The sequence below is a fragment of the Phaethon aethereus genome (assembly GCF_964289735.1).
Source record: "Phaethon aethereus genome assembly, chromosome: 14".
NCBI classification, from domain to species: Eukaryota; Metazoa; Chordata; class Aves; order Phaethontiformes; family Phaethontidae; genus Phaethon; species Phaethon aethereus.
The window spans coordinates 3283706-3860421 of record NC_138590.1 but is presented as its reverse complement, the minus strand read 5'-3'; the positions used below and the strand labels follow the sequence as shown (position 1 = coordinate 3860421).

Genomic DNA, 576716 nt, shown 5'->3' with positions numbered 1-576716 from the left:
ATCATGGTAACCTAGTAGTTTTACAGTTGCAACTCATAAGTCACATTCTCACATCTTTACTGATCCAGGTACCCTGTGTTTTGACTACAAGTGAATTCCACCAAGGATGGAGTTTCCCAGCTGTATCTGTCTGCATCGAAGCAAAAGCTAAAAAAGAAAGGAAAAAAAATAAACAGATCTACCATAAAAAGATCAGGCAATTCAGTTAGGAAGTAATTTTTAAGTCTACATCGCAATAATTAAAGATGCGATGCTTAAAGACATAATACAGAAGAGCTTAAAAACAATTATCTTTGCCTTATTTCCTGGAAGAGAAAGCTAATACTCTAAGCTGATCTGGTGGACCTATGAATATCCTAATTTCACTCTTTCTCTTCCCTGACCTTTCTTCCTTCTTCCCCTTCTCCAAACATGTTAGAGGATTTAAGTTGTTTCCAAGGACTCCAGTCTACTGTAAAGCAATAGAGTTGTTTTTTGGCTTGTAATTTTGTTATCAGTATATTTTATAAACAAATAAGTATAGTTACATTGGGTTTGCTGGAGAAACCAAGCTTAAATTATCTTCCAATATGTTATGAAGTAATTACATCCTCTTTGCATAAAAAGTATTTTTCTGTTATGATAGACTGGAAAGTTTCTGAAGAGCATCATGTCACCTTCTACAGTCACGAGTACATGAATATGTGCTTTTCCAGTTAGGGATGTACCCAGAAAATGTTGATGGAAACCCAGAAGTTAATGCGTAGCTTTCACTAGAAAAAGTAGCTGTAAAAAGCAGTACCTCCTTATTTGATAGTTCTGTTTCTTCTCTGTCAACAGTTCATATCTATTTAGGTGAGAAAAACAAGTTATTACTTCCAAAAATGTTATTCAAAGGAACAGTGTGTGGAGGTGAGCCAGGCTTAGTGTATTCATCACATAGTTTTCAGCTCCAGTCTGAATTTCATAATCTTTGCAGATACCTGTAAGACAGAAAAAAATCAAATCTCCCAAGAAGCTGTAGCAGTAGTAGAGCTAACATTGTGAGGAACAGCAAAGTACTGAAGCCAGGACTTTGAATATTGAAAAATTTCTTACTTAAGACACTTAGATGGTGATTGATTTTTCCAGTGATGAGACTCCTATAAAACACATTAAATTGTGCATCCAAACTCTTTAAACATGCAGAATAATCAAATATTTTTTAAGTTTTACTACTGGAGGTACACTAATATTAGCTAGTGTCAGCAACGATAGATTTACCTGCTTTAGACAAGCAAAGAGAAGCTACAGCAGGCATAGTGACATAATTAAGGTCTCTGAATTTTTTTTGTTAGTCTAAAATCTAATTCACTGACCCTTTTCCACAAGTGTGTTTAAGCTTTTTAAGTAACAATTCAGGCAAATAACAACAGAATTTTTGTGATCTGATATGATGGAATTTCTTTATCACTGACATCAGTAAACCAGGAAGTTTGGTTTCAGTGGGAAGTGTGGCAAAATTAGTTTAAAAATTGTTAAGGAATTGCTTTCTAATCACTCCTGGTTTCCTCTGCTAGAGATCATAGGAACTAGAAGGAGAGAGAATTGGTATTCTAGCATTTGTATTCATCTGGGATATTTTGTTTGCAGTCAAACAGATCTGAAAACATTCATGTAGAAAGAAATAACAATACCAAATACTATTTATTATTCTAGGAGCTGCAGCTGCCACCATCTTTCATTTAATAAATGCTGTTCACAATAAACTTACACCTTTAGGGTGAACCTACAGGACAGGGGAAAACTAAAAGATAACTTGAAGAATAATGAACTTGGAGATTGCATACAAATTCATGTAAACACCAAACTTGGCTAGTCTAGTTCTCACTAGAAAACACCTGTTTCAGGCTGGAGAATGCAGTATCTACTGGAGATATGAACTTAACTACCAAGCAAGCACAATTAACAAGTCCTGCATTTTCCATCTATCAGGAAATCTGTTGCCAAGGTGTCTAAAAGAAGAAACTGAAATTTGTGCCATGAGAACTGAAGAGTACCTGCTAGCATTGTTCTGGTTCTGTGACATCCCATTGTTGTTTTTTCAGCCCATGCTATTTCTGCTACTGTACTCATGTGGGCAAAGAGGGAAGAAGTGTGAATAAAACTGGATATGGCTGAGAGACCTGCTCTCAAGTAGACCAGAGTAAAACTAATTTACCTGGTATATTTATAATTTGCACAGAATTCACTACAGAGACCAATGAAGACATGTGCATTCAAATTATTTCTCCTAGGGCTGATTTAAGAAAGCCATTTGGAAGCTAAGATTAGAGGAGGGAAAAAAAAAAGTAATGCCTAATTCAGTACAGTAAAGTATTCTGTATTATAGAGATTTCTGTGGTAATTTGTTCTTTGTAGACTAGTAGGTGCAGACCTCCCCCAAGGACTGCTTGACATCTCCTTTGTTATACTCAACTCTTAATAATTTTCCATAATTCTGCAGCACAAATGATTTGGTCATTAGGCAGGTACATCCTTCTGTGTAACCTGGAGTATACAGTAGTAGATACACAAGGAGGACTACATTTATCATTGGCGTCTCCACTGAATTTAGTAGATCGATCTCAGGGACTTTTTCAATTGCAGGAGATAAAGAAACTATATATGAATAACAGTTTATTTGATGAGTAAAATGTTTTTAAAGTAGCCTGTACTTGATGACTCCGTCGGTCTTGGATTGGTACTTCCACAGCTGCATGAACTGTATTTCTCTCATTTACTCGTCCTCAGAAGTATGGTCAAAGCTTTAAATGTGGGGATATGAGAATATAAAGGTTATGGTTATCATCTGCAGTAGTGCAGCTTTGCTGAATAGAGTATGTCATATTTGTTAACACTATTTTAAGACCCATTACCCCACCTAATGAGTGCCATCCTACCTTCTGGAGAGGTCCCTGCAGGTAGTGTGCTGTAATTCTGCTGCATGGCACAAATTAGCAGAAGTGCAATGAATGTAAATGTTTGAAGCTCTTAGGTAATTGAGCTGTAAGCAGTTTCTGTCAGAACAGTGTGTGCAGGGTAGCTTGTTCTCAAGAGAGAAGGTTGTCTGAAGAAAGCCATTCATAACATAACCTGTAAACTAGGAGTGGGGAGAAGAAAAGGCCTGCTTAAGGGCTAATTAGGTCTCTGGTAGGTTGCGCACTCACACACCCCTCATGTTACCCTATAACCAGATGAGCAAGTGAATGTGCTAGTGGCTATACATTTATGAAGGGTGTATATGGCACATGCACAAGGAGTTCCCTAATGCCTTACAGGCGTTCAGCACGTAACTTCTGAGTGCTGTAATATAGCTATGAATGACAGGAATCAGCAGTGTTAAGCTGTTGTTGTTCTTACTACTATTCTGTGAAAACTAGCAACTGGATCAAGATTGCGTTATTTCTGAAAACCATCCAAGCACTTGTCACACGTCATTTGTACTTACTGCCACAAGTTGAATTTTGAATCAGAAGCCAGGTGGATGGTTTCAGATCTTACTTGAATCCACACTAGGCATCCAGTCTTACATCAGAAATATACTATTGCAAAGAAACACAGCGCTTTAGGGGATTCTACATTATGTACAGGGTTAACAGGAAAGCAGCAGGCCTTATTTATGTGTAGTACAGGAGTTGCCAGAGCAGCAGAAATATTGTTTTCTTTCAATGATTAATGTGCTCAATAAAAGTGTAGCATCTGCTGCCAGCTTTCATTAACAAATAAATGAAAAACAAACCCACGTGGTAGGCAGTATGTCTGGGGACAGCTTAAACAGGACTGAGCTGCTTTAGATTTCAGCTATTTTCTTTAGCACAACAGTGTGGAGCACTTTCTTGTTTATAGGATAAACACATGGGATTGAAGTGATCTGTGTAGCACACAGGAGCGGTTGCCAACCCATAACATTCTGCAGAATGCAAAAATTCCATAGCTGCTCCCTTGGGAGTCATAGGCTACAATCTTCGTGCATGTTGGTTTCGGTGTAAATAACAGTTAAATTGTCAGAACAGACAAGCTGCCAGTGAAACTTTGAATGAAGTATTAGTTCATTTTCCTTTCTTCATAATACAGGTTCAACAGACTTGTCACTGGTCCTTGTATCAGTTCAGGAGACGTGGTATTTCATACCACATTAAGACAAGTAATGCATAAATGTAAAGCTGTAAATGTGTACTTTTTTAATTTCCTCGCAACAAAGTAGACTCTCTGAAATACAATAGATAACTTTTTTTTTTAGCCTTATTTTCTGTGGAAACAGGGTGTATTTGGTCATGGTGTCTTTCTCTTCCACCAGTTGTCCTTATAACTTCTGAACTGTAGCAGCCAGTTCCACCATTTTTGGCAAGGAGAAAAAGGGAAGGAGGGTTTACACACAACAGTGTCTCAACACAGGGGAAGGTCGCAGTGCCTACTTAGAGACATCGCAGAATCCACACAGCAGAGAACTCTTGTGAGCATGCCATCCTCATGGAAGTTTTGAGCAACAGTTGCTGACTGAAGTGAGTCCATGAAATTGTAAGAAGCCAATCTTCCTCAGCTCTGGTACTACTAAAACTGCTTTCCTTCATGGAAGTTTGAGAGTGATCACCCAAGGAGATCTCAGACTGGACGTGACTTTGCATCTGTGGCAAGAATTTCACTTAATCAGTCTCAGGATGTGTAACAATTAGAGTATTGCTTTCAACATTTCCAGTTGTTTCAGGCTTTTTTGTATAGAAATTAAATTCTTTTAAACAAATCAGCAGAGACTATTTCCAGCAATAATGTGGCTGTCCTTCGGACACATGGAAGCCTAGCAGTCTTCAGAGCCATCTATTTGCATATTTGCAAAATACAACTGGCTAATTCATAGTGGAAATACATCCCAGAATTGCAAAAACATTTCAGTACTAAAAACAAAAGATACAAAACTGTCATGACCTTAAGGGACATAATGGAGCAATCTCTGCAGGTTATACGATGAGGGACAAGGATGGCTTTGGGAATTTAAGGTATTTGTTCTAAAACCCAATGAGTACTCTAAGCTTAATGGCAGTACAGAGAAACTAGCTGTACCTTCAACTGTACCTGTGAGCTATGCTGAAACTAAAGAAACCTTGCCTGTAAATGTTAGATAGGAGACCAATTCATCCACACTGCTGTTCCCATAAAATCAGTCTCTCCCAATTGTCTTCTTTGCAAAGAGCAAAATATCTCCAGATAGAAGAGAATAAGGTAGATTTCAGCAATCACAAAGGCTAAGCTACCATGCATCAAAAAATGTGTACATACCAAATAGATGGGATTAGATTGACAGTTTTCCTGTACATGACTTTGATGCTTAGTACAAACTTGGTACCCATTTAGCTTGTACAGTCACACACTGCAGAGAATTCCATATTACTGAGAACAGAACCTAGTGCAAATGTGATTATTTGCTAATGAACAGACATCCCTCTATATTTAATTGCATCACACTTTTCAATCCTATATTCTTTCTATGGCGATTATGTTCCCTGTCCAGCATGAGTCATCGGACTCTTGGTATGTACAGTGTGTGCTATGCAGAATGATGCATTGAGCAGGTGTGGCAAAGGACAGGGCAGTTCAATTAAAAGGAAATTGAAGTGCATTTTCAAAGAGAATGTACAAATACCTTAGTGTTTGATTTCCAGGGTGGTGATTAATTGCAAACTGTAAGATAAGAACATACAGGACAAATATGAGCAATAGCCATTTGTTATATCATGTAGCAGATTCACCTCTGGTTTAAGCTGGCTTTTGGTGGTATGAACAAGAAATCAGGGACTCTGGCAGTGTAAAGAGAAGCGAAAGCTTGAATTCCCTTTCTCTGGTGAATTCTGGGGGCTGACAAGCTGTATGTGGAGAACACTGATCTCAGCAGTCTGTGCAGGCTGAGGTTTTCTGGCACTCTCTAATTAAAAACGTTACCCCTATCAGATACGATGGTAAAAATTAAAATATGGCTTGCACAAATGAACACGCAGATCATACCCATGCTAAAGTTGATCCTACACATTTACTTGTACTTGCTTGTGCTAGAGAACAAATCTTGGCGTGCATGTGCATTCTGAGTTCAGAGAATACAGAGTGACTGTATTTAAAACCTGAACTCAAATGCCAGCAGTGTTATCTGCAGGCTCAGGAGGTGCAGTTTGTCATCAGACTTTGTCCAGCTTATACTTGAGCTAGGCTAAAGAGCAAAAGAAATTTGGAGCTTTTACCTCTTTCCCTTGTATTTATAAAATCATTGTATGCTTTGATACAACTTGCAGTTCCAGCTAAAAGCTGTAAAAGTTGCTGTGTTCCAGGTCATAAATTGGGGTGAGATGGCAGTTCTGTGTGATGAGGCTTGCACAATACCCACACAGCTTATATCTGACTTGAGGCTTTGCTATTAGTTCCTCACTTTCATGAACACAAATTTCACATCCTGCTCTTTTTCCACTCTCTGAAGAACACCTCCTATTACATGCCACAAGCAGAAATCTCTTTCTAGACAGTATAAAATTCCTCGAGATGTAATGCAGTGAAGCAAGATCATCTCTGAAATTAGGTTATGCATTTCCCCATTACCCAGTGCCTCACACCACTGGAAAAATGAAATGAGTTCCTGGCCTGAACGTTCCTGCTGTTATCTAACTCTCACTGTACTTCATGTCAATTATTAACATCAGCAATGATAGAAATCTTAACACATGTTAAGAAGCAGGACTCCTACATATTTTTTGTTAATCTCTATTATTTTGCCCTATGATCTTTGTTTTGGAGCCTACTTTTCCAATGTGCTCTCACAATTGGAGTGTTTTGGGCTGATACTGCTTTCAGTCTTTGGAGGACACGGTATAAGAGCTGTTTACTATCTCTTTCACCCTCCAGCCAAATATCTTGTTCATCATATATAAGTCTTCTTTTATCAGTTAATTTTACCCAATAATACCACAGAGACTTTTAACAGAAGACAGTAGACACCACTAAATGACTTAGCTGCACTCTCAGATTAGAACATATTTATATATATTGAGGTTACTGAATATCTGCCTGAAGTGTGAAAAGTGTGGGGTTTTGTTGTCTCACTTACTTAATGTTTTTTTCAGTGAATTTCAGACCCAGTGATGCTCCTTTGATTTTTCTCAAGGTAATAAATAATGCAGTTTAAAACCTGCTAACTGCTAACAAAGTGAACACTCCAGTTATGTAAAACTTGGGGTTGGGGGTGCATGGATGGATGTGCAGTCCAGGCACTTGGGTTGAAGCATGAATACAGGGCTTTGATTTGGCTTTGCTTTGCTTCCAGTGCAGGCTTGAAACAGTACATACTGACCAGAAACTACATAGGATTTTCAGCTGGGAAGGCTGAATGTGTATCCAGTCCCCAGGAAACATTAATCTTGGTACAGCATGTGTGTGCTGGCGATGGAGGAACACGTGACTAGAGACGTGTCTTTCTGCTGTTTCTTTTCAGAGGATACAATTTTAAACTTTGCTATTTGGCAAGTGTCAAAGCAGATTTCCATCTCTTTTAACCTTCTCCAGGTTTGGGTCTTGGGGAGGAGATTCAGAGAGCCATAGCTTGCCTCTTGACAGCCTTGCTATGCCTGCCTTTGTCCAACAGAAAATGGTTACACCCTGAATCTGACTCAGGAGGAGTTTGCGAAGTGAAAGAAGTGCAGGACTAAGCTTGTGCTATGCAGGCTTCTCAACAAGATAAATGGTGATAGTATCCAGTACTGGGTAATCCCACCCACATGTTTTTTCACTACCGTAATGTAATCGTATGTGTACAAATGGCATCATATGTGTCTCCTTTGTGCAACTGAATATTGCTAAGTACCTGGGACAATGAAATACAGAGATCAGCTAGGAAAAAGGTACCAGAAACTTTTACAGCTCAAGTTTCCCCAGCTTCATGGAGCTGTATCAGAAGAGCTGTTCTAGCATTGCAGGTTTGAGCTAGTGTTTTATTCTGAAGAGTCACAACCTGTTACTCTTTCTCTTTTCCTTTCTCAATTAGAAAAAAGCTGCCAGGACTAATCCATAGATGTGAGTGTACTCATCCTTCTCTGCAAGAAAACTGGTCTCTGAATCAGAATTCTGAGAGAAGTCAGCTAAATGTCAACAAGGCTGTAGGTTGCGCCTGTACAGGCCATACATTACAAGAAGCAGTAGCGTTAAACAGTACTAGAATGAGTCAGTGATCCAGACATGTGCAAGTGCTACTTTTAAATTCCTAGGAATTATGTAATTGCAGAGCCCACTTGGATTAAAGAGCGGTACAGGTCAGTCAAGAAAATACTGCTTCTTTCTTCAGTCATTGGTATGTTTTATCTTTTCAGCTGAGAGGTGATTTAGTCTGGAAACTTTTTTGTGTTTGCTTTATTTCACATCAAATCACTTATTAAATGTGTGAGAACCTTGTAAAATCAAGAGCATCTAAATTGGATTGTTATTTTAAATGCAGAACTCGTAGAACAAATTCCCCCAATAAACTTTAGGAGAGCAGGACAAATTCTTACTTAGAAAGAGAAGAGGCAGTGCTGGGTTCTGATGGACAAAATGAGCTTGCAAAGAATCTGTAGAACAAAGAACGTCAGAGGAGTAACTTACTATTGCATTTTCTTTCGTGTTAACTGTGGCTAGCTGAACTACATAGCATGCGGGGGATAAAATGTCTGCCACCACTTCCTTGAACCTTTTCAGATTCTGTGGTTTGTGGAGTGCTCTGTGCTTCTGTGTGGCTGGAATTAGTATCTAGCTTCACTGAGCTCCTAGGCCAAGGACTGAATGAAACTTACCCTGTTTAGGATGCTGTGTAATGACAGATACGCTGGACATTGTGTTATTTCATGTTCGCAGGCAGAGAAAACTGATTGCTAGATATGAGCATAAGGCCAATGAGCGTGCTAGCTCTTCTTCCCCTGTAGCACTGCTTATCTCCACCCAAGTCACAAACACAAAGTTGTCTTTAAAAGGATTCTGGCTGATAGGGCACTAAGTACCTCTCACCCGGAGATGAACATATCACCAATGCCCTGGCCTTTAGGAGGGCTTTAGCACTCACCCAAGTCCTGCCAACACAAGTACTGCAGTGTTTTGATGCTATCTGAATGTCCCCCATTAGGATTGGCTTAGCCCAGCCGTAGATAATTTGCTGCAGGACCAAAATACACAGTGCTAAGCCCAAATAATTTTGGAAGAATCAATACATTTGGGATGGGTATCGTGTATGCGATCCTGATTATATGAGAAATGTAGTTGCTTATTACGTTGTGCAATCACTGGGCACTTTTCTGATGCCAGGAGCAGTCCTTTGTGTTTCAGGTCAAATGCTTCCGCAGAAACAAACCCAAAACTAGCAAAAAAATAGAACCTGCAAAGAAATTGGGAAGAAACTAGTTTTTATTTTACAACGTGCTACAATTGGGAGAGAGAAAGATGTTGAGAAGCAGTGGTCATAAAAGTGCTGTTAGAAATTTCCTCCTCAGAACATATGATTTAAGATTAAACTGGTCATACCGATTGCAAGAACAAATCCAGAAGGCATTCTCCTGGAATGAGAGAGGTTTTATTTTAGAAAATTCAATCGAAAAAAAGAAATTATCATAATATGTGAACTACTATGAGTCAGGTAGTGATATACCAGTATCAAAGCTCTTACCTGACCTTGGACAGATCGCTGTGAGAATTACAGCAGATATACTACTTTAGTGAGCTGAAAAGTATGCTATTAAGACATATGGTATGTATTAGATTTCTATATAATTTTGTAGTTGTGGTATCAGTTATATAGTAACATAGATGGATATTATCACTATTCTGAAATGAGGTACCTGAGGTGCAGTCTTGTCTGTCTGGAACTATTACACAGTGATGGCAGAACTGGAGGTTGTACCTGCAGCTAACTCTCAAGTTTGTTCATCCTCCAAGTCTTCAGAATACATGTTAGCGTTGCCATCCCTAATTCGTCAGTGCTATGAAATGCACATGTGGTGAAACACTGAAGAAGAATCAAAGACATTCTGAAATATTATCCCAAGAGTAGTGAGAGGAAAAATAATCCAATTTTAAGATGGAACATAATACTTTTCTGAAAGGATGGAAATTATTTGGTGGCATAAAAGGCAACTGTACTCAGTTACTCATGAGATCACCTTGCAGTCAGTGTTCCTATAATCCTAAATTTCTATGTACCTTTTGAAAGCATGAACAGAATTATTACCATTCTCAGGCAAGAATTTCATTACCACAGAACTGGGCTGTTCCTTGCCCTAGACACACTGCTATCACAATTTTGAACAGATTGCTCATAGTAGGCATTGGTTAAGCAAGAACTGGCATGGAGGGCTATGCTAGTATAGCTGCTACAGCATATGGGACATGTTTCTGGAAACTGCAATCCTGCATCATCTGCTACTGTGAGTCATGTGTCGCCACATGGACAGCAGCAAAACAGGTGAGCTAACGCTAGTGCCATGGACTTCCCTTATTTTTTCCCTTTTTATTATAATTAATGTTTACAACCACCTGACTTCTGTGCTATCATTAGAGCCGGCTGTTATGCTAAGGCATTATTCTTTTTGTAAGGTGACTCTTGAAATACCATGCTGCCCTCTTGAGGTTACTTAATATTTATTTTGGATTTAGGGGTTTTTTAACCTGTTACTGGAAAGAAAAAGACATTTTAATGAAAATTTGTTTCTTATGCAAATAAGCAGATTAGACCTGAGAATTTCAAAGCTATCTCCGTGTTTTGGTGTTCCAAAAGGAACTGGGCATGCAAGTCCTTGCAAATGTCTGTCTTAATTTCTCCACTTTAACTCCTCAAAAGATCTAGAGGATCATGCATAGAATGCCGATGGCTGGGAGTAGAAATAGGGTTGCTTGGTTACAAACATTGTTCTATTTAGATTTGAACACTATATAGAATATATATAAGAATAATATAAGAATATTATAAGAATAAATATAGTGTTCAGAAATAATTTGTGGCAATGGGCAGAATCACATTTCCAGTACTCTGGCATTGGCCAACAGTCTTGCATGAGTTTGGTCGTGCTACTGTCAACAGTGGTAAGGCATACAGTGACTGATAACATCCTCTGCTGCAGAGATCTGGCTGCCTGATCGTTTCTTCCAACTGCGGTGTCTCATTTGAAATGATTCCTTAGAAGAACTAAATGTGTTTATGTTGGCAAAATGAGGAATGCAAGTGGTTAGAACAAGTGCTGTAAAGCACGTGCAAAGTATAAGCATAGAGAAGGAAGACAGTGTGACAGAAATTGCCTCTGATAGTTTGAGGTTTTTTAACATTAAAAAAAAGGAAAGCTACTGGAGTGACTCTGTATTAGTCTCTCTTAAATGAATTGTTTACCATGAGACCAGATGGACAATGGTGGGAATACAGTTAGGTGAAGTGGGTTGCCTGATTGTTCATTTTTTATTCATTGCTCTGGGAATCAAATTATAGTACAGTGTGTTCATCAGGGACAAACAGACTGGAACAAAAGAGGAAGGAGCTGGTTAGGTCCCATGTGTTTTTGTGCCACTGTAAAACTTGGATTTGACAGTATATGAGAAGAGATTTTAGCCATCTGTCTTTTCTCCTTCTGCTCCACAGTGCTTGTGCCATTCCAGGAGGTTGCTAGAGAAGTTCAGTGATAGCAGGTAGAAGCAGAGGTATATTGGGAGTGATTTCTAGTGGCAGAAAGTTTGGCAGAGCTTCTAACTGCCTTGACTAGAGGCAAAGGTTTCCATTTGTCCATCTAGTTTCAGAATATTTGCTGCCTGTCCCTAAGGGTTCCTTCCAAGCCTCAGCTGTGTGAACATGAGTGCAACTTAGAGCCAATGCAATGTTTGGTGAAGCTTTTTTCAGACCGGCTGCCGTGCTTGGCAGACAACACTTTGTTGGCAATGAGGGTGGGAATGACTGGCAGTTGTAATAGCAATGCCAAAACGAATGTTGGCCTTTGCACTATAAATTTCCATTGCAGCTGCTCAAACAGGAATCGTGCATCCCTGTAGTGCATCTCTAGTCTGCCTGCCTTGAGTAGAAACTAGTTATTGTACTTCACTGAGCAAATATCCATAGAATAACTAATGCCAATGAACATCAAAACCATCCCCATTACAGGAATTAATGTTACTAAATATAGGCAAAGTATGTATTCTTAATATCATACAGAAGGAAAGCCAATGCCCTTTTCTGGTATCTTCTAAAATTCCTGAAAAATAAGCAACGATCCATGTATTTATTTTTTCACAAGTAGATATAAATGCTCCTTAGCCAGTCTTTTTGTATGCAAGTACCTCCAGTACTGTACTTCTTCCTACATATTTTCTTGTAATCTCTCTCTAATGATTGGCACATATAATGAGTAAACACCACTACAAATAAGAAAAAAGCCAAGGAAAAAATGAACTAGAAGTGTTTATGCTGACTATGAAAAAGAACTTCCTTTTTCACAGCTTGCCTGGTTGAAAGCCAAATGTTTACATTCACTTCTAAATTATCATATGCTTATTTCCAGGTCAGGGTATACCTCATAAGGCCAGCAACTGTGCAAAAAAACCAACAAAACGACCAAACCCAAAAGACCCCAAGAGCTTGACAGAGTTTTATTTCAAATATGGAATAAAGTATTTAGAAATAATTTGAAAAGCAGGACTGCTGACACAAAACCCATAAGTTTCTTCTTGAAAATTAATCCTGTTTAGTGATACTGTTACTTTTCCCATAAGAAACTTTTTATGTGGAGGGAGCTTAACTGAGTACAGTCTCTTTCCTTTCCATAATGCAGAATAGGTACACCTTGTTCACCAAGGTAGTGTGACTCTTCAGCAGCTTTCCTGCATGTCTTTTCAATTGTGGTGTTCATAACTTTCTTAGAGACCTGCAGATTGAAAATACTGACATATGTCCTCATGCCCTAGGATACTGGCGCATAATTATAGCAAAGGAAATACTATATAGAGAAAAGACTTATGTTCAGCTGCCTCCCATCTCTCTTGTGATGTTGCTCTCATGTTCCCTTTTTAAAGGTCTGTTTAGTGGAGAGGGGAATAATAGATAAAAGGAATCGTAGAATCACAGAATTGTTTATGTTGGAAAAGACCTTTAAGATCATTGAGTCCAACCGTTAACCTAGCACTGCCAAGTCCACCACTAAACCATGTCCCTAAGTGCCACATCTACATGTTTTTTAAATGCGTCTAGGGACAGCGACTCAATCAGTTCCCTGGGCAGCCTATTCGAATGCTTGACAGCCCTTTCGGTGAAGAGAATTGTCCTAATACCGAACCTAAACCTCCCCTGGTGTAACTGGAGGCCATTTCTTCTTGTCCTATCGCTTGTTACCAACAGCCACCTCACTACAGCTTCCTTTCAGGTAGATGTAGAGAGCAATAAGGTTTCTCCTCAGCCTCCTTTTCTCCAGGCTAAACAGCCCCAGTTCCCTCAGCCACTCCTCATAAGACTTGTGCTTCAGACCCCTCACCAGCTTCGTTTCTCTTCTCTGGACACACTCCAGCAACTCAATGTCTTTCTTGTAGTGAGGGGCCCAAAACTGAACACAGTGATCAAGGTGGGGCCTCACCAGTGCCGAGTACAGGGGAGGATGATCACTGCCCTAGTCCTACTGGCCACACTATTGCTGATACAAGAGGACAGGAAGTTAAGGGGGCATTAGAGCTGTTAGTCCTGTTTTCTTGATACCACTGACATCACTGTGGCAGAGGAGAAGGTGGAACACATAATGGGCATAAAAAGGCACTCTGAACCTGTTGCTAGCCCCACTCCTACTGCTTAATTTCTAACAGGACAGTCTACCCTCCTCAATTACATCTAGGCTACATCTTCACCATTGTAGAATGCAGAATTTTTAGGGTAGGATTTGACTTTGACAAAGGGGGGCTTCAGTACCAAAAAAGAAGTACCAAAGTGTTAAATGGGTGCAGAGGAGGTGTCCCAGGCACTAAAATGTCTCCCTGTAGTCCTGAAGTTCCAGGTGCACAGCTTGTGTACCTCTAAGATTCAAGTAGGAACAGATTACTGTGATAGAGCCTGTCTAGTCCCACTCTACTGCAGCCAGCCATGTTATGCTCAAGGTCCACCATAAAGCTAGCAAGGTTTTCACCCCTGCTATGTCTACTAGAATGCTCAGCCCCTCATTTGAATTTTACATACTTTCTTCCAATTTCCAGCCTTATTTTGCCTAATAATTTTTAAGCCAATGTTCTCCTTGGCTTTATGTGTCTTTTCTTCCTGCCTGCTGTTATCTATAGATGTGCTTCTGTTTCTTTCAACTTTTGCTTGCCAGGTTAAACAAGGAAGGATCTTTCAGGTCATCAGACAGTTTTCCCTAGTGGTCCTTCTCTGTTCATTGTCCCCACTGTAACCATGGATGTCTGGAACCATCCACAGCTATGTAGTTTCCTATTTCATGAAACTAAAATTGTTGAGTGTTACATACCATCACACAAATTAGACTCCTTGGCACACTATTAGAGACTTTTTCAATGTCTGTCAAATGAGAAAAAGCTGAAAAGGGACTATGTACTACTGCAGTTTATCCAAACACAGTCACCATTAGGGCTGCTGAATTGTCAAAAAAGATTCGTGAATTCTGTAATTCAAGAACCTATAATCTGAAACCAGTTCTGTAGAAACTGCCAATTCTGACCAAAAAGGGCAGCTCCAGGCTGCTGGAAAGCACTGTAGGTGTTTGGTGGCCTTGTTCTGCCCATTCAGGACTCAGCCATGCCCAAGACGTCTCCAGAGTGAGCAGCATCACTCCTCTTAGGCAAACACGGTATCTACAAGAATATAGCCATGGCAACCCAGACTGCACAAGCATACCTAACATCTGGGTAAGTATTCAGGAGCAGGAGACCTTGCCAGATACAATATTCTGCTCTTTGTAGTACAGATATGAAAGTTATTTTCAAAACAATAAATTGAGACGCATTCACATTTCTGGGATAAATTTTAAGGATACTGTGCAAACATGGCCAGAACGCAGAGCTTCTTTATAAGCAAAATTTCTGGAAGAACAGTCAGAAATAAAACTAGGGACATGATGAGGACTGGTAACAAATAGGTGTTTTTAAAAATACCTATCCTATATTTTATGTTTCAATGGCAGCTCAGTTCTTCAGAAATTTCTTTGAGACAATGTACATGCAGACAGATCAATGTGTAACTTCATAAGCCAATGACGTCCTTGATGACGTTTTGCCTATAACCTCTAGAGCAGTGCTTTTCAGATTTTCCGTGCACCCCAAGATACTCCAAGTGAAAACTTGTTTAGACATCTCATATGCAAAAGCTGTTGTAGAGATTCGTGCACTTTTTGACCTTTCTTTATTGGTTTCCAGAGGTTCATGGAAAGTCCTGTTGTAAAGTCCCTAGTTTTCCTTTCATCATTGTCAAATTAACATTAAATAGGGACATTGCTTATGCATACTTAGTTTTAATATGTGCTGTTTTAATATGTGCTGTTATCCTGGTGAAACATGTCTGACATGAAACCTAAGCACATTCGTAGTAGGAGCTATAAAGTATCTGTATATTTGTGTGCTACTTTTCATCTATTTTATTCTGCTAACCTCCATCTGTGTCTTATTTCCCTGAACTAGTGTGTTACAGCCTTAACACAGGAAAGCTCAAGCTTTTGTATGCAGTAGAAATATGCATCAGTAAACAAAAGCAGCAGCTGTGAACTCAGCATCCAGAAACTGTGCTGTTTTATATATTACTCTTCTTTTTAAACTGAAATTATGCATAACATTCAGCTTAATAACTAGGCCCAATTCATTTTGCCTGAAGCCATATGACCCTGAACTCCAACACTGTCTGATTTCAGGCTAAACAAGGTTGGTCTGGATCAGTACTAGACTGTGAAGAAACAGGAAACGACCTTCAGTAAAAACACTTGCTGCTGGTTCAGAGAGGACATACGATCACTCACTAAGGACACACTTTTTCCTGAGTCGGTACTGAACAAGGTGGGAGCAAAGTGTTGTTATTAAAAATGCTGGCCAAAGTACAATTTCATCAAAAATTTACATATTCACTCTTGTTCTAAATTATAAATACGATCTCTCTTTCTGTCCTCGCATTTTTATATCCAGACTAGAGAAATGTATCAGAATATGAAACAAATTATATGTGAAGTATTATTGTATTATTAACTAGTAACAAGTTGTTTCTGTCTCAGAATTTGAGGAGTGTAAGCAAAAAGAAATTTGATCTTGACAGAGCGAAATACATATTTTGGTGAAAAAATCTTACATAAAGATCCTATGAAAGCAAAATTCTAATTTTCAGCACAAGTTCCTGTAAAAGCACACATCTGCAAAGATGTATGCAGCTGAAAAGAAAAGGTAATGTGACTTCAGCAGATTATCTGGGGTTTTCACATGTTTTGGAGGTCTTACTGATAGAAGAAGTGTCCGCAGACATTGTAGGATTGAAAGCAGCCAGTATTACATTACTAGAATTTCTTATGCAACTTGTTTTTGCGGATTTCTTTAAGATAAATATTTTACACTGCTATAGTAATCCTTAGATATGTGTAGTTAATAATAGTGAGTTATACAATTTGTCATCTCAGATTCTGTTTCTTGGCAACGGAGCATTTTGTTTTACTTGGTTTCATTCTGCTACTGTATGCTTGTTGCTTCTGAAGTGCCACAACTCTAACCCTTTCAGATATCCAGACACAGAGTTGTTTTATACGTAGACCTGGAAACCCTACTTTTCAGACAGCTGAGACATAAATGATAAAAGATGATGTACATAGCAAATAAAAAGTATTGTATGTTCTCCATTAAGAAGATCATGGGCATCTTGCTAACGAAGAAATGAAGGAAGTTCCTGAGGACCTTAACCAAAAACAAAAGGCATGAAGAACCAAAAGACATTTGCACAATCCAAAAAAGTCTGTCTTGGAAAGAAGTTTCTGTCTATGGAGGTAACTAGAGAAATTGCTGAGAGGATCTTGAATAGAGAACTTGCCCTATGGCTTCTTGCTCATTGCTGCTGCACTGAGGCATGAGGGCAGTAGCTGTGAATTTCTATGTAATAAATATTCTGTACCTATATAATACTGAGAAATCTGAAGCATTGCTTTACGCTGAAAATGACTACAGATCATACTTCCTTATCAAGCAGATCTTCATGATGTGCATATTCAGTTGTAACTTCTTACTTTAGGTGAAGAAAAAGGATTAAAGAAACATTGCTTCAAATAATAGTCCAACTGGCCCAACTCAGTGAAGAATTAGGGAGCTGGATTAATTTTCCATTCCATCAGCAGCATTTCTTATGAGGTTCTAGATGGTGACACATAAGCAGAGCCCTCTTGTCAACACAGAGGTGATGGAAGCACTGCAGCCTGCAAATTGGTAGCGTCAGGATTAGAAAGAACTCAGTTGAACTGACAGACTGGAAATTAAAGGGAAAAAAGTGTGTGTGACATGATGATAGTAACAATGTAAGTGCTTTAAAAACACTGTTTGAAACCGAAAATGTCTTGAGTGTTAAAAGGGTACTAACAAACCTGATGCCTTTTCAGAATCTTGAAGAAATAACATTATACAGACTGCATGTTTTTTCTCTTTCCTTCTAATTGACTCTCCGAACAATTTTCCCTCTATGATTATGAATCAACCTTGGATCAAGTGTCCGGGAAGACATGTAGTGGTCCTTAACTAAACAAATACAGATGGCCATCTAACCGTAATTTGAAGTAAGCGTTTGCAGTCACATAGGTAATCCATAGGTACAACTTGGCATATTGGTTATTTGGACAAAATAGAATCTATTTACATTAAGATCAGATAATCAGTTAAAAGCTTTCTGCAGTATAAATTTGTTTAAGCTTCATTATAAGTAAGATTCAAAGTTTTAAATTCAGGAAAATAGTTTGACAGCATGAGGGATTTCTCTTTAAACATATTTTCAAATATTAGATCATGATGAAACATCATCTGTATGTGACCTTCTGAAGGTCATGATGAAGAAAAGACTTTTAGATTGTTTTGGTAACAAGAGTATCACCAACAATGGCAAAACAGGACAGACTGAACTTATAAACATTACATCAGACCTGTTGCTAGAGATAACATGTTTGCTAAACTTCTCAAAATGAGCTGATAACACAAGTCATCTCGTTGTGATCAGTACTAGGACTATTTCCTGCTAAGACTGGCTAGCAGACTGGTGTATTATTGCTTGCCCAAAATATTGAACTTACGAAGTGAAGCTATCTTTATTTTGTGTAAATAGCACAAATGTTCTCCCCTGGAAGGACAAAAAGGTTGCTAGCAAATGCAAATAATGGAAAATACCAGTATGCTAATGATAAAGACATTTCAAGTTAATCTATTTTTAAAGAAATCTTATTACATTGACAAGTGCAAAATGTATACCTTTCAGTCTTCTCAAACAATATAATGTTTATATTTTGAATTCAGCAAAATCAAGCTTTGATATTTAAATAGGTTCTCTTATCATGCTACAGGATGTATCTTAAATTTTGGAAGTTCAAAATGCACTGGACTTAGCACTCCATGAAATAGGATAGGAATTTGTTCAGGTGTTGCTGTGTGCTGTTGATTGTCTTCTCAGAGATCGCTTCATGTTTTGCAAATTTCCAAAAGCTAGGGAGAACAGTGTAGAGGCCACTTAATTAGGAGGACAGGGATAAAAGGAAAGTGGAGAAATATATACATAAAAGTAGGTCAGAACACTTGCCCGCATGTCCAGAAGGATGTGCCTTGAATTGGTTAATGGTATTTTTGTAAGAATTTTTAAGTACTAAAAATATTCTGTAGATATTCAGGCTAATTTTCAGTGGACTGTTAAGCCAGATTGTACTGTTACGACCCCGTATAGATAAATGATGAGTCTGTGGGAACTAACAACTTCGCAAATAAACCAGCAATCATGTTGCAAAAGTTGTTCCAGTTGCTGAAAAGGATGAGTGTTTTGTATGAAGGAAAGTGTCCCTATTCCTTGCTTTTGACAAAGATAGTAGCACACAGCTTAAATGTTCTTGTTTGCATTATCTTGGTTTTAGTAGACTTGCACGGCAGCCTTCTACACAAGAGCAATGGAGCTTCTCAAGCATAGATTCACTGAGGGGCTCCCAGGTGACAGGTTGTACTGCTGCCAAGCCCCAGTTTGACAATGGCTCTATTACCAGAGAGAAACTCACCGAAAAACAGCACCAGCTTGTGGATAATTATTAGAGGGCAACTAATGCAAGTCAAATTGGACAGATCTTTCCATTTTTTATTTATGCTATATGCTGCAGGCTGTTAGGATCCTGAGCCATCTTTGGATCAACTGATCTGACACCGAAAACCTATTGGGGAAGTAAAGACTAATTTATTTTGCTGAGAAGCAAGACAAAATTAACTTTATTCTTTGTGTTCTGTGACTGGATTCCATCCACTACCTCAGACGCCTCTATATTAACGCAAGTGACAGTTTCAATGCGTCTTTCGCTTGGTTTTGTTTCGTAACTTCGAAGCTTTCTTAGCAAAACAAAATGTCATTTGTTGTCTAACAAGCAAAAAACATATTTCACATATTTCAGATGTACGAAGGTGATGCAGAACAAAATTACAAGCTAGACATTAAATTTAGCACTGCTTCTGCTGAATTTTGTCATATCTCTTTCTAATGCAATGCACAGCAGCTCTCTGCAGTGATAGCAGAACTGGTTCTTTTATGCAGCAAAGCAAATTAATACTTTGCATGAAGGCTCAGGTTGAAGTAGTTGATGGCTTGTTGTGTGCAGAAGCTATTCTGTTATGTGATTAGGCAATACTGTAGTGTATAAGTGGAAACCTGAACACATATTTATTTTCATATTTCAATTGGGACACTTCTGAAACCATTTGGTTTTAGGATCAGCATTATTAACATTTCTTATGTTACTAGAGAACCCCATCTACACAGAGAGCAGATGACCTTTTCTAGTAGCATATGATGCATATGTTAAATATATTAATTAATTTCAAAACAAAGAAATGGATCATATTATTTATCTGCAACGTAAAAATTCTAATGACCTTGAAAGAAAAGTAAGATTTTGGATTACTTAATCTTTGCTATTTAGCAGTATTTTGTTTGTTTGTCTTAGGGGCTGCAACTTTAGCCAAATTTTAAGAAATATCTTTGAAAGAGAGTTGAGCTAAAACCAAGATAACTTTTTTTTTATATCACAGAGCAGAATTCCTGAGTACTCTTGGAAATGTCAGTGATAATCAGGGAATTTTCAAATGAACAGTAACGGTTGTAAGCAAAATCTTGCCTTCCCTAGGAGTTAATGAATCAGTTTTTATTTCTTTATCTATTTCTGCTTGTGAAGAATTATTAAAGAAAATAGATTTGCCAAAATTACTTATAAGAAACATGGGCTAAATTCAGACGGTTGAATTTGCACTTAAATCCAAATATGTGGTTCTCTTTGACTTTAAATTGAAGGAGAGCAGAATTTAGTCATGACCTGTTGTTACGTATTCTGAATATGTTGAGCAATTATATTTTTGTATCCAATTGTCATGAGACTATGACAAATAGAAGTATGTGCTGTATGTGTGCAAGAACAGACAACTAGAGGCTGTCTGCAGTTCCTTCTCTTCGCCTTCAATGAAACAAATGGATTAGTACAGAAGAAACATTTTGCCCTATGTTCTCTTACTTCCTAGTTGCTAGAAATGGTTTATTTAAGAAAGTAACTCGTTTGAATTTTGTGGCCTTATAATTATTATCTGCAGCATTACGTTGCCAAAGTCTTGTTTAGCAAAAGGTGTCAAGTTGTCAGGAAAGTTGTGTGGCATAATGGAAATAGGACACTTTTTTCCCTCAGGGGTACATCTTCCATATTTATGGGATTTACATACGTGCAATGACGTGACACCACAATGGTTTTCCATGGTTCTAAACATCAAGTAATGATTTGAATTCCCCTGTCTATGTACAAAACAGTATTTTCCCAAAAAAAGTCCTTTCCCTATTAAAAGAATAGGAAAATAGCACCATAATTTTTTAACTGCAACTAAGAATAATTACTGAGCAGAAATCTAGGCATATTTTCCTGGGTTTATAGCCAAACTCCTTTGTGTATTACTCTGAGCCACATGTTAGCACAAAGGACTATACAACCATAAATCTTTAAAGTTGCCCCATATTGATATCGCATATATGTGACAATTAAGATCGCACTTATCTGGCTGCTGCTATGATTTGAAATCTTTTCTTCCATTTCAGAATTCAAAGAAATAATGCAATAGTCATGCAGTAAATCCACTGGGTAGAAAGGCTTCACTATTTCAGTCACAAACAAATTAAATACTTGTGCATTGTCATATTAAAAAAAAAAGTTGATGGCAAAAAAGACATTCTTCTTCTCCTAAGGTTCTTCCAGTTGATGATTTATCCAAAAATGTGTAAAAATATTTAGAGAGGCAGTTGTAGGTTAATTCCAAAGGCACCAGTGTTCAATCTCCACATTGTTCCCATGGTGCACAGATTTTATTAGTTGCTTACTTACAGATAAAATGCTGGCTTGAATTGTCAGTCCTTACAAGTATCCATTTCCTTTATTTAATTAAAACTTTATGTTCAGAAAAGACACAGTATTTACATTTCAAATCCTATCATACTATTTAATCCATTTTACTGGTGATTTGAATTATGCTCAACCTCATTGTTCCAAGTAATGGAGTTTATTAGGATGGATATACACAATACTGCACATAATGAAAAAGTCAGATGCAGAAAGCCAAATTTCAAAGCCAACAGTGGAGGGCAAAAAAGAGTAGCAATTTTGAGTGGCTCCATTTTGGAAGGCTAATGTGTTTCCAAGGCCTGGTTTTCAAAAAGCGTCACTGAAGTTTCCCACAGTGCCAAGAAGATCTGACATAATTTCTTACTAAGCAGACTAAGTCTGAAAAACACACCCTGTACATTTACAGAACTGGTGTCAAACTCCTTGGCTAATTGAAAAGAAAATTAAACTCTTCCATTCTCAGGAATGTTGTGGCTTTCTTTTCATATTTCCCACACTAAGATAAGACAAACTGTCCTAGGACTTATGTTCAGTACCTTCATAAAACACCTCTCACATTAATACAACTCTAATAAACCTTATGAGATTGCCTTCTGAGATGCTTATATGTATAAGACATTTTTGCCAGTTGGTGTTAAAAATAGGCTTCATAAAGTAGGAGGAGGAAGAAAAAGATCTTTAAAAATTATCTAGAAATTGATTCTTTCATTTAGTGAAATATGTGACTAAAAATGAAATGAATGAGCTTTTAAGGTATTCTTAAACAAGAGGATGTTTATACATATATATATAAATATTGTGTATATATATATAAAAGCAAATATATTTTAAAATATACTATTAGCATTGTCAACATGAAAGACTTTATTTACTGCCCGGAAAAGAAAATTTTAAGAACAAATTAAATAGCCAGCAGATGTGGATCAGTATTTCTGTAAATAAAAATTAACTTCTTATTTCTAGGTACAAGGCTTAAGATTGAAGAGAATTTCCTGCTGTCTTATGCATCACTAAAATGTAAAAGGAAGTAAAAACAACTTAATTACACACATATCTTCATGCATTAGTAAACATTTATTAGCTAGGGCACAAAATGTGCATAACCCTTCCTTGAAAATAAATGTTCACTAGTTCTTGTTTCATATTCTGTCCCCTCAGTGCCACAGTGGCTTTGCTAAATCCCAGAATTACAAGTCGTAATAACATTATTTTCTTGCCCCCCCCATGATTATGTAGTAGATTTAAAGCACTAATTAGACTGAAATATCTTAAGATTACTTTGCAGTAGGAATATTCACCCTTGTAAATATTTCGTATGAAATCACTCAACTAAAAAAAATCACTTAAAAATAGCCTTCCTGACTTGTACTCCAAACTCATATCCACAATTCTTGTTGAAATAACTTTCCCATAGATTCAGCCAGTAAACCATATTGAAATGCCATATGATCACCTGTGTCACTGCATGATGCTATCCCAAGAAACGGGGCTTTCTCAAAGTGAGCTTAGTGGATCTCTGCTCTGGGATTTATACAATGCAATAAAAAATGACAAAAAACACAAATGCAAATATATTTTAAAATATAATATTAGCATTGTCAACATGAAAGACTTTATTTACTGCACAGAAAAGAAAATATTCAGAATAGTGTAATTTGTTTCGGGGAATGCACAAAAAAGTTTCAACAACTAACACACAGTGTTTCTTTGCAAAATAGCCTTTTGCATGATGCTGAAGCTGAAATGGTTTTTGCCCACTGGTATCTACATTCTTGTAAAAGAAGGTCATTAGCCTCTATTGTGACTGCTATTATTGGATTACCTGTCTTTGTCTTTACACAAGTCAAACAATAAATAAAGGTAGTCTGTTAATATAGATTAGAGGTTAAACTGTTATTTATTGTCACATTTTATGGAGAGATTCTGTAGAGACTGTTTTTGACCTTCTCTGCCTACAAAGTAAGTTATGTGTTTATCCCAGGCAATCCATTTGCAATGAAAAAGAAATTATAGTCTTCCTGAAGAGGTACAGGCATGCATGCAGAAACTGAGGACCAATGATAGATCCTGATGAGGAACAGTTTCTAAGTTGAAGTGCATCACAAATTCAGATCATGTTATGTCTCTGAGCATATTAGATGAAGAAATGGTTGAGGAACAACAGGTTTCCTCCTGCAATTTTTGACATTTTCTTTTAAACACTGTCTGGGATTTGGATAGAGTTGAGCATGAGAAAAGTATATAGCACATTTTCATGTCCTTTGAGTTTACGTAGTAAAGAGAGCGATAAAAGTGAACAAAAAAATTAACATGCTCTTTTATGTGTCCCTTTAAGTAGAAATAGCTGAAGAAAAATCAACATAACAGCTACCTACTTACTGTGCCTTAATCACATTAACAACATGCCCTTACATAGGTTTGTGACAGTACTTCTGCAACATATCCTAAATCAGAACACACCTCAGAAACAGGTCTGCAAGGGTTGCTCTAACCTTGAAACCATGAAAGTACTTCCTGACTGCCTATAGTATGGAAGCTTCTTGTTAGAATGAAAAGAAACTCCTTACCTGAACATCCTAACTTGTGAGGATGTCAGAAATTCAGACTAAGCCTCCCATAATGCTAAAAATGGAGAGGAGAGAAAGAAAGAGAAGACCTTATAAAAATGTAATTTTCTCTTGTATAAAGCAGTGAGAGTCTTCTGCTTCCTCACCCAATCTGTCTTGCAGGCCCAGACCTGAACAAATTCTGACCATTTAAAAAGCTTTAAAAGCCACTTCCTTCTTTAGCCCTTCCAGACTGCCTAGTTGTCACTTCACCTGTGACCACACCACACTATTACAGAAGTAAATGAGCCATAATGCCTCTTTGAGGAAGAAATTATCTCCATCCAAGACGTGGCCTTCTTTCCTAGCCTGGCTCATCACAGTGTGTGAAAAAATGCCCAGAGGAGGCAGCAAAAAAGTCTTACAGGCAGCTGGATAACTACTAGTAGTATAACTCTACATCATAGCAAAAGCAGAGTAGGGAAAGAAGCACTCTACAGCTAAGTATTGACATAGGTTAGAAGTGGTAGCAGAGAAACTGTCTAACATCGCTTCTGCATTATGTCTTTGCAAAGGATTACACAACTGCATCGTTCCCTTGTTGTCCAGAACTAAACAATCTGCAGGACACTGGTTGGCTGCTCAGACTAACAGAGGTAAGAGGACAGTAATTTTACTTATTGCATCTTCCTTGTTTCAAAAGTAAAACTCTTAGAAAGACTGAAATGTTACAAATGCTTGAAGAAGTAAGGTCATGGTTCATTTCTCAACTGATGTCTGGGCAAGTACCTCTGAAGTCCGCTGTGTTTAACTAGTGGAGAAGCGCTTTGATTAGTTTAACATACTCACTTATTCTTCAGAGTAAACCCCAAATTCTCAGACTCATTAATAAGACACATAGAGAAGTAAGTCCTTATCCAATGCTTTCTTACAAATATCTTTGTAAAAAGTACATGAAAAAAAACCAGGAAACGTCATAAGGAAAGACAGACATTGTAGCATAAAAATAAGGCAACCACATTTTCCAGAAACTTCTGAAGTTCTCAGGAGGATGTTTATCTGTAAAAAAATGTTGCTGTAAAGGAGAGTAAGCTAGATCTGACTGTACTAGCCACAACCCTGGTGATAATATAAGGTAAGAAAAAAGTGAGATAAGACTTCAGCTCCTCAACAGCATTTTGATCCTCATCCTGAACAGTATGCTCCTACTAACAACCTTGTTCTGCCTAAAAGTTTGTTGAGTTCTATTGAATTGCCTTCCTTGCAGCATGTACTCAAATTTGGAAAGAATGTCTACATATTGGCAAGGTTTCAGTTGTCACATATTTTTGAGACAAAACATACCAAATCTTGTACTGATATTTTGTTTGTGAATGGATTGTTACGAAATATACCTTGCTTTTCATTTTTGTAACTGCCTTTTTGGAAAATCTGTCATTTTAACAACTGAAGTTTTTCCCCTCTTAGTCTTGGAAAAGACCAAACTCTCCAAAGGAATTCTTTTCATGACAGCACACAGTTCAGATTTGTGCTTACTCACAAAGTAAAGGAGTAAAGGCAGGATCTGCTGCTAATTTGGGGGTTTTTTAACATACAAAGGATTTGTTACTTCCGTCATATCACACTTAGAACTTTAAATTGAATCCTTTCTCCAAACACCTTCCAATGTCCCCCACAAATTTCTTGACATATAGTTCATCCTTTATATATACACCTCTATTTCTCTCTGAAGTATCCAAGCATTTGTAAGTAAATTCCATCTCATTTTTCAAAAGTATATGTTAATTTAATCAAACTGCAAGTCTTGTACCTGACAAGATGTTGACTGAAGAGTAAAATAAGCAGAAAGGCTTTAATGAAAGTGATTACCTTCATCTAAAAGTGACAAAAGGCTCAACATTTTTGAGCTGGATGTGGTTCTACATTTCATCTTAAATGGACCAGTTGTGCAATAACATTTTTCTGTGTGTGTAAAATAGGTGGTGAGGGACGTTTAGTGAAACAGTGCCGCTTGCTGGGAATTTTGTGTTATTGTTCCTGATTATATTGGTTTTGAAAGATCATGTGGAGATCATTTTCTCATTTCAATGAGGTCATTCCTGGAGGGAATATTAAACACATTCTTGCTAACCATAAGCACCACCTTGCTTATGTCACTGAGTTATTTTAGTACTGGTGATAGAAAGAGGTGGATAAGATTGGGAATGAAAGGAAATAATGTTTTCAGTGACATTTTGATATCCCCCATTCACAAGCATACGTGTTAGACCTGTCAAAGTGTACATCTGTAAAACTGAGTCTCAGATGGCATTATGGGCTTCTGCCCTGACTGTGCCACAGGATTCCAGACTGTTTGTCTCACCAGCTCCCAAACAAGACCATTTTATGCTTGCCGACTTGAGATTCAAGAGCTACAGTGAGTTCTCAGCTTGCAAATCATGAACAATAAAGACACTACAGTACAAATGTTTTCTTTAAATGATTTATCCTATCGGTGATGCGCAAGCTGGCACAGAATCCAGTTTACATGCTGGTTTTGCAGGGAACAAAAAACAGGAAAAATCTGTGTTAATGAGCAAAGAGCTGACACGGTTCTAACTTTAAGCAAGGAGCAATTTGCTGGGTGAGGGAGTATGCTCCTTATATAGTTCATTTCAGATGGTAGCCTTGCTTTAAAGGAGGTTTCATTTTGTCTTAGGTAGCTTGGATGCATTGATGTAAAGAGGTTTGAAAAGTATAATTAATAACTTCTCCTCCTGTCACAAAAGACAATACCTACCTCTCATTCTTTCTTAACTTTCTGTACTGAGGACACGGAAGGAATAATCACTATTGTGAGCATGCTTTGAAAAATGAAGAATACTGAAATAAATGGATGGTCTTTCTTACATAGGAACATAATCCCTGGAATTTTTTTTTTCCCCTGAAATCCCTGAAAAATCCATAAATAAAATTAACCCCTTTTCTTTCCTGTGTAAGAGTCACAGTGAGCCAGGCTGCCATACTTACTGTTTCTGGCCCAAAATCTCATTGCTTGCATAGCTATCCACATTGTAGTATTAGAGTGAATAGTTTCAGATGCAGTCAAATTAACATCTAAACAATTCAGTCCAAAGTGCTTCTATTTACTGGTCACACCATTAAGGCTTAGACAAATGAATATGAACAATAGAATTGCTAATTGTTAATCCATCATATGTCCTGGCTCATGTATTGCTGAGTAATGTGCATCATATTTTATGTACAGCCACACACACAATGAAAACTCTGTATTTTTCAAACCCAGCAAGATCATTTGAAATACAACCTTAAGATGCACTTATTCTGCCATATTATATCCATATCATAGTTAAATATGGATTTTTTCCCTCAAGTACATTTTATTATTCAGTTATTTCTAATATAACTCAGCCTTTCTTTGACCTCAGAGCCGCATTTTACTGGCAGGTTACTGCTACTACTGCAGTTATTCAGATTGATTCCTTCTGAAAATAATTAAATGGGTTGGTACTAGGCATATTAACCAGTTTACAGTTCACATCATGAACTGTTTGCACTGTCCAAAATTTTTAGCCACTGACAGGTGTACAGACCTTTATTTAAAGTGACTGTATGTCACTTGTCTAGCTATCGTACCCTGTAGTCACTATGTTACTAGTGGCAGACCTGCTAGGCTCGCAAGCTCTACAGGGAGACAGGGTGTGAAGGCATCAGGGACTTATGCTCTTACTCATGATCAAGCTTCACCTTAGACTGAAGTACATTGGTAGGTGGAAATTTGAATTTCTTCTGCATCAGCTGTAATATTTTATTTGCTTATTTTCAGGTTGCCTATTTGCAGCCAAGTAAAATCAAACTTAGGGAGCTTTTTAAACCAAGATTTGAACTTATGTATTCCAAGAGCTCTAGAGCTGCACTACACAGAATATTAAAGATGCTTCATTGCTGCGAATTCTGCGTCACAGCAGCAAGGAAAGAGGGATTTAATCAGGTGAGAGTGCCTGGGCAGAGTGGTAAATCATGCAACACTTTCCAGCAGTGGGCAATGCCAGTCTGATTAGGCACAGTAGACTCTACATCCAAAGCATTTGAAAAGACCTAACAGACATGTACTTTATTGCATCAGCAGTTGCTAACAAATCCTTGCTAATGTGCTCAAAGTGTTAATGAATAGTGGCATGAAAGCTGCTTCTTGCAGCTTTTTCAAAAAGTGACCAAGGCCATGCTACCATGCTACTTATGCAGTAATGTTCACCTGCTGATAGACCTTGTGTCAGAGAAACTTTTAAGAAGGAAGCAATAAAACAACCTTACACAAATCATCTTTGTGAAGCAAATTGACCTCCTTATTTTAGAATGACTACGTACTTGTATTTGTGAATTTTTTTTGGAACTTCTAGTCTTTTTTTCCACTGGTACACTTATCAAAAAACAAATGTATAACTGTTAGAAGACAGACTTCTTGAGAGTAAAACCAACAAGTAGGTAATAAAACATTGAGTATCAGAGAACTGATGAATTTTTGCTTCTCCAAAGGTTGATTTGTAAGAAGGGCTAGGATTTGCTATATGTACACAATGCGCATTGCTCTGATGATTTATGATGATTTAAATAAGTCACTGTGGGATTTTACGCTTCTAAACCACTCTCTTTACTGTTTTTTTATACTGTTCTTAAACATTTACATTGAAATTTCTTGTTAGAGGGAAAAGCTATAAAAAGCAGACACTGAGGCAATATAACCTAGGTGTTTAAAAAATCTTGGGCAGTAAAATGTCATCATTTTTCTCCAGAAAAGAAATGCTCTCATGTCTTTCAGGGGAGGCCCATTGCTTCCTTTAAGTAATAAGATGGAGCCAGGAGAGCATATGGCTAGTGAGAGGAGATAAATTGATGAGCACAGAGCAGTGCCACTGAAATGATCCTAAAGTTTAGGGATCAGTTGATGGTATCGGCCATGCCAAGGTAGCTAAAGACCACAACTTATGATCACATGTAAATTACTGAGAGTTATACCAGAATAATATAATTATCTAAGCAGAGCCCTTTTATGCCGTGATACTTATTCTTCCTACTTTCTTTTTTGATTTGAGAGACACACACTGATTTTAACTGTTCAGTTGCTGAAATGACACAGTACGTTAGCCCTTAAAGGCCAAGCTCTTTGTTGTATTCCAATCTTCACTAACACAAAGCTAAAAACAAAAATCTTGTGCTTCTGTTTGAATACCATTTTTGTGCTCTCACGGAATTAGTTTCAGTTCTTCCATTCTTTAGCAGAGCCTGGATTCTGAGACAGCTCCTTAGGGTCCCTCTAGGTCTCTCTCTTTGTAGGCCAAGCCCAGGCTGGAGGCTGGGTCCTGCTCTGGGTCCAGGCCTCCACTTTGAGACAGCAACTAGTTTCTATAACTTTTCAAGTCAAGTGGTTTTCTTGGACCATTTCCTAATTCAGCCACTTTTTTGGACCTCTCTCACATGTGTGCAAGAACAAGACAGTTGTGTTAAAAGTACAGCTGGGCTTGGGTCATTCTTAAAGGTTATTCTTAAAGTTATCCTGCGGCAAAAGCTGATGTTAATTACCTCACTGTGTGATGTTTGCTTGGCTGTTATGTCGCTTACTCCTCATGAAAAGGATGCTTGTGGGAATCTGCTCTGTGCTCGCTCTCTTCTCCCTGAGACGCAGAAATGGACAAAAGTTCGCAGAGCAAGATCTCTGTTAAGTCATATTCAGTCACTATCTGTAGTCTTCGCATGATTCCATTTAGAAAATAAAAATACAGACATGATGGAGAAGAATCGGACTTCAGGAACTCTATTAGAGTTAACAGTTGAAGACCTTTATTGCTACAAGCGTCCGCTTTTTATGCAGTTACAGCTCTTTCACGCGCCACAAAATACGTCCTGGTTGGTTACCACACACAGTCTACGCGCTTCTCACACAGTCAGGATTCGCTGCCTGCAGATGTCCACGCGCTCCTTTGCTTCCTCTTAGTTGTTTACCACAACTCCTTCTCCTCAAGGCCGAGCCCTGCAGTCGTCCAGCTGTTTACCAGCTTCTCAATGCCACAGCTCCTTCTCCTTAAGGTCGAGCCCTTGCAGGGTGATCCCAACACAGACACACACCCTGGAATCTGTAGTCTTGCTTTCTGAAGAGAGGAAAGTTGCTGGGCAGGAAATGAATGTCGCAATGTCACAATGAAGGACTGTCACAACGAATGAAGGAAATGAATGCCACAATCTTGATTTCTCAAGTTTGGGTGGGGGGGAATCTGGTCTAATTGGGACAAAATTCAAAACCTCAACCAAAAAAATAACGACTTGGTAAATCATGATAAGTAGAAAAGTGAAAAAGTGTTTAGGTCAGAATAATGAAAACATGTACTTCTGATACTTTAAAGACAGCAAGTTGAGACTGGCTTTTGAAATTCAAATTCACAGGTGTTGATTCAGTTTTATGAACAGTTTATATTTGAGTCTGCGATTTTTAACAGAATAAATAGGAGGAAAGTTTGTAAAAAATGTCTTGATCAGCTGTCCTGATTACCTGAAAAGAGAGGTGGCTGATTCCTTTACAGCATTTGTAACTTTCTAGAATTATTTTCAATCTACTGTGATGTTTTAAAAACAAACCTGCAATCAGTAAATGTAATTTTGTTTTATGTACTAGTACATATATGTCCCATTATACATAGCCTGCCTACCAGGAACTGGTTATGGGGAAAGGTAGCACAGAGTTCCTCAGAAGTATATTTCAGAAAAGCTTTGCAGATGCAGGATGTAGAGCATGCAGAATGGAGTACACTGTAGAATACACTCATGAAAGAATTGCTTGGGAAACCTAAAATGAGAGTAGATGCAAAATTGGTAAAACGTGTAAAAAGGCCTGATGGCACTGTCAAGGAACTAGGAAATCTAATCTGAGGCACAGTAACCTCTGCAGCTCTTTAACAAAACCCTGCAGACTCATTACAGCCATGAACAAGGAGCCTGACCAGCAGTGAACAATTTATTTGTGGCTGCTCATTTTTTCATGATCCATTCCAAGAGCATAAATTCACAAGAAAATATCTTTGTATGATACGAATTCAATTTAATATTACATGAGGGATTTTGCAAATAAAATATTGAGATGTTTGCTGAGAAAAAGTAAATACTTAAACAGGTAAAGAAGTTTTCAATTTCACAGTTTACTTATTGATTTGTAGTTAGGTCATATAATTGTCAGCAACAAAACCCTGATATATTATGCATAAATCAGCAATTAATGTCAGAATATTCCTACCATTTCTGTTTCACTTAGTTTCAGTATATCTCATTTAACTTTAGAAGGAAATCGATAGTGATTTACATGTCCCGGAGGTGCCAAAAGAGATATTAAGCAATATTAAGCATAAAGAAATAATCCTGCTTTATTTTAATTCCTTCTGTGAACTGTGCAGAGGAATAATGTGAATGGATTAGGAAATTGGTGTACTACCTATCAAGTAATGTTATGTGTGAATGTCTATGAACTCTCAAAAGTTAAACTATTTTATATTAAGGAAGAAAGGAACGAAAATAACTTGCTGTCAAAGTGGCTTGTAAAGCTCCACTTTCAGTTAGCCATTGTGATTTTCTTGGTGCATACAGATCCTAATCCAGTGCTTTGTAAACACGCTGTTCCTGGCTGAACCCACAATTTTTTGCCGCAAGGATCTTTCTGCATCTTTAGGGAGAGCCAAGCAGAAAAGAGTGTACGGATCTGCAAATGTTTGGGGGTACCCAACTCTAGTGGCACACCCACTATTTTGCGATATTCTCTCTGCGAGGCTGAATGACTAACCCTATCCAAGCACGTAGTTGGGAGACATTGCTGCTACTGCTGAAGGCTGTAATTGCATAAGCTAATTTTGGGAAGTAAGTCTTGTATGGATGTAATACACATATAGCAAACAGAGCACCCTTTTATTCAAATATTGTATCACGCTTTCAGAAGGTGTATCTGTGATGTCAAGGGAGAAAGCCCCACAATGTAACTTTATGAAGGTTCAGGTAATGGACTTGTCTCCTGCTGAAAGGTAACTAAAGCATCTGCCTGGTCTGGAATAGGATATTTTGATTGCAAACGATCAGATAATATGCAAGTCTGTAGAGGATCTAAACGTTCTGGATTTTAAAGTGTCTGTGATGAGGGTTGAAGGTACACTGTGTAGGTATTAATTAGTTCTGGGTTTGTTGAAACCCAAGAAGAAGCTTTTGTTGATCCTTTTATTGATGTCAGATGTGTGGTGCCTCCAGTAGACTCCAGCAGAAAATACTTTTTTTCTTTTTTTTTCTTTTTTTTTTTTTTCCTTTTTCTTTTTTCCTATTTTTACAGGAGAAACTATCAACTCTCAGTCTGGATCCTGGAACAGTCTTCCAAATTCTCATTTTTGTCTTTTTGAGAGGTTTTGGGTTCTTTTTTCTTATACAGTTTGATGGTACATTTTAAATTACATTTATTAGAGAAAAAAGGAAAACTATTGTATTTATGTAAAATTAGTCTGAATAGGACAGACCTGGAAAAGAAGCATAATTGTAGCATTAATTTTTATTGGCTTTCTTAGCTCTAAAGCAATTGTTCTGAAGCAGTGGGGAGAATGACCTCACTTCCCATTTTTGGAAACATGATCAATAATATTATAAAGAGATACGTAATTGTTCACTTTACATTTTAGTTTGTGTAGGAACCTCAAGAGAAACCTTAACTTTGACATATAGAAGCATTTGTTAAACACTATCTGCCTATTAATGCTCATTAGTGGAGTCTGAAATAGTGGGAGGATGATATTATCATAAGCTAATTCGCCTGTGAGCCAGACAGACTTCTGAGATGTTAATGAGTCCATTTATCAGAGCGATGAAGCTTGATTAGACTTTTAAAGATCTCTTTTGTGTCTTATTTCAACTGTTGTTCATGTTGACATCCTTGTAAAACTAAACAGTAATATGGCATACTTCATTGCTCATGATATATCCAGCAGACAAAACCAAGTTTTTCATCTTTGATCCCATCTAGACCCGCCAGGCCTTGTACATTTTGTGTGAAGTTCATTCAGTTGGCACCTGTGGCTCAGTAACATTAATCATGCAGCAGCACAGTCTCTCTTTTGCTCAATGATCCCAGGTGCCAAATGCAAGAGAGACACAGAGGCCATTGTTGTTATTTCTTTTCCACACTCCCTCCTCTGCTAAGTGATGTACATGCAAGTACAACCCCCATAGCATGTGATTCAGCTTACAGAGTTTCAGGTATTGGGTCAGAAAAATGTTGAGAGTTGTATCTGCTGCATTTGTACAGGTATGTTACGTTTCCTTCTCCACTTGTCACGTACTCAGTTCACGTCTCTCTCACTGAAAGTATTTTTAACATAAATATTGACGTTATTTCTGTTTATTTCTGTTAATAAGTTCTATTTTTACGCTCTGTTTTGTATATTTGTTTTCAAGCTAACATTCACATTCGTACCTATCCTAACTATTTTAACACAATGAGGACTTTGTCATACTGCTAGAAATCTGAGGCAGGACATGCAAATGTGGGGAGATGAGGTCTCAGTCTTTGATGCTAAGTAGTTGCCACAAAACGATCACAGCAAATAACTTGTTAACATATGTCATAGTTATTTCAGAGCAGTCTTGTTCATATCTGAAAGACTGTTAAAAGCCAGTTGAAATAACTGATTTCACACATTATCTCTTCTGATAAAAGAATCTGAATAAAATGCTAGTATTTCATATATATGCAACTTCATCCATGTACAATATGGAAGCTTGTCTGGGTAGACACATGATGTTTTTTGTGCAGACACAGACACCGCCAGGATATGTAAATATCAGATTTTCCAAGAGATAAAGGCAAAAGCTGGCGTCAAAGACTAGAAACTTAGAGTTTGTTAGGGTCCTCAGTCCTCTAAACTTGATGCTGTTTCCTGAGTTCAGTAAAGAAAACAGCCTGGATGACTGTGGTGGGTCAACCCTGGCTGGACACCGGGTGCCCACCGAAGCCGCTCTGTCCCTCCCCTCCTCAGCTGAACAGGGGAGAGAAAATAACATCAAAAGGCTCGTGGGTCGAGATAAGGACAGGGAGATCACTCGGCAATTACTGTCATGGGCAAAACAGAATCGACTTGGGGAAAATTAATTTATTCCCAATCAAATCAGAGTAGGGTAATGAGAAATAAAAAACAAATCTTCAAACACCTTCCCCCCACCCCTCCCTTCTTCCCAGACTCAACTTCACTCCCGATTTCTCTCCCTCCTCCCCCCAAGTGGCGCAGGGGGACGGGGAACGGCAGCTGTGGTCAGTTCATCACACCTTGTCTCTGCCGCTCCTTCCTCCTCAGGGGAGGACTCCTCACCCTCTGCCTGGGGTCCCTCCCACAGGAGACAGTCCTCCACCAACTTCTCCAGCGTGAGTCCTTCCCATGGGCTGCAGTTCTTCACGAGCTGCTCCAGCCTGGGTCCCCCCACGGGTGCCGTCCTTCAGGAACAGGCTGCTCCAGCCTGGGTCCCCCACGGGTGCCGTCCTTCAGGAACGGGCTGCTCCAGCCTGGGTCCCCCCAACGGGTGCCGTCCTTCAGGAACGGGCTGCTCCAGCCTGGGTCCCCCCACGGGTGCCATCCTTCAGGAACAGGCTGCTCCAGCCTGGCCCCCGCGGGGTCCCAGGTCCTGCCAGCAAACCTGCTCCAGCCGGGGCTCCTCTCTCTCCCCACGGGGCCACAGGCCCTGCCAGGAGCCGGCCCCAGCGCGGGCTGCCCACGCGGTCACGGCCTCCTTCGGGCATCCCCCTGCTCCGGCGTGGGGCCCTCCCCGGGTGCGGGTGCAGATCTGCTCCCCCGTGGAGCTCCATGGCCGCAGGGGCACAGCCGGCCTCCCCGGGGGCTTCCCCGGGGGCTGCCGGGGACCCTCTGCTCTGGTGCCTGGAGCCCTCCTGCCCCTCCTGCTCTGGGCTGGGGGCTGCGGGGCTGCTCCTCTCGCACATTCTCACTCCTCTCTCCGGCTGCAGTTGTGCAGGTTTTTTCCCCTTCTTAGCCATGTTCCCCAGCGGCGCTGCCACCGTCGCTGACGGGCTCGGCCTTGGCCAGCGGCGGGTCCGTCCTGGAGCCGGCTGGCGTTGGCTCTGTCGGGCACAGGGGAAGCTTCTGGCAGCTTCTCACAGCAGCCACCCCTGTAGCACCCCGGCTGCCTGAACCTGGCCACGCAAACCCAGTGCAATGACAGATTTTATTTTTTTTTTACACTGCAAACACAGATAAAACACAGCAAAGCATGTCTGTGTGTGACATGAGATGTGGAAGAGTTATTCATCAAAAGCTAACTTCAGTAAGAGGAGGTCCAGTTCTCTCAACTGACACTGTAGTCAGCAGAAAGGAAAAGGCTTCCTTTTGGGTTATTTGAATAACCTGAATTACCTACTGTGGATGGCATTGTGAGGGATAATCACTCTGACCGTATAGAGAGAGCCTAGTGTGAGTAGCTTTTGTGAGTGTCTTCCTCCCTTTTGCCACATCCCTTCCCTCTAGGATTATGGTATCACTGAGTGGGAAGCTAATACAATATGCTATTAAGGCAGTGGCATTAATTATCTGACAGCTATTACATACTTGTCATTTTCACATTTGGACTAAATCAACCTTTGCAGCCAAGCATATTGCTGCTTGCAATTTACTTTACCTAATGCATTTTAATTGTGGCAAGGAGGGCCTCTCGTGGCTTCTCTTTTGTTGCTCTGTAGTTCTACCATTCCAGTTTTCAGAGTTTGTAATACTGTGAGTGCATTATGTGGAATTTGTGACACAGTTGTATTCATACTGCACGAACATCATTGCAAAAATTACTTCTTTTGTGGTTTTTTATTCCAGACAGCCAATTTATGAAAAGCCTTAGTTACAGAAAAATGCCCCAGTCGAACAGCTTAGACAGGAATTGTTTCAGGATCTTTTGTTGTGCATCCTATTGGCCATTTCATGAGTTAATAAAAAAGTAGTCTTCTGGTAAAGCAACAAAAGTAATCAAGACTGTAATTTCAAAATAGTAATAGAATCTCCCTGAGCAGGTTGTTATTCTTTTGTTCTTTTAAATTCTCATTTCTATACCTCTAATGCTTATAGGGTACTTCATGTAGTAATGTATGCAAGTTGACAAATGAAAAATAACGTAGATAATTACCATAGGAATGGCTAATAGAAACTGTAATATCCACATTGTCTCTCTAACCATTACAGTTCATGGTATTAAATGAATTTAAGTGAAAAAGGGATAATTTGCAGTGTAGCAAATTATAAACCTGACTTATTGATATTAGCATACTCCCTTATTTCTCTCTGCAGTTTTTCAGGCAGTATGCTGTTATTGCTATGAAAATTTGGGAAGATAAAACAGCGGTATGGTAAGATATCTGTGAAAACTGAGCTACTAAGCAACGCCATCTCAATCAAAAGGGCTCAGCATTTTCCAAAAGGCAATCTAGAATCAATGGTTTCTTAAGATCTGGAGACTATTTCACAATTCCTTGCTTTATAAACTTACTGTCCCCATGCAGATGAGAAAAATCTTACTGAATGGCATTTGCTATATGAACATATGTAAAGAAGTATATGTGAGTGTATATAAGAACTGGAAGCAGATATGGTTCTGTAGCTCTAGGTAGCTGCCTGCTAATAAGTAAAGGTTTACTGTTGCCATGAAGTACTGCGTTATTTCAATGGTTTTATTATGAATAGTAAAAATATATGATAGCATCAGAAATAACTTTTATTGTGAAATCCAAAAAGCAAGAGGAATTCCTGAATGCTTCTTGAAAATCTTCCACCCAACTCCTGGCTGTATCTGAAATTCACTTTTATAAGCCCTGCAAGACTAGCTGTGATTCCAAATGCCATTGGCTCAGACTTTGCATGCCAAGCAGGACTTCTGCTTTCATGAGTAGTTCTCCCTTTCCATGATACATGGACGATGAAGAAGCAAATATATTTGTGAATCTTCTAAAGTACCATTAAGCATAACATTTATGATTAATTGCCCAAACTATCCCACAAGAACCTAATTGATATTTAGTTTATGTCTTCAAAAATTCACCACCTAATCACCTGACTTCACTAAAAAACTGAACAGCACAAATGTTATATATGAAAAAGCTGCAGGAAATACGCCTTTATGTTTACATAAAAGTTATTCAGATCAACTAAGCAGTTTCCACAGACAATTCCATCTGTATTAGCATTATACATGCACTTGTCTTCAATCATGGAATATTCACATCATTAGCATTCCATATAATTAACTTAAATACTGCATTTACGAACTACTTAAAAGCTATGGTTTAAAACCACATAAAAGAACTTTCCAGGTGACCAAGTGGAGACCTTCCAGAGTATCCACAAAGCATAAGCTTATGCTGTTTATTGTTTAAAAATGTTTTTCAGAGAAGTATTCCAGAGCAACAGGAAACACCTTGTAGATGTTAGAATTTAAACTGTCCATGCAAACAGAGGACAAGAACATCTGAGATGTTAAAACCTGATGTTCTGTGAGCTTGAAAAACATAACTGACTGGAAAAATATTTACTAGTCAAGCAAGAGAAGGAAACAGGGCTCTGTATAGTGGTATCCATCTTCCACTCAGAAGTCACTGTGTGTTTTCTTAGTTCTTTGCCCACTGTAGGGAAAGTGTTAAAGTAGATGCTTTGGTAGGCATCCTCATGTATTGCCTTCTATAATCGTTGCTGTTCAGGGTCTCCTTAAATGAAAACTAGTATCTAAAATCTAAGGCAGTGGTATGCGCCTCTAAGTCTAATAATCATATGCACGAAAATCGGCAAACTTAGGTATGCAGACAAGCACTTACTAAATTAAGTGCAGGATTTTATGTGGTCTGAACAGTTGTTTGGTTTTCTTAAATGTATGCATTTAATATAATCAGTTTCTTAGAGCAACACAGACTTAATTACATTGCTGCTGTGAAATGCTGAAATGGTTTTCATTCTGTAGGTGGAACACTAGTGTTTTTAATGTTTCCTTAATCAAGTGTTATTAACACAAACAGAAAAGTGTATTATGTGTTATATAATTTCTTGAAGTTTTCTGGCTGAAAACTCCTCAAAAAAAGGAGTTTCACAACCCAATATATTATATCACATACATATATTTTAACTCACAGTTTACGTCTCCTGGTTCATGAGCATGTATTAAGGTGAGTTGGGTCACTTAGCAATCTTTTCTGCCTGTCTCTGTTTGCCTCAACTAATTGGCTTGTAAGCTTTTCAAGACAAAGTCTGGCTCTTGGTTTACATTTTATACCATGATCTGGTCAGGATTTTTTTGGCCTTCAGCATTTACCAGTTTTCATTGGTGAAAATCCTACATGTCCTCTAAAGCTTATGACTTACATTATTTCATCGGAAACAACTGCATTATGTCGCAGTTGGATGATTTTTTGTGTGTGTTGGTTTGGTTTCTATTTGACTTTCCTTGCAATCTGGATTAACATTTTTTATACTCAGACAATGGTAAAAAAGCAGTTCCTCTTTTGTTAGAGCTTTTCATGTGGAGGTTTAATAACGTGCACTGAAACTTCAAACTCTCCTGTTGGATCCACTAGGAAATTTTTATGAAAGCTAAAGCTAATGGTTATATTATTGATAACAGTTTATTTCTATGTATCTCATCTCATATGTATTGCTGTGTTACTTTCCTTAAAAGACAGACTCTATTAACGTTTATTAAGCCACTCACTAAAATATTGTCTTTGAAGTGAATAGATTTTTTTCTGCTTCCCATTAGAACAATTTCTTTAAAATATTTTTGTAAAAATGGTATACAACATGAGATCATGGTCTCTCTCTTTTTACTTCATCTCTGATTATATAGGAAAATGAATTTGGATATAGTTTATTTTGAAATCCTTCTGTTCAGTGATTGTGTATTTAATTGGGGTTTTTTTTCCTGAAATTATACTCAAGGTAATTTTACTACAGAGGTGAGGAAGGCAGCTCTGTAAAGTGATCTGCACTGTTTTAGTTGCCTGCAGTGCTTGCCGATTCACATCATAATCCTAAATTCATGACCTGAAATGTATTTCTAGTCTACCTGATCTTTTTTCCTCAGAGAGCTGGTTTGGTAGTAATTCTGTCTTTATATGAGATTCATAAAGAACGGCTTCACCTTCCATAACCGAATGTGTTTCAGAAAGTCTCCAGGGGGACAGCTGTTTCATGTGTTAAAGTAGCATACACAGCCAGATCAGCCCATGATTAAACAGAGTTACAATCAACTTCAACTGCATGTATCTTTGCACATAAACCTGTAGGTTTATTGCAGGCAAAGCTGAAACCGCAGCTCATAAACTGACATGCTGATATGAAATTGTTAGCAACGCTTATGAGAACGCTCCTCACACAGAGGTGTAACTTAATAATTTAAATTATTAATTTCAATTTTTCATTTTGGAATATCACCTTATAAAGAAATATAGAAAGTATTTCAGTTCCAACTAAATTTGATTGTAGAAATTAAATATCTCTTACTCTCCTTTTTTTTTCTTAAAAGAAAATGCCTTGTACAATCAACCTCATACAGTGTTGGTCATCTTGCTTGTTAATATCTCGAATTATCAAATATTATTTTCAGAAAGGCCTTGCCTTAAAGAAGCACTCCACTTGATTCGTTCAATTAGTTCTGGCAACTCAGTTTATTGTACATATTTTGAATCTTTATTTTTCTAGTGGTTACAATATTCTATTTTCCCTTCTATAGTTAGTTCACAGAAGAATTTAAGTACGATGTGAGAGATTGTTTATAGGATGTGGGGAAAAAAACCCCAAATGTAGAAAGTGGACTTACTTACATCAAATACTTGAAGAGAGGTCAGTGTGAAACTGCCTCCCACGTCTCAAAAAACTCCCCATTACGTGATAATTCACTTCTCTTGAGGTCAGCTATATCTTTTGCCATCCCTGGTACCATACTGGATACTACACCTGTTTTTCCTAGCACTCTCTACAGGAAGGCAGGTGCCTCTTTATTTTCATTATAGCTTCCTCTGCTAACCCCATTCCTGGCAGCCATTTAAGCATTCTCCTTTACAGATTATTGAAGGAAATAACTTCTGCTTATACTAACACAAATGTTTTCAGGAACTTGATAGGCTACTGTTTTACTTTTTTGTACATATATTTTATATAAAATTTTATATATTCTTTTATATATGAGTGTCCTGGTTTCAGCTAGACTAGCACTAATTTTCTTTATAGAATCTAGTGTGACACTATATAAAACCATTTTGCTGTATATTTTCTTTGTACACACCTATACTCTGGTATTCTGCCAGCAAAATCACCAGCTTCTGCAAACCACGGAGGACTTTTTCTTTAGAGGCCTACAGAAAGGGCACAACTAACTTGTTTGCACTTACAAGCTGAAAGGTTATAGTACAGGAATTAGTGCACGTGTAAAGTGTTTCCTGCTCTGCATTTCTCATCTTGAGAAAGCCCCACAATCTAAGCAGCATATTATGTTTTCTCTTTGAATCATATATTAATTGTGCCTTAACAGCAAATGCTATTCTGAATTGCAATTGAGCTGCACCCACAGTCACAAAACAAGACATTTAGAACACTTTATTTTAAAGAACACGTTGTGTGAAAGCGCACCCCTGAAAAAGATGGCGAATGCAAGAGTAAGTAAATGGCAGGCAGCTGACTTCTCTGTCTATCTGTCCTCTCTGCACATCCAAGTAATTCCACTCTCCTCTGAGGTGCTGGTAACCCTCCTCCACTGGTGACAAACAGCAAGTTCAAAATGCAGATGAATGCTGAGCAGCAGGAAAAGTGGTTGCAGTAAATTAAACAGAAGTGCTGACAGCAATTCCCTTGTTTGGTGTCCCTGGCTTCAAGTAGTACAGGGCACACACTGGGCAAGAAACAAACAGTTCTGAACTCCAGGTCATTATTGAGCAGTTTTTGGTGATCTCAACTCAAGTCACATATGTGCATCTGAGGGCAGTGCTCATTGTTGTAGTCTAAACTGATAAATCTGTATGCAAAGTGCCTTTCTGGTCTTCCTTGAATTTAGATTCATCATTTGTTCGTTACTCATCATAAATTGCTCTTACTCCATGTGAATTTAAATTGATGACAAAAAGGAACCGACTGCTCATAAATTAGTTGCTGCTATATGCAATAAGCTCTCCACAGGCAGGGCCTCAAAGAGTGAGAGGAAATCGCCGTTCACCACTCCCCCGTGGACACCGCAGTCCTCTCTCCATTTCTTCTTCAGCTCTTGCAACAATTGTGGTTACTTTTTACCTCCCACTCCTAAAATCGTAACTCCTACAGGGCTCTTGCAACCTACCGGTCTTTCATGTGCTGGAAGAGGGACACATCAACGGGGCTTTCCTTGCGGAGCAAAGCCGAAGGCAGGGAAGCACCAGGGCTGCCCGTGCACTGCTGCCAACCGGAGCGACCAGCTGGTCCTGCTGCACCGGGGAGGCCTGGCTGCACTACCACCCCGGCCCTCGAGAGAAGATGGGCCGCCCCTGCAGGCTGCGCCCGGAAGCGGGGCCTCGGGCACCAGCGCCCTGGGAGACGTGAGGCTTTACAGGCCTGCGTGCCGTGGCGGGGCTGGTGCCCATGGTGCTGACTCGCAGCAAGCGTACCTGCCCACGAAGCACCTCCAAGCGCAGGAGAGCGCTGTCACCATGGCCTGACCAATCTGTGAGGCAGCCGCCAGCGCTCTGTTTCGGCCCATGGGCCTTCCTGTGAGGCACCGCTGCTGCACTGCTGCTTGTTCAGGGAGCCCCTCGGGCCGCGTGGGGCTCGCTCATCGCACGCTGCAGGGTGGCCCGTGCGGACGTCAGATCTGGCGCCCTCCTGGGAGGTGCTTCACCCTGAGCAGAACGCTGATCCCACCGCCAGCCCCACAGAGGGCTTTGCTCGCGCTACGGGCCATTTCGGGGCGGCGAGTAAAAGAGGGGCACGCTCTTTTATCTGCCCTTTTAGCTAAGAGAAGGGTCTTTTTAATTTCATTGCACCCTTTCCGAACACGCACAGTAAATAAATGGGTTTTTTTCCCCTTTTCAGTGTTGAAACAGCTTTCCAGTGATGTCATACGCTTAAGCTTGCCTGAGGGTGTCCTAATGTGTACGGAGAGAAGAGCAGAGAGAATGGGGGAAGAAAGAGCCCAGGGATCTGGTATTTAATCTCAGCTCTGTTACTGACCAGCAGACATTCAACACTTGACTTTGTTTGTGTGTGTGCTTTAGATTCCATAAATTGATGATAGAAACCAATTGCAATACCTTTTTAGACCTTTTATAAACTTTTCAATTAAAATTGGAATTCAATTAGAATTTTGAGGAATTCTTCACCACTGTTATAAATATGCTTATTCACTGTTAGTAATTCCATGTTTAACTCCTAAAAAATTTCTGGAACACTGTCTCTAGAAGAAAGTAAAATAAATAAAATAATCCATTCTTTTATTCTTCCTCAAGAAGAATTAAAACTATACAACCCCTTAGACTCTTCTTTCAAATAACACTAATGAAAACAAGGTCAAGCCATTATATTTATCAATGTTTTTATATATTTGATATGAGATACATACGTGTATATATATTATATCCATTACTTCATAATAATTTGGGGTTTGTCCTTTTAGAATCTTTGGCCCTGGCTGATGACCTCAATGCAAAGCCACTGTCTGAAGGGAAGAGAGACTTGGACAAAGAATCTATGTTAAGTGTATGTTCAGTTTTTTGGTCATATTTCTCAATGTGCTGAAGTGTTCTACATAGTGAGCATTATTTATAAATCACCCAGAGTTTTTCCAGATTTTTAGAATTTCTGAATGATAAATAGAGAGCTTCTAACTAGGCCAGAAAACATGATATGTGCAATTTTCTTTAATATTTTTTGCTAAGGAAAAAAAATCCTAAAAACGAGTGTAGCATAATTTAAAAATTCAAATTATACTTAATTCTAAGTGGTTTCTAATCTTTAATTGTCTCCGGATTATTTTTTTTTCATTAAATTGTAAAGGAAGGGAATATACTCTCCAAAATAAGCAGAAAGATGTTGATTATAAAGTAAGTGTTGCTGGGCAGGTATTAGCAGATGCAGTAACATTCAGTGCCAAGAGTGCTACGCATTAATGTCACAATACGTGTTAATGTCACAATAGCGCCATCGTGTGGTTGACTGAATAGTACTTGACGCTTAATTCTCAGATTCTATAGGATAAGGTCGAAAATCAAAAGGAAATAATGCTGTTGAGTAGAGGAAATTTTAGATTTGATTAATTTCATTGAAGTTGAAAAAAAGGAACAGAAAAGAAAACTAAAGCCTCAGTGTTTAGTAGTTGCCTTCAGTAATTGCAATTTGCCATGTCTAAGTGGACAATTATAAAAGGGGGGAAGTTTTACTTAAAATATTAATTTAGAAAGTAAAAGAAAAAAATTCATAAAGGTTGTTATTAGCTGGATTACTCAGTTTATGAATCGTATGTACACTGCCAGTTACGTTTTGTTTCTATTTCATACAGATGTTTAAAAATGATGCTGCTGATCAGCAGTTTAACCTTGAAGCTGCGATTAAAAATGTTGAGAAAATGACCAATGAGCTGAAGAAACTAAATGGTAATTCTGAGTTCATCATCCAGCTAAACAAGAACCTGTTGGAGGCATTGTTTTTAAAAGTGTGCAGTTGTGAATGGCTCGGTTTTCTATGTCGTACAACTGGTTTTTAATCTAATGAAACAATACAGTCACTCTTTTGTTTTGAAAAACTGAATGAAACTATAGGTACATAGAAATGGAATCATGTTAGCTAACCATGGAAAAAATCTGTTAGGTAGTCATTCATTCCTTTGCAGGAACAATAATAGTCTTGTAATAGAAATATTGCCCGTATGTTAATACCAAACTTTATTTAACTGTCTTGAAGTAAACAAAACAAGGGAACCCTTCAAATTTTTTGAAGAGTTGATAGATGAACATTTCAAAAAGTGTTGTATATAAATTCCCATTCACTTAGCATCTGCCATTCAATAAATACCATGATGATACATTGCCCTTTGTCTTTCAGTGGAAAGCCAGCTACTGCTTTGTGACCTTATTTTGAATTTCAACCATCCTACGAAGGCCAAAGATTTAAGAGAAGCGGAAGAAAAAACTTGAAGTCTGACAGATTAAGTAATAACATCCACTTTCATGCATCGTCTTCTATTAACACTGCTTCAGTTTGAACTGTAAAATGATGGTGTGGTTTCCTGCAGTTAGGCTATTTTTATTTTAAACTGAAAATGTGGAGTAGAAAAATGCTATAAGAAGGTTATTGATTTTGAGAGGGTTTTTTTTACCCCAGATTTCCCAAATTAAGCCCACTAGGGCTGGAAAGACTGATCAAATTGACTAGAAAAGTCAGGAAACTGGGCATGAAGTTTTTCACATGTGGGTGTCTCCTTTTAAACAAAGACATATTAGAACAGTAACATAAGATTTTAAATTACTTAAGGTCAAGTCCTTTCTCTCTTATCTCAGTTGTGCTCCAGAAAGCGGGATAAGAAACAGTCAGTAAAGGAGGAACTGCAACTTGTCATTTGAAGTGGCTTCCTCATTCTAAAAACATTGTTGAGGAAGGGGGCCAAAGAGCAGATTACTTCTGGAAAACCGAAAGTACTTTCATTCTAGTCTCTGTAGTGACTTTCTAATGCACCTAGCTACAAAAGAAAGAAGGAGTTAGTGGTCTAAATACTCTATCCTGAAATCTTCTTGGCCCAAAATTTGAGTAGCCAGTATTTTAGTGTAGTTCATTACAATTAATATTCAATGATACTTTACTTTGGACATGTTTGAATGTTGAGGTGTGTTTTTATTCATATACAAAATATATTTATCTGAATAATCAAATCAAGTTTTACTCTGCTGAAAAAAATACGCAGTGTTATAATTTGTTATGCTGGTTTACATTTTATTTCTCTTTCACTAATGAGATGATTTAAAAACAAATAAAACACATTTCCATAGGAGGTATTTCTGGGTTGTCAGATTTCTGAAAGCAGTGCAATGGAATAGGATTACAACCTCCAGCTCACGGAAGCAGTGGTAATATGAGGGATGTTCTTAATTTTAGCAGGATGTTGTAATTCTAGCATTTTCTGGAAAACATACATTATAACTGACTTTTCGTTCATGAAATTAGTAGTGAGCTTTTAAAAAATATTGGGCTAGAAACATGTTTTGTCAGCTGAAAAATTTTTTAAATTTTCTGTTTCTTTTTTTTTTGAGTAATAGTTGCATGGGAGTGAAATTTGCTGACTTTATCTTCCTTTCTAACATATTTAGCCAGGAGCTGGAATTCCAAGTTTACAAAACATACATATTTAAAGTAAAACTGTTTATGAAATCTGATTATCTTATCTAAGAAGCTATACAGGTTACATGAAAGGTATTTTTCTGCCTTGAATTTTAAGTGTCTCAAGTGATATACACACAAATGACTTTAAGGAGAAAAAGTGTGACAAAATCTAACATAATTATCAAACCAAGGCCTTGTGAGAAAACAAAGGTTACTAGAAAACAGAGGCAAAGAGTTGGATAAATCCCACTTAACAAAGGAGAGGGAAAAACTCTTGATATGCTTCAGAGGTCCTCAGCTGCAACTTATATTTTAGAGCTGAGAATGTTTTTTCTTGAAAAAATACAGTAAAAATAGAGAGCAATTGTATAAAAGGAGCTAAGTTTAGCCTGTGTCTGTCTGCTTTCTGAGTGATTTGGGTGTGTTCTGCCAATTAAGAATCACATGATGATAATCTTGTTGATGTGTCTCCTATAAAAAAAAGTAGTTGCTTAATTGAGAGTCAGAAAGACATGGCTGGAGAGAGGGTTGTGTTAAGGGAGAAAAAGCTTGTTTCTGAGTGAAGTTAGAGGATCCTAGGAGATATGTACTTCCAGTCTGTGGGCTAAGACATGCCATCAGTGAATCATCAGTGGTATGGCAGAGAGAACATGATATCTGTAGATACTTCATTTTTCTAGAAAACCGTGAACAAAGTTTCATGGCTGAATAACACCATCACAGATCGTGACAGGCAACTGCATATCCAGGGTTGGGGGTTTTTTTGCTGTCACTGAAACCTAGGTGTCTTTAGGATCCAGGTCAGAATTCCAGTCTTTTCTTTTCCCATAGATTCATTGGGAAATGGATTGTGGGAAAAACATTGGGCTTTTATTGCCTTTTGTCTATTCCTCAACTGTGACAAGGTTTGGGTCTACTCTGTATCCCTTTAAATAACATAATTGCTGCTGCAGTTCTGGTCTGAAAAATAGCTTTCTTATTTGTTTTCTCATATGAAAGAAGAGACTTGTGTTGGTATTTATTTCTGGGTCCTTTAATTTGGAGTGGAAATCATTTCAAGAAGAAACAGCTATGGCAGACAAAAAATTTTCATGTACTGTATGATCAGTGGACAGTACTAAATACATTGTAGGAAAATCAGATTCATAGAGTACTGCATTTAAGGCATAATTTAAAAATAACATTGTCCTTTTTACTTAAAAGTATTTTTAATGACTTCATGATTTTAGTTTGCTGAAAAAGGAAATATCCTGAAGTTTACAAACTTCAGCAGGCTTTGAAACAAGTGATCTTCATTAAGGTCTCATTTAAATATGTCCTGCAGCGTATTTTAACATGCACTGGTTTCTTGAACCTCTGTCTTTTCCATCAATCAGAAGAAGAGGTGTTCTTTGGAAGTAATCAATGATATCTGCTACAGAAGAAAAATCCTGTTGGATGGAAAAAATGAGAAGGCTATGGCAAAAATTTCAGAATTATTACTAATTAGTAAAATGAAAAGTTTTTTTAAAACTGTAAATATTTAGCAATCTTATAAGATCCAGTAAATGCTATCAGATCAGGTGTTTTCATTCCTGCCAATAATCTGTAGCTCAGTAACTGTTAATCTAGTGTGTGTACAACCTACTGCAATGTTGTATAATTAATTTATGCAGTCTCGGCCAGTTTAATACACGATGTTGTTGTCCTGCTTAACATGATGATCACACTTGGAAGTTAAAAAAGTTGGCTGATAAATTCAGAGAGTTCTGACTCGATCGGAACTGCAGTACGTGTGCTGACCAGTCTTTCTGGTGCCAGTAAATCCAACGCAGTACTGCTGAACGTAAGTAAACCAGCAGTCTGGGAGCAAAGCAGTAAAGATGGGAGATACAGATTTGCCCTCAGCTGTGTATTTCCCTTATCTGGTATCTTAGTGGTAAAGCAACATTCCCTAACCAGGTATATGGTTTTCCAATACCTGTATTATAAGGCTCTCCATTCCCTAGGTGCAAACAGGAGAATCTGATTTTACTTCCATAAATAATGTATTCTATCAGGAATAACTCTGAGACAATAAGCAGAATTCTGCTGGAGTAAAACAGCTGGCAGGTTAAGTAGCCTGACACTTAGGAATGAGACAGGAGATACCTTAAGGTGAAGGGAAGTAGTGTAAAAAAAACATAGTACCTCTTTTCCTTTTAAGCCGGTTCCTAACAAATATATGTTACTTTGCTCCTGGTAACGAATCTGGATGTTGTATACTTTGTCTCTATACAACACCATCAGTACATATGGATGAGTAGCCGTTTTTCTTGAGCTGTCTCTTACCAGGAATGTTCCATCCTGAAAGATGAAAAAAATGAAAGGTGACAAATAAGGATCACTTCTGTGTTTGACCAGCCTAACTACCTTAACTAGAGCATTCATGCTTTTAAGTGTTTTTCTTTCTGAAATATCTTTCCTCCTGGTAAGAGAAACTGCAGTACTAAAGAGTTTAGGTAGTTTCTCAAATATTTTGTCTTTCAATTTGCTACTTAAAACTTCCCTGTCTGATACAACTGCAGATTTTTAGGGAAGGAAGGAAGGAATGGTGTTCTATAAGGGAGAGATTCCATTAAAGGAGGAGGTAAAATATCAAAGACCAAACCTCACATCACTTTAACCAGAAGAAAAGTTCATTTCTGGTAAGTGCCAATCAAGGTTCTTACATGATCTATTTACAGACAGCCTAAAATAATGGTAAGTGTCTGTGAAATTTTGGTAAAGGCAGTGACATTGTCTCGTGCACTCTCTCTGCTTTTCTTCATTTCAGGTCTGTTTTAGCAAGTCTTCCATTGAAACATGCTTTCTTAAAGGCATTGAATGTGATCTCATAAGCTGAATCTTAGTCAAGTCATTGAAATGCTGTACGTGTCATGTTCAGCTCATTGCATGTGCTGTGAAGCATCATAGAGTAAACAGAAAAGGGTGGCATTCATCTCATCTAAGACTTGGAATTTGCAACAAATTCCTCACTGGTGACAGAGAACTATTTCCAGAGAACAAGTCACTCCTAAGAGAGGCGAGGTGAAACCGCTCGTTTAGACTAGAGGTGTACCTTTTATGTGGGTAAAGATACTCAAGGTGAATCCCTCACTCTAAGTATCTATATTGGGCTATAACCTTGGCATGTTATTTACTTTCACTCTTCCCAAATGACTGCAAGGACATCTAGCTATCAGATGGTGAGAATCACCAACGATTTAAAGAGTACCTTGTTTATTTTTCGAAGAGCTGCTTCTGCTTCTGGCCGGCTAACATAAGCAACGTACCATTCATCATTTAGTGAGTCCTATGTTTTTTTGTGAGAGAGCATAGAGGAGAAAGTCAGCTGTCAATGAATTAGCTTGTGATGTTAACAACGTACAAATTAGAGAGAAATTTGGGTGTGAAGGATATTTGGGTTTATGTGCAGAATCTCTGAAGGTATGAGCTTCAGGGATCACCCTAGTATTGTTTATATTACTGTATATCCTATATTACTGTATGGTAAATGGCACTAAATGATCTTAAAATTATTTGCTCACTTTGATAAATTTGAAAATATTACAGACCTATCTGTCATATGTCTGCAAGTAAGCTAGGAAAACAGATACGTCCAAATATTTTAGTAAAAGATAGATTTTTAAGTGACCTTTTCTGATTTTTCTGCCTGGGACTCTAGCATTCTTTGCCTTCATTTCTCTGTTTTTTTTTTTTTTTAATTGTTTTATTTTATTTTTTCTTTTTTTTAACTATCATCTGAGACAATTAATGCAGACTTCCTGTGAGCAAATCATGTATGGTTGCCCAGCAATGTTATCACCAGGAGTGGTTTGCTCTAAACTTGTCATATTTAAAGAAATGTGAAACAAAAATACAGTTAAAGGGTATGAATTCTTCACTCACCAGCGTTTTGTGGAAGGAGAACTGAGTATGTAATGGTAGTTGAAGGTAATTGTGCAAAACAAAGAATACAGCAAACAAGTATTTGTCTTATTTTGTTCTACTGGGGTTTTGCTGTTGTTTTTCTTGGTGAAGACAAAATAAGGCACTAAATTTGACACAGAAAAGGAAACTGAAAGCACTTACTAACATCCTGACAGTGACTACTAACTAGAAAAACAACTTTGAAAAACGTGTTCTCTTGAAATCAGAAAATTTGCGGTGTTTAGCAGTTATGGTTAATACTTGTGATGTTTTGTACCTCATCTTCTTCCATGTTTGTTTGGTGAACAGTCTGTCTGCTAGGAATTGGCAGTGGAGGCCTTATGTCAGCTGTGCCTCTTGAAGGAGATCTGCTGTTGTTGCCTTCAAAGATGTAAAAGTAGAAAAAATGTTAAAAACGGGAAGATTATTTCATCTGTGGAGTGCATACAGGGTATACAATCTTGATTTTATGACGCATGAAGAATTTGTATCACCCTGATACTGAGACATTTTGAATTGCTTTGAAATCAGGTTTAGGCTACTGTATGAGAACCAGGTTCTTTACATAAATTCAGCCTTGGTGCACAGGGACTTTAACTGAACTCTTGCGGTTCAGGTTTCCTTAAAATCAGATGAACTTGAAATAGAGGTTACATCTTTTTAGCTTGTGTACCACAATTACTCAGCTGAGAGCATCTCCTGTTTCTTTAGAGACAGTTAGAAGTAACGTCGTCTCTTTGCATTCCTTGCCTCCTTAGCATGTAGAAACTAAAAAATGTCACTGTAAGACATTGGCAGCTGTTACCATATGCAAACAATTATTTGCAAAGCAATTTATTTCTAAGTTTCCTTTATATTTTACTTGTTGTTACAAGATAAATATGCAGCATATTTCACATGGAAAGTGTTTTCTCCCTTTTTCGAGAGTGTTGGTATACCACAGTGACTTGCAGATAGTGTTGCTCAGCTCTCAGTAGTGTTAGCTCTATTGAAAAAGATGCTTATATGAAGTTTTGACAATGGTTTAATTAGGCAGTAAGACCAAATTTCATGGGGAAAGAAACCATCATAGATTCAGACTAAGTAAGTAAGTTACACAAGATGCCTTTCAGGAACTTGACAGTTTTCTGCTCACAGTCCAACCAGAAACATCCATAGGGAGAAAAGACTGTATTAACTGCACTGAAACCACCTTTCAACCTTCAGTCATTTTTTTTTACAAAAAATGCAGGAATGCAGGATACAAACCTCGATGTAAGCGTGGTGGTAGCGAACCACTTGAAAACAGGTTTCTGGCACTGTTTAAAAAAAAAAAAGTAGTCAGTATAAACAAAACACTGCTATACAACATTTCTGTGCTCTGAAGAACTGGATCTGGACTTTGTGCCTGTTCTACAGGATGTGAGATCCTCTTGAGACTGATGCAGGATGAGAATAGCCTTCTCTTTCTTATTTTTGTTTTTCTTTCCTTCTTTTTATGTAAGTAGATCCACCATTAAGTTTACCTGAAGCTCATTATCTGGGAATAAGGTAGAGGGAATCAGTAATGTGGCACCAAGACTTCTACATCAGGATCAATGCAGAAAACTACTTAGCTTGTTGAGTTTTCCCAGGGAATGACGACTCTATTCCCCTAAATCAGCAAGCACAGACAACAGCTTGCTACATGTTTCTTTCTGTGGGGTTCCACTTATAGAGTATTTTTTCATGTGGCTTCTGGAACATTGTTGATGGAAATGCAGTTTCTCATCATTATTATTGCAGCTATGGATGTGGAGCTACTGGAGGGAGTCCAGTGAAAGGCCACTAACGTGATAAGGGACAGGGGCATGTCACATGTGAGGAAAGGCTGAGGGACCTGGGACTGTTTAGCCTGGAAAAAAGAAGGCTCAGTAGGGATCTTATTAATGCGTATACATACCTGAAGGGACATCCAGGCTTTTTTCAGTGGTGCCCAGGGACAAGACCAGAGGCAGTGGGCACAAACTGAAACATAGGAGGTTCCCTCTGAACATCAGGAAACCCTTTTTTACTGTGAGGGCAACTGAGCACTGGAGCAGGTTGCTAAGAAAGGTTGTGGAGTCTCTGTTCTTGGCGATATTCAAAAGATGTCTGGACATGGTGCTGGGCAGCCTGCTTTAAGGTGACCCTGCTCGAGCAGGGGGGTTGGACCAGCTGATGTCCAGAGGTCCCTGCCAACCTCAACCATTCTGTGATTCCGTGAGCTATGAGCTGACAGTGGCACAGAGCTCATTCCCGCAGCACCTTAACACTTCCATGTGCCTATGCGTTCCCCCCGTGTTCATTTTTATGCTTTTTGTTAGAAAATCTACAATTTCCTTTTATGGCCTGATCCCAGAACCCATATCCAAAACTTCTTAAAATTAAGATTTTAAAAATTTTCAGTTTTTTAAATTTCCTCACCTAATTGGGAACAAACTGCCTGCATGCTTTCCTTTTACAGTTCATATTTCTCTTCTGCTTAAATGAACTGTACAAGAAGCTCTGGGATGAATATGTTAATTATGTTTGCAGAACACAACCACCCTACCATGACTTGTGATTCATGGGAGAGAATCACCCAAATGGGGGCCTCTGCTATAGCAAAATTGGGCAATGCTCTTTGAATATAAGCAGAAGTGTTCATTATAGGGATAGTTTGTATTTGCATATGACTTTGGTATTTCTAGTGCAGTGTCTGTTCTACTGAAGTGTCAGGAGTTCCAGAGGATGATGGTAAATGGGAGGAATTCATCAGAGCGCCATTAAAAATACAGAGACTAGAAAATGTACTTCAGACTTAGACTCAGGGAGCCCACTCTAACTCATCAAAGGCTAAGGCTGTTGCACACTACATCAGAAATCAAAATTTAATTAAGGGCTCTTCCATCTAGCAAATGAACACATAACAATCTAATATTTGGATGTTGAAGATAGAAAAAATCATAGTTGAACTGAGATTCACAATTTTAAATAGGAAGTATTAACCATTGGAGTAAAATTAAGTAAAAGGGTGGTGCAATTCTTTCAGATTCAACTCTAGACAACTCAGATTATGGGGGTTTTTTTAGCTTTGAAGCAATCAGTAGTCACAGCTTTAGCACTTAGGCTGCTGGAGCGTGCAGAATTCTTTTAAAGAAGGACCGCTGACCTACATCCCGTGTAGTTTGGTAGGAGAAGATGATCCCTTCCCAAAAGGGCTTGTCATTCTTATGGACCCTGCAGGCAACATGAGAGGTGTCTCAAGAATGGAAGCATTGTACCATGTAGGCCCTAAAATAGTTCCTTGACATAAAACTGAGAGATTTGCATTTTTTTCCTGGTTGCCTGATGTACACTATCTGCTTCACTGAATAGAGAGCTTCAATTCTATGAAGGATTCTCCTTGATAGTAGGAACAACATAAATTAGCATGTAGTGGAGGCACGGGTATAGCCTGAAAAATAATGGACTCCTTCAGGTTGTTACCTTGTGTTCACCTGAGAACCCTCTAGCCACAGACATACTATTATTTGCTAAATTGCAAGGAGATTGAGATTCAGAAGGAATGACACAATAATGGGTGAAACAAACCTTTCTGTACCGGGCATACTGTTGGATCCTGGCTTAGGTGGAGGCTTGACAGATTTAGATGGGAATGTATGGGAGCTGTATGGGGGCAAAGATAGCTGTGGCACTGGTCCTTGGGATGCAGCTGTGGAGAGGAAGAGAAGGAAACTTAAAAATTACATGAGACATTCTTAAATAAGGTAGAATGAAGAAATGTTGTCACATTACTGCTGTTTAATTAGATAAACATAATGGAGTAAACTGTTCTATAAAAAGTCCTTGATATGTTAGTTACAGATAGTAAAGTTGTAGGGTCAACTGAGAACTTAGAATTAAGTATTAAAAATAAAATGGAACAGGCTTGAGCAACATTTACATTTTCTAACTTCTGTTTTGGATAAGCCACAATTCAGATAGATAGCTTAACTGCAGTAGAGCTGAAGGTGGTACGTAACCATGTGTTCTCTGTTACATTGGTTCTAAATGGTGGATTTGAGGTTACCTTTTTGAACTTCATTCCTTTGTCAGATTTCTCCCATATCATCATAAACAACAGCATTAAAAAAACCCACATTTTCTTTCTGCAGTGTCTTCAGACCTCAACTAGTGGTAAGAGAGGAACAGATTAGGTGTGCTCTGCACAGTTTAGATAGCCCTGGTTCTTTATGGAGTCTTAGAGGTAGTGATAATTTGTAAAGACTTGTTAAGGCCAAATGTGCTACTTCTGATTGTTAGCGTAAATATCATTACACAAAAGACTAGTACCAGCAGGGTTTGACTGAATGTTTTCTTGAAAACTGGGGGGATTCCAGGTTTACATGCCTAGCTGTTTGATGCTGGGTGCAGATCACAAATCTCTAGTGTAATGTGTTTCAAAATAAGAAATCCTGCTGTCTTGTAACTGGCTGACTGAAGGAAGCTATTACCTATTGACTTCCGGTGTTTTGTGGCTTTGATATATAAATCTGCATGAGGTACTTTATAAGCATTTTACAACCTATCAAGATACCACCTGACTTTTTGAAATCTAAAGAAACAACTCTGACATCTTGGTTTTTTTTTTTTTTAGAACTAAGACAAAGAAAGACTTTAAGCTTTAAAAATCACTGTAGAAATACGTACTGTCTTCTTCTTCCTGGGGAGCCAAAAGAAAATAAACATTAGCAACATATCATAGCACAGTTCTTAGGAATAGTTTGCAAAACAAAAACCTGGAAGTTGGTGAGTTTTGAGTATACAAGGACTCTAAAATCTATGCTGTCACTGCCATCTAAAATGCTGGGGTTTCTATTTTCATGCAACACAAAAGACTTTTTAAAGTACTTATGTTAGGATGTATCTATTATTTACAAATAAGCTGTGAGGTTGATGTCCCATAATGGATCTTGACCCAGAGTAGTCAGAAACTCTCAGCAGATGTAAAGTTTCCTCATTCCTTCAGTAAGTGTAGGCTCTCAGAGTTAACTGAAAGTGAAATCCTTAGGTCAGCTTAAGCTGAAAAAAACCCCAAAACCTAGAGTAAGCAAAATCACTTCTCCCATGTCATAAAAAAATTATGGCCTTATTCTTCCTGTCATCTAAGATAAAGTACTCAGGGAATAAACTGAGCTTGACATAGAGGAACTGTTTAAAAAGAAACAATGTCCTGTGAAAGGTCCGTAAGTATTCATTCTAACTGATAAAAGAAACAAGTTGACCTATTCCAGAATCATTAGTTTATACAGGTACTTCATTTTATTGTAGTCTCTATACATTGAAATATCTGCTTTGAGACCATACTTACTTCATTTTTTTTGTGTGGTGGCCAACCCTGCCTGAAATGAAACAGAGAAAACAAAACATGAGTCATAGGTGGAATAGTACTTCTTCACTTTGTGTGCATTAGACCATATTTTTCAAATTAAGATGTGAATTTATAGTAAGTTTTACAGACCCAATGGATGCAGAAACACTTTTTCTGTCATGAAAATAGCTACGATTCTAATTTGCAGCCATAGTCTAAGACATTATGCTAGTCTTTAGCCCATTTTGATTCTACCAACAAGGAAAATGTCTGATGGATTGATTATAAGATTAGGGCTTAAAACAAGTTTTTACAATGATGCAGCAATAGACTGTAAGTCTTGAACTCATTTATAATACTTAGCAACATTGCTGGAGCACTTGATAAACCTCCAGTCTTTGTTTCTCTGATAAATTATCCTGGCTGATTAGCAGATCTCAATTACTTTATTTTGTTTTAAGATTGGTCACACTGTTCAGCCCACGTGTCATCTTGAAAATTCTAGAAAATGACCTAGTTCTGCTAGAGAATGCTGTTTGCTATTAAGGAGGAGTTTTGCAGGCTAGTAAAATCAATGGTAAGAAAGTAAAGCTTTCTTTTTCTAACATCCTAAAAAAAAAGTAATAGAACTCATGAAAGAATGTTCCCTAGAGCAAGAACTTGATCTGGTGGACAAAACATGGTTTCTGTATTTCTTTGTGCAACTTGGAAGTGAGTCGTGCCCTGCGTAACGGCTGTTTCAGATATAACTGCAGAGCGAGCTGCTTCTGCATTTACACTTTTCTGTAGCTTACAGCGCATCCTATGCACGTTCATAAAGCAAAACTTTGATATCTGCAGACACTGCTGTCATGCAGTAGCAGTAAATTATACTATCCTGTGTTGCTTAGCCATATTTTTGTTAAATTTAATTTATCCTTTATTAAATTTCAATTAAATGAACACTTACTTTACAGGGGTTTGCTTCCTTAGAGGAGATGGGTTACCTCTTTCATACCTGTCACTTGGTGGGACAGGAGGTTTTGGCATCATTGCTAGCTGTTCCCCCAGGGATCTAAAGCAGGAGCAAGATGATGAAATAAAGGCAAAAAGCTGATTACTAAGAAATAACTGGGTAATACTGGCATCGAGAGTCTCATTTCCAGAGGCAAAACTCTTACCTTAGCTGTGAAGTCAGAGGCTGTAAAACAACAAGGAATAGTTAAGAGAATGTGTAAATGTAGCAAAATAGGTGGAAAACATCAATAAGCACCAAACAAAAAAACCCTACCTTTTCAGGAAAGCCTGGCTTCCTCCCTGAAAATAGTAAAAGCTTATATTTAGAAAAAATGAAAGTTAAGATAATCAACTAAACTTCCTATGAAACAAACAAGTTTTGAGTATCATTGAAAATGAATTTTACAGATTGAAGCACTCAGCCTCCTGAGATGTAAGCCAAAAAAATATTTTGGCTTTGCAACAGATGGCAAAATTGCAATATCTCTCATTAAAGGAAAATTTAAAAATTTTGAGAGGCATGTTTTACAATCATATTTTCTATGGTTCAACTTTGAATTACTGGACAGTTTTATGCCATTATATAATAGATGAAAGTACTTAGATAATAAATAAAAATCATAGAGTAGTCTCTTTATATTCTTTGTAAAATATGGGTTTCAGGTTTGAAACACATGCCAGTTTTTTTCTATGTTTTTTCAGTTCTCAGCATTTTTTTTAAGTCTGGATGCCAAATTACATATAGTATCTTTAGCTTGGTATGCAAGAGTTATTTCCTCTTTTAACCTACTAAATATTTCCTTGTTCATTCACTTAAGTATTACATCGAACCTTTATTGCACAGGGAGCTCATAATGTCTTTCTGTTCAAGTAGTCCTGAACTAGGGTTGCTACTTTCCAGACACAATTTCTCTCACATTATAAGTACTGCTCACATTATTTATTCATAAACGGATCACTTTGTATGTGATTGGATTACAGTACGTTTGGTTGAGCCTCGTTCTTTTGCAGTAATGATATCCAAACTGATAGTTTTTAATAATGAAAAAAACATAAGCAATAAAATGTTAGCATAAGCAAATACTGACCTGATATTGGGCTTTCTCTTTCAAAGGGTGGAGCAAGGCGATCCAGCGGGGGTTTTGTGCTTCTGTCTATAGAAGGAGCTGGGGCTAAACACAAAAGCTGTGTAAGATAATTTGCTAGTATAGGTCAATATATCTTTGTTTTGCATAGCCATGAACTGGTGTTACTTCTTAGAATAACTAGTGAGGCTTCTGTATAAATAGTAGAAGAGAGTGGCACTGAGGAAATATAGGCAAAAGTGAAGTGCTTTGCAAAGTGGGAAAAGCTTTACAAAGAGAAAACCAGCTGTACTTACGTTTCAAAGGCTTGATATTTCTGTCTCTACTTGAGTCATTGTTGCTTGGTGGAGGAGGAAAAGATGGCAGCTAAAACAAATATTATATATGTGGTTAAAGTGTGTCTTTGCCTTTTTGTTTTAATTTTAGTATATTAACCCCACCACACCACATCTGCCAATCTTTGTCACTGGTATGGTGCAAGGAACAGGTCTCTGCTCAACGCAGGAAGGATAGGAGCCGTATAACACTCCTGAAGAGTGGCCTACATACATGGGGTTTTTGTTAGGTGCAGGGTTGCCTCCATCTGTTTCGTCTCACAAGCAATACTCTAGTGGGATGTTATCTTTGGGGACGGCATGAGTATTGTCAAAGGGAAGAAACAGGAGCTTCAACAATGCTGCTGCATCTTTGTCCCTCCAATGCAGCAGATGTTAGTTTTGAAAACTGGTACTGAAATTAGTGGATGTAAATTTGAAGTTGAGAAATATGTATTAAGTCTGTATTACTGACACTGCTCAGGCAGGGGGAGAAAGGACTCCTCTTTGTTACTGGGAGAGCTGGGGTCAAACAGCATTGTGTTGTCAGCAGCTGCAAAAGGCATTTGCATCTAAACCTAGATTTCTCCAGACAAATGCCTTCCAATGTTTGTTCTTATTCCAAAAAAATAGAGCAGCAATTTAGGACAGCAGTGTTGAGAGCTCATGACACCTGAGAGTCCTGTGTGTTTTATATGTATGAGTTATGACACTGCATCAGACCAGAATTCCCTCTATCACATCCTAAAATTACCTCTACTTGTGTACTCAGGTAGGTCTAATGTACATCTGTTCTGACATACGGTGGACCTATAGTGTCAGTTGTGAACAGCTCAATAGCTTTCAGTTTTGAAGTATTCACAGTAACAAAAAAAAAAATCGGAGTCCCTGGGGTTCTCATTATACAGTCCCTTATACTTTTATGTGGTCTTAATTCAATTGGATGGTTGCTAGAAGTATAGCTTGGAAAGACTTAGCCTTTTTTTCTTTTTACAGATATCACGAAAGAAACAGAGGCATCTACTACAAATCTATAATTTATATGGAAGAGGCATTCACAAGTGGGTACAAATTTCCAGTGTAAGAAATAGCCAAATAATATGAAATAATTGTTCCATGAAAAAATGGCCACACTGTAAAGTTCAAATCTATTCAGATGGATGAAATTCTTCCTCTACATGCATTATCTGAATAAAAATGGCATTACACTTGGACTTCTAAGAAGGTACTGGCAAAGGAAATAGGTGAAATATTAAGAAAGAAACGTACAGAAGCACCTCTTCCCCCAAATGAGGCTGGTACTGGGGATGGGCCAGGTCGCTGGGGTGGTACTGGAGGCTGATGTGATGATCTAGTTGTTGGAGGTCTGTCTGAAGAGAACAAAAATCCCAAACTAAACAACTACACAGTGTTGGGTTACTTTTATTTTCATTAGATCTTTATGAAAAAGAGCCCTTGCAATAACCTGCATACTTAAGTTAATCTATCATATAGACATTGTTTTAGTATATAATGGACAGTTGCTTTACAATCAGTGTTGGGAGTTACAGGCTCATCTGTCCCTTTGGTGGTGAGGTGACTCCATCTGCTGTCTGTTGGCCCACACTACTTATTTTCGTTCACTGCAATGCAGTGTCTGTGTGAAACACCAGCCAGTCTAAATGGCAGTTTTGGACTCCTGTACTTGACTCCACAGCTGCAGGCTGATGAAGAATCAGACACAAAAAAATGACAGGCAGAGAAAGCTGATCTCTCTCTTCTCCCAATTTTCACTAGTTTCTTGCCACTGTTGTGACAACTGGCTCTGTTCAAGGTTGCACTACTAAAGCTAGTTACAGGTATGCACATATGTTAAATTTCATGCAGATTCAAACCAAAGGCCAAATGATACACACATCACATGAAACTAATCTTTCATCCACCAGAGCTTGTCTAAAGTAGAAAATTTAGTTTTAAAAGTCACAAAGCCACCAACATGCTGTAAGTCTGTGTCACTAAATCTTGTTCATGAACTACACTGTTGACTTCCAGGAAAAAACCTTCTATATTCCATTACCACTCACCTAAAATGTGGCTGATAATGTGTGAAAATTTCCTTTCCAAATTTTTAATAACAGTTAATTTTTAGTAATTACCTATATAATCTGTGTTGTTTGCAAGTGACTTAGCGGGAAATATGACATTGTGGTGTGCTTTATCATTATTGGATGGAGGTGGCTCATAGCCATCACTGTCATGTTCTGCTTCCTCAGGTTCTTCTGTTGGTGATTCATAGTCAGCCTCCTCTTCCTTTTCCTGGTCATCATCAGGGCTTTCATAGTCATCGTCTTCATCCTGGCAAATGAACATAAAAGATAGGTGCTGTAACAGCATGCTAAACACTTCAGTGCAATTTCCTTGTGGCCTTTCCCTGAGGTCTTTTTCACTCTGGAGAATATCAAGTTTTTAAAACCAGTTTGAGTGAAAAAGTCTGTGTTGGAATAAAATGGGGCAAGGAAGCAGTATTTTATTAATGCATACAGAACTCATCAGGTGAGTGTCACTTTATAACACTAACTGCAGTGGAAGGTCAAGATAAGGTGATTGATAGCTTACCGAAATGCACAGTGCCTTTGTTTTAGGTAACAGACAAGGCACCAGGAAACAATTCAGGGCTTCCTAGAAACACACTGGAACAGCAGTTGATGCCATTTGGTATTCGTTCTTAATAGCATGTACTCCACAGCCTGCAGCTCAACTATTTAAAAATGCTTCAGAAAAAATAAGGTCTTTGATAGGGGTCTTGGTGCCCTCCACTGACCAGAACAAAACCAGCAGGACCTAGTAAGATCAGCGAAAATATGGTAGCAGTCATTGCACATCTCTTCTGTGCAATCTGCCAAGGCTTACAAGAAAAAGAATATTCAATTTGTCATTGGTATCTTGGCTGAAAGTTCCAGACTAGCTCTGTATTGACATAGAGCCCAGGTGCTCTGTAGGTGGTTATTTTTACCTTTTGTGCTCCTAAAATAGCAGCAAAACTCCTACAAACTTAGTAGCAAGTAATTTTTAAAAATCCCTCTCCATTTTTTGCGAAAAAGCATTGGCACTGGTCAATATAAGAGACCTTCATAAACCTAGACTGTGCATCAGTCAGCTTATTAATTTAGCTAGCTGAGCTGTGTATGCTTCATCTAATGATTACATTTTCTATGCCGAAAGGCAAAAGGAACTTTTGCAGTATAGTTGGCTTCAAAAAATTAGATTCTTCAACAAATCAACTCGAGAGAAGAAAATGGCAAGAATTTGCCATAGAATAACATAGCAACCTTTCCTTTACAGGCTGCCTCTTTCAGGAGCTTGAAGTAGGTATGTGAAATTCAGCTATGGTTCTGTGGAGACCTGCTCATAGGCTGTGAGCTTCTCTTGAGCCAGGGGTGTAGGACTGCCATTCTGAAGCTCTGCCTTGCATTAGCAGGGGCGACCCTTTTCTCCCCTGGTAGAGAAGAAATTTGTATGCAGCTACCCCAATCATTCATGCTCCTGCTTCTCTTTCTCCTCATCCTTAACAGCCCCTGTCATTGCACTCTCCATCCGTGCTGCCCAAAGTAGATAATGAGAGAAATGATAGACCTTAACAGAAGAGGTAATCTATTCAACCAGCAGGTTTTGTTAATCCTGATACTCACAAATGAAGACCAGCCACCGTCGTCTTGACTGTATCCTGTGTAAAGAAGCATAACCACAGGCTTCTTAGGATCTACAGCTTTAAACTATCAAGACGTAACTTGACAAAAAGGACACGACAGATCCCAGATCAGTTCTGAACCCCAGTGCTATGCCACAGGAACAAGGCAGGCCTTCCAAAGGCAGGCAGGCGTTCATGAAAGGTAGTACAAATAACATTCCAATTCAAAACTAGGAGCATAGCTAGCTTGTGTGAGATGATAGATGTGCTGTCACTTCAAGTTTGTCCTACAATTCCAGTTTTAAATATAATTTGAAGTAGAATGCTTTCAGAATGAGGACAGACTTCTTATCTCTTTGTTTAATACTATTTTAGCTTTCGTATCAAAAGTTTTTTTTAATTTCAGTAGGACTGGGGGAACATGGTAGCTTGCAGAAGTTTTAAATGCTGATGGCCTATTAAGAAAATAATCAAAATAAAAATTCAAAATATGGGAGACATCTAGAAGCTTACCTCTCCTATATAGGGTGCTGCTAGCAGTAGGGGCAGGGGGCAGAGGTGTTGGAAAAGACATATATAAGCACTGATACTGTGTGTTGGGTTAAAGAAAGGCAGTTTGGGAATGCCTGTGTAAATGTCTCTGCCCTTGCCTTTCTTCACCATGTTTTCCATTTTAAAAGTATTTTTTCTTACTTGTTCTCCTGTAACTACTCTTTATTCTTTTTGCAACTTCCTTGTGCTCTCATCTTTTTCCATTTGCTGTTTTGGGTCCCTCCACCACCACCACCACCCCCCACCCGCCCTGCAAGGATTAACTTAATATTTTAATGTTTTTAAACACTTTTGTTGTTGGAGACTACCTGCCAGTACACACTTGCCTGGATTTTCAGGACATTTTTGTGTTTGGGCCCTGCAACAAAGATACAAACAAATGAATTCGTTGCATTTGCAATTCTTAAATAGTTTAAGCATACTAAAATCTATTGCAAATAAAGGTAATGGTTAGCTTTAACAGTAGAATGAAGTTTACGTAGGTGAGTTTAACTCTCTCAAAATGTCAAAAACACGCTACTTCATATTTCATATACAGGATCCTAATGTAAGCTAAATTGTCTTGAAAAAACTTCAAGTCAGTGAGGTCGAGTGTTTAGAAACAAGACGGCTCAGTAAATAAGTTTACCGGGGCGCCACTCCTGCAAATAGAAACTTTCTTTGCTAATTCCATTCAAGCTGCTGAAAGCCAAGTTCATAAATATTTGTAGGGTTGATAAATATTTTTATGGTTTTCAGTTCTAGTTGTGAGCTCTAGTTAATGCAAAGGTGTAAAATCCTGTTGCCAGATGATGTAAAACCATTATGTAGACTAGGCTTAGATTTTCATTGTGTATATATATAACAATTGTTCTTTTCTCATGCAGTGTTCTTGTAATTTTTGTTCTTTTTCTATTGCAAGAACATTATATTCAAGGATAAGTCATAAAGTATTAAAAATATAACAACGTATAGGTCTGTGAAATGCATATATGATGGTTTATTAATGCAATAATATGTGCCTGGACTTTATAGCATTCCTAAAGATTAGGATACTCAGATGGAAAACTATATGAAATTTATATGTTACTTGGTTCTGGACATGGCAGAAGTATCTAGGGTGTTCATGGGCTGAGGCTTTGCTATTCTTGATAACATTAACAAAACAGAGTTTTATTTTATATAATTTCCAGGCTGTCCCTCTGACCCAGATATTATTGATCCAATGGAAAACAGTCCAGAAAAGATATATCTGAAAGCTTTGAAAAAGAAAGATTAATTGTTTTACTTACCATTTTGGAAGGAAAGATAGCCTCCCTTCATTTCTGTTTATTTCTTGACTTAATTTACTTACAATTCTATTTAAAAGAAACACAAAAATAGTTTAAAAAAACACCTTGAAAATTGTCAGTCATTTTCTTAGCTGCTTTCCCTCAATGTCTCCTAAATTAAATCTGGTAATTCAAAATTATTATTTACTATGTGGTAAGAATACAGAATTTATCATTTTGCGAAGTTGTGCTATAGCCATATCCACTTGAAAACTAGACTTTTACATAGATAAAAACCCATGTTGTTGGATCAAGTTTAAAAATAAATATTAAACCCAGCAAGCCTTAGAAACTTTGGGTGTGGTAGACATCAATGCACAAGAAATAATGGTGATTGCATTTGTATTATTTTGCATGGAAAACACAGATAATGCTTCAGGAAACAGCTTCTACCAAGCTTATGGTTGCAAAAGCAGGGATTAAATGTACCCTATGTCTACTCTCTATTCTTTTTGTCTCCCTCCCTCTATAACCAAACTATACCTAATTCAGAATCCTTTGGGTAAAGAAGGTGAAAAGGTTGATTTAGTTCCATGTTATAACACATCTGTAGGGCAGGCAGGGCAGAAATATTCATGGAACATATGAAGACCATAGCTGTATGTCTAGAGAGATTTTTCCAAGTTGTGTGTGTCATCACTTACGTGTAGTTTGTATATAGCAGTAGGGTGAGTAACAACCAATGAAATGCAATATTGGGTGAAATTTTGGTCGGGATCATGCATTTATGCTGCTAATATTGCTGGCATCCATAGCCAGCACAGACACGTGGTACAGAGAGTTTTGTTATTTACTGACTCCCTAAGAACAACCCTGAGGCTACAGGACAGTCATTAGTGGGATCAACAGAATTAAGTCCTCTAAAAGCAACAGAATTCTGCTCTGAAGTTTGCCTCTATGACTAGTTTGTTTCAAAGAAGAATTATGATGAGTCATAGATTCTTAATTCTCATTATTTCTTTTTGAGGAAAGTCCCACCGAGAAAGTCCTGTGACAACCAAAGCAAATTGCTTGCATACATCTGGTTAAAAATACCCCATTTTACTTCTAGCTGACATTATTTAGGTCTATCAGAGACAGTAATTGTGGAAATAGAAGTAGTATGAAAAAAATTAGACACTCAACATGTCTGGTTATCTCAGATTCTGAATTCTGTAAAAGCTTATACTTTAATGTTTGTTAGTGCAGAATTCTGTTCCATACATCTTAGATCTGGTCCGTCAAACTTTATATCAGTATTGTAAAATCTTTGTTTATGGCCAGGCAGTGGCCACTCTATTTTGCTTTTCTTCTCTTCCATGTCTTTTTCTGCTACTCAGCAATAATAGTCTCCTAGTTTTTTCCAAATGACCTGATTTGTGCATCTCTCATGTCTAACTGCTTTTCTGGGCTGTAACTTGAGGAAGACAAGCTCTCAACCAATCTAACTTCTAAAAAAAACCAACAAAAATATTTTATTTTATCCTGAACCATGCTAACAGACTTTCTCTTATTTTGAATATCCCTTCTCTTGCCTTTGCGATTTACCTAATACTTATCTTACTGTAATTCAGATTAAAAGACAAATTCAAGGCATAGGGTTGCTCTGTTTTATTATGGAAAATGTTATGGGGACAGATCAGGCTGCCAGCAAGTACTGGAGAACAAGCAATTTCAGATCAGTATGATCTGGATGAAGGATGAAGATGGGTAATTTGAAGTTAAGGATATGTACTCAAGGATCCAAGCATGAAAATAGAAAGGCAGAGGAAGAATATTTTTTGGTTTTTCTTTTTTAAGACAGTACTTAACAATTTTCTGATTTGAAGCAACTATTGTCGTACTTGCCCCTTTTGAAATAAGCACATGCACAAATGTTAATAATTTGAGAACGATTACAGCTGTCTAAAGCTGACATCATTACCCAAGCAAATTGTATAAAGCAAGAAAAATGCCAAGTTACAGGCATAGGACTCCTCTTGCTCTTCTTCTTTCCCATGCAATCAACACTCTTCAGCACAAGAAATTTCCTTCTGCTGCACATGTTAAGGAAGTTGCTGTGTGAATAATAAATTCCATGTGAAACATCAAGAAACGTTCTGGGCTGAACAGGGCATTGCATATACCAGTGCTGTGCGTGAAAAGTGGATTACGGAACCTGTGTGTGGCTTATTCTCTCTTGTAGAAGAGGTAGAGGAAGGATCTTTCATAACATTGTGTTTATTTTCAGCTAAAGAAGTAAAATTAAGATCACTGGTTTTAGAGCTAATGATTCTTTTAGTTCAGACTTACACGGGTATGAATGAGACCTGAGTGTTTGGAAGCTTTCTGGACTAAACCTGGGCTGGCTGCTGTGAGGATTTACACCAACTGGTTTTTGAGGAAAAACTGAAAGGAAAAAGTTGCTCATCTTCTCTTGCTGCCAAAATTTTAATCATTTGCTGCTTAAAATGCAGTGTCTGATCTTTGCTTGAAGTTTATTTGAAATGCTTCAAACCAGTGGCTGAGAGCTTATTAGAAGAAAGTGAAGCTTATATAATGGTAACATTTTACAAGCAACGTTATTACACAAGATCAGTGCGCTGAGCGGCTGAGGCTGTAGCCATGTGAGGAAGGAAGTACCAAAACCACACTGCTATCTGAGCTGTGGGAGTGGATGATAGGAGAGGATAAAGCAACAGCGCTTGCAGCAAATGTTACTCAGACTTCTCTTTCTACCTCCTCCACCAGACATTTAGCTTAAAACTGGCAGGAAGTTAAAAACAAGAAACCTCACACAACCAACCCCCAAAGCAGCCCTCCAAAACTGGCTTTTGTTCACTTAACTGCAGATGCTGTTGTCGTGGGTAGAATCCATTCTACATGGATTGGGATAAAGGACTTAAGATGGGTGAGAGAGATGGAAGGCAAAGTCCTCTAGGGCCAGGAAGTTGCATAGTGCATATGGAACACTGTCAAGAGCGTAGTTGGTGGTGAAGTCTTTGTTTTGGCCTTTGAGAAAAGTCTGTTGGGCAGATGCAATATTATTACACTGGCTTCAAAACTGACAGAGGATCAGTTATGTTCTATATCTTCCAATAACCTTTAGTATCCCATCTGAGAGAGCATGTGTACACACACTCACCTCTACCCAAGGGGTACCTTTTTAGAAGAGAAGGGCATTATAGACTTCTTAATTTTTGGTTTTGCACTTAGACTTTTCTGTAAGTAGAACAAGTTTCAGACTGCGCCATGTTTGTAGGCTCAGAATGTGTCCCGTTCAGAACTCGGCACACTTACCGTGTTTGAACCGGCAGATGCAATTATGTACTTTAGTGCAACGATGCTCTTTTTATTACTGGAAATTTTCACAAGTGGTATGGGATATACAATTAGCTTTCTGACCAAGGTAGAAAATCGCAAATCTCAGGTCTGCTAGCAACCTGACACTGATGGTGGCCAAAGGGATCAACAGCCTGTATTAATACCTTGACTTACTGAAAACTTGGAAATGTTCCACCTCAAGATAGTAAGCCATAAGAGTGGCAAAGACTAACTTCAGTGTTTAGATCATGGTTCAGGTATCAACCAACCACCAACATTATTTTGAGTGAGATCTTTGCTTTTTCTTGTTTAATAATTCTGACCACATTAAGTAAGGCCCATTCTGTTGAATGCGCTTTAAAATATTTTGCAAGACTCACATTTGTCATCCACAAGCATAAACCTTTACGACCTTCTGTGACTGCCGATAGTGATAATGAGCAATAAGAAAACTCCATGTGTCCCTTAAGCTGTATATTGGCCTTTTGTTTCGTTATATTTATTATCAAAATGTTAATTACACCTCCATGGTCAGGTCTGAGTTTCATTTAGTGCTATAGACAGATATTCAGTATCTGCTCTGTGCAAAATATACCATATCCCTTCCCTGTTTCACCAATTTTGTGAAGCCTCAATTGTGTATATATTAACCTTGTGATATTAATATTAACTTAAATGGTTCTTTCATAAGGTAGCAAGTACAAGAGTAATATGATGAGTTCAACAAAAAACATAACACTATGGTTTTTAACAGTTTTTCATACTGTTACAAAAATGCCATGTATTAAGCATAGTGTATGTTTGAAGAACACAGGTTGCAACTGAGCTAAGCTATTAATAACCATGGTTAGGTCAACCATGATGCTATCTCTTACTTAGGATGACAGCTACATTCATGATAACCCAGTATCTAAAGCTGATGGTCATGCCACAATTATTTAATTTAATTTCTCAGTGGGAAGAGGGAGAAAATTTATGTGTCAGGTATTCCTACCAATAGATTACTTGGCCCAAATGTTGCTGCTCCTTAAAGGTCTGTGGCAATGTGATAACTTTGGGATAATGGCTGAATGTCTCCTGGGCCATAGATTTCCACTAAATCTGTGAACAAGTGAAGTAGGGAAAACCCCTTGTGGTCTGGAACCTGGAGACGGAGTTCCACCACGCGTAATCATGCAGTATCAGGTTTTCATATATTGTTCAGCAGTGCCACAGCAGATCTATGTAGGTCACCGGAACAGGTAGGCACGCATTCATAGAATAGCAACTACGCTTAAATTCTTAAGATATGGTTAGTATTCTTAAAAGTAAAGTTTTACCAAGTGATTTAAAGCTGATACTCTCTATCTTCAAATAGAAATGTATATATTCAAGTAGAAATACTATGTAGTGGAATTTTCTGTTTAGCTTGAAGCGCCCCTAGCTTAGACTGTGTCCAAGTCCTGCCTTTTGAACGGGAGCCTCAAACCAGTCTGAGAATCTCTCTTCACTCCCTCTCCTCTGTGTCTACCCAGAGCAGTTCAACTACAACACAGAACCGGCAAAGACCAAGTGGCTTTTTCTACCTCCCTCTTGTCTAACAGAGAGTGGAAGTGAAGCAGTGAGTGGAGCTGTACTCTGGCTTTTGCTTTGGGACCCGTGCCTGAGCTAGGCCATTGATTCTGCTGTGCACCTAAATGGCAATGAAAGAAAGGCTTCCATGTTAAATCAAAATATAGCATTAAGCAAAGTTGATTTTCTAAACTCCTCCCTAAGATTGCTTTAATAGCAACATAAATGCAAGAGGTCTCAGGGTTCCAAAGAGTGACAGCATCATCAATGCAAATATTCTGAATGAGAGTAAAAATTTAGTTGTATTTATCAGAGAAGTCACAAATGGAAGAATAGTTTCAAATCTGCAGGTTTATTTAAAGGCCTAGATACTGCAAGGAAAGGAGGGCATGTTGCCAGTTGTCTAATGCGCTCTGTGGTACAGCTTTACACGTAACTCAAAGATGAGGACAACTTTTGGTTTTGATCCTCTCAAATAGTCTGTGGCAAAGTCGATCTTCATTCAGTCTTCATTTTCCATCCTCCACAAGATATCATGCCCCAGTAAACATGCGGGACGGATTTCTTTAACCATGCCAGTAAAGATGACCTTGTCTACAAGACCTCAATATCTCTGGCACGCATACAGGAAGGTCAGGGGGTGACTGCAAACAAGAATGGGAGCCCCTACTGAGGTAAATGGACTGTGGAGTTTGTTACAAACCCTCAAGAAATCCATGCGTGGCCTTTGTGTATGCAGGTGCAGTGAACCCTGTGCAGACTTGCTGTCCATTATCTCTTTTGCCTGCAAAACACTAGCCAGAATAAAACTTGCAGGACTGTCTGGGTGCGTCAGCCACTGTTATATAGTGCTCTTTTATATCTAAATTTTTAGCAAAATTGTCAGTAAAAAGTTCAGTCCTTTTAATGGAAAGTTTTAAAGATTTTATGAAGTATTTTAATTTTCAAAATAGTGTTTAAATCATTTTCTGGTATTTAAAAGTAAGCCAAAAGAAGATTCATGAAGATGTGCACCTGTAACATGGCTGGTGGAGAGTAACATTCAAAATAATAATTCTGTTAATAATAACAGAAGATTGGGGGGGGATTAGTTTCAGAAAGTGGCCTATAATACTTTGTAATGACAACTGTTACCTACTTAGACACTTGTAAGTCTTGTAAAGATTCTTGTAAAAGTCACAGAATCATTCCCAAGTAATGCCACAGTTATTCAAAACTTGATCAGTAGATGTGCTCAAACGTATATATTTAGTAAATCCACATACCCAGCTCAGAAGGTTGGTAAGGAGGTAGGCTGTGGTTTGCAAATCTTGTGTAGTTGCAAGTGCTGGGTTCTGTTCTCAGTACACGTAGATCAGCATAACCCCACTAAAGTTACTGGAGAACAATCTCTTATACATGTACTTTTTATTCATTTCACTGATCAATGCTGTAAATGTGACACTTGCTATTTATATTAAACATTTTTACAGAATATGCTCAGATTTTAGCACTGTTGCATATCAGGTACTATAACTACAATATACTAATGTGTATTTCAGCTTCTAGAAGAACTCCTCCTGATAGGTGAAGTTTGCAGTATGATGTAAAAGGAATGAATGTGTGCGAGTAGAGGGCAACAGCATGCACTTTCCATTTTGGTAAGAGCATGGAGGTTCTGAATAATGAAATTCTGAGTAATGAAATTAATGTTAAAAAGAATGGCAGGTTCTTCTACCCATTAATTTTCTTCTGTTGTTTGTTTGTTTTGTTTGTTTGTTTTAAATGGCAACCAGTTCTCTTCCCTATCTTCTGTTGTTTGTTTGTTTTGTTTGTTTGTTTTAAATGGCAACCAGTTCTCTTCCCTATTAAAGCTCTAAATTCTTGTTTTAAACAGTGGCATTGGATTAGGAGCCCACATCGCACCAACCTTTTTCCAGGTGTATTCACAATATTCTAGTGAACTGTTTCCCTGATTGTTAGTGTGGAGAAAGCTGAGAACAAGGGCATTAGTTCCAGAATTTTCATTCAGGTTTATAAATTTACTTATTTATTCAGTTCTTCAAGTCGTGCACCAAGCTTCACTCTTCTTTTAAAGCTCTTGATTTCAAGTTCTCTTCTTGTTGAGAAACCCAAAAGAACTGTCTAGAAAAGGCTGTTCACTTTCTGCTAGAGTGTTACAAGGTAAGTGGACTGTGAAAATCGAATTTTCAAAACATTTTTGAGATATCAATAGATTAGACAAGATAGGAGCAACTCCATAGCGTTAGATTTCAATGTAAGTATTCACCTATGACATTAATATGTCTCATATGTGTGTTCAATAGACCTTCCACTGAACACTTCTGACTCACACTTTTGAAAGAAAAGCATGAAAACTTCTCAAAATTAGAAGTTCAAACAAGGAGAACACAAGGCAATTTTGCCAAAGGACTGTTAAGGAAGGACAAATTATCAGAGAATTACAAGCAATGTGTTTTACAATATCGTAAGATGACTTTCGCACAGACAATCTGGTGTACGTCTGGTCCCTCAGTCCCAGTAACCGTAGTTAAATGTTGCTTTTAATTGACAGTAACTTGAAAAATGCTGAGACATCTGGGCATCTTTTTTTTATAGCATCTGGACCCCCTTACTAACACATCATACACCACCAGTCCCTATTATTGGGAAATCTATTGTGTGAAAATACAGCTATGATCTTAAGAAACATGTCATGTCTGAGGCTTTCAAGTTCAAGTCCTTGCATATCTGACCCAAACAGAGGTATCCTCCTGCCCTCGGATCTAGCCACCAGCTTACCCATGATTGCATAAACGTGACAGATCACACAGGTATTTCAAAATTTTTCAGTATTCTTAGCTTCACCAGAACATCTTACGCAAGCTCTGGTGCATCAGAAGCGGCGAAGCAGACTATCTCCCATAGCAAAATCAAGATACGCATAGAGGGAGTGAGTCTGGAACGGGGAAATGAGCAACCAACAGCCATGTTAGAACAACTGGAGTTCCTTTTTTTTCCTCCTTACTTTGTTTAGAAGACCATGAGGAACTTCATGTGTCTCATGGTTAGGAACCTCTAACTTCCAGCTTAAATATGTACCAGACAACTCACAGCAAAATAAAATCCATTGTTTTTCACCATGAAATATTAGAAGAAGCTAATTTCTCTGTAACTCAGTATCGACTTAATAGGAATATTGTTCTTTATTTAGTAACTTCTATGAAATTATGAAAGCTATTCAGATAAATGTGAAACTTTTTCAAGGCCTAATCCACAGGAGCTAAGGAAACATATTTATGGACGAGTTCTTTTTTCCAGACAATTATTTTGTATTGCTTCATTGTGCTTGAGCAGGCATGACAGCAGTCTTTTTATTTTGGAACATTCTTCTTTTTCTCTCAGTACAGTGCAATAAACAGGTCTCTAACTAATCACTCACAAATCATTTGCCCAGTATTTCCTGTGAGTTTTCACTGCAAACCATCTAAGATTATTTTTAATGTTATATCGGTTTGGCTTTACTTACGGCACTCTGAGTTTGGGAAATTTCTGAATATCATTTTCTGACATGTTCTGAAAAGGAAACACATGTTATATATCACAAAATTGTCCATGAAACACCCCGACTTACAAAAGTTTACTTATTTAAAAATGTGGCATGAAGTTTCAACTGATAGGAACGTAAAGTGCATAGAAAAGCAACACAAGGTAACAGCCTGCCCATCCTATGGCTCGTAAGAGAGTTGAACCCCTTTTAATAAAAAATCCTGTCTATATCTTTTTTTTGTTTTGCTGGATGTTAGTTTTTACTTTATGTTGCTGCCAGTTGTATTAAATTATCTAGAAGGCTGATAAACATCGTGTATATTTGTTTACACACAAAGGGCTTCAACAAAATAATCACATCTAACTTCAAAGAGAAGTATTTCTGTAGCGGGAATGTTTTAATGATAGCTTGTTAAAATGATCTCTAAGGAGAAGTAAAATTTTAAACCAGGTCTTACCAGACAAGAGTTGGGTAAATTTGTTTGTTTACCAGCAGATGAGCCATTCTTCCAGTATTAATATCAAATTAATGGGACTCTGTGCAAAGTTGAAGTCATTTGCTTTTCTGATTTGGGTTCTAATCCAGTTCGTTTTGGTGTTATATTGTCACATTGACTTACAGGCAAGGTTAAAATTCATCCCTGCTCCGCTTCTCAAAAGAACTGGAAATAAAACTCTCTTGTGCAACAGCTTCCTCCCTAGAGATTGTCAGAGATACTTAAATAAAGCAGATGAACAGCCAGTAATCCAAAAAATTCCAGAACTATTTTTAAGTCTTTTTTTTTTCTCTCTTTTCTTTCACTTGCTTTCTGGATATTGCTTTTCATTGTACATTGCCATCACCTAGCATACAGGACAACATATCCTTGATGTATTTATTGTTAAAGAAGTCTTGAGATACTATAATTTGTCTCAGGGGGCAGTGCCAAACAATTATTAGAGCGCCACATCCTGATAACAACCTGTGCTACTGATTACAGGTGTGAGCTCAACAGAACAGGCATGGTCTGCTTGAAATCATCATCAGTGGCATTTTTGCTGGCAATTTTGGAATTATGCTTCTCACAGTGAATATAAAAGGACACAATATTTCAAATGTTTTTTTAAACACTTGTAGTTTTAATGTGCAATGAAATGCCCTATGTAAAGAGCTGTTCCTGGTAAGGAAGGCTATAAATTCTGATTTTATGCTATTTTGCTTCACATCTTTTTAGTATAGCAAAAAAATATGGCATTTGAGTGACTTCAGAAGCTAGATATATTGAATTCCTTCATGTCTGCATGCTGAAATCGGGCAAAGTTGTGTATGATTGCAAAGTTTCGGGGTAAGACTGTAAATTTTAAAATAGACCACCATTTGCTGGAGTAGCGGAGAGTTTTGTGCCAAGAACCTTATCTGAAACAACACAGTATATGTAAAATTACATGTTCTGCTGGAGATGTACCTGGAAAACTCCTCAGACTTAAGAGCAGCTTTGGCAGCCTGACAAAAATCTTTCTAGAAACTGGGATGGGGGAGGGAATGTTTCTTCCCCCTTCAACCATAATGTAGTGATGAGATTGCAGATTACTCCTGACCTCAGCTGAAACGTGCTAAGTCTTGAGAGCTTTACTGATGCTCCTGCAGAGAGGGTCGGCCCCTCTCTTCTTCCATCATGTGCAACTCCAAGTTTAGGGCAGATTAGTTCACTATGAAAACTTTTGAGAAGTGTTTTGTGTAGTTAATCACAAGCTTTGCAAACCTTCTTTGGAACATGGATGATAGTCTGGTTCTTTCTTTCTTACTGCCAACAGTAAGAAGTTTCTAATTACACATTGGTTCACAATGCTATCAATGATTTTCAGAAGAGAACAAATCCTCTCTCTGTTTTCCAGCACTATTTTGCCTCTGGGAGTACTCAGAGGAGTAAAACACAGAAAAATGTAGTCCCTTTATGGGAATGTCCTGTAGGATTTACTGAAGAACTGTAATTTTTTCTAAAGACTTTTTAAGCTTCTCTCTGGAATTCTATTCTGGTGATAAACCTGACAAATATTATGGGTTTAAACTCTCATAAAAGGGCCATGTTGCTATTTTAAATGGTAGAGAATTTTATTAGAATAAGTTACGTGGAATCCCTCTGGTTTTATTCTTACTACACCTCAACCTGAATTCCCTTGTGGTAGCCAATAGATACAGAAATGTGACTTTGAAACTAGGATGTTATTCTGATTATTTTTGCAGTCATGTTTACCATGGAGATCTGACAATAGATATAAAACCTGCAAACACTCAGTCTTAACAGTTTCTTCTGTGCAAATTTAATTTGTCAGTTTCCAATAATTTACAAAATGTAGAAAGACATTTCTTAGAATAACTATTCATACAGAGAAGCAATTTTTCTCCAGATTGCATTGTACTCTAGAATATGCCACTGAAAGTCTCCTTTAGTTGTTTAGCAGGTGAAGCTTTTTTGCATTATACATTTGACAAGTAGGTCAAAAGCTTAAAAAAAGTCTGAGCAGACGTGAGCAGCTGCTTGCTTACTTAATGGAGAAACAGCCTTTGAATCTACTAGGATGCTTCTGAAGAAATGCTGCACTCTGAACAGCTTGTATTTACAGAAACACTCTGGAAATAATAAAAAATTCCAAAAATCACTTAGGAATCACACAGTTATTGCTCTGTTATTTGTACTTCACAAACTTCTAGAATTTCATAGTGCTTCCAGAGCCAGAACTCCCACTCCAGCCACAGACTGTTAGTGCTTGAGCTAAGGAGAATCTCTTAGGGGTTAGGAGGATAAATCCAATGACACACATCTGAATAATTCAGACTCCACCCGGTAGGAGGGAGGTGTAATATCCTGTTCCTGCAAAAGGTGTTTGAAAATTTTTACATCACATTTCAATGAAATGTCAAAAAGCTTGATACATGAGGACAAGTAAATAAAAAATAAGAAAGCTTTAGAAGAGGTATGCATAGATTTCCCCAGTATGACTAATTATACAGATGATCAAAATGACTGCTGTCATGGGAAAAATAGAATAGTTTATATTTGGAAATAAAATAGAAGTAAAATGAAGTAATAATAAAAGCCCCTCCACATCTTCATGTATCTGTATTTAAGACTTGAAAACAGCAGCTATGTCAATGGAAGTTGTCAGCTAAAGTTAAGACAAGTTGTTGGTAAAGCCTGGACTGATGTTGATTTAAACTCACTGGGAATTCACTTACTAGTTTTGGTGCTCTTAAAGTTCATTGATTTTGTGTATTGCTGCGGGAGAAATCTTACTTTAACTATAGAGGCATGAAATCATGATTACAATAGTCATTCTGACCAGGTCTGTGTCTTCTTTAGTAGGAGAGGCCAACTAATAAATGTGAGTTTTCTGTAGTTAATATTTGAAAACAAGCACTTTCTATAAAGGAAGAGATTAATTCGAGACAAGGTTGTGGTTTTGTAACTTCCCTGTCGGTTTAAAAAATACTAAAATAGATACATATTAAACAACATGCTTGGGTTCCCAGTATTCCATACTTAAAGCAAGACGTCTGGCTGTTTTGAGCAAAGGTGTTTACTTCTCATATTTGCACCTCAGTAACCATTTGCGAGCGAAGTACTTGGCATCTGCCAATGCAGGAGAAGGAGAAGTCAAAACAATTGCTTGATTGGAATTTTACAGGAAGGAATTTTACAACTCTACTTACCAAAAACCTTTGTCCATTTATGCTGTGCTTTCTCACGACTTTCTCACAGTCCTTGTACTTTAACTGTCAATGAATAGAAGATAATTATTGCACCCTTAATTATGAGAATGGATTAAGACACTTAGACATAGAGCTATCTTTGAGTAGATGCTTCAAGTTACCCTTTTGCATGCTAGAGCCTGTCTAAATGTCTCATTTTGTTCTTTAAACATTGATTTTTAAGACAAAGATTCTTCAGTGGACTTGAGGATTTTCGTCCATTTAGGAAGATGTAATTCCTCATATTTAAAAACCACCTCACAGCTGCCCGGCCCAAAGAAATGTTTGCAAAACAAACGGATAGTTGTGGTACTGACTGGGATGAACAGTTGCAGAAAACAGGAGGTACAGCAAAACTTTAGTGTCTTGGAATACTGAAGCCCTGATCACAGTCGCTGAATTCATTGTGATCAAGAAGCTTCCTCTTCTGGATGGAAATGTTGCGTGTTAATCTTGGAAATTATCCACAATATTTGGAAAGCTTTTGCATGATATTATGTTTTACAGTAGCATCTAAGACAAGGACATGCATTTTGGAAGTTGATCACATACATAACAGAAAGCTCCTGGTCCTACCAGGCAAAAGTTTAACAGTAATTTGTGGGACTTAGGGGAAAAAAACCCAACAAATTAAACCTAGCCACATTTAGCAAGACATGACTCAAATATTTCCAGTGGGTCTCTTCAGTGGTTTGGGGTTTTTTTTTTTTAATTTGAACGCTAATAGCATAATGTGAGAACGGAGCTTACATTTTTGATCTGGCTAGAATGCATTTTTCTCTCTTTCAAGTTGATCGAGTCTGTACCAGAAGGAACCCAAAGAACGGGCAGACAAAGTGACTTTTTGGAGCCTTCAAGACAGAAGAATGGCTCTGGTCCTGCCTGAAACTTTAGCTAGTGAACGTTACGCAGAAAAATGAACCTGTGATGCTGGGATAATTCCACTAAAGTAGAGGCCATCTTATAGGGAGTGTTAATGTCTTTTCTTAGTTCTATCCTATTTATTCATTTTAAGGAGTAATCTTGTAACTTGGTGTTATATGAGAACAGATCCTGAAAACTTCTGAACAGCTGAGAGAATATTTTTAGGAGGCACCTTCAGTTACTCATACGCAGAAACAGACCGAAATCTGCTAAATATTTACAGATTCAGATTAAGACTTTTGTGCAGACTGAGGACTTAAACCTGTAAATAAAGTCTCTTTCTTATAGTGAATGTTACCAGCACAAGTCTGTATGCAGCAGTGTGCGACTGCTATGCTTGGTAGAACATATCAGTGTGACTGAGGCCTAATCTCATTCTTAAAGTACTTGATATAAAAACCTGTTTAGCTGTTAAAGATAACCCTCGGGATATTACAAATAGGAACGTCTTTGCCTTTTCTAAAAAACAGTTAGTCTAGAGAAATTATTTGAAGGTTTGGTTCTCTATTTTGAATGCATGGTTTAAAATAACATAGGCTTCAAGTTAACACACCTAAAATCATAAATTAGATGTTTTTACTGTTAAGTATGAAGAATTGTTATTTGACAGAAACTGAGGACTTTATTCATGCTATTAATACATCATAGTGTTGTTACATAAATTACTGATGTTTATGCTGGCTGAATTTTCCTAATATGAAGGTGTAAGCTAACGATGATGAAAATCTTACCACTGCCCTGTGTCATGACCAATCACTTCAGGTGAGAGGAGATTTGAATGTGATTGTTCTTTGAAAATCATCCCACAATTATCTCAGTTTAGGAGGAAAAAAAAATGCTTATCCCTCTTGGACTTGAATCCTGGACTTTGAACATACGGCTGCAGGCAAAATATATTAGTCAGATGCAAGTAAGGCATTCCTAAGGTATAACATTCGACCCTCTGATGATATGTGTGAGGGAAATCGTATGAATTTATCTCTGCAGAAGATCTGGTCACTTATGGCAGTTTCCCAGAGCTGGCTGACGTAGGCTGACATTACTGTCTTATGCAGATTTCTTAGACGACTTTAAGCAGCTTTTGCCCTGATTCACCTCCCCAAAAGTGGAATTCCAAGATTATCTCTATCCCGGGGGGTATCTGGATCAATAGAGGGGAGGTACTCAAAAATTAATGTAACTGGGCCCATTCAGTAATGATAGAACTTACAGTTGGTTAATCCTTTTATCACTGCTAGCAATATCATTATCAACTCTTCCAGGAAGCCATTTCCATTCTTAGTCTCTTGGAAATGGTGATCCAAACCACCATGCACCAATGTTGTAATGTTTTTCATATTTGGCTGAAGTTGCCTGTTGATAATGATCTCATCTGTTCCATGTCAAATTCTTCGTTTCACTTTCCTGTGCCACTAACCCCTGCATCCTAAAATTAGAGGTTTGCAAGTAGTTGGCAGTTTCACTTCTCTGGAGATTTGGTAGACAGAGACTTTGTGTTTGACCTACTTGTCTTTACTAGCTAGGTTTGTATTCTAGTATGAAACTTGCCTCAACTCCCCAAAGAAAACCCTCATAGCATTATAGAAGCCATTGAAACAATAAATTTCACATTATTTCAAAATGAAGCCCAAACTGTTCGATTTTACAAGTCTAGTCTGACAGCTCACTTGAAAATTAACCAGCTATGCTGGTATTACTTGGAAATCTTCTCAAATCTTCTGATTGATCTGAATGTTAAATTCCAGGCTGACAGTTTTGGACTTTGGGAGAAACTTATTCCGTTGCAAGGGAGATGGAGCAGGCGCTATCCATGAGCAATTTACAGAGAATACACAGAAATGAAATTTCAGTAAAACTGGCTCAGTTACACGTTCCTGGGCAATTACAAAGGTGTCAGCAGTGCTATGCAGGGAATATATATTGGCAGTGAATTCCTTTATTGCCTTTCAAAGTATTTCTTCAGTGCGGAGACCCCTCTGCATTGTAAAATGAGCCATGAGTTTAACCAAAGAAGTTTTAGAATAGGGAAGTCAAACCAAAACATGAAAGGTTTTTCCAACTGAGCCTAAAAAAATTCAGAGTCCATGTATCCACAATTGTTAAGTTCCTGGCTGGGTTCTCATGCATGTGATTAGCAAAGACATTCAGAGGCTCATTTGTGAACACTGAGCAATTTGAAAAAAAAAACCTCGCTTCTGAAAATCATTGAAGACAACCTAGAAAGCTTGTAACCTTCACACATTAATGCCTTGTACAGCTGTTAATATGTTACATCAACAATTGTTGTAGTAAAGTGTATACTTTCTCTGAAAAGCCATCAGTTTCTCTTACACCCAATTTAAAACACACTTTCAAGATTCAGTTACAGATTTCCCTGGCCAGTTTAGCTCAGCTGCTTAATTGCCAGTGGTTTTGCTTTTAGTTTTACAGCAAGCTTTGCCCACAATAAAAATATGTAAATTTAAAACAGTGTTACAGTAGCTTGCTCCTCCATCACACAAGGACGAAACAGAGTTAAACTTACCGTCCTAAAATATTCTGCTAAGTCATCTGGGTTCCACGTAACCACGTCTGAACGGTACGGAATGTTTCGCAAATCCATTGTACGTTTTCTCCTCTAGGCAGTTAGAGAACCTTTCATCGCAGTGCTATCGATGAAACAGCCATTCGTTCCCTGGGTGTGACCACCTCCAGCGTGTCCAATAATTCCTTGCCTAATACCCAGCTGCTTCTATTTAAGACCTGTTTAATTTAGAACTGCGTTGTTAGGACATCCAAGAGAGATACTGCTTCCTCTAATACAAAATGGTCTCTTCTCAGAAAAGTTGTCAGCTAGTCAGCCTTACCACTTCCTTTGTCTGAATATAAATAAGTAAACAAGGAAGCACAGCAAAGTGTTGAAAATGTTCTGCCTGCTACATATAAGTAAGCTCCTATGGACTCTATTTGCTTGCAATTGCGTACGTAAATATTTATGTATTTGCACACACTGTACAGTATAAAAATATTGGCATATTATCTGCATAGGCATTGGTTATTGCTCCTGTGCAAGTCTGCCCCAGGCAAGCCCCCCTCCAAAGAAGAAAACGTTCACTTAAGAGAAGCTTCTTCAACTTACCTCACTACCTGAAGTGTCATGTTGTTTTTCTTTGATTTGTACAACAATAAAATGTTATTGTTGGAGTTGTACAAGGAGGTATGCATGAATTACGGTCAGCATTCCTTCAAATAGGGTTATTCCTCAGTGAAACTAAAAAATGGACAATTTTAAATGAAAAAAGATTACATTGTCATTGTTCCAGTGCTCCATTATTCACTTACCTCTAATGAGGAGTTTGTGGCTGAAAAAGAATCCACAGAACCATAATATTACCACAGGGACATGATAGACTGCATCTGTCACGTGTAGCCAATTCAGGCACCATCCTATCAGTAGGTCCCTTTGGTGAGACTACATTTAGTAACTCCAAATGTGCCTGATAAAAAAAAAAAAAGCCAGTACAGTATGTCCATTCTCCCATTTCTTGATGTGCAGCTTCCTCCTAGGCTTGTGCTGGTGTGAGTGCTTGGGGTTGCTGTTCACATCTGCTCCATTAGACTGCACAAAAGGTGGTGTTTTGTGAGCTTCCTATATTAGTAAGAACAGATGCGTAGTTCTGAAGCGCTGGAAAGGAAAGTTCTCTTCTTTCTAATGAAATGCATCACTCCTGCTATTTCTAGTCATTGAAGATCTTCTAACCTTGGGTCTGTAATTTGCAACTGCATTGCATACGAGTGCATGTATTTGAGATCATATCTACAAGTCTCCATAATATTGTATATGAGAGTTTTCCTTTTGAAATTCACAGTCTGATAAAAAGTAGCTTACTTTTTCTGGAGAAATTTTGGTAAATGATGGCAGCGTGGTATTTAAAACTCTCTAAAACTAAACTGCTGTAACAGCTGTTCCAGTGTGCTGCAGTTGTAGCATTTATCAAATACATGATATAGCTGTGTTTTACGGGTTCTTGCTTGAAGTGACCTGTATGAATCCTCTGAGGCATGTACTGACAGTATCACAGAAGTATCATCACCTCTTCATTGTAAATCTAGGTCTGGGGACAAACAGGACTAAATTAACTTGTGACAAAGAATCCCCAAAGGAGAAGTTGTTCTGATGGTGCATTATCAGCAGTGATAAAAGGGAGATTACATAGCATACATCTGAGACACCCCACCACACACCATGTCTTTCAACAGAGAAACATCTTACAGTACAGGGACAGGAAGAAGCCTGTGCTATAATTTCTAATTGTTGGTTCTGTTACAGTATTTCATTACCTTCTAATCTAACTTCTATCCCAAATCCAGCATAGCAGCTCTAATTTCTATTGTGTTATTCCTTATTTGTACTAATATAAAACTAATTAGTCTGGTCAAATTTTATTCTTATGATGTTTCTAGAAGAATTATAGCATCATTTATTCTGATTCTGAGCTAGGAGAAAAACAGTCACCTTCAAAGTCGATCTCCTAGTCTAGAGAGCAACAGAAATGCTAACACATCTATTATGTAATCATTATGCACTTGAATCTTGTCATTGTCACTGTGAGTGCATTATAGCTACATGCGTATTTCCATGCATTTTGCAAAACCCAGCTGCACACGTACTCAAGCTTTGTCTTGTGTCTAGAACTTCTTTTGTAATGCGACAAACACATAGGATGTCATGGCCAAGTGAGGCTTGCTGAGGAAACATCACTTTGTATTTTCTACATCTGAATTTTCAGATATACTGCTAGGTTAGTGTAACAATTTTAAATTGCCTTTCCAACCTAGGAATGTATTTGAACATATCAATGGAAAATGTTCAACTCACAAATAATCACGCATGAGTCATGGCCCCCAATCCCAACCAGACTACAGAGAGTTGTTTTGAAAGATGCTTTTAAATGTCTGTCTTTGTAGCCTGGAAATGCAACGTGGCAAATCCCGTATTCCACAAAAGGAAAATCTTGATCCTGGAAGAAAGACCTCACATTATTCCCTCACTCATTTAATTGTTCTTCTGTTCACTCTTCCCATATTTTCCCACTTGTTTAGTATTTCTCTCTCTTCAGAGTCACTGTTGTTACCTCCAGAATTAGCACTTTCTCCCCGGTGCTCCTGTTTCTTCCCATGTCCTCTGCTCAGAGAAGCAATTTCAACACTGATGGTCACCAAGAAAGGAAATCGAGAGAGAAAAAGTTGAATGTCCACATTTGTGCAAGCCCCCATGCCAGAATCTGTAGTTAGATTATGGCAGGAGTGTAAGGGAGGATGTCTGGGAAGCGGCAACATCTGATTGTTACCCAGGAAGACAGAATGACTGCAGGGCCAGCACTAGGGTGGTTACATGAGCTGCAGCCAACAGGCAGGGCCACAGAGAGTTCCTGGGGAAGAATGTCAAGTTTGACAGTGTACATGCAGAAATTTGGTTGATAACTAAATACATTCCAGAGGTGGCAGTCCTAACTGTCTGCTGGCAACGATCCCATGCTTTGAATCTTAGTAGTTCAATGTTGTATTGCAAGGAATGAAGACACCAGAAGTAGGCAGCACAAGATACATCCATTCCATAATATTATTTGTTATATACTTCAGTTGGCAGTCTTTCATGAAACGGATCTTAAGCTCTTGAATTTTCAAATGCTGAGAAACACTGACGTTATAGCTATTACCAGGTTCGTACCTTTTCCACTGTGACCTTTTTTTTCCTCTTTTAAAAGAATTAGGTCTTTTATAGTTGATGCCTGCAGTGACACAACTTTCACATAAAAAGTGTGCCTCTTCAAATAACAGCTGCCAATGGTAGAGTTCTTTCAGATGCAGTGATGGTCTGGTGACTTATATTTGAAAATGTGGGAGTCTAACTATTTTAGGCAAAGCAGGAGGGAAATTCACACTGCCCACATTTGGCTGCCTTCAAACGGCATCAATATTTTCCATTTTCTCTCACCTCTTTCTGGTGGTGTTCTGTCCCGCAGCACCCTCTTTTAAGTGGAGTCAAGGGCTTACTTTGAACAGCTTTCAGAATGGCTTCTTTTTCTAGAACACCTCAGTTTACAGATCAATTTTCCTACAGCCAAGCAATAAAAGTTCAAACCTCATATGAATTTAGTCTTCATGTTCATCTCCGTCCCAGAGCAAAGTGGATCTTTATGACACATTTTGCTTTTGTCCATTATTTCCCTAATTCTTGCAGTCAAGTGTTAACCTTGACTTTGCAATGTCTGTGCATTAATACAAGGTCCAAAACTGAGTCCTTGCCAACTTAAAAAAGCTCTTTTGTAGGAAGTAAACTACGAGCCTTTCTCACCACCTGGTGGCTAGGTCAGAGACCGACACCAGACACTAGCTAGTGACTGCTGTGCTCAACAGCAGCAGTGGACAACGAATTGCTGACACTGTCCAAATTTGGCTTGGGTTGTATGTATGGCACTAGACGCTAACCAATCTATCTGCATCTGAAATATATGGTTTGAATAAAACTGTGCCTGAGATACAGGCTTCAAATCCAATTTCCCAAAAAAAAAAAAAAAATTCTGCGTACTCTTTCTGAACTCAGCCCTCAGCAGTGATTTTCCTGAATGGAAAAAAAATGTGCATACTTTGAAGAGGCCTATTTTCTGTTGCTAGTGAATTATGTTACTTCAAGTAGGTGGAAATACGGAGTTTAAGCAATTCCAAAATGCCTGAAATCCTAGAATACAGCCACTAGAGTGCAGCTGAACTCTATTCAGAAAACAGCAAGAATCAAAGAACTTTAAAGGTGCTATAAAAAAAAAGACAAGTCGTTAGAGATATTCTACCAAGAGTACTGTTTTTTCAGGTACATATTTTGTTCCACTCTTGTTAGGGCTGTAAGTGGCATAACATGTCTAGTTTGTCCAGAGATGCTGCAAACAAATGCAGAGGAGAACACTTAGAAAGGATGTTTACTGAGGAAAGACTGAAAAAAATGTTTTGCTTAGTCTGGGACAGGGAAGTTGGAGACAAGTGAAGGAAAAAGGAGACAAACTTAGTGACTCAACAGCTCAATTCACAAACTGCCAAATAATGCCAGCTGTGCGTAACTCAGAAGGAAACTAAGTGGGCCAAAAGGAGAATTGGAAGGGATGTTCAGCGTCGGATAAGATACTCCATTTTGGTATGGTGTCTTCCAGGTACAGAACTCTAACAGCCGACACATGGGTTTTGTAATTGAATATGGAAGTTTGACAGAGACGCTGGAGTTAAGGTGAAGATGAAGAAAGTTAGAAATACACCATTCAGTCTGGGGCAGCTGCTGGGACCCTTTCCACTTGTGCTATCAAAAACACAGGTTTCCTCCCACCAGCTCCAGACAAGACTGCTGCCAAGGGCACGGTTGCCAGGACCTTGGCTCTGCAGGGCTCCGGTTCCCCTCAAGGCTCTCTTCCACCGGTGCAGCTCCCTTTTGCTAGCACAGCTGCTGCTCCAGCTCTCGCCTGATCCCTGGCAGCCCCCTCTCCCCTGCACCACTGCAGAATTGGGCTGTGCCGTGCTGTGCTGTGCTGTGCTGTGGGAACCTGCCAGCTCGACAGCCAGAGCTCACTCAGTGGCAATTGCTTTGAGCACTTTGGGTTTTCTTAAAAAGGAAGATTAAAACAAGGCTAAATGTTGCTGGTATGGTGAGTAAAAGCCTGCTATTTAGGTCTGATTATGAGGAGAGGTGATCGGGCTCAGATTATTTTTATCAATGCTGTAGTCAAAAGAATTGAACGAAAGAGTCCTTGACCGAAGTGATAAAAGCTGGGAATGGGAGAAAGAAGGGCAAGAGTGAATCCAACTCGGGATGTTTCCTTTCTGTGTCTTGGGTCCTGTATGCCCTGCTTTCCCTCTGAAGAGTTGAAACAGGACAGAAGGTGCTGTGACATGATCAGCAGCGTGCAGATGGCAGCACCAAGCTGCGGCCATCAGTGGTGAGGCAAATGAAAAGCGCCCACCTCTGCAGCTCCAGAGAAGGATGGAGAAAAAGGCTCGGTTCAGGACTGGTGCTAAAGGATGATAGCTTTGCCTACTACTGGACTTACCCAGTTACTTTTTTTTGGTGTGCTTTCTCCTTTCCCTGAAAAAATCTGTTGTTTTAAACCCTTTTGAGTCAGTGTTAGTGAGTGGGCTAATACTGAAGGTAGTTGCTGCAGAGTATTTAAGGTTATTTAACTTCTTTACTATGAAACAGCACCTGGTAAGGATTATATAGGGCTCTGTCATTATGCAGTGTATAACTTGCATATGGCTTGTTAACTGGGACCTGAGTGAGCGGTGGCCTCCATTCAGGCTGAACCCTCTCGTGCCGTGAGGAGGTGCAAGCCCAGGACTACCACGCAGGCCCTGGCAACCCACGTCAGTACTCACAATGTCACAGGTAGCGCTTTCGAAGTTAAAAGTGACCTTAAGCTGCAAGGAGGAGAACCTTTCACTGCAGTTGGGTAAAATACATGTAAGACATAGTTGCTTTTGATTTTTTTTTTGGTTGAGAGTATGGCTTTGAAAGGCGCTTCCAGGAGTGCAAATGCAAGAGAAGACACTGTGCAAACCCTGGCAAGGCTTTACCTGCAGTGCTCACCTTTGGGACGGGAAATCCGCACCCGTGGGTGACCTTATCCCTAGACGGCGCTGAAGCCCGAGGTATTGGTATTCCTATGCGGTGCCTTTGGACTAGGCTTTCCATTTGCTTTTTTGAGGGGTTCATGTTTATTTAAAAAAAAAAAAAACAACTACTGTTCAGCAAAGGCAACTGAACAATAAGAAAAAATGTTATTTTTATTTCATCAAAGTTTTTTAAACAACAGTATTTCAATTTTACCCAGCTATTCTGATAGCTAAATAGATGATGATTATTTCAACTCAGCCTGTTTTGTTATTTTTATCAAATGAACTACTGACACCAATAAAGAGCTTATTAGCTCTGACATTCAGAATGTGAGTGACTTCTTTCTATTTAGACAAGCAGTTGTTTTCTTAACCTAAACGAAGTTAACTTTATAGAACTTGCAGAGTTTCCACTGCTTTCAGTGCAGATCAGTATTGGTTAAGAACACGGAGTTTTGGTCATTGTACCCATCACAAGGAAGGCTTGACAACCTGATAAAGAAGAAAACAACTGCTGTTAAATTCAAGGTCAAAACTGGGAGTGTATGTTGTAATTGCAGAGCATCCTGTCCGTACGCAAACTCAGAATTGGATTACAATCCTAGTATATTTCAAATTTTCAAATTCTCTAAATATTTAAACAGCTTACTGAACAATAGGAAACCTACTTGTGATTTTGCAATGCTGAGAAAAAGAAAAAAGCTCCAACAGCTTATATGCTGATATCTGTTCATTTCAGACCTTCATGGGAAATGTTTTTGTCAATCCTGAAATTTTTTGAGAGTGAATTTCGTGCCAGATCAGAAAATACATTATTTGTGAGACCGTTTTGATGAAAATAATGATATTTCAGCTTCTTAGTTACACTTGCAACCCAGTGGTGCTATTTCGTTTATTCCCGCAGTGTTCCTAGCAGACAGAGCAGGAAGCTGGGACTCAGAAGAAATGCTTAGCATTCTCATCTTTGCAGCACACATTTTTGCTTGCAGGCAGAGAAGACACCATCCCATGAATGCCAGAACATTTCCTCCTCTACAGATTTCCTGAGAGCTTCTGAACCAGTAGTTTAGATGCATCTAAACCAGCATGGTCTGGAGGCACAGGTGTCTAGGAGAAAAAAAGAGCTGCTGCTAACTAACATAGTCTTGGGTATAGTTTCGGTTTTAGTGTTAGTTTTGTTTTCAATATTTATATTCCTCTCTCTGACTGGCTCAGAGTTTCCAAGGAGCTGAATTCTTGAACACCCCATGCTTTTCAAACTTCCAGTGTCACCTTATGTTCAAAATAATGTTCATAATAAGAGATTTTTTTTTCTCATAAACAAGCATTTTGCATATATTTTTATCTGTATACATGTACAGTACTATGACTGGACTTAGAAACCATTCTTTTTAATCCTCTGGCTCATTATGAAGGAGGATCAGCACAGATCAAAAGTAATTATCGGGTTGGGGCAGTCCTAATCAGTTAGGTCTCTCATCCAAGATGTAGATTAAAGTAACAGCAGTGTCAGAGTAGGATGTCACCTTGCTGCTTGTTGATAAGTGATACAACATATTCTGCCACTGGGGACAGGGGTGTCCATTGCCCAGAGCAGCGGAGGAATGTGGTTTGGGCTTCCTTCGTTAGCCACAGTGGTGTAAGAGCTCAGAACCTCAGAAGGAAGAGCAGTGACTGCTGAACTTTCACACACACTTAAAGACAGCATTAGCTGGTGCTGCAACTGCAAGACATCCTCTCCCAAGCTCTGGGTTCTGTATTTGTGCTACTCCTGCTTGTGCCCTCATAAGCATTGTCGTGACCACATCAGGAAACAGGATCAGGGATTTGGCCATGTTAGCTAATCTAACGAAAAATAATGATGAAATGGTTAGTTTCAGACTGTAGCTCTTTCCTGATGCGGCTTTGCTGTATGACTGTGCAAGTGGTTATGCCTGCACAGAGTAGGAGGTGTAGCATAGCAAGAAAAAATTTTGGCGCTGGGTCTGCGGGGAAGTCTGGGCTGTTTCTTTTGGCAGCAATGCCAGTTCAGACTGTGTGTTAAATTCTAACATAGGCAAAGTTGATCGTCCAGAAAAAAATGGGAACTGTTTTCATAGTTAATCTCGTTTCACCATCTTGTCTGGTTGATGGGGCATGCACAACTTCTTGTTTAGGATTTAAACTTACAGAATTAGAATCCTATTCCCCGGAGAAAGCTGAGCATTCTTTTATGTACTTCTTACTTCTTGACTGTTATCCTCTGTACAGTTTAATACATTGCAGAATTTAGACATTAGTTTCATGTAGTTTTATTATAAGTGACTTACAAATAACAAACTGTGACACAGAAAGAAAGATGAAGGCAGACACTGAAGTGTCTGAACTGTCTGCTACTTAGTACAGTAAGTGTCAAAAGTTTCCTACAACTATCTATTTTTAACTATTCTGCAAAACTCCCACTTGTTCCTCATTCCATATCACTTTTACTCTTAAGTTATTCAGGTTCAATAAAGAAGATTCTGCATTAAGCTCCTGGGTGTTTGTGTGAACTGAATATATGATACCAAGTCTGTGAAGAAATAGAAATGCTCTTTATTATACTTATTTGTCTCTTACATGCCTAGTGCAGAAGTTAAAGAGAAGGCAAGCAAGCCCCATATTTAAAAAGATGCTTGCAATCTTCCACACAGGGAGCTGCTGATCTCGAACAGTATTTATAAGCTAATAGATTTTTCCAAACGATTATGTCACTCACAAATTAATCCTGCTCATGATATAGCATGCCTGGCTGCAGAAGTAACGAGTGTATATCAGGAGTCTGCAAGCACCTGCTCTGCTAGCAGAAGTCTCTCTTGTATGTCAATATGAAAGGCTTAGCTCTGCTTTCATCCAGTTCTCAGAGAAATTCTGTCCTCGGATCACGTAAGAGTGTTTGTCCATCTCCTGTGTTCCTGTGTATCAGGGTCCTGAGGGCACTAACAGGCCCTAAAGGCCCTGACGAGCTTCACCTGGGGCCTCCACCCACACCTTGCCCATGGTCTGGGGCTGTGTTTAAGCTCAGCTCAGGACTCTACTAAGATACTTGCTAGTGAGCATTTCAGTGGGTAGAGAGAAGTCTCCTCAGATAAGGTAATATTTGCTTTCCAGTAAAACCTTTGCTTGAAAGCAAAGGTTTCTGCTTTTTGTTCTTCATTGCATCAGTCAGAGGCTTGATGTAGTACATAAGTGGGGATGATGGATGTCTGGATTGCTCTAATTATAGCCATGTAAAGACATGGGCTGCTTGGTGCTCTTATTTAGGTTGGCATGTTACTCTAGGATGGTCTGGAAAATGAATGTCTGCCTAATGTTAGTAGTTTCTGGAGGGTGAACTTGAAGATAAGTTCCTTGATATCATTATGAAGCATGTGTGTGACTGTTGGATGCTTTTTCTCATTCCCAGTATTTGCTCTGATTTAATGGTGTTGGAGAGCTGAACTAGTGCTCCTGTAGATAAGAGGGAATGTAAGTAGGGCGTTGTATGAATCTGGTTCCTTGCTGTGTAATATGTACAAATAGCATACAGGAGCAAGATGATAGAGATCAAGCATGCATCCTATGCAGCTGGGTGCACACAAGCTGTATGCTTGTGGTACAACTCCAACTGGGAAGCTATATAGCTATTTTAAGTGACAGTCAAGCATAGGCTCTTAACTCCTCATGGGGAGTGGGACTCCATATCCCCTGTGCCACAACTCTGCAGCTGTAACTGCTTTCTGATTGGAGTTTTCACTCTTCTGGCTGGTGTGGCCATGGGAAGAAGGGCGGTACTTTTCCCCTTCTGTAGGCATGCCTAAGTGCAAGACCACTCTTACTGAATTTCTTATGTATTGTCCAGTCTGATTAATCCAGGCTGCTTGAATGTGTGTGCAAAGTTCTGTTAAAGGTTGGCTACATAAGCTTATACGTATGTACATCAGCTATGGAAAGTTTTTTGCAGACCCTTCATTAAGAGGTGAACTGCATAAGGAACCTTAACTTTTTCATGTTGTTGCTGCTGCTGTTCTTAAGACCAATCCAAGTGAGACTGGATGTGGCCAAGATACCTACTATGACCTGGTAGAACAAGGTACTCTTTTATCTAGACAGATTGTCCTTGCTTACTAGTCTGAGTATTTATCAGTCAGAAGTAAGCTAAATGATTCTTGCAAAATGAAATGCTGATATCTCTAGTGAAAAGGGTAAATTAAAAACCCTTCCTAAAACTTGTGAATAAAACTTCCTAGGTGCAGGCTGAGACACATACCTCCTTTATTCCTCTGCTCGAAAGCAAATGTCCTGTAAGTATAATTTGGGGCAGATCTGGGGCCATTTTTTCCTCTCTATCTAGGCAATATACAGAAACTATCTCTTTTTATCTTTGTGTACTTACTAAGCAGCAGACTTACCTTTGTGCTTTAATGTCTCCTGCGGTATGGATGCAGCCCTCCAGAGGTTATCTGGTGAATTAATGGGTGTTTTTGTCATAATCCAACCAAGACAGAATCATTATTGATCAGCACGAAGTTCTGTAAAGAGATTAATATTGTGGTAAGGCTCCTGGAAATGGATCTGTATAAAAAATCTTGAAGAGGAGCTATCTTCCATGGCACATAGCCCATGTAAACAGCTTGCTAAGCTAAGTGCTTGTGCTGCTCAGTCAAATAAAGAGCTGCTAGCTGCAGGCTGCTTTTGGATAATGTTGAGAACCTAATGGTAGTAGTAGTCCAGAAGGTGCTTTGGCTGTCTGTGTTAGTGGGTTAGCAAGAGAAGCCATTTGTACAAAGGGAGCTCAGGTTCCCATTTGTGCTCAATGCCGATCAGAGCTATGTTAATACAGCATCTGTCTTAATACAGCTGCACGTATCCCCGCATTTCATTTGCAGGAGGGCATGTATTAATTACATATTAATAAAAATCTGTTCTTTCTAGGTGTTCTTGGCTTCAGGCTCCAGTTTCTTAAATCTCAACATTTATTGAGGCAATCTTTGGTAAAGTTCACTTGAAATAAATAGTAGTGTGCTTCTGTGGGTGTGAACCAAATCAAGCTCTGTTATCCTGGGCTGGTTGTCAGAGCTCAGATTAGTGTAACTTAAGTCAATGTGAAGGAGGAGCTGGTGTGTGTGTGGCAGAAACAACGCGGAGGTGTTGGTGGGGAAAACAATTGTGTTTGGGGTCTTGAGGTGATGATGGCAGCAAGGACACCCTGTCTGCTTGCTCAGTGTTTGTAGGGTTACTGAGGAAATAGTTCCCAAGAGGGGTTCTCAAGCCAGGAAGTGAAACTGGATTATGAGGGGTAGAACTGGAGGTGGTAAGCTCAGAGCCAAATCTGCTGATATGGCCAGTGATCTACTGATATTTACTGGTTTTGAAGACAGACTCGGTGATTCTTCTGTGAGAAGAGGCACAAGCCCCAGCCCCTAACTCGTCTTATCTCCCCATAGGTTCTGCTGTGGGATGAAATGTTCCAGCCTGAAGCCACGTGCAAAGCAGAAAGCGGTGTGAGGTTCAGAAAAATGCAATTCATTGGAAATGTGCCTTGACGACATAAGAAATACTTTCTTCAGAAAATGTGAGAAACTTTATACCCCATCTTCTTAGGGATAATATAAAATTATTGAACAGTATACAGTCATTGGTTGCAGATATAGGAAAAGAGAACACTTCAGAGGCAAATGTTTGTGGAATCATGAGCAGTAAGAAAGATGAGAGCATTAGCTACAGTCATTGAGGGTTCAAATCAGCTCAAATCTTCAGCTGGACATGATCTTTTTCAGTTCTCATGAAATACTTCAGCTTTGCTTTAAGTGCTATATGTTGGTCTGAGTCTTTTGCGTATAGGTCACCAAGAGGTCACTGACTTCTTTTCTCACTGAAGGAGTCTAGTGAGAAAGTGTTGGGAGGAGCAGGGTAGAAAAAGCACTGAGGTGGAGACTAGGCATGATCCACTTCATGTGGCTTTGGGTATTTATAGTTTGAAAGGGTTGATGAAAGGAAGACAAATCACCTGAGACTTTTCAAATGGTAAGAATCAGTCCCAGGTGGGGAATATATAAAGAGAAGGCTGGGTGGGAAGGGGAAGAAGGTTGATTATAGAATTAGAGGTAATCATTTTACTGCAGCATTTGCTGGAAGCGGTATAAAGTAATTTTGCTGTATTTCAAATGGGCACAGGCTTTTGGTAACTGCACCGCTTACAATGAGACAATACTTTCTATTTTTCTGCAGAGGAAGCCCAATAGGCATCTGTTAATTCTGTAATGTATCCTATGGGAGCCATTTTACCACAGCTGCAATGTGTTTTAGGTAAATATATTTATTTATTAAAAAGTAGTAAGCAAGCTAAAATGGTGGGTAGGGCTGGGAAAGAATTCAAATCATGTTTTAAGCATAGTGCTTTCTGAGGCAGAGTTGGTTATGTTCATGTCTTGAGCCACAGTATTTCCATTTCCCAGTGTTTATTATACCAGAATTATTCATGAATTTAAATCAGGTCTGAACACTGATCTTTGTCAGACAGGTTCTAGCTTTCCCCTCTCAGCCAGGCATATCACCATCTTCCAAAGCAAACTGTTGGGAATAAGGTATGTATAGTATAACATTTAGGAATTTAATTATTTCTAAAGATTTTTTTTTTTCTGAACAGCAGTAAGCCACATTCCCTGTGTCTTCTAACAGAGAAAACTAATTTGTTGAATAAGCTACTGATCAGAGATCAGGTGATGGGGATTCTTGCATGGGGAATGTAAGTGTCTGCATAACTGATGTTTTTCATTACACTTATTTTCCCCTGCAAGCTCTGCATGTGAAGAGGACACATCTAAAGTGTAGCAGGAAAGAAAATAGTGTCTATTTCCACCTAGACCACAATGATACTTTAAATATCTCCTTGACAGCTTTCTCTTACAGTACTGCTTTGCTGTGACTGAGATATGGGCCTTACTGTAGCAGCTACTTCCTAAAGGTGCAGTTCTCACCTCAGATAACTTACGGAAAGATCCTTCAGGAATTATGGAAACTTCATGGGATCCCAAGATCCACAAAGCCCACTACCTAATATTTAGGTACCTCAACCTGCTTAGACATGTTACATTTTTACTGAAGTATCTTGCATGTATATGAAGCACTGCTGTTCTTGTGCTGGCTGGGGTGTCATAAATTTGCATTCTTCACAGCTGCCTAGTGCTAAGTGTTGTGAGACCAAACACACAATGCTATATCCTTTTATAGACCTTGTAATATGTATGACTAGATAAGCTGAGAAGAGAAAGGAGATTAATTACACTTTACAAACGAGGGATTGAAAACTTCTCCAGAACAATTTAATTTTCTAGGAATGACTGCCTCTTGTCATAGACAACATCTTCCTGTGTGGGTGCAAGATCTGTTCCTTTAACCTTCCCCTTTTGCTAATGCAAATGTGCAGGTATGGATGAGCTGGAAGGTACTTGGATGTTAGAGGGATGAGCATGGCATAAGAACCTGTATAGCACAGTATCACCAAGGTCACACAGAGCATATAGCAGAGCAGCAGCTTTAATCCATGTAGTCTATGTTCCAGTCCAGTGCATTAACGGTCTTCTAGAATTAGTCATCACTTGACATAAATCTGAACTATTTTGCAAATTTGCAATTTTGCAGTACAGAGGTGTTGTTTAGTTATTGAACCAGGTATTTCCTGCACTGTGGTAGCATCCAATGCATATTTAGCCAGGAAGCCATTTTGCTATTACTTATCCTTAGTAAGAAAGGATTTCTTGTGTGGGTGAGGTGTTGCTGTGCATCCATTTACCACTACAGCATCTGGCAAGAGACTTAGGAGAATGCAGGTAACGGCGTGACTGTCTTGACTTGCGTGAAGACACTGGATTGCCCAGAGTAACTAGTAGAGAGGGAGAGTGTAAAGATGACTTAGAGCCAGCTTTGTATAGCTATGGTTGTCTTTGGCATGAGGGAGAGCCATTCTCTTTCCCAATTCAAGTCCTAGTCTTCTGTTTTTAGCCTCTATTATGATCTGTGAATGAGATTTTTTGCTTTGAGTGGACATGAGTTCAATGTCAAGTCAGATGACTTGTAACCAACAGCCTTTGTTAGGCTGAATTCAATAAGACAGGCCCACTTCAGAAGTATTTTGAACCTGTTTATAGGCAGCTTCTGATGAGCTGTTTTTAAAAGGAGTTGCAAGTGACACATAATTAATCGAAGTTTAACTTCACCCTTCACAAAAGAACAATTCTGAAAAGGAAAATATGCTAAGAAATTGAATGAGACTTCCCACTGTTGAAAACCTAGGAACAGGAGGTTAATGCAGTAAGCCTGATGATGAGGGTGGCGTGTGGTGTTAGCGAGGCCTTGACATGAAAGGGAAAAACCAGATGATTCTATGGGACCACGGTGTTGCAAACAAATGATCTGTATTCAAAAGAAAGTATAGAGCAACCATTAAACTTTAATAGAATCATCTCAGGGGGAAGGTTATTTTCATGCAGCTGAACATTTTTCTTATTAGCATAACACATGGTCACTTTTGCAACAGGCATAATTATGTTGTTCGTCATGCACTTGTTCTGTGTAAAGGTTAAGCCTCCTTGGAAGTATAGTCAAATAAACTAGTTTACTATCCACTTCGGAATACAGTTCTCCCTGTGATGAGGGTATAGTAAGTTCTACTTCAATGTCAGTGGAAATGACACTTTTTTTAACATTTGAAAGAAAGGGCAGTGCTAATGCTTTGCATTAGCCACCTTTGGAGATGACACTTCCTTATGAAATGTCTGTATGTACTCATCTTAATGTGTCCCTTGTGAGATAAATGGGGTTCTTAATGTACGTGGAAGGCATGGAAGGTGATTTTGGGGTTTTGGTCCCAAAATTTCAAAGCTGGGATCATGAAGTGAGGCACCTGATATCCTAACAAGGAATTCTTATACTCTGAAGAGATCAGTGGTGGCAGGCACTGGCTTATTAAAGGTGCCTAGAAGTTGAGGCTCTATTTTGAATATTTTTGAGCGCCAGTGACTGCTGAGATTGGACAGCGCTGGCTGGTTATAACTTCAGTAAAGTTGAGGTGCATAGCTCTGTCGATACACCATGAATTGCACTGGGAGTCAGATTGTTGGGAGTTGGTCACTACCTGATTCTGCCATTAGTTCAGAAGGATGAAAACCTTTGGGAGCCTTTTCCCTTTCTGTGCACTTTCAGCTGTGCTGCCCTCATTTGTGAGAAAGAAGAGGAATGGCTTTACAGGCTTACTATGGCCTGCTGAATGGATGGTCTCAAACACAGAATTAAAATACTATTGTTAAGTAGAAAGTTGAATGAATCGGTGAGCACTGAAGCTGCTATACTGGAGGCTGAAAATCACTTAAGATCGATAATACATGGCAGCTGATATCTGGGATCCAGATGAAACTACCCTCAAAGTTAAATATTGATTGCAGTGAAGTTTATTCTAAGGATATTCTTTGCCCACTCTATGATCCAAGTCTATGACCTTCAGCATTTTTAAAGAATTTAATACAGCTAGAGGCATTAAATTGCTGCAATCTGTGCTTTGTACTTGCTCGTCACTTATTCTCACACTCACTGTTTTGAGCAGCACACATACTGCCTTTTTCCTACAGAACTTCTGCCTAGCTCTATTCTTTCCTTACTCCCTCCTGCATAGTAACCGCTACTCTTTGTAACTACTAAAACTAAACCCAGTTCTACACAGATGCATTTATGCACAGCATAAACACAAACTGTATGTGAGTTTTTAAGCTTGTTTTCCTGTCTGCTTTCTTTATGCTAACATTTTAGTTTCTTTAAAAAGCAAGTACTTTAAAGTGATGTTCTCAGGTTTGTGGTGAGAACACTGTACTTTCTTACCTCAGTACATGTCATTCAAGCCTGACATAGGTCTCTTCAGAAAAAGCTGTAGACTTATTACAGCAGGAAGCTGACTAATCTAGTGATAAGAGCAGGACACTAAACATGGATGAAATCAGCGAAGTGTCTTGAGCCTTTGATCTGTGAAATGGTTCTACCAATGTGTCCTCATCATGAGAGGATTGAACTTCCAGGACTGACCCTGCTAGATCTTGAGTTCCCCAGCTCCTGCTGCATTTCCTTACTGAAACAGTCACTCGGCGATGCCTAGGACCTTGGTGGCTCTGGTTGGTAATCAGCAGAAAGGACATGTACAGAACACTCCATTACTACCCATTATTTTGGGAACACTAACATATAAATATGTATCTCTTGCAAATGTAGGCTGTGGCTAATTCATTTATGAATTCCCTGAATTATGGCTGGTCATGTTGTATCAGGAGCTCAATTTTTGCATGTAGAAAAGAACCCACTGTGATTTCAAATATAAATCAGCAGGATTTGTGCTCCTAACTTGGAAGCTTTCATAAATCCTATGCAGGGAGTCTATTTCCCATTCTCCCCTCTTAATACTGTAAATCACGGTTAAACTCTCCGTGGTGAACACTGTGTGGTCAGGTTTTTCGCAATTTTATCATGAACCTTACAATACTAATTTTTCTCCTTTAAAGCTCTAGTGTTTAGATTTTTAAAAATAATTTCTGACACTTGTGGTAGAGATGAGAATTCAAAGACTTCAAATAACAGAACCTGAATGCACATTTAATGTACTTAAATATGTAAAAACTTGTTTATGTGGCTTGCTGTTTGCTGGACTAAAGTCTTATAAGTAACACTGAGTCATTGTATTGTGGACTTCAGACTGAAAATCTGTCTTGGTATGTATGGTCCATATTAAGCATGCAAGTATGGAGCGCTTAGTGTCTGGAACAGGAAAGTTGTTTATTATTCTGTGTTTAAAAAACCAAAACCTGAGGTGGGTTTCTTAAACACTGAAAATGCTAAGTAATGTCACTGCTTAGTGGTTTTGTCCATTATTATGGTAACTCTCTTCTTGGTACGTGCTAACTGAAGCCATTGAAAGGGATTATTGTGGTTTAATGTGACAGGCAGCTAACTATTATGCGCTATTTGCTCACTCTCCCTGTGCAGTGGGGGGGAGAATCAGAAAAAAGGTAAAACTCGTGGGTTGAGATGAAGACAATTTAATAGGATAGAAAAGGAAGGGAAAATAATAATAATAATGATAAAAATACACAAAACAAGCAATGCACAATGCAACTACTCAGCACCTGCTGACCCATGCCCCCCCGCCTCCCCCATCAGCTCTCCCCACCGGCTCCCCCCAGTTTCGTTGGTCAGCATGATGTTGTATGGTAGAGGATATCCCTGTGGTCAGTCGGGGCCAGCTGTCCCAGCTGTGCCCCCTCCCAGCTTCCTCTGCCCCCCAGCCTCGCTGGCAGGGCACTGTGAGAAGCTGAAAAGTCCTTGACTTAGTGTAAGCACTGTTGAACAGCAACTAAAACATCAGTGTTTAGTTATTCTCATCCTAAATCCAAAACACAGCACTATTCCAGCTACTAGGAAAAAAATCAACTCTATCCCAGCTGAAACCAGGACAGCTATGGAACACTTTAACTTAATCATTTTAATGAAGACATTCAGAACAGCAGAAGCCAACTATAAGCAGCTGGTAAAAACTTCTGGAATGTGAACCCTGTAGTTTGTCACTCATGGAGAAGTTATACAAATTTTTACTCACTCCATCTGTAATTACTGATAAATCTACTGTGATGAGCCTAATCTTTTTCCAGGTTAAAATAAGATACCTCTAATAGTAAAGGTTAGACACTATATACTGCTAACACTTAAACTGGATCTAAAACCAAAGATGATTACTAGGCCTTGGTCCCTTGCTCAGTTTACTTATGCTCTGTTAGTCCACTTAAGGACCTGGAATATTGTTTATCATGTCATACAAAACTCAGCTGGATGATGACAGGAGGCACAATTTAAAGTGAGTTTTAAAAGAAGAAAAAAAAAAAAAATCCCTAAAGACTATACTGAGGATGACTAACAGTGCTTAGGTGTTGATTTATAACTGGAGGCAATGCCAAGCTTCACTTGAACTATGAAACAGAGTCCATATTTTGTTATAAATGCCAGCCAGCATAAAAGAAGAATTTAAAACGTTTACCAGCAGTAAGGATGTCATCAAAAATGGCCTAATCTATCAAGTATGTAGTCAAAAAAAGTGAATGTGTCAGCTAGTCTTGACTCCTAAGGTCTATGTTTTTCTGCCAGTTCTTCATGGCTGGAATATTTTCCTGATGGAAACAGTTGAAGCTTTGCAGTTTGTCTTTCTAAATTGAGATGGGCAAAGCATTTATGCAATCCTGCCCTGTTTATTGTGTTCTGAGACTGAGAGGGACTGCATGATTTTACAGGCCTTTTTTCTAGTTTTTTACTTATATGCTGCTCCGCCGGATCACTAATTTGTCTTCTGACAGTAGAAGCAACTAGAGTGTCTGTACTACCCGTGTAGCCTGTGGGAAGCATATAGAGTGGCTCACAGTTTGTTTTCATTTTATATAAACATTGACCTTCTTGTAGCAAGGAAATAACCTGCAGGGTTGTATTGTACTAATGATACTATTGTACTAATATTACAATGTAATGTACTAATTGCACTAGTAGATCAGCTCAAACAAAACTTCAAGGTTGCTGCCTAATTACCTGTTTGATTACTGCAGTTATCTGTAAATAGGTAAATATCCATCTGTGAAGGAGAAGGTGTTTGAAATTAGGTTCCTGGTTCAAGATGCCAGGAAAAGAATCAGCCCTCCATATGGAGGCTTTGCACATTCATACGCGTACTTGGGCACAACAATATGTTGTGATCACTGTAACTTTTTTTTTCAGAAAAACCATAGCTAGCAAAAGTCTCTCATCAGCAAGGGTTATTTATAATGACACTAGACTGAAAGCAGACCTGCAGTAGGGATTCTCCAAGGAGGACTACAATGAGACAATGCTCTTCTACTAATAGCAGCAAAAGGGACGTCTAATTTTTCTGCTTCTAAAAGTCAGAGATTTTTAGAAGACTGGAGAATTCTGTATCTACTTTTAAGTGGTTGATGTAGGAGTAAGCACACAGTGATCTTAACATGTTATGCAGGTATAAGATACTGTGTCTGTTATAACAGCCTGTTGTCACTAAGACAAAGTAATGCACTGGAAATTTGCAAGTGAAATACTGAGATCAAATGAATTTCTGTAAGAGGTAATGAGCCTTTCCTTGTCAAGTTCACTCACTCCTAATTATAATCCCAGCAGGACAGTAACAGGCTAGACTCAGCAGGTATGTTTTAGATAATGGAAGTTACTAGTCTATACTTCCAGGAAAGAAGAGGGAAGAATTCACTTTTGATTCTTTAATGGAAGTAGAAGAATTATAAAGCTAGTAACACTTCAGAGCTGCTTGTCGCTCTCATGGCCCAAAGTTAACTTAGTATAATCCGGTTTTTTTTTTCCCCCATGTTGTGACTGTCTTTGCATCTAACCTAGATTTAAAGCTCTACATTATAACAAGTTGTAACAAGTGTAAATGCATTTTCCTGGATTAGAATACTGAATTCCCTCAAGAGGACACAAGCTGCATATCACCACTGTGGTATCAGGAATCTTACTTGGCCCTTCTATCCTCCCACCAAACAACTTAGGGACACCTCTTGTTATTAGCAGGTTCTGGAAGCTATAAATGGGGGATGATTATCTTGTAATGAATCCAGTAAAAAGGCTGCCGGTATTCTGAATGGAGGTTAAAGCAATCATACAACGTTCATTCTTTCTTTTATTTCCTTACCATTACTGTCTTGCACTAGTTAAATATTCAGTGTATAATGACTCCTATTAGTGACATTTCTAACTTGTTCCAAGCAGTTCTTATCACTATATGTTTAATTCAATTTCAAAATAACTGAAATTAAAAATGCTGATTACAAATCAATTTCTGTCAGCATATGACTTTGGGTACTGGGTAATGCTACCTTTGTCCTGGGTCTTACAAAAATCAATAGAAAGGCCTGAGAACACTTCATTCAGAATTGGACTAGGCCTGTATACATTTCTCCTTTAATAATCTAAATTCTTTCTATTTAAAACAAGGTAAAATTATATAATCCTTTTTCTCATTCAAGTATTACTAACAATTTAGTACATTTTGGCACTTCAAAATGGTGGGTAAGCTTGTTCAAATTGTGCTTTTATTGGAATCGGAAAAGGTACAGAATGACCCATTATTTTTATTTAATAAAAGTATCCATTAAATGTAACAGTTCTTTTCCCAGGAATTATCTAGCATTATCTAAACCTATGCTATCCAGTAAAATATGCCTTTTACTTTGCATAAGACCCCTGTTATCACAGGTGAATATCTTAATTGCTTTTAATTGGAGACATGATCCAGGTTTGAAGTCACATATAAAACTCCAATTAATTTCAAAGAGTTTTCTGAAACAAATATGTTTAAGTCTGCCTACCTGGCTGACTTATGGCTGTCTCTGGCCTGTAATGCCATAGTAACGACAACTGTTATGTACCACTTCAGTAAGTGGTACATAAAATTCCTTTTCCCTTGACGTTATGAATGCAGACCCACAACACTTTGGGTTGCGTAGCGGTAAATGTTTGCCTGCATTCTACAGCAGTATATGGTTTCTCCTTATCTGAGGCACAAGTAAAATGTTCTCAATTTAGGCCTGCTGAATAAAGAAGGAAATGGAAGGAGAGAGAGTAGGCAAATGAACATTCTGGATCACAGTCCAAACCCACTTGTTTTTTAAACAGTTCCTATTGTTATGATTCAGAAAGAATCCCAATATGGAGGGACAGCTGAAAGGAGCAGAGAGAAATAGCAGTGTAATGGAGTAAGTTGGGCACTATTTCAAAGAGCAAGGGGTAAAATTTACAAAGAAAAAGGGAAAGCCAGGGGAATGACTTGCTGAGGAAAAAATGCATGAAAAGATGATGAGATCATCAGAATAAATCTTTCAAAATAGACAGAGTTTAGAAGGGAGCCTGTGGGTTAAGAGTCCAGAGAAAGAAACAAATGGAAAGCAGTCGAAATCTGCACTTATTTCCCGAGTCAGTGAGAGCTCTGCCAAACAGGGATTGCTTTTTTGTAAGATGGCTTGTGAAGAGCATTGTTGTTCAGCTATGCAGGTAGGCATTTGCTTAAAATTAATTTTAAAGAGGAACACATCAATGAATCTTTTGCATTAATATGTTCTACCTGTACTGGCCTGGGCTATGTACATCACAGTAAAGTATAAGGATTCCACTGCGTGAATTAAGGTTGGAATAATCCTATTCAATAATGAATCAAGATGGACTGGCTTTGGCTCGCCTATCTTTAGTGATCCGTTTTACTTAATCTTCACGGTGGCCTCTAGCAAATGGAGAGAGAGTCATCTCTTATTTGTTTGTTTCTTTACTCAATAGTCCGTGTCTAAAATGAATAATCTGAAGACAGCTGGGTTCATTTGCCCTCTGGAAATGTACAGTTCTCTTCAGGGAACTGAAGGGGGGTTGAGGGGATTGAGGTGACCAGCTTAGCCTGGAGGAATAAGGTTAAATGATGCAAATAGGCACTAAGAGATCCTACTGCTCATCTTACTTCATCTAAGAAGAAGCTTTAGTATTTTTAAATTTGTTGTTGTTGTTGTTGTTTTACTGACTTCTGCTTCAAAACTCTCTTGGGAGATGTGGTGTTGTGGTTTTCTTGTTGCCAGTGCTTAAAGCAGTAGTTTGAACTTATTTAAATTCAGTCAACTTGTTTGTTATTGAGTCGATTGTTTTTCCTGCACAAGCTCAGGGGCAGTCATACTAACTTAATTAATCCAGAAAAGAGTGAATGTATTGATCAGTCCAGAATGAGGTGGAAACTTTCTTTGAAATCTGTAAGGTCTATACTTAATTCCACTTAATGTCTTGAAAATTTTCGAGATCAGTAGCATGAATGTATATTATTGTGCTAGATTGGCTCAAAATACATTTTTTCACTCATAAATTTGCTATGTGCTTAAAGATGTGTTAACAATCCTATGATCTAATGAGCAGCTCCCGCCGCAGTGATGTGTCTTAGTAATACGTGTATTACAAATGTGTGTTTCCTCAGGGGTGTTTGTGGGTAGTAGCTTCTTCAGTAGCTTTATATTTCTGACTAATGGATAAATCTAGAGTGGATAAATCAGATAAAACTGTTTTGTTTGAGCTGTGGGGTCAATCCCTGCACCCTGTTCTATTTATGGCACAAATTGTCTAATTAGCACTCAGGAAGACTGTTGTTAGTCTTGCATCCCTACGAAGTTAGGGAGTGAGCTTCCCTGCAGCTTCCAATTACAATGCTGATCCAAGCTATTGGCAAAAACCATTCTCCTAGTTAGGAAGAGGAGCTGGCTGCAGAGCCAGTTTCCTGATGCAGTTTTATTTTTATGGGATGTTTAATTCTCTGTACACTGCAGGTCTCGAACAGCAGCAGATAATGTCCCTGTGCTTGTTCCCCCACTCTATGGCACATTGCTTTGAGAAGTTCCCCTTTCACTCCTGAGGGCGAGTGACACTATGTGCAATATGTTATCTTCTTGAGGCTCTCATGGGACTTCTGAGAAGTTGCACTCAAACTTCCAAACACATCAGGCACCTCGTGAGCCTTTGCCTCAGGTAGGTGTGTGTTCCCACATTTAGGCTTCTTCCTGCTGTTTCTGCTACAGCATTATGTGAAGATGCATAATTCTTTCCCATCGATAACTCTGCCAAGATACAAGACAGCAGTTACATGCCTACTTCCAAGCACCTTCCTTGCTTTTAATCACCCCACCAGAACTGCAAAAAGAGCTTAAATATTAACACCTTGCTACAGTGTGTTTGGGTTTTTTAGACTGCAAAGTCTGTTGTTCCTTTTTGAAAACTAAATCACAGAATCACTAGGTTGGAAAGGACCTTCAAGATCATCAAGCCCAACCATTAATCCAGCACCACCATGTCCCCTAAACCATGTCCTGAAGTGCCACATCCACATGTTTTTTGAACACTTCCAGGGATGGTGACTCCACCACCTCCCTGGGCAGCCTGTTCCAATGCCTGACCACCCTCTCAGTGAAGAAATTTTTCCTAATATCCAATCTAAACCTCCCCTGGCGCAACTTGAGGCCATTTCCTCTTGTCCTATCGCTGGTTGCTTGGGAGAAGAGGCCAACACCCTCGTCGCCACAACCCCCTTTCAGGTAGTTGTAGAGAGCGATAAGGTCTCCTCTCAGCCTCCTCTTCTCCAGACTTAACAACCCCAGTTCCCTCAGCCGCTCCTCATAAGACTTGTGCTCCAGCCCCCTCACCAGCTTTGTTGCCCTTCTCTGGACACGCTCCAGCACCTCAACATCCTTCTTGTAGTGAGGGGCGCAAAACTGAACACAGTATTCAAGCTGCGGCCTCACCAGTGCCGAGTACAGGGGCACGATCACTTCCCTGCTCCTGCTGGCCACACTATTTCTGATACAGGCCAGGATGCTGTTGGCCTTCTTGGCCACCTGGGCACACTGCTGGCTCATGTTCAGCCGGCTGTCAACCAGCACCCCCAGCTCCATTTCCGCCGGGCTGCTTTCCAGCCGCTCCTCCCCAAGCCTGTAACTTTGCATGGGGTTGTTGTGGCCGAAGTGCAGAACCCTGCACTTGGCCTTACTAAACCTCATACAGTTGACCCCAGCCCATCGATCCAGCCTGTCCAGATCCCTCTGCAGAGCCCTCCTACCCTCCAGCAGATCAACACTCCCACCCAACTTGGTGTCATCTGCAAACTTACTGAGGGAGCACTCTATTCCCTCATCTAGATCATCTATAAAGATATTGAACAAGACCGGCCCCAGAACCGAGCCCTGGGGAACACCGCTTGTGACCGGCCACCAGCCAGATTTAACGCCGTTCACCACAACTCTCTGGGCTCGGCCATCCAGCCAGTTCCTCACCCAGCGAAGAGTAAACCTGTCTAAACCACGAGCCACCAGTTTCTCCAGGAGAATGCTGTGGGAGACGCTGTCAAAGGCTTTACTAAAGTCCAGGTAGACAACATCCACAGCCTTTCCTTCATCCACTAGGCGGGTCAACTGGTCATAGAAGGAGATCAGGTTGGTCAAGCAGGACCTGCCTTTCATGAACCCATGCTGGCTGGGCCTGATCCCTTGGTTGTCCTGCAGATGCCCTGTGAGCACTCTCAAGACCAACCGCTCCATAATCTTCCCTGGAACAGAGGTCAGGCTGACAGGCCTGTAGTTCCCAGGATCCTCCTTCCGGCCTTTCTTGTAGACAGGCGTCACATTGGCAAGCCTCCAGTCTTCTGGGACCTCCCCTGTTAACCAGGACTGCTGATAAACAATGGAGAGTGGCTTGGCAAGCTCCTCCGCCAGCTCTCTCAGTACTCTCGGGTGGATCCCATCAGGCCCCATAGATTTGTGGGTGTCCGGGTGGTTTAACATGTCCTTGACTGCTTCCTCCTGGATTATGAGGAGTATATTGTGCTCTCCATCCCCATCTTCCAGCTCAGGGGGCTGAATACCCTGTGGATACCTGGACTGGCTATTAAAGACTGAGGCAAAGAAGGCATTAAGTACCTCAGCCTTGTCCTCGTCCTTCTGGAAAGAAGCAAAACCAATTTTGCCTTTTGTGCTTGCCTATCTAGACTAGATTTTGAAGAAATTGATACAACTTTCAAAAAATCATCAGAAGAACCTACTTATAGGAATGTTCTTAGCATAAAATAGTTTAGGCTCAGTTGTCCTGGCTATGTCTAGTCCTACAGCCTTTGCTTATGCTTCTGAAACCTTCAGAGGATCTTAGGTTTTTCCCTTTTCCAGTAACTACAGTTTTTAATATCTGTTATTTTAACAATCCCACTTTTGATGTCTTTGTTTGATATTACATTCAGTTCTGTGAAAATTTTCTTTAATACATCATGTGTTCCCAACTGAATAAATATTAGAAAATTGGCTAATAGGAAGAGCTAGACGTGGGAATTCCTCAGTACATGTTATCATTAGTGTGATTTGGCAGTAAGCAGCAGAGTATGCAAGGACCAGCTATTATCACAACTGCTAGATTTAACTTTACCTCTTTTTGGTGACAATACAGATCAAGGTGAGACACTTGAAATGAAATGACATAGCATTAAAAAACTGTTTATTTGTCTGCACCTCAAGTCCTTCTAGACAACCTCCTGGGGATTTTTTCATACTAGTTCTTCAGTGTTGACTACAACATCATGGCACCCCCAGAATGAGCAGTAGATTCTTGAAAATTAAGTGCGCTTTGCATCCTGAAACATCCTCCCCCTCAGATGTGTCATATGATTGAGCCCCTCTGTCTAAAAGCCAAGTGGGAAATGGAACAAAGGAAATAATTGTCATTCTATAAAACTTCAGAGAACTACTAAAAAGCCTTTGTAGTTTTTTCTCTCACTCTTTTGTGATGATCTCTTATAATGATAGATTATAAATTCATACATAGGTTAAACAAAACCAGCAGTTTGGACAGACTTGACAAATCATTTCTCCTGCGTAAGCCTATAGAGCTGATAAAGGGAATGATAGCCTGAGGCTTACAATATTCAATATGGATAGTTATATCTTTATGTAGAGAATGGCTTCATGTTTAAACTTGGCTCTGCTTCTGAAAGGGCAGAAAGTTTTTCATCTAAAACACTAGACTGCCACTGAGTTCAAAAGAAGATTGTAGTTATCTCTACTGCTGCATCATCTGAAAACACAACTAATACCTTCAATGTGCTGGTTGAACTCGCTTAACAGGCTTCTTCAGAAAATAGTGTCATGCATTGGAAGTCAGCAGGGAGCAAAAAGGATCACAGCTGTATCTACTTGAATTATTATATAAGATGTTGAAACCCTGGCCTGATGCATAAAAGCACATTTTAAAGGAAATCACTTAGCTACATGATAAATGCAAAGTTTATCCACTCTATTTCTGCAATCTTGTCCCTCTATGTATAAGAGAACGTGCTTTATAACATCCCAAAGAAGGACATCTGTTTTCTGTATTTAAGTTCAGGGCAGTAGGCAGGAAGGATCACATTCACAGGTGAGTGGTTTGCCTACACAGGACATCTATTGGTGGACATCAGAATTAGAGCTCTGCTCTAGATTCTTACAGGAGGGTGACAGGATAATCTGCAAGTGCCGATCAAATTAATATGTAAGTAAACAAAGGATGCTCAGAAGGAAACACTATATTAATTTGGGGTGAAACACTGAATTAATTGACAGATTATGTCCTCTTTACCTACTTCAGCCTAAAATGTGTTTAGATTTGAATCCTTCTGTTCTTCAAAGTGTCTAGAGTGAAAACCAAATCCAGGAACTGCAATAAGTGATGGTGGGGCACAGCTCTGACAAACCAGTTGAAGTATCACCACAAAAGATTTGACCCATTTTAATGAAAGGCTTCAATTTGTAGTAGAATAACCACTCTTAGACAACTAAATGTGTTGTGTATACAACATAAACTGTTAGTTTTTTCTCCCTTAAAATCAGTATTTAGAACATGCAGTATTAGCCACAGTGATATGCACAAGTACACCAAATCCTGTTGACTTAAGCATACAGGAATTCAGTACTTTACGTATCTCTGGTCTATTGATGGGTCTGTAATTAGTGGTGACACTTAATGTATCATGGACTAAATTCTTTCTAAAATCTGCCATCTAGAGTAGGTGCTAAGAACTGCAAATTTTGGTCATAAGCTTTTTGAAAAATGTGTTATTGCTGGGTTTCAAAATAAAAATATTTAGAGAACGTGGTCTAAAAGTAGTTTGTTAACTGGAGCTAAATCTTAATGCCATGAGTGAAAAGTAATCTGGTTCAATGGGTGAAACAATAAACTTAGTATACATATAACAGAGACCTTATCTGAAACTTGATGTGAATAAAAGTTCTAACATCCATTTAACATCTAACATCTGAGTTTTGGCAGCACATGATGAATATAAGTAATCTCATGGTTTACCATTTATTTGTTACTAAACACTTTTTTTGTACTCTGTAGCAACGTAGCATTTGGTTTCCTCTGAAGTTGAGACTACATTGTCTTAGCTCTAGTATAAATAAGAGTTAGTCCTGGATTTAGAGCTTCCACTCTGCATTAATGGCAGAGAGAATTGAAGAAACGTGAAGAGGTTTTTAAGGCAGGAAGTTGAGGCTGCTTTTCTACAATCCTCCCCTATCTTGTTGCAGCCCTGTCTATTTAGACTGGTTGGCTCCCTGCAGCAGTGACTCCTTTATTTTCTGTAGAGAACCTCACGCACAGTTGAGTGCTGTAGTGAAAGACTATAGCAGAGCTTGGAAACGCAGATTTATTGAATGTAGTGACTTAGTCAAAAGAGCAACTTGTTTTTGCACAGTATTGCTTAGGGATGTCTTTGCAATGTACTTTCCAATGGCCTTTTAAAAACGAATGATGCAGTAGACACTGAGGAAATCACTAGTCATGGAGATGTATTCTACAGATGAACATATGAATCAGACCAGCATATTTGAGTGTTCTTACACATTTTAAAGGGCTCAAGATCTGGAGTAGTGACCAAAATATAGGTAGCTCATCCATAGCAGTTTTGTCTGGCAATTTCTCTGCTATTTTCCTTTGTCGGGCCTTTTGATTTGATGCAAGCATCTGACATTGATTATTCCATGTGGAGGACTGGGGCACTGGAACCCCTTGGGCAGCCCTTCGTCACTATATGAAAGCACAGGGAGGTGTGTGAGCTTCATCCAGGTGGGCTTTACAAACCAACCTGATACACAGAAGAGAACTTAGCAAAATTATCACTTTCTACGTAGAAAGGAAAATGTCCTACATAATTAGTACCTGGATAAAGACACCTTTCCTTCTGGAGAGATCTCTGAGACATGTTACAAAACACCTAGAAACTTCACTAATACAGCCAGTTTACTTTGTTAAGCACGAAAGTGATGCTACAGGAATGGGGACGGGGGAATCATCTTGGCCTTACATTGGTAGAAATATTTCTTTTCCAATACTGGGAGCATTATCCTGGGATACAATGTTTTAACGTGGGCAGACCAAGCCACTATAATTGTACTGTAATAACTAAAGTAGCAAAACTGCAATTAAGTACTTAAGCACTTAAAGGTAATTGGAAAATTGCTTTTGATTCCTTTGGAAACTACTTTTTCTCACTTCACCAGCTTTCCAATTGCAAGTCAGGGCAGCTGTAGTCAATTGCAGCCCTTGTGTTGGTACATATGAGGGGCTTCCCACAAGGTTCAGGCTGTAGAGACAGAAACTGAGAATCTCCAGAGGTAAGGATCGCCAGGTTTGTCTTTGTACCTGTACAAAAAAGTGGATGGTGCTTGTAGGTGCTATTGAGGTACAGTTAGTATTTAATTTTGAAATTAAGAATGCATTCCTTGACTTTTAGAGTACTTACCTTTTGCCCCAAATCTAATGTTATATTTGCTATCGAAATAAAAGAAAATATTTAGGAGCAACTTGCTAGAGGCAGGTTCTGTTTGGTGAATATGGTTTGCTTAAAGACAACAAAAGCCACTGGCAAACCAAAACAGCTTGAGGTCAGTATGTTTTACCCTGCACAAACATGTATATAAGCAAAGTAAAATACAGCAGTCTGGGTTTAAACTGCTCTCAAGCGAGACCCATAAAAAATAGGGTAAATGAAGCAGTTAGCGGCTAAATGGGTTAATTAGGCACAGACTTAAGTATATCTGAGTATCTTTCTTTATGAATTTACAGGAGGGGGAACATTCAGCAAGGAAAAGCCTCAAAAGTTTTTCAAGTGCACAGAACAGACTTGTAATCCTTTCTTCCAAATATTTGTACCACATCTTGTATCAAGAATGTATACAAGAGTCATTCCTTTCTGGGAGAGAAATCTTTCATATCATATGTCAGATTAAAATAGCATATCATGATTAGCTCAGTTACCCTAAAGCATGTCAGAATCATGAAAAAGCATGAGTTCCTCTGCTTTTATACTTATCCTTCTCTCTTGTCCTTGCCAGATGATATTTTTATAGCTTGATTTCCACTGAAATTGCTCTTTGAATATACAGCCATCACCTTTTAGACTCAACAGCCGATTAGTTTGCCAGCTATAATCAACACAGTGCTTCCCCACAGCAGTCTCACCTTCTGTTCCTTGGACAGCATGTGCTCTTGTATGATGTCCTGGCAGCTGAACCCCGCTGCAGCCAGCTCCCACATCTGCAAGTGAGGAAAAGGTGTCACTGAAGGGCTGCTGCCACCTGCCTGTGCCACAGTGTTGATAGCCCAATGGCTATTGCTATGGTATGACCCCCAGGGAGAGTGCTGGAATCTGGATTCTACCCCCTCAAATCTGATAACATTGGACGATACAAAAAAAGACTTTTTTTGCTCCGCATAGCTGATGTTTTGTGTACTCAGCTATTAAACCTTCAAAGATTTCAGAGTTCAGGTGTGCACTTGGGACTATACCTACTCCTATGTGCCTTGATATACTGAAGGAGACTAAGCATCAGACACCAAATGCTGCATTGCACTTGAAGAGCAGCATGATTATGAAAAGGTCATAACTGGCAGACATAAGTGATCACGTATTTCTAATGCCTTATGGTGAAAGAGGCCTATCTGTCATAGGTCTTAAGGTCCTACAAAAGCCTACAAGTTCTGATTAAAAATCAATGTTTACCTCAGTGTCTCTTAACACAACTGGATGCTTATGCTTTCAATATGAAAATTAATATCCTGGTGAGTCTAGTTAGCTGTGTGAATGAAGCTGACAAATAATAGTAGGTGTGTGAGCGCAAACTTCTAATTTACTGCCAGATCTGGCAAAACTTCTGCCAGAGACCCACCTCTGGGTCTCTGCCAGGACAGAGACCTAGAGGTGCCATGGGCCCGCCTCTTAGGGACTGGTTAGTCAGTCCTACCTTCCTTTGTTTTAGTAACTTAATAGCAAGTTTCTCAAAACAGTGACAGTTTTCCTTGTCCTCTGTCCCCAGTTCATGCACGAAACTTGGTTCTCTGCTGTTATTGATACTACACTGTTTAAGCTACCACAGACGTGACATTATGACTACCCTGATCTAATCTAGTACTAATTAAGAAACTAATAAAGTACTTTATAATCAGTTAGGGGATAGTCAAACAGTACAGGGCAAGAACTCATGTTTGACATACATTAGTCAAACCCTGTATTAACCTCACTTTTCCATAAAAATCAACCAGGAACTAGACTCTTTTAAATGATCCATTTATTTGCTAGAAGAGAGTACACTTTAGGGGCAACTTAAAAGCCATTAATTCCATTTCAAAAAGCATTTCTGATTTAAAAGTTAATGTTGAACTGTTTTATTTAGATAGTTTGTAATGAAAAGATCAACTTCTCTGTTTTAAAGGCATGTTTAACATCAAAATTAAGTACAGTTAATAAAAACTGTTTAAAAACTAATTCTTCCTTCCTATCTAAAGGAAAAGTCCTGTTAGAGAAATAGATGTAGGGCCAATCTCAGTCAGTGAAGCTCAGCCTTCTTGCAATCAGAAGTCTTCCGGCAATTGGTTTTATTCCAATTGTTTTGTCATTGCAAGTCTATCTTTGCCAGTTAAGTATGTTTGGTGTTTACTCCAGAAGTACCTGCCTCTTCAATATTTTCATGCTTGGTAGCAACTTTCAACCACCTTCCTAGTTCAACTGGCCTGAAAGCTTGGTTATTGAATTAGGAAGACCATGGCCACAAATCCATGTCGATCCAAACTAATTTGGCTTTGTAGTGGGAATACTGACATTTTAATGTAATTCCTACATCGTTTAACAAAAAGATAGCAGATGTCTGCCTGCCTTGATACGGATTAGAGTGAAGTTTCTATCTTCGTTCAATATGAAAATTGACACAGATCAGAGTGAAGTTTCTATCTAACTTATAGTAAACCCATGCATTGTTCAGGTATATTCCTGAAAGTATGATGCCTCAGGCTCAGTATAGGTACTAGGAGTCATTAAGACCAAGGCAAATTCTTTGATATGTCATTGTAAAACAAATCATGTAAATTTTAAGTAAAAATGCTCATTGAAAAAATATATGATGGGGACTTTGGCTAATAAGAAAGAACAAAGCAACTCTTTTGAGTAGTGGGAGGGTTTTTTTAATTTTTCATTTGGCTTTGAATTTTGAAACTCAGTGATTCACAAGCTTTGCCCATTGCTGCTGAATTTTGAGAAGCGCTATTGCTTTTTCTTTGATGGATCTGATGGCTCCATAAACCATCAACCTTTCCTTAATCCTGTAAAGTGTAAGAGCAAGGGGTAATCAAAACCATATTGCCGTTATTTCTACCTCTGGTTGTCTGGGAATGCACCTGTGCTATTCTGTAGCAGTGACAATACCGAAATAGTAGCCTAAAGGCTAGCTGTGTACACAATTTTAGAAGATTTAAGAAGCTGAAAGAGAAAATACACTTAAATGCTCTTTATTGACATTAGAATGCCAAACTGGGAAAACAGATTATTTTGTTTAGCAGCTGTCTGACCAACATCAGGGTTTCAAAGTGACTCATAAAGCACGGAAAGGCACAAAAGGGGATTTGTAAAGGATAAGGAAAATCATGGGAAAACAATTTTTTAAATAATCCATAAAAATAATAAGATAGTAATACAGGTGTCTGAGAATAGTAAAAGAACTAGGCCTACTGAGGCTTGCCCACTCGTTTTAGAACCCAAAATAAAGAAAATTATCCTTCCTCTTTTTAACCAGTCCTTTTTACAGTGTCCAAAACTTCCTGAGCTCTTTTCACATTGCATCAGTAAAGTTTTCCCTAGCTCCTGTCGCTGTTTTTTTAGTCTATCTTCAAGCTGATTGCACAGCTGCAGGAGAGGTAAGTATTCTATCAGTCTTCTCACGCTGCTACACACTCTGTCATTTTATTGCCTTTTTGATGAATCTCAACAGCTTTAATTAATTTTAAAAATAGAAGTGACAAAAATAGGACAAAACCAAAAACATATCACCCATTGCTTTTCCTGTATAGTGTATTATAATTGACTTTCAGAGCAGCCAACAGCAATGCTCATGGAAGCAGTGCACCCAGCAATTTCTGAGTTGGAGCCCACTTTGGCAACATGAACAGTTTACCAAGGGGTAAGAGGGGTTTTCTGTTACTCAACCACAAAGAGCTTGACTCAGCGAAGGAACCAAGTTCTGCAGCCTGTGTTATGCAGACTTTTCATAGTTGGTGAATGTGGCACTCATGTAAGCATGTACAAACAGTAAAGTCTGTAAGAACAATTATCATTTCATCTCCTTTTAACTGCTGAAACTGCTGTAGTTCTTACAAATCCTACATGCATCACTCAGGGTGGTGGGGGAAACCTTTAAATTCTTGGGTTCCATAGCCAGAAGTGATGGAGAATGATGATTGAAATTGGTCAGCCTTTTCCTACTAGCAGCTGCTTCTTTGCCTTGATCTTTGTCTTGTAGATCCAGCATAATTCCCATTACACAGTGGTAAGGTAGGAAGGTTTATAATGAAGAAAAGCCTGTAGTGAATGAAAGAGGAGGGGAAGACGTTTTGAAGTGTCAGTGTCTGAAATTACCAAGATGCGATAACGCTCTGCTTTTGATTTTTTGCGAACAGTAATGTGGTAAATGGAAATTTGACTAGAACTTCCATCTTGAATTGAAAGTATTTCTGATCTTTCAGAACTAGAGTTGCCTCAGAAATGGCTGCCTTTATAGCATTGTTCTAGCATGGACCACCTGGATGGTACATGTACAGTGAGAAGTGGTACTGCAGGGCACTGGAATTGATGGCATAACGCACAGTGGGAACAGCATATCATGCCAGTAAACGTCTTCTGAAAGACTGAGCTTGTCTACATGGGAGAGTAATGCAGAAGAAAACATTGTTTCCCTTTTAATTGTGTAGGTAAGTTGTAGTGCTTATTAATAAAATAGTAAGGCACAAAATGTTGTTTTTTATTGCTCCGGTAATAGCTGCTTTGGGTGTGTTGAGAAGTAGACTTGGACTATCACTTCCTCTTAGCTGATAATTAACTAGGAGGATCATTACAGTTTGGATTAAATTTACCACCCTCAGAAAGCCTTGCAAATAAGATAAATGTGGGTTTGGAAAAGACATTATTGCTCATGAGATGAAGTGGCCTTCTGCAGAGGTTATTGGACTGGGAGCTAAGACCTGACTGCTGAGGCTGCCGCAGGTACAAATTTCTGTTCTTGCTGGGTATGCCACTTTGAGTTTAGCTACCCACTTCCCTTCCAATCATTTTGTTTTAGCTATTTATACCTTGGTCTGGCCCCATAGCAAAAATAATCTAATACAGTCCTGTTTGGGCTGTCAGCAAATAAATACCTCTGTCGTGATCTGTGAAGAATGGACGGTGATCAAAGTGTACCTGTTATAAGCTATTAGATGTAAGTAATCTTCAGGGAAGTTTTGCTTGCTTCCCACTTATACTTCTGGGGTCTGGTAAAGGCCTGGAAGTGTAAAACTGTACAGGAAGTTCTTGTTTCTCAAAATTCTCATAAACTAATACAGAGTTTAAATAAAATCATTAATAAATCTCAGATGCAATGGGAGATGCACATATTTCTGGACCCTACGCAGTCTGGCTAAATTCTCTCTGGCTGGTGTAATTCAGAATAGTGCTGACTTGTGTAATGTGTAGTTTATACTTCATTTCAGATGGATTTCCTTTGATTAGCTTTGAGGCAGAACAAAACAGCAACAAAAATTCCACAAGATGAACAGCAATGTTGAGAACTCTGACAGCTTTTCCCCAGCATGCTGCTTTGATTCATAAGGTTCCTAAGCCAAAAGGCTGTCTTGTTCCGACTCCTGACCCATAGTAATCAACCTAGTTGTCTTTGGACAAGTGTGGAAAGTTCACATTATGCTAAATTCATTCAGGTGATGAGTATGGGCTGATGTACAAAGGAACATTCCCTTAAAGACCATGTTAGGGCCTTGCAAAAGTCCAGTGTGAAGGGTGCTTGGAGGAGTTGATTGCTTTTGCACAGAAGTAATGAGATTTGTCGTACTGATAAGGAGCACGGTGCTTAATTCAGAATACTGTTGCTGAGCATCCTCAGAGGAAGCTAGATAAGCATCAAGCTCCATCCTCTGAGTGTGTTTTAGCTGCAAAAGCTGAAGAACTATTTGGCAGATCATGGAGGAACTCATGGAAGTAAGCAGTTACTTACTTTCAGAATCTCACCAGGCACCCATGTGTGCTAGAGTGCCTGAATAAGTAGTACAAATAATAAGTCGTAGTACAAAATTAATAATAAAATAGTACAAATAATAATATACTTTAATAATAAAGTAGTACAAAAGAAAGGTGGGGGAAAATTATCCTGAGTCCATGATCCAGCTGACATATCACATTGCCGGGCTGTTTGGAATAGGATGCTGATTCTCAGTCACCGGTATCTAGTGACTGACTAGTTATTTTCCTTAAAGTCTATCTAGATCTAGTAGATGGAGTACTGGACTACGATACAGGTTCTGTCACTTGCTGCTGCAAGAAACTGAGTATGTCAGCCTTTTGGCACCAATGCTCTACACTCGGTACCTAGGGGAAATACCATCTTTTTGGCATTTACCTTCTTATTGTTTCCAAAGTATTCTGAGATTTAGTGATCAAAGTTCATTGGATTAAAAAATAAATTAAAAATTTAAAAAGTAAATGAAGTAAAAACAAAAATTAAAAATTTGAGTAACAGGGCTTTACCGTGCGTTGGAATCGGAGAGGAGCAAAGGGCACCTGTTATGTCGGGTTTATGAAGAAAGGCTATTGATGCCTTTTGTACCATGCGTGCAGAAAAATGAGTTGCAATAAGTAGAAAACAGCAGACTCCCTATCTTACTGTTAAATATCAGGAACAAAACCCTACATTTGTTCAAGATAGTAGATAGGTTGTAATTGTTAGCTGAGCCAGGACTTCTTCCCTTGATGTATTTTCCTAAAGCACTGTAGTTGAGAAGAACAGGTACTTCAAAAGGATCATGGGTAAAGCAAGTTTGAATAATATTTATTATGAATCTACCCTTTTAATTAATGATTGACTTTGATTTTTTTAGAATGCATCCGAACTTCCAAATGCTGAGTATTTATAAACTTTTGTGGATTTGCCCAAATGAACAGATTTCACGTGGGGGTAATTTACAGACTTTGTTTTGATTATACTGTAGTCATACACATATGGTTAATCTGCTGGTTCTAGGACATTATGTCTACTCTGTGTTTTGCTGATTGATTCATTTTAAAGAAGATAATAGAACTACCACCTATATTTTTATTAGTGGAACTTTCAAGAGTAGTGGAAATTTAACAAAAAAATTCTTACAGATGTCTATAAATTCATAAATGATATAATCAAATTATTGTAGCCTGTATTGAATTTCATTGCTGTGTATCATAACAGCCTCGGGGCTCTTCTTCACAGGGCAACTATGACACACTTGTTCAAATGGTAGTTGTGTCCAAAAGCCATTTATAGCTTTATTTATTTATTTATTTATTTATACCTCTATTAGAAGTTTTCCATTTAGTCTTTATCAGAATCAAGCTGTTAACAGCCACGTTTGGGTGTGTGCATAAACTTAAATCTGCTAAAAATGTAATAAAAAGGGATATAAACCTATTCACAAAACTAGACAGATATTGATACACATTGCAGTTTTCAAATCAAGAAAATATTTCTAAAAGAGTTCAAGTAAGTTTTTTAACCTAAAAAAAACTTTTCATTTTTTTATTTTGAAGCTATTATTTTATAATCTTGCCAAAATAGTCTGGACATGCTCTCTTAAGAGGAAAACAAAGAAAGTTTAAAAGTTGTGAAAGCTATGTTCGGATCAATTGCTTTGGGTTGCTGAAAACAGTCTTTCTTACTTCATTTTATTTTATTTTTTTTTAGTCAGATGAAATATTAAATTTATATAGCTATTCCCTGCATTTAACTTAAGAATGATAGCTTCAAAATTGTAGGTGAGTTTCATTCACTTTAATTGGGAAAGGACTTAACTGTTTGCTCAAAAGCTTCAGCACTTACTTTGTGCCTTAAGAAAAAAAACCCGCTGAAGGTAAAAGATCAGTCAGGAAGTATGACTTGTGCTTCCCTATCGTGCTTGATTTTATTTATGCAAGTCTTCTTGCTTTCACCAGAATTTATTTCTCTGAACTAGAACAAGTTGTTATAGCTCATTAAAATGTCTAAGTATATAATCTCTCTTGCTGCTTTCTGAGAAGTTCAGTGTCTGCTGCATAAATGAACTCACCTACGCCTCAAGAATGGACAGGATGCAAAAAGTAGCGCAAGATTACAGACTTTAGAAAGAAGACTGGCTGGAGGTACTTTGCTTCATAATGCCTGCACCAAACTAAAGACAGTTTCTCAGGAAGTTATCAGGTGCCAAGTCATTAAACCTTATTTTATTGAGGCAAATAGATTCTTGGGATGCCAAAAATAAATATGAGGCAGGTACACGCTGTTAGAGCAATTTCATAACAAGAGAAGAGAAATGTAAGAGTGTTTTCCACCAATTCTGTCTGAGAGAATTCCTGCAATCTAAAGAAAGAAAATACTTTGCCTATTCAAGGTACATACCAGGTCCAGACCAATGAATGCATCAGTGAATTAACTCAAAGTTGAGTGAAAACTTAGTATGTGAGGAATGGGGGTGAAGGAAATGTATTTCTAATTTTCCCTGAAATTGAAAAGCTGAGGAAATTTTATTTTGGAAACACCACAACATAGTGCCTCTGGAAGGAGCTATGCCCTCCTTACTGCCATAGTTGTTCTTCCCATTGATGTTCTCATCAGTGTTATTTCACTTTTTTCTGACCTGTCCTGCCAAGCCACTGAAGCACAGCTAACATATTAGCCATTGCCTTCTTCACTCAGGGACAGCTCAAGCTCATGCATGCTCTGATATTAATATAAATTAAAAATGAATGTCTGCAGGCTTCCATATCATTGGAGCTGGGAGGCATAAGAGTAGCCATTGATTCTACGTAAACACTCCCAGCTTACAAGTCTGGAGATGCCTTTGACAAATTATTGCCACCAAAGTGAAGGGACGCATGGTTTAATTTTTTTTTCTTCTTACTTTGGTCCTCTGTAATCACCTCTGCCAAGGCTGACTTATCCGCGGAGCTTACACACTCACTTATGAGAAGTAAATCTCTTGCCTTTGGACTAGACCAGTTTTTGTGGATGGCAGATGTGTTTCTGGGGAAGCTGCCTTCACCTGCCACTAACCTACGTGCAAGGGCAAGATCATTACCACCCTTTCCCCGCTTCCAGCTTTGCTAGCAGACTACAGTCACTATGCTTAGTACATGCTGTTTGCTGTCTGAGAAGCTTTACATTTGCCAAGTAGCAACTCTGTCCTTAGTTATGGTTAGGCAAACTGTGATTGAGTTTGAATGACAGAACAAAGGAAGAGTGTGTCTAACCCCTCTCATAGCACAGCTATCCTGAGAATACAGGGCTAAGGTGGAAGTTAAGCAGGACCTCATTAAAATATTGACGTCACCTTGCTGCTGGAAGCATGGCAGCAAGTATGCATTTCATATGTTAAACCATCAAGTTTCTATCTACTGAGCAGAATTCACTTCCCTGTAGAATATTTCTTTAGAGCCTGTGTGTGGCTCTGCTTCTGCTGCTGCTTATAATCTCCTACTGACACACATGTGATAAGGGCAGACATGTCATTAGAGTGTTTCCTGGAGTCTTATAGCCAAGAGCTGTGAAACTGTGCACACTGCTTGACTACATTTGTTGGGTTTTTGACAGAATTTGTGTAATTTTCAGGGATGTTGTGTAGAACCCTTTTGCTTTAGACCTTGCATGTATTCAAATCTATGCAAGAGTCTGAAAAAGTACTCAGTCTCATCCCAGTCTGAACTATGGTGTTACCAGTATGTGTTAGCAAGAACGACAAACTACCTCAAGAGAAGTCCAGGGCTGGAATTTCATGAGTGCTAGAACTTCAGCCAATTTCTCTGGAGGCAGCTTCCATGGCAAGTACTATGTTTGGCTTGGAAAGAAGGATCTAGGCACCGACCTCAGCCTCCTCCGTAGGGAAAAGCTCTGTCTGCACAAAGCTCCAGCAGAGTCAATGTGGTTTTCTACAGGCAGAGATGAACCACCTGCTTGGAGTGACTTCTAAGTCCAAGGTGTCAGGCTGCTTCTGGGAAAAAAAGTTGGAATTGTAACTTCAATTTTGATGTGCACTCTGTATATGTATGCCTGTACTTCAGGCAAAAGGTTCTGCACCCAAACCTTGATTGTCTTAGTTTCTCGCTGCACTTTAAAAAGCCAAAAAAACCAGGTTGCTCAGAGCCCTGTCCAGCCTGACCTTGAATGTTTCCAGGGATGGGGCATCGACCACCTCTCTGGGCAACCTGTGCCAGTGTTTCACCACCCTCATTGTGAAAAATTTTTCCCTTATGTCTAGTCTAAATCTACCAATCTACCCTCTTTTAGTTTAAAACCATTACCCCTTGTCCTATTGGAACATGTCCTGCTAAAAGGTCTGTCTTCATCTTTCTTATAAGCCCCCTTTAAGTACTGGAAGGCTGCAATAAGGTCTCCCCAGAGCCTGCTCTTCTCCAGGCTGAACAAGTGTGTGTGCTTTTTCATAAGCACCCTTTCTTCCCCTAGACTTCTGTATAAATAAACAATTAGTCATGCTTGACAGATGGGATATTAAATAAACAGGTGATCCAATTTGAGTGGACAGTTTGTGGAAAATACTGATGTGTCACTATCTATATACATGCTTCTTTAGTGAGGAATGCTGCCTGGGTCTAGAGATAACTACCATGCCATCAAAAAAAATTCCAAGTTCTGGAATGATGAGGAAATTGCCATGCCATGTTCCTGAGGCTCTGATTGATAGCACTAACTGGAATTGCAGAGTGAATGAAAATGCAGCATTGTCATTGTCTGCCTGGCAGCAATGCCAGAAACCAGTGGAGAAGATAATATCAGGGCTGGGATGCTGCTGCTGAAGTGCTAGGCTGGTACAAAAGATGTTGATTCTAATCGTGCTGCTGCTTTGTTCTTGGTAATCACAGATGAGTGAGTCCATCTGGTTCTGTGTCAGTTTACCACATTTGAAAAACAGATATTGGTACAAGCTTCCTTAGGAGTCCAATGTATTTGATTTCTATACATGGAAAATGCTAAATATTAATGATGATGATATTGCAAATAATAATGGCATGGGATATGGCATGCTGAGAGTTCACCCACACAGGTTGTATGTATTTAAGTAAGGTGTCAATTCTCCATTTTAGGTAGATCAATTTTCAAAGCTATTCCTTGAAGTTGTACTTTTCTTAGGGGCCAATAAAACTACAAATCTTGATGTGTTAGGTTACCTCAAATCTAGACGTAGTTAGGATACAGCTAGTAGGAACAATTGCCTGTACTTGCTAGATTTTTTTCCAAACAGATCATTGAAGTCTCATTTCTCTGGTCTATACTGAAACAGCTATGCCTTTGGGAGTGCAATGAAGATGATATGGTATGTCTGTGATGACACTTCTGGACTTAAGAGAACACCTGACACCTCTCCACTTCCATGTCTGAGGGAGACTCAGTACATATCATCTGTTCCCATAGCTCTCTGCTCTGGGAAGGAGAGCTGGGTGCACAGGCTAGGCAGGAATCTATAGCATGCTGCAGCTGAGTCTCCAGCTTTAACAATCAGGACAACAAGGGGACCACCAGGCTCAAGATGAGTATGTGGAGACTGAAAACAATTTCCTGTGCAGGAGGAAAGATCCTGCTCTTTCTTACTGCATTTACGTAATAGTGCATCATACCAGCATGGAAAAACTTCTGAAGAAAAAAAATTATGGGAAGGAGTTTGAGAGGAGGTAGTTTCTACGATGACATTTTTCCCCAAGCCACAGGGAAAACAAATTACTTGGATTATCCTTCTTAGAGTGAGAACTTTCTGGTTTCTGTGCAAAAGTCTTTCTGCAGCCAGCTACAAGAATGACCAAATACCCAGCTAGCTGATGATTGTCTCCCACAATGCCAAGTAGCAGAAACTTAGGAAAAGAATATAAAAAATACAAATACTGGAGCGTATTCTCTGGTAGTACCCAGGATCTACGATGGATCCCAGCCATCATCTCCTTTGCCTTTTAGTCCTCCAAAGCATGATAACAATGTCTGTGGGATGAACCAGATAACCTGAATGCTATACCCTGACACCTTTGGCAGCAGCTAGTTCTGGAATTGTTCTTTCCAAACCTAATGTGCCCACAGAAAAATGGGGATATTCCCTGTATGCTGGAGAGGGCATCCATGTTTGTAGTCTGTTGTTTATACCTATTCCAGAGATTATTCTTGAGCATTTGCTGTGTGCTTTCAAGTTAAGGGATTAAACTTTCTCCTGATGCAAATAGGTTTAGCTGTCTTTGATGTCAGTGGAAACTGTACTGGCTGACCCCCTGGTTGAACTTAGCTCATATGAGTCTTACATACTCAGAGAATATTTTCACCTCTCACCCACCCACACTGTGATCCTGAATGGCAAATTAGGAAAGAACAATTTCCTACAATGCACGTTTATATCTCTTTGGGATGACAATTAACTTATTATATAGTGTTCCCAGATTTTACATGCAGCAAATTAAACTAAGCATGGGTGTGAGTGAACCAGTTACACTTCTGTATGCTGTGTAACTACTGTAGTTCCTTATTAAGCATGCTGTTTTGTTCCTTTTGACCCATTTTTCCCTATGTGGTATGGGCCAAAAGAGGCAAATGGATATCTGAGAAGAAATCTCATTCTCTGTGTGAAACTGGAGTGCCAGGGAGGCTTAAAGTGCTGAGATACAACACGGTTTCCTTCTCCCACTATGCGAGACCTCTCTGTTTCCAAAACTTCTTTTAATACAGCTCCTAGCACTCATTATGTCCATTGTCCTACATTTTCCCCCTCCCAAATTATATTGTGATGTATATATATAAATGCAATTAAACATGCTGCAAACGTTTGATACAGAGATATACTAATTAACAACCTGCTGACTCCTTGATTTCCCTATTGACATTTTACTGCCTTATTAGAATTTATTTTTTCTTTTGAAGAATCACATTTCCAACTTCGAATTGGATCTCTGGGAATAAAGGACAGCCTTGGAGATGACTTCATGAAGGAGTTACTTAGCACTGTGTTTTCCACAAATCTACCATTAATTTTGTGTAGTCAGCCAAGGTTATCAAGCCAAGAATGGTCCAAAGAAAAGGAGTTTTTGGCCTTTTCAACCCAGGTCTTGCTCCTGCCTTCTTCCCACCCCTCCTTTCCCACCCTCCATCCTCACCTCACGCTGTACTGTTTACCTTACTGGCTGGAAATCTGTGGTGTAGGGAGCAGAAATACTATTTTACACCTGAAACTCATGCACCCCTCTCTATTCAGCCATATCTTCCTAACAACATTCAGGAATGTATTTAACCTCTGCCTCACTTTCCCACCCATAACCTTGGTCTGAGGATCCCCATAAATGTAATAATCTGTGAAACGGGGAAGTCATAAATAATACTCTGGGCTGTGTGGAGGTGACAATGGCAGGAACCACAAGACCTTTAGGTGTTTGCAGAAATCCAGGTGGGGAGGATTTGGAGGCAGCAGGAACCCTGCTCCTCCCCTCTGCCCGCAGTGCCCTGAGGAGGGGTGGCCTCAGGGCTCACCAGCCAGTGCCTTAAAGGGCAGTGTCCCAGCGCTCGGCTGGCTGATGTTGGCCCTGTGGACCATAATAAAGGACAGATCAGACTTTTGAGAAACCTACAGAAAATTTTACCTGAAAGGTGGTGTGGGAGGAAAACCCCAAGGTGGAGGCCACAGCTGCAGGGGACGTCTGTGTGGGGCTGGCAGCAGCCCCGGAGGCCTCCCACCACCTCTGCCGGCCAGGGTTGGCCATCTTCATGAGCTTGCACCTGCCTTCTACAGAACATTTCCTCTGATGGTTTTTGGAAGTTTTCAGTGGGGGACAATTAAATCTGAAGAAAACTGAAACTGTTAGGTGTTTAAGGCGAGAGACAACTCGGTGGAAGTCAGTGGTCAGCAAAACACCTGTCCAGTGCCTTGACGGCTCGCTTAGGCGTGACAGCCCGGGCACAAGCTCCCTGGTGGCCATTACTGAAGTCAGTTTGTCCGTATGTCGCTTTTTACGTGCCAAAGGATCTTTTTCTGAGGTAAAATGAGGTGGTGTGAAGCCTCTCTGGGCCGTGCTCCGCGGCCCCCCGCCTGAGGCGGAGGTGAGCGGCGGCGCGGGAGTGCCGGCGGGAGGGGGGAGGGGGAGGACGAGGGCGGTTCCAGCCGGCAAGGACAGACGTCGGTCGCCTCACGGCAGGGTGAGGCGCTTGGCAAAGCCCTGAATTTTGCCTGAGAGGGCTGTAAAACAGTTGAGTTCCCCCCTAACTGAGGGGGATTGTCGTTGTTCCCTGAAGTGAAAAGCTGTTCGCTGGGCTTGTTCCTCAGCGCAGGCAGAGGACTCGGCTGTTGCTGCTCGGAGGTAATGGCTGGCACCAGGTGGTTTTGTGAGAGACTGGGCTGATCAAGTCATCACGGGTGTGAGCAAAAGCCTGAGGTAATCTGCTTTGTAACCCACCTTGGGACAGGCAAATACTGCGCTTTGGGGTCTGTTTAAAAACATCTGAGAGGACTTCAGCATGAATTAAAGCCTAAAGATGCCTGAATCTACCCGGTGCTCAGGTGGGGTCAGAAGCTCTGAGGCACCTCCGCTTTGCTGCTGGACACACCAAGTCTTCTTACTCAAAGTATTCCAGGCACGCAGAAATAATTGACTGAACTGGAGAAGCCAGAGCTGTGGCTGTTGCTAGGGGATAAACTCACAGTACAGTAAGAGGGAGCCTTGTGGGCATCAGACGAGCACAACCTGAGGTAGCGTACGCAAAGTAGAAGTCTGAAGCAGCGCTGTGCTCTTCAAGAGGTGTGAGCATGAGCCCCGCAGGCTCTTGGAGGCCGGCTGTCACATCCCTGAGTGTGGAGCAAAGAAACAGCTGAGCTGGTAAAATTAAAAGAGACTTTCTTTCCTGGGGGCAGCCTTGCTTTCCTACTTCTAGCAGGTTTTGCGGAGGAATACTCTGCAGCCTTCTACACACAAAGTGCGTGTATAGTGTTGGTAGAATAAAAAAAAAATGTTATTTTCTCGTTCCCTTGGGCCTGAGGAGAGTAAAATTGACAACTTAATTGAAATCAGCTGGAAAAGAGCACCAAGAAAACGGTCTTCAAAGAGCAGCTGCTTTTGTTTGCAGCAGTCACCACCCTGTGACTCCAGCATTAATTGCTGTGTTACCAGTGCAAAGCCCGGTGAAGTGAATCCTCCTCCTCTTCCTCCTCCTTCTCCCCCCTCCCCTGCTTGGCTGAGGTGTGCCTGTGCTTAGCAACTTCCACCGGGGCATCGCGGTATGCATGCAGCCGGGAGGCGGGCGGGGAGAGCTGTGCCTTTAACAGAAAGGGGATGCGAATTTCTCTACTGCAATTTTTCCTAGGAGCTTCAGAGAGGCAAACCTCAGTGCGGAGGCTGGGTGTCGGTGCTTGAGAGCAGAGTTTTGTGCATTGCACAAACTGCCATCTCAACTTTGTAAAGGACTCGGTTTTTTGTTTTGGGTTTGTTTTTTTTTTTTGTTATTCCTGGACTTTGTAAGAGAGAAGAGCCTTTCTACCCGTTTGAACCATGAGTGGCTGTTCAAAGAGGTGCAAGCATGGCATTGTCAAATTTGCTCAGACTATTTTTAAGCTCATCACAGGCACTCTCAGCAAAGGTAAGGGAAATTTTGGTTCATACCGTTCTTCTGTACTGTTAGCTTTGTGGGGGGAGTTTTGTAGCCTTTAAGGAGGCTTATGGTAGAGTTTATTATCGTCTCTTCAGAGGTGTTCTGGTCTAATTCTGGGAATTGGCTACTCTGAAAGAAGTTGCTGTGTGCAGTGAAGATTGGAGCTATGGTGTAAAGAGTTATGTAATTGTTTCTAACTTGTGTAGTTTGTAACCTGTATTTGTCAATCCGCCATAGCTCGCAACTGTAGCGGGCTATTTCAGTGTGTTTCTGAAAGCAACTGATGTGTGGCTTCAAAAATTTGAAGACTTCATAACCGTCAGTAATCGGTATTTCTCGGTGTCGTTTTCTACTTTAGTGTTTCTGCTTGTTTGAAGCATGTGTGTACCTTGGTTCAAAATCTAGGTCGCTGATTATTGCATGTATTTGAGTACCTTTTTGTTTATCTAAGTTTTGCTTGTCACCTACACCCTGTGTGCCTTACCATGTGCAGGTGGAACAGTTCCAAACTTACTTATGCTGTCGTCTTCACTAAAATAAAACAATAATCAAAATAAATCCTCTATTCTTTGTTGTCAGTCTAGTAGTTCCTGCGATGGTGCACTGAGGTAAGTTACGCTATTTTTGTTGGTCATTTCTTTTATAATGATACTTTTCAGCACCACCTATGGCCGCTGATTAAGTGAATATTGGTGGTCTGTTCCAGAACTTCTGACAGCAGTGAACAATGTTATGCTTGACTGCTTTTTGCCTGTTGAAATGTGGACAATGTTTAGGTGAGGGTCAGACTTCTCCAAGTTTGTGTATATGTGTGTTTGTGTTTTTTTTATTTTGTGGAATCGATAATACAGTTCAGACTAAATTATTAGTGGAGAGATTTGTAGAAGGCTGTAGAGTCTCTGTTGTGATTTTTTTTTTTAGAAAATGCAAAGTCTGAAGCTTTTTTTTACTGTGTTTGTAGTCAAGGAGCAAAAAAGAAGCACTTACTTCTCAGGTAAGTTTAGAATCCTGAGAGGTGTGTGGCTGCATTGGCTGTCTGGAGCACATGTGCTCCTGCATGAATGTCTAAGTTGTTTCTTGGGATAAACTGAAGTAGGCTGAAATGACTTTTAAAATAGCAAATGTCAAAGTGTCAAGAACTGTTAAGTGCAGGTTCCTTTTGTAGAAGCTAGGGAGATTTATTCGATCTGTTTCTCTAGAAAAGAAATAGTTCCAAGACAGCTTTCTCATACTAACCTTACTGGCTTTCAAAAGAAATCTGCATGACGAAAATGTCTGTTTTGCATTAAGAATACTGGACAGGTTGGTTGTTTTTAAAATCAAGATTGGTTTAAAATTGCATCCTCTTGTATTTAATTATTCTTCTTCCACTTCCTCCTCCATCATCCATAGGCTGTCAAACACCAGCAGAGGAAAGATTAAAAACTTGTAAAAGTCTGTCACAGTAAAGAGCTGTCAGATGTTGATTATAATTCATGATTAATGCCAAGATGTCTCTTTAATATTAAAAACACAGAAGAAAATATAGCAAAATAAATTACTTATTATGATGGTAGGGAAGAGAAAGTAGTGGTAGGATGCTGTCTGCAAGACCTCATCCTCTACAGCATGTCAGTATGGTTTATTTGATGTACTTGTGATTTTTCAGGAGGTAATGAAACATAGGGTGTGTACTGCTATATTCACAAGTGATGGACAATAAACTTCGTGCTGTTTGCCTGAGCTCCGCTTAAGGCAAGGGGAAACCTGAGTTCTGGTAGTGTTTCCCCATGTGCTTCTCTAGAGCAGTTGATCTAATGGTGAGTTTTCAAGCAGCCCTTGTGCCTCAACTGCTTGCCTTGCTTTGGCAAAGGGGTACATCAACATCTGAGTCTGACAGTAGAATAGCACTATAGGGAGAGCTAGAAATGAGAGTATAAAATGCCCAATATATGCTTCCCTCCTCCTCTTTCTTCGGAAAGATGCCAGCATTGCACTATCATTGTCTTTGCAGCCAATGCAATGGTATCATACAGTTTTACCCACAGCTTTCCTATGGCAATGTTTCATTTCAAGCTGCTTGGATTAGCTGAGAGTGGCTTCCTAGGATTCAAAGAATTTAAAACTCTGATAAACTTTTTTTTTTTCCCCTACTCAGCTGCTTTGTTTTGAACTGGAACAACCAGATTCAGGAAGGAATAAGACACTTGGGAGGATTTGTTGCATAGCTATCAACGAGCTGCTATAATTAAAATAAATGTTTCCATATCATTACCTATGAAACTCATAACTAGAAAGAAACTTGTTAGAAATCATGCTTAGGAGTGTTGAATTTAAAAAAAAAAAATTAGAAGTGTTGGGATAAATGTACAAACTTCAAAGCTTATTGTTTAGTATTTCTTTTAGTAAAACTTCTGCATGTAAAGCCAAGGAATAGAAAATGTTATATATTGCTATTATTATGGATTTTTTTTAACCTGCACCATATACATGCTCTTGAATATTCAAGCAATATCCCCTGTGTTCTTCATCTCACACCTGCCTCATTTCCTTCATACTGTTTAATGTTTGGGGTACTTTTTACAAGGAAAATCTTTTGTGAGGTACAAGATTCATTCTCTTCTCATGCTTCCATCTTTCTGAGGGTTATCATGGTGGGAGATACTCCTCAACTCAATGAGATGTAGTTCTTAGCTGCGCTCTAGGGCTTCTGCTTATCTTAAAAATAGCATTTTTCTTTCCCATTGATTACTTGCAATAATAAAATGAGACTGAGCTGTGGCTATGAAGTCCTTCCTTTTGCAACAAGGTGTGATGAGACAGCAGCCTCTCCCTGCAGGGGGCAGTGAGGGAATAGGCACACCTGATAGCCCTGTGTGGTCACCAGTGCATTTGGTATGTCCTGATTTAAATCTGCAGTTGCAGCAAATCTATGAGGTTGTAAGCCACGAAGTGCATAGCTGGTACCTCTGCAGAGGTGGACTAGCAAATTTTGCCAGCTTCCCTCTTAGTGTGTTCTTCTTTGGCAAACCTTAGCAACAGTGCAGAGGTCTCCGCTGCTGTGTGAAAGAAGGGCTCCTCCACCAAGAGCTCTGTGTAGCGTGATGTACGCATTAAAGAAAACATGGCTGGAGAAGCATGCACCTTCACAGCTGTGGGAACAGAGTAACTGTTAGTCTCCTTGGCTTGGATGGGGGGTACAGCACCTGCAGAGAAGAGTCTGGAAGAGGCTTCTAGAAGTGAGTTACTGTGGTGATGGACAGTGTGTGAGCAGCAGCACCTTTACCGTTGTTGCCTCAAATGAGGGGAGGCAGGTTTTGTGAGGGGTTTGGGTATTCTTTCACACTAGCTCTACTGTGGTATGTGAAATGGTGGTTCATCCTCCATGCCTTGAGAGCAAGTAGGGGTGGTAAGAACAAGTTTTGGGTTTCCTATTGAGCAGAATTGTCAAATGAGCCTCTCCTGTGAGTGTGAAGATATTGCTAATGTCATTGAAAGCCTCGTACAGGAGGGCCTTGCTAAGTGACCAGAAATGAAGCTGGAATGAGACCTCTTGGATTTCCATTAATGTGTTCTAATTATCAATGCAAGAAAAGCAAGATTATTTTAGGGACCAACTGCTTAAAAATGTTCCTTTGCAAAAGCAGATAAGCTTCTGCAAATTAACTACCCTCTCACCTTTGTTCCCGAGCTTCCTCTCTTTTAGTTGTGCTATTAAAATGCTTGCCAAAGGCTCTTATTTCTGTTTTCTTGCTTCTCCCGCTTCTCCCATCTCTGTTCTGCAAAGGAATTAATCTGGAACTGGTAATTTGTCCACTTTTCATAGCTTTAATTGCCTAATTATCTGTTCCACTGAGTGATAAAGTCTTGAAACATCTTGCTCTCCCCCATCTTGAAAGAAAAGTATTCTGAGTGTTTTACAGCATTGTGGTCTGTGTTGCTGCTTCACTGTGAATCCAAATTACAGCTAGTCTTCTGAGGTGTTATGCGAGATGGTAAGGAAAGTGCATGTTCTTTTAGTCATACACAGGCTCTATCCTCTCTCAGTGGAAGTTAATCTTGTTCCTTTGGAGCATACTGGCACTGCATTAGGTCTGTCTTCATGACTCCAGCCTCTGAAAACGCAAGGGCAGGGTAAATGTTGCTAGATGCCCTAAAGATGCAGGAAGGTTCATTCCAGTTGTTCAAGCGATGCCAGGGTTCCTGCACCCGTGTGACATATAAAAAGATACTTTGATTCTCCTGCTGCTGCATAGCCCACCTTCACTCCTTGAATTCTGGCTACTGCCTGCAAATTTAGAGCAGCTCTGATTCAGAGGGCTCTCGTAAAAGCTCTTATGTGTCAGTTGTCTCTTTATAAAAACTTTTCTAAGTGTTTTAAATGCTCTTTTAATAAAGTGGTTACAGAAGCAAGGTGAATAAGGTACTTTTATAGAGCAGGGTTAGAGCTTGTCCATGTTTTTGAAATGGTCCTGAAAAGTAAGTGAGAGTTTCTGTACATAAAATGCTGGTGTAAAGCCCCAGTTAGAGAGGGACTACCACTACGAGGGACAGAATAACGGTCTTCACTGTGCATCTTGGAGAGGAGTCCACAACTCATGAAGCTTCACAGTTCAGTACCTGATCCTAACTCTACCCACTGAAGCTCTCCAATCTCATTGCATGACTGGTAGGAACTCTTGCATGGTGTGTCTGTGGCTTTTGTTTTGCATTTTAAAAACTCAGCATATTTAGTTATATTTTCTCCATACTATGAATCTTTGAGCCAATAAGCAAAATACACCTCTCTTTGGCATGTTACACATGTTGGTATGTCTATGAAAAATGAACTGCAAATCTATCTTTTCTAGAAAGGCTGTATTGCTTAAGCAATTTGAATATAAGTATGTGCATTCCAGCTCTGTCTTTCATCAGGAGCAAGATGTATTTTTAAGAACTGAGAGTAAGAGGAAGTGGTAATACTCTGGTCTTCTTTATAAAATTCTTTATAAATCGTTGCTTCTAGAAACTAGTAACTCTGCAAACATATGGCTGCATGTGTGCTAGAAATTTATGAAGAACTTAATTGTTTGCAATGGTGTAGCCCCAAAAGATAAATACGTAATGCTACTTATTCAGAAAACAAAATACTTTCTTATCGTCTGGGAAACTATTCAGGAAGGTTTTTTTTTAATGGTGTTTTGCAATAAGCACATGTATATGTTGTGTCTGATAGCCAGGAATCTGACACATTGTGGGATCTTCAGTGCAGTTAGATGTGGTATCAGTGGGCAAAGTAGTTTCTCTTCTGATATCCAAACTAATGATATGAGGTATAACAACTGTGATATTTCTATTCTGAATATGCTTGAAAAATACAAGGCATATCAGTTTAACTGTCCAGGCCTGTATTCAGGACTATAGTAATAGACAGTGTCTCTAGAGAAAATGTGTATAGGTTTGTGGGATTTTTTTTTGCTTAACTGATGGATTAATCTGCAGATTCTCTAATAAAAAAATCTATTTTTTAAAGAAGGAATAAAGTAATCATGTCAGATTCTATAGCATTAGAACCACTTATGCAAATTTGGTATCCTGGGGGGGGTTGGTTGGTTTTGGTGGTTTTTCTTTTTTCATTTTTTTCCCTTTTTTCGTTTCAGAACCAGTGGGCTAGACAGGAAATATGCTGCTGGCAAAAGGGCATTTATACCCATGCTGTAGCTATATTGATATGCTAATTGATATGCTAATTTACCACACAGGTTTTGTCACTTTAAATGGTGCAAAATGAACATGCCATGGTATATTTTGACCTAGTGGACCCTATTACTATCCACCTAATGAATAGATTTAAGTGTAAATGGATAACTTTTGAAGATGGCTCAATGTAAGTGGATAGTAGCATGTATTAAAGCATCCTAAAATTTTAGGATGATTTAAAAACTCATTTAAGCTAATTAGCACATGAAGTGTAATTTCAAGATGTAGTTTTCTCTCCAGTAAGTTATCTCCAATAGCACAATACTAAAGGGTGACAATAAGGTAGTACTTGTCTGTCTCTTCTGTGCTCAGAAACTAGTCTTGAGCTGCAAGTCTACGCTGTTTGTTTGGGGCTATATCCTGCAAGGATTTTTATGAATCATTGCAGGTCTGTAGAGTGTTTTCAAATGTTGATCACTTTGCTGCTAGCAGCAAAACACGCAGTGGTGTTTCTGCTCCATGCTGGGTGCCTGGTACAGCTAACTAGTTTCCTGAGCAGGAATCCCACGGTCAGCAATTCAAATTAAATTCTGTCCTGACTTTTCTTTATGATGGTATTTGTGGGATTCCTGTTCTTGGACCTTTGTTTTTGTCGCTTATGAGCTTTACTAATCATTAAAACAATAAAATAGTGGAAAGCAGGCATGGGAAGGTTTTAACTATGGTAGCATTTAAGCTCGTGATGTAATTGTAATGAATATTCGTGGCAGACTTCTTCCACACTTGCACAGCTTTACTAAAAACCAGTAGCATGCATATATAATTTGAATTTCACTTCTCAGCTGACTCTAAGTTCTTATTTCATTCTTTGTAATGACTGTTTCACAACATTTGCCTTGCAGGGAATGTGGGTGGAGTACATTTAATGCCGATAACTACAAGTAAAGTAGTCTGAGGTTTAAAATAAGAGTGATTAATGCTTTCCTTTATAAATGGAAGACCTGGTGCAGTAGCCTTGCATTACAAGAGTGAGAGAGAAATTGCTACTGCAGGCTTGATGAGGTGCTCATCTTGTAAAGCCAAAATAGTTTTGAGAGTGTAAAAATAAAACCTTGTTATATAATTTACATAATTGCTTCTAGCAAAAGTTAATACCGTTTTAATCTATTACAATCTGCAAATTGTCCCTAGCATTTAAAAATCTAGTCAAGAACAAGTGTTTAACTTGCCCGCTTTTGAAATTTTGAGTGACACCTTCAACTTTTAGGTAAATTTGTCTTTCAGATGTGCTATAATGGCATGATGTTTTTCTAATGCTTTCTTTATGTTGTATGATATGATGGTGTTTTCTTTTGCCGCTTGTAAATTCTTGTAGCTAGAAGATCAGGTATTTGTTTCTGTATCATTTCAGCAAGAGTCACGTTTAAACTGGGTAGTGAGAGACATAATGAACAAGTACATCCATTGTGAAGGGAGTACAGTGTGTTTGACTTGGTGGAACAGCAACCATCTTATACTGAAACCGCCTTCCTAACTTGGGCTATGAAGCATGGTAGAAGGCTAAATCTACATAGAAAAGGAGATGATGCAGAGGCTCTCTAACTCTTGCCTGCTTCCTTTATCTTCTAGCTATGAATAGATATGCCAAAGTTGCTGGTAAGTGTGAGGAAAATCATGTGAATGCCAAATGAAGATTCTTGGTGCCCTAGTTCAAATCTGAAACCCAGAAAGTTTTACCCACCTCGACAGCCAAAGTCATCTATGGAATTAGGCCAGGTAGGGGGTCACCATGTTTTAGCGGTGTGAGTGGAGCTGTTCTGTTGAAACTGCTCCAGTTTATAGAGGTGATTGATTATATTGCAGTGGTGCAGATCTGGAACACATGTATGATTGATGCACTGACTATGTGGGACCACTTTGCCTTTCTCAGTCTCTTTTGCAATTTTCCTGCTAATGACTCTAGGCCACTTTCCACTTCTTCATGGGCTTCTGACTATCACATTTTCAAAATATCCACTTAATGATTGGGTGCTGGGTGACTAGCAGGAGTGGACTTCAAGGTAAGGATCAAGAGAAGTGCATTACTTAATTGTCTTTGTGGATCCGGCTTTAGGTGGCATAGAAACTTGCCTGAATGCAATGTAAGTAAGGCAATATTTTGCCTGCCTGAAATTGTTCTATGATGTTTTCAGACCTTGCAATAAAAGTATTGTCTGTACTTCCATATAATCTGCTGTTGAAGATGACGTTCTTTTTTTTTTTTTTGGTCTGCGTGCCATTTATTTTTTTATATATTTTCTTATCTGTGGATTTTATTACCAAAATGTATGCCTCAGGTGAATGTGTTGCATGATGCTTTGTGATTAGGGCAACAACTCACAATAGTATCACGCATGTTATCCAGTCTAAATCAGAAGTGTGTGTTTGGCTACAAATGAAATTAATAATAGGCACCTGGGAAAACCACACTACTGGGAATATCATTCTCTTATAAGTGTTTTTTGTATGTTCAATTGGAAAGACCATAATGGAGGGTGATGCCAGGGGCAGGGGGGTAGGGACATATTCCAGTGGAGTAAGTGCTACTAATATGTGTTTTTCATTCTTCCCACTAGTTCACAAGTAGACAGCAATTTACATGATTTGATTGTGGTGCTAGTGGTGCTTGAAAAGAGGACTGTGAGGGCCCCGTGATCTTGCTTCTGGTATCAACCAGGTGCCCTCTAAGGAAGTGCAGGGGAAGTAAGCATTGTGTTTAGTTAGGCAACAAATTCCCATTCTTTTAATTCCCAATGTTCCCATGTGATATGGGGAACTAGAGGAGGAAATGAGTAGATTAAAATCTTGATCTAATTAGGCTATCTGTGAAATATGCATACTTTTACGTAACTACTCACAAACATGAGTTGCTGTTACTTAGCAGTTTGAGTCTGTTTTAGTAAAATAGAGTAAATGATAATCGCAATAGATCATCTGTCTTTCAAAGAATAGTGAAATCATACATAGCAGTTCTTAGAGAGGAACAGTCTGGTTTTTTGCTGTTTACATTCACAACTCCTCGTGGTTACCCATGAAAAAGCATTATTACTATTGCACAGTAAAGCTAGTGATGATTTTCAGCAGCAGCAGCCTCTGATAGTCCATCAACAGTTGCATGAATAAACTGGGAATAAAAGCGTAAGAGATTTTTATCACTTATGTTTTGGTAGAGATGAACACGTTACTTTGGAGGAATAAGCAGGAGATGTTCTACATCAAAATGCTCAGGCTAATACTATAAAATATAGCTCTTGTCACACCTCCTTGAAGTGGTAAAACTGCAGCTGACTGTTGATAAAAATTGAATAAGGACCATCTGGATTCAGTGTAAGAGGAGGACAACAGAAATGGAAAAACACATTTCTAAACATAAAACCAGGGGGGAGTTAAGTAAGCTCGAAGATGACAAAGGCATAAAAAATGAAATAGACTTCTCAATTTCCTACTTAAAGTCTGTTTGCTGTGATGTTTTGATGTTGGGGGGGGGGGTGTTTTGTTTTTTTTTTTTTTTAAATCCCATACCTGTCACATCCTACGCATATGGGGAGTAACAGTCCTTTAGGTTTTAAGGAAACTCATAAATGTCAGAGTTTTTGACTTGGCTCTGAAAATGTTTGCAAGCTCTCCAATTGTTGAACTGTGTGTTTATGTTGATGCCTTGAAAGGAATTTTATCACTTGTTTCATGAGAAGCAATTTGAGATTCAATGAATAAAAGCATTGTATAAATGTAATCCATACTGCAGATGTGATAACTCGGGATGCTGCAGTGATTGTTATTGGCAGCATGGTGCGCTGTGATAACTAGGGTCCTTTCAGTTTTCAAAACGTCTCACTCATGCAATTGTAGTGATGCTAATCACTCCTTCAGCAACTGAAAGTGCTTTTTGCATCAAGGGCTGGCATTTGAATTTATGGGTTAATACCTCGTGCTGTACCCTGTGTTCATTTTAGAAATCTGCTCATTGTGAGTTTTCTGTCTTCTCATAAATACAGTAAAACAGGAGAAACATTTGCATTACGAATGTTACTTCTGCAAAACCATCATCACAAGCTGAACATACTTGCAGTATTTCATGGAGAGGTAAAACATCAAGGCAACAGACTGTTTTGTGAAGGCAGCTGGGATAAGCTGTGTATTTGTCTTTGTAAGAGGAAGAAATTACAATATTAGACAAACTTATTTGATAATCTATAGTATGAAAATGAACTTTATAAAAGCAAGAAGGAGGGAGCACAGAGCTAAGATGACTTTTAACAATCTCTGGGGTTTTTAGGAGGTTGGAGGGGAGGGGAATTAAGCCTTAAGTGCTTGTGTCAAATTGTCATGCAGCTAATAGCAAGGAAATGTTATTTAAACCAAGAACTGCTTCAGATAGAGACAGCAAATCAGACCATAAGGGGTGATGTGGATGTGATAATGTAGATCTGTAGGAAGTAATTCTGCATAGCAAGGATGGGGTATGGAGAGCTGGAGCCTGCTTGAAGCTTCTGTATATCTGTTTCTTCAGAGACACTCAGTGTGCTGTCAGTCTTGCAAAGCCTAATTTAGCATTTTTAAAATACTTTTGTAGGCGCTCAATTGTTTTACTCCATCTTCAGACCTACCCAGCTTTGCTATGCACTTGGTGTGTGACAAAAGTAGGTGTCTATATTATAGGTATAAAAATTGAGATACAATATGTGCAAGGTGGGGTGGGGAGCAGAATGAACTTGATGTCTTCTGTTATGGTTTGGTTTGGATTTTCCATAGCACATTATCTGCAGCTTGGATAACCTCAGGTAACGGAAGAAACAACCTGTTGTTTTGTGGTAATCTTCACTTGCAAGGACGAGGCTCTGGATCAGCTTCTATAGACCAAAATTTCTTCTTGTGGTTTCTATTTGTTTCTTTATAGTTGATGTACCGAAAGTGCCTTGTCAGGCATAAAACTGAAAATAGTATTTCAGAACATTCTTTTCAGGCTTTGTTTATTTTGACACTTTAACAATCTTTCTAAAGCCAATTGAATTTTGCACATTGGGGGCTAAATCCCTTTACTAGAAATCAGAAACAGAAGAAAGATAATTTTATGAAAGGTCACCTGTTTCCATTATGCAGAAATACTTGCTTTGCACTTTGTGACTCAATGCTAGTGGCAGAAGCATGAACTATGGCAACTACAGTAAGCCACAATACTCATACCACTTGAATTATATCACACTTGCAGGATAAGTTTTTTTGACCAAGTTTTCTTAGAATCTACAGTGAGCTTTTACTGCTGAGGACCTCTCTCTGAGAGTTTTACTTTTTTTTTTTTTTTTAATGGCTGTGACTTATGAAGCTACTTATCCTGTAAGTGAGCTTGTTGCCTTCAGAAGAGTTATCCAACAATCAATTTGACATGCAGTTTCTTTCCTGTGTTTTTTGATGTGCTTTCCAAGAAAAATGCTCTGTATACTTGCAGTGTTTTACATAAATAATAAATAGGTGTGAGACTTTTTTTTTTTTAAAAGACTCCTCAATAGCTGTAGAAACAAACAGGCCTAGTGGCAAAACCTGGTGTTTCTAGCATGCTTACAGTTACCTCTCTAGCTGGGCTGAAGATCAGCCTTTAGCTAGCTGAAGACTATCTATGTTCTTATAAGAATAATTTATTTGAGAACGACCTAATAGTTAATATTTTTCTGTGCTAAGGAGATTGACCTAAATATGGACTAGTCCTTAGAACTTATTTGAGAGCTACAGTAAATGGTCGTTTATTGGTAATCATGAACTTATTCTTGAGCTGTGTGTTTTCTGGTCTTGCCCTTTGTGACTTCTGCACTTCAAGCTGGATGATACTGCATTATAAAGTCTATTCCAGCAATAAACACTTGATATTATGGACCCATAGCCATGTAGGTGCTTACTGGAGGTGCACTTTTCTTCTGTTTGGCAGCAACACGAATATTGGAGCAGGTGAGGGGCTCTAAACTAAAAAACTGTGCTGTGGTACAACTCTGTGCATCATTTCACGCTCTGACCTTATTATTTTGGTACTTGATGTCCTGCTAGAAAAGAAATGCTACCTTGGCAAAATTAGCTTACCATGTCTGGGTGGTGAGGTTGTGTAAAGACTATTGTATAATACTATATAATATGCTTGAAGTGGATGTATTTCCCAAGCACAAGAATCTTGGGTTTACATTTGAAAAGGGTGGTGTAACTTCTTTAAGTGTTCATCCCTTGAAAGTATTTTAATACCCTTAGTCCACTGTTATAGGTCGTAAGGGACAGATGTCAAGCAATGTTTGAAAAACTGGTCTCTCTTCAGGTAAATAGTTTCATGTCTAAGCTGCAGAGTGTTTCTTAAATATCTTATTCCTTCACTTCCTAAGATATTTCAGAGGAACTTCTAGATTATTGTGAATATGCTTTTGGTTCTTTTTTCTAGATTATTGTGAATATGCTTTTGGTTCTTTTGAGCTTCTGTTTGACTGAAATTTCTGACCCTCTCCATGTAGAGGTATATAAAGTATATTTAAAAAATGCACACATACATTTTCATGGTAACATGAAAATAACTTGTGCACTTAATGCCACGTGAAGAATCTGGTGAATCCTATCACTGAAGAAAATAAAATAAAACTTAACACTGTGTTTCAAAAACCTAATATATTCTTTAGAATTGTTCCATGCTGCTGTCTGAAGTACAGTGTTTCCTAAGATGAAATAAACTGGTGAATTGCACTATAAAATTATAAAACTCAAGTGAATTTCTTGTGGTAAATTCATGACCATTTGGATTGGTTTATATGTTCCAAATTAGCTGAAAATAGTCCCAGAAGGCCAGTGAGGAGCTGCAGCAGAAGATGCAATGAGTAGTGTTCACGCTGGGCAAAACATTCTTTAATTTATATGTAGGGATTTTGTTGTTTTGTTTTTATTTCTAATAAAGCCTTTGTTCTCTACTTTGAAAGGAAAAAAAATATTCTGGTACACTTCAAGGAACACTGTAAATATTACAGTGTGGTTACAAGGCCTCTAAGTGCTTACTCTATTGAGGAACAAACTACCATAAACACCCTTTACCTTTTAAGAAATGAGTATGTGATAGTTTGGCATGTGGTTCTCCTAGCGGTAGTATAAAACAAACTTTAGATTTGCAGCCTTTATTGTTGCTTGCTAGATTAGAGCAGGAGGTATCCAGCTCGTGGACATGGAGGAAATCTGCAGAATAGCACACAGAAAATGTGCCTGTTGAGCAAAACATGTTTAGGTATTGGATTCCGTTGTCCTTGCTCATGAACTTGACCAGTGCTACTTTCAAGGGCCGTGTCTGGCAGAGATGAAGAGTTCAGTCAAATCTCTGTTCTTTGCCTGCTAGCCAGAATACATTAAGCTGTGTGAACTGGCCAAAAGTGCCTTTGCCTGCCACTTATCGGCACCTTCTGATGTATGCAGTAAATCCTGATTTCCTGCAAACCTAAATGTTTCCTTCCAGGGTGCCAAAGTACTTAACTGTGCCTTTTCCATCTGTTACCCCCGTTTCACCTGTTTCTCCTCCAGCTGTTGACATAGGATTTAGCCCTGTTCTACCCTTTATCAGTTTAACTTACAAATGAAATGTGAAAATGAGAATAAAACTGAAATGTGAGAAATGGTCCGGGGGGGGGGGGGGGGCAGAACATGTTTCCCTCCTTGCATAATGCAAAAATGGAAACTTCCTCAACTTGTTTGTGTCAAATTGTCCTCTCTGGGCTAAAGCTAAGATGAAACACATTAGTTCTGAAAGCAAATGGAACAAACTTGGCTATAAACGACTAAACTCTGGCTGTTCTTCCAGTTTGAGCACCCTTTTCATCCCAGAGGTTCCCAACATACATTTCAGGTTGCAAGAGTACGGAAAAAAACACTAGAACATCTCTTTCCAAAATGTCATATCCCATCTAAAAGAAATCACTTTCCAAAGGTCCACTTCTGACAGCCTCTTTAAGATAGAACATCCCTTGTTTTCAGACAGCCGAGTTCTTATGTATTTATTGCACTTTGTAAATCTACCACAAGGCATTAGCTACGTACAACTCGAATAAAAAGAGCACCATGTCTGTGTACTGAACTGCTGGAAGGGTCAAGTTATCTTCTTACATCACACCAACAGTTCGCTTCTTAGAGTCTGAGTCAGAAGTCACTTGGTAAGCAGAGAATCAGTAGAAGTGAGTTTCTGAAGAAGGTTGTGTGACATTGTTCTGGTTAAGTCTTCCTACTAATGATTTTATTTCTGTAAGTATTTGTCTTTTTAGCTTAATTCTTAAACTTTTCTTTATCAAATTGGATGGGAATTTAAACATCTGGAGCTTTGAGATATTTTTATTGGTGTTGTGTAAATCAAGTTCTCCATGGGTTTTCTTGCTTTTATCTATATATACTTCTGCAGTCAGTATCTTGTCTATTGCCACTGATACCCCTTTGTAATGCTGCCGTAGTGCTGGTAAGGTAGTCCATGTTTTCATCCCCCATCCTACTTCATAAAAAGATATTTCTAAGCAAACTAAATATGTATTACATAAACATGCTGTTTATGACAAATGTTGATAATAACTTTTTGGCAGTAAATACATGTATATAGTATTAGTGCACATATAAAGCACTGAGTAGGTGGCAGTCGGATAAATTCCAAGTAAACTAAACTACTAGTACTGTATACACAAATAGCACTTGCAAGCTGATTTATTCCTCTTTAGGAATTGAACTTGCTAATGTTGCCATAATGTTGCCTTGTGTTGTGCAAGCCAAGAAGCAAAATCTGAGTTTACTTGCAATAGTTCTTTGTAAGCAGACAAAAGGAAGCACCTGTCCAAGACCTCAGATCCTGGGCCCTGAGTTGTGAACTTGATGCCGTAAGGATAAATAAAAAAAAAGTGGTCTTGTGGCTCAGAAATTGGAAAATTGTATGTGGCTCTCAAACATCTTCTCATAAGCCAGCTTACATTAAAAACCCTTTTATTTCATGGTGTTTGGCATGAATACAGAGCTGTAAATGCAGAGAATTAAGCTAAATTGAATTCCACTACTGTAATAATATAATTGAATCCAGTAAAAAATGCTTCCTCCTTTGCAAATATTGGCTTTTGTAAGCAGCCTTCAACCTCTTCGAAAAATTCCCATTGACTTACGTAAGTAGCTAAACAAGCTTTGAAAAACAAGCTGGTTTTGGAACTGTCGCTTCAACAAAATAGATACCAAAATGTAGCCTTGTCTATGTAATCTGAGCTTCCCGGGCTGAAGCCACTCTGGGGCTGGGAGCCAAGGACAGGGATGTGTTGACAAGGACTCGGTGAAGTAGCATTAGAAGCCACTGTCTTGAGGTATTCCCAGGGGGAACTATAATGAAATAAATACTGATGTGGTAAGAGCTGGTAAGAGTTTGTTTTAAAAGGTGAAGGTGCTGTGCACCTAGGTCTCTCTTTGCCCTCCTGTTCCTAAACCATACAGGATTGCACAGAGGATGTACCTTCTAGAATCAGAGTACTGGAGTAGAGGAAATAAATGCTATGCAGCAGCCGGGAACATTCTTTAGCCTAAGAGGAGCCTGAAAAAACTGATGTCTTGCAGCAGGGATGGGACAGCAGAGCGGGCTGCCAACACAACAGAGGGGTAGAACTGAGATACTAGAGGTTCTGACAGCTCCTGACTGCCTCTCATGATAAGGGACGTTGCCTTTAGTTTAGGACTTATTGAGAATGAGAGATAATGGTATGAGCAGCCTATATCTTTCATGAAAAACTTTTTTTTTTTAACAAGATTATGCACAGGTTGTATTCCCTCCCCCTTCTTTTTTTAATTTATCAGCAAAACAATAACTGGAAATCTTGTGGTTGGCATTTGCTAACCCTTTCTGTCGTCAGGCCCTGCATTGCAAGGGACTCTTCCACTTATCCACAGCAATGTTTCTTAGCTTTATTTATCAGTATTAGAAGCAAAAAGCCATTAGAATGCTATCAACAGGCTACTGAGATACTTCTTGATTTGACCATCTATTTTTGTAACGTAGCACAATTGTAATACTTACTAGCATGCCCAATCCTACTAGATTACCCAAGGCTAGAAACGCACTTGCTGGCAATCTTTCTGGTTTTCACCCTTCTTTCCAATGGAACTGTATGTAAACTGGTGTAACTGCCAGCCAAAGTGGAAGTCACATGGGCTCTACATGATGTGTGCTGTAATGACATTGCAGTGTGAGAAAGTAAAGAATGAAGTTGCATAAGGGACTCAGGAAGAGAAAGGACTGGTAGGCTTAAGAAGGCAAAGAAATAGTCCATGCAAGCAGTTGTTGTGGTGCAGCTTTACTAACATGAATCTCCTCCCTGCTCCACCATTACACTCATTAAACAATGCGTTACAGAGATCAAAGGGCTCCCCTATGTGTTTCTTCAACAACAACAGAATCAACACAAAAAAACCCACTGCAACCTGCCCATGCCAAATAAAATCCTGTGAAGTAGCTTTTAGGTAGGAGTGTTATCCTCTGGAAGCAAGCTTGTTGTTTGTCAAGAGAGGAAATGCAGTTTCTGTAGGCCAACAGAGTTGTTTCCAGATGATTCAGGAGCTCTAGTGAACAATAAAACAATTAAGGCAATCTACCTTTACCCCCCTGCTTCTGAAGTCCTTTGTGTAAAAACGTTTTTTCAGGTCAAATCAACTGGTGTTTGTGCATGGAAGCACAGTAATGCAGACTTCTACGTTCTGTTTTCTATGTAGGAATTAAAGTTGGCGTATTTTTCTGAGAGCAGCGAGAGGATAGGATAGAATCTCAAAAGGAGCTGCTTTTTTTTTTGGTCTTTGTTTCAGGAGAACCATTACAAATGGTTATGCTTTTTCTACCTTGTGTACTGCAGTGTTATATCACACTGAAAATACTGTGTCTCATCCTCAGAGTTCTTCAGCTTGCATAATATTGAAGTTTTTAATTTTCAATATCAATGTTACAATTACCTGAGATGTTCATGCTGTTAGAATATTAAAATGGATATTTTAGTTTCCTAGATGTCGAAGGAGGAGGCTAGGGAAATGAAAAATTTAGGTGCTAGTGTCTGCATTTTAATGGAGAAGACCCTGTCATAGCTAAAGAATGGCTTATATTTATGCAGTTTCAAGTTCTCTATGTACAAAATTGTCTTGGTTGCTATCTTCCAGGTAAAGCATGAGTAAGTTAACACGCTCCTTAATCTCCATCCTTGAGTTTGAAATGGTAAAGCCTTATCTCTTACCTGTAATGTAAACTTCATATCAACCTATGTGTGTGTGTTTCCTGTATAATTTAATTAGTTCATTAATTTTTGCCTTTAATTCTTGTTGGATTTCCAGTAATATAATGTGAGAAAGCCAAGAAAACTGTCTGCTGGAGACATTTCTTTTAATGATTTTGTATTAATACTACTGTGCCCTTGCACAGAATTCATTTGGTAAGAAGGCTTTATAGGAAAACCTATTTCATGCCTTTTGGCAGGGAAGATAAAACATTTAATTGTAATGAGTATTGATGTTTTTAATTTGTTTGCTATACATTAAGAACCAACTTTAACTGATGTAAGAGAAGTGCAAGTTGAGTGACTCCTATTTCCCACCTACCCTAGACTGCTCTCACTGGAGCCAGGCAGGGTACAAGAGTACAGCATGGCTCTTGGGTGAGTGGTTAGGCAGCCAAGAGCTCTATTTGCCCAGGACAGCGAATGGCAGCAACTTACTCCGTTCATTTCATGGGAATCTCTCCCCACAAGCTGTAGTCTGAGAGTTTGATTTGGCGTGACCTGATTCCAGAGTCACAGTCCTCTTACAGCTCTGCTTTCATAGTTAACTACTTCACAGTTTTGTTCTATCTTTTCATGTGTTTCCCATTATTTATGAATAAGCACCATGTTTACATATTACCAACTCCTTTTTTAAAAAAAAAAACTTTTAGTTATGACTACAAGTGATTTGCATGGAAATTCCTGCTTCAGTGCTGTTCTCACCTACTGAATTTTGAATGAGTTAAAACTTCAGCCAATTTCCCTGATGGTTTCTTCCCAGGAAGTGTTTCTTCTTGTCTGAGTTGAGCATAATCTATGTTTGAAGACAAAATTTCATAATGACAGCAACAGAAATAAGGGTGACATTTCTTTTTGGTATCTGTTATAACATACCTGAGAAGGGAAAGAAAGAAGGCTCTCTTCCCGCCCCCCCCCCCCCTTTAAATGTGTGAAATATTGTAATGACTTTATCCATTACAGATGATGATGCTATGTTTGTTTCTGCTGTAATTCAGAAATTTGTTTATGGATTGAAAGTTTTTTTAAGAGAACGTCACAAATACTGCTGATAAGCCTTCCTGCAAGACCTCATATTTAGATTTGTTGTGGTTTAGCCAGCTCAAAAGTGTATTTAAAAAAAGTCTGCAAACTGCCAGGCTATTTAGTATGGGCTGTATACCTGAAGCAGCTAACTGTTGAAGTAATTCCATTACAAGTGCGGAATGAATGATATATGATGAAATTTGTAGCACACTTAGTGGATTCATGTAGTGGTATATAGGTATGTTGGGCTAAAACTTGCTGACTGTGGTGTGGCTGTGATCCTCCGGAGAGATCTGTCATTGCGTGTACATAGGTATTGGCTGCAGCAGTATTCCATTTTGAGGTCAAAGTAACTTTTAGGTTGGTTTGACCAGGTGATAATGCCATTTCAAACTGCTGCACTGGAGGTTCATGCCTGCAGCACTGCCCAGGTCCCCAAAGACTGTGGTAGTGTGCTGGTCTTTGAGACATCTGGCATCCCGTTAGTCACATCCTTGAATAGAGGCGTAATTCTGAGCAGATTGAGGGTTCAAGCAATAAAAGAACATTCAACGTTCAAGGTATGTATGAAAAGTCACTTGCCCAGTGCAGTAATAAGCGAGGGAGGGGGGGGGGGGAGAGCGGGGCAGAACTTGAAGCTTGTGATGCTGATCTTTCCAGTGGGGGACCTCTTGGTCTCTGCAAGCGGTTAGTGGGCTCTGTTGTGACAGGAAGATTTGAACAACTAACAAAATCAAGGAACAGAAAGTTAATGATATTTTATTGAATTCATTAAACTTGGAAATAAACTTTCAGAGTGTACCGTCCTCACTCATCCAAAATGAAATGTCGTAAATGCAAGTCTCTTGTAAACACCCTAGTATCCTCAGTGATTTTAATGAAAACCTGTCTGCTGCTTATGTAGTCATGCTTTCTGGGAGATATTGGGAAGGCAGCGTTACTAGCTAAGTTACTCTCTGCACTGCCTGTTGTTAAAAAGCCCTGCTTTTCTCATGGCCTGGCAGCTGCAGTGCCTGGGAGATGTATTAGTGTGCCTGTTGTCTGGCTTTCCTGTAGCATGATAACAGGAGATGGAAGAGAGGGGAAGTAGACTTCTTCCGCAACATCTCAACCGCTGATCAGGGCTTTTGGCTGCAGCTTAAGGTATTGAGGATCTGCCTTTTCACAGGAAACTTTTTTTTTTTTTAAACCAGTAGCTAATACTTTATACTTTAATACTCTGACTGAATCCCTGAATGCTAAAGGTGTAAGAACTCTTATTCCAGACCTCACTTTTGGGCAGGATGGAGCAGTGCTTGTCGATGGATGCTCATTGCTATTCCTGCACTGTCCAGCAAGCGCCAAAAGGAGGATGTGGCATTCTACATAAAAATGCTGTTGTTTTCCTATTATGCAAATAGCAAACACTGCAAGTTATATAGGCCAAAGAAGTTATTCCAATCCACCTCTAAATGCACTTTGTTCTTTATTTGGTGCTATATGCAATTATTTATATTGATAATAATCTTTAAAAAGCGTTCTTGCCAAATGGTTCTGTTTTTTAAAAAAAGCTTAAAATATTCTGAGAATACATGTCCTATGCTCTAGTTTGCAGCAATTATCTTTCTACCAAAGTTTGTCTTATATCACAATAAGACTATATTGCAATGTACACTTAATATATGTCGTACAGACTTGGAGTTTTTAGAGCTGAAGGACCTTCAAGTTTGCAGTTTGAAAATATTGATGGTGGAAAGTTTGGTGCAGAGGAAGCAATTTAACAGCACTTGTGCTGTGAAGAGCACCCAATAAATATATGTCAGGACGGCTTATTACATGCTGCTTTTCAGAATGAATTAAGTAAATTGTGTGAGATACCAGCCTACAAGAGCTGATTTGAGAAATGAAGGCTAATGGCTGCCGTTTTGTGACGGGGCTTTGTAAAGCATCGTGTGTTTATCTAACAGATAGCTTTCTGCTTGGGTGCAGCCTCTGCTCAAGGGAGCTGACTAATGTCTGAATTAAATCTTTGCTCCAGTCTTGCACAGGACTTGATTGATTGCCTTTTCCTAGTCATCCATTTGATTAATAATAAATAATGTCTTCTGCTAATTTAAACTAATTGAGTTTTTGGCAATATGTGCATATTGGGAAGGAGGGATCAGCAGGTCCTTACTTCCCTAATTAACCTATCTTAGGGTGGGAGGTGAGGTTCTGTGTGAATGCAGAATATTAACCTGCTTTTTAGTGGCAGCAGGTGTTCCAAGTCCATGCCAAAAGCTAACCTTTCACTTGTGTTAAGTCTGAATGCCACGACACCTTGCTATTAAGTTAAGAGCTAGACTGGCCTAAAACTAACCTCATAAGGGCAATGCAGCTTTTCTGTGAGCCAGGTCCCAAGGCCAAGGTGAGAGCCAGTGTCTGGATCAAAGGGAACGTTGTGCGTGTAGGAAATGGGGAGAGATGTGTGTGTTAGATCAAATTAATTGCAACAGGGACTCTGCCATCGGAGTACCCCAGTGATCAGGCTTTTAGGTATTTTGCAACTGATAACTTTCCATCTGTTGACCCACTCAAGCATTTTAAGGACTGTTTCAAAACTGGGGGTGATTCAACAGCGTGCCCTCATTGACTGCTTTCTCAGGATTAGATAGGAATTGACTCTGAGGCCAAGATCTCTTGATTCTCAAGAGCACCATATAATCAAGTGATAGTTGTCTGATGGTGTTTAAAAAATACAGGTTACAGAATGTTAAAGCAGTAGATTGTTCTCAGAGTAGCTTTGATTTCTTGAGCGGAGGACCAGTAGGATGTAGTATAATCTGATTTTTACGGGATGTAAAAATAGAGAATGAAAGCGTTATGGCTTGTATTATGAAGGAAGAGGTTTATCACGACTCTTCCTCCCAGACATAAAGTACATCAACTACTTGCTTAGAAAAGCAACGTTTGGGGTGCTCTTTGGGTTTTTTTTTATGTTGTATTTTGGTTCTTTGCACTAATGGTGTTGCATAGGATTTTCTTTGTTTCAGTGATCTTTTTCTATAAATGTCTATCAGAAGACGTATTACACTAAAAATTTAAAACCACACAGCAATATGTTTCAAATGACCCTACAGCATTAATGCAGAAAGATTAGAAATGGAAGTTGAGATTTAATGTGGAAATAGTCATGATTAATGACAGGCGTCAAGGCTTGCTTTAGTGAAAAGTGCATTTTAATTTGTTGGGTTGCTTAGTCTCATCATACATGGAGCAGGTACAGTAGTTGTTTTTCTCTTTTGGGGGAGAGAGAGTAAGGGAAATGACCTGAGTTACAAAAGAAAAATAATGCTAATCATATGGCAGGAGGCTGCATTCCTTGTGTCAGGCACACGGTTGACTCCTCTTCTTATTGAGTAAGGTGTTAGAGGAGTGTTTCACTGGGATTCACTAGTGCTATATTCAAAAGTGAATTGAAGTGAGGTGGGTCGTCTTAAAATATTAATATGTGTTTGAAAGCTATAAAAATGTAAACTATTCTTGTTCTCTGAATTCAATGCAATAGGGTTTTTCTAAATTTAACTTGAACTGGCTAGCATTTTTCAAGTCAGACTTGTTGACTGTTATCTCTTAAAGTCCGTTTTTAATGAAGAATAAAAGATCAGAGATGCAAAACTGGAGTAGATTTGGTATAATTTTTAAGTGTTAAATGATAAATTTCTACCAAGTTCCCCAAAGAATGGTCATGTGAAATACAGACTTCTCTCATTGCAGTTTTTCTTTTGCATACACCCCTTGTTCACCTATTTTCTTTGCATGCGATTGGTTGAATGGCATTGTAGATCTCTTCCTTTGAAACGTATAGCCTGAATTTCCTTATGAAAGGAGTTGTGCAGGAGGGAAGTCATTGAAGTGAGAAAATGTGGAGAACAGAATAAGAAGTTAGTGCAGAAGCGAACCCCACAAGAGACAAATCGGAGCAGAAAGAAGAAAATAAGTGTAAAAAAAATAGATAGCCCCAGTCCTGCCTGCCTAGGGCAGGCGAGACTCCCATTTGTTTCTCCCAGAGCTGCATATAAACAGAAAAGAAAAATCCTGCTATTTTCATGATTAAAAAGAAGTATTGAAATACAGCCTATGCTCTTCAGTCTCTAACAGCATTATTTCCGCTTATCTCTTCAACCGTGTCCATAGTTTTAATGCAGCTGGAGACCAAATTAATATTACTTAAACCAAATGTGTCTTAGAGCCTACTTACAACTTCTGCTAAAAATGTTCTTTTTCCTTATTGTTTGCAGTTGCATGGTGAGAAGTGCAGAGAGGCTGGGGAGGTAGATAAGTGTGGACTGTAATCTGTGTAAATATGTTGTTACGTTGAAGGATTGCTACTGGCAATATTCAAACACTATTCTACCATATTCAAATACTAAATATTAGACTTATTACTACAGGTGCAGATAAGGGAGTCAAAAGTTTCAGTCTTAGTTGTGTGCTAGCTGGATCTTGAGGCTCTTGGATCACTCAGCATAGTCCTGTGTTATCAGTTGAAGAGGCTGTTATTAATTTTTTTCTTATTATGAAACCAGAAAGATTGCTAGACATGAGTTGTTGTGTAGCCCTTAATTTCTTTTTTGCCAGAGTGCGTATCTGCAGGTCTCTGATCTCTTTGAAATATGTTCTTTGTTTTGATATTTCTGCTTTGTCTTCATCAAAATGTCAATTACTGTCCATAAATATACTAAGGGTCATAAATAGCTCTTTATAATTATAGCAGTCAGGCAGTGGATTTAATGTTATGGTACAATAGATAATACTAGATGTAGGTAAAGTTAAAGAATTTCCTAATAAACCAGATGTTATTATTTTTCTTTGTTCAGAACTACATGATTTTAGGATGGACTGAGGGAGGGTGGCAGTGTTAGGTGAAGGCATTTGTTAAATGACGGGGTTCACAGTCCTACATGAAGAAAGAAGAGCAGTAGCAGTATGAGAATAACAGTCTTCAAAAAAAAGATTTCAGCAGGCTTGGGAAGCTGATATGTAGTCCTCTGGGAAGATAATACTAAGAAAGCTTGTCGCTGTTGGAAAGGGCAGGCAATGATCCTGATTATACGGGAAGATAAACACTGTAAGAGACTAATACAGATGAAATAGTGGAAGCATGTTGGGATAAGAGCCAAAAGGCCAAGGTGCCAAATGAGTTATTACAACTGGCAGGGGACTTAAGAGATGGCAATATAAGATTCTAAAAATACCCTGGAAATGAGAGAGACAACAGAGAAGGATCATGAGTACGGAGTGATTCAGGGCTGAAGTAATGGCTGATTCTTCCTTTAGCCTTCAAAACCAGTTTGACTTGTTGCTTCACGCTATTAATTGCCACAAGTAAAGAGAAGGACAGATGGGAACAATGGCTAAAAAGTATTTAGATAAGTCAGACATGATTGAATTCAATATTGCCTGATGAAAATCACTATTGAGGGCTAAATCCGTGCAATCTTTTAGCTGTTAGGATTTATTTCTCAGAACAGTGGAAATTTCAGAAGAGCCATTACTGTATCTGTAACATGGTGTGGGAGAAAAGAGAACGTATAAGCCAACCAGCCTAACTTTCCTGAACAGAAATATAATAGAATAAATTATGGAAAAAAGCCCAACTGTTGAGTGAATGAACCAATTTTGAAATTATTTTCTCTTCACCATTCTCTGCCCACCCAAAAAACAATACACCCCTCCCCAGCTAGTCAGCTTTGTTTTGTCAATAAATCAAACATGCAAAAACCCACAACTAAACAAACAACCCCCCCCTGCTTCTGCTTTCATTAGCAAAACTTTCCTCATGGGAATGTTGGAAACAAAAGATGCAGTGCAGCTTTATTAGATTTTTGTTTTGAAACTACTCTACCTGACATTTTATAACCAAAGTAAGGAAATATCAGACAGTTGAAATTGCTATTATAAGTCAATTTTTAAAAATCCTTTTAAATCAGTGACCCAGATCTACTATCAGCTGAATGTGGTGATATATTGCTCTGGTTAGGTGTGTGCAGCTGGGGACTCCGCTTTTTTTCTAGTTCATGAGGTAAATTGACAAAAATTGGGATTAGGAGCATGGCAACTCTGTACAACCTTATAGAATAAGTGTTAATATTTAGTATCATACAAAAATCGGTAGTATTCCAGGAGGGAGGTTAGAGGTTGTTTTTCCTTCTGTTGGTGATGTCTAAGCCTTTACAACTACCTTTCCAAAGTGCTTTTATCTGATAGTTTACTAACGATCATTTTATTTTCATGGTTTTCATCCTTTTCCTAACTTTTCCTTGTCCCGAGCTTTTCAGTGATTATGTGGAACATCTGGTGAGGTGTCTGGTGAGTTGATGTTTTTGTTTTTAGAAGGTTCTGGTTTTGTTGGCGTGTTCTGTTTTTGCTTGGGGTAGGAGTTGTTTTTTCCTCTAAACTGTGCCACTTCCAGCAAAGTAAATCTCTTGTTCTGTTTTGGAGCTGTTCTCATTCTGTTGCAAACTTGCTTCTAGAGAGTGTTACAATATAGTCCCCCATGGGTAGGACTTGGAAGAAAGCATGATTGTGCTGCAGTAGCAACTTAAATGGGCACCAGTTTTGCTTGTATCTCCAGCTACTAGGAAATACAAGGCAGATGTAGACTACAAAATGCTGCTGGTCTCCTGTACAGAACCATTTCTTTCAACCACAGGGACACGCAGGAATGGTCTCATGGAATTAATTGTGTTTCTTTTAGTCACTTGGCTCTTGAATGCTGGGAAAAGCATATATTAATTCTTACAGCTGGGATTTGTACCTTCATTTTTTTTCAGTCAGATAAATTCCGAATTTCTGCATTCATATTTCTGACTACTGCAATCAGGTGCCAGTGTCTGGTTTTGACATGGAATTAGGCTGAGTGAAACACTGGCACAGGTCATCCAGAGAGTGTTTCCATCCCCAGAAACGTTCTGGGTCAGGCTGGACGGGGCTCTGAGCAACGTGATCTAGTTGAAGAGGTCCCTGCTCACTGCAGGGGGTTTGGACTAGGTGGCCTTTAAAGGTCCCTTCCACCCCAAACTATTCTATGATTCTATGTGTTGAGAAGCTGGGGGCAATAGAATTATGCTTTATCTGTTGATTCTTTGTGTTTTGAATTAATTTTATCTGAGAAATAATTTTTTCATCTTAATAGTTGTAAGTATATTTCTGTACATTGCTATGATTTGAGATCGTGAAGTGTTGTCAGTTTGAGTCTTCAACTTTCATTCTTTTTTTTTATACTACCTTTCTGTAGAGTCTTGATATTTTAAAGCTGTATAAAATACTTGCTCTCAACACTGAGAGACTTTAAATGCCATCTGAATGGGTGATTTGCTGCCTTTCCACATAAATAAATTCATGAAAACTTAAACCTAAACTGCGATGATTTTCAGAATATAAAATAATGGAACAAGCATGTTGTTAATCCTGTTCCAAAATGGTTACTGTAGGTTTTTATTCAGAACTTTAAAAAAAATAAAAATAAATCCCACTTTCCAGTGAAGAACCAGCTGGGCATCAGACTTCCCGTATTGATCTTAAAGAGTCTATGAGATTACAGGAGCTCCTCATTTATTAGGAGTTTTTTTAAGTGGCTGGGGACTGTGAGAGCTTCAAGTTACTAGGTGTCCCGGGCTGACTACCACATGTTTATTTTACATAGTGCAGTCTGGAATTTGGATCCTCTCGTGTGTGCGGTACCCAGCCTACAACCTGTGATCAGCTGTGGCTTGCTCAAGGAGCAGGCTGCATCTGTGTCTGTCATCCCGGTGGCCTGCTGATGTCTTTCAAAACATGTGACTGGAAATGTCTATTATGTGACAAAAGATACATGTTTTTATGACTCACCTAGCTTGAAAGGTTCCTTTAAAAACAAAACAACCACTACTACCACAAAAAAAACCCCAACTGTTTTAAATTCTCCTAAATTGTCGATTCCAAAAACACAAACCTTTGAATACCAATAGGAAGGGGCTTTTTTTGGTTGGTTGGGATTTTTTGTTGTCTTTTTTAAAGGCTCTTGTATCTCTGATTTTTGGGCTCCTTCATTTTGATGGATTTGTGCAGTACTCTCCTCATCTGTGAGAAAGCACATTTCTGAGACTGGAGTATATAGGTGAAGGTGTTACATGACCTTTCCAGTCGGCACTATGGTTCTTGTATTTCTCTTGAAGATTTCCAGAAGCTTCACAGTGCTCATGTGTTATTTAATCCAGGCAGAATATTTTGATGCTTTTGAAAGCACCTGGCTCTTAGGCATAGTGTTGTGTAGAGAATGTTTGGAAAAAAAACCCCAACAAACCAAAACAGTTTTGTCATGCAGGTGTTGTATGTTTGCTGACATTAAATGCATTTTAACTATTATGTAGCACTAATTGAAATATTTTGGATTTTTTAATAGCTTTAAGTAAACTTGGTAACTGTCATTCTGAAACTAATTCATAACATTTTTGCTTTTTCAATACAGTCCATAACTAGAAGCACGTTGCTAATTATCTTTACATTAATTTGTTTATACTGTAGTAATATCTACTAGTGAAGCATCTGGTTTTTAATCCTCTTGCATTAAGCCTCATTTATGTGATGTTATCCCAACAGTTTGACTCCATTGCTTTAAATCCTGTTCTCAGCTTTGGTCTGCCTCACCAGTGCAGTGTAATCTGTATCTCCCGCTGTAACCTCCCTTCTGTTTGCAGATTTCTGTATTGCTAGTTATATAGTATATATTTAAATGCCCTGGAAAAGCAACTGATGTTTTAGCTATTAAAAAGACCAAATAGTTTTGTGGTTTTCTGAACCCAATTTAGTATGTGACTTCTGGGAGGTAGATGTGACAAATACTGGAATTTGATCATCTGTGTTCAATGCCTCCTTGACTTATGGTAAAAATGAGATGTCACTCGGCAGCCCTGGCTTGAAGCTGCCAGAGTCCATGAGTCAGCTATGAGTCAATTAAATACTTGATGCTTCTGCTGAAATCAGCAGTAACAGCACAGTTGACACTGTTATTTCTTATCACTGTGTCGTAAAAGGGATGGCTTTTCCTGAGCTGGTGCTCAGAACGCTGCAGGCTGAGCCACAGCATCGAGCAGCTTACATACATGGCTCACAACTAAGCCAAAAATTTACTTCGCTTTCCTCATCCCCGAGGGCAGACCCCATCTTCTAATACACATTGCTAGACGAAGAGCAAAGCCGAGAGATCCTGTGCTGAAAGCACAGACACTATTGCATGCTTAAAGAATTGTATTCATTCAGAAAATGCACAAGTACCCCCCTAGGGTGGCGTTTTTGGGGGGAATAAAGCCTGTATAACTGTATAAATCAGTTCCTAAGCTTGCGCCAAGCGCTTGAAGGATGCTGGCAGTGTGCTCTGCTGCTCTGGAAAAGGCTCCTGAGTGCATCATTGTTACAACTTTACAGAATAGAAACTGCCAGGAACCATTACAGTTGGATGGGCAATTTTGTCTTGTTCTCAGGCCAGCTAATCTGCCCCAAAGTACATGGCAAGAATATTGGGAAGTTAAGAATGCTCTATGGTTGCAGGCAGGACACAACAGCGTAGGTCCATAACGTCAGTCCTGTCAGGACAGCTTGATTCTTCCACTCTAAATTATTTGCTTGTATGGAGTCCTTTGGGCAAGAATCAAAGAATGGGTAGTACTTTCACCTGACCATAAAGAAGCCCAAATTCTTTTCCTGAGGTGTCGGGGTGTAATTGAATTTGCTTATAGTGTTGAGTCTCCACATTAACGTGCTACTTCTGAAGAGTAAATGATAATTAATTCAAGTTCAGGTAATTTGATTGATTCTGCTACATTTGAAGACCTTTATAAGTTCTATTCAATGGCGCTGTTTCATTGTTCTATGGAAAGCAGTTGAGAAGGCAATGAATTATTTCCTGTCCGCTAGTGAGGCATGAATAACAACTAGTGAGGCATGAAGAACAATTTCAGTGGCTATAGACGGGAAACCTCAGCAGCTACAAAAGACACAATGGAGATGTTTCAAATTTTTCTGTGGAAAGGCAGGATAAAACTTTTATAAGCTGTTTTAAAGCTTCTATCAATGTGTATGTTTATGCAGCTGCCTCAGTGCTGTATCTGAATGAATCGCTTGATGAAGAATTTGTCATACAGATTTCATTTCGGTTGTCATAGTCTATCTGATAAAAGTGCAGAAGGCTTAAAACAAACCAAAACCAACCCCCCCAAAACAACCATGCAATTATTCCTTTAAAGGGCTAGCTATACTTTCATCTCAAGTCCAAGGCAAAAAGTTTGATCTGATAAGGTCAAAGCTGGAGGGAGAGGTGACTTGATCAGCTGTTGCTGTGACCTCTGTGTCTGTGTCAGCAGTGAATCACTTCAACTCCCTCACCTTTAGGAGTTCAAGTCTCCCTTGGTTAACCAGACATCTAGGTTTGGCAGTTTTAACTCCTGGCTTTTATCCATATCTGTCAGTGGCTGGAAAAGGGTGTTGGTTCTACTACTCCTGACACTGGCTTCAGGATCATAGGAAAAAACCCAACAGTATGCTTAAAGGCAGCAAACCTTTACTCACACAACAGTACCTCTATGTAACAAGCTTAATATAGTCTTTTAGAAAAAAAAAAAAAAAAGGTGCAATAAGGGCAAAAACTGTGGTGCCAAAACTCTAGACAGGCCAGATAGTTTATTTACTCACATTGTTGATCTGTTTCATCATAGCTGTGTATTTTATAAGCTGCAGTAGGGACAGGCTTCACCTTATTCCGGGTATGCAAGATTCAGCCATGGTTGTGGGGATTTTCTCCCCACTAATTAGAGAGTAATTCAATTTTGAGACCTATCCAATCATCATCTTTCCATCAATCTATATAGCATAAGAATAATTAATTGGAGGCATTAGTTCATTGCAACTATTTCACAAGCCAATTATTTTCTGCAGACTAGGCTTAAAGTCTGGTCCTGTGGTTTCAGGCTGCTGACGCTGACAGCCCTGTTGACTTGGGGGTAATGTGATCATCAAGAGTAGTCTCCAAAATGAAGTAAAGATTTCTTTATTTATTTACTTTATCAATAAGCATGTCCAATGTTTTGAAAAGTTTCATCAGAGAGAAAATTATGCAGTGCTCTAGCAAACTATAAACCCATAAGTGCATGAAACATGATTCTTTTGCTCAACCTCTATCTTTGAGCTTTTTTTGGAGACACATCTTTAATACATTGTACTGTCTCATTAGACTTTAAAGCATATGAATTAAATTATTTAAAGATTATTCAGAGACTTTATATAAGAATGGCCTTGAGTTTATTGGACTAAACAGCCTATATTCATCCAGGTTATCTTGTTCCAAATGTGGTACAAATACTTCACTGAAGAGATGGAGCCTTACAAGTAACTCTTTCCTCTGCCCCCCATCTGCAATAGCAATCTTGTGTTATCTTTTTGCTGAAGTATTTTCAGGTGCTTTCCTTACTTGCTCTTGGTGCTGAATGCAGGATAACTTGGTTAGCATGCTGAGACTCTCTGAAAATCTGCCTGGAATTGTAAGAGGTAAGAAGTAGAAAGTACATCTTTAAAAAGTTTGTTTTCCTAGATAAGGCAATTGCAGTAATGTGTATCTAGCACAGATAACATCAGATTTTTGGATTTACTATAGGTAGAGGTATGTGGTCAAAGAGAAAAGGGAACATACCTGTGCTGGTTTGGGTATGGCAGTCTGAGTGTTTTTACCCATATGACAGCTTAATTTCTGTGCAAAGTCATGACACTTCTAGGAAAAGTAGTGCAGGGTGTAATGAGACTACTTGTATTTATTTAAGAGTTGTACAGATATTTTTAGGAAGCTTTGAAAGAACAGCTTGTCAGCCCTTCAACTTTTTTTTTCATTGCTATTTCTTCTAGTGGAGCATCGTAATAAATAGACACTTCCTTATAAATTGTATTTCACTGACTATTTTATGTGGAAGTTGAGTATAGCTACCTCTATCTGATCTTTGCTATCTTTTTCCTTTCTGTTAATGCTCTTCAGAGTGTGGAGAAGTGAGGTCAGCAAGGAGAAAAACACCTAATGTTGCAAGTCCCCAGTATAATTTACATTCATCAAAGCTGACACTTAAGTCTTGTAGCAGCACAGCAAAAGAAACCTTGCTCCAGGAGAACTAAACAGCAGCAACAAAAATCCCTACATGCATTTTTAGCATTTTTGCTGTTTACACATACTTTAGGGGGGGAAAGAAAGCTGCAGTTTGCTCTGCAGATCCTCTGATGTTCCCCTTGTGCCCTTGAGCTTCTGAGGAACTGATGAGATAATTCCCAGTTTTGCCTCCTGACGGAGAACAGCTATGTGCTTATAAACCAAACTTGTTTCTTGCATGGGGTTTGTATGGCTGGCCTACACCCTGTGGGGCAGCCACCAACCCTTTTTGTTGTGAACAAAGGATAACTTATAATTACTTTTCCTGTATTAATATCTTTTCTAACTTCAAGCCAGCTTTTAAATTTGGAGTCATCCAGTTAACCCTACATGCTATTTTTTCTGTTATGGAAATTGCCAAAAGTAAAATATCTGAATTGTTTTCTATGGCTTCTGAGTAGTAAATAGTCTAGAGACCCCAAAGTGGTTTTGTTAAGTTTTTCCTCATTTCCTTATTTAAAAAATTAACACCCCCCCCCCCCCCCCCCCAAACCAAACAACTAAACCCTCCAAAAACTAAGAACGAAGTACTAGTTACCCACTTGGAAGATATTTTGTTGTCAAGTGCAGTGGGTTTATGCAATGAGTGAGGAATCTTTGGGGACCAGAGCCTTCTCTATGTTAACTGCCCTGTTTCTGCTTTGAGGATCAGGTGATAAAAATAGCACAAGTTAGCGGGGTGCTTAAATCAAAATTGTCAGAGGTAGCCAGAAGGTACCTGCTGTAGTCTGTGTACATTAAGAACATGCTGGTGACTCACAGGTGGCTTCTTAGCAAATCAGTGTCCCATAGGTTCCTCTTAAGCTGCCATTGTTGCTGCCTCGTCAAAGTTAGAGAAAGGTGATCTTATTAAAAGCTGAATCTACTTCATCCAGAAAAAATAACTTCCCATTTTTGGGATAAGCTTTCTTTTACAACCTTTTGCAATTGGGGTTTTGTTGTTTGTTTGTGTTTTTTGCGCCTTGGAGAAATGCTAATTCCCTCATATAGGGAATAGCTATGTATAGTCAAACAAATTGCAAGTATGCATTTTATTTTCAGCTGCTTGTACTGCCACTTCTCTTCCCCTGGCAGGAGTTTTAATGCTGTAATATATAACTTGATCATCTACTCTGCCTTGAGAAAATGAGTTGTGTACATCTGTCACTGCAATGGTCACTGCTTGTATTGAAGCACTTCTCAAAGGAAGTGTTTTGCTGGATCTCATAAAAATAGCATTTTATTTATAAAATTTATTGTAGACTTGATGGTATTATCCAATAATTTGAAAAAAAAAAAAACAAACAACCAAACCCCCCTAAAGACTCTATAGCTGCCTTGTGTGCTGCTGTAAGAAGCATAGAAAGTGTTATTAAAACTTCACTCTCTAGTGAATTACAACTTTTGCAGATGGAAGAATCAAAAAATATTTACAAAAGCTCAACAGTAATTCAGCAACCTTGTGCACTGTTAAAACACTTAGCTTTGACTTTAAGAAAAAGTGAAAGTGTGAAGGAGAAAGAATATCTCTGACTTCAACGTTAAACTTTCTGAGAAATGTTGAAAATAATCAGCACTATATACATGGGGAAACCATTATTTAAAAACAGGAACAGACTTCTGTAGTGCTTATACATTTTGTATGTGTTTTCTACATTAGAATACTTGGCTTTTTGCATTTAAATCCCCTGTTTCATTTGGGCAAAAGAGGAAGCTGAGTTTGGCCAGAGTCCAAAACAATGGAGTTTCCTAATTTTTGTGTGGTTTTTGCCCCTGCACCAGCTGTTTTCACTTGGAATAACTCCTACCCAAATAGGAAATACTACTTTATTGGAGAACAAAATTTTTGTGAGCTTTTTCTTCATATACTTGCAATGTGTACATGTTGGAGGGAAATAACTATTTTCATGTAATAATCACTTTATTTTTGGTAGAGGTAAATCTGGAGACGCAGCTTGCACGCTGAATAAATTGTCATCTACTGCTATCAGGGATAACTGGGAGCAGGGAGGTGAGGAAGATGTGGCGTTAGGGGGTGGTCTTAGGAGGCCAAGGTGGGTGTTGGAAGCAGGAGCTCCTGGTCTTCATGCTTCATGCTGAGCTCTGAGCTCAGCAAGATCAAGAGCTTTTGCTCTTCAGAGACAAGTTACTGGCTCATGAGTGAGGGGGGCGATGGGGACAATCAGTAGAAGGAACAGCAACACCCCAACATCCAGCCCTCACTCATCTCTGTGGAGCTGCGAGGGGAGCAAGGTGGTGGGGCCACTGATTTACTGGAATGAGTGTAAAGTAGTTATGAGCAAGTTTTAGTTTGCAAACTGAAGACTCTCTTTAAACTGCTGAAAAGAGAAATTTGGGGTAAAGCTTTGCAAGAGTCTATTAACTAAACCTCTTTACAGCTCGTTTGTTCCCCTTGTTTGGTACCAGTACAGTGCACTAGCTTCAACAAGCATCCTCCCCGTCTGATTATTATATTTTTAAGCAGTTACTGTACTCCTGCCTCAGCTTTTGGTGAACTAACAAAACAGGATCTCTTCCCCTTCCCATCCCATTGGCAAATGCCTGTACCTGTACCAGCTGGACTTTCACTTTCCTAAGTGACGAAGATGTATACACACAGCCTCGGATGCATTTCATGGAAGTGTTGTATGAAGATGTAAATACTTTCCTCCTTTTTATGGAAATAATTCTCATCCTATATTCATTTTTGGGTTTTGGTTCTTTATTTTTTTCTTTCGACACTTACATTGTCTGAATCTTAAGTACTAAATCAGGTAATTTTTCCTATTGTGGATTTCTAACAGATAACCATCTAGATTTTGCATGTTGAATGAGTGTGCTGATGTTAGTAACTGCTTTTTTTTTTTTTTTACTATCCTGGTCTAATTTTGATTTGCTTATCATGACGAAAAGCAAACTCTGACACTGTTCCATTAGTAATGTTCGAAAATGCACATAATGGATTAATATTTCAGCCGCCTTCTTTCTTACAATCAACAATAGAGAATTGTACCACGTTAATGAGAATAACTTTTTTCCTCTACAGTTAATGAATTTATATTTGTATCTAGGCCCTGAAATTTTCCTGTGAATGATAGCTACAGAGTGGTTCATGAGCTGTGTGATGAAAATGCTTGTACTAGTTGAGTCCCGATTGCCAGTCAAATACAGCATGCAGGAAGTATCTTGTGTTCCTCCTGGGTCCAGTAGCAACTTGAAAATTGGCTGAGAGAAACAGAGTTATTTTCAGAGAACAGAAAATATGTCTATATGTGCATCAGAGCATTCCTAAGAGTCTTGGCATTAGAAACAAACACATCTCTCTCTTGTGAAATATCTTTGTGCTAAGAATGCAGACTTCTGTGGTTATTAGATTACTGTATTTAGTAAGACGTCATGGATGTTTTCTACCACATAATCATATTCTTTATATTGTGACTTCCTTTCCTTAATAGTTTTGTAATATATGCAAATGGCAGGCAGGTCAAGGCCCTCAAGCCTTCCTTGAGTGCTACACTTGTTTCAAAGTAAAGCAAGGCTAAGATTTGAGTTAAATACAAAGACTTACTTCTAGTATAATCTTCTTTATTATACCCTATACTTTATGCATATATTTCATTATATGCAATTGTTGTTAGATGTTTAGAGTGCAAACTTTGTAATATCTGTGTGTATATATATGTATATTTTTGGGATTTGGGTGGCTTTTCCCCCCCTCTTCTTTCACATAAAGCAGAGAGATCAATGACTACAAATACTGCTTATTTTCTCAACAGATAAGAGTCTGCCATGAATACATACTGTATTGGTAATGTGCATCTGCCAGTAATGATGTATATGGACATGTCACCAAACGGTCTCAACCAGACAGAAAATTTAGGACTCTGTTTAAAATGTGGAACAAGAGTTTAATAGTAAACTTGAGTTGTAGCTCTGTATAGCAACTGTACCTCAGAAAGCCCAAGGAAACAAGAGATAGTAACTCAGTCTTTATTTTTATGAGGTATTTTCAGGCATTCCTGGGAATCAATTTTATATTTTGCCCTCATGTAATAGATTGCTATCCATAGTTGGTACAATTCAGTTTTTTGGAATGCCTGCCCTTGGACCGACACCTGGTATATTAAAAGCTACAAAGTGCAGATAAAGACAGGCAGAACAAAGGCATTTTAATATCATGCAACAATATATGCTAGATATCTATTTTCTACTGCCAAGCAGAAAGAACAGAAACATACTGACTAATTTTTACCAGAACAATAATCAGACATCCACCAGTAAACATGAGTGTAGGCCAAAGGAAAGCAAAGAGGAGGCCTTTGGGGTCATAAAGTCTGCTTAAAATGACATTGGTCTGCGTTCCTCCTGGGTCATAGTAGCATGGGAAAGTCTGGTATTTTTTGAAATTGCTTGCAATTGTTTCTATTCGTGCTTTAACTTCTTTAGAATTCTCCGACTTGCCTGGGACATACGAGCACTGGAATAAGAAATCAAGGTGTTTCATTATAATGAATACTCTAATACAAGGTTTGTAGTCAAGTCAGTAAAATAAACATGCTAGTACTGACAAAAAATGGTGTGGTTTAGCTAGCGTTCCTTGAGATAATCTTGGTTTCCTTATGTCCATAACCTATTTGCCATGCTTCCCTGTTTCTGTCAGTGTGTCTGTGCCCCCAGTCGGCAGACTTACAGATTGGAGTAATGTTGTTGGAAACCAATAATACATACGTGCTTGAAATAAAACTGCAGTCTTTGAGACTGTCACTTTATTATTACAGTGCCAAGCTTGGATTCCTAACAGAGCTTCTAGGCGGCACCACCGCAGCAGAAATGGCACACCACAATGCAGAAGTTTACAACTGGCTTGTCACTGTGCAGGAAAACAAAGTTGCTTCATTGTGCACCTCTGGTTGTAACTATTAGAAAAATAAGAGGAAAGCCTGGCTGTTGGAAGCTTCCTACTTGTCCTCCTAACACAGAACTATTTTGACCTGTAGTAATAATGCATATTCAGTCTTCAGTGGTAATACTGGTAGACTTTGAAGCACTCTTTCATTATCTTTTTTTTTGGATGTTCATAGCAGTTTCTTTTCTGCAACATTATTTTGCACACATAATAGTGCTTAGGTGTCTTAAGCTGAAAACTGGCCAAAGCAGAAAGGGGATGGATCTTGACCTGAAGGCTTGTACTTGCAGTAATGCAAACAGTGGGTAGGAAATCAGCATATCGTCTACTCTTGTAGCAAACAAGACACTTTTTTCAATCTACAGCGGTATTTTCTGCATTGCTACTTCGTATGTAGCTTTCCCTGCAATAGATGGTCTATGCCTATAAAGATCGGCAAAATTATCTTCAGCTTAAGTGTTTTATGCTATCAGATTTGCACTGTGTGAAACTAATCTATATAATTTCTTTAAGGTGATGAACACTTGTTTGTTCTGGGTTCTCAAACTGCTTCAGCCTTGGGCATCAAAGATCTGAATTTCACTTTATGTCCCTTTAGAGAGTGTTGAGATGGAATAAGGCCTCTGAAATACTCATGGTTTTGGAACTGAACCGAACCTGACCTTCCTTGGGCAGCATACCTGTAGGAGCACTTCTGGTTGTGGGATAGCAAGCCTAAAAATTTTGAGCTCTCTGCTGATTCCCAAGCGAAATGTTGGCAGGAACAAAAGGGTAACACCCTACTTTTCCCCCTTTCCTAATCTTTCACACACCTCTAAAGCCAAACGAATGCTGCATACCCACATTTCTGTTCCACCCATGGTCTGCGCTCACCCTTGGGGAAGACATCCCTAAAATGACTGACCAAAGGATGTCTACCGCAATACCCCGTGTCTCTGTGTTACACAGGCATTTCCTACAGCGCCACTGCCCTCTCCGTGAGTCCTGGTTTCTGCTGCCATGCTGGCCAGAAACAGTTGCAGACCAAACAAAAGACAAGTGAGTTTTCTGGGTGATCATCTTCCAAAATCACTGATTTGTTTCTTGTTTCTGTCTAAAATGTGCATCCTGTTCCCAACAGCACCCTCACTTCCTCGTTCTCCACTTTCTGTATTCCGTGCTTCATTTCACACACCTAAAATGGAAGTAAATTGGCATTTGTGCTCTTACTTTGAATGGTTTTTAACTTCAGGTATCTCCTGTGATAATTCAACAAGCAACTGAGCAAACCACATCTTACAAACTATTTCCTGTCATTGGTCTTCAACTTGGAGACTTACATATTTTTAAATTTTCATGAATGTTAAATATTCATGTTTAGTTGGTGTAATTCCTTAACAAGTATTAACTTAATGTTAATGTTTATATGATGTAATGTTTAAAACAAAATCCTCAACTGTGTAATTTCTGGTCTAAGCACAGAAAATATTGGTCTAAGCACAGACATTAACATGTAAAAGATGAACGACTCCTACTCTTACTCTGCTGCTTGGTTTAAGAAAAACACCCCTTCTCCTCATAGGTGTTAGATAGCAGCAGAGAGTGATTATTCGATCTGTGTTGCAAGTACCTTAGGATTTCTTTCCAGTGTATCTTCAGTCTGATACAGCATAACCTCTTGTCCTGAGGTTGTCAGATTAACCCACACCTGTAGACAGGGATACGGAAAGATATCCTCATCCTCTGAGCCTTCGCTGTTTGGGCAGGGAGCTTTGTCCTGGATATTGGCTTTGAGAACCTTGCACACAGTTTCTGTTGTCCAAACACTGCAAAAACAACACAAAAGATGTTGCTTTAAAATGCATTAGCAGCATCTGTTATGAGTTGCATGCTGGAGATGCATGTGTGTGTGCCAGCTGTAGGTGGTGGCATGGGTGGAGGTCATGGCTGCTTAGTCCTGATGCGGTACACTTCGCCCACCCCAAATCGATGGCTGCACCTGGAGAAGGGCTGCCATAGGAAAGCAGTGCAGGGAAGCATTTTTATTCTTGTTTGTTATGCATTCTATGCTTTGAAGTCAGATTCTAACCTCCTCTGTAACCAGTGTCGATACTATTCAAGAAAGAAAAATGGCTATGGGTTTTAATGTTTGGTAGGAAATATTTGGAAATGCAGTACACTTGATGCCTCAGAAATATTTTGACTAATTTCATTCAATAAGTCTCAGAATTAAAATAATTTTCGATGTTTTTCCCCCCGCCTTTTTTTTTTATTACATGGACTTTTTGCATTAATAAATAGTAGGATTTTGTCTGGCAAAAGTTCATTGTTTCCTGTTACTCATTCCTTTTTCTCAAAAATTACTCTTTTACTACTAATAACATAGTACGTTTTTGCTTACAGCAATACACTTTCGTGGGAAAAAATAAATAAATAGCTTCACTCTAGTTCTTAAGAAACTAATCTTTTTACATGCAGATGTCTTGTAATCAGGAGGCTGGAAAATAAATAAAAGGTAATTACTCTGTTTTAAAGATAATGTTTTTCAAACATTTTTGAGTTTAAAGGTGTTCTTAGCAAGAAGAATGAGGTGGATGTACTTGCTTTCTCTATCAAAATCTTCAAGCATGAAAAACTGACCTGCAGTCTTAGTCTTGCTACTTTTTTTTTGCAAGTTGATCTTGTGTGTGGAGGTAGAACTTGCAAAATGAAATAAAAATGTGGGTAGTAGTAATTTCTTCAGCGTTTGTTGTATTCTCCAACATTTGCTGTGGTAGACTGCTGTTGAAGGTGCTTGCTTCTTATGATGGTTGATTTGGAAGTAAGATATATATTCTCAACTGAACAATTTTACCATGACTTCTGTTGATCAAGTTTTTATAGTTTTACTAAAAACAACACACTGTCCTGCACATGGAAAAGCTTTTTTTTTTTTCATTTATGCAAGACTTAGCTTTCCATTATCAATCTTTGATAAGCATTTTTTTATTTTACATGTTTTCATAGTAAAAATAACTAGTTTCATAACATGTTTTCATGTTTTGTTTTAGTCTGTTCTCCTTCTAGCTCTGAAAATGGTAATTTCTGCTTTCTTATGCTTACCTGTAAATGCCAGATGACTTCTTGGCTCACTTTTTTCTTTCTCTTTTTTTCCCATCTTAAATTCTTATGAGCTCTTCAAGCATATGTTGTTTATTTGTTGTACAACATACATATTTCTGCACTGTTTTAATAATTGTATTTGATGCTGACAGGAAAAAAAAATAGCTTTGTATTCATAAACAAATGGCTGTTATTACCTTTTAGTGTAGAATGGCACAATGGTGATCCCAATAAAAAAGTACATCATCATGGAGCACGCGACCATTCCCAGCCCCAAGCACAGGGCTCTTGTCTCCCCTCGCTTCTGTGCGGTCACCAACTTTTTTCCCAACATGATTGAGAGTTGTGAAATCTGAACTATCTCTGTCTGGTATAAAATAAAATACAGAAAAGAGGGAAAACATGAGTAGGATTGGCTATAGGTATCGCAGTTGTGTAAAAAGTTTCTGAAATATATCGTATTCCATGGAGGGACAGTCCCATTTTTGCACAAACTAGAATTTAAAAAAAAGTTACTGTGTTTTTTTTATCTGTAGACTCCTTTTTTACTTTCTGACATTTGCCATTTAATGCTCTAACAAGTGTGTGTGTGGGGAGGTTAGGAGATGGGGTGGAAAAACCCGATTACTACTTGGGAGAATTCTGCTAACAGGCCAATTGTCTTAAGCTTCTCTGAAGTAGGTGATGCTGTGTTGTGTGTTGGTAAGTGCTGCATGAAGGGAAAATCTTGCCACAGTAGAATCCTTTTTACATTATAGCTTTTCTTCTGGATTAGTCTGAAATGTGGTTGTTTTATTTCAAAAGAGCTGAAATAATTTAAAATTTAGCATTTGAGATGCTTGGTTCTGACTTCTGCATGTTCATTGTTTGGCCTTGTCCATTCAGGGATGCTCAAAACTTGATGTCTGATCAACTAGCAGAGAAAAGCTGTGTTTTCTAGACAGCAGTAGTATAATGCCACAAAACACAACGGAACAGGATCAGAAAACACAGCAGTTAAAACTGCTATCATTTCACCACAAGCACGGCGTCAGAACCACTGCCGGTGCTAGAAGGAGAGTGCAAACAGTGAAGTGTTGGTGTAAAACCGGGGAAACTCTTAGGCAGAGCTCTGATCTTGAGACTCTCGGGACTGGCATTTTTTTCCCCACTCCCTTGCCAAATAGCACTTTAAATTATCTCGCTAATGCTTTGATAAAGAGAATCTGAAAAGAACTGCTCTGAATCAATATGCCATTAAATCATTATGACTGATGTATAGGATTAATATATAAATGAGCCATAACAGTCGCTGAGAGTTTAACCCATCACCAGTATCTGTTGCACTTACAGCTGCACCTGGAGGTTTGTGGGGTTTTGTTTTTTCATGAAAACATGGTGCGAGCCATAGATATGGCAGATGACAAGAACGGCAAGATTTGTGTGGGGTTTTTTGGGAGAAGGGAGGAAAGCAGAGCAGGAGAAAGGGAAAATGTTATGTACATGCTGCAACAGGTTTCAGTCCTGTTGTCATGTGCGAGACAACAGTGCACAGCTTCATGCAGTAGTTGGTGCATTTTCAGGATTTCAGCTTCAGGTGTGTGCAACTATTTAGTGTTTATCCTTACTGGCTGGCCTTCAGGACAGTGTGGTCCCTGCCTAAATCCACCTGTGTTCAGCAAGTACTGAGACTTAAGTACTTATAATACAATATAAGAAGCACAAGCCACAGTTAGCGAATAGGCTCTTCAGGTCAACCATGAGTTGATAGTCTCCAGCTGCCCCAGGCTGGCAGAGCTGTGGTGTTACCGCAGCACTGAGTGTGGTGAAAGATGGGATAAAGACACCATCAGCTCTGCAGAGAAAGAATGTGAATAGAATCTGAATGGTCCTTTCTTTCCTATTAGTTTTGCCTTTCACTGGTAAAAGTGCCTTACTTTGTTTAATGATCAAAGGAAAAAAGTATTTGAACATTAAAATGCTACTGGTTTTAGACTACTATAACACCTGAATGTTAGTGTTGTTAATAATAAAACTATAGAAGTCTATGGGCAGTAAAACAGCTTTGGTCATTTAGCATAACTTGGGGCTAGCTACAGAATTTTTTAAGTGTATGTCTTGAAGTTGCTAGTACACGATACCGGAATGAAAGACTGTTCTGTGACCTTAGGAACAAAAGGAGTTCTCATTGGAATACTGAATTTTGTCCAGTTCTATATTTAATTCCACTTTAAATAAAACATCAATATTCACTGTGAATTTTGCATACAGCATTTTCAGGGGGATTGTTTTTCTTATGGCCATGTATAATCATGTATAATTCACTGTCGTTATAAGAAGCATCTTGAAAATTGCCCTAAGATGAACCTTACCTGCTTACTGGCATTTGAGTTTAATTTAGAATGTGAGCTAACGCCCTTAAATAAGGCAATATTGTGTTTTTCTTGGTCTGTAGAGCTATAAATAGAACATGTGGCATCGAGCACTGTCAGCGTGCTCGTGCTGTGCCTGCATACTTCTGTATAACCATGCACAGAGGCACGTGCACCCTGTGAGGAAACCTGGGTAAATGTCAGTAGTGACTGCTCCTTGGAAACTTCTGCCATTTCTTTTAGTTCTCTGGGGAAAAAGTGGAATTAGCATTTTCAAAAACCAAAGAACTCCAAAATATTTACAACATTGGAACACTGTACAACACACCACCTTAAGAACAGTAGATATTAAACTGACTCTCCTTTACCTGTTGTGCTGCCTGGTCAGAAAATGGAATAAAGGAGCATCATCGGTGCTCGAGCATGCATCCTGAGACCACGCGGTACCTGAGTGGCAGTTCCTTATAACACAGTGGGAAGCTAATGACAGACAAGTGAAAACCTGTGTGGTTAGCAAGAAGTTCTTACATACAGTAACAATGATTAATCTTTAATTAGTTCTGTAGGAAAATGGAAAAGTGAAAGATTGGTACTTGCCACCATGACTTGTGGAAAACTTTGACTGGCCTAGTGCTGTTAATCTCTTGTGTGTTAGATGAACCATAGTAGTTATGCTGAGAAATGGTGAGGTAATCAGACCCCTTATTACATGGAAAACACGAACTGTGGGCCTTTTTTAACCAAAGAATTAGTAAGAAATGTGATCGGCCCATCAGTCTGCTTGAATGTCAGCCACACATGCAGCAGAAGCACCAGTAAACTCATCTTTCCTAGTCATTTTAAGCTGACAGATTACCTCTTTAAGAGACATAAGGAATTTGCATGTGTAAATTGGAAATTTTCACAAGTGGCCAAGAGGTTTTCGCAGCATTATGTGCAGTGTTGTTCCTCACCTCGACACCAGTTGCGCTGCCTGACCCTGGTTCTCTGCGTAGGCTGCTGGGTGATCCTGTTTGCCTCTGCTCCCCAAGTTCAAATGTCTGCTCCGCCCTACAGAGTAAAAGGACATATAAATTATGCAGAGAATGTTAACACAAAAGATTGGTCTAAAAATATCTCACGGAGTGCTTCTATAAACATAAAAAATAACCGGCTAGGTCTTCAGGCAGTGTAAATCAGAGGTGCTCATATCACTGTTGTGTTGCTGCACCAGATTAACTGTTAATGTGATCCTTAAAACTGAAAGACATACTTCCTGGTGCATTTTCTTATGCTTTAAAATTGATAGGGCCAGAAAAATCTGTAACACTTTCATGCATGTGCAGAATAATTTAAAAGAAAACCTGAGTCAGTGAAGGAAACCCCATGTGGATTTTTTTTTCTTTCATATATAAATATTCTTATGTTCTTGTGCTGAAAATCCTGCATTTTCTGGCTCTCCAGAACAAAGGAATGCTGCGTGCATATAGAAAAACATATTTATTTGGAATTTCCCCATTGTTTAAAAGGTTAAATTTTTTCACGTTAAAAACTGTTGTCCCCTGTCTCCTAGCTCTGTCAATGTGTATTAGGAGGAGTGCTGAAAGAGCTAATTAAGTGTTTCCTCTGACAAATAGTTCAGTCTTTGAAAAATGAAGCACTGCAGAGGACTGGATTGGCCCAGGAAGTCTCTGAGCATATTTGAATTGGAAGATGTTGAAGTGTATAGCGTGGGTTTTAGTCTAGCCTTCAAGAGCAAATCTAAATGTATCTTTTGCACTGAAGATTGTGGGGTGCCTCCGTAATTATTATGAAAATATAAGCTCCAAATCTTTTCATAATGTTCCCTCTTCCTAATCTTCTTCAGTCTAGTTAAATTATACAGTACATTAGCTGTGCAATTTCAATGTATAATCACTGCATTGACAGCTGCTGGTGATAATCCTAGGGATGCCATCTGCTCAGGTTTGGAATAGTCCCCCGTTTTGATTAGTAGACTTGTTTGATACTCAGTGGGAAGTCTCTGCCTCGTCATCCCCCATCTCTCAAGGAGTTTCCAGTGCTGTGACCTCTGTGAGTTCGGATGGAGCCTCTGTCTTGGGCTATTCAGGCTGCTCTTAACTTGGGTATGGCAGTTTTGGTAGCACTGATGAATTCATCTTGCTCACTTGCAGAAGAAAGGGTGCTAAACCCTTCTCTCAATTTTAAGTTGTGAATAAATATTAACAGTGAGCTAGTAATTTTTTTTTGAGATGGTTTATCCTACACCGTATGGTGAATTTCCAGTGAGCATTTATGTGTTGCTTTCAGATGAGCATCAAGTGCTATACTACATCATACCAGGAAGAGTGATGCAAGTCATCCATATCTCTGAAGCAATGAGGAGTTTTTAAACAGGTCTGGACACTTTGGCTATTTTGTGTGCAGAGGCAGTAGAAGCCATTTGCTTTCTCCTATCAAGTGCCAACTTAATAGTCACCTTGTTTTTTTCTCAAAACACATTGTGTGGACAACATAAAAATTGCTGGCTTTGCTGTGTCTGTAAGAGGAGCATACTATTTGTTGCCAGTTTGTTGGCCAAGTGCTTTGTGTGGGAACCAGAAGGCAATTGTAAGTTTTAGATCTGCAAATATGAGCTCTGTACTGGTTGTGCTACTGTGGCAGAGCTGCACGGCTTGCATATTTACTGCTGTCTCTGAGTAGAATTAGTTTGACCACTCACACTTGCCTACCTGTTTCCATGAGTGTTTCAACACTGCTTAGATTCCTCTTCCTTTCTGCTCCAATCCTGCCTCATCCTTTTCTCATCTACTGCCCCACAGCTTACACCCCGGACAACAGGCCTGAAGTCAAAACTACATTTGCATTGGCACTTGCTTTCCCTCTCCCCACCCTCCATTTCCTACTCTGGCATTTATACCCATTTCTTGCTGGTAACAGGTCTGCCTTTGCCAGAGGTGCTGGAGCCAGGGAACACTGGTGTTCTTCACTGCAAATTGATAAGAACCCATTACTTAAAAAGCATTCTGTGCATCTGAGACCACAAATACTGTGTGTGTTACAAAATAAGGTGATGCTGAATCTCAATGGAAATGTGCACGGAAAAGATTCTGCCGTGTACTCACGCAGCTGTCTCAGAAACCTGAAGCAGCAATATTTGACTGTGTAACATGATACGATTACACTTATTTTTACAAAACACACTGTATCTTTTTGCTTTATTAATGAACTTTTTACCTGATGTGACACTAGAGTGAATTAAAAAAGTTGGCTTTTTTGTTTTAAAAAAAAAATTATGCAGCTGTTTAAGAGTAATTCTGTTAGCTTTTAAACCTGGTGGTTCTCAAAAAAAGGAAAAAAGTTACTTGCTTAGTTCAGCAGTTCTGAAATCTTTCTAGAATGCTTCTGCACTTAAAAATAAATTTCTAGACTGCTTCTGCACTTCTTAAATAAATCAATTTAAGAGTAGATTTCAGGGAAGCCTGAAAGAGTTCAAGTGCCTGGTTCCTCTGTAACTTAGAGGTAGAAAAGCAGAGCCTCTAAAGGAATCCTGAACACCCAAAGCCATGAAACTCCTAAAAGTAAAGGCGTATTTGCTGTTAAAATGAATAAAAGCTATGATCTCATATGGGATGCAGACTCCTAATTTGTGAAAATATTACTGTTAATGATGTTATTAATTATGGAGAATTATCAGATTGTATCCAGTTACAAAAGGGAGAACAACTTAACTTTTCTGTTTCATGGGGGCTATCTGGGCTCTCCTCCGTAGTACTGCAGATCTAAATCTAAATCTCATTCTAAAATGATTGTTACTTCCAAAACCACTGTACTTTTCCAAACCAAAAGCTATTGCATGCTCCCAAGGAAAAACAGTTGCTTAGAAATATACTTACTATTTTTGATGAAATGCTTCTTTCTCTGATGAAAAAACTTCTTTTATATGGCAGACTTGGGATAGTAGTGGAACTTAGAGCTGAAAGGGCTCCCCCCCACCCCCACCCCCACCCCCACCCCCCCCCCGTACTTCTCTGGGTTTGCTTTGCTGTGGCTGAACTCCTAACTTAGTTCCCCTATTACGAAGCTTTCTGTAACCATAAATGGTAAGGTATGAGAGAGCACTGTCCTTTTTGAGATTAATTGCTGAAAACCAGGAAGCCACAATATTAAGACCAACTACAGCTGAAGAGACTGAGTTTTCTCATACCCTAGGGCCCCTTTACCACGTATCCTGGTGGATTTCTCTTATGCTATGGTCTTGCTCCTTTTGTACGGCTCTTTAGTTTAGAAATCTGACAGGTCTTTTGGGTAAGGTTTAAGGAAGTAACTGTATCGATGACCCATGGTACTGATTCTTAATGCCTAAGCTATTAACAGCTGTGTGTGAATGCTTTGTTTTGGTCAGTTTGGATGCAACAGATGCTAGAATTTTGACTGTATATTGGAGCCCTATAGACAAGAACAAAGCATCCATCATGCCGTAGATACATGAGTGTCAGCATGTTCCTCTAGCCAAAAAATCCAAGTGTGCTTCTGGGGCATATAAAAAGATGACTTTTAGCAGAGAGCTTCAGAGAAGAGCTAATTTTTTTTTTTTTGAAAGCGGGAAACTGTTTTACTGTGACACTAAAGGAATTGAAATGAGTTAATCCAGTGAAAGCATTAAGTGTGTTCTAAGCATTGTAAATAAGGGCAGGATCCACTCCACCCTGCCTTTAGGTATCTAATAATTAGCTGGTTTGGCTTAAGCTGGTCTTCTGGGCTTGCTTTTTGTAAAAAATTTGAAGCTGGCATGTTCAGAGAGTTCATGCTGTCTGAAGATAACAGATGAATCTCCCCCAAAAGGACCTTTTCTATTATTATTGATGCAGAAGAGAGCACACAAAGTTAACTTGGATTTAGATAACTGGCTGTTAGACACTTAAAACTAAGTAAGATGAAGCCTGCTACCATCATCTAGATCAGAAAGATTTATGATCACAGTCGTTTTTTAATATTTGAGAAGTGATGTAGCTAAATTTAAAGAATGACATTTGAAGGTTGGAAAACGAGCCTTATGAACAAAACTTATTCTCAGATAGAATGTGATCTGGCTGGCTGGAGTTTTCTATCATTTTTTGATCCTTAGGAAAAAAGACTGGGTGTTTCAAAGATGCAGGCTCTGGCTGAAGCAGAAGTCATGCTTTTAAGGAGGGATTTATTAAAAATTATTTTTGGGCTGTGTGATTCAGGATTCAAGGTAGAAAACAAGGTAACCCCTGCTGACTTAAATTGATGAATCGCCAACTCTTGCTGTCTCTTCCGACAGCTCTCCTTAACTCTAATGGCTAATACACATGGATCAATTTTTAACTGCTGCACTAAGGAGTTCTACTGCAAAATTAACACAAAACTTGTGGATTCTACAGGCAAAACCAAGATTACATTTTTTAAAGCTCCTCAGTGTACTGAAGGTGGTAGAATGTTTTGGCTCAGTTTGAGGTGCGTGGGTCATTTATTTGAGACAGATGCTGTGCTCCAAGTCTGGTGCTATACATTCATTACCTTGTCCTCGTTTCTTTTCCGCTCATGTGTGCTGCAAGCTGTGCAAGTCCGGGGGGCCGCTGGCTCTCGGAGAACTAACCTGATAAAATGCCGTGGGTGTGCTGAAGGGAGGTGCGGTGCTGACACCCACTTCTAACCTTGGGATATTTTGATGCGCCACTGACCTGCACAGTGATGTGTATGCATGAGCGCTGTATCAATGGCAAGCCAAATGTTTGTTGTATCATAAACTGTGATTCTGTATTACAGTCTAAAATAGCCTCTGTCTTATTAAAATGACACAGAATTTTTTTTTCAACTTGAGGAGAGGGAGGAAAAAAGAACTATCTGGTGATTGAAATCACCATGCGCTTTTACCCCGGTGCTCCTTTTCCCTGCAGGAGCTGCTGTGCTTGCTCCTCCTCTAGCCTTGCTCCTGGCTGTCATGGTGGGACACAATGAACCTCCTTGCCGGCTTGTTCAAGGCAGGATTTTCCTGGTCTCGGAGGAGCATGGGACTGGCTGTAGCCTCTGCATGAGGAACTGCTGCTGGCACGCTAATTCACTGCTGCTTCGCAAGCAAGGTAACTGGCGATGCCCAGTTTCTCCTGGCCTTACACTGACCCAGAGAGGGGTTGTGGGGTCCTTGCTGGGAAGGCCGAGTTCCTGAGGGTGCTCTTTGAGTATGTGTGGCAGAATGAATCGAGGCCAGTTAGGGTCAGCTGGAGCTAAAGGCAGCGGCCCCTGTTGGTCTTGGATCCTTTTGCAAGTACTAGTTTATATCCAAGATAAAAAATTTTACAGGGGCCTTCCCAAGCCTTACTTGAGGTGCTACTTTAACGTTTGATCCCTGACTATAATTGGGGGAAGAAAAAGGGAAGACAAACAATGTCGGAGTAGGCTTTTCTGAACTTCAGGTACTCTGTTTTGAATCTGAACAAGTTTGTTTTCAATGTCTTGCTTCCCACTTATTTTATTCCGATGTATTAAACACTTTGGCCAAGGCCAAAATAAATTAAATTTGAGGGATAATTTCCCCATGATTCTTTAAAAAATGAGTAATGCTTCAGCTTAGAAAAAACTGCTGTGACTTAAGTTAGTGAAGTATCTACCCTTGCAATTATCAGTCTCCAGAACTGCAAGAAGCTATTGGACAAATGAAAGAGAATGAAGTATTTCTGAGGAGTTATTTTCTCTGTAAGTGCTAGTGGAAGAAAAAATGTGGGAGAGAAGGCATATGGCTCTGAAAGAGAAATTGTGTAAACATTGGCATGCAAGTATTGTAGCTCTGTTTTGTAAATAAAAATATGAAGGGACTGTAAATATTACAACAGTCGTTGGAGAAAAGAGTTCTGGTGTTTATTTGCTCTACTACTCTGTAACGAGTACTCTAACCATTGTCCTTTGTGCACCATCTGTACTGTGCTTTGTTCCAGCCCCCTGTTGTTTCTGATGGGGTCTGGTCATCGCAGGTGTGTGTTAGTTCAGAGGACTTTTAACTCTCCCAAGGAATCAGACTGACTTTGCTGTGATTCTAAAGCTGCAAGAAAGCTCAAGAGCATCTGGTTCGACTGCACGTGCTCGTGAACAGTTTGTTGCTGTGATGTCACATGATTTAGACTGCTTTTGTATTTGCAGGTGATCTGTTAGGCATTAGGCTGTCCTATGTAACAGGTGGATCTTGCTGGAAGCCCTAGTCAGAGTATATAAATAGTGTCTGTGGGCAAGCAGAAGTGATGTGAATTTGCAAGCTGTAAACTCCCTTTTGGCTCTAATTTAAAGAGCAGTTCAGGAGTTAAAAAGGGGAAAGGGCGGGGGGGGGAAGGCAGTATCCTTTTAGTTAGTCGGAACTGCTTATTCCATTCTTCTAAGCTGATCATCCATAAGATCCATAAGGGTTGTTTTCATGTTAGGGCATAAGAAAAACTTAATGGCTGTGAGACAGAGCCAGTTTAATAAGTACTGACGTTTTATTTCCAGGACTTTGTTGCTTCTAAAGAATCAGTGAGCTGTGAAATGAGAACAGTTGTTTGGATCTTCAGAGCGCTCTGCTTAAGTTATTAGCTCCCCCCTTCCTAATTGGAACATATTCACAGTGTAGTACATTGTCATTTTTAATGGGCATCATAAAGAGAAGCTGTGGCTCTTGAACAAGGAACAGTCACATACTAAAAATTATGAGAGTTAGAAGGAGGAGGATGTCCTAAATGTTGGCATGTTAAATCAGGCACAGGCAAACTTTAGGACTTGGCTGCTTCCTTCCGTTTAAGTAACTAAGTTAATTAACTGTTTGTTGGACTGGCTGATAGCTCACCAGTTTCATGAGGGCTCAAGAGTCCTCACAAGTTGTCACATAGGTACATAAGCAGGGATTTTCAATTGTTTGTTTGACCTCCAACTTCACAGTGTGGTGGCTGTGTGCTTGTGACAATTCATTGAGTGAAAGGTAGTTTACTATGATGGGGCTCCCTGTGATGTGTTGTACCTGTAGTAAAGCACAACGTTATGGTAGGACTTCATTTCTCTCTGAAGTTACTGAAGGTAGAGAGGATACTTGCCAGTTTGCTGCATCCAACCCTCTGTGGATACATACTGACTGATTGCAGAGAATAAGGGCATATGCTCTTTTCTCAGTTTGGACCTTGTGTGTGTAATTGCTTCTTAACAATGTTATTCCAGATAGAGGAGCCCTCAATATATTAAAAACAAAAAACCCACAAAAAACCACCAAATCCAACCAAACAAAAAACCCAAACACACTTTCCACCTCCACCACATTGTATAGAACTTTCAATTGTGAATTTAAAAGTATTTTACAGGGGGAGGTCCTTATTATTTATCTTTGCTTTATAGATAGGCACAAGCTGATAACTGCAAGTGAGAGGCAATTGGATGACTGTGTTTTCTGAGTTTCTGCACCACATTCTGTCCAGTTTGTAGTCAGAAGTACCAAGGAGGAATGGAGGTTGCTCTGAGAGCATGGCCTCCCCCTCCTTACTCCTTTTACCTGTCACAGTGAGTTGTGACATCTCACTGTTACATGCTTTTAGCTGTGTTGACAGTAGCAAGCAAACCTGAATAACAAATTTTCAGCATAGCTGGGATTGGTGTTGCTGCTTTTGACTGAAAGTGTGTCTCAGGCATGTAACGCGTATCACATTATGCTTGGTGCTGATGGGAACTTCAGGCAAAGACTGAGTAGTATCTGATTGAAGGTAAACAGAAGCTGCTAAGAACTCATGTTTAGTGTCTCGTGTTAACGCTAACCTCAACATGGAGTAAATACAAGGCCCTTCCTGATCTTGCAAACTTAGTACAGCAACTCTCTGATACAATAAAGTATGAAATATAGCGTACAGGTACCGTGTGCTCATGCTGGGAGACATAAGCATTGCCAAATAATCAGGGCAGATGTTTATTAAATTTAGATTGCAGGGCTGACTCTGGTAGTGTTGTTGCTAATGGTCTATGCTGTCATCTGCGAAGTTGGTTTCTGCAATGAAATGGATAATTTTCTGTTTCTGACCCTTGTCTGTTCGGTGTTTGTACTGTATCTGAAAGCCGGGCTTTCAACTCCTCAGCTATAGAATGGGAACAATATTTCCTTTCTTATTATCCGAAGGCCAAATACATTAATGAAATTAATTTCATGATGGAAAGCACTCAATATATTAGCCGAGTATAACTCAGTATGTAGTCTGGCCAATGAAAGGCAAATTGTTTCTTCTCCCTGTATCAGATAGTTTACCAAACTGACAAAATGGAGGCAGCAAAGAGGAGAAATGTAAAGAAGCTTTCACAAAATAAGATGTTCAGACATGATAGTCTGTGATGTTAAGTAAGCATACAGGAATGTTATTTCTGAGCAGATGAGTACTATTACGTAGTACTGTATAGTAGAAGGTATCAGAGTTGGTTTTATGATTTCTTTCTTTTTACTTTTTGAAACTAAATAGAGCTCCTGTATTTCTGCCTAGCAAACCCCAGGTAGCAGTATGGCTACATGCATATGGGTATGTTAGACCTACTGCATATGCAATTTGCAGACAAGCACCTTAAGTTAAGCAAATCCAACACGTTCTGCATGATTTAATGTACTGCCTAAGTTCTGGACATCAGACAGTCTGGTTACAGAGTGTCACATAGGAATGATAAAAAAGTTGGGGGGGGGGGGGTTTGAGGCCTGAGGGAGAACCTCTCTGTTTTGGGGAGCTTGGATATTAATAACTTGAGTTCGAGGCATATACCATGTATGTATATCATAGGTATTATTTGTTGTTGCTTATTGAATAATACTCTGAAATCAGGGCAGTCAGTATGGGTCGCATGAACAGCCTATTGAAATCCCACAGCTGGAGGAGCCTATTGCTGCCTGCTATGATCCCTGATGCTTTTGCTCCCTTTGCTGGGAGCTCTGCTCCTGATGTGCTGCTGCTGTTGCTACTGTGAGCTGGGTGGTGTGAGGTACCTCTCTGCCCATGTGTGGACACCCTTTACTGCTGTCACATGTTTACTGCTCTCCTGTATTGGGAAAGGGAGATTGAGAGGGGACATGCTAACCCTCAGCTTCCTATACTGCCAAAATACACCATACTGTAAGTGTATCAGCCTTGCTGTGGTGAGTTGTGAAGCCTCCAGAAAAGAGGTACAAAACATAGTGGTGGAAAGGGTGATGTTCCTTCTTTTTCTGGAATTAAATTGCTTAAAGGCAGGATTAATTAAAAAAAAAAAAAAGAATAAAATGGAAATATATTATGAAATGCCCTTTGTTTCTATTCTATACCCATTCTATATGTTTTTTCTTTCTTTTGCCCAAAGTCAAATGGATATAAGGAATTAAAGTTAATCCTCTTTTCCTTAACATTATTCTTTTGCTGCAGAAAGTTACTGTAAATGAGACTGTCATCTATAAATAATACCATTGATCTTGTGTTCCCTGAAGCAGTTAAATTTCCTTTTGGAGTGCAGTCCTAATATCCAGGTGTTTTATGTGCTTTACTATACACTTTTCATGAAAGTAACATGATTACTTTGAGCTCTTCCTTTACCTGGGGAATTTTAATCCCTTTCAAAGTAACATTGCCCTAAGAAGTTAACGGCAGGCAAGTTTTAGGCTTATGGAGCAATTTCCACTGGAATTAACTCAAATGAGCCATTGGTAGCAGAGATCATTAATTTTGCCTGTGTAAGAGAGGAGGTCCTGCAGGCTGCTACTACAGCAACCTGGCGCTGGACTTGCGAGACCCACCACAAGTCATGGAGATGAAGATTGCCTGACATATATGGCAGGTCAGGGGAACATAGTTTGTGATTTGTATTTTTGCAGATTCAGTGGTTGAAGTACATCTACCCTGTGCTGATGCAGAGAAACAAAAGCCTCAGCTGTTCTGTGTGGAGAATAGGAGGGGAGTGCTGGAGAGAGATGTATGGCAGGAATTTGGTGGAGAGAATTGCTGGGAAATGGTCTTCTTCACCCATTAGAAGCCCTAAATTCCTGTCTTGACAGAATAGAGGCAGAACCAGAGGTAGTTTTCAGATGTCTCCGCCTTTTAAAAGTGGTCATGCTTCTGGGCTGGCAGCATTTTTGTTCTGTAATCGTGGTCTTTGCGCTTCTAGTACAATTTTTTGCTTGCTTTATTAATAACTAAAGATTGAAATACCAACATGAGGCACAAATACTGGGCAAGAGGAGCAACTCTTGAGCGCAGGCATAGATGAAAGGTTATGTGATGTGTGGTCATTTCAGTGTCACTGCAGGGGTGTCTTTTCTTCGTGCAGCGCCTGGCACTGTGAGGTCCTGCTTGCCAGCAACTGTGGTAAAGCAAACGGTTCTTGTGCGGCATGGATGTGTTTGCATCTCGAGGAAAGGCAAAAAAGACCTGATGCAAATACCTAACATGCACATACTCTACCACAGAGAGCAAAAAGAAGTTCTGCATGCTAATTTAAGTTTCTCAAAGAGAAAAGGGGAAGGAAAGCTGAGCAAAAGAATTTATTTAGGTCACCAGAACATATATCCTTTTGGAAATATATATAGGCCATATTTGCACACACACAGTTCCTGCCTTGAGTTCTTCACCCCAGCAGGAAGGTTTGATAGTATATTTGCATGGACTTGGTTCAGGTTGCATAGGGTCAATTACACCACATTGGCTTCCCTTTCAGTAATAAAAATGTGCTTCCATGTGTAAATTCTTCCTCCTCTTGATGATTATATGTAAATATAGAGAAAATCAATTGAAATATGATTTGGTTTTGCCAGCCGTCTCGCTCTGAGTTGTCAGTCTTCAAAGATGTGAATAAAATATGTGCTTTTAGAGGAAATAGCACTAATTCTTTTTGTGGGGGGAAGAAACCAACAGACCTTACTCTGTAGCTGCCAGCTTTCCTTATTTTAACTGTATATTTCTCCCTTGGACCCTACTGTTATCACTGTTGGGTTTTAGTTTCTTGGTTTCTGTGTTATTGCTGCTGACCTTGCAGTGTTGTGAGAAGGAATGGACTGATGAACCAAGATAGATACCTGCAACTGTCGGGAGGAATTTCATGTTTGTGCATACCATCTGCAGGAACTGGCACTTGTAGAGGAAAAGAGATTCTGTAATACCAGGAGGCTTTGCTAGAAGTGGAAGGAATGAGTCCTTCATTTAGGGGGTATGATATGGTTTTCCTGCTCATTTGAAAAATACAAATGGAAAGAAAGAACTACTGAACTGTCTAACTGAAACTAAATGTTTCAGCACGTCCTTTCCTTCAGGAAGGGATGTTCTATTCTCCAGAGGGCTGGACATATTTAACAAGCCTCTGAGAAGGACATCTAACCCAGGACGTGGGGTGGATTGCTTTGCCCTAGTTTACCTTGTTCTTAACCATGAATGCAAGTGTCACTGCAATAAGGACATTTCTTCTATTCCCATAAATCCGGGTTGAATATTTATTTTTCCATCTCAGCTGATGCTCATATGGTTCATAGCCTCATTTTACAGGCTCAGTTTCTCGTAATGCAGGGGATTATGCGCAGGAAGGCCTTTGTAGCTGAGCAGAGTCCCCTATAGAGTGAAAAGTTTCTATTGCATTTAAAAATGAGTACTTGAAGAACTGGATCCCAATAGCATGTATTTTGCTTTTGCTTGCAGAGGAAGTTGAACATTAAAAAGAAAGTTACTTTTCTTATCCTTCCCATCCCCTTTTTTATCTTATGGTACTGTAATTAGAAAGCAGTAAAGCAGAACATGTAAAAACTAGTTCGAGGTCATAGTTCTGATTGCCTAAACCAGAGAAGATGTTGGAGACAAAAGCCATTTTAGGACAGTTCCCTAACCTTTGTGCTATATGGTATGCTGGAATAAGTTTTCCCTCCCAGTATCCCTAGGGGAGCTTTTTTGTGATATAAAGTAATTGGAGATGCCTTAGAGAAGAGACTAGAAATCTGCCACCCCAGCCTCAAGTCAGTGACCTTATCTCAGATTATGGATACTTGCCTCTTTCTAGAGAGATTTCCCCTTCCTTGTGGGTTTGTTTGTGTATAAAGTAGAAAAGCTCCAGCATGAATGAGAAATCGAGAGATACTTATCTGTCACATTATAAAATGGAAGAGGAGGATGTATGCAGATTTGCAAAACTGCAAGACATCTGTCCAAAACTTTGCTTTGAATTAAGAAAGAAAGAATTTCTACTTGGCCTTGAGAATGAAATCCTAATCAAACATTAGTTCAGCCTCCAAACTAAAATATCAACTGTTTGTATGTGACTATTATCAATAGAATTGTATTTTCATAAATCTTCTTAAAACAAAGTTTTGTGTGAAATTTTTACTGGTCTTGACACAGTTTCCATCCAAAGCAAACTTATAAATCCCATCCCATCATTAGTAAGCCTCATTAACGGTGCTGTGCACTTTAACAGGAATTTCTGAGACATTTTACAAGATTTGGAAACCTCTTGATGAAATGCTATGGCTCGCTACTTTAGGGCATAAACAGTAGTTTAATCTTTGTTATCTCTCTTTGTACTTGTTCAGCAGTTCTGCACTCCCCCTGGATTTCTTTGTTCTCAGCAAAATTATTTTATGCCCCTCAGGTTCTTTCAGTCTGTTGCTTTTCTCATTCTGTTTCTAGGTGAATAAGCTCTTTTTTCAGGCTAAAGGAAAGAAAAGGTGAAAACTGCTTCCTGAACTTTGAATATGTGGGATCAGTTATGAAAAACTGTAGTGTTTGTGGGGATGGTGTGTGAAATACGTGTACTCTGCAGTAGTAAGCTTTGAATTGGGCCTCAAGTCAGTGGTCTTGACTTTTAGATATTGTGGGGGGTGGTATCTCTAACAATAGTTGGAATTTTTTTTTTTAAATATTAACATATAAGGATGGGTGAAGAATACTAGATAAAAAACAAAATGTTGTTCCCTCTCGACTCTACAAGATGGGTTTTTTTTATAACTTGACTTCAGTGGCAAGAGGATCTATGCTGCCAGCCTGTGCAGACCTTAAGTGGTGGTACTTAAAACTTGGTGTAAGCAACTGAAGCAAAATTTTGATGACCATAAGAATCTGCTACTGTAGTATTTTTTGCTGGTTTGCTGAAAAGAAGGAAATTGTAGGGAACAAAGCCACAAACCAGTACTCTAGTGGATTGATATCTGTTAGTGTCTTTCTCCAACTACATAGGGGTATGGGCATCTTTTTGTCTGGCAGAGAGGCTAAAGGAGTAGTGAATGGTGACACAGGAGGGGATAGACTAAGTGTCTGTGATACATGAGGTGCCACTTCATATGTATGGCTAGAATTTGGCCCATAATGCCCAGGTACCAATCCTGGGCATTCCTGATAAATAATCCCATTACAGTGAACTTAATGGGATTATTAATGAAATTTATCAGTTTCATCTTGACAAAACAAATGAAGTCTGCTGTCTTGTTTTTCTGGGTGATAACAAAGTTCTCAAACTGAAACTAATCATCAAATATTACTGTGTGAATTCTTTGATGTTAATCAGACTCCTTATTAAAACGAGAGCCAATAATGTATTTATATTTCTTCCCTTTCCTCACCCTGCTTTTGATGCAGGTGCTCTCCAAAAAGCTTACAGATTGCTGGCAATGACTTGGTAGGTGCGGGAAGTGTGATAAGCTTCCTGTATATGATTCGGGTTTTCTTACCATGTACTAAATAGCGGTGTGTGTAAGGTGCCCTTCATATAAAGTGTTTCACATCTTGCATTCAAATTAACAAAATCAGATTCCTGCTAAGGTAATTATGGAACAATAATAGCTGAACATGGAAACATCTCCATAGTTTCTTCATTAAAATATTTTGGAAATAAGTAAGGACATGCTAGCCAAAACCTCTTCAAAATCTGCACAAATTGGCAGGTTTCTCTCTGTGGGAACAAGCAAGAGAATTGATTTGGATTTTTCTGCAGGGTTTGCAAACTTCATGTAGGATTTTAGAGCCAAATTCAAGACATCAAAATGATCTATAAATGATTATATTGGACACTAAGATAAAGGGACAATGACAACTTGTATTCATATTGTGTGCTTGTGATCCAGAACATGCAGCATGTCTGCCTGTTGTTCACCTGATAAGACCTCTGTGATGCCCAAATAAGAAAATGGCATGAACTTCTTGTATGATGCCCTGCCGATTTCTTTCCCAGGCCAAGAAGCAAATGCATCCAAACTTTTAAAAATCTCAACTCTGGCTGTGCTCATTGGATTGGTGCTGGAGAGCCGAGATAGCACAGGGACTGGAACTGTGTGTTTGCCAAGAATTTATGGTGATACAATATCCAGCTGCTCTAACATATTGCCTTATTTGCCTGCATTGTGTTACCACGAGATGTGTCCTAGCCCATTCCAGTTTCCTTATGTTCTACTTACAGCAGGAGTGCTGAGACAATATTATGTGCCCTCAGCAGGTGCTCTGAAAAAGGAGTTTTGTAATCCTACTGTTTTCCTTTTTGCATGTAGCAAGGAAGAATCTTGCAAAGCATTGGCAAGCAGGCTTCATGTAGTTAACTACTTCAGTGTTGAGTTCAATGATACAGGGCTTATGTGTGCAAAAAAAAAAAGTTTATGCCAGACATTTTATGGGGCAAAACACTAGGTGTGCTTTGCGCTATATATTCTGGTTTCCTTTAGCCCTCTTCATTGCTTTTGACATTAAAAACTTTTGGATAGCTCCAGGTTCACACTGAGCCCGTTGGACTTGCTTCTGAGACTGAAGTCAGGTTCCTGGGTCCCTCAGGCAGAGCTTTCCCACACTTTGTACCATCTCGGGAGTCATGATTTTGCCTTTCATGGTTGCATTTCCTATCAATGCATTGCTGTTAACAGTCAAAGTTCTGACTTTTCTCAATATACTTCATGGTCCACAGAGCTTAGTAATATGACTCCTCTAATGACTTTAGACTGCTTTCATTTAGCTGCAGTTCTTCAGAACAGCCCCTTTTTTAAAAAAGGGAAGGGGAGGAGGGGGAAAGATCACACTTTTCTTAGTGAAAGCAGCCAACCAGAAAATAGACAAAATCTTGTGATGTTTCTCTTGAAAGTAACTTAGAAGGAAAAAAAACTGAGCTCTTTAGCATCTTCTCTTTTAAATAGCATCCTAGTGGGATGCTGAAAACACTGGAAACTGGCTTGTAAGTGAAAGCATGAATTCTTAGGTTTGGTATGGACTACTAAGGCTTAGAGAATTTTTGAAAGTAGCTTGTCTTTTATAGACAAAAGTTACCAGCATGGGGAAGACACTCTTCTATTTAACAGTAGTTCAACAAACCAATACATGTGGTCAACTCTAAAAGAGATGATGCCTCCAAGGCAGGACTGAGATAAGGTGTTGGTATGCACTATGCCTACTGAGCCTGTTAATGGTCTTCAGTAAAGGTTTGCAAGTAAATGTGCTGTGACGCCTTTCGTTAATAGCAAACGTACTTAAACCCAAAGAGGTCTGCAGCCTACTAACCTGAGTGGTGAAGAATCATTTCCACAATGAAATAAAGGATGTGTTTGTACTGTTACATCCCCATCTTCTGATGACAACAGATTTCAAACTGGGGAAAACAGTTTCTTACTTTCTTCTACTAGCAATCAGTTTCTTGGCCATTTTTAGTGCTTGGGTACGTGCCGTTCTGAGCCTAGCTGTTATGTAACTGTAGCTATATGGGAACCAGAATGGCAGAGATGCAAGTGTTTTTCTGTTGTGTCATTAAGGCCGCTATCTATTCCGCTAAGAAACAGAAAGAAGAACAAAGCAAAACGAAAAACAGGAAAGAAGAAAAATTATGTGAAGAATTTACTTGAAGAGGGAAATAATAAGAGGATGATAAGAAAGATCAGAAGAAATGAAGAACAATATTCAGCTTCCTTTTTCACGTCTGTGACAGTTGTGGAGCTCAGTAATCATGACTCTGTGGGGATGATATCCGGCTAGGAAGATTAGTAACAGGAACCAAAATCCGTCATAAGACGTTGTTGAAAGCTGGCGTTTCCGTAAGTATGTGTTCAGATCACACCCCGCGTTGAGCTTTGCTTATCTCTAAGCCTGTGAATAGCTTTGGGAATGGATGCTTTCTTTGATTTTTATTACCCAGTATACTGCAAAGAGGTAGATAAGAAGCTGAAATACGTTAAAACTTCTGTCATCCATCACTCTATCTGCTTCAGGGCTTAGTACATGTCCGTGATCCTTGTCTGCTATGCTGGAGAGCTAAAATTTATGGAACGTGCTTGGTCTCTTACATTTCTTTAGAGTGAAGAACAGGGGCAACAGTGTGAATTCAGGAATTGTCTTGATATGTGTAACCTTTTAGATTTTGTGAAATTTCAACTGCAAGACAAACTGCCTGCTATGTACCTTGGTGGAAAGTTTTTTCTATTGCAAATAAAGTCTGTGCAATGGCAGGATATGCATAGCTATGGGCTGGTATTATCACCTGAAAAAGGAACCCCATTTTGAGGATTACTTGCAGGTAAACTGGAGATCGCATCTTTGCCCACAATAAGTGGATCTGGTCTGTTGTACAGATGGCTGCTAATAGCAAATGCTAACTAATATTTAGACTTAGATTGTTTGCTTTAAATATCTATTTTCTCAAAAAGAACATAGTAAAGCCTCATATGGGGAAAACACCTTCTAAACCTATTTAGGACAGAGATCTGAGTTTTGGGAGTACTGTGAAGTGTTGTTTTTTTTTTTTTAATTTTTACTTTTTCCTCTACCATGCAAATGGCAAAATATTAGAGTCTTAAACCCTGTTCCTGCCCTTACTGACTTAACTTTTCCCTGGGAAAAATATAACCTTAGTTTTGAATTCCTCCTGGTTTGTAAGCATGTTCTTGACTTCCAGGATGAATTTTACTGTGCCACACTGATGACTTTCATGGGGGTGGAGCAGGGATTCAAAATACCAAGTTCACAGAGGGATTTTTATCAATGACTAAGAGTGGCAAATCCTAAGTGGCTTAAAAACTAAGATAGTATGAGGAAAATACACATGGACTGGCAGCTAGTATAGGAAGATTAGTATATCTGCTTTTATCTGGTATTTTATATCTAGAGCAGCACAGAGCCTTTTGTATTTTGGGAAGTATGGTATCCTTCTGTGAGCACAGCCAAGACTTCAGATGAGCATATGTATCTGACAGGGACATGTTCTGTCCCTCAAGAATGGATTCAGCTATGAAAAAGAAAAACCAGAAATATTCCTTCCCCATTATTACTGGGACCAGTAATGAGCTGCTAAATGAAACCATGGCTAACACCTCAAAGGTTATAAATTCCTGTCATGGTGACTTGACTTTAGGTATCAGATCTTAAGTCTGGTTGGCATAACTGAGATGACAATGATTGCCTTGGTGTCTGGGATTGGCAGCACTCGTCCTTTGAAGAAAGAGTGGATTTACCAGGGGTAAAGGATTCTTGGTACTTCCTGAGACAGCTAGCAGTAGAGAAGATCAGAGAGTTCACAGTGTGTTCATTCTTTTTTTTAATTATTTTTTAATCTTTGAAAATTTATTACATAAAGATTGCAGAAAAGAGCATACAAGAAGATGGATTGGCTTGGCTGTAGCTATAGATGATGTAGCGTAGTTCTGAACATCTCCTTGCTTTCTTTTGTAACGTCATTGATCGGGAGAAAGGAAAGATGGTGTAACTGTTGTAGGAGTATGCTTTGCACTGAACAGGATCTGTTGGTGCTTGCTACTTTTTGTGCTGAGGATGCTAAGCTATAAGGTTGTGCTAGCAGGGAAAACTCCTCAGAAACACTTATAAAACGACATTAGATTCTTCCCAGACTCTCAGGGTGCTCAAAGAATGTCAAATGAGTTGGACTGCATGAGACCCTGGCAAGGTGTCCTGGTTTCAGCCAGGGTAGAGTTAATTTTCTTCATAGAAGCTAGCGTGAGGCTATGTTTTGGATTTGGGATGAGAAAATGTTGATAAGGTGCTGATGTTTTGAGTTGTTGCTAAGTACTCAAGGTCAGTCCAGCTTCTCCTGCTGGCCTGCTAGTGAGAAGGCTGGGGGTGCACGGGAAGCTGGGAGGGGACACAGCTGGGACAGCTGACCCAGGCTGGCCAAAGAGATATTCCATACCATATAACGTCATGCTCAGTATATAAAGCTGGGACAAAGAAGAAGGAAGGGGTGGAGGGACGTTCGGAGTTATGGCGTCTGTCTTCCCAAGAAACCATTACGCGTGACGGAGCCCTGCTTCCCTGGAGATGGCTGAACACCTGCCTGCCCATGGGGAGTGGTGAACAAATTCCTTGTTTTGCTTTGCTTGCGTGCGCGGCTTTTGCTTTACTTATTAAACTGTCTTTATCTCAAACCATGAGTTTCCTCACTTTTTACTCTTCCGATTCTCTCCCCCGTCCCACCGTGGGGGAGTGAGCGAGCGGCTGCGTGGTGCTTAGTTGCTGGCTGGGGCTAAACCACGACACAAGGTAGAATGAGTTGGACTGCATGAGACCCTGGCAAGGTAGAAAACTGGTTTGTAGCCTTTTTGAGTCTCAAATGTTGTCCCATACAGTACAGAGTCAAGGGAGGCACTTCTGCAGGACCCCCCATCCCGGGCCACAGCACGCTACATGCAAGTCTGTACGGGCGCAGAGTGGTACCTGGGGTGAGAAAGGGGAAGATGCTGAAGCAGCCTTGAGCTTGTCAGTCAGTTGTGGAGTCCTGTGTGCCTTGGCAGCTGCTGTCTGCTGGAATTCATTGCCTGACTTGATGGCCACTGCTCAGTTCGGAACATGGTGACATTGGCACTCCTCAAAGAAGTGTTCGTCCTGCCTCACTGACCATGAGCACCAGTACAGAAAGGGCTGCCCACACAGACTGGGGTCAGCAAAAGTTACTCTTCTGCTCCCCTAGGCAGCCATGGTAGCTGTTAAGAACCATTAGGATGGAGCAGGCTCTGTGAAACAGCTCTACAGAATTGGAAGAGTTTTTTTCATGATCATGTCTCTAACCCATTTGTTGTGCACAAGTTATTAGCCTTAGTGCAAAGCAATCATACTTCTAAAACTCATTTTTTCTGAAAAGTACTAGAGAGGCACGTATACAATTTATAACTCCCTCTGCCATTGCTCACTTTAGACATTAAGGAAAAGAGAGATTCTGAAAAGTTTATCTATTTCTAAAGATTTTCAGTCCTCTGCCATTGCTCACTTTAGACATTAAGGAAAAGAGAGATTCTGAAAAGTTTATCTATTTCTAAAGATTTTCAGTCCTCAAGTGCAAAATGTAGTCTGCAGAGATTTGGCCTCTAATTTGTATTTAACTTAATTATATTTTAAATGGCCATTAATTTGTATGAATTAAATTCAGCAGTTTTAAAGAAAGTATGTGTATTTCTTTTATTATTTTAAGATGATGAATTTGCTTGTCACCTAAGGTCAAAAAGCTTGCTCATGAAAGTTGCCTGATTAATATTAATCAGAACTCTTTTCTGTTATTCCAGCTATCTTCTTCTGTAAGACATATTTTGAAAGATGTCTTGTCATCATTTCTGTTTGCATTATTTTCTTTCCTTCGACCTTCCCCACCCCCATCCCATGGCTCTTTTTTTCTTCTTCTTAAACCAGCAAGTGTTGCTTTGCTTTATTGGTGACTGTTTTCCTGTAGTATACCCTCCTCAAAGAGCAGAGTGCTAATGGATACCAATGACATAAAATCAGTCTCAGATGTGTAAAAGTCTGCTGCACTCCGTGGATCTCACATTAGTTTATTCTGTTTTTCCCTTGTTTTCCACTTTACAACTACTTGTGTTTCTCCTGGGAGATGTTCTTTTGTTGCATTATTTTGAGACTGAACCTCCCTAAGTAGGCTGCCCTGTGTAACATTTGTATGAAGTTGTTTTAATCTCCACAGTTTTGACTTGTATCTATGCTTAATTAAAATCATCACATAAAAGTAAGGAACAACTTGTACTGTGAAAACACCAGATCGTGTCAGGACAAATGAGATGCAGAAACTGTTGCCCTCTTGAATCTTGGGGGTCTTTGTACATACTCCTGGACAAAGAAGGTATTTCAAACAAGCCTCCTCATGTGCTTGTTGCAGGGGGTTTGGACCAGATGACCCTTAAAGGTCCCTTCCAACCCAAACTCTTCCATGATCCTATGAAGAGGAGAAACCTATGCACTTTTTCTTGAAGTTAAAGCATGGCTCACTGATCTCCTGAACTTGCAAAATTTACAGCTTTTGATATGTGAAACTAGGTTAGCCTCTGAATTGTGCAGGTAATGCTTTCTTGTATAATCGAATTGTTCAAAATAATACTTTGGGGTTTGCTTGTTTTTAAGGTTGAGCTCTGTACGATTTGGTTCATACATTCTTAATTGCTGCTATTTTAACAATCTGTGTTAGTGGAGAAAGATTTCTCAAGAAAATAGCCAGCTAGCCAGCATTTCTAAAATTAGCCTAGCTATTGGTACTTTATTTCTAAGAATAGTTTATCTATTGAGGATCAAAAGAAGCAAAAATAGATCCTTTTGCAGTGAAGTGTATGTCAGTATCTCTAAATCTGTGAAAACATGCCTAGTTTTTTTCTGCTTTCATTTTAAAGCAAACGGAAAGAAAAGACAGCAAATGAGTTGTTAGAAAGCAAGCATAATTATAAAATATCAGTAGGTATAAGAGAGTTCAAGCATGAAAGGAAGGAATCCAGCTGCATGGAGGAGCAGAGGGTGATCAGTGTGGTGGTGCCTGTGGTGACCCATGCTCTTGCAGAGCCGTTTTGCTGCATGCTGTGGGCTCCATCACTTTCCTTTTTGTTTTGGAGTTGAACAGGACTGATCCTGTTTCATGTAAGCAATGTTATTCCTATACTATGCAAGGATATGGTTCTTTATTTTTAAGGAACCAGTAGACCTTAATGATTGTAATGTGATCTACAGTCTTCCGCTTTATACAACAAGTGGCATGCTGTGAGCAGCATTAGGTTTCGCTTAACATGTCCTTCATTTTTTTAAATTTGCTTGGCTGTTAAAATTTTTGGAGAATACAAAATAGCAATGTACTGCCCACAAGTTAGGAGGTGTTGCTGCTGGCTCAAGATGTGGTATGCTGTGTAGTAGAGCAGTTGCAAAAAAAAAAAAAAAAAAAAAAATCCGTCCTAGCTAGATTTTGCTTTGCTTTACAACCAAAACAGTGCAGCTGCATCTGTGAGGCAGTGGGCCCAAGTGGTTTAGCTCTCTGGAGTTGTGGGGCTGCTCAGTCAGGTAATGAAATGGCAAACATGGCAGTGCTGGTTTTTTAGTATCTCCATGAGTAGAACTGGTGAAGGATGAGTGTCTTTTTGCCGCATGCACTCAGAAGAGATAATATTGAGAGGATTACAAGCCTGCTTGAGAATTTCCCGAGAATCCTTCAAGCAAGGACAGTCTTTCACAAAGATAATAATAAAAAAAAAAGCTTTATTTATTACTTTTTTCCACTATTAGTATTCTAGTATGCACATGAACATCCAAGTAAGTTTGTTTGATGTAGGTTTATTTTCTTATTCAAGTGCTTTCAGCAGGATCAATTTCAAATTCTGTATGTGTTGCAAAACTTACCATCTTAAGCAATATTAAAGTATGTGCTGTTATTAGAAATGAAAGTTATGAAATAATGAAAACATAAATTTAGTATGTATCTACCTTCAAAAGTCATAAAACACTGAAAGAACAACACTGCTATTTTCTCTGACCATTTTCATACCTTTTTTTTTTTCCTGAAGATGGTATAACTTGCTGTATTCTCATGGAAAACTTTTCCTTTTTTTATAATCTGGTTTTAATTTCTATGCATGCCTTTCTCCATTGTACAAGAAGAAAATTTGCATATTAGGCCTCTTCTGTAAATACAACTAGATAAAAAATACCTTGATAGAGCTTATATATGCTCTCTAACTAAAACTTCTTGTCTTTGGTGGAATTTCTGTGCAGTTTAAATGTTGTAGTGCTATTCAGGATTAAAAACACAGCATAGCATGTAACAGCAGGTACCCTTAGTTGGGATCTCTATTCTTCCATCTGATGAGGTTTGGGATTGTTGTACATTTTTTAATAGGAACGTAGGTAAACGTTACGACAGCCTTGACAATGTAGTCAACAGTGCAGCAGCACTAGCCAAGTGTGTAAAACACAAACAGTGTTTTTCATCTGTGACTGTCCTGGCAGGTGATAAAACCAGAATTCCTTCTTCACCCATGGTTTGCAAGAGGCAAGTCACGAATGTGTTTGGGGCTTTGATTTTTTTTTTTCTTTCTTCCCAGTTTTATGGAAATAAAAGAAGTCATTGGGTGATAAGGTGCAAGCAGTTCCCTTGCTTAGGTGCTGAAAGCTTAACACAGAGCTGGAAGAACAAATTGTCTCCAACACCGTATTGATGTCTCAGTCAAATGCCTTTACATTGTATTTTCTGTTTCTATGGTGAGGACACATGGCATTAAGCTGTCAAAATTATCGAGGTAAACTTACCCTCTGTTGTGCAAGTGTTCCAGTTTGATGTCAGAAGTGCTCTCCTTTTTTTTTTTTTTTTAATTGCAGAATATGGGCAGTATGTATCATCTAAAAGTCTAACAAAAACATACTTCCTGTTCAGACCCTGTCAAATGGTAATCTAGTCCTTCTGCTCCAAAACTGACCCTGGTGGCAGGGTTCATTTCCATGGAAAGGAAAAGGCATATTATCCCAGCTTCTACCCAGACTTATGTGCTCGGATCAGAGACTCTTCAGCACACAGTATTGCTCTGAGAACAAAAGTTGCGCATGTGTTTCTTTTTTAGGAGATGGTGGATAAACTAACACTGGTGTTTGTCTCTCATCAGTTTTCTCCTTAGCTTGTCTAGCAAACAACTCTATTGCTTCTGCTTTAGGAAATTCCTGTTAGTGAAATATCTTGAAATTCCTCTATGAAGGTGTACAGGCATTAGGAGTGCATGAACTGAAGTTACAGATCTTCCTCTGCAAGTTTCTTGCAGGTTGGTACAAATGCTTGCCGTTCGATGAAAAGCTAGGGATGACTTTGAACAGCAAACCATCTCACCATCCTGCACCTGTTCCAGCTGATCGGTCTTATTTAATGAGAAATGTATAGTTGTAGGCTGATGCAAAGCCCTATAAAATGAATTAATAAAACACTGGTTATTAAAAAAAAAAAATTTCCATCTACTCAGTAGAAAACTGAATGTAAAGAGTCTCTTAGGTGAGCCTGTTTACACCCAGGGGACCCTCCAGCAGAGGCTGCCATTGCCATGCTGCCGTTGGGAGCGACGCCAGCTCCGCTGCCCCGGCCACCCCGGGGTTTGGGGAGCCTGGTGTAACGCAGAGCTGGAAGGATGAACCGGTGGCTACACAGAGTAGACTAGGGTATTTGCCCTTGGTGGGATTGGCTTAAAATGGACAGGGCTTCGGAAGCAAGGGATTTTTCTCAATGTACTTAATTTTAATTTCAGCAAATTGGCTGGCTTTCCCTCGTGTACTTTGAGTTCTTTGCCCATTTAAAAGAATTGAAAAAGAGAGACAGATATACCATCTATTGTTCTCTTGCTGAGTGACCAACATCTTGAATTAATGCTTTCATGCTTAATACAGTTTTTATAGCGATTACTTTTTCTGTATGAATTTTTAATATTTACAAATTGCATTTTATATTGGTGCAAGGAAATAAGAAGGCAAATATAAAATAAATAGATTAACTCTGCTTCTAAAACCAACTGCTGAAGGTAAAAATTTGCTCAAACATTGAGCTTGTGTTTTGCTGGTCAGCCTCACACTGAGGAAAAAAAACCAGGAGCATGTGTTGGTATTTTGTTTTATTTTTTTGAGAATGTGCTTGTTCCTCAGCTGAAGGCCTGCTGTCAGTTTGCGAGGACAAACCTCCATTAAGCGGTGTTGCTGTGAAGCTTTGATGTACGTAATTGATGAGCAGCAAGACTCATAAATATTTACTGAATTCTAACTTAATTTTAATCTTATTAGGGTATACCATTATCTGTCTCAGCTTCTTTTTTAAAACAGTATCTCAGTCCTCTGAAAATGAAGTATTTAAGTTTTAGTATTACATCAGTATGGTAGTATAGGCTAAATTAGTTTAAAGCTCTTTGTGTTCAGATACTTCAAAACACTTTGTCTCTGCTTAAGTAGGCACAGAGTAATTAATGGTTGAATGAATAAAAAGATACTTTGAATAAAAATTAGAGTGAATGGAAGCGTAATTGTGACTGACAATGTTTGTACAGCATTGTGCTAAATCACTTATTTCAAGCACTTCAGATGAAATCTTGTTACAATGGTATTGTACTGCACATGGCAGCTGAAAGTAAAGCTAAGTGCAAACAGAAGGGAAATTTAAAGAAAGTAGTAAATGTTGCTGCTTGGATGCAAGAAAGTGCAATAACCGTGAACCAAGTTCTAAAACAGAAGCATTTTTTGTCTCAGTCTCAGATTGTGGCGTATTTGCCAGAACTCTCCTGAGAGTACATTGCCTGAACTTGAAGCTTCAGTTGAATTTTGCCACTCTTTGCTAAAAGATTAAAGAGTAATTGATGTAATTTATCTAAGAGTAATCAGTCAAAATGCTTGATGTGATTTCTGCACCACCACCTCCCCCCCGCCCCGCACCCCAGGAAGTGCTTTGCTCTTGGGGGCTTGGGGTTTTGTTTTGTTTTTTAACAAAAGCTATAAATGGAAGAGGTGGTTGTAACAAGTCATCCTGCGGGTGTATGCATGCGAGGAAAGAGGAATAGCACAGCCCAAAGTTCTCCCTGCGTTCCTGGAAGGTGACACTGGTGTCTGTCCAGTCCATGCCTGCTATAGCTGGTGCAGGAAAAGGGGCACAGGAGCAAGCACCCTCCTGAGGAGTACTGCTGCGGCATGGTCCCTGTTGTCTGCAGCTCTTCTGCAACTGTCTGGTTTTGCTTGGCTGAAATCCCACCCTGAATGTAGGGATCTTTAAACTTGAGTCTTTTAGAAGAAGAGAGGATGCAGAGAAAAAAAAAAAAGATAAAAAGCTCCATTAACATCCGTTATGATGGTTTGTCTAAATTCATTTGTAGCTCAGAGTGGTGGAAAATGATTTGCAATAACAAGTCTCATCAGGCTGTTCAACTTGTTGTTTGAGTGCTTTACCAGGGACGTAACTGTGGCAAGCCTGTTTCTGCTGATGGGTGACTAAAGACACAAGGAGACCAGGAAGGGTTGGGGAGGGGCTGGCTTCCAGTCCTCCTAATTCAGGGACTTTGTGCCCTTGGTCTTTCTGCCACCCTGATTTTTTTTTTTTTTTTTTTCCCCCCCCACCGAGAGGCAAAGTGCCGTGTGAGGTCGGTGAATCTTCCTGATGCCTTGCACATCAAGTTGGGAAATACAAATTTTCTTCCTCTTTTAGGTACTCGGGCAAAGCTTATTTATTCAAGGTGCCTATAGGTACATGAGAGGATAAGCCTGTTCATGGGGGAGCAGTAATAGGAATCCTTTAATTAATAATTGAGTAAATCTTGTCTGTCTGAATAGCGATTATAAGCAAGGAAACAAGCAGCTTTAAAACACATGGTTGCAACATGCCAGCAGGCCTGTTCAGATTGTAATTTCGATGCTGCTCAGCCAAATTCATGCTCTTTTCTACTATCCTTGAAAGGTTGCAATAAAAGCAGCATGTACTGTTCCAGCTGATGTCACCTAGGTACAAGGTGACTCCAGTTTGGGAGAGATTCACAGCCCAGTGTGCAGAGACACAGCCAGGGCAGTCTGGTAGAACCGGTCCCTTGTTCCTGGGCCTGAGTCCTAATGAAGCAAACCAGGACTTAGCCTTCAAGGTGGTTTTCTCTTACTCCAGAGCAAATTTTGATTTCTAATTCCTTTGACAGTTGCTTTGTGCAACTTTATGCTGAGGAAAGCAGAGTCTTTTCCTTTGTTTCCCTCCGACACACCATGCATGAGCAACGAATGGACGATTCAAGTACATAGTATTTCCAAAACCGGACTGAGGTTGCTCTGGAAAGGATGGGCCAAAAGCAATGAAGTGCAGCTCAAACAGCAAGTCTCAGGCTGTTCTAGTTGAATTTGCAGCACTGTTTATGAAGCTGCTTGCTACAAGGAAGCATTTTTTGGCTGGAGCAATTTTGTTAGAGCGCCCAGCCGGATGCTGTCTCTTGAAGCATGTTCAGGAACTTGCAAGGTGTATAGCTCGGGTGTTAGCTTGAATCTCACAGTCGTCAACAGCCTTATCTGCTGTGAGCACTCCATTGCATCTCAGGCACACATGTATTTTGTCTAAACATGAGCCAGCAAATTCAGGCATTGCAAGCTTTTGTGCCTTTATTACTGTTTTTTAAAAATTTATTTATTTCCTTCATCATTCTACTTGTACAAAAAAATCTATTGGGAAAAATTTGGTTAGGTATGCTCTGGTCTCTTCTGGTGCCTGGTAGATCTGTACAGATTAGGTGCTGGCACATCTGATATCTGGAAATTCCATCTCTGTCCAAGGCATTTTGTAGCATATATTCTGCAATAATGAGAGGCTTGTAAATATAAGGCTAGAAGTCTGACAGCAATGAGGGGTTACAACCAGGTTGCTCCCTGGTACTGTAGTATAGGTTAGATGTAGAAAGCTTTCTCTTGTGTGGAAAACGGATGGAAGTTTCTCTGAACTAGTATGTTGCTTTGATATGTCATTTGGTTATGAAGGATGCTTTTTGTTTGAGGCAGGATAGAAAGGATGAATTCCACCAAGGTGCTAGCTGCCTTGTCCAGGTCTGCACTGTGCCTCAATATAAGAGACAGAGTTTGAACTTACCAAGTGTTATCCTGTGCTCTCAGCAGCAGTTTCTTTCCTTCAAATGAATATTTATGTTTTACCCTGGGTTAGACACTGAGTTTTGTAAATAACTTGTTGTTGAAGGCTGTGGAACCTGCTAAATGTACATTCAATTGACACAATTTTCTTTTTTGCTTTTTCTTTTTCTTTCTCCCTCTAGTTTATATTGTCTTTGGTATATGAAACAGGTATTTCAATAATTTCAAAGTTTTTCCAAGGAGGAATAGTTTGGGCTGTAATGTATTCATACAAAAACACTTTTAACCTTTGAATGGATGTCCTTGACTAATCATTGCTAATTTTCATTAATATTGATAACTACGGATGATGTTTTATGTCAATGGTACCAACCCAGAGTGAGATCTCACATGTGTTTTATTCAGGCATTTTCTTTCCTGAATATTCAGCTACCATGTGATTCAATATAATTTAACTGTTAGAGAAAAGCTCTTCAGTGTGTTCTGTACATCTGTGTTACAGTATTTTTAAAGCATCTTGCCTTAAATATTTTCAGAGTTAAACTAATGTGCATAAACTTGAAAAATGAATGCAGTGAGGCTATGCATTTGGCATACTGCTGTAAAATACTGTAGCATTGAAGTACAGGTTTGCGGCCACTGCATGAAACATTCATGTAAACCTGCACCTGCAGTCATGTGTAAATCAGGGCAGTGAACAAGAAGCTGCTTTCAGGCAAGTGTGCAACTGGATTAGCCACTGAACCATTTATTAAAACTCCCAATGCTGTGTTATAACTTCATAGCATGACGGAGCACCTCATTATGCTGTTGACTTAGGCTACTTGTGAATGCACTGGATCTTTTCTGGTGCTTGAAACTGTTACAGGAGCCTTAGAATTTGCATTAGGTAATTATTGTGCTTCTCAGCTACTGTGTACAGCAAATGTGCTCTATATATGGCTGATTCATGCTTTTATTATTGCAGCCTCACTGTGACAGACTGTGACATATTGGATGTTGTACATTTCTTCAGAAAATGAATCTCAAAAGACAAGAGAAGGGAGAGTGGAAGTATTATTAGATTTGCTGCAAGAGCTGGAATGCAGAGAGAATAAATGACTATTCTATCCTATTCTGACTTCCTGACAACAGGTCTGCATATTGAGCTCAGACCTCATGTCTGACTTCTTTTGCTTCAGAGCATCGCTTCTAACAGTTCAGTGTTGCACAGGCAAACCATGTGGGGAAACCATTACTTTCCTGGTTGAAAAAATAGGAGAGATACTATAAACTTATGGAAAGATACAATACACTGCTCAATATGCATCAGTTTAAAACACGTTGCAAAAAAAGCTAAGTTGAATAATTTGACAGAAGTAGTAAAACTTTCTATAGTTATGTAAGAGAAAGTTATTTCAACAAGAGAAATTAAATATTGCATTTTCAAAATTACAGAATTTTCTATCGTTCAAAAACTGCTTATGTGTGTGTGGCCAGAAAATCGATGGAATCGGCACCTGATTAAATACTTAAATGTTGCCCAATCTATGCCTCAAATGAGAGAGGCTATTGTAGGGCATAAGCTTCCTGGGGAATCTGCTACTTGTAGGCAGAGAAACTATTCTGTGCTTGACCTTGATGAATCTCCAGTTGTTGCAGGTGGAGATGCTGGAGGTCTATAAGGAACCTGTTGGTTTGAAAGTACAAGGCTGTTGTCATTCTCCAAGTTCAAAAGATCACAGAGGGGAGAGGTTGTATGCTGATATGGCTGGAGCAGGAAGAAAAATGTTCTGGTGGTCCTTCAGTGCAACTCCAGGTGAAATAAGCACAGAAGCCACAAGCAGCATTTAGGTTTAAGTTAGTAAAAGAACAGATCTGTCTGATGCCAAATGAGAGCAGTAGGCTGGGGCTCACTGAACAGCGATGGCTAGCTGTAACTCAGCTGCTGGTGACACTTTGCTAATAACGATAGGAGCTGTGGTAATTGCCTTCCATACCTGGCCTGTAAACACCCAGTGAAGCTGAGTATCCCCCAGTAGTAAGGTCTTATTTAGTGCCAGATCCAAGGAAGGATTATAATAGTAGTGTACTCATTTGCAACCGTAAAGCAACTCCTTGTCTCCGGCTCAGCTCAGAGATGTATAAGCTCCAGGGCTGGGTACAGTCAGGTTTCTGAGTTCCCTGGAGCATCTAGCACTGCATTTCTGCATTCCCCCAAAAGTTGAGGGTTTTGCAGGATGAAGCCGCTTAGTCTAAACTTAATCAGAGAGAAGGAGTCCTGTGTTGAGGTTTTTGACCTTGTAAGTATTGTAACTAAATGACTTTCATGGTTCTCTTCAGCTACAAAGAACATGAAGATAAACATAGCCATTATCAGAAGGTAGCTTTCTGAGGAGAAGAAGAAAGAGAAAAATATGTACTGATGATATAAATTCCAACAATAAAATGGGTTTTTTTTGTGTGGAAGAGGGACCATAACGCTCAAATATTGTGTTAGTCTATTAGGGACTAGATACGAAGCTATTTGACTCCAGTCAATTAGCAGTAATTTTTTTTTGCCACTAACAGTCTTTGCCACTATAAATTCTTACCTGCTTTCTATTCAGAAAATATATTCATCTTTTTTCTTTTTTTTTTCCCTTCCTTTTAAATTATATCAGGTAATCTGTCACTCAACAGGTTAAGGCAGAAGTGTAGTAGAGAGTAACTTTACAGTAGAGGTGCGTCCTAGATTCACATCAGTGTAGACTGTGGTCGCTTATTAAAAAGCTGAGTTTGAAATGTCACTGTATTTCAGGTTCAGAAGGACAGACTGGGCTGTGCTGGTTTAAATAGATGCAGTGAACTCCAACAAACTTCAGTTGATATCAGTTGAATATCAAGTCCAAAATTTGTGAATCGTTAATATTCAGTTAGTTCAATTGGAGACTGGCCATTAAATAAATTGTCACTACATTGTGAACAAATCATTCTGGAAAGTATTTGAAAGCAGGATTTCAGTTTGGGTGTACGGGAAATGTTGGTAATCTTAGTCAGTCAGTTTTCACGCCTTTTGTCCTTTGGCCAGTATTTATTTTACTGCAAGTGTGAAGAAACAGCATTATCACAAATAAAATAAGCCATGCTCAAATATTTCAAGTGGAACAATTCTATATGTAGTTTAATTTCATGCACTAATACTTTTCCTTAGAGACTGTCTTGAGTTTTCAAAACTTGTAAACTGGTGTGACTTTTCATTTCACTGATGTTATACCATAATGGATGTATAAAAACCATGGCAAAGCCATTCTGAATGTAGGGTTCACAGATTAAATCTACTAATTAGTTTTTCTCACTGTACTTATTGTAAGTCAAAAAGCTTTCATAGAACAAATGAGCAGAAAACAATGCAGACAACCTTTATTTATATTTTTATATATGTATGTATTGCAGAAAACTGGAAAGAATTTTCATTAATAATTTAGGATGAGCACAAGATTTGCTGTTCCAACATTCATATTTTGTGGTGAAAACTGGGAATTACGTCCTGTGTTCTTTGTATTTTTTTTAATTAGTTATTTCCTTAACTGAAGTATTTAAATGAAAAGCAGTACTGGGTATTTAGTCTCTCCAGGGTGGTTTTTTTGTGGTTTCTTGATGGATTCTTTTTTTTAACAGTTCTAGTTCTCAATGCTGAAGACCTTAAAAGAATGGAGGGCATTAAATGTGGACAAACTGGGCTTTATGGATTTAGATCAGGCTGAAGCTTGGACAATTTAAACAACAAAAAGCAAGAGATCTTAGTAGGACCCAGTGGCCCTTTGTCATTTGAGAGCTCTGCATCCAAACTCATCTTTATACCCACTGATTCTAATCTCCTTCAAAGTTTATTCTTCACCCAGTCCTGCAAATTGATACAAACAATATAAGCAGCCAAATACAACAAAGAAGATTCCCCTTTGAAATAGCAGGGATGTAGTATTTTCCTGTCCTTCCTCTGCCTTGGATCCAAAGATCCCATGAGCACATTCCAAGGCAAGGATCTTTTCAGTTACCTGTTTTATGGCAGGGTTAATTTTCATTCAAATCAGTAAGCTACATGATTTATTGCCTGGCTTCTGTGATCTCTAGATTAAGAAAAAGCAAGTAGTAAGTTGTGATACAGAGAGGAGACTGGGTTTTGGTGGGCTGGACTGGCTCAAGGGTACCCTTGTAACCAAGCTTTGAGAGATCAGTCAAGCCTCAGTTCTTTTGGCTTCTGGTAACTACATGCTTCATATATTTGTGAATAAGAAGTAGTATGGGAAGAGTTTGGCTCATTGGTAGTAAGGAAATTTATACTTTAATATCCTTCAGTATTGTTTGTTTTTCCGATGTGTAACATTTATTCACTGAAGTGGGCATGTACAGCTGTCTATACAGCTTTTTATCTTTGTTAAATCCTGATAATTTTTTTGTTCCATTTTGGTTCCATTTTTGGATTGCATAAGGTCACTTTGGTACAGTAGGAGCTATTTAAATATTAATATTGATTGCATGTAAAAGTTAAATTGACTATAGTTATTAAAGTATTCCCCAAGCACACAGAGTACCACAAGTAACCAGGTTCAGCAAACGAGAGTTACAGTAGTTCTTGCTGCATAAAGGCATTTGGAAAAGAATATAAATGGCTGTTGTGTTCAACTCAGTATGGTCATGATCTAAGGTCAAGAGATACTGAAAGAGCCTCTTTTTTGTTAGTTTGATGGATTAACTTCTGCTGGAAGTATAGGAAATAACATTCTGTGGCACAAAATAAGGATTATAGAGAAAAAGCACGTGTGGAAATGGCTGGAATCACATTTCTTCAAAAATTTTTTTAAGGTTTTCTGTACAAATCCATAGCATCAGATTATAGCCTTGATGACACCCGTCAAGCTTTTTTCTGTTAGTGTCTCTTCTGCTGCCTTTCCAGATGCACACAGGACCAGCTAGGGGTACAAAGGATATTCAGAGGCCAAGGAAACGAAGCCAGATCAATATACTGGCATGTTTCTGAGATATTCCAGGGGATAAGAATTCAGAGGTGACTTTGTCTTTCAAAGATTTTTTTTTTCTCAAAACTCAATCACAGTTAAAGGCATCCTGGGATGAAAAACAGTGGTTTGAACAACTTCTTCTGTATTTTAAGCTACTCAAGTGAGGGAAGGGAAATGACTACAAGGATAGAAAAGCTAAATTAAACTTTAAAGCCATCTCTAATGAATTAAATGTTCTTCCAAAATCATATTGGAGAACTTTAAACAGGAATAGTTTAGAGGAAACAAGAAATAGCGTACATGTAGAGTATTAACTGGATGATTCCTTGGAAGTAAAACCAAAAGTATTGCTAAAACAGTACAGGATGTTGAACTGTTACTTATCCAGGAAGACTGGGTAAGTAAGTTCAGCAAGTATGGCCTGTCCTTTTCTCCTTGCTGCTTAGAACTCCTACATCTCTCATCTTCCTTCCTCTGGAGTGCTCAGGAGTCCCTTCCTTGTCAGGTTAGTCTATCTCTTCTTCCGCTATTAACCTTCCAAGGCTGTTGGACAGAGTTTTGCTTCTTGGTATATTTTCATCTTTTTTCTTCCGATATTGGTTTTTTGCACACAGGTGTGTGTGTGTGCACACGCACACATCAAAATGTGTGAAATGACTGCAGCCAGTCAAATGTTTAGGGGAAAGAAGTGCAAGGCAGTGAAAGACTGAAGAGATGGAAGAAGAAAGGGAAATGGCAAACTATTAGGATTTACATCTGAGCTCAGAAGAACATGTTTTATGCACTGAGGGGAGAAGGAGTAGATGTCCTTTCACTTTCCTGGGTTTGAGTCCCAGGAAAATGGGAGTGTAAAGTTGCTCACGCACTGCTGGGGATCCCCTCTATCACTGCTCCCCACAGGCAGTTCCAGTTTGATGCCACTTTCTGTGGTGGCAAGGAAAGGAGAACAGTACCTGAAAATAGGACTGAACACCCAGACATATGGAAAACTAATGTCAGTTTGTTGTTGTTGCAAACACCTAATATTCTGGGGGAGCTTTTTGGCTTACTAATCCTCACCAGCAATTTTAAAGCATTCCCCTGTGCCACTTCCCTACTCTTTTCTGATACAGCAGTCTTCAATAGTTCAGGTATTCACATTTGTGTGTATAACAGTGGTTTATCTAACCTGATACCCCTCCACACATAGCACTGATTTCAGCATTTAGAAATGCTTTTGAATTGTTAGAATGTCAGAGGATGTCAAAGAAGTAACTGTCTCCTGATTCCCTCCCAAATCTGCTGCTGCAGTTTCCAGATGTGTTTTGGCTCGTAACAAAGCATTGCCAAGGAAATAAAAATAGCTCTGAGAGGTTTTTTTTTTACCTATCAGCTTTCATCTGAGAAGTTTTAAGTCTAATAGGATACATACCATACCTCTCGCATGCTCTAGATCATGGTCAAAACTTAAAATGGGAGATGTGGATTTAATTTCTCATTAGCATTCAGCTGTGTATGTTGCTCTAGGGCCAGTGGACATTCAGCTTGTAATTACAGCTTGTTTTGTTGTTCAGCTCAATTGTTTCTGCTTTTTTCAATAAAGTAAGCCTGCTGAAAGCAAATTGTATCCTCATTAGGGCTAATTAATAGTTGCCTTTTCCAAAGAGCTTCATGTGAGGCTTTGCACAGAGCAATAAACTGAAATATTGTCCAGCTGCAGACTTTATGTCCAACTTTGCAAAGGGAGCCAGGTGTTACGTAAAAATAGTTCTGCAGACCCTAGCACTTTCTTTGCATTTTATGCTCTTGCAAATGGCCATGGTTACTTTTCATTCTTTTTTCAGACTAGCAAAACTTGTAACATCTGGTGGGTCAGATCTTACTGCCCTGGAAATCGGGGGAAGTAGGAGCTGAAAACAGTCAGATTCTTAAAACAGATTCTCATAACCTGTTTCCTGAGGAAATTCTGTTCCAGAGTTGCTTTGGCCTTTGGTGATAAGAGTTATGATAACATTTATCTACCTGTACAGCTTGCTGAAATGCTATCTTGTGGAAAGCTGTCAAAATAACTTTTAGGTACTGAGAGCAGAGACAGTGAGGGATCAATTACGTTTGTTCTTTCAGGTCACACAAAAGTTTATGTTTTTTCATCACTTTTATGTTCTTTAAAGGTTGGTTAGTGCTCATGAGACAAAAACAGGTTGTGACCCAAATAAGATACTGGCAGCTCCCATCTTCTAACGGAGAAGGCACAGTAGCTGGAGGAGGCCCATGTGAGTGAGGCTGGTGGGGCAAAGCCATCAGGCGATGCTGTGTGCTTGCTGTTCAGGCAGTTCTGCAGCCGCAAGTCTCCCCGAGGGAGCCTTTGTGGTTGCCACAGCCCCCCCACCCTGGGTCCTTCATAGTGCCTTGTCTAATCCCCTCATTGGCCATCACCAAGGATGCAGATCCCGCAGTCATTTCTACTGACTGTCATTCCGAGAGCAGTGGGAGATGTTCGGCTGTGCACAAAACTGTTCTCCTGTTTGTGCTGTGCACAAAACTGTTCTTCTGTTTGTACAATGAAACGCTGGTTTGTCTTCATCCAGAATTTTTTTTTCTTGATCCAAAGTTTTAGCTGATTTTAGACAAAATTACCTGTCAGAAAGCATATTCATTGCACAGGACCAAGAGGGTGTTTTTTGTTGGTATTTACACTAAAATGCTTGTTTATCTGTTCTTGTTAAGTATCAGCTATGAACCCAGCATTCTGAAAGTCACAGGGCAGGATATAGTACTTCTTCCAGGGGAGTTTGAATTTGTCCTGGTTGTTGTTTGGTTTTGATCTGATCTTCAGATGTAAATAATATGTCTGAATAAAAAATAAATAACAGCAATGAGAAGTTTTGCATGCTGTGTCCTTTTGCCTGTCACCAAGTAACACATTAATCTGCACACACGTCCTTGGAAAGCCTTAGGATTGCAGGAGTAAGATACCGCTTGCTGCTTTGTTCTTCCTGTTGTTTCTTGCACTGGTTGGTGTAAAAGGCCCCGTTCAGATGCATGAAAACAACTTGGCAATGTGGGCAGAAGGAATGCCAGGTCCTGCTCTTTAAGCTCTGGAAAGTTGCTGTGTTTCTTAGTGTTTCCTAGGGACGGTGGGAATTGGGATTGGAATTGTGTGGATTTCAGAGTGCTGTCTGGCATGGGGACTTCATGTGCCATCTACATCTAGTAAGGACTGCCTGCGTTGTGTCGCTAAGGAAAAGTTGTCGGGCATGATTTACTTGCGGTGCTGATGTAATTGGTATGTGGATTGCTCAAGGATATCGTCCGTGTCTTAAAAATGCATGTAAAATTCTGTGAGCCCTTGGGAAGAGGGGGAAAACTGGAAGACACTTCTGCATCGGGTTCCCTGCAGCCTGCTGTGGATGGGCACGATGCCCTGTGGCTTTGGCCATGCAAACAGCCAGGCAGTCATCGCTCTGAATGTGCTTCCAAGTTACACGCTGCATCTTTACTGAGAGCAAAATAGGAACAGGTCACGGTCTTGTGGCTTCTATTGCCTTTTAATTCCCAAAACAAGTGGGTACTTGATTTTGAAGTTCATAAATTCCAGCTCAAGAGAAACCATGGTTTGCAAGATTAATGGCTCTCAAGGAAAAAGTGCATGGGAACTACAGTTTAAGGAGAAAACAAAACAAAAAACCCACAAAGAAAAAAGGCGAAGTCAAGCTTTTTCTTCTTAATCTGATATCTTTTCTAGCTGAAGTGTCTCTCCTGAGCATTGCTGAAGGGTGCTTAGGCCAAATTTCTGACCTCTTGTGTCTTATTAACTCCTCCTGATAAATACATGAAGGACCCTGAATGAGAGAAGTGTATTGCACTGGAGCTTGTGGATTACCAAAATTACTGAGCTCTTATGGAGAAACAGAGCTTAAGCAAACAAAATAATTCCTGTGATTCCTGCTTACTGTGTTAATTCTGGGATGTTGATACTTCTGATGATGATGCTTCTGGTTTTGGTCCCAACTCCACCATGATTTTGGAGATGCTGTGATTAGGGCTGTGGAAGGGCTTTTCAGTTTCACAGCTGCACCCAGGGTTGGCAAATGGGGAACCATTTTAGACTGGAATAAACATGTAATTTTTATATTTCATTTGCCAAATATAATGTTGGGGGGGGAATCTCCTTTTAAAAGGAAATCTCCCTTTGTTTCTGAATAAAGAGTTTTACTGTGGACACATACAGAATAAATGACAGAAATAAAGCGAAACATTTGGAAAGGGAGGTTACGAAATACTGCACGGGTTTGACAGCATACGTTTAGGGTGCAGAGATCAAAGTGCAAATGAGGTATACTTCTCAGTGCCTGAACCCTTCTCTTTCATGTTTTAGAACAGCTGAGAGCCAAAGTTTGTTGGACAGGGAGATGGGAGGCCATGTTCTCTGTATGTCTTTAGTTACTAAATGTGCTTTTGCATGAAGAAGTAAGTCGTTGTCAGAACAGGAGCAGGGACCCCAGAATCCTTTTTCCCAGGTCGGTGCCGTGAATGCAGACATTTGTGCAAAATAGAGCTGAGTACAGGGCCAGGCTGCACCATGTCTTGATGTCTCTCAGTTGTTCCTAATGGAGAATGGGGCTGTTTCAGCTGGAACTCTGTATTGAATTTGACTTAAATTTGAGTGCTTTTGGAAAAGTGAAGTTCTGTTTCTGTGGTGAAGCTAGTAGGTCACACCCATGAAATTTTTCTCCTGTAACTAACTGACCAAGTTATTACTGCTAATTACATAAAATTAAACAATAAGTGTCACTTCAACTGTAGTGTCTTTGTTGGGGAAAAAAATTGCCTGTCATCTGCAACTGTGAGACAAATGCAAAAGTCTGCAAACCAGAAAATCTGGAATCTGTATGTTCCTCAAGTAAAATTATTACCACTTTTATAATATGGAGAAATAAGTGGCATCTGTTTTCAGGATATGGTGAGCAAAAGTATTAGACAGCTTCTTGTTAACAGAAGGTAACAAGAATTCAGAAGTTATTCTGCATAATAGGATATGTTAGCATATTCTGTCTGGTAAATATTTGAAGACTATTTCCCCTAGCAGACAGAAGCTGTGCAGAGCAATTATATGCTCATCTGTGTGGTTTCTTCACACTCTGTATAGAAGTTTGCTTCAATTTGGACTTCCCCCCCCCGCCTTGTTTTAAATACCCTGTCAGAAAAACATGAACAACAGTGTTGTAAACAGAAAAAACATATAACAGCTGGTGTCTGGATTGTGGCCCTTTTCCTAGTATGGTCTTTAAATGCTGCCAGACTTCAGTAGAAAAGAAAACTGTTGGAGAAGCAACATAGTGCTGGCAGAAGTGACCCACGCAACAGTGCACAGCCTGCAGAATATGGCTGCAGAGAGGTTTTGCTTGGCTATAGTACATAGCTTTTGAGTGCCATCTGCAGTTTTCACCACGGAGCATTTCAGCCCTGCTGCACCTTAGGGTCTGGGTGACGATCGCCTCCCTCCCTCCTCCAGCCTCTGTCCTCCATGTCTGCACCTGGGAGCCCAGTGCCAGCTTGGGGTATTTGGTCTCCTCTGCCCAGCTGGGTGCTGCAAGCACTACTGTGCTGCTGCCAAAAATGCTAACACTAAGTTACAAGACCTGGGTCTTCTGCTGTGAAGCCTGATGCTTTAGCACTTTTAACCACTGATCCATTGTGTATTCATCCACCTTGTGCTTTACAACATCACCATATTTATGGAAAGCAGAGACCCTTTGAGCAGGAGCTAATATTATTTTAAAACGTGACATTTACTTCTGGTGACTCCGTACAGCTGAAGTTTAAGCCTACTGAGCCTTGTATAGGTTGATTCCCCCATAGACCCTTATCACAGTGTGAAACCAGGAAAGTACTTCCCTGAGTGGCAGACTTCTGGTTTCATCTCGTTTTGCCTTTCATGTTTGGACTGGGTGGTGTCTAACTTGAAAGTTAAGTTTTTCACATGACACGAGTGTTCATAGCTTTCTCTGTTGTGTGGATTTTCTGATTCATGACAATGACCAAACCTTGCCCTATGTGGGGGCATTAATGTGGCACCTCACCTCTACCTACTTGTCCGTTTTCTTGATTTTTTTTTTTTGAAGGTGATTATGGTTTGGGGATCACTTTTCCTCTATCAAATTTAGTTGAAACTGGCCAGCTGGGGCCAGAGATCTGGGATGAGCTGGTGCAATTATATAAAGCTTATTTCCTTAAGAAACTGGGCCAAAAACACTCTAAAGGTTTGTTTTTCTTTCCAAGCAACTCTAAGTATTGTTTACTACAGGCTCGAGTTAGATTATCACTTTCAGGCAATAGCAGCCGCGTTACTTACATAGCGCTGGCTTTCTAGCCTTGCTGTAGCACAGTTTGCTGAAGTAGTTTACTAAATCAGTGCCAAAAGATGGACGGTCTCAGCAAACCTTGAAGGCCAGATGTCACCTGTAGCGGTGATGCTTGAACTTAGAAAATGGAGTCTGCCTTTGGAAGCCAGCAGTAGCCCCCTCTCTTACCAGTTTGGCTATGGGAATTCTCCCAGTTCATCCCGAGCTCCGACTGTGATTTCCTGTAACGATCTGCATTCTTGGCCAGCTCATCTCACCCCCTATTCTTTTATAGTAAGAGCTATCTGTAGGCTCTAATAGAGATTAGACTGGGTGTTCTAAACCATAGGTATTTATATTTTAAGTTTATTAACGATATTCCTTAGGAATTGCCCCCTTTTCTAGCAAGGATACCTGAGAATTTCTGTCCCTTTCTTGTGATAAATCCAGTTCCTATAAAAGCAACTTGATCATTTAAACCAACAAATAGTGTCCATACTTACGCAAAGAAATAGTTTGACAAACATTTATACTCTAATTTTAAATAACCATGTGAGCAGCCAAGTTGCATATCTTTTTTTTTTTTAAAAAAGAATACTAGTATATGTAGAATAATTTTCAGGAATTTGAGGTAAATGTGTTTCAAGCTAATCCAAAGTATTCACGGTATTTCTTATGGAAAATAGGTACTCTGTGGCTGGTGTTCTCCCAATGCATATGCAACACAGGAGCTTTTAGCTCTGAAGTTGCTTTTCTGACAGCCCCTCCAGAGGGGGCGGGAGCTCTCTGGAGACAGGGACATACCAAAGTGTCAGAACGTTATTAGCAACAGTGTGGAAATAATTTTTGTGTTCTTAAAATAACTACACCTCAGGACTCTTAATAGATGTTTCCGAGTAGGTAGTGATGGGGGGGGTTGTGGGGGTTTTTTGTTTGTTTTGTGGGTTTTTTGTTGTTTTTTTCTCTTGCAAATTATTAGCTTTGGAGTGTTATGTTTTAACGCATCCTCTAAAGAAACTGACTGTACTTCTGAAGAGATGATATCTTAACACGAACAAAACCGCGAGCTGTTGCCATGTGCAGCCTATAGTAAAAAGGATGTTCTGTTATAATGAATGGATTTTTTTATTTAATACAACCTTGGGGAAATTCTCCCCCTTGTGCATATTTCTAAAGCTTATAATAATGTATGAGCGCAGAAGGAAAATGGTAGTTATTAATCTGCTAAAATTATGTATCCCTTCAGCCACACTAGGGAGTTTGAATATTCAGTTTCAATATTTGTCTGGGGAAAAACAGGAAAAATGCTGAGGTTGTGGCATTTGGTTCTGGCCAAATACTCTGCCCCCAGGGCATTAGCTGAGGCTCCAGCTGTGTGGTCAGACTTGACAGTGGCTGTATTTTGTCAGCTGCCATTCTTTTTATTTACCTGTTTAGATTAACCACTATGCAGGTTAGTTTACAGAGAGAATTAGAACTGGTAAACAAACAAACAAAACCCCACAAGTCACACTTTCTACTTTCTGTCTGGCTTGTCTGTGCTGTTACTTGCATTTGATGTCCATACCTCTGCCCCAGGCATGGAGAGAATAAAAACTGCAGTGAGTCAAGATTATGGGTGAGAAGGTGCTTCCCATATCATGGCTTCTCACTGCTTGATCTCCTGCACACAGTTAAAGCAGCTCTTCAAAAAGTTGCTTGATCAGCAGCTGCACTTTCTGCTTGGGCTAAGACTGGATGGGGAAACGACAGGATGTTCAGGGGCTGAAAGGGTTTAGTGCTTCGTGCTCAAACAGTCAGTGAAATCCCTGGTCAGTAACCCTTAGGTTACAATCAGCTCACCACAATCTCTTTGTGTGGTGAACGGTATAATGCCATTTTCACGTACCCCGGGAAGGCCATGCTAGATGATTGCAGTAGGCCCACTGCTCTGTTTTAGCATGATGCTAGACTGTCCACTTAAGACCAAGCTGGTTTTACTGGTCTCGGCCATTTGACAGAGGGCAGCTGGGATTATCCAGCACAGCCATGCCATTAATCGTGTGGAACAGCTATGGCACAGGCCTTGCCTTTCATGTTTCTACATGTGACTTGAGAATGACAGGTGAGCCATTTCTGACTTGTAGGCTGGTCTGGCTGAGTCATGAAGGTTCACCCTGAGGATGGGTAAATCACTTGGGAGGCTGGGCAGCTCCCTGCACAGCATGAGCCTGACTCCTCCCCGGGGGCTGGTATGGGGGTGTTGGGGTCAGGTTGAGGTGTGCCGTCTTTTTGTTCAGCACTCACAACAGCTCTCTCTTGGGATATGTGGGCCAATAACTCTCCTCAAAAGCTTTAACATCCTGTGGGATGCAAAAGCTTGTTCTGTAGTGACCGATGGGTAGGCATGGGACAGCGTGCAAAGGATGCTGAGCAGCAGAAATGCCTGTGTGCTGTGGCCTAACGATGGTGGGCTCAGTTCTGCTCCGATTTGGCTACACAGTGCCTGGATCAGGAGCACCCCTTGTTCAGAGGATGGGCAGTGCAAACTCAGCTCTGCACTGGGCTTCACCAATGCATTTGCTCTTTTTTAAAGCAGTATCTCTCTCCTTTGTAAATGTTCTCAGCATAGGGGCTGCTTTTATGTCCCAGAAGATTACAGAGGTAAAATTAAGTTATCCCCATATCTCTCTTCTTTCAGTTGTGTGTTTTAAGAATGCATAGATCCAAATGATAGTTTGCAGCAGCACTTCTAAAGAGCTTCTTCATCTGCTCTGTGAGTAGAGCACAGCATTAGAAAGGCTTGTGCCTTTCTACTGCATATAGGGACTGTGGGTTGGTATGCATGAGCCATAGCAGCACTCGGGACTAGAGCAGCCCATAGCCATTTGTACTGGTACGAGGATTAAAATTTTGCCTTCATCCCTACGTATTGGTGACCTGTTCCTGACCTCATGAACCTAGGCTTTGAGTGACGAATGTATGGTGGACATCATGATGTAAGCAAGAAAAACATTTTTCTTAGTGTGCTCCAGACTCTTAAACAGGGTCACTTAGCCACTTCTGTTTGTAGTTGTAGTAGCTTTTGGCACAGTGCTGTACTTAATGCCTTTTTTAATGTTTTATTGGATGGCAGAATTAGTTCATGGTGAGGCACCTAGATTGTTGCAGGGAATAGAGACATAAAAATAAGAAAGCGCTATCATTATGACAGCAGCAGCAGTTGCTGCCAGCCATTATTAGTGAGAGAACTTCATCTTGGAAACAAATTGTCCCCTCCTGTGGGTTAGTAGATCGTGTTTTCATTTTGTATGCACTGTATACAGTGTAGTAAAGACTGATAGTAGTCAGTTTATTTTATAGCCACATGGCATGCTACTGGGTAATTCAAAGGAAGAAGCTGAAGTCTTGTCATCTTTATTTGAACATGTACAAGTAGTACTTGAATGTCTTTTCCTTTACTGTGGCTGTGACCTCTATCACTGCCTGCTGGGGAGAGGGGAGGTGGTTGTTCTCACCTGAAAGGACTGGAGTTCCCTTGTTGTCCCACCCTCCTGTGAAGCAGAAATGCCCAGGCCCATCCATGCCAGCGAGGAGGCAGGCGGCCGGGCTCCTTGCCCACCGGGCAGTGGTGGTAGCAGAGGAGCTCTGGGCACATACAGTGCCCCAGGCAAGTCGATTAAGCTGCTTATCAACATCTTCCCCACTGACAGCCTCGGCGTCCCAGGGAGAGCATCGGCTCTGTGAGGCACACTATGAGCATTTGATCATTTCTGCAGATCTGGACATTATGTTGCACACAGTGCCCGTCCTCGAGCTGCGAGGACCAGTAAAGTTGCTGCCGTATCAGAGTGAAGGTAGAGCCTTTTGGGTGTGATGGCATGGCTGTAGGAGCCCTTCTTGTTCTCCAGGGTGAGGCTGAGTTGTGAGGGATTTGAAAAGTGAGGGTGGAACGGGTAAAAGAAGGTAATGCGTAGATACAGAATCTTATTTTGCAGAGTTTGGTTAAATTCACATCTCCATCTTCATTGCATTGCTGCTCCACTGTGTAATTTCTTTAAAAAGTGCATCAAGTGTTTTGCCTAAAGCCTTGGGCTTCCTGGACTACTTTTCCCATTTCTCATTTGAAATAAGTGAAGAAGAGAGCTAGCAAATTATCTTTCTACCCTACTGTGTAAGGTCTTTTTGGTTCTCTCTTGTTATGAGGTAATTTGCAAGTGGGAATCTTCTGAAACTTCACTGTCCCTGTCCTGGCTTTACTTTAGCATCCTGACTCCTGCAGCAGGTGGTGAAGCTCAAACCCAAACGCCTTTTTATTTGAAAGTCTCTTAAGAGGATACTTTCAAGTCACAGGAGCAAAACTTTGCAAGTTAATCACCATGGTCCCTTTTCTTTCTGATGCCCACCAGGAGTGTGATGATTTTCTATCAGTAATAGGTGAAAGAATGAGGAAGGTTGGTGATAGGATTTCTTCTTAGCTTAAATGTAAGTGCTTCCTGAAGTTCCCTGCTTACTATATAGAGCAGTTCCTGTTAATGTATACTATGAAGAGAGAATAAAAGGTTCAGGTATCCCATTTAGAGTTTGCTCCTTTCCAGTGGTTTCCCACCGATTGACTGTTTGCTGCATAAGCAGCCACTGTAAATTGGATCCTAAGGGTCAAAGTCTGTAGTAGTACAAACCTGTGCTGGCTTCATTGAATCAATACTAGCTTACCCTACTGGAGGTTTGGCTCTTGATATTTGCTGTTGGAAGGCAAAATTATTCAAGCACTGAATGTCTGCAACAGCATTGATCTTTCTTCCTTTTTTTTTTTTTCTTCTCTCTGAAAGGAAGTTGACTTGAGACTTTTTACAGCCCTCAATCAAAGCGTAAACTGCTGTTGCCCTCTTTGCTTTCTGTTTTAATTAACCTGCACGATGCAATGCAATGCAGTTCCACTCATTAGCCATAAGCAAGCAAAAGGAAAGGTCTGTGTTCGCAGCGGTGCCGCAGCACTCACCCGCTCTGTTAGCCCCAAGGCTGTCCGAGTTCAGAGCCAGGGGATCTGCCCGGGGTGAGCCCCAGGTAAAGTTTGCTGCGAGATGAGCTGCACCGGTGGAGTAGCTGGAAGATGGAAGCGGCAGCGCTACCCGTAGCCCCGGGAAGCCAGGCGCTGGCGTTCCTCTTGCAAACCAACAGCACACTCTAGTGGAGCGACGGTGTACTGCACCTGACAGAAATTGTGTGGGGTTTTGTGGTTTGTTTTTTTTTTTTTAATTTATTTTAACTTTTATTCAGCCAGTCATTTGCCTGCCTCAGGTAATCACTATGTCTCTCTTTCAAACAGTACTTAAGTCTCCAAAATAAATTTAGTTCCTTCTGTTCATTGCCACTTGTTTTAGCTGAGCTGGTGGAGTCACAGATATTCCTGTTCCTTTTTTGTTGTTTACTGTCTAAATACAGAGAGGAAGAGACAGGACCAGAAGAGAAAGCGTCTCATCCAAATAGAGCTCGTTGCATTTTTATTTTTCATTGTTGAGCATAATCTGAGTTTCTGTATTTGCAATCCCTCTTGTACATATAGTTTTTATATTTAATTTAATATTATATTGGTAATATAATGGACGTGAAAGTGCTATGCAGCACACATCTTCAACGTAATGGGTGACTTGGGGCCTCTCAATCTTAAATAGCAATTTAGTTATGAGTGTGTTTGAAAATCGTGGCAAAAGCATGTTTTTCCTTGCTCTTAAAAACGTGGTTGTGTAATATAATTGAGCAGCACCAGGTGGCATCCATGGCAGATTATCTGGTGTGGACTCTTCCATGGGTAGAACATTCTCTTTGCTGCCTGGGGTGCAAATTCTTCCGAGTGCTGAACGCGCATCACCTGCAGAGTGTGTTTTCTTTTTGATTCTTAGAATTAATCTTCCTGGGTGCAGTACATGACACTTTCAAAAAGAAAACAGCGTGTGCTGAGAAATGATGTTGTTGATAGGATAAAAACCATGGCGAAGGTATCCAGAAACAAACGCAGAAGACTTGAGCAGCACTTGCATGTTGTCTGGCTGTATAGAGGCTTGTGCTCATGTAACCCACACCTTTTCCCTTCAGCATGCAAAGTCAAACTAGGTGGTACTAATGCTTAGTACTCAAGAGCAGAAGTACTAGCCAAGGGATACAGACCTTCGTATGAACATGAGGTCCCCTGTGCTATACTGCTGTTTGGATAAATGACATAAGATAACGAAGTGTCTAATCCTCTGATCTGCTAATCCAGGGGGTTAAAAACCTTTTGTAAACTCTCAAAGAAAAATGCAGCAGTGATGCAGGAAAATCAGCAGGAAATACACATTTGCAGTAATGAAAATAATGGAGTCTGGTCCAGTTAATTTAGTCTCAAGTAATCTGCAAAATTACAACATGAGTTGTAAACAAAACACACAGAATAATAAAATGTGAGTAGAAAAGAAAAAAGAGACTTTTCCAGTTTGAGGTGAAATCTGGATGTGTGAAGAAATTGGCTGCGAGATGGGATTTTTTTTCCCTGTTTTCTCTCTTTTCTGTAGTTTGTTTTTTGCAAGTTTTATGTTACTTGTGGGCATAGTCATGGTTCTTATTCATAAATGGTCTTTTTTCTCAGATTTGCATACAGTTGGCTATGTGCTGCGCCAAGCTGCATATGTGTTTGACAGGGTGAAAATTTTGTGTTCAACGTGCCTAAGCTTCCATGGGAAGTACTGACTACCAAACTGCCAGTCTTCATTCCAGTGAGGAGCACAGTAAAGTCTGGTTAAATCAAGCTCTCTGCAGTGTGGAACCACTTAAATGTTTCATGTTGTCTGCACGATGCTTTTAAAATATAGTAGTTGCCTCTGTAACCATTGCGCGGGAAATAAATAATTGGCATTTATGACAATCAAAATGTAATTTCTGCTTCCATTTTCATGACTGAGCATTTCATAAAAATAATTTATTTCCCAAATTTGTGCTCAGAAAAGAGCTCTGGGCTACTGTGGAGTAAGAAATTCTACAGTGTTAAGAATTTGTTTGTGCTAAGTTCATTCCTGGAAATGGTCGGGGTGCTTGTGAGTAGTTAAATAAATAATTGTGAATTATTATGGATGCTGCATGGTAGTAGTTTAATGAAGCCGATTAACTAATAGTAAATAAGGATTTTTTTTAAAATGTTTTTTGTTTAGACCATTTGGCTGTGTTGCAGCACCTGCATTAGTGTTATCTTAGTGAACTAACAAACTACTCTAATAACCTTAAGCAAAAGAATGATCAGACATGAATGAAAATATATTTCATGATAACTGATGATAAAGTTTTGGATGTTGCATAGCCCTACTTGTACACGATTGAAATTTAATTTGACCCGGAAACAGCCTAATAACTGTACCAGGCTGTCTGTATTGTACCGTCTGTAACTACAGATGCCATAACACGCCTGCCACACGGTGGTGGTACAGCCCAGTGGAGTTTGTCTCGGGACATGTCCCCTTGCTGCCGCAGGCATGCTGCTGACTACGAGGTCTTTTTGGTTTCGTGTGTATTTTGGCGCTCAGTCTGTAAATGGACCATGGTGCTTGCTTTCTTTGGAGATGTGCTTTGAAATGTATGAACACAAAGTAGCACATAGAATTAGCGGATTTTCCTATGTACTAGTTTGTTCTTCCTCTATAGGGAATTCTTTCTTGTTTCTTGATAAAGCCATTAAAATCATTCCCTCTTCATCTGAAGAGAAAACCACAGTCCCAAAATATGCATAACATCATTTTTTTGTTTGAAGAGCCTTGCTCTGAAGCTTGTAGTCCTTCAGCATTTATGCACATGCTGATCAGTGAATTACACAGGACTGTGAAGCTGTATGAATGCTTCCAGGACAAAATCCAAAAGGATTTCTTGCATATTGACTTTTGTTATTCTTCTTCCCAGCAATCTCGATACCAAGCTCCTGCACAGCCTGAGAGGGACAGTTTAGCATTTAGGTTCCAGCTTGTGTCTAGTAGGTAAGCAATTTTGTGCCTTAAAATGAGGAGGTACCAAGGAAATAAGGGAAAAGAGGCTGTGTGGTGACAGGCAAACCTTATGCAGGGGACAGTGCCTGGTGGGTTACACAAGAAATAGCATGTCTCTTCCCATCACCCTCATGCCATGAGCCATGAGCTATATGTCAGGGAGAGGTGTCACACCCAGCCTCTTTCTGTAATGGAACAGCAGAGTAACAGCTCCAGAGAAAGTAGATTTGAACTACAAAGCTATTGGTGGCTTTGGCGGGAAATGTGTTTATCTGCAGATTTTGGAACTAATCCTCCAGTAACTGCTTTTCCACTTCACGTTGCGCGAGAGAGAGCTCAGCCAACAAGAGGCACTTCCCCAAACCCCATTTGTGCGCATCTCCCACTGCTTTCATTCAACTTCAGCAGTGTTATCAAGGGTGTTTTATATCGTTCTGCTCATCCTAAAGCTGCAGGTGGATTCCTGATTCCCTAACTCTTTGGAGGTTGCACTTTGAAGTACACACAGTGCTGGTATCACCTGAGCAACACAAATACAGTGGACTGACTTCAGAAAGAAAGTTGAAAGCTGTGCAAGCAGGCAGGATCTGTCTGTCGCAGGACCCACCTCCCTTGTTGCAATGCAGTGAATGTGGATGTTGTTGGCAAATGCTGTGAAAACCATTTCATGCATAGTCTGCCAAAGTCCTAACCCTTACCAGGCTGTCCTAAGAGTACTCTGCTTTTACCTGCTAGTTCAAATCATCAGCAGCCCTCTGTACGTTTTTGCAAGTATTTATGTAAAGCTGCTGGTACAAGATAACGGGGCGAGGTGGGGGAAAGTAATTGCTTGTGATTTTTGCAGGAATATCTTTTCTGCAATGTCAAATTCAGTCATTAAGCAGGATTTCAACCCTCCCTATAATCTGCCCTAGATAAATAGGTTGACTGTACTTTTTTGTTCTGGCAGCATTTGGTTTGTTTAGCATAGAGAAGAGAAGGTTCCAGGGAGACCTTATAGCAGCCTTCCAGTACTTAAAGGGTCTACAGGAAAGATAGGGAGGGACTCTTTATTAGGGATTATAGCGATAGGACAAGGGGTAATGGTTAGTTTTTAGATTATGTTTTAGGAAGAAATTCTTTACTGTGAGGGTGATGAAACACTGGCACACATTGCCTAGAGAGGTGGTGGATGCCCCATCCCTGGAAACATTCCAGCTCAGGTTGGATGGGGCTCTGAGCAACCTGGTGTAGTTGAAGATGTCCCTGCTCACTGCAGGGAGGTTGGACTAGATGGCCTTTAAAGGTCCCTTCTAACCCAAAGGATGCCCCATCCCTGGAAGTGTTCAAGGCCAGGTTGAAGTGTTCAAGTCCCCCCCAGGATGGGGCTTTGAGCAGCCTGGTCTAGTGGAAGGCGTCCCTGCCCGTGGCATGGGGGTTGGAACTAGATGACCTTTAAAGGCCCCTCCCAACCCAAACCATTCTATGATTCAATGATTTATGGAATTTCCTAGTCCGTAAATCACCAAGTAATACCAAGCGTTCTCATACAAAAAGAACTTTGCAAAAGCATGCATGCTCTCTAGAATTTCAGTGAGGGGGGCTGTCACGAAGGAGGGATGTGGGGTCTGCATGCATTCAGACTAGGGGAGGTGACAGCATGGCAGAAGTACAGCCATGGCACAGCTGGAATAGTTAATGGTCTCGCGTCTTTGCTCTCTGCTGCTGTTCATCTCTCTTGGGATGTTGTTTGTGAAAAGCCCATACCATTTAGCTAGTAGGACAGGGCTCACTTCCAAAAGTGGGCTCTGGGTTGTCACTCTTATTTCATAGATGTAGCAGCTGAGAGACAAAGCAAAGGGAAAGAGCCCTTGGCCAGAAAGTGTATCTTTAGCAAAGCTGGGTGTAAATCTCTAACAAAAAGACCCAAATCTTGCAGCCAGGATTAAGAGCATTTATACCATTTGTTAGGCTTCTGCTGGGGATGAGTGGGCAAGAAAACAGAATACTGCACTGTGGTGTATTTGTTACAATGAGTATTATTTATTATAGTAATTGTTTCAATACATTCAACATCTGATTTTTAAGATTTGGAGCTTGCGATAAAACATATTGCTCAGAAAACTCTGCCTGCCTTTCCTCTTATCTAATTTGCCTGCAGCAATGGATCAAGTGAGCACGGGTGATTCTTTATCTACATGGGTTTTGTTTATTATCTTTTCCCATTAATTGCTTTTCTTCCCCCTCTTCCTTCAATAATGAAACTTGAATGAAAAATAATAGAATTAAAAAGCACTCCCATAGTCAGATACAGCAATCATTTAAGGTTGTTATTAGTTTATGCCTTACTCATAAGCAAAAGATCTGTAGCAGTTCCTGTGGTGTGCCACATCTTTGAATTAATTTTCAGACTCTGCATGGAGCTCAGATTTGTTCTCTTGGAGCAGAGTTGGGGAAGTGTCATTCCACCAACCTTCTGGACTTGGGTTGTTTTTACAGGCAATGAATGAAATTCTGGATATTTAAGTTTATAATTTACTCTGTATTGCTGTTTTAAGTGTGTTTAAAAAACAATTGAGCCGTGTCCAGTCTGGCCTTTTAGTTTTGGGAGCTTAGTTTCTTGCTAAGACTATAGCAGCCTAGAAAGTAGCAGTTGCTATAACGGGCATGCTCTGGTATCACACATAATTACTCTTTCCTTCCTGGTGCTAGAATTGCCTAACTGACTCTTGCCTGAGTCTGAATGATGTCCTTCTGAGTCTTTCAGATAAGTTATTATTCACCTGGTAGCTGCAAAAAAGTTCTAGAAATCCTTGTTGGAGTTCAGTAGATCTGCCTCAGCTGTTTGTGATCTTTGTAGCCATAGCTTTTGAGCTTCTCGCAGTCTTTATCAAGCTCATCTCTGCATAAGTGTTGTTACAAAAGAAAATGCTGTAATTTCTGCATTAGAGATGGAAAATTAAAATCATCACACAGGAAGGCAGCTTGGTCCCTGGCCCTGTTTGTCCAGCCTTTGTCCTGTCCCCTGGGAAATTCTCTATTCCTGTGGCCATAATTATTCTGTTATTTCAGGCTCTGAAGCAGCTGTTTTCCAGACCTTTGCTTTAGTTTACTAGTTTAGGTCAGCTCTGTTTATGGCATGCTGACCTAGTGTGTGAAGTCAGTCTGTATTTGTTACAGTGCATTAAACGCTAGAGCTGCTGATACTCTTTTTCAGGAATAAGGTACACATAATTCTCATTCTTTTACTTCTCTTTCAAAATAAAATAAACTTAATCCAACAAAAGGTGTTTAAATTTTGGCTAAAGGCCATTAGAGTTTAGCCAAGTGGCGTAAAAACTAAGCTACTTTTTAAAGCAATTCAAACGTCATTTACTGACTGTTCTCTATAGATAAAGCCTAATGGCTGGGACTTAGCCTGTTTTCACAGAAACCTTTCAGCTGCATAATTTTCTTAATTTCCTTTTAACTGTGCAATCCTTAAAATGTTTTTCTTGCCCACAAGTGCTGCCATACTGGCTTAGCCCAGAAGACCAGTAGGTAGCCTGTCTTAGGTGGTCCAGGTATCAGGTGTCAAGGAAAGGTTGTTAGAGCATGGCAAGCGTATCCAGGTACTTACCTAATCTATAGAGATCAGTAATCTAGAAATTTATTGAGCTCTAGAAGTAAGACCTTTGAATTTAATAAGACTTAATAGATTATTTTTTTTGTCTGTGAGGATTTTTAATCACTTTTTGAAATAATAGGAATTTATAACCTGCAACAGCTGTGGGAAGGATTTCTCCAGCTTAATCATGTATTACCTAGTGAAATGCCTTCCCTGTGCTCAATCTCCAGTCTCAATAGGTTCATTTGATGCTTTATTCTAGATGCAAATGTTACCCAAAGAAACTTCTCTAGTCCGAGGTTTTCTTGTCTTCATTTAGCATGAGAGGCTCAGAACTGCGGTCTGGGGTTGTGCCGGAAAGGGACATGCAGAAAGGGACATGCTGCTGTTTGAGGGCAGTTGGACAGAGCTGTAGGTAAGCTAAGAGCCGTTGCAGGCTTTTGCGGTAGTTTGAAAGCAGGGCAGTGGCGGATATTTCCATATGGAGAGGGTTCAGGGTAATCAGGATCAATAGATGTGCAAGTGTGATTTTTGTGAAAGGATTTCTAGACTGAATGTGTCTCCCCTACCTCCTTCACACTCAGAAAGATTTGATGCCATCACATTTTGCCCTGACCTAGGTAAAAGTGTGGGGTTTCAAATGCCTTCAGTGGAGAAGCTGCTAGAGAAATAGACTATTAGATAACATGACTTTATATCTTTCATGCAACTTCAGATACTATTTAGCTACCTCGGATGTCTCAGCTCCTGCTCTGGAGCTGAGACATAAATCAGTGCAAGCAAGAGCTCTTGCTTATCCCACATTTTCATTTGACACAGCTGGTGCATACAGGCTACCATAGCAGGTCCTCCTTACACCTGTCCTTCCAGCACCCCTAGCAGTCTCAGCTCAGAGGGTTTTTTGCCCTTGGTTGAAGGGGTTAATGTGCTACAGAAAAGCTTTGTATCTACTGTCCTGTTTGTTGAATAGATTGAGTTGTTATTGCTCTGTCTAATCGGGCCTTTGCAAAACAGAAGCTGAAGTTGTATTGATGCAATATGAAAAATGTATAAATTCATCTTCTGACTAAAGAAGCTCAGGCTTGAACCCTTTTCTGCAGTCCAGCTGCCTTGCTGTCTGGTGAGAAGTGCAGTTAGGGGTGCTGCAAATTCACCTGTGCCATCTGTCTTTGTAATATCTCCTGAAATGTCTAAACCTGAAAGCATCACGCTCCTCCCACAAAGTTGTCCTTGGCACTTCTGGGTCTTTTTTGCTAAATTGGCAGCAGCAGTACCCGGGGCACAGTAGTTGAATTTTCAGAGTTAGTGGGCTGAAAGCCAGTTCCAACCTTTTCCATTTCACCTCTCTTTGAGCAAATCTTTCACAGGATTAAGTTGTGCTTCTGCTTTGGAGGGAAGGAAGCTGTGTGGCTGGGGAGGTGTGACTGCCTGAGAGGAGCACACTCTGGGGCCTGCCTCTCCATCAGTGCTACGCGGGATGACCCTCCCCATCTTGCACTTTCCCAGGGCTGCAGGTATAGTCTCTAATTCTAGCAGGGGAGCCCCAGGGACTGGGACTATGGCTGCCCTTTTCAGTTGGATTTTTCCTCGCTTACACTGTGAGCACACACGTGTGCTGCTGCATGGGTCAATGTGGGATCTAGTTCTCGGCTCATCCCTCTTGCCTGTCCTCAGTATGCAGCCTGGGAGCTAGAAATTTCTCAGACTTGGATTTGTGAGGCAGATAACGGTGCTCTCTGCTGTATGCTGTCCTGATGGAAGGAAGAGGGGTGCCTGAGGGATTAGGAGAGACCCTTCAGCACAAGCTGAGGTACCCTGGAAGAAGAGATGTTTCAGCAGCCCTGGCCCATTCCCTTTAGGGCGAAGGCTGAGCTGTAGGCTCTGATTTTAGGCTATTGATTGCAACAGAACAATTATATTTCTTTTTCAGCCTTCTAGGAAGTAAATATATGGTTCAGATCACTTTGTGATTGGAGCAGGGAACAGAATGTGGCATGGGAAAAGACTGAATATAACTGAGAAATCATTTATATGTAATATAAATTATAAATTAATATAAAGGACAAAGGCCTAAGTGAGCATATTTCCGTACAGACACGCTTTAGACTATGTAATTCAATGCACTTATTTTTATAAAACCTCTGATAGTCCACACTAAAACCAAGGAGTGATCCCCTGCTTTCAGAGCCAGAGGCAGCGGGCGGCTGCGAGGCCGGTTAAGGGCATGGCATGTCGTGTCCAAGACCTCAGAGCTCCCCGTGACCGTCGCACCCTGCGCAGCGGCTTCAGGGCAGCGACCAGGAAGGGCCCTAGGGGACTCGCCGTGGGGGGAAAGCAGCAGTGTGCTCGCCCTGGGTGAGGGGGAGACGAGGTCTAGAGGCTTCCCGGGGGCTGGTGGCTGTGCCGGCCGTGCAGTCTGGGCAGGCACTTTGTGGTTTCCTACAGCAGAGGGTAGCGTTACCTGTGCCTGCACTGCTGGAAACAGAGATTGGTTCAAAATGATGGGTCTATTTAGTCTGCTTGTTTCAAGCTGATACGGAGTTGTTCAATATTTATAGCAGATGTATGTATGCATCTTGGCTGCTTTACTGTGAAAATATTTTTTTCTGTGAAGCAAATATACAGCCCATTAGCTCTCTAACTCCGTACCACAGTGCTAATACTTAGCTTGCAAAGCTTACTAAGGCTGCTGATTTCCTGATAGTGTTCCTGTATCACCTGTAATAACTTCCTCTGCTATCATTTTGTCTTACTACTTTAATCTTGGTAAAATTGTATTTTTTCAAATGTGATACCTTTTACAGAAATGCATTTCCTCTGACACTGCCTCCTAGGGGCATAAGATCAGATATGCAACAAAACCTAATTCAAGGCAACCATGTAGTTATTGTTCCCAGTTGCTCTGCACCACTGGTGGGAGTTTCTGGGATCTATCCTGGTATGGGGCCGTGGGCAGGAGTCTCCCATCCTGCACATACCCTCTGTCCTGCAGCCCCTGGGCAGTGCCACCTCCACCAAGGCCGGCTGGTGCCGTGGTGCCGCAGGTAGAAGTGTTATTTGACCTGGCAGAGGAGCCCGTGTGGGTGGGTGGTCTTTGGAGAGGCAGTGATAACTCCCAGCCAGCTGACGGCTGAAATCCTTGAGCCGAGGTGTGTGCCGCATCCCTTGGGCCTCCTTGTGCCTTCAACACCAGCTGTGTCCTCAGCAGGCCAACCGAAGAACGTGGTATTGCCAAGGCAGGAAGAAATAGTAAAACTGAATGCCGACTTCTAAAAAGTAATATAAAAGGAAAGTCAAACCAGCTTAATAGGTAGCTTAGAGATGAGATGTATAGTTCTGCATATTGAAATTTCCTAGATTTTTTTAAGGGTCTCCCTTATAATTGAAAGCTGTACCTGTTAAGTGTCCCATCTCTCCCCTCTGGTTTTGAGCACACGCTGCGATGTGGCCTGTCTTGCTGGACACGCAGACGTGGGGTATGCTGTACTGGGGAGTAACTAGATCTTTTTCCCCCTTTCTTCCTTCTGAATATCAAATAGTGGGCAGTACTTCAGGAAGGATGTCAGACTCTGAGCCCTTGATCTAATCATGTGTGGCAAACCATTGCTTGGCAATTATTTGGCCTGATTTGTATTTTACTTTGAACTTCCTAAGTCATCCCTAGATGTGATTCCTCTGTACCCGATTGTTTGCGTGGAAGCAGTATTGTCTGAGGGTTGAGGGAAGAGAAGAATTTGTACTAACCCACTGATGATTTCTGTGGAATGTTTTAGGGCCACAAGTCAGGCATCAGGTAGGAAAGGGTGAAACATATTCCCAGTGGAGAGTGTCCCCGATAGATTCCTCTCGTGTATAGATTGCTTCAGAGTTCCGTGAGCACCTCTTTGCACACCTGTACATTGCCCAGTTCAGAGATGGCACTGATTTTTGTATTCAGAAACAAAGTATCTAAGTTAAGAAGAAGTTTTAGGACTTGTCTTTCAGATTAAAAGAATAATTAGCTCTGTGGGCAACTTCACTGTGCTTTCCCAAGGTTACATGCAGTAAATACTTGTAGTGCTGAAGACCCTATAGACGTTTGGGGTTTTCTTCACCCAAGTCTGCAAGAGTGACATCTTTAAATTGACATATTTTAAATTGTATGTCAAAAGACAGGACTGAGGAAATGCTGATACATGGTTTCATTTGTTTGCATGGTAAAATATCTTTTAAGACTTAAAAGGTATTTTGACACTATGTTCCTTTCTTCCTTATATTCTGTTAGTTTTGACATTGTAATATCACTTTCAAAACAAAAAATTTCTTACACAGTTTTGCATTTTTTCTTCATATGTTCTTATCTTGCTTCCCCCCTTTTGCCCCTTTCCCCTTCTGTTTCTTCACTTTGTTTTTTTAATTAAAAAAATTGCTGCTTCCTGAAACTAACTTGATTCTCACCAAAGTTGGCATCATGTTCTCAATATTTTCTTTAAGTATTGTCTATCAGCTGGAATATTTAATTGAGTATTCTCTCTCTGATGATGATTAGTTATTTCACATGTTAAAGCTGATTTTTAAACACTGTGCTGCTTAAAAAGGAAGAGAGTGTAAAAAATAATAATAAAAACCATCAGTGCAGATGAACTTTTAAACCTTGTTTAAGATGTCTTGCTTTGCTAGTGAGGTGCTTGGACTATACATACATGGTGTCAGGTCAGCCTACAACATCGAGTTAAGATGCCAATTGGATTTGTACGGTATGTCACCATGTGCTTATACAGCTCCTGATGCTTGAAGTGACTTGTTCCTAGCCAGCTGGCATACATCTCTGCCCCGCTGCATGGACCCACTTTCACATCACCCTTAATGATGCCTTCATGCTAAAATACAATTACTGGTTCTGGTGCCAGTTCTTTCCTGCTCCTGGCCCTAAACTGGAGTGTTCTTTGTTCCCTGCTTTGTTTTTCAGCTCCCGCTTGCTCCTGTTGGGCTGCTCCTCTGCCCTGGCTTCTCTGTCCCTCCACCACGGCTTTGCCTCCGCTTTGCCTCCCTGTGTCTTTTTTCCCCCCGCCACTGGCCTGTACCCTCATCCCCACCTCGGAGGCTGCTGAGCAGATGCTACTTCAGCAGGACAAGCAGTCATTGTTACAGTTTTGTTCAGGAAACCGGTGCTGCTGGCACGGGTGCATCTCTGGTAAGCTCCAGATGAGTATGCTGACCCTGTGGGGGTGAACTGCTGCTCCCCTGAGAAGGATGGAGAAACGTGGTGTTCAGTGTTGTCGTAAACCGTGTATTTCATGCTCGTTTGACTTCCATCGTCACTCTCTGCTCCCTCATATGTTCCTAGAGGGACTGGTACCAGCCAGTCTAAACCTCCAAGCAACTTCCAACAGCTCCCCATTTGCAGGAGAAGGGGAAAAAACCCCACATCAAACAACAAAACAAAACCTTAAAAAAAAACGACTTACCAGAAAATTGATTCTATCACTTCCTGGAAGGTAAGCTTTTCCACACAGAAACAGCCTGATCTTGAATCCTGGGAAAGGGAACATTTAATACTGAACAAAGAAGGGATTTAAGGCCTGATTGTTTTGCTTCCCAAAAAGGACTCTGATGCCCTGAGCTGGAGCACCCAGAATGCACATTGCTCTCTGCAGAGATAGTGTGATCCCTTTTTGCTTAATACAACGTGTTTGTTGCTTCGGATTTTTAAATTCTTGTGAGAAAACTTCAAGACTATACATTTATTAGTTTAGCTTCACAGTGCTGTTGGTATGTGCTACCTGCTTAACTTTTGCTGAGCTTCTGTGTATATACCTCTATACTTAGAAATAGGAAGGCACTATGAATTTTAAAATAAGGGCTGTAAGTTGTGCATATGGGCCTGGAGATAAAAACATCTGTTATTGAGAAAGAGTTTATCTTATAATCAAGAAGAAAAATATCCTTTCTAAAAATATTCTAGTCTGAAATCATTGGCAAATAACAGAGTTCCAAATAAATTACCATGTGTAAGAAAGAGCATGTGTTTAACAGTATTTGCCACAGAAGATTAAAATTATGGGATTCAATGTGACAAATGAATTGTGGTACTGAAAGCGGATCATGTGTTGCATTGAACTGTTACAAATACCAGTCTCAGTAAGGGCTGGCAAAATACACTCACTCACAGGAACGTTTGTGATTTTATTATCGTAACTTAGATAATTATTTAAATCAAATAGCAAATAGTGTCATTTCTTCAGACAGGGTATCTCATTGTTATTGTTACGCCTTTTTAGCATCTGAAAAATGTAATTTTAAAAGTATCTGGAGAGGGTTTTTAAATCAAAGGTATGGTAAATTTGCTACTGTTCAAATTAAGGAGATCTTTTTAAGTAGAAATAATTTTGAGTGTTTGGGTTAACCTGGATTGAGAAACCAGTCATGAAAAGGTAAAGCTTCTGTTAAAAAAACAGAGACTGCTCTTCATTTAAATGTTGTTACATTTAGCCAGTCTGAGAGAACATGACTTTTGGTAGCACTTAAAATACAGTGCAGCTGCAGGGCCCAAGATACTAAGCGATATTTTCTTTTTACTTGTTTTAAAACAGTATATGGCAAGCATTGTGAACCATCAACCTCAGGATGCAATACCTTTTAACACAGTCTAAAGACTTTTTGTATACTGTAGCATTCCACCTGCTGTTGTTTAAGACATAAGCCTACAGAGGTCTGAGACACCTTTGATTTGTTTGATATTGCAGCAGAGTGATTGTGGGAAGCTTCTAATACTTCGTAGCTCTGGAAAGTATAGTGAATTTTGTTGACTCTCTGAACATGAGCTGGGAACAGAGAGAGTTCAAGGATCTGGTCTACACAAAATAAGAGTCTGGATTGTAAGAAAATGGTTTCCAAGTTTTTGATGTGCAGTAATAAATATAACAGTAATTATTGTGTGTAATATAGATATTTAATGAAGAATTCATGCAGGACTGAAGTACAATGATAAACAATGGGGGAGATAAACCCAATGTCTTGACCCTCGAGAGCTCTAAATGTGGAGATCACTCGTGGGCTTGGGTTCAGAAGCGAGGTGAACAGCGCTTCGGGGCACGCATCTTTATTGGCTTCAGATCAGAGTAAAAGGAACAAGTCACAGCCCAGACTTCATTATTCTAAGCATATAATAAGTATATACGAATATCATACAAGCAGATGTACCAGTTTCTCTCTTTGGAGTCACAATTTTTTTTAGCCTTGATAATAGTACAAAGGCCTGGTTGGTTTCTCACTTCTCAGGGGCGCCACTATGCCTCCTTATTCTGATTCCTTTTAGTAGTTTACCTACTCGAGACTTATCACAGTCTATAAACTTTTTCTCTCGTGTTTCTATGCTTCTCTCTCTATTTAAACTAAATTAAATAAGAGATACATTACATAAAAGTCTATGCCCTTTTAAGTGGGTTAAGACCATATGTCAGTTATTGAATTTACCACAGTCAATTAGCATGTAATAGCCTGACCAGCTCAAAAACGAACGTGTGTGTTTATCCATGTATTCATATGTGTAGTGAAAACAAATGTTACAAATGGTTTCCATATTAAAAAATACATGATTAGTGGGACTACATTCAGAAAAAAAAAATACTATTCTTGTCAAGAATAACATCCTATTGTGTTCATTTATGCTTTAGAGTTGTTTTCCCAAAGAATACATAATTTAAGTGTTTCTGCAGAAAAAAACATCATGCCAGCCACATTCCTGGTGATTCTAACAGGTCTGTCTGGAGGGGAAGGAAGAGAAGAGCCATGGGAGCATCAAATCAGTTGTTCAGTGGGTGAATGAGACAATCAGGAGATTGCCTTCTCAGGCTGCAGAGTGGAGTTTATCAAAGGACCTGTTTGCAGGTGATATGAAGGGGGAAATTACACTTCTGCGGCCTTGCTGAGAATTCAGTTGATAGGTTGTCTCTACTTCTAGATGTAGGACACTAATCTTCCTGGGCCTTTTCCGCACCCAGCATTGAGCACTTGAGCGTGTGCTCTGTGGCAAGTTCATATGGGGGGTAAAATGTGCCTTTTCCTTTGGGAGACTGTCACCTTCTCCTAACAACTACTTCTTTTGGCACAAAATGAGTGGAAGCGAGTCAGAGACGAGTAATTTGACCTTCCTAAAACAAACCATTTTGACTTAGCTGAACAGAGACGCAAAATTCTTCAGCTCAAATGTTATCTCAGTCTAAAGTAGCTGTCATTTGTGGAGCTGTGTTTGTGGAAGTGTTGCTTTTTGTTTTGGTTTATTTTCCCCTCTCTTTCTTTAAAGTGCTGGTTTCTTTAACGCTTGCTTGTGGAGTTTGGTGTTAAGATTTAAGACTACTTTATATGAGGCTTTTTTTTTTTTCTAGTATGTGGCTCCATTAAGTCATGAAAGAGCATCCGGCTTCAGGATAGACAGAGGTGCAAATATGCTATCACCTCCTGCGTTGGCAAAAATAAAGGTATGATATGTTCTCACATAGGAACAGCACATGAGCAGTTGAGAACACTGAAGTTAAGTGAATGCACAAATTATCAAATATTACTTTACATTGTCCCCATCTGCAGATGTACACACTCTTTCATTACACACATGGATACAGACAAGCATAGCTACACTGCAACAGTTACTAAAATGGGTTGCAAAAAAATAGCAAGACCTTTTTACACAGTATGGTTTGCAGTAGCAGCTTGTTTCCAGAGAGATGTGAATGGGTTTTTTTGTCTGCAGCTGGAAAAAGCCTGCTTATCAAGTGTGCTGGGGTGATGTCTGCAGTGCTGCTTTGACCTGACAGTTCAAGCCTGCTCCTGTTGCTCTTACTCAAGCTTTGGTTTGTGAGTGGGAGAATTATTTTACTGAAATTTGCAGCATCGTTACCAAAACTTTGAGGATCGGCAGATCTCTCAAATGCCAGGATGAAGACCACTTTATGTACAGGTTCTAAAAACAAACCTTCCAGTTTGGTTTTAGACACTCTGGAAGTCTGGAGGCATTGGATCTGGGGCCTGATTTGGTCTAAGACTAAATCAGAGAAGCACGTTTCAATCATTGCACCCAAAGGGAGGTTGACTTTGGATATACCTTTTCTCCCATCCTCCACAAACATGCACACTTGCATTTCTCTCTGCTTCTGTCAGACCAGGGAAATGTTCTGTCTGATGTTATGACTTGGGGCCTGTTAGCTGTAAATGCTCTTGCAGGGAGCCTTAGGTGGGAGCTGTTTCTGCGGTTTTGTTATGTTCAGTGTTGGTTTGTTTGTCTGTTCCTTGACATGTGCAGTAAATATATATATATACTTAATCAAATCGATATGGTATTTTAACATGAAATCACAATGTATGTTACATCTCTCAGTAAAAGTTCTTTACTTGATGAATGACACTTTTCTCACTACTGCATCAACAGAACCACACTGATGGTGCAGGAGGTCTTAGGTGCTAGAAATGAGATGGCTAATGAACACAAATGCAGGTGATGCAGCAATATATGGCCTGGTTTGCTGAGATTTCTTTTTTGTTTTCTAACGAGTACTTGTGAGTTGCAAATATTCCTGGCTATGCAAGTAACACCTGTCTGTATCCATGGTATAATCATTCATAGGTATATGTTTGTTTACCTAAACCAACTACTACAGACAGCTCTGCTGTTTTGAAGTTTTACCATGGGGATCAGCTGAGCCTACTCTCCATAAACCCCTACCCCTCAGGTAATGAGCTGCTCTGTTACAGCTGGAGATAGTGGGAGCTGGATGTAGGCATCCAGTGGAGTACAGCAACCACAATCTCTGTGTGTTTCTAGACCGTAAAAGATTGTCTGAACAACAAGCTCTGTGGAAAATTGCTGATGGAAAATCTTCATGGTTCCCTTCTGTCAGAACAGCAGGGAGAAGATTGTCCTACTTGTGCAAGAAAGCAGCAATGTGCCTAACTTGATTCAGTTTTCTGTTGATTTGTGCCTGTGCTTTGCTCCTTGGATGGTTTGCTCATGACTTTCTGCACTTGTTTTATTTTTCACTCACTTCTGCATGGTTTGGGCATGGTGCAGCATAGGAATTGCTTCACTGAAACGTGAGAAAGTGGACTTCTCATCTGCAAAGTTTTGAGCATAGTTGCTAATTATTGCCAGGAGAGGTCAGAAACCCCACATGAGAGGCTAAGCAACCCAGCTGCCCAGAGGAAGTCCTAGAAAAACACACTTCTGTGAACCATCCCCAGAGGTGTCACTGCCTGCTGCTCTGGATGACTCTCCATTGCCCCTAATTGCACCTGTCCGTGGTCTGGTGCTTCGCGGCCAAGCAGGGCATTCTTTCCAATTCATTTGTCACTTTGCAGTCCATGAATGTATAATTTCTTCCAGTTATGCTCTACAGTTCTGCTACGATGAAAAGGGATGCCAGGTACTATACTTCTCTTGTGCTTCTTTCATCATGAAGGCATAAACAAATGAAATCACGGATAGTAAGGAAGGTAGTCAGTCCTGCTTCACGCAGTGAGAAGACACAGTTATGCCATCATCTATGCATTTCAACAGTACCCTCCAGTCTTGCGTTTCTTGAAATTCAGGATATCTCTTTCTTCATATGCCGTTCTGCTTGTTTGCCTAAGGTACTGATGGAAGTCAGAACCTGTGTTAATAGTTGGGTTCATTGAAACTCATTAACTTTTCAACTGAACCTCAGAGCAATTTACAACAATTTTTGCTGACTTTTATATCAGCTCAGCAAGTCTCTTTTTGTTATGCTGAACTCATTAATTTAAATGGAATTTTGTTTTGAAGTTTTGGGTTCATTCACACCCATGATGGAAAAGAAAGTACAAAGCTAACACTAGTTAAAACCATGAAAAGCTTCTTTTTGCATAACTGTGCATGGTGACATCCTTTTGCATGCTGTGTTCTAGCAACTATGAGAAATGTCATTTCTTGCTGTAGTAACATGACTGTGTTTGAAAGGGTTACATCAGATGTCCAGTTTGAGTAAATTTGATTATTCATATCAGAGTCTCTGGTTTATATTGATTTGAACCTAAGGATCTGGCCTGAGATTTTGAGAACTCATGTGTGTAAGTGTAATCTTCAATTTGCAAAGAATACAGAAATGTGTATTTAGGCTGAGGAAATCATGACCTGAGATGTTCAAAACTGCTTGAAGGGTTTTGAGACCATGTTCCTTTTTAAATAAATAGCATTGACTCTCTTACCTTTATGAAACTCAATGGCATATATGCAGTAACTACACCACTAGCACTGCTCTGTGATTGTGTGTTTAGCTCCAGTTGAGTTGGTGTGGCCTGGCTTTGTCCTGCTTTTGTAGTCCTACCAACCATCATGGCTTCCTAGGGGTTTTATGTTTTCCTGTGACTTTGTAAATGTATTCTACATTGTTTTGAGGACTAATTGCTTTCTGTCTCATAGTGTCTGTTCACTGAGTCAAGCCCATTAATCCTAACATTCCCAGTAATTTTAACAAACCTAGCTGCACATCTTTCACTTTCTACTGTAGCTTGTATTCGATTCAGTCTTTCAGTAGGAGCTGTCCTTATGTTAAATTTTCTGTTTCACTGGTTTATAAGATTTTTCACTGAGATTTCCACAACATTTTCAAGTTGAATCACAAGCACTGTTATGTAATTTAAAGAGTTATATCAAATAACGTTGCATCATCATCAGCTGAGAGTACTGAGGCATTGTCTCTGTTCTTGTTTTCACAGAATGTTGATGGCAGTCCGTCTGGCTGCCTCCTGTGTTGCTTCTCCAGTGCTATCAGTGCATGGGCTCCGTTTTTCTTAGCAGTTATTTCTGTAACTTTTGTACCGTGTTTTTGAAATGCTGGAGATTATTTGGGGCTGTACTTTTGCTATATCTCTTCTAATGCTTTCTTTTGCATTTCTCTTGCCTTTTGACCTGCGAAATCTCTTCTGAATTCTTACTCTTATGACCTTCTGGTTTTCAGTTTCCTTTCTAAACGGTGACTTTCTAGTCTGGTTTCACCTTGCTTTCACTATAACAATTTAATTCAACACACTATGATTTTTTTGAAGGCAGAGACAGCCTTGCCTGTAGATCAGCAGTCTCTTCTTTGAGCACAGTCACTGTGTTATACGAAAAGCTGCCAAAGTATCACAGTTCAGTTTTGGCTCATTAATTTAAGAGCAGTCAAAAATGCTTCAGTGGGCTCTCCTTTCTTCTGCAGGCGTGTTTAATATTCATATCCTCTAACAGGTGTATTTCGGATTGCGATATTCTTAAGACTTGCAAACTTGAGGTTAATAGCTTGCCCTCTCATCCTGGTTTACTTGAATGATATTTAGGAGATCAATATCTTCAGGGCTTCAGGGCAACGTTTAAGAAAAATCACAATTTTCTCTGTGTCTCCATTGTGCTTGAGTCCATCTCCGTCCTTGTGGATAGCAGAGCTCTGTTTAAGTGTTCCAGGATTTTGAAATTTCACCAGTGCTTGCTACCTATTTAGGAACTTTAATTGTTCCACTTCTTGTTTCTTTTCTTTCAGGCTCAACTGTGTGTGCTTTATTGTGTTTGGGGTTTTTTTTTCCCTCCTTCTGGTTTTCACTTTTGAGAATTTTGCTTGGAGGTGTCATCTTCTCTTAATGCAATAAGAGTGTATTCCAATTTTAGATAGTAACAGAGGAGGGAGGTGATGCCTCAGTGCGTGGAGATTTCTGTGCTCTCGGGGTCTCATATTCTTTTAACTAGATCCAGTAATCATAAGCATCTCAGTCACGCATAATTTAGTTATTTATATGTCAAGAGAGATGTGTATGAGGTGAATGTTACGAAAAGAAATGAGCAAAAGGACCCATTTCAGTGCTGCTTTCTTAGCAGAAGGGTGTAACTGCTTTTAAAAGAAGGGAGTTTTTATCTGCCACAAAGCTCATACATTATTTTTCAGGTGAAGCTGGAAAGCTGGAGAATAAAAATTGTGATGAAGGACTGTAGTCTTCCTAAATTTAGTCGGGTAATAGTTCCTTGAGGCTGGAAATGCTGACTGACACTTGCTGTCCACCAAGGCAATATTATTTGCTTCAGAATTCAGCTTAGAAAAGAAAATCATGGTTTTGTTTTCTGCTGTCATGGTTTAACCCTAGCAAGCAACTAAGCACCATGCAGCCGCCTGCTCACTCTCTCCTGACGGGATGGAGGAGAGAATTGGAAGAGTAAAAGTGAGAAAACCCGTGGGTTGAGATAGAGACAGTTTAATAGAGAAGGCAAAAGCCGCTCACACAAGCAAAGCAAACCAAGGAATTCATTCACCACTTCCCCTCGGCAGGCAGGTTTTTGGCCATCTCCAGGAAAGCTGGGCTCCATCACACGTAATGGTGACTTGGGAAGACAAATGCCATCGCTCCAAGTGTCCTGTCCCCCTGCTGTTTCTTCCCCCAGCCATATATGCTGAGCATGACGCCGTATGGCATGGGTATATCCCTTTGGCCAGCCTGGGTCAGCTGTCCTGGCTGTGCCCCCTCCCGGCTTCCCGTGTCCCCCCAGCCTGCTTGCTGGTGGAGTGGGGTGAGAAGCAGAAAAGGCCTTGACTCTGTAAGCCCTGCTCAGCAATAATGAAAGCATCTCTGTATTACCAACACTGTTTTCAGCACAAATCCCATACCACCTACTATGGAAAAAAATAACTCTATCCCAGCCAAAACCAGCATATCTGCAAAGGTGAAATGCTGTTTTGGGTGTGTATGTCTGTATGCATTAAGGATGCTGGCTTCTGGTAGCACAAACCTGCCTTTCTCTGTCCTAGAGGACCAGTTTTTTTTGTTCTGCTCCTCTAACACCTGATGCTCTGTTGGATGTCTGTCCTTATCCTGCTCTGTCCTTTGTTAGTACTGCTGGTCTGGGACATCCTTGTTGCACCCCAGGTAGCTCTGGTGGGGCTCACTGCCAATTGCACAGCTTAAAGAAAGTTGGAGCCTCTACTTTTCCCACTGCAGTCCAGATGATCCTCATGGAGTAACTGCATTCTTAACAGGCCAGTAGGGTTTCAGCAGCACAGCAGGAGCTGTCCTCTTTAGTCTGAATATTGCAGCAACATGCAAGAACCAAGGTGTCATTCTTCCTCTTAGCGGATGGCTAGCTGGGAGCACAGTGTGGTTATGATTGATGTCTTTTTGATTTGGAGATTTATAGCCATATCCTGAAAACAGTTAATATGAAATATTGGCAAGAGTAAAGCTTAAAATATTCCATCATTTGTTGTTCCTGCTTTATCTTCTGCTGCTTCTTGAATCTGTTGTATGAGATCCCCAAAATTAAGTTACGAAAAGGCAATTTCTTAAGCATTAAGAGATGAGGTTACAGCCACGGGCAGTAGGGCTGTGACTGAGGTTGATCCTGCAGCTGCAGCCATACTTGGGAACTTTGCTGAGTCTGTCTCACAGTCAGTGATGAAATCGGAGGTAACTCTTGGGAGTCATTACAATTAACCTGTGTAAAACTGTGTAAATATGAACAGTGAGTCTGGATGGATATGAGATTTTTCAGCTTGTTGAAAATCCACATACATACGTGAAAACATAAGCTATAAACATATTTGTTATAATTATGATCTCTTAGTGGCTAACATGTTGTAAGCAAGAGCTAAAATTGCCAGGCAATAAATACTGAACCAACTCTGGATGTAAGGCTGTAATGTGAGTCAGAGGTTCTTGATGAGGTCAGCCTGTTTGGTTTGCTGCAGGGGGCTGCTGTTTGAGGCTCTCTTATTTGAGGGTATGGCCTTCAGCATGGAAGCCCCTTTCACAGATATTTGGAAACCAGCTGGGGCAGACTTTTGCTCATGTTCAATGAAGGCTAGATCTAATTTGAGTTAAATTTAATGGAGAAGGTCACTCTAACTTCATGGGAAGTTCCATGAAGCTCTACAGCCTGCATATTTAATTTTTTTTTCTTTTTTTGTGGTTACTCCTCTTCCTACTCCTGATATGCAAAAAATCCAAGAAGATCATTGATCATTTCCCAGCTCCCCTGTGGCCTGTGAATGCAAAGTAGTGTATATAACTGTGTGGCAGAGGCTTGGAAATAAGTAGATGTTCTCAGTTTAAAGATAAAAAGAAAAACATCTGAGAGGAGACTCTGAGTAGAGGCACACAAGAAACCTGCAAAAGGGATGGCTTTGTTGAACCAAATTCCCCTCTCTAGTAATTCCTGACTATTTTCAAAAGCTATTTGCATAAATAGTCCCTTTTTTCCCCTGACTTAAATTTGACTTTTTTTGCAGAAAAATTATAGAACACTGACTTTTTGACAGTTCAATCTCCTTCCCTATTTTACCTTTATGTGCTCTCCAAGTTTAGCCGTTAGTCATTTTTACCAAGAGCATTTTAAAGGCTTAATATAAATCTTAGTATCTGCCATTTCATCTGTGAAATGTATGTCTCATTTTCCTGTGGAACGTACAGAAGACACACATCCCAAAGTGATTTCTTACTTAGAGTTAGTTACTTAGTTAGATCTAAACCCAGAGTGTTCATTTGTAAGGGCATTTTGCTGGAATTTCTATGGAAATGGCTTCTACTGGAGAAAGGCTGAGGTTATGGATAAACATTCAGTCCAAGCCCGTTTGGATCTGCCTTTTTACTATGCTCACTAAGCCGGTTTATCAAAATGGAAGCACGTTTCCTGGAACAGAGGAACAGCTGAGCCTGTCAGCGTTATTTATTCATTGTTCATAGCAGTACGAAGCCGCTGCCAAGCTGCCGGTGGTGTCCAGTCTCCGTAAGGAACTTGCCAAAAAATGTCCTGTTTGGGAGTGCTTGAATAGCTCACCAAGCCATCTGGTGTGGAAGAACACATAAACACAGGAATTAATTAACTGTAACTAGTCTCTACTGAGCATGTACAAGATGAGATTTTTTTGAACGTTCATAACTTGGATGAAAACTACCTGGTTGCAAATTTGTAATTCCCTTTAACAAAGCACAGAGCTGCAAGGACGCCTCAGCTGAGCAGATGTAAAGAATTGCTTAATGTTGTTGGTGATGCAGTCTTCTCTGCCCTGTACTGCAGAGCTGCCTGAATGGTTTGTCTCAGTTGTTGCCAAGAAAATATTCTGTATGAGGACAAGGTACCTCCGAGCCTGGTCATTTACACTTCAAATTTCATAATTTTCTGAGTTTTTAAAGGAAGTATTGAGAATCCTTCTTTACCTGCCTGTTATTGCATATGCAGGAAGGTGTAAAGCATTGCTTATTGATATCCATCATATGCATAACATTCTCTGATTATATTTGATACAGAGACACTGGCTGACTTAAAAATAAGTAAATCTTTTAATGTATAGCAATGCTTGCATCTCGCCTTCCAGGATTTTAGCTTTTCGTTTATATCTCACACGAGTTCAACAGCACAGCAGCTATCTACAGAAATATTACAGCATATAATGTGATGCCTCAGTGCAGCCAGGTATTAAGTGGTAAAACTAGGAAAGACTTCTTCGGGAGAGTAGGGCATGACAGCGCTAAAATACAAATCTTGTAAATTGTCATTGTCTTGTAAACTCTCTCTTTCCTTTCAGATGTGTGCAGGAAGGAGACTGGATGTTGTAAATCTCAGCAAAGCTCTGGGTGAAATGTGAAGGCAAAACTCCCTTTGGCTTTGAAATCTTCAGTAGTTAAGAGCAAAAGGACTTTAACAATCTCTCTTTCTTTCTTTCTTTTGTCAGTTGCTTGCTTAGCCTCAGTTTTCTTTTGGCTTTGACATTGGAAATAAACTCTCACCTTTGATTAGAGAACAAATATGGTGTTGCAAACTTTGGGCTTTAACAGTGACAGGAAAATGTTTGCTGAATATGCTTTCTTATTCCAACTCCTACAAAGCTGTCATCAAGGAAATACCTGGGTTTTCAAGAAGCTTGTTTCTGATGGCAACCTAAAATTTGTTCTCTTTCATGTCTAAAGTTGTGTTTGTAGCCATGTAGCTATCGGACAGCTCTTCCACCTGGGGGCTGTGTTGTTAATGCATACAACAAACCTGCTGCTGCTACATGCTCTTGGGTGCTGGGCTCTCTCTGGACTTGGGCTATAGTGAATTTAATCATTCACTGTAGAAGTAGAGTGGAAGAAGTTGACAAGCTCAACCACAAACAGGTTGGAGCTGATTTCTTCCCTCTAAAACATCAGGTCCGGACTTCAGCTATTGATCAGTTCATCTCTACTAGTCTGGTTGCTTTGCCTTTTCTTGAAGGCAATAGACTGGTTTATTTGAACTTGATAAAGGGACAGATAGGAAGGGCAATATTCTGCTGGATTCTTTTCAGTGGTTTCACTCCAAACTAGGAGACCTTATTGTGGAAGCCTGTCTGTCAGAACGAGGACATGATTATATCGACTTGAACAACCCTGGCTTTGTTGCTGAAACCGATGACTGAGCAAAAACCTTGAGCAAGTGAACTGTCTTTGATACATGAACAATAAGGAACTTCATACTGTGATAAACAACTTAGAAGAAACTAGAAACTGCAAGATCCGGGAATGGGTGGTCTATGGGACAACATGTAAAATGACGAATACCAATCAACAATTAGCCTTGAGTGCGTGATCAGCTGCTTGTGGCCAATGGGGGACTATGTCCAGCACGTGGACAGTATGTTAACCTATAAAAGCTGCGCATTTTGCTAAAATAAAGGAGAATGATCATACCCACATTGGGACTCATCATTACTCCGGGTTCGCCTCCCACTCCGACACTTTATGGGACTTACATTTATAGAGAGGGTGTAGATACTCAGCCTGCTTGAATGTGCACCTTGTTACAGCTTAACTCATCCAAAATGAAAGCAGCAATGAAACAGATTATTTCTCAGTGACGAGACTATTAGTGGTAGATTTTTATTGTATTGAGAAGGTCTGCTGGTGACTAATGGCAGATCTATGCTTCTGTTTTGTCCTCCTGACAGAAATGTGAAATCTTTCTCTCTGGGACAATCTCTGGTTGGAATGATCTGTCACTGGGGTATTTCCATAGTTTGCAGTGATCTTCTGTCTTGCATGAAATGCAGCATAAGCTTTCGTCGAAGCAAGAGAGATGTTTATGTTTGAGACAATATAGTGCAAACCATTCTTGGCCTGTGGTAAATACTGACAGGAGCCTGAGAATGGGCTTTTTGTCTGTGTTCTGTAGCGTGTTTACCTCTATTGGGTAGCCTCTGCAGCTTTTATCATGCTTGATGTCATGACAACTCTTCTTGTATTCAGATAATTACTCTCAAAATTATGTTTCCTCTTACTAACACAGACCTCATCATTGCAAAGAAGAGAGAAAGCAAGAGAAAAGGTTCTAGTCAACAGTGAAGAGAATTATGGAGATGCTTTTACGTCATCACTTCTCTCCTCTTGTAGCCCAGGATGGGCTATTGGTAGCCCACGATGCTATTTGTATGCAAAAGTATTCATTATACTGGTCATATTAGCAAACTCAAATCCAAAAGCTTCCCAAATCCAGTTTGAGATTAGTTCTGAACCATTTTTGCCTTCAGGTTTTATTACATGCATCTTTTAAAACAGCCTATCCAAATCTTCAAATTAAAATGTGAATGTGCATGTAAGTAAGTAAAAATTGAAATCTATTTTTTATGGTTCAAGATCACTTCCTTATAACTGTGTCGTTTTGAGTCATAATGTTCATGTCCTGGATGACAGGTAATCCTTTTGAATCTTTCTTTGTTGTAAGTTACATTGAAATGTTTCACTGCATCTGTACTGGTCCTGGCTAAAGGGCTGTACCAATGTATGCTTTAAACTATTTTTGTGTCTGGTAAAAATGTGAGAAAAACTAATATTTTCACACACAGAAAAGGAGGAACGTTGTTCTTTGATGTTCTAACTTATAAAGTCTCCAAAAGGAGAAGTTGAGAAGTTGAACTTTGTTCATCAATGGAAGAAAAACTAAATAGTTTGTTTTATCTTGGGGCAAGGTCTAGAGGTGTCTTTTTTGTTGAGTATCTTTTAGGAAATTGTAGAAAATCTCGTATTCAAGTAGCTACCCTTATCTTCCTTTCAAAGAAAAAAATAGAAATGTTGAAAATGGATATATTTCTGCTATAATGCATGAAAGTTAGACCCTGGGTTCACACCAGTATCTCTGAACTCTACCCTGTACCCCTTCCTATGAGCTATTGAATGGCTCCAGGAAACTGAATAGCTTTAAAATGTTGAGCCTAACTTCGGCAAATCCTTGCAGTGGATTAAATATTTATACCAGGGGATCATGGATAGGTACCAAGTCCATGTGAGGGCAGAGTCAGACAGATTTCTTTAGCTTTGTTTATATTCTCTTTAATCGGTCTTGAATCTGGTTTAACCTGCACGGTCTTCACTTGAGCTTGGACACATTATGTTATCAACACAGCTGAGTGGGTGTCCTTGGACTTCCCGCATAGCAAACGCTCTGCATCATGTGCTTAATGGCAGGTTGGTCACTAAAGAATTAAAAGTATTGAGCTGTCTCGAGTACAGGCTGCCTGGGAGTTGCCCCTGAAAGTGTCAAGTAGGGCTACTGGAGAGGGTTGAAGCCTTTCCCATCAGCAGGGGCTGTCAGAGCCGTGCTGAGTGGCGATGCCTGTGCCACAGGAGGGACACTGGAGGTTGGAAAATGAACGGATGGATCGGTGGGGTTAGAGGAATAAATGGGATGGTGGAGGCAAGGATGGCGAGGAGCCCATGAGTGAGGAAGCCAGTGTCCCCTGCACAAGCAGTAAAGGAGGAGCATTGCTGAAAAGTGGTGTTGTGATTGCTGAGGGCTCTGCATGCAGCAAGTAAAGATGGGGTTTGAGAAGTAGAGAATTTTCTAGCAGTGGTTTGCAGTAGGCATTTGTATGAGCACAATTGAAGGCAGGTGCCCACAGAGTGAGTGCAATTTCACTAGCAACACTGTTTACTCTGCAGTAATTTATTTAGCCTCCTGAGTGAAACACGCCAAACCTGGACACACATTGGGGTTTTTCAAAGAATAGACTATGTTGTTAAGGGAGCTTATGCAAACCTGGGGGATAAGCCTTCTCAGAGGTTTTGAACTAAATCAAATAACATATTACTGAGAATTGCCAGTATGAAATAAATGGGAACAGTCTAGTGAAGATGCTGGGGAGGCACAGTAACGCAGGCTATTTATATTTTTGCAAATGTTTTTGGCAAACAATTGCTGTTCCTCTCTTAAATATGGGGAAAGTGGATATGCCAAAAATGTCGTCTGTCGTTTTTTTTTTTTCTTTTCCCTTATTAATATTTGCGAGGTACTCCCATGTAACCTCAAGCTATGGCAGTTGTGGCATGGAGGGAAGGGATGTAGCCAGCATAGATAACTGTAGGTTTTAAGTGCACATATGCTATATGTTATGAAAAAAGGAATATAATAATTATGAATATTTTTTGCTGTTATTGTCATAACATTTTTAGAAATTGAATTTTTCTGGGGTGATAGACAAGATTGATAGAAATAATTCTTAAGCGGATGGTTTCACGTAGAGGAGAATATTTAAGTAGACTGGTCCAAGGTCACTTTTCTACAACCAGATTTCTATGCTGAGATTTTATGAAGAATCATGTAAAAGTGTAATTTTCATTTGATAAAAAAAATGTGTAGTGTCAGAAGTGGTAGAGGGCAGGGTATTAAAACAGAAGGCAGTAAGGGACAGAGGCTACTGGGAGATACAAAGATATGTGCTTTTATTGCACAAGTGTGCAAGGCATGGTAGCAAAAAAGGGGAGGTAAATAGTTTTAAACGCTTCAACTTCATGATGTAAAAGCAAGGTTGAAGATGAAAACCTTCAGGAATGTCCAGAAGCAGCAAAGTAGCAAAGTCCCAGGACAACTTGGATTTTTTTTTTTTTTTTTTTTTTTTGGTGCCGCTTATTCTGCTGTCCTGAATTTCCACAGTGCCAGTGAATAGTGGACTAAGAAAAAAAAGAGCCATGCCCAAGTAGAAATTGAAGTGATATAGGTTAATCTCCTACCTCATTCCAGGCTTCTCCCTAAGTAGACTTCTATTGGGAGAAAATGTTATTTCACATACAAATGTTTTGTTATTCGCTTTCTTTCTTTGTGCAGCTTCACAGTCTAAACTTTTCTACCTGGGAAACCATTTCCTCCAGGATTCCCATTCTGTGGTGCAGTGTTCACTGTGTGGGAGTTAGACCTGTTAGCAGATTATACTTCAAATTGCTCTATTAGCGGTATTTGGGGCTTACATGATAAATGGGTAACGTTAAATAATAACTCTTTGAAATCTAGGTGGAATTACAGAAATCACAGTGAAATGGCTTGCCTTTGCTGTTATATTCTTTGTATTTAGATCCTTAAAGCAGATGTGCTGGACTTCATGGTTCAAGGGGGTTTTAAACCTATTCAGTGGCTTACAGGCTTTCTGTGTGTCTGTACGTGCACTTTTTCTGCACAACAAAGCACAAAATCTTGCATGTGAGAAGTTTCTGCTACAAAAATTCACACTAATTCAGATTGTTTATGTGAATGTGTAGTCTTCCAGTGAAACACCTTTAATTTACACAACTGGGTAAAAATAGGCGTATTCTCACAAAAGTAATCCTACACATAAGAGGAAAGAGCCTCTTTTTGCAGGTAGTCTTATAATCAATTCAGTTTTGAAAACTACCCTGTGCATTAAATGTTTTCACTGAAGCTTCAGATCAAGAAACTAGTGAGTTGTTATATTTTTATGCATCTATCTTGTTACCAGATATAGAAAACCTCACTTTTTTAATATAAGCACACTTCAGGATAATCCGATCTGCCTGACTGGATATTCATGCATGTAAAAAGAGCTACTTTTGTGTTTGAATCCTCATTTTGGTATCTTAAGATCAGATTTGGTATTGCATTTGAAACCAGTTTTATAAGATTAGACTCTCGAAATGGATTTTTATATATCTGGAAGTCTGCTGGTTATCTAAGTGAGCAGGTTACTTAAATTGTTGCTGACGTGAGCTATTCTGAATGCTTATCCACCTTCTGGGGCTTGAATGCAATCTGAAGATGAAGGTGCTCAGCTGATTTTGCAGTAGGTGAGGAAACAGCAGAGGGAAAAAGTTCCCTGAGAAATAAAAATGATGGGCAGTTACCATATGGTTCCATGAGTATCCTTTTTAAATTTTTTTTTTTCTTTTTGGTAGAAAATTTTTCTTCCAATCAAGTCATTCTGAGCACCAATATGGAGTCAGGATCTGGGGCAGCATTGCCACCGGGGAAAGGAATGAGAAGGGGTTGATGAGAGATTTGGTTTTAATCAAGCAAGTTAATGTTGGGCAAAATACCATTTTGTAAGCCCCACATGCATGAGCAGACATCAGGGTGATTCATCTCTGACTCATGCCCATCAATTCCCTTCTGGTTTTGGGCTGCCTTCCCCCATCTCCAGCTAGTTATCAGGGCAGTAAATTGTGGGAATGGACTTGGGGTTCCTTATTTCTTGTCCTTCTCTGTGAACTTGCTCACAGTGTGAGCTGATGGTTCTCAGCAGTGACCGGAAACACAGGGGTAGACAGGGGCCTGAGCTGCTGCCCTTGACATGAAGGACCATGGGGATCCATCCTTTTGAGAAATAGTTACATTTTTAGAAAGCTGAAAATAAGACCACAGTTACTGAGATGTACTGACATTGGTATTTTCTCTAAGATGCAATGGCAAATCATTTCACTTTGCCCAGAATGGATTAAATAATTATCGTTCAAGAAGGGGTTAGCCTGCTGGGCTGGCAGTCCTCGTGTAATTTTTGAAGGGGGTGATCAGCGCTGAACCCAAAGTCACTGCTGCTGCGCAGGCATGGGACTGGCTCCTACTGCACTTCTTCACTAAGTTTCAAGCTACTTTTGCCACCAGTTTCAAGCTTCTTGGCCAGAGGATGTGGATCTCCCAGATCCTTCCTGCTCTTCTTTAAATTCTGCCAACTTGATGTTTGCGTGGAAGTTTGTGTATCATCATACCTTAGGAATATTAAAAAGTCTTAGATACACATCTGAGAATTTTTTTGCAAAGGTCTCCCAAGATTTGATTTCTAGCTTTGCATTTTGGTTCTCTGTGAAGCTGCAGGAGCTGGGCATATTGATGGGTTTGTAGAATGAGAAACCAGGACAGCGTTCGTCGTTCCAGCACAGCGCAGTTTTCTGCTACTTTCCTTCTGGCCTTGGGAGTGCAGTCTGACCTCATGGGACCGAAAGGCAAAGCCACGGGCAAAAATGAGAGCAAACTATTAATTACTTGCTGTTATTCTAGCGTACATATAATATCTAAACACCGATGCATATATTTAAAAGAACACTACTGTCTCTTAGGAGAAGAATTAAATTCTCTTGTTCTCAAGTTTGAAACTAATTGCTCCTGCAAAATTAAATCCGAGTGGTTGCTTTGGAAGCGCAACATTTCCTCACCTTCCATAAATGAAAGTTTTGCATTTGCATAGATCTTATGGGAGATAATTATATCAATCTGTGTAAAGTTTTTTCCTCTCCCAACAGCAAGGAAATACTCTGAAATTTGGAGTGGTGGGATTTTACACTGTTCTCTTAAATAAGAAATAGATAATTAAATGAGAGAGATGACCTCTCCAAGGTGTATCTTCCACCAAAACTGACACAAGCATGGTCTAAATTACCAGTCCTTGGGTGAAAATCTAGACTAACTCCTTTGGTGTCAGTGGATTCACAAGAGCGTCAGTAAGATCAGGATATGGCCTTAGCTCCTTAGCCAAATTTTCAAGTGGTCTCAACGTACAAATTTAATATTAGCATCCAATTTGAGTACAGTGGTCCTAATTCAGGTAAGGATTCTTTTTAGTGTGATAAACTTGGTAAGATCCCCTGTTTTTAAACTTAGTTGCATGATCAAGTATTTATTCTTGATGTCTCTTGACTTGCCTCAAGATAAATAATTTTTCTTCTTAGTGTGTCAATTTTCTGGGAATAGGAAAATGTAATTTATATGCACAAACAGCATATGTGTGCTCTGATCATATGGAACAACATCTGTTTGCCCAGTTTTTATGTGCAAATTACTTGTGGTTATGTGGACTGGAAATCCAAAACATGAAAATGGACTGGCTGAAATTAAAAACGATTATCTCAAAGGAAGAACAGGTACACATCCGTTTGTCTCATTTTATCTTTTGAGTGGATTGAGGGAGTTTGCTGTGTGGCATTTGCTTGTGCTTTAGAACCAGGCTTTCACCTCTCAAACATTTGACAGGCTTTGTGGGTCATGCCAAGCCTGTTCCGCCCCTCTTTTGAGTGATTTTCTTTGGGATGCGGCAGGGAGCTGGATCTCTGCTTGCTCCTGGAAGTCCCTAGGATACTAGATCCATTAGAAATGCTTAAAAAACCTGTCTCTTGAGGCTTGCAGAAAATCTTTTGGAGGGTATGACAGAAGCTGGTCTTTTATCTTGGGATCTCATGAGAATACTGAAGTAAACGAGACATAGAACACGCTCTGAACCAAAAAGATTCACAACCAAGATCAAAGCTATCGGACAGGAGCAGGTCCTTCAAGAGAAAAGGCAGTTTCTGAGATACAGCACAGGGGCATTTCATTACTGTTCTCATGATCGTGAGACAGTAAGAAAAAAAATAAAAATGCCTGTACAAGTGCTTCCTTCCATGCAAATACTAAGAAATTACTTTTCAAGATGATTCTTCAGCCAACAATGAGGCCCTGCAGGCATGTGTGTCTGGCTGCTCATGCGGCAGTTCTAGATCCAGGGTGTTGATTCCTGTTGCTATGGAGTATATCGTTAGCCATTATCATGTCTTAAATGGGAATTAAAAAAAATGCTACTGTAATTCCAGTCTCATCTCGTGATTCTTTTGTAATGGCATCTTTGGTCTTACTCCAGTGGGTAAGGTTGCTTTTGTGACCATGTAGCATCATGCGTCAGAAAAAAACCATGTAGTTCTTCAGTGCCGTTTCTTCTTCCTCTGAGGATGCAGAAAGCTTTGATGTCTGAAAACATACTCTCTATTTTTGCAGCAACTTATGATTTTTTTTTAATTTTTGCTTTATTTTTGAGGAAGTGTAGAGACCATTTTGCTTACAGTTCTTTATCTGTGTAATTTTGTCAAGAAATTGCAAATATAATTTAATTTTTGGGGGAAACCATGAATTCAAATGAAGCAACAATAAAGGGAACAGGGTGATTAAGGAATTGTGATTCATTTGTTGTACGTCATTACAGCAAAAGCTTTGTTGCTGGATTCCTTGCAGATGAAATCACTGAACTATGATTATATTTTAGAAAATGAAAGGGGACAAAAATAAAAAGGCAATAAAACAAATTAGTAGATGTCTTGAGGGACACTATTATTACTGACTGACTATGTCTTGTATCATAAATGTTCCAAAAGTCTGGCAGTTTAAATTATACATCCATGAAGGCAAAACTGTTACTGGTATCAAAATCTTTATTTTGCTGCTGCTGTTATATTCTCTTTGAAGTTCCAAATTTGCAAGAAAAAAATGAAATTGTCTTTTAATGATGTTTCTAAAAGCTAGTGTACAACTGTTGATATTCCATCTCTTAAAAAAAAAAATCATCTGGGCATTTAAAACTTTTCTTTATCTTAACATTACTGTTGTTTAATACAATGACTGATATGCTTATACTCTATGCCCATCATGATACTGCATTGTATTTTGAAACAGAATGGATAATTAGATTAAATTAGTGCAGATCACTCAACAGTTCAGGAAAGACCTCTCTAACCAGCATTCTCGGTGTGAGTAAGCGAAGGCGCACTGCTGGCGAGAGGCTGCACTGGGGCTGTCAACGGTGAGCCACACCGTAAGCAGTGACGGTATCTGGAGGCATTCAGCCTGCAGTAACTGTGAGCTGGCTGTGAAGCCACCTGAGACCTAGCATGGCTTGCCTTAGCTGGCACAGGCTGAAATAAAAGTGCCCGTAGGCACCCAAGAGGACTGACCTTGGAGAATTCCAATCGTAATACTTTTATCTGTCTATATAATATTATACATCCACTAATCTATCTACATAACATTTTACAGATAGATTGGGAAAACAACTTTTGTGGTGTTTTCTGCTTGGTTTAATATATCCTTATTCTGTGTGCATCTTATTGAGGAGCATTGCTATATGCACGTGCAGCAGTGGCCTCTTTCCATTCCCCTGTAAGAGATTGGAAGGTGAGGTTGCCTTTTCTGATGGCAAGGTTGGAAACCATCTTTAAGGCCCTTCTGTTTCCTTTGAGCAGGTTTATAAAGTGCAGAGAAAAGGGGTGGGTGCTGGTGGGATAAGATTGCCACGTTAGCGGGGTGCCCCGGCAGCCTGCCATCGCTTGGAGCTCACTGCGGCAATGTGCGACGCCCCAGCCATCCTGGGAGAACTGCTGCTTTCCTGGGGAGCAAGGCAAATCGGGAGCGGTTGGTTGGACATGAGTGTTATAACCAGTAACTGGACTGGAAAAGAAGAGGCTTTTGCCAGCATGTTGCTGAAGCATTTAAGCTCATAAATTCACGTTTTGTGATGTGCTTTAGCTGCCTCACAGCTCTGGTTCCTGCCAGTTCGGTGGGCAATGGTGGTGAGGGGCGTTCCTGAGCCCCCAGCGCTCAGCACTGATAATGGGTTTCACCAAATTTGACATGGCACAGTGCAGAGTGCTGCTGGGAGCAGCGGGCAGAGCTGGCTCCTGCTCTCTATGAAGTGCCACCTCCTCCTGTCACTGCGACCCGAGGAAACGCTTAAAAAGGGAAAGACAGTGACTCAGGGCTGAGGGGAAAAAAACACCAAATTATAATTTTGTAATGGTAGGTCTGAGTCTTTGCTGGCAGAATATAAATAATATCAGTTGGGATGAGGTTAATCTTTTGCATACCTGGGTGACACGAAGAAGAGTTTGATTTTGGCCGGTGTGCAGTGCTGGCCCCTTCTGCTGCCTGTCACGGGGAGGCAACGCAGCTGCTGGATGAGTCCCAGGGGAGTGGGTGCAGGTTTGCCTTTAAGACTCAGGTTAAGCCTCATACTTGCACTCTGTAGCTGTAAAAGGGTTTTGCAGCTTTGCATGAACATTGTGCTAAGGAAGGGCTGTAGTTTAGCAAATTTTGACATGGGGGGGGGTCTTGTCCCAGGGGAACAGCAGCAATGCGAGCTGAAGGGGCTTTTCTCTATGCAGAATAGCTTCTTTTTTATAGAGCAGGTCAGAAAATGCGGCTGCTTCTCTCTCCTTCCTCTCTCCTCTCAAATGCATTTTTCAAAGCTAGTAGACTCTCACATGAAGCAGGTCCATGTCTGACCAAACACAAGCATCTGAGTTTTGACCTTTTTTGTGTGTTTTTCCTCTCCTGCCAGTTTTTCCCTTGCTTGCAGGCTTGCCTTTTCCTCAGTGCAAGAAATAGACAAATAATTTTGTTCTATAAAAATGCCCAATTATTAGGCGATTCTGCTTTTGAAACAAAGGCTGTTTTAATTGTCTTTCATGGAAAGCCTTTGTCATTTTTAAATCTGTTCTAGCCCAGCAGGATAGGGCTGCCACATGGCTGCTGTGATTATTCCAGAAATCTTTCAAATTTAGGTAGCACTTGCATGAACCGGAGCTGACTTAATACCTTCCATGCCAGGTAGACTGGCTGGGCGGGTGAGTCTGCAGATGAACACGTGGTTTGGCTCACTGTCATCTCTGTCATGCATTACCTCTGTTAAAATAATTTCTTATGTAGGTGTTTGCTCCAAGACAGACATCTTTGACAAGGTCTGTTGGAAGCCTTAAAAGTATTCACTTTTTATGTCATGTCCTGACTAAAGCATTCTCAGCTAAGGATTGTATAAGGTCATAGCTACAGTTGGGGACAAAAAAAAGGCATATTACATGGAAGCTTTTCTATTATACATCTATATATACTCTTATATAAAAGTATATATTAAAAATAAGCATGCTGCCCCTGGACATGGCTGTAGTCCCCCATGTGCAAGGAGCAGTCGGGCAGGACACTTCCCCAGCCCCTGCCCTGTGGCAGCTCTTCGTGGCCAAGGCGCTTGGTTCATACTCGTTCTTTTACCATTGCCAAGCACAAAACTGAAAAGTGTCAGCGTGATCACAGCCACCAACACAACGTTGCAGGGAGCAGGAAAGCTCCATGGGATGTACTTTAAGGAAGTTTTAAGAAAACCTTAGATGATATCTAGCAATTCTTAGTGGGATGACATATAACAGCTGACTGGAGAAAAAAAAAATAGAGTTAAATGTGTTTCTGTAATTCAGCTTTTCCTTAACAAAGGAGCTCACCAGCTGGGGATCTCTTGTCCTTCCTGTGTGTTGCCTCCTAAACTCAATGGGATTTAGTGGTTACCTGACTTAAAAGAATAATGTGTAGGAGCAGCAAACTCTCATCTTTTCTCCTGCAGAAGACGGTATCTACTGTCTCAGAGAAAAGTGTAGCCAGGTTTGCAAAGCTGCACACAGAGTGTAATTCCTTCCCGACCCCTCTAATGTATGCCTTGAAGCACTTTGTTGACCTCATTACTTCATCTTACATAACTAGTTATGCTCACAGTTACACAATTATCCAGTCCTTTTGAAACTCTGCATCTACAGGATTGGTTTCAATAGCCATAATAATGAATTTTATAATCCTTTGGAGAACAGCAAGGTTAGGAGATTAATGCAGAATTTGGTGGTGAACTTTTTTAAATAACTCAGTAAATTATCTTGACAAGGACATAGAACAGAAATAAAATGCCACTCAATGGTTGTGATTTTTTTTTTTTTAATATAAAATGTTGCTTATTTCTTGAGATCTGGTTCAGTCCCATCCTTCCTACTCTATAACCTTTCTGCAGCAATAAGATTATGATGTAACTTGCTTCTAAATCTCCTATGAAAAAGGACCTGGTGTTTGTATAGAGCCGTTGCTGTGGCTGAGATGCAAAACGCAGCACCCTCCAAGAGGCAAAGTGTCCCCTTGCAGAGTGCCCACTGTACCACTCAGGTAGCACACAGGGCAGACTTTTGATAAAAGATACCATGAAAATCAGTACCGCATGACATAAAATGTGATGGGTACAAGAAAGAACGAGTTTGCGGTGTAAGATTTCAAAGTCTTAAATAAAAACTTATGACCAGCTAAGCGTAAGGGGGAAAGTATTGATGTGAGCGATCAATGCACGAGCTGTGGGGATGGGCGTTCTCATCACCGAAACTGCCACCCTCCTCATGTCAGCTGGCTTGGTCTGGAAATGACGTTGTGAGTGGTCCCCGAGCCCCTGTACGCAGGTAAGCCCCCTGGCTCTGGGTCGGAGTAGATTTTGGGAAGCAGCATAAGCTGTGCTCCCTCATCAGGCTGAGAAATACATTCTCAGGCTCTTTGGGACAATCACCAGTGGTGATTGTATCAAGAAATGGGGGAAGAAGTGGCGATGAGCCGTAGTGGTGGTTCAGCACAGGTCAGAGGTTGAGGCAGGGAGGAAGCCTGATGTGGCAGGTACCTGTTGGTCCGGCAGTGGGGAAACAGAAGTGGAGATATTAGTTTCTGAGCGCTTGTCATGGCATGCTGGCAAATACCAGTCTGTTCTCGGTACCCTACCAAGTGGAAAATACTGCTATTTTCAGTATATTTATAGGTAAAAATACAGAAATTTAGCAGATGGTGGGAAGTCATCGTTCTCAGATCGTATGGTCATATTCTTAACTTGAAGAGATCCGCTTTGAAACCAATGGTGTTACACCGATGTACAACAGCCAAGAGAACTGACTAATCAAAAGTCACAGGCTGGAAACAGTTTTGGTTTTGGGTGGTTGTTTTCTCTCCCTAAGGTTAAATCTATAACCTGATGCAGCTTTTCCACTTGCTGTATATGGTATGCATGATAGCTAAAATACAAAATATTGAGGCAGTCATTTGTAGGCAGCTTATCTTTTTCAGTCAAGCCAGCTATGGTGATGAGTTCCTAGAAACCCCGCTGCGTAACGCGCAGCCTTCGATTCTGCAAGGGCCCCTGTGACAACTGAAATCGGGGAATGCACTGGGCACCTCTTGCGAAGCAGCTCTCAGACAGGGCTGGGGATAACTCAGGTTTCCTGAAAGTGACACTTCTGAAAGCGTGGGGGGAAAAGTTGGAAATGGCAAGGGATGCTGTCCTGGGTTTGTGCTGCCTTCGTTGGAGTTCTGGTGCTCTAAATCTTTTTTTTCCTATGCCTTGATTAAAATACAAGGAAACAGGGAAACAGAAGTTGCAGGGAGAAGAGTGTAGGTATTTCACTAGAATATATAGAAGCAATCTTTACATCTTAGAATTATTTCTCATTTAGAATATCTCAGCAATGTAAGAGGAATATATAAAGTGTTCTTAGTTTTTCTGCATTTGCATTTTTGTCCCCAGATGTGCTCCATTGGTTGTGTTTTGTGTCTCAGTTCCTTCAGACAATGAGGCCCGATCTCTCATTATGGATAGGTAAGCCAGTAATGTTTTCTCATCTCTCTTTGTTGTTGAGACGGGTATTAACGGGTTGCATGCTGTTTTCTTGTGCAGCTGTGGTGAGTTATTTTTCTGAGCTTCGATTCAACTGCATGGTTAGATCTCACAGAGGAAAGTCGCACCATTTCACATCAGTGCAATCGCAGGGGGAATCTTGTGTGTTGTCGTGTAAGTTTTTCTGTTTCTGACTCATGTCAGAGAGATCTACCCCATTGTGTGTTCCTAAAATAAATAAATAAATAAATAAAAGGAAGGGAGATGTGCAAATAGCAGAGGGCTGCCAGCCTAGCCTGGTTACGGCTGGATGAATAGTGAGAACTGGCGCCTGGCTGGCGTGCTGGGAGGCAGCGCCACGGCAGAGACAGGTGGGACTGTCGGACCGCGTGGGGCTGGCATGGCTGCCCGATGTGTCTGTGCTGACGGGTGAAAGCTGTCAGCAATCCCTCTGCGGTTTTGCTGAGTTTGGCGTTAATAAAAGGCTGTAATAGCCAAATGTTTCTTTGTCGCTCTTCATTGCTCCTCACACTAGCAAGTGAGGTGGGGAAGGGTAACGTATGTGAAGGTAGGTGTGAGAAAGGTGGTGGTACTAACTTGTTGCAAGGAAATGGAGCGGAAGGGGGGGCAAGGTGTAGGGAATGAAATGCAGGTTTTGCCTATGGCTGCTGCCAAAAAGTTTGAACCACTCTGTGCGTTGAATGGTCAAGACCTCCGTGCAAAAAGCCACAGGGTCAGAAAGACTGTTGAATGAGCGTACCTGCTGGCACGTAACCAACGGCAGTGGAAGGGGCTGGGACGATGGCTGTAGAGGGTGGCAGCTGAGCCGCTTTTCATATGCCAGAGATCTGCAGGGTAGATAAGAATAATAAAAAAAAATAATTTCCAGTTTGCCTTAAAGGTGTTCGATCCTGCCTATCTTGCTGCAGTGCGCCAGGGACTTGTCAAAGCATCACTACTGGTCAGTAAGTGCAGGAAGGAGGCCTGAGAAAAGCTGAAGTCCTGCTCTATCAGTAGAAATTGGAGTTTGATTTGTAGTTGCTGCTGTGCACCGTTCTATTCTAGTGCTGGAAATGCCAGTTTTCAGATGCCACCTCTGCTCTATAAAGATGTATGATGACAATAGCTTGGCATAGACAAATTCATTTCTGTAAATCTTTGGTTTCTTCACTTCATAACTGGAACTGAAAACCTATTTGGTGGTAAGAATTCTTCGGTTCAGGAGCGGTTGGCGGCAGGTTGTTGAGGCCATGCCACCAGACACATTTTGAAGACAACTGACTTCAACTAACCAGCTTTTCTGTGGATGTTTAAAGGGCTGGTGATACTATCAAAGTTATCAGTTAAGATTTAAAGGGCTAACGTACGCCTTCCCAAACCTCAGTTGTTGCTCCTGCTTTTCCCTTGCTAGCACAACTTGACCTGGAGGCATCAGAATTGTGCCATTTACTCTCTTACACTGGAAGAGAGTTAAAATACCTCCATGGTGGATACAATTACATCAGCGTAGCCATGTTTCTGGAAGTATATCTGTTCTCATGCAAGAAACTGTTGAGCTCAAAAGCTCTGTCACACTTCACTTACACTAGGATAGCTGTACTCGCTGCTGATTTAACTATGTTAGCTTTAAAAAAGAAAGATTATGTTCTTTGTCTAATGGTGCTTTTCGACATAGATGAGGCCTGAATAATCTGCCTTTTGGCGTGGAAAATAACATCAGTATTATGACAAGCAGTTTTCAGAGGGCAATTCAGCTTGTTTCAACACTCATATGAAAAGTGAGATACGCTTTCTCAAATATACTTTTCAGATTTGCATAGTACATCTTGGATTGTTGCTCTTGCTTCCTCTACTGCATTTTAATCTCTGAGATATCCTAATCTCTCTTTCCCTGTCTTTGCACTTGGACAACGTAGCAATTTTCAGTACACTGGGGTGTATATATCGGGGACACTTCCGAGAAGAAAAACAATTATCTTGTCCCAGTGTGGTCCCTATCCCTATCAGTGAGTCCCTGCCATGGTGTACCATGTGAAGCAGCTCATGCTCGCCATCTTAGTGATGCGATGAGGAGGATGATAATAGGTGTCAGAAGTGATGAGTATCAAAATATATCCAAAAGCTAGAAAGTAACACAAATTTCCTTTAGCACATCCAGGAAGACCTTGAATTGTTTGACAAACCAGCAACTCTCGATGACAATGGGAACTGCCCCCCAAATACTCATTTTTCTTTCTGTGGCTTCTTAAGCCGCTAAGTGTTGACTTGAGATTTTATCTAAATTTCAAAACAGAGCTTAGCTGAAACTGTGGAATTGAACCAATTAGTTTAAATTGCAAATTTCAAAACAGAGCTTAGCTGAAACTGTGGAATTGAACTTTTTTTTGTGATGGGGCAGAAGCAGCATCAGGATGCCAGCTGTGTCAAATGACCAGGTGTGCCGCATATTTGATAAATAACCGAAATCTGCATTTTTACCAGCATGTTGCGAAATAGGCTTCGTCCGAAGCGTGCAGCAGTAGCTGAGCTTGCGGGCGGAAGGCACATGCAGGGCCTGTGTCCACGGGACTCTGGCCAGTGAGTTAGTGTCTGGGCAGCCCATGAGACATGATGTTGGGGGGGGGTATCGATTTTATCCTGGCAGCACCGTACCTTTCCAGTAGCACTTCAGCATTTCTGCTCCAAGCCTCTTGAAGGAGGCCTTTCATCTAATTTTTGTTTTTGTTTTTTCCTGATACCTTAGTGGACAGAGCAGCATCACCCTTATCATATTTTTTCCTCTAGTAGTTACACACACAAAAAATTGTATTAATTCTTAGAGCTAGAAAAAATGTCTTAGCTCATTGAAAGCAGCCTCACATCACGTGCTCATGTCTCTTGCGGTAATGGTATCGTAGACTTTTTCATTAGCTTACAAAAATAAGTGATTGCTGAATTTTTGTGTAGAGCTGGTACTTGCCTGCATGGCAGTTGTGCTATCACCTCCGTGGTAGTGGCACGTGCTGGCTGGTTGAGCCCTTACCCTGCAGGGGCAGAGGCGCTCTGAGCTGGAGCGCAGAGCAAGGAGGAGCATGTTGGGTTTCTACTCCAGCGAGCTGGCTAGTGAGGAACATCTCAAACTCTTGGACTAACATCACCTCCTGTGGATGGTCCTTTCTGCAGGGCTCTTGCTGCTTGGCAAGAAGGAATGTTAAAGGATAGGCTGGGAAAGACTTTAATGGCTCCTTTGCTTTCTACTTGGGTCCAGGGTGGTGGGAACACCACTTTGCTTCTTACTAGGGGGGGAAATTTAAATACATGTTATGAGATGACCAGTTTTAATGCTACTTTGAGGCAGTAAAGTGGAGCTCTTACTCCTATGTCAGAATCAAACCTGGCGATGTTGCATTTTGCCTATTAGACTGTTTTTTGGACTTCAGGATGGCGCGAATAGATGATGCAAGTAGGCAGGTGGGAATTGGTGGTCTGATAGTGTTACATGCGTTACGGCAGGTGGCCAAACTGTTCTTGGGTCTCCTTGTGCAAGTTATGTAAAGTTTAGTAAAATCCATAACTTTGTATGGGCACTCTCTTATAAATATTTGGAGTTCTCTTTTTGTTTTGTAAATAAGGTGAAAAAAAAGTTTTTCTAACAGATGACTGTGTTTCAGCAACAGATTATTTGGTTTTTTAGCATTCACTTATGTAAAATTTCATAATTAAGACAAAAGATATGGCTATGGTGGATCAGATTTTTCCAACGAAAAACGTTAGTGTGTTTACTTGCATCACAAGTCATATCAAGCATTTTTTTTATAATTATTTGCACACGCAGTTGCCATGAACAAATAGCAGAACTGCTCGTGTTGACACTGGAGTTGCAGAGGTGCTTGAACCTTTGCATGAACATTCGGGTGCGTTCTGAAATGGTTTTCCTGACTTTGTGAGGTCACTTTGGCTATGCAGGGGATTATATAAATCTGAACTTTCATTATTGCAACCCTTTGTTCCTAGCTCCGCCAAAACTTTGGAATAGTTTCTCAGAAGTAACTTTTAAGAGGGCCATAGTAATTGAGGTCAGATGAACCGTTTGTTTGATGACCAGCATGCTAGGAACTGCATTAAGTGGTCAGCATCCATCCCGAGATGAGGTTTTATCATAAGCCTTTGTTGCTGCGTTAATTAACTGTGCGCTTGCTTCTGGTCGCTGTTTTGGAGAAGTGGCTCCTGCCTTCTGAATGGACTTGGGCAGTTTTTCCTTCTAAAAGCAAGGTTCTATGAGCTGCTTTTATGTTCCACGAAGACATTTTTCCCCACTCTTTGGCAGCTAGCTAGCTTGGGGGGAGGGATAAGTTTTGATTAAAAGCTCAGCAAATGCACATTGCAGAAGGAGTTCTAGCTTCCTGGGAGCCGGTGCTGCTAATGAACCAGTTGGTGCAGCTGACGGGATAAACTACCTGATTTTTTCATCATCATCTTGTTTTTCTATGAGGGAAACAGGTTGATGGTTTGTAGGTAAGGCAAGATTCATTCGTTCCTTTGCATGCAGCCAGGCCACTGTGGGGACATGAGGAGACACGCATCTGCCCACGTTGCTGAGTTATCTGTACCTGTGCTCCTGAACGCAGCCCGTTGGAAGCCTTCATGCAACTAAAGCTTATTTTTTTTCCTTTTAGCTTGTCTTTCTCACATGCTGAAGCTGAGACTTTTAGATTTATCTGTCTTACCATTCTTTATCTAATGCAACTTGGTCTCTCAAACGAAATCCATTGCTCATTCCCCTTCGGAAATGCTGGCTATGGTGGGGGTATGGAGGTGTGTGCACGCATGCAACTGTCAGACAAAATACATGTTTTTGCTGCTTCATTGTTGCTGTGGGAATTGCAACAGGAGAAATGAGAGAAAATACCTTGTACTGCAGGAGACCGCATTTGCTAGAAATCTTTCATTTGCCAGTAATCGTGGGGTTAACCAGTCTGATACAACAAGTATAGTTGTGTACAAGCATGCTTTGTATCTTGTTAGCTTGGCGTTCACTGCCTGTTTTCTCAGCCTTGTCTCTAGATTTTCTTAGATTTTTCTCAGTAATAAGATGTCAAGTATTTGGGTTATGTAATGTTCTTCATGTTTCAACAATAATTTTTTTGGAGTAGTTTTATACTTGGTAAACGGGCAATGTGACAGTTTCCTTACCTGTAAGGAAGTCTTGATCTCAGAAGATTATGATCTTAAAAATTATCTCCTGATTGAAAAAGCTGGGCAACTGTCAATCTGAAATTAAGGAAAGAAACAAGCCAGTTAAGTGTATGCAGTAATAATTGAGGTAAGTTATGCCATGAGCCGACATGCCACTGAATGGTCCCTCTTTGTAACAGCCATAGAATATGAGTAAATAAAGGGAGCTTCAGGAGAGATCTGTGCACTTTCTTAGAGTGACAGATTAAATTGTGCTAGAAAATCCCAAAAGGTAATTTTTACATTTGTTATTCAGTCATGTAGTAACAATGACAGGTGAATTCAAAAGAGCAAAAGCAAATTCCTTGCTGCTTTTCCAATCCAACCTACTTTTCCTTATGCTTGTTCATGCAGTTCTACTAACTAAGGGTCTGAAGGGCTATGAATAATCAGCTCTGGTATCCGGGGGTGTCATCTTTGCCCTTTCATTTCTGAAACAAATCATACTTTAAGCTAGAGAGTAAGATTAATGTTGTCATAATTTGTGTTGATAGTTGTGGCTGAGGCACACAGTAACAGAAAAACTCTACAGCTGTACCAGTCAGAGGGGGCTGTTCATGGCAGACACACCAGGATCTTATTCGGCAAGGCGATGGGAAGGAATTACTGGTACTTTGCGGAGCTACAGATCCCGAGTCTGGTGTAAGGCTCCCTGTCAGCTTCACTTGTCAAAAATTGCTAGAAGCTGGAACCTGCAGAGAGCAATTGGGTAAAGGTTATGTATTGGATTATTTCATAGCACAGCTAAGTTAAACAGCCTTCTAGCTGTTTGTTCAATATTAATGATTCACTTCATCTGCACAGGCATGGCACTGCTTCAGAGTAATTTTTTTTTTTTTTATTTAAGGAATATTTTCTCTCTTATTAAAAATCCAGGGTATATTTGGATTGTTCCCTTAGGTAGTTAACATATTTCTCTCTGTGTGGGGAAACCTCGGGTGAGTGATAAGGCATTGTCCCCCAGAAATTCCCCCATCGGTTCTCTGTACAAACACCACCAGCCCGTCATCTGGTGACAGCAACTCTGCCATTTCCTGTGGCATCTGCGAGGGTCGAGGATCATCTTGAACCCTTCAAGCCCCAAACCCCAGGCAGCTACGCCCGGTGCTGGCCTTTAAAAGACAGTCTGCGGAGCCTCTCACAGGGTTTAATATTTTTTCTTTGGTATGGCTGCTGAGCCAAGAGGAAAAGTCTGTTACTTTTTCTTCTTTGAAACTCCATTACGTGTTGGGTCTGCTGCATAATAAACCATACTGCCTTTCCTCCGAGCAATACAGGACTAGAATATTTGTGTTTGAAATATGGATTCTGCTGCCGGTAGTGTGGTACCTCTTTGAATTTTTAGAAGCTGTCACTGTGGGAAGCCTGTAGGATTTTTAATAGTTTCCACTGTATACAGAAAGATATTGTGATCTCCATGACTTTTTTGGGTCCATCCAAATGATTTATTGCCTGTAAACTCTCATTAACTTTCCTAACAGAATTGCATTTTATACCTTTCACTGCGAAATGAAATTCTTTGGCTCTCCTGAAAGGAGTAGCTTAAACCTGACTAGTCTCTTTTGGAAACCAGCTCAGTTCCTGACATATGAGTAGCAAATACTTACAGTAAGACTGCAGTCTCTGTTGTCCTCTTATTAACCCAGGTTTAATACTGATGTAAGTATTGATTTCTAGCACTGCCTGGCTAAGCTGGAGGGGCTGAGGGAAGCAGGCCAACAAAGAGGGGAAAAAACATCAGCCTGCTGGTCAAATTGAAGTGAAGATTGTAGCAAACGTGAATGCAAAGTGCATGAAACAACTGGTGTATCAGGCTGTCTGCCTTAATTAACTGAACAGACCCTACCACATGCAAACAGTCTCCGCTCACATCTGCTTGTGCTACTTTTTCTTTTCGTTACTCACTGTAGGGCACTGGGCAAGAGCGAGGTTTCTGTACCTTGGATGTTCTTTGAGGCAGAAATAATAAAAATTTTTGTTTCTGATCTCTGAAGGCCACAACTCTCACCCTTTTATGCAACTTAAAAGCAGACAAGCTCAAAACTGGAGGCTTATATGAGCATTGTCATGTCTAGGAAGACAATTTTCACTGTCAAAAATGGGTAGTGAGGACCAGAAGTATTTTGGTCAACAAAAGAATAGCCTACCTGCATGCCACATGCTGGAACCAGGTAAGACCAGGAGCTGCCTGTGTTTGGGGGTCCTGCTATAGCAAAGAACCGATGAGATGAGATCTGACGGAGTATTTCCACTGGTTGAGGGAAGCAATAAAACCACGCTCCCTGCCAACATGATACAATGAAAATAATCCCTGCTGGCAGCAAATTCAGAGATCAGTATGACTCTGTGCTGCTTAGATACAGGAAGGTATTCGCAAAGGCTAATTTCAGCCTGGTGAGGCTCATCTCTCCAGGGGCATCTGTAAAGAGAGTGGAGGATGAGCAGCCCCTCTGGAGAGGGGCTGAGAGCAGGAGCCGAATTTGCTGGTGTGAATCACCTTCCAGAGCCAGGCTCTGACCATTGCTGCGGAGAAGGAGTCTGGAGAGAGCCTCCTTGTTAGGCTGAAGATAACCTGTGAGAATGCCCTTCTGTCTCCTAGACAAAATCCACTGTGCCTGGATCTGTATCTGTTCCATATGTAAAATGGAGCTATTCAAACACATTTAACCTGCTATTATATTATGCTCAGAGCAGCTGGCCCACAGAGGGATAACCAACTGCCTCTCATGTCTGCTTCTGTGGTCTGACCTTAAGCCCAAGTGATAGAGATGTGTCCTGTGGTGTGCAGATCCTCCTCAGGTCACACAGAATGGGATTTTTTCCTGTTTTAGGAAAAGAGAAAATTCTATGCAATACACTGTGATCAGTCACTTTTTTTTAATTATGTCAAGGGCTCTGAAGTAGAAAGACAGAATTAATAGTATTTGTGCAATGCTATTTCCCTCCCTTGTGAGCCTGCATTATGACACAGCCTTCAGTTACATGATTACACAGTATTTTTGGTATTTTTTCCACAGCGCACTGTTCAGTGAACGGCAGCTTGAGCTTGTTCAATATTTCTTTGTGTTCATCTCTTAACACGTGTGCCCCCAAGCTGGTTTCTGCATGTCCTCTGCTCTCGGCTGCGTGCCACTGTAGCCTCCGCAGAGGCTCTCGCTGCGTGTGCACGCATTTGGGAGCTGTGTGCGAGCTGTTCAGCAGTCAGAAAAATAGTAGATGATGTCAAATCTGTGAATATGTTATATCATCTGTAACACCACATACATATTTGTGAGCGGTAAAAGTTCAGCTGACAGTAACGTATGTTTTTGCAGCAACTTAATTTCATTGTAAAATCCACTGTATATTTATACACTAATTGAAAATGTTATTTAAAGTCTAGTATTGAGTATGTCATTTGAATTTCGGACATGATTAACTCAGACAGCTACTTCTGGCCTTCCATTGCTCACCCAGGGGAAATACAAATCCTGTTTGTCCTGTGCAAAGTCAATGCTTGACTCTGTCGCTCGCCTTTCCTTAGGGCAAACCTGTTTCTGTGGTTCCTAATAAAGAGGAGGTGCAGCCAGCCATCAGACACTGCCCTCTGCTAGCTCCCCCCACCGGCTGTAATGTCAGTAAATTCCTGGAGCTGTTTTGATTCCCAAAGTCCAGCCAAGAATCCAGCTGGGCTGTTTCAGATTCTAATATCAATGGCAGGATTAGAAGCTTGGAGGAGTTTCACAGCATGAAAGTATGACCTTTTTGTATACCAAAGTGAATGTTTGTGGATTGGTTTCCTGTTGTTGTGGGGTTTTTTTATTTAACTTTCACCAAACCCAGTAGCCAAAAAAGAGCAAAGTTGAAGTAACAGTCCCATCACTTGCAACCCCCATATATGATGCCTTTCGCTCCTACCTTGCTGAACTGCTGCTCTGAATTCAAGTTCCTCCTGTCTCCCCCGGCGGCATTAACAAAGATGCCTACCTCTGCGCTTCCATGTATGTCCTACCAGCCCGGCTTATTTCTTAAAAGCCCTCGAATAGGAAGGAATTTTGCAAACTCCATTATAATGTGAATATACGCTACATGGAGAACATCCACTCTTTGGTGGTTTGCAGTTGCTGTTAGTGTTTGTAGGTGTCCCCTGGAAGAGCTCGGCTGGACCCTTGGCAGGAAAGTTTCCCGTTTGCCTTGTCACAGACCCTTCTCTTTGTCAGTCCCATCGCTAACTCTGATGGCTTTGATTGCCTGTGTTTGCTTCTACATGCTAACAAACCTGCACCGCCACATTTTACTTATTGGTAAGGCAGGAGCTTCCTCTTTCCTTTCAGAAAAGGGTGAATTGAGTATATTGGCAAGCCTTCTTTCAGAGGGAGGGGAGGGCACTTAACCTAGTTTGCCCAGCCTGTGTTAGGCAGCCTGATGGCAGGGAGAGGCATCCTGCATGTAGTTCCCTGAGGATGTGCCCTCGCAAAACTCAGCGGCTCTTGGCACAGCGTGCTCTGCTTTCAAGCTCTGCCTTCATAGCGGTATCGGGATAATTTCAGCAGGGCATCTCCTGCAAAGATAAAGAAGAATAGAGCTGGCAGGAAGAATTATGACACCCACAATTTTTCTCTCACATTATTTTCCAGCTCTAATCCCAAGAAGAAAACTAAATGGGCGATTTCATGATGATTTGTGGAGTTGAAAGTTGCACCTCTGTAGTCTCTGCCCTGGGGGGTATTTCCAGGGTAGCGAAGGTAGAGCAGTCTCAGCACTCGCTGCCTGCAATACCCCATAGTAATGCAGAAATGCATCTCTTGTATCTATTGGCACTAAGTGGGATCTCAGCACGCGGGGGGACTGGCAGCCTTCCCTCATGGTATGCCAAGAGGGGCAGAAGGGAGGTTCTTCAGAAAGTCCTTCAGCAGGCATCACTTGCACTAGCTGGGAATAAAGCGCAGGGAGAGGAGGTATCTGAGTTGGGAGGGCACAGTAGAGAATTGCTCTCTTGGAGGAGGGCCTGCAGTCAGCTGGATTTCTTATCCTATGAGATGGAGAGAAACGTAGTCTAGAACATAACAGTGCATGGGATGAGGTCTGCCTGCAATGAATCGTAGTGTGTGTCTGCTTCACATGGACCCAAGCATCTTTTACTCTCTGTGGATGTCCTAGATCAGATAGGACATATGGGATACATACTTGCAGCTAACCTAACTGCGGCAGATGTTGCATCTGTCCAAAGCATGTTTGGAGCATGTTAACTGCACGCTGCTGGGGAGAGGGGGGGAGCTATGATTTTTGCAAGCTGAGGATGGTGTCTTGCAGACCTGATGGTGTCTTTTCCTGGGTGTCAAACGTGAGAGCGCAATGCGATGCATTAACTGGCTGGCTTTGCGTGCGTGGACTCGTGGTGACTTTTGAGACCTGCTGGGTTGGAGCAGCAGCTTGACTAATGGGTTTGAGACTGGCAGTGGTGGAAGAGAGGCGACAAGAGAGTGCCTCCATAGAGACTGTGCTATAGCCTCAGGCAGGGAACCTGGGAATAGCATCATCTCCTGCCAGCACGGCACACGCTGCAACCCGTGGCATATAACACAGGAAAAAGGTTGCCCTTGGCAGGGCCTGTGGAAGAAGCTTGGCTCGGCTCTCGCCAGCAGAGCCACCTGGCTGTGCCCGGGGGAGGCTGGAGGGGCAGGGGAAAGAAACCCTTCAAAGGGTCCTGAAACAATGGTGGGCGAGTCCCATCCCCTCTCCTGCAGCACAGTGTCAGCCTTTTCTGCTTCTGGGTGGATTTTCCTTGGTGAGACTTGTTTTTAGTAACCACAGAGACTATTAAAGAGACTATGCCTCTTTAAAAAATATGTTATTCAAAATTTTTGCCTCATAGAATCGGTTTTCAGTTTTCAAATGCAATAGGTAAAAAAAAAAAAATTCCAGAAATATTTTTCACATTAGAAACTTGAGTTAAACACCTTATTTATCTATATTTATCTGTATAGTAATGACTAACTGGTTGAAAGCAGTTGCTGCTTTTTTTAGAGTACCTATGTCGGTAAATTTAGGCTTTTTTGATCATAACATTTCACTGATGTATGTGAATTTCACTTATGAAAAAAGGAAAAAAAACCCCATCATTTTGGGTGTTCTCTCTTAAAATTAATTAAGGCTGTGACCTTGCATTGCTCCACCCAATGAAAAATTAACATAATCTTTAGCAACTTCTCAACAGATGGGAAAATATGGCTAGTCATTGGTAAAATGAGAGGTTTTTTCTTTAGATATTAAATGTCATCTTTTAATGCACCAGTAATGATTTAGGGTCATCTGAACCCTATAACATGGTTTATCAAGAAACCCACTTGCATGTGTAACCTCTAAAAAAATGTTACTTGTAATATAATCTTATACAGTTGGATTATGGAGACTTAATAAATGGTTTATTCTGCCTCCAGAAGAAAAGCATTTCCAGGTTGAGACAAACCAGAGAAATGGTTCAGAGGAAAGCATTGCTTGCCAAGTTTGTTCTAAAGAAAAAGGCAAAATGGGGATCCTGTGCCGTCCCTTTCAAATGCTAAGTCTGGTACAGTGTTTATTTACATGTTATAGAATCATAGAATGGTTTGGGTTGGAAGGGGCCTCAGAGATCATCTAGGGACACCTTCCACTAGACCAGGTGGCTCCAAGCCCCATCCAGCCTGACCTGGAACACTTCCAGGGATGGGACATCCGCAACTTCTCTGGGCAACCTGTGCCAGCGCCTCGCCACCCGTCATGATACTTAACGCACATGTGCCATGATGTTAAACTGAATTGGGAAATACTCCTTTGCTTGGTGGTGCTTTTTCTTTTTTATTGCCTATAAAATGTATTTATTAAAAAAACCAAACAAACTTATTCCTCTGATATAGTTGGAAAAGCATGACTTCCAAGGGTGACACCTTTCCCTCTGTGTTTTACTGTTGCTGCGCTGAGTTACTGGTTTTTAGACTGAGAAGCGGCTAAGTACGTTTCAGAGCTGCTATTTGTGGTTTGGAGATCCCTTGGGGGGCGGGGGGCTGGCTATGATCACGTTGCTTCTGAAAACCCAGCAGGTTGTGAGCACATCACAGGTTGAGGAAAAATCAACCTTGTTTGCGTGGTGGTGCCCCCGGAAGCCTGCGGGGATGGAGGGCTGCCTGGCCACCGCTCCGGGGTGCCATGGTGCTGGGGACCGCTGTAGGAGGAAGATGGGTTATCTTCCCTTCCTAATTAAAAGTGTTCATTTTAGAAATAAAACCAAAAATGCAGAGAAACAAACAGTTTAATTGCAACAAGTTTGAGTCTGTCCTATCAGCTGGGCTTTTGCTTGAGCAAAAAGAGGGGATGAAGTCAGGACTGTGAGAGCAGTTGCATGTTCATGCAGAAACAGGGTCTTCTGGGTGGAAGCTCTTCTGTTTCTCCTCATCTTTCCCTTGTGATGCCTGTCTCCTCTCCTACTCGCTTTCCTTGCCCTTTTCAAGACCTACTGGGTCTGAGCAGGAGCAGCGAGGCGGGAGGTGGCATGGGCAATGTGTGTGCTTCTCCATCCTGTACCTGGCTGCAGCCAGTGAGAGCAAAATGCAGGCAGAGGGGGATTTGCATCATCAAACCACACATCCTGTCATCACACAACTTTAAAGCAAAATGAAAGGAGCAAATCTGCCCTATGAAGCAAGCACAGTAAAATCACAATTACTGATCTTACAAAAGAAACTAGAGAAAATGTTGCTTTAAAAATGTCTTAGCGGTTGGCTTTTTTTTTTTTTAGTAGATATTGTTCTAAGCATAATGTCTATAGAAGGCTGGAATATAAGATGACCCAATTGCGTGATTAGTCCAAATTCATTAGAAGCATAAATGATAGGAAAGAGAAAAGAACCAGTAAGGATTGAACCAACGATCCTGTTCTGCAGAGAAGGGCTACAGCAGCCAAGCACCTTATATACCAGCTCAGAACAAAGTCACGTGTATCTCATGGGTGTGTGTTTCCACGGAAATTTTTTATTTCTGAGGAGACTGAAAGTCTTTGTAAGAAATAGAAGAAGTCATATGAAAACTATGATTTGAGAATGCTGCCTTGGAATAATAATACAAATACCCCAGAGCCACACGGAGCCTGCTTTGCTGTGGGAGCCAAGTGACATCTCTGTGCACATCTGAAGTGTTTAATTAGAGAAAAGTAAAACCAGATAGAAGAGAAATCTGTTCAGCTACCCCTCCACCGCCTGCCTAAACCGTGAAGCAGATCTTCGTCATTGATTCACGTGCCTTGAGCTTGGCTTAGGGAAAAGAATTTTCCCATGTTAATATTTTGATTTTCAACTATGTAACAGCTTTTGGAAAGAAATATTGATAATTTTCCAAGCCTCTGCCTCATATTTATGGTTTCAGCAGTGAGATGTGTGCTTTTGAAAAGCATCTGTGCTGCACACTGCAACTTCTCGATACTTTCTGAAGCTTTTGTGCTGTACTTTTTCTATGACTTGCATTTTATGTGTGCTTTGGGTTCAATGCTTTTATCCCTGGAGCAGTGTAGAAACAGTGATGTCTTGTAAACAGCTTTAGAGTGCCAGCCTCTTTCTGCTGTAGGTGAAAAACTATTAAAACACGCAGAAGATGTTCTGTCTGTGCAACTGAAGATCAGCATTTTAATTAACATTTAAGAAACCCTTGACTGGGGTAGCCGAGCAGGGAAGGAATGGGAAAGGTGTGTTGAATGGTTTTAGAAGTTGATCTCCAGTAACCAATAAACATCATGGTACTTTGAGGTGATTGTATTCCCGGGGTTTTGGATGCACTGGGACTGTAAGAACTGCAATTTGAGAGTTCAGCTCACCTGATGTGCTCAGGGAGCATACATGATGGTCTAGCTGTGAGCATACTTAACAACATGAGTAGGTTTTATACCGAGTAACCTTTAATATTATTAATATATACAATCCACTGTTAGGTTAATAAATGGCAAGAAGCTGAATTATTGAAGAAGTTAATTGGGTTTAATACCGATAAGTTCCATTAACGTCTGTAACAGTTGAACTGCAGGAAGAAACATGTTGTAATGAAGAAGAGAGTGCATCTCCTGCACTGCGCAGAGTTACAGTAAGAAGCCAGTGAGCCCACGGAGGTGCCTGGTGGGGGCCATGCAGGCCACCCTGGTAGCCCGGTGAGGCTTTCTGCAAACCGCCTTCAAAAATCTGTGCTGACGGCTGGCAGAGACACCCAGCAGCAAATGATACTGGAAAGACCGCAGGTCCCAATGCCTGGTTTGCCTCCTCCCAGCCAGCCCTGTTTACCACTGGAGGTGGGAGGGAGAGAGGCAGCCACGGAAGCACAGGCTGGGGACTGTGTGATGAAGAGGGATGTATTTGACGTAGTGGGATTTGCTGGAGGGTGCAGAAAACATTAGTCAAAGTGATTTGGGCAGTTGTCTACCGACAATCTATGAAGACACACAGCAACTAGGGAAGGTTGTGGATGGCTGAGGAAAGGTTGTTGTCATCACACTTTCATGTTTAAGAAAGGCAAGGAGAAGAACAAGGGGTACGGGAGGCCAGCCAGCCTTGCCTCAGTCCCTGCAGGGAGTATGTCCTCTTGCAGACTGTTCCCAAACCTGGCAGGACGAGGAGGCAGTCAGGAACAGTAGCGCAGGTTGAGCGTGGCATGTAACTTGCTATGATGGAAGGACCAGCTATGCAGGTAAGGAGGGAACACTCAGGCTCTGTTAGCTTACTACTTCCACCAATGCCACCAGTTATAGTCCTGTCAGATCAGTTATTACTGCTGGGCCTGTTTAAAGCTAATGTAATATCTGAGTTAGTTTGATACTTTCTTAAAATCTGTAATTGATGCCTTTGATTTGATGATTAATTTTATCTATAAAATTCAATGTGAGCATTGGAAAGGGTAATTTTATGACTGGCTTTGGCTACCTGGTTTAGTCTAGCAAGAGATTCCTGCAAGGTTAATTGAGTGTTTAACTCACAGCTGACTGTGATCCCAGTACTCAGAAAGGGAAGGGAGAGAACCAAGGAGATCCTCAATTCAGAGACCAGTGAGAGTCTTTGGATTAAATTGCTTTCAGGTGAAGCACTGAGTCTAAACCAGTAGCTCACCAGCTGTGGCTCTGGCAGCAGAAGGACCCAGAAAGAGGTAGGTGGCAGCTACCACCTTGCTGGGAGGAGGGACCCTGCTGTGGTCCTCTGTGGTGTAGAGAGTCCTGCCGAGTTCCTGCAGGCATTTCAAACACCACTGGCTGGCCCACCAGCTGGTACCTGCTGGCAGGGTTCAAAGCAAAGAACAGTGTCAGAGCTTGTCAATGAGATGCACCAGTGGAAATAAAGTAGCAGATACTGATCAAAGTAAGGAAGAGAATATATCAAGGTAAGAAATGCTCTCCTGCCCTAGAAAGAATGCATTTGGGGGACAGGATGTTTTCTTTGCGAAGAAGGAAAAATGAGGCTAAAACTCAACTAGGGAGAGAAGTCCGTACTGAGATGTCAGCAGGAGAAGTGAGGGTAATAGAAAGAGAGGAAGAACACAGCAGGTGAGGTCTGGGGAAGAGATTTAGATGGGGGAAACCAGAAGATAAGTTAATAGAACATGAAACAGAAATTGAAAAAGACTGTAGAAAAACAGGTGGAAAAAAAACAACTTTGAAAAAAGAACAAAACGCGCTTCAGTGAGATCCTGCAATTCAGCCAAGAGGTGAGTGACAAATGGTTAGTGTGTGTGTGTAAAAGGACCATGTTTGCTGGGGTTTTTGTTTCATTTTGTAATTTAAGGTAGGTAATTCTTTTCAATGAGGTGAGTTTAGGAGCCTGTCTTGGGATGGAGAGAGAAGCATTGAAAATAAGACAGAGAAAGAGGTACCACATTGCTTCTTTGGGCTCCTGATGTTCAAGTTCATATAGTCCAAGCCCAAACAGCGTGGCACTATGTCACCTCTAGTGAGGGCTGCTTTGTAGAAAAGTAACACATCTCCTGTGACTTGGGAGGAGAATAGAAATGAGATGCTTAGAGCCTAGCAACAGAGGTTCATGTTCACAGTGCAGTAAGAAATTTTTAATATATTTTATTGGGCAAAATTTGTAACATTAAGTGAGTTTAGAAAATGACTTGTGAAACATTTGTATTCTGCATCCAGTTTAAACCTCATGAAGAACTGCAGTGGAGCTTCTCTGCTGACGCTGGATTGAGACAAAAATGCCAGCTGGCCCAGAGGGTATTTTTCATTCTTGACTTAAAATTTCAAAATTCTGTTGAAAATTTTATTATATTATTCTGTTGGGACATACATTATTTCTGGTTCTGCATTTCAATAGACATGAATAGTCTCTGAGATTCTTCATGGGCACTTATGAGTCTACTGCTAATATTCTGAGATGGTCATCAGAGATGGAGAGCTTCTTGCTTGAGGGACTTCCTTTGTGAAATTTGCTTCCTTCCATCTGTGAAAGCATCTTGGCTTACTTATTTTCAGAGCAACCATGAAAACCCATTTGTTCTTCCAAGGCAAAGCGAGGTACAGGTGACTGCAGCCCATTTATAACTACTGGGTTAGAAGGAGAGTGGTTCCTTTGAGCAGCTGTCTGCTGAAAACGCGTGTGGGAGCAACGATGGGGGAGACAAAGGGTGCCCCCAGCAAGGATCGTGGTAATGCTCCCTGGGGTCCCTTCTGGGATGCAGGATTATAACTGTCATGTGAAAGGAAACCACCCATGCTTCCTCACCTGGCCAACGCTGTGCAGTGCGTACGCAACACAAGAAAGGCGCTGCTAGACTGGCAGCACAATGGCAATGCTGTCATTTTGTGTGTGCGTGAACTCGCAGCACGTTAGGTACTTGAGCCTTGTGGTTTTAATACATGCGTGAGCAGTGGAACGTGAAGCTTGCCTAACAGGCATTGCTCAAGCTGTCTCTACCCAAATACTGCACTTCAAAGAGAAGCCTTCTTACACACAGTCATTCCCCATAATCTTTTCCGTGCTGCAAGGCAATATATGTCAAGAGATTTCCTTGTATTAATCTAAATAGAATCCTTAATAATTAAGACAACCTAGTCAAGTCAAAATAAATTTAATAGCTCATATTAAATATTCTTGTTAGAGTCCTTACGAATCGGGCAGAAATGTTAGAAAAAATTTAACTAAGCATATGTGAGTAGTAAATAATAGAAACCTGGATTGTATCCAAGTCAGGTCCTAAACTGATTAATACAAGCAACTAGCTCTAAGTTTTCCATGAAATCTGATGGTTTTAAGTCTCTGCTAATACCAGTGGAGGAGTCATAGTGATGTATTTCAAAACCAAAGTCCAACTTCTGAGGAAGCTGATGCAAAATCAGTACTTGTTAGCATACCTTGGCTGCCTGGATACTACTTACCTTTAGGTAATGTTTGATGATTAGTATTCAGTCCTTATAGCTTTTTTCCAAAGTGCTAGCTCTGAGTGAAAGCAGGCCACACTGGAGCGAGACATGCTTTTTAAAGTCCTGAATATAAGCAGGGAATTGTGAAATAACGATGTTGTTTAATTGATTTTTCACACTGTGGGGCAATGCGGACCTTGAGAGAGCTCAAAGTTACTGCCCCAAGTGAGGGACTCTGTGTGGCAGAAGCACGTTGTGCTTTGCAGTGTCTTTCAGCTGTGAGGCTCACCAGACTGCTGGTTTGGTGTTTTGACTTAATGTTCTGCAAAGTCTCATGTTTTGGAAAATTTCGGTAAATATTTTATGGTGTTTATGAAACTTGGATACCCAATCATAAGGAACTGCTATAAGTCCCTTAAGACTTGTGGTCATATTGCACTTCTCAGAAATCAATCGCAGCATCATGAGGGTGGGTAAAGCCAGCTGTTAAACAAGAGCTTTGGAGCTAACAGGCTCCCCAGAGCAGCATTCCCTCTGGCTGTCACCTCGTGCTGTGCTCTTCCAGCAGCGTGGCTCAGGTAGCAGAACTATGTCTCTGTATTTCTAGCAGAAATCGTGGTTTTGTGCATGGTGTGCGAACGTTGCTGAATTTTCAGACCTCGGTTTGGTGCATTTGTGCTGGGCCGTGCCTAAGTTGGCTTTGCTCCCTGCTTGTATCCCTGCCTGGTGAACGCTCAGCCTGCACATGTCCTACACAAATAAAGAGGGTGAACTCCATCATTTCCATCATTAAGCATCACAACCTGTAGCATATTAAAGAGCTGGGATGAAAAGGAGTCCTGAAGAAATGAAATGAGGTGTTCAGGGTCAAACAGTGATTTTTCTAGACAACAACAAATGGCTCCAAATCTTGGTTTTACGTACAAGTAATGACTCAGGAGGCTACTTGAATCTGGGCTTTCCACCGCTAAAGCCTGTCCAGGAGCCATCTCTACTCGGGCTGCAGTGCCCACTGCTTGGACCAGAGGAACAGTTCCCCCAGATCCACCTTTGGGTCTTTACATAGCGGTCTAACTAACAGTATTTGTCGTCATCTTATTTCTTTATTTTAAAGGATAATTAGTCTAGCATGACTGATTATGTGATTGCTGTTGAAGCAGTTTAGCTGGATTGCACTGTATTTTTTAAATATTTCCTCTCTTCAGATACCTGCTTTAATGGCTCCCCAGAGCTCTATTTTGAGGTTTTATCTATAAATGGTCTTGACCAATTTACTTTCACTTAATTACTGCTGTAACTGCTTCAGTGGATTAAGAGAACGCACCTAATGTGATATATTTGGATTTCAATAACTCAGCTGATATTGCCTCATTCAGATTTCCATTTTATTAAAAAAAAAAGTCCCAGTTGGTTTGAATAGGACCACAGCCACGTACACCGACAGCTGGCTGAAAGATTGTGAACAAAGGCGCAGTGCATTGACGTGGGGAAGGCTTCTGGTGGAGAGCTGCCAGAATCAATTGCAGGACTTGATTCAAGTTCATTGCTGACTGAGAAGATGTGTTAAACAGGACGTTAATGAAATTTGTAGATGATACTAAATTGGAAGGCATTGGAACACCAATGAAGAGAGAAATTTAAAAGGCATCAATGACCATTAGAAAAATGAGTGGACTATCTACTAAGAGCTGATTCATTTTAGGGGAAAAAAAGAGAAAGTTAGTATTTCTAAAAGAAGATGATCACATATGACACTGAAGAGGGAGGAGAAAGCTTGGAGGTAGAAATGCTGTCACTGGATGCCTCACTGCAGATCAAATACTCTATTTTTGTGTGTTATGGCCATGAAAACCCACTGCAATCCTGGGAGCTGTGTCTGAAAATATCCTTTTCTGAGCAGGGCATTAACTCCTTTTTGAACTGTGACTTGGCCCATCCCAGCACCAGTGCAAGGAGTGCACCGAGGGCAGGTGCTTGCTTTGTTCCTCGCTGTTTCGTGTCTGAAGTTTCACATCTGTTAAAGGGCAGTGATACCCAACTTGGTTGCAAATTGTGGGGTTTTGGCTTTGGTGTTTAATGCAAAGCTGCGTGCAAAGTTTGTGACTGTCAAAAAGCAACACTGGTTGAATGTTGTATTGCAAAGGGTGCTATCAGTTGTTGATGTTTCCTTCATTAGGAAATTATTTTTGAATAAACACTTTTCTCTCCTGCAGCTCTATAGAAAAAAAACCCATCTTTCACCTCCAAACTAAAGGGCAAATTCAGATTTAACTACTGTTAAGTTCTCTGTGTGGCTATAGGACCTCTGTAACACGGAGCTTTAGCTGCAGAACTGCAGTAGATGTTCTTCCATAAGCAATGTCTCCTTTTACCCCTAAGTAATAAGTGTTACACTCAGAATGGCCCTGGGTTTTTTGTTTGGTTTTTTTTTCCCTGAAAACTATGAAGTGTACTTTTCTTATTTCCAATCTGTCTTCCCCTCCATCTTCAAGATAACAAATTTTCTTCTGATTAACCTGGAGTCAATGTCAGAGCAAGTGTTACTGCTTATTATCAGTAATCACTGCATAATAACTATGCCTATTAAAACACTGATTGATTTTATTAATACGAAGACCAACATAATTACAGATACCTTAACACAGCCCCAGTAGGACCTAGTAAGAATTTGCATTTGCTGCTGGTGACCATCAAAATTCAAATTTCTTTCTGTTTCTTGTTTTAAGGTTACTTTTCCCATTGGTTTATAAGCTGTGTTCACTGAATTGCTCACAAATCTCCTCTGACCTGATATATAGAAGTGTAAGTGGCAAACAGCTGATCAAGCTTACTGCTAATGTGGGACTATGATCACGCCATGATGAAATACTTTAAATATGCTACTTTGAAAATACAGACTTCTGATTAAAAAAAAAAAGAGGGGGAATTAATCTGGATTTTTAAAAATGTGTATAAGCAGCAAGTTAAAAGAATTTTTTTTTTTTAAGAATATGCTGATAGTACAATTACCAATTGTGAAACTTTCTATGTGCAAACATAGATGTAACTCTGCTCAAAAATTCTTCTTTTGGTTTTGTCATTCAGTCGTCTTTAGTCATTCAGGACTTAAAGTCAACTGAGAACTTGTTTTATCCTTAGTGACTTTTCACGCTCTGCAAGCTCACACAAAAATCAGGGGGAAAAAAAATTAAACCTATCCTTTTACAACAGTTGGATGATAAAATCTGACATGATTTTGATCTCCCTCTGCTTCCTTCGTGTACTACATCTGGAGCTTGGTTTTATTTACTTAAGCTTGAGTGATGCAATGACTGGTTGTGTTTTCCCTTCTTAAGAATGGAAAAAGCATAACAAATGTTTTATTTCTAGCTTCATTGAGCTACTTCTTTACTAACATTCCTACATAACTTGAAAAGAATAATTATCCTGAGGCCCATGCAGTCATCTTTCAATCTTTATTATGAAAGAGGAACTAGAGAGGTATCTGTAATGCCTATGCAGTACATAAGTTTGTTGTTGGCTGGTTGCAAACTCTTGTCTTGGTCATCATCAGCTATGGTGTGAAGTTTCTGTATCAGTTGAAAACTTTGCTTTCAGCACAAACACCTGATGAGGAATTCTGTGGAAATACAGCAATGCATGTTTGAAGTTAGGCATATCCTGTTTCTTGTGCTCTGTGGCGTACTTATGGGCAGATAGTGAAACCTCCCTATGCTTATAGCAATAACCAGTAACCTGTAAAAATACAGACATGATCAAATCTGGAGCTGGCTATATGTGCCACGGGCAGCCGAGTTGTTTTTCTGATGGCCGTGGAGGTGGTATTTGCAGTTTCCTTCACTGGCTGCTGGTGATTAAACTTCTAATCAACCACAATGTTCCTGGAAGATTTTAATTACATTTGCTCTTTCTAGGCTGTTTTGATATCAAGTGAACTTTTAAAAAGCCACAATAATCTTCCGCAGAACTAAAAACTAATTGAAATTCTGCCATGCAATTTTGAGCTGACATTTTTATAATTACAGAGAGGCAGCTACATAAAAATAATGTTCACGCTGAATGCTAGAGCCCAAGACTATCCTGGTGCAGTGCCCTCGGGTTAGCCATCTGGAGCCGGGAAGTGCTCTGCAGAGCCTTGCTGCAGGAATACCCACAGCCAGAAAGGGAGGGGTGGACTTGGGGGAGAAGGCATGAAGGGCAGCAATGTCTTCAGCAGAGCTGTGGCCGCTGTTTGCAGCCGGGCTGTGGGTGTGCCATGGTTGCGCTGCCTCTGCTACTGCTGTGTTTCTGAAGCACATTAAATAGTGCTGGTCAACTTGCATAAAAATAATGTCATAAGGACGGGGAAACTTCAGCAGAGGATCTGCATGCACAGTAAATGGGAAGAATAGTGAGAGTTCTCCTGTGGAGTTTTCACACTGACTTACTGTATCAAACCCAGGTGCTGAAGTTGATGGCATTGTGATTCTGGTTCTTGTATGTTTTGATCTACATTGAAAGGTGTTTTGAGATAAATATTCTGGCTCTCTAATATCCTATCCCTTGCCACTGTTTCTGGAGAAGAGTACAAAATGTATGTGCACAGCACTTCTGCACCGTGTACCAGCATGGACTCAAGTTTAAAAGTAAAAGAAAGTAACCATGCCAGGATGTTTGTTAATAGGACGTTAGTAGGGGCATGTTGAAGTAACTTGGGTGAAATCTTTCTTAATGCTAGCTAAATTCACAAATTGTGTTTATTTGCAAATATGACTAACTTTGAAAAGTGTCCTAGTATTAGCTATACAGAAGTGGTATGTTTTACTGAAGAATTCTGCTGTTCTGAGAAGACTGAGATGCAGTAATGTCAGTGGGGAGAAACACAGCACATTTCTAAGGGTCTTTGTCTAAGGCTGAGAGGTGATTTCGTTTCTGTTAATCTCTCGCCCACAAAAGTATGTCCTATGTGCAAGCTGGTTGTACTGTCCAAAGTCTCTAACCTAAATACATAAGATTTGGATTGCCTACCTTTTCTGGCTACCAGAGTTGTCAGAATTGATGAATTTCCAGGTTTCTTTGCTTAGGCGGGTGTTAGTCATACCTTGCTGGCTTTGGAGTTTGCTTCTGTCTTGTTTTGTAAGCCATGAAGACCGTCTGTTAGCAATGCAGTTATTCGGGGAGAAGAAATTTGCTGTAGGTCTGATTGTTTAAGGGATAATTCAGTGCTCGGTGGGTGGATATGCAGCCCTCTTTTTTTTGAAGGTTGATAACACGCTAGAGTTGCACTGCACCAATGCTAGGCTTAGTTAATGCTCAGGTTCTGCAAGTCTGAAATACTTGTTCCTGGTTTATATGAGTGAAGGTCTCCAAATTTGCATTTAAGTAGTTTTCAACTGGATTTTAGAACTAAGTCTCTAGGTGAATGTTGGTTTCATGATATGTCACTTAAAAACATAGGTCTAGGCTCCTGCCTAAGCACACCTGGGAAGATGTCAGTGGGGTCCAACAAGCCCGGGGCGGTTGGCCGGTGTGGACTTAGTGTGCGTGTTTGTGTTACAGCCCCATGCCAGCAGCACAAGGGTTTCTGTCAGCGTTCACCATATGCTGTGGCTGCCTCCTGTCGTCCTTGTTGGTCTCTTCTGTCATGCAACGCATTCACTATGCGTCACAGGCCCTCAAGTGACAGATCTCGGGACTGTCTCTATCCCATTATCCTCTGAAGACGCAGAACATAGGTTAAAAGTAAACTGATATCTTAATATCCTTAGTATCCCACCTTAACAGGAGTTTTTACAAAACACTCCCACAGGACTGAACCTGAAGTAGAACATGATCCACGAGTCACAGAAAGCCCAGGGCCTACAGGCTGGGTGCTTTCAATGGGCACCTTCATTGTGTTGATCAAGGCTGCTCCATTCCCCTCACCTGCACTTCTGATGCAGGTGGCTCCCCAAGAAGTTGTCCTGAACTATTGAGCTTTTCTACATCCATTACTATTTAATAAGCTAAAAAGATTGTTACCTGGCTAAAAGCTGATGCCATAAAGACAAAAGGATAGAAGAGACAACCTGTCCGAAGCTAGCAAAGAAATTACCTGGGGTTTTGGAGGGTGAGATGAAGTGTTTTTTATTTTGTGACAGATTATCACAGAGATAAATGTGGTTTTGGCTTCTGCAAATGTGGCAAGCTTTGTTGTCATTTGTGCAGTGAAGAAAGCAAGGTCGTGTCTGTTATTTACTTGTTCATGCTTTCAGTTTGGTCTGGTTTAGTAGCAACACAACATAGGTCTGCTATATTGAAAATGAAGTGGGAGAAAAAGCAAGTGGCAACTTTAACAACACGTAAGCAAAGTTCACAGCCCTTGTGCAGTAGCAGTCTTGCCCTATTGGATGTCTTGATCCCAGCATTCCTGGACTTGGAATGGTCTTTAACTCATAATCAACAAGTCCAGATATTTTGCAATTAAGTTAGTAATAAGCTCTAATACTATAAAAAAGACAAGTTATGTTGCTCTGTTGTACTGGTTTGTTCAATAGCTCATCAGTGATGGAATAAATGCAAGCTCCGACACTTAACTAGGCTGTAGGAAAATTATATTAATGGCAAAAAATGAAAGGGAAGTATTAATTGCAAGGAATAATTGTGGCACATGTGAAGTTGTATATTATCTACCTCAAAGTAGTAATGAAGCTGTGATACAACATCTAGTTAAAGTCTTTCCACCTCCTGAGGGAAACAATTAGAAAATATTACAAGCAAAATAGCTCTCTGAATTCTTTGGAGTCACCATCATTAAACAGAAAGTGAGAGTGAATATTTGATTACATAAGCAATCAGGAGGGAAAACATGGCCTGTTACAGTGTTACTGCTGGTCAAGACTGTTCACTGGAAAGTGAAATGCCTCTGCCTGGTGATCCTTGGTTAAGGATCCGGCGTGCCTGGAGGAGGCGGTTCTCAAGATTTCAGTCTTTCCTCTGGCAGCCAAGAAAAAAATCGTTTACCACACAAGGAGCCTATGTACGGTGAGGAGGGTGTGGCAGGGCACGTCAAAGACCCTTATTTACATGCTCAAAACAACAGTGGTTTGGATTCATCCCGTTTTCCTGTGATCCTGTAGGGGCTGTTTGCCATGATCCAGCTTTTCTGGCTGCCCACTTGCGGGCTCACTGGGCAGACAGCGTGCCGGGGGTCAGGCTCGGTCCGAATGAGAGCTCCCTCACCCCTTGCTGCAAGTCAGCCTTTCCACCTTCTCTGAAGGGAGAAGCAGACATATCCCCTTAACATGTCCCCTAACTGTCTCAGCGGTATTTTCAAGGCCAGAACATCCTCTCCTTGGGAAAAGAAGCCCCACAGATCTACCCTCAAGGAGGAGTTTTGCTCATTTCCTTGCCTGAAGCATGTTCATGTAAATTGTCCTGTGGGTTATGTTTTTGTTGCTGAGTTAACCTGAGCCATCCCTACTTGTATTAATTACTACAGAATTAATTTAGGTCATGTGAGAGCTGATACACCACCAACTAATGTTTGAATCGAGCAGTGTAAATATATTAGCAGCTGGCGAGTTGTGTTAACTTGAGCTCGAGTTTGTAATCCCTGGCAGGCTAATAAAACTTGCTGTAAGGCAACGTCGTGTGGAAATTAAGGGGAGGTTTAGGTGTCCTTTAGAATTGGATTTGAAGGAGTGGTAACAGTGTTTTATACAGCTTCATCCTCAAGAGCAATCTCAAGGTGAGGCATGCAGAAGCCCGGGTGCCCGAGGCTGCACACAGCAGAAGGGTCTCTCAGAGGGGGGCTGCAGTCGGGGCAGGGGGGAATCAGTCGTCTTGGAAAAAACAATTCCCTGTTTTACCAAGTCAGTGTTTAAAATGGAACAAAAAAAAAAAAAGCCTGCTTTGGGATTTCAAAGAAGTCTTAAATCCTTTCAGCCCTTTATCGCTAAGACAAAGCTTCTGCGCCCGTTACTTAGTGCTCTTTAAGTTATTGCATCATGACAGTCTCTTTAGAGCATCTTTCAGTCACTTTCTCAAATCTGTTTGCTCCAGATACCCTCATTTCACTTGTTTAATAAAGACACTAGTTCAAAAAGAATAGGGTTATGTGGCATTTTCTTAACACATATTAGGCCTAAAATTAAGTTACCATTTCTTTTGTGTCTATATTGATACTTGAAAAACATTTATTTTATTTTTATCCCATTAGTTTTGTAGTTTATCTATTTTTCGAGAGGTACTTGTAAGTAAACCCTTATTCTCTTGGCTTCAGAAGCAACAGCCAAGAGCTTTTGTGAAAGGACCGGATGCATGGAATTGCAAGAAACATGAAAAGGTTAATGTCATTCAGTATAGAATATATCCAAGTTTCTACCCCAAAATTGCGCTGTACCTTTGAGTAACCACGTATTTACAAGAACTGCTTGCTGATCTCTTTATTATTTTTTTAACCATCAAGAAAATTCAACCTCCCAAAACAGCTTCAGAAAGGTTTGGGTGAGTGGATGCATCAGATGTAATTACAAAAGAAGGATCAGAAGATCAAAAAACAAGATAGGATAAGACTGTAAAGCAAAGCTGAAGGGAGAAAAGAAGTTTGCAGAAAAAGTTGAAGAACTCAACATTTTTCAGGCACAAAAGGAACAAGAGGTCACTGAAAAATCCAGCAGGGCTTCAAGAAGCAATTTATTGACAAAAGCAGCAGACATTTCTCAGAGGGGTTTGATGAATTCTCAACCTCAGGGCTCACCTGGAAAGGCAGAGGTCGGACACCAGAAAGATAGAAACCTGCCACGAGGAGGGGAGGAAATGCTGGAGCAAATCACACGCACCCGGGATCAGCCAAAATGTAATGAGCCTGTGATGCTTCTTGGTGCTCCAGGAAGACAACTTTCGTGAAGTGATGCTTAATCCACTCCCAATTTGCTAAGGACTAAGCATCAAATAATTTCAAAACAGAAAGAGTTTGAATCCTCCTCTCTCACTTTTTTTTTCTTTCATTCTCTGTGTGTGTTTGCTCTCCCCGCCCCAATTCAATACTTAATGTGCTCTTACCATTTACCCGCGCATCTGATTGTGAGAGACTAAGGCAAAGCCAGGCTTTAACAAGCCTGTCGGGTATTTTGTTGATGTCACTCATCCTCCCATGCGATGCCCTGCAGCTCAGCCCCATGCTCCTTCTTTCAGCTGCCTTTGGTACGTGTTGAATTCCAGTTTTATTGCTGTCTGACTTTGGACACAGAGTGCGACTGAGGCATAGTAAACACCAGGAATGCAGACCTGAGGTAGTGTTAGACTGCTCCTCTAGACTGAGCACAAGATAAAGAGCGAGCGTCAGATATTTGGATGCTGACTAGTAAAGGAGGAAAGATCTGGTACTGGTGCATATGAAATATGGAGGCATTGATTCACAAGTAGAATTTATCTAAAATTGCTTCAGGTTTGCTGCTTGTAATGGTTTGTTCGCTTACGGACTTTGCTTTCTAGAGGTGGACCCCTCCCTTTCCCAGCTGCTGAGCTGTGGTCAGCATCTTGCCAGGACAGAGCATGTAAGCTCTTTGTGGAAAACAGCTTTTCTCAGCAATAGTCTCTACCCTCACTGCCCATGAATTTCCGTAACTTTATCCAATGGAGAGATTTTCTGTTCATCACCAAAGCAGTGAGCTCTTTTCTCAGCTTTATCTATGACATGGCACAGCATATTTAATATATGTCATCCCTTTTAAAATGTTATTAATGTTGGATTCGGTATACTGATGGAACAATCTCAAATGCATGTGCTGGCTGCTGATCTCTCTTGCTTCTGTCTGGAGCAGTGGTTTTCATGTGTGAATAGTTATGGTATGCTAATCCATGCCTTGTTAATATATTTAGTATCAATTAGCATAAGCAAGGTTGTTGAATGCCATCATTTAAATGCTAGACACAGCTATTTTGCCTGTGGCAGGAAGGTATGAAAAACAATTTTAACAAATATTTATAATCAAGAAACAAGGAGCAATTGCTTTTGAATGGCTATATAACAACCCAAACACAAATACCAACGTTTTATATTTATGGTGCATCAGTTCTCTAACCAGCATGGATTTGCAAACAGAAAGGTTTGCGTATTTGCCAACATGAAAAGAAATGAAATTATAAGGAATGCTTTTCATTACTCATTTTTATTTTTATTTTTATTTGTTTTCTGCTGCCGCATAATGTATCATGTTGTAGCTTCATAACACCCATCCCATTGAGCTGATATACAAAGCAGAGATGAGTGGAAAAGCTCCTTTGGACTTGGCTGTTATGTCAAAGGGAAAACTTAAGCAACAGGTCAGGCTTAGCCCTGACACAAACATTCTGTTGCAGCTCAGTGCTGAAGGTTCTTGGGATATATACATAATTCGAGTAGGGGCTAGTTAGGTTAAACTTTTAATTCAACTTAAAGTTGCAGACAGCTCCTTCGGATGTTTTGGACTGGGAACTAACTCCATGGATATACGTTACGCAGCACTGTGGATGTGCAAACATGTAAGCAGACCTGTATGTTCACTATCTGGTACTATGAGCATCTGTGCAAGAACTCTGCTGACGAGGGCAAGCCTGCAGGTGTGTGTATGCATGTATTTTTCTATATCCAGTTTCTAGAACAATGGCTATACATGTGTTTAGGTATATCTTAAGTATTTGGCAAAGCATAGTCTAAATTTCAATTTAGGCTCTGAGTCTTTATCTTCATGTAAATGGTAGCAAGCAGAAAACTAACTAGGAGATTTAGGAGATCATTTTGTTACCCACAAATGTATATTTAGAGTGAACGTTGAAGATTCATGCCAATAAAATAGAGAAGGCGCTCCGCTTTTGTGTAACACTTGCTCGAATTTCAGCAGTTTATGAAATTGTCATTGTACCTTTCACCAAAATGTGATCTGGTAGAATTGGACCAATCTTGGTGCAACATGGGTCTCTCTCTCTCTCTCCCCTTTGTTTCTTTTTTTCTTCCCTTCCCATGTCATTAGAAATAATTCCTGGTATTGCAGGACACTGTTTTGTTTAGATTGTCAGGCCCATATCAGAAGGCTAGGAAAGGTCAGTGCATCTTGGTAGGTGTTTTATTGTAAGCGGTTAGCTGAGTCTCAGATTTATGTTCCTGGAGTGCTCTCATATCCACAGCAGAAACGAGGAATTAGTTTGTGTATTTTTTTACTGCTGTATGTTACAGCAACGAAGCCAGTGACTCCACTAAGATCAGCAGCAGTGAACCTCCATTCCCATTTTTTTCTGGTGCAGTTTGGTGGATTTGGAATTTTTTTTATCTTTCCATGTGGAAGGGCAGGAAAATCTTAGACTTTCTCGTCTAGACGCATTAAGGAGAGAAGATAATATGTATTTCAGTTTTTAAAATGGTATTGTAGTCTGAATGTCATAGGGAAAATTATAACCTCATGCATAATACTTTTCTGTGGTTGTCCAGTTAGCCTTTGCAGCTTTAACTTAAAGCTGACATCTGCCCATCTCTCTCTGCCCCCGTTCATAGACAAACTTACTTGCAATTGGTATTAACTGGCTGTGCTGGGGCGGGCAGTTGGCTCCAGGGGCTTCTGTAAACCGGGAGTGTAACGGCACAGAGAAGCAGCGGCCGGGACCGCCCTGCAGAGCCCACTCCCGGGCCAGGCATGCAGCAGTGAACCAACCTGAATCTTCTGGGTTCCTGATAGCTGGTTTATGCCAGGGCTTTTTCCACTAGATTAATGAATTTTGATGACAATCTTCATAGCTCGCAGAAGACGATTGCTGAAGATTTGTTTCATATAAGTTTGCTATTAATTTTTTTGCTGTCGTTTCTTTGGCAAGAATTAGATCTAAACCAAGGAATAAGTCTTCTGCAGAAGCCAAATGGGGGGGACCTGGAAAGAAAACAAAGGGCTGACTGGAATTTACTGATCTGTGCCTGGTAGGAAGCTATTCATCAGCTTCATGAGAAAATTACCGATGCCATAGTTATGTAGCTATTTAACGTACGCTCCGTGTTACGGCATAGGTTTGTGTAGCTTTTGTTCCACTGAGAGACATTCCCCGTTACACCCTGCTCCTCTGCAGAGATGCAAAATTTCTGGATTAGCAGCAGGGTTTTAGTGAGGAGGGGATCTGTGGGAACTTTAATTGCTCGCCTGTTGTCCAGCATAGGAGTAAAACACTGGCTCCCCTGCAGGGACACCAACGGGTCAGGCAGCAGCTGGCTAGTAGTGTGTTCGCTGCGGTAGATACTTGGTTTGCCCAACGAAGATTAGTGCCCACTCTTGGTGTACATGCAGTGTGTCTGTGGGTTGAATTGAGTCTCCCGTAACAAATAACAGAGTTTTACATAATACTTGCACTAATCTAGGTTGGTGTCCTCTGGATGCTGATAGAGCTGGGGAGAAAGGCAAAAATGATAACAGTTTTCTGCAGATGTGAAAAGCACCTGATGGACAAGAGACTAATTATGTTTGCTTTGGGAATCTTATTCTGCAAACAGAAATTTCTTCTTTTGTCCATATATACCTGCTCGGGGGGTATGCATGAGGTGTGGAAATGTTTGACAGACTCCTCTGTGTGTGTGTGAAATACGGCTTCCTGAAATGGCACGGTGTGCTGATCCTTCCTCCAGCTGAGGGTTTGGCCCTGGTAGCACAGCAGGGACGCTGCTTCCGTCAGCCCTTCTGTGGCTAACAGGAATCATTCTCCGCCAGCGTGGCTCGTTCAACTCGTGCTTTAAAGGCAATGCGTTCCAAAAAGCGTTGATGCTCAGTTCTGAAGATACCCTTGACTGGGCAAATTGAAAATAATATAGATATTGTGACCTGAATATCTGCATTTGAGTTTTGGGTCCATTTGCTTTAATTGGAGTTACTGCACACACCCGCGTGCTGCCAGCAATGGAAGTAGTGCTGCAGTTTGTCTGGGAGCTGTCTCCACCCTACCATTGGTGTATCTTGAAGTGGAATATTTTTAATTAGTTAATGACTCCAGAGAGTATGTGGATTGGTGTATTGGACAGAATTTGAAAATAACTATCACCGATGATGTGATTTGGGGAGCATTGCAGCATCAAGATGAAAGTTATTATATAATTGCAATAATAATAATTCAGCCCACCAGCTAGCACAATAGGAATGGCATATATCCCTTTTATTGGAAGCATTCTTCATCTGCTGCGACCTTAATGTGAATTCTCTCACATAAATGAAGTTAAGATGAGGTTACAGATGGAGATACTCACTGGTACTGCTGAGAGAAACACATTACAGGGACAGTGCAGTTATTCCCCAAAACAGGTGATTCTCTGCAAAATGCAGAGACCTCCAAATTTCTCAATGACTGTCTTAACACTGTGTTTTTCACATCATATCTTTGTAGTTCTACGTAGTTCTGCTATGTAATAACGTGACTGAATCTAGATAAAAACTAGGTGCTTAAGAAACACATTTTCCAAACTTTTTTTTTTTTTTTTCCAAAAGACTGCTATTTTCCTTTGGTCAAAGGAAGGTAGGATTTGGCTCCCATTATGATTTCAGGATTTCATTAATTTTGAAAACATTTACTGAAAATGTCAGTGATTTTAATTACTTGGGATCTACCTGAATTTTTTTAATCCCCCCCCGTGAAATCCATCGTAGAACAAACCTTATTTTGTCTTGTGGGTCCCATGGTAAGGTTTCAGTTAAAAGATCACACCATTATGCTACTTTCTCACTCACCCCCAATCCCACTTAATTTATGTTTACTTGTATATGTGGGCTGGAGTATGATCTTTCTGGGGCAATTTAGTCTTTGTTTTAGTTTGGTGAATGACTTTGTCTTCAGTATATTAATTGCTGGCAGTAGTCATCGCACTTGTCACAGACCTTGAGGTTTCCATAGGGACACTGTGATTCCCCACGGTTGCTTGCTTAGGTAGCAGTAAACCACTGCCCGGCTCTCGTCTGACATTTGTTCCTAAGCTTGCTTTTGCTTGGGATTGCTGTAGCTATAGTGGGGTATCGGACATAATCTGGTTTTAGTTGGGTATTCAGGGCAGCTGCCACTTCTTAACTTCAAAGTTTATGTCCAGTCTGCAGCAAAGAGTCTGTTCTATCTTGCACGGAAGTAGTGTGGTTCAGTACATGTTAACAACAAATCAAACTATTCCTAGGCAATATGCCAGACTGATGCTAATGTACAGAGGGAGACCTTTGTATCAAACCCAAACTGTTAATTTACTGCAGGCAGATTGTACAGGCGGAGCATCAGAAGATGTGCGTTTGTAGGGTGGCAAATTCAGGGAGACGTAACCCTGGCTGTTTGGAGCGCAGGATATTATGAGTTTGGGAGGTGTTGGTGCATATGTTATCTTAATGAAATTTGCCAAGCTAATCTCCACTTGAATGCATTGTTTTATACAGCTTCAAACAGCGAACATTTTAGTTGAATAATTCTCTCAGATGTTTTCCAGCAGGAAAGATTACAGCATAGAACATAAACATAAAATGATGAATCTTCATTAATAGTTGTGCTTATTTTGAAAGTTATGAAATGATACAATGAATTTGTACATCGTTTCAGTTAAAGTGTGATGCCACTAATGATTAGAAACCTTAAAATTCTGGCTTTTTTAGAGTACCTTCTAGCAGGACCTGGCCAAGGGAGCACACGTGCCTGGCATGCATTTCTAGCACATTCAGAATGAAACAGTACCAATGTACAAACAGAATATCCTCTTAGCATATTTTTCGCCCGATATGATTTAACTTGACACAAGCTGAACTTACCTAGGGGTGTCTCATGGCTGCTCTTGTTCGCTTTTACAAGACCCTATGGTGAGAAGTGAAATGTGAAACAAAAATAGCTGGTTAACTATCCATGCTAGTTACCCAGAGGTATGTGCATCTGCTCAATGACCTGAATTATACATGGTTAGTTTGGCACATTACTTTGAAGCGCACTAGAGCAAAAGGAAAGGAGAGGTCCAAGACCATCTGAATGTCTTCTCTACCCTCTTCTCCTCCCTAAAGCAAATTCACTGTCTGTGGAATGGTTTGGAGTCAATTTATCAGCCATCTATGGAAATACCGAATAATTTAAAATTGCTTTGTCTTTCTCAATGAGGTCTCTGACCATTATCACAAGACAGAAATGAAACCGCCAGTTAACCTGGACTGACATTTATTGTTCACATTCTTTATGTAGTTTTGACATATGCTCTTTAATGCTTCTGGGAACAAAACACCATCGAATTCCTGCCTGTCGCTCAGCTTGCTTAGTTTGTAAGTTCAAACAGTGACGAGCTGACGCTGGGTGTGTGAGTGAGGGACAAGTACGTGCCACACTCCGGCACTGCCTGTCCCAGCTGTTGGGAGGAATGTCCTTGTCATCACACACACGACCAGGACAGGTTTCCCCGGGATCTTTTTCTGTGTTTGTTTGCAATAAATGTCACCCTGTTACTAGCTGTACACTTCCTCTGTAATGTTCATAGATGCTGTGGATGCAACAGAAACGCTCATGTACGAAGATGATAAAAAGGTTTACTGAGCTTTGGGTTTATGCATGTACCAGATACTTGGTGTTGGCTGCTTGATGTTCCCTGTGGTGTTTTTAGCAGACAAGCGCCTATTTTGTGAATATTGCCATCGTTGCTTGTCAGTGCCGTTGCAGGGAGTGGGAGTAAATGCCTACCTGGCAGCCAGGTTCTCATATTGCCCTTACGCAGGCCAGTCTCAGTCAGGCTTTGTGGGACGTAGTGTGACACAGCATCTCTGCTCCAGCCTCCCTTCCTGCAAAGGGAAAAGGCTTTTGGGATCTTCTGTTACTGCTGGCTGCCAAAATTACCTTAAAAAGCACGCCCCTCGTTCTGTATGTGAGAAATGCCTTAACACATTACATTCATATCCATATACTGCTTTTCAAGCGGCATTTGGTGCGGTTGCCACAGTGCAGTAGCGGTGTCCTGCTTCTCAGCCTTCTCTGTGGCCTGATCATTTATTCTGGCTAATATTCCTCAAGGTTTTCTGCTTCAGACCATCTTGAAGTTTCTCATGTGTGGATTTTATAATTCTGAAAGGCAAGACTTCACTTGGCGCAATGTTCAAACAGATTTCATGGGGTAATAGATGGTTTTCATTACTGAAATGTGAGCTTTTTCATCCTCAGGCATTACTGTAATGGCATCCTGAGAACAAAAGGTTGCAGTTCTTGGTTCCTCCGTGTGCAGCCTCCTCTCGGGTGCCCTTGGCTGTGCCAGACACACTCTTCCTCTGAGCGCTCTGGCTCTGCAGCATGGTTTCAGGACTGAGGTTTGTCCTTCTTCCCCTCCCAGATAGATGCTGTTATGAAATTCTTCCAGTTTTTCTGTTTCCCTGTCATTAAACCCCACCTTTTACCGACAGTTTCCTTGCTAAAGGCTCATGTTTTGGGGAGCAGTGCAGCCTTTTCCTATTCCCGCTTCCTGGCCTCTGCTCAGCTCCGTCCCTTCACCAGATGGATTCACATCACTGTCATTCGCCACCTTCCTTTTTCTTTTGGCACACCAATGCCACCAGTCTCTTCTGGGCGTCTCCTTGCTGCCACTGTTACAGGGTTCAGCACCGTGTCCTGCTGCCCGTCTGTCAGCATTTGCTCGCTCCCGCTGGCAGCAGTGTGCCAGGAGGACCCCGCTTGGTGCTCCCACAGAATCCCTCCTCTCCTGCTCTCGGTCCTTTCTCCATGCCATCCTTCGGGCGAGTGCTTTGCCCAGGTTTTGTGCGTCTCATATACTTTCAAGTTTTTATCTGGAAACAGTCTCCCCTTGTTCACAGAACAAATACTCCAACCAAAGATATAAACCAGTATCTACCTCGTGTTTTGTTGAAGTTGTCACTACAAATGTGAAATATTCCCTTCCTGAGCTCTCAGCTATCTGTTTTTGAGTGTGACATGCTTAGGGCAAACATTAGGTCTGCTCTGTGGAATTCTGCCCAGTTTTATTACTATAACGAAGAAGAACCAGCAGACAATAATGCAGTTTTATTTTCAGCTCTCGCTACGCTGCCTCATACAGGCCAAACAATACCTTGTTCTTTTTTCTTTTTGCCTTTAAGTATGCAAACGTGTATGTCCATGCGTAGCTATGTGCAGCTGCAGTGGTGATCTGTTTTGGTATTTGTAAGAAGAAAGGCCAGAGCAGGGATATCTGATCTTGATTTCAGGAGACTGATGCTTGACTGCTTGCTCTGAACAATAGGATGGAAAATGCCAGCTCCATTCTCTGCAGTCCTCCTCGGGATGTTAGAGGAGGAGCATCCCTTATTGCTCAGACCTCAACACCTGTTTTTTTTGTTCCCTGTTTGGTGGCATTAAATGACATTGCATTTATTTTGTTTGGGTTTGCATAGCTATATTTGCTGTAGACTGGAAAGCAAGTGGCTTTCCAACACTTCAATATTGTCACTGCCTTATTTACATTAAAATCTTTAAGCTTTAAGCCTCATCTCTTTCATCAGATTTCTCAGCATTATTATTTGCTGGCTTTCATGTCATGAAAAATATATTTCCATCAAAATGGAAGGGAGGACCTCTAGCTTTTGAGATCTGGCAAAGCTAGTTAGCATGAGAATTTGCTTTGGGCCTGTAGAGGTGCAGTAATGAATCTTTTAATAGCTTCTGTTCTGCTACCTAGTCCTTACAGAGAGCAAAAGATGTCTTTGAAAACATCTCCAAAACATCTCCATTTATTATAATGGCTTGTGAGTGGAGGGGAAAAAAAAATTACACTCTTGTGTGTTGTTGCTTTTTGGGAAGAAATATTTCCAAAAACTAGGTGCTCGAAAAAAAATACCTAAGTGCTGAATTCTGACTTCATTAAAATCTGGAGTAGGAAGACCTGATATGTCCTTATATTGATAAAAAGGTAACTGATGACCCACAAAAACCCTCAACACTTTCTACAGGTGTAGACCGGCAAAAAACTGCCTCATCTTGGTCTCTTTGTGATCAAGCAGGTTTCCAGTAGCAGAGCAGTTTCACAGAATCATAGAATAGTTTGGGTTGGGAGGAACCTTTAAAGGTCATCTCGTCCAACGCCCCTGCAATGAGATTGTCTCATGCTGCTTTAGTTGATCCCTGCAGCTCTTTGCTGGGGCTGTGTGTGCTTGTTTGCTAGGTGGATTTTTCTTAGCTGTCTGCCTTCCTGCTTTGAACTGGGACAATTTTAAGAAGTTCATCTGTATCTGTAGTACAGAAACATGCCTTAAATGTATTAGTTAGTGTAACTGAAACCGTAGCAGTCTAATCAAAGAGTTATTTTTGTTTTTAATAATAACAGAGAAAGAAAGAAAAGGAAAACTATTACTACTACTGCTAGAGAAATGGTGCCCTTGCCTTTCTCCTGCTCCTCAAGTCCTGTGGGCTGTGTCGGGGGGCTGCACCATGGAGGCTTGTTGGCATCTCAAGCCCTATGCACATGGTTGTGATGGTGATGATTTTGTTGTCTTCAGGATCCAGCTGGAGCTATTTTTATTCATTTCCTACCGTGCTTTCGCACCTTGGTCTTCCTTAGTTGGTCTGTGACTGTGTGGAGTGCTGCTGCCTGGAGCCTCAGCACTGAGGTGACCTGAAAGATGAGTCCGTCGTGACGCTGGGGGAATGTCTGTGCTGCTCCGGGTAGATGGCGGGGTAGATGTGCCCTCTGCAACTCCTCACCCAGGCAGGCAGTGACTCTGGCAATCGGCAGGTCACGGCTCCTGCCAGGACTTCTGCGGAGCCTTGGGCTTAGAGTCAGGCAAAGTGCTTGGCAGAGGCTGTTCTGGCACAGACGGCTGAGGACAGCAACTAGTTAAAAATTTGCTAAGCAACAGAAACTCTCATTTCATTCTCTTAGAAAAGGAGCGTTTTCCTTCTTGCTTTTGATTTTTATTTTTTCCCCCCTGGATAACCAAGTCTCAGTGTCTCATGATCTGCTTTAAAACTCGGAGAGCTGGAAGAGAGGGCAAGAGCCTGTGTTCAGCTCTCATGGTGCATAGGCAGCTTCTGCAAGGGGGCTGCCATATCAGTGCCTGTGCAATCGATGCAAAATTCATGTCTGCTGCTCACCCCACCAGCTGCCATCCCTCATGGAGGAATCCATGGCCAGAGTATCGCAGGAACAACTGCATTTGTGCTGCTGGGGGGACACAGCTTGTCGCCATGGCTGGCAGCGGTTTGTGCCGGAGCACTGAGCGGTAATTGGGCCGGTGTCGGTGGGTCCCACTTACGAACATCTGACCAGGCTGCAGTTGAGTGGACACAGCTGAAAGCAGGAGCCCTGGCGTTTCTGTGTCAGTGCTCATGTGGCATCGTCCCAGCTCCCAGGCTGCTATTTGTACGCTCTCGGTTGCTTGTCGAAAGGACTTGGTTTACTTCGTCCTCAAGAAAAACAGTAGCTGCTCAGGTGAAAAGAAAATCACCTCTGCCTTAAAATGAAGCTGTTCTTGTTGGGTAAGTGTAAAATGCTCCCCTGAAACAAGTGTTAGTTACTGGAATATGAAAAATGAAATTCCTTTAGTCTTAAGAGCATAGAAAGAAACTCTGGCCAATGTTGCCGAAGTCTCATTCTTAAAATACCCAGAAGAGAAAAGGAATTGGTTACTTCCAGCTCTATTTAAGCTTTTTAAAGTAGCACCGACCTGGAACCACTCAAAGCTGCTAGATACAGAGCGAATGACAAGGGCTTGCTATAAACAGGCAGTTTTCAGGTTTCATTTGTGTTCCTATTATGCAAACGTTCATTGCTGTACTTTGGGAGACAAAAAAAAATCTGAATGAATTTCACCAACGCCCTAAGTTTTAAAATCTGGATATGTCTGAGGCATTCCCTCGCTAGTCCTACAGATCGATGTTGCCAGCTTTGCCTTGTCGGAGACGATGGCTGATAAACCAGAGACTGCGTCCCTGGAAACCGTGCTTATGGGAGGGTGTTTTTTCCTGGCAGCAGTCCACGTTTCTGCATGGTGAAAAAAAAAATCAACCTCCCCCTCTACTTTCCTGTATATACCCACAAAAATACCAGAAATGGTGGTTCAGGATAGATATAACACAACTGTGGTCTGGCTCCATTTTGCATCAGTTTTTGTCTTCAGTGGGAAGGGGACCTGATCCTATGTCAGGGAGCAGAGCTTTACCAGTCCCTGTGATCTTGCTCCCAGGAGATTTCCATCACATATCCATATCAGCTAGCAGGTGATATGGCTCCCTAATTGAAGACGCTGTATTTGCATTTATTAAAAATAATGAACTACTTATTCTGACCAAACCTTCTGGTTTCATGCAACAAAGCAGCACCTATATCACTGCCAGTGTCTGTCTCTTTTGCTCTGATGTTTCAAAGTCTCACAGATGCTTATTAAAGGCAATAGTATAGAGTTAAGAGGTGGAAAGTAATCAGGAAGATGGTCAGTGAATAGTATTAGGTCATGGTTTTGTTAGTTAGTAGACAGAATTTATTATGATACAGTGTATAGCAATGGTAAAAGGATGGAGTGGGGTTTAATTGCTGGCAGACAATGATGATGGATTAGTGGTGACCCGCAGGGACACGTCCGCCCTGCTGATCTAGCTTGGGAGATCAGCACCCAGCATTAAGTGCTTGGCTGAGTATGTACACAGGCTTCTGCTGGGGCAGAGGCATACCCCAATGGCCGCTTTGCGTGCGTCGCTGTGTCCATGCGTGCCTAGTGTGTGTCTGCCCATCGCCTGCCTGAAGCACTCGCCCTTTCCCATGGGGTACTCTCCCCTCCTCTCAGTGACTGCTGGGGCGGTCATGCAACTCACCCGCTGGGTGAACTTTTTGTGGGAAAGTGGATGGATTTAGGCATGGCACAGGCATCCTGAAGCAGTGCATACCTTCAGCTGTGCAAGCAAATGCTTGAGAACTGTGTGTAAAGCATGCCGTGAGAGAGCCCGGTGAAGTGCAGCCAGGGTTTCTCATGGCACTGGGAAGTACGCAGTGGCTGGGCTCTGGAGCACTGCAAATCGATACTGGGGTCTGCAGTCAGGTTCGGTGCAGTATGGTATTTCCTTTGATCCTCTGATAACAGCTTTTACTTGGGTTGCTGGCTTAGGTACCCACACAGATAGAACTGTGCATTTCACCATCGCAGCCAGAGCTCAGTCTTCATCTTAACGTCTAAAGGAAATGCTCTGAAAAATACTCGGCTCCTCAGATATGGGTGACCATCAGCACTTGTTAAGTCTCAAGTATTATCTTTTAGGTTGATCAATTTGGATTGTCATCTTAGGGGAAAGAGAATTCCTGCCTGCTGTGGCAAATACCCTAATTCATTAGTGTTTACCATGATTCTGTTCCTCTGAGGTCTTGATTTTTGGCTGTGAGAGAAAGCAGCTGCTTTTGAACTGGTGATGTGGGATTCTGTGCTTGTCTGCTCAGGCACAGACATGGTCCCTCCTCTTGTCCCCATTCTTGTATGCTCGAGTCATGCGAACAAAGATGCATGTAACCATTTATCTCCATGATTTCATAGGAGTCTGTCGATACTGGTTTCCAGGCAAGACAAATCTTCTTTTTCTTTGAAGTTTCAAAGATGACTGAATATTCACATTTGCCCTCCGCCTTCATATACCATGCTGTTTCAAGTAAACAACCGTGCAGCATCGGGGGTGCAATTTTATCTTCCAAAATTGCTTTTTGCTAGGGTATCTCACCATATAGGCAGCCTAATCTGTTGCTCCCAGGCCGAGCTTGCTGGGGTCCAGCTGATGTCAGGAGGAATCTCGATTTCTATGTGCTTTTTGCTGAAAGGAGGTTGTAGTGAGGTGAGGGTTGGTCTCTTGCCCAAGTAACAAGCAATAGGACAAGAGGAAATGGCCTCAAGTTGTGTCAGGGGAGGTTTAGATGGGGTGTTAGGAAAAAATTCTTTGCCAAAAGGGCTGTGAAGCACTGCAACAGGCTGCCAGGGAAGTAGTTGAGTTGCCATCCGTGGAGGTATTTAAAAGACATGTAGATGTGGTGCTTAGGGACATGGTTTAGTGGTGGATTGGGCAGTGTTAGGTGTAAGGTGGGACTCGATGATCTTAAAGGTCTTTTCCAACCTAAATGATTCTGTGATAATCCCTGTAGTTCTTTGCAACCTTTTACCTTGGAGCTCTTAGGTGTGTAACACTGGTTTTCCCAGTGCATGAGTCAACTGACGTGTGGTTTTGCGAGTGGATGGTGTGACAGGAGCTGTGGCTCATTGACTTTTGCTAGCGACAACTTTGCCTAGATTGAGGAGGTTTCCATTCTTGACGTCTTGGAGACATCACGCCTGGGAGCAGAGGACAGGGGAGCACAGCATCCCACTGGCAGCTTGTTGCTTTTGGTGGTAGGATGCTTTTAGCTGTCTTGATGCCATTAGAGGAGTCCAGGGATGGCGCTGAGGCCTCCCGCTGCGGGGAGGCAGGACCACCGCAGCTCTCGCCTGCTGGCGAAGGCCTGATCCAGGGGTGACGGCTCTGCTGCAGGAGCACAGCTCCTGCCCCAAGTCCCGGGGGGGCTCTGTCATGGCAGCCATGGCCAGTAAGGGTAGTGATGTATCACTGAGGTGGCAAAGGGTCTGCAAACCCAGGCTGCCAAACAGGAGCCCCAGCATCTCTCTTTGCTCCCTGTTTGCATGAGAAATAACATATCCAGGCATGTCCTCACCTGCTGGTTTCTCATCTTGGCAACTGTGGCTTGAAGCAGCTGCTGTTACATGAGGGCACATCTGCCATGGCCTCTGGTCACCCTCCAGCTTGTTGTGTGCACAAATACCAAGAGTAGGGATTTTCCACATGCACACTGTAGCCTATCTAATATTTTAATGTGTAAACACAAATAAAATATTCATAAAATAAATATAAATATTTAAATGAGAAAGCTTAAGAATCTCATACAGCTTTTTAGTGCCTTGTGGAGATCACCTTAGCCTGAGGGACACCCATCTGGATCCGGGTGGCTGGAGAAGCCTGTCAGCCCAAGGGCTGTGGGACCACAGCCGTGGCCAGCCTGGGGGAGGAATTTGGGGAGGGCCAGGGGGTGTTGCAGAAGCCGGGACAGGCTCCCCCCGGTGACGACAACAGCAGCACTGTGTGCCCCAAGTCTCGGGCACTTTGCACCTGCCTGCAAACCGATGTGTTTCAGTTCAGGACTTTGGTATCTAAACAGGACCTTCAGACATTCCTCAGAAAAAGTTCGATTGCTGTGTTTTAAGTTGTAAAAAATAAAAGATTTTGTGTAATGCCTTTTGCAACTAGCAACTAATTGAAAGCTCTTTGTTGGTGTACACTAGGGATGCAAAAACACCTGTGCATGCAAAGACAGCATTGCTGGCAGTGTGTGAGCAGAAGGTATCGCAGGGCTTTACCTCCAGGGACACGGATGCTCTGTGGCTTCTGATCCAGGGGGCTCTGGGATCTGCCTTTGAGGAACTCTTTACTGCAAAGTTAGAGGAAAGCTGGGGAAACCTGTTGAGACAAAGTGCTTTGGTCTCTGGTGTAGGAATGAATTTCTTCAGACAAATACAGTATTTGCACAGATGCTGCCTTAATCATGGTAACCATGTGCAAATAGCAAATTAATTCTGCTTCTGATGGCTGCCTCGGTATGTTTAACTCTTTCTGTACCTGAGCACTCACTATTTCACCTTCTGAGAAAACATAACAAGATGCGTAGCTGATTTTTTTTGAAATACAACAGAACTGAACAAAATGCTGGGAATTGTTCTACTTCCTCCAAGCCACTGGATGTTTGCAGAATTTTGTTTCAACAGTTTGTTGTTTTAATATTCTTAAAAAGAACGTGCACATACATACTTTGCAGAAGAATAAGTATTAACAGCTGTCTTGCACATGCTTCTAGTATGTGAGAAAGGATGCGACAAAAAAGGATTGTGGTGAAATTTTCTGGTTTTCCCCGTTGCACTTACTTATTTTCCCCTTTTCTGCTCGAGAAGACTGTTAGAGATTGCTGCTTCCTACCTTTCTGTCAGACTCTTAATTAGCAGGAGCATGCAGTCTGCACAGCTGGGGCTTTGATGCCTCGCTCACTATCGTTTCCCACTCAGAAGATTTCCATTCATTCCGAATTGGTACCCAGCCCAAAGCCCTGGCTTCGCCCCGAGACCCTCGGCATGTCTACAGGACTCCAGTTTAGTATTCACTGGAAGAGATGCACTGATGCTCCCTCGCTAGACCTACCGGCTGCTGGTTGGAGCCATAAGGGAACGGGAGGAAGAATTAGCCTGTGTGTTTATGTGGCTGTGCTCCAGTAAATATTTTGATGCATCTGCTGCCAGCTCTGGTCTGAGGGAATCTACCTAGCATTTAAATTTTGATGGGGAGCTGTTTTGAATAATAACAGTGCAGCCGGCTGTGAGTCAGTGCATGTGTGTTGACTTAAAAAAAAAAAAAAAAAAACCCTCAAAGCTGAACGCTTGCTGAACACTGAGCTGCAGTGCTTTGCTTTTTCCCTCCTCCTTTCTTCTTTTCTTTCTTCTCTTGACTTCCTCTGGTTTGTTTTGTTCTTGGGGGCATTTTGCTTAGATTTTGTTCACTGGTGGGGGGGGGGGGAGGTAAGAAGAATTAAAAAAAAAAAAATCTCAGCCAGAATAAATCCTCCCCAAAAACTCACAAGTAGCTTTTGCAATGGGTGCTGTAATGGGTACATTCTCTTCTCTTCAAACGAAACAAAGACGACCGTCAAAAGGTAAGACCTCCTGTTTTGCTTTTTCTGTCCCTTCTGTATATTTGCTAGAAGAGAAATTTATATTAGGAAGGGAAGAGAAAATGAACATGTGCTACTTGCAAGTAACCCAGCAATGTTTATGTGAGGTGTAATTTGCAGAGGAGAGTGGGATGTGAGGTGGTGGAGGAAACGTGTGGGCATGAGGAAATTGCTGTGGAGAGGCTTGAGGGGTGAAAAGCTTCTGAAATATTGTAATCCTTCGTACAGGCGTGTATGAGGAGGAGAAACTCAGTGGCTCCATATGCAAAGTGCTTGCAGAAGAGACCTGTTTATTCCCAAATCCCATGCTTTGTAAACCCTTTGAGGAGGGAATAAAATGTAGATACTGAGCAAATTCTTCCCAACGCCCTGTGGTTGCTTTCTCAGCAAGTATTGTTCAAGACAGTGTTGCATATTCAGTAACCCAAAACCAAGTGTGCAGTAGTAATGATGCATGTTTTATAAAGATTATCAAGGGGGGGGAAATAGGATGTTTTCATAAAGAAGGGGAGGAGGAGAAGCTCACAAAAAGTGAGAAAGTAAGCAGCTATCCCAGGGATTTTAAGCCTTAAATCCATAAATACTGGCTGTGAAATGCTGATTTTTCAGGAGGTCTGGTTTGTGTAGCGTTTGCTTGAGATTTGCTCAATTTCCTCCAGGGTTAATTCAAAAATTCCAGGGTGCTGCTGCGCAGAAAGTTGAAAGCACTGTCAGATACATGTCCATACCATACAGAATGAGTATTGTTTAGAAAACAAAAAGAGAGAGCCTCTGTAACTTCAGCAAGTCTTTCTGCTATTTGGAGATATTTCCTGTCAGAACCTCTGTATTTAACAGTCTCTCAGTATTTCTAGCGTAGGTCTCTATTTCCACTGGATCTGTTGCTCAATTCATATATAGACTTTTGAATTGCGTGTTGATATGGATTTTCTAGCAATTTAAATTAAAAAGTGTCTTAGGAAATATCAAACATCAAGTAATCCCTCTAAAGAGAAATGGGGAAGGGCTATGCAGGGGACTTGATTGTGGCAAGTTTGTGAGCAAGTGTAAAATTCTGTGTTCCTGCTGTGAGATGGGTAGGGTAAAATTTTATATTAGAGTGTGTGTACATGGTTTACAGCTCACCTTTCTGTGTTATTGTAATGCAGCCATAAGTGTACTATCATCTGGGGTATGTATGATATTATTTATAATGCAAGCATAACTGTTTAATTGTCTAAGCACTGACTCACACCTGAAGCTGTGAGGGTCATGTTTAGGCTCAGTGAGGTACAGGAGAGCTGAACATGGTGCGCTGGGCATGGTGGCTGCTGTGACACCCAGGGGTATCTTATCTACTTGCCAGGAACCTGGGAGCTGGATCTGACTTCCACTAAATGTAGGTAATTTTTGGCTGAATGTATCTGTTCTCTACTACTTTGTTGTCTTGCGTTTGGCTCAACTCTCTAGCGAGTGGAAGAAATTGCTTTTTGTTAGAGTTCACTAGCAGTAAAAATGCAGCATCTGATCACACATTTGAACGTTTCCAGTGGGATTCAATCTTGCTGATGCCTGCTGGCATCCTCTTGGCTCTGATGTGTTATCCATGTGGTGTTACTGGTTAGTAGGGCACCCAGTTGGAGAGAGCAAGTTGGAAGAAATTCCTTTGATTTTCTTGGCTGTTTTCAAAGCCAGTACAGAATTTCACACCTTTTAGTCACTATTTATCTGGCAAGAAAGAGCGTTACAGAACAACACGGCTGGTTTCAGCTGACTTCAGCCAGTTCCAGATGTTCCCCTAGACTGATGCCCAGAGGATCCCCCAGATCTCCAAACGGGCATGGCAGAGCCATGTTTGCCACACGTGCCCCTGGGCTGCTTGGCAGTGAGCACCTCACCTTCTCAACAACAAAACACTAACTTGTTCCCTCAGCATCTCCTCCAGCCCCCAACCATCCTGGTGGCCTCTGCTGGACCGTAGTCTAGTGTCTGTCTAGTGCTGGGGAGCCCAAAACTGGCTACGGCACTCTGGATGCGCCCGCACGAGTGCTGAGCAGAAGGGAAGGAGCACCCAGCGCTGGCTGCGTGGCTGTGGATGCAGTTCGCTGCGGGGGTTGCCTTCTCTGCCACAGGGCACCTTGCTAATGATGCCTGGGTGTAACTGCTCCGTTTGATATCACAGCATCTATCTTTTATTGGGTAAAATGTTTATTATCTATTTTATTATTAAATTATAATCTCCTGTTTTTATTATCGTATTTATCTGTGTGTTCGTTTGAATATTTCTGGATTTATGTAGGAGTGAAACACTGCCGCTAAAACAAGGGCTTGAAGTAATAGTTAGAACAGGGCTAGATCCACACCTCTGCAAATACACTGTTATCTTGGTAAATGTGTGCTTTTCCAAGTAGTTTGAAGGCAATTTTTATACCCTTTTCTAGCTTGGCCACTCACGCATGTATCTGAAGCTACGTATCTTTGGTGTAATAAATGAAAAGCAATAACCGTGCATGTATATTGTTTTAAGAACAGGTAAAAGAACCAGGTCATGTCTAAAGCGAGGCGTTTCCAGAGCAGTTAGTATCAGCAAGCACGTCGAGGATCCTGGCAGGCTGGGCTCAAGCGGCCTGTGCTGAACCCTTCCAGCTTCAGTGCAGGACAAAGCTCTGCTTGCACTGCTCCCCCTCACACCCTGCTCGTGGCCGGATCTGGGGCACTGGCAGTGGGACTGGTGGCTGGTTCGGTTATTCCAGCTGTGAGCAGCAATGCTAGAGGATATATTGTAGCACTGAATACAAGAGTTAATTCCTTGTTTCAATGAAAACGGGGAGCCTAAATCAGTAAAGGCAGGAGTAGCACAGAAATTGCCTTGAAGTTGAGAGCAGTGGTCGGTGAAGTGCAAGACCTTTTCCCTGGGAACAGACTGTGTTGTGGGTTTGTAGAGAAGGAGATCATTCATTTGGCTTGAATGTGAAAACTTAATCCAATATAACTGAGCATTTTGTCTATGCAGGTTATGAGCCACACACCCTGTCCTGCGGGATAAAGATTTCTACTACTTAGATTTGCAATCCTATCAGTAAAGCTGCAGAAGCTTTCCCTGTTTGCCAGAGTGCCCCTGGATGGTCCGTGAGATTCGTGCTGTTTGCTTCGGTAGTGGCTCGGGGCAGATCTACAGATTATTTGTACATTTCATTAGAAATTACTTCCTCTGATCTCCTCAACTGATGGCATTTTAACTTAATTTGCTGTTGGGATTCTTCTCGTCTGCCTTTTCCAGCATTCTGAGTTCACCTGGTAAAAGATAATACCTCTTTCTACCACGTTTGCTTCACTTGTATCTCAGACCGGCAGAGCTGCGCAGCATTCCTGGGGTGCTGGTGGAACCTGGCTGAGGTTGTGGGGGACAAGCTGACCATGAGCCAGCAATGTGTCCCTGCAGCAAAGGCGACCAGCAGCCTCCTGGGCTGTGCCAGGCAGAGCGTCTCCAGCAGGTCAAGAGAGGTGATGCTTCTCCTCTGCCCAGCACTGGTGAGACATCCGCCGTATCTGCTGCTGGGCTCCTCAGTACAGGAGAGATGGGGACTTACTGGACTGAGTCCACTGAGGGGCCACAAGGAATATTAAGCGATTGGAGCACCTGACATACAGGGAGAGGTTGAGAGAGGTGAGACTCTCCAGCCTGCAGCAGAGAAGGCTCAGGGGGATCTTATCAGAGTGTATAAATACCTGATGGGAGGGAGTAGAGGTGATGGAGCCCAGACTATTCTCTCTGGTGCCCAGTGATAGGACAAGGGGCGATGGGCACAAATTGAAATACAATAAACTCCGCTTAAATATAAGGAAAAAAAAAAAAAATGTTGTGACGGTGACTGCACACTGGAACAGGCTGCCCAGAGGGACTGTGGAGTCTCCATCCTTGGAGGTACTCAAAACCCAACTGGACAGAGTCCTGAGCAACCTGCTGTGGTTAACCCTGCCCTGAGGAGGGGGTTGGACAAAGACAATCTTACAAAGTTTCTTCCAACTTCATCCACCCTCGGGATCTGGGATTACTGTAACTTTTGAAAACCCTAAAGATGTCTGGGAACAGGAAGAAACATTGAGAGCTCAGTACAGACCAAACACCAAAAAGCTGAGAGGAGTGCTTGGTCTTCTCTCAGTATGTTAGCAGTTAGCGTTTAGATGCAAGATGAAGATGGACTTGAATTTCAAGTTGCTTGTATATCCTGCAGCAAACATAGGCAATAAAACAACAAATGAGTTTGGGGGGTGGTGGTGAAGACAAAACCACAACTAAAAAGCAGAGGGCCGGTGTGGCAATTAATGCACACACAAATGCATCTCTGGTTTCAACTAGATGCAGAAAGAAAATTTTTTTTTTCATGTGTTTTTACAGTCTGCAACCAATCATGACCAAATCTGTGGCTAGAATTGGCCATTTCCATATTCGTCATGGTAACGTTCGGATTAACAGATTGCTAAAGCAGGGAGAATCTCTTGCTTTGACTGCTTTCCGTACCTCCACAGTAGTGGGGATGGTTATGCTGCCATTTGTGGGCAAATTCAATTACAGTAGAAAAAATTGAGGAGTAAGGGATTAGCTATGTTTGCTCTTATTTTTCTCTACCTCCTTCCCACACCACCCGCCAGTGAAAGTGAAATATAACTCAAATATTTCTCAATACCTGAATCTTGTTGGCCTTCGAGCTACAGGCCCCAGCTCCTACCCTGACTGCACCAGCAGAAAGCAGCACTGCTTTTAGCTGGGAATCTGAGTCTGCTGAGTATGAGTAACCATATTTTGATCCAAGACCACCCAACCCTAAACTATCGAGAGGAGCCTGGTGCAGTTGTTTAATTTTGCAAGAGCTAACAGCAGGAATTCACTTTGCTTAAAATGTCAGTTATGCCATTTTTATAGTGACTAATTTCTAGACTTTGTATTGAAGGAAAGTTTGCTTTGAACTGGCTTATTGTTTAAAAGCATCAGATTTTATGTCTGACCAGCTGTATTTTCAAGTATGTTACTTAGCAGGAAACTGCTCAGCACTGCATGGCTTGTCTGTCTTCATAAGAATATCTGACTGACCTGAGCTCCCAAGATTGTCGGCCATGGCTGTGCCCTTTCAATCCCCTGCGCTAGAACAGTCTGTTCCTCTGCCCAAAAGGAGAAAAAGTGGTTCAATAGTGTTTCAAGGAGTCGGTCCTGTTGAGCCCTAGACCTACAGCTGCAGAATGGCCATGATAGATTTGGGCAGGGGAGCTGCGCTGCTATTTACTTTGCCCAGTACATACCATTACAAAATAACATTTTTGTTAAACTGTGTGTGGAGCTTTATTCTCAATAGGCTTTTGAAATTCAGCCGTGAGGAGCGACAGACTTGCCTTTATCCCTCAAAAATCTGTTCAGGTTTGGCAGAAAGAAAAGCTCTGAATGTTGCCCTTCCCTTGCTTCTGCTCCTCAGAGAAACTTGACAGCCTGCTAACTATTGTGAACAAATGTGTGTGTCCTAAAGACTTGGACAGTGCAGGCCTGTGTCCTGGGTATTTTGTTAATAGGGAGAAGTTCCTCGGTATCCCACCCGTTTTCTTTCTAGAGCAAGGAGAGCATCCTTCCCCCTGGCTGGAGACCTGAGCCTGCAGGTGCTTGAGTGAATGGACGAAACGGCTGATTTAGTCTCTCCTGGCAGTGCTCAAGAGCCAGTACATGGCACTGACATCTCATTTTCTCTCCCTAGTCTTTTCTGATCATCATCTGATACCGTCTGGCAGGTCAGGTACGTGGTTGGCTGCCTGCACTGAAAACTGAGGGTTTGACAGGCAGTGCTTTTGTAGGGAATTGTTTTCGTAACCGGTATACAGAACAGCACTCAGCAACAAGACTGTTTGATGTAAGCACTCAATCAGAAGCAATTTGGAAAAATTGTGATGACCAATAAGTGCTTGTCAGAATATGCCACTTTGTGTGAAACATTTTAGTTCCCCTGAAGTGCAAAAAGAGGTGCCTGGGAGGCTGCTTGGCGTCGCAGTAGCCAAACATCCCAGCCGCATGGCTGGGACGCATCTGCGATGGGTGGCACAGAGGTGCGGAGCTGTTTGCACCCTGCCTTCCCGTGTCCTCAGCAACCCTCTGCCAGAGCTCACGCAGGTGTGGGGTTTGCTTCAAGGTGGGTAGGATTTACAGACTTGTCACTGCTTCCATTCCCCGCTCCCGTATCTTTAAGCCAAAATTTCTTTAGCTCCTATGCAGTCGCTAGCTCTAAATTTCTTCCCTTGCCTCTTGCCTTGTTTCCTGCTTGCTTCCCTATACAACTCCTGGCAGCGAGGCAGAGGGATCACAAATAGCTGGTCTTAAGAGTGGATAGCACTGATTACATTAAAATAAGCTCTGTGTGTCCCCAATTGCTTCCCACAGACATATAGTGCCTGCCTGAAATGCTGTAGTCAGACGCAGCTTGGTGGTGTGGAATCAAGAAAAATGGATGGAGGAAAGTACATTATATAGTGTGTTACATGTTATGTTGCATTAGCTATGTGTGTGCTTACTTCCTGCCCTTGGCTACAGGCACTATGTGCCGCACTTTGTGCACATCCACACAGAGCCATGAAATCCCACCACAAAAGAGGTGATTAGAGACTTCAGCTTTGCATGCCAGTAGGCTGCTGCAGTGCTTTGAAGTTTCCAATAATCCAAAAGGGTAAAACAGAATATTTTTTCCAACTTCCAGCCTTGGTAATCTTCCAACCTGTATCATTAGCAGCTCTTCCAGTGTGAATTACTGGATATTTGATGTTTTGGAATGGGCACTAGGAAGCCCTTGGATTTTTGCGACTGAACATACTTAACGCTGTAGATGTGAAAAGCTTGGAACTTAATACTTAGCAGAGATTTTGGCCAATTCTCAGCTTTGCAGTGGTTAATGTCACCAAATACGTAAACAGGAGTCAGGGTTGTACAAACTTTTTGAGGAAAAACTTGTCTATAAAAAAGCGGACTAAGGTCAACCAAGCAAGTTATAATGCTGATTTTGGTCAAATGTGAATGGAAAAATCAAAATGTTTTATTCCTCCACTTATAAACCTACAGTCAAAACGTTTATTTTGATCTTTATTTAAGCTTTATTAAAAACCCTCAAGATTTAAAAATCTTTCAAAAATTAAGTTTGTTTTTTTATCTGAAATGTTTCTTTAATCAAAATTGATATTAATTGTGGTTATTCACCAAAACTTTCCAAACACTTTACTGGCTTGTAATTTTGTTGTAGTTTTAGATGTGAATAGAGAAGTGTAACTGCTAAAGTACTTCCTCCGTTGCAGTGGGGGACAGACCTGGGCATTTATGTCAAGTCCTGAGTTTCTTATTCAAAATGATTACCCAGAGAATGTAACGGCACAATGATGCAGAAAGTTTGGCTATCTGCTGGGGGTCTCTGAGTCACGTCACCGCTCGCACCGTGGCTATTGGCAAGGTAAGGGGTATTGCATGGCAGGGGTTTTATCCAACTGGGAAATGCAGGTTAGAGCGATATGGTACCACAGCAGCATTTCTAACCAAAATATATTTAGCGTTCCAAGCAAGGTAGCTAATTTTTCCCCTTTTGTTCATTCTGAGATGCCAGAGGGAAGGGGAATAACTGTTATTGTAAGATGGATTGTACTTGGCAAATCAAAAATGATTAAAAGTGTAAACTGTGTCCACACTTTCAAAAATGAGGGAAGCCATGCCCAGATATCTCCACTCTGGGTCTGTGGCTGTCACTGTGGGGTGATGTCTTTGGTCTGGACTGAAAACATACAGATAAAGTTAATTTCTAACTGCATTCATGAAAATGGGGGTGTCCCTCGTGCCGGCACTGCTCGGGACAGGGCGGGCCTGAAGAGTTTGAACAAACCCCAGTAGAAATGAGGTGAGGTTCACAGGCAGCGAGCATGGCTGGCGGGGAGGCTGAATCGTGCCTTCAGGCAGGCAGGGGGGCAAGCTGGCGGGGTGGGGGGGGGGCAGCTGGCGGGGCGGGGGGGGCAGCTGGTGCGGCCTGGCTGCGGTGCGGGGAACTTTTAAGGAAGACATGAAGAGGGTAACAGAGCCATCCTTTCCTGGCAGAGCCCTGCTACATCTGTTTGGCTTTCCTCAATCCAAACATTACTTTCCTGACATATTCAACAACAGCAGCTCTTCACACACACACACCAGTGTTTGCTTTTGTCTTGCTCCATGAAAACCCTCCTCCCCCAAGCTCATTCTGTGGGCGGCTGACTGGGAACCGCCCAGACTTCCCATAGACGGCCACAGCTACGGTCTCTAAAAGCCCACGGGTAGGCACAGTGCATTTCATACTGTGGCTGAGAATAGCTAATGGCGAACGTGGTTGTGAGGATACGTGTTGTCCTGCTGGAGGCGGGTTTCTAGGAAACCCGAGAGATGCCAGCATCGTTCTGCTGAAGGGTCCTTGGTTGAAAGGGAGAGTGTCACCTCGGAAGGGGGGAGGCGAATCACGACATGCTAGAGATCAGTACCGAACATCATGGGCTTTTAGTGCTCTGACAAAAGAAATGTTTCTGCCGGTCAAAATTATATTCAGGAAAATATGGATGAAACAAGCCATGTTCACAAGATGTGGCCAGTTAGAGCACAGTTCCAGAAGCGGAGCTCGCATGTGTAGACAACAGTTCTAACTTTGCCTGCCTGCAGCTCAGGGTTGAGCTCCCAGGTACGTTTTCCCAGGCTACTGTTGCTTCCTTCTAGTGAGCGATGCTACACATCAGCCTTATAGATCTTTTTTTTTTTTTTTCTTTTAATTATCAGCTGAAACCTCAGGCAGTGCCCCTGACTTAGCACATCAAACTGCATGAGCTGAGGCTTGCTCTCTGCAGGGTACAACACACCCCTGTGAAGGGTAACGCTGTTAGCTCCCCAGCTGCAAAATGTCAGTCTTTGGGGGGAGAATTTTGCTTGGGAAAACTCTCTCATCCTGTGCAGGTGAACCCCGTGATGCAGTGGGGAGCATCAGCACCCCTTTGCTCTCTTAATCCTCACAGTTCAAGGGACTTGGGCACTCCTGTCTGAACTGGGAGCAGCTCATGAAAAGAAAAAGTGGGAAGCAGGAAACTTTTGTGTCAGTGCAGAGAGGACTGCTGTCTGCTAAGCCTAATAAGCCAGGGTAATTGAATTGGCATACTGGTTCACGTGTTTCACTGGGAGAGTTGGACGTGACCCCGAACTGTGATACTAGCGCCCCAGGAATTGAAAGCATGTCCTTGTGTGGGTCTGAATCCCTGTAACATGGTGTTTGTTTTTATCTAGCATTTTAGCATGTGAGCTGACAGAAGGTCTAGTTTGCAGTCCTGTGCATACAGAATTAGCCAGGCTGCAGGCATCTAGACAAAGAGCTGCATTAGGGCATGAGGAAAATCCTGCCTGGGTGTACATTTGTGCGTATTGAACGATGGGCAAAGGCAAACGTGTGCAGTTCTGCAAAGGAAATGTGGTCCCACAAGGTCCATGCCTGTCTGTGTAGGCAGCAACCGGACCTAGGCACAGAGCAGGTTAGGTGCTGGGACAGAAAGCCAACCAGAGACTGTTCTTTCGGGAAAGTGCCTTTCATTTCCAGGGCTTTAAGGCATGAAAAAGGGCTATTTCCAATAGCAATTTGGCATCCTCTACTTGGCAGAAGTGAGGACATTACAGCTGAGCTACTATCATTTCTAATCATCTCTGCGATGGGGCACTGGGCTGCACGTGGCTCACCACAGCCCTCCAGGAAAGTTCGCTGTCAAACAAAGGGAATTTTCTGATCAGGCATTTTCTGGGCAATGCCATCAGCTATAGCACTTTACATGGCTACATTTGCATTTTTTTTAGCTGATGCTGCCTTTCTCCTTCCTCTGTCCTGACTATTGATGGAGGTAAAGTACTTGCAGTTCAAAAGTTCGTACAGTGCAGGAAAACGGAGCACTTTGTGCTTTCCTGGGGCGCTGGCTGTTGCTGCTGTTCAGCAGTGCACAAGAGGGAACGCAGCGATGAGCCATTTTGAATGTCATCCACAGTCCAGCTCGGATCTGGGTGAATGGTGTGTAAGTTAAAATGTGATGCTGTATTTGCAGGAGCAAATGCACGCTTGTCTTCTGTGTACTACTGGTTTGTAAAAGCTCCATAGCAAATTAGTTGTTAGACTAAAAGTTTGGAAACTTTCTTTTACCCCGTGGAGCTTGTGAGATGTTTTGGAACCTCTGGAAACACTCTGACTTGGAATGAATTTTGTCAGGTCTCTTTGCACTGTTTGTTTTTAGCAAAACTGTGTCCCTTTTAGAGTTGTTCCCTGAAAATTATTGATAGGGGGGAATTGGCTGGTAAATGTTCTTAACCTCCATCTGGATCAAAACCAGACAGACAGAAGCTGCCGGGGTGTGAAGTTAGCAACTCTGCTCCATGATCCCCACACTGACTCTGACATGTAGGGCTCTGCTCACTGCGCAAACACAAAGCCTCCCCTTTTCTGCCTCAGCTGCTTTCCCTTCACTCGCTTTCCGCTCGGGCTCCAGCAGCGCTGGAGCAGAGGCCGAGCTAATGGCCCTGGCAGAGCCGGGAAGCGCAGGTGCAGCTTTACTTCTCTGCTTTAGTATTGCATCTGGCATTTCTGAGGGACATGCTCCCGCTTGGAAACCGGTGCCCTAAAATGTTCTGCAAAGTGTATAGTCAGGCCCTGTATTTCCATTTAATATGCCTGAATTATGTGTGTAAAAAGAGCTAAACAACTATAAGCAAATACTAGAGCCATTTGCATTTCTGGTAACATTTTTCACCTGCAGGAATATTTCAAACTCCACTGAATTCCTGAAAGAACAAGAAGTGAGGAGCGAGCCTTTGATCATCTCCCTGTGTTTCTGTGACGAGGTAGTTCTCTGCAGAAGCCCGTAGAAATCATGCTCATTTACTTAGTGGTTGTGTTTCTGTCCTGTTAGCCACAAATGTAAAGCAATCTATTTAAAGAGCTTCACTACCCTATAAATCAAACTCCTGAGGCAGGATGAGGTGGGGACATAGCCGCAGGAAATCTGATTCCGTCTGTGCTTTCCCTGTGACCGGGCGCAAGGCTCCGGGTCTGTATGTCTCAGCACCTGCTGCTCTGGATTTGCTGGTGTGAGGTTCGGGGAGGTGATGCTGCCCAGCCACAGAGCGTCGGCACCCGTGGTCATCCTCAACAGCTTGCTGTCTGTTTTTGTGTGTGATAACTTTTACAGCTGTAGAGTTTTGCCTGAGCTAATTGCTTGTCACTTGCCTGCTTGCTGTGATTTAGTTTTATTGTATTTTGTTAAGCGTTACGAGACAGCTCCCAAGCATGTGAGATGTAGGAGAATGTGAGGTCAAAGCTAAGGCATCGTTATTCACGATGCAAGTGCTGTTTTCCAGTGTCAGACAACACAGAGACCACCTTGCCAAGGACCACGTGAGGTAGAGGCTGTGCACGTGGATTTGCTGTGGCCGGGGCCATTGGCTCAGGAGCTCTCTGCGGCAGTTGCCAGTGGCGAAGGGCAAGGATGACATGAAGCAGGTAGTCTGACACAGCGTTCACCTGCAGAAGCTTTTTATTGTGGAGCAATGCTCCCGGTCTTAGCTAGTAGTCACTGATGTTATGTGACAGCGATAGGATGGCTGGAATAACAAAGGCTGCTTTTGAAGAGCATGTCCCAGAGTCATTGTCTTCTCGCAGTGTTACCACCTGCTTTGCTTTCTGCCAGCAACTAGTAGATTTGACGTTGCTGGTGGTTTCAGGGCTGTGGTTCGAGAGGCTGACAGTGCTGTGGACAGGCTACATAATACTGAGATAGCTGCAGGCATAGGACTCTTCCCAATGTGGGCAGGGAAATGCTCATTCCCCATCCTGTCATGGGAGTTAATGATCCTTTCCAACAGACCAGAGAGTTCATTTCCTCTGTACCTCTTCAGTTAAGGAACTCTTTTACTGGATATATGGACAGAAGAGAATAAACCAATTTAATCCTTTGTAGCTGAAGGAGCTCAGGGCAGTGTGGTTCCTCTTGTAATACTGGCAATTAAGCAACATTGCGGTGGAACAACTTGGAACATCTCCCATCCTGTGCTGTTCTGTACCAGGTTTGGAGGGACAAGTGAGATGCCCTGAAGGATGGGTAGGAGAGGCTCCCAGAACGTGATGAATAGCTGGAGGAAGGGGTTTCCTGCAGCGACATTTTGAGACCAAGGGTAGCTGTGGACAGTGGATGTAGGGCACCAGTGAGAACATTTGTGGTCATTAAGAAGTGGGAATGTTTGCGTCCGTCCTTTGGACGGAGGGAGAAATGGACAGAGAAAGCTGGGAACCTGCAGAGCCAGGCTGGGCCATGTGTGCATGGAAATCAGCATCACCTTCCTGAGATCTCTGTCATTTATCAGAAAATACTGTATGGAGCGAACACAACTCAGCAGTAGCTGCTCGAATCCTCGTGTTTTCAATTCTCTCTGTGTCTTGAAATGTCTCCTTATTGTGATTCAGGACAATGTACCCTTAGTTGAGTTGAAGTTACTTCAAGCTAATTGACAGTGTGAAGTAATGTACATTTTCTATTCTCTTCTTGTTTCCTTGATTTTTATGAGTCAGATCTCTGCTGCTGTGAAAGGTGGTGTGAAGGAATCTGCAGCTGGGAAGAGAGCAGCTCAGACAGAGAGAGATGGAGACTTTAGTGTCTGTGCTAGGAGAGACAGCAGAGCAGAGCAGGAATTAAATCAATTCTTATGAAAATAATACTGAGTTGGTTTCTAGGTCTGGTTCCCAGAGAACAATGCATTTGTTAATCGAGTATTTCTTATACTAGTAAGAGATCCTCAAATTGATTTGCATTTCACAGTCCACATAAATGTGGAGACGCTGCCAAAATTGTCTCTTTCTCTCCTCTGTTTTCATTGTAAGCATTCCAGAAAATGGAGCAAAACGCTTGTCCCTGCTGTTTGGTTCTTCGTTTCATGCATATACATTTCTGGGACACGCGTTCCTGGAGCATGGAGCCGAGTGCACACGCCTGGAGTTTCTGCAGGCTCGTATAGCTTTGAAGAAGAGAACCTAAAGCGTAAGTAAGATACTAGTGGAATTGAAGAGAATTTAGAGGAACAACAGTAGAGATTTTAAATTCCCGTAAATAAGTTCAGTCTCAGAACCAGAGATGAGTGTTCACCTGCCTTCTGCTTCCGTCTTAGAGATGTTTATTGGACTGCAGTAGGAAAGGAGATATTTACAAGATGAAACTGCTCACAAATGTGAGGAAAATCACTTATGTTACTGTTTTCTGTTGATGTTCATTGTAACGCAGTTTGCTGTTGACATCGCATTGCAGAAGGGATTTATCGGCAAACAGTCTTGGGTGCTAAACCTGCTGACACATGGCAGTGTCGGGGAACGCTGTAAGTAAGTTGGATAGCTTTATTTTTGTAGCGCTCTAATTAGTCACCCTTAATACCTCCATAAAATAGAAATGCAGATTTGTAAAATCCAGCCCCCAAAATCTCCCTGCTTCCCAGCTGGAACATATGTAGGATTCTCAATTTGAACATCTCAAGATGGCACATGTCTTGTTTTCCCTGAGCTTCAGTTTCTAAACTTCAGCAAGTATAGGAACAATGTTAGCCTGCCTTTTACAGCATCCTCCGAGTCTAGGAGAAAAGTTTGAAGGCATGAACTAATTGCCCAGGAACTTACTAATTCTTGCAGAGCTTAATTCAGCCTGGAAAGCTTGGGGCTGGCCCTGCCGCAGATGCAGCTCTCTTCAGTGAGTCTCTTCCCATTTATTCTGGAGTTGCGTGCGTTGGTATTGCAGGTGGGCAGAGGGAAGATGAGCATGCAGGTTAATTTACAGGCTCTTGCTTCCCTTGATGGCAATAACCTACTTCAAGGAGTGGAAGTCTGCACCTTCCTCCAAGTCTTTGCAGAGGGCTGGGAAGGGATTTTCTCTTGCCACCTCCCCGGGAGCGGGCGCGCGGTGCGGGGCGGGTGCAGCGCCGGCCTGCCCGGGCTCTCCTCCTGCTGCTCCCTCCCCGTGCCCCGCTGCACGGGGACTGCCCAGCACCCACCAAAGGCTCTCCCGGCTCAGGGCACCTGCCCTGAAAAGCAGCGTCCCGTTCCCTATTGATCGGCCTGAAATGCCGTATACCACTCTGTCGCTTTGGGATGTGTGGGGGACATGGGGCCCTTACTTAGCAGCCAGCTTAGAAATCTATTTACATTTCAAGCAGTGGAAACCTTCTCTGGCTCAAGAGGGGCTGAGTGGGGGCCCACGCCACTGATTTTTCAGGTTTAGTGCGGAAACAGTAGCTAGAAAGCAAGGAAGAGGCTTGTACAAGAACAAATGGTGTGATCCTTGTTCTCTGGGTAGAAACTTACTCTGTTCGAGAGCTTCCCCTCTAGCAGCCCCTGCAAGTTCCTTTAAAGCCAAATAGGCCATCTCCTTCTGTGCAAGGGTGGCAGGCAGAAGTAGGACAGGGTTTTGTCCTTTTGAACTATTAATACAGATCACAGAAATGTACCAAAAGATATGGAAACTTTTAAAAATATGATTAAACTCTGGAGATCATTTATTTTTTTTATTACAGCTAATAATGTATTTGGTGTAAAATGCAAGGCATGTTTTGATATCTTCCTTCCCTGGTGGAAAAAAGGGCAAAAGGGAGAATCCAAATTCACTCTCAGTTAAAACCTCTTGAACCTTAAATGTCTTTCTTCCCTGAAAGGTACTGTTTAAAAAGACATTTTTCTTTTCTAAAGCCCAAAGAAAAAAGAAAGTGTGTCCAGCCCAACTGAGCACACTGCTGCTGTCTTCTGAAGGAGTTTTAGCAAGTGTGTGGGATGATAAATTGCCCAACATCAGCCTTGGCGCCTGTGCATGGTTGAAGAGGAATACAACTTCACTCTGATGTATCTTTTTTTTCCCCCATGAGACAGAAATCATCATATCAGCTATTTTAAAAAGGCTTCTGCATGTACAATGTCTATATGATTTACAGAATCATTTAAATACCTGTAGATACCAGCTCTCTGAGAAATTTTGTCTATTGTGACTCACATCTTATATTGTAAATTTATCTGTAATTGTCATCTTTCACTGCAGGTTCCATAAAACTTAAAATATTTTCAGTAATTAATTGTAAATATTAACTCTATTGTCAGCAGCAAGAGTTTGGATTGTTTTGTTGTGGGAAAGTGGGAGGAAGCCACTGTTTTGGCAAGTGACAAGTAAATAGCATATCATTAAAAGCCAAGTGTTGGATTGGAGTCATTAAGTCCAGTAGCAGCAGATGTTCAGAGTCAAGTTCAGGGGTGAGTTTCTAGTTGGTAGGAGGCAGCTGTGCCGCGTGCGTGTGTGAAATGCAGATTGGTGTTCCTTGGAGAAAGCTTCGAACCAGACCTCATGGATTTACCCAGACCTGTGGAAACCTGAAGGGTTTTGTGCTGCTCGCTTTTCCGAAGTGTCTGGCAAGTGTTTCTAGAGGATGGGTTCTCCAGGAGATTTCCTGCATTAGCCTATAGGGGTTTAGCCATTGCCCGGGCAAATTGCATCAAAGAAAAAAGTCATTAAACCACTAAACAAAATCTATTTTGAATTTGTCCAGTATCTAAGCACCTTCTGCAGGGGATGCTGACAGGGCTCCTGCCCTGCCTCGTTGTGCACACGCACGTCTCCTCTCACAGCTCCCAACCCTGCTCTTTTCTCACTTACCCTCCACAGGATCTGGGCGGCTTCGTTACCGGCTGTGTTCTTCCGCGCTGTTGTTGCAGGCTTTTGGCAAAAACAAGGGCTGCAGTTTGCTAAATGGATGAACATGCTGAAAGCTATTGGCTTTCCCCACTGACTTGTAGGCATGTGCACGGATGTCATACCTTACAGCCTTTTTGTTGTTTTCATGTACAGTTTGTGCTGAATGCAATTATCGCCTATGCTTAATAAATAATTTTGGTATAAATTGTAGACTGCCTGCCTAAACAGATTATAACTCAGTACTCCTAAATACAAGTACCTAGCAGCTCTGCGATCAGCATGTTATAGAGAAAGCCTCCCAAATGGCAGGATGTGTGGGCAAACGTTTCTCCTTGTTGCTTGTCAAACTACGATGCATCCATAGTTTCACCTTAAGGAAAGCAACTGCGTTGCCTGAGGCTGTAAATACCATCCCTGCTCTTAATGGTCTTAAGGATACTGGCATGAGGTGAGTTCCCTGGGTACCACTGCGAGGTCGGTGAGATCGTTGTGCATACAGCTCAGAAAACTGCTGATGTGCTGCTTAGAAACTGAACCATTTTTTGCAGAGAAAGATTATTGAATTAAGGTCATAAATTTATAAAGTCAAAAGCAGATTTTTTTGTTTGTTTAAAAAAACCCTCTTGCCTTAATCCAAAGATCTTGTCTACCTGTACTATAGCTTTTGTGGTGACAAATGTTTTTAATCTTTGTCCTAGTTTGTAGCTTTTTCTTTTTTTATTTTAATCAAGTATGGCAGGAATAAGAGTGATTAATAATGAGAAAAATTTGCAGCTACCCAACCTAAGTACACATCCTGTCTCTGAGTATTCCACTTCCTCGTTTCATCCTTTCAAATAAGCAGATTAGATTTTGCCTGAACTCAAGCCATTAAGCCTTTGAAAGATGAAGGTTTGCTTTATTAAGCTCTTAAAAAGAAGTTCAAGGTCTAGTCCCAACTCTTACTTTGTGTGATGGGCTGTCCTCACTGTTTCACTGCTTCGTGAGCTTCAGGGACAAGCTAAGAAAAGAATATAAGGGAATGAGGTTTTTGCCCTTGGCAAAATGCATTTTTTCACTCCCTCACTGCCATGCCCACACCTAACCTGCCTCAGGAAGCCACTGTTGGGAGCCGGCACTGAAATGACTGAGAGTTCCAGCCTGAGTTACAGCCCTGTGTATCCTCAGGGTAGATTGTCTTAAGGAATGTGGTAAGAGGTTAGGACCAGAATGAAGAAGGGGTCATGAAAATTCATTGAGAAGGAACCCCACCTCTGTAAACGTGAGTGTACAAGCTAGTGGCAGAAGCCCACGTATTTATTTTTTTATGTATGACATTAATCTCTTGCTAGGACAGTCAAGATTGCCTCACCAGGGTTTATATGTGTTTGTAAGTTTGAATACAGTATAACACATAAGTGCTACACAAAGCCAGCTTAGTATTTTTGTATGGATGCATGCAAAACTGCTCCAAGGAAGAAGCAGCAAGACGCTTTTTTTCTATTAAAAAACGGTATGAATTTCTATCATCAGTATTGTTTCTATATGTTCCCCAGCCTTAGTCAAGGGAAGAATTATTTGGTATCAATCTGTAAAAGGAAAACGCAGAAAGAAAAAAGAAAGAAAAAAAAAAAAAGAGTGCAGATAACATTATCAAGATGGCAAAGGGGATCTAAAGGTCCATCTAGCTCTGCCAAGAAAAGGCAGCGAACAATTTGCTTCTATTGAACAAGGCTGTAAAAGTGTGCAAGCAGGTAGGACGTGTCCCATCGCAGTCAGTGCGAGCTTTTGGATCATGTAAACGTGCTGTAAGGCTGCCCTGAGATCTTGTTACCAGCTGGAGAAGGAAGCGACTCCCCTGATAGGTATTTTGCTTATTCTTACTATTCATGCTGTGTTATTCTTAGTGCTTTGTCTCATGCACCAGAAGCGAGGAGGTCTCTGGAAGGGCAGTAACCAATGCAGCCTGGGCTATTGTGTTACCCCTATATAAAGAGAGAGTTTGGGTCTCGGAAACCTTGAGGTCTATTATTGTCACAAGCCATGTGAGATGGGACAGATGGGGACAGCAACTGATGGCAGCAGGAGCTCCGTGGCATCAGCAGCTGCCTGGGCACAGGAATGACCTGCGCTCCTGCTGGATGCTAATCTGTTTTCCATGGCTTGATGATTATAGTATGTAGGGGAAAAATTAACTCATGTTATACAGCTCATCCTTAGGCTAGTGCAAAAAAGGTTCCCTGTAATCCAGATCCCTCGGCTTTGGATCACTGGTAAGCTGTGGAACATGGCTCCTGTCTCCTATTTCCAGCAGTTGAATTGCATCAACAAACTGCTGAGTTACATCTACTGCTATAATTAGCACCTGAGGAGGTGAGGAGATGGTCTCCGAGAGCAGGAACAGGACAAGAAGCTATCCATGGGATGGGGTCTGTGCTCGAGGCATCACTGAAGGCTTTGTGCAGGCTGGCTGAAATAGCTCAAGAAGCAGCAGGCATCAGGGTTCTCGCTGCGTAACCGGGTTGGAATGGGTTCGGTGGGGAACTTTCAAGTCTGATGTTTCCCGTCTTGTACGTGTGTAAGCATATGCAGGAGAACAGGATCTCAGATGCTGCATGACTGGCAACACAAAAGTGTGAACGTTAACATTCCTACTCAACTCAACCACCTCTGTGTGACCCTCAGATAAATGTCTTTTCGTCTCAGTTTCTTCTTGTCCAAACTCTCTGGTGAGACGAGTCAGTGAGGACTTGCTGGGGTAGCAGTGCAGAGCTCCCTGCCCTGCTGCTGGTGTATTCCCTTTCTGTGCACCACGCTCAGGATGCAGCACAGTTATCTTCAACAGCGAAGTTTGAGGTGCATACCTAAAAATCGTCACTTGCTTAGCTCGATGTGCGGTGTGTGCAGCACCCTTTCCCTCCCCATGCTGTCCCTCGCCCAACCGGAGAAGCAGAAAAGTCCGGGGAACTGGGGGATCTCCTTGGCAGCTCAACCCAGACAAAAATTTCAGTCGTCAAAGCTCAGGTTTTCTCACAAAGCTAAAAAGAACCGAAGGAAACTTCTCTCTGGACCTTGTGGAGGATGACAGTGTTACACTACTGTCCATGTAGACACAGGGGATGGGTCATGGGCTGGTAAAACAGTGTTTTGGGTGGTGGGATGTTTCCCTTGTCGTGGCGAATGCTCAGTGTCACCCTTCAGGTGGGGCTTTGTAGTTTTTCTGTAGAATTAGTGAGCTTGTAAACTGTATGAGGCATCTCTGGAGGCTTTTAACAAAGTACTTAAATATTTTCTAGTCTTCCTTTTCCAGCTTCAAAACTGCTGTATTTTGAATAATAAAAAGGCCCTGGTGAAGAAGTTATTCCTGATGCAGATTCTGCCAGTGTGCTGTCCTGCTGCCAAAGCTCTGGGCTGGTTTCCAGGCATTTTGTCACTGATTATTTTAATTGCTTCTTGATTTCAACATCCTGCTCTTTTCTAAACTTTTCTTTTTAAATTTTTACCTTTTTTCCTGCCATGTGATTTTTCTTCCCTTTCTTTCCTTTTGTATTCCTGATCCTCTCTCCTTTCTCTGGATGTTCTGCTGTCTCCATTTTACCTCTTTCCACCTCTCTTTTCCTGCTGTGGGAGGTAACTTTTGACTCCTTCCCATTGCCGTGGTGCTGTGCAGCTCCTCAGGAGAGCAGGGATTTCTTTCACAGGTTGGGTGGCCTGGAGGAAAGGGGGTGGATGACACCTCAGAAAGAGCAAGCCCCGGGATCCCACTCCTCAGCTACCCTTGCCCTCTTGGCTTCGCTACTTCTGTTTTCCTCAAAGCACAGTAATCATCAAAAATGTTGCAAAATCTTTCTGACCCTGCCTGCCCTTGCGGTTCCCTCCATGGGCCAGTATTGAGTGGCTTGTGGGTTCAAAGCACTCCTGTCAACCACTTTACAAATGTCTGCAGTAACTACTGCGCTTCCCTTCCGTGCCAAGTTTCTCCTCCTTGCTTATGTTTTTGTCCTTGCTTCCTTCCACACCCTCCCTCTGTGCAATGTTCGGATGGCTTCTAGCTTCACCTTTATGCAGACTTGGTTTCTTTCTCACTGCAGGAATTCTGATTTGTTAATGGGATTTTAAGTGTCTAACAAAACAAAACCAGTAACGAACTCGAGACTAATTCCTCCCGCAAAGCTCCCTCTGCGATAACCTGTTGAAAAGCATTTTCTGCACTGCTTGAGTTTTAAGCACTGGGCCATCCAGGAGGGAGTCAGCTGGGTGCCGGTGCAAAAGCCTTTAGATCACTTAAACCTCATAAAGGGGCTTATGTGGTTAGGTGTTTGGTGTAAAAACTTTGTGCTTTGGCTTTTTTGGGCTGGATTTTATCCCTAATGAACGGTTTCTAAACATACCTTTCTGACTTGGACTAAAACCTCAGTGGAGGAGCTTGGTGTTCCTGCTTTGTACAGGATTGGACAAATTAATTCTCCATAGTTACAATACAATCACTCATGACATTGACATTTCCCATACTTATGATTAATTCCTTAATTTTACAGTTTCTTACATGCCTAATATAGCATTCTGAATGTGAGAGAGACTTTTCCTTTTGACTTGTCTTACCAAATTGGCTTGTGATGTTCAGAGGGGACGTTTAGTCTGAGAATCATTCAGTGCTGCTTGTGTCCAGTTCACATAACATGGGGACACCGAGTGACAGCAAATGAGACCTTCAAGGACACTGCATAACACTGCACGTCTTCCCGATCTCCACATCAAACATCAACTGCTGCTTTAGGTGAGTGTTTTCCACGGTAGAATGAGACTCAAAGTATGCTGTGTTTGAACAGGCTTTCTTAAATTCAAAGAGAGCAATTCCCTGAAGGGAGAATGAAGTCCTTGAGTCACAAATAGCTGGAGCCTGGGAAGGCATATCTATAGATTTCCCATGTTCCTAAACTCTTCCCAAAGCATTTCCTATCCTCATTGTTGTCTGATCTAGTACATAGGTTCTTATGTAGTATTTCTTCTTTTGAACTGGATTTCAGTGTTTCCTCCAAAAGCGGTGCAACTATTTTGTCATATTCCAAATGTCAGGGAGCAAAAAGCTCAGCTGGTGTCAGGGGCAGTTTGGATTACACACCTAGACTTCAGAGCTCCTGAGCTTGCTCTGTAAATCATAGCAGAATATCTAGCAGACTTGGATTTTCTTGGCTAAAGCTTGTGAGTGCACCTGGTAAGTGTCTAGGCACATAACGGTGCATTTAGTCATCTGGAAGATGCAGCCTTTGAAGCAGGTTTGTGGTGCTGTTAGATGGGCTGGAAGTGCACAAGCCGCCTGCTTTTGGGATCCTGCAGCTTGTACCAGGGAAAAACTTAAGCCTGAAACATAACAGTAGGTGGGTGTAAGAAGAGCACTGCAATGATTTTGAGTTCTGCCAAGAACTGAATCCTTCAGAAACCTTGGTGCTGACAAATTTGCAGCCAGTAGTACCAGTGGATGGTCTTTGCAATTATTCAAAGCTTCAGATACATGTAATAAAGGTCTTTTTTTTTCTTTTTTATATGTAACTTATGTTGCCTAGTGACTGTGATACCTTTTCCTGCCTCTAATAATATATTTCATTATTTTTTTCATAAAGTAATTGTATATCTCATTCAGAATCAAGGATTGCTGGTGTCAGGAGAACATACTTTTATCTCAATCTCAAAACCCAAGGAAATGTCAGTTGTGTCACTGCCTGTGGAGCTGCTGGAGCTCATCTCCTGTAACCTGCACTGTGTTTAAGCAGCCACTTGCTTCTTAGTCCTCCTGTATTTTTACAGGTAGCTTTGCACTCCCGGATAGTCCTGAAACTGCTGCTGATGCCAGCCCACTGGGCAGATGACAGGCTGGTGAGCCTGCTGGGCTGCCTCTTGCTTCCAACTCCATTAGAGAGGAGCGGGATATGTCAAAACAATTTTTTTGCCTTATTGATACAGGTTTCTTACCTTGTTGCTGGGAAAGTGTGAAATCCATTTTTTCAAATATAGTAACTGAACTGCTCTTCTCTTTTGTAGCAGGCTGTAGTCCTACAGCTTGGGAGAGTCTTGCTTTCTGCTGTGTGCTCTGGGCAGGAGTTGCTCATCTTTGGGGGAGGAGGCAGAGGATGCAGGAGGTGATGAGGAGCTTTTCTTTGAGCTTATGTCAGTGGTTGGTGGGCACAGCTAATGCCCTGTCTGGTAGGCTCTTCCCAAGGCTCTGCTTGGCACTGTGTCACTTTTCCCTTGTGTCCTGTAAATCTCCACATATGAACCATATAATCTCAAAAGACCTGTAAACCAGAGAAGATTGGTGGGAAACTTGTTTGGCTGTAGAGCGGGATTTGAGAATATTGCGGCATTTTCTTTTGTTCCACATAAAGGTGAAACTGAGACAAACCAGGTTTTCATGAAGGGGAAAGATGAGGGCATGAGGCAACCAGAGCAACGGCCTCGCAGTGTCTGGGTTGAGACCGCAGTTTGAAGCAGGCAGGACGGGACCTGTATCTGCATCTTCTCTTGTCCAGGTGACAATTTCAGATTCCAGCTGTTGGCTTCTTTGCGGAAAAGGCTAGGCTTGCTCCAGTTTGTTTTAGCCTCCAATTGTATTTTGCACCGGACTCTAAAAAAATTTTTCTTAAAAAACCAACCAAACAAAATAAAACAACAAAAACCAACCTAGAAATTTTGGAGATCAACTTAAAAGTAAAATTGGTAAGTTTACTAAAATCAAATTTCAACCAGCTCTAAAAAGACATCCTACCTGTGCTTCCAAACGCAAAGCTCTGCAACCAGCGCTGTGTCACTGGGTGGCTTGTGCTGCAAACATGTAGTGGTTACTCATGCATGTAACATCCACTTTATACAAACCCAACTTTTAGTTAAAAAACGTCTTACACAGTGGAGCAGAGATGCTTTAAGGCATGTTGATCTGTTAAATGTGAGTTCCCTAAAACAGTTGTTGCTTTGCCCAGCAGAAGCCTCTCTGCCCTTACCGTGGTAAGTCCCTGGAGGTGCCATGACAACAGGGCGCTCTCAGGTGCTCACTGTGACCTTAATAACTGTATGATATTTATTGTGGTTATATTTTAAGGAACAAAGCAAAGAACTGGAAAAATATGGTGGGTATTTTTGGAGACTGGGAAGAGGGTTTCTGCCGGCTGAGGTTGGAAAGGGCTCTGTTTACTGTTCCTGTCTGAAAAACATGCCTGAAGGACAGAAGTGTATTCCAAAATCCGCAGATGCATCTGTACGGAAACAAAAATAGATATGTTGATAGTGGGTGAAAAGAATACCAGTTTTCTGTAAAATCTAGTAAAAATTATGCGGAGATGCTTTATGACACATTTTAAGGGAACAGGGGAAACATTCCCACCTTCTTCCTCTGTCTTGTGCTTTGCAGCTTCACTCTACAACCCTTTCTCTCGAGGCCTGCAGGTTCCCTTCCCAGTGTACATGGTGGAGGTGAGTGGCTGTGCAGGCACCCAGCACCTTCCTCCCGTCCATAAACCTCGACCGACTGCTCTAGTTTGGTAACGGCCTGTGCTGAGGCAGACTTTATCTATTATTCAATTAAAGCTATAATATAAAAACTTAGTATGTGTTAAAAATGTGAGCAACCCTTTTTGGTTCCTCTGTGGCATCATTTCTTTTGAATCCTTTAGAAACGTATCCCAGAGATGTTCCCAGGCAAGGATTCTGACCTTCTTCACTGGAATGAGCACATGCTCAACTTGGGATACGAAGTGTGACAAGTGAAAGCTCTTTGTATTTGAAAAGGTACTTTCTCATGCCACAGTTTTTACCTGGTAAAGGTAAAACACCTGCCTGCGTGCCCTGCGTAAGGGAAGGCGGAGCAGGAGAGGAATGCCATCTGTCGTGTGGAAATGCATTAAACATTCTGCATGTTGTTAAAGGAGGTGACAGACTTTCTCTCCCAGTTTATCACTCTGCGGTGCCCACGCTCCCGCGGTTGGTGCAAAGCTGTACCACCATTGTGGTTAACACGAGGTTGGAATGTTATTCTGAGAGATTTGTTCTAATGGCTTGTGAGAAATCAGCATGCTGCTGAGAAGAAGGTGTCTGCGAACGATGTTTCTTCCCACCTGCAGGAGCTGCCAGCCAAGGGTTAACCAGGAGTAGGTTCCAGACAGGGTTTAATACTAATTTCTATAGAAAACCAAAACTCCTGTGAGAGGTTTGTTACTGTCACAGGATGCTGTGCTGTGCTTGGAGGTATACTGTTTGGAGATAAAAATCTTTGGTATGTTTAGTGTGTGTGTCTGTAGCACAACGTATAGGGCATCCGTAGCACCGTGTCCAATGCGGATGCTCAGTTTGAAGTCTCACAAATGCCATAGAAAAATGTTTTCCAAAAGTGTAAGTAGGTAATTTATGCATTCACTTTCCTAAGCTGTCCATCAGTGTAGCCTCCTCTGCTTTATAAACCCAAATGCGTTTATCCTGACGGCGCTCCAGCGCGATGAGGCTGTGATCACGTGCACCATCATCATGCCGGGCTCAGCTGTCCAGGGGGAATAGCCATGGCCTCACTTTTCAAGTTGTTCCTTGTTTTGTAGTGCTTTAGAGGGTCAAAGCACAGCTCACGTAGACTTCAGCTGAAGCTGTTGAGTACTCAACATTTTACAAATCAAGTCCCAGTCTCTCACGCTGAGCACAGAATGATGAGTATGCAATTAGTGACTTTTTCTGCAATTAGTGATTTAACAAGAACTCTGTAGCAAAGCTGTAGCCTGTTCTCCAGGAGAATAATGTTACCCAATTTTCAGACCATCCATTCTTCTTCCTGCAGTTCCTTCCCTGCCTCTCCACCTTCCACTCCTGCGCTGGGGGAGAACCCAACGGTCTCGCAGACGGTAACCTCGTGGGTTACAGCCCAGGGGGCTTATTCCCAAAGCTTCTCTGTCCCTTCTGAAAGGATAAAAGCAGGGTCCTACTTAAGAATAATACCTGTTTACTCTATGAGGCATATGCAGATTCCAAATAGTGTTGCACAGATACCTTTCTTCTGGCATTTTTTGACCTTCTGATGAAATGACCACGTAGTAAATATTTTCTTTACGTGCCTTTTTGTCTAAGTTATCCTAATCAGCCAAAAACCAAGCAGAAAGGGCAAAGTCTGTTACCTGGCAATATGTTGTCATTCATATGATGAAGCATCAACATGCATTTAAAATCGCAACCATGGCTTCTGCAAAATGAGCAGACAGGATAACTGCTAGAAAGAGTAAAGTTTTCCCTTCTGTCAAAGCGTACCTTGCAGGTGCTGCCTGTAGCGGTGTGGACATGTGGCAAAGGCTTTGTGAACTCTAGATATATGTATCTGACTTTATATTAAAACATAGTTCTTGGAAACTATTAACCCTTTCCAGGTCACACCTTTGCAGAGCGCGTTCAGTGGGTGGTAGAAGTGTTGCTCTCCCGTGTCAGGCTGCGAGCCTATAAAGACATTTATGGGTGCCTCTGGGGCACTGAAGCTGCCCAGAGGAGGTGAAGTTCTCAGTTTATAGGGCTCTGATACAGCTATACCGTAACACATAGGGGCACCTATTATGGAAATTGTGGTCCTACCAAATCATGACTACAAAACCAGGTAAGAGAAGACTCCCAACATAACATGCCTTGTCCCCAACTGTGCTTTCTCTGCCTCATTTCTGCCCTACGCCCCTTTTTTTGTGGGTGATTAACATGAATGAGAATTGAGAAAATGGCATTGCACCGGTTAGCTCTGCTAACCAGTTATTTTGGGTTGTCTTATACGCATCTGAATCCAGCCTAATCCAGCATTTGTCCATTCCTGTAGTTTTCAGTTGGTGCCCTCGTTAGGTTTAAGGCAGAATTTGCCCCAGTACGTAGGAAGCTGCAGAGTCTGGCTAGTTCACCCTGCTCTTTCCAAGCCCCTTTTAATGGGACTTCTTGGAGCTGCTTTGCTGCTCAGTGCTACAACAGGAGGAGGGAGCCTTGTGCACCACCGAGTGACAGTTTATGGCACTGTTGTCATCGGGCAGCCTTTTAACAATGACTTGAAGAATTACAGTGAGAACACCTGTAATGAAATGGGCATCGTTTCTCTTTCAGGGATATAGAGAAGCTTTGGGGGCATTAGAAGAACCTATACTTCGTAGCGTAGATCTGGAAGCTGTATGGCAGTCGCTGTCCAGTCAGGTAAAAAGTCCTTGTTGGCATAAGTGACAGGATCACGTTTATGTTCCTCAGCGTGTAGGAAGCATGCTCTGTGGGGATGGGCCAGGACTGGTGGGTCAGGACTCCGTGTACCTCCTGTACAAGGTAGGCAGCGAGGGGTGAATGATTTGGGCTTTGAGAAAGGGAAAGGAGGCTCTTCCTGCTAAGGTAGATATCATCTGCATTGGAAAATTGGGTCTGCCTCAGTCTCCACTTCAGATTTATCTTGTGATGGCTCTTGGATAACACATCTTACAACTGGCTGTTAGCTGCATGGCTTCACGTCCGAACGCTCAGGGTGCGAGTGCGAAGCGCAGAGCTGCTTCTGCTCAGGGTGTGGGAGCGGCAGCTGGTGCCCGTGCCAGCACCCTGGCCGAGCTCTCATGCAGAGGAGTGGGTCTCTGCCTTGGAGGCTTTCCTGGAGACCCAAAGGGCACATCTGACGTGCAATAGATTGGGGCCATGGCCCTTAGTCTTATTTGAACATCCCAGGAGGTGACCAGGATCTGACAAATGAACCCCAGGAGGTGATCGGGAAGGGCTTCAACACCAGTCAACCTCGTCTTCCAGGACAGTCCCACTTCCAGGTACTTTGCCATCTAAACCACAAATAAAAGTAGAGATAGATTTTTTTCTGTAGCTTCAAGTTTCTCTTTCTCGATTATGCTCAAATATAGCAGGGTTTGCTATGGCACAGTAAGTCGCTGGCAGCTTACAGCCGTTCACGACTGGTCTATTAACATTCAGGTCTGATGCAGTAATTTAGATTCCTCTGAACTTTCTATAAGCAAAGAACAAATTGAAATATTTTTGAATTTTCGTTGCTCTGTGAACCACAGTTTGGCTTGCCAGACTCATGAAGATATAATTCGGAGCAATACAGTGGTTGTAATCACACCTCTGCCCTGGGCTGGGGAACATTTTACAGACTGATTAGACTGTAGAAACCCTTTGAAATTAAATAGGAGGCAGCTGCTAATGGAAGGTCAACTGTTACACAAGACAAACAAATGAGTAAAGTAATCCTCACATCAAAAAATAGGCAGTCCCCCACTGTTCTATAAAATCATCTGGTTGCTGTGTTTGCTGAATCAAATTTATTTTAGTTATATTCCAGGCAGTCTGTTCCCCACTCCTGGGTGTTGTGTTTTTGATTCCATCATTATCAAATGGTGTTATTGCATACAAGGGACTGGATCCAACCCACTGAAGCCAAAGGGAGTCTTTCTGTCAGCTTATATGGATTGCACCTTCCCCACCCTGCTAAGCTAGCAAACTTTCCAAGACTCTACCAGAGTCCTTAAACAGATTTTTGAAAGAATTTACATTCTTATTTAAAAAGGAAAACAACAACCCCAAACATTTTTAGGGCTGTTTTTAATGCTGGACTTGTGTGTCTCACTCGCTGGAACATTTTAGAGGCTGCAGTGTGGTAAAAACCAAACATTGTCCTCAGCAGTGCTCCTCCAAGTGCCGTGCTGCTCGGCAGCTGTGCGGGACTATAAATGCGCTATGCTTCTGTGAACATCTGTCTTGTTGCACTGCTGGTTAGATCTGAGTTTGTACGGTACCCTGGGAAATAACAATAGCTTTTTTGAGATGCACTGCCCTACTCAGCTCACATCTTGCTTTTCTCTCTTTTAGTTGATTTGTAGTTTTCTGTCTGAGGCCCAGGGCATGCTCAGGAACATATCTTTAAATGTCTTCACTTGCATCCCGCATCCCAAGTTTATCTCCACCACAAGTGTACTGAGTTGAAGTTGAATTTTAGTCCAAACCGTTAAAAAAAATGCCAAAAGTTTGCAGAATCCCAGCAGATGTTTGAACCAACTTATCACACTTTGTTATGTGTTTTCTTAACATCTTAAATTCTAGGTGAAAAGCAAGGCAAATCCTTTTTTGTTTGTTTGTTTGTTTGTTTGTTTTTTCATTTTGCTGGCAGTGCGAAGTGCACTGGCATGCAGGGGAGACCCAACAGGCCATGGGGACATAGTGGTATCTCGCTGGCGCCCTGGGCAGTCCCCACAGGAGCTGGGGCAGTAGGAGCCTGCCCGAGCCGTGGTGGCAAGAGCCCCAGCTGAGCCGGTCCCAGCAGGGCCCCGGTGCAGAGTGCCTGCAGCTCTGAGCAGCGGCTGTGTCGCCGCTTCCATCTCTGCCCTGACGTGCTAGTATCTTGAGGAAATCTCTCCAGTCATGCTTCAGTTTACTAGTTGTAAAGTGCATGCGAGTCCGTTCGACCTCTCCGACCCCTTTTTCTATGTGATGCTACAGGAATGTGTGGGATCCAGAATTGTGGTTTAAAACTAATGCCAAATCACAGAAACATTCAAAGGACTGGCATAAAAATTATGTATTGACCTGGGAGACTTTCAATCTGCTCTTCCCTTTTTTCTTTTTTTCACTATATTCAACATTTCTCATGCTTAATCTTAAATAACATTACTTTCCACATAGAGATGATACAGTAAGGTTCCCACTAGCTGCCGTTTTAGGGGGAATTCTAATTAAATTTAAATACCCAAGGCTAACAAATAGCTCGATTAGCATCGGTAAAGGCCGCTTGTAGTTGATTGTTCATGAGGTTATAAATAGACCTGTCACAGCTCTAACATGTGCCAGGCAGATATTTGATCTTTAGCATTGACTGAGCTTGCAAGCCTAGGAGAAGAGAGTGATTCACATCTAGAAAAGACTGCAGTTAAGAATAATGGTGTAGCCAGAAACAACAGCGGTCTTTAATGCATTACATCGATTAGACCCCGTCCTGTTTCCTGAGGGGCGCAGAAGCGCACAGGGAGCGAGCAGAGGGAGCGCGGCAAGGGCGAGGAGCGGCGTGGGAGCCGGGTGGGCAGGGGCGAGCCTGCCAGCGGCACACGGAGAAACGGCTTGTGTCGCCGTTTGTGCTGCCTGATTTTACTAATGGCTGGAGCTGATGTGTGTCCCTGTCCCCACACAGCTGCGTGTTTTAAATAGTTGGTGGCTGCGCGCTCCAGGGGTGTACATCGATCGTGTTCTCATCTGCCATCCTTAAACTGAGATATATGTACCTTGCTGCTAATGTACATAGTACAAGCCAGTAGGTTATCTGTAGCCTGTTGTGTTGCTTCAACTTTTGGGTATATATGTGCATTATACGTTTCTTCAGATATTCTCTAGCAGCAAGCACAGGGTACGTGGTGCATTCGGAGGTAGGGGATGCGGGGGGGCCTCGCGTTCTCGCAGCGCTCAGCTCCCTTGCGCTTCCCGTGGGGCGGGCGATGTCTCTGTTAAGGACAACTGCGTCTTGCTGCCGAGTGTTCAAGGTGCCTCCTCGCGATGGCAGGTGCGTTGTATCTGAGACAGCAGGGAAAAAAGCATTCTGCCAAGGAGAAAAAAATACAGACAGGCAAAGTTTTGAGTCCTTTTTCTCTCGTCTCCCAAACCTCTGTTCTTGTCAGCCTCTGCTCGTTCCTGCTGCCATGCTCCCCGTTTCTGCACAGCCCAGGTAGGTGGGACTGGCCTGAACCTCACGGGCACCTTTGGCCTCCAAACTTTGTGTTGTCTTGACGTGATTCCCTTTGAATTCAGAGAACCAGGCATATATTATATATTGAATCCTTATGCAATGATTATGTATTGCCCATTTTCCATAGAATTTTCAAAAGTTTACAAATACTACCTTTAGCAAGGTACATTTATACTTTGTCTTAAAAGGGAGAAACATTATTCTATCCAGTATTAGTCAAACCAGAAAAATACTCTCGCTCTATTCTGTTCTTCCTACTCAGTCATGTATCCAGAAAATGTTGAGAGAGGAGACCTAATGTATTTCTTAATGATCTCCTCCCCTGGGAGACAGTGCTCCGAGTGTTTTGGGTCCGAGTTTTCGCTGTTGCCTGTGTAGCACTTCTCCCCTTTCCCGCGGTGTTGCAGACCTGCAGGCAAAAGCACCTGAATGCCTGAGATGCTCCAGAGCATCTATTTGAAAATATATCTTCTAGTACATGCCAACAAGAATGCTTAGAATTAAAAATCTACCATAACTAGTGTTTTGGGGAAAATGCAGTATAATAATAGTACGTTGGCAATTTTTCATAAGGCAGCTGGCTTGCAGAGCTGCTAATTAACTATGGGTTTTCTTTGCTGGCACTACAGGGAGACACTTCATAAGGAAAAATGTAACTGAAGCCAAAGAGCGACTGTCTCAGCAACTCACTCCGTCTGTCACAGTTACTGAGCTTGCTTGCTGCCACATGCTGAAATCGTGTGTTTGGAGATGCTTGCTGATTGTAGCATCAGTGAAGGAAAGCATGTGGAAGTCTCCATCTTAGTTAACTCTGGGGCTGTCTGGGAGTCCGCCCAGGCTGGAATTGAGTTTTGGTCAACTGAAACGTCATTTTCTGTCTTGTGTGTGTAAGACATTCAGCAGAAGGCTACGAGGGATTTCCTGGGTGGTGTATGAGGCAGCACGTGTGCTCAGTCTCTCTGTTAGAGGGTTAGATACTCAAATGGTGACGCCTTTTATGCCTTCCTGAAACCATTTGAAGTACGTTTTAAATATGAGAGGTTAAAATACACTGAGATTTGCTTATTTTAGCTATAGAAGCAACTAGATGTTTGCAAAAGGGTGATTTCTTGAACATTAATTTCTTTCTTTGAGTAGATGTTTCAGTCTGACCAGTAAAGAAAGTTTAGTATATTCAATTCTTTTGGCATTACATTTCAAGTTTACACTTGGATAAGAAACTAAAAAGTAATGGTATGGCACTCTCAATGAAAGATAGTCATAATTCTAAATTATGCTACACTGCCCAGCATTTTAATAGTGTTTTGAAAAACACAGCAAAAATTTTATACTTTCTGCTACAAAAATTTGGCTATCATCAAAGCATCCACCTATTACTTCAAAGCTACTACTTCTAATTGTCTTGGAATGTGGGTTATTTTTTAAAAATCTTCATAATTTCTGTTTCTAGAGTCACAGGAAGGGGTACCTTTTAAACTCCTACTTTTCCTTTATTTTCAATTTGTCTATAGACAACTGAAACATTTAAACAGCAAAGAAAACTGTACCCTTTTTTCCCCCTGGGTTTTACTCTATTAGCTCTCAAAACCGAGAGTGGAGTCAGGGCTGTAACCTGCAACCAGACATTGGCAGAAGGTGGCCCAGTTACAATCTGGATTGATTTTCAGGCTAAATTGTGAATTTGGGACATGGGGCCAAACGATAATGAAAGTCTGGATCTCATGATGATATGAACTGATGAAATTTCAATTCTGTGAATTTCTATTCTATAGACTTTTGTGGTAAAATGGAGTTAGTCAATAGGAAGTATTTCAGAAGAGTTTACTGAAAGCTAATGTGAGGTCAAAAAAGAATTAAGTCAATTAATTGTGCAGATTTTTGCCATACGTCTATCACTGGCAGTCAGCACTCAATATGTCTTCATTAGTAGTTGTGTGGCTCTTTATTCATGTTACTCTTTTCTTAGAAATAGTTATTCCCTGCCCAGCTTGTCTCACCTACTGGTCAACCTCTTGAGTATCTTGTTGGGCCACCTCGACGCTGCAGTCCTGGAGTGATTCCCTGCAGCACCTCGATGCTGACAGCCTCAGCTCTTTTCATCCAGTCCGATCTGCCCCATTGGTCTTCAATATGATGGTCACCTTAATTTTTATTTTTGTTAATCAGAGTATTTTGCCTCAACAGATACAATGTAGGGTGCTAAAGGGAGTGCAGCTTTCAGGGAGTGGTTTTCCCTGGCTGCATTCACTGTGGTGCCGCTGGGTTGTCCTCCAGCACATCAGCCGAGTGCCCCAGGAGGAGGAGGAGGAGGAAGGGCGCAGCTGCAGTGGGCACATCTTGTGAACTAATGTGGAAAAGAGCTCTGTGCTTCCAGTTTGTTTCACTGTTGGTTTTCTCACCTGCTGTAATGAAGTGAATAATAAAGTTTGGCTTATGGTTGGCTGAAAACGACAGGAGCACTATTGCAGCGTTCTCTTCCAATGCTTTCTCTTAGGAAATGATTAACTCCCAACAGCCTGATCGTTCTGCGTTAGGATTTGACATTCAATCTGTTTCTCCCCCACTCTGGATACACGACAGACTAACTTCTTTTCTTGCTGTGTGCACTAACAAAGGGGAAAAACTATCTCAGTCCATTGAGAAGGACACACTCGAGTTCCCAACGCAGCAGAGGCCGGGTATGCGCTCACAGTGCGGTGCTCAGCCTGTGCCTGCATCCCTGCCTGGAGCAAGGGAGGATGCGGGTGGCACCTTGTCTGCGGGACACTTGGCAGCTCATGGCCACTGCTTTTAGAAAATATTGTCTGCACCAAAGTTCCTAATCCTCCGTGGTGAATTATTATCTCTCTCCCAACTTCCCAGCTTGCCTAAGCCCTTCATGGAGAAACGCTGGGCTGCAAATCAAAGCTTTCACTAGCAGAAACTCATTAACTTATTTTGGATGCTTTGGCAGAACCTTATCTCTAGAAAAGAGATGTGCCCAAATACGGTATCTTAAAAAAATAAAATAATGCAGCTGGTCTGTGGTCAGTTGCTCGACTTATAGCAAATAATTCTATGGCAGCTGTGACCGATGGCAGCTCCAGCCCAGTGCAGCTGGATGTTGTCAGACAGCAACTTTGTCAGGGCTCTCCAGTGAAAGCCCCTGTTCATCTTTGGGGCTGGGGTCTGAAAGAGGCAGGTAATGTCCCATGTTGGAGCTGACTAATTAACCTTTCTGCCCAAGGATTCCCCCTGGCGTTATCCCCAAAGTCCTACTGTGTACAGCTATTGCCATGGCAGTGATAAAAGGCTGCTCCAGCTCGCTGCCTTTCTCCTCTTTGTATTTTTCTCAAGAAAAAGAAAAGCTGAGACATACTTTAGAGCAGGTTTGCTGCCTGTGGAAACTCTGATCTTAGTTTAAAGGTCCCCTGAGGAAAACATCCTTTTGTCTATCCCCAGCTACTTCTGGTCCTTGGTGCATCACCCCGATTTCAGACAGACTCGCTTGGATTGGGCTGATGTGCCGCAGGAGAGCCGTGGGGCTACGGCTGAGCGCTGTGAGCCCACAGCTGGGAATAGATGGGCTCGGACAGCTGGGGTGGGGTCTTTGATCCCCAGGGAGCTACAGACACCCCCTGTGAGTGTGAACAAGTCCTTTGAGGTCTGCATGATCAAAGGGATTTTGATCCAAAATGTTTTTATATAGATAGACAATGGAGAGGAGGGTTTTTTTTTTTTCTCTTCCCTAAAAGTATTTGAGCTGTTTCAGTTGCCTTTTATCTCATTTGAACACCTAACCAGCTCTGGCATGTCTTAAAATCCAAGCAGGTACCTTTTCAGGTACCTAAATAAATTTTAAAATTTGGCTTATAGTACATTCTGTGTGTTTTCTTCTTTGTAAAATAGAGTAGGGTGATTCAGAAAGGATAAGGTTAATTCCTAACAGTGAGGAGAGGTATGAGGACTATGAGTGAATAAAAAAGGATCATGTATGTGAAATTGCTGTGAAGTCTTTCACCCAAGTCATGTGTTCAGCAGCAATGACTACAGGCATCTTTCTATTGCCTGCAACTCCATTAGTGACATACGCTGTGACCCCTGGTTAGGAAAAAATAACTGGTACTGACCTACACCCCGTCAGTTCAGGAGCAGCACAAAGATGACAACTGACCTATGGGCTTAGGAAAAAAGTAAGTCCCTAGGTATGCTCGGAATAAAATCCTAGAGACTGCTATAATCTCAGCTCTGGTATGACTACTATGATGGCATCAAAGCTTAATATTTGGAAAGTATCTCCCAGTAGTTCCCTGAAGCTATTCAGACACTTGTTTGCTCTTCACCTCCTCAAGAGGACAGAGCTTCTGTCCTGAAAGGATCACTAATGCGAACTCTTGACCAGCCTCCTTGTTGAACTTCTTTTCTGTCACTTTTGCCCTGGTGAAAACGGGGGGATTTAATGGAATTTTACAAGTTCTGGTGGCCATAAGCCTTTTATACAAAACTCTCAAACGCTCTCTTTCTCCAGAGCTGGTGCCTAATAAAAGCAACAAACTAGGACTTTCCCTGTGGCTGTCTTACCCTTGTGTCTCCCTGTGGCTTCGTCTTTTCAGAATGCAGCCATCAAAAGTCAGTATATGCTCTTTTTGCTCTCGTAACTGTAAATAAGGCTGTTGACACCAGAAAACCTTTTCCAAGGACTTCACTTTAAATAAACAAAAAAGCTGTTAACTAGGATCATTTATGACTTTGATGTTTGTACATTTTATTTTAACATAAAGCTTCAGTATTTTATTATATCTTTAGGCAAGTTTGAAATGATGATAAAAAGCTATGTACGCTGTAGCTTGAGGATATGCATATAGCACCTTCCAACTTTATCTCCAGAAAGATAGCCCTTCTATTCACAGATATCCAAACACTTTCTTAGCAACTGTATTTGATTTTGGAGCCTTTAGTGTTATCAAGAACTCTTTTGCCACCCTATACATGGTAACACTTCTGCAGTTGTACAGTTGTGGGCTTTTTTAAGTAGATCCCATCTTTTTAATTTTTTCTATCTAATATGCTCCTGCAGGGCCTTTCAAGCATCCTGATATCACCAGGTGCACAGGGAAGAAACACGACTATGGCAGGCGGCTGGCCCTGCTCATTGCATCTTGTCCTGACATCACCTGTGCCCTGTGAGGTGAAGTTCAGAAGCATTCCCGTTCAAACACTGTCCCACATAAGCAGACAGCTCACAAGCCCAGTAGATGACACATCATTCCACCTACGGACTGAAGCTTTGAAAAATTTCAACTGGAGAGCAGACTAAGCTTTATATGCCTGTGTGGTTGTGCCTTAGCACAAGGCGAGGGACAACCTTGTGCTCAGGGACATTCCAAAAAATGAAATCAAAGCATTCAAGTCAGGAAGTAAAGTTATTGTGCAAAAGTTACACTAACATGATTAGGGCAAGCGGTCATGAGCGAGAAGCTGCACTGAGTGCCTCAGTGTCACGTCCTCATGTGCAGAGGGCCAGGTTGCACCAGGACATGGCAGATTTTTTGGTTGTTTTTGTCATACAAATGGAGAAACACAAGCAGATAAGGATTTCAGGTGAATTGCAGTTGAATGTGACCATGTAAGTGATGCTCCTAGTAGTCTGAAGAAAGCTTAAGGAAATATTTTAAGGTATTTTCAAGAAGAACATTTGTAATCCATAAAAACCACTGGCTACAAAACTGAATAGAGAAGGAAATGTTTCAGGCATACTGTGCTGCTAAAAAAGAGAGTTTAAATTTTTTGTGTTGTATTCTAAAGTATCTGAAGGTCAACGGCAATTTAAAAAAGAACATGTTCATGGAGAGGTTCTGAACAAAAAAAAACCCCAACACCAAAGACTTTGCAGATACTTACCCTGTTCCAGACTGGTTAATAAATGTTACAGACGGTCATCTGGAATGCCAGAACTCACCCTATTAAGTGTGGAGCTTTCATTGTGGGAGAACTATAAACTGGTGGGATTAGCTGCTTCTTGTCCTTGGCTCAACTTGTGACTGCCAGGGCTTGGGCACAGAGTTGCACAGCCCGCTTGCTTGCTCCATGTTCAGGTAAGTTGTGTCATGTGTCTGGTCCAGGGCTTGTTTGTCGTTGCTGGTAAATGCGACATAGTCTGGCTTCAGCTTGCAAAGTTGTTTCCTATAAATAATTGGGGGTTATGTTTTGGAAGTGAGCTACGGGTGAAACCCTGCCATACTTTGCTGCTTATACTAAATTCTTTCTTTTCTGAAATACGTCTTTCTCTCATTAGCGTGTCCAAGTGGAGGGGGAAAAAAAAGGTTGGATGGTAATGAAGCTATGTCAGAACAGGTATGTCAGCAAGGAGAATGGGTCAGTCCTGCACATAGTTATTTTGTATGCTGTCGATCAGTAAATGCCCTGGGAGTGATGGAGTGAGCTTGTAATCAGTGCAGAACAGATATGTGAATCTTCTTTAATCTTATTTGACTTGTTATTTTCATGACTTGGGTTTGGGGGTTAGCTGTTGCATAGGACTCCAAGAGATGCTGCTACTTTTAAATTCCTGTGGTTTCATATGTTGCATAATTGCTAAACAAGCTGTAGTCTGCAGAGCTGATTTGCTGTGAATTCTTTAGTTATTCTTCCTGTGTCTTAGTTACCACTCGTATCAGTACAGAGCTCAAAAGCTCCATCACAATTTAGATAATGAGTTGAAAATACCTTATCAGAAACAAATTTAGATCTAAAATCAAGATTTCCTCTCATTTAGATGTGCTTTGCATTTGCATTTCTTTAAAGTCAAATGATTGGGTGGCCAGGAAGCCTTTCTTGCTGGATTGCGTGGTACTTAGATGCTGCTTGAGCCACTAAGTAATAGATATCTGAGCTACATAGACTGACAGCAAAAAGACAGCTTTTCTCCTGGGCTTGACACCAGTCATGAGCTGCCTCCTGTCTGTCATGCTCAGCTGCCGTTCTCATGATGAAGAAAGGTTTGGTTCCATGGCTGACTTTTTGGATGACCAAGAACGGTGCTTATCCTTCTGCTTTTGACGACCTGGAAGAGCAGCAGGAGAGGAGGTAGGGTAAACTGGAAACTATATGGCTTCCCTCAAAGTTCCCATGGTGAAAGATCACCAGTAGCAAGTAAAGACTGTGGACTAGGTCAGCTGCAACAGCCCTTGCTCTGTGCTTTGGTTTGTTCCCTGGTGGCTCAAAATAAAAGGTCTCCATTTCTTATCAGCCTTCCTGAGCATGAAAAGCCCATGAGATGGAGCTCATACAGGAGGCAGAGACTGGAAGATGGAGAAGGAAAAGCTACTGTCTGCTTTTGGTCATGCTTCAGGGGCCAAAACTGGGGAACTTAGCAAAAAGGAGCAGAGCCTGTGTGGTTAAAGCAGGACTTACTGGCCTTTTGGGGAGGTTTTAGGGCATTAATTCTGAGAATCCCAATGGATAAAACAGACCTTTTTTCATTATTTTGAATGCTAGTTGGGCCTAATTTCTGCTACCTGAGTAGTGGTCAATTTGATTCAGTTTACTGTAGTTTTTAGTTTCTTTTGTTTGTAGTAATTTTGTTTACATCCCTTTCATACCTCGTTCTCTCAATTCACCATTATGTACTAGAATGGTGAAATGTGCACAGACGACCCTTTCCAGGCGCCCGGTTACCAGCCGCGCAGCGGGTGGAAGTCGGGGCACTCTGCTCCCACTGCAGGGCGTACCGGCCACGGGCACTTCCCAGGGCCGCCTGTTTTGGCACTGATACGCCAGCAAACATGGGAATTGGTCTCCCTTAGAAAACACAAAATACAAAGGGCTCTTGCAGTTGACTGCCCCCATCCCATTCCTGTCTTTTATAGTAAGTGCCCTTGAAACATAGACCTTAGAGGTTTTTGACTTCCTGACTCTATTTGATTATGGCTTTAGATAACAGTTACCCTTCTAGTCCAAACTCCTGTCTGTAGCATCTGGGAGGTATTATCCGTTCAGGCTCGCATTTGAACGTTAGGTACTAATTTCAGGCGCGTGTCTATCACTCGAACATGAAGTGTGCAGCTGCAGCAGCCCCCAGATGATTATGATCTCTAACTGGCAGCCATTTGGTTCTTTTTGCTTTTTTATCTCTGCACTATTTGTATGAATACCCACGGTATGATTCATTTCCCCTACCTCCAGCTGGCTGAAAGGTAGATGTTGAGATCAGCTTTTACTCTAGTGCCCAGTTACAGTCGATGGGGATTGATGCATCTCTCCAAAGGACAATCTGTCCACCAAAGAGAAAATGGGATAAATTGCTTATTGCTCTTCACTGACTATTCTTTACACCCGATGCCTAAATTTTTTATGCGCAAAACAGGAAAAATGAATCCCAGACAAAAAATTGATGTGGTAGAGCATGTTTGTGGCCCCGCTCTATGCTACCAGTGGTTACTAAGTATGGAAATGCATCTCCCTGTCCCTAAGGTAGCTGCTCTGCCTGTTACTAAATGCGTCCATTGCTTTCACTTCCCTCTTTCCAAAGCAGTGTCTAACATTAGGCTTCAGGATCCTTCTTTTGTGGCCAGTACAGAAGAGCTCTATTTTAGAGCTTCCGAGGAACTAGTGATTCAGAGCAGAACCATTTCTCTTTGTCATTGGAAATATGAGGTAGGATGCCTTGCTTAGGACCTCGTTTACTAACTGCAGCAGCTACTAACTCAACTGCAGGGCCATGTGCTGGAGGGATAGGCAACTCTCTTTCGTGTGTGTAGGAAAATTAGCTCTTTCTGAGGCAGTTGTGTCTCAGTTATTTGTTCAATGGGTGATTGCTTGCTGACTCATTCAAAATTTGGCATTACTCAGATGGCTTGGGTGTTCAGGTTGTAACTCTAATCACAGACTTCATTTTCAAAGTAAAATGAGCTGCAAACCAATATGCAGGTGTTTATGCTTTGAGAGGCTTTGGAAAAAGCGCAGCACAACTTGACCTGGTATCTTTAAAAAAAGCTCAGTTAAGCATGCAGTTTTAGTAAAATATAGGTTTTGTTGTTTGGGGTTTTTTTTTTTCATTTTTATTGAACGCTTTACTAATGGTTTGATGTAGTTTCAGCTCAGTACTATGCTTATCACTCAGTACTATGTCATTCTGCAGCTGTTTAGACCATTGGTTCTCTTGCATGTGATTCCTTACTTAGCTTTATCAAAGCAGGAAGTGATTTCACAGTTAGACATGGAGCATGAAGGGTGCATCACTAGCACCCATTTCTAACCAGAAACACTTTGTATATGTGAAAATTTAGGCTCAGAGAATGGATTTCTCTTGCAGTTTCTGTCTAAATGCTCAAACATGAAAGCATGTTCTCAAAACATGAAAAAAATCATGTTTTCTTTGGTCTGAATTTTAAGAAGCATCTGTTTTTTGTCTAAAGGATGCAGTTGTCCCAAAGACCCTGCAACTCCTGATTTAGGGACATTCCCTAGGAGAGGTCTGTTTTACCATTATGATTAGTGCATCCCTGTGAGTACGAAGCAAGAAAATCCCATGGAAGCCTTGCGATCTGTATACCCCAGCCGTGAGTACTGTAGTCAGCTGAACAAACTGTAGTGTTACATGTCTTTAAAAATAATGGCCAAAATAGTCCCACTTATTACTGCAGTTGGCTGTCCCCTGACCCTTGCATGTGCCTCAGTCTTAGAAGGAGCATTTAAAAACCATGGCGTGCACTGTAAGAAGGGAGCCCTTATATGTATATGTGTGTGTAAGTAAAGGCAATTTTCAGATTCCAGTTTCTACCTTAGTATTAAACTGATTTATTATATTTTCAAATGAGTTGCCTTGACTTCCACTGCACACGTCGTGATAGATCACTCCTGTTGACTTGTGTTGTGACTTGCACCGTGGTGCTGTTAGAAAATAGTCATGCCACTTCTCTGTGCTCCAAGCTGGCTTCGTAGGCAACACACCACCAGACAAAGAAACAAGTGCTCCTGTGCACGAGCGGTAACTCTTCAGCAAGTCTTCCTGCTCCCCACTTTTGCTTTCAACTCAGCTCTCCCATTTGTCTTCAGTTTCTGTAACCTTATTATCTGGTAATGATGATCTTCACCCCTGCTGTAAATCGTGCTCCAGCCATCTGTATCTGCTGCCTTGACTGCAGTCACTTCTTTTCTGGACTCCAAATCTCAGTTTGTAGGATTTCTGCATGCAGAGGATGATGCTGTTGCTTCTGTCAGGCTCAGGTTCATCACTTTTCCTAGTAATTTAGTAGCTTGTAAACTAGCAAAATGGATGTGGTTATAGCCTGGTAAAGGAAAAAGCTCTAACCTCAGGAAACGGCTGGTTTGGAAAACATTTTTCTAACCTTACATCTCATTGTTGGTAAATAATCTTGGATTTCCTGAAAGCAGCACGTATTACAGTAAGACCTACGTACCAGCGCGTGAAGTGAGATTTCAGGTAGCCATTTTTTTATGAATGCAAAAGTGACAAATGTTTCTATTTAGATGGGGATTTTCCTCCAATTACTTCGTTTTTCTAGAGAGACAGTGGTGTTTATTCCCGTTGGTGTAACATAAAGTGAACTATGCTAATGACTGATTTGGACATATCTGTAAAGGAAATATATTTAGAATAAATTTTTTACTGTTATATATACAGTACAAGAAAGATAAGGCTGTTGCAGGGAGAAGATGGACTATATTGTATGCTTGCACTTAGTTTTCTTGAAAAAAATCAACAAAAAGCTTGCTTTTTTGAGCAGTGTCTTGCATTGTACTCTTCTAGATCAATGACGGTTACGTTATGCTTTCATGCCATCCATGAGAGTAGGCCACAACATTGTTTCCTATGGGCACTGGATTGATTTTTTTGTTGTTGTTGTTATTGTTTTTGAACTGTATCATAATGTAGATTTATTGGAGGAGAAGCCTTGAGGCAATAGACCTCCTTCTCCTGGTGCATGCAGAACTTGGGAGATGTGTTTTCATTCACTGTGTGATAATGCGTAAGTGTAACAAAGAAAAAATGCAAGAATAGTGTTCCTGTAGGTGCGTATCTTCAGAGGTGAAGCAGCAGCACTGAGGTGATCTGAGCGCTATCTCACCTGGGAGGAGAAAAGGGCAAAGAGGTCCTGGTACCAGTGGGAGCACATCGTGGGGTGGCTGCTCACCCCATCCCGTGTGTCTCAAGGGCTTTGGTTGAGCAAAGCCCAAGCCCGGTTCTCGTGCATGTGACAGCAGTAGCTGGGTTATATTCTCCAGGAGATCCACAAAATAGCCGTGTGTCTTGCTGGCCCCGTTGGGTTCGCTTTGCAGGAGGAAGCTCCTGAGGGCTCCCAGGGTGCCAGGTTCCTTCTTGCCAAGGGAGCCTGTCCCCTTCCCCTGCTCTGGGAATGCCTTCCGTAGCTGGGAGCCCACGGGAAACCTGGGGGAGCGCAGCCCTTAGGTCAGTCTGACACATCATCAACTTGAACTTGGAGGTACAGGAGAGCTACTAATTACGCAAAATTATTTTTTGTCATCAGTAAGAACAAGAGGTAAGCTCTGCGCTACGGCAGCAGTCCCTGCATGGCGCAGCATGCTGCTGCTTGTCTTGTGTTGGATCAACAGAGTTCCTTGAGAGCAGAGTTAATACAGTGTCGAGGTGAAGCATTACCAGTGTAACTGCAACTCCCATCAAAATGTGTCTTTTTCAGATTAAGTATTGTCCACAAAGAGGTCATTTTTCTATTTCTTCTTCCCACTTAAAACCTTCATTTTCTATGCTTGCTGTCTCAAAAGCACGGCCCTGCAGCCATGCTCCAACAGCATGGTGTGTTCAGAGAGAGGGAGATAAGATGTCCAAAAGTTTCAAAACATTCACAGTCTATTGCTGGGCTTCCCAAGCTTAACCAGGATTCTCTAGATGAGTTTGTCAAGACTGCTGCCTTTTCCCCTGGGGATTATCTCGGCAGTGTTACAAGCTCCATGCAGCTCAGCTTCAGGGCTTTCAGGTCAACAATTTGATATCCCCTTCCTCCACGCAGTGGGAACTTTGGCGATTGGCCCCTAAAAGAGCATAACATTATTAGAAAACATATGCATTAAAAAGCGTCTACAAAACCTGGAGGAACATCCCATGCCTGAAGCTGTGGCAAAAGTCCACTTGAATCCAGCCTAGAATCAGGTCCGCACCCTGGACTGCAGCGGGTCTCCTGGAGGAACTAAGACCATCCAGGCTGGATCCCTCCTTTGGGGCAATTTTAATGTTTGACATCTATATCGAATGCTTTCTATTGTCATTTCAGGTAGCATGATGGAGTTTGAAAGCTGACGTTGGGGTTAGGACCCAGATTAGAGGGAAACTTCCTGAAAGAGCTGAGTGTGCTCTCCTGCACCCTCGTGCTCTCTGTCACACTGCTTTCATTGTGCTGCTCTCACTCCTTCCTCTTACAATTGGGAGCACTGTTGTCCGGAGACCACTTTCACCCTGATCATCTGTAATTAGGAGTAGAAATGACTGTCCAACTAATGGCTATTGCTTTACAAATGCATTTTTCTAGAGTCATTTTGGAATCAAAAAAACAAATTTTCCCACCTTTTCAATATGTTAATCATGAAAACAGCCATGTTTGGGACTGCATAAACAATTATCATTCTTCAATTGAAGCATATATTCCTTTACGTTAATCATATCTGACAACGTTACCTAGGTGCAAGGCGTTATTTGCAAACCTCCTGCAGAGTTTATGGCAATGTCACCATGTGTGCTTTGCATGTGAATTAAACGTCTGCAGGTTGTTGCCCTGCTGCAAATGACAGCAAATGAAGCAGGTTAGAGAGACCCATTTTAGCATGACTGTGCAACTTCTTTTCCATTTTCAGGCTTTTTAAAGAGCTCCAGGCATGGCCACGTTCGGCTCAGGTGTTCTGTCTGCCCACCCTCACCCTGCCTTCGTTCCGGTTCTTCCAGTAGCTGCCAGCTTCGCCAGTTATCTGTATGAGTTTGTTGGAGAGTTTGTTGCCGTTTCTTTATGGCGTAGACCTTAGGTGAGGGAATAGGTTATACAGATCTCTACTACTGACTGCAACCCAATTAACTGCTTTGTTTTAAGAAATTACTGAAAGTGGTATTCATCTGCTTCAAGCTGCATCCTTCAATCTCATCTTTTACCTTTGTAGCTAAATGGTGCATAACTCCCAAAGTCTTGTTTGGCTCACCTTCCTTTGTCCTCCTACCCCAACAACTGCAAGCTTTTATTAATTCTTTGGTTGTCTTGTAGAACCCAAGAATTATGGCGTTGCTTTTGATTAAGAATCTCTTTTTCCCAGTTATTTCCATGCACCACTTTTAAAGATTATAAAGAGATTTTGCAGTAGCCATTAATTCTTCTTAGGCCACCCTCCATATTTTATAGAGTGATTTTGAAGAGATGAATGTGCTTCGGTTCAGTGTTGATGCAACCTTTTAGTGTTTTCTGTGCTGAAATATAGGCTAATGTGTCAGATAATGCTAGCCAGTTCCAGCAGTTTTACTCCTGGCTAGGCAGGGGCTTGCTCTATGAGCCATAATTGCTTACGCTGTTTTTAAGACTACAAAGTATGTTACGCGAATCACTTTTTGCAAATAGTTTCAAAGTTATAAACCGTTGATCGATAGAGGTGTGAGAAAAGACTGGGGCCTTCAGGGAACAAGTAATACATTCATTACTGTGAACAAATTCAATACAAGGAATGAATCAATGTCATAACTTGCTAGGAATGTATTACATATTGTCCCACATAATCTAGCGCAGACCAGACTGGTATTTCTTTAATGTGGTATCTGAAAAATGATTGTTCCTCCTCCAGTGAATTGCTGTTTGATATTTTCTGCAGAAGAGAATATGAAACAATAATGAGAGGGTCAAACGCTGCCGTTCCATGGGCACATGGCCGGCTTGCTCACATCCACAGCCTACCTGCCAGCATCTTGCCGTGTACCTAAATCCCGTATTGATGAGAGCCCTACAGAATGTGATACAGAATGGCAGTCCTGAGCCCCTAATACCAACAGCAAGATAAGTGCATTGCATGTCACAGAAAGGATTGAATAAAAAAAAAAAGGCAATTATTTAGGAAGGAAAAAGGCTGTACTAGGGGATGCCTTCTAGGATGCACATAAACCATTTTCTGTGCAGTGTTACAGTTTCTCAAATTCTTCTGAATACAGATCTAAGTTAATACCAGTTATGTTTTCCTAGGTTGTTTCTTCCATGCTGATCTCTCCTCTGCAGCACCCGTGCTCTGCTCGTAGGGAGAGCCGAGCAGCCCTCGCGAGCAGCTGGCAGGAGCCTCTCTGGCCCAGCCTGCCCGTCACCCGATCCATAGGCTCGCTCCATCATCTCAGCAAGTCTGCCATCAATGAGTATGTGGCATTCATTTCTCAGGTGTCAATAATTTTGAGGGGACCTTTTCTTCTTCTCTTCCCTCCCTAAAACTAGTACGTCCCTTTTCAGAAACCCTGGAAAAGGATGTACTGTGGTCCACACTGTCCCAATGGCAAGCAAACAGCAAAAGTATCTCCAATTAGTTAATCAGTGAAAGGTCTCTTATTCTGGAAACCTATGCTGCAGGTTTTATGATTATCTTTTCTGACTGTCTTCTTTCTGAACAGCAAAAAACCCAAACCAGAAAGCTTCTGGATTATTTTCTGAGTCTACTGTTACACTACAAAGTATCTTAATCAGCCTCAGCTTCATAGTATGTTTTTTTTCTCCTGTAAAAATAGGAAAGTCATTGAAAGTCTGCTGGAGAAAATATCTATGGGAAGATTTGAGAAAACATTTTTCTCGAGAGCAGTCTAAGCTCTATAGACTACTGAATTCCATCAAGTTAAAAAAAGTCAAACCAAACCAACAAAAGAACCTCAAACCCACAAAAATTGCTTTCATGACTGATGTGAAAAATGTGCAAAACTAGGCACCCTGTATGAAGGTTCAACCTGCCTTGCATTTTTATTATTCTGTGGATTATTTATTATTATTCTTTCATTGTTTTATTATTCTTTGGATTCTTTTTCTTTCAGGGAATGTAACACACATTAGACACACTAATCCCCTTTTACCATCTCATTCCTCTGGATGCATTCAGGATTATAATGATTATTGATTAAAATACATCAGAACCTAATGAACGTCAGGGAGAGATGTGGTTAAAGTTTTGCAGTGTGGGTTAATGGAATGGAGTAATTAAAAAAAAAAAATCATCCCACAAACTTATTTGCTGCTGGTGGTAAACAGATTAATACACTCATTAGGCTGAAAAGCCAGAAAATGAAGAAGTGAGTGAAAAAAATTTAAATTATTTAATGTGCATAATAAATGCATGAATCAGTGCTAGACTCCATCAGCAAAGAGTTGAGTGTCTTCTGTGCTGACTTCTCGTTATTGACTGATTTGCTTGAAGCCCAAATGCTAAAAAAACCCTAACCAAATATCAAAACATGAAAAAATAGTGCAGAACATTGAAGCATTTTGCACAAACTGGGCTCTCTTTCATGGTCTGCAGACTGTACGGTTAGGTTCTGGTTTGGTTTGATTTTTCCTACTTTGTTGTTGCTGTTGTGCATGGCAGGTCCCCATGGGAGATGCTGCAGTTAGGGCTTCCTCTCCTTGCAGTCCCATTTCCAAAAAGGGCAAGGTGAGGTGTCTGCGCGTCAGCTCAGGAACGCCAAAGTTGCCATGCGAGGGCTTAGAGTGGCCGTAGGGCCACGCCGGCTGGTCGGGCACCCACCTGTAATTCTGGTATTTCAGTGGCTTCGCTTTTAGAGCTGGTCCAGGGCCCATGAGCGAAGAGGCAGCACGTTTGATAACTGGGTCCTGCTCCAAGGCGTGCGGTGAGAGTAGGTCAAGGTCAAACCTTGCCCATCCCACTGTGCCCCAGGTGGTGGTCAGCACATCTCCTGCACTGCAGCCGAGAGGCACGGGGCGCCGTGGTCAGCTGGTGTGGTGAGAGAAGCGGCTGCAGGGTCCAGTGGCCTGAAGGACGGTGGAAGGATGACTGGGCAGGCCTACAGGAACACAGGACTTTTTGAGGCTTAGGGTGGCAGTTTTATTCATAAATAATTATATTCACTTTTAAGTCTTCATAGCCTGTTCTGTAACTTTTTACAGTTACCCACAGTCAGCTCCAATACCGGGAGCTGCATGAGCTTCAGTATTGACATTTCTGTGGAAAATTTATCTGTATTTCAAAATCTGTCATTAATCCAAATGGGTAAACAAGGATTTAAAAAAAAAAAATCCGAACCTGTAGTATTGAAAAACATGTTGAAGCACAGCAGATCATCGTTAAACGTATTTTTTTAAAATTCTCTTAACCTCTGGTGGTGTTTGTGCTTTGTGATGTGTTGGCAGTGATGCTCAGCCAGGTTTGAGAGCTCCATGGTCACCTTGCTCTGTGCCCTATAAGAGAGTTCAGCATTTGCTTTGCATAAAAGTTTTAAGATTGTCTTGGACTAGTGATTAGACTCTGCACTGGTTCTAGCAGGGCCCAATCCTGTCAATAAAACACAAGATTTGGGGTTGGTGGTGGAAGCTGAACATCAGCGGGGTTAATGGCTGCCCAGGCACTGCTGGGGCTCCCCCTCCCTCCCAGCAACTCAACTTTCAGTGGATTGGTGTTTTGCCACTCTAATGGCAAAACATAACTGTGATTTGCACATAACTCTCTTAAAACTATGTTTGAGTGGTTCCCAGCTGTGGCTGAAGGGATAAAATACTTCGTACTATTTATTAGTGTGAGTGACAGCAACAGTGATCATAGCTAATAACAGTAAAAGGTATTAAGGGGACAGTGACCATAAAGTACAATTTGCGAGGGCCTTTAAATGTCAATTAATTGTAGCTGGGATCCTGCTGGGGGTTTTCTTGCCTTGTGTAATCACTGTGGTAAAGATAGGGTTAGTGCACAGCGGTGTGGTTTCTCCGTGAGATAAGCAATGGGTTATTTCTCTTGGATTATATCCAAAAGCAGCTGAATAATGCTGAACTGGATTTCCTATCCCTCTTTCCAGCCCTACGCCAGCGATGTTAGTACTGAAGAGCATCCCATGCCATCTGTCAGCACTAGTGCCCAAGTTGACAGGGGATGCTTCTGATTGTAACTGATCCAGGAAAATGTCCTCCCTCTGCCCCCCCAGCACGGGGCATACTGCCCAACATTTTTGACATACAATATGGGACTCTGCTGCAGAGATAGCTTTAGACATATTCTTCTCATCGTCTTAAGTATTTTGTCCATGTTTCAGTTCTCCTCTATATACTAGCAGCTTTATTTAGCTGCCACTTGCTGTCCTCTGCTTTATAGGTACTGCTATCTTATTAGGTCAGGGAATCCAATAAGGAACAGAAAGATTAAATTAGATCAAATGAGAAGTATACTTTGTGGGAAGGAAGGTCTAACTGGCAGGAGATGTCAGAACGTACAGAACAGTTTCGTACTTAGAAAGGTGTGGGGTAAGGCGTGTCTGATTCGAAACACGGTCGCTATGCCTGCGGAGCAAAGAGAGGTTGCTGCGGTGTGTGCGGGCACAGTCCTGTCGGCGTGACTCCGGCAGTAACCGAGAACGTGGGGGGTGGCCAGGGGCAGCCCCTGAAAGGCTCTCGTAGCACGCAGTGGCACCTGGGTCTTCACCGTTGCTGTTATCCTCATCTGTGCTGCCAGACTAAAGCCGGGGCGAGGATGGCTCCCTTGACACAACGTACGCAGCCGTGCCTGCGATGCCCTCCATCCACCTCCCAGTTTTCTCCTCCTGAACCAGTGAGTCTGTTTTCCTGCATGTGTGAAGAGAGACCCTGCCAGCCAAGCTGGCGTGAGACATGGATTTGAGGTTGTAGCCAGCGAGAGCGAGACCTCCTCTAAACATGCTGTTTCTGTGCCACCGTATCGTCTCTGACTTGGGCCTTCTCTGTTCCTTGTTCTTCCTCAGTTGTGTGACCTTTGTGACACCAAGTGACTCTAGCCAAGAACACGTCCCCGGGGAAGCAGCAATTCACTACGTTATGTGAGTTTAACAACCCCTTGGTCCATTCATCTTCTAATTGTTTCTGTTAATACAAACCAGAAAGGCAAATTGTACATCAGATGAGGAGCGATGGTTGGTCTGTCTCTGTCCTTTGGGTCCATACTGGGATTGGGAACCACAGAAACTCCATATCCCACATTTGATGATGGGTAGCTGTTCCTGGAAGGACTTAGACCCCCACGTATTCCTTGAGCTCTGTTGAATATTTATCACCAGTCTCTGATGGCTATACACCTTGCCCAGCCATTTGGGTGGTTATTTTTATGTCGGTTGCTGCACTGCGGTTGAGGTTTCAATATTCAGGCTGGAGGCTGAGGAGGCAAGAGGAGCAATCACTCCTGCTGGCACACATTCCCTGAATGACCATGCTGAAGTGATGAATTTAAGCTTTTGACATGTTCTTCACGGTAACATTAATAGTGCAGATTACTGCAGATGACAGCAAATTAGATAAGGCAGGGTCCCCCAATGCTTACTGCCTGCCACTGAATTAGTTCTGGCTTTAATATTTCACTTGATTGAGGAGTGGTGCTTAAAATCTGTACAGTGCCCCATATTTTTAACTTCCTCCAAGAAACAGAAAACTAGGCTTGGGCTACAAATGGGATGTTGGCGTTCACATCTGCGCAACAGTTACTTTGGGAAGAACTGATGGAGTTGTACCGGTCAGGAGTTACCACCTTAGCAAATCCTGTGGAGGTCAGAGGCAGGGAGGAATCACAACTGCTCTTTTGGTTTAGAGACCAAAGCACGATTTGTAAACACATATCCCAACAGCATTCGGCTGAAGAGAGTCAGCGAAAAGGCGAGTTTATCAAATCCATTTCCGTAAGACTTCAGGTATGGGACTTCGTAGTGGTGGTGGTAGCGCTTGGGGCTTTTTAAAGTTTGTTTTTCCTTGCTTGATTTGGCAGGGAGAAGCAAGGGACAGCTTTTTGTTTTCTGAGGTTGATTCAGTGCAAATTTTTGTCAGTACAAAACCCAGAATAGCAAGAAAGTTTCATCCTCAAAAGCCAAGTCAATGAAAGGCATACAATGAGCACCTCAAAATGCTTAATGAGAAGGCAAAGCCAAATAGGAAACTTGAGGAATTCTCTTTTCCATTGGGTCAGCTGTTGGGTGGCATTCATGCTGTGTTGTGCTGGAATGTCAGGAGCGGGCTGGCACGATCCCTCGGGCCTCGGTGTCTGGGAAAACTGGTCTGTACGGGTGGGAACACACCCCCTCCAGCGGCTGTCTCTGGTTAAACCATCTCTCCTAAAACTGTAGGAAACTAGACCGCTTCGTGGAGCCTCGTGTGGAGGTATCCAAAGTGATTTTAACACGACAGGGCTTAGCAGGGCACTGTACCTGAGCAAAGCACCATGAATTTTCTGCACGGTGGTTAACAGCCCTGGCAGCAGTATCCGTGTGTGTGTGACTGTTTGGCTTCGGGATCCAGAGCTCGTTTTGTCACATTTGCATTTGTCCCCCAGTCTGCATGTTGTGTCATGCTGTAGGTATACCCCCCGACCTTCAGGTGGAAGGGTAGGCTGAATTAAGTCATCATTTATAGGAGCCAAGAGTGATATCAGCACTGCTTTGCTAGAAAACCTCAGCTGTTTTTTCTTGACTGCTGTTGATCAGACCCAGGCTGGTGTATCCCCTCATCTAATTTGATGAAAATTTCATTTTAAAACTTGTTCTCACAACATGACCAGGGATAATTAACTGACAACAACATAGCTCTATTGCACACAGCTTATTTGGAGATCGTGAGTCCTTGCAGCAGGAAGAGGTGAGTGCAGCGGCACGGAGTCCTTCAGGGCTGCTTTATTTTTCTTGAGACACTGACTGAAAGAAAAAGTTTATAGTGAAGTTCCCCCTCCTGTAGTGGGGTTTTTTTGTGTGTGTGTTTTGTTGTGCTGATGCTTTGCTTTTGACAAAGGATTTATATACTTGATCATTGTTTGAAGGTGGAAAAGTCAGCATTATTTTACCAGGAAAAGGCAGCATGTGATCATGGACCAAAATCGAGAACATCGATTTGTACATAATTTATTTACATTATTTCTGTGGGCCTGAACCCCACAGACACTGGCCATCCTTATGTTAGAGACAGAAGTTGCAGAGAAGGGCTCAGGTAAACCATATATTGGCTTTCCTTGTGTTTTCCTGTTGAAAAACTGCTCCCATTAAAGCTTGAAAAAGCACCAAAAGTACAGATATTAGTAAGAAACACTCCTTTGAATTATTATTGGGCTTTGGAGGGATTTTATCATTGCCCTCAGTCAACACCTGGTTGTTACAAATTGCTGTGGTTCAGCATGAGCTCCCGTAGCGTCAGAGAAGCAATCATCAGGAGTTGCTCTGGCGCCCAAGGAGTGCCACGGCACGTGAAATACCTGCTGTCTCTCGTGGCGAAAGCAGAAACAGGATGATTTCTGCAAGTTTTGCATAGTTCTTATGGAAACAGTGAAACTGATAAGGTCAGAAAAAAGATACCAAGCCCTTTGTTTTCCTGAAACTTAAAAGGAACCTAATAGAGATTTCAGTGTGTTAAGAGCAGAAGTTTATATTCGTGACCTAAATTCTTCTGAGTTTTTATTGTTAATTGATGAATTATTTATTTGCACGTACATTTTCCCTGTGTGCTCATTTCCATAAATATAAAAAGAATTACAAAGGCTTTTGGGGATTTATAGAGGACTGGTAGATTATCTCTCTCTGTTACTAAATGCTACATGTTTTTAGACAGCTAGCATGACTCTCCTAGCTGAACGGGTGCTTTGCTTCTCTTTGAAGTCCTGGCTGGCATCAGCTGCGAACAGCCCGGTCATTCTTACAGCGCGTAAAGCAGCATGGCAGGATATGCAGTCTTAGTTTAATGCAATCAACCAAGATAGCACCAGTATAAACATAAATATTATACATAACTATAATGCATTGCACACTCCATAGGTCGGTCCCACATTGACTTAAGGCGAACCATTTATTCATCAGTTCTATAACTACAACAAAAATATATGTAGAAGGCCTAAAATACTTTCTTCTGCCTGCTTGAAATACCAGTTTTTCTTTGAAAAAAGAATATAAGAATAGCAACTAAAGGCTTCTAACAAATGCTTTGGGGCCTGCGGGCCTGTTTGATCCTCGCTGTAGATCACTGCAATTCAGTGGCTGGTGGGTATATTTGACTGCTTGCCTTGCACCTTTTTCCAGCTCACGCACTCTTCGGCCACCCCGGGAACAGCAGGGCAATGCCCTGGGACCAGCTCGGTTCTGGTGCTGCCGTTCAGGATGAAGGTGCTGGGGGAAAAGGACTGAAAAAATGTATTTCTTCCTAGAAACAGACAGCAAGGGGAAAGATTATAACTCTTCTTCCTTTTCCGTTTTGAGATGGTGACACTGAGGTTGAAGAAAGGTGGGAAGTAGCTCCGAAGTCCTGCAGGCATTACAGTCCATGTGTAAATAGATGAACCAGAGAAACCTGTAACCACTAGTGAAGACTTGGGGATGAGAGCTGCTTGTTGAAGGGCCTGATTTTCAGAGCCAAGTTTGTGCAGCGAGAGGAGAGAGGAGTGCTCAGCGGGATGCAGTATTGAGGGTAACCCTACAGGCAGTGAGGCTGGGTCAGCTACACGTGAACAAATGTCTTGTGGAATAAGCAGGTGGAAAGCAAGCTGCTCTCTCACAGGTTCACCTCCTTGGAGAGGCCGAGGCTGACCTCAGACTGTACTAACGGCCCTTTGAAAACTCCATCAGGAAGACCGAGCTTGACATTTATGGTGTTTCTTAGATGTATCTGTAACTAAGGAGCAAGAAGAAACAGCAGCTAATTCCTTCTTTACGTTGTTTTTAGGTCGAATGATAGTGCTACCTCCTTGCACCACGGGAGGAACAAGGTGGTCTAGTGTGCCTGCCTTGCTCCCTGTGTAAAAAATAAAGCCTCTGCCAAGACAAATGCCTGTGGTCACAACAAAATTATGTGTGATCGTTGCACATGGAACATATTAAATGTATAATAGAATCTGGAAAAGAGAAACTCCCAGATAGTTACCTCTTTTACACACTAAGAAAAGCTGCACACTGCCGAGATCGCCGCTGGCCACGCCACTGACCCTCTCCAGCACCAGGGGGACAGTAATGGCAGCCCCTGCGGTGATGCAAGGGTTGGGCTGGCAGTCAGAGGACGTCTTGCAGAGTCCCTGCCCTCCAAGTAACAACATCCAGGAGCTGGCACCAAAGACAAAGAAAGTCAGTAGCTGTGGCTTCTGCAATCCCGCCTTGCGCTGCCAGGCCTGTGTGGGTGGCAGTCCAGAGACACTCTCGATTGGTTTTCGCTTGAGCATTGCTAAGCATGGTATGAATTTAAGTCATGCGTCATTTATAAGCACAATCCCCTCTGCAAAACTTTCTGATGTTTAGCTTCTAGCATCTGTGAACGGGCTGTATGCGAGGAGCTGAGATGGTCTATTGAATGCATTCAGTAGTGCCTTTTTGATTGCAAGACAGCTTGTTTTGGTCTCACTTAGGAGAAATTATGCAAAAGTTGAAATCTGGATTAGAAGAAATGCATATAAATGCCATTCTAATGTATTTTCCCTTGACATTTACTATTCCTTTTATTTTTTATCGAGTACTTCCATTTGTCTTGGCTCAGGGACACTGGCTATGTTTGCTACTTGATGTGGTTACAGAGAAAACATGTGAATGTGATTTCAGACAGCCTTTGGCCTCATGGTATTTTAGTGCTTTTTCAGAATTGTTTCAATCCATAAATTTACACTGGGATCTATAAGTTCAAGTCTCATTGATTTCAGTGACAGATGCATGAGTGCACCTGTGAACTGAATCAGAAATAAGGAGCTTTAGCTGTCGGCAGACGGGAAATGTCCTTATTTCCCTGACAGCTCGATTTGTTTCTGCAGCTCATTCTTCCAGATGAGCGAAAATTGATCCTGCTTATTACATGAGTATATGCAACATTATAACTAAACATCCTATTGCAGATAGGATATCGCAGCTATGGCGTAAGCCCTGGAAATTTGCTCTTCTGGCAAAGGGAGCACCTGCCTTTGCCACACTTCATAAACCACTCACTGTGGAGGTTGCTCTGGAGTAGCTGAGAGTAAAGGGATTTCTCAGCTTCATTTGTTTCCCTGTCTCCAGGTGCATGAAAAGCTTGATTATGACATGTCAGGAAAACACGGTTTGTGAAATCAGCTTGCATGTAAAAAATATCAAATTCCATCTCTGGGCTGGGAGCTGGGTTTCCTAATCAGAGGACAAGTGTTAATCTCACTCCATCTATCTCAGAGCCTTGAGACTAACACATTCACAGCCATTAATGTGCCTCCTTTCATGGAGCACAGATCAGTATGCCTAAGCTGTACGTCGTCTTCATTCAAAAGCAGGTTTTATTATACTGGGTGAATTGCCTTCGAAACACAGGGAGTTTCTGTAACATTGCTATTTGTTCAAAACCCTTACTGTAGTAATAACCAGATCAGCTTGCATGGCTTTTAAATAATTCATGACTGGGCTGTGTTCTTCACCAAAACCCAAGATTTTTTCATGTAATAGTTCTTACAGATGATCTGTCTTAATTGTGGTAACTTTCTCTCTTCATCAGTGGTTGTGTTGTTTGGTCCTTAAAATCCTTTACCTCTGGTTTCTTTCTGGGACTTTTGGGTTCAATAATATTGCCAGGAACACCTGTGGAGAAGAGGTCCCCAGGTCTGTGCTCAGATCTTGCTTTGGGAGGCTAAGCGGGTCTAGCTCCTTACATCCCCGCTCAGCCAGACATCAAGGGTGACACTCTTGGCACTGTACCCTTGAACCTGTGTGCACCCCTACGTGTTGCAAACAACCGTTTGCAGAAACTTCGTTAGTAAAATCCCTGCAGTCAAGGTACTTATGAAGCTCTTCTGATGTACCAGGTAGAGAGACGCACTCCAAGGCTATCAGTCGGGTAAACAGATAATAACAATTTGATCGTGATGGAAGGTCCACAAGAACGTTTTGGTGACACTGAGGTTGCTGTAACAAGATTGGCTCTTTGCGAGACCAAGATGGAGGTGAGAGATGGACCAAAGGAAAGAAGAGATGGGGATGCTACAGAGCCAGAGCTTAACAAATGTTAATTTGCTTTACATGAGATATTCACAGCCCCTGCCATGTTGTGCTAGGGGTGGAAGATGCGTTTACTGAGTAGGTGAATGTTACCGCTTAAAACTACCAATCCAGACCAGGAGGGGAAAGGAAAGGCCCAGAGCTGAGGGCACCAAACTTGCGTGCTTGGTCGCTGCGAGCAGCTGAGAAGGAAAACCCAAGGTTGGAGTAAACAATCAAGGTGAATTGGGATTTTGTGTTTTATTTGCACTCACTCATTCCTTCTCTTAATAGAATCGCTAAAACAACCTTTCCTGAAATATTAAGCCCTAAAGATTTGCTGGCACAGTAAATATTACACTTGAATTGATTAGGTGCACTTCAGAAATCAAGCCACATTCTTAATAGAGGAGTGGTGCATATTTTCAATGTTTATCATACTGTATTAGGTGTTTAATTAAAAAGACGTTCCCATAGGACTACCCAGCTTCATGTTGATGGCAGAAGCAGGTCTGTTAGCAATTTTTGGCAGGTAATTATAATGTGGAGTTGGATGGCTTGAGCTGAATATTTTATGATAGCAGCTCTAGTTGGAATGAAGAGAAATATAATCTCTCTTTTTGCTGGCTGGGGGTTGGTGAATCAAACAAGTACACACACCTATTTGCTTCTGCAGGTTTGCTAGCTTGGTAAATTAGGAAGGAATTAGTGTCGATATTATCCAGATTACTGGGCTGAGCTCCACAGCAGGGAGCATGGGAGTCAGCTGATGGCTCTCACTGCTTGCGCTTCTGCACACACCTGCTCTCGCGTGCTCTTCGGGGAGCCGGGGGGATATGATTTCCATTGTCTGTTCTTACGTTAGATTAAGCCGGAGCAGCGGGACAGGATGTAGCCCTGCATGTGAGAGGTAGAGCACAGCTGGAAAAGAGAAGCGTCTTCCCCTCCTTGGGCAATGTGCTGCCTGTCTGGGCGTGATTTTCAAGAACCTGCTTGAGATCAGGAGAGATTTCACCCAACGTAGCCACCATCCACTGATCCCTTTGACATCCCTGTGGCTGAGCAAATTTGGCCCTTATCAATGTGTGTTGATCTTAATACCAGGTATAGCCACAGGTAGATGATGTGGGAGGAGACAAGCAACAATTTGGAGAGCGGAGCAGGCGTGGAGCAGGCTTGTTTCCGAGACGGCCTCAGCCCAGAGCCCTTACCACCAAGCTGCTCTGACACAAGGGCTTCCATGGCAGATCTTTCGGACGGGCTGGGACATAGCACATGCCACATCCATTTGCTGCTGCTCATGTTGCTCAAAAAGCAGCAAATGAATAGGTCTTATAGGATGAGATCATCCGTCCTCTAAGTCTGGCAGCAATCCTCTGCTGGTGGCTAACGCCTGAGGTCTCACAGGAGACGAGAAGGACCTGCTCCGGCTGTGCTGCTGGGAATCTTCTGTATGTTATCAGTCTGCAAAACAAAGTATTTTGTGTAATGACTCTCCTAGGAGCAGACTTGTGCGAGGCGTTCATGAATGCAGCGTTTACTTAACGCAGCTCTACCTGATCACCCAGCGACTCCATGGAAATGAGGGAGCTTAAGAGAAAGGTGGGAGAACTCAACCCTGTATTGACAGGTTTGTTAGCATTAAGGTCTGGATTTATTACCAATTATTTTTTGGTATTGATTGCAGCGTTAGCTGTCCCTGCTCTCTGCATGCCCCTGCACGACGGGGTGTGTTTGCACAAGAGCACGTGTTTCCTGGCCGGGCCCAGGGTATGTGCAGCAGTAGGAGCTGCCAAATCCGGGACATGGCTGCTGAAGCTGCCTGTGAGCACTGACAGGAGAGTTTAGAGAAGCCCTGAAACATTGGGCTCAGCATTTTATAGGCATTAGGCTGAATGAGCTGATATAAGGAGGAGAAAACAGATGGGAGAAAGCATTTATGAAGCAGCTGCCTGTTAACCAATAATTTGGTACATTTCCTTCAGTTCTTTTCATTAAGCCGCAATATGTGGATGTCTCATTTTCTGTGAGATGCATTGAATGTTCAAAAGACTCATCTATAATTACACAAATGCTGAAAGAGCAGAGGCATGCACTGTGTCAGGAATAATTCTCTCTCTTTGTGCTTCAGAGTACAACAGCCCGATACAGCACCCTTCTTCTACGCCCATCGCTCCTTTCTGAATTCTTTTCAACGATTAACAGGGTAATGAGATGAACTGATGATTTGCAGCAAATGGTGTTTAAACCTGAGAACTCCCTATGGAGGGTTTGGTTTCAGGTCTCAGACCCGTTGGTGGCAGCTTAGTGTGGGAACCCAGGATTTACCAATGTATAAAACAAAACTTTGCTTGACTGTCCATGATCTCTATTACAGGAGAGAATGTGAGCTTTCATTCTGATAATAGCCAGATGTGGTCCCATCTTCTTTGCACTAATCTGAGACCCGCAGTTAAAAATATAGGACCAAATTTTCATAAGAACTCAAAATGGTAACACTTGTTTTACTGACTTAGTTGTACAGTTTCTTAATGATGTTATGTTAATGACTCGGACTTTCCCTGTTGCCTGCCCACCTCAAGTTCCTCACCAAAACGCAAGCCAGCTTTGCCAGGGATCTGTGCCACAGGATTAGCAGGGAGAGGCCACGCTGTGTGGAGCAGGAACAGGAAGGTGAGCCCGTCTTGGCTGTGCTTGCCCAGCCCAGGAGCAGGGAAGGAGATGCTGTGGAGCTCCAGTTCTCATTCCTGGTCCTCTAAATCCACCTGTAGGATATCTGACTTGCACCAGCCCAAGGCAGCAGAAGGGAACATCATTCCCAGTGTCTGTGGTTAATGTAAGCAGTTCCCTTAATGACCATGCGTACAGAGAGATCGGGTGTTGAATGAGAAGAGGTGCTTTGAGTACAGCATTAAACGGGCAAGAAATGATAGCAGATTCCAGGCAGAAAGGGCTTTTGTATGACAAGACATAATACACCAACTTTCAATAGGTAGTAACGGTAAGCAAGCCTCTCTATTAATGTTTGAAGTTCCCATGGTGTGAATTTAGGCCTCAGTTACCAAGTCCGCCTGCAGGAAGCTCACATGGTTTTTAAGTTGAGGTGAAAAGAAACACAAATCTTTTACACGCAGAGTAGGTGCTGCCTGATGCAGGGACCTGCCAGGCACCCCAGCTTTTCAGGTGCCCCGAGATCGACTGGAAAGGAAAACTTCAATTTTTGTAACCTGTACCCACTTGATCTTACAGCAAATTTTCCAGCGTTTCATTCTTTCTCTGATTTTGGAGTCAAAGGGAAAAAACGGTCAACTGCTAGCAACTGTCAGAGCTTCATTAGGATGAGTACAGTCCCATGGAGCTGTGACAACTTCTACCAATTAAGCAGTACATTGAGGATCTCCTTAACCTTCTAGCACAGTGAACTCAAAAGATTGCTCTCAATTATTTCTGAAAGCTTTAAAGATATTAATGTCAGAAAATAGTAACTTTCTTGTGAGCATCAAATGGGGCTACGTGCAGACATGGTAGTGCAGGGGTGTGCAGAAAGTCAGGTTATCAGCACCCATCTCACTCAGCAGACAGGCTGCTTCAACTTCTAATGCCAAGCTCCTGACTTGCCTTCTTGATGACTCAGATTAATTGGTAGCTTCTTATTAGACTTGGTTATCAACCTTATTAGTTTTTAGAGGTCATTAGAGAATCTGAGACAATCTGAGGATGCAGTAGCCTCTTGTGGCAGCCAAGTCCCATGTTTGTTGTGTTGCACCCAGAGAAGCTAGGATGCCTCCAGCTCACGAGAAGCTCTGCTCTCCAGTCAGCAGCACAGGAGAGTGGCTTTTACCACTTGGGTTGTCTTCCCTTCCCAAACACACGTTGTTTCAGCTCCTCTGTCAGCGCTAGCAGCCCACCCAGCTCTGCTCTCTCGTGCCTTGCTCTCCTGAGCTGGAAGCTGGCACCTGCAGGCTCATCGCAAGCAGCGTTTCTGCACTGAGAGCAGTGGGAGGTTTGTGTGTGCGAATGGCTCTGGCTCCTGAGGAATGCAGTTACCATTGACCACCCTGAAACGTAGACGTGTGCTTTGAGTTTAGCTTTTCGTGCCAGTATTGTTATCTGCCGAATTCATTAACTCTGCAGTGCAGCTCAGGGTGCTTTAAAAATTTAAATGGAATTGACTGAAAACCAAAACCTAAGCACAGATGAGTGTTATTTATCTCCAGTACTCCCTATAATTCTTAGTCTGCAGCTAAAGCAAGCAGCAGTAGTAATTTTTCCCACCTCCTCTGGATAACCGTCTTCTACATTAAAACTTAGCTTGATTGTGTGTCTGTGTTGCCCTGAAGCAAGGCAGGATCCACCCGCACAGGGACTAGGGCCAGTGCAGAGGAGGAGCTGGTGGCAAGGCAGGAACTGGTGCCCAGCAGAGGCGAGATTGCTGTTTGTCTGACGGCCACACCAGCCTGCGGCGGGTCAAAAAGCTGCTTGGGCTGCATGCTTTTGGCCACAACATTTGTACCACGTGTTTCTCGCACAAAGTCTCTAAAGTTTTTTGATGCTGGAACTCTTCTTTCCGTGGAGGTACTTGTAGAAAGTTTCTTCTCTGGCTGCTGCCAGCATATTACCTGTTTTCATGGCACTTGTAGCAGTTTAACTGTTTTGGGGGCTCTTCTGTTTTCCCCACCAGCAGATCAAGTTGGTTGAATTGAGCTAGAAGGTGCAGAAGTTGTTAGGGAGGGGTGACAGGGAGGCATGCAGAGAGGGGTATCTCCTGAAAGGCTTGTTTCTAGAGGAAATCAGGCCCCTTTTTCTTTCTGGTCATTTGCAATGTCTAAAGATTGAAAAGGTGGATACTTCCGAGATGGGAACATGCAGCCAAAGAACAGGGGCGTCATGACCCTCAACAGACCAATTTTCCCCATCACGCCTGTCATGCTGTAGGGAAGCACTTTAGCTGAACGGCACTGCCTGGGAACTGGTCGGACTGGTGGTGGAGGAAACCTACACTGTACTAATATGAAAGTAGTGTAAAAATAAATTCTTCCCCTTTTTCAATAATCTCACCTGTAGATCTAATGGAGCTTAGGCAGAGTGCAGAGTCGTAGCCACTGCTGGCAGCCTGATCTTTCCCAGTGCATTTAAAGATGTCTCAGCCAGTGACCTGGTGCCCACACAGTGAGGAGCTTTTCTGTTCCCTTCTGCATACTGCGCTCCCGTCTCCCGTTATTAGAAAATTACTGATTGTGCAGAATCTGAAACAAAGGGTGCATGACTGGATTAACAGAGACAGAACATTGTGCAATCAATATTTTTTCTTCCCATTCCTGGAGACAGAAATAAATTCAACTAAGGACAATATACTGTAGCTACAAAACTAGTGCAGGACTTACCAAGATACCTTAAATGTTTCTGCTCTGATTACGAGTATAATATGATTACTTCTCAATGTTTGCATCAGGTAGCTTTACTGAATGCATTGGACAGGATATTTACAATTTGTTTCAGTCACCATGTTTTGTAAGGTTAGAAGGAAAAAAAAAAATCCATTAAGTGACATTTGAGGAGAATATAAAGTTTAAGATACTTACGGTCAAATTTTTAATAGCTCTAAATGCTGCTGACAGGACTTGGGCATTGTTGGCTTCAGCAGAAACTAAGTGCTCCCTGCATCTGAAGCTTGAATGCCTGTAGGGCTAGAGTTGCTTTTTAACCATTAATTAAGATGTTCTGTTAAAATACTAAAATCATAATAGATATTCTGCAGTTGATATAATTAATTATCACATTTATGTCACTGAAATTTTGGCTTCATGAGAATCAAAAAGTTTCATTACCAGCTTGATGTTATGCCTTTACATCACAGCCTTATTTGCCTGAATACAGAAGGATATTATCAAATCCAGTTATATGTAACCTAGTTACATGCCTGAAATATTAGTGCCTGCCACCGCATTTCTATAATCAAAGAGTATTTTTTTTTTTTTGAAACTCAGAAAGATGTATGCAGTCAACACTGGGACATGTTTTGTAGCTTTGTTTTTTTAAATACATCTGCTAATGTTAAGCAAACTATGTTTCTTTTCATTTTGTAATTGTTTAGATCCTGTTTACTTTATCTAGCTATCTGAAGCAGTCCTGAATAGATAAACAAAGTAAAAATACCAGTTGTCCCTTCTGAAAAGTGATGGGCCTTTCTTTTGTGTTTTGAACAGGGTTTTCCAATGCGACTCAAGGCATTCATTCTAAAAGATGAGAAATTTCCAATAACCAGCAGTAATTCAGTGCTAGAGCTGTCTATAATGAGAGAATCATCATAAATAGAGTAGCCAACAATAAAGCATCTCTGTAGTGTCATTTTGTTGTTGAGGAATAAAATAGAGACACGTGGTCCTTACGTAAGGCATCAACATAGCCATGCTAGAAGGCGATTTGGGAAAATATGAGTCTCAAACTGCCATTTAAGAGCAAACCTCTTCCTGTTAAAAGAAATAAGAGTGCTAATAAGCATTAAGAAAATTGGTGTGATTAAAATTAGGCTGACCAAGGGAAAAAGAAACTACTATTAACAGGGGCATCTCTGAGTTTTACTGAATTTATTGATCAGGTCTGGCAAATACCCTCTTCTTACCTGGTTTATCTGGTCAGGAAGGTGGTCAGTGGAGGGATGCTGTACACTCCCTCCCCAAACAGCTCTGCGCTCTGTTCAGAGGGGCCATGCAGAGATCATGGGTCTTGCAGGCAGCGTCAGCGAGAAGGGGTCTGTGTCATCTCCTTTCAAATACTTTTCTCCACCGAGATTGTAGAGAGAGGAGCATGAATTATTGCACGAAATACAGAAAGGCATCCTGCAGGTGAGGAAATCTTTAGCTCCCACCGTGTTAGCTATTTCTGTTGCTACACTGAGCACAGATTTGAAATGTAATGTGGTAGTTTTAACAGAAAGCCAGCTAAGAGCAAGAAGGTAGGAGTCACACTATCAAGGGCTTACATGCCACGTTGGCCCTAATCTGCAGAAAAAAGAATCCCCAGCAGCTTGGTTGACACAAAGGTCCTGCTCCTTACTACAGCTGCTGTACCTGTTTAAGGCTGAGTCCAATAATGTTCTGCAGAGCCCATTTTCCTCTAAACCTTTAACACATAAAGCAGCAAAAACACCTGCAGCAAACACCTGTGTTTCCTCCGCTCTTCCTTCCCACTTCTGCACAGGGCAACGCGTGTCCCCTGCCAGCAACTTGCGGGAGTGACACTGGTCCAAAGCTGGCAAGGGGTTTGAAGCATCCCCTGGGCATCCTTGGGCCTGACAACCAGGGGTGGAAGGAGGCAGGATGAATTTCTTCTGCTGCTCAGGTTGAAAAAAGCCAGGGCATAAGCTAGGCCTTAAGGCAAGTCTGCGAGAGTCCTACAAGTGTTACTGCAGCGACTTTGTAGGTGAGCTCATTGCAGAGACCTGAATGACCGCATACAGCTTTCCATGTAGGATATTTTCATAAGAAAGCCAGAACATAGAAAACTAGTGATGTGTATGCATGGATTACATAAATCTTCTGGGCATTTCTTCCCAATAATATCAGCTGTAATCGTTAAAGTTAATTATCCACTTGGGCACAGGTACAAAATAACAATCCTGCCTCACTTGTCAAAACTGAGATGATGGCTGATGGCAGCCATGTGATTCCCTCTGCCCCAGCCACAAATTTCATTAACTCTGTCGATGTGACAACTGCCAAGTCCTGCTATTGACAGAAACTCCATGGTAAATTTGCTAAGTTTCTTGGCTTTTGCTGCTACTCAGCTGTGTTGTAATGCAAGGATTTTTTAAATGAATCCTAGGAGCTAAATGATCTCTACTGGAAAGACCATTCCATTTCGGTTCTGTACAGTATATAGAAATTAGACATTCGGTTCTTGAAAGGAGCAGAGAATGCACCAAGTTCGCATCCCCAGTGATGCATGGTTCAGTGCTCATCATGATACAGTTGTTTATCAGTGACAATACTGGAGGCAGCTTTTAAATGCAGCACCTCTGCCATTTCTGAGATGAGTATCACGTTGCTGGGAGAACTGTCAACTGCTGGGTACCGAGTCATTTGTTACATCTTTTTATAATTCTTAATATCAGTTCAGCCCTTTTTCAAACAAATCCAGCTTACTTCTTTAATCACTATGTAATCTTCACGTAGGCCCTCACCCAGTAATACATGCATATATGGCTCTTGTTAATTTGAGAGGACATTTGCATAGCAGTAAAGATTAGGAAGATTAGATTTCTTAATTATATTGTATATTTTCATTATTTTTTGTACTACTGGGGATGGGCAGGAAAAACCCAGCTTGTTTTCTCAGATAACATCCCAATCTTTGGTATTTTTTTTTAATGAAAGACCGTAGGCCTGGTTGAGACTGCAGGCATCAGAGGAGGGGAAAGAAGGAAAGGTGTTTGCTGTCACAGCCACTGCCCTACAGAAATGGGTGTTTGGGCTGGCTGTGGACCTTGGCGTGTTTTCGTATCCTCCATCACTTCAGCTGTCAAGCCAAAGAGGCATAAGCAAAGAAGCAGGATTATTTCTTAGGTGCTGAAGGTATCAGAGGGTAAATAGAGGAGTGCAAACTTGCTGATGGTTGTCCCTCTGATTTCCCCAGATACTGGTCACCTTTCTCCAAGGGGGGAGACTGCAGCGATCACTGCTGCACAGCCTAGCCTTTCCAGAGCTGATTCCCCACCTCTCCCACCAGTGGCTGTATTTTGAAAGCCTGCTGTAGCCAGGGGAGAGAGCTTAACTTCTAGGTAAGCTCAAGAAATTAGTATTTTTGGCCAGTAGTTACGGTAACGCAACTCTGACTAATGAAAATTAAAATTTGACACACTACATACACTGTCAGAAATGACTGTGCAATATTAACAAATGCTAACAAATATTAGCAAATACCATGTGTATGACTCTTATTGTGATCCACTCTCTAACAGCCACGGAGATGGGTTAGGGAATATCAAATGTTGACCTGAATCTTTCATTACTCCCTTGGTGGTATAGGCACTTTACATCTATTATCTACTTTTAACTTTATTGAGCCTATTTTTGCAGCTTTGAAAGACATGTTGTTGGGTTTGCCAAGTGTGACCAATTCCTATTCTACCTTTTAGAGAATTTATTGGACTGCAGTGTATTACTTGAATTCAGGGAGATTATTGCTAGTACCCTTTGTGAATTACATGTACAAGGCTAATGGATCATTTCAGATAAATGTAGATTGTAAATGGAGTAGCACTGCTGACAGTGGTCTAGGCAAACACATGGCTGTGGGCAAAGAGTTACTACTCTCACTTAAGATGAACAGAGCACGTTTTCACTTCGTTTTAGCTCTTAAATCTCCAGTAGGATACCAGTGGGATAAGGGCAGGCTCACAGTTAGTAAAGCAAAAAGAATCAATGTAAAACTCTGAGAATAGGACCTTTTGAGAAAGAATGAACTTGTTATCCTTGAAATAATTATTTTGATAGATTCCCTGTGGCCTACTGAAGATGTGTTTGGGTTTACATTCGTGCAGCTGAAACGGGTAGATATCCATCAGCCCTGGTTAAACATGTCATCTGTAGTTGCCTTTCCAGGTGCCAAAGCCCATCAACTTTTAATGTGGTTGATTATTAAGGAGATTTTGATGTGTTCATGCTTCTCCTGGGTTGAGTAATGAAATGCCCATAACATTTAACATAGTAGCTTGACATTTAAATGTCAGTTAAAAGCCTCTTTTTGAGCTGGTACCATTTCCAGGGGGATGTGCGCTTCATTATTGGGACTATTCTCACAAATAGCCAGATAATGTAACTGGGATTTCAGGTCCTTGCCACAGTTTTGTTCTACAAAGAGAGAATTTAAAATTAATTATTCCCAGAACCTACATAACTGATGGAGTTGGTAATGGCGGGTACAGCAGCCACTGTGTGCACAGGCAGCGGGGGACAGGCACCGGGAAGCTTTGACTGACTGCCTTAGAGAACCACGACGCTCTTATGAAATATTGCCGGGAATAATTGTGAAAATGATGTTTATTTTTCAAACGCTTAAATTGCTACCGAGCAAAACTCCGCTTGGCAATAATAAAGGACTGCAGCAGTTTATGCTGTGACCGTAGGATAAACCTCCTTAGTGACCACAGACTGTCCAACTGTATGTTGGTGGCTCTGTTTTACCTTTGGAAGGCTGTTCCTGAGGCAAATGCAGGGCAGAAGGGCAATGGTAGAGGAGGGCCACGACCGACACAGAGCAGCTTGCGGAGCTGCTCCCAGTCTTTGTGCTTGAGCACAGGCGGCTGCATTGCAATGGGCCCTCCGGCAGGGCTTGTTGCGTCCGTCGCCCCTTCGCCCCTGGGGTTTCGTCTTTGGGCAGTACCACCTCAGCGGCTCTGAGCAGTTGTCTGCCATGCAGAGAGGCAACGTTCCTTATTTCTTGTCCTCTTACTATGCAATAAAATGGGTCCAGGTCCACTGCAGGAGAATAGCAATACAGCCAAGAGCAAAATTTGCCCTTCCTTTTTTCCATTCAGCAGCATTGTCTTTTAATTTTTAATGATTACAAATTACCCTATTCATGAGGCTTTGGAATAATCAATAATGTATGCACATTTGGTGGGGGACAAGTGATGTCATCTGTCTTTTTCAAGTCTGGGATCATATTGTTAGATGTGTTATTGACAGTTTGAAATCCTTTATAAATGAATTTAAATTGCTTTGTGACATCTAAAAAGAATGGGCTGTACTTGATCAAAACTGTTCCTTTCAGAGGTAATAAATAAAGTAATAATATGATTGTTAATTTCATTGTTGGAGGTTTGGAACCAAATTTAGGAAGAAAAAAGAAAGAACACAGGTGTGAACTCCTGTTTCTAACAGTTGTTTTATCTCAGGAGGATCTTGGGTTCCCTTTCCACAGGAGAGCAGTTGGGTTGCATTGAGAAGCAGGCTGGTATGAAATGCAAGCTAAAGCAGACAAACCAAAGGAATTAACCCAGAACCTTCCTAAAACTACTTTGATTCAAGTTCACTTTGAGTGAACTACTTTGACAGCATCAGCGTGTCGGGTGGTACACTTAGGGAGAGGCTGTCCCTCTGTTCCTGTGCTGGGGTAACGTGCTGCCAGGCCATTTTTGTTGTACGCTGGGGTTTACAGTCAGTTGATCAGGGATGGCTTCTTACTGGGGCACCACACTAAGCAGAGATCACTGTGAATTAATTAATGTTAAAAGTACATTTCTAAAGGTTGTTTCTTTCTGCTTGCTGACAGGCATCCTCAAAAAATAGGGTCGACGGTTCCTTAGAGTCTCAGCCTGTCTATCCATAAATGCCCACTAGCACACGACTAAGAATTCTCCTCATCCTGATTCAAAACTAACTTTTTAAAAGACCCAATTTATTTGTGTCTTGCAGGGGCAAATATCATCTGTTCTTGTTTAAAAATGTTTCTGTAGGGAAATCTGTGCCAAGTCACTGGCATGTGCTGGCAAGTGAGAGGTGTCGGTGCTCCAGGGACCGAGGAGATGCCCCGTTCATTTTTACAGCACAGGCACACGGCTTTATACTCCCTGCTTATGTAGTCCTGCAGATAAATTCCAAACAAATCAAGGTAATTCAGAAATAAGAATGATCGATTTGAGACCACAACCATTTGAGATTTCAAAATACATACCTTGCTGTACTCATACTGTTATTCTGTCTTTTTTATTACCTCCTCTATGGGTTAGCATGGCAAGGATGTGATGGCAAGGTAGGAGAGAGTTGGGTTCTTTTCAAACTATGCCAATTATTAACTTTCCTCTGTTTAAGAAGGACGTAAAGCCTCTGGTTTATTAGTTTGGCTTTTTGAGGGGTTTGTTGCTTTTTTTTCTGTTAAACTTAGTGTTGTGTCCAAGTACAACATGCTGCTTTATATTGGGTCCTAAGTCATGGCTGGATCCTAAGAATGATCGCAGAAGGCAAAGGGGATCTCTCCTTTCATTTGCAAATCTTTCCTTGTATAGGACAGTATTAAATCAATATTAAAGCAAGATCTACTGAATAAAATTGCCCTAAGATGTAAGCTGTTAACATGGGGGCAAGGGGGAAGGAAAGGAAGGTGAGGGGCAATCTGAATGTTTAGCAATGAGGAGCTTGAATTTCTCTTTATGTTTTATCTATTTATTGTTTATTCTTCCTGTGCAGTCATTTTTAACACTGCAACAGTTGTTGTTCAATGTGATCAACACTCATCCCGTTCTCAGGGTCAGTGCAAGGGAGTAAGTCTGGTGCACTTTTATTTTCACATATTATATTTTGCATAAGCACTATTAAAATATAACGATTCACTCTGGTGCCATCTATGCTAAACAGAAATGCAAATCACTGTCCTAAAGGCCATTCAAAGGAGCACCGAGTACTATATACTTTTTAATCATCTTCTTGTTACTTTTCCCGTTAGCAACAACGATTAGTACCATTAGCAACAACTAATGTGTGGTTTTAACTTGGCAATATCTACTGCTGCGAGGGAAAGGGTCAGGGCGCAATATTTAGAAATACAGGAATTGACTGTATGAAAAGAGCAATGAGGTTTTATCATTCAAATTAATCTTATGTTGGGCTGAAATTGAGACCTCTTAGAATTCTGTACAATGGTTAGATTTAGAAAATGCAGAGGAGGCCCGTGGGCACAGCAAGCAGCTGCATTGTGGAAGATGGGTGTGAATTGGGTTCTCCTGGATTTGCCCCAGGATTTGCCCCGTTGTCGCCTAGTTCCTGGCTAAGGGCCCAGGTCAGGCGGCCAGGCGGTGAGCAGTACCTTAAAGGTGTAATTCAAGAGCAGACCTAGGAATGTCGATCCAGGAGTTAATCCAGCTGTATTCCAGTTGGCGGGAGGGAAATGAGGAGCGAGAAAGCATTTTGCTGCAACTACCCTGCAGTTTTAGTGGGGTCCGGAGATACGCACAGATTTTTACCTCTGGGCCACGACTAAATTAACCTTGGTTCTGAGCCTGTCCCCCCTCATCAAATAGCTTCTTTTTCATATTTCTTTTCTGAAGGTTGAGGTTTGATCTCTTCCACTGAATTTAGCTCAAAAGCAGTCAAAATACCAGGTGCTTCAGAAGTAGATGCTGTCAAAAACAGGGCTTTTGACTCCCTGCCTTCTGGCTCTAGCCGTCACTTGCAGGTGCAGACAAAGGCCTGGGCTGAACTTTTTCCAGTTCCCTTCTAAAACACAGATGGATTTTTAATTGCCTTGTTCTTTGTTAGTTCATTTTATTCCTGGTTCCCCATGCTGGTTCCCCATGCTGTTCAGTAATAATTTGTAAAGGCTAGGGTTAACTGTATTCATTCATTCTGCATAATTAATCTTGCATAAAACTGCAACGTAGAAGTCCTGAGCTGTGACTGGGCTAGTGAGGCAGCGCTCCTGGTGCTCCCTGGGCGGGAGAGGCAGCTCCACCCACGTCTCCATCCCACCTCCCTTGGGCACCTATTTTAGAAGGAGATGAATCACTTGCTTTTCCTCTCCTTGGAGTAGAAAGAGCCCGGATGACTCACGGACACCGGCACAGGGCTTAAACGTTAGACGGCCTGGTTAAGCTCGTCTCCATACGCTCCTTCAGAAACAGGTATTTTCAGAGACCAGCCGGGTCGGCTTATTTTGCATTGGCGAGCCAAGGGGGAGTATTGCCGGCTGCAGCAGTCAGCGTCAGGGCGGCCGGGGCTATCCCCGCCAGCCCCGGCCCTCAGCCGTGCATGGCGTGAGGCTGCGGTTGTGCAGCACAGCACAAGCTGGGAGCCCTGGCTCCCAGCACCTCCTGCCTGAAGCTGGTGCAGATCCGGTTAAGCACAACCCCAGCGGCTGAAACCTAAAATCCCTTTCTAGTCCCAAGGACGGCTTACGAGTGTCTCCGGGATTGCGTGGGGTGGATGGAAAGACATGTGTTGCTGCAGCGTGGGATTATTGTTTTCTTTCTCTCCAGCCCCACCTTGTAAACTCTTCTTCAGGAGGGAGCAGAAACCATTTTGTTTGTTTTATTGCCTATTAAATATATTAATAAAGAAAATTCAAGGCTATGGTTGCCACATAGGTACTGTGAAGCCCCATTTCAGCAATGTGCTTAAACATGTTTCAATCTCACTGGCGTTGCAGGTCCAAAACGTGCCTCTGAGTGCTTTGCTGAGCAGGGGCAGTGGGAGACAGCGGTTCCTGCCGTGGGGCTGGCACGGCATGGCACTGGGGCAGGCTGTGTTGGTGCCCTCGGGTGCCCTTATGGAATTAGCTAGCTGTGAAAGGATGCCTCCAATCTCAGGTCATGTTTTTATCATGGCATTTGTCCTGGGTGTCTTAAACCCGCTGAAGCCCCAAAAATCTCCCAGACACATCCGTTCTTATTGGTTTTGTCCCTTTAGGTGTAGGAATATTCTGCTAAAACTGCCTGCTCTTTGTGTGGTATCTACTCAGTGCTTCTCATTGCAATTAATTCCTTTCTCTTACAAATATAGTTAAGACAATTGCTCCTTTTACAGCCTACACTTACCTTAAAGATTTTGTTAAGAGCTCTGAAGAAGCATTTCAACATCCAAAGCACTAGGAGCATTCAACAGTGCTGCCACTGAGAGATGCCCGAGCCCTCCTGGGGCAGGACCTGTTGCAGGCTCCTCGGCTCGCTGGGAAGGACTCCGAGCCAAACTCCTCAGCTTCTTCCCAGGCCTGAAATAAAACCTCATCGCAGATGAACTAGCGTATTTCCAAACAGCTGTGCGGCTTGATAAGTAAATTGATGTTTGCCATGGAAGGTTACACACTCTCTGCTCATCCACTTCGCGCTCGTCACTACTTTTCCTCCATTTGGCTTTGGAGTAGTCGTCATTCTGTTTGATTAGCTCCCAGCCTGATGGAAAAGGCAGCGAAGTGCTCCTAATGGAAACACAGCGGTCTGTGTCTGGAAGGGGGTTGTTGGAAGTGAATTTAAAATATAACAAATGAATTTAGGAAATGGAAGGCAGGGTTTACATTTCGTTGTAAAGATGGTCCCCTTGCAGCTGTGCAAAGAGCCGCACCAAGGTCTTATTGAATAACAGCACTTTGGGAGAGCTGGCTGAGAATTTCCTCTTCAAGCAATTTTCTTAAGAGGAGGTGCAGTTCCCAGAAAACAAAATAATCTCCCGGAAGTTAATTTTATTATGAAAAATAAAAATGACGTCTTTTACCTTCACTTTGATCTAAATATTAACACTTTTGCTAAAATGGTCCGAAGTATTTTGCTCCCGTGGGCAGGCGGGAGCAGCGGGGCCCTGGAGGTTTTGACGCTGTCTCCAACCGCGCTCCTGTGTGCTGAGCAAGCACGGCCAGGAGGTTGCACTCAGGCGAGTGGAAAATCAGCAGGATCAGGCTCAAAACTAGACTAATCAGATATGTAAACTTCTTTCAGTGAGTCAGGTTACTAATATTTTCTTTTGCTCAAAGCAATACCTTTGGAGGATGTACTTACTACAGCACAAAATCTGTCGCACCAGATTAGCAGCAGCATTTCAAGCGAAAACAGGCTTGGGAAGGGCTGTCTTTTCTGGAGGGGCGGATGAAAGCTGCACAAAAGCAATCTGCAGTCTCTCAGGAAAATGAAGTTAATTTGTTTCAGCTTGTAAAAAGAAAAAAAAAATATTGAATTTCAATTCCCAAGGTGTTTTGCTTGTTTTATCCTGTACTCCGTTTGCCTCTGCACTGCAACTCAGGATTTTCTGTCTAATCTCTCTGTCGAACCGATCGCATTGATTTACACCTCTGCTGCTCCCTTCCAGTTTATCTCCCTTGCAACCGAGGAGGCAGTTCTCTTCTATCTTGTGGCTTTGGTATTATTGGAATTTATCTTGGAACTGTGACTGTGGTACAGGGCGCGCTCGCCGCAGGAGAAGCATGGTAGGTCTGCAGCTACGCGCTGCTCTGGGAGGAGCAGCGCTTTCCTCTCCCTGCCCTGGGAATCCGGGTGGCATGCAAAGCACACTTATTGACTTCATGACTGTCTGTGAAACTCTGTTTCCATTAAATCAGTAGAGTTTAAGAAGGCAAACATGAAGAAGAAAGCGTTTTTCTTATCGTGGTAGATCAATTCGAGATATTGTTTCCAACTTTGTAATGCTCTAGATGCTGTTTCTAATGAAAATGTATTAATCTCTGTGGCAGACTAAATGCACCTGATAGACTATATATGCTGTCTCCAGCCTGCGTAGATAAAATAATTTTGCTGTTATCATCAATAATTCTTTCTGTTTCTGCTAAAAGCTCTTCAGCGTTATTCATGGGAATGGAAATACAGACCGAGGCGCGACACAAGTTGCTATGAATGGGAGCAGATGTGGCACATGGGAGCTGAGCTCCCCTTCTGGCTCCACAGGGATGGCTATCAGCATCCCGGGGGAGCGAGAGCCGCTCTCAAGGGGTGCTGTCTCGGAGGAGCTGGGTGCCACATACAGTGGGGCAGGGAGTGCTGAAGCAGAGGTTATCCTCTACACTCCCAGCTCTACAGAAGTCAGGTGAGTTGGCAGCAGAGATGGAGAAGGTGCAGCTCAGGGCAAATGCACCCGGTAATGCTGGAAAAGGCTCCTGACACTTCAAAATGCTTCCACGTGACTCAGGCACTACTATTCTTTTAGTTACTTTCCCGTCTGAAAAGCACAGACCTAACACTACATCCTTACAGACTGGGCTAAAAACTCTGGCGGAATAGGAGGTAAAGCGCAATGCTTTTTTCCTGCCTTCCTTTTGGATACTTATTGTTCAGGTTTTTCTTCCCTTTTGGTTTTTGGGGGTTTTTTTTGTGCTTGAATGGAGAGGGATGTAAATCATGCCTTAGATTCCGCTCTTTCTGAAAGCGATTACAAAGGATAAAAAAAAAACTTACAAAAAGGGAAGACCTAAATGACAACCACAAAATTAATGGGGAGGGGGAAAACTGGATAAAAAGAGAAACATATACCAGCCAATTATTGGAAAGCCCCTGATTTTGAAAAAGGACAGTCTTTGATGGAAGAAAAAAAGTGTTGTTTGGTATCATTTGATTCACTGCCATCCCAAGTTGTTAATTAGCATGCAGTAATAGGGCAGTGCTCCCCATAACTTACCTACACCTTTCGTTTCCTACTTTCCCTGCCAGGCTGTTTTGTCTAAATGAGTCTGTTTAGCTCAAGAGCTGTGTACCTCCTCATTATGTCTGCCAAGCCTTATTAGACCTTCTGCCCAGAATGATCACTTCACAACTAATAATACTGTGTAGTTTTGGATCTGTTGCTCTTCCCTGATCCCAAGCAATGATCATTTTCTGTGCATAAGGAAATTTGCTCTCCATTTCACCGATGCTGGATCATTTCTTTCCACGGGTAATAAGAGCTGTAGCATGGCCCATTTCTTTCCAACCAGCTTGACTTATTATGAAGGTGCTGTAGAAGGCATGAACTTAATCGGAAGTGAAACGGGAGCATGTGGGATAACATCTTCCTCAGGAGTTGAAGTGCCGTGTCGTTTCCCTCCGCGGGCGCACACTGCCTGCCCAGTGTTTCTACCTGCAGCTGGGAGGGCTGGCTGCACGTCAGGGTAGAAGTGCCTTCATTAAAGGGCTCCCAGGACAAGCCCTTGCTTTGGAGGGATCGACAACATGCTACGTAAAGTTTCTACAAAAGGGCTATTTCCAATATCGTGTGCTTTTATCTCCCGTTGTTGAATCGTTAACTGCTAATGCAGCTCCCCGCATGGCTGGGGGCCGGTGGGAGGTGGGGTGCAGATGTCTCTGCTCCCCAGCCCCCTGCGTCGCAGATGGGCTTTAATTGTCCAGGGGACGTTGGCCCGATCAGGAACGCCGGCTCAGGCACCTGGAGAAGCCAAGGCTTTGCTGAGCACGGCAGGAGGCTGATGCTGGCAGGCTCAGCAGGTGATTATTGCAGAGGAAGATGGTGCTTCTCCAAGGGAGTTGTAAACGCAGAACAGATTTTTCATGATGAATGAACCTGAACGTACCAAACCCTGCAGACACCGAGTGAATCAGTGTGTCATTTGGTGACCGCACACACGAACCGAAGGCGTGACGTGGGGCAGACACTGTGTGCGTCGGCGCGCAGGTCCGTCTCTTGGTGCTCCTACGCGCATCGCTGCGCCCTGGACTGATCAGCTGCGCTGAGTCCGGGACTCCTGTTGCCTGGGTACATTTAGGCAAAAGTTGGGTCCGACAAGAGAAACCCCGTGTGTTTGTGTGCCGCAACGACAGTCACAGCCCCTCTCCCATGTTTGTCGGCCTTCCAGGTTTGTCTTTCAAAGGCAAAACCTCAACTTATCACCATCCCTCCAGCCGACAGGCGTTTCTGGACACCTCGTGCCATGGCGAGTGCAGTGCTCTCCACTCTCGCGTTCTTTCCTTTACAAGAAAAAATGGGATGAGCTCCCTGGTCCCCGCCTCGAAGTGTTGTATTTGGGGTGAAAGTTTTTGCTTTGCAGTTTGGCAGCTGCCGGGGCGGATGCGGGCAGTGTGGGACATGGCCCCGGCAGGTGCCTGCACTCCCTACCCTCCCACCGGATCCCAGCCCTCCTGACTTCCACACCTCCTACCACGTTATAAAGGTACAATGTGACAGGGAAATGCATTTTTAATGTATTTGCCAGTCTACATTCTGTACATCACAAACACCTTTAAAAATTGAAAGCAGTAATACCGAAATGAGAGAAAGTTGCCAAAGTACAAAGCGCTCACCAGTGTTTCCTATCACGGGTTTAATATGTCTTTGAGGTATTTCAGTTCCTGTGAAGTAAACTGCTACCGTCTCTTCCTCTGCTTTCCCTTCCCTTCCCTGCCTGTCATTATTCCTTTCCAAGAATGAGCCTATAATTCAGTTATTGAATAATAACTGTCACATTTCCTGAGAGCACAAAACTTATTTATGGCTTTGCCCCTGGGCAGGGAGGAAGCGAGGAGCTGCTGACAAAGACCCAGATAGCTATTTATGTCGAATTTCATTTTGGGGAAGGAGCATCTTGACTTGCTTTTGTGATCTCCAAAGCAGTGCAGGCAGCGTGGGGTAGGGGGGCTGAGAGCCCTCGAGGGCACTTTCGTAAGCCACAGGTCATGCCCACCAGCTCCAGCTCCTGCCCGCTCCTGCCTTTGCCAAGACAAGACAATTAGCTGGGGCTGCCACTGGGCTCCAGCACTTGAATTTAAGGATCCAAACCTTATTGGTGAGGGGAATGGCAGTTAGCTGGTGAGCAGGGCTTGTGCTGGGGACCCTTGGATGGAGGATGTCCTCAGATCTCCATCAAAGAGATGGAGATGTGGGTATGGCACCCTCTGCTTCATCTGCAAAGCGATTTGGGATCATATCCGTTCTCTTATATTCAGAGGCTTACCCTAAACATTGAAGACCCAAAGTGAGCTTTAATGTTTCACTGATAAATTACAAAACAGGGGTGAGGGCAAGTGTTTCAGCATCAGTGGAAGCATCTGCAAGAAATAATCTGGCAGGTTCGCCCTCCTCGTCTTTACCTACGTTTCCTGGCTAAAGTCAGGTATTCGTGGATGTGTTTCCCACTGAAGTTGTTTGGAAATGGCTCAAGGACTTGATCTGCCCTGGTGCTTAATACTTTGCTGGTCGAAGGTGGCAGTCTGGCACTGTGTAAAACTGAGCTCACTGTCAAGGATGAGAGCGAGCACAAAAGGCATAAATCACTTTTTGGGGGGGCTTTAACAGGCTCCTCTTTAGCACAGAGATTGAAGGGTGATTCAGAGACCTGGTGGGTTTTGTCTCTCTGGCCGTGTTATTGCTGGGGAGATGAGAGATTTTTGCATCTTGATCTTCCCACCAGTGGCGGGGCTGGGTTGTCCCCTGTGCGGGGCTTGGTAGGCTGCAGGCTGCTCCTGCAGCTGGGGCAGGTGGCCCGAGGTTGCTGTCTCAGCTCCGTGCTCTGGGGACTCTGGCAGCAAAGTCCAGTGAAGCTAATTCAATGTCCACCCTGTGCCAAAAATCAGGGTTGTCGCAAAGATCCAATCTACTTTATAGATTTTTAAAATAACTTTCTTGGCACATTGCTATTAAAGTCTGTACACGTGTTCCTTCAGGGACACCATAAATAACCATAAAAATAATTAGAAATATCCCAAGTGAAAAGCCAGGACAAGAGCTCTGCAGCATATGCCAAGGACCGGAGTAAGATTAAAACATTCTGGAGAAAGAGCTCACCAGCAAGGATAGTGGCAGTTGCCAATTGTTTGGTTTGACAATGACTTCTCTGTAGCCAATACAGACAAGTATTAAAAGCAGTTCCTCACTGCTGTTCTCTCTTGCTTAATGATGCAGGGGAAACGCTGCTACTAGAAAGGGACCAGATAGATGGCTCCAGTCCCTGTGTCCCTTGGGAAAAACATTACCAATTAAATGAAGACTCTACTGGGGACTTCAACAGCGACAATACTTAAATATTTAGATAAGCAAGAACGTATCTGTTAGCTCCTGCTGCTCTGAGGTGGTGTGCTCAGAGGAGACACTGAAGTTGGTGAACCTGTAGCTGTGCTATGGGAGCTGGATGGTCCATACCTGGAATTTCCCATTGACGTTGCGCAAAATGTATTTAATTTTAACCCTTTCCAGAAGAAGTCCTACTATTATGTTGTGTTGATTCTACTTCCACGCACCTCTCAGGAAAGAGAGACGAAGAATAACTTCTTGTTTTCTTCTATTAACACATGCAAGACAAAGTGTGAACTGAGCCTCAAGATAAATAAAGTCTGTTACAGAGCATCTACTCAAGCACCTAGTAATGGCTGCTGTAAGGCTGGTCGTAGCTAATACTAATGCCTCCACAGGATCCAAATGACCAAGCAGCACTTTTTTCCACTGCTGAGCACCGAGTCCACATTTGGAGTTAACATGCAGGTGCCGGTACTGCCACAGGCCCAGGAATAAGCCCAGTCCCTCACCTGTTGTGCTTCTGTGATTGAAAGGTCTCTCTCACCCACTTACTGAGCAGTAAGCTGATCATTTTTAAATACGCTTCCTCTTTTTAAAAACAGTATTTTTCCTTTTTCCTTATGCCCTAGTTTTGTTGGCCATAGAAGCAGTCACCTGCAGTATTTCTGCATTTGGAGAATTCACCCACTTCAAAATTAACTTTCTAAGCAATATAGTTCCATTCACATGACTAGAATCATCTTGGGAAATGTCTCCATAACTTAAGAGGAATTTTTTGGCACTGAAAACTCAGTGTTCCCAGAGTTCTTGGAGAAGTTTTTGGAAATCTCCTGTGCAATTTAATACTTTGATTGCGTGCAGTGTTCAAGGCCTGTCTGTTGAGGTACAGCTGTAGGATGTATTTTACTGTTTTAACTGGTAGCAGTATCACTGTTAATAGATCTGTAGTAATTTAAAGCAAATGTGTAACCGCAGTTAAAAGTACTCTGCAGCTGTGCCAGAATATTCCGAGGAAAAGAAAACACAAGAAAAGAAATCTCTCTTTAAAAATCCAGCTCTCGGGATCTGGTTCTCTCTATTTTGCTTGAAAAACGTAATTACGAGCATTCATTTTGGCAGCGTGCTTTCCCCCGTTCGGAGCCGCAGCACGTCTGTCACGTGCTGTGGTGGAAGGGCCATGCTCGCTCTGTACGATCTGCTCGCCAAGATCCGTGGGGTGAATGTGGCGTAGGAGCCATCCTCCAGCCACAGTGGAGTTGCTTCCCTGTCGGTCTCCCCTTGTGTTCATGGAGGATTTACACAAGAGGAGAGTATGACGGGGTAGTCAGGTCCTTTGTGTAACGGTGCAGCTCTAAGTAGCATGTTCAGAGGCTGGACACTTTCTAAGAAGTTTAGTCAGTGGCTTGGGCACGTGTTGCCTCGTTACAGCTTGGGAAGGCAAAGCGCTGCAGCACTCACTGCGGTGCACACGAGGACGGACTCGGGCTCCGGGTGTGAGATTGCTGTGCTTATCCCACGACTCTTGTAATGATGATTTTTGTAGCTGGCTCCGCTGCGCTTCACGGGAACCGTCTGCTCAAAATAGAGGGAGGGATGGAGCAGTAAGCTTTATGTAGATGTGTGCACAGAGCAGAACAGATCTGAGCTAAAAAGATGCAAACAAATAGCTAAGAGGTTTGGTGGCTGGTTGCATTGCCGGGTTGCTGGTCTGCAGCTGGCCAAGACCAGCACACAGCAAATGGGGATAGCTGGGAGATGGGGGGGTCAGCATTGACTGCAGAAAGCGAGTGTTGAGGTCCGAACTGCTCATTTACATCCAAGAGCAGAAGGGCTGTAAAGGCTGGGTCATGCTCATATACCAGCTCATTTTGTGAGCGCTTAAAAAAATTAGGAGCTAGACCCTTGTGTCTGTTGTCTTCTCTTGACTGGCTTCAGAGCTTCCCAGGTACCTTTAAAGTCAAATTTAGTACTTGAAGTGTGCAGGCCTTTTAACAGTGTTTGACTCATGTTGGGAAGGAAGAGGAGGAGGAGAACTGTCACTCAGATGCATTTTTTTGTTTTGGCATATAGGTAAATTGTTATTTCCCATAACAAATAGATGATGATACTCTGAGATGGTATAGTGTGTGAATGTCTATGCTATTGATCATCTTGCCGGCTGAAAGGTGTGTATGTGAAGAAGTAGAGAAAGAGGGAGCTGGAAATGCATTGCTTGAGGTTGGTCCCCCCGGACTAAGGTTGAATGACCTTGACACTGCTGCAGGTACATAGTAGTTGTCCTCCAGAAAGGAAATTATATTTTCTTACACTGGTCTGCTGTGACCATAGCACATCAAATTCTTAATTCTGATTTATTTAAGGGCAACAAACCCCACATTATTTCTGTTGGAAATAATGCCACTGAACTGCCTGATTCAGCTTGAGAACTGGATGGTGGGACCTTGGGCATGGCCTGACATTGGGCAGATGCTCAGGCTGGGCTTTGCGGAGCTTCTGCCACCTGCAAAATGAGCTGGAGAGTTATAACATCGGGCTCCTTTGTAATTTGCTGTTGCTTCTGCAAAGAGTAGCTTCGTTCATGAGCACTAGTCCTGAATGTGCACATGCAGTAATTAACGTAGTTCTTTAAACACCTCTGAGTTTTGTTAGCTTTAGTGCGAGTTTTCTAAGCCCACTTTCTGCTTTAGTGTGCAATTGCACGTGATTTCCTAAAGCCTTCTGAAATTGCACCCTGTGTGTCTCAAACTGAGAGTTGTCATGTGAATTCTTGTTGTCCAAATCTGTGACGCTCTATTGCCATAACAACATTGTGGCCAGTGTGAAACGTTTTGCACGATCATAAACCCCACAGAAATCCCTGTGAACCGATCTGGAGATGCTTCAGTGAGACGTTAACTTGATTAAGCATTTCTGGGACTTGGGAAGAGGAGCTGGACAAGAGCGTACAGCGTGTCTCTTGGGTGGGCCTTTTGATGCTCACGCAGAGTAATACAAACCCAGGTGTCAAACGCTGTATTAAACCAGCTCCCCGCAAAGCAATCTAATAACGAAGACATGTCAACAACAGCATGGTAGCAATAAACGTAATTACCAGTAAACGGAGTTACACGGAGGAGGCGGAGATGACTCCTGCTATCATTTCTGGGGAATAGAAATGAAATGCCTGCCGAGCGTCAGCAGAGCAGGGTGTGACAGCAGAAGCTTTGCTGCAGCCGGGAGCCTGCGCCGGCTGCCGGAGAGGCCCTGGACGTGCTGCGGGCACGCTCGGCACCTTTCTGCTCTCTGAGCACCCAACTTCCAGCTCCTCCTGGTCTCGGCAGTTGTACGCCTGTCTCAGTCGCTGTCTCCTAACAGCGTCAGGGGAATAGGTGGCCTTGGCTGTGGTAGGGGACGGTGCTGCCGCTTTCGGAGCAGCGTCAAGGTTTGCAATATGCTGCACGTGACCTGGCTGTCAAAGGGCACGTTCAAGGATTAGAGATGAACTCTTAAATTCTGAGCCTGTTCATCTTGCTGCTTGGAGTTATCTCCTCTACTTGGACTCGGCAAAGGAAGCGGCACTGGCATCTTATGCAAGTGCCAAGGTCTAGTTCTGCCCTGTAGCACTGGCGTTCACCTGGCTTGGATTTAGGGCTGCCAATTTAGTCCTAGCTACTAACCTGGGGAATGAGTGGAGTTGGGTAAAACCCCTGCGGGAAGGGAGAAGGGAAGGTTTGCAGCTTCTGTGTAGGCTTGGTGAGAGCGGCTGAGCTGAGCACAGTGATCCCACCCAGTAAGCAAAGGGAGGCTCGGGCACAGCCGTTGCATGGGATCGGGGTGACCTTGCTGGGGCCGCAGTGTCCCGAAGGACAACAGGAGCGTTTGTGTGAATGCTGCTGTGTGCAGGGAGCGTGCTTTGCGGTGTATTGCTTGTATCAGCAGGCTCTGTAGCCAAGTAAGAAATCCAGCGTAGCAGGTACCCCTTGTATGGAAAAAGACTTTTCGCACAGAGCTGGGACCTCCGGGCGCAGCTGCAGGCCAGCTCTGCTCCTCCGGCAGCACGCGGGTGCGACGGCGCTGCTGGCTGCGCTGCCTGTGAGCAGAGGGAGACCTGGGCCGCAGGGCCGGCACGTCGGCGCAAACGTGGCTGCACTTGTACCAGAAGAGGCCGGAGAGAGCAGCAATCCTGGCTGGTAACATGAAAGAGAAGACTTTCCGCCGTGACAAGCTCCCTTGTCTTTGAAAGACGATATTTCAAATTTAGCAGTGTAATAGCCAAAGGGCTTGGGGTTACACAACAAAATTAGTTTCTCACTTCCCAAGACAAATGGGACATTTGTGAGCAAATGCAGAAAAGCTGCTTCCTCCTGCCGCTTTCCCGAGAACCAAAGCCCACTTGCCGGAGCTGGCTGATTGACTGTATTAGACAGCAGTGCAATTCAGATGAAAGATTTTCTGACATTTTAAATATCTGTAAGTTTAATGTAACAGGTAAAGACTGTCTCGCAGGGATATTATATCTATGCAGTCACAGTTTTACGAGGTGATTATAACGCAAGCAATTGACTGCCATGTGGAGTATGTGCTAAATGATATCTTGAATGATAATGATGGTTCAGTTGGCAGCCTGACAGGTCTCTGATCCATTTATAACTGCACAGAAAGTGGCGTGCAGGCGCTGCTGCCGGGTGGCAATGGCAATACACGGGGACAGAGTGGCAAAACTCGGCACCAGGCAGCAAACCACCCAGCGTTCGTGGCCAGCGGGTGCAGAGGCTGTGAGCCATTGTTCAGACAATGGAATTGCTGCTGCCGGGTTGCTGGCGTTGTGCTGGCCGAGGCTGCAGCCGGGCTCCGTGGGGCTGGCTGGCGGCCATGTCTGCCTGGAAGCCAAACAGCACAGTTTGGACGCTGAAAAAAATATCTTATAAGCCCTCTTTTAATAGTTGTCACTGCCACTTCTCCCCACCCAAAATCATATTAGATGTGAGAACATTAGAGGTAATGACTTGCACAAATCTTTTTTTCTTTAACAAATATCTATTTATCACTCGGGTTTATTACAGGTTTTGTTACTTTCTATTGTCACAAACTATTGATTTGGTAAAATTTTTCAATAAACAGAAACGTGTAAACTTGTAGCAATCTTGTTACCCTGAATAAGAAAACAGCCACACACATGCACCTGGAGCAAATGATTTTGTGTGTTTATCTCTGTTTGTCGAGGAGGTGGCTGGAATTTCACACAGTGTGTTTAGCAAGCAGTGCTCAGCATCGCCTTGGAGATTATAATTGGGCCCGTTCCTCTTGCGTGATGTGGAGCCTGCTGTCATGGCAGTTACTCTCTTCAATTACTTTCACGCCTGTGTGGATGGTAAGACCTTGTTTTCTTAATTCCTTTTTGCCAGTCGCAAAAGGACGTAGGGCTGTTTCGGCACAGGGTTGTGGCTTTGGCAGGCGTCCCCGGGAGCGGTGGGTGGGCAGGGAGGGGACAGCCATCTCCGGAGGCAACGGCAGCTCAGTGTGGCCTCGGGGACATGGGGAAGAAGCACCGTAGGGCCTTAAGCAGTTTGGCTGCTGGAGTTTCGGCCTGCTGCTGCTTGCAAAGCAGCAACGCGTGGGTACCCTCCCTTTTCACCCGGCCTGCTGCCGCCGCGGGCCTTGGGCGGACGCGCAATTCCCAGAGGTCATTGGTGCAATGGACCTCACCCCACCGCGGCAGCAGGCACGCTGCGGCAGGCCCCGGCTCGGGGCTGGCTTCCCCTGCGTCTCGGAGATCGCTATGCAGGAGGATGTGACCTGGGTTCAGCCTGGCTGGGAGATGAGCCTGGCCGACACCCTCCTCCCCGGCAGCCACCGTGCCTTCAGCGGGGGCTGCGTGGGGGGCCGGGGCGGTGCGCGAGGCCAGCGCCGGAGCAGGGAGGGGACTGGCATGGGCTTCTGCGCGGGGCAGAAGAGCACAGACCGCAAAAGGCTGGCTCAGAAAAAATCCCATGATACCCATCACTGCAGTTGCTGTGATGGCCTAGGATTTATTCAAGAGAGAGGCAGAGGTGGCCTCTCTGAGCCTTGCTGTCACCCAGAGCCTGGTCGTGCCGTGCCTGTTCCTGATGAGTAATCACCCGCAAAGGAAAAAGCCTTGAGTGCTGCCCGGGTGAGATGATGGGGTATCACTCCACCCAGCCGTGCTCTACTCCTCCTCACAGCTCCCTCCTCTCGCAGGAGATCCATGGCCTGTGCTCTGCAGGTTACAGGTTACTCCTCCAGCCTGGCAAACTTGGCCTTGCCACTTCTCCCATAATCAGGGGCTCTGCTGCAAACAATGCCCTGATGCAGATAAAAGCCTGATGAATTACAGCTCCTCGAGTCTTGAGTACAATGAAATGTTATGCAAAGAAAAAGAGCAAGAGACCATTTCAGAGCCTTTTATGGTGATTCATCTGGGAAATTATCTGGGAGCAGATAACTTAATGCTAATGGCTTTTTTTTTTTTTTTGGTCTGGTGTCATTGTGAGATGATATTCCAGCCTCCTCCCTCCATGCAAGGTGGGCTGGGTTTTGCTGTGAAATTCATCAGCTGCGCGGCCGGTGAGATGAGTGAGTAACAAGCAGCCAAGACCAGGAAACATTTCGGGGGGGGGGGGTTATGGTACCTCCCAGGGACTGAAATTTTCACTGACTCTGTGTAGTATAGGGCAAAATCACAATCTAGGGGCTAAATTCTCGGTTGGTGCCAGGTGGGTCAACTACAGGGAATGTAAGGTACTGCGCTTCGCAGGAGCTCTAGGCGCAGCAAGGCCATGTGTGCGGGGAGCAGGCAGGAGTGCTTGAAACTAGGGGAGACAGAGGATGGGCAGAGCGGGGGAATGCTTTTTGTCAATTAGTTTACTGAAAATGCTGGAATTGTTCATTTGTCTTGTAAACAATGTTTAATTTTCAAGCCCATGTAGCAGAGAGGCAGGTGCTTTGTTAGTATGTGGTCCACAGCCGGCCAAAGCCCATTAGCCAAGCCATTACAGCACTTGGCGAGGCGTGGGAGAGCCTGATTCAGACCTCTTCTCTGGAACACCCTTCTCCAGCAGCATGCCCTCGCTGCTGGCTCTCCACATTTTATTTCCTCCTCCTGACACATCCAGGCTGCAAGAAGAGCTTGCGTGACCAGACAGCCCAACTGGCCCGGCCTCCTCCCGGAGATGCGGGAGAGCGTCCTCTGGCTCCTCACTCCAAACTGGGCTGGCAATGAACAGTTTTTCACCCAGGTGCAGGATGTACTTATTTTTTCCTCTCAAAGATTTCTAAAATGTTCCTAGAACATGTCCCACAACCTGAGACTGCTCTCCGTTGTCCCGCTCCCCACCATTGCTGAAGAGCTCATGATTTTTCATACTTAGAAAAAAATGCCCTTTGGTCTGGAGAGTTCAAACCATTTTCCACATTATTACACAGTCCCCGGTATGAACTCTTGCCACTTCCAGATCAAGGGTTTTTTTGGACAATAATTGAACCCAGTTGTATTCAAAGACTTGGCGTATAATAGAAAATAGTCTGAAACAAATTGAAAGAAAATGCATTTGTGATCAAAATGGCCCCAAGGCATAACACGTGCTCTTTCCACCATATCTCATGATGAATGGTGATACAGACACACAGCCGAGATGCTGAGACCACGCTGGCAAACTGTTTCCTTCACATCAAAAAGCGATGCTAAATCACGGCTGTTATTTTCTTGCCAGGTGGTCCAAAAAGCCCGTAGTGCGAAGGCTGTATTTCCAGAGCAGGGAAAACATTGCGTTCAGCTAAATACAGATTCTGCAAGTTCATGACTTCTTTCTGCTTGCAGGAGTGGAAGGAAAATAGTTTTCAATAATTTATTTTCAACTTTACATACTTCTTAATATGCCTACAGATCTTTTACCTCTTGCTTAATATTTTCTTAGGTGTGAAAACCTCTTGATGGAGAGCTTTGTAATTTTCTATTTTCATGCATGGTTTTGACATAATATTTTCTGCTCTTAAAAAAACTTTGACACTCTTTTTCCCCTATCCTTATTCTTTGCAGTACAATGGAAAAGTCAACACAATAATTTTATAGCAGAAAAGTAAATTATTTGCTAATGAAATTCAGGGAAATATCTTTTTCTTTTTATTTCCTTTTTTTTTTTACTAACTATGTTTAAACTATTAGCTAGGTAACAAGAGAGAAATGGGAAAATACATAAGAACTGTTGTTTAATCAAGTCTCTACTACCTGACCAGTCTTCAAAACGGCAGGAATCAGTTTCATGCTAAAGCGTTCCTCATTCTTTTATGGGTCTGGCAATCCTAACTGTAAATAAAATTTAAAATGACACATGTGAAAGCTTGCAGAATAATTGCTCTCATGGTAAAAAGCTGGTAACAGATTTGGTGCTGATCCAGGGATTTTTCTGGGGACACTTTTGTGAGCCTGACTGATACCTTATATCCAGGTTTTCTGCTATTTTGGATGGACTTAAAGACATTGGCCTGAAATGTACTCTAAAAACAATAGTATCCTATGAATGTTTAAACAAGGACACAGAATTGAAGTGCTGCTCAAAGAGCATCTTGGGCCTCCCGTACAGTGCTAACGTGCAGCAGAGGATGCAAGAAACGGTCCGTCGCGGTGGGGACGTTGTGGACTCACGGGAGTGCCAGAAGCCGTGGGGAGTAGATGTGGCAGAGCTTCAAATTTCCTGATCTTCAGTTTTTCTCTCAAACATCCTCGGTGCTGCTGCTGCTGGTGGGCTTTTTGTTGGTTTCACGCTCTGGGGGCAGATTTCCATGCTTCCCCCCAGCCTGAGTGCTGTGGGAAGGGCTCCCACCATCCATCCCACACCCTGGGCAGATGCTCTGCCAGTGCGTGTTGTCCATTCTCTCAAATCTTTAAAACCATAAGGCTCAGCATCTAAAGACATAAAGTGTAAGAATAATAAACCATAAATATTACAGATATGAGCATTAAACAGAACGGTACTGCAGAGTCACATACAGTTTCTGGACTGTCCCAAATAATGAAAAAAAGACAGGCCCCATGGCTGATCCAGGTTGCTGTCAAGTATTCCCCCATCCAGTTGCTCTGTATCTCATCTCAGTATGGTGCGGCTGGGGACCGTTGTTCAGGTTAACGACGTTGCGTGCAGCGTGCCTTAAGACACCCTGAAGTTGTCTAAAGCACTGTATGCGGCCAACACTTCTGCTCTGGCATTTCTTCAGGGTAGGAATCAGATAAACACCTATAGACACCTGGTCCTTTGGCGGCTATCTGCAACTTGTGTTGTAAGCAATAGTGAGATAATCGAATTTGGTGAAATTAAGAAGTTGGGCAGTATGTTCTGGCATAGTTTATGCAAAATTCCATGACAGGTCTCTTTTTTGCTTTCATTTTACATTAGTTTCTGTTACAGTCATTTGGTTCAAGGCCACGGCGAGCAGTAGGAATTAGATGTGGTTTATGTTAGCCTCTCTAACAGGATCTGAGATAACTAAAGCAATTTTCAGTGAGTCACTTGCATGCCGGTGGTGTGGTACACGTGAGTGAGGGCTGAGCTGTGTCTTTTCCGCAGGCAGCCCTTCCCCGCCAGCAGCACCGTGTCCCGGTGAGGCTGTGCTCTGGTCCAGCCGCACGGTCCGTCTCGGCCCCATCTCCGACCACGGCCTGGTGGCACAGTCCCTCCTTTGGCGAGGGACACTGGTAGCTGGCACATCGGCCACGGCTGGCCGCGCCCCGCGAGCAGCCTGGGGAAGGGCAGCAGCTCCTTTGAGCCGGTGGGATGCAGACCGGAGTGTGCTTTTCCCGCATTTTGCTGGGAAACTCAGACCTGGAGGGGAGCAAATTTTGCAAGATTTTTCATTTTTTAAATCTTATTACTTAGCTGTTGGGGTTCCAAGCCCAGAAAAGCAGTGTTTGAATCTAACACGTAGGCAGCAAAGCCAGTCAATCAGTGTTTAAGCTATTCCATGGCTCCTGCAAAGCTGGGGACTGCGGATGGGTCAAGCAGAACCTTCCCCTGGTTTCAGCATAGGCATCAGGTGTGCCTCGTGGGAGGGTGTCAGGGGTGCTGGAGAACCCTCGCTGGCCCGGGCGGGATCGATGGGACAAGCTGGGAGCACTGCAGAGTGTGCAGCCACATGCCTGCTCTGAGAAAAAACAGCCCTTGGGAGTTAAATGTTCAAAGGCAGCTTCTTTGCCCAGTTTTTCAGAGAGAAGTTCAAAGTTTGGAGGGTACTCCCTGTGCCTTTTGTACTGCACTTCATTACTTGAGATTCTGTTTTAAGATTTAAAATTGGTTTTGACAAGCAGTTTGTTTGGCCGCTTCAAACAATAAATAATTCAACATCCCCCCAAATGGCTTTTTGCAATGAATAAAATCATGTTTATGCCATTGGATTAAAATATTGAAAACAGAGTAAGACGACTATGAGTAACACAGCCGTGAATCTCATTCAGAGTTCTGCAATCTGCTCTTCAGCCACGATTCTTCCACTCCTTTGTATTAGTTGTTTATTTGCTAACTGCTTTGACAGCAGAATAATTTCTCTGGGCCAGGATGGCGGGAGGGCTCTGCTGCAGCCCCTGAGCGGCACCAGGCTGTCGCCGGCCTTAGCCAGCTAGGCTGTGACTGTTAGTAAACACAGACCTTTAAAATGGTTATTTACGTAGTTTACCTGGTTGCTTGCTTTATGTAGGCTTTGCTATATCGTGGTTCCTAGTGCGACGTTTAGCGTGTTCAACCAGTACCTCCCCCTCGCCCTGGGCGGCGGGGAGGGAAGCAGCCACGTGTGGCATGGTGTCTGTCCCGCAGCTGTGGGCGCAGAGGTGCGGAAGAGCGTTTCCCAGCAGGAGCGTCCAAAAGCGAGGAGCCTTTTTCAGAGGTAGCTTTGCAGAGGTGGATTTTGACTCCAGTACCTCACCCGCAACCATGTTGAAAGCCTCAAGCCAGCCCGGCTGGTTCAGCTGAGTGACGTGGGCGCAGGCGGGCGGCTGCAGTCCCGCAGCACGCTCCGAGCGCTCAGCACAAGCGTCTGACCTCACGCCGCATCTTGTGGGTTGCTCCTCACGCTGGAGCTCACGGGAACTCCTCCGAGGAAATCCAGCAGCACCTGTCATAAAAATGCAGAAGGAATAAGGGAGATGAATTTTCCACCTTTTCCCTGGCACCATATAGCTGTTTGTTTATCTTGGTAGGGATGAAGTGATGCATACTTCTATATTCCCCCTGCTATGAACGTTCCTTCGGTCAACGAAAGGGCACACAGCCTGCGTAACAGGGAGCGCAGCAGGTGGGTTTGCAAACGTAAAACACATGAATGCTGAAGGTTTTCCCAACGGTCCTTTGTTGAGGCTAAGGGTATCTATAAAGAGATTCCTGTGACGTTTCCACTGAGTTGGTCTGCAGCGTGTAATGCTCGGTCCTGATGGACTGGATGCAGTTTATCTGAAGTAAGGGGTGTCTGTGTTTGCACTCCAAATAGCTGACTTAGCAACCTTTCAGCCCTCACGTATCCTTGGTTTTATTGGGAAAGTGCTCTTCCTTTATGATTGTGAGCTGCACTTTAGCTGTAATAGCAAAATAAAAAGCGTGATTTATGTTCCCTCTTGCATGACGGTTCTTCTAGCAGGGACACTGGCTTCACATTGATCTTCTATCGTATGCAGACAGGCACTTCCCTTCAGCAGAACATGAATGTTGCCAAGTTAAGCACTCAAAACATAGTGATGCCAGGATGGAAGTTTTCTGTACAAAATTAACCTGAAGTCCCGGCTGTAAATCCTCGAAATTCAGGTCTGGTGGGGAGAAACACATCAGAAGTCAAGGGAAAGGAAAAGCCCAGGCTGAGCAGCCAAAGAGATTGTCCAACTATTTTAATAAAAGAAAAAACAGGTGATTTGCTGTAGCTTCACCTACAAAACCAGCTAAGTTGCTATGGCCGAATTTCCAAAACCAAAAAAAAAAAAAAATTAGGCTGACGTATTTTTCAAATTCTATGAAGCTTTAACTTAAACCAGTGAGCAGAGGACGTTGTAGTGGGCAGTGTCAGGGAGCAGCGCTAACAGACTGCTCCTGGCCCCATATACGCTTCATAAATAAGTGTATTACAAAGATTTAATCCATGATGTGGTGGACTGTCTGTGTGATTTATATTTGCTGACATATGTCTTCTTGTATCTACTGTTTTTATACTTACTGACTCTATGGTTAACCCTATGGACGTTACTTGGAAGTTAATTTGGCAAATAGACGAGCTATTGCCAGGTAGTGCTCATCACGGAGACATTTCAGAATCGCTTTCCTGGTAGCAAAACATTAAATAATAAAATGGCATTATACAACCTGCTTTGAGAAAAGCCTCCCTTGTTTCCTCTGCCACAGTAGCTTCCATTAATTGATTTCACAAAGTTGATCATGTTTTAAAGGACAGGACTGTCGATCACGTACCTTGGGCTGTGTCTCAGATGCAGAATGCAGTTGTGACAACCTGAATGAATACAAATGTGCTGCCAGAGCACCAGCCCTGAGTGTGGTGGTGCAAGAGCAGGGGCGAAGAGTATTATTCGTTCCAAGCGGGAGGGGTTTCAGATCTCTGGAGGCATGTTATCTAGAAGAAGGCAACAGAGAAATTAAGGCATGTCAATTAATCTACTCTCAAACTGTTAACTGATAGATGCTAGGCATCAGATAACTCTAACAATTTATCGGTCAAGCATAAAAGCAAAGTATTGGCAAACTGGTACCAAATTTTACTTGAAGTTCCCTGGGGGATTAAATGTGAGAGGAACGCAAGTGCAATGCCTCCTCTCCCCTTATTTTCTTTCATTCTCTGTGCTAAAGCTCTCTGTTTATTTGCCTTCACAGATGAATGACTGTTAACTGCTTTCTCTGCAGCACTGTAACTTGTTACCTTCCATTCAGAAACATTCACAACAAAAGGAAAAGCAAAAAAGAATGACAACGAACACCTGCAGAAAGCCTTTTTTTCATTTCACAGACATGCTAAATAGAAAAGGTGGTAACTCAGGCGTTTGCATTTAGAAGAATATGAAAGGAATCTCAGAGAGGAACAAACTTGATTTTTGTCTGTTCTCTCAGTTTTGTGCACATCTGTTCAACATGAGAAATAGTAAAAAAGTGAAATATTCCCCTCCAGCCTGTAGAGCACTCGCAGCACAGGCTGTCTGCGCCCCACCGCCCCACTCCTTTCTGCTCACTCCCACCCAGCACTGCTATCTTTTTTTGCAGAGTGATTGTTTATCGTCTTGATTTCATTTTAGCTGCTGCTTGAGCTTGAAGTTTTGCTAACATTGCAGAGAATGCCTCTGGAAATCAGCCACGTGCTTGGGTGGTTGCTCCATCCTAGTTGGTTGGGGGAGTGCATGTCCCCTGAGTATTCACCTGCTGCAAGGTGTCTGGGCTCTTCAAGGCACGACCTTGACCAACATGAGAAAAAAGAAACAGACCACTTTACTATGTGTTATTTCTATTTCTCACCCTTTATGGTGAGGAGATGTACTGCCTCAATGTCCATCTCTCCTTGTAAGTCTTCCAGCTATTCTGATTACATGAAATGTTTCCTTTATTAAAAAAGAGAAGAAAGAAAAGGGGAGAAAAAAGCACAGCTGCTGGATGGTTGGGCCCAAAGAGTTGTGGTGAATGGAGTTAAATCCAGTTGGTGGCCAGTCACAAGCGGTGTTCCCCAGGGCTCGATATTGGGGCCAGTTCTGTTTAATATCTTTGTCAATGATCTGGATGAGGGGATCGAGTGCTCCCTCAGTAAGTTTGCGGGCAATACCAGGTTGGGTGGGAGTGTTGATCTGCTGGAGGGCAGGAGGGCTCTGCAGAGGGATCTGGACAGGCTGGATTGATGAGCCGAGGTTAATTGTCTGAGATTCAACAAGGCCAAGTGCCGGGTCCTGCACTTGAGTCACAGCAACCCCATGCAACGCTACAGGCTTGGGGAGGAGTGGCTGGAGAGCTGCCCGGCGGAAAGGGACCTGGGGGTGCTGGTTGACAGCCGGCTGAACATGAGCCGGCAGTGTGCCCAGGTGGCCAAGAAGGCCAACAGTGTCCTGGCCTGTATCAGGAATAGTGTGGCCGGCAGGAGTAGGGAAGTGATCGTGCACCTGTACTCGGCACTGGTGAGGCCGCAGCTTGAATACTGTGTTCAGTTTTGGGCCCCTCACTACAAGAAGGACGTTGAGGTGCTGGAGCGTGTCCAGAGAAGGGCAACGAAGCTGGTGAGGGGTCTGGAGCACAAGTCTTATGAGGAGCGGCTGAGGGAACTGGGGTTGTTCAGTCTGGAGAAGAGGAGGCTGAGGGGAGACCTTACCTCTCTCTACAACTGCCTGAAAGGGGGTTGTGGTGAGGTGAGTGTTGGTCTCTTCTCCCAAGTAACAATGATGAGAGGAAGTGGCCTCAAGTTGCACCAGGGGAGGTTTAGGTTGGGTATTAGGAAAAATTTCTTCACCAAAAGGGCTGTCAAGCACTGCAAGAGGCTGCCCAGGGAAGTGGTCAGTCACCATCCATGGAGGTATTTAAAAGACTTGTAGATGTGGTGCTTAGGGACATGGTTTAGTGGTGGACTTGGCAGTGCTGGGTTAACGGTTGGACTTAGTCGTTTCCAGCCTAAATGATTCTATGATTCTGTTGTTTTTTTGGGGGGGAGAGGGGAGGGCGGGGCAGAACTGTAGCAAAATCCCATCCCCACAGTCCTAAAAAATCCTCGACGTTGGCTTTTCCACAATGTACCCTCTGACAAGCTGTACCGCTGATGCCAATGCAAGCTCCCGTGTTTCGTATACTGAGCTGCTTGCCAGACTGGGGCCAGCAGGTTGGCAGGAGCCCCGCGGCACCGGGGGTAGGAGTTGGACTCGCTGGCATGTTCTGTACTGAGCTCAACGGTCAGAGGTGCTGACCCCCTGATCCAGCTTCCCCTCCGATGGAAGTCTCAGTGCTGTATCGCGCCCTGTAAAACAGAGGGATGAGTTCAGCTAATGGCTGACAGGTTGTGTAGTAGTGTATCACCATTTAGGGATTTGCTGGCAAATAAACATCCAACAATTAAATTACAGCTGTACCTCCCTTGGGTTTCCTCCCTTCTCCCCTGAGTACAGCTTTCTGCTCAAACCAGGTGAAGTTCGTAAGGGAGGTGTGCCCAGACTTCACCGCGGAGCCATATCCTAATGGGGGGAAATATTAATGTTACCCTGCTTTGCTCATATTCCTTTGAGAAGGGCAGCTGAAGGATGTTATATCAGATTGTCTTCACCTGTCCTGTTGCATGTCAAAAGCCACCCACCGCAGCGGAGCGTGCGCAGGAGCAGCGCGTGTGAGCAGGCATGTGTGCTCTGTGCTGCACGCTGGGACTGGTGCCCAGGACATCATATACCTCCCTATTGACATCGAGGTTGTCTGTTCTTTCTGATGGCTACCACAGTTAACCTGTTGTGTGCAATGTAATAAACTGATGTCCAGGTAGGATGTTTTGGTGGTCACAGTGCAGGATACCACAGAGGCTCTGAATCTGGTACCTGCAGATGACAGATTCGGGCTCCTCCTGATCCATTGGCACAGCCAAAACCTTTCCCCACCTCTGGGGTTGTGTAAGATCTCTTTCAGTTGTTCACTGCCCTTACATTTACTAAAATGGTTTGGTAGAGATGAGAACTATCTCCTTCATTAAGGGTTAATGAGTATGTAGGCACTGAGAGCAGCCTACACCTTCCATTTCCATCTTGGCAGGATATATGTCCCCAAGCAGAGTTTTATGTGAAATGCAAAGACAAGCATTTACATAGAAATTTGCCTAACTTTCTAAAGAATTGTTTTATTTGAGATGCAGAGTTTTTATCCAGACCTGACTTTTCAGTGTGTGAAGAAAATAACGGCAAACATTTAGCACTAAATACATTAGATGCACAATGAACTAACTGAGTTTCATCTGCCAGAATTACTCAGCAGCAACATTTCATTAACATTAAATGCTCATCGATAGGTTTACAAATTAAAGTGGTCTAACAACTTTCCACTGACTTCAGGCAACTGCCAAACAGCAAGGGGAGCAGCCAGCCAACTTCTGCTGAGTGTCAGCACGTTGCGTGTCACAGCGGCAGGGACCGCGCCAAGCTTTTTGCTGACTCAGCACGCTTGTCCAGCAATCGCCCTGAGGGATGCTGGAGTTGTTCTTGCTATGAAATGAATCCATTCATGCAGGTTTATCACTGGCCTTTTGGAAAGCCCAAATGAAGCTGTAAACCGGTATTTAACTGATATAATGCTTTTCCTCATTCCTGCCACAATGGACTAAATCACGATGAAAGCTCTTTGGTGGCCGTGTAACCACATTGGTGTCCGGCTGCCAGAATCTAGGAATGCTGTTTTCTCTCCTGGGCTGTAGGGCCTTTCTGTTGTTGGGTAGTAGGAAAGTGCAGGGTTGCACTCATGAAACTTAACTTATTTAGCCCTTAAATAATCATTTTATGTGATTTCACAGCGGGAGGTCAAAGGCAGGACTGGATTAAGGTGCTTTGCTCATAGCAACCTTTCTCTTGCCCCCCTTTGTGAATGATGGAGAGATCCTTCCTCACCCACCTCTCCGCTCCACGATGTAATGGTGGTCTGTTGGTTTTGCCATCTGAACATACAGCCAGCAAGCACAGTCCTTGCCTGGCCTCACCTGGTTAGGTGGCAATAATGACAAACGCCAAAAAACTCATTAACCATTAGCTCTCCCTTCGGGGCAAACCAGTTTGTCAGACTGATGTGGTCCAGAGAATACATATATACATATGTATAAGTATGTACACATACATGAATATATAGATACATAAAAAGAATACATAAATGTTCAGTCCAGATAATCCCCTTGATGAACTTAGATGACGGTCCAGTCTCGCTCTGTGAATAGCTTCCCCCAGCGTGTGGGGCTTTTGTGTCCATTCCGAGGACGAAATAGTACCCTCAGGTACTTCAGCCCCAGCATCAGTCCTACAATATGTTTTCTCTTTTCTGCTGCTATCCTTACATCAGCAGGATATTTAGGTGTGAACTAAAAAGGGTGAAACTACGTGTGTAATGCTATGCCCACCAACAGTCTCTCAGGAAGAGCCCATTTGTGCAAGGTTTGATTGTTGTTTATGCCATGAGCTCCACCATCTCGAGCCACCCTGCCTGGAAGACTTGTGGAACAAACCCTAGCGTTTTTGAATACCAAGCTGCAATTACATTCCAGAAGATACAGGTTTGGTGCATCCTCAGATATAGAACGTTTAAAAAACCTTTCAAAGATGTACCTGGAAAACATCCAGGCAGCAGCTTTTTGCAATTTTAATGCTATTTATATATTAATGTTCCCTAGCATTAATATCATAGGCTAAGTATAGAAGATAGCTGGGGACTTTAGGATACATCAAGAAGAATATGGCTTCATGAAAACAACATTTGGAGCTAATTACAAGACCAACGGGTTAGAACAACACTAAGCTGCCAAAAATCCCTGGATAGTTACTTATTCATAGCGAAATGAAATCCAGCAATTGAGTGGGGAAATGCGGCTGTAATAGAAATCATGCCTGGAATATTCATAGAGAAGTTTATCAAACAGAGTCCTGTGGAAAATACAGTATTAACATTTACAGGCCTTGAACACGTCCTTCAGGACATTCTTCTAATTTCACTTTAAGCTACGCCCTCTTTATGCAGCAATAAGTTTACTTTGGCACACCATGTTCCTTAAAAAAAAAACCCAAAACCTGCTTAAATAGAAACATAGTTAATGAAATCTCAGGTTAGGGAAGGACAGATACCTGCAGCAGTATTGACCACGTGAAGGAAGGGTGGTATGTGTTAGGATTGTTCATATTCAGCTGAGTGCAGTCAGGGTTAATCTTTGCTATTCCTGGTGTCACACCATAAAAAAACAAAATCCCTTCAATTCCAAACCAGAGCAGAGCTTTGCAGCTGTGCAAAGATTTGAGCATCATACCTGCTCAAACAGGAGAGTGTTGTGTCACCCTTTGATGACTTGTACAAATGTGAGTTACTCAGACTATTTATGGGGTTTTCCCTTCCATTTCATTTTTGTAGGGTGGGTTGTTTTGGGTTTTTTATTTAAGATATTGGCCTTGAGCCACATTACATAGTGTTGAGGAAGCTACAAGGCTAAGTGCAACGGGATTTGTTCCCTAATTCCCTCCGTATGGAGCTGGTTATAGAGGAGCAGTTGCTGGGCGTCGTGTTTGTATTCTGCAGCCACAGTCGTGGTGGGAAGTTTGATTAGAAGCGAGGCAGAATACACGGTTGCAGGTGATACCTCCCTGACCGTCCGCTGCGTCACGTAGGAGGGGACTGCGGGAGCCGGGGGGGAGGTGGCCGCAGCGAGGGGCGGTGAATGCCCAGGTTTGGGAATTGCATCTGCCAGAGAGCCCGGATGGCTTACGGAGGCGTACCACAATCCCACGTTCTCTCTTCTTTCGCTCTTTCACAAAATGCCTGTAGACCGAGCGCCCTGTGTGCTTTTGACAGTACGTAGAGTTGTTTTAGAAGGTTTTACCTCTCACGTTCTGGATTGGAAAGAGCTGGCTCGTTTCCTAGCATAAGGTTAAATCAAGAAATAGTTGGGAAATGTTTCTGAATATTTTTTTTCCTTCTAGAAAATCTCTATCTGGTAAAGAAAGCAAAGTAAAGCAAGGATGAATCCCTGTCTTCTGATCTGAAAACTGGTAATCCTGTGTTTTGCTTGTAGCTATGAGGAGTTATAGAAGATGGAGCCATTCCATGGAAGTTCCTGTTTCATTCACAAAAGCAATTTTTCCTGACAAGTTAAAACCACTTTCACCACCTACACTTGCGTTGTGCATGTAGGCGGTGCAGCTCTCAAGGATCTCTGTGCTGCATTGGGGAAAAGGTTTCAAATGTAAATATTTCTCATCAGCATCCGCAGAGCTTTGGTCCTCCTTCACTACCCTATCAATGCTTTTGGCAGCACTGAGCCTTTGCCCCCAAATCCTGGAATCAGGTCTTCCAACCGCTCCCCATTGACATCGGCCTGTTGGGAGGATCCACCTTCTATCGGGAGGCTGAAACGCTGTGTATCTGCCCCTCTGCCTGAAACTTCTCATTTCTGGCAAGTGCCGTTAAATTTTACCATTTTTAATGTCTGCATTAGAGCAGAGGCTTCCCTTGCTTTTTGAGGTTTGATGAAAGATTTGGGGTGGAGGGGCTGGTTCTTCTGTCACTAGGGGAATGCCACCACAGCTAACAGACAGTATCAAATACTCTTTTGGTGCCAGTTTGCAGGGAGAATCACCTTTCTGTGCTTTCATCCATTCCGTTGCTCCTTTCCTTCATCTGCCATTCAGCCTCCTAACATCAGTTGCGCGAAGATCGCGGTCACAGGGGTTATCTGCCTGCCGGCTGTAATGCCGTGTTTTTACAGTCGAGTCTCTGTGTCTTTAAAGAATATATGAAAAAGGATTTTGCTGCCCACAGGCTCACCACCAGCTAAACAGCAAATTCAATTAATGAGTGGTAAAGACTAATGGTGGCTCAAAAGGATCATTATTAAGGGCTGTGACAAGAGCTCATTTTCTCCAGGTGGTGCTTAACCTGATAATCCAGAAGGATCCATCCTTTTTCTCTTCCCCACGAGGAGGGCACTGCCGAGCTCAGCACTGCCAGACATGCCTGCGCTGAACTTTATGAATGTATCAATACATTGTCTGAGGTATACAAACTTCTTCAAGCCCCTTTTCCTATGGCTTAAGTAGCGGCTCTTTTTCTTCCTGCTCTGAGTGAACCCAAATCGCTGCCCATCTGCTTTGGTTGGAGTTGCCCACCTCTGTTGCCAACCTGGTATGTGTGGAAGGGGAGGGGAAGTGAGTCCAGCCAGTGAAACATTACGTTTTGATGTATGTAGACCGTGGCAACTGAAACGTAGTGAAAAATTTGACTTCTGTTCTGGACAAAATTCTATAGACTAAATAAGCTGCTGTCATTACTGCCTTTAAAATAAGAACAGGACAGAATTTAACATCCCAGACAATCATAACACCAAACAGTAAAAGAGCAGCTTCTACTGCCATTACCTAAGATGATCCAAGGTGGCAGGGTTTGAAAAGAGGAGTCTCACGTTTTGTTAGACAAACCAATGTAACCAAACAAGGCAAAACCTGGAGGCTTGAGCACTTCGAATCCCTTGTCTGTTTTAGACTGATTATTTCATTTAGTCTACCAAAAGGTATTGCCTTTTGCTACAAATCTTGTCACCTTTACTTTTGTTAACATTATTTTTCACCTTCAAGAAAAGCCACTTAAAGCACAATTTTTTCAGTAAAATTATTTTTCAGTTTATTAAAGAATTTTTTGTAACCTGTTCACCTGCGCGATTGTCCCTGACTGACCACCGCACGTGGTCCAGTGCTACCAGTCCGATTGCTTCTGCCTTTTTTCTGTGGGGAAAAGCCTCTTCTGTAATGGAGAACTTTCATTTTAATGTTCCACATAGGTGCTGCTTTGGAGTCTTTAATCTTCAGTTAACCCTAATACACCTCAATTGGTACTGCTGCTCGTTGGACTATACAAAGAGGAGGGGGTATTTAGAGCATGTGCTTTTAATTCCTGGTATATATTGTATGGCGTGTGTCTGGCCTGTCCCATCTGTCTGCTTTAAAGGCTGCAGGGGAGCTGTACACGTCTGCAGGCAGCGACGCTGGTCCTTCGAGGGCTGGGGCTGCACAACCGGGGCAAGTCCCGGCTCCCATCGCTGCCCAGCCTGGGGTGCTGCCCGGCCTGGGGTGCTGCCCGCCGCGATGCGGCTGACACAGGTGGTGCAGTACGCAAGGCTTGCCGGCGAATGTGGATGTCAGGGTGACCCCTCTGCATCCAAGGTTATGCCTTCTCACAGTGTTTTACTGACTTTTGGTATAAAGGTAAACCAAACTATCAGGAATACCCAGCTGAAACGTCTGTGGAAAGACCAGGTTTTATAATAATTGATTTGAAATGGAAAAATAAATGCTTTCAACTGTTATACCCTCCCATCCTGACCTACATTATGTGGGAATTCAGAGCGAATGCAGTTATGGTGTCCTCTGTGTAAATAATCCCTCCCCTCTCTGCAAACTCCTGCAAAACCTCTGCTGTTCCGTTTCCCCGCGTGGCACCAGCCATCCTGGCAGCGGCTGTAGACTGCGGCACGTGTGCTCGGCTCTTGGTCTCATCCCATTTAGTCACTGCAGACTGTGTTTTCTGGGGAACCTCTCACCATTTGTTTCGATACACGCAAACATCTCTATCTTTTTCTTTTTTTTTTTTTTTTTTTTTCCAGTGAATAAACAGAATTTTCACTTTATGGAAACAAAAATGCATTCAAAAGGTAGAATGTCTCATAACACTTTTTGGGGTTGTTGTTTCCTTTGCGCCGCTTTGAATATATTTCATTATAGTCTCTGTTTCCCTTTAAAAAATGGGGAAAAAAACCCCAAAGCTTCTCTCCTCTGGGTATGATCTGCATGTGAATTACACAAGCAAGCCAAGTGCTTGTGACGATACAGAACGCTATTACATGCCAAATGGTTGTGGTGAAAAGGAGCTGCTTCAGTTAGTTATTTCAGATGCAGCCCCTTCTTTTCGGTTGCCGTGTTATTTTGTGAATCAGTTCTGATTTCAGTGAAATCTGTTGTTTGTTACTAAGCATTTATTTGCAGGAGAGAGATTCTTAGTCTGTGAACGTTTTCTTTGGACTGTTTGCTGCAATGATGGGTCATCTAATTACTCAGTGATGTCTGTGCTTGGTGAGTGGGTCTCTGAAATCTCAGGCTGCATCAGTGAAGTAACAATAAAGCAGTTTTCAGCGTGAAGTTGGGGGAGCGGAGATTCGTTTGCGCAAGACTGAAATTCATGAGTATTCTTCAAATACTCTTCAGGCTACTGTACCAGTGACTACCTTTCCTGTGAGTAAGAACTCTCCTGTATTGGTTTAACAACCAATTATTATAGTATTTCATTGGTGTCATGGTAATTGCAAAGGATTTTTCAAAGTCTGAAATCTTGAACTTCTGCCTTGGAAACCTAGACACAAGGTTTCACACTTCAGTTTGACCTCTTCTTTTCCATCGTGGTATTCTCCTGGGCATTTCTTCCCTTACGAAACCTTTCAAGCAGTGGGATTTCACCAGTTCTCTCCGCTGTGTCCCCAGTAGCTCTTAGCAGTCAAGTATTTGTAGTATATTCTCTTGTTCTTAGCCAAACCCACAACATTTCTCACTTCTTGGTGTTCAGACAATCAGGTTTGTATCTGCTAGCAGCTAAATGTTCTTTTTAAACCAAAATGAAGGCAGGATTTTTCAAAGGGAATGAGGTGCCTGTATAGCCTTAACATTAGGGAACTGGGCACATAATTCGCCTAGGTATGGGCGCAAAAATTCCAGCCTTCATACGTCGAGCTTCTGGTGATTACCAATCTGCTGCTGTGGGGAATGAATGAGCCCTTTTACCTGCAGGTATACCTAATACCACTTTTCTTATACATTTTTCCGGGGATACTGAGAATACAAATATCCAACCTAAGCTAAGTTCTTAATGAGACTGTCTTATACATTGAGTTGTAATTAGACTAGAAGAGACCAAATTAACATAGAAAGAATGTGCCTGGATAAGCTGTGAGAGAGAACCCTATAAAAAGATGTTTGAAAGTCTCCTTGTCCTAACATGTCTCAGCAGGAGCTGCAAGACTTCTGCCTGTGGTGGTGCTTGCTAGGGAAAAAGGGCTTGCTGTGATGGGAGTCAGTAGCCAGTCTGGGGCTGGACTTCACGAGAGCTCCAAATACTCATCAGGAGAGGAGCCTCTGGCTGTGGAGGTCTCGGGAGCGTGTGGCTGCGAGTGCTTAAGGGCAATGTGGGTGACCCAGGCTCTGGAGGAACTCTTTCAGCGGCACGTTGGCGTGCGAGGGCAGCCAGGTAGCAGGCTAAGCCATACTATTCAGCGGAGTGCCTCTAAGGGCTATGCTGCAAGAGCTGGACCACTGCGTTTTCAGTGAGGTAGTAAGGTTGAATATTCAGTATGGAAGAATCTCAAAATTAGACAATAATTGTGATGTTTGCAAAGCTGGACCAGAGTATCAGCACTGTTGCTTTCTGACGGTCTCCCTGTTATACTTGGGATAATTTGAAGCATGAATAATTCTACAAAGCTATGTATTTTTGCCTCTAGATGAAATAGTGCTGTATTTGGTCACTCATTAACAGTACAGCAAATTCAGAATTGATGGTTGGTTGTACAGTGCTCAGCAGAATTGAAATAAATAATTTTGGGTATATGCAAAAGTCCTGGTACTTTTGTAGCTAGCTGCTCGTGTCCATTGAGATGGACTCCTGCTCCTGCCTGGCTGTGATTCCTTGCCCAGATGAAGTAGGAGATATGGGAGTAAGGAGCTAGTGTCTAGCACTGGAATTTGCAGAGACACTGGTGTTCCCTGGGGTTTCCCTCATTCCAGAGTCCTGGAGAACCAGACTCAGCTTAGCCTGCAGACTCCGTACTCCCTGCAAGCCTGGGGAAGGTGGCCAGCACTGGCAGGGTCCAGCTGGTCTTTCCCGACAGCAGGCACAGCCGCCGTGGCTTTGGGGAGAGCAGAGAGAGCCCGAGGGCTCTTGTGTGCTGTTTTGAATTCTGTTTTAAAACTTGGCAAAGCATTTCAGTGCTGGCAGTGTGTGATAGCACAGGCAGCTGGTCCCCACTCCACATTAACCGTGCAGAGAACGACATCTCCACTAACGCAGATGGGGAAAAAAGTGTCCTGACCGCCACATGGTGATAAATCATGCAGCTCCACTGCAAGCTGTGGGAGGGCTAAATTTAAACCCCTGAGTTTGTGAAACCTGAATAGAAAGACCGAAAACCAAGAAAATCCTCCTTGCTGGACACTCATCCAACATCATAGGCAGCAGAGAGGCTCTGGGGTGCCGCAGCCCTGCGCCACTGCTCCAGGCCGCCTCGGGGTCACCAGTCCTGGTTTGGGTGTCATGAGGCGGCTTCACATCCAGAGCGCTTGAAACTCTTTGAAAACGTGCAGTAGCCAGCAGTGCCAGGGAAAAGCTGCCAACAGCCCCGAGGTGTCAAGTAAGGACTTCGGGCAAAAGCAGTCCCGTGCAGGAGGGGCTGCTGCGCTTCGGGGCTGGGGCACGAGCCAGGCCGTCCCGCCGGGCCGCCCTCCTCCGCTCCCGCTTGGGGAACGCGGCCTGAGGAAATGGGTCGAGCCCATCCTGGTCCCTGAGGGGCTGCTGCGTGACACCACGTTACAGGTCGGAGATCCAGAGTGACACCTAGTTCTTAACGTGCATCTGTGGGCGCAAAATATGTGTCTTACTCAAGTTTTATGTTTTGAAAATCTTTGCTGCTCGTTGCCTATCTGTGAGCCATGCGGCCGTGCTACTTTTGATTTTGAGAGCTGTAATTGTGCGTGTGTGCAAAGTCCATATCCATCCTTAGGCTGGGTTCCTCCCCCACGGAGCCTGGCATTCCAGCAGTAATACCAAGAGCTGCAGGCAGTGAGCGCCCCGGTACCCCAACCAATTCTGGTCGCTTTCCCGAAGCGTTTTGTCTCTCTTTTGGATGTTACTTCCTCAAGGGTGGCTGCTTTGTTTTGCTGTTGTGCTGCCGCTCTCCTGCGGCAAGTTTGGGTTTTCATACAAGCTTTCCGCTTCTTTCCTTGGGCCACCCCCTCTCTAGGGAGTTTGCTAATCTTTAGTAATGTCCCTTGAGGAGGGACATTTTTAAAAAGCAAGCTGATATCAAGTGACACCAAGAGGGAATTTTGTAGCCTTTGGAAGCAGAATATACAATATAAAGCTACAAGTCTTGACGTGCAAACCCTGAGACCATACAGCTCTGGGTGGTTTGTTGTATTTGGTTCTTGGTTTTAAAATGGAGGCTTAGCCAAACACTTCTACCCACAATAAAACAGCATGAAAGTAGTCTAAAAAAGATTAATTTTAGTGTCTTCTTATGCCTTTTATTACTACTATTGCAAATAGTAATCAAGATTATTTCATGTCAATGAGGTTTCTTTAGGTTGTGGCAAGTAAACTGCATATTATATGGAAATTATGGAGCTAGAGCAAATAATAGTGTAAAATAGCATCTGTTTTTCTCTTTCCATTCCTAAAATATCAAACTGTGGCTTTTTGCTGGTACTTTGGTGTTCTTTACCAAGTCTCTACTCTCTTTTAATGGGCATGTCTGTTCTGTAAAGATGTCACACGAGGGAATTTGCAGCGGTACCTACTCGAGTCGGGCTCTGTCCCCAGGGATGCCCAGCTAGAGGCATCGATTCGTACCTTATCACCAAAGATTTCCATTATTCTATTTCTTCAGATTTCTCTGAGTTTTCCATGGAAGCACTCCACAAGCCGTGGTTCTTCAGCAACATTTGTCCTCCAGTAATTCTGATTATATTAGGGTAAGCCTGACATTCAGGGTTGATCCTGAACATCTGGCTCACTGAGCCTAAGCCACACAAGTCACCTGCCCCTTTTAAATCCTGCCTGAGAACTGTCTTTAATAAGGCTGTTCCTTCTTCAAGAACTGTCTTTAATAAGGCCGTTCTTTCCTCAGGGTAAACTTACCGAGGAAGCAGCATCGCTGACAGCATGGCATCAGCTACAGGAATGAGAGACCCAAGCTACTGCTCCTGCTCTGGACCAGGGCAGGCGGGGTCTCTCATGCACCTGCTGGAAAAGGTGAAAAAACTCATATAAAGGAAAAAACAATAATTGAAATGAACATGCAGGGAGCAGAGTGCTGGCGACACGCAGCTGGATGCAGCTGGAATGCCCAGCTTTGCCATGGCTCCAGTTAGTAGTAGTCTGATGGGGCAAATTGTTCAGAAAAACATGCCCGCTGTCTTTCAGGTTTTGTGTGCAGGAACCCAGGGCTTTAATTTCGCTTGCTTGTTCTTCGGTGCTCTCACCTGCTTTGAGCGCTGTATTTTCCTCTTTGTATATTTTTTTATGTTTCATGCAGACTGCTTTTACTGCTGGCTTCTTCGCATTTGTAACAGATCTATGAGTCGTCTCACTGTTAAGAACAGTTTTGTTAATCCATTTATAATTTTCCCTTTCTCAAGTAAAACAGTGCTCCGCAGCTCCGCAGCAACCCAACAGGCTCTTTGCTCCATTTCATATTAAACTCCAATTGAAAGGCAATGCATCGTAACAGAAAAACCTGGTGCACATCTTTCAAACAACTCCAACAATTTAATCTAGCACTGATAGATATCTGATTGCAGACCTGGGGGATTTCTCCTTCTCGCTCGTGTTTGGGCTGCGTCCCCCTCCATGCGCTGCTGCGCACTCCTGTACTGCTAAGGAGAAAGAAGTAGAAAGACTCCAGAACATTAAAAATATACTTTCTTTAATATGGAGCCCTATGGGAAGCAAGAAAAGGTATTGAAATTCTGGTGGCGGATGCTGGATATTTCATCTTGCAGCTACATTAAAAATCCCCAGTGTTAGAATAAATCTTTCAAATGAGAGATCTGAGGTTGGTATTAAACCTTGGTCTAAGCAGTCCTGAGGTTAGAAGAGTCACTTCACCCAGCCAGACCAGTTATTAATTTTAGTCTTGAGTTAAATTCTCCAAACTGGACCAAGTCTGTAACTAAATGGAGCTCCTTGTGAAGCTGCAGCAGGCTTGGCAGTGGCTTCGCTGCTCTCCTGCGGGACTGTGACCTGTCACCACTTGGATTAAATTGGTTGCCTGTCTGGCTGCATGTTGCAGCCTCTTCCCAGAGCAAAACTACCCCAATTTAGCACTGCAGTCTTCATTAAATGAACTCTGCGAGATAAGCCAACCCCGTAGTGCATGCTGCAATTATTTCTACCTTTCCAGTTTATTTTTCTGACCTCAAAAGACCTAAAATATCCAGTTTAAACCTGCGCTAGCTCTGTGTCCTCCTGGGTTTTCTCCCTCAAGTGACAGATCATTCTGTCACAGAGAAACACAGCCACATAGGGGACAGGTGCCTTCAGTAAGAATATTTCAGTATTTGTTTTTAAGATTAATCTTGGCAAATGGATCAACGTATCAATTGTTGAACTCATCAACTCTTAAAACACGTACTCTGTGTAACGTAAAGGGAAATGTGGTTTAACCTGAAGGACAGTAGAGAGCCGTGACTCAAACCCTCAGGGAAGTTTTTTCTTTTGAATCATGAATTGATGCACTGTAGGTCAGTCAGGAGGTAATTCAGAGCAGTACACTGCAAAAAGACTCTTAACTTAGAAGAAAGTTCTTGTATTGACAGCACAAATTATGTAAGTAATTTGTTTGAAATTAGTGCTTTCTCTAAAGCAATTCAGGGCTCAGGAAATTCTCTTTGGTTAGAAGTTTTCCTATTTTATGAACAGATCTACTTCTGTTAGCCAGTGAGTCATGCTGCTCCCTCCAGCTAATACAGAGTGATGCTTGTGATTATGGGAGCGATCAGCTCCTTAATGATAAGGATTTTAATTTGGCTGCTTCTAAGACATGCCATGAATAGAAATCACAAAGGCCTCAACTCCTTCTGCACAAATCTTAGTCGCAAGTGGACCTTCAGCAAGAACGAGTGCTGCCCCAGACGTGCCCTCCCGCACTGCCCCCCAAGCAGGGATGAGGCTGAGCAACGTGTGGGGCAGCCGGGCCGAGCGGCACGCATCCTGCTGTGGGCGCTGGGCTCCCGGGCACTGCTCCTGCACCCAGCTGCTCCCTGGCCTGAACCACGTCAGGGTCTGCCTGCAGATCCCTCTGGCTTTTAATCGCTTGGTTGTGATAAAAAGACACAAAAAGAGAAGTAAAATCCTCAATCAAAAGACAAGCTTAAATCTGCAGATCAAGAAGGGCATATTATGCTTCTTGTCTTACTTCTTCCACATTTTCCATCCTAGTTTCATTTAACTCTGCAGCTGCTTACCTAGAAATACAGGCTTTTTTTAAAGCACCTTTGCTTTTTTTTTCCCTTCCCACCAAAGATGTAACATACAACTACCAGATTGCCCGAGACCTCTGTGTTACTACATGCAATAAATATTTTTAATGTAGTTCCCTCTCTTCCATCCTCTCTGAAACGATTAAGAGCCCTATTTGGATTCTGAGCCAATGCTTGCAAGATGGCATTAACGCCCATGTCTTAATGAAAAAGGTTTGCCCATATCAGGGAGGAAAATAAATGACATTTAACCTTATGGGGACTTTGTTTTGAAATGTCTTTGAAAGCAGCAACCTATATCAAGAGCTTCAGTTTGTACATGGCTCAAGGCTTTTCTGGTCGGCCAGCAACGGTGGCTCTGTGAACAGCAGTGAATCACTCTGGCCCGGCTGGCTGCCACAATTAACGCGGGCGCATGCTGCCTTCCCGTAATTACTGTGCACTCAGTGAGGATTTGGAGCGATCCTTCAGCGTGTGGTCCCTATGCTGCAGACACAGAACAGCCTTGCTCTCACGGTCCTTTCCCTGTTCTCCTCTGGGTGTCACAGCTTGGTGAAACAGAAGCAGACTTCTGTAAATGATTTAGATGTGGAGGTTTTCGGTTTTTTTGTGTTTTCCATCCATTTTCACAGCAGGTGTCATACTGGTTGTATCATACTGTTGTTGCTGATAGCTACAGGTAGCATTGATTGATAAGCAAATTTTTCCAGTTTAAAGCAAACTTTTACATTTTGAGTGGGAGTGTTGATTGGCTTTAGTTGAGACACACTGAGCCCAGATTTTCACAAACTTGAAAAAACTCTGGGCACTCTTGGCATGAACATGAGTTTCAGTGAGAGTTGCAGAGCTCTCCCTGTGTCCCAGATATCAGGGCTGCTCAGCAGCAGCAGGTTTGGGGCTTGATAAACTGGCATTTACTGTGGCCAAAGATCTCCTACCAGCCCTACTTCTAGCTGCAAGCTGATGCTCTGTGTACAGTTGCATACGGTGTCTACTTTATTTTGAGAAAAACTGGTATCTATGTCACCTACTTGAATGGTTGATACTATGTGCTCCTTGTCTGTGCTGCTGGAAGGTCATTCCCTCTTATTATTCATTAGTGGTTTATGAAAAATAAGTTGGCAGTGTACATCCAATGTCTGTTGGAAAACACAGGTTCCCCTCGTGCGTGGCATCCTTCTTGGCAGAGGTAGTAGTGACAGAAGGGGGAGAATTCATCTCCTCCTGGTGATGGCCTTCACAGCCACCAGTGGGGATGGAGCAGGAGGTTGGTGCATTGGACAGCTAGAACACAGGCATGTTCCAGGGCCATTAGCTGACCAGATTTCAATAGCACACGCTGATTTCTTTTTGAAAGAGTGTATCTTGCAGTTTAAGATATAAAATTGACATTTCAGACAGTTTCTGAACTTAACAATATTCTGCCAAAGGATTTTTATTTAGAGAAGTGTGTCTCTTGGAGCCTGAGTCTCTTGGATCCTTTGTGGTCTTCCATGCTTGTTGTGGCATGACTCTTTCCATAGCTGTGACTGCAAATAGAGTTGATCTACTCAAGAGTTGAATGTAGAAGGGGACGTAGCTTCATGTGGTGAAAGAGCAAATCTTCTGCTGATCTTTTGTTTGAAGAACCCTTATGAGGGAGCCATCTCGAACCACAGTTTGTTGACTTCAGAGATGAGCTTTTAAAAGCTTCTACCTAAAATAGCCATGTGCATTGGGGGATTTGCCGTTAAGACACTGTGGCCCTGCTGTGTGCTGCTGACTAATTGCCGTCGCCCTCCTTTAGCTGATACAAGCTCCACTGCTCGCTCTTCCCCAGCAACTGATGCTCCTGCCCCATCTGCTTGGCCCTTTGGGTTTTCATCTCCAAGTGGTAGGAGGAGGAAAAGCAATGTGCAGTGGGAGTGAGAGAAGCTGAATGTCACTGCATGCTACAGACGTTGGTTTCCGCATCCTGAAAGATGGAGAAAGTGGACTGAAACCTTCTTGTCTGCACATTTTGTTTTCCTAAGGAGCTACCCCACCTCGGGCTCCTGAGGGAGTTGGATGCATGGCCAGATTTTGTGAGACAGAGGATTTACAGCAAGCTGAGCTTTTAACAACTATGAGTTATGGGAGAAGGCAGCTGCCGTAAAACCCTAGTAACGTGCCTGCTGCTCCTGTGCGCATGACAGAGATCCCCGCAGGGGCTGTGGGTGAGTGATGGGGGAAGCACCCGTCCCTGATGGAGCAGCTCTTGGGTGCTGTCTTGCACTGATAATACTTACTGAGCCAGGGCAGGCTGAGAAGCTCCCTTGCCCCAGGTGAAAGCTGCCCGTGTTTTCCTGGCAGACCATAGCTCAGCTTTTTTCCAATTTGTTCTGTCTTTGTTCTAAGAGGAGACGATTAAACATAATTATTTGTCATGATCAAAGATTAGTGGAAAGGACTCTCATGCTATTATCCTTGTGGTATGCAGGGAAGACTTGGGAAAAAAAAGACAATTTTAAAACAAGAAATGCGAGGAACCAAACTGAACTATGAGACCGTGACACTCCAGCTAGCTCCAGATGCAGGTTTGGAGGGGAAGACTACAGCCACGTCCCCCACCATATGGTGCAAACACATTCCTTGTTTAGAACCCCCTTAAGCTGTACAAATGATGCGCTCTCATAAATCAGGTAGTTAAGCGTGGCTTTATTAACTCTTGTTTGTGAAGATGCCGTGCAGCGCAGCCGCCGGGCAAGCTCTGAGCCCTCCTGTCCCCAAGGCAGGCGTAACTCCAGGCCCCTGCCTGCAGCCACAGCAGCCCCGGAGGCTGCCCATGGGCTGCCAGAGCATTTAATCCTCCTTCCTCTGCCAGGTTTGCGCTGTGGCAGCATATGGACCCAGTGCCGCGCTCCCTCATCATCTTCTGCCTGCATCTAGCCAGTGCGGAGGGCGCCCGCTGCACCTTCTGGCCAGCTGTGAGCAGCTTCAGATCAGCCTTTGCTATTAACTGCAGGTACCAAAAATGCCAAAGGCTTTACAATGAAAGAAATCAAAGGAATTCTGTGCTTGAAAAAATATTGAAGTATTGCTTTTTAGGCATTAGCTCCTTTTGCCAGAAGAATTTCACTTACTCATTAGTCAAATCCCTTCTGAGGCTCACCAGTACTAATCTGCATACGTTGTGTGATTACCTTTGCGGGTTATAAGGAAAGGGATTTATGTCTAGCTCTGAGATCTCCTACTGTCTTCTCTGATTACTATTTTTTGCACTCTTTATCTTGTAAATGCGGGGAAGCAGAGCACCCTCTTCTCTCTCTGACAGTGCTAGACATATTGTCAGCACATCGGGAACAAATCATAACTGCTAAGCCCTTTCCTATTTTACTGTTCCAGTGGTCATCTACAACCTGTGAGCCACATATTCTAGTTTTCCACCGACATTTCAATAGCCCAGGCTGCATTTTGGTGTTTAATGCTTCAGCTGGTCGTTCGAAAGAAAATTCTCAAGATTTCGCCTCCTGGTGCAAGCAGCAGTTTGGCATCCTGCGCTTGGTGATAATATTGTTGATACGTCCCATGTCATTTGGTCTGAACAGCAGAAAACAGTATCCTTCAGAAGCAGCTAGTTGCCTCTAACAAGGTTAAATCTATGGTTTCGTGCAGTGGAAAAAAAATGTACTGCAAAAATAGTTTTTATTATTGGCAGGGGCATAAGCAAGAGTGCAGCTTCAGGGAACAGTGAGGAGCTTTGGCCTAATTAATCAAAATTTGTGTTTCAGAGCAAGATAAAAGTCTCGGCAGCATGGGGCATGATGTGCGGGTCAATGAAGGATGGAAATTAATGTGATGAACAGTACGGGGAAGCAGAGTGATTCACTTTGTTCCTCTCAAGGTTCTGTGATGCCAGTCAGAGGCACGTGGTAATGCCAGGCAGGCAGGAAGGGTGGGGAGGTCCTTTGCTTGGGAGGGGTTTCTTGCTCTGAGATGGAAATCTCAGCTCTGAGGTGAGGCTCTGCAGGCAAGATTTTACTCAACGTTTTGAAATCATTCAGAGGTGTTAGGACCCTAAATTCTCGTGGAAGATGTTACTTAGTCTTCTCAGTCAGTCTTGTGCCTTTCACGTGTGCAGCCCCAGGTAAAAGCCGACACATCGAAAAGCATCTTTAAGCACATGCAGAAGTGGTCTGAGCTGCAAAGGCAGCTCCAGCCGGCCCGTTGAACACCAGCTTTAGGCTCAGGAGTCTGCCTACAGACATTTGGGTTGGATGAGTTTGGCTTGCCAGTGGGAAATTAAATCTGCCTTTGGAGAAGACAGACACTCTCTGCCTGGGACTGAGGTGGAGCCGTCTCAATCTGAGACGATGTGTTGTTTTGTGGTCCATAATTCTCAGTCCCTCTTCTTTTCATCAGCTTCTCGTGGACTGTATAGGCAGAAAAATAAAATGTTCACTGTCTCTTGCAAGTAATTTAGGGTATTTGAAATGTTTGTGTGTGCACATATGTATGGATTTGTATACTTATATATAACTGAAAGTAAAGGGCAGTGAAGACACCTGAAAATTAACTCAACAGACAACTCTTGAAGCAATCATGTTGCTTAGGATCAGGCAGTGTTTAATTTCTGCAACAGCATGGTGACCTATAATCTCCATTTTATAGCATAATCCATATAATTTAAAAGCCATATTAATGCTTTTCCATGTAAATCACCAGTGTGAGCGTCTTAGGGGCACCTGCCAGCTACTGAAGTAGTTGGTGTGGGGGAGAATCTGCAGATGACTCTGGCCTGGGCACTTGCTCAGAGTGTCAGAGGTGGAGGGGCAGCCCAGCCACTGACCGTGGGGCTGCAAGCGCCTTGTTGGCTTGTCCCAGCCGTTGGGTGACGCTTCCAGCCACTTTTAGGTGCTTGAAAGTGACTTTTCCCCGCAGACTGAATGAGATATTTTAGCTCTACCAAAGCTGAGATCAAGCTGAAATCTTTGCTTTTTTCTTCCCTGGTAGCAATCCAAACACAAATTACTTGCACAGCCGAACTGTAGCGTTACACTGGCATGGAAGGAAACGCTTGAGTTACTTCGGAGGCTATTTCAGGATGCTCGGTAGGTATGTGTACACCAAAAAGAGACAGAGCTAAAGAATTAAACCATTTTTAACAGGGCAGGGCTGTCCTGGAGCTCTTGTCAAACTATTTTGCCTGTGTTACTGGTGGCCTTGCAGGGAGCTGTCGTGCCTTGGGGGAAAACCCAGCACTTCTGGTGCAAAGGACATTGACAAGAGGAGACTCTTGTCTCTGGAGGAACAAGATCAGCAGGTCAAGGTAGGCCAGTTTCTCTAGGTGTGTTGTGCAGGGGTGCAGTGATGGTGCTTAAATTTAGCTGCAGTGGCCTTAAATGTTTTGTTTTAGGGAAAATATTTTTAAAAGAGAGCTGCTATCTTAAAATTGTGGAAATAAGCATATTGAGTGAGCACATTTCAGGTCAAATGACAAAAAGTACGAGAAGATTTGCTAACAGGAAGAACAGTAGGTGGTAAATGAGAAAGGCTTTTAAGACTATGCTTGATGGTGTAAAATAATGAGATTTGTAAGGCTCAACGCAAACTGCTCTTTAAATGCACTCAACTGTTGAAATGTAAACACACATCAGAAATAATTACGGCAGCTCTCACCCGCTTTGCCTCTCCAACACTCCTGCGCTTCCTCTTACCGACAGCTCCGTGCTGGTGTAGGGTAGTAAACCAACAGTCCAGCAGGATCAAAATCACAAAAAGACATTCTGAATAAAATTGAGCATTTTTTAAGGGTGCTTAAGTGCATGAGAATTATTGCCCTCTCTGTGGTCCATGCTACAAGCTAGACTGCAAAACCTGTGCTTCCTGCAGCCCTGGTATTGCTAAGTTTGGATAATACAACAATGGTCTAAAACATGTGAGATGAACTGGCAAAAAGTTCACGCTTTACGTTTGTGTAGATGTAATTGTGCCACTACGCGTGGATGCCGGTTGGAAACTTCAGCATAGCTGGGTGCTGCTGACCCCATCTGGCAAAATGCAGGCAGACACGGAGGGAAGGCAGCTGCCCTCACTGTCCCAGCTTCACTACGAGCCCAGGTTTTATCTCACTGTGGGCATTAACATTCAAGAGTCCCAGAGCTGAGAGTGTTGGCTGATAATTTGGATATAAGGGTACACATAGGCCCTGCGCTTTCCCTGCTGCTGTCGGCAACGTGAGCTCCTGGTGCTGCGAGGTGCCTGGTCTGTTCCTTCTCTGGGAAGGCAATTTTATAAAAGGGGCAAGGCTTTTCCACTCAGAAATTAGGCCAGTGTCAATTTTTATGTAATTTTAAATGAAATTACAGGATTCCTACTTTCTTCTTAAGTTATTTAAATCTATTATTTAACCTTTCCCGAGAAGGAACTATGTTTCATCAACATTCATGTATGCGAAGTACTTGAAACGTGAAAGGCTAAATTACCAGAACAGCTTCACAAAAGAGCATGTGTGTCAAAATATTTCTATGCCTTCCTATTTTCTACACCTTCCTCCCATGTGCCAAAGATATCCACACATGCTAATTACATGCATCTCTTTTTCACGTGAGCTGTGTCATTCAGGCACGCACCACTCCGAGTCCTTCCTTGTCCCATAACTCAACTTCTAGCTTAGAAAATAAGCAAATTGCAGTTCTTCTAGTTCGTGTCCAGTTTGGGTTGACTTTACATATACCTATTGCATTAAAATTCATGGCCATACAGCTTCTAGGATCTCCACAGCACAGATTCTCTATCCCATGAAAGGGTAATCTCCAGGGAAAGACAGTTTCCAGTTAAACATGTTCTCGCATCTCTTTCTGAAGCTTTTGCCTTGGCTGTAGGTTTTGCACATCTGTAATGTTAGGAAAACGGTGATTGGGGCAAAAACACAGTTCTGAATGTGTGGGGTTTCAGCATGCAGCTGGCTATGGAAGGGGCCAGATCATTTGGCTTTACTCTCACACTCATTGCTCACTACTGTCTGTAGGTGATTCTGCACAGAACTTTCCCATCAAGTTAGTTATCCACCTGTCAGTAATTTCCTTGAATATTTTTCACTACAGTTACACTACAGAGAATATGGGGAGGGAATTTCAGTGATTAATTTCCTGCATGTTTTAAAGTCTCCTATATCAAACTCAAAATACAGACAATGTAAGTAATTTGTCACATAGAAACCTACTAATTCATTTGCAGGCATCTCACTTCTGGGGCTTAAGCCAACAGCCAAATTAAAAAAAAAAAATTAAAAAATAGAATTAAATACAAAGGTCATTAACTCACGTCCTTAAGAAGTAAGTCTCATTGGAATTTCTGTTTCTTTAATGCAAGCACACTATAGTCCATCATCAGTAAATCTGTAATCATTTCAATAGCTCAAATTCAATCAGCCCTGTTGTTTTCCGTACGTTTCTGCTATAAGGGAGCTAGTAATTTCATATTTAAACAAGTGACCTTTTATCTCATTGGTAATGACTTTAGAATAACAGGAGAGCCATAACAAGATCAAAGGGCATAAACCACAAGGATTACTCTGATATCTGTGGGTTGTACTGCACTGGGAGTAGCTAAACCTCATAGCTTTTGGAGATGCTTTTTAAATTTTTCATGTGATGCCAAGCACCACCGTCTCTGCAACTACACCTGCTTTACACCTCCTGCGGAGCGGTCCCCCAAGCCATGTGCATCGTCCTCCTTCCCTGCCACCCACCTTACATCTCCCAAACCCAAGAGGTGGCCAGTGTCCAAACCGTGTCCGTGGCTCCTCCACACTGACTCTCAAATAGAATCACAAAATCATTAAGGCTGGAAAAGACCTGTAAGATCATCAAGTCCAACCGTCAACCCACCACCACCGTGCCCATTAAATCATGTCCTGAAGTGCTACATCTACATGTTTTTTGAACACCTCCAGTGATGGTGATTCCACCACCTCCCTGGGCAGGCTATTCCAATGCTTGACCACTCTTTCATTAAAAAAATTATTTCTAATACCCAATCTAAACCTCCCCTGGCACAACTTGAGGCCATTTCCTCTCATCCTATTGCTAGTTACTTGGGAGAAGAGACCAACACCCACATCCCAGCATGGATCCTGGGCCCCAGCGGCTGAGCTGCTGTACTACTCTTCGATAAAAAGTTCAAATATGAATCACTCCCTGCTCCCAAGAACTACAGCCAGGTTTTTAGGTAACAAGGGAATATGGCTCACTTTGAAGTACAGCCTTAGTGAAAAAAGAAAGACGAAATACATCTCTTTGGGGGTTAGATCATTAAAACACTGCTTATTATATGCTACTGGGCACACAGAGAGTGGACTTAACTAGGAAAATAAGCATTAAAATCCTTACGATATTCACTATGCTTGTTGCACTCACTATGATGGAAATTCAACTTAAATGATTTGAAAATACATTACAGCATCATATGATTTCAGTAGGTTTGTACAAATCACTTCTGTTGAAAGCGTTTCAAGAAAGATTACCAGCTCTATCTTTATCACAGTATTATATATTTGAGATTTTCTTTTTATTGCTGCCTTACGTTTAGAGCTATTATGGAGCTAGAATGGTGTTTGGTACAGTTCAGGGTGGGCAACGTTGAAATCCAGAGGGCCAAGAGCAAGTAAATGGGCTATCTAATAGATTCAGTGGACACCTTGGGAAGTAAGAGGGTTTGTTTATGAGTTTAGCCTGCTGGAATTAATGCTGATGGTTCATGTAAACCACTCCTGTTGCAAAATGACAGTTGTTTTACACTAGGTTTAGGTCCTAGGTTAAGAAGAAGTAATCCTTCACTGCTGTCCCCAACTCCAAATCTGAAAGCATGGGTGTCACAGCAATGCTGGCTGTGTGGGATTCACCACGTGCCCTGACGTACCTGCTTGCAGATGTGGGGCCAAGCTCTCCCCTTCCAGGTGGGCAGGGCCTTTGCTCTCACCTGGGGAAGCGGGCAGGAGCAAGCCAGTTGGGTCCTGTCAAAACGGTAACATCAATCGGTACTGCATAGAAAATAGAACACTTAAAGTGCTTTATGCTAAAGAAATGTTTTCCAGTGGTGTCAGCAGAACATCTGAACTATTTTCTGTGTCGGTTCAATGAAATCTGCAGGACAACTTGCTAAACTTTTTGAAATTCCTCCTAAATTGTACAGTAGGCGGCTGCATTTACTCACTTGAACATAAAACAATGAGAATAAAGCACAAAACAGCAGATGGTTATTCTGTTGTGCTGTCCTATTTCAAAAGGCATTCTCAAATGGTGAGAAGGAGCTCCTTATAATGTGTTGAGCTCCTTAATCTGGTGTGGGACCTGCTGTTGTACCAACGCACAACATTTTCCCTGCTGTGGTTGCACCATTGCTTTTATTGTTAGTCAGATTTCCTATATGCAGCTGAGCAAAGCTGGCTATTTAAGGGTCTCAATTAAGGGATAGTGGAAAACTCTCACCTGGAAGAGTATTTATTTAAAGTACAAAGGGTCAGAATGGCAAAATCTTTTGCGGTTAGAAGGTAATGTGTTTCAGAAGCAAGATATTGAGAAAAGCCTTTAAAAATAGATCTTCATAGGCCCAGAACTGTGCGGTCACATTTAGAGATGCAATCTGTTCCTTTACAAACTTTTCACAGATATTTCTCTACAGTTGATCCGTAGCAGGTCTGGGGCTGTTCCTGAGCTAGAGCTGTACATGCAGCGAGGTCCTGCAAACCAGTGCCGCCGGGGTGAGGGCCCTGCGGCAGCGGCGGCAGGGTGAGTGCTGTAATCAAGGCTCTCGTCAGTCCCTGTGCTCAGGATTTGCTTCCTGCTAGCTTCAGGCTGCTAAAGACACGGGCAGGGAGGCTGCAGCCAAATTCGGGCTGGCTGAACCACATAGGCTCATAAGAGCGCATAGGCTTTTAGTCTGGGCTGAGTTTTGGTTCTGAGTTTGAGGGTGAAATTCACAGGAGAAGTGTTTGTCTTCGGAAAACAAACCCGTCAGTTCTCTATACATTGAAGTTAAACTGTTAGGGAGGATTGTGCTGCATGGAAATCAAATACACCTATGCCAGTTAGTCTTTCATTAAGCACTTTGGCTCCAGAGGTCCCTTCCAATCTCAACTACCCCTTGATTCAATGAAACACTGAAATTACTCATTATAACATTCACTCCAGTCTAGTTCTGTCTTTTCAACCCCACGTCCATAATTCACATACACACTTACAGCCTGAAGCGGGTGCACATCCCTTGCGTCAAAAATCTAAGCTGATGGAGAGGTCCACATTCCCACTGAACCTTACTAATGCAGCCTCATGGCGATGTTGGTGGCACTGCCAAAAACAGATTTTAGGTTATTGCTGAGATGAAGAATGAGCTTATTTGTGGTTCTGCTGGTCTTACAGAAACAATTTGAAGTTCTTCTCCTAGTTTCTGCCAGACAGGTATCCTGCTGCATCCACTAGTTTTAGTTCACCCTACCTGGTGTCATACCAGCTGTTGTGATATAAACCCTCTTTCTATCAAAGCAAAGGCTGTTCTTGTTGTGTTAGTGGTATAAATGCAGTCCAATGTTATACGCAGTTACAACTAACTGAGTTAACAGACTGTTTTCCTGCTCATATTCATTCTTGAAAGAACTCACTATGAGAAAGTTTGTTCTTAAAAATCCCATTTATATCCCTGGTTAAATGCACAGAGTAATGCCTAGCTATTGTGGCAGCTGCTCATTTAGTGCTACCAGGCAATAATGGTGCTCTACTCCAGCCTACATTATTAATCACCCTGCCTATAAAAATTCATTTCAAAAAGGTGCTGTTATATGGGAAACAGATCTGCTGCTAAAGGAATTGAAATCTCTTCTGCTCTGCAAAGAGACTTGCCATCATATGACTGTTTGCTTTCTTTTAGTACTTTACAAGTTGTTTTGAGGGGGCTTTGCCTCTGTTGATAGCCTCTGTCATGTCTCTCATAATGTCAACCTGTAAGGCATGATTTCCCCTTTAGAAAGCTGTGATGATCTTCTCAAGTAAACCATTTTCCTAGATAGCGACTCATTTTAGTCTTCATTTTAATTTCTATTAATTCTTTTAAATCTCTTGGTTCCATACTGCCTGGTCCTTCCTCCCAACAGCCTAAGATATCCTATATAATCTGACATCTGTATTTTAGAAATTTATTTATTGTTGTGAAGGCTGTCAAGCAAGTGGATGTGGGCTTGCTATAACTCTGACCTGGAATCTTTACGGTCAAAATAAGAGGTTTTGTAAGATGTTACGCAACGCATTGCTTAGGGATTGTGATGTGCTGCAAATGAGAAAAGGAGGCAGTGTGACACTGGCTCTCAGTCCACCCAAGTGTCCAAGGAGCAGTACTGGCCTTAGGCCATGTTGTCAGTGTGTCCTGTGTTTTAGGGAACGCAGCTTCACACACATGTAATGATCTCACGCAGTCACAGGGGTAAGAGACCCAGTCCTGGGAATAACCCAAATCACAAGCCTGTGCTGTTCTCACTGCCCAGGCTGGGCCACGTGCTGGCACGTTCTCCCACTGGGACTGAGACTTCTCCAGTCTAACGCTTTAGGGATAAGACCTCTATTTGGTCTCGCTCTCCAGCTGAGCGAGACCAGGCATTGGAGAGAAAATCCCAGTGCCAGGTCTGGGAGCACCTTCCCTTCCACTTCCTTACCAGAAAAAACAATGTTGTGACCTGCTGCAGGAGCACATCCACGCAACGCAACCTGATTATATCTGCTTGTGTTACAGGAGCACATTCCCTTTCTGCGGTGTCGGATGCTCCTTTCCCAAAAGCCTGGCATTTGCTAAAATTGGCCCTGTGGTAGGGTCCACTTCTGTCTAGAGACCAGAGACACACATTTTGGAAGGAGCACTGGGCTTCTGAACCAGCACATTTGCTGTCAACAGCAGCCGGCAGAACGATTTGAATTGCATTGCTGTTACAGCGCAAATTCATTGCTTTTCTTTGGGATTGAGCACATTTCTGTGCCTGACCTTAGCTGCTGTTGAGGCAATAATTCTTGCTCGAACACTTGTCAAATTCCTGACATTAAAATTTTAAATTATAATTAAGATGAAATAAAGAAATCACATGCTGCCTCTCACAGCCTCATTATTCCATGCTGATTAATATTGCTGCAAACTTCTTGTTGAAGCTGGTGAGCTGAGAGGAGCTGAGGTTAGGTCTTAACCTTTAAAAGCCCTGTAGAGTTTAATCATGGGCAGTAGCCTTTCAACTGGATTTTTTAATACCAATCTGTATTTTTTGTAGCAGGATATAACTGTGTGTTTAGTTGCGTAGGAAGGTCTAACGAGCCTGCAGAGAGGAAGCAACTTACTGTCATGTAAAGGCAATATTTTTGATAGGGACCATTCCTCTATGCTTTGAATAAACATTTATATCCTGCTAAATCTTCACAAACACCCTGGGTGCAAGTTGTACAGTGCTTAGCAAAGTAGTAAGATTTTTTAAAATCTTGTTTAAAAACAAGTTTTAAACTCTTATGCTTCTGGTTGACTTTTATCTGCAGGGGTCACCAGATATCTTCCAGCTCCCAGTGCCTGCTAATGTATTACATAGACTTTCCAGAAGTTAAACTGATGAAGTAATTTTGAAGAGTTGTCCAGAGCTTTAGAAGTCCTTTATATGCCTGCTAATGTATTACATAGACTTTCCAGAAGTTAAACTGATGAAGTAATTTTGAACAGTTGTCCAGAGCTTTAGAAGTCCTTTATATGTTCTATTCTAATGAGGGCTCAGGACAAGAGAGGATTAACCTAGCTGAAGACAAAAACCATCTCTCTTGTGTAGCGATTATCAAAGTTTCAATGCTTTGCGCCCTATACAAAGCTAAAAGGGAATTTTTGGAACTTCTCTGAGGAACACAACATCATTTCATTTTGGAAAGAGGTGGCTGAGCCCAAGAAACCTGAGGTCAACAGCACTAACATAGAACAGCTGCCTTAATTTCCCTGTTCCTCCTTCATTAGATGCAGAGATTTTCATCTCTGATCACTTTGAGTTGGGCAGAAAAAAAGCCCTGAAGGAAAATTAATATCCTTCCTTCTTCCTCGCTGGATTCAGACAAGCAGTTTAAAAAGTCTTCAGAAATGAAACCCCTCCATGAGCCTCACTCCTCTGCTCTGAAACATCGCATGAGGAGGAGCTCATTTTGGTTAGAAACGTGCTGGCTGCCTTGGTGAGAGCAGACGAGCAGATACCACGGCCATAGCTGTGTAATGCAGGTATGTCTTGTCAGTGCAGAAGGGCCAATTTGCTGCAGGCTAATTTGTTAACTGTGTAGAGACACATGTCTTTTGGGGGGATCCTTAATGTCTCAGACTAGCTGAAATCTGAGAAACCTAACTAAACTATAGCCTAAAATCCCTGGTAGCTCTTCTAAGCAGCTTCTCCCAAAGCAGGTTGCCTGGTGCTCTCAAGCAGTGACAGAGTTTCTCCTACCTGTTAGCAGGAAACCAGGGAAAAGCAAGATGGCTGTGGTGATACGCTGCGGGATGGACAGGCAAATCTTCGTTTTGTTGCGTAGGCCCAAAACCACTGCAGCAGAGTTGGCCACCGGGGGCTTCTTGTTTGTGACTTGCGCCGTCACCCCCCCGGCTAGGCTGCTGTATCAGAGGGTGAAGCAGGTTTTAAGCTTCTCGCTGAAGACGGTAGTGGTGCGACGTGGGGTCCTGCCAGGCTCCCACAGCCTGGGCCGCTGCGGCTGTGTGTGTCCAAGAGCTCGGGGGTAGCAGCGGCACCGCGAGGGCCGTGCCCCCGCGTCCCCCCCCCGCCATCACTGCGCAGCACGGCCCCCCGAGCTGCATCGTTTGCCCTTCAGACGCAGTAGGTTAAACATGTGAATTTAGGGGATAACTGCCTCCCCAGGGGCTGCTGCCGGGCGGGGGTAGTGGTGGGCCAGTGGGATGGATTGATGTGGGGCCTTGCTGCTCCCGTGCGACGGTACCTGGCCACTGCAGAGCGTTTCCCTCCAAAACAGCTTTTAACAACTTTTTGCCCAAACTGCAGCCCCTCTGGTTATACGGCTGGGGAGTGAGGGCTGGCAGGGGCCACAGGAACTCGGGGGGGCCCACAGTGCCGTGGGGACAGCGCAAGGGCACGACCGTCACCATCCCTCCTTCCCGTCATCCCAGCCTGCAGCAGGAGGCAATGGCTGGGAAGGGGCTACTCCAGCTGGGACCAGCACATCCCTCCCTCCTTCCCTCCCCAGGAGCTTCATACCCTTTTCAGTGAAAGATGCAAATTTGCCACGTTGCCAAAAATCTGTTTTGGTTTTGAACTTGTTTTTCATTCTGCTCTGAACGAACCCTTCACCATCTCTGCTCCTCCTGCTGGGGAAGCGTCAGAGATGCCTCAACAGTGGGGAAACGGCGTAAGAGGTGCTGATGGCCAGTTCTGAATGTCTCCATAAATGTTTACAATTCCATAATGCAGCACAAGTGGAAATTACTCTTGAATTTTTATCAACTCATTAAGAGATGAAAACAAATTGTGACTACTGAGGTTTACTGTGTAGACCTGAGGAACATGAAATGGGGGTTTAATGGGGTCCTGACTTTGGCTTGTTAAGCCTGCTGCTGAGGGTTATAAATTAAGTGCTTATGGAAATGAACTATTCACTAATAAGTAGACTTAAAATAATGCATGCACTGAAAAAGATAGGTGTGAAAAGTGCTATCTTGTGTTAGGCATGTCTGAAGCTGAGAACATGAACTGAGGATAGCAATAAAAAAAAAGACCGTAACAGATTTGGTCAAAGCAGCTGGCTAGCGAAACGGGGTTTGTGAAATTTAGATTAAACCGAGATTTTTCTTGTTTTCATGAAATTATTGCTGTCTACAAAATGTCCCATAAAAATTCTTTCTTTTTGTAAAAGAAAGTGAAATCGCTTTTATCGGTAAAAACCCTTTCGGTTTTATGTTGCTTCAGGACATCTGCAGCATCACAATAGAGGCATCGGTATTTTGAATGCAGGGCACCTGCTGCTAGCGTTCAAATTGTTTCATTACACCACACATAAGAAAAACTTTGGTTTTAAAATAAATCACGACGAATATTCACACATCAACATTTGAAGATCTGGAGGCTTGTACTGTCACTAGCTCAGGACTCTTTCGCCAGGAATTCAGTTTGTGCAGTCTATACCGAAAATGCTGACAGTACTTCCCACATACAACATGGAGATTGGAAAATTGTGGTCAATTTGCTGATTCTGAGAATGTCAGTAATTTGGTAAATAATTTTGCTAGGATAGATCTTTAAAAATCTTAGTTATTGCTAGTCTTTGAACTACACTGACTCAGCCAATACTGGTCATCAATACGAGAAGAGATAGCTTCAGCCAGATATGCTGAACCTGGGCTGATTACGAACTTTCTGAGCACTTGCTGTAGTTTAGTATTGATGCTGCTGTGTCTTGCCAGGGCAGTCATGTCCTGCAAATAACATTTCCTTAAATTGCTATAGAAGTTTGAAATTACTATGGAGGTCATGCACGTTCTCGTGAAAGCTAAGCCATATTTAATGAATTAGTGTTCTCCATAAATGAGGTTGCAGCTCAAGAGAGCACTTCATTAACGCCCCGATCACACATATCTCAAGTGGGATGTTTGCAGTGCAAATGCCGTGGATTCACAGAGTGGTGTACTGCTAAGTTAGAGCAAAACTCTTCTGTAACATCGGTGAAAATATATGCAGTCTTAAAAATAGGCAGGGGATTCTGCTGGAAAGCCCTCTGCTTTCCACATGTGAGAAGAGTTTCCTTCCTTTGTCCTTTTGACGCTGGCATACTGATGAACTGTGACGGGACTGTTTCAGGTTCCTAGGCACTACCTGAAGTCCAGCAGGTAGCTCCCATAGCGAACTTGTGCCACGAGCACCAGCAGTTTCCATTTTCAGAGGTATACAGGCTTTCTAGCAATTCACACCACTAAGACAATAATTTCCCAAAGGGGGTGTGTGTGCGTGTGTGCAATTTTATAGACGGACACCTGTGAGATTCACCCCCTCCCTGCTAAGAACATGGCCACGTTCTGCACCCCTGGTACCGTCCTGGTAACCTCCCTCGAATGAGGACCCTTGCTTTCACCTGATTAGCTGTCTGGGAATCTGTTCTCAGTGTGGCTTGGGCTGGCAGTGATAAAGACAATTTGATTCTCACTTATGCCTCAGTTGCCTGTTAAATTCACTTTTGACAGATAACATCACCATTTTGCAAAGGCATGTTAAAAAAATTTAAATGTTTCCTACAAAGAGGTCAAACCACTGAATAGCTTCTTGGTTCAGAGTTGAGACACTCATCAGAGAATCCTAGGAGCTGGTTTAATGCTGCAGGCAGATTGGCACAGTTCTTTTGTTTTCTTCTGGTTTTGCATGCAGCGTGGGAATCAAATCCAAGCAGGATGGATTTGCTAAACAGGGAAGGTAGGCACCACACCCCCCCCCAGTGCATCCAGCTGCCTCCTGCAACCCAGCAGCACACTGAGGCATCCACAGACGCACTTGGAGACGCTGCTGTGTTGTGCTGACATCAACAGCTTTCACCCTTTATATTCATAAGGCACTGCAGTATTTGGTAAGATGCGAGTTGTAGGTACATTTGTCAAATAGATCCATATTTCTCTTGGTTCTGGTATTGAGGATAATGCTGGGCAGTGGCTACTACATTCCAGGGCTTGGAAACAGAGCACAAAGTTTGGTAGTGCCTGTTTGTGTCACCACTTAAATGTAGCTCCTGTTCCACAGCTGGGTTGAAATAAGAGTAAATAATGTGTTTACTTCAGAGCAGACCGTTGTGATCCCTTCACTGGGCAGTGAAGCCAGGCTTAGATGAACACGTGAATGTAGAAGCACCATGATACAATTTTGGGAGTGATTATTTTGTATTTAAATGGCAAATACAGAAATTTAATGTTGCAGTGCACTGTGTGGGAAATTCCAGATTTTACCAGGTACTATACGATCTTTTGGCAGAGCTGCCTGCTGAAGTCAGAGGTCTCTCTAAAGGAGCGGACACTAATGGGAATCTAACATCAGCCCACAAACTGCTACGATCCTCTCTACAGCAGCAGGTTTAAGAAAGCAAACCCAGCATGTTGGAGCTGGAGATGTCTATTTTGCATTGATTGAATTTTCTTCCATATCAAGTAAAGCACCACTGCTTTGTAGCAGAATTTAGCAGCAATTGTTTGAGACATGCTTGAAAAGTAATACAGACACACACACTTTGAAACTTCAGATCAAAAAGTCAAATGTAAATACATCGCACGTTACTGTGCTTTTTATCAGAAACGAGTTTAACAACATTCCCAGCTCAAAAAATTCAAATCAATGGCATGTCAGGGAACAGACTCTAGGGACTGAAGACCATTTTGGCGGTTGCTAACGCAGTGATTATTTCCCGTCTATAAAGCCAAAGGGATCAATAACTCCAGTTAGAAAGAAAACCCTTCAGGGGAAAGAGAACTTGTGTCAGAGGAGCTCTCTGGACTGTTTAAGTAACAATATTTTATAGTTCAAACAAACAAGCTATTCCCAGCCCAGTAAGCAATGTTCCTCAGCTGCAGGTCAGGTACAGCAGAAATTAATTTAGCTCAGTGATGTGTGTAGCTTGTAGTACCATCCACAGCATCACAGAATTAATTTGGCAACACTCCCCATTCGAGCCTGGCACTCCACGAGGCGGCCTGCAAAGGAGGATCGGGGGATGACAGGGTCGCCCGTAACTACGTGGAAGGCTTTGGAAAACGCCATGTAGAATTCATCCTGTGTAGGATGAACCTCTACATCCATGTAGAATTTATCCATAGAATTCATGATGTGGCTGGATAGGTGTTTCCCTTCTGCATCAACTGAACAGGAAGATTTTGTCCATCCCCGCAGATCAATATCTGCTTGAAATATAGTCACAAATGAGCATCACCTCTGCCTGATTAAAGCAGGTCAGAGAACACTTCCTAAAACAGACGATCAGAATAGCTTGAACTGGGAAAACGTTTGCTGATTAGGCTGTGTGTTTTGCATTCACATGTAAAAGGTAGTGAAGGACCTGACGGGGGTCATCTCAAATCTGTTCTCTCCCAGAGCTGTTGATCGCCATTGTCTGATCTCAATCAAGAGCTAGCAATGAGCTGCATGTATTAAATGCCAACTATGGTTTCAATTTACATGTTGATGCAAAGTATAAATTCAGAGTATCAAAAGGTTTTCTGCAGAGACTTACCTGTTGCCTCACAGAACGAGAAAGAAATTCTGTCCCTTGATGTAGCAGAAATGTACCAGGAGGTGGGGAGGGACTCCTGCACTTGATGACTGTCTGCCAATGGGATATTCTTATTTCTGAAGAAGGGAGGACAGTCCTTGTGGAGGGAGAAGTGTTGAAACCGCTTCCTGATGTACTGAAGGCTCAGGAACTCTCTGGATGTTTGGGTAACAACTTGGGCAAACCCTGAAAAGGGTTGGATTATGGCAACTGGCCTGCTGGGGAGGGCACGCAGGCTGCTGGCCAGGACAAGCCCAGACCCCAGGGGTGAGGTAAGTGCCTACGGTTCTGGGGCTGGTGAATGAGAAAGGCAGGCAGGTGTGTGAAGTCGCTCAAGTGTTATTTTTCTTTCCTTTTTAGCATTTGTGTCTTTGCAACTTTTTTTTGAACTGTGCTTATTGTGTGTGGTCTAAATACGTACTTTAGATTTTTAAGGTAACTGACCTGAGTGAAGGGTGATTCTGAAGTAGCAGGAGAGCTCTGTTGTGATGGCCGTAGTGATGCTTTTAACCAACACATCCGCCTGCTCATGCAGAGCCCGGGACAGCGGCTCATTGCTTCCAAATACCCAGGAGGCAGCAGGATGGGTGCCCGCTTGATCACACAGGCTGCTTCAGGAGCCGATCGTGTGAGAGTCTGAGAGGAGAGAGACCTTCTAGTGCTGGGGTAGGGATGCCTCCTGGCCTTTGGAACATCAGGGGACGCTTTTGTAGTCAGGGTGGTCTGTGGCAGAAATGTGTGGCTGGCACCCTTGGATGTGAGAGGAGTGCCCCGTATGCTTGTGTGCGCTAGCCTGCCCAAAGCGGGGATCACCAGCATTTAGCTTCATCTGAGACTGCTGCTGGGAATAATTCTCCTTAATTTGCTTTAGCCAAGCATATCTCTAACCCTACAAAAATGGTCTGTCTCATTTTTTTTTCATCTGTTCTCACAGGTTCTTTTCTTGCCATGCAAATATTGATCTGGAATCAGTGTAGGCCTAGCTCTACTCCCACAGACCTTGCAGAGTAATTTAGAAGGACTGCACTTAAAATAACAGTTGTTTTGACTACCTCATTCTTAATATGAAGTGCCAGTTCTTCTTAATGAGTAATATCAAATCACCAGCGTTGCATAGTCTGTCTTACTCCTATGGAGGGATATCATTCTATGCTTAACATCTGAAATAGGATTTTAAGTTTAAATGCTCTATCCAGATCTCTATATTTAGCTCTTGTTTCAGAGGTATTCAACTTGCAAATCCCTATGCTTCTATTTTATATAAATCCTATTTCAAGTATTTGCATTTAAAATTTGGTTGGACTTAAGCAAAAGGCTCTGCATAGGATAAAACAGCTTGCTTTGGAGGCAGAAAAGTAGAAATACCTCCCACGGAAAAGTAACAGCCAGTAGTTCAATGCATGTTCCTCATAATGTGCGAGAGATGATTACATCTCACAGTGCTATTTTTCCACCATGGCTAATGCCTCCGTCGCAGTCCCCCCCACGCGTCTTTGCCAGTACAAAACACTGTAATTCATGCACGGAGCTATACCCACAGATATGGATGCCAAGAGCCCTTAGCAGCCTATGATTTGGTTCAGCAAACTTAAGATATGCATCCTATACATAAAGAAAAATATGCTTTTAGTCTGCTACTAACCTTTTTTCTCTGAAAGGAAAGGAATTATCTGAGCAGGGTGCTCCTCTTCTCCCAAGGCAACAGCTTTGCAGAGATGACAATACTGGTGTCTGGATATAGCCAGTCCTTGGGGTGAATGTAGCTCAGATAAGCGAGCTTTACTTCCAGCTCCTGCGTGAGCTGCAGAGACCTCCGTTTAGCTAAAGAGTGCTCGCCCGTTCTTCTTAAACGCATGCAGTGATCTTTCTTGCAGCATGGGCTGGTTTCTGTCTCTGATAGAGTATTAGCACTTCTAACACTGCTGGGAAGCAGAGACTCATTGGGATACTTCCTAATGTCATTACAGTAGAGCAGATCTGCAGAGACCCCTGCAAAAGGTAGGACTTTTGCGTGAAAGATACTGATCCTTCTTCCCTGGAGAGAAAAATGGATATACCTGGAGGTAAAATCCATGGAGAGCATGAGGTACTTTACAGTTTATGGAAATCAGAATGAAGAACAGCTATCAGGCTCTGGGAATCTGTGTTTCTGTAAGAAGGCCTTGTGAGATGGCTGGATGTGCTGTGGGATGCGGAATGAGAGAAGCAGGGCATCTACTGCCAGCTGTCACACTGGCCCTGGAGAAGGAGGGAAGCCCGTCTCTGCTCTTCTCACCACCTGGAATAAAATGGGACTGTTGCCCTCGTTTGCAGGGATGGCTTTGTTGGAGTTTAAGACACTCCGATGCTGACCCGAAGAACTGGAGTGGCAGTGTCCCATCAGCTCTGTTAGGAGCTGTAAGACCTATTCTAGTGGTAGGTTTGTCCAATTTTTTCCTCTTTATTGAGGATCTTTCAGAGATGGACAAGGAGAGGGCTAGTGGGCTGTGTGCACCGGGTGGACAAGCCCTCTTTGGTCATGCAGCAGGTGGGCATCCAATTCCTCTAGACACTCAACTCTTCCCAGGGGCTCTCAGGGGAAGAGGGAGGTTAAAGTGGGCTCTGGTTCACATGAATTACACCAGAAGGTTGGGCAGTAGTGAAAGGGGTCTCATTTTACCATATTGGGATTTTGTTTCATCATCGAAAACATCCATCCTCTGGCTTGGTGGATGATTTTCAACTTCAATGTGAAATCAGTAGCCTTAGCCTTTCATGATGAGAGTAACTTGTGACCTGTGTATTCAACAAGGATTAAAAAAAAAAAAAAAAAGCAGCAACAATAGATGCAATACCTGCCTTATGAAGAATAAACTCACCCTATTACAGAGTGCAGATGCCAGAAGAATCAGGGCTGTAGGATGTAAGACTGGAGCGCGATCTCTGAAACACCAGGCAGGTGGCTTTTCCCTGAAGTACGGTGAGGCGTAACAAAAAGCTGTTAGTGGCCTGTCAGCTTGTGTGCACTGATGTCTGGACAAACGCTGAGAGGTACACGGCTGTTAAAATACCAGATTTGTGGACCTGTTATTATGACAGGAGCTATCTAATGATAAATTCAAATTCTATCAGCAAAAGCAAACCGTCAATAAATAAGATTTTGTTTTGACCAAAATTTCACTGAAGGGCTAGAGTAGGGGAGCCCTTACCTTTGGGGAAAACAATTAAAATAAAAAGTTAAATGCAGCCAAATTTGTCCTACACATAATTTCAAAATGGAAGCTAGAATACTGGAACATTTTTTATTTGTTTTTATTTTAAAGTTGGAATTAACTATTGAATTTGGTACCTTTCAGAAACAGATCAGGTTGACCCAACCTAGTAAACATAAATGTATTTTTATTTGTCTTTTTTTTTTTTTCCACCCTGTGACTTTTGAAGTCTTGGTAATTTTAAGGGGTTTTTTGAAAACGTAAAAAAATGCCGACCTCATCCCTGCAGGGCAGCGAACAGCTCAACTTTCGTGTTTTCAGGCTAAAGAGAATAGCGAGTCCTTTCACTCCGGAGTCAGCTTTGCGGGTGGGCTGCTGTAATATGCTGGTAGGATATCCAGATTACTCCCCTTTTATTGTGTGCTTTGTCACTTTGAAAACCCATGCTTCGTTCGTGGGAGCTGTATGTCCCAATACAGCAGAGAGGAAGAGAATTTTTTGACTGCTAATTTGTGCACAGAAGTTTGAAGGAGAGTGCTCAGGAGCAGCTGCTTTGCTAATGCAGTTGGCCAGCTGCCTCTGTTGTCTGTATCTGCCTGGCACGGGCTTTCTTCTCATTTCCTTCCCTCCTGCAGCAATTGCTAGGGCTAGTCCTTGCAGAAAGTTGTTTTCCACATTTCATCACATCCAGTTGTTTTTACTAATTGCATCTAGCCATCCACAGGACTGTAATTGCCTTTTAGGTCAAGAAGTCTGTGCCACATTTCCACCCCCTGGCATAATTATACTCCACCGGAGGCAAAGCGGTGGTTTTGCTGGGCAGCGTCCGGGTGCCATCGGCACAGCAGTGTAGGTGAGGATGCTGCAGGATTCACGGGCAAGAGAGACACTGGGTGCCTTACACTGGTTGCGAGTGGGGAGCACTGGGATGGCCTCGGTCTTTGGTCCCTTGAGTTGTATCTATAGCGTCTTGTAAAGTAATCTTACTGAAATGCAGCTGTACAAACCGCTGAAAAGTCGGGAATGATTTAGCTACTATGCAGTAATTTAAAAAAAAAGGGGGGGCATGAAGAACCCGGAAACTTCACATTTACTGCAAACTCCTGAACTTGAAACATTTACATACGTGAGAGGAGATATAATCCTTTTTCTCACTTTGATGCTGTTACAACAGAACACTTTACCTCATCTGAGCCAAGCAAGACTGTGAAATGGGGATGGTCTTCGAGATTGTAGAAAACTCAAAGTGGAAATGAATTCACTGGAGATAGGTTATTTCCTGTAAGTCTCTATAAAAATGTTTCTCTGTCTGTTAAGATTATCAGCTGCTATGCCAACTGCCTGTGATAACACAGGAAATGAAAAAACAGCAGTAGGAAATCTCAGGCTGCGTCTTAAGCCTTCTTTAACCATCATGCAAAACCAAGGGAGCAATGTACTCAAAGGAGGATTTCCCAGTCTCTCAGAAGCACAAACCTCACTATAGATTGGGCTGCACTTGGTATCTGGGTAAGAGAAAAAAATTGTGGGGTGTTATTTTGTTGTTTTCGAGGGGGGGTTTAATGTTCCTTATCAGAAATATTTTTTTAAGAAACAACATGAAAATCATCAGGTAACTAGTTTTTATTTTTGTGACTGGAATCTCCTGAGTTGCATATTGGCGAAAATAATGTCTGAGAATGATAAGACAAAATGTACCTTTAACTCTTTCTCTCACATCTGTAACTGAAAGTCACATTGTTTGGGTCTTCTGTAAAAGCAATTGTTGCCATTTATATTGCGAGAGAAGGACTAGAGTAAAAAAAAAGCTAGTGTTATAGGTTTGGCCTTGCCCTGTCTATTCTTTGGTACAGCCAAAGACCTGAGGGACCCCATCTCCAGAGCTCCCCAGATGCATCTGCGCACCTTGATGAAGTGTTTCCTGATGTAACGTTTGATGTTGACACAAAAATGGCGTTGCAGGCACGGTTCAAGTTATATGGATTTCACTAGGCTTGTAGGGAATTTCCTTTCCCTCCTCCTTCGCCCCATCCCCTCCGAGGCAGAGGAGTTTCCCTGGAGTAAGGAAAGGGTGAAAAGATAATGTTTCCGGGGACTGCAGTCTCCCATCACTTATGTCTCTACTGGTTGTAAATTATTGGCTGATAATGAAAAGACTTCGTTTGTGTGTTGGGTTAGTTGAATAGAAGCAATGTTAAGGACAGCCTTTAATACCGTAAAGCTAGGAGCTGTACGGCTTTGTTTGAAATGTGTTAATTTATGGATGGGTAGTATGCCAAATGTTCTGACCAAGCAGCTACAAGGGGCGTAGCTCGTTCAATTTAGCCACTTGCTTTTCAGAAGATCTTGCTTTCACTTAGGGTTTTCTGTGTTATCCATCACTGCAGCATCTCCAGACCTTTTTCAAATAAGTAATTAGGCATGTGCTTAGATCTGATCAGCTAGAAAGCTAAGTATATACGTGAGCACTCTGAACAGAGATGGGAATACCCATATGCCCGAATGCTTTCCTAAATGGGGTTAACCATGTGGAATATAACCCATCCTGTAGTATTTGCACTCTGACAATTTGTCTTTGGTGCAGTGGGCTATCAGTAGTTGCTAAGATGAACTGTGTGTTCATCACACCGTCTATGTCCTTTAAACTGGATAGTTCCTGGACTCCAGGATGTTTTTTCTCCATCCCTGCTCCTCAGAGTGCCCTCAAAGCTAAAGATGTTTTGTTCATCGGCTGTGTTGGAGGTCAGACATAAATGACAAAACTTCCCTCATTTCCTGTAAGCGGTGAGGAGTTCAAAGGAGTCAAGCGAGGAAGACGCTGCTTTGCTGTGCCTGCATAAAAGCTGGGATTTGCTGGGGGTGATCCTTGCTGCCTTATTCCGAGCGTACAGCAGACAGGCAGAGGGTATCTGGGGGCTCTGGATCATTAACTTCACTGCACAGTGACTGCCATCAAAGAGGACTCCATGGGGCACCTCTGAGAGGTCGACTGTAGATCCTTGTGTCTCTAGAGTGACACAAGGGTCCCTGAGATGGACTGTAGCTGGGATCTGCTTCCTTTTTCACATGCCGGAGCAGCTGGCACAAAGCCTTGAAACCTCGTGACAATGGCCAAGCACGGTTTGCATATACGTGTACCAGGTACTAAAATATCACGTTACCACGTGTGTCTATATCTAAGGTAACAGTTTGATATCCTTTGGAGGTTTAAGAGTGAAAGGAAATGGTCACAGGATAAAAAGTTTTGTTGGGAAATGCAGAGAAACTGAAAGAGGAAATACAAAACACTGGCCAAGTATTTAATGGGTTTGCTGCAGGTTAACAATTTATTGTTTCTGTGGTCTGGAGGTCTGGTGCCTGCCTATGCCACTGGCAAATGTTTGGTAATTTACTGAGAAAGGTGTCTATATTACTATACTTTTTTTTGTAAAACAACCCTGAGAATGCAAAGCTGCTTTAGCTTCAGGGTTATGATTTCTTTTCATAGGATTGTCAATTTAGTCATAAACAGAGAGAAGCCGTTAAGAAAGCAGCCACAAAGCGGATTATGCTGTGAAAAAACTGAACCTTTCTCTGAATGCTTTCTTTGTACCTGGAAGAAGATGTCTTAGCAGTCAATAAGCAGACTTTCTAATAACGAGGAGTCTTTGGTTTTCTTGCTTTCCTCCTAAAAGCTGTGAAATATGGTATGTGTATATCCAAGTGCTACTGTCACAATGAGCCCATTACCTGGGCACCTGGCAGTTATCAGAGAGTCCCTACTGACTCTAAGTATATGTTTTATGTTATGTAAGAAGGTAGGACCAAGGCATCTGCTGTAGCTGGTTTTAGCCAGAAGGCAATGCACTTAACCTGAAGTCCTTTGACGTCAGGTTAAAAGGTCTACTTCTTCTCCAACAATTGGTCGGCAGGTAACTGTGGTGGTTAGGCGCCTTGTCTTGTCCTTACCTCATATAATCTTCTGCTCTCCCAAAAGGAGAGAAAGATACTCTTTAGGATACTTCTTAATACAGTGAATATTTTTAATAGTCCTGACTTGGATGTCATTCCAGCGCTGTGCTAGACAAAAGAGGACAAGAAGCAAAAGCCATAAAGGGACCTTGTGGATGCTGCCAGCTGCTGGGCAGCCTCTTGGGGTATTTATCTTTTCAGTCTGGACTTCACATCTTTATCTTCTTCCTGCATCCTCACTTTCAAGAGCTATCTTTCCATCTCCTTGCAGCCTGATGTAGTACACAAACACATCAAACCAACATTTCTTAGATTTCATTGGACTCTCCATTATACACCTCTTGTCTTTTACCCTAGTCCTTTCTTCTTTGTGACCGTTACCCTTCCCTTCTCACTAGAAGAGGCTCTGACTTAAATTCTGCTACCGCCAGGGACAAGCATGGTCCAGGAGGTATCCTGTGGCTGGGACAGGCATTGTGATGTTCTTGTCACCTCACAGCCCCTCATTGCCAGTAGTTACTTTTAAGGGCAGAAATTCAATAATGCAAATAAGGTGGAATGCTTATGACTATATTTGCATGTTTAGCATGCATTGACTTCATTTGAATGAAAGTTATAAATGCTTTGACTTTGAGCCTGGCAAGGTTGTGGTATGAAATAAGCCTTAAAGGATGCTCTTGGCTGGAGCTGGCATCTCTGCAGGCCGTAGGCCAGCCAGTCTTCGCTGCTCCAGCTTGGCAGCACTCACAGCTACGCTGGGGCTGAGCTCGCTGCTTTTAGCTGTTTCCTGCCATCAGCTGGGGTTGTTGGGGCTGTTGGCTGGGGATTGGGGAAATCAATAAAATAGAACAACAAGAAAAAGAGGCTACCCTGGCTCTCTACCTGGCTACTCCTACCTGCTGCTGCCTGGCTCTGTGCAGGTGCAAAGCACCCTCTCAGTTGATGGCTAATGTCACCCTGTGTGGGGCTGGGCGAGTGGGCTGCAGACCAGCATGCACCCTGGAAACCCATCACAAATTTTTCTCCGTTTGCTATCATCCTCTGAGGTGTATTTGCTGTTGTTTGTGTATTGAGGATTGGGCCACAAATGGAAATTTTTGTAGGAAGGAAGGCAGGCAAGATTTTTCAAGGGCTGCCCATACTAATGTCAAAGGTTACTTGCACGGCGACATAAGGTTATTGTAGGATTGCCCAAATAATCCCTTTGAAATTTTGAGTGCCGATGTGCAAAGTCAGTAAAGCCCAAACTGGAGTCATTTATTCAGCAGGAAAGGAGGAGAATTTCTCATAGAGATAAACCTAAATTTGCATCTCTATCACAGCTTTTTCCGTTTCCTCCTGCAGCGCTGGGGGCTGTCAGGGTGGGGAGCGCAGGGTCGCTGCCGGCGGGACGCAGCAGCACCCCGCGGGCTCCTGCTGGCAGCTCCCGGCCCCACGGCCCGGGAAAGCAGCCGTAAGCCTCAGCAGTGAGGGAACGGTGCAGCCGGAACGCTGAAAGCGGCCACGGCGCTTTCAGATTGCGAAGTCCTTCACTAAGTTTGGACGCCACGAATCCGGGGATGTTTCAGCTGTATTTGACATTAATTGTCAGGGTTTGAAAAATACTGAGTTAATGTATTTCCATCATAGCAGGGCTCAAATACAGTTTTCAGAAAATGGTGTTTCCAAGCTAAGGCTGACTGCCGGCTCTTTGCTTTTGTTTCTTGACAATTACAGCAGTGCCACCAGGTGGGGATAAGATCCTTTTTAGAATTATATTGGATTTTCCTTCCCAGTTAGTTGTGCGGGTTGGGTGCTCCAGCAGTGTTTAGATAGAGTCCGGTGGGCTGGTACGTTTGGTGGTGCTGACTCTGTCTCTCAGCACAGCTCAGCTGGCGGGTAACCCCTCGGAGAGACCACGTCAGACCCTGCTGCTCCAGCTGGCCTTTTCCAGCAGCCTCTTGACAGTAGTGCCTGAATAGCAGTGTAGTGGTAAAATGTTAAAGTGGATAAATTAAGCTCAGTTGGTGGTTGGAGAGGGCAAAAGATAAGATTAATTTCTTTGCGTTTACCTTTCATTCATCACTGGGCTGACTACCTCTCGGGACAGGGCAGTGCTGTCTTCATCATGGATGGAGCACTGAGGTGGCGGTAGCTTTAATAAGTCAGACTTACCCAAAGTCACATCAGAAGCATGTGGCGAGCCTCTGCTGGCCCAACCACCAGACAGTGCTTCCCACACCTGGGGAGCTTGCTATGGTTAGTAAAGGAGTAATTTCTATGATTCTCTCCCAGCTGCTGCAGATGCTGAGACCTCGAGAGCATGGAGTGACTGCGTTGCAGTGTGCAGCATCTGCATTTGAAGAACCTGGATTTGGTAGCTTCTGAGAGACTGATTATTTCAGATGCTTCTGATACCATACAAATATATTTTTGTTGTCTGGTAATGTAGAAATTCATGTGTTTTAATCTGAAGTCCTTCTGTATCTCTTTAACTAAGGCTACATATCCTAAATAGCAAGAAAGTTATGTATCACATTAGGGAAGCATTTCCAGTGCTTTCTAAATTATCTCTAGATACATTTAATTTTTCATATCAGCTGATGCAGATGTCCTTTTCCATAACATTCAGAACTGAATGTCCATCTGATCAAAAAAAGTATCCAATCTCCTATTCTCTTACTATGCCGTAGTTATCACTCAATATTTGTCTAGGCAACATTGGCAGAGCCTCCTAGAACTAGATTCCATATAGCAGTGAATGAAGTTAGTTATTTTTCAGCCTATTGTGTGTGTATATATCTATATCTCCTGCATTTAGATAAAGATTACAGCTCTTACAATGGGGGAAACAATGAGTTATCACCAAATGGAGATAGAAGGCTTAGCCTGATACTATTTAATCTTTTTTTTTTTTTTTACTTTTTTATTTATTGAGTCTCTAACAGGGAGGTATAGAATCATCCTTTTTTGTTTGCTTCTCCCTGTTTCTCAATGAGCCCTTTCAACCACAACATCCTCGCTGAGCTCCTTTGCTGGAATGATTTGCATATGCTTATGTTCTTGCCCCACTTTCCAAGAAACCCTTTGCTTTGTGAATTTTTGCACGGATATTGCTTTCTGTGTTAATGTAAGACAGAAATATAACAGAAATGTGACTTACATAGCAACTACCAACCAGAATATGGCCCCACACACATGCTGTGAAAGCAATGGTGAGAGAAAACACAGCAGGAACTGGGAAGCAAGCTTGTTAGGCCATTGAATTCTTCTTGAGGTTAAAATGTTTACATTCTCCTTTTCAGAAAATGGCAGATAATATTTATCTTCGGTGTTATAGGCAAAATCAGCGACCGACTGTCACCTATATAGCATCGGCAGCCAGTCCATGTACTTGTTGGCATGCTGCCAGTGGTATGCTGAATCTTATAATTTCTGCAGAATTTAATGAAGGAAAAATACCCTGGAAGTGTGCAAGAGAATAATGTGAAACAATGTTTTCAATGGAGGATGGACAAAGTAATGTCAGGTATCATGGGCTTCTGCAGACTCGTCTTTATTAGTAAATTGCTTATCGGTTTATGCCAACTTTTCCACAAACAGTTGCATTAAGTTGCTGTCTTCATAGTAGAAGGATAGTGCGTAGCCAAATATCAACATGGGTCTGATTGGCTCTGCTTGCCATACACTCAGCTCAAGGTGGAGCACTCTTTGTCCGAGAATCTGTTATAAAAAAATATTTCATTGTAATGTCCTGTTAGCTGAATGTCTGGCTTTCCATAGCTGGCTAGGCATGGTTTTAGGAGGCCCCTTATGCACAAGTTATTAAAATAAAAATAGAAAGTGAGTGTTTTAGCTCAATAATTTCAGCCACCCAGGTATATGCAAAATGAGGAGGTCCACATGTTTGTGGTGTCAATAATTGTAGCATCAAAAAGTAGTAGCTGAGGTCCTTAACTTTAAACCACACAAATTTGACTTCGCTTTAGACCAACACTTCTGAAATGCATTAACGGCTGTAGCACAACACAGAAATTCCACTTAACTTTAAGATTCCTTGAGGTTTTCTTACTTCTCCTGTCACAGCTAAATGTGAGTTTACTATTTGCAATAAAGCTACACGATGGAGTAGTTCAACACATCACTGTGCAGTGGAGGACCCTGGGGTTCACCATGCCTCTTTTGCAGACTCCTGCTAGCAGCATTCCCAGAAAGCCATATTTTCATTCTTGAGGAAAGTAGCTGTAGCAGAAATAGATCTTCCTTTTTACCGCCTGCCTTATGGCAGATGATGGCAATAATTATTTTCCACAATCAGCCAAAGCAGAGGAACAAGGAGTGAAAACACCCTTGGAGTGCACCATGTAACATGTACCTGGGAAGCAATGTTGTTATTGCTTTCTGACGTCCTGCATACTGGGTGTGTGGGACTGTACTAAAATCTCAGGAGCAAAGTGCTGAGCCTGGAAATAATTTTGCTTCAGGATCTTTTTATGTAAATGTTGAGTGTTCAGCTGAGGAGCATTTCTTGGACTGCCTGTACCTTCTCATTTCAGTGATGGGATTGCTGTCCCCAGGGTGGTGGCTCCTGGCAGATCCCACTACCCCCACCGAGACAGAGATCCACGTCGGGCACCCATCTTTCCCCACCAATTTTCAGCCAAAAACCTGTGGGCTCCCTCCTGCCTCCCTGCAGGGTTTGCCTCCCAGGGAGGAGAAGGAGGAGGGGGGGGAAGGAGACCAGGTATGCCCATCTGCCATGGGGAGACGAACGCACTCTGGGCCAACGGGTTGTTCAGATCCTGCGTACTGGTAGAAACATAACAGGAAAATGTCCATCTTCCACTCTCAGAAAAACAGGCTGACCTTTCCTGCAGAGCTGTCAAAATACACTGACACTGGGGACAGCAAAACATCTCCTTAGTCAGGTTTTACTGTGAATAGCTGCAGAGACTACAATCTCTTCAGAGGCGTGCAGTGGTGGATGCAAGCCCAGCGCTGCTGGGGGGGAGCCGTGCAGCGGCTGCTGCATCGCGTGTGCTAGAGGATGCTTGTTGCGGCACCTGGGGCTGTGGTGTGAAGGGGTGTGGAGACCTCGCGTGTGGGATAGCCGTTTGTGGTGTTAGCACCCTTGGGTTTTATAAAGGAGCACGCTGTGGTTTGGTGTCTCGGTCATACCGATGCATCGGGCAGCCAGCGGTGTTAGAAATCTGTGAAACCCGGGGTGCGATATACCGCATGGAGCACTTTGAGTTGGAAATGGCCTGCCACCCATTGCGGGAAAGGCCTTTCTCATGATGCTTATTAAACCACCATTAATGAATTTACTGTGCTTTGGCAAATGGAAAGAAAGTTTCTTTCAAAGATTTTTCACTCAAGTCCCCTTTAGTAAAGAAAACTGCTGGGAGACTGATGTAAGGACATTGCTATAAAAGCTGACTCCGCTCAATAGTTCAGAGTCCAAGCAATTGCTTCCATTCTACAGACAGAAGTTCACCATGTGGCTGGTGGCTCATTGCCCTTCTATTTAAAAGCTCGATTAAAAGTGTACAAACCCCATCTTTTCTGATCTCCTCATCCTGGCACTTGATCATGTTGTTTTAAGCGGTGCTCAAATACTCTGTTGCACTGTGTAGCAGCAGGGGAAGGGAAAGCTGGGGTGGTGGGCAAGACTGTATGAACAGACAAAACAGTATTTTGCAAAAAGAAGAAAATCAATAGATATTATGTTTTGCCCTTTGGCAGTGCAGCCTTTTGTAATTAAATTATCAGGATGAAAAAGGCTATCTTAATTATTTAAGGGCTAGGGAAAAAAGTATAGTCAAATAAATAATTCATTGTACTGCAAAAAGTTATTTTAACTCTAAGTACTGTGAAATTTTTCAGGGATCCGTTATTTATTTTCACTTCTCAGTGACAGATTTTTGTCAAGTTTGAAGCTGTAACCTAAAATTTGTGTTCTGTTTTCTTGTAGGTAAGTCTGGATTGGTCTGTTTTAACTGTGCAGTTCGGGAATGTAAGCGAACAAAGTAAGCCTTCTTCAAGCTGTCCCAGCCTGTTAACAAGGTCAGAGTGTTGATTTTATTTTTGAGCTCTAATACTTTAAGTTAAAATGAAAATGGAATGGCTAACACAATTGCAGATTGGTATGGCTCTGGAGACAGAGCCTTCTTTCTGTTTGTCAGGTGTGAATGCCACAGAACATGTGTTATTGAGAATTATTAAGCAGGCTACTGTTCCTCCAGTTCATCCTTAAACCAAAATTGGCTGGAGATAACATGAAATATCCACGTTACTGATGTTTGAAAGGGTAATACAGATTTTTATAATATTTTTTCATTGATCATTTAAATGGGTTCTCTAATTATGATAGATTCACAGATATAAAAGTTTCAATGCCTCCTCTTCAGTAGAGCCAAGTTAACAGGTCACACGCTGAAAAGCTTACTTTGTGGATCATTCAGAACTGATTCTCTTTTATCAATCACCTGGCAATAGGATCTTGCTGTAAGTCAGTAAGATACTGCTATTGGACTGGCATGCTTTGCTTCCTACCTAACCCTGGCTCTGTGACAACTCCTCCTAGCAGTAAGAAACCTCTTAACCCTTGGCAAGCTTCCTTGCACTGGAATGAGCACAATCCATTGAAACGGTGTCATGCTTATTGTGTCAGAGTTGAAAATTATTTCCTTTGAGTTTTCCTTCCTCTCTTTGCTTCTCTCATTATTTCCAGGAACAATTAAATTCACCTCTTGTCAAATTCTGTTGTTAGCTTTCTTTTGAAGTGTTGTCTGTGTAAATCAAACTGTGGCTTCTTTAGAAGTCCATACTACAAAGGCTTCTGTTGTCCTAATCTCTCATTTCTGTTCATGTAGCAGTACCAGTAACAAAAACCTTTTTGCAGTATTTCTGTTCGCCCATGTTGTGGTGCCGGTTCAGATCAGTGCTAGTGTAATGCTAATTGCAGGACAGGTATTGATGATCAATATACAGAAAATGGTAAACAAGGCACGTTCCCTTGCAGTCATTTGTGAAGCTTAAAATTGTTCACTTTCCAAATACAGTTTTTTTCATATGTCAGCTGGACACTGTAAAAGGTACTCACTGTGCTCAAATTAATTGATTAGTTCTGCACCACTCTAGATTTTATGCATTTGGTTATCTCGTTTGAATTACTATTCAGATCAGCCAGCGAAATTATATATGAATGCTAAGAAACTTCTTATGTCTCCTTTCCTTTCCCCTTTCCTTTCCCCTTACCTTCCCTTTTCCCTTTTCCCTTCCCTCTTGTGTTGACTGACGTTAGGATGTTTTTTATCAACTGAGAAAAGGGGCCATATGTTCTTTACAACTATATCACCACTACTGTTTTGAGGATGAAATAAGGGAGTATTTTGTCATGCTAGTGGGTGCCTCACTTCTGGAGAGAAGCTGAGCTTCGAGGTGGTAGCAGAATGTGTTACTAGATTCACATATGCTATATTTCTATCTCTGAATGACCTATAGTTTGTCGTAGCTGCTGTATTTTTTTTCTTCTGAAAGATTACACTGGTTTTGGTCACGCTCACCTGCCTCTTTCGACATATTAGACATCACATCCTCAATATGCATCCACATCCACTTCTAAATACCTCTTGGCTACCAGTTTTATACCTTAGCTTGCATCCTGCAGTTGGTATGGAATAGCTAATTCACCACAGAACGGATACACTTTACGTTTGACCCTTTCCAAGCTTTTTGATTCCAACTTTCAATTTTTGGCTTTTGAAATCAGTTTGGTTTCCAAAACCTGGGTGAGCACGTGCGTACCATTGCCTCTGTCATGACCTGTGATACTTCTGTGCCTTTTCATACGCGACATACTGAGCTCATACCTTAGGTATCCAGCTGTATTCCCCCTCCACATTCCTTAGATGCTCTCATCAACCTTTGCTTGGGCAGTTCTTCACAAGGAGCCGTCTCCACGCTCCTTAAGCAATTTATTCATTGCCTCCTAAGCATCTCTTTGAACCAGGCACATTGCACGTTACAGCATATTTATTCCATTGATAGTGTAACAAGGCTGTGTAGTATTTCTCATATTTTAAGGGACTCTGAAACTATTAATGGAAGAAGGGTTGGATGTGAAAATACCATCCGTCATGTCTCACTGCAATGAAAAGCAGACTTGTATTTCAGCATTTCTGTTTGAAACGTATAAATGCCTCTTTCAAGGGTTTTTAGATGTAAGCAGATAAAAAGTTATTACATGTGAATATGAATACTGACAAATACAAAATAATGCATTAAAAATAAACATTTGATGTAGTCTAAGATATAAGCAGGAATTGGGGAAAAAACCTTCTGCTGATCTACTGAAGTCAAAATTAATATTCAGGTCATATGGTCCTTACCTTGGCTGCAGAAATGATGCTGAGGGTTTTGGGAGATAAAATGAATGCTTTTGAAAATGCTGTCCGTATATTGCCACTGTTTACCCCAGCGTATCTCAGAACTCAGCACTATGGTAGATTTCATCAGGCTTTAGAATTTCATTTTTAAAAATCATCTTCTGTAAGCCTCACATAACGAGTAGTATTCCTTTGTTGCCTCAGGCTAATGATAACATATAAAGAAAAATTTTCTGCCTTAAACCAAAATGAATCCTAAAACCCAGAAGACTAGGATTGGCTGTGATCTTCAGTAATAACTCATTTGTGTCGTGTCTATGGAAAACTGCACCATCAATTTAGACCTTGGTAGGCTGCGAAACAACGAGCGTTGGGAAGTATCTATATGTGGGAGTCCTTCATATGAAAGAGAATTGATATGGGAAGCATCTACTCCAGCTCCCCTGGTGGGCTGTGCTCTGAGGATTGATTGTGGTATTGCGCTCTGAAATCTGTTGTGACAGCCTTTATGTTGATGTTGAAATCCTCCTTGTCATTGTTTTAGTAGAGAAGAGGAACAAGTCAGAACCTATCACTCTTGGATAAAGGTAGGAAGGAGAGGCTTGTGATTAGACTGTTGATCTTGCAGGTCATTGGGATACCACCATTGGAAAAGCAACAAGGAGAATTCAGCAGAAAGAAGGGGTGGAGAGGATTCCTAATTTTGAGATATTCACAATTTTAGTATGAAAAATGAATAAGTTTATTTCTTATGTTTAATATAAAATCAGGATTTATAAAGGCGGGGTTATGTTTATTTATAAAGAAAATTCTGCTTGTTTGGGTTCTTTGCACTGTTCTTGCGGGAATGGAGTGCAGAGCTGTAACATATTTAAAAACACAGTTTGAAACATATTCTTAAATGTGTTTGTTCGGCGTCCTGGGATTAGTAGAGGAGCCTTGTAGGGTGCAGGGAGCACCTTCAACTTCAGTCTTTCCTACTTGATTGGGCACAGCACAATGCAAGACACTTCATTGAGTGTGATGTGACCTAAAAGGTATTTTTGATTAATTGAGCTTGCTAGGCACTTTTGCAAAAGAAATTGCTAATACGGTTGGGAGGAGAAGAAAAGAAAGGTTGTAAAATTAAAAGTGTATGTATTTTTCTTTAAACCTGGCAGTTCTGGAACCTAAACGGCACAGATGGAGCAGCAATGGTAGCTTAATGGTAGTTCTGTTTACTGTACTTTTTCTTTTGCTACAGCTCTGCAAGCATCCGTGGGCTAAGGAACTGATTGCATTCACATTTGTGGATAAAGACTTGTCTGATTTTGAATGAAATGAAATATGGCTTCTATGTTTAATTGATAGAACTGTTTGCTCACCTTTAGCCATAGAGTCAGAATTTCATGCTTTTCCTACTGTAGATTTATATATTTGGCAGGCATGGTCTTGAAAGCACTGATACGCTGCAAGGTGATGAAAAGCAGAGTGCTTTAAATGTCCTCAAAGCAGGCTCAGCCATCCTGGTCCCTGAAATTCCAGTCAACTCCCTGAGGCCTTCCTAGGTGAAAAATCATACTGATATCACCCTCATGGGCATCGCTTGAGCAGTAACACAGCAGTGGAAATGTAACCTTAAGTTGAAATATAAAGTAATCAACTTTAGTAATAACCCAGAGGAATCTTCAGGCTGCTCTTGGTTTTCTGCTGCAGTTCAGTAGCTGAGAAAGTTGTCTCTCCTGAAACAAAACTGCTATCTGGAACCAAATGACCTACCTCTTGATGTAGAGATGCTTAGTGCTTTGGAGTTAAATGGCTTAAATTTATTGTGAAACAGACTGTGGAGGAGAAAAACAGGGCTTTTGATTTTTTCTGGAGATTTGTCTTTGCCTTGCACTGTTTTACGTTATTTCTCAGTGTTCCTTTTCACACAACAACATCTCCCTTGTGTCAGAAAAAAATCCTGATGAAAGAATTCTCCCCAAGTTTCTTTTTCCTCTGTACTGCTGACACTTGTACTGACGATAGAAAGTGGTACATCAGCAGGGGGTCTGGGTAACCCACCTATTTCTGAAGCCCACAGAGTGGCTCTGGAACGAAAAAGTGTCTGAAAGACAGAGTATGTCTTAAGATTTCTGTTAAGTAATTTATGTAAAAATAGAAGGTTTATATTGGAACCCCATTTCACCATGTGTTCTTCAAACAGTTTTTTCTCTGAGGTGGAAGTTGAATGCTCAGTAGTCATGTATATAATGACAAGTACACAGGCTTTTAAAATAATGTCTTATCAGTGCACAGGTCTATATTAAGTGCCACATCATGAACACAGGCACAGCTCAGTTCTTGCCAAACCCAGAGACATACCTGTTTTGTTCTGAAGCACTTTTTCTGGTGTTTGTGGCGATGTAAAACTATCTGTGGCCTTCTTGAGCATAGTTTAGAATTTACAGAACTTTATTCCCATTCACGAGGGGACTAGGTTTACGCCAAAGTTTCTGAGGACAAAAAGGCTTCCTATATCAGGATAAAATATACTTAGTTCACAGCATCACTTCTAGTATTCTGAGAAGAATGAAACTGGCACCTTGTGTTCCTGGGGCAGCTTTCTCTTATGATGTTAAGATAATAAGAATGCAAACCCTGCTACACATCTTGATGGAGAATGGAAACTCCCCCCAGTAATACAAAATCAGGTAGTCTCTGGTTTTGTTAGATTCGCTAATCCTGCCAGCTCAGCTTTGTCTTCAATTGGTTCCTGTATTTCAGATCTCTTTCAGCATCTCTTCTTTTCACCTTTGTGTCTGAAATTATCACTACTAAAAAAGGTGGAAAATAGCATATTCAAGACAACGTTTTCTGTGCTGCTGTCTCCTGTATGCCAAAGCGATAGCAACATCCATACAACCAACAGATACCTATCTGTAATGTTTGGAAACTCTCAGATTACTGCCCATCTGCTTTCTAGTTCAGTCATAACGTTATTTCCTGTAAAAACGGAAAACACTGAGCATAGCTACACATTCACGTGTGCCACTCAAGCTGTTGTGTCTGGATCACAAATGCTTTGCTCTCAATAAATGCAATATTTTGCTGTTGGGAAAATGTTTGACAGTGAAAAGACAAGTACACCAAGCAAAGTGTTGTGTCTTGTGGCTGGGAAGTGTGGCTGTAAGGCAGCCCGACTGTGAAGTCTCAGATGACAGGTAAATTCTTCAGTTCCAGATAGACTCATGCATGTAAAACATCAGCTGTTCCGTTCCGTGGCTGGAGTGTATTGTCATTTGTGCATTTCAGTATCTCATCAGTAACTTGTTTCTTGCTGTAACCATCTTCTTCTGTTACCACAGTCTGCAGATCGTCATAATTTTTCTCTGCACAGGTCTGTGATACTTCATCTCTCCCTGTTTGTGAGAGCCATAAAGAGTTTAGCAGGTCAATAAAATGCCACTATGATCCAACCATCATGACAAAACATGATTTCCTGATTCTGTAGTTTGTCTAGATCTTCTGGATGTCTGCGTCTATGTCTCTCAAGAGATGGTTTCCCCAAAGCGATTTTTTTTTCTTGTCTTTGGTCTGAGTTGAGAAGTGTCAATGAGCCTAATGCATTTATCTACACGCTTCAAGAAAGTTTAGGTTTTGATATGGTTCTTAAATATAAGCACAGTGTATGGAAATACTAAACTTTGCCTCACCAAATTCAAAAGCATATTTTCAGTCTGAGGTAACAGCTCATTAATAACTCGGTCAAGACTGGGGAATGGCACTTGGCCTACCAGAAAGTTATTAGCACCTCTGAAGAGTTGAGGCCAGCTAATGCTTTGGGAGCAGAAAGTGGAATTTTCTTTTGAATTAGTTGAGTTAGTCAATCCATGAGGCAGAGAGAGAGTTTGAAGGTACATATATCACTAAGAAAAACTGTGTGGCATAAAAGCAAAGCTGGAGAATCTCAGTGATTCCTTCTCCTGTGTTGAGCTGATCGTTGTGTTACACAATGGTTGGAAGTTTGCCAGATCTCTAAAGCCTGTTAAATTTGGCTTTGGAGATGAGAATATTAAATGTTTCTTTTTCCTTTCCTCTCCTTTTTGTCCTTATAAACCTTTCTGATTATGTTGTCTATTTCGAATCGAATAAATGCTGCTGTTTGTGTTTGAGTGACTGTTTCTTTGTCAAGGATGACTAAGAAAATGGATAACATTACACACTTCCCCCTTGTGGGGTATAGTGAGCCTGAAAACTGAGTACTTCAGTGGTCCTGGGGGTCAACATCCCTTTGCTTTTCTGCTGTCTTCTTGCAAGTGTCCACCCAGCTACAGTTCCTCTGTAAAATACATGTAAAATATGGTTGGTGACCATGTTTGCACGTTTTTTATTTGATGTTCATAGAGAACAGGCATCACTGTTTTCGGGCCCCTTTGTTATTTACTGATTTGTCTTGAAGAAGATCAAAGAGCACATTCAGATTTCTCCCACACTGTAGAGATGTGTGTCAATACATGTTGCAGGGAATGAGGTCTTTCGTTTCCCTGGGTTTCTGTTCAGGCATCTGCAGGAGGGAGTGTGTCTCCATTGCTGCACACTTCTGTATTTCAAAGTACACCTGGCACAGACTGGGACAAGACGAGATGAGTCAGCCCTTTGAACATGCTCTCAGAGAGCAAATGATCTCAGTGAAATGCATTGTTGATGCCCTTCATCAGTGAGTGCCCATTTCAGTGAACATTTCAGGAAATCTTCGTTAATGCAGATAGAATAATTTAGCAGTGCAATTCTGTGGGTCGAAGTGGGAGGCTTGCTTGTATATGAAAATCAGAGTCAGACCTGCACTTTCGTTTGGCACTGTTTCATCCCATGATCTTCAGTTACGCTCTGTAAACCTCCACCACAATTCCTCTGCCTCCTTGATATTTACGCCCTTTAAATATAAATGAAAAGTTAACACCTTTTCCTGAGTCAAGTTATAAATATTTATTTTTTTTTATATATCTCTGTCAGTCATCTGTAGCAGCCTTGTGGACACAACCTTGTCATTCCTGCTGATGTACAGGATCAGCCGCTCAGCTTGTGTCTTGCTTTGAGCAGTTGGGAACTGCCCAGGGCCGTGGTGGTACAATTACTGTGTGACGTGTGAGCCCGAGATGTGAATTTCTGTGACCTGCTAAGCTGCAGAGGGCTTATTTAATGTCTTCTGCATAGCTCAATTTACAGCTCTAATTTCTGAAAAGGGAAAGGGAGAAACTCAGCGGTGAGTTTTGACTAACTTTGAAATGGTTTTCTTACTAAGCAAGTCTAATAGAAAATGCTGTAAGAGAAATGAGTGCTTCCATACATAAGACAAGCCAGGTAACTTTCTGCACAATCTACTTGTCAAGCAGCACGTTGCATCTTCATTTCTTAAATGTTCTGTTCTGGGCTATGATAAAAGGAACGTATCTGCTAACAGAACAGGCTGCCTGTGAGATATGTCTTTCAGAATGCTGCTTCAAAACAAATATAGTGTTTTCTTCCATTAATAGATAACCTTTCCTAAGTTCTTAATGTGTATTATCCGACATTCTATTGGCTAAACTTGCTATTTTAGAGAGCTGTGATTAAGTATAAGATTTGGTTCCTTCAAAAAGGAAGTGGTATTTTGGATTTTCTGATAAAATGGAATCACCAGGGACTTGCAGCAGATCTGGAAGCAAATCAAAGGTGGTAGTTCTGAGGGTATTTTTGTAGTCCTGATTTTGGTACCGGCTTAAAATTATGCCAAAAGCAGTATATTTTATGAGACGTGCTGAACCAAGAGATTGTCAGATACTCAGTGGTTCATCCTTTCATTGCTTTCCCCAGCACCAGTATGTCCAGAATACCAGTCTCACTGGGCAGACTGGGTTTCCCAGATCTCCTCGACCAGGGCACGACCTCCTGTGATAACAATCCCACAGTTTCCATCAGTCTTTGGACCTCTGCCGTAAATTGGACAAACTTCAGTCAAATGCAGAGGGAGCAACTATCAGCTTTGAGGAATCATCCAACTAGACCTACTTGTAGGCAATTTTGAATCTTCTGTGTTGCTGCTTCTGCATTAAGATTCACTCTAGTTGTTTGAAGTGTGAACTTGTGCAATTTAAATAACAATATCTACAAATATCTAAATAACAAAATATTCACCAGCTATGGGTGAAGAAAGAACCATTTCCACCTGTAAACCCGTTCACCTTTATTGACTAGAAAGGGAGTGTTATGCCATTATACATTGCTGTGAAATGCTTTATTTTAGGGGCTAGTTTCTTGCAGTGTTTCCTCTAATGAGAATGGTGAAGTTATGCCTGTTTTCAAGCTACTGATTGAATACTAGGGTTGAATATATAGTTTGAATATATGTTTTAAATATCGAGGTAAATAGCCAGCTGGGTGATAGCAGAGTGCTTTCACAGCTCATTAGTAATGTTGGTGGGTAACTTGATTCCATCCTTTGACATCAGCAACTGTAGACACTAAATGAGTCAATACAGTGTAAAGGAGGGTTGCTCAAGTGCCAAAGCTTTCTAAATGATGTAAAGAGAATTAGATGTGAATCTAAAGGAAGCAGAGACTTCCATGCAAAACCATATTAACGCATTGGGATATCTGTGTCTGAAAGTGTGCCTATGCCACAATGCTGCATTTATTCTTAATTTTTAGCCCAAGTCAGAACCTTTCCTTCAAGCCCTAGTTCTGCTATTCTTAATGGTGAAATCATAGACATGACTTTGATTTGCATTAACCCTTTGAATGAGGTAAGTTTGAGTACAAACTTGTACCTGGTGTAGACATCCCTCCCAGGAATGGAGGAGACCTTGGAAAGTAACTGGAGAGCTCAGTGAATGTCCTGCCCCTCATGCCCCCAGGGTGTGTCCAGCAGGGATGGTGGTGGTGGGAAGGAGCTCCTTCCTGGCCTGCCGCCATGAGCATTGCCAAGCTGTAGTTACCTCTCATTTAAGGGCTGGGAGAGAGGAAAGTTGTCTTATTGTGGCCTGAGCCTGCAGGGTGCTCTTTGCTGCGACCTCCCCAATGGCTGCAGACATGGGAATGGCAGAAGAGTAGCTTTGCTGAACTGATACCCAACGCTGCAGCCATGGCCGAAAAAAACAGGGGGACATGGCCAATGACAAGAATGAACTCACGTCTTTATGCAATAGATAGCAGCTCCTTGAGATCGTAGGACATTTGTTGCTGGAAATTGATACTTAAGGTGGGAGAGTTTGCAAGATACTTTGTCTTCAAATATAGTTCTCATTTTTCTGTTTGAACGTTACTTTGTTTGGAGGGGTTTTTTTCTCATTATAATTAGAATTCAGAAAATGAGGACAACTGGCCTACTAATGCTTCCATGCAGTTTTAAAAATTAATGGCAAAAGCTGCAGGTCAGACATCGTGGCCAGGCCATAAGTCGTACTTGGGATGAGGGTGCAGCAATGTCCCCACAGCTATCAGCGGGCGTACTGCTTCCATGGTCACAAAGCCTGCCACACGTTCCGGCTGCAAGCCAAGTACAGGATTTAACAGCCAGGCTGTTCATTTTCTAAAATAAGACCAGGCAGGTGAGAGCTCCGCGTAATTAAAGATTAAAATAGGTCTTGATCTTTTGGCAAGTCTGTAGTCTGTATGTTGTGCTAAGATAGGGGTTTTTTTCTTCAACAAAGCCTCTTGAAATTGCTTCCTGTTTGACAATCATCAGTTGGGACTAAAATGTAAAAAAGGCAAAACGTTTCCTTTCTTGGGTATCATACACTGCTTGTTGGTTCAATCCAGCAGTGCCTCTTCGTGTTTGAGCAGACTCCTCATTCACTGACCCGCTTCCCTAAAAAATTTCTGTTGTATATTAAAGATAGTTCTGATAGCCACTTTCAGACTCTTTAAAAAGCAGAAAAAATTGGTGTATCCAAGAAAACCAAAGGAGTTGCATGTTTTCCTAGCCCAGTTCTTTCAGTGAAGGGAATCTTTCTCACGGATTTTTGCACACATTTAGGTAACAACAACAGTAACACATTTAAGCCGTGTCTGTGGTCGGGACAGAGTTTTCCGCAGTGAATACTCGACGCAGTTTTGCTTGTCACAGACAGGTGACTGCCTGCTCAGATACTGGATGTTCCAGGTTTTTCCTGCTGGCAGATCCTGTCGTTAAGCTTTGTTCTCTGCTGTGATGATTGCTTAGAGGAAAAATTCTTCAAACTAAAATTTCACCAAAATTCTGAAAACTTGCTTTATTTTTCCCCTGCTCTGCTATGCACCATATGGGTATTTTTCTCATACCATTAGCACCCGCGGTCTCCTTTTCATAGCAAAGACAGTCGTCGTGTTCGCCATGTCGGGTACCTGGAATGCTCTCCATTGTCATTCAGTTGAGGGAGCTGAGGCTCCTCGAAAGCCCCATCAGTATGATGTCACCAATTTGACTAAAGCTTCAGGAAGGAAATGAGAACCGGTAAGCAGTGCTTTTGCAAACAGCACATATCCCTGACAGCTGTGCAAGCCTTTGGTGGCTGTCTGGTTTAAGCCCAATTTCCTGCTTCAACTGAAGTGACAGGTTTTTGCACAGTGAGGCATTTGTGTCACCTTTACACATTCGTTCGTTTTAATGCGAGAGGTTCAGCTGCTTTCCATGCCTGGTGTTATCTGTCCTCCTTGCCAAATCCATGAGAGCAGAATGGTGTCGTATGGCTGGGAGGATACGGAAGAAAGATTTGGGAGCCTCATTTTCTGCTGCTGGCTCTGCCAGGACAGGCTAAGTGACCTTAGTCAAGTTGCTTCATCACGCCATGCATCCCATTCTCCACCTGTAACCCAGGTCCATGCCGTTGGAAATGGTTCATGAAGTGCGTTACAGAGCACCAGGTGATGTTGCCGCTGTTGCCTCTCAGCTTCTTCCTCCACAGCAGCTCTTGGTGCTGGTTTGCTGCTGTTCTGCTCACAGCTGATTTTGCACTCTCTTGCTGCGGGTGCAGGCATCCAGTGACTGTGCGTATGGAACCATGGAATTCTGTTTCTAAGTCAGGTTTAAAAGGCCTCTTTAAAAAATGGACCGTGCTGTAACTAGAAGTTTAGTACAGATGTTAACTGCTACTTTGGAAGTAAATGTGTGCCTCGTAATTGCTTTGGAGACCACTGATGTCACTGAACCATAATCAAAGCATCATTTTTTCAGTGACTCAAGCTGGAATTTCTCCTCAGCATTTGCCTGAAAATTAAATCTCTACCTGTGATATCTTAATTTAATATTTTATCATTTATTTAAACTGAGAAAGTCCCACATTGCTTCTGAAATCAGAACTGTAAAAATAAAGAATTACAGCATGAGCTGCTAGCAGACCCTGGAGACTGAGAAAACTGAAACACACTTTGCAAGTGTTTTGCACTGCCTTTTCTAGGATGGAGTAGCAAACAGAAATGTGGCAGTTGCTTGTGATAAAACTGTAATTCAGCGTTCATACTGCTGATTGTTCCTGGATTAAATCACTGAACACTGTTGATAGTGTCCGTATTAAGAAAACGGCTAGTGCTCTGAAACAGTAAGATGACACTGTCTATATTAAGGCTATGACAAGGACACTTTAAAAAAACAAGAGTGTGGCAAAGTTTTTCTGTGAAACACTGAGATGTGAAAATACTGCCCTGGACACCTAACCAATGCTTACCATACTATCTCATTATACAGCACATAAAGTAGGAAAATGACAAATCTCTTTTTCAAGACTTAATTCCCATTTGCATTAAATTCTCACTGCATCTTTTTGTATGACCGTATTAGAAAAGGAATTGTATTATTGGATGTGAATTTTATTCACTGAATAAATTGGCCTGGAATTTAACTTTATTAGCATTTGAGAAAATACTGAGAGCATTAACAGAAATATTGAAAGAGCTGGAACTGACACATTTGCCATAAGTTTCACAGAGCTGTATTTAAAAAGATGCGCATGCAAAGATACCGAGGCATAATGAAGCCTCCTACACACACCATGGAATGAAATATTTATACCATAATCATACTATTAATAAAATGATGGATCAGCCAGTGTCTGCTGCAACAAGACTCAGCTGAGAGACTGGTTACTGTCTAAAGGAGCGACGCAATGCGAGAACGGAGGAGCAGAAGCATATGGACTAGCTTGGGAATCCCTGTCCTGAATTAGCCGTGTAATTGTGTAATACACTGACTTTGCAAAACAGTCTGACGTTGCAGCAGGTACTGTCCCCTTCTTTATTGCTTGCCTGAAGTGAAGGGCCAGGGAGAAGAGGCCAGGAAGCAGAGGAAAGGTCTGCAGCTCTGCTTTGTGTCACTGCCATCCCCGGGTGGATCCCCATGAGTGCTGTGGGGTCTTCTGCAGGGATCTGCCTTGTTTTCCGTTGTTGGTAGATGTAATTCTCAGGCCATCAGGAATGGTTGGACTTGATTATAGCAGGGCAATCTCAGGGGCTTTGCTGTTGGTTGCTACCCTAATCAGAGTGCTGCTGTAATGCTGAACGGGTCATCTTCTCCTCGTAGGACTTGGACCAGTTTCCAAGGTTTAAAAAAAAAAAAAAGAAAGAAGAGTTTTGCATAGTGGAGGAATGACAGATGGAAAGGAGAGGAACAGTGTGTCTGGACTGTAAACTGGCACAGTAGGGTCAAACCTTAGACGTGCTCTGAAGGGTAACTGTACAGGAAAATTTAACTGACAAATAGATACTGTCTTCGTGCTTTTCTGATTGCTTTCCCGATTCCTGCTGTTTGATGCACATGTGAGTTAGCTTAGAGATCTCCCCTGTTTACTGGGAATGGCAAGGTGATGTTTCTCACAAGCGTGGTGAGGACACTGGCACGAGCCATTCATCACATGGTCCTCAGCCTTGCACCCAACACGTTACCTGCCAGACCCATCTGGATGCCCAGTTCTGCACTGGTTCAAACTTTACCCGACATCAGAGCACTGTATGTGGGCATCTCCCTGAGACTCCACCTAGAGAAAAGCTGTCTGTAGTTTTGCTCTTTTTTTTAACCCTTGTCTTTCTACTCTTTCTCTCTCCTTTTTAGTCTGTCCTTAATTGTTATCTCATGCTGTGAAAAGGTAACTGCAAAGCAGGTGCTAACTAAGCAGTTACTTACGGCTAGCATCCATACATAATGAACTCCCAGGAATGCTGGATTTTGCGTGCTTATTGCAGCGATAAACAGTTTGATGTCCTGTTGATCTGTGTCCCTCCAGTGTGCTGTGATGGCCTGGGAGTCTGGCCGGACAACTTGCCCCCTGGCATCGCAGCACGCTGCTGGCCAGGCGCCAAGCCTTCCTCCTTGAACAGAGAGGAGGAGTTGAGGTAGCAATGCCCACCATTTCATTGCACGTAGGTAGGTGAATGGATAATCAGATACTGCAATCAGTGGTAACTGGATTATTTTCCTCCCAGAACACTCCTGTGTTTCTCTGTTGACAGGAGTGTTTTCCTTCACAGTGAATTGCTGAGGCTCAAAAAAGAACAACTGAAAATTATATTGAGAGTGTGTTACAAATATGATATATTGCTATGAGGAAGTAACTAGTACAAAATGCACAGCCTGCAGCTTTGTTCTGTCGGCTCGCCCAAGCTAAGTGAGTTTTGATGGCAGTATATTTGAGTAGGTTCCTTTTCTCTTGTTCTCTTTCTCTCTCCCCAAAGACGCTATTACTGGTGGCTTGGGCTGGCCATAAAACAACTGGGAAGTATTCTGAGGTTTAAAAATTGCTTTTTTGTCTGAAAAAAGAGGAAACTTTTCAAATAGCTTCCATGAAGTAGAGTGCAGAGCAACCAATAATTCAATAACAAAAGCGTCACAAGAGAAAGATAGGGTCTGTGGAAGTTTTTTTGGGGTGGGAGTGCCAGTTGGAGTTCTGGCACTGAGCAAGGGCAGCTCTCTGCTCTGCACCAGTTTTAGCAGAACTTGAACTTTGCCTCTTGAACCCAAGCAGGGAGGGAGGATGCCTCAACACGTCAAGGAGCTGGGCTGCTCTGGAAATGCAGCTTTTATCAAAAAGATCCATTTCTGTGGAATATTTTTATTTCCTAGGAAATGGACTTTTTGGCAAGAAAAAGAAATTACATACTTGTTAATTGGTTGTGTTGGTGGCTCAGCTGAAAGCAGCAGCAAACGAGAACAGTGGTACAAGTGCACTGGACTGTGAGAAATACCCTTTCCCAACAGAAATAAAATAAATTTTAAATGCCTATTGGTGTCAGCCAGATAATGTCACTTTTAGTTGGAACAGAGGTTTTAAACTTGACCAAGATTAAGCTTAATTTACTTTTTTCTTTTTACCCTCTATCCCAGTCGATTTCTATCAGGTGGAGTTTTTTCCTTTTGTTTTCAGTACTAAAACATTGTTTATTGTTGTAAATTATAACATCTTATGTCTGGACTGTCCCAAAGATGGTTTCATTTCCATGGTAATCGGATTTGATACTTCATTAAATTCTTAACCTCCCCTCAGAAGTGTGCAGGCTCAATGAGAAATTCGGTAGGGATTTGTGAGATCCTCAAATGAGGTTTGATAGTGAAAAGTTTAAGATTTATTTTTGAGTGGGGATACCTGAGAAAAGCTGTAGAAGCTGATAATGTTAATTTTATTGATAATGAAGGAATACCTCTAAAATATTAATATATTGGAATAATCATATGGCAAACAGCTTCGTTCAGGCCTTTAGCAACACCCTGCAACACAGCAAAGCATTACTGAAGGCCATAAGAAAACCATTTACCAGCTTTCAAAAGAGTCTGTGGGACTGATCCTGCTATATACAGCAACACGAGGTTCATTTTGCAGTTCCAGGAGGGTAAGCTAGCATGCAGACAGAAGGCCTTGGTACTCAAGACCTCATAACATCATTTAAGTCCTTAATGCAACTTGACAAGAATATCCTGGGAGACAGTAACATAAAACATGAGTTAAAGGTAGAAATACACAAATGGCTAAAAACCAGCAACTGAAAACAGACTCAGATTTCAGTCTTTCAGATTAGTATTAGTAACGTACTATTATAATAATTAAAATATTAACATAAGATTAGACTTTTTTTGTATCTACCTATCTTACTTTCAAAGTCGGATGATCCCAAAACGAGAGAAAAGAACAAGCGCAGTAGGTGACCTTGTGCACGGAAGCGGCAGCCATTGCAGGCCTAATAATGAAAAGTTACCAGAACAAGTGGCCAGACTTTTGAAAGGTTTGGGTTTTGGTGGTTTGTTGGGGTGTTTTTTTGTGCAATTCCATGCATGTCTGAAACTGGCTGCAAATAGAGAGAGATGAGTGACAGTAAGTAGGGAGGACAGACAAGTGCTTGCTAATGTCTGCTATTAAGGTGCTCGGGTGAGAATAAGGTCCTTCAGAGAATCTGTTCCTAACTGTCAGGTCCAAGGACTGGGAAACAATTTCAGTTTTCTGAGTGCTTGGAAAAGTGCTTCCTGAGGCAGAGCAGTAAGTCGCACGCAGGTCTGGCCACGGGCACGCAGTGTCCTTGATGCCCTTTCTTGCCTTTCGTCAGGAAACCGCCGTGGGAACAGCTGCTGACCTGCAGCAAGGGCAGTTGTGCCACCATCCGCAGAGATCCCCCAGGGCTGTGCAGCAGGAGGGAAAGGCTGGGAAAGTTCCTCACATATCCCTTAAACTTCAAAATTGATTTCCCTCTAACAAGTCTCTCCTTACCATATTTAATATTTTACTAGATTTCTGTAATTGCTGTAAAATGTGTGTGCAGTGTGGGAAAACAAGGTACTTGAACATATCGCTAACTTTCTGTAATGGTGTTTCACTCGATAGGGACATACAGACTCGATAGGGACATACAGTAGTAGGTCTTTTTCTAAATGAAATTATTTTGCTTTGAGTTTTCTGAAGTTCACTCTAGTATCAAACAAAGAATGTGTTTGGACTTTTTCCTCTGTGTTGTTAAACTGTGGGATCTCTCTAAACCTGTAATTCAGCGTGAAAAAGCAGCATCAGATTTTACTAGATAACAGAGAGATTTGGTGAATTTTGGCTGTGACTGAGAGGAAATGCTAAACAAAGTGGTTACTGTATATTCTGTTGCCTTAGAGACTGAAACATCTGTATCCATGCAGGCAAGTGATGCAGACATGGTAAGATTTGACTTCCTTACATTCCTGTGTTCATCTTGCTGTCAATGGAAATGTTTTCTAGTGGGAATATGCTGGGCTTCTTTGGCATTGTATTTGTCTGGTTGTGTGGCATGTCTTGGACTAGGAGGGCTTTTTAAATAAAGTCTAACTCTGAAGTCAGGACGCTCCCTAAGAAAAGATGCTTTTACATGAATAATTTTTCAAGATGAACTTGGAGGGACTTGAAATGATTGTTGTACTGGTGATAATTGTTGGATTTGTGAAGGCACTTGAGCATCTGGGTCTCCTAGAAGGCAATTATGAAGGTAGGATGTTAAGAAATAGAAAATATTTTATTCTGAAAGCCATTTGCTGCAGAGCATTATAGTTTAGTCTGTATGTGCATATGCAGTGTTCGAGTATCAGAGGAGCTGAATAGCAGCTGAAATAACTTTAAATGCTTTCTTTAGACAAATGAAATGTATTTTATATGTGAATACAGTATTGTAGCTCTCATTGTAGCTCTGAAAAGGAATGTGACATAATCTTAAACCATTCTTTGTCTATGTTTATGATTGTTTCAATAACTTCAATACAGATTTGTATGCTTTAGTAAGCTGCAGTTTGCATCCTGAAGCTCTGAATGAAAGAAGACTTTACATTTTAGTAAGTTTATCATTGTAACTTCTCAATTTGTTCTAATTGCTGGAAATGTCATGGCTTATTTTTAGCTCTTGGCTATTATTAACAGAAAATCCCAAACTCTTACTGAGCCTATTTGGATGAATGTTTCTGTTGTAATCAGTCTAGCCCTCTTTCAGAAAATTTATCTTTAACAAATCTGCCTGGTCTTGCTCTCTAGCCTTATGTATGTTTTAGGAAAACATTACTGATTGAAATGTAAACATGTTTTCTTGAAGATAGCTTGAGGGAGCTTACTGCTAAAGATACTTTAATTCATGTTACTTCTCTGTTTTTATAAACAATGCAATTCATGCAGAAACATGGAAATATTAAACAGAGACAGAAGGGATGAATTTTAGACAGTGAGCTCTATAAATCAAAACAAGCCTGTGCAGATAGCCTCACTGTTTAATAGGAAGAGTAGATTTACCATGTTCCTAAATTGTTCCTGAATAAGATATACATCGAACAGCTGCTTTTTATAGAAACTTGAGGGTCATTTTTCATGGTAGGCTAGAAATACGCAGGTATTAAAATAACCTTCAGCTACCCACAGATGCTGAACAATTATTCCTGTCTGCTTCAGAGCTCATGACAACCTTGAAAAGATGAGTTTGCTGGCCCCATATTAATTACTTGACAACATTTAGTACAAGATTCAAAAAACCATGGAGACTAGCAGCAAGTACTTTAGTGGAGAAAAAAAAAGTTATAAAACTTTTGGTTCATTGGTTGTTTGCCTTAATTTACATCTCATGCATGTACCTGTTTCTCCTACTGCCTGCTGCTTCGACTATTTTCCCTAACGTCTTATATGTTTGGATTATTTAATCCAAATTATTAAATTATCAAAATATTAATACAAATTAAGCCTGGTGATAACTGTTGCACGGCATTTTGAAGCTAGGGCAGTAATACAGATTGTTTAGCAATTGCTTTACATACCAGCTCTAGCTTTGCAAGGTCTATTGAAATGACCAAATTGTGCCAGCAAGACAGAGTGCCAACAGAAAAATGCATTTATTCTGGCTTTTGTGAGCCTTCAGAAGCCTGTGTTCCTATCATAGAAAAGTGTTATATGGTTTCGGACGCACAGTTAATTTCCTGTCTCCAGTCCTGTCGCCAGCTCTAGCAAAGTCCCTTATGGATCGGTCCATCTGAGCACCTGTGATTTTGGAATCCTTTTGCTGCCTGCCTGAATGTGTTCAAAGGGCAGATGCTATTTAGCAACTTGGTTTAAAAAAAAACACTGAAGAAGGAAGCTTTAGGAGAGAGCGCTTCTTGGGTTGGGTAGCTGCATCTTCCCAGTGCCCAGTCTCCTCACATACCTGCGAGCTATACTGACTTCATGAGGGGAGAATTGCACATTTGGTACTCCTAACTCCTAAGGAGAGGGAAGGTTTAGGATATTTGAGTAATTCAGAGCGAATCATAATGCTGTCTAGTTGTTTTCTGATGAAGTTTAAATTAAAACACTGAGCAGGAGATTTGAGTTACTTTGTGAATTGTACTGAAAAAGGGATGAGGTACATTTTACCTTAAGGTGTTAGAACTTGAGATGAAGTTAATCTATTCAGACTGTAGTTTGAACATATACACAACTAAGGCTTGATTGCAGTTGCTTCTGCAATGTCCACCCTTGTGTAAGAACATACAGCATGCACGGACTTTAATGAAGCCCTTGTCCTTGTGAAATCTGCTGCTTGCTTTGTTTTAATGGTGAGGTGTCTTAAGTGAGGTTGTCACTCATTATTTTCCAGCAGAGACTATTGACTGTTTGTTACAATAGATTAGTTCCTAATGCTTGCGTGCGAGTTGTTATACAAAGAAATTATACTTAATATTCTAGTGAGAAGAAGTTTTAACTGCTATTAACTCCTATTAATTTTAATAGCCCTGCTTGACTCTGTAGTGCATACAGAGTATGATGCTACATAGGAATCTACGTTGCCGGTATAGTATAAATTCCTCGAGTGTGGGTTATCCTAGCAAGAAACCAAATTTCTGTGGCCATACTTCATTGTGCAAAGAGAAAATAGGTATCGGATGCATACAGCAGTAGAAAGGTGCATGCTACATCTCAAGCACAGCATATGGAGCGCTAGCAAACAACAGCTGAAATAGCTGGAAGGTGCCTTTGGCCTAGATAACGCATAGCTGCAGGTACAGCTTCCTGAAACCGTTGTGGACCTTGCTTATACTGAACAGCTTACGCTGCTAACATAGTGTCTACATGTTGAAACCACTGTAATTATTATTTAATTCATCAGTACTAATTATATAGAGACTTTCAAAGTGCCTTTTACAAATATGACATCTAAAATCTATACATTTTTAAATGAGGGAAGAGGACCAGAATTACCATAGGCAAAAACAGGCTACACTTCTTGAAACTCTGCACCATTCCAGGCAGTAATGAATATGGTCTTCTGAAGGTCACTGTCACTAGAAGGGGATGCCAGCACTGGAGTTTGAGTTCTCGGCTCCAGCTGGCCTTTTGCTCTTACTCTTAACATTTGTGGGCATCTGGAGAGGAGAGCCGGCTGAGAAGACTTTGTGCTACTGAGAAAGTGCCTCTGTCTAAACATCATGTAGAGCACTCAGACTTACAGACTGCTTTGCAAAAGCATTAGCCCAAACCATCCATCATTAACTGAGCGAAGGGGAGGACTTCAGAGTTTTCCTAACTGAGCTTTTGTTTGTATTCAAAACAATATACAAAAGTTCTCAAAAAACAACACTCCCATGCCATTTCCCATCTGGTCCATTTGTATTAAAATATAGTGGAGAACAGTTTTTGTAGCAGCTGCTCAACACTAGATGTTCCTGGGGAAAACTACTGTCTTTCAGCTTCAGCCTGTGGTTTACCAGGTGCCAGAATTTGTTATGGGGTAAAGGAAAGGAGTGATGCTTCCCCTGACAGACCAGGAGGCAGCTTCCAGCTTTCATGAGTTAGGAGATTTACTGTCATAGTGAGGAAGAGCACCAGTTTCTCTTCAAAGAGTCCTGTTCTCTGGCCATGTCGTAGCAGGGAGTATCAAACTGAAATTTCATTCTGGACTGTTGAAAGGCAAACTCACACTTTTTTTTTTTTAGTTTAGCATAATGCCCATCTCTTCTGCTACTGGAAAGTGCAGTGATCTGATGGAGTGACTGATTTATATTATCTCTCAGCTACTGAATAAATGATCAGGCTGATAAACCACTTTTGATAAAGAGCAAAGAAACTCGTTGTGGGCCAGTCAGGATCAAATGTGAGTAATCTGCTCCAAGAATCAACATGGTGCATGAATTGACAGGTCTACACTATCACTCAGAATTCTCCCAGAATTTGTCTTGTGCCTTGCATTTCTAGCATACTCTGTCCTATCACCACTGCAAGAATTATTTGTAATAGTTATTTAATACAAAGTCTCAGCCCTTTGCAGGAAGTCATCTTTGCTGACAGCCATCCCTGCATGCTGATCTCACGTAACTGCTTCACATGGGGCGAGGCTCGGCCTCAGCCTTGAGACTGTGCGACCCGGCGCAGCAGCAGCAGCCGCCTCTGAGCCGGGGAGGAATCCTGTGGGTCAGCAGCACCCATATCATGAGCGCAGAGGACTCAAACCGCCGGGGGTCCGATTATCGTGGAAATGGTTCCCTGAAGGGTGTAATTCTGTGTTATGTAGTAACCCTGTGAAGGGCAGTGTGCCTAGCTGTTTCCTGTGCAGTGACGACTGATGTTATGGAAACAGTATTCTTGTGAACATGGCACAGGAGCGACTACACAGTGTCTGCAATGCGCAGCGTACAGCTGCGATGTGTTGGGAAAGGGAAGCGATGCTAAGGGTCTCCGGAGACAGGCGGACTGATGAGATGATTCCCTTGACAATTGAAGTTCAAATCTCCATGTGGACTTTGTAATGTTACTTTGGTTTGAACAGCTGTATATTAATTCCCATCTTTTGGGGAGCTGGTAGCATGTAATCTTGAACTCTTAACTGTCTGTTCCTCAAATCTCTTGGCTCCTTTTCATTTTCCTCCTTTATTTTCTTTAAGAAGCTGCCTTTTTAAGTCTAGGCCCTGGCTCACTTCCCGTACATTGCTTTGCTCTGGCTTGGCTGTTTGGCAGCTCTTGGGTGTTGGACAAGGGTTTTTCATAAAGACCAGCTGCGCTGCTCTTGAGGCAGTGGTACGAATGACGCCACTGCAGTACGCATGGCTCTGTGTGTGGCTAACTGGATGGAGTGTTGTGAACATGAGCAGGGACACCTCGGACTGCACTAGCACTTTTGCACAACAAAAAGCAAGAGCACTGCTAGTAATACGTGGTCACAGAATAGATTGAGAAGCCCGATTTTGTATTTTCTGGTGCCCACACTCATGTTTCTGCCTTTGCTAATCTCCTTTCTGGCCCATCTGTGACTGCTCTTCCTCTTTAAAGAAAAATTCATCATGCTGATGCCCCTGAATGAGCTCAGAGGGCTGTCCTTGAGCATCCTACTGGTACAGGATTGGCTGTGGGTAGTCTGAGCCAAAACAGCATCTTCCAGAATAACAAACAAGACAATTCTGTGTATGTATTTGCCTTTGCGAACTGTGAGATTCATACTGTACTTGCAAAAGGTGACGGAGCTGGCCAGCTGTCGCACTCTTGCTGGCTGAAAGGAAATCATTGTCTGAGCTGTAATATTTTCTTTGTGTTACCCTAGCAGTTACAGCACGGTTTTTTGCTGTCTCTTTTCTCATTTGTGTTGGTACTTGGCACACACTTGGTGCATGCTGACTCCTTTGCCCGCAGCCTGCCACACAATGTGCCTTCAGGAGAGCCTCCAGCTCTTGGTCAGCAACTCTGCTTTGGTCTGCACCAAGTTATTGTCATTGATGAACGTATTTTGGGGGTGTATGCTTCAGCTGTGGACTCAGTGTGAGCTGTTCATAGCAAGTACTCAGTTTTCTGTTCCAGCTTTGGGTTTTTTACCTGTTGCATGTTCTTGGCTGATGAAATTCTTAGAAAGCATTTATACCTACAGGGGAGCTCTGGCCTATAAATCACTTGTGTGCACTCATGTAAGCTAACAGGACTGTGCCACTCCTTGTGAGCACAGAATGACCAAACGATGAGGACCTCCTGAACAGCAATAAGTTTGTTTGCTACTGTCTGCCACAGGTCTCTGCATCCTAACCATGACAGGAGTGTGTCAGAGGTTTTCTTCTCACTTCTCCAAGATGATGTTCAGACAGACGGAATGTCTTTTTCTCTCCGTACTCCATTTATTCATTTGTAAAATGGAGTTTTTTCCTCCAAGCTTAACCCTGACCATAAAATACTTGGAACTTTTAAATGGAAAGGTACTAAATCAGTAGACTTTAAACCCCACGAATCTCCTAATGGCGTGTGCTATTATATACTGCTATGCACATAATAAACTTCTCTCTTCACTCTGCCACCACTGACAGACTCATCACAGTGATCATCTAATTCACTCTTGAGAAGCTGGGTGAGAGATCGTCGCAGGAGACTTGGTGGGTGTAATGCAGAATCAGGATCCTAACTTTTTCCCACTAATCTTACATTGTTCTTGGTTTGTAATATAAGCTGGATATTTTACATCTCTGCTTATCACCTACGCTTGAAAAACCTTTCCACTGAAAGTGCTTTATGCTTTCCAGGTAAATATGCAGCTGTACCTTTCTCGTATTCTTACACATACACACTTCCGTCAGATGTAGCAAGTAACAAAGTAAGATTCTGCCTTAGTGTATAATTCCTAATAAGCTGTCAAGATGAAGGAAGGCAGGTTAGAGCAGAAGAATGTACCTCTTCTCTCAGGTGGGGAGGAGCAGGCACTGCAGATAGAGCAGGATGGGCAAGAATAGTCTTTCCCTGACTCCTACTACTACATAAGATAAGAGAACTTCTAAAAACATGATAAAAATTCTGTTTTTTAAATGCATTTTTCAGCGTTGTCTTGTATCACAGTGGCTGAGTGGCATTGATTTCCCTCATTGGCACACTGCTGTCATTCCTGGTCTTCCTTTATATCAAGCAAAAACGTTATTTTTATTCTGGCAGGCAGTCTGTGTTTGTATCAGCTGCTATTTCAGTTTACCAAACATCCTACACAGAGGACATCAGCAAGGAGGGTGAGAGGATTTGATAATTCTGATAGGAGTGGGATTGACTTTTTGGGAGAGATAAGGTCTGTTTCTTACACATCATCTAGATGTGCCTGACATCTTCTCGTCGGGCAGCTCAGAGTGTGGAGGGAGAAAAGATGTAAGTGGGGCTAACCTGCTTCATGTATCAGAGGAGGCCGGAGGGTAAGTTGTAGCAGAAGGCCAAATGTGGTAACGAGATGAACTCGGATCTTGGCAGCACAACAGCAAGCAGGCTTTTTAACAAGTACCGAATGTTCTTTCCTTTTTCCCTCATGAAAGGCAACGCTAGAAGACTGTACCTTATCTTGAAAATCTGTTTGCGTAGTAAGTCTCATACTGTGATCATGCTCCTTACTTGTGCTATCATAAATTGCAGTGCGTGGCTGAGACCCACAGCGGGCGCAGGGGACAGCTGGTTTGAGGTGTTCTGGGGAAGGTCCAAGGCCACCAGGCATCAGCACTGTCATTCTTCTCTTGGATCCTTTAGTTGGAAGGGGTTTGTTTAGTTCCTTACAAGAGTCTCCTCCACTGAGGGAATTTGTAAATAGCTGAGTCTTTTGGAAATAAAGTATCTACCTGAAAAGCTTGTCAATTAAAGACCCAGGTTAATGAGCACACTGCGCTGGTATGACTGCCTCTAAACATCCAGGCTTCTTGCGCAGATGGGTAGCGTGCCCACCTTAGCCCAAGCACCGGTCAGCTGTGAGATGGAGCCTGAAGACCCTCTGGCACGGCATCCTTTTTGTCCCGTTCATCCCAGCTCCTTTTTAAATAGAATTTGAAGGTCCTTTCCTTCATTTTTTACACCTCCTTATCCCGTGCCGAAGGTTTCAGTCCAGCAGGGCGATAAACAGCTTTCAAACATAGTGTGCACACAGCTTTTTCTTCACTTTGACTTAAGGGTGGCTGCCTTCATTTCAAGTGTTGTTTGATCAGTATTTTTGTCAGGAAAATGATCTGTGTACATATGAAAGGAGGCTGCATATAAAGTCCAGTTGTTCAGCTGGGTTTTATTAAGTATAGCTATTTGCTCAAAGGCAGAGGCAGCTTTTGCACAATGTCAGATTAACTTATTGGCCCTCAAAATAATATTTTAAGGAATTTCTATGGCCTTTAAGATCCCACTTCATACAGGTATGACCACTCTGTATTCTTATCTCATGTGATAATGAAACTGTTTGAATAATTACTTCAACTTAGCTTGAATTAGATTTAGTTGCAGGTGGACTGCAGTGGCCATTGTGTGTGAATACCTGTGATACCTAGTGGAGCCTATGTTTGTTTGTTTTTTAACGAAAGCTCAACAATTTTTTCACCTTTGTCACTAGGTGGGGATGAGGAGGCACTTTGCTGTGAGCTAGTGAACTGCCCTGTTTTACGGGGGTTTAAATATGCTTGTGCAACCACAAATTCAGTTGTGTCATGATTTGGAACAGAACTCTTGTAAAAAAAAAGTAGTATTTCATAAAACTTTTTCACTTAATTTCTTTGGTGTTTTCATTGAGAGAAGACTTCTGAGATGTTGATACAGTCACATTAATGATTACACTATTTGCTATATTCACTAAAATTTAAACTATGAAAAGATTTATGTAAGTTTCAACCTGGCTCCACGTCAGCATTGTACCTCAATTCAAAAGGGAACACATGTATCACAGAAAAATCCTACCGCAGGACGAGGCAGGTGGAAACTGCATGCAAGATATGGTGAGCTGATATGAAAGCCTGTCTCTATTTACAGCTTCATCATCTCAGACCTTTCTGAAAGGTTAGGGGAGCTTCTGTGGCCCCATGATTCCCACAGAGTCCACTGTGGTAGATGGACATTATCTCTCTGGGGCACTCACATGATTCTACTTACTAACTAAAACAAGTTCATATTGACAGAATATCAATTTTATTTTTATATCTCCAAAACCTCTCGCTTTGGGCTTGTTATTTAAGCCAAGTTTGCTGTACTGTGATGTGGAAAAAAACTTTTTGCTTTAGTCTGTGCTTTTCCATTAAACACCTGACCCACTTTTGTCCTAACGGGATGCTTCTGTGCTTAAAATTTTCATAGTTCAGTTCTCCTGGATTCAAAGGATTTTACTGGTTGTCAAAACTGTTCCCTTTTTCTGCCTTTTGTCCTGACCTCTGAATTGTTACTATTCTTAAAGAATTTCTTCTATTGTGTCATTTGATGAGGTGGAAAAATATTAATTCAATAAACATCCCAATAATGTTGAGATGACCTAATTCTGACATCTTCAGAAAGTTTTTTTTCCCCAGTTCATTCTTGTGAAAATTTTACTGTACAATATGCATATTTTAGGAAGGGAAAAAGAAGAGGTGCTCCATAAAACCATGATGCATCTTAGTTTTCATTTACCATACAGTTCAAAGTATTGTGCTTTCTATAGCACATTTTTTGATCTTTGAGCTCATATTGTCTCACATACAGTCACTAATTTGTAGTGCCTTGGTTAATATACAGTGAATTAATGTATTTCATTGAAAATGTAGGTAAATAATTTTTTCCTACCTCAGTGGTGATATAATGTAGTTCTCTCAGATACCAGTGTTACACGCTGTATGGGAATCAGAGTTATCTTTTGAGTGTAGAGGATGATTGCCTTGTATGAACCAAAAAGCACAGGGTAAAGAAGCAGCCCAGAAATGAACACAAGAGGAGGACCCCATGGATCCCATTTCCAGAGGTATTGTCCCACACTGGAAAAAGGGAGAAAGATAGCCCACAGGAGTGAAATAGCCTGAAGAAAAAGCACCTTCTATGGCATCTCAGGAGGTTAAATACAGCCTGGGGGATGGACAGGTCAGGGCTCAGTGGGCCAAAGAGAAGTTATGGACCAGAGGGCTCCTTCTGCGTTCCCACTTTGTCTATATCCATTCCTCAAGGGTCTCCTTGTGTGGGATGGACGCTCATGCACAAGGCAGGCTGATGCCTGCATGAAGAGCAGCTGGTGGACACAACTTGGGGTTTTCTTTTGGCAGGGGGGGATACATTGCAACTCAAGGAGCATCACGTCGAGGACAGCAAGTGAGTTGCTCTACTAGTCTAATTATAACTTGAAAACTTACTAGTACGATAAAAACAAATCATTATACAGTACCGGAACTTGGGAGACCTGAATCTCTTGCCCATGCTAACATTTATCTGCTCTGTTTTTTCCCCTTAGTAGGTAAGACTAGCTTCAGTAATTTCTTTCTCTGTTTTTCTTTCCCAAGAACATGAACATGTCACTTGTCTCCTCTTGCCCTAAGTTTACTGCCTAGCAGGACTGCATGCTGGCTTGTTGCTCTGCGTCAGGAGGAGCACTGGCTGTTGCTGGCCATCTGCTCACCATCCGCTGTCCCCTGCCTACTGCTGGACACTTGCTTTCCTTGATTTTTCTCCTCATGTTTATAAAACTTGAGGATCCTATGCTGAGAATCCCCGCAGACCAGAGGGTTTGATGAACAGTGGGGAGCACTGCAAGGACCAAGTTCTACACCAGATTGTCCATGCAAAGGTGTTCAGGAAAATCCTCTGGTCAGTCCCGCTCAGAACAGCCGACTGGGATTGCCCTACAGAGTGCAGCCACTGCTGGCAGGTTTGCATCCTGCACGAACAAGCAGTGAATCAGCAGGCTGTACTGAAGCACTTATGCTCCTTTCCACCTTTTCAAGGTTTCAGTGGTGCTCCCTGCAGCTGTTTGCACTTTTGCTTCTTGATTTTTAAAAGCATCTTTTTGAGCTCAGCTGCTTAGAACTCCCTGCTGGGCTTTTTAAATACGAAAGGAAAAGGTTGAAAGCAGCTACTGTGAGCAGCAAGCACAAATGACAACCCCGGATATAACATGCATATATTGTTGAGAAGAAAAATGAAAAGTAAAGTGATGGGTCTTGTAGGAGAAACTTGAGGACCACCAGTGCAAGCATCAGAGACAAGTTTAAAAATGTGTCCTGTGTGTGATTTCCTGAAGCGTTGTCTTTTAACCCATCATTACCCCTGGCCTCTCCCCTTCCCTGCAGCTCTGATTCTCCCCCATCTATTCAATAGGGAAGGAAACTGGTTCTGAAATAAAGAACTAGGTAACATACTAATAAACCGGGAGAAGGAAAGACCCTGCTTGCTTAGTTGTGGGATGGCAGCCCCTCATCCCAATTGCAACAGTCCACTTGTCCTTAGCAGGTCTCATAGTGCTTGCAAAGGAGATGGTTTACCTTGGTTTTGGTTTTACAGGCAGACATGGTGTGACTAGGCTTCAGATGTCGTACAGCGCTCATCTTCACAGCTCTTGTTTTCTGAGTCCTAGATCAGCTTCGTGGCTCCAAGTTCCTTGGGACATTAGCTCTGTCCCTGCAGAAGGTTTTGAAGGTCTCCCCTGCACTGTATCTTCGTATTTCTCATTTTGCTTTCAATGGGGAGGAGTTCTGCCTGTGAATGGGCTTTAGAGCAATACCTGTGAGAAGTTTTTCTTCCCAGTCTCTGCTTGAATACTTGGGGCTGGCCCACTGCAAACATGCTGAATTGCTGTGCATCTACCCGTAGAGCAGGTTAATAATGTTACACTGCATGCCCACAGCTACTGTTGTACAGAAGAGCTTTTGCTTAATGTAGTGTTCAAGCTGTATTAATTTGTGTGTTAATATCCTATGTAAAAAGGATGCCTGAAAACTAGCATTCTAAGTTTCAGAAAACCTACATAGTAGGCTACTGTAGGCTTCGGCAAACCCTTTAATAGTCCTTGGCTAAAAAAGCAGCATTTACCATAGGTCATAAAAGTAGAGACAAATGCAGCAAATCCAATTACTGTGGAAAATCAGACGTCTGAGTGCAAGATGAAGGAAGTTGTACAGGAAAGCCTGACAAGAAATCTATTGAACATATTAAATTATACACCTCTCCCAGAATAGCTAGAGTTTCAAAAAGAATATAGTGCAGCAGTACTCAATCAAAAACAAAAATACAAGCCTGGTGCACATCAGACTTGGGACAACTTACACACAAGGACTACTTTGAAAGTGAGAAAACAGCTTTGAACTCCACAGCATGCCATTACGCAAATACACATGCATGCAAATTATAAAGAAATCTCTCAGTAAAGTGAAGCAATATGACAGCCACCCTCCACCATAAACCAGGACACAGACAATGGAAATAGAAAAGGGAGGTGGGAGAAATAGACGAGCACAGAGTGAGCACCCAGGGGCTCTGCTGGCTGACTCCAGATTTAGCTAGGAGCATAGCTAAAGGGACCTCAGAAGGGACGATGCTGATCTCGAGTCCAGCCCTTTCTAGTCATAGGCCACCACGTACCCCAGAGAGCATTTGTTCTCCAGAATACTTGCAGGACACTCTATAGCAAACTTAGTAGAAAGTAGGAAAAATCTACAACTGCATTGAATTCTAGGTCTGCGCAGTAGCAGGGTGGTTGTTCATAAATGACGCTTTCAGGAGGAAGGCCACAGCCCATACTGTCAACACAGACAGAATTCCATTCATTGCTGAGCATGGTTTTGTATTAACATGTTGTGTGGGCCCACAGGGGCCCAGAGAGGTGCAAACAGATACTTTTTAAAAATTATTTTGGTGTAAAGTGAATGCTAATTCTAGCAGAGTGTAGATGGGATGGATGTGTCCCAGACCATGGCAGCTAGCTGATACAGAGGTTGTCATTCCGTAACACCTAGCTCTATTGCCTGAACTCTGTTAATTAACAATTTACTGTCCAGAAAATTAAACTGGTTCTAAATTTATGCATGGGAACAAGATAGTAATAACTTCCTGAGTAGCTCAGGAAAGCGGAGTTAGATTTTAGCTTTCTGGTCTGGTGAGAAAGGTTAATGAATGTTGTACACCCATATTAAAATAGTTGATGGGAAAGTGAGCAGCTGACGACAGCAAGGGTGCCTGAGCCAGAGGAAGCAGCGTTATTTGCTCTGTCACTGCCTTTTGGTGTGACCTGGCATGTTATTTACTGGGAGTTTTGCCTATCACATCTCCTAATATCCCTTAATACCTACAGGTCTGTATAGAGCTTTAGCACTTCGGGCATTATAGATGTGCACGGTATTAAGGTGTGGAAGGGCTTCAGTAGGAAAGGGAAAGATGCCCTTTTTAGGTAGTTTCCATACCAAATACAGAATATCTGTTTCCTTTCAATTATTTTCCCATGGTTTGTTTGAAAGTGAGCTGGCCGACTGCTGTGTGGGCATAAGGCAGCAGAAGCATTGCGATAGCGTGGACTTCTTGTGGACCCAATTTGATCCATATGTCTGCCCCAAGGCGGCTTCTGGCAGCTGTTGTCTGACTTGTTCATCCCTCCCAACACAGAGGCTCCACAGTCTCTCTAGGCAATTTATTTGTTACCTTCTCCAGTGGAAAGCTTTTTCCTCATACCAGACTGATTCATCCTTGTTAAACTTGAAGCTTGTTCCACTGAGGACATGTAGACTAGATTAACCTCTTCCTCTGCACTGGTCTTTTGTGTACTTATTATCTCTTTTTGGTCTCTTCTTTCCTGAGCAACCTCAATTTGTTTAGGCCTTGTTTATTAGACTACTGATCATTCTTACTGCTCTGGACTTTCTTTAATTGGCTTATATCTTTCTGGGTATGCGTGACCCAAAATCGGATCTTGTACTCCAGCTGAGGCCTTGATAGTGTGGAGAAGAGTAGAAGGGCTATTTCATATGTCTTGTAAGTTACCTCTGTGCTTGTACTTCTAGAAGAGCATTTGCTTGTTTTTTGTAACATGGTTTTTGTCCCTTCATAGCTCCTGGATTTTTTTATGGGGCTCTAATACCAGTAAAATTCTTTCCTGCCCTACATTTGTGCAGATGATTATTCCAGCATAGGTGTAGATTTCTGCATTTGTTCTTATTGAATATAAAACTGGTTTTGTTTGCTTTCAGACTTCAACATTTAAGTTATTTTTTAAATCCACATTTGATCTTCAACTGTTTTTCCCCTTTCCCAGCTTGATATTATTTGCAAATTTACTACGTGCAGTAATTCATCTGCCATTCATAAAGACTGATACCAGACCTAAGAAGGCCCCCCATGAGGCTCAGGTTTTATATATCTTCTACTTTGAGAATGAATATTTGACACCACTCTGAATAGTTTTTCCAGTATTTCTGCATCCACCACCTAGTATTTTCAGCCAGACTGTGTTTTCTTAGCTTATATACAAGAAAGTGAGATGAAATACCATGAAAAGCTTTATAGAAATGAAGATGTGACACAAAATCTGTTGTCTTACTACTGAAAGAAACGAGATTGGTTTGACACCAATTACTCTGAACAGATCCAATTGGGCAGCTACTCATTTTCTTGTGATTTTCTCTCTGCTTACCAATGGTTTCACTTCTAGAAAGTGCAGCTAAGCTGATAGATATCTAATTTCCCATCTCCTCATCCTCCACCTTTTGTAAAGACAGGAAGTGTATTTATCTTGTTGCAGTCTCCTGCACCTCATCCCTGTTCTTCAACACTGGGTTGCCAATAACTGCTAACATCCTTGAGATTTCATCAGCTGGGGATGGATTATATCAGGCTCAGCCAATTTTGAAACCTCTGGCTTATCTAAGTACTCTCTAACCTCTTCCTTGCCTATTAAAAAAATCTAGTCCCATGTCATTGATTTTATCAGTTTCCATACTTTCGGTTAGAATCCAGCCTGGATGACCCCTTTTCTAGTTGTTTTTTTTCCACATCCTGTGTGAAAAAAGTTACTGAATTCGACAACCTTGTTGACAATATCATGCTTTTTCCAGGCATGTCTGTATATTACCACTTCCTAGCGGCTGCTGTCTTTGTTGCTCAAGGTCGTACTTTCACATGCTCACACACAGAAAAAGCTGCGTTCCCCTTATCTTCCTGATCTGGCAGTCTGGATTATTAAAATCTCTACTATGATAGGAGACAAGGTTTCTGTTTTTTCCCAGTGAGCACCTTCTCTTAAGGTATGGATTTCAGACATTCATCTTTGAGGTAGTCTTCCTGTTGACTTCAGAAACCAAATACTTTCAGCGATGAAATCATTCCTCTCTTTACATCTCTCATGACAGCAGGCCAGAGTCCCTTCTTCAGAGCACTTGGAAAAGTTGCATGCAAACTGCAGGCCACTCAGCCCTTGCTGCAAGCCTGTTTTGTTCCTCTTATTCTTCTGGAGGGCACAGATGCTGTCAGTCGTCTCATGCTTTTCTCCTTGGTGACCTAATGACTCTTACAGTGACAGCTGCAGAGGCAGGAGCAGGAAACCTCAGTGGAAGAGAAGTAGTTAAAAAGAAAAGTATAAAATCCTCCTCAACAGTTGTGAATTAATATTCTCATCTGGGAGGTATTTTCCAAACCCTGCGCAGTGTATTGTTTGTTAATCACCTAAAGCAGGTTTGATTCCAGCAACGTATTTTAGCAAACATAATGGTATATCTTCGCTTTGTTTGTATCCTTATGCAGGATGGCATAAGGAGGAAGGAGGAAGGCATGCTGCATTTATTTGGAGCACAAGTGTTTTTGAAGGGAACGGCCATGTTCAGGGTGATGAGGGGAGCTCACCGGGAGCTGCTGCTCACGCAGGCTTCTCCCACAGCCCATGGAGAGGCTGAGCCAGAGCTACAGCCTTGTGGAGGGGAGATGCTGTGGCCGAGCGCTGCGCCTGGCACCGTGTCGCCAGGTCTGGCCCCGACGCCAGCCCTTTCTTCAGATCTTATGGTCGTGGGTTTGCATTAGCTGTACACAGTATTGTTTCCTTTGTAGATGACCTTTGAATTTCAGTGCATCTCCACTTGCAGCTTTCTGTTAAACCATGAAGAAGAGGGAAGAGGCACTGGCAAGTTGTGCTCTGGTTGTTTATGCCTCCTTTGCCATATGTTCATTCTCTTTTAACTAGCTCTACTCTATTTGATCTCTCTTCATATAGAAATATTCCTATGCCTTAGCTGTTTCTATTGCTAGTGTTTGGGCATTTTCAGTTTCCTTCTGGGACCTTGATGTACAACCAGTTTTTTAAGCCTTATTAAGGGTTAAGCATTAAATGGCTTTGAAAAATTGTACATTAATTCTTTGTGCAAAGTTTTATCCATTGGTAGAGTAAGGATGATAATGTGCACCTTTAAGAAGCTGCTGAAGATTAATGAAATGTGTTTGTAAAGCACTTTAAAAGCTTTGCTTGGTGTGGTACTTCTTGAAGTGCAGATTACTGAGCACTGTTTAAAGACAACTAACAAACTGAATGCTGCCATATGCAGTATTAATTGCATACACAAATACAGCAGGCTTCATTATAGGATTTGCTGGCACTTACTGTGAACTCTGTGACACATTACTGTAGCAGCATGCTTTTATTTGAAGTAAAAGAAAATAAATGAATCCAAAATTACTTTGGGGATAACTTCAACAAATCTTTCCTTTACTTTGAAATAGTCAATTAGCCACCGTTCAAATTTTATGTCACACCTGCCATCCTGTACCAGAAAATGTTAGAGGTCAATAGGTGCCTCTAGCTGAAAAGTTTCTGGCAAAAGTTTCTGTTCTGAAAGATGACACCAAACTGAAAAGGGTAGGATACAGCACCAGCTGATTTTTTCATGATAGGAAAATGTTAAAAAAACCCACTTGCTGGGTTTATTTCCTGTATTCTGGACCAAGAGATTGCCTGTAGCAGCAGAGTGGATAAAATCTTGGTCCTCATTGGCTCTGGAGATCTGTCAGGGGGATGAAAGCAAAGGCACCGCTGGACTGGCACACAAGGAGCCTCAGGGCTCTATGGGGACACTCAGCTCCTGGTGGAGGCTGGCGTGGGAGCCTGCCCTTGGGGCACACACCCGGCAATGCACGTTTGGGTGTTTGGCTCTCGGACAGTGATGTGTGCGTGCACATCTGAGGTGCAGTCTTTGCGCATGGGCCTGTTTCAAGAGTAGTTCTGCAGTCATAGAAAAGAGTTTGCACCACCATCTGCGGCATGAAAGATGTAAGCAGAAGGAAAGTCAAGACCTACGGGAACCAGAAACCAGAAGACCAGTTAGGAGGGAGTCGACTAGAAATGTGAAAAGACTGAAAGGGACTAAGGAGGTGTGAAAGGAAATGAAACATAGCAGGAACTGGAGGTACCATGAAGTTCTGGGGGTTGTAAGGAAAAGTGGCTAAATGATGCTGAAGGGGAAAATAAAGTGACCTTGAGTTAAGCCAAGAAGGTTAATTCAAAAGTACAGATGTGATGTTTTGGCTGGAAACGGGGTATTCTGGCACAGTAGCTGGTACTAGTGCTGTGATGACAAATTTCTGCTGCAAATAAAACCCTTCTAGATGGAGAAGGTCATACCAAAGAAGTACCAACCTCTCTTCTCTACTGGAATCAATTTGCGGTAGCTTGTTAACGGTTGCAGCTTTACAGTTCTGCTAATTTATGAGGAAGGATGAGATTCAGCTTCAGTGGCAGTTGGTGACAGCTCTTTATTTCGAATATTTTCTATTAAGCAATGCAGTAAAACTATACAGAAGCTGGAACAGCGTGTATGATTTAGATCTGTATGTTATCACATCGTTCTTACAGGGGTTTTTTTGTTTGTTTGTTTGTTTACATTGAAAACTGAAAGTGTGCTTTCCGCTTTGGGATTATTTGTTCTCCCAACTATATCAAGTTTAATTGCTTCTGCAAACCGTGAGACAGTGAAGTATTTCAGAGCTAACATTCTTTGTAAATCCTGTCACTCATTTCACTTACTGAGAATTTAAATACTTAGGCTTAGTATATTAGAAATGAAGCTAGGTAGCAACTCCATGTTGAAAAACCTTATGCCACTTACGTCTTTTAGAAGTGAAGAGCTGTTTTCAGAGAAAAGCGCTGTCTTTCAAGGTGGGTTATTTTTGGACTGTCTGACTTGTGATACTTCAGACCTGTATTTCATAGGCAGTGAGGGCACCCACCCAGAGATGCTTGTTGCTGTGAAAGCTGCACTGCAATGAAGGCTTGTGTTAGCAATGAGGCTTGGTTCCTGCAATTCAAGGAGTAGCTGTGTGCGTAGCAAAGCTCTGAATGTGAATCATTAGATGTTGATCTTTATCTTGGGCTCAGTACTGCCGTGACAACAGCCAGTTTGGACAACGCGCACAACTTCTGGTGTCAGTTTAGAAAGTGTAGATGCATGGCTGGGACTGGGGAGAAGAAAAGCCTCACAAGTGAAAAAGAGGTTTTCTGGCTTTAGGTGTTCCTAGAGAGGTGAGGGTTAGCGGGGGAGTGGAGGAGGTAGGTAGAGGATTTAAATGTCTAAGATCTAGCTGGTAGTTAAATTAAGGAGCTAAACTGGAGGCAATATCAAAGCAAGAATCTAGAAGGAACCCTCAGGTAGGAAGACCTGCTAGAGCAGAGTCTCTTCTGGGAGCCAGAAGGCATCACTGCGCAGAGATTGTGGGGAAAACCCACCATGTGAGGGAACAGAAGGGAAAGCAGGGGACCTGCTGGGGTGGGTGTGCGGAAGCCTGTGTCACCCAGTGGTGGAAGGCTCCACAGGAACAAGACAGGAGAGTGAAGGCTATAGTGCCCTCAGAAGAGTGTTTGATTTCTGAACCTTGCTGACGAGAGCCTGTAGCATTTGTGTGAACACATGGTGTGGGACACAATGCAAAAGTTGCAAAGTTGTAAAACCAGGATCTAAGAAAGTTAGAAAATATTATAACTAAATTCACTAGCAGAGCTTTAATTTAATGCCCCGAGCAAATACTTCATAAGCAAACCCATTCTTTCCTCCCCATGCAGTCCTGTTTCTTTTATTGCACAGCAAGATGTTGCCTCCTTAATTTTCTAGGACTTTTTACAGAGAAAACAATGTATTTTAACCCTAGCCATGATCAAAAGCATACAGGCGTCTTTTGTCTTGAGACTTCTTTTCAGTTTCTGTTTTTTTGTGACATCCCAATGCAGGCATGTATCCTTAAAACTCCCAGCTGTAAGCAATTAAAAGCACAGTCCGATAAGGGAGAACATCAGATGAGTTGAAGGATGCAGGGCACACATATGTAATATGGCTTTCTTCTAAGATACTATTGGTTGTCAGAGATTACTGGTAAAGAAGTACAGTGCTGCAGCTAAAGGTCTCTGATTTGTATCCAACTCAAATCATAAGGGTTACAAATTATTCCATTTGATATGTGTTTGACAGTCTAAAGCTGTTTTTGCACTTCATTTCCAATTTCACTGTTAGATCATTAAGATTACGCTAAGATCTTTAGGTGGTGAAGAGCTTAATTAAATTAAAATTTTCCCTCAAACGTAAGTTGCATGCAAATATGAAAATAAATTAATGAATTTTGTTTGTGTCTTTACATAACATAATTAGTTGGTCCCATGGAAGTCTTAAATTTTTTCTTTAAATATGATTTTGAACAGGTTATTAACAAAAATTGTTGTGTGTCTTTTGAGCTTGTGTACCATTTGCAAGGTTCGACTGATGTAATACATAAGCCAGTATAGTTCCTGTGCAGAAACTGATGAAGTAATTTGTCAGCTTTTATATATTATAGGTATACATTTTAGACAGTCAGATAAAATTTAGCTGAGTTTTAAACTGACCTTAAAATGTCATAAAATGGGCACTCAACACTCAAGTTAGTTCCCAGCTTCTGATGTGATTTAATCAGACTTGGTTACAAATGTCAGTTGGGACAAGAACCTTTCATTTCCACTGATGCTTTCATTTCTTCTAGATTAGACCTTCTGGGGGGCCTTCCTAAAGGTACTAACTGATTTAATACTTTTTCCAACTAATTTACTATTTAATTGTGGAGTAATAAAATCTATGTCACCTTTGAAATTTTCTAAGTAAAATTTTCCAGTGCATATTACAAAAACTGTAGATGAGTGTCACGTACCAGAGGCAGTATTTGTTGTGAGGGCTGGTTGTTTGACACTACTCTTAAGACAATTTTCAGTAGCTTTTTTACCTTTTATGAAATTTGGTCAAATGTTTCCCTTGGTCTCAACTGTCCTTTTGGGAAAAAAAACCAAAACCAGCCAGACCAATTCTACCCTTCTCGTACAAAGTCAAAGAAAACATGTTGATGCTTTGCTATAAGTAAGCTTTTACAACTGTCTTGGTACTGCAAAGCCATTGATTAGGGAATAGCTGAGGTTCCCAAAATTTTATGTGTCTTTGACAGTCAAAAAAACCCAGTTGCATTTGATAGATAGATAGATAGATAGATAGATAGATAGATAGATAGATAGATAGATAGATAGATAGATGATAGATAGATAGAGTTGAAGCAAGTGTTTCTACCTTATCAAAAGATACTTGTTTCCCTAAGATATTAATACAGCTTAAACACATAGATCGATTCTAAGCTATTTTAGAAGCCCATAAAGAGACTAAGGTAATTTCTTTTATAACTAAATGCCTTCGTTTCTTAGGATAGTCTCTATTACAAGATGTCACCTGTAGTTCATAGGATTAATGTGTGTTTTTAAAAATACCAGCAAAGCCTACACCGAGTCCTTTATTAACGTGGCATTAAAGAGAATGACTGTGAAAACACGCTTCAGGAGTTTCTGTCCTTCCTGAACGTGGATGGCAGGAAAACACTGAAATTCCAATGAGGAAACTACAATTTATAGACCTTCATAATACCTCGGTCCTTAGAGAACAGTGAAGAAAATGAAAATAAATGAACCTCACTGACCTGGTTCTATTGCACATCTGCCGGTGCTGCTTTGCCCACCGCTCCCACCTCAATGCCTCCCTGTTCTCGCTCAACTGCTGACTGTTTCAGTGGAGCCAGGTTTGCCCTGCACTGTCCCAAGCCTGAGGTGAAAGTTGGAGAGTCCCAATAGTTTTACAAATTTAAACAGTACTAGGCAGATAGTTTTTGACGAGAAAAATTAATAGATGGCTTTTTAAAATATTGAAGCATTTCACAATGCCTTTTAAAGAATGATTTGGAAATTACATTTCTCTTAAATACTTAAAGCACTACTTTAAAAAAAACCACAAAACCCCCCCAAACAAAACCACTTCTTTTTGATTCAAGCCAAGGGTTTTAGATTAATCCCTAGCTAACTCGGAAGTTTTGCATTTCAGCTATTAAAATGCAAAATCTGTTCCCTACTTAGTCCTGATAGTCTCTGCCCAGTTAGTTTACCCACACCTCTCATAGCCTTGGTCGCTCAGAGGCAGATGGACTTCTGGTTTTTTCAACGTCCTATACATTTGGTGGAAATGGACTGCATTGCCTCATACGGAAGCGGTGGGACAAGGCTGGGTGCAGGACATGGTTTGTCGCAGTGTTACGTTCTGTCTAAGCATTCAGACTTCCCACACAGATAACCGGTTCTCTTTTTCCTGTGAGCCAAGATCAAATCATTGAGGAATGGGCATTTAACAGAGTATGCGGTCATGCCACGAACAGAGATGTACAGCTACTGACCTCGCAGACATTCGTCTTGCTGTTGCCAGCTCCTGAGAACAAGCAGAGCAAGGAGGGCTCATGCTGGAAGACCACATGGCATGTTTCCAGACAGGAATGTTTCTGTTTACTGAAACACCACTTGCCGAAAACATAGATTGAAATGTCATTCTCCACCTTTGCTGCAGGCTTTGCCATCGCGCTGACTTTTCACGTCTTTTCTAGTGCTTATTTTAGGTAGCAGCAGAGACGGCCCTGACCTTTCCAGCGCTCTGCAGTGTGATGAGTGTTTTCTGCTCTCCCCAATTTACAGTCCTGGCAACAGTTTCTGTAAGAAAGATGAGCCAACTAATTAAAAGCAGAATTTTTAAAAGGTTAAGGTCCAGCCTGCTGTCTGGGCTGAGGTGGTGCATTTCCAATCGCTGATTCATGAGAAAGACTTTAACAAGACCAGAAGGCATGCCTGATGTCTCCTGATGGGGAAGAAATCAACTGGAAAGGCAAATCCTTGTCTACAGGGATTTTTTTTAAGAGAGAGGGAGTCCTGTGGCAGGAGATAAAGCCTAAGTATCCAAATGGGTGTCAGTGACATCAGGAAAGCATTTGTTTCCTTTTCATTGCTGTGGTGAAAGTGTGCCAGTAGTATGAACCACTCTCTGTTATGGGGAATAAATTATTGTTCTGGATATATAGGAGATTGTTGCTCCTCCTCTCCTCTTTGCTGTTCTCAAGTACACCAGCTGTGAGAAAAATTAAACACAGTACTACCTCTTCATCAAAAATGGCTGAATTTCTGTGACTGCGGTGGGTAGGCCTTGCCCGCTCCTCCTCCTAGTGCCACAGGACTGTTCCTCACATGTTTTTTCTCACTCCCGGGCAGCCTTTTGCCCTTTTTTAAACACTCGTTCACAGAGGTGCCACCAGCTTCACTGAGGGGCTCAGCTGTGCCCGCTGGTGGGGCCGCTGCAGAACTGGCTGGAACCAGCTGGAACCGGCTGAGTCCAGCACGGGGTAGCGCCAGCCTCTCCTCACAGAGCCCGCCCTGCTGCCAGCACTGACACCCAAGGCACTGAGAGACTTTTGAGCTCCCGCCTGTCCTACGTCGTTCAAAAAGGACTGCAGCTTTACCTCCTGGGAAGAATTCAGGCTCTTGGTAGGATGAAACGAGAAGGGTGGAGGAGGGAAACCAAACGGCCTTGCGCAGGGAGGAGCCGCGAGCCCCTCTCCCAGCAGCCGCCTGAGGACAGACGGGCCGGAAGGGGCCTGGAGAGCAAGATGTCCCCGCCTGGAAGAAACTGGTGAAAACACACTGCAGAAAAGCGTTGATCTAGAAGAAGGTAAGTTGAAGAGGTTTTCAGTTGTTTGTGGATAGCAATGGCTTTCCTTATTTTAAAGGTAATATAAAGGCTTTTGTATGTCAGTGCTCATCAGAAACTTAAATACACGTCACATAAAATAATGTGAAACTCATAATATAATGCTGGAAAGAAAATTCAGTTTCAGTTATTCCAAATGAATTCCCAAAATTCCCAATCAAAACGTTTGCCACCGTTTCCCTCAAAAGCAAGGTACTTTTCAAAACATTTCTTAGTTTTTTAACCAAAGGAGTTTTTCTCTTGAAAAGTGTGTAATGGATCTATTGTATTGTAATAATTTCTAAATGAGCAATCTATGATGCCGCATGAACAAAATCCCCAAACCACATTTCTGATTTTGACTTGAGAAAGGATGTGGGCATTGAGAGCTGCTCAGGTGATGGGATCCACCTTGTAGGGCAAAGTCTAACACCAACTTAGAAACCAAATAAACATGATGTCAGTATTGGTTTCCACAACAAGCTATTTCACCATTATCAAGTTTTAAATTAAAATACTTGCTCTTCTAACAACATAAAGTAACAGAAAATTATGCCAGTCAAGATTTTTGCCTTTAAAAAAAGATGGTACAGACAGTATAATTCGATTCAGTTGGTTTTTATCTCTGGAGATTAGTCCTAATTTGGGGAAGTACATACTGCCAGCATAGACCTGTAAAATACAAGAGACCCTCTCAATTAAACGTGTATGTTACTGTTTACTCAGTGAAAGCCTGGCTTTGACCCAGATACGTTAGACTTGAATTTTCTTTAATAGTGTGACTAAAACATCTGTTTTTTTTAATGATGATTTGCTGCAAGTTCTGGTGCCTGTCATCCCTTTTAATGGTAAATTACTCCTTACTCCAAGAATTAATTCAAACAAAGTGGTTCTTACAATAAAATTGATTCCAGCTCCTTATCTTGCCATGATCTGTAATACATGTGGTATTGGTGACAAAATCTGATTCTAACTGAAGAAAAAAAATCTAAAAACTTGGATTCCCAGATGTTTGTTCAGTCATGTGTAAAAGTTGTGTAGCATAAACATAAAAGCTGGGAATTTGAAAGCAGGCAAGGAATTTTACTCCGTGTCAATTCCATGTACTTTAATGAATTGGTAGCTAAACCCTAACTCACATTGGCTTGGCAGGCTATAAACTCGGTGTGTAGAGTACTCAGAGGATTTGGTACTCACTGCTATAAGCACCATAAATTAACACTTGTTGGAAGTTTGCTCCTTAGCTGGATTTAATGCAAGACTTCAGCCGTTTGGCTGAATTCTTTTTTTCAAGTTTGTGAGGTTTGTTTTCTTTGGTGCTACAGCAGGTGCTTTGAAAACTGCAGTACTGCTTGTAAGACCAGTGGGAGAATGTATATTACACGCCTCTCTTATCGTTGCCTTTCAGTTGGGGATGGGGGGGGCTCATCCTGGAATTTGAAGGAGAAATGGTCAATGTTGGACATGCTCCAACACCCAGTCTGGGAACTGTACAGTACTGCATACTCTCCCCTGTAGCTCTAGTTTCCAGACCCAGGGAGTCTGGTAATGGTTTGATGGTTTGACCCAGTGATATTCCTTAGACATTTCAGAAGCAGAAGAAATTATTATTTGTAAATGGCTGTGCTTTTTTTTTTTAGATACAAGTAGATACGAAAACCTCTTCATAAATTAGTATTGCCCAGTACCCAAAGAAACGAGCAGTTTTAGGCAACATAACGCGAGTACTTGAAACGCAGAAAATGCACAGATGCCTCGTTTTGGATCCAAGTTTTCTAACAGCCTAACTTGTAAATAAGCTTTCTGTGTATTCATATACTCCTAGTAATTTTCCTTGCAGAGCTAAGGAAATGCAGTCATGAAGCTGTGAGTAGTTTCCCACACTTTCATGCCTCGTTTCCAGGGAAAGGATCATGTCTAGAGTGTCTTAAGGGGAAAGACCTGCTGAGGCATATATATACTTCCATAGTAAACACTGCTTCTTAGAAGTGGACCTGTGTCTTGGTGGAGTTTTGCTGTGAGCACTAGTGGTTTCTGCAGAAAGAAATCTAAATGCGACATACAAAGGTCTGCAGATAGGAGCAGAGCCTCCTGTGTGGCGCGAAGGTTACACATGAGGAGAGGTATGGTAAGTGTGTGTGATTGCCAAATGTGATTAAAAATAAAAAATGCTAATCTGACTTTCCATCTTGGGGATTTGCAAATGCCACACAAAAATGTCTGTATCAGAAAGTGTGCGATCAATGCACAACTGGATTCAGCTGCTTGTTGTATGATTGCAACTTTGGGTAGCTGTGGACCTATTATTATAACAATATATTGATGTGTCATTACCTGCTGTCATAATCCATTAACACTACGATGTCTTCTCCCCTGCACACTTTGTAGGTCCCAGATTACTTTGTTTCAGGGCTGAACTGTGGTAGAAAGGAAAGCATTGCAGTGGCGTTGAAAGGAGTTGATGAATTCAGCTGTGGAATTGGTGTTGAATTTTTTCTATTGAAATATTTATGCAGCAGAATGGTCAAACTCATTCATAAATTTGACACTTTTAAATAACTAGTTTTAGCCAAAAGTAAACTACTGAAGTGACGCATACGCAACACATTTCATTTGAGCTTATTTTAGAAGGTAGTTCACAGAATAGTAAGAGCTGAGTCCAAGCAGGTGCTAAGGAAACCATGAGCTAGATTTGTGGAGCCTGAGGAGGAAACTCCTTTTGCAAGAGGCTGGAGCATTGGTCTGATTTAGGGGTGAAATTCCTTCTTTATGAAGTGAGTTTTGAGTGTGTGTTCCCCCTTCTCAGGAGAACGTATCTCACCCCAAGAGGTACTCTGGTCCAGATCTCTTTCAGCATCTTTAGTTGTAATTGAGACGGCTTTAATATTCACAAAGCCAGACAGCAACCCTGGTGTCTGTTGGCAGTAGCACTCCAAGGATAACTTGGGTTTCGAAACCTGAGGCACAGGAAGGTAGTATAAACTTGGTTTTGTGTGTTCTTGGTGAACCCCAGGATTCCTGGTCCCCAAAATTTGAGGCTGAATTCCAGGAAAGGCTTCATGAAAGTGAATATCCATTGGAGGATCAGTCCTCCTCTTTGCCTTTCCCACCACCCTGCTGCTGCCTGCGCAGAGTGTAGCCATACCAAAGCCCCCCAGTGGAGCCTGTCTCCTTGTGCAATGGAAAGGTTGGCCCACGCTTAGGTTGGGAGCTCCTCCAAGTACCAGCTTACTAAAAACTTAAGCAGCGCTTAAGTGCTTAATCCTGCCCCTTGCCATCACTAAACTGATATTTAAAAATGCATTGCATTGGGATTTTGCTGCCATTTGAGCTATTTTGCATGAAAGCCTGTGATTACAGAATGATAATGTTTTGACAGGGTGATAAAAGCCAGGAAATTCACCATTACCAGTGGTGTTTCTGTCTCTTTTGCCTTTACTGCATGACAACTTTAGTGTAGGCATTAATTGAGTAGAAATGACAATAGCAATTAACTTATAACCTTCTGCTCTGGTACGCATTTTAGCATTCATTCAGGGAAAAATGCCCATTAAGAAAGTAAATATTTGTATGGGAATGATCTGTGATAAAAATTCATACAGCTTGGAAAATCTGCTGTGAATATCAACATCAATATAAGTATGATTAGGATTTTCAATTTCCCTTGCAGGTTTTGCCATAAAAATATCATTAATCCCTTCTCTTTTCTTTCCTAGCTTCATGCCTTCCTTGTTACAGTAATTAGTCAGAAAGCTGAAGTTCTTCACACAATGACTATCAATTGGTTAAATAGGCCATTTTGGCATTGATTTTTTTTCCCCAAGAAGCCTTTATGTGTTTTGACCATGGTTCATTACTGTTTGTGATTAGCTAGGTGGGAAAAGAAATGGAAAATGCTGATTTATGTTTCATGAATGACAGCTTCCTATTTCTGGTTGCTCTGTATCTGTGGTTTAAAGCATGGTTTATTAATTAATAAGTAGAATTTCTCTGCATCTTTGATCATTGATAATATCACACAGAATACTGAATATTTAAAAGTAGTTTCCAGTTAATCTCTAGCACATGTGCTGTATGACAAGTGGAAGCATCACCTTACAAGAGCTATGCTCTGTGATTAAATATGTAAGATGCTCATTCTCCAGTTTGGACTGAGTGTACTGTTGGTGAAAGTGATAGGTTTAACACTGATTTGAATTGATCTAATTGTTAGGATAGACTATGAAATGTCCGCTAAAATAGCTGCTGAAGAAACTCAGACAAAATTATTTTTAATATTGTCTGTGTTAATAGCTAGGCTTGAAAAGGAATAACTTGGTTTTCTGAAGTCCTGAACCTTCCAGGGATTTTATGGATTTCAGTGTCTCTGAAAGTCAAGCTGTTTCATTAAAACAACCAATTTTTACAACAATTAGGAAAAAAAATCTCCTCAAAACAAAACAACAAAACCAAAACCCCAACCTTCAACACCAGACAATACCAGCTCCTTCTAGTTTATCTGTGGTTTCTGAGGACCTGCTTGATATGAAAGACGCTCATGTAGGCAGTGGTTTCACATGCCTGTTAGCATCAGCACTTTCTACCAGTTAACGCATAGCAGGTGAATTTTAAGTGGAATCAATTTGTGATATCGGGCAGCGATGGTTACCTCCATAAAGCTTTCCTTTTCCATACTTATGCGTGTGCTGCAGAAAGCTTTTGATTCACACGAGCCCCTGCTAAAATGAAAAGGCACTGCGTGGGCACATTGGTGGGAGCTTGGGGTCAGGCAGGCTGGCGAGAGGGAGAGGGAAGGGGACGCAGAGCAGCTCGGCCTGCCGCCCCTGCGCAGGGAGACGGGGGCTCTGCCCGATGGCAAAACAAAGCGACTGGCAGCACCTGCTCGCAAGGACAGTGGCTGGATGAGAAGTGGGCCATTAGGGATGCCTGCACTGAGTGCCTGCTCACCGGCAACCCCCAAGCCCAGGCTCTGATCAGCTCCAGCTTCAGCTGCTGCAGGCAGAGCCGTGTTGAGGTGAAGGCTCATTTGCCAATAAGCAAACCTTCCATAACTCAGCCCACCTGCTTGCAGTTTATTTGCAGCTGTTTCCATTAAACCTTTGATAGATTTCCAGGTTAATAAATGCCTGTACTGCAGTGTGTCTCAATGTGAATGTGTTGGGGGGTGGGATGTATTTCTCTACTAAATGCTAAGACTTATGTTTAGTAATATAATGTTAGTGTTATTTGTTATGCAATGCTTCCACTTGAAAAAAATGTGGTTGTGTGAAAAGTGGCCCTTTGTTAGGAGTGGCTCTTGCTGCTAGGTGAGCACCTGAGCTGTGTGCTAATGCATGGAAGACTGAATAGCAGGCAAGAAAACACTCGAAGGGGTAAGTGCAATGTCTATCCATCCTGGTACCCTTGAATGGCTTGGAGGAATGCTCAGATACAGTAGAGATGCTTCAGGTGTGTTTGTCTTATTTATTCTCAAGTAAGACCATTTATTTAGTAGCCAATTTCTCTAGATGTCTTTAAACTAAAGATTTTCACGTGTGAGTTTCAAAACCTTTTTTTTTTTAAGAAAGTGTATTAAGTGCTTCTGAAACTGTTTTTGTATATTGCTTTTTCTTTACTAGGTTATTTAGTTGTAAATAGACTTGCCAGTTGTTTTAGTCTAGCAGAAATTTTGGGTTGCATGCCAGGCAGCTTGTGTAGCTGCACAGATAGACTGGGCTTGTAGAGAGCAGGAGTGCTCTGAAGCTCAACTAAATGCATTGCTTAGTTTTGATTCCCTGCTAGATTTCAGTCTGGCACAAAATCCTGGTACACTGTGGTCATTACTTCTGAATAAAGATTGATCATCTAAGGCTGTGGAGTTATTTAGATTTGTATGTTTTAAATACTGAGTTCTTGATTCAAACTACTTTCAGTCTCAAGGGAACTAAGAGGGTTTTGAACAACCAGCTTGTAAATGTATTGATAATAAGAAATCTGAGTTGCCATTGTTTTGTTTTAGTGGAGGCAGATGTGCTCTGTCAAGGACTTAGGTGTACTTTATGAGCTGGTGGCCTGGGAGAGGGAGTGATTTCCTGATGCATTTCACTATCTTACAGTGTTTTTTTCCAATATACAGAAAAGCAGATTGAAAGGGGGCTTTCGCGTTCAAGAAGTTAGACCTGATTCAAGGCTTCTCGTTATTGTGGATAAAACTGAGTTTTGTCAGTGTGAGACTACCGTGTTTAGTAAATTGAATTCTGTGGGGCCTGCGTGAATGTGGAGGAAGGAAGCCTTGTGGGTTCAGGGTGATGGAAGAACTGGAGCATGGGGCACTACTGGTAAGGAATATTCAGCCCTGTTTTCCCCCCTACCTGTTGTGACTTCCACGTACCCACATTTGCGCATGTACCTTTTTATTTCTGGCAAGTTTTCCAAGAAACATCCTCTTCTGTTCCCCTGCAAGATCCAGCAGCCAAAGAAATAAAGGTGTTACTTGCACCCTAACAAAAGCAAACACTTCTATAAAGCAAATGCCGATGGGCATCTAGTCCAGATGTGCTCTTTCTACCTCTCTTTTCCCTAAAACAACCCTGTTAGCAGCTGAGGAGGGAAGAGGAAATGAGGCTGAGGCCAAGAACAGGCATGGGGAGGTGAGGGGCAGAAATGGCAGAAGCACCATGGAGCAAATTGCCTCTGCCTGCACCTCCTGTTCCTCTGCAGTGAGGAGGAATGGGCTGTCCAGACAGGGCAAACAGGGCTCCTGGGCCAGCACCAGTGTCCTGCCCAGCCCTGGGCCACAAGGAGAGAGCAAGGATGACAGCTTCTGCTCTGAGCTCTGAAGAGCTGTTGGTGTAGCAGGGGGCTGCAGCAGGCAGGATGCCTTCATCCTGGGTAGCCCTCCCAAAATTCCCTTTTCTTGTCCTGCTAGTGGGGACTGCTGCTCTAGCTACATACAGCTCTGGTCACTGTCTGATCCCATAACTGCCTTTGCTTTGGAATGCTTCTCTTCCAGAGGTTGTCACAACTTCACCATTATGGGTCCCTCATACCTGTAAAAAATGAGCACATCTCCCATAAATTCTGTAATGATACCCAAAGCAGACATTTCAACACCTGCAATTTTTCCTCCTCTTGGATCAATATTTTTCCTGGCTTGGAGCTACCTTATTCATCAGCCACCTTTGGCCACTGGTAAGGTGACATGTGGCAGCAATTTAATGGTTAGTTTGGGACACAAAATAAAAAAATCCGTGTCTTATAAGAAGCATTATGGGAATGTGAATGGCTAGAAAGTAATTATACACTTTGAATGCCACTAGGATACCAGCTGACTGGAAAAAATTACTCTCTTTGAGAGTGAGAAGTTTAAAGATACCCAACTTTTCTGCTAGGCTAGAAGAGAAATTCTTATTTTTGTGCTCAGTTAGTGGGGTGAATTGACTCTCCAAGGCATCAGACAAGCACCACAGCTGGTGCAGTGCAAGCGGCAGGTGTAAGGACAGTGGCTGAGAAGGGAAGAAAGAGGACTGTCCTTTCTGGCAGTGTTTGTTAGTGTACCTGTGAGTCCCACTCAAATACTGGCTGGATTGAATGGCTAAAACCAGGTTTTAATCAAATCCACAGAGTGAAATATAGGAGTGTCTGTACTTGCAAGAAAAAGCCTTTTTGGTTTTCTGTAGCACTGGCATAGAGAGAACTGGATGTATTACCTACCTCTGAGTCTACATCAGAAACTCATTAGTCAAAGAGCAAGGGAGAAAGCGAGTAATGAAAGTTTATGGTGTATATTTTCTTCTCAATGTGCTATTAGCATTAATGGGAAGCGCACTCAGAGCGAGGAGAATATGCTTGTGTGCTTAATGATCGAGCTCCCAGGTCACTGCTAAATTTCATGCACTTGATGCGCTCCTCTGTGCAATGTTTCTACAGTGTAATTTAAAAAGGGGTAAATTATATTGCTGACCTTGGTTAATTGCTGTCAGTGAAGCAATATCATAGCCAAGAGCAGACTGCATAAAAATGACCAGAGATCAATCTTTCATTTTCTAAAAACAGCTACAGAGTACTCCTCATGTTATTAAAAATATAGTCACTCAGGATGCAGTATTTAGAAAGCAGATATTTGGTCAGCAGATCACAGAAACTAGCTCTGGTGACACTTTTTTTTTGCCTGAAGGCAGAATACTAGGTCACTGCTGTGAAATTTTAGCAGTAGCAGAAAACAAACTCTTCTGGAATAGTCTTTTCTGTACCAAGTGAGGCTATTTTCCTTTGGCACTTCTGTAAATGAAATGAGGAATGCGGAAGTGAGGGGAGGTAGCATATAAATTATATGGTAGTGTGTACACAGTTCTTTTTCTTTTTAAATTTGGGAAACCTATAGATCTTAAATGTATGTTAGTTCTCTCTGGGTCTAACTGGAGAATCATGGTGTATAAAACTAAAGCACAGGTTTGTTACTGAGAGTGAATGCAGAAAGGGAATCCTTCCTCTCTGACTTTGAACATGAGCTCTCTTAATTCATGTTTAGGGTGATGGCATCATTGCTGTATAACAGTTAAGTTTGGTGACTTCAGAAGGAGTTTTGGGAGAGAGCCTTTGCACCAGGTTTCCTGAGCAATTTTTTTTTTTTAGCAAAGAGGGTTTTGCTCACTTGCAGAGATGTGATGGAAGTGCTGGGAGCCTGTGTATGGCCACAGGGCTGTAGCTGCAGGTGATCTGTTGCTGAAGGACCTGGTTGTGCTTACTGCAATGAAGATGATGGGGGTGATGGATATCAACACAAAGCTGTGATTCTCAGCTTGAAGGGCAGAAGGCTTGCAAGCTCTCCTCCCACCTGGAAGCAGGGGGAGCCAGTTAGCTGCTCTCTGGAGAAGGGTGTTGGGCCCTGCTGGCATGTTGGAGACCACCAGAGTTGTCTCTATTTCGTTACATTAGTTGAGGTAGTGCCCTATTCCAGTGTTTGTGGGGGAAGATAAGGGAGCCCTCTGGTGTGGTGGCATGCAGTGACAAGGTGGCGGGAGGTGACTGGTGCCCACAGGGCAGCGTGTGTCCTGTTAGAAGCCACCTTGTCCTGTTCTAACCTTTGAGGAAGATGGAATGTGGTGCAGGTCTGCAAGGATTTCCAAGCTTTGTCCGGTTCCCTAAGGCACTGTTTCCTGGGGCTGCATGTACAAGCAGAGATCTTGTCGCTGCACAAAGGATAGTTTGCTCTTCTGCTCCCAGGGCACGAAGCCAAACCTCACTATTAAAAAGGGAACCACAACATTTGCATCCTTCTCGGGCAGTGTGCAAGGACCTCAGCCAATGTTCCCAGCCCTCATGAATGCTGAATGGCTTTGCTATTATAATGCAGTGCACCCAAAATGAATTGGTAATGATTAACAGTAAACATTGAGATGAATGTTGAAGTTTGTTTTTTCTAAAAGTGATAATTGTTTTATATGCAAGCACTGGCTCTTTTTCTCCCTCTGAGCACAGAGGAAGGACCTTTTGGCAGGCCAGGGCTGCGGTAGCACAGGGTCTGCTTGGCAGGAGAACCATTGGAGCCTGGCTCTTGGGCACTGGGGGTGCGGGCAGGTATCAGCACATGTCTGTGCCAGATGGCATGGGACTTGTGGGCACCAGTGGTAATAAAACTCATCTGTGATTTACAGTAGGCTCCTCTTGGTTATGCACATCCCGTGGCCTTGATGAGCTATTGGAGACTTGTTTAATCATAGGCAGGATCTGGATAGCCTTTCCAAACACCAGAATGTGAATCCTTGAATACCCCTGATGCAGCGCACAGTGGAGCAGGAGGCTGGTGCTGAGCCAGATGAATAGAGGGATTTTCACCAAGTGACTTTATAGGAGCTGCTGTAAGTCTTCTCCCCTTCCCTGAAGTGCAAAAGGAAGAGTTTGTTATTCTGTGCCACCACCAGCAGCTTCCGTGGCTCTACCATCTTGAAAGAGAAGGCAATCACTTAAGAAAAAAGTGTGTGTGAGCTTTCAAATTAACATTTGTTAAACCACTGCTGAATCATGACAATTGAAATGTTACTGAAATTAAAAAAAAGTGGTTCTATTTCCCTTTACACCAACTGCTAAAATGTTGCATTTCTAAATGTATGTCTGCCTTTATCCTTCCTTCCTCTGCTTTGTTTCTCTTGCTTCAAGTTTTCCTGAAAGATTGTTGTTTTCAAATAATTAAACCTCAACATTTGCATCCAGACAAAATTTGAGTAAATTTCACACTTTGCACTATATGTATATACCAGAATTACTGGCTAAGCCAAATTCCATCTACTGCCAGTCATAATCTCATAAATCTTTTCCTTAGATTTCCTGGATACCATGGTTTATTTTAGTTGCTATTAGATGAGCTGCAGGAAAACAAGCTTGTAAATGGAAAAAGGTCTGGCCTAATCTTACTGTGATTTGTATATCCTAATCAAAGATTTTGATAAATTTCCAAGATGCTCAGGCACAATAGACCTCTCCACCCTAAACTCTTAAATCATCATTGTACAACCTCAGTTCTAAAATAAGCCTCGTACCTTACTGTGTGGATTCAGAGCAAGAATGGTTCCTCAATACTGCTAACAGACCCTCCTTCAAGTGTTTGGTCCTGGTCAGAGAATGGAGACTATCATTTTGTGTCACTAGAAAAATCAGGACTAAATCAGAGGTGCATGTTCACAAATGTCTGAGGTTGCAGATATGTTAAAATATGCTGTGCTTGCTGTAGAAGTAACAATGCTGTAGAACAGATGTGTTTTGCATAAACTGGATGACTTGCAATGTAGTTAGAAACTTTACTGTGAGATTCCACAGCTGGTCTACAAACTTAATTATTCTATAAATACTCCTGAGTATTGGGGCTTTTATCAGGAAAAAAAGATAACTCTGAATATCCAGAAAGTTGCTAGTTAGAGTAATTTTTAGCTACCTTGCCTCTACTGAATGAAATGTTAATAAGCTAGTTGCTGTGAATCTGTCATATATATATAATTGCCTAATTGCTTGCGTTTGAATGCTCAGAGATCACGTTTTCAGCCTGGAAATGGACCTTGATTGCAATTTTTCTCCTGCTGAAAATACTATGAATGGTGCTTGCAGTAGCTGATGGGGCAGTGGAGGAGCTCTGCTCCAGGAGGGGACCTGGTGGGGAGCGCTCATTATTGCCCTTGGGGACTGAGCTGGAGAAATCCCCTAGAGAAGCTGGAGGTGGCTCATCCCCACTTTCCCTGCTCGCCACTGTTGTTGTGTCACCCCTGAAGAGGAAAACAGGAATCCTCGATGGAGGGGAGGGCTCACTGGAAAGAGCAGGCAGTTCTGAAAGGAGCTGCTGCATGCAGGATTGACACTGGCTTGGTCAAAGCTGCCATGAGTTTGGAACGTGTCCTGGTGGAACTGTTAGTGAAAGGGTGGATTTGGGTTATAGAGGCTGTGTTGGTGGGTTCTAATAGTGGTGAGCACTGTTAATGCTGGGCTGCAGTACAGCCAGTGCCAGCACTTACTCCAAGGCAGAGCCCCAGTGCAGAGCAGCCTTTGGAGGGCATATCCAGTCCATGCTTTCAGAGCATTTAAATCTGCATTTTTGTAGTCGCTTCTTACAAGGAGCGTGTAATGAGGTTTCATCATTTTGAATTTGCTTTCAAGTAGGTCTCCATTTGGCAGATTAAAATAAGAATTGCTGGGGAAACGCTAGTATCCAGAGGCTTTAGGCTGTAAAACTGAAAGCAGGGAAGTGTAAAGGGTGATAAGGGAGACAGGCTGCTGTGATAAAATATAGTCCATGGGAGTAAATGTTGCCTGATAAAATCCCCTCTCTGAAGTGGGAGGAGAGGAGTAGAGTTTTTGGAGAGACAAGGCCTGAAAATCAGCACATGAGCATGAATTTGTTCTTTGTAACTTCTTTTTCTGAAAGACTGACATTTGCTTTGTTAGGAAGATTTCCTTGTCTTGTTGGAGGGAAGGGATTATAAATGTTCTTAAAAGGTAAAGGAACTTCATAAACACACAAATGTGTGTCTGTGTTCACAGAATGTGTAAAACAGGTAGTATGCAGATAACTGGCAGAAATATTGCGTAACAGTAGGTGAAGAACACAATGTAGAGTTATTGTATAGGTGAAAACAGAAGATGCGTATGATCTTAGTGTCCATGTGGTGTGCTCAAGAGGGCATATATTTAAAAAAAAGCAAAACCAAAACCTGAGAGATTTAGCTAAATGAAAGCACTTAAAATTGAGGTGGACCCCAAATGCACTGAAGTTCATTAATTCTGGTAGACAAAACATTTACTTTTGCTGGCCCAGGGCATGAGATAGAAATGTTCATTTGCCTTTGTAGAGGACTTTAATGCTCCAAAGAAAGTGGTGTTATATTTGGATCTGAGAGAGGTTTTAACTTGCGCTGCAGAAATAACCTGTGCCCTAGCTTCGTTCCATGAGCTGTTGCCCAGAAGCATGACAGAATGAACCTATGTGTTTTCTTCCTTGATGCTGCCCAAGGGCCAGCTTAAGTCTCTGGGCCTGCAATGAGTGTAGGTCAAGCTTGTGTCCCAAATGCTGTTCAGATGGGAATAACCCCAGCACAGGGCTGGAGGGTTACCAGCCCACCAGCCAGTGGGGCAGAAGCTGGGGACTGCCAGGACAGCATCACCTCTGGAGGAAATATTCACCTGAAAGAAATCTGATTTGTCTTCTGCAGTACTTATTTAAAAGCCAACTTTTGTTTTAGTTGCCTCTTAAAACATTGTAAAGAAACCAGAATTTTAGTAGTGACTGTTGTTACCCAGGAACCTTAGGAAATACCACCCTTGACAAAGACTTGTTTTTATCTCTTTGTTATTTAAGATTCTTGTAGCATCTGACTGCTTTTAAAAAAAACAAAGGCTAATCATCATGGCATTTGCCAGCAAAAGTGCTTAGGAATTATTTCCCCCTCCCCTTTTTTTTCCCCAGAATTTACATATGTTTGGTTTTGTTGCTTGTTTCATTAAGATTTTGTTCAAGTCACATTTTACATGACAGAAACTAGCAATTTCATTCACTCAGCAAGGTGCTTCAGTTATTAGAGTCCCTGGCAAGTTTAAACAGTATGGATGGATAGATGAGAGTATTTGCCACTTGTCTTCGAAGTGCTTTACAATCATTAACCGATTATTCAAGGTTTATTCTGTGAATATCCAGATGGATCTCTGTGTTTGTATTAAATTATACTTAGAAGATCATGCAAATTGAACTGAATGAAAGGAACTACATGATTTCACTCATAAGAAAATTAATGATTTCTTAATTAACTGTTTAATTTAAAAAAATCTACATGTTGCAGAGAACAGCTGTTTGGAAAAATTCCCGTTAATGCATCGTCTTTACAAAAAAATGGGTTGTACCAGGGATAGGAAGCAGAGCTGCAAAAGGCAGTCTATAAATAGGCAGACTACTCTAAGCAACAGTACTGAAGGTCTGTGTGTTTATTCTGTTCACAAAGAACATAGCAGAGATATAAAGGCAGGTGACATGAAATAAATTATCAACTTAGTTGCACGGTCATCCCTTGTGAAAGTAAACTATACTTTGTTTAGCAAAAGAATTGTGTGGTAAAAATAGATTTATTTTCTTAATGCCACAGAATCCACTGCTTTTGTAAAATTAGGTAGGTTGCATGTAAGACTGAGGAATTTGAGTAGAATAAAGAGAAAGTCCTTGCTATGTTTCTGTCTCTGCTTAAAATCTTTCATTGTCCCTCTTCTCTAGAATATCCAGGCTTTGTCTTTATTACATTTCCGAACAAGTAGAGTTGTAATATGCTTTCTGGTCTCTGCCTTACAGTGAATCATTTAACTTTTTTTTTAAGCCACAGCTGAAATTGTAATACAGCAGATAGATGCATTTCCAGAAAGAAAAGAGAGTCTTAATTAACGATGGCCAAACTGAGATGATGAATTTTGATTAAAATAGCAGTGAAGATGGAGACACTTGGATTTTCACTGGGTTTTCCAGCTTGAATGCCTGCTTCTTGGACCAGCGAAATCCCTCTGGCTTTCTGCTTTCCTCCCTGCGGAATGCACTGAAACAGTTAAAAGCAAATTGTTCACATTTTGTTCAGCCCAATAGTCTGAAGGTTCAGAAGATAAGAAGTGCTTCTCAGCATGAATGAACTGTGAAATGTATTTGAGAATGAAGCTTTTGATGAGAATTTACATCAAAAAAACCCCAAAACCCCCATTTTAAAACATATCACACTGTTTATTCCTGCAGAGAAGTAAGTCTTATCTTTTGAATGTCAGACTGTTGTACTGAACAAATATTTTAAAAATATTTTAATGGCAACTAACATTTGAACCTTCACCCACAACTGGGAAGGGGGGATCCTCTATTCTTGGGGTTTCCTTGCTGCAGTTATAATATCCCTTGAATATTTTTAGGCCAGGTGCCCTTCCAGAATTATACAAGCTTTTGGCTCTTAGATGGTTGGTTTGAGCAAAATAAGGAAAGCTTTCCTGCAAATGGCACAGCAAACACTGCAGCAGAGTCATTTCCAAGCAAACTTCTTTCTTGGTTACTCAGTGTAACGAGTTCTCCTGAACATCCACAGACTAGTATAACGTAGCATCTTTTCTAGCCAAGATGCATACAACATAAGCGTGGTAGGTAGACAGCTCACTACTGCCTATTTGTGTTTGCATTGGTCCCTGAAAAGTACCTATTCTAGTAAGTGTGTAAAATAACTTGTATCAGGAAATTGAGTGAAATTCTAACATGGTATAAGCAAACAATAACCAAAGAAAGTTTCCTTGAAGCACTCGTTTCCTGTCCTTGCATGTCAGTTTTAGGATTTAAACAGACTGATAATGTTCAACTGCCATCAGAGGCACAAAATGTAAGTTGTCGGGTCTAACAAGTTTCACAAGCACTAGTGCCATTTAACTATAATAGAAAATGAAATAATTCAGCTTTCACAAACATACAGTAGAACTCTTCCGAAGGTACTGTCGTCTGTATGCTTTTTAAGGAATCCTTTAAAAAATAACCATTTTGTGGATTACACTTTGCATGCATCTGTGTGCGTGCAAAAGAAGAATCTATACTGGACCTTTCCTCATTACACTTCTTGCAAGTGCTGAAAGGGAAGATGCCAGCATCCCCTCACGACATCTTGCACTCAAGGCCTATCCGCCTCCTTGCACTAAAGCTCTATGAAGCAGGTTACAGATTTATTCCAGCTCTAGAGTAGCCAGAGAAATGGAGGTGCCATTAGGAGGAAGCCCTATTCCAACCTATGGAAGGAAAAATCTTTTGCAGAGCTTAATACCGTGATGTCCATCACTGTGCTCTCATTTCTCAAATCTTACTGTGCCCATAATCCTCACCATCTGTTTCCACCTGTGAGGAACATCTTAAAGCCACAATCCAGCCTGCTTCAATTAATTTTTTTTTAAATTATCATTCTCTAATTGTTATAAAACTCTTGTGACAACCAGCTGAAGATAGTGCTGTTTATCTGTGCTGGTGTTAAAAACGAGAATAAATTCTTTAAGGGAAAGGATTACATTCACTAGAGCTGGCATAGCTGGGAAAATATTGGGATAAACTTTGTGAACTCGGAATCTCTTCTGTCCTTCACTTCATCCTTGGGGAACAGCACAGCCAGTACGAGCTGGCAGGGTACAAGCTGCTCCCCAGGCTCTCTGGACTCTGGGACACTCTGCCTAGGAAATGGCTGTGCTGGTTTGCAGCTTCTGCTGTCACAGTTCAAAGCTTCTGCAGGTCCAGTGCACACTGCCTGGGAGATATGAATATCACAGCGACCTACTCTTACCCATGCTCACCTGAAGTGCCCAACAGAACCATGCAGCTCTCCCGGTGCATCCTGGTTCGCAGGCGTCAGCACGCTGTCCCCCGGTGTCGCAGTGCTAACGCACACAGCCCCACTGGCTGCACAGGTCCAGGCTACAAAGCAGTGACTGATGCTAGGAGTGCTGGGCTGTACACAAGAACTCGTGTGTTAGATACGCAGGAAGTGGCTTCAAGGTGGTGATTTCTCAGGGCTCACATTGTTGGAGGGGATTAGGATGTCCATCAGGGAGCAAAATGTTGAGCTGCTCTCAAAATTCTGCTGAGCAGGTAGATGTCATTGAAAAGATCTATGTAAGGGGGTGGGGGGGAGAAGGGGAAACAGATGGGTGTTTTGTATGTGGGTTTGCATTCTTTATCTGAGAAAGAACAGGTAGTCTGCCTAAGCAGCCTCTGCTTTTAATTTCTGTGGCCCTGGCACAAAGGGCAGGTGGGTGGAGAGAAGGAGGGGGAGCAGCCAGCTTGGGAAGCCAGGCTTGCCTCTGCTTCCACCACAGGGATGGTATGGGGTGCAAACAGGGTCAGTCCCTACCCACTGTGGTTGTAGCTCACCACCAGCTGCTCCCTTGAGCCCCTTTGGCGATGGAGGCAGCAGCCCCCAGTTGTCTGGCTCAGTGGGTATGCTAGTTTTGGCTGGGATAGAGTTAATTTTCTTCATGGTAGCTGCGATGGGGGTATGTGTTGGATTTGTGCTGGAAACAGTGTTGATAATACAGAGATGCTTTCATTACTGCTGAGCAGTGCTTACACAGAGTCAAGGACTTTTCTGCTTCTCACCCCACCAGCAAGCAGGCTGGGGGGGGGGGCACAAGAAGCTGGGAGGGGGCACATCTGGGACAGCTGACCCTGACTGACCACAGGGATATCCCATATCATACGGCCATGCTCAACAGTAAAACTGGGGGGAGGTTGGTGGGGGACCTGCTGCTTGGAGACTGGCTGAGCATCGGTTGGTTGGCTGGTGGTGAGCAATCGTTTTCATCTGCATCACTTGTTTTTCTTCGGTTTTATTTCTTTCTCTTATTTTCCTTTTCATTATAACTTATGATTATTTTTATTATTATATAACTTATGATTATTTTTATTATTATTTTATTTCAATTATGGGTTGAGATAAAAACAGTTTAATGAGTTTTCTTACTCGCCCTTGTGGTTCTCTTCCCCATCCCACCAGGGGATGTGAGCTGTGTGGTGCTTAGTTGACAGCTGGTATCAAACCACAATAGCAGGTAGCTGCTAGTTTGACTGATTCGTAACTTAACGTTTTTACTTTTGCAATGTGGAGCACCTCTCAAAGCACACTTAAGATGCAGGGGAAGCTGCACCTATTATTTTTTAGTATGACTTGTGGTCAAGCTGATAAATGCTCTGCATGCATCAATGCTCGTTACATATTGTATAGGATGAGGGTAGCAAATCATAATTGTGGTCTTCATGTGGTGGAAAGGCTTCACTCTGGCATACCAATTTAGTTGATCGTTGTCTACCAAATGCCATTTCTAAGGGCTGTGATGAGTGTGTGTGCACAGAGCCTGGCTCATCAGTTGCTAAGTATTAGTTGATGGTCACGCAGCATGTGGTCCATGCGAACTGCTATTTTCCTGTTGGTACAGCAATTGATGAGAAAAAACCCTGTGATGTAGCCATGTAGTATCAGAAGAGCTGTGAAGGAAAAAACACTTTTTTCAGTGTTTGTTTCAAGAGTTTTCAGTGCATGAAGAGGGGAAGGAAAGTGACCAAATCCATACTTGTTCTGTGAAGCGGGGCCGGGAGAAGACTTCGGTGACCTGACTGCTGTCTTAAAATCTGACCTGTATTTGCTTTACCGATTTAATGAATATGGATTTTTTTAATGAAAGGGCTGCATCTGAATGAAGGTAGGCCAAACCTCTTCTCCGTATAATGTAACAGATTGCTTGGAGACAGCAGGTATATAAATCTTATGATGGGCACTGCAGAGCAAGGTGGGTGCAGGGAGCAGCTCTGGATGGGGACACAGCCCAGACGTGCTGTTGTGCCTCCTTGGACGATAAATGAAAGACCTTTAATGTCTAGAGCTTTCACTTCTGTTTTCTCCTAGCAGTTCAAGTGCCTTCTTTTCCCTCAAAAGATGCAAGTTCCTTTGTTCAATGTATGTTTTGTACAAACTTGATCAGGAGGCAAATCGAAGCTTATTCTGTTCGTAGCAATGGATGGAAACGTTCCGCAATCTCAACTCATCTGTCACCAGAAGTACCAAATAACCTAATAATTTAAACACTCTCATTTCAGTGCTATCAAATAATTCGGTATTCAAATTAATCAGAGGCCTCAGGAAAATGAATAATACAATTCTGCATGAAGTAAAGCATGGCTTTTGTTCAACTGAGCCTACTCATTTCTAGTGTATTCTAATTCAGCAAGTCTTTAATATGCAGTCAGCCTGCTTGACAATACATATTTATTTTCCTTCTGCGGGAAGAGATAGCTCAGCAACCTGATTACCAGGGTGTAGGATTTTCAGGATTCTCATTTCCAAATCCTTTTGTTCAAGGATGTGTTTGGCTGTTTCCATCCCACAGTTGTTGGATGCCAGGTCAGTTCCAAAAAGACATGAAGTAATGCTACATTGTGGGATGACTGCATCTTTCCTTTGTGTTTGGGGGAAGGGCACAGTAGTCTGCATTTGAACAATTGGAACTAAGAGCCTCTGTCACTGTGGATTTCAGAATCTTTCTGAAGATTAAGGATTAAATTAGGGACCTTGTGTTCCTTCTAAAACTTCTTCCAAGTGTCAGTCTTTCACATTTACAATGTGAGGATTATTTATTGACCGGGGAGGTTGCTCACAGCAATGCATTGATGACGAAGGTATAGTACCTGTGTCCTGCTATGTCTTTGCAAGGTTTTTCCTTTATCACGTAGGTAATAAAGAAATGCAGAAGGAGCATTTAAGTTCAGGTCTGCAGGTCCAAGATGTGCTACTTATAGCTGAGACCTATTGAGAGAAATGGCAAGTTCCTGTTCCACCAACTTGAGGCTAGAGCTTCATAGCTTATCGGGGGGGGGGGGGGGGAATCAAGTGTACATCAGCTTTATGAGCTGAAGGGTCAGAAAAGAGACATCACCCAAACTGTCTTCAGAGTTTCATTGTAGTGGCTGTGACCATAGTAGCTAGTACTTATTATTTTAAAGCAGTACCCTGCTTTTTATTATACTCATCTTCACACCTGCTGGGTGTTATTGCATCTTGGCTCATTTGGGTGTTTGTGGCTTTCTTGTGGTGAACTGAAGTCCATTTTCATTTAGTGATGGTTTTAGCAAAATATCTGTACAGTGTGAAGATCAGTCCAAGAGTAATGTTCTGCATCATTAAGTGGTGATCAGAATCTAAGTTTTTTTTGAGCTGGCTGGGGACACAGGTGACTTGTCCAACGTTGCTTGAGGTGAGTAGGCAGACTGGGAGTAAAATCTGTAGCTAATGTCTAGATATTTGGATCAGTGTTTCTTTTCTCATTTTGTCTCATTTCTTTTTCCCTCAGCAAAAATAGAACTGAACCTTTTTAATCCAATCCAGTTAGCACTACAACTTGCAGGGCACTATTACCTATTGACTTTTGATCATGCTACTGTATGTTTCTCTTCTGATCCCTGACTGTTACAGAATAGTTCACTTGAACGTGCTGAGGCAGAAGACTTTTCTTAAAAAACAAACCAATCACCTCTTTAAAATATTGTATATTTATTAGCTGTTTAAGTGATGTGTTAACAAAAAAGGGTAAACTAGCTATCGAGACTGAAAAGATAAGCTTAATGTTGACTTCTTTGTAGCAGTCCTCCGTGAGTGAAACAGTTTGCCTTGTATAAGAAGGTGCATGTTGACTAACAGAATTAGGTGAAGGACTCCAAATTTGAGCCTCCCTGCTCAAAGGGCTGACCCCAGCTTTCAGCAGTCTCTGAAGTTTTGTGTAATTGCTTCTAATGCCTCTGTCTTAGTTATGAAATGTTTTCTTTTTAATTAAACCAACATCCCTCTAGTAAATACCGCTTTCATTTGGTTTGTAATTAGGGAAAGAACTAATTCTGTGTATTGCTGCACACTCACAGGATACTATGTGAATAATAAAGAACTGTAGAAGCAGACTGTCAAATCTTGTTGGTATGCTTTCACAGAATCACAGAATCACTAGGTTGGAAAGGACCTTTAAGATCATCAAGTCCAACCATTAATCCAGCACCACCGTGTCCCCTAAACCATGTCCTGAAGCGCCACATCCACACGTTTTTTGAACACTTCCAGGGATGGCGACTCCACCACCTCCCTGGGCAGCCTGTTCCAATGCCTGACCACCCTCTCAGTGAAGAAATTTTTCCTAATATCCAATCTAAACCTCCCCTGGTGCAACTTGAGGCCATTTCCTCTTGTCCTATCACTAGTTACTTGGGAGAAGAGACCAACACCCTCATCGCCACAACCCCCTTTCAGGTAGTTGTAGAGAGCGATAAGGTCTTCCCTCAGCCTCCTCTTCTCCAGACTAAACAACCCCAGTTCCCTCAGCCGCTCCTCATAAGACATGTGCTCCAGACCCCTCACCAGCTTCGTTGCCCTTCTCTGGACACGCTCCAGCACCTCAATATCCTTCTTCATCACTGCCTTTCCCCAAATCTTGTTCCTACACTTGGGTTTTATCCATTCTGTAGTTTCCATGGTTATAAGTTCTATTAACACTGCTGTGATAAAACAGATAAGTAAAAAATGTCATTTAAAATCCTCCTGTGAAATAGGAGTTTAGAGGAATATAAGCATTTGGAGGGCGGGGGGGAGTCTGGAAAAGTCCTTTCTTCAAGTGTGAGTATGGTTGCCTTGCAAAATATGGCAAGCCCAAGGAATGAAAGTGCACTGTTTCCTTCCATATTACATCTGCAGTAGTATGTGATTTAATGCACTGACACCTTGGTCGAGCCCAGCAAGAAAGGAGCCAGCTCGTAGTAGTTAATGTGGAGATGGAGAACATTTCAGGTAATGTTTTGGTCCCACAATAGTTCCTTTCTGATAAAGATAGTAGAATTTATTCACTCATTAAGGTGTAGGGAATAGAATGAATATGTTGAATCAATAGAAACTTGAAAGAGATTGCTTTAGATTCATCATCTCATCAGCCAGAATCAGAAGATTTCGAGAACCTCCCGAGGCTTTGGTTCTAGATAATGAAAAGCTGGTGGAGGATTTTTTTAGTTAGCTGAAACAGCACTGTTCCAATTTTCTGAAAACACTATTTTCATGGTATGATTATATAAACTTGCTGTTTAAGTTTGATTCAGTTAGTCAATTACTACAATGATACTTCATCTGGTCTTAAGCCAGGGTCTTTTTATCTGATATTATTACAAGTCCCTAAAGCCAAAGTATCTAGATGTTTTCTGTTTTATATTGAATTCAAGTTCTCTGCTTTTAAATTCTCATTCTCATCAAATATGAGAGCATATTTGAGCAATTTACATTGTTTTTTCTCCTCAAATGAGACATGGAAAATTGATAAATATGCATGCATCAAGATATTTGACTCTAACTTGTTCTGAATGATTTATGTATTGTTCCAATACCACTGCATCAAACAGTCTGTAGAGTGAAAAAGCATGTGATTTCAGAAAACCTCCAAGATCTTTCTAGAGTATTTTTGAGCCTAAATAATGAGTGGGATTGTGCAAGGTAACTCACTATGCATTGAAGTCGGTAGAAGGTTGCTTGTTGACTCTAGCAGGTTTTAGGCCAAACACTGGAACAGGTTGCTCTGAGAGGTGGTGGAGTCTCCATCTGTGGAAACAGTCTAAAACTTGACTCTAAACTAACCTGAGCAACCTGCTGTAGTTAGCCTTCCTCTGAGCAGTGCCTTCCAACCTTTCTAACATCCACTGTTCTGTGATTCTGTGTAAGGGGGGAAAAAAAGTTGATGTCTCAATTTTACACTAGAAGAATGAGGAGATGAAACTGCAAAACCAAGTATGAACAGAGGAGAGAACTTGCCATATTTATCTTGGAATAAATTAGGCTTCCCAGATTTATTCTGATGAAATGAGAAGTATAGGGATGACTTCAGGATCATTCCAGCAGGGAGTAAAGAAAGTTTTACGCTTCTATTATGCTGTGTGCTGTATATAAAAGGTCATATACATCTACACTTGAATTTGGGCAGGTTTAAGGTAGTTAGCTGGTCAGTTAAACAGCTGGATTTCTAAACAAGCCACAAGTGTATTTCCTGAAACACTGGGTTTATTTTTAAGATTCCCCATCCCCCTCTCCATCATGTCATGCGCAAATCAGTCCTTCAGAGAGTAATTTGAAAACAGGGGCTTATGTGTGACAAGAAGATACGGTGTGAAATGTGTGATACTTTTGTTTTCAGTTAATTAGAAACTTGAGATCTCTCATTACTAATAAAGCTTCAGGTTTCTGTTCTTTGAAGCAGACAATTTTCCAGTCAGGCGTAATTACTGAGAAAAGCTCCTCTATTAAGTTCCCCTCCTGTTTTTTTTCTCCTCTCCTTTTCTTCACATCTTGGCCTGGAGACAGTAAAAGATATGGCAATCCTCCAATCATTACCTGAATGGCAGGCACTTAATAGCTTTATAATGTATCTGAGTGAAGGTTATTAAATATGCTATACTGAGCTTTTCAGCTACACCTATTCTATTCTCTCTCTACATAGAACTTTTAAAATTCTCTGCGCAAGAGGAAAAGTATTGCTTTCCAAATACATGTTAATTAATTGTCCATTTGTATTGATTCTGGACACAATTCATTTAAACTGTCTTATAAAATGCCTGCCCTTGAATGGTTTTTCTGGATAGGTCACCAAATGTAAAGGCCTCCTTATTGTTACAGATTGCCTACCTCTGTGTCAATTTAAAATTGTTGCTTTCTCCTGAGCAGTGAGAAATTATGTATTTCAAATTACTTCCTCAGAGCTCATCACTTCAAAAACGTTGTCTATTTGTAACCTGCCCTTTTATGTTCTTGATTATAACCTGGAGACCAAAATGAACTTCCTGTTTTTATGGGTTGGTGTAAATCTGCTGAAGTAAAATATTGTTGCCTGAGAATTTAGCATAGGACGTACTGGTGAAAGAAACTCTTCAGACCAATTTTTTTTTTTCCTAGGGAAATATAGGAAAACATGGGAGGAATGGCTTGGGATAAGACCTGGAAGGAGAAGCACTGCAGGCATTGCTGTCATTGCAGATGACGATTTAAAATGACCTTAGACAAGTCACATAGCATAATTCTGAGAACCAAGATGCATAAAAATTTTCTGTCTTATGCATTACTGAGTAATCCTGATCCCATAATATGCAGGTGTCTTATGCATGGCTTTTCGAGTCTCTATTATGGTACCAGCAAGAAATGTTGTTGGAAAGGGACTTAAAATATCTGTGTATTTACAAAGAGTGCATTAGCTGGTGTTAAGACAGGGCCTAGCTTAATGTAAAGTGGGCTTAAAATGCCTATGGCTTAAACAGTATTTAGTGTGGCTTCAAAAAAACAGCTCATAGGCATGTATATAACTTTACAGCATGCTTCTGAAGCTCTAGTTTAAATTCAGTGCTGAAAACCACCTGACTGTGGAATAGGTTTCACTTAAAATCTAGGCTTCTGGAGGGGGCCTGGCCTGAGACAGTAGGTCTGACTCATTTTGAGGAAATAACTTAATCTGTTTAAAACTACTTTTTTACTGGGGGTACCCAAAAATACTTGCAGGTTCAGGAACGAAGGCAAGAGAATTCTGTTCTTCTGTCCCAAATGTGACTTACTCTTTCCCAAATGTGTTATTGAACTTCTGCATTAAGTGGATGTTATCAATGTCACAGCAGAACTAACTATTCCATCTCGATGTGTATTGATAGTTTAGGAGACAGGAAATTCCGAATCAATAGAAACAAAGGGACCATTTTTTAGGCTTTTGTAACAGTGCTGAGAATACCCAATTGGATTATTTTTATAAGTAACTTTAAATTCCACCTGATGTGTATGTTCTCTCCCTCTTTCTAATATTCTTACTTAATAAAAAGCAGACAACAGAAACCTTGCTGATGTGCCTAACAGGCACATTTGTGGGTGTTTTTGCCAAATCTCCTGTAATTCAAATCCACCATTTTGAACCCCACAGGCATGACTGGTCTGGTACATTTGGTACAAAGCATGACAACTCACTTAAACAATACCTTAGTGGTTAGAAGACTGATTCGAGGGGGTTGAGATGGGAGGTAAAATCCCTTTCAGCCTGTGCTCCGGCATGTACCATGTGAGGTCCCAATGGCCCCCTCGGCATGCTTCCATGCCTGCACGCTTACTGCTGACTGTTGGTTTCACCCTCTGCCTGCCCTTGCTGCTGCTTCCAAGGGAAGAAAACAATCACTGGGGACATAATATCCAGTAGTTTGTATGGAAGTTTGTCTTAAAAGACAACCCCTTTATTCTGCTGAAGGGTCTGTTAGCCGTCTCGGTCTTGCTCTGAAATGACGTGAGCTTGCTCTCCTTTCTCTGGGTGATGTGTGTTGGTACAGTTCTCGGCACAAATGTGGTATTTGCTTGTCATTATTGCTAAAGGAATCATTATTGCTAAAGGAATCATTATTGCTAAAGGAATCATTATTGCTAAAGGAATCATTATTGCTAATCCACTTACGTGCTTTTCCTGTATTATACCAGAGTTCACTCCAAAAGAGTCTTTTGAAGAGAAAATAGAATTTGCAAGTTCTATTTACTTTTTTCACTCAAACAAGTAGCTTCCCAATGAAGTTAAACCTTCTATTGTTCAGAGAAGAATTGTGGGGTTTGCATTAGCTCAAAAACCAAAATGCTTACCCATGAGCTACAAGTATAATACTGCTTTCTCCTCTAGTGTTTATTTCCCTTTCAATAGTCTACAGACTTAGTGCTTTTTTTGTTGTTGGTTGTTTTGTTCACCACCCTCATGCCCCATGACTGTTATGGTTTTTTTCTCTCTGCAAAGTCCAAATGGCTTCATGGGTATTTGCTTGAGTAAAAGCAAAGCTCCTGAAAAACTGCTCTCTAAGTTTTAATGAGCTGCAGTCTGTCTGTGGCTTGCTCAGTTTTGAGTCCAAGAGTGATTTTGTTCAGCAGAATTTCAAAAAGGTTTATGAGATTACTGCTGGAAATGGAATCCTACTGGGAGGACCTGCTGCTGGCCTCTGCTTTGTCTTTGCCTGTGCCCAGTATCATCTGCAGGGGTAACAGAATGGCTGTTGTTGGGTAACTGCAGATTTAAACAAGGAGTACCTGACATTAGGCTGTGCTGCTCCTACCTCCAGAATTATCTGGATGTAGATAAATGCTTTAGATCCATCCCAGTTCTTGAGCTGTCTATTGAAGCTATGGTAGGTTAGCTCCTTATTTTTAACTCTTTTTCTCTGGCTTTGAAATGCATTTTTGCTCAAGGTTGATTTAGTAAACTGACACACTTTTGTAACAAAGGTAGGCATCTCTATTTAGAATTAGAAGAATAATCAACAGAAGTTGGTCTGGCACATATGGCATGGATAAACTGGCTTTTATCTTATGTTTCTGTTTCCTTTTTACTCTTGATTTATCATTCAGTCTTCACTACTTCCTCCTGTCTCTTGTCCTGTCCTGTCCGTGCCCCCCCCATCCCCCCCCCAATATTCTTCTCTCTTCTGTTTTGAAGCTTTCTAAAGGATAAGACTGTTCAACAGCAGCCAAGGAATAGTGAAGTTTTCAAATCAGTGATTTTGAATGGATTTAGGAACAAAAGAAAAAGAGCCTTTTGTGAACAAGTCATTGTAAACAACATTAAAATTAGGAGTGAACAAAATGAAGGCAAAGTTGGGTATAAACATGAGCCTGAATAGTTTGAATTAAGGGGTTCAGGTAAGACAGTGGGAAGAAGGCAGTGTACCAAATTAAGCTGCTTTAAGACTCGGGAAACCTGACCTCTGGCCCTGGCTTCCCATTAGGGCTGTGGGAAACATTTGCTTGCTTCTCAATTTCCTTCTTAAGGAAAATTATTCCTATGTTATATAGGAAAAATATTCCAAAACTATAGGTGAAAGCTCTATAATACTAGAAGTAATTATGTCCTGGTTGGTATTTACATAAGGTGAATTTCTACCTAAAGAATTTGCCCTTTTTCTTCCTCTTGCAACTGTTTGTTTATTTTATAGGTTGTATGGACATTTTTCCCATTTCTTAGTAATTTTCTGAATTTTTATGCACTATATAAATTTAAAGCCTGCTTAAGCAACATTGTCTACAAACCATATCATCTAGAATTGGAAAAAATATCTGTGGACTTAGTACAAAAGGAGGTTCTTGGGACTTACTTCCATTTTGTCATAGCTGGGAAACAGAGACTTTTGTGTCAGCTTTGCTTCTCAAGAAATAATCCCGTACTAAAACATGACCAAATTGCAGTGCCTGTTCAGAACACAGCCAGTGAATTATTTCCTAGTTAACAGAGAGAGTCTAAGACAGATTTTGTTGCTTGATTTATAAGCAGAAATGAAAGAAAAACGAGCATTTTGTGGTTTTCCTTCTCTTTAATGCTGAGAAAGAAAGGAGGCAGAGAGCTGAGCTGATAACTTAGAAAACATTTGCTGTGACAGGGAAGTCAGCACTCCCTATCCATCAGTGGTTTTCAGGCAGAGCTGAAGTACTGTTCTCCTTATGCTTTTTGAAAACATCAGGCTTTAATAGTTGAGCTTGGATTCAGCGATAGGCAGATAGAAAGGCTTCCTGTACCTGTCCCTTTGTTTTTGCTGATTTTTGCTAAGTATTGAACATATACTGTGTTGGCAGAGGAGGATCTTGGAGAAGCTTGTTAAGACACCTCTAGATAATGCATCCTGAATTTTTTGATATACAAGGTTACCCTGCACAGAGATCTGTGGTTCCAGGTGTTGCTTTGATCTGGGTCAGTTCATCAATAGTTCAATATCATATTCAGTCTACTACTTAAAATTATCAGTATTTTGTGTAATGGTGGCTGGCTTCAGGTAAACCTGCCAACTGTTGAATCCCCCAGCTTTCCTTGTAGCAGGGATGACTGTGCAATGTGGATTGGCTTTAGAGTGTGCTTGGAGACTGTGTAGCAGTTGCACTAGATGTCTTTTGCCAGGTCTTACATTTCCCACCCTTTTCTGCAATTAGAATTAGCTGGAAAGCGGAGGCGGGGAGGAGAAATGAATGAAATGAGAACATGCAACTTCTTAATGAAATAGCCAATTAATTATCTTGAATCTGATTACAGGAACTTGTTAATTCTCCATTACTGGAACTACCTTCCCCCAATGGCATATTTGGTAACTGATTTCTTTATTAAAAGGGAAATGTTGGCCTCCCCTAAAGCCACAGCAAACCTGTATCACGACATGCCCAGCAGCTGATGTCTTAGCGAGCATCATTACATAAAGGACACCCTGGTTTGGGCAGTCTCTGAAATGGAGCAAGCTGAAAGCATATTTATTTCCTAACTGTTAGTGTAGAAAGGGCAGAAGTATTTTTCAAGGAACTTTCTTCAACATTATGCCACTAATTGCTAGGGAAGGGATCTAGTCTTATCCCAAATGACTTCCTGGAAGACAAGTGTCCTTGGCTGCTTGTGAGGAAGTCGGCAATGATTTGCCAAGTTCCGAGATGCTGAAATTCATATAAAGAGGTTATTAAGATTTTGTGACTTACAGTTATTGTCTTGGGCTAAGGTCTATGTTGATACCAATGGATGTTTCATGGCTTCAATTTGTTGTATTGTATGTTTTGCATCGACCTTTCCTCTACCCATCTGTCACCTGCTTAAAGACTCTTTAAATGCACCCATACTGTAACTTCCCAGTGTTCCACAGCACTTAGCACACTTATTCTCATTAGAGCACTCTGAGGCAGTGCCGTTAGCCTGCTTGTAAAAGAGAGAGCAAAGCATAGAGTTGAGGGTGGATGTGCACCTCCTTTCTGGGCCTGTAAACACACTGGGACATCTTGGTGTCTGTGGCTTGGCTGTGGTTTCACAACTCCTACCCAGCAGAGCATCCAGGTTTCCAAAATTGCAGGCTAACATCCATCTTTTCTGTCTTTTTGTGACTCCCTGTAGCCTGTTAGGAACAATCAAGGGCTGACGCTGACCACCTATTAGTTATTGCTTCACACCTTTAATAGCATTTATGTGAGCAATAACCTAGCAGTAACTAAGGAGTACCATAATGGCAGTGACACAGAACAACATTTCAGCCAAGTGAGACTGAAGATCAAGGAGAAAATGTCAATTCCATTACCAAAGTGGTATTGACTAAGATGTGCCCAAGAAAAAAAAAAGGCGATGGAAATAGAGCACTACCCCCCAAAGCCAAACTATTAGAATAATAGGTGTTTTATGGGTAGTCAGGCAGTATACGAGTATGCAGAAAAGGACTTAATGTACCTCCATCCAGGTCATATTGCCAGTTCTGGTGTATCTGCAGCCAGCCCCCACCAAGTCGCAGTGGGATCTCTGATGCCCTGATGCTTTGTTTGTGTATGTCTATGATACAAAGCATGAAGATTTTACCCTGCTCTGCCATTGCCTGGCTATGCATGCAGGAGTCTGCATCCTTTCCTTTCAGCCCATCGAGGGAGGAAGGTATTGAAGAAAATGCTCTTGTAAAGGCTGAAGCTCAGCTGTAACAATCATCATGATGCAAGGTGCAGTCCTTCACCTGTGTATGGCACAGCTTTCCTTTCAAATAAAGCCCCTGTTTTAAGATTTGTTGGCTCAGCCTTTGTGGCATGGATAATTCCCCTGTCTCTGCTTTTGGAGTTGTAGCAGAGACCAAAGCAAAGCCTGAAATGACATTGTGCCATTAAAGTCAATTGAGTGTCTGTGCAGTTGACATCACCATAAACACGTGATAACCAGAATCCTCAGCTGACACTTAAAGTTTAAGGCTGTTGTATGGCATTTCCAAGTCTATGTGCTGTCTAATGCCCCCTCCAAGCGCAATTACTGTATAAACTGAACTGAATGTACTGAATAAATACGCTAACTTCATCTTCTCTTTCTAGAGTTATAACAGTGAAATTTTTAGTAGATCTGAGATTATGTTATTTGAAAAGATGCTATTTCTCTCTTAACTGACTCTCCAGGTACTCTTCCGTTGTTCAGGAAGACAGAGATCTCTCTCAGTGGAAAATAGTTTATACCTAGGTCTGAAGAAACCTAAGTATTAGTGCTTGCCGGTGCTTATATCCTAATAGCTAATATAATCCTATGTCCTAATACCTAATAGACTACCTACTTGGTATTCAGGAGAAATACACAGGAATCGAATTTTTGTGCATGTTAGCACAAAAGATTGTAGCTTTGCAATCCAGGCAACAAACTAGACACTAGAAAATTCCTTCCTGTTTAGATCAATTATTTAGCAGAAGCCATGCCTATTTGCCTATGTGCTTAGGTGTGAAATCAAGTGTTTTTCCACTTTCCTGTTTTGATGATATTGGACCTAGCAACTAAATCAGGATTAGTGCACTTTATGGAACTGGATCATTTGAGAGTCTTGCAAACAGTTTTCAGGCTCACAAAGCTTCCCATACTCACAAATATATTTACGGGGTTTTTTTCCAAAAAAGTAATCATGATATATGGGTTTTTCCATGAAGCCTTAAAACACAGATGCATATTTTTTTTTAAACTAAAACCTAAAACTAAACTTCTTGTAAATAGGCCCACAGGTGAAATGGCAAAACTATACAGAAAGATGCTAATCGTGCCAGCTGAGCCTCTCTTCCAATTCAGTTGTAGGCAATGGCCAGTCTGTAAAGGCTGCTTTTCTGATAACCGAATACTAAACAAAACAGTGGGAATGGAGGGCAGAAAATAGGGTATTTTCTGAGCATAGATCATCCAGCTTCCCTTAAGCATACTAAACCTTTATATAGTTGCTTCAATAGCTAAACATACATCACTAAAGTGCTATAGTTCTCTCTGAGAAGCCTAAACTGGCGGAATGCTTTCCTGATCTGCTAGAATCGGAAGAACTTCAGGGGTTTTGTATTGGGACCAGCACTCTTCAGTGTCTTCATCAGTGACATGGACAGTGGGATCGAGGGCACCCTCAGCAATTTTGCAGATGACACCAAGCTGAGTCATGCGGTTGGCACGCCTGAAGGACATGATGCCATCCAGAGGGACCTGGACAAGTTCGAGGCATGGGCCCGGGTAAATCTCATGAGGTTCAGCAAGGCCAAGTGCAGGGTCATGCACTTGGATCGGGGCAACCCCTGGTATCAATACAGGCTGGGTGATGAAGGGATCAAGAGCAGCTCTGCTGAAAAGGACTTGGGGACACTGGTGGGTGAAAAGCTGGACATGAGCCAGCAATGTGCACTTGCAGCCCAGAAGGCCAACCGTGTCCTGGGCTGCATCCAAAGCCGTGTGGCCAGCAGGGCGAGGGAGGGGATTCTGCCCCTCTGCCCCGCTCTGGGGAGACTCCCCTGCAGTGCTGCGTCCAGCTCTGGAGCCCTCGGCACAGGAGAGACATGGACCTGTTGGAGCTGGGCCAGAGGAGGCCCCAGCAATGCTCAGAGTGCTGGAACAGCTCTGCTGGGAGGACAGGCTGGGAGAGCTGGGGGGGTTCAGCCTGGAGCACAGAAAGCTCTGGGGAGACCTTAGTGCAGCTGCCAGGGCTTAAAAGGGGCTTAGAAAAAAGGCGGGGACAGACTTTTTAGCAGGGCCTGTAGAGATAGGACGAGGGGTAACAGTTTTAAACTAAATGGGGACAGATTTCGACTAGATCTAAGGAAGAAATTTTTCACAATGAGGGTGGTGGAACACTGGCCCAGGCTGCCCACAGAGGTGGTAGATGCCTCATCCCTGGAAGCGTTCCAGGTCAGGCTGGACGGGGCTCTGAGCAACCTGATCTAGTTGAAAACCCCCCTGCTCATTTTAGGGGGTTTGGACTAGGTGACCTTTATAGGTCCCTTCCAACCCAAACTATTCTATGATTCCTTTATTTCCAAACTGTCTTTCCTGCATGCTTTTCTTCTGTAGAGGAGAAGCTTTCAATTTTCAAAGCCAGCTGGAAATGTATTTCCTTACTGAGTAAAGAGTTAAGTGCTTGGATGTTGTGCCATCTTTTTTCTCTCTGGAAATTGCAGAGAGATATCTAGCTAGATTTTTAAGCTGTAACTGGAGGATAAATCTTACATGAAAATAAGTTTTCTGTAGTGCATGCTTTCCTGATGACTAACAAAGTTAATCGTAATTAGCTACTTGCTGTGAATGTAAAATGCTTAAGGATAGAGAGAGCTCCAGCCAAGGTTTTTTCAATGTACCGAAGAGAGTTTAGTTAATCTAAACCACCAAACAATCTTCTCCAGTACTTCCAGACATAACTTGGCATCATTGCTAGATTTTGAGTTTGTTCTTTGCCTGAAAGAGCTCTGAACAGAACAAGTACTGACAACTGAAATCCCCTTTCATTTCATCTAAATGTATTACCCTTTAGGCCTGAGCTAAGATGTATTTGAGCAGCAGAGAAGCATCCAGTGATGTATCCAAGCTGATATTTAGTTTAATAGTGGCAATTAAGTATTGCACTTTTTTCATGAGAATGTATCTTGCAATTAATAAGCTGCAGTTTAATTAAGTTGTGGGGAGGGCAGGGAAAGTTGTGTCCTCTATCATACTCTTTCCCTTTAATTAGAATGTGTTCCAATCAGCAAATTGACAGAATTATTTAAGTAGAGACAGAGGTTTGTTAACATTGCCGATGAATACTATGGGCCATCATGAAAATATCTAGTTAATTGATATGGACATATTTAATCAACTTTTCCTTAAAAATCTCTTTGGATAGTCAGTTATAATGTTCTGAAGATCTCCTTGTGCTTGAACTGACCGAAATGTAGATTGACACCAGAACTGGAATGGCACAATTCACAATGGGATTTGGCCTTTCATCTTCTTACCTTGCATGTTGTGTACTTGATTTTTGTTACGAAATGGCATAGTACAAATGATATATGTAAATGACCGTGTGATGAGTTTTTACATGTGTATAGACCCACACAGGGTAAACTGTTCGGCTCACAGCACCAACATTAGTATTGTGCTAGAGTATAGTAGCTGTCCCTGGAGAGCTCTGTGGTACGAGTCTATGTAACTGCCTTTCTTCTGCAGACACTGGAAGAAACCCACCAGTCCCAAGGCCCAGCGCTTCTAAAATGCACTGAACTCTGTCCTTCTTTACTGGAGCCTGTTTTTGTCCCATTTGACACTGGGATTAGCCCAAGAGATGTGCAGCTTCAGAGGATAAGTGCCTCTGCAGTAAGATCCAACAAACTCTTTCATGCAGATAAGTGTTTCTTTTATCAAGAGTTGGCTCTTACACTTTCTTGGAAAAAAGTTAGGCTTTGAATTGTGCATGTTGAGGACTTTGAGGAAATTCACCTTTTTTTTCCCCCCCAGCTATACTTCTGGCATCATCTTCAACCATGGAAATGCAACCGTAATACATATAGTTATACAAGAGGATTGTGGATTATTGGGGGAGTATTTGAACTGCTGAAGTGTGTATGATACATAGTGCGCCCCAAATATGAATATTTACAGACCTGGGATGTGCTGGGTACAAATCATTCTTTTACTTGTGCTGCCCGTTCCCAGATGTGACACTATAGTCATAAATCTACTTCAGTTTGCTTTTGCCCTTGAATTTCAGCTTAAATTCTGAGCATAAATCTGCTTGCAGAAGACCCCTGCCGCCTTCATTTTTCCTTACTGTTTTTTCCATGCATCTCGTAGCTTTTGATATACTTTCAGCATTTTACTTTTCTTCCCAATCTCCTGATTTTCTTAAAGGTGTTATATCTGAGGTTGACTCTTTCACTTGTTGTCCTTGCAGTTCCCCTGTACAGACAGTATATGCTGTTGCCACATTGTTTTCCTTTTGTTCTCCTCTGCAGCAGTGTGGGACTGAGTAGGATGCTGGCTCCATCACCAATGTCCAGCTTGCTTGGTAACGGGGTATTTTTAGATACATGTAAGGGAAGAGGCTTGAAGGAGGTTAATTATTGCAAGCTATTGCTTAGCTTTAACACCCTGAGTATGGTTTTTGTCATGTGCACCTGTATCACAGCTCTTCAAGTGCTTTGTTGGTCAGATCTTCATGTTTCCATGAATGTCAGCCTATCTGTGCTGTGCCAAGAAGCAGAACCTAAATAGTGGTGCCACTAGAGGAGCAGTTAAACGGTAGTTCATGAATCAGAGGCAGTCTAGTAAACTCTGGAGAGCTGACCCCTATACTGAGTGCAAGTTACATGAAACTGCTGTCGTGCATCTAATAGAGCGGTGCTGGCAGAAGCAAAACCATCCCCCTTTTCAGAGAGCCCTTTGAAAGCTCTCCTACTTTCCATGTATTTAGAACTACAGCATAAACTGCTTTTTTAGGTTTTGTTGTCTATGTTATACTTTACAAACTTGATACTACTTCTCTAGGAAGTTTAACTTCAGACATTGGCTTTACAAATTGACCTTTTTGTTCTTGGTTTCTGTTTCATTGCAAAACATTAATTGTTGGGAGTTTTGCTACTTGGCCTGGGTCTCCAAACATTTTTGGCATGGCATGATTTGAGACTATGATGTATCTAAAATAGTTAGTATGGTATTACTTCATAATTCACTGTGATGCTTCTAAAATATGGTTAGTTTTGTACAGTTTCATAATTCCTTCATGATTTTATTACCCTGATCTAGTAATAGCCTTGTTTTTTGTGGCACTATGTTTTGCAGAATAATTATGCAAATAACTAATTAAATTAAATTTTACAAGCTGGGGGTAGAACAGGAATACAAATTACAGATGATGAAATAAAAACTTAAGTGCAACAAATGCATAGATAGCAAATGCACTTAGCTCTATCCTTTACTGGAGCCTGTTTTTGTCCTGTTTGACACTGGGATTAGCCCAAGAGATGTGCAGCTTCAGAGGATAAGTGCCTCTGCAATAAGATCCAACAAACGCTTTCATGCAGGTAAGTGTTTCTTTTATCAAGAGCTATCTGTTTTTATCTGTTGCCCTCAAGACTAGCGCTGATCTCAAAGATGCAAAGCCATACTCCTGTCACTGTGTGTTCTTACGGACTGAGTCACATATGAAGTCTTAAGTATGCAGACAATGTGTGAAACATTGCCAAAATGTATTTTACAACTCCTGATACTTCTAAGCCTATTGTGCAGCCCTCAGAGCTATGATCCCAACCAGCACTTTCCTTGCTTGCTGATTTAGACAGGATTGGAAGATAGCCTTGATGCTTCCCTGTCAGAAAATGCTTCCTTCTATATGGACTTTGCAGTCTGAACTTTGAAATAATAGGTAACTTTGACCAGCCCACTGATTTGGGAAACTAAACTCTCTGCATCTTAGTTGAAAGTGCTTTGATGAGATGGGGAGGAGCTTGTACTCTTGGCCTGTAGTCTAGCCCATCTTGGGTTAATTAAAAGGCTTTGGATGGCAGCAATGGAGCAGAACAGACTGCGGCAAAATTACGTGGCCCATGCTCAAGAGCTTTTTCTAAAGAACACACTCAAAAGCATTGACTTTAAATACTGCCTTGCAAAGAGTAGTCTGTATGTTTTTTCCCTCATGGGCAAAAGCTGGACAGCTTGGAGGAAGGCTTGTGGCTTACAGATGACCCTACACATGCACTGTTGAAAGATATGTATTTTTATAACAGAAGAGGCAATGGCAACAAGTGGCAGCTTTAGAGGTTTAGATTGAACATTAGGAGAAGCCTCTTCCCTAGGAGAGTGCTGCAGCACTGGTGTGAGCAGCTGTCTTGAAGCAGTGGTGGTCTCGCTATCCTTGGAGGTCTTGACTAGTCTGGCACATGCTGTGCTGGCTGTGAGGCAGCTCTTACTCTGGGCAACAGGTTGGAGTAGATGATGTCTGGTATTCCTTCCAACTAACACTTCTGTAAAACTATGACATGCCTGCAGACAGCAGTAGATTCACACAATTTTGGTGAAAACCCCTAATAACCAGCTCCCTATTATCTTGCTGTGACTTGTGTCAATAGAAGATCCATCGGGGGAGGAGTATGAGAGTAGTAAAGCATATGTGGTGCTGGATGGTTTTGCTGGTTTTATCCCTCAGTGGTTTTTCCTTTACCAGTAAGGTTGGCGTAAGCAAAAGACCTGATGAGAAGGAGCATGTTAGCACTTACCAGCACATTGACATGCATTGGAAAGACAAGATACTTGTTGCTGTAGAAAGTGTAAATAATAAATGCAGTTATGTCAAATAACTGGATATGATTAATGTTAAGCAAGTTTAATTTCATTTTTAACCTGTGATTCATCCTGCATCTGTCATGTGAACTTACAATCTTCTAAGTTTTTGGGGTGGGGGCAACCTATCTGTTCATTGTCATTCTCATATACCTAGTTCAATATGAATCTTGAAAAACAAAGCCCACTAGAAAAAAAAAGTCTGAGATCAGAGGTTCTGCATTGTTAATTATCACTTTTATTAAAGCTAAGAATGAAGCTGTGACAAGCTGATGCCCATGGGAAATACATAATATGGGGGAAAATCCACTTGTGATGAGAAAAATCACTGCAGCCTGACTTGATAGCAGAGGCTTTTAGCTTTATGCCTTTTTACTGTTCACATTCTGGAAGCAGTTATCGCCACTGCCACAAGTGAGGGGTCATGTCTCCTCTTGCTTGTGGCAGAAATCCACTAAGCAAGAAACTGCCACTGCAAAGTATATCTGTCTTCTGGCAACTGTAGCTGTTAAGTTTCTTTTGGCTGCTCTTCACTGCCATTTGTTGACGAGAAGAGTGCTCGCCTCTGAGTATGGGTTCCATGGGAAGTGCTCAGCTGGATGTGGGCCTCGGCACCGGTTGGCTGTGTGGACCGGTGCAGTGGCATTTTTCCCTATTTGGGGAATGAACCTCCAGTATAATTGAAACATCAGGTTTTATATTTCTGTGTACAGTTTCAGATTGTACATAGCCTCATCCCAGTCCTTCCCTTCCCAGATCTGTTCTTCACATGACATGCCTTTACTCAGTGTTCCTTATTTCAACTTGAAATACCCTCTTGTGCTGTTTCTTCTTTCAACTTTTCACTTCTTCCCTACTCTTTTCCTCACAGCATGTGTCCTCCTGAACTTTTAAAAAAGTCTGTTTAAAAAGTAGGACAATGAGAAAAGTCCTGCAGCCTTTCCCTGTCTCCTGTCCTAGTGCAGCTGACGTTATTAAGCAGTGGCTAGCAGTTCATCCAGCCTAAACAGCAGCACTGAAAAGAGAGCAAGTTAGGTGCTGGAGAACTTCCTTGGGTCAGTCCTGAGAGCAGCTGTTGCACTTCTGCAAGTCTGATAGCGATTTGTGATCTTAGAGGAGGCTGCTGGTTTTGGTTTTGCTGCTGTGGTTTCTGCGGCTGTGTTGGTTTACAAATAAAAATCTAGAGAAATAGGTGAAAAACAGTTAAGTAGAAAGAAAAAGTGCAATGGACCCTGTCCGATATTTAATAGTTGGGAGACACTCTCACTACCCTTTCATTAATTATATATTGCCTCGATTGTATACTACCCAATTTCAGACAGCGTGGGTGTAAGCTGTGGTTCAAGTTAGTCCTTCAAGGTTACATGGTTTCTTCATTAGTTGCCGGTCTTACCCTGATTGTAGCTTGATAGGAAGCTTGCTTTAACTTTGACCTGTGTATGCATCATTAACACTCACCAGGTTTTGCCATCATGAGGTCCAGAGTAAAGCAAAGTCCTCCATTCAGCAGTTTGTTGTAACTTCAAGGTAGGATGTGCTTGTCTGGTACCTCCAACTGGCCTGGAAAACATCAGTAATGATGTATGGGATTTCTGGAATCTTTTGAAGATATTCCTGCATTTTTCAAAGTTGGCGATGTGAATTGTGCTAATAGGCTCACAGAAGGCTGGTAACTGCTAGCTCAGCTCTTAAGAAAAATGTGTGGGGTCTTCCTGCTTCTCTGCATAAATTGTCGCTGGGTCCTTAGACCCAGCAACATTCTACCATTGCCAGCAAGCCAGGAGACGTTGATAGAACAAGGATGGTAGCTCCTTCACATGAATTGGATGAATTGAACTAAGGGGGAAATTTCTGACGGAATTATAGGCAGTTCTGTTATAAAAGAACAACTTATATTATGTCAGGACAAGGGTTTGTGTGCTGGTCGCTTCCCTACACTCACACAGTGAGCAAATGGCAAACTGAGGAACTGAGCTCCTTGTTCCCAGCTCCCTGTGCAGCAGTAACAGAAAAGCATCCAAATTTCTGTATTATCCAAACCAACTAATGAGCCATTTGTGGTTCACCTATCATTATACAGAATGGATCTCTAGTGACAAAAATAATAACTGGTAATTAGCCAGGACTTGCAGAAACACTCCTAGCTGGTGAATAACTGCTGGAAAACACAAGGATGATATGAAGCCAAATTAATTTGCAGGCAGAGGGGTCAGGGTGGAATTGTAGTGGTGCAAATGGGAAGGGACCTGAGCTTGTCGTCGCTGAATTGCTATTAGTTTAAATGGAGATTGCTCGTACTTTATATGGAGGCCCTAAACCATCAATTACTTAAATATCAGATTTGCTTATTTTCTCATAGCATTATCATCTTGAAATTGTAGTCGGTAGTTGTCAATCAATGGCTTTTTTCTCCACACAGTTTGCAGATGGCACAAATACTTGGAGCTAGTCAGATCCAGAGAAATCTGAGAAAACACTGAAGGGGCTTAGTCAGCTGTGGTGAACAGGACAGATGAATGACTGTTGACCAAGGCAAGCTGATAAAAAGCTGCTATTTAAGCAGTTAATATCATTGCTTGGGAGTAGGTGAGTTAAACCAAAATGAAAACTAGGCCTTTATCATGAGTGATTTTGTTTACCTTAAAATCAAAACAGCAATAAAACCCGCTAACTTCATGCACACACAGAAGAAATCACATTGGGTTAATACGTATGGAATAGTAATTTCATACTTTTGACACTGTAGCCACCTACAATACTGTGAATTATCTCATGCCATTTCTGAAATACAACAGAAGTGGAAGGGCTTCAGAGGTCTGCAATGAAAATAGGTTTATAGACAATAGCCATGTGAGAAGACTGTTCAGGACTGCTAAGTATCAGAAGATCCGTAAACAGAGGTGTTCTAGAGATATTTGAAATAATGAACTGTACAAGAGGAATCAATGAGATGTTCCTGTTTATTCTTTATCATAACACGAGAGCAAAGGAATATTCAATCAAAATGACAAGAATTTAATATTTTAATCATAGAATACCACTGAGGTTTTCTTAAAGGTGTGGGTAACGAGAGCATGTCATGCTACATTTGTTTTAAAACAAAGTGAGGAGGCAAATCCTCCTCTTTGAAAGCATAAATGTGTTCCACGTAGCTTGGTCACTGGGAGAAGCTTCTGCTGTGGGGAATATTATTCTCTATTTTGCTGTGGGTTGGTTTTTTTTTTTTTTTTTTTTGCACCTTCACACAATGTATTTTTACCCCCAACCAATTTTAAGAGCTGATTATAGATCACATAAATCATTGATATGATTCATCATAGCAATTCTTTTATTACCAGAAAATTCTTTTCATTACACGTTACTTTGATTGATCTTTATAAATTTCCTACTTATGTTCCCAGAGGGCACACATTGTGCATACCCGGCATAAACCTTTTTCACAGTTAATTGAGGCATTCGACGCCTTTTACTGCCTGTGAGAGATATGTGCACTAGGCAGTCACAAGAATATCTATCTCTATTATGAAGACATCGGGTATTTTAAACATCTGGCTTTTTACATTCCTCTTTTTTAGGATTCGGCAAAAATAAAGCTTATTCCTTCACTGGTGAGCTTAATCTTGTCTGTGTATAGCTAGAAAAATGTTCTCCCAATTGCTGTTCAACAAAATCTGTTGTTTGGTGGCTATAGTAGAAAACCAGGCACTCTATTTTGTGCTATTTATTTTACGTGTGATTCTAGTTAAAATCATTCTGTCCCTTGAGCTACCATCTCTGAGGATAACAGCACGTATTTTGCAGCAGATATACGAATGTTTGGGAAGCATTGATCCAAAACCTGCCACAGATGTGCAGAATGGTTTTTAGGCTGTAGAATTATTTATTCCGTAGAAGTAACAAATTTTGAATCCCACTATTTGTTTGGCATTGGTTTGTGTTTTTCCTCATTACTCCAGGAGCGATTCAAATAAAATACCTAATAAACTCTTGACAAATATTTCTGCCTCTTGTTAACAGTTGATGATCCTCTATTTCTGTGCAGATTTCTATTGGAGAACTAAGCTAAGAGGCTTTTCTTTGGTTTAAATCACAGAACCAACTTCTCATTAGCTCAGTACTACAGTAAAGAATGAGTGTTGCTGTAACTAATGGCCAAGCTGGGTGGTAAGCTTTTGAGGAAAGATGCTCTCTTTTACTTAAATTATTTCTTATAGAGGGGAAAACACAGATGAGTATTTGGGTCCATAGGATTTGCCTCCCATACGGCAAGGCATCGATAGCCAGCTCTTTAGTCAGTCACTCCTGATTTGAATATTTAAATAGCAGCAGAGAGCTGATTTGTTTTAATTAATTGTACACCATAAAGGTAAGTCAGTATGTGGCTTCCAAGCTGGCTGGCTGGAGGGACCTGGTGCTCTGCCTGTCAGGTAGCTAGCAGGAATTTCCATAAAAAGTTAGCACAACATGATACCAACATGTCCCTAACATCAGGAATCCTGGTTCTCGGGGCAGTAATGAGCAAGTGAAGAATGAGCCAAATGACTGTTTGGGGAAGTTTTGGGAAATGAGAAGACACGGCATCCAGGAAGAAATGCTGGCCTCAGTGTGATCCCAAACCACCCTGAAAGTCCTGAATGGAAAAATTCTCCTTCAGCATTTCCTCTAAGCCTGTTTAAAAACTGAGTCAACCTCACAAAAGTCATGATTTGGCTTTGACAACATTAGATATACTGTCTAATGGATCCTGAGTGATCTTCATGCAGCAAGGACTCTAGGGACTGAAACCAAATGTTCTTTCGTCAACCAAATATCAGGAACACCTAAAGAATCAAAAATGTTAGACTTGGCATAAATTGCAGTAACATAAACAATGGAACTACCAGTTTTTCATGCCCTTCCACATGCCCCTTGCTAAGGTACTGTTGCAGGGCTTTAGAAGATGCAGAGGTGGGACACTATAGTGAGAGAACTGTAGAATTGCAAGGCATACCTATAGAAAGCCAGGCTTTTTGAGTTTCATTGCTCATCGTATCATTTTTTAGTTTCGCTTTTTTTGCAGTAACTGGCAGATTCTGGAGATTCATGCATTGCAGGGAAGAAATTTTGTGACTAGATGTATCTGCAAGTAAATAATGTGCCTGGGAATGAGTGGGTGAGTAAGGTGGACTCTTTCATTCTGTGCACTCTAAGATCCATTGACTTAGGGGCCTGAGAAAACAGTGCAAAGTCTACTAGGCAGCCAGTAAATCTGTCAGACATCTCTTCTATAGACAGGAAGGAACCTGTTTCTTTTTGTGGTCAATATGCATGGCCAAACTTAATGTGGTGGGTGTTTTGGTTTTTTGGGGGAGCAGTAGTGTTTGGTTTTTTAATGGAAACAGGACATGATAAACCAAGGAATTATCTAAATGTTTTTGAGGTCTGTTTATCACATACTTCTCCTTCAAATTCTCCTCTCCTTGTCTGGGAGAGATTTGACAGTGCAGCAATTTCAGTTCCTTGATGGTTTTAAAGCTGGATGTGTTATCTGGGAAATGTGAACCATAATGTGGCATCATAGCCAGTCATGCAGCCAGAGCAATGAAAACCTAATGTGGCAGATGCTACAGAGTACAAAAAAAAAAAAAAAAAAATCCTTTGGTCTAAAGTATTCATCGGTAGAAGTGGCTTTGATTATCATGCCGTTGAGCTCTGGATAGGTAGATGCGAATGACAGAACCCTCATGAATAACACATTTGCAAGTGTGATCTCTTTCTTGGCCACCTGCATACAGAAACAAAGCTCAAATTCAATTAAAGTGTTCATTACTTGTTGACTTGATCACTTAAGTATGTATGAGTACTCTGCACCTCCAAGCCAGTTTTAATATGAACAATATGAGCAATTCAAGTGGATTACTTAGTTAATGTGATATACAAAATCCCTTAGAGGTTCTGCACCTGATGTTATTGTTCAGCAGCAGTTTAAGGCAGAGGCAGCACCAGAAGACATCATAGGAGCAGTGTGGCGAGGTGAAAGCCAGCCTACCCTGCTCATTTGGGACTGTGGGGAGCGGGAGCTGCTGCTTGCCTGGAGTCAGGTGGGAGTGTGGGAACAGCATGGGGAAAATGACAGCCTCCAAGTCCTGTCAAATAAAAGGCATTGGCTATCTCTGTTCTCCTGAACATCCCACATGGGTCATACCAGCATCTTCCACTAATAGCATGCTTGAAAAATTCGGCTTTTACTGGTCTTGCAATCTGGCACCTGCCATCCTGATAAAATACTCAACCTGCCAAGTGTTTACTCATCTGTGGTGCTAATGGAGAAATACATAATTGACTTGACTTGAGAGCAACCCGCAGTGCTACCCCATGCCAGCAGCCTGGTGAAATATCACAAAGATGAAGGAGTGTAAAGTGCATCTGTCTGTCTTCCTTAGCTGCCTGCAAAGCATGCTTGTTCCAGGCCAGCACTGATTCACAGTGATGTCTGTAAATGTTAAATGCCAGCAAAATGCACTCTTTGCTGCCCAGCAGCTAACCCAGAGGAACAGTTTGGAGCTGTTGCTTTCAAACAGAATTGCTGTGTGGGTCCTGGGCTCTATACAGGTATATGCATGTATGTGGGAAGTGCATTTATGTATATCCCAGCACGTTGTAGGTGGGGGGAAGAATTAAGAAAGGGAAAGACCTTTCCATTCTTCCCCTACAATGTGCCATTTTCTCTTATGCAGTACAGAAGAAGCATTGACAGAAAGCATGTGCATTGGCAGGATTACTGAGAAAATCCCAAATGCAAAAATTGACTGGTATCACCAATATTAAAAAAAAAAAAAAAAATTGTCTGAGATGTTGCTGAGATTATCAGCACAGTGCTAAATTGTTCAGGGGCAGAGTAAATTCTTGAGAGAATTACCCTGAAGTGAAAGAAAACAAAACCTTAGATTACTGTTAAATGCAGAAATTGCTTGCATGTTTTAAAAAAAAAAAAAAGGCAAGAGAGCTGGGAAGAGGAGAACTAGAAATAGGGGGAGAGGTTGCGAAACAGAGGGAGTGTGAGAATGGGAGAGGGGAATGTGCTGTACACTTAGCTGAGCAGCAGGAAGAAAAGCTTCAAACGGAGGATTTCTCAGCTTTAGATGTCTGCCCGTTTGCAGGCACACCGGTCGGTATCTGTGTGGTGCCTTAAAGGATGTGGACTAAAGGCGAGTCAGAGGGACTCCAGACTTTAGGGATTGTGGTGGTGGTGTGCTCCTCTCTGAAACTTTTGCACTACCTCGGGCTAATTGACTTGTCAGATGGTAAGAGAACTTCCAAGTTTTCCAGCTCCTGTTTACTTTTGTTTAAATCTGTTTCAGTAAAGCCACTGTAAGTAGCAGATAGGCTGCAGGAAGGAAAGCATTGTCTGTCAGTGCACTGGTTCTCAATATTGTCTTCTTTATTAGGAATCATACAGGCTGCAAAGAGGAAATTATGCTTTATGCTTTATTGAGGACTTTTGTTTGCTTTTGGTGTATTACCATAGCCAGAGAGAATCTGAAGCTGTGATTTTTTTTTTTTGCCTTGTGTATTATTTTGTCCCATTTTCTTTCTTAATTTTTATTATTGTTAATTAATTTTCTCTCTTGAAAATAAATTAGTACCTGGAAAAAGGAAAGTTGCTTTTGGGATAATAGAACCACAGCTGATAATTAGGTGCATGATTTCATATGGCTACCTAAAACAATTCTGTTGTGACATTTGCAGATTAAAGATATGATGGAATGAATGTGAATAAAACAAAACTTCTTTGTATTTGCTATTCCAGACACTTCAGCAAAGTAACCAGAAGCAAAATAACCTGGAGAGAAATATTTCTGTTTTCATGTATTGAACTGGAAGATTTGGTCTCTCTTATCTTACCAGTGTAATGAACTTCTTTTTTTCTTAAAGGTTTTCCTGGCTGACTAAAGCATATGTGTTTTAACAATTAAGTGAGCTTTGGTGATCGTATTATCTATTCATAAAGGGATGTAGGTATCACTGAATTTTGAAAGAAAATAACTTCTTGATGAAGTAACTTAGTTTTGGTTGTGTTCTTTTTTAAACAAAGGAACCTCCAAGTCACTGAGTGTATTCTTGATTCAATCACTAATTGTGCCAAGTTTATCTAGCAAAGGAAATAACAGTGATAAAATATTAGCATAAACACCTGCATTAGTTTATTCAGATATTATCTTTAAAATATGGGTTAGCTTAGGCTGATGGAAGATAGAATAAAAGTAGAGGAATTTTTTGTATTAAATAAGCTTTACTGGATAACATTAAAAGCAAGGAAAGCAGATGGAATTTTAACCTTGCTACTGTGAAATCAGTGGTGTCACATAATCCTAGAAATCCTCCTGCAGAACTAGGAACAAATATGAAAACTGGCCTAAAGAAAAGAGTTATTTTATTTAAACTAAGAGAAGGTGTAAATTAGCATGTATTTGTCATCACATGAATGTTGATATTCCTTATTACAAAATGAATATCATGGGAGCTTTTAGTTTACTCCTAGAATGTTGCTGGGGTTCAATTATATAATTACAAATAAATTAAGATACCCAACAATGACAACTAATTGCAGATAATGGCAACAGAAGTGCTCACCTTAAAAATAAGCTGTCAAGTCAAATGCTGAGGCAGTTGCATCACTACCTGTTTAACTGCAAGAACATTTTTATACCTTCTTTACAGATCTAATTACTGTAATTCCAGTGTCTTCTCTTTTCAAAGCAATTGCTTTCCCCAGAAGAGTCACCCCAGTGGTTCCCCAGCAAAGTCAAATAGGTGACAGGTGAGAAAGTTGTCTGTTCAAAGATGAAACGAGCAAAAGTGAGCAAATAGCCCCAACTTGTATTCACTGAACAGCTCTTGGCCGCGTTTTGTTTGCGGTCATCAGTCAATAATCACTCAATCCATATGGGCAAGTGCAGAAGGGGGTAGCATTTCCTTTTAACTCTCTGTGAGGGAACACTGTCAGAATTACTGATTGACATAATTCCCCATTGCTGATGGATTACCTGACAGCGTATAGGAGCATGATACTATAAACCTTTTTAACTTTGGATAATTTTTGTTGGAATTCTTTTTTTTCTGGCTTCAAAACAGTTCACTTGGAGACCAAGATACATTTGTTTGGTGCTCATTAAATTATATGAGCTTTTGGTTTTCCCTTCTGACTTTCTACCTGTGCTAAGTATTACACATATGTTTAAATAGTAACATTAATGTAATGCAGATGGCCATTAATGTAGTGCAACACAGATTTCAATCACTTGGAAATCTTTAAAGGTGGCATTAAACTGTTTTCTTTGTGCTAGGTGGCAGTGATGAGAAAGGTATAGTGGGTGTTTATATTGCAACATAAATATTTTGAACATATTTATATTCACTAGAAATTACCACTGCTTTTTATTTATAAACATCTAGATATGCCATGTGCTATGTGTAATAATACTAAAATAAGACACTGAAATTGGTTATATTCTTGCTCCTTTTTAGAATTACTGTATCCTGTAGATGGAATGGGCTTACGTAAACAGTGTTCCTTTGTCCCACTTAAAGGAGAAAAACCAAAACAACAAAACCAACCTGAGTGCTGATTCTTCATTAGTCTAATGTAAGAAGCAATAATTATGGGAATAAAGGGAAATAGTGTAGATAGTAATTTGGAAAATGTGACACTTTAGAATTTGCTGAAGCTCAAGGCATGTTTGCTCAGTTCCACCGTCACTGTTAGTTATGTTCCAGAGGTGAGGTCCCGTTCTTGCTATTAGTTCATTCAGGTGTTTGACGGGAAATTACCAAAATGAGGGATGTTAGTGGTTAATCTCCAAGCACAACCTAAAACTGTTGAGCAATTGTAACAAAATATGAAACCAATAAGAAAGAATCTTTCTTTTTTTCTGATTTCTTTTGTTCCACCTGAAATGCAGGGGAAGCAAGTCTATGTGAAGTCATCCCCTAAAACTCATCCAAACAGAAGAGCTCCAGTAAGATCAGACCTTTGCCAGTTGCCCTGTTTGTGTTTTCCAAATGCTTCATTAAAATGTTCCCATTTGCTCAAAGCTGGGGTGGTGTGTGGGTGATAGTGTCTGCATACAGTTAAGAGCCTAAATTTGCTTAACCCAAGGGAGAAGCTCTGCAAAGCATGGCGCAGTTTTTTGTGACCCTAGTAGATACAGAAATGTTGATGACTTGTTGCTTTATGCTTCTCTCGCTGTTCTGTCTTTTGGGGTTTCATGTTTGTTGGCCGTGTCCTTGCTGCCGTGTGCTTTGACAGAGAGCTGCTGCGATCTCATTAGGTTAGTTCCCAGCTCACGAGAGCTACACATAGCTATGCCCAAATGGGTGGGCTAAGGGCTGAAGATCGGTTTCCTTTAGTGCAACAATGCGTCCACAAACAATTATATGTATTACATACCAGTTGGAGAAACATCTAGTAAAACCTTGTACTAACTTATGTTTGGAGACCAAAAACCTTCTCTGTAAAGTGAGAGTAAATTCTGGCTGTAAGTTTGTTTTATGAGTGGCTTTAATTCAACTTCTTTGCAGAACATCCATCCATCCTCCAGGTACCCTTGAAGCATTCATAAATCATATTTCTTCAAATCAGAGGGATCCAGAGCAAATATGAATTGTGCTTTCAGACTAGCTTGGTATTGATTAGCTCTTTGGTATTAGATTGTACTCTAGTTATGGCAGAGTACAAACCCCTGAAAATAAGTGGAGTTAAATATACCGTCAAGTACATTGTCAAGGATTTAGCTTTTTAATGCAGGAAAGCCTGCTTTCCTTAGTTGTAGTCACTTTATTTTATGACAGAAGATTAGAAGCAGGTGCTCAAATATTTTCCTTGATTGAATAAATTTACAAATCAGCTATCTTGGATGTTTCAGAGGTTGTTACTGTATGTGTCTACATAATTCAGCAACTTGTCAAAAATCTGCTGCCAACTGGTAGATTTCAGTTGCCACTGAGAGAAATAGTTTTAATATGGTTGCCAGTGGAGATGGGATCCTAAAGGCAGTTCCCTGTAACTTCACTAGAATAATGCTTCCAAGCCTTTCTTGGTGCCCCTGTTTTCATGTGATGTCTGCAGTACATGATGTTATATGGAGAGAGGAGACAGACATTTACTGGTGTTGCAAGTAACCCTTAAGGTAATTCAGACCTAGAGGCCTGTTCCTCATAGTGTCTTTACATGTCAGCAGCTGAGTTCAAAACAAAACCAGATGAGTCCTGAAGCAGGGACTCTGCCTGAGTTTAGATCCTAAGGTAAAACGTAAAATTTGTAATCTGGTAACTGGTCACCTCATGTTGTTATTGCCTGTGGTACTGTTGCCAGGGCTGGGGCTGGGAATAGCCTAAGACAAATAATACCTGATATTGAGGTACTGTATGGTTTTAAATAATAGTGGGTAAAGGTTAAAGCTTCTGAAGAGGAGGTCAGTTCTGCACCCGGGACAGACCAGGGCTCCTGCTCTGGCTCCCTGAGCCCAGCTCTACAAAGGTGTTTTGTTTATTGCCCAGCTGCTACAGATGCTAGCTGGTGGATTATTACTTCAGAACCTTGCCTTTTTGTTGGCCAGGGATGTATCCCGGTAACATTGTGTTCCGATGTCCATGTTTGCACAGAGGTACCACACTTTCAAATACTCGGCTCGTTTAGACGCATTGGTAACTTGCAAGACAAGGTCCCACGTTACGAAGGGAAGCAGTCAGAAGATAAATGCCTGAACTATTGCTACTACTTAGTCTTAATACTTCTGAGCATGGTCTTGCTCTATGAGGATATCATTCATGTCCATATGGTAAAACAACATTGCATCATCTGTACCCAGGAGGGGACAGAAAAAGGGTTGTGCAGCCAAACTGACTTGAGTATTCCTGATTTTTGGTATTTTGTCTGCGTTCTCTTTGTGTAGGGTTTTGCCCATGTAAATCTGGGGAAGTGCATTATATACATTTATAATCTGTTTCTATTTATCTTTTTTAAGTTATTCCAACTAATTATTACAGGTTTCCTGTAACAAAATCTCTGAATTTGTTGCAGCACTTTCAGCTTTCAGGGTTTGCTCTCACCTGCAATTAGATCACCTGCTAGATGTCATTATACAGTCTGTTGCAGGAGCTCCTGAAGGTTGGTATCCTTGATACAGCCTGAGCTGTTGGCTCCCAATTGGGGATGAAGTGGATTTTGTTGGCTGCACATCATCATCTGATTTCCCAGGCCTGGTGGCATTTGCTAGTGCTTAAGCAGTCTCCCTAGATTAGCTTTTGACAGCTGCTTCTGATGGCCTGTGGCTTTTCTCTCAGCTTCAGCTCTGCTAAGGAGAGGGAGAGGTTTTGACATTGTGGATTAATTGCAGTCATTCCACTCTCCGAGGAACTTAATTTGAGTTGTTCATGCCGTTGCTGTGTTAATGCTGAAGCTTTTAGTGTCCAGCACTCTTTCAGACATACAATTCAAGCCTTTTAACTACAAGGGCTTTGTTTTAGCAGCAGAGATTCTGCCTCAACTCTGGATCTATGGAGTGATTCAGTTGGTAGCTGTAATTATTTGTGGCTGTGTGTTTACCAGAACATATTGCACTACGCCGCTGTTCATATGTTGATGTTTATTGTAGTTGCTTTACTGCTAACCTTTCTCTTGAAATAGTAATTTCTTATTAATTTATGTTCACGTTGTAGTAAAGCTTCCCATGTTTCACAGCTCACCATTCTGTGTCCGCTTGTGTCTATGTAAAACTGCCACGTTCATTTGTACATGTGCATACAGATTTTTATGTTTCTTGTGGCTCATCAACTTACCTCTGCTCTTCCTGTCACACTTCCCTGGCTTTCAGATTTGATCTAGATACACACACAGTTTCTATTGCTACTGCAGCTGCTGTTTTGCCTCCTTTTCCAGTCTTGCAGGGTTTTGCCCTTTAGCAGCCTTGCAGTGCTGTGGAGCTCTCAAACCCAGTGTCCGTGTGACAGCAGGGTACAGCCCTTCAGGGAGCAAAGCTGTGTTAACTGACTGTTCATCTGAAATGATACCTTATCTTTTGCACTTCATGTTAATGTCCCTCTGCTTTTTGTTCAAAAGGTTATAAATGCCACTGCTTTACAGAACCTGTGACCAGATCTGAAGTTCTGCTCTTTTAGTCTCTCTGCCCCGGGCAACCCCACCCTCTCAGCTTAGTATTAAAACCTACTCTTTTTGTTTACTTGAATTTCTGTGTTCAAGCAAGATGAACACAAATTATGTGTATAAAAAAGGTAATGTCAAAGTTGCTTGTTGGTACTCTTTTCCACATAGACTTTCTTGAACATTTGCCTTGTCTTTAGCACATAGTCTGGTCCAGAGACTTCTCTGCAAGTGTTCAGTGTCTCCTTGCTTACTTTCATTAGAGCCTTCCTGCTTAAGCAATCAGGAGCTTGTTTTTATTTGAATATTTATTATTAAGAGGTAGAATTAATACAATATCCTTTTAGCTCTGTTAATGCTTACAGTTATCTGTCTGTCAATCTAGAGGGGAGAGTTAAGTGCTCAGGAGTGGAGTCTGGCAGATTATTGTGTCTCCTAAACCAAACTAGCAGATATTGATCTTTACAAAAAAGATTATTAAAGCTATTGCCAAAAATTTTAACATTTCTACAGATAGAATTATATTTTTCCAATTCCCAAGTGACAGTACTGCATTTTCTATCTTTTTCTAAAGGGAAGGGAGAGCAAAACAAACTGTGGTACTGATGTTGAATTAGAGACTAGCAGCTTCTTCCTTCCGTACTAATTTATGCAAAGAACTGGTTAGAAAACAGTTAACACTTTGCAGCAATTCAGTAAAAACATCTTTCTTCAGGGTTATTCAATCATGCTGAAACTTCGAAATTTCCATGCTTGTTATCTAACAGATTCCTTGAGTGGGACATAACAATTCAGTTACTTAAAAGCCTTTACTTTCCAAATTCGAGGTTAGCATCAGTACATAAAAGTATTCCACGAGCACCCTGTAACTTGCACAGGCACAAATCTGAAAGTCTGTGTGAGGTATTATACTCACCTGGTCAGAGCCAAAACAGTAGCTTTTAAGTGTTGTTTTGGGGGAAAAAAATCTCTTATGGGAAAAGTATGTAAATGCTTCATATAATTATAGGAAAGTAGATGTGGAAGGTGAAGAGGTCTCCTAGTCCATCCTCCAGTCCCAAAGCAGGGTTGTACCTGTCAGCATGGCAGACTCGTTGCAACTATTACTTTGTCTTCAGCCCAACAAGTGACATGGAGAACAGATGATTTCCTTTATCTCCATGTGAGCCTTATAAAGAGTGTTATGTTCTTTCAGGTTCCTCTTCATTAGTCTAAATAACTCTAATTCTTTTGGTCTTTCCTTGTTTGTTATGTGATTATAGCAATGTGATCATTTTCATTGCTGTTACCTGAGGTATTTGTTGTTAATACATGTCCTTCTTGAAATACATGTCCTTCTTGAACCTAACTGCCACTGAGCACAGCAAAGGGATTATTTCACATGGCTGTCAAAGCATATTCCAGTTTGTACTTGTGGTGAAACTCCTGTCTCTGCAGCAACATGACACTAGCCATTTATGTTCAGCTCCTAACCCACAGCAATGTGCAGATCTCCAGCCTGGACAGCTGTATTTGTGTGGTTTATTCTGTTCTCAAACTTGTAGTCCTTTGCATTTGTCTTTGAATTCCATCTAGTTACCTTCAGGCCTATTTGTGAAGGTCTCCCTGCAGTCCTTTACAACGTGATGGTATCTGTTCTGTTTGATCATCCAGCTTAGTAATACACTGACTATAACTAGACCCAGGAAAGACCTCAGTGGAGTCCTGCTTGATCCCTCCTGTTGTTTTGATGCTGAACTACTGAGAGCTGCCCTCCAAATAGCTATCCAGCCAGTTTCCATCTACCTCCTAGCAGTTTTGCAGACCATGTTTTCTTCCCCGCCCTGCCACCAGCTTCCAGAGGAGAATGGTATGTGAGACAGGGCCAAAAAGTATTACTTGGATGAAGATGTAATGCATTCTCCATTTCTCTCCTCCACACAAGGATGCGCTGTATCAATTCAGTTTTTTTCTATTACAATTTTGACAATTCAGTGACCCTCGCTTGGAAGCATACATTATTAGTTGTTCCAGTATTTCCTGAGAATTGAAGTGAAAGACAAAAAACCTATATTGTCCTCTAACCCTTCCCCCTCCTTTAGCCATTTGTCCCTTCCAGGACAAAATAGAAGGTCCTGCCTTTGGTCTCCCAGTTTCCTGAATGTAGGGAAGACAGAGTGATCACCAGTCCTGGGTAGCTAGGAAGGAAAACAGGATGAGGGTATGATAGGAGACATCTCACACAACCTTGTGTTTTGGATTGTCTTGTAGGGACTCTGAGATACTGTTCTCTTCATCCCCTTCTCTTTCTGTGTGGTGCAAAGAGGTGGTGCAGTGTCCCCTCCCCACAGGCATCGCATGGCAGTGCAGGATCAGCTGGTTCCGACCCCTGGTTTGTGTTGATTATAGTGAGATATTAATGCTATATAAGAAATTTGAAATCAGGGGATGCTGGCTCACTCTGTTTTCTTTGGCTAGCCCTCCCCCTGTGCCGCTGGTCATGTTCTTTAGTTGCTGGTATAGCTCTTGAAGTGCATCACTCTGTCGTCTTAATTCTGCTCTGCAGAATTTTGATGCGGGCTCTGTTTGGAGGTCCACACTGTCCACCAAAATTACAAACAGGTAATTTCAGGACAACTGTAATGCTAGGAAGATGGATAACGCTCTTCTTCCTCTTTTATGTGACAAAAATACACCACCTCTGTTCTACAATTCCTGCCTAAGTAATCAACTATGCAAGCATTCAGTCTGAGATCAATAACGTTTTGTGGGACTATCACAGAGGTGTAATTCAATCACTCATCCCTTAGGATGTGTTCTGTGTTTGTGTTTTCCCCTTCAGCTTTAACAGTTCTGATTGAATAGATACGGATTTTATTTTTAGTCCATTTGTACAATAGCCATTCCATGTGCAGCATGGCAAGCCTTCCTCTTCAGAAAGCATCTCAGCATCACCAGACCCTCTTCCACAGAAAGCATTGCAGAAAAACAAGTAGCATTTGCATAATACTTACCTGTGTTAGCATAGAGGCTAAGAAATGCTATTTTAATCTTTATTCATATTCTGGTGAAGAAGGTGCATCAGGGCGTAGTGGTGAAAGATATAGGAGTGAAGTAGAAAAACAGAGCAGCAACAACAACCTCCTTTTGAAAGCACAAACCACATGTTTTAATAAATCAACATATATGCCACCAACAGAAAGCCCAAGCACAGCAGATTGCATGTAAATGTTTTGGAGGAGTGAGCATGACTGAAAGTATAGAAGTGCCCTCCATGAAATCCTGCAGCAGATGGCCAAGAGAAGAAGGGGCTGTGTTTTCAGTGGGATAGACAGAGTGCTGGAGGGAGAGATAAGAAGTAAACCACTCTGTGAAGTAGACGTGCTTCTTGTGCTTTATGCGTTAATGTTTGAAGAACTTGGGTGTTGAGCTGACTTAGATGTTTGTTAATGGTTTGAAAAGTGCAGACCTTTGTGATAGTGATGAATCAGCTAGATAACTATCTTAATTGAAGATATGCTTAGTAAAATAACTAAAGGGGACTACTTGAGCCTTTTTTAAAAAAACATGGTAGGCATGCAAAAAGAATGTACCGATATACCACAGGGAAACTTTTAACGTATCACACACCATAATTCCATCATTTTTGTGCTTCTGTTAATTACTCATGTATATAAAATGCGATAGTACATGAGTTTTGTACCTATTTACGTATCTTCCATCTTGCCTTTCTCCCTTCAGACTCCCTCCCGGAATCAATCACTTTATCTGCTGGGTAGAAGGATGTTAGAAGAGGTTAATATTCTGTAGATATATTTTAAAATAAATAGGATAGCATTGCATAAAACTTGATTGATATTTTCAGTTTCATTGCAAGGATTTTTGTTTGGCTTCATTTGTTGGGGTTTTTTTAAGATAAAACATGTAGACGATAAGCTGTTCTAGCCTATTTCTAAAGAGGAGGATCTTATGCTTTATGTGTTTTCCAGAGCTGCAAGAGAAACTGTGGACTGTAACATGCCGCATCAAATCTGCCTTGCAAAAACAAAGTTCTAGGTAGCCTCCCTGCTTCAGAAATACAGCGTGCATGAGGCACGATTTGATGCCATGTGAGGCACTCATACATGTGGATCCACATCATATCAAATTGCAGCAGTGGTAAAAAGGCGGTCAGTATGGAGAAGGGTGGAGGCTTAGGTGCACGTAGTACTTGCAAAGCAGATGCTTGTCTTAAGGAAAAGCTAGTGTGGGTTAAAAATACATGCACAGCATTTTCTAAACTGAATGGCAGTGTCATTGAAGATGAGTTTGTCCTTGTGCAGAGCTTATTTTCTGAGAGTCTGTTGAAGTTATCCTTAATCTATAACCTGTGGAAGCGTTGGCTATGGAAGTTAGGAGATTCCCCAATGCTACTGAACTGGGTGTCAGACTGCTTGGCAGATGTTACAGTGTCTGTGTTTGCACGGACAAGTTTGAGATCAAACTGCATACACTTGATGAGCCAGGTCTTCTGTTCTCTTGCTGTTTATTGTCTCTTCCCCTTCAAGACCTTTCTCTGATGTCTTTTGGGATGGAAGAGCAGTTGGATGGTTTGTGATTCAGGCAGGATTGTGCATCAGTCCCAGGCAGGTTAGTTCATTAAGCAGGGATAGTGTTTCCAAAACAATGTAATCAAAAAACCCCATCTCCTGAAGGTTAAAGCAGAGTTTTAAAGTATAATCTGGAGGGACTTCACTTTCAAAGGAAGATTTTTTTTTTTCTTTTTCCTTTCCAATATATCACAGAAGCAAAGTTGCATAGTGTCAACAGATGTGAAAGATCCAGTCTAACCTGTAATTGTCCTTATCTACTAATTTTCAGGGGGATAGAGACAATCTTCAGTGAAGCAAACCTTTGCTGATAAATTTAATTAAAATGTATCGGCAAGTTAGAGACACAAGTTGAAGATGTTTTAATTTAAAAGCTAAGTCTATCTGGGTGCCGAGAGGTTTCTTTTCCTTGCAGTGAGAACTTGTTACATTGCAGGGGGTTAGAATGGATGTCTGAGTTTTGAGCTACACCTGAATGCAGCTATCCTTGATGAAGATGATGAGTAAGTGGTGGGCTGTTGCTAGAGTGGATGGAGAAGGGGCAACCAGCACAGGGCAAGTTTGCTGAGGAAGCCATCTTGTGATGCTAAACCTGTCTAAATGTCCTCTTGCAAAACTCCTTTGGACAGACTTGGCTTTGGAGAAGACTTCAGAATGTTTCTGAAAGGGTTGAAATGTCAGCCAGTTCTGTTTGGAAGGAGTTCAGATATCTCTGTTGATCCTTCCAGCTCTCAACTACTTCAGATGCCTTCAGGTTTTGTGACACATAGACCCCAGCAGGGTGATACGATTTTTCTCTTCCTTGCAATTTTGCAATTGCTTGTATACCTTAGAGGCTCCTGTAACAACATGCTCATCTTATTACGGTGCATTTTGGAGGTAACTTGGTGCATGTACTGATGGTACAATATTGTGTTCTGTCTGCTTTAATATATCTGATGTGGTGACTTCCTCCTGTGCAGCAGGCATTGGAGTAGCACGAGGACTCTATCACTGAGGGAATACTACAATTATTTTTATCAAATCTAGAAATCCAAACAAACTGTAATGTCTGCTCCAGCTATTCGTGGTGTTTACCTACCTTCTAATGGGGCGTATACTTGAAATGCTGTCTGATAGCTGAAATTCAGGGTGAGGCTTGCAAAGATCTGGGTTTTAATCCTGGCCACTGTCCTGCTGGCTGACTTGCCATGAGGTCAGTCCTGTCAGTAAGGTCTGGGTAATGAAGACAAATCTCTAATGCAACTTCTTTGCCTGCTAAAAGTGTTCAGGGTATTATTTGTCTGAAGCCAGAATGGCGCTTACTTTAATTTTCTTCTCATTCTATTCTGGAAGTATAATACTTTGATAATGACTGTCGGTTTGATTATTTTATTTGTCACCAGTTAAGTTTTCTCAGAGTGCTACTTACAAGCCTATTTCCTTCCCTTGCATCAACAGCTTTACAGAAGCAACAGTAAAAAGTGAAAATGATCTTATCTGTGGAAGGCCTGCAATATATAATAATTTTCAGACAGAAGCTCTTCAATTCTGTTGGTGTCAAATATGGTTTTATATTTATACTGAGCTGCCGGATGATAATCCAGGCTTTTCTTGTGAAACTGAAACACAATAGAGTTTGGGGGAGGCATGGCAGCTATGCAGATTGGGTGTATGCAGCACAAAAGGAGCTAGTGTTTAGTTGTAGGTTAATGGTATAAATGACTGGAAATCTTAGCATGTTCTCTAGCAGGGTGTGATGATGTTAATATAGACTACTTGTGGCCGAGCATAACATAACTGTTCTTCCAGATCCCTCCCCCATTTTTATCTGCTTTTGCTGAAAACTTGATTCATATCCCCACAACTCTGTAATAATTTAAATAATTTATATATACCAATTAGCTGTCTGGAAGATGCCAGAAGACATTCATTTCCCCAACCCTGATACTCTACCTCCTTCAGAAATAAATCAAAGCACTCTGCAATATTAACACCATTATAAACTTTCTAAGATAGTTAATAGCATAGCAAATAGATTCTGTATGCAAGGCTCTGCATTTGTGGACTACAGAACACACTTTGAAATGCAGAGTATGCACAGAGGCCTCATCCCTCTCGAATTCCATATGCCCTCCCCATTCAGCTCCAGAAATGGTGAGAGCAGTGAGATAGAATCATAGACTCTTTGGGTTGGAAGGGACCTTTAAAGGTCATCTAGTCCATGGTGCACCCTTGAAGAGGGGATTTCTGTGTTGGAATACCAGCTTGTCATTTTGCCACCTTTCCGACAACAACAATGGGAATCACGGTGTTGCTGGATAACTGTAAAATTATGTGGTCTTATTTGAAAATCTGCCTTGCATTTCATTGGCTCTAGCTAAAGTCCTCTGACTTCTACTTGTTTCTGGTCTACATTAGTGGGAGGAGTACCTGTCCCTTTGAGCTCTCGCATAAATTCCCATTTTCTGTTGAGATGCCGGAGAGCGTGAGCCGAGGTAGTGCTAGTCATAACCGAGCTGCATCTGACCCTGTGCAGTAAAGTTTGGATGAAGCTATCCAGCCAGTTTATTCTCAAGTTCTACAGTTGTCTCAACCATAAACCTGCCCATTGATCACTGACATAAAAAAGAACAGGATCAGCCTGATAAAATAATTGAGGGCTGCAAATTGTCAGTGCGCCACTAGCCAAAGTGAATATGTGGGTGGGAGGGAGGAGAACAAACATATATAATATTGTCTCCAAGTACTCTTCCACCTGAAAAGCTTTTCATCTTAAGGATTTCCTGTATCAAATATGTGCTTTATGTAGTCATCCTTGATGGGTTTCTCTTTCACTGTTGTGACAGACAACAATTATTTTCTCAAAGAAGTGAGCAGCTTGGCTTGGCCTCCTGAAGGAGAGCAGCAACAAAAGACAGGTAATTTGCCTTATAGAAAGTGTAAGTAGTGGTGGAGGTTCTGCTGCCTTTGCTTCAACTGTTGTGAAGATCGCAGTGCACAGCACGAAGTTAAGTGGAGCCCAGTGCTGTCTGTCTTATTAGGAGCTGTAGAAGTTGAAAGAACATAGAAGTAGCTGACTTAGGCATGAATATATCTTTTTGAATGCTGTTTAATTGAAGTTGTTTAGCATGAAACCTTTTTGTTTAACATGAAATCTTGGAGGAAGGATTTGGTTTAGTTCAACTGAGGATATGTGATACAGAGGGAGCTTGAAGGAAGAGCACGCTCGTGACATTTCCTTCTGTATGGTTTGGGGCTGTTCTCCGCACTTGTAATGAAATCTCTAGAGACCATGTTTTGTGTTTCATCCTTTTAGATTCTGGGGGAAAAAATTCTAACCAAAACAGCTATGAATGATGTTTGTCCCTTTCCTAGAGACTTTTCTAGTATCTTGCTTGTGGCAAAATGTGTAACAATTCATTCTGGTACTCTGTGACAGGTTTGGGTTATTTCTGTCTATGTCAGTAGTCACAGCTGGACTGGATGGTGGACTAAATACAAATATAATTATAATAAAGAATTAGGGAATTGAATGCAGTTTATCTTGGAGAATGTTAGGATTCATACAGTCTTGCTTGCCATGTAATCATTGTGTTGTGCTGTGGTATCATGCACCAAGATTCATCACAATGTAGTGATTTACTCCCCCCCCTCCCCCCCCCCCCCCCAAGCCCACCTGTACTTTGAACACTTTTACTGCCAGTTTTATCAGCTGGGATCTTGCTGAAATTCACATGCAGGGTTGATACTTTATTTTTTATTCATCAGCTGTGGACCTGAGCAGTTTTCCATAGGGAAAGAGTGAAGGAGAAAGATTACATTAGGAACAAAAATAGAAAAGCATGGAGATCCTGTCTAGTGAGTTTTGGGTATAAATTAATAACTCAGCTGTGCAGATTTATTTCAGGATGAAGTTTGGCAGCTTATCTTTCAGTCTTGGAAAGTGATCTTATATGTGAAATGCAAAGCTCTGGCTAGCTGCTGAGTAGCCAAACAAGAAACCTGCAATTTGTTGAGTCTTTGAGTTGCATCCTATAGTAATAGTGTATTTTGGATCTTATAAACATACAGTGATCTGAATTTTATACATAAAAAAGGTCAAGAGGAATAACCTTGTGCCAGGGTTTCCGTGCTCCTTGAGGCCACGTAGCAGGCTGGACACACCACGGTACTGGGTGTACAGCAAAATCTGCCTGCAGAGCCTGTCTGGCAAGGCAATACAAAGGTCTGAGCTTACAGACAGGTACCATTCATGATCAATTCAGCATATGAAACAAATAATTTTTCTTAATGTGCAAAAGTGTTTTCCTTACTAATGTAACTGAATCCGAGTGCTGTAAATCTTTCTAAAATCTTGCATAATAACATAGCTTTTGCAGTGAGGACTTTAATACATATAATACTTGCACCAGAGCTGTTTACCAAATGCTCAAGTTCCAATGACCAAAGCGCCCACAAAAACTAAACATAGCCAGGTATCTAAAAGAAAATGCACACGGTAAGAACTTGTAATACCTTAGTGAAATGGCATCACTGCTCGCCTTACTCAGCTGGGAGCGAGAGATACCCTGCTCTCAGCTACCTTTGCTGTGCAGGTTTGAGTATACAAGTGACTGTACAGGCTCTCCATAACTGAATTTATCAATCTGTTTTGTTAAGATCTTTAGTCCTGCTGGGGCATTGCAAATGGAAATAATTCCACTTTTAGATACTACTGGAATTATTTTCCTGAGTGAAGTTTTGTGAGCTGGCCTCCTTGTATCTCTGAGGAATGAGTAACTGGGAGATTAGCTGTGCTTAAAGAGCTCACCACTCACCTGTGTGATGACCAGCAAAAGTCTCTAAACTAGGAATAAAAAAAAAAAATCGTCTGATCAGGGTTTCTTCCTGAGCAGCAAAAATTGCTGCTTGTTAAGAGGTGCTCTATTGGCATATGTGGAAAAGAAAATGCTCCTTACAGGTACGCATCTTGAAAGTAACAATGAGAACAAAACTTGTCTTTTGTTTTTTTACATGAGAATTTAGCAGAAAAAACAGTATTTGTGATTTTTACCAAAAAAATACTTTTCTCCTCTTGCTTTTACCCCCCTTCTTTTTGCTTTTATAAAAGTGATGCTATGAGGCTCTTTAGTTTTATTACAGTTAATTCCTTCTTTCCTCAGGCAGCTCTAGCTTTATGTACCAAATTTTTATTATACCCAGAAGCTTTCTGCCTGCTAATAAATAATAGTGGTAAACTTTTATATGAAATAAATGTGGTTTCTCATTGCAGCAGAAAGGAAAATAAGTTTGTGTCTTTTTTTTTTTTTCCCCTCTCCATGCATCTTTAAACTACAGGAATTAAATAGTGTGGAAAATAGCATTAATTTTTAAGAGATGTGGCCACATTAAAAAAAATGAAGTTCTTTGACTTATGTCATTAATGATAACGTAGATCATCAATACACAAAAGATACTTGGAATCTCGTAAACAGGGGTTTTAAAATAATTTCTAATACTCTGTAAAGAGCAGTCAGCTGTGCTTTCTGTTCTTGTTCCTGAAGGGAGTTCCCGTGAGCAGTATCAACCTTTGCAGCACCCCTGAGAGCAGGCGAACAGTCCCAGAGCAATGTGTGCGTCCGGGGCAGAGTTGCCCTCATCTGCAGCAGGAGGGGGCATTAAGGTGTCAGGAAGAAGAGTGTGACCTGAGGCTGGTAATTTGAATTCTGTAAAAGCCTACCTGGATTTTGAGGATGCATCCCTGCACTGGTCTTAGGGCAGTCTTTGAGATTAATTTGCTCTGGTGGGATGCTAAAACTTGCTAATTTTTTCACTGATTTGCCAAATTATCGTGGACACGTTGTTGTTAGTAAGTCTCAAAATGAGAGTCATGGTCCAGCTTTTCGTGTTGCTGCTGAACCACTTCTCGCTGACAGGAAGCATTGCTTTATCTAAATATTAACCCACCTGTGTTTACCTGCTTGTCTCCTTGTTTTCAAAAATTTGCAAGAACCGCAAGAGAGCTACTCTAATGTGCTGTATTTTGAAATCCAGAATCATTTCACTTGGCTTCAATAAATTTACAGTTGTAAGGGGAGACATTTCTTTTGGCTGAAGAACATCCTTGAGAATTTCAGGGTAAGGCTGCTTTTCTTGAAGAAATTGTGTTGAGAGGCTCATAATTGGAAAGGGATAGCAATTTAAATAGTCAATATAAGTGGAACATAATTAACACTACCTTAATCCCTCTCCCATGGTTCTTAAATCTACACATGGGAACCCTGAATTCAGGATGCATGTCCAAATGTACCTTAATTAAGTCCTAATTAATTTAACTACTTAAACAGTTATCACACCATGGAAAGAGTAAAGCATTTCATTTGTCCATTTTTATGTCCACCATGCTTCTTGACAACAATGCTGTAACAGTCCATGAGCCCATCCAGCAGCAGGACTGGGAAGCAAAGCAGCCGCTTGCGGTGCCCACAGGCGATGAAGGGCTGTGGCTGTTCCCACTGCGCAGACCTCGGTTCTGCGTGGGTCTGTTGCGGCGCTGTGCACATGCATCTCCTGCTATGACTGACTACTCTTCTGCCAGTGGGTGGGGGTTTTTTAGGCACAAAGAGTAGAGGAGAAAGGTGAAGCTGCCAGACCTGTCTGTAAGGCCAGGAATGGCAGCGGTGCCCTATCCCCACAACTCTGGCTGGCACGGCTGCCCCAGGGTAGGAGTATGGGCTTCCAGCTGCTGGAGCAGGGCTGGCAGCACCCACCAGCTCCAGCTGCAGAGGCTCCCTTTTATGTGTCTTTGTACATGCAAAGCTCTAACTCTCCATTTTTCTATTATTCTGGGATTAGGCCAAAGCTTTATTAAATTTCTTGTAGATTAAAAAGGGAATGGAAATTACAAGATGAAATCTGAAGCATTAAGAAAGGGCAGGTTTCCTTCTTTATTATTCACATGCTCCAGTTAAAATATTTTAAGTTAAATGTTTCTTCCTCCCTAAAATAGGAGCGAGCACTTGCACAGACAAGTCAGGCTTCTCTAAGTAGATCCTAGACCCATCAGCGTGTGGGTTGTGGGTCTTGGTTATGTCTTCCCTTTCATGGTGGTCCTGTGGCACCCTGATGTCGGAGCTCAGAGCAAAAGGGAAAGGGCCAAAGGGCTCATCTGCACAAGCAGCTCTTCGGTTAATACTGGGGTGAGCTTAGCCATGATGGTATGTCCATCTAAATTGGTTTCTTGTGCCTCTTGCTCTATTACAGTTTTGCTCATATGGACTAGATTAGAGATGCTCAGCATATGTTGATGACACTTCAGACAAAATACTCTAATCCTGGTCATGTATGGCATGATTTTATAATTCCTTTTTTTTTAACTGTTTTTAGCAAAGCTCTCCTCTCTTTGTTTTGCACTCATTTGTGGACTACTATGTGACTTCCTTAAAATGGAATGGAATAATCAGAATTATGAAATCTATAGTAAAATGTGTTCATGGCTTCTTTAAAGTTAAGTCACTGGTAAGAGCTGATAAGTGCATGTGAGCAGCATTTGCTCTGACTGGTTTCCAAATTGTGCTCATATTGCCAGCCATTTCCCAGTACTCATGGGCACTATATCTCCTCATCCTGGTTGCGCATCTGTGTTGCTAAATGAAAGTCATCAGAGTCAGCATGAAAATTTAATAAGCTGTGTTCTGGCATTGGTCATGTTCTCAATTGTGTATTTGTTTTCTGCTGCAGAAGTCCTCAGACATTGTCAACCAGAACAGCTCCAGTGTTTACAAGCACTGATGTGTATTAGCCTCAAATAGCTCTCTATTGGTGGTATTCTGAAAACAGACCAGATCTCTGAATTTGCCAGTATTTTTAGGGGGCTGATCAAAGCCAGACCTCAGCCTGGAAAGCTGTAAAGCTCTTGGCCTTCCTCTTACAGTCTGGTAATTAATATGTTTCAGAAGCAGAAGGATCCTTAGACAAATTAGTGGAGTTTAAAGCTTCTAACTTTAACATGGAGAGTTTTAAATAATTATGTGTTTTGACTTCCTGGTGACTCATCAAGCATGTAGTTGGTTGCATCTACATCCTAGGCAGGGTGTGTCTTACAGTGTTGAGCCTCGTGGCAGTCCCTATTGCCCTTCTAGAAGAAGCAGAATAAAGACAGAGAAAATGGGACAAACACAAAACTTGCTCCCATTTAACCTTTTGCTGCAGGAATAAAGCTTTAAGGTTCCCAGCACCACTAGCTGGGCCAAGTTTTGGAAATTATTAAGCTATCGGCTGTTTCATGAAACTTTCCTATCTCATGTGCTGGAGTTTCAGCTCCCTGCCTGTTTGCTTTGCTGTCTGCTTGGTAACTGCTTGGGGTTTGGCTCCTGTGGGGGCGTTCAGGGAGGTCCAGCTCAGTTCTGCCCCTGCTTTAGTATGTGGTGCTGGTATATTTGGGATATTGACCATAGCAGAGTAATCCATCGCCATGTGTGTGGCACGGTTGGGTTTTGGCTCCTATTTCATGGGGTTGCTTACTGCTTGGTACCAATGTGTCTGCTCTTTTGTCATCGTGTCCCGTCCGTATGTGTCCCCCCTCCATGCCCAGTGGGGTGTAGAAACACATGTGAAAAATCTTCACAGCTTCACACTGTGCATGTATTTGTGTTTGCTCGTTCTAAGAAAGGCACAAGTGGCTAAGGGCACTTCCAGAAGGGATCTCCTCACTGCGAACCACTCAGTGGCTACCTGCAGGGTTTCAGCAGACCACTGCAGACTGAGGAAAGGGAGAGAGGCCAGAACTCCTGACTGAAAGGAAAGGCTTAGCTGGAAGCTGTTTGCTTCCCTGAGTGCTACCTTTTAATAAAGAATGTCACCTCTTAATGAAAAGAAATTGCTTTTTAGTAATTCTTAGTAAAACTCCTATCTCATTCCTAGGGGAGGTGATTTAAATGGTCTTCTGTTAATTCTCTGAAACTTAAAAATGGATCAGAGTGCTTCAGTGAGATTTGCTCTGTGCCCACACAAAATTTGAAGCTGCCCGCTGTACCCATGGCTGTGGATTAACACAACTTTGCAGAGCAGCCTGGCACATGCTTCCTGCCCTCGGGAGGAGTCGGGGTGTGATGCTGCTCTACATCACTTCTACCCTGAAGAGCAGCTCAGAGCCGATTAAAACAAGAAGCAGCCTGCCGCCAGCCTGGAGGATGCTCAGGTGCTCTTCAGAAGCAGGAACACAGCGGAAAGCGAGGGGCGAAGAGCAACTGGGACAACGGGGTGGGATTAGCGGCCAAGCAAGCTGACCAAAACAGCTGCTCTTGGGAGTGTCACCATGGGCCAGGTACGGCCCTGGCAAAAGGATTCCTTCTGAGGAAATAAAACCTCTGTTAGGTATCTTGAAACAAATTATTGCAAATTAATCCTACTAACTCCGAAGAATCCAGTGTGTTGGATGGGGTTTGTTTTTTGTTTTTGTTTCTTTTTTTTTTAATTAACATCAGGAGCTGACATTTATTTGGGTGAAGAGTTTCAGCAAGCTGATGCCTTCAGTCCTGGGCAGTGGTGCATACATATAAAATTTACATATGAAAGTAAGTACCTGATTTATAGCTGTCTGCATTCAAAATGCTTAAGCACAACAATTAAAGATATGTCTGAAGAATTTGAATGAATACATAGGTACTAAAGCAGCTCTGTTTCCGAGTCAGGAGTCTGTATTTAGAGAGACACTAGTAGCAGAAGGGTGTTTTAGGCACTGTCCATTTACGTTAGTGTTCTGAAGACCCACTTCGTGTTCAGCTTCTTGGCAAACCAGAAATTAGGATGCTAATGCTTTTTAGGAATAAGAAGTCCCAGCAGTATTGGTTGCTTCCATATATTGCCTGAGATCAGATCCACTTAAGTGCTTGAGGTGTAGGTGCTGCCCTCTGACGACGTATCTGCAGAAATATGACCCATGCCCACTGCCAACTCTTCGTTCCTAGAGCTGTAACCAAGGTTTGCTGTCGGCTCCCCCACAGTTGCATACTGCGTATTTCAGCAGAAAGTCTTCTTACAAGAGCAAATGCATTTTGGTAAATTTTCGCATGTCCTATTGAAAAATCTGGTTCTGTATTGGAACAATATTTTTTGAGTAGTTTCTTCTATGCAAATACGATTTAATTGGTACTTATGTTCTGCTTAATTATGCTTCACATTTTGGAGCAATCTGCTCAACTTAAAGAGCAGTTCTGTGAAATGGAGAGAAGTAATCCTTTTGGGTGATACTGTCTCATTTGGATGTGATCTGTAGCGTGTTTATTTACTAGCGGTGTTTCACTCCTCAATTCTGCCTGGCCCAAAACAATTTGTGCTTTTTCTAGTCTTTGCACAAATGAATTGCCATAACGTGGGGGTGGTGAGCTGTCCTGGCTGCTATTATAGGAGGAAAATTGCTCCCAAATTCACTCCTGCTGAGGATTCTATCATTGCCTTACAGTTATATGGCAAATTCTGTTTTACATACTGCTGTTTCTGAATAGGATTAAGTGTGTGTTAATGAACAAAAGAAATTTTTTTTTTTTTTATTTTTAAAGTAAGTGTGAGCAAACCCAGACATGTTTCCAGCTTGGGAAAATAAATATTTCTGCTTCTGTTTAAAAAAAAAAAAAAAACAACAAAACAAACAAAAAAAAACACCACACCAAAAAACCAAAAGGAACACACACACACAAAAAAGACACCAAAAAATCCAACAAGAACAACAAAACCCCAAACCAGCAAAGCAAAACAAAAAACCACAAAACTTGATTTAAAAAAAAAAACAACAAACCTCATACTAAGAAATTGAAACTTAAGGCCAAAGTAGAAATAACTACTACTTTTTCTTTTTCTTTTTTTTTTTAAGATCTTTAGCATTGAAATTTCTGTTGTGCAGAATTCCAGTGTAGGTTCCTGGCTATGAGTGTATATTTGTTACAGCTGTGCTCATTCACTGTGTAGTTCCCCAGTAATGAAGTAAAAATTTATGGGACTGGGCAACTTAACAGAGAAAAAGCTGCAAAGAGCCGTGGCACTGTAAATAGACTGAGATAAGCTGACCACAAACATGGTGCAGGTGGCGATGGCTTCTGCCCATATTACAATGAACTGTGAACATTTGTGAGAACTGGAATTTGAAAGATTTTCCAAAATGAAGTTTTCTAAATAACAGTCAAAACTTCTACTCTGTGGAAAATTAAGTCTTTTAAAATTTATTTTCCCAATCTGGAATGTCACTTTTGGAAGGGTGACGTCTCCCGCAAACCACTCTGAATTCTGAAGAGCTTCAGTGCCCTGTTTGGGAGCTCAGCCCAGGCTGCCCACGCACCCCAGGGTGGCTCGGAGGCAGGGACTTTCTGCCCCTCCTGGCACGCTCCTGGCCATGGCGCACCCACCGAGCAGCACCAGCCCGCAGCAGCATCTGGCCCTTGGGTGGTGATGGCCCGGGGATGCTTCGGCTGTCCTCACTTGCAGGCTGCTGCGGCAGTCTTTCATATCTGTGACTGTATGTAGACACTCCCACCAGCAGCCTGCGGCGACTGAGAACAGCGATGCCTTTGGGAAGGCGATGAGAAGATAATGGGTGTGTGCACACACCCACGCTTGCTCACTGGGTGAAAAGTCTCAGTCCAGAATAAAGAAATCTCGGGTGAGGCTGGAGCTTTGTGATCCCCTGCAATCATGACCTTAAACACTGTGTCTGTGGTTGAGAGTGTCCATTATAAGGGTTTTATATAGTTTAAGTTATGCTTGGCCTTGCATCTTGTGTTTTGGCCTATTCACCTTCGTTCTACAATTATCAGCTTAATTTTCATATCAGTTCTGCAGCCAGTACCAAGTGTATGTAATCCCACCTGTTCAAAAAAGGCATGTCTGAGGGGGAAAACAACTTAGTTTTTTGTAGTTAAAACCTGCCTGAAAGCACAAATATAAAATTCTGTTTTCCCCATAATAACCCAAGGATAACACATCCTTGAATTGGGCACTGAACTAATTACTATTTCCGATTGCTTGATTCCCCCACATTATATAGTTGTTGATTATTGTTCTTCCAATAGCTTTTTTCTAACTCAAAGCTAGAGCAAACCAATGTTTGTGGAAATCGGTGCAGTAATAAATCAGCGACTTGAAGTATCTGATTTGCTTTTCAATGAGAAAAAAAAACATTGGCAGCAGTAATCCTTCTCAGAGAAAGTCCATTTGCAGTGCATTGTCTTGGCTCATCAGAGATTTTTTGATGAATAACCTATTCCAAAAAAGAGAAAAAACTAAGTTCAGTTACTTCATTTATAATTCAGACTCTCCTATGACTATTTCATTTATTAAATGCCCTTGGAAGAGTTTCTGATATTTCTCCTGAAAAAGCATCACAGTGTGATGCCTTGATGTATTCTCATAGTTTTCATTTTCCCTTGCTGCTTTGGAATCAATATTGCCTTGGTCCCAGCTCACCCTGCATTTTCTAGGCTGGGGAAACCCATTTAAGGCCAGTGGCTTGGTGCTGCTTTTTTTGAGGAGATTGCTGCCTCCATACTCTTTATTTGCCCTCTCTGCACTCCAGCTATTAGATAGTCAGGGGAAAGGGATATTTCATTGCAGTTAACCAGATAGTAATTTTTCAGGAAATAGGATTTGCATGAACATTTTTCCATTTTCTATTCTTCATTTCTATCCAGGACCAATTGGAAGAAAAAAAAAATTATGGCCTTTAACAGTGGGTTTCTTCCCCTACCCAGGTGTGACTGCAGGTATCTCAGAGTAACCTCAACTCTGTCCTGAGCTCCCCGTGTGACTGAGCAAATCCCCTGACAGAGGAGCAGCTGTAAACCAAATGCTCATGAGCCGGGGCATGCCACAGCCTTGGCACACAGGAAAAACTCTGTTCTGCTCTGAGCACTTGTTCTTGACAGTTAAAATGAAAAGAATGCTAATTATGCTTTATTTCCTGCTGAGATGACAAACCTTTGGGGTAGGAACTGTCCCTCCTATGTGTTTGTGCGATGGTGGGACCTTGACTTAGGGATCAAGTCAAGCTCCAGAATGGGAATTACCCTCTGAGTTCAGCTGGGTGGTCTCAGTGCAAACATTATTATTCCCTGTGATGATGCTCAGTGCTATTCAGATTACATTTTATTAGAGTAGGTGAAATAGTTATATTATACTTGTGCATATTAAGAAAGTACATGGGTTCAAAATTTACTGAAGAGCTGTGTGTGTCTTGGGTACAAGGACATTGTACCCAATGGTACCCAATGCCTCTGGATTGGGAAATTGAACTCAAGATTGCTGGAGACCAAGATGGAGCTCTCGGGAGTATCACTGTATGTTCCTCTTGTTCTCTTCTCTGCATTATATGAATTTTTTGGTCTGGCCCAAGACAGCCATTCTTATGTGTCACCTTTTCCAGGAAGAAAAACCTACAAAGTGTGAATGGATTGATAGAAATTAGGAACGCTGATGAGGTGTGAATAATGCTGAAAGGCTATTCTATTCCCAGGGCACACTGTGCTAGACTGTGAAGTGCCAAGAACTGCAGCTTTTTAGAATACTGGGGGTTTTTTTTGTTTTGTTTGAGGGTTTTTTTAATCTGCAGACAAGATGGTACTTGGCTTTAGTTCTGCTGCTAGTTTGCACAGCAAAGGATTCTTGCTAGCTGAGTTCAGCACCTGCCCCAGATCTGGAGAGAGCATGATTTTGCAGCACAGAAAACACTCTGTAATGTGAGCTCTCTTATAGAGCCTGAGCAAGCCTAGTCACAGGATTAATGTGCCTCTACCATGAATCACAGAATCGCTAAGGTTGGAAAGGACCTTCAAGATCATCAAGTCCAACCATTAATCCAGAACCACCATGTTGCCTAAACCATGTCCTGAAGCGCCACAGCCACAAGTTTTTTGAATGCTTCCAGAGATGGCGACTCCACCACCTCCCTGGGCAGCCTGTTCCAATGCCTGACCACCCTCTCGGTGAAGAAATTTTTCCTAATATGCAATCTAAACCTCCCCTGGCGCAACTTGAGGCCACTTCCTCTTGTCCTATCGCTGGTTACTTGGGAGAAGAGACCAACACCCTCATTGCCACAACCCCCTTTCAGGCAGTTGTAGAGAGAGGTAAGGTCTCCCCTCAGCCTTCTCTTCTCCAGACTGAACAACCCCAGTTCCCTCAGCCGCTCCTCATAAGACTTGTTCTCCAGACCCCTCACCAGCTTTGTTGCCCTTCTCTGGACATGCTCCAGCACCTCAACGTCCTTCTTGTAGTGAGGGGCCCAAAACTGAACACAGTATTCAAGGTGCGGCCTCACCAGTGCCGAGTACAGGGGCACGATCACTTCCCTACTCCTGTGGACCACGCTATTCCTGATACAGGCCAGGATGCTGTTGGCCTTCTTGGCCACCTGGGCACACTGCCGGCTCATGTTCAGCCGGCTGTCAACCAACACCCCCAGATCCCTTTCCGCCGGGCTGCTCTCCAGCCAATCCTCCCCAAGCCTGTAGTGTTGCATGGGTTTGTTGTGGCCGAAGTGCAGGACCCTGCACTTGGCCTTATTAAACCTCATACAGTTGTCCTCAGCCCATCGATCCAGCCTGTCCAGATCCCTCTGCAGAGCCCTCCTACCCTCCAGCAGATCAACACTCCCACTCAACTTGGTGTCATCTGCAAACTTACTGAGGGAGCACTCAATTCCCTCATCCGGATCATCTATAAAGATATTGAACAAGACCGGCCCCAGAACCGAGCCCTGGGGAACACCGCTTGTGACCGGCCGCCAGCCAGATTTAACGCCATTCACCACAACTCTCTGGGCTCGGCCATCCAGCCAGTTCCTCACCCAGTGAAGAGTAAACCTGTCTAAGCCATGAGCCGCCAGTTTCTCCAGGAGAATGCTGTGGGAGACGCTGTCAAAGGCTTTACTAAAGTCCAGGTAGACAACATCCACAGCCTTTCCCTCATCTCCTTTTTGGAAATCACCCTGAGTTGCTCAGCTTGCTCTATGAAATACTACTGGCAGCTCAGGACAAGTTGGTGGTGTTGCCTGTGGAAGGATTAGTGACGACATTACGTGGTGGTTCATAGCTGTTCCCTGGAGTTCACTGTGATTTTTCTCAGGCTGATGTTGGTGAGGTAGACTAAATTATTTCTACTCTCTGCTAGCTGAGTTTTTCCCTGTTGGACCAGCCCTGAGGCTGTGATTACGCTTTTCTATGTGGCTGATTCATGGCTCTTGTTACAAAGCCTTGTGATGGACCATGGCATGAAAGGTGTCTGCTTCTCTACTTGGGAAGCCACATGTCCACTTTTCTGGATAAGGCAATGGATGTATAGGTATGTTCATACAATACCAGCCATATTAAACCTGATCTGTTATGCTAGTGTTAGAGTCAAAGGAAGCTTGGCAGCATGTACTGCCAGTAGCTCTGGGAATATGGTAAAAGGACCCGGTGCACCTCCTTCAGATGAGTCACTGTTTTTTATGTTTATTTAATCAAATGCATGCTTTCCATTGCTTCCTGTTGGTCACCTTTCGGCCTCATCACTCTGTTACTCTTGGCTGCATTCCTTAGATTGCTCTTTGAAGTACTTGGAGTGGTTTAGAAGCAAATACTTCAAGTACTGCCTAAATATCAACCTAGAAAAATGCCAGTCTTGGGAGGGTCCTTGCTATAACTGGAGTGGAACTTTGTCTAAAGTACAAAGTCAGACCCATTTGTAACAAGGGAGATGCATTAACTTAGTGCTCATGAAGTTGAGGAGACTTGTGTGGAGTGCTAGTAAGTGTGTCTGGATGTAGAAGTATTGTTACTCCCATTTTACTGATAAATAAGTTGCCTTTACTCTTTCCTGTTCTGCCGGTGAGCTATTGAGGCGTAATTCATTTTAATGGCGGGGCTGGAAATAGATTCATAAGCAGCTGAATGCTGTGAAATGGCACTCCTGGTTGTAATGCATTATCGTGAGCAAATAATGCTGCTGATGCTATTGATGATCACGACTAGGAGGTTGAAAGAAGCGATCAGTGCTACCAAGCAAGATAGCTTTTAGGTTGCGTTGCAATTTGTGTTAGACATTTGTCTTTTCGAATACCCAGGCTCTGCAGTCCAATTCCTGCTAAGGTTGTAAGAAGTGATTTGCATAAACCACTTTGTTTCCAGCAAAATACTGCAAGTTCTGCAAAACCCACCTTTCAGGGGAGTGGTGTATTCTAATGTTTGTTTCTTGGCTTCCCCTGAAGGGAAATAACTTACTGTGAATCTGCTGTGAGGCCATTAATGTGCTGGGAGAATTTTCTTGCTGGGTTTGACGCTTCCTGCTGCAGAACATCAGAGAAGAGACGAGTTGGGTTTTGGGATTGTTTTTTTATGGGACGTGGGGAAAAAGCTTCATCATCTGTCACCTTGCAATCCTATAGTTTAATTGTAGCCATGGCTTACTAAGTGCCACTTAGTGTTTGAAAGGGGTTGATTGTGGGTGCTTGTCCTTGGATTAGCTCTTCAGACAGGTTTTTTCAGGGTCTCTATGGGTATAAAATTGTGTTTGAGACGGAGTAGAGAATCTCCTCTTCTGTGAAGCTCATTACTGATGATTGGGAAAAAATTGTACAAACTGAAGCCTGGATTGTTGTTGGGGCAACTAAAGAGTTTCTGGAAAACATTGCAAAACACACAAGCAGTGTTGGCGGTAGTTTGGACGCAGCTCTAGGCAGTGCCTTTGCCTTAACTCCAGCCTGGACCTGCGGTCTTGAGGTTGAGCACGATGCAGGTGATTTGCAGCACTTAAAACTGTTTTCCCAAAGTGCCTAGTGTGCCACTGCTCTGCACGTGGTGTCTGTGCCCCTCGGCACACCCCAGCCAGCCGGAAAAGGTATTCAAGGAGATGTTCCAGGGTTTTACTGGGGGAACGAGCACATCTCTTAACTTTGGGCACTGCCTAGAGCTGTGCACAAACTACCATCAACCTAAGAGACCATCTCTTGAACTAAAACTATATATTTGGGGGAAGATAGCCTTTAATACCCAAAAAACCCACACAAAATAGAATTACTCTCAGAAGGTGGCTGTATGTCAGCCTGAGCTGTCTTTTGTGCAGAGATGTTTGAAGTTGAATTGAAGAAGTGATACTGAATGCATTCACAATTTCATATTAACAGAGTAAAATGGAAAGTGCTGCCAGGTTCCATGGCCTGTAAAATGTATGTATTGTAGGAAATATATTTGTTTAACAAACCATACAAAAATTATTCAACTATGTAAAAAGTTAATACGTAAATATTTTTCATTTTCTATTTCTTTTCAGTTGGGAAATGGTCTGTAACCAAATGGCATTTCAATATCTTGTTTCAGTGCTAAGTGATATACTATGTTTCTTACAAAGCATGAAAATAATCAAGAGTATACTTCTTGCTTTCCAGTGTGGGTAGTGTAACATGAAGCTTTATTTGTGGTGTAAATTGCTGTGTGATGACAATGTAGGGAAATGTGACTTTTAAACAGTAAGGAGGAATGCTGAGACATGCAATATGCTCATACTATGCGTCTCATGAGATCACTCAAAAGTGAGCAAGATTGAAGTGTAAAAAAAAAAAAAAGCTATTCATCCTGATAGGCTCGTTGTACAAGTCAGGAGGAGGCATGAGACCGAGGTGTCTGGTTTAAGCAGGGGGTCACATCCAGCTCGACGTTACCAGCCAGTGGTACCTTCAGCAGATGTGAAGGGCAGTGCTGCTCAGGTCTGTAGAGAGAGAAGAGGTTTCTTTCTGGGAGCACACAGCAAGAGGAGCCTTTACTGCTTCCAATGCTGAAGCAAGCATGCAGCTTGTCCTCCACCACTGCTGGGCAGGTATTGGGATCTTTATTTTTCTTTTTTTTCTCTCAACTACTTAGAGAAGCAGCAGATCGCATAATTTGAGGAATTTTTTCAACTAACCTAACTAGAGCCTGACAAGGGCAAAGAAGCTCCTGGTGTAAGCTTTTACTTGCTGCTTCCATAACAGATGTGACAACTGCAGGACAGTAGTTTTTCCACTGGCTCTATTACGTTTATGACAGAAATTTATTTCTCCCTGAGGGCAGGGAGGTTGTGTTGGTGCTCCTGTAACTGAGAAGACAGTGGGGCTGACTGAAAACAGTCCTGGAGCTAAGATTCCATCCCCTCAGTATGTTTGGCAGTGAGGGATTTGTGCATAAAGCTATTTTGTAACTATTCTATTGAGTTCTTTTAAATTCAATCTATTAAACTAACAATTAGTCTGGTATAGAGTCTAAAGAACCTGCCTTCTGATTTTGAAAGCCTTCTTGATAAACAAGAGACCTACGCAGATGTACCTCTGGCCAGCACAATGTTCCATCACGCCCTACAGCACTCCAGTATTCTGGTTTCCTATAAGTAAGGCAAAAAGGAAAATATCTTCTTTTTGCCTTGTACCAGAACTCTGCTCCACAGCGGGATTGGGTTTTGTGTTGTTTATTTTCTCAGACAATAGGAACAAAGTCAAACACTAATGTTGGGGGCTGTGATGGCTTCTCGGCCAGCACAGTCGGAACAACATAAAATCCACTGTTGTTCAGATAGTTTCTGAACTTTCAGAAGACTGGGCATGGGCACAAATAAAAAAATGCTGCTTTGCAGATGTCACAGGGGAGATGTAAGCATCTTATTAGCATGTCACTGCTGAAATAGGACTAAGTGGCTGCAAATTCTTTCTTTTCTCTGTTTTTCTCATCACTGCTTCCTGCATCTGACTTTGGTACCTGCAAGGTTTGTGTTTGGTTTTCCTTAATCTTTTTTAGGCTATGAAGGAAAGAAAATAATGTTACGTCAAATTATACTGAAAAATGCAACTGCATTTATATCGTTTGAGTAGAGTCTTGTATTGGCTTTGCTACTACAGTTCCGTTGCAGCTCACCCTGGTCACAGTCCCATTCCATGGGCACAGCTCTGGTTTGGTTATGGCATTTTACCTGCTCTTTGTAAACAAACAAATAGCATGTTAGAAATAATCCTCAGAAATTATGAACTGAGTTTCTGCCAAATTATTTTCCTCTTCACTGATCTGTAGTTGCTCAGAAATTGCTCTATTTCCACTGCCCAGAGAAGAATCCATAACTTGATTGTTGGGGGTGGAGGGGTGGTGTGGAAATCGCAAGACCCCTCTTGGAAAAGGTGACAAATAATCAAGTCCTCAGTAACTGCTTCTGCATGCTTTATGAAGAGGTTTTATAAGTGGTGGTAGCAACTTTGTCGTTTCTCCTATTTGTAACATTCAATATGTTAAGTAGGCATAAGCATATGAATTTGAGGTGGTGATTAAGAAGTTTTCTGCTGAGCTTATCGAAAAGTGCCATTTTTCAAAAAAGCAATTCAGTGTTAAATAAAAAAATATACACTGTGAATCAAAAACTCGTAGTTATAAATTCAATAATCTGGAAGGGAATTAATTTTCAACTGAAAACTTGAAATCTGACTCTATAGTTTTTCATACAAAGAAATAAGCTTCATGTAACAATTTTTTTTTCAATCTCTTTTTTTCCCCGTCCCTATAAAGAGGAAAAGAAAACGTTGTTTATATCCAGAAGGTATTATCTACAGTCTAAAGTTTTGATAACCCACAAGGTTATCTAATACAGAAACATAGATCAACTTTCTCTTTTTTGCAGCACGTCTACTGTCTTCCTGCTATCTGTTAATCATCTCTGATGCATCTTTATCTTTTCAAGCCCAATATTTACAGTGGGACCTCTCCATGTACTCTAGCTCTTTTTATTCATTGATTTCACCTTTACTAAATCAGGACACTATTATCATCCTTTCTCTAATGACTGCATTTACATTTCTTTTTTTCTTAACAGAAATTAGTTTGCAGCTAGTGTTAACATGCAAATTTAGAACTAATTTTATTAGACTTGATATGAGATGGGTTTTTTTCCTGTCCTCAGGTTACCTAGCAAAGTGGGATTTCCCTGGCAGTAGGTGGTTTCATGGCTAATGGTTTGACACCTTTTGCTTCAGCAGAGATTCAGGGCCTCTTTAAGCAATCTGCTCATTCTCTTAATTTGTTGCAAACCGATCTTGGTGGATCAAGAAGGTTAAAAAGTCATGTGATTATACTGCATGTGGTACACTGGAGTTTATTAAACTTTACTCATTGGTTTTATATGCTTTCAGTAAAGTTCCTAGTATGTAGTGCTCTAGTATGTGTTGTGGTCTTTGTATACAATTTAAATCCATGATTGTAGGTTCTTTGCTCTTGAGACCATCTTCTCTCAGAGGTATTCTTGAAGTTTCAGTTCAAAAGGGGAAAGTGTGGAGGTGTCTGTAGTTGCTAATCTGTAAATGAATACCTGTGTAAGTAGTCAGTCGTTCAGGATTCAGTTCTGATATTGAGCATCTCATGTGATTGTCTTCAGTACCACCATTGCTCTTGCACTGCAGCAGCCAACTGGAGCATCCACTGTGGTTTTCCTGTGTTGGTCTTGGTTGTTTCTTTAATTGTTCCTTCCTCAGACTGAGAAAAGCTGAGCAGCGTTAGCGAGGCCAAGCACCACAACTCAGTGATACTATCTGGCCAGGCATTTTCTCATCGTGTAGGTGATGCTGTTGGGAAGCCATGTTCTGATATTTACTTCTGTCAGTTTTGTCTGTGTCCAGATACCTCCGTAAATTCTATGACGGAGAGAAAATTCTCTGTATTCCTGCACCAGTTTAACATCCAATCCCAAAGACTTTTTCTTTTAATCTAACTATGCATCTGTCAAGAGCAAGCTGAAAGTAAAGAGCTCAGAGTGAGAATAATGAAAGGATGTTCAACCCCTCCAACAGCTTAATGCTTGTTGTAACATGTGTGATGCGTGGTAAGCCTCCTTCTCAAATGTGCCAGAAGGAAAATGCATGCTCACTTCTAAATGTTTATTTTACTATTTAATGGCAAATTAGAGACTCTTTAGATAAAATACAGAATCATTTGGATTGGAAGGGACAGTCACAGGTCATATAGTCCAACCCCCCTGCAATGAGCGGGGACATCTTCAAAGAACCTGATCTAGATGGTATTGAACATGAGGATTACTTAAACGGCTTTAAAGAATTCATGGTGGAATTTCTCAGCCTTAAGATTTCAGGTACAGGCCCTGAGCTGGTCATAGCCTGCGCAGGGGCATCACAAGGGTTTGCAGAGATAGACTGCTGCAAGATTGATTTAACTGGAGAATGAGGTCTTCGCGTTCCCTGTCTACCCAGGGAAAGGCAATGACTGTGCAGTGTGAGCTTAGAAAGTCTTCATACGCTGCTCTTCCTGTAACCCTCTCTACGAAGCAACACACAGCAGTGAGAATTGCTCGGTTTTGGCACCTACTTGATCCTAGTGTCCATTGGGGACATACACAGGCACCAGCTGTGGGACAAAATGCACTGGCTGGTGCGTGAGAGGAAACAAGATGGGCTCACTGGTGCTTCCCAGGCAGCAGGAGGTGAGCTACTGTAGAGCTGATGGTGTGGTGAGAGGGCGTTTAGGAAGGTTTGGGCAGCTGGAGGCACAGGCTTACGTGGAAATCACGGAAATAGATGCCAGATGGACTGAGGGCAGGAGCTGCCTAGGCTGCAGGTGGGGCCAGGGGGCCACACGTATCAATGTTCTAGCAAAACCCTTGTGCCTTTTGCAGGTTACTGCAGATCATACTGTGTACCCAGTTCTCCAGTAAAAAGAAATTGATGCCATGAGAAGCCATATACATATCTTTAACATTTTTTTCCCCCTCACTTTTAAGCTAACTTTGTAGTGAAATTTTCTCCCAGGGGATGTGGGGATAGTACAAAATGACCATATTAGAAGTGAAATTACTGTAAAGAGCACCAGTTAGAGACTTCCAGACCACCTGAGACTTTTTCACTCTTACTAATCACTTTTTTATTTCTACAGCTGTCAGAGCTAAGCTGTGAACAGGAAGCAGAAGGTTGTGGGCTCCTCTTGTTGCCCTCAGCAGACTTCAAAAATTGCATGCAAAGTCTTCCTTATCCCATATCAGAGTTGCTGGAATGACTGCTGCATTGCTGTCTTGCTGTATGCATGGATGCTTGCATGGGTGCATGACTGCGTGCATGCTTCCCTTCACATGCTGCCCTGAGTTTCATGGTCATGCAGGGGAGAGCAAGCTCTGACTTCCTGCCCCTTGGGGTAAGGGAAAGAGACAATTCAGAACAAAAAATGTAAAATACACCTGGAAACAATCCTATAGTCATTGGGAAAGGGGACCCTATGGCACTTGCAGAACATATCCAGTGTCACATTAAAATTAACAAAAGACAAAGCTGTATATGGTTGTCACTTTCTTTTTGTTAAATTTTTTTCTTACTTCTTCCTAGACCCTGCCCGATGGTTTTACGTGTATCAGAGAGGTAAAATTTAAACCAGTTTGACTCTATTGGTCATGTAATTTTTGTAGCAAAACTTTTCTTAAGCTAGGAAACATATTCCCCCTGGCTGAATTTATTCTCACTTTCCACACTGGCAGCAAACAATATTGAAGGCGCTTGAAAATAGCGCAGTTACTGGGTAAGGGTGCAGCCTGGGCAGCAGCTGAGTCCCCTCTGATGAAGGCAGTCCCAGCTTTTATCCAGCCTCGGACTCCTTCTGTGTGCAGTGCTTCATCATGTGATGTGCTAAGTCAAGTATTTAGCAGTCCAGGTACTCTCCACATAAAGTTTTGAGGTGATATTAGTGGAATTTTCCAAAAAGGAAAGTGATTTTCTAACCTTTCTAGTCAGATTTATTTGCAAATTCACTTTTGAGTGGCTGCTTGGAGCAAGGCACTTGTCCCCAAAGCGTATTTCCTGCTGCATCTCCATGGAAAAGCAGCAAAGCACCCAGCAAGCTTTCAGTGGTTTTCCACCTGTTTTGACAAGTTGCTTCCCTTATAAATGTTGCTACAATAGGTGAGAATATGCAAGGAAAATTGAAAAGAAAGTGCTGTCCCAGGTAAGGTTCAGGGCACTGGGAGGACACCCATCTGTCTTCTACCCTGGGAATGACCACTGCAAAGCTATTTCTAATGATGAGTAGAGTTGATACAGTGTCTGCAGAAACATTTAAAGTCAAATCTGACATTGTGTAGTTCATGTTCAAATCATTGTACCTGGTCTCAGCTTGTATGCCAGAAGGACATTTTGGAGGTACCCATGGCCTCTGACTATTCCTGCACCTCTAGTTTTCAGAGTATAACCTTGTTCTAGCTTCCCTATGTACAACTGTGAAACTAATTAAGAGTATAAAGGCAGAGGAAAGTATTTATACATGACATTTTGCATAGATCATTGCAAGGATTAGCCAAGAAATCTTAAAATTCTATTTTTTAATTAAATCTCAGTATTTTATACACTGCTGGGTTTTCACGTAGCTTTTCTCTGCAACTGGTGGTGTTGCGGGTTCACACAGGCAGAGCAACTTTGCTCAGATTGACTGTTTGTGTAATGAATTTGATATTGCTGGTTTAATGGTGAAAATGGACCTGAAGGAGTCAAAAAATCATTTCAGGAAAAGGGAGTGGATAAGGAGAGATCAGTTCCTTTTTGTTTTACTGGCTGCAGTCCCTTTGGTTTGGAAATTGATCTCTCCAGCCAGGCAGCAATAATAATAATGGACTCTTCAATTTTAATTAAATGTATTTAATATTGATACATCAGTAGGTATCTTAGTGCTGGTTTTTTATTGATGTTTGCCATGAGCAGATTTTACTTAATCCTTTTTTAGGATTCACAGATGTGCATATACATATTTTTAAGTTCTAGCTGAGCTATCATTCTGGGAATGTCAGCAGGAGCAAGCCCACAGTATTCTTGTTATCTACCACATTAGCCTTGTTGATTTGCAAGTGTTTGCCAGATGGGGTCGCTTAAAGGCTAACACTTAGATTTTTGTCTTGGTGGAAGCACATGGAACCGTGCAGAAATATTTTGACTCTGCCAGACAATGGAGTTGTACTTGGTAGCTGCCTTTGCTCCAGGGACCTGGAACCACAGACCTCAAAGGACTTCACAAAATCAGTATTTCCTACAGCTCCTGCTTACACCAGTGCAGGAACCGCTGAAGCCAGTGTGTGGGGTCTGCATCAGTAATACAGCTCTTGCCTGACTCGCATTCCCATAACTTTCTGCCGTAATGAGCGTTTATGGACTCAGGCCTTTAGTTATTTCTCTTCATGAAATTTTCAAATATTTGCAACTGTTTTCCCACAGGCAGGATCTATTTCCTGCGAGAGCTGCCCAACCAAGTATTCCGTCTGGAGATTAATTTCAAAGATGTCATGGATAAACTAGAGTTATTATTTTCTTCATGTCCCTGCTCCTAAAAAGCTTTTTTTTTAATAAAAATATGATGCAGTCTAATGATTCTCGCACATAATTTAATCCCCTCCTGCTGTATTTGTAAAATTACCCATTTTGTCTAATACTTCTCAGTTTTGCAATTAGCACTGGGCCCATTAGCTGTACTTTACATCTTGACTTTGTTCTCTAATAAAAAGTGAATTTATTATAAGCAACATGTTTTCAAAAACCTCCCATTAGCCATGGCATTACACAGTTTCACCTTGCAGCCTTTGGAAGCCGGGGACAAGGTCATTTGCATTTTTATTAAACCATTATTTACACCTTCCCTTTAAGCTGTGTTTTAGGCCTTGGGTTGTCCTTGGCCAGCCCTAACGATGTAATGAGACATTGCTAATGCTCTTTTGCCAGGCACATAGGTTGGAGCATTGGAAATGCTGCGGTATTTTAGTTGGCCGCTGTGGGAAAGGTGTTTTGTTTCTTGTGTTTCACAAGTGAGTTTGGCCCAGTGGAACCAGCCCTGTGCTTTTGGGCAAGATGTTGCTTGTGTAGAGGCAGCTGCCAGCGAGAGGAAGGACAGGCAGGTTAATAAATCTGAGCCCGATGGCTGTTCAAAACCAGAGCTGAGAAAGCAGCTGGTAAATAACACACAACCGTTTCCTATTTTATAGTACACAGACACAACCTTGGCATTGTCTGCGACCAATTTAATCTGTCTGGCTTATGAGGAAAGGATTGTTAGATCTGAAGAATATAGATTAGGCATTTCTGTACAGAAATAGGTTGCTAGAGCGAATACTCAAAGGTGTGGTGTCAACAGAGCGTTTTAGTACTTGACTTTTGTGCTGACGGCGGCACGTCGTCTCCCCTCCGCCGCTAGCACTGGCGAGTTACTGACTGGGTCTCTAATGGATGTTGCATGTATAGGAACTGGTTTGGGGCAGTACCTCAGTTCATGTAGCTGACTGGGATGTGCATTGCATTACCTGTGTATTTTTGAACCAAATTAACAATGAAACAATGTTTTCTATAACACAGCAGAGAAATGTGCCTGTGTCTAATGGAACAGAAAGATCTGGAAAAGTGAAATATTGGAGCAGGTCGTTTTCCTTTAAAATCAATGGATTTCTTGTCTTTTACTTGTCTTTACAATGGGTAAGGGAAAGACCGAATCCCTCTGCCTCGTTCTGTGGTGGACAGCAGTAGTCAACTGTGGCTGAAAATCCGTTTTCCTCAATGATGAAACAATTTTGTCTGATGTGCAAGACAGCTTTTACATGAATAGGCTTAAATTATTCCAGTTTATCACTTGGAGAAATGCAAATTCTGTTCAGCAAAGTTTACAGCAGTGAAACGCAGGGCCATTTGCAGGCAGTCGAAGTATGGAAATCTTCATATTGTAAAGATAACAAAAGTTAAAATTAGAACAGATATGAAAGGATGTATAAACCAAGCCTCGTTAAGTAATCTCCAAAGTGTATGCAGTTAAAATATTGATCTACTCTAATGAAAATTCATTCTCTGCTCTTGAGCAAGCATCAGAGAAATTAAATACAATATCATTCATTAGTGACAATCCCTAAAATATGCATGTGCATGCAAGTATGTCATGATTATTTTTCTTTGTAAAGTGAAGCCACTGTTTATTTTGTCTGAGATACAAAATGTGCCTATCCTATGGGCTAAGCAAATAGAAATGATGTTTTGCAGAAAAATGCAAAATTAAGTAATTATTAATACCTGGACCTACTTTGGAGTAAGATGTACAGGTGCTTCTACCAGATCCAGGCTTCATACCCTGCTATTAAAGCAGCCATAAAAATATGGCCAAATTCGGAATCAGAAAGTGCTACTTCCCATTCCTTCAGTTTTAAACACATTGCAAGAAAAACAAGCATGTTCTGCACCAGCTAAACAGTGCAGGTGATGTTAAGCCCAGGGCACAACTCGCTGCAGCTGCCTGGTGCAGAAGGGATTAATCCAGGGTGATTTCAACAAGTGCTGGAGCTAAAAAAAAAAAAAAAATTATCACTTACTGGTATCTGCAAGCAGAAGAAACCTTCTGTTTTAGTTAAGAGTCCACCTACTTGGTAAGCACAGATAACCCAACCGAAAAAAAAAAAGCCACCAACAAAAAAATCATGCTTCGAGATCCATAATAACCAATTTGGACCTATTTGCTAAGGTTCAGTTCTCACTAACCAGCTGTACGGTACCCAGGCCCTGAGGCGAGCGTCTCCACCGAGCAGGGCAGGGCTTAGTTCCAGCCCGAGAGGGATGCTGTAAGCTGCGCCTCACCTCTGCTGTGGCTGGTCACGCGTGTCACCTGAGCTGGGGAGGTGACCACGCGCATCTCTTACGGTGTCTGCAATCAGGCCCTAGGTCTGTTAGTGCACTTTTGCAGATTGAAGGAGAAGAAAATTAACTTTAAGCCAGTGGTGTGCCTGTTTTCCATGCTCAAATCTCTTGGGGTGTTCAGCAAGCCATAAACAAGGCAAAACCGAGGAAGAACATGACATTAGCTAAAATATCTTAACATCGTGCTGTCTTAGTAAAACTTTAAATTTGCATGTGTGTACCTATGTATGTATGCTTTTGCCTGCGCTCACCGCTATAAAGTGAGCTTCAGTTTAATAAAATTGCAGTGTTTGCAAATGCAGGGGCTCATATTTCATACAGTGACATCCCTGAGTTGCTGGGAAAGACTAAGCCAGTGCGATAATGAAAATGTAAATGAGAGAAAATACAATATACACGATAAAAGGCAAGGGCAGATGAGGAAGTGGCAATCTCCTTTTTTGCCACTGAGGTTACTGTGGTTAATTTATAGGGTGTCAGAGAATGGAAGAAGAAGGTTTAAAAGAGCCAACTTAAGAGAAAACGCTGAAAAGAAACAAATAATGACAAAAGAAAAATCTTTATGGGGGTCAGGACTATTGAATTGGAAATAATAAATTTGCACAGAAGAGCAGTTTGTGTCCTTAGGGCTCTAGCTACAGGTTCCCCCCCCCGCTCCCTGAGGTCTGCGCTACACCTGCTATGCCAGGAAAGGAGGAGGGATGAAGAGAGATGTTGCTGAGGAAAATCTTTAAATACGGGATAACAGCTGAGAAGGGTTTAAATGTAAATATCTGATGAACACAAGGGAGGAAATGTTGGATCTGTGAGGCCTATTAACATGAAGCAGTTACTCTTAAAATAAGTTTTATCTTTTAAAACAGATGTTATCATGAAACACCACAGAAAATAGTTCTTTGTCGGCAAGTAATAGACAAAATGACCTCATAAGTGTCTTGTATTTTTCTGCAATGAGGCTCCAAGAAATGCCCAGGACTGCTTTCTTGCATCAGGGCAGGTTCCACCGAAGGAACAATTTCTACCATTTTTAGAGTGTGTTTACTGGAAAATTGTTGGTCTGGTGTCATTTTGAGTGCCTCCTTGGCCAGATCTAAAGCTTCACAAGTTGTGGGGTTTTTTTTTGCCAAGTTTCAAAATATTTCCCTTGGGAAAAGGAGAGGAAGCAGATGAAAGTATTAACCCACAGGGAACCATCAGATCCTCTTCAGAGGCAGAGATTAATGCTGGCTCTGGAGTAGAGAACAGAAGGAAAAATAGACTGTCCCTTTGAAAGGGATGAATCTTTCATAATTTCCTTTCTGCAGTTTGTTATAAAGAAAAGAGACACATTTCTCAGTATGGGAAATAGAATCAAATCTACAACAATAATCTGGCTTATTTTTAACGTAGAAATATCTGCCCTGTGGGGCCAAAGCTCATGAACTGGTTGTTGGAAAAACCTATTCTTGCAGGACAAGCTGAAGAATATGAATTGTGCGCCTCTGAAAAATGATTCACTGAGTGAGGCTAGTATTGTCAAATGACAATGTATCATTACTAAATTACAATGTTAACCAAGTAATATTTTATTCAAGAATATTTTGAAAAAATAATTACCAGACCCTAATTTTGGGTCTGCTCATATAATGGACATATGGATTAGCCAAAAAACTACGAGTTTTGAGCTGTAATTCTGCAGATTTTGTTTGAAGCTATCATGAAGCTATAAAGCAAGTTTTCCAAGAGCAAGACCTTTTTCTTCTTGATTTTTAGAATGCTAACACAAATTCTAAGTGTTTTGGAAAACTGGTTGCTTAAGAAGTATATGGCAGATCAAGTACCCAGCAAAAAAAAATTAGTCATATTAAAGTGCTTTTGCAAAGAGTGTGACTTTTCTCAGCTGGATTTTTCCTGCTTCTGTAGAAAACAGGAACAGCCAAGTTGTAGGAATGTAAATAAAACCAAGTATGACAGTAATCCAACAGGCTGGCTGCCCGCATTAGCCTCACCGCTTACATGAGGGCACATTTTTTTTTTCTCTCTCTGTTTAATTATAGGAGAAAAAGACTAGGTGGACAGTATTTTACACTTTTTTTTTTACATTGACTGAAGTTCTAAATAACTAATTTAGAGTGACTCAATAGGACATGTCAGAGGAAAACTGTGCCTGTTTAACTGGTTACAGATCAGGGAAAGGCTCAGAGCCTAACTTGCTTATATACTGCACAGCACAAAATGCATGGCTTCCTATGGAAAAATGAAACAACTGTCAAGGTCACGTGTAAACTGCTTATTGCATTGGGAGACAGCAGGGAAATGCGGGGGAAGGAGTCTGGGGTTATGTGCCTTTTGTAAAGGGTTTTAGGTAACTTATGGTTAACCAGAAGTAAATTAAAAGGTATTTCCTCTACAATGTATGGATTAGTGATGAGCCTCTTCAACCTGGCTCCCTTCTAGATGGATTTCCTCTTCTTTTTTCAACCACTTATTCCCCTACCCTCATTTTAAGGAATTTCTTCCCTGCTTTTTTCTCTCTCTGCTGCTTCTTCTGCACTCGTTCTTTTTGTGGCATGTGTTCTCTTTCAAAGAAAATGGCTTTTCCACCTTTTATCACATTATCTTTTCCTTTTCCTGTAGTAGACATCCTTTTCCATCTCCTTTCTTCTAACAGGAGCTGTAATTTCTACACGCTTGCCCTTTGTGTGGAGAAGGAGTGTCCTTCAGGCCTCTTCTGGCCACTTGCTGGTGTTCAGTAGGGGCTTTTTTTCTGCATTGTAAATGGTTGTGTTACTCTTCTGTCCCATGCTATTACGGTCTCTTACCTTTATTGCCTTGCTTGCGCAAAGGACCTTGAATACAGTATTTAGGCATGTGTTTTCACTGCTCAAGCCCCACAAATGCTGACTGAAACTCCAGACAGAGGAGTTCAGAGGAATTCATCCTGAATTCACCAATATTTCAAACTGATTTCTTAACACTGAAACACTGAACCAATGTTAATTAGCCATTATCACTCACTTGTGTGTCCTCCCTTAATAACCTTCATATATATGTACAGAATTAATTAACTTATTAAAAGATAACTTTATTCTGGTCTATTCTTTCACTTAGAGCTCATTCAGAGCCAGTCTGCTCTGAATTCATGCCTTTCCTCTATTCAGAGTGATTCCACTTCCTTGCACATTTCTTGTGAAATCCCTGTCTTTCAGCAGGAATTTCTATACCATACTTGAGCCAAATAACCTAAAACAATTTTTACAGGGCAAAGTAAGGGGAGCATGAGCTTTTATGCCAAGCAACTTTCAGATGTAGATGGGATTTTCATGTCACCTGAAACCTGCATCTGGTCATTGAAGTTTAAAGAATCTCAAAATGACATACACTAAGAATCTGTATATGTTTAGACATTACCTATACTGCTGGGGAAATGGGCTTGGCAGGTAAAAACATGCATTAAAGAAGAGGTGAGATTATGGTAATACAGTATGTGCTATGTCCTGAGTATTTTTCTTCCTTGTAGGAAAGTGATCTCTTGAATAAAATGCACAGAAGTATTTTTCATTGCTTACCTGTTTTCCCAAAAAGTCAATAAAAATGCAGGCTGGATTCATTACAGATTCAGCAACTGTGGGCATCCTTTGAATTTCTCCTAGGATTAAGGTGACCTTTACCATCTCTGTAGCAAGCTTTTTGGTTAGCACACAGAAGAGTTTCCCTCACTGTTTACCCTCGGTATAATGTCATTGTCTAATATGCTTAAGCATGTCTGCTCTCTCACTTATATTTGCACAGCTTTTTTTAAAGCCTAGTGCTTTGAAAGGCTTATTCCTCCACACTGTTTCAATATTTAGACAAAAAATATCTGGTGTTCCCTTTTGGAGCACTGTATCTGCTGCCTGCCCTTCTGTTCTTACCACCAGTTTTGGCTTTGTGAATGGGGAGTTAATTGGCAGCCCAGTAAGAAATGTGAGCTATTGCTTTACTCATATGGCTTTTATTTTGCTTTCAAGAGGTTGAAAACCGTTATACAGATCAGTTCTGGTGATGGTTTCTTTTTTCTCTGTTCTTGAAAACCAGTCTGTCTTATCCATCCTGTTAATAGAGCAAAGGTAACAATCAAAATAAATATTTTCCTGTCTTCTCTTTCAGATAAAATTGAAGATGAATTAGAAATGACTACGGTGTGCCATAGACCCGAAGGACTGGAACAGCTTGAAGCACAAACCAATTTCACCAAAAGAGAACTTCAAGTGCTTTACAGAGGATTTAAAAATGTAAGAACAATACCGAGTCTAGTATGCATGTCCCCACCAACCTCAACTGCTCAGCTGTGGTTTGTATCATTCCCCTGCTAAACGTTAGGAGTTTTGTGCTAGATCTCCCCTACCACAACAAAATGAGCACAATCTGTCTCTCCATCTAATATTTATGATACTGTAATCTGCCTAAAACTGGATTTGGATGAATGTTCGGATCATAATGTTCTCATTAAATTTGTTCACCAAATGTCAGTAAGCACACTGCCATTTCTTCAACTGTGCCAAAATTTTAAGATAACCTGAAAGTGTTTTTATGTTTACTTACTTAATTCTTGCTGTCAGTTCCTCATGTTCAAATCTGAGCGGTACTGTTTGCTTGTGATTAGCTGCCCAGGATGGTTGTTTTTATCCTTTCTCTAGCTGGAGAAATCTTGCTAGATTAGGATGTTATTAGAGCACATTAGGACTATAAGGTCCTGCGTAAGTAGGAAATAAGACCGGAGTGGCAGGAGCCAAAAAGAAATCAAAAGTAAATGAGTATCAAGACTGAGAAGAAAAAAGAGAGGCTACAGATTTAGGCGAAAGCAGGAAACATGCCAGTTGGCATGACTGCATGCACAGAGCAGCATTGTGCTCGTCTTTGTGAACCACTGTTGCAGCCATACTCTCCCTGGTATCAGGGAGTCTGTGGCTCCGTGAGCCTCAGCTTCTAGGTCACCTGCTGCTACCTCTTAGGGACTCATCATAATAAATAGAAACAGGTAGGGAATTTTGAGGCTACATGGAGCAGATGTTTTATGGGCCCTGAAGAATGAATACTCATTACATGATTGCCTGAGGGTCTGGATTTAGTCACCCAGGTGGTTTGTGCCAGCTGATGTTTTTATGATGATTAATAGATCAGTATCCAGCTAGCTCAATAAACAGTGTGTTTTTTAAGTTGTCTTGCAGGACAGCTCCATCATTTTAGCTACTGTCACTGCAAAATGCTGAAATTTCTTGGAAAGAGATCATCAAGTCTACTGGGTAAAAACTTGCCAAAAAAAAGCTGAGCTACCTTAAATACAGGCAATGTTGAGGGAAACCTGCTGGACACTGAGAAGGGCCTTTCTTTTTGATAGATTGTTGAAATTTGATCAAATCACATCTCAAATGCATACTTGACTTCTCCAAGGGGTCTGGTGGTTTCATCCTTTATTTCACCACTCACCTAACCGGGCCAAGGTATAGCTCAGCTTTCTGTATTTTTTGATTTGGTGCATGTGTTGTATTTGTACAACCTTTGCTGCACGTAGGAGGTCACTTCATGTGTGAAGTTTTCTAACAACTGAAGACTGATATTCTGAAACCTGTTCATGCTTTGGGCAGTCAGCAAGAAATCACATGGCTTTTGAGACAGAGCTTGACAAGTTAACGTACAGTATAACATGACATGACTGTCTACAGTGGCAGACTAAACTCGGAGAGTTCTTAACTGCTGTGTTTTGCTACGACCTCTGAAATGCTTTCTGTTTCGCTGTGTTTGGTGGGAATCCTGCGTGGGAGAGCCGTGCTCTGTGCTGAGAGGAGGTGCTGGCTGTGCCAGCAGCTACATTACAAAACAGAGAGGCAGCCTTACAGCTCTCTCAACAGATCTCACATTTACCTCTTGTCCCTCCCAATTTTGCTATCACTTTGCAGTACAGAGGTGTTACCTCCCAGGGCAAGAATAACAGCAGACAAGTGCATTTAACTTGTGACCTAAACGCTTTCCTAAAACCTCACTGAAGGTCTTGGTATTAATTGGCAGTGCTGGCAAGATCTTGCTTTATATCTGGTTGTTAGGACAAAGCAGTGTGTTGTCTTCCAGCTGCTATGCATACAATATGCATGAAGCTTTAATATCTAAGGTTTAAATTTAAATGAAAGGGCAGCTTTAGCAATTGTAGCCTGTAAATCATGGTTTCAATGGGATGAGTAATTATGCACAGCAGGCAAACTGATTCAGCTGTTACCATATTTGCTATTGTACCAAACCGTCTGCTTTTTGGGATGATGTTACAGTGCCATCTGGAGATTCAAAATCCCTGTGGGAGTACAGTCATTTTCCTTTCTCTGGCTTGTGCTTACTGCCTGCTCTCAGTGATCACACAGGTCCTGTTTAATCAGGAGGCAGCACCTGGATTATCACAGGACCATTTGCAGACACTTGTAACGAACACGGAGAGAATGAGGCCCTGCTCAGCCTGGCCACAGTCACAGGAGCTGAAGGTTGGATGTTCCTGAACATGGATGCTGTTTGGCCAAAGGCAGTTCAACACAGCCTGGGGTAGCCTCTGGACTAGTGTCCTGGCTTACCAGGGTCCTAATTCTCAGTACTTTTATTCCTGCTCTTCCTTCATCTCTGAAATCTGTTTCCCCACTCTCTTCCCAGTGTGTCACTGGTCAGGTCTGGTGTTTCTGCATTGGACTGATGGAGGCTTCCACTGAATTCAGATCCTTTGCCACTTCGGAGAAGCAGAGGATGATAACCCGGCCAGTGTCCTTGCTGCCTGGCCAAATGTCCCCTCTCTGTGCCTTCAGCTTTCTTTTCAAGTTGTGGAAGGGTGCTGTTGCCCAACATCTCTTGATGCCAGACCCAAAAGTTCACTTTTATCTCAGCAGTTATCTCTGTCCCCAAGGTGCATTCTGTGTTACTTAGAATAGAATTTAGCACCGTGGAGTTAGCTGCTGTCAGGCTCGAGCCTGATTAACATGAGGCATTTGGCCTGATTGCTTTAGCTGTGGTTCTGCAAAAACAAAGTAACAGAGATGGCGAAAACCAGCAGAACCTTTGGTGGATCTTTCCTTGGTTTAGCTTAGCAAAATAAAACGTGATTCTTTCTGTGTATTATATACATCAGGAGAGAGAATTGCTTGAGCTGAAAGGCAACATCAGCACTGGAACAAAATGGCCATGAACAGGCATAGGCTGGAATTAGAAGAAAGTTTCCACTCCCCAGAGGAGTACAGTTTGGGGAACAGTTACGGAATGGGAGGGAGTAAAATAGAAACCATTTTAATCTCAAAATTGATAAATTGATCACTAATGAAGTGAACAAAAATGAGAGAAGTTTGAGCTCAGTAATTCAATAGCTCCATTTAGACCGTGTTTCTAATGACTTGCATTCTTTGGAATTGAGTGCGTGGATTTGAAAGGATTGGGATTTTTTTGCTTAATTTGGGGGGTTTCAGTGCTCTTAGGGGAAATGGTTGTTAGCTGCAAGGGATAACTTACTAACTCAAAAAACAGACAACCCAAATAACTGAAGGGCTATTGGAGATATTCTTACCTTGCTTAAGTGCAATATTTTAGCAAATCTGTAATGGAGTGTAGTACAAGATGTAATCATCTGTAACAAATCAGGGTTTTGGAGAAAACAAGCAGTATGAGCAAGGTAGAAATGTTCTGATACCTTAATGATCCCCAAAATATCTCCATACTGGGAGAACATAATGAGAGCAACAAAATACTTGCGATGTGTGAATGCTTAGAGATGCAAATCTGGATTGTGGATCCTGAAGGAGAATATGTTAGAGTCTGTCTCTGGTCAGCTAACTTAATACCTCTAGTTTAGCAAAAGATGACCCCGCCGAGTACTCATATTCTGGCCAAGTTAGCTGAGAACAGCGTGAGGGGCAGGTTATGTTTAGCCCCACCTCAGTTCTGCTGCTGATCCCTGCTTGTCTGCATTGCACGTTTTTGAAAGCAATCAATGAAGTTAATTTCTGATTCCAGCAGAAGAAAGAACAGCAAGCGCAACTTTTGTTTGGTTTTGGGTTTTTTTAATGTGGATTCAGCTCCTTTGTGATTTAGTATTTTAAAAGAAGTCTGAGAGGTTAGATTCATATACATGACTCATGCTGTCAGTGCCAGTGCTTGATAGCTTTTTGAAAATGAGAGGTTGTTTCTGTGCTTGACAACAACACAAAAGAGTGTTCTCGTTGGACATTTTAAGAGAATTCATAGGTTAAAAAAATGAGAGGTGTTTACCTGAAATCTAACTCCCTTCCATTGAAGGAAGGCCTTACAAATGTTACGGTGAAGGACCATGCTTTTTCACGCTACCAAGAAATTTTTCTTGAATGAGTAAAACCTTTGGAATTTAAACTGACACTAAGCTTACCTGCTCCTTTTCACGAGAGATTTCTTTCGAGTCAGCTGTATTAAGTTGTACTGTAGCACTAATGAGGCCTCTTGAGCATTATTTGGCTCTTATAAAAACAAAATTGTGATCAATTAAGTGCAAATGAATTGGTACTAGCATGTGTGTCTGAAAGCAATCCAGTTACAGAGAGCTAAGCAGGCTGAGCAATGTCAGCGCTGCCTCTCCCCAGCACTCCTGGAGGCTTGATGCAAACATTCATTTGGCTTCCAGATGGAGCATCAGAAGCAATAAGGATCATGCGGAAATTCAGAAAATTTAATCAAGTACAATGGCCAAAACTGCTACAGGAGACTTTGCCTCTGCGAGGCAAGTGCCTGCAGCAGCAACCTCTCCTCTGTGCTTGCCCTTCGCAGATTGAAACTCCATTCTCAGGGTTGCTAGTGGCGGGCTGGGGCTCTTAATGTGATAAAGGGCTATAAATGTATTGTTGCAGAAAGCATAGAGAAAATCATGATCAGTCCCTACATTTATATACTATCTTTAAGCATGCAAAGTGATGGTTCTTAGTGAAAATAGTTGTATTTATCAAGATGAGAGAAAGAAATACATCTTCACTTACTGTGTTTGGCCAGTAGCACTATGCTGGTGCTCTGCTACTACGACGGCTAGGTGCTGTGCTAGGCTTGATTGTAAAAAGAGTGGCAGTTTGGTCAAATATCTGAAAAAAAATCTGAAGTTCTGCAAAGGCCCAGTGCGGGTCTTGCAGCAGCAGCACTTCGGTGACTGAGGAGAAAATTTCTACCCAAGAATGTCTGTTGATGGTATACTTGGTCTGATCTATGATAAAAAGATACCATAAATAAATACCAGATTATTTAACATACATTCAATTACAAGCTTTAGGAGACATGAACTTTGGGAGAATACTTTATTGGTAGCTGTTACCTTCTTTCTATTAATGATCCTTTTAATGATTTCTAGCTTATTAGAAGTGGCATGAATACATGAAAAAGTAACCACTAACCACCATGTTTTTTGAGAGTACTCATCTAACCAGGAATTTTGCCATGCAGAATTAGAAAGTTTTGTTAGCTTTGTCTGTAAATAAAAAAAAAAACCCAAGGTCTGGTCCTGCAGCCACTGGCTTTATATAGTCCAGTTGGTCTTTTCATCCCCTTGCTGTGGAACAAGCCTTGAACGCTGATGCTGGAGAAGGGATGACCACGAGGTCATAGAATCCTAGAATCTTTGGGTTGGAAGGGACCTTTAAAGGCCATCTAGTCCAACCCCTCTGCAGTGAGCAGGGACATCTTCAACTAGAGCAGGTTGCTCAGAGCCCCGTTACCCCTTGTCCTATCGCTACAGGCCCTGCTAAAAAGTCTGTCCTCATCTTTCTTATCAGCTCCCTTTAAGCCCTGGCAGCTGCAGTAAGGTCTCCCCGGAGCCTTCTCTGCTCCAGGCTGAACCCCCCAGCTCTCCCAGCCTGTCCTCCCAGCAGAGCTGTTCCAACCCTCGGAGCATTGCTGGGGCCTCCTCTGGCCCTGCTCCAGCAGGTCCATGTCTCTCCTGTGCCGAGGGCTCCAGAGCTGGATGCAGCACTGCAGGGGGGTTTCCCCAGAGCGGGGCAGAGGGGCAGAACCCCCTCCCTTGACCTGCTGGTCATGCTGCTTTGGATGCAGACCAGGATACGGTCAAGACCACAGTGCCAGGTTCGGGTTTTATTTGGGACCTTTAAATATAACCAGTGGAAGGAGAGTTCTCAGGATACGAAGACATAGAGTAAAAGATAATTTCAGGGCTTTTCAAGAGACAAATTATGCTTTATTTAGCTCAGATCTATCCCAAATGACCAATGGTTTTTACCCAAATAGTGGGTGGAAGAGAGGAGGATTATTTCACTGGAGGAAGGAACTCAGATCTAATCCCCCTAATTCCAGTAGCAAACAGGTATGTGATTAAGGAACTGCCTCTGATGTCACCTGAAATACCTCTCCTTGCTCTCCCTCTGTGACTTGCACAGGATAAAGTGATTTCTCTTGTTCGTTCTGTCCTTTTCTGTGGTTAGTGAATGCACATCAGCAGCAGGTGATGCTGGCAGATCAGAGGCTTGAAAAAAAATGCCTTTTTTTTTTCCTTCACAGGCGGAAGAATTTCTTGTCAAAGTCCTTTTTGTTCTGAAAAGGTATCTAAAGAACTCATCAATAAATGTTATAGACTTGAATCTTCCTCCAGCTTTTTGTGTCACCGAGGCAAAGGCATTTTCTTAGACTTCCTAAGTTTACTAATCTCAGATTCATCAACCTGTAATGATACCTGAACAAGCATTTGTCTGTCTTGGATCTGCAGAGTGGGGTGTAAGATGCAGTGAGTGTATGCATCTGTGGCAGCTCCAGGCTGCCAGTAGTGAGTAACTATAGCAGTACTGGCTTCTGCCCTGCTTTTCAAACCTGCCTCTAGGGCCATGACACAGGCTCCCATGCCTGCTCTTTAACGAAGTCCAGACCAAGCACAGAATTATAGGGAGGTTAAGTGGGATTCCACCCCAACAGCATCATGTGGTGTAGCAGGTGTATTCCAGGTAGCGTAATGTGGCAGTGATGTGTTTGGATGTAAAGGCTGTGCAGCTCTGTGCCCTTTCAAACTCATTTCTGTTCATCCCCGAGCTTGCTTGTGCTATCACAACATCTCAGTGTGCACAGAGGCATGGCCCTCCTAGATGTGTTAGTGCAGAGAATGAACTTTTAAATGAATTTCCATTACTTTAGAAGATATGACCAGGTGGAAAACATGATATGCTGCCTGAAAACTAGCCAGAGTTAGCCAATAGACTGTGTTAGCTTTAGCATTATTGAAAAAAATCTGAAAAACTGTTTCCATCCTATTTCTCCGATAATTCCAATTAGGATTTATTAGGAAAAGATCAGAGAAACAGAGAGAGAACACCATTATGCTGCAAGGGTCATGAACTGGCATCTTGAACATGGCTTGCAGTCCTGGGCTGCTGTCTCAAAAAGCGTATGGCAGACATAGATGCAGAGGAGGGATGGTCAAAGGGTGCTCAGTGCCTTCCATGCTTCTCAGAGTGGGATGCTTCAGCCTGGAAAAGAGATAATGAAGGGAAGATCTACAGAATCACAAGTGGTAGGTAGGAAGGGCATCAAGATCAACTGTTTGTTCTCTCTCTCTAGTAATGGATTAACTTTCTTGATCCCAAATCTGGCCTTCAGCTTCATCATAAACATCAAACCAAGATATATGCACCAGTTCCATGAGAGATTCTCAATCCATCTTCAGTCTGTCCTACCAGGAGTGGCAGTACTCTTGCTCCCTCTTCCCTCCATGTGACACACTGCCTCACCTGAGGCAGAGGAACTTAAATTACTGTGAATGGGGTCAAATGCCTGCAGCAGGGGACAGCCCCACGGTGTCTCTGCCAGTTGGTATTTCTGAATGTGGGAGAAAGATGACTTTTCTGTATCTATAATTCTGTGCGCTCTGAAAAAGGATCAGTGTCATGGTTGTCTTATTGTTTTTCTCTGGTTTTAGTTTTCACAATTGGTTGATTGGCAAATCTGTGAGGAAGAGTGTCATCGACTGGGAAATATTCTATATAATTGAAAACTTCACATTGTCAGATAGCAGTGCCTGAGGCCCTCTGTGACATGTGAATGTGTCATAACAGCGCTGAGCTATGGTGCTTTATCACCCCCGCCAATATTTAAGCTAAATTTGCTCTTGAATTTTACTTGAGTTGTCCAATTAATTTAAGTTTAAAAGAAGAGTTGAGAGTAAGGAAACAAGATGCACAAAATAGACCCAGTTCTTGTGCCCTTTTTACCCATCTCATCCATAACGTGTGGTCTCCCATCCTGCTGGATAAGGTCTGAGGACACAGGGTAAAGCACCTGGGGGCCCAGCTCCTCATACCTGCCACATCTCCCTCTTCACGGGTGCTGTCCAGACTCTGCAAACATGCCCGGGGAGTACCTCCTACCCCAAACTACCATAATGGCTTGGATTTTGCTTGGCTGTAGCAGAGCAAGTACGAGCACTCCAGGCAGGGATCCCATTTCCCTTCCTGAATGCTGCCCTGTGAAGGGGGTCGTTTGTAGGGGGTTGGGTCAGGAAGTTCAGGGCAGAAAATCTGTCACCCTGTGTGTTTGCCCCTACTCGAAGCGGCCAAAAGTGAAATGAAATGCCTTACATTCTAGTACCAGACCTTAAAAGTAAAATAACCCCACAGGCTGCCAGGTTAGAAAATTGTCATGGGTGCAGTCTAGCTTCTCAGAATTTTACAGAAGACTGAATGGATAAACAGGTTAATGATCTAATCTTTTTCAGCCTAATACTAATGCTGGTTTGTAAGGACTTACAAGTATAGTCTGTATTGTTAGCCTCCATGGGGCTTGTGTCAGGTATCTGGCTATGGTCTTTTGCTGAGGATTAATGAATTCATGTATGTGGAGGCATCGGACAATCCAATGTTAGCTGGCACTAATGTTATTTATAATTATTAGTTGAAAGCTTCCTATGACAGAAGGTATGAGCCTGCCTTTCTAGGTCGTCCTATAAAACACTGATTAAACACTGCTGAAAACACTGTTAGAAATGTTAATAATGGTCAACCAAGTCTATCAGATGCTTAGGATGAAATTGCAGTCTGAATCATTTTAATTTCTTCAGCTGCACAGTCTGTGCATCCAGAGTGCTGTGGGAACAGGAATGTGATTTGCTTAATTGCTCTCTTCAGGCTTGTAGAGTTTTGCAAATGAACCTTTACAAAGCTGGGATTTTTTCTTGATTCTTTTTTTTTCCTGTTTTTCTGACAGGAATGTCCTAGTGGGGTTGTTAATGAAGAGACATTCAAACAGATCTATGCACAGTTTTTTCCTCATGGAGGTAAGCGGAGTACTTTGCATCTGCCGGGTTTATTGAGGCGTGCCTTAACATTCATTACTGCCAGCTGGCTGCAAAACTGCTTCAGATAATCTGTGCAGGAAATGTGAATTGATCTTAAGCTTTGCAGGATCTTACAGAATCACAAACATCAAGGTAATAAAATTAAGTTAGGCCCTTTGAAGAGTTATTTCACAAGAACATAGACAAACCTAGATTAAAGATTGCCCCCAGTTGTCAGCCCTTTATTCCCCAAGTCCAAAATAGAAACTGGAGATTAATGTGCTTTTTTGTACCGACTTTCTGGATGGCAGGAAGCTAAATCACTTCCCCTCAGTGTGTCTTTGCTTCCCTGCTGTTGGACTGCTGTGCAGCTAGTATCTAGCGCAGTACAGTCCCAGACCTCATTTTGGCCTGCAAGTTAATCAAAACCTCCCTAAAATTCTTCAAGCAGTTCTTAATTGATGTATGAACTCCTAGCTACCTGAAATGATCATTTCTGGTGTTTGTGCAACTAAGATAGGGTCATGTCATGTACTGGAATATGAAAGTATTGTATTAAACTTCTCAAATAACGTATGTTCTTGCCTTTTAAAAACATCAAGATTCTATATATTCTGTGGGGATACAGTTCTCAGATTGTAGTCATAGGTTTAAGTGGCTTTTTAATAAAAGATTCAGCATTTGAGGCTTTCCAATTATATTCCACTCTGTAGTAGCTGCAGAACACACACTTTGTGGAATGATGACTGAAGTTGCTGCAAGAGTGTATGTGTGCATGTGCATTTACTTGAAGAAGGTTGTTAACAAGTGGTTTTTCAACTAAACGTGAAGATAAAACACGCTATGCTTATGTTTTACAATGGGTGTGACCTCAAAGGTGTACACCTATAGAAAGTTATCAGTAAATTTCATTATGGATTTGATGATTTCCTGTTGTGGTTGCTTTTGTCTTTGTTATAAAAAGCAACCAGTCCTTTCTTTTTTTTCTAATATGCAAAAATTTAAGTATTTATAATCTTAATGTATTTCTGGGTGTGTTTTGTGTTTTCAACCAAAGTTCTAGTAAGTCCAAAGAATTCCAGTTACCCCAAGTAACTGCACTAACTTCAAGTGACACATCTCAGGTGACCCCTTCCTTCCCATGTGTGAAAAATAATCAGGCACAGAAACTTAATCTTTTCATGAATAGGTAACTTTTTTCCTCCCTACTGAGGTTGACAAAGACTTACTTTCTTGCCTTTTTCCCTTTTTTTTTTTGTTCCATTCACTTGAAATGTGATTCACCCTTGGTTAATAATGATGGTAGTATAGCCATGCTTAATAATAAATCAGTCTAACAGCAGATCTGATTTCATATTTTACACTGTTTTCTTTCACTTGGTTTCCAAACTGTTTGTATAACCTTAACATCATAAATTGTGAGATTTCAGATTCCTCAGATTTTTCACTTTTATGGCTCTCTGTACAGATAAACTTGTACATTCCAGAGGTAGTAAAGTAGCTCTGAATTATAAAAACTTCGTCCAGTGTCATCCCAGTCTTACGATATTTTTGTTATGTAGGGCTCCTCTCCTTGGCAGGTTTTCTTTTTCCTAATCTGTCATCAAATGATACTAGTGATCTAGACCTCTAGTTTAATATCGTTAGTTCATTGTTTAGTTTAGCTTAATTAGTTTTTGGCAGGACTGTCCCATAAGAAATTCTATGGTTTTCTTATGGAGTGATTTTGTTTCAGAGTCCTTCTCTTAAAAATGGCGATTTTTTTTTCCTACAGTCCACTGTATTCTATCCTTATGGATGATAGTAAGCTAAGTATTTGATTTTTCTGCACACTGTTACACTTTCCTGGATTTGAATAATGTGAAAATATTTAAACATTTAATAGAGATCAGAGTAAAGAGATGCTGGGTCATTCTACCTGACTGCCTGCATTGCCCAGAGCACCAGGCTTGACCTGAATATTCATACATTGAGTATGAAGACTCAGACTTGACTGATGCCATGTGCTAGAGGCAAAGAATAGAAGAGACTAAAAAAGTTTGTGGCTGCTAGAACAGCAATGAAATAATCAAGGGCATTTAATGTCAGTTGTTTCAATCTTGAAAAGTTGGGCTCTAATAATATAAAGTGCAGTGTGAATAGCCCCCAGAGCCAAAAACAAGGCAGTGAAGGTCATAAGGTCATGCACCTATTTGATTTTTTTTCCTGCATACCGTTACTGTTTTTCCCAGTTAACAGCCATGCTTCATGTCACCATAGAAACTGTTCTTCTATATAGAAAAGATTTTCTAAAACCAGCAGTTTGAGATTCAAAAGGCCTCACATGAGATTGTTCTTTAACAGTCACGGGCCAAACTCAAGTTACTCGAACTAGACCCTCCTGAAGTTGGACAGTCCCTGGGGATCTCTGCTGTATCTCACACAAAGCAAAAAGGTAGAGGAAGGAAGCACACATGCTGCAATCACTCTTTGGTGCTTTTGCTGCATTTCCCACCACAGCTAATACTCCACTTACCCCAGAGACACTCTTCAGAGATTTCTTTTGCTTATTCTTTCAAGTACAGCCCTGTAATCCAGATAATTTCTACTGTAATAAAAGCTTTTACATTTCAAGGCTGCTTGAAGGGAGTATGTGGGGAGTAGGCAGGTCTATGTTAACATTTACTAGTTCATAGAATATCTGGCAATGCTACAAGGTTGGCTTTTATACAAAAGGAAAATAAGGTCATGAGTGTTGTTTAGAGCCATTAGTGTATAACGAACTATTGTACTAATCGGTGCCCTCTGTGTTTTTCAGATGCTAGCATGTATGCACATTATCTCTTCAATGCATTTGACACTGCACAAAATGGCTCGGTGAAGTTCGAGGTAATTGTTTTGCATCTTCCTTTGATGTCTCTTTTCTCAGTTTTGTGGTTTTAAGCTTCTCCATTCATTCTTCATGTGCATGTTGGTCTCTTCTCCCAAGTAAAAAGCAATAGGACAAGAGGAAATGGCCTCAAGTTGTGCCAGGGGAGGTTTATATTGGGTATTAGGAAAAACTTCTTCACCAAAAGGGCTGTGAAGCACTGGAATAGGCTGCCCAGGGAAGTGGTTGAGTCGCCATCCCTGGAGGTATTTAAAAGACGTGTAGACATCATGCTTAGGGACAAGGTTTAGTGGTGGACTTAGCAGTGCTAGGTCAGCAATTGGACTTGATGATCTTCTCCAACCTAAATGATTCTCTTATTTGATGTAAACTAGTAGGACTTGTTAGATTGTGGGTTAGAGGTTTCAGTTTTAAAAAATTTTTCTAAAGTTTTCTAAAAATCAGTTGATAGTTTTAAAATCTGGTTCACTTTATGCAGATGGAGTTGTATGTTTCCTTTCACTAAAGAAACATATAGATCATGTTACTCAGTACTACAGGGAGAAAGTGCAGGGATTTATGTAGCAGACAGGAGGGGTCGAGGACAGTCCTATCCATTGATTTGTACAGGTAATTTGGATGTCAAAGAAAAGGTAGTACATCACATGTCGTCTTTAGTCATCATGCATCGCAGGGTTACATTTGTATGTTCCTGGAATGTGGGGTTTTTTTAGCTTATTTGATATATCAAACATCTTGGGTACTTTGTTCCTAGGGAAACCAAATCCACCTTTTAACTAAAAGGCTACAAATAGCCATCCTTCAAGCTCACACACATAGTTTGAGTGCAGCAAAGGGATATGTTAAGTCATAGGCCTATGGAGGATGAACTTCATAATTTTGAAGACAGTTTACTACGATCATAAACCAGAATCACAGAATCACTAGGTTGGAAAGGACCTTTAAGATCATCAAGTCCAACCATTAATCCAGCGCCACCATGTCCCCTAAACCATGTCCTGAAGCGCCACATCCACACGTTTTTTTGAACACTTCCAGAGATGGCGACTTAGAAGAGGATATGATGAAAATTCACATTTCTCTCTCTGCCTTGAACCAGGATTTTGTGATGGCATTGTCCATTCTGTTGCGGGGAACCGTTCATGAAAAGCTAAGATGGACGTTTAATCTGTATGACATAAATAAGGATGGCTATATAAACAAGGAGGTAAGGCTGTTTCTGACAAATGTAGTTGATTCCTGAAGAGAGCTGACTGGTTTCTGTTGCAGAGTACAATTAATTTGCATGCAGCTAATTAAATGCAAATCAGACTGGACCTGAGCATTTATCTGAGTCTAAGTAAAGTGCACAGCGATCTTACATGGCATGATTTTGTAGACATATTTTCCTATATTATAGTGCCCTTAATGGATTGTTTGAGTCAGGAGCAAACCCTAGTTACAGCTATGAGTAACCTTTGTGAACGAGGGGGTGGCAGTGACAATAGCTACTTGGTGACTGATGTGCAAGGAGTTTCTGGCCGCACTGGGAGGTATGGTGTGGGCTCACCCAAAGCACTACAAGCCCCCAGCACCACTCCCAAATCCTGCATTACCATCATATTTTATCTTCTTATCTGGTATTGCTTGTTCCCTTTGTGGGAAGCCTTGGTTTTGAGCATGGTAACCTGAATATTTTGCGCATACATCTTGGTCTGTCTTTTCGAAACTATTGCGTGTACCTGGAGCATTTGTGGTTACTGCTACTGGTCATGGAGTTGTGTGGCAGTTTTTGCAAGGTGTGGAGAAGGGCTAGGTTCCCAGTGACTTCTGGGGACCTTGCACCCCAGCACCATCACCAGCAGCTGCCGTGTCAGAGCGCACGTCCTGCAATGCTGCCTGGCCAGTGGAAGGAAGTGAGGACTGCAGGCACCTCCAACGTGGCTGTGGCAAAATCGTGGCACAGTCAGAACGAAGGGCATGGTTTTCATAAGTGAACTTGTATGTCATGATACATCTGTCTTCATGCACATGCATAGGCATTTCCTGTACTGTTTTGTAATAAGAGAATGAGGGTGAAGAAAAGGGTAGTAAACGAAAGAAATGTGCTATCATTTCTATTAATTTCCCTTTTTGTGTTTGTGCTGGCATGCCGCTACTGCAGGAAATGATGGATATCGTAAAGGCAATTTATGATATGATGGGAAAGTACACGTATCCAGTGCTCAAGGAAGATGCTCCGAGGCAGCATGTAGAAGTATTCTTCCAGGTACTTGATTTTTTGATGTGTTTTTCTTAACACTTGAGCTATGCACTGATATACTTTACTGTAAGGTTAGCCCCAAGTTCAATGCTATGTCCTGCTATATATTCTAAAATAGACCCTAGCAGCCACTCAGCCTAACACTACAGTGTCTGCTGATTTCCTGACTCCAAGGCATCCCATTTGTCTGTTAACCTGACCCGTTGCATTGGGATGTGCCACATCCAGCAAGTATGAAGCCACTGCATGTGTTACAGCCCTTCTGTACTTCTTTGCTCTACTGCCCACAAAGAGACAGGAATATGGATGCTGGTTGGTTAGGCAGTGAATAAATAAGCGATCTAATAAGGGCAGAGGTTGCTGTCTATGTCAAGCAAGGAATAGTTGGAGACTACCTCAGAAGTGCTCTAAATACCAGAGTAAGCGAGTCCTTAGCAGTTGGCAAATTTATCCAATGACATTGAGTCTGTAATCTAAGCTTGTAAAGTCCCCTAGGTTTATTCAGGTTGCATCAAATAAGATATTATACTATAACTGCAGTGTTAATTATGGAAACAATTTTTTTAATTTTATTTTGCAGAAAATGGATAAAAACAAAGATGGTGTTGTAACTTTAGATGAGTTTATTGAATCGTGTCAGGAGGTAAGGACAAAATTATAACTGCAATGAAAGGTCTAGCTCATGCCACAGCATTTGCTTTCCCTTTTGACAACCTCCACTTGAAACAAGATGCTGCTCAGGATCCCAGGTTTCCTTTGTTCTCTGAAAAAGAGCAAAGTCTGTCAGCTTCAAGAATGAGTTTCTGGTGGTGCTCTGTGAAGCCTGGGACCAAATAGGGAAGTAGGGTCAGGCGAATCACAGGAGACAGCCTCTTCATTTCCAGTGCTGGTGGCCAGTGCTGCTTCTTTTCATGAGTGAAACACAGTGACTGGTTCTGCAGACAAGCAGATAACTCTAGAGAAAGCTCATAATACCTTTAACCTTCCTTAGTTTGTTCATTTGTTTGTTTGAAGAGGCTGATATTGTCTCTGTGATGCACTCGGATGTCATTAGCAAGTACCAGGTTGCTGGAATTGCCCAGAGCCAAAGGTCTCTCAAAATCTTGTAGTTACAGCACTGACTTATCAAACCAGTTGATGTTTTCACGGTCAACCATTAAAAGCAAATGCTGTCGTCATAGCAATGATTTTTGTAAAATTTTTTTCCTGTTTTGGAAACAAGCTCCCTCTTGCAAATTCCATGCATTAGGTTGGCTGTCATAAATATTTGCTGGTATTTTTTAGCACTGGCACAAAGACAAGCATCTGCATTAACATGCCATTAGCCAAGTGTCTGTTGTATTAGACTGTAATTAACTGTGTGAATGTTTGCTCAGAGATATCTCTAATATTTTATCAGTACAATAATGGCCTCTGCATTTTAGAAAGTTTACATTGGTGCAAATAACTGCATACCAGTCCTCCCTTGCATTTTACTTTCCCTGGAAAAGTCTTTCCTGTTCTGCAGTTAGACAGATTTTCTGTACTTGAGCAATGGGAAGATGCTTGCTGTGGAGGGCTAGGCTGGCTTCCCACTGCTTCTGTGTTAATTCTGGCTCAGATTACTTCTCAGTCAGGGGCTTCAGGTGGCAAAATCCTTGTTAGCAGATGCATAATACAAGGCAAATTTTATTCAGTTACTTCATTCTTGGTCCCTCCTCATTGTTTAGCTTATTTTTGGCCTTGTCTTTAATTTGATCATTTGTGTTGTATGTTATTCTTCACATTCATAATTGGCCTTCAGGCTGGATGTGTGTGTATGATTAGTGGTCTCAGTGTCAAAGCAGCTTTACTGTACTTTTAACTGTTAGAGTTTGTTTAATTCTCTGTCCTAGTTTGCATTTGGTTCCTTCTGTTGACGTACTAGGAGCTCTGCAGTCTGATCCACTGTCATGTGTGGTTTTCTGGCACGTAGGAATGAGCCCTGCAACACTAAGATGTTTGGATTTTTCTTTATGAAAAACAAACAAAAGTGCAGTCTAGTGCTTACCTCTGCCATTTCTGAGGATGTGGCTCACGGGCAGTGAACGCCTGGCATTGCTTTGGAGAGGATGATTGGTTTCCCGTGCAAGGCGATACCTTGTTCTAGTACCCACCAAACTGCATTAGAAATTAGATAAATGGATGCAGCCTCAAAGTAAGATAGAGGAATGAGATGCAATAGATCTCTTGAGTTGCTCAATGTGGAAAATTATTTTCATGTTATAGGCAAACAGTCTAACTTTTGGAATAACTGAATTCCTGGGGAGAAAAAAAATAATCATTAAGTTTTTGAATATTACTTTGGTTATTACCTTAAAGTACAGTTTTGAGACTTCATCTAGGAAATCTGGGATTTCCCTTCTGTGTCTCCAACTTTCTTATTTGGATCTAGGAACCTTGGAGAGGCTGAGACTGCATGTATTTTAGGTTTGAGCTAGCTGTATCTCTGGGATGAAGTGGTCCTTCAAGGCAGCTTGCTTATCAGTTCAAAACATGCAATTCCATTTGGACTTCTGAAGCGTATTAGCTAATTGCATATTTGCATATTCAGGGTCAGTGAAATGCAGTTGGGCACTGAAGTCCAGAGGTTCAGTACAGTCACCAGCTCAGTGCTGGCGTCTGGTTTTCTTCAGCAAAGCACAGCCCATGCTGAATGTCGAGCTTATGAGAAGATCCTGTGCTTGCATGCCTCAAACCAACTAAGGTGACAAAGTAAGAGATGTCTGCTTTGCTGAATCAGGACCTGGTCACTGAATCAATTCCAGCTCATCGAGGATGAAAAGCATTATGGAAGCAAAGCTGTTGCCTGCAGTAGCAGCTGCAGAGCCCCCTGTGCCATGCAAAGTTGAGTTGTGCGTGTCAGTGCTGGTTTTATGAAAATGTCTTCTCGTTGCTTTCAGGACGACAATATCATGCAATCCTTACAGCTCTTTGAGAATGTGATGTAACCATGCCTGGCGAGCGCTGGAGGAGTCAGAGACTTTCTGTGTAACAAAGACCTCCTTTCTGGGTGAAAGCTTTTTACAATTCAGCCATGTTCAGTGTGTGAGGATTTTGTACATCTCCAACCAAATGGCAACCGAATGCAACCGATCCCACCTCTTCTCCCCAAGAGATGCCGGTGGACCTTTGTTTCGTTTTGGAAGCATGTGAATATTTTAATAAAACCTGACAAGAGAGAACTGCTACTCAAAGTTTAATGAGTAATATACAGCGTTGTTTGCTAGGCACAAGTCCTGCTTTTAATCTAGCAAGCTTGATTACTTATGATAGCACATGTCGATAGCTTGCTCAGCCATCTATTGCAAGTGAAAAGCTCAGTCCATACTACCATACAGCAAAATGTTTTATGAATGCCTTGCTGTTAATCTGCTTTGACAAAAGTAGAATCTACCAGGGTGATCTGTAAAAAATGGACAGTAAATGTACCTAGGACATCAAGCAGACAGCCTGTGTAGCCAACATCCTCATTTCTGCAGAGATCCTGCTTTTCCTCTCACATGCACTGGTGTCACCACACTGAGTTTGGTGGACTTTTTCCTGAACACATTAACTAGAGGATCTTTATGCCAGAGTGAGCCAGAAAGGAGTAAAACATGTGTTGCACATACAAATTTCAAACTACAGAACAAATCCTGTTCAAGGATGGTAAGCTCTTGCAAGACCAGGCAGGTTGATAAGGGCTGGTACAGGAAGATGAATACCTGCTCTGGTCCCAGCTGCCTTCTGCAGTCCCAGCATGTGGTAGGACACCAAGTGATTCTCCAGTGTGTGTCTCAGCAGCACCGTAGTCATGTGCTATGGTCCTTTTGGTGTAGTCTGGCACACGCTTCCTAGATTCATCATTTGAATGTTTGTATTTTTTAATTGGAAGTTACAGTAAAGTGTTGCCCACTTCATGGATTTATTTAAGCTTTCCAGTTTGACTTAGTGCAGAAAAGGGCCCAGATGGTGCAGTTGTGTTTCCACATACAAACCTCGGCACCCACAAAGTGCCCTGTAAGTTTAATTGGGAGCTGCTTACTTAGCTGCCAGGCCCATATGTTCCTTTGGGTAATTTAACATTTTCTATAGCAAAATCTTTTTTCCTACAAGGCAGTGGCATGACTTGCACAAGTCCCATTTCCTTAACTAATGCCAAATAGAGCATTGGTTTGGGGGTTTGGGTTTTTTAATTAGTAGAATGGAAAGAATAATGTAGTGAATTTACACCAAGGTTGGATTTTGCCCAGTAGATTATTTGTCAGCTGAGGAATATGTCAGAGCCTGCTTTGCAGAGGACTCTCAAGAAAGTTAACACACCAGAGTGCCGTTGCAGTCTCCAGGCAGCTGGTGGCTGAGAAACCAAGGGAAGGAAGGAACAGCCAATTTTTCCAGCTGCTCAGACCACACAAAAAGGAGAGTCCCTGCCGTAGTGCTGCATCGCTCCCATCCAGTAAGCATATATTTTTATTATATTAGATACTATATTACAAATATACTGTTAGCAGTGAAGATATATTTTAAAAATTATGTAAGTGGAAGCTTTTTATAATACAAAATACATAGAATGCCTCATTTATGTAGCCCTATATTTTATAAAAATTTAATCTATTGATGTATTCCTGATTATAGAAGTAGGTCTGATCAGTACTAGTGTAACGCTATGCTAATTCCCCAAGATGGGACACTTCCCCCTTTTACTGTGCTCCTCCATACATTTCTGTGTAGTCTTACCTTTATTCCTTTCAGTTGCTCACTTGTCATCAAAAGTGCTATTCAAGTGAGTGAAGTTACATGTACATAGGAATGACACCCTGGTCTATCCTGTTTATTGCCATTCATACAAATATCATTAATTAATTCCTTCCTAGCAATGACACAGAGCATAGCAACTCCAATAATGTGCTGTGATTCGCAGAAGTGATGCAATGCTGTGAGAGTAGCCTTGTCCTCCAGTTGTCTGGTATTGTCTATTTAGTTTTTATTTAATAGACACTTGATAAAGACATCAGTTGTAGCCAAAATAAGGCACAGTGTTTACACTGTTCCTTCTTGATTCTTCTTGCAATCACTTAAGCAAATGACAGAATTTCATATAATGAATAACCTGCTTTTTCACCACACCAAAAGAGCATCTGCCTCTTACCAGTCTAAGCAGCTAACTTCAGCTGAGGGAAAAGTGGTCAAAATAGTGGAAAACAAGCATTTGCATCGGGCTAGCACAGTGCCTTTCTCCTCTGTCAGTGTTGCTCCAAATGTGCTCCTGAGATGGCACATGCAGCCTGAAAAGTTTTGAATGTGCCCTTTTCAAAAGAAAATGTTATTAGTTGCATGTTACCATGGTCCCTGAAGCTAAATTAGTTTTCGGGGTCCCTGTGATGAATTTGGCCTCAGCTATGTTTTCTGCTATAGCATATGGGTGACACGGCATACGTTTTCTGCTGTGCTATACGGGTGGCGCAGGGGTGCCTGTGTCGTGGGGGCTGTAACCGCTTTCTGCCGAGCGTGGCCCCGGTCTGGCAACATACTGCAAACATTTGGATGTTACTCTCAGTACGTGCTTAAGTGCATTGCTGACATCAGGCTACCATGAGTGACCCTGCAGCTTTGGCATCTCCTTATCTGCTCCGCAGTGTCAGTTTTCAGCTCCCGGTAACGATGGGGATGTCTTAGGCAGAGAGGGAGATGCTGAAAGCCACAGCGGTCCTGATTCTGCTCTTGAGGCATAACTAGCTTCAATTCAGTCTCGCAGGAGTCCAGACCCCACCTGCGCGTACTTGATGTTCAGCCCTGGGTTACGACCTCTCTGCTCCGCTTCAAGTGCGTTGTAGCTGAGATAGAAGGGTTGGCAAAGTGACACGCAACAGTTGTATTTTCACATAGCTCTAATTGTAAATTCTGTCTGTGGCGGAGTCCTTGCCTTTGCAAAACCATTTATTATCCTGCTCTTGTCTCTGATCCCACTGATGTCAGCCAGAGGCTGGTATGCATCAGTGCATTGAAGGCCTCTGGGTTTTCTGTGAGCAGCGTATCTGTACATGGCATGTGTGCTCCAGCCAACAGACGACAGAGATCCAGTGACTGTGAGAGAATCGTACTCTGCATGGAAATGTCTTTGGGTTTGTTTTTTGTTTTCTGTGAATGTTACTTTGTAAACTTGCAAGCCTCCCATCGCTCATAAATGGGGCTTGCAATATTTATGGCAAGTACTTACTACTGCAGCTTTCTAAATAAAACATAGTGTGCTATTCTAATCTCATACCATCGTTAAGTCCTACTGCCAGTGTGTGGAAGGTAGTTACTATGCTGGCTTCTAAGTTACAGTTAGACTATCTGTCAGTGCTATCAGCTGTGCAAATTTTCTCAAAGTTGTGAATGTTTAAATAATGTCTGAATCATTAGTCTGACTGTTTCATTAGTTATAAACATTAGTCTGCATCTTCGTGCCAGCATTTTCTAAAAAAAAAAAAAAGCCTTTCTAACATGCATTTTAGGCAACAATCTGTTGAAAAATAGGAATGTGACTAATGATAATGCAAAAAAGAATGTAATGTGCCTGTTACTGTTGATGTTTGTTTTCCTGTTTCTTTGAATGCATTGCAATATTGTGAGTAATCGCAAGTCAAGCTATAAACCTGAGGATCCTAAGGTTCAAGCATCGTGGGCAGAACTTTGGCATTGCCTGACCGTGACACATGTTGAGAACAAACATCTTTGTGTCTGTGTGTGACCTCTGATAAGATGGTAGCAGCAGTGTAACAACCTTTTTTCTTCATGGAAGTGCCATGAACGACCTAAGGAAATGTTCAAATAATATAAATTGTGATAACTAAAGCCATGTTAATGGAGCAGCAATGCATAGCTTCACAAATGCTATTCTCCAATGGTAATTTGCATTAAGTTTTGTTGAATGGTTTTAAAAATGTTGGTTTTAATAATAAAAAGAAAATATCCGTAGGAGGGTGTTTTTTCTTAAGCCCAGTATGTATTTTTTTTCTTAAGGGACACTGACAGGTTAAAAATTTACAGGGAAACTTTTAAAAGCAGGACTCTTATAAACACATATTTATCTGCATAGAGGCTGTTAAACTGCTGAACTGTGCTGCGAGCGTAACATTTACATGCTAATGATTTATTTGCACCACTGGTTCAGGGGTGCTTTTATATTTGGTGCAGTGACATACAGCTAACTGATAGTCTGGCCCTTGTGTAAATAAGAGTTCAAAAATGTGCCACTGCATCACTGATAGTATCTCAGAGTAGTAAAAATTGAAAGCTTATAGGCATGTCTTTTCTCTTCAGCATTTTTGCTTAAGTATAACCAGGAGAACAGGCAATCAAGTTGAAGAAAAACATAAGCACTATTTTATTTTAGAGATAAGAAAAATAATCAAAACCTCACAGTGTCCCTTTAGCTCTGGTTTGTTGTAAACATCCATTCTGACACATGGAGAAATGCAGAACAAATTTTGAGAGACATATATATGTGTGTACATACATATATATATTAAAAAAAATTGCTAAACTCCATTCTGTAGGGTATAATATGTCTACCAGCGCATCCCAGGAAAAAGAACATTCTCTTGCATACATGCAGAAATGTGAAAATAAAGATGTCTGTGTGAAACGTGGTATTGGTCTCACTCCAGTGCCTAAACAGGTCGCGTTGCCCAGCTGACTGCTCCCTCCAGCCAGCTCTTGGCTGCACAGACAGGGAGCGAGCGGCCTGGGGACAGCCGCTGCTGCCACCGAGGCACCAGCCTGCTCAGAAGACACAACAGTTCCCTGTGGAAATTGCCAAACCTGACTTCTTGCTGTCCCTGCGAGGAAAAGGTGTTGAAGCTGCCTGTTCAGCCCCTCTCACTAGCTCCCAAGCGCACTCAGCTGCTGCTAGGCAAAGTAGACTCTGGCTCACCAGCACGTGCGTATGCCTCTTTATTCATTTTTCTGCATCAGGTTTGCTCCAGTGGCTGTCTAAAGTCTTAGTTACTGCTGTGAGATATCAGACACCTCTGATTTTATTCTCAGTCTATCACTATTGCAGGCTGAGCATCTTCTCCTGCTGCCTGCGTGGTCTGGGGTATTGCATCTGATGGTTTGAAGGGACGGTGGGGAAGAGGGCAGGTATGCACTGGCAACGAGGGCTGTCCCCACAGCATCTCTGGGAACATCCTCCAGACAGCAGTAGGATGAAACTGAGGCATGTGCCACTACTCAGCATATGGAAAAGGTTACTTTGGAATGCAATAATAGCTTTTTCTTACTGTGAGATTAATTCTGTAATCTTTGGTTATCCATGCAGGTCCAGCAAAGCTGGAAATGGAAGAGGCCTGGCCATGTTGGTACATGAAGATCCACTTCTGTGCACAAATAGAAGTTACTGGCTACCCGGTGCTCTTGTATTTGGGGCCAGAAGATGCATCTGAGATGTAGAAACATGGAGAAACCATGCAGCATACTGGTGAAAGTAAGGCTTGTATCCTCCTAGAGTGGGATGTGACTGGGAGCGCTGTGGGATAACAGGTATTTATTTGTCTGCAGCCTAGATTTAATGTAATAAATTGCTTTAAGGGAGGAAATCCCAGATTATCATCATCTCTAAAGCTAAATATCTGGGATCAATTCTGAGAGGTCCAAGTCTAAATGGACCTGAGCACTCCTGCTGGAAAGAGGGCAGCTTGTTAACTCAGGATGGAAGGCAAAAATTTATCTCCTTAGTTGCAGTCTGTCTGAAGCCACAGCATGTGCCCCTCGATTCAGTGCTCAGGATTAAACTCATTTTCCTTTATGAAGCAAATTTAAATTGGTGACAGGCAATAGCGTGACAGCAGACAAGTACAGAGGATGTGAATGAGGCCATGGGACAAGGTGACTCGTATCTAGCATGGTCTTCAGTTGTTTAGGCCGAATGAAAAGCAATACGTGAGAAAGTCATAAATAAACATCATAAAAAATGAACTTACATTACCAGACAGATTTGAAGACACAGCTGCTAATTGCTTGTGTGACACTAATTAAAGGTTAAAGAATAATAAAAAGGCAGTTAAAGTAAAACCAAATTGGCAAGGTATTGGTAAGAGTGATATTGAATCCTCAATGTATTTAAATCATCAAGTTGACATGGGAGGTTGTCAGCCACAACAGCCCGGTCAAGGATAGACATCCCTCTGTAAACTACTCATGTAGTAAGTACAGTGAAATTGGGTGTTGGCTGAAGCCCAATATTTGCTCATCTCCAGCTGACAGCGTTGAGGCCAGCTGAGGTGATGCATCCTTACGTGTCCAGGTGGCAGTCACCCCAGTCTTCGCAGCACAGGTAAGCACATACAGGTTTCCAGTGGCAGTTTCTCTTTGAATCGCGTCCCAAAAGTGTGCATCTTGCAAGTCAGGAGTTGGAGTTAAGGTGGATTAGATGGAGGGGGACCATGGGACTCTGCTGTTCATGTACACCAGTTGCTCTCTAAGAACAGCCAGCCCCTGAAATAACCCGGCTGTGGGATAGCTCTCAAATAAAAAAAAAAGGGAGGCTAAGAGAAATATGTACGTACATAAGAGGTCTAGATCCTTTGCTTTCATTCACCTTTAACAAATCCAGGTATATTGTATCCATATATATGTGTGCTACTCTGATTTTAGATTTGGAAAAAAGGAATAGTAATCAAATGGGACTGAGCAGCCTCTTGTTTGCTCTAAATTACGCTTTTTTTTTTAAATGTTACCATGATAATTTTTAGTACTACTTGTATCTCATCATAGCACAGACCCTGGTGTCAGGTTAACTAACAGGAGCTGCCCCAGTAGTGATTCTTGCCCTTCTCAGAATTAATGTGTTAGGTGCTCTGTCAGTGACACTTACCCCATGCACTGTCTTTCAGCTAGGAGAATAGGTTTGGTCTCTGTAAAAATTAATGACCCTCATCATAATTTACAGCTCCTGCATATGTAACTTGTGTTTATGCAGCAAATAAATAGATGTCTGGATTTCAGAAGACAGGGTCTGACCGGGCAGTGAGGAGGCTGTGTGTGCAGCGGCATGTGCTGCCGGCCGGGCTCGTGCAGGGAACTCTAGATATCACAGAGATTCCTCCCGGTGTGCGCGGCCAGGGCCAGCCAACGGAGCAGGCAGACTCCAGCGTGGTTCACGCTTGATTATCCGAGGGGCAGGAGATGTCAGGTGTCACATTGTGATAACTTAACCTCTTATATACATGAACATTTTCAACAGCTGGCTTTGAGAACTAATTAAAGTAACGGGTATGTAATACTTTTTTATAAACGTGGTCATTAAAGATATGTCTAAAATGCAGCTATATCTAAGAGTATGGAAGGTGAACTTTGAAGAACAGACTTTAAGGGAAATTAATTATTTCCCATTCACAGGAAAGGAACTGAAGCAAAATTTTATGTCCTTACATCGCATTGGGTGTGTACCGTATGGGACAAGGCATGGAAGCTGCAGAAGCAGAAATCCTGCATGTTCGAATTGGGTGGAGAGCTGGCGATGGACCTACCCCTACTGCTTTGCCTGGAGAGGCTGGCTCTCTGCAAACAGGAGATCTTTCCCACTCAGCCTCCAGGAGGTGGAAAATGAGCTGAGGATCTTCAGATACTCAGTAGATGTGGTTATTTCCAGCCTGTTTGGTTTAAACTTTCCTTTTTGTCTTTCTCCATCTGCTATTGCAGGGACTCAGAATTGCTGTGGGGCTCTGGCTGGAAACCCCCATGGGGGAAGGTGCCTCCTGGCAGCACAGGATAAGTTGCCGTATTTGATTGTGAAATCCCCCTGGGAACTCATCTGCTGTCCTGTCCCTGCCGTTGCGTTTGGCCAGCGTAGGCAGCTCCTCATGCTGCATGCAGAGGCCTACAGAAAAGCAAAGGTGGTACCAGGGTAATCCACACTCCTAATTCGGGACAAGGGCTTCTGCCAGAGGCTGGCAGTGCTTCTGGTAGTGGGGAGAGGGGAGTATTTCCTTTAAAAACCTGGGACACTTTTAGACTTACTTCTTGTTGGGATTTGCAACCACAGCCAGGTGCCATGAAATGGAGAATAGGGACAGGGTTGCTTGCAGCACAACAAAGCAATGTTTTATTCATAGGAATCAGTTCTGATCTGAAGCCTAAGTGCAGAAGAAAATCAGCCTAGATGGTTACTACCCTCACCCACCAACGCCAGGAATCTAGATGAAAAAAATGTAAGAATGATGCCATTCTGGTCACCCTGAACACTCCTTACGAAACCCTGTGACCATCCTTCCCTACGCCACAGGCATCCTTGTGACCATGTCCACGCTGTCTCCAAAACCCAAACCATATCTCTGGTTCCTCTGCCTGTGACTGAAGGGGGCATAAGAATGGCAAAGCCATGTTGCCACTTTCCTGGTTTGTTAGAGTATGTCTTTATATTTGGAGGGAAAGCCAATGTTGTAAAGCATGGAGGTGAAAGGACCGCTCTTAGGAATGTACAGTCAATCTTTTGTTAAAAAGTCCATGAAGAGTTAGTGCTGACCCAGAACTTTCCAGAAGGATAGTAAGTTATTGGGAAGCGTTGATTTAAAAAAAAAAAAAGATTGATCTTACAGTCCCAGCGTTAGATTGACTTTGACATTTTCACAGAAACTTATCCAACCTTTTTGTTCTAATTACTTTATCAATTTACTTATAGATCAATATAAATTGAAAATATATAACAATGTAAGTATACAAGGAGATAGAAGTCAAGACAATGTTTTCTGTCTGAACACGTATTTTAAATTTTAGAGAACTTGGAATGGGAAGAAGTACGAGAGACTTAGGTTTCCTTCATATGGTGCAAGCTGTAGTGGAAAACCATTCACCATTTTGTTACCAACCAGAGGTATGTAAGAAAAATGCTATGAATTTTAGTGGGTGAGCATTGCACTGATGGGAGAGAAGACCTATCTGTGCTGTAATTGATAATTAGTAAAACTCTTTGGGAAAACCTGTGTGTTTCTATGACAAACTGAGCTGCAAACGTACTTCTAAGTTAATATCAATTTTTTTTTCAGATTTTTAAAAAAATTATCTTCGAGTAGTCAATTTGCCTTGTATTTGTTTTATTTTGCACTAAGCTGTGATATCGTTAATGCTAAAATCTTTAGGGACATCTGCTACAAACGAGTTCTTGAACTGTTTTCTAGATCAGTCTCCTTTTGTATTCAAATGAAACAGCTGGGCACAAGCAAACAAGAGATGCTTTGAAATGAAAAGAAGGTAAGAGATTTCAATCAGAGCAATGTCTTGTGGTGATTTTACCAATAAATTAAAATTAACAGAATATTTTCGCTTTTAGTTTACGTCTTACTGTAGCAGTGAATATTTAGTGCATGCCATAAAATAATGTGTGAGAATGCAGAACCAGGAAAATATGGTCTATATTTTGGCAGCTTCGAAGTCCAAAAGCAGAATTTCAGAACTTGAAAATTCACATTTCTGAGAGCATGTTTAATCCCCATTTGGAACAGAAATTCCATTATAGCCTATGTGAAGAGGATATTCCAGGGCTCGAGCAGCCCTGCCCAGCAGGACAAAAAAAGATCATTGCAGAAATCGGTGTGACATTGCAGAGACCTGTAGGTAATTATAGATACAGTAAAAGCCATGTTCAAAAATTTTATATACAAGGGGAGATGTACTGTTCCTTTACTGTAGCTTTACTATGGGTTTGGTACGGTATTTATAGTACTTGCATGACCTCTGTGTTGACAGTATCTGAACACCTTGCCATCTCCTACGTGTATCTCCAGAGGCCCCAGTGAGGCTGAGAGGTGCTGCTTTCTTGCCTGGGACTGAGTAGGAGCTGAGAAAAGCCATATGACTGTGGAGGTAAGTTTGACAGGGCCAGGAACCGAGCCAGTCTCTGGCATGCTAGATGAGTCCTTGTGCATTAGCTATTCCTTCCCCTCCAAGGACAGGTCTATGGAGTAAGAAGATGCCTTGTGGTAGGGGTTTGGAGAAAGGTAACGGCAGTAGCCTAGAGTTCCCTTGGGGAAGGTGCCTCACGGTAGTGACAAAGTCTGGAAGGGATAGACAAAACCCTGCCTGGGTCTGCGTTAGAGAGCAGAGAGAGCACAAAAATGTGACAAAGCTGGTCAAACCTGTTCCCAGTTCTGGGATTTTTCTCCTTTGGCTTTTTTTAGCACTTGGCAAAGAGGGGAGAAATAGGTGTTGTTTGGCTGCTCTTCTATGGTTTTGCTCTGGAGGTATTTTTAGTGCACTGATATATGGGCACCTGGGCCCTGGCTGTGCGGGTTTCTTCCTCGTTTTCAACGAGAGGCAGCACTGCAGCTCTCCCAAACCCTCAGCTTCCGCCCACAGCATGTGCAGAGTCAGGAATCAACCCAGAAGACAGCTGGCATTCAGATACTGGGGTATTGCCACAGGAACAAGCAAACGGTCCGAGATCTCCATGGGAATAGGCTGTACCCATCCCATGGCTCAAGACGCCTCGGAGGGCTCCCCCACTGCCTGCCTGGAGCTGGGCAAAATATCCAGTATTGTCATTGTTGTGATGACATAATAGATTTTATAGTCACCAACACTGTCCAGAAAATATCACCACATATATCAGCATAGTCTGAATTTCCCAGTACAATGTTTTTTTCTGAACACCAAAATGTCATTTGCTAAAATGAAGCAGCCTTCAAAGGCTCCTTTACTTGCACTGCTCATGTTGAGTTTACAGGAACAGCCATCTGGTATTTGCAGCTGAGTTGCCCAGCATTCCGGAATATTTTGGGATATTGTTGGTGTTTGATAACCAGGTGAAGGAACAGGCATGTTAGGGCAGTGGTGTCTTTGGCCACATATACGGGCTCTTAGGCAGTTATGAAAATGTATTTTAGCTTTTAGAGCAATGGATGAGGGAGGATCTGAGGAGTGAAAGCAAACCAGCGTAAGAAGAAATGATAAGGCTTTTGCTGGAAAGCTGTAGGGGACTGATTTAACAACATGAGAATCAGACTCTAAGGTGTTTCACAAGTTCCTTCCTTCCTACATACTATTAATTTCTTTGTCAGAAATGCACTATACCCTCTGCCTGTTCCATGAGGAAGTCCCATGTACCAAAAAATATCTTCAAGGGGCCTCAGGTGGCCGGGGAGGAGCCAGGCAAGACGCTGTGCTTGCAGAGCACAAGGCTGACCCTGGTGCTGAGTCCCAGGCTGCAGCTCCTGGACTGCTGTGTGGATGACCCCAGTGTGGGATGGTGTTGACAGAGGAGAAAGGATAACTTTTCCTTTTGTTCACCCACAAATAATTCACACTGTGTTGCTCCAACTGTGCAAAGTAGATTTTTCCTTTAGGCAGAGGCTGTTACAGGACTTTTGGGGATCAAAGAGTTTGGAGTACCTCAGTACAGGAGTCTATATTGAAAATGTTTTGCTCCTATAAGAGCTAGTTATGCCTCCCTGTCTGGCAAACAGAAGAACAAAAGGCCGTGTTGTTTGTTCAAGGTTGCTGAGAATGTTAATGAAAGGCAATTAGAAAAAATGTGGTGGTGAGTCCCCATGTATTAATCTTTATCAGGGTTAAATTTTCCCTTGCAAATGTGATATGCCATCAGGTTTCTGTCTCAAGTGTGCGCTTTGTGGTGTATTACAGGGAGGAGCGTGCAGTGTTCCCAAAGTAGCTATTAATTTCCCCAAAGCGCTTTTAGCAGACGAGACTTACAGAGAGCCAGCTAACCCGAGCCAGGGTGGCACCTGAGCACTGGCGGGAGCGGCTGGGGACGCTGCTGTCTCTCTGTCATTCATACCATGTAATGCAATCCAGCAGCTCTGAACGATGGGGACAATTCACTAGGGTTGCCAGGCTGAAACAAAAACTACACAGCGTATTTTGGGGTGGTGGTGTAGCTTCTGTTGTTAGCCATTTTTATTTGAGTAGTAACTGCTTTAATGTGGCAACAGAAATAAATTGTAAATAATTGCATGAGTGACAATACCAGTTTTATTCCTCCTCTGGGCGATCTCCCTTTTGGTATAGTTCATGCATTCACTGTCCCCTAACATAAGCAAATTCCCTCTAATAATTGTACTGGGGCTCTGCCAGATGCCTGGGTACCAACGGTCCCGTGGGGACATACTGGTCAGTACTTTTCCAGATGCCACATAACTTGTTCAGGGGCGTGTGAGCTGATGTGACTGTAGATGTAGCAGTAAATAGGGCCTTTAAGGACAACGGTATCATACCAAAGGTCATGTTCTGCATTAGCTCACAAGTGTTTTAATGATTTTTGGTAACAGGAACTTGTTATTTTATTTGTGCTGGGGCTGGAGCCACCTTACACTGTAACAAACGAAAACTGTAAATAATGACCTGAGCAAAAATGTCAGATTTCTTCCTCCTTTTTGCATTTTCACTTTTGGTTTGGTGTGTGTGTTCCCTGGTAAACAAGTATATGTCCCTGACACATTTTAAAGATCAAGAATGACTCTGAGAAGGAGTGGCCCGAAACCTACTTTATTCCAGGCACACAAGGAGCATCAATTGGGCTCCGACCCGGAGTGTCTGGGAAGCCAATGCCAGCTCCGTCACACGCAGAAGGGACAAAGAACTCTGCAGGTAGCACGTATGGGACTATGTAAATGCTGTTAAGAGCTTTTCTTTATCTTTTGAAATGCAAAACTGAAGGTAAGTCTGCAATCACTTCTTTTTACTCCTTTAAAATACTTTCATAGTCCTTGAGGAAGCCTCCATCATATAAAATTTCTCTCCTTTTTCTTATTTCCACAGTGCTTAAAACAGTCTACTCTGAAGGTAAACATTTCAGTGAATACTTACATTGAATGAAAGATGTGTATTGTGATACCATTCAAACACAGTTTTGAAGACCTCTAGGTTCACGCCCTCAAAAGAAAGCCCAGCAATGTTTTTGTTCAGGCTATTTTACATCCCATCATAATTCAAAGCTAAGTTAATGTTTCAACTTGGGCTACAGTAAATTAGATAAAACAGTATTTCCTCATTCACAGAGTAACATCAGTTACCCTTTTACTTTGTCCACACTGCTATGTTGTGCTGATAAAGGGAAAAAACATTGCTTAATCCCTTCTGACAACAGTTGAAACTATTTTGAAACACAAAATATGTTTCTGTACTGCATTACCTATTGCTGAGGCATTTTCAAGACTGCTAACCTTCAACCTTTTCTAGTTAGAGATCTGTCTTTCTGGTGGCGAACCTACCACTACTATTTTATAAGCTAAATATAAAGCTAAACCCAGGCAAACTTCAAGGTGATTTTTTTTCCACCTCATTTTTTTTCACCCAAAAGCAGAAAATGCTTGTTCCTTGGAAATTAATCTTGGAAATTACTCGAGCGCTCTGTGAGTAAGCTTTTGAGATGTGCTTTCCAGTGGAGATACCAAACATGCGCGCACCTGGGCCCGATGCAGCTGACCAGCGTGCGCCTGAATAACGGTTCGCCGAGGAGCCGTTCCCGTGCCTGCTGTGCTGGAGCTCCTCTGGGTGAGCGGCCATGGGACTGGGGCTCAGCACGTACTGGAGGGCAAGAGCTTCAAGTAAGACATTTATCTGTTCTCTTTAACTCATCTGCTGGTAGCCGCACGCTGCTACTTTCCTGTCCCACATGGATAATGTGAATCTAATGTCTTCCACTATCCAGGACTCCTCAGCTCAAAAACAACATAAAGCACGAATTATTTATTCTTGAATAGTGAAAATAATAATATAAAGTGTTGTCTTATAACCAACATCCAGCCACTTCAGAAGCAAAATACTGGAATGTGTCCATATCGGCTCTCCGTGACTGCTTGGGACAAAATGAAAAACCAAAAGATCTTGAATTGGGTACGTTGCTGCAGTGCTTCACGAGAGGTGTAGAGGTGCTGGGGGGCATCTGCTGCGTCGTCACCCCTCGCTGGGCAGTTACAGCTGCTCCAGTGGAGACAGTGCTGTGCTGCAGAGGGGATGAATCCCACCGGTAAGTGCCATCTCATTTGGAGAGAAACGTAAAGCATTCATGTCATCATTTAAAGTGTACATCCAAGTATTTTGGCATTTTTTTTCTTAAAAATATTCCCTCCCCCTTGAAATAAAACAATATAACAATATAGGCCTATGTCCTTTGGGGGGAAAGTTCTTAATTTTAAATAAAAAAAAGTCTTTTAATTAAGCTTCTTCTATGTTTTTGGTGTTCAGAACAGTTCCAAAAAAACATGCACTACCAATAGAGATAACTTTCCTTGTCACAAACATGCAAACCAGAAACTAGTACTTACTGCAGCTCGTCTAATAAGTACATTTTGATCTGATATGCTGTTTCAGAGTGTATTCCATCCAATTAACATAAAAATAAGCAGTACTTTCCAATAGATCCTAATCTAGTGCTGGTTAAAATATCTGCCCAGCTCTTGACAGCTGAAGTCCCTTGTATGCGTGGAATATATATTTAATAAGTTAGGGAGCAGAAAGGAATGACATCGTATCAGGTAAGAGTTTGGCCAAAGATTAAACCACAATTGTGCAGTAATCTGAGATAATAACAAAATGTTGTGCACCTGAAACTGAGTGTCCAATTAATTGTCTGTTCCCAAACTCATTCTTGTGTCTGACAAGAGGTTACATTGACCTTTTTTTACTTTTTAAGTGTATTCTTTAAAGCAAAGTTCAAAAGCTGTACAGGAACCTAGGCATGAACACTGGGTGCTGATGTGCACATAGATAAAATAATGTTTTTGGGTTCTAACAGGCGATGTCATAATGGAAATAATTAAATGGGGTTTTGGATTGGAAAAACACATGCCTGGTACCAGTGCAGAACTTGTTCCTACTTGAAATAGATCTTTGGTTCAAGTGTCAGCCGTATTGGCATGTTACACCTGTTAAGAACAAGACAATATTGTGACAGAGAATTTGTTCGCATTGCTTGTTTTTCAAAGAGCAGCTGGAACCTGAAATGCGTTTTACAGCAAATAGCTGCCTAGCTGAGAATAATTTACAGCGTCGGGTAAGGTTTTGCAGAGTGCTGGACACCGAGCTGCTGTGAGGTTGGCTCGGGGCTGCCAGAGTGTGTTCAGCTGCTCTTGCGGATATGTTGGCTGAGGAAACCACGCTGACGGGCAGCTGTCCCGCAGCCCGGTTCCCTGTCTCTCCATTCATTGGTAGTTCATAAAACATGCACACATTACAAGGGTTTTAAACACTGGATAAAAGGTAAGATGTCACCTATTAGTGCTGTGACGCGTAAAATTCTGTTTTGGAGTACGATGTCATGCTGCGGAGGGCAGCGTCCACGCACAGCCTGGACTCAGGCCAAGGCTGGATGGGGCACCTGGCTTATCTGACCCTACGGTTTGCCAGAGAAAACAGCAACAAATCCTGGTGATTGAGAGTCAAAAATAAGAGATCGCCAGAGAAGCATGTTTCTGTGAATCTTTGCCTTTAGAGGTCCCTAGGAGACAGCATGAACAGGTATTATCGCTGTTTTTCACGTGGGTAGACCCTGTGGCAGACAGCTGTGTTGGGTCAGCCTGGCCAGCCGCTCCTCCTGCCGTTCCCATTAACAATGAGAATTGCATTTGAGGCACCGAGAGAAAAGGGCGGGCTGGCTGGCTGTTTGTTTTCCTGTTAATTAAGGGCATATTAAAAGGTGGGGAGAAAAAAATTGCTGTGTTGCATCTGCCATGTAATTAATAGGAAAAAATACAGCCACGCTAATTCCATCTCTCAGACCTTTGCTTTTCTGAGCTGTGGTAGGTACCTTCTGCATTAAAGTCCCTTTCCTAGTGCAGGAGGGAGCTGCAGAGCAGAGGTGGTGCAGGGACAGGAGCGGGGCGCAGAGGGTCTTGGTATGTCCCGCTCTGCTTGCGTCAAGACGCGTGGTGAAGTGGAGTGGGAAGAAAGGCTCACTGCCTGGGTTCACACATTCCCTGGCAAAAGGCCTCAGCCGACAGTCACGGCTGACCTGCATTGCAGCTGGGGCTGGGGAGCACAGCCAGGGACTAAAGCCCTGGGTGGGAGAACACGGACCAGAAAGTGCTTCCGGTGCAGACTTGAGGTTTGAGGTTTGCGTTTGCTTTATCATTTTACCCAAAAAGAGCGTACTGGTATGGACTGAGTATTTTATTTTCTTTGTTGCTGTAGTCACTGTCGTCAAGTCACAGAAGTTTGCTGTAAATAAGTCTTCAGTATAAAATGACATTTCTTTTCTCACAGTGTCAGTTTTCTGACTCTTCTTTCTATCCTGCCTTTCAGACGTTTATTTTAGAAAAGCTAGAAAGATGAGTTATGCAATGGGTCTGTATTAACAGTCGCCTTAAATGCTGAAATGGGGCAGAAATCCTGCTGTTGTGATTGAAGCTACAGCAGCTGAAGGTTGCTGCTGTAGCTGTGCCACCACCTTGCCCTGCCTGCACCCTGGGCAACCTGCTCCTTTCTGCAGGTAGTCTTTGGCAAGAGACTGACCTTTACCTTTCTTTGCAGCAAGAGTGGGTGTCGCTGCTGTCTTAAGCTGCCAGGAGCCCAACGCATAGCTACAGAAAATAAATGTGGTATGAGCTGATTGATTTATCTGCATTTTCTAGCCAAGCAATTAATTCTGCTTTTGGGAGGCAGGACCAAAGCAGCAAGCCCGCTGTAATGCCAGATCAGAGCTGATAATGTATTCCTCCCTTCCTCAGTCCTTTGCTAGCGCAGAGATCAGCCTATTAAGGAATAATCTTCCAAAGCATCAGCCGGCCTCAGCAAGGATCATTGCCGGCTGCACCGCGGCAGAGCAGAGCCTGGCCGGCAGCAGGAGACAGAGCGGGAAGCCACAGGTGCCGGGGACGGGAGGGAGGCGGCAGCAGGGGCTCGGAGGGGGCGGCCACCCGCTTGCCATGCTCCCAAGAAGCCAAGAGGCTGCAAGCTGCTGCAGAGAGCTGGGAAGTCACTGCTCTAACCTTACCTTTTGCCAAATTCCTTTAAAACTTATTATTACTGCACAGATACGCTTTCCCGTTATCTTAAGAGCTAAGTGGCCCCAAATGTAATATAGCCCTGTGCTGGCTGTTGATGGTGTCTGCAGGGGTTGTCCATGGACAAGGGTTGGCCACTGGGCAGTGGGGCCAGCACGTGGGGCATCTCGTGTTGGGGGCTGCATGCAACTGCTAAATGCGAGGTCTGTGGGGAAACTTGAGGCAGGTGGGGTGTCTCTGACCTGGCAACAGTGCTTGGGAAGTGGTGCCCTCAGGTGCCGGTGGGTGCCCAAAGGCCCCATGGTAGCACCGGCACAGCGGTGGGCTCCCAGTCCTGGGGGTGTGGGGGCTCAGTGAGGAGCGGAGGGGCAGCTGCTCTTTCTTCTGCTTGCCTTCCCCTCCCTCCCCCCAAGCAGACTGCACCCTCTCCCTGCCCACACACTCCCTTTCTCTCAATTTCTCACTTATGTAAGCTGGCCTTATATTTATCCCGGCCCTCAAGGGTGCTAAGCAGCAAGTTCAGATGCTACAGCATCTGACCTGGCAACAGTGCTTGGGAAGTGGTGCCCTCAGGTGCTGGTGGGTGCCCAAAGGCCCCGTGGTAGCACCAGCACAGTGGTGAGCTCCCAGTCCTGGGG

At 41.7% G+C, this 576716-nt stretch overlaps 3 protein-coding genes across 6 annotated transcripts; 1 reads left to right on the top strand and 2 right to left on the bottom strand.

Annotated features, from left to right (window-relative positions):
- Positions 1–46603: 46603 nt before the first annotated feature.
- Positions 46604–78307, bottom strand: LCP2 (lymphocyte cytosolic protein 2; the record flags this gene model as incomplete). Its single annotated transcript, XM_082006175.1, is given in 21 exon segments — positions 46604–46934; positions 47674–47829; positions 48740–48817; positions 49712–49815; positions 50683–50732; positions 53008–53128; positions 54106–54118; positions 54767–54797; positions 55716–55820; positions 55927–55946; positions 56037–56058; positions 56847–56934; positions 57144–57213; positions 58431–58531; positions 59297–59495; positions 60830–60862; positions 61702–61738; positions 62652–62717; positions 71032–71078; positions 74743–74805; positions 78230–78307. Coding segments are annotated over 21 exon segments (1605 nt in total). The 3' UTR covers positions 46604–46811.
- A 43369-nt stretch (positions 78308–121676) lies between these two features.
- Positions 121677–559107, top strand: KCNIP1 (potassium voltage-gated channel interacting protein 1; the record flags this gene model as incomplete). 4 transcript variants are annotated; one of them, XM_082006254.1, is made up of 9 exons in its annotated part: positions 285228–285951; positions 533447–533479; positions 541892–542016; positions 550958–551027; positions 553825–553895; positions 554996–555103; positions 556040–556144; positions 556719–556781; positions 559060–559107. In XM_082006254.1, 9 exons carry the CDS (start codon positions 285891–285893, stop codon positions 559105–559107), a joined length of 684 nt encoding a protein of 227 aa, XP_081862380.1. The 4 variants fall into 4 exon arrangements, with proteins under 4 accessions (XP_081862381.1, XP_081862380.1, XP_081862382.1 ...); XM_082006255.1 differs by lacking the exons at positions 285228–285951; positions 533447–533479 and adding an exon at positions 121677–122120; XM_082006256.1 differs by lacking the exon at positions 533447–533479.
- Positions 156499–160802, bottom strand: KCNMB1 (potassium calcium-activated channel subfamily M regulatory beta subunit 1; the record flags this gene model as incomplete). Its single annotated transcript, XM_082006328.1, has 3 exons — positions 160476–160802; positions 158807–159002; positions 156499–156768 (listed from the first exon to the last, which is right to left on the bottom strand). The coding sequence occupies exons 1-3, from the start codon at positions 160610–160612 to the stop codon at positions 156499–156501; spliced, it is 603 nt and encodes a 200-aa protein (XP_081862454.1). The 5' UTR covers positions 160613–160802.
- Positions 559108–576716: the final 17609 nt, after the last annotated feature.